The sequence below is a fragment of the Diabrotica undecimpunctata genome, chromosome 7 (assembly GCF_040954645.1).
Source record: "Diabrotica undecimpunctata isolate CICGRU chromosome 7, icDiaUnde3, whole genome shotgun sequence".
Lineage (NCBI taxonomy): Eukaryota > Metazoa > Arthropoda > Insecta > Coleoptera > Chrysomelidae > Diabrotica > Diabrotica undecimpunctata.
In genome coordinates this window covers 100,194,250-100,709,029 of record NC_092809.1, presented here as the reverse complement: position 1 = coordinate 100,709,029, position 514,780 = coordinate 100,194,250, and the positions used below count along the sequence as shown (strand labels likewise).

The window sequence follows — 514,780 nt, the reverse complement described above, 5'->3', positions numbered from 1 at the left end:
ATTTCTGTGTGATCTCTTTTGCAATGCGGTAATCTTGTCGACTGATGTAGTTTTCCCTAAACACAAGCCATACCTTTCTACTGCCAATATGTCCATTTTCCTCGTGTAGTTTCTTTATGATTCTTTCTGCCAATGTCGGTGTCACTAAATATAATTCCTTTCCGTCTATTCTCTTAAAAAATATCTCGTTTTCTAGCTCTGCTCTTCTCTTTTCTCTTTCTTTTAGGCCTTCCTGGTCGGTCCTTATCTCATTTAACGAAAATATCCCTTCGTCTTGTGTCAATATATTCAATCCCACATGTAATGTAATTGTCTCCTTTTTTCCTGTATCTTCGTCCCGTGTTAAAGCGTCAGCTATTATGTTGTCTTTCCCTTTGATGTATCGAAATTGGAAATCATACTCTTGTAAGAGCAGAATGCCTCTGTGTATTCTGTTATTTACCAATCGATTCTTCATGATGTGTATCAATGCTGCATGATCCGTTTCGATGGTGAATTTAGCTCCCAATAAGTAAAACCTTAATTTGTTTACGCAAAATAGTACACTGGCGAATTCCAACTCGGTTACACTGTATTTTCTCTCATGTGACTTACAGTTTCGGTGTCAAGTTTGAAACCCAAATAAATCACTTCCTTTTGAAAAAATTGACATTTTTCAATGTTTAGTTTTAATCCCGCTGTGTCCAATTCTTTCAAAATTATTTTGATATGTTCCACATGACTCTGCATATCTTGTGAAAAAATTAATAAATCGTCGATGTAATGGACGATGAACTCTTCATGGTGATTCAAAATGGTATGCAAAGCTCGTACAAGTGCTGCACAGGCGCTTTGTAATCCAAACGGAACTACCTTAAATCGGTATACTATACCATCAATTGAAAAGGCAGTGTAGTTTCTACACTTTTCAGCCAAAGGTCAAACTATGCTTTAGATCAATTTTTGAGAAAATATGTGATCCCGTGATTCTTTCAAAAATGGCCTCGATATTTAACGGTGATTCATATTGTGATACTGTGTGTTGGTTGATATTTCGGGCATCTAAACAGAGTCTTAACTCTCCACTGCTCTTCTTCACTATCACAATTGGGTTAATATAGGGTGAGTCACATCTCTCAATGATTTGATCTTCCAACATTTTTTTGATTTCTTGCTTTACTTCTTGCCGATACTTATAAGGAATTGGATAAGTCTTCGATCGAAAATTTCCCAAGTTTTTCACCTCAAATGAGTGCTCGTATTTTGTGGCCACTCGGTTTTCCTCATTTATCAGCGTTTCATAGTCTCTTAAAATTATACGCAAATCATTTTCTTTGCCTTCTCCACATATCAATTTTTTGTCTCTCCCATCAAATTTTTCGCACATATTCACCGTGTACTCCGTGTCTTCTTCAAACACCACTGTCTCCATTGTGTCCTCTTCATTTTCCTTTGTTTTTTTTTTTGTTGGGCTCGTCTCTTCTTTTGAGGAATCCCAAGTTTTGCAAACTTCAAACAAACACAAATCACCAAGCTCCTTCCTTCTTGGACGACGAAAACTGACTAACTAACTTTTTTCCTCTCTCCTATCTCATAGCCAAAACCACCACCTCCTTGCATTCAAAAATTGACCAATAAAAATCATCCACCTCTGTGACGTATATCGTTACCAACCAACTCTCTCTATAAAACGTCATTCGGGTAATTCCAGAAAACAACATTCTTTAATTATTCTAACTAAATCTATCTGCTTTACAAATATTTATTACTAATAGCTACAAACGATACCTGTTTCTTAATTCAATGTCTTTTGTTAATAAACTTTTACCGATATAATCTTTCGGGGAGAAAACCCACCGCAAATCCCGGTCTATTGTTTAAACACTTTCTATATACACTTTTATTCCGGGTAAATCCATTCCACAATAACCGACTTAGTTAAATTTCTTATCGATAATATTTGAAAGTCTTGTCTCTGAGGCCTAATGAACAATTCTTCGAACAACTTAAAATACATATTTTGTCTTATACAGGATGTTTGAAAATTTATATGCCCGTGTCTTTATGAAATATCAATAATTTTAATTTTTATTTAAGTAATAAAATTTGTATATCGGTTTTTTATTGCTTATGGACATTCAAAAGTACAACAATATATATATATATATATATATATATATATATATATATATATATATATATATATATATATATATATATATATATATATATATATATATATATATATAGTAAACTCTTAAATATTGGGGAAATCTGCAAGAAAGACTCTAATGAGAATCAATTGTTTCGCCCAACGTTTTCGCCAAAGAAAATTAATTTGGCTTCTTACTGAAGGGCTGAAAGAGAATAAATTATAATTAGCTACCATATATTATCTATTTAAAACATTATTGATCTTACCGTAACTTAGAATTGTAGAGTTAGAATATTAAAAAACTTTGCTAGTAACAACATAATGATGTTTTTTGTTACTATGTGCAAAAAAAGTTTTTTTAACGTTGGAAATGTATGGTAGCTTTGAACTTAAAACGTAAAGGTTTACCCAAGGTTAATCGAAAAACCCAATGTAACTACATTTAAAAGGAGGTAATTCTTTGAATTATCGGCAATAACTAAATTGTTTTAGCCAGAACGCATGTGCTGACAAATTCAAGTTGTAGTTCTTTTGAATCTTTATGTCGTTAAGGTTCATTGGTAAAACCGAATGAAATTAAATCCCAGTATAGGGAAATATTATTTTAGATTTTCTTTTTTAATTATATTATATTGTTCATGTATTATTATAATATCTTATTGAGATGTATCTAAGAAAAGCAAGGGAATGTTATCTTTTTTAGTTAATGGAAATTAATTATTAAAGTAGGTTAGTTGTTAATGGATATATCAGTCAAGTTAGTTATCTGTGATGTTGTATTGTTCTTGGTATCTGATTTAAGTAAGAAGTGGTATATATCGCTTAGATTCTTAATGTCACTCTTAACATTAATGGAGAAATCGTTAAGGAAAATATAAGACATTTCAATGAACTCTCTTTTAGATTTATTGTTCTCACGGTGGAGAATTGTAGTGTTAGTATAGTCCATGAGATGACCAGTGGAATGGACATGTTTAGCTAATGCACAGCGGTCAGGGTGAAGTCGAGAATCACTTTTGTGTAGTGTAATACGTGATTTTAATAATTGAGATGTTTGGCCGATGTAGGAATTGCTGCAAGATAGACATGGAATCTTGTAGACAATGTTACTAAGCCTATCTATGGGAGTCTTATCTTTTATCTTAGAATAAAGATTATTAATTGTTAGGGCTGATCTACAAGCCTCACATTAAGTTTAATGTTGATATTATTATTACCAAAGCTATTTTCAACACTTTTCAGTATCCTTGTTAACCCCGGAGTGATATCTCTGAAATATGGTAATGAAAAATATTTGTTGATAGGAGTATCCGAGCCTAGGTTCCCACTTAAGACATCAGGATCAGCATTGTTAGTCGCGAAGGAAGGTGAAGTATCTTCGTTATGGATAGTATTAAACAAAATCTTATTCACTAATGGTGTTGGATAAGCGTTTGAAATAAAAAAGTTTCTGTAGGATTTGTAGGTTTTTTTTATGAAATGAAGGACCTGATAGTTTTATTACTCTATTTTTCATCTGTTTGATTAAGTTGACTTTGGTAGAATTATTATGGTATGAGTGGTAGTTAAGGTATCTACCAGATTGGGTCGGTTTTTGATACCAATCTATTTTAATGTTGTTGTTTTCCCTGATCATCCTTATGTCGAGAAAGGGGACGGACCAATTACCATCTTATACCCATAACCATTGAAAGTATCTAATAGTTCATCTACCTTGTCATTGGGTATAGCCAAAATGATATCATCAACATATTTTTTAATAAATGGAATTTTAAAGGATAGTAAAGGAATGACTGAGTCTAATACATATTCCATAACGTAAGTTGCAATGATAGGAGAAATCTTTGCTCCCATAGGTGTAACGAAAGTTTGTTGGTAGAATTTACCATTAAATGAGAAGTGTTGTTAAAGAGAAACTCGACGATGCTGATGAATCTGTCACAAGACATGGAACACGAACCTCTAATACGGTCCCAGTTGATCTCTATTGATATCAAACATATTGCTAGATGAACGTTGCTGAATAAGGATACAACGTCAAGGCTAACGAGGACATAATTTGATGGTAGTATGTAACCATTATATAACCATTATGTAACCAAAGAAAGCCTTAATGTATGTTCCGCCAGAAAGAAGGAAAAGGGGAAGACCACCAAATTCCTGGAGAAGAGAAATTACAAAAACAATGCAATCTAGAGGCTTAGAAGAGGGAGATTGGAGAGATAGGAAAAGATGGAGGCTGAAATGCGGGAAGCCGTAGGACCCCCATCATATGATGATGATGTAACCATTATATTTATTTACCATCTCAAAGGAATCTTTAATGTAATATTGAATTTCATAATTATATGCATTAGTAAGTATGTCTGTAACAAAAGCTGAGATATTTTCAGTGGGAGTTCAAATGGAAGCTACTATGGGACGAACCGATAGTATTGGTTTGTGGATTTTTGGCAAAGCATAAAACTTTGCAATGTTTCCATTATATGTTGTTAGTTTTTTCTTTGTGTTACGGTCAATCTCATTGGAAGAGGCTAAGGATGCGATTAATGTATTGCGATTCCTTTGTAGAGAAGAATTGGGATTGGATGTAAGTGAAATGTAACATCTATCATTATCAATGAGAGCAGAACACAGTTGTAAGTAGTGAGTTCTTTCTAAGATGACTGTAACATTACCTTTGTACCTTTGTCTGCTTTTGTCACTAAGAGCTCAGGATTATATTTAAGAAATTTTTTAGTTTTAGTATATAAGTTATGAAAAAAGTATTAGATGGTTTAGAAGTATTCAAAACGTGATTAGTGGTAATGTTGGTGGTTCTTAACCGGATTAAGTTTTGCTCTAATTCAGATGGCAATGAAGAAATTATGTATTCTAAGTCTGCTAAAAGTGTTTTTACTTGAAAATCTTTTTACTTTTTACTTTTTACGTGAAAATCTTTTCCTAACTTTGGTTCGATGCTAAATTTATTTCCTAATGCCAAGAAACCTAGAATATCATCAGGAATAGTTGTGGTAGATAAATATATATATATATATATATATATATATATATATATATATTCTATATATATATATTCTATATATATATATATATAAATATATATATATATATATATATATATATATATATATATATATATATATTCTATATATTAATATATATATATATATATATATATATATATTTTATTATGATTGTTTATTTTGACTTTAATCTTAGTTTATTGAGCCAATAAAAAAGAATTATAACTTATTTGTTATCAAAAGTAAAATAATCCTTATATTACCTGTGTTCGATGGATTCAAAAGATTTTCTAGTTGTCTTTTATCGGGCTAGAGAAGAAAGGATAAGAATACAAATATATTATATTACAAAGATTTACGTTTCTTTATTTTATATAAACGAATAAAACAATTATTAAATTCTGTCGTTATCTTATCAATCAGCATGCAAGAAAATAAATCAAATTTTTATAATAATAAGATTATAAAGCTACATACATTTATATTACGTGAAAACCAATTTTACTTAAAATTTTCTTTACTTGAAACAAGAAACAACAAAACTTTAAACTTTTGATTAGCCTAACAAAACCTCAGTTCTTAAATTTGAATGCTAATGACCATGATGTCAAACCGATCCTTCACAGATATAAAATTCAATTGTACAAACACTTACAGCTTATTTTCTTCTTGAGTTGTATGTTGGAACATACCCAGAAAAGTCCAGTCTCCTCAACGATGTGATCTCTCCTCTTTGGCACCTCGGCTCCTTCTTAACGTCTCTGCAAACCTCCTGCAGACTACACAAAAAACACCTGATTCACTTCTCCAAACTCAGCTACTTATTTATGACACCAGGACCTCCTTTTGTCAACTTGATGCCGTAAGAATACTTTCACATATACTTTATAAAATGCCCACGGTAGATACAAGGACCTCTTTTAATCTACTTGTTATCTCCTTCTGCAAACTATTCACTTCTTTTCGTTACGCCGGTACCCAAACTCACGAACCACACCCTATCTTGAGACAAACGACTGTTTCCTTTCGATGGCCAAAATATCACTAACTCCTCCGGTCTCCTGATCGGCTCACAAATTCCCATTTAAAAACGACCGTCCAATCAAAAGCTCAAATTGTGTTTACCATGATTTTGGAAAAGCCTAATTTCGGTTTCAGAGAAAAACTAAATAGCTTACTTTAAAATTGGTTTTGTCAATACACAATTTATACATATTTCAAAAGATTAGAATATGGTCATTTAATACTCGACTATACAAACAATGAAAAGATTAACTAAGACAGGTAAAATGTCTTCTAATTCTAAACAAAGGTTTTTTTTGATAATTTTGTTTGAAACGGAAAAAGGTCGTTTGCCAAATAAATTTCTATTCTTATCTACACTAAATCTTATCTTAAATTACTATATACATTTTTGTTTATAATGATATCTTGAAATTTTATTTCGATGGATTTTTTTATTTATTTTTCTTTGGTTGGGAAAGAAGAAACATAACAATATATTCTAAAGTTTTTTCTTAATTCTACACTGTTTTTTAATTGATGACATTGTGAAGGCTTGTAATATTATATATTATAATAGGGAGAAATTTCAGTACTATTGTAAAATAAAGGTATTTTAATAACTTTTTTTTATATAATACTTATATACCTATGAGCGAATAAAGTTTATCCAGTTGTAACGTATTTCAGTGAAATTTTTTTCAAATACCTAAATCTTTTTCTTTTTTTTTTAAGTAGACCGTGGGACTCCATATCACGCAACAATGTAACTGAAATTGCACCTCACTGGTTACAGGTTAAAGTAAAATTGTGGCTTAATCCCAATAAAAATGGTAAAATGTTATAAAAGATATATATTATTTGATACTACCATCGCTAAAATTTTTATATGTAATTAATAATAAAAAAAGATGTAATGAACTATTGGCTGACACGTCTAATATTTCTGTATGCACCTTTAATTAGGATGTATAAAAAGTCTTAAAATTATTCTCGTAGGAAAGCATTTTTTGAAGACATGATATACAATTACACGGCTTTTACCTGTCAATGATATTACGTGGACAATAGTCAGGCTTGTTTATTGTGTTTGTTTACCATGAAAGACGTTTGTTACCAGCCGTCAGCAAAAGAAACATTAGGCGCCAGTACTCGGGGCAGGTTGATGCACTTAATTTTTTTGCAAAGTATTCAATACGTACATAGATACGTGTAGTACCTAGTTGTAATGTGGTACATGTTACGTTAAATTATAGGTTGAATGGTAGTTGCATGCTCTGGCATTGATTCAACAAGTTTTTACTACTTGCCTGAAAGTGCTCACGAATAAAGCATGTTAAGTGACGTGGCGTACGTAATATTTCTTATTAGAAACCGCAAGAGATATAAGGACGCTTAAAGGAAAATTGGCTTACGTTTTTTTCTTTTGATCCCGTTCCTTTTAAAAACACTAACAAGGTACATATTTATACTCTGTCGTTTAAAAGAATAAAAGTTTTACGTATATAATATAAATACAGTTTGTTATCTTTTTGAAGAAATATTTAATATTCTTTATGAAATAAAAGAAGTGTAAATAAAAAATTTTTTTTATAGAATTTAATTTATAGAGTTATTTTAGCCTTAATATATGTCTAACAAGTTTCTTTTAGTACACTGATACTACCAAGATACTTATGTTCATTTCATTATTTAATCGATCCATCCTAGAAAAAGGTATGACGATCTCGTTTAGGCCCCCTTTTTTCCTGGAGTCTGGATTGGTGGGTATATGGAAGGATTCACCAACACAAGCGTTAAATTCTTTTTTGATTCCGAAGGACTCTTCCTTATGCCCTCCTTCAAAATGCCGACACAGCGAGTGGTTCCTCATTTAAAATAGCCTTCATCTGAGTTAAATATGAGTCCGAAGAACATCAGAAGCCCCCTTAGCTTGGAAAATCCAATTACCATTTTAAGCAACAACAAAAGTGAAGTGGAAAACACAAAAATAGTCACAGACAAGCAGGCCCTCGGAATTTGCAAATCTAAGAATGCTTTCCATTCTCATATTAACTTCATTAAGAAGGATACTTTGGAACCATCGATTAATCTGGATCCTTCGACCTCACCAAGAGTTAGATTAACCAATAACTCGAACAGTCGATATCTTCTAGCAAGATTAAGGGAACCAGATATTTTGAAAGCCATTAAACTACAGTTTGCTTTTCTACACGACTAACCTGCTTCAGTATGTTACGAAGGATTCACCAACACAAGCGTTTCTTTTTGGCTTCGGAAGGACTTCCCACTAAGACTGAAGATCTACGAAAAATCCTTCTAAAATTCATCAATTGGTCCAACTGAGGTGGAAGCTGATCTTGCTGCTTTTAGGTCCTTTCTCACTTCAAAAAGAATTATTCACCTACAAAAATCAAGGGAAAGTCACCGAAACTACTATTCCGTTGCCTTTCCAAAACGAAATTTTTAAATAATACGACGTGTTCTGTGGGACTAGAAACCTCAAACTATTTTAGTGATGACAACTTTAGCATGGCTCTGATTAATATTCGTTTTATAAGGTATAAAACAGATGAATTATTTTTGTTTCTAGAGAAATTAGGATTTTCCCCGATAGTTGCGGTTACCGAGCACAGGCTTTAAGTCAACGAGCCTTCTTTTTAGAAAAATATACCACAATTGTTAGGTATGATCCTCCAAGTTCAGCTCATGATGGCACCCTAATTATTTCTACAAATAATGATTTTTCTCCTATAACAAAATATGACTTTCTGTTGAATGAATCCTTTTTTGAGTTTTCATTGGTTTATAACAAGAATATTATTCTATACATTCTTTGCATTTGTAGATCACCTGATTTTTCCAAGGAACTATTTTTCAGAACCTGTTAAATTTGTTAGACGACCTGCCCCATAAAAGCAGAAAGATTCTATGCGGTGACTTAAATATTAATTACGCTGTTGCTTATGCTACCCAATTATCCTTGGTCAATATATTCGAATCGTATGGTTTCACAATTCACGTTAATTCTCCTACAAGAATTACTAAAACAACATCTACCATAATTGACTATATTGTCTCAGATTTTTCACCCCTTGATGTACGCTTTACAATTATTATTGCAGGACTATCTGATCATGAAGCAGTATATACCAAGTTTAACAAACAATCCTTAAGAACCCAATATTTAGGTAGGATTTTTTCCGCTCAAAACTTTGGTAAATTTCTAAATTTGTGCTTGACTTCTGAATGGCACTTTCCGTCTGTGGACGGGGGCTATAATTTCAGTGATTTTTTAGATAGGCTTGTCTGTATTTTCAATAAGGCATTTCCTTTAATTACAATTAAGTCAAAACATCACATCAAATACTACCAACGTCCTAGTCACTGAATATATCTGCAAGCACAGAGGAACCGGTCTAGAACCTGTCTAAAAATGTACTATCAGAATAGTCTGGGAAGCTCTAAAAATGTTGCAAGAGAAACTTGGTCCATAATAAACGATCTTCGAAATAAAACTAGCACAGCTCAAACACTTTCTCTTCCAAACCCTAAAAATCTAAATGAATACTTCGTTAATGTGAGTAAAAATATAACATCAACTATTTTGCCACAACAAGATCCTATTTTCTAACTCCCCAAATTACAAAAAGTCTCGACTTCATTCTTTATAAGATCAGTCAATAAATCTGAACTAATCCAAACAATCAGTAGTATCAAAAGCAAATCAGTACTGATGGACTATCCATAAAAATTTTCTTATATTTCTCAAAAAATGTGTTGGAAGTCCTGGTGTCACTAATTATCGATTCCTTTAAAAAAGGTATATTTCCAGAGTGCCTAAAGATAGCCATTATTATTCCTCTTCATAAGGGTGGTGAAAAATCTAATGTCTGTAACTATAGATCTATTACCTTACTACTGGTCCTATCCAAAATTACTTAGAGACTTATAAAAGCCCGACTTATGTCCTTTCTCGCTGAACACAAATTTTATCACAAAGTCAGTTGTGCTTTTTATCTAATAAATGTACCAGCGATGTTATGTTTTCTGTACTACATGAGGTCTATCAAGCACTAAACAATAATATTTACACTGCCACTGTTTTCTGTGACTATGCCTGTAGTGTATTGGCCATGTAATTATAAACCCCACTCGCGACACTCATGAATTGCTAATTATCGCAATATATTTCAGTTAGGTTACAGGTAAAAGAATAAACAGTTGTGTTTGTTATGTAGTCAAATAATGGTTTGTTTTGGGTTCATCCAATGGTTTTTGTACCAAACATTGCAGTGCCAAAGCTTTTGGTTATGTAAATCACGACATTTTGATAAAAAAAACTAAATTTCTAAGGAATTCGAGGTATTTCTTTGAATTGGTTAAAATCTTACTTGAGGAATAGGAAACAACTAGTTAGACCAAATGATACTGACTCAAGTCCCAAAAGCATTATATGTGGAGTACCACAAGGTTCAGTATTGGGTCCTCTACTTTTCCTTATCTTTATAAATGACATCACTAACTTAGAAATCGATGGAAAAATGTTTCTTTTTGCTGATGATACCAGTATTATCTGGAGGAACTCTAATTTTGCAACTCTTCATGTAATTATAACTTCTGATCTACTTAAAATAAAAACCTGGTCCGACTCTAATTTACTCTCTTTTAACGTGGATAAGACATAGATAAATACATAGATAGATAGATAGATAGATAGATAGATAGATAGATAGATAGAGAGCTAGATAGATAGATAGATTAGATAGATAGATAGATAGATAGATAGATAGATAGATAGATAGAGAGATAGATAGATAGATAGATAGATAGATAGATAGATAGATGGATAGATAGATAGATAGATAGATAGATAGATAGATAGATAGATAAATAGATAGATAGATTATCCTATAAAGGAGCTCTTTAACCATTGCTTCTTAATAACAGCCACATTAGTATCGTTGATTCTGTAAAATTTCTTGGTATTTATATAGATAGCAACCTTAAGTGGTCCCTTCATATCGATTTGTTAAGTAAGAAATTAGCCTCACCCTGCTATGCAATTAGATCTGTTTCGAAGGAAATCAATTTAGCATCATCCAAAATAACATATTTTTCTTTGTTCGAGTCTCATCTTCGATATGGTCTTCCTTTTTGGGATTCTAGTACAGCTGCCCAATCTGATGTTATTTTTAAATTACAAAAAGAGCAATACGGTTTCTTTTTGGCCTCAGTAGAATAACACATTGTAGAAGCTACTTCAAAAATTGTGGGATATTAACTCTATATATTCTAGAAACTGTTTGGATAATTCGTAAACACCTACATGTTTTTCCAGCCCGACCTAATCATGAATACTCCAACAGAAATTCAACCTTTGATGTATATTTACCGATCCCGTCCACTGAGTTAGTAAAGAAATCTATATTATACTCGGCAAAAAATTATACAACCATCTCCCTTTGTAATTTAAATGTACAACTTCTTTCTTTAAGTTCCGTAAATTGACAAAAGCATATCTATCTGAAAGACCATATTATTCAGTGGAAGAATTTCTTAACGAATAACTAAGAAATTACAGTACGTTTAGGTACAAGCAATCAAATTATTTTTATATATATTTGGGTATCACAAGCAGCGACTTAAACTTATTCGTAAACTAGTTCTTAAGGTTTTATTATGAAATTTGTACTTTAATTAAATTTTGCAATGGATTGTATTTTTTATTATCTTTTATTTTGTGATATTGACGATTTATGTAATTTAAGTAAATTTTAATTGTTATTGTTATTTTTTTTGACTTTTTATAAGCTTTGTCCATAAAATTGTATAATTTTCAGTGACAATAAAGCATATTTTTCTATTCTATTCGATTCTAATAGAAGGAGGTCATGTAGGTTTGGGGACGGAAATAAGAAATGATGAAGTTAATAGAATGATTGACTTTGCAGTAGCATGGGATTTGGCTGTCATTAATACGTTCTTTATGAAGACTAAAGACCAGCATGTTACCTATAGTGGCGGGGAAAGGGAAAGTCAGCGAGATTTTGTGCTGTGTAGAAGAAGTCAGCTAAAAGAGGTTACGAACTGTAAAGTGATAAATGGTGAGTATGTAGCTAGTCAACACCGACTGGTGATAGTGGATACGGAAATAAAGGTGAGGCGGAAAGAGGATTTTTTCCTCCATTACCATGAGTTGATTTAATTTTCTTGCATTTACTGAGGAGTTGTTTCGCTCTATATTCAAAACTAGGCTTCTTATTATAACATTTTCCTTAAGTTGATGATAATGACAAAAGAAGAGCTACGTAACGTTAGACATAGTGGCACATTGATGAAAGTAAACCTGTATCAACATGGGCCTTTGCAGGCGCATCACCAAAAGATTGCATACGTTTAGTAGTTATGGAAAGAGTACAAGTTCCATTCTAGAAGAAGTGGTAAAGGACTGATTGTATGTATGAACTTTGCAATAGAATGACAATTAAAATTAAATTTTAAGACATTCATTTATGTTACCAAATATTCACGTTTAATTGGTTATATGCAGATGTAAAAATTGAAATAAAATGAGGGAATTTGTTGTAAGCCAGGGGGGACATCACTGGCATAAAGTCAAAAATCACATCCATGGGGCGATAATCTATCTGGAATAAAACATAACGAAATAAAAAGTTGTTGATTGTGTTGCAACATAATTGTCCCACAATACCCCTTAAGGTTCAAGGACCGAGATGTTTAAAAGCAATCAAATAACAGGAAATAGATTAATACAGAGACCGAAAATAGAAGCCCCAATTTAGTAGTGATAACGTTTTGCAGAATAATACGAACCACATTAACTAAATCTAACTTTTCTTGTAATACTTAATACGATGCTACAATCTATTTTATTTATAATTATAATACATATTTATTTATTATTAAATATTAAATTAAATCGAATATTCCTCACTTTAGAATTTAGTATTTTTAAATTTTATACTGTAAGTGCCATCTTACGGTCAATGTACGAACACTCTCGCACTCGGACAAATCGCTCATAGATGGCGACATAGATTTAGTACATATATATTTTTATATGGATATTAAAGCTAAGCCTTGATTTTATTATTTATATGGATTTTTTAATCATGCGATAGACAGTCAACAAATATTTTTATTTTTTATTAGTCGATAAATCCAAAAATGTGTTTCTAAATTGTATTCTCTGCGTTTTACAACAAATTGACTGCCGTATTATGATGGTATTATCAATGCAGAATCTGCCTTTTCTGAAGCCATACTGTTCTTCTAGTAGCAGCACATCAGCAATTGTTTAATATATTATTTATGATTCGCTGTACATATTTCGGTCTCCTTTTTAAAACATCATCTGGTACATTTTTCTATTTCCAACAGTCGTTCAATAAATGTAAGATTCTAAAATTTAGTATTAAGCCTCCAAATCTTATTAATTCTACATTTATTAAATCTGGGACCGCTGCTTTTCGCTTTTTATTTGTTTTACGGCCACTTGTAGTTCTTTTAATGGTATCATCGCCTGTCTAAGGATTTTCACTGTAGTCTGAGTCCATTGTTGTATTTAAACTTTGTTTATCTTGTTGGAAGATAAAACAATAATGTTAGAAGACCCGAAGTTTTAGAACTACATATAACTAACACATTCACGGAAAAAGCTACAGCTACCTGAGGAAAGGAACGCCAGAAAGGAACGTCAGCAGCAATTAAAAAAAAATAAATGTGTCTATGCCCTATGTAGTTTTGAGGGACCTCAACGCGGTTATTGGAAAACAAACAAATGAAGTAAAATTCTCTTTTCTTTTAAAATTCTCTTAATGAAAACAAAATTTGGAATATGTAACAGAAACCAAAGAGGTTTAATGCTTCCAAATTTCATAGAAAACCAGAGGTTAGGGGTTAGTTGTTACACAGGGCAGGCAGTTACATTTAATTTTAATCAACTTAACGAGATGGCAGCACCTTTAACTCGACGTAGCCAATGAGGTGCATACCTCACTGTACATCTTGATCCTAGAATAACAGAGACACATGTGTTGGGTTTTTCTCTGTCTTGATCTTAACGAACTTTGGTTAGTGTGGTTTTAGGCTCTGACGTATACCGACCATTTTTGTGTTTTTAGTAGCACTCAGCAATACATATAGCACACGCCTCGTTAAAATTTGTTTTTGTTTCAGATGCTAATACCATGCCCACAGGATATTTAAAAAAATCGAAAGATCTCTGGTCTACAAGAATATGAATTAGCTTCTTATGTTACGGAATGTTCAAAGATATATCATGGTCTTTCCTCAAAATATCTTACAGCTTGCTTTTCATTTTGCTTTAAAAAATAACGTAACTGGATCAAATTTAAAACGCCACAATGAGTTATCCATCCGTACCCCTCAGGCTGCGAGCTTAGTACACAATATAAATTTATTCTTTGACAAACTCTCCAATGTATTAAATAGGCACAATCTTGTAACTGGGTAACTACAGTTCAAAAACCTGCAAAAATAATAGCATCAAAAGATGTGAAGCAAGTGGAGGCGGTGACTTTGGGGGAACGAGGAACATTGGTGACAGTGTGTCCGGCAGTGAATGCCAGTGGTAACTCTGTGCCACCAATGTTTATTTTTTCGCGGAAAAATTATCAAGAACACTTTGTTTTCAGTGGACCACCAGGATGTATATATTTTTTTTTATTATAACTAATAAATTAACAATCAGAATAAAACAATGTATTCTATAAGTGAATGTGATGAGTTTAGGTCCTGTCCCTTGGTTCTGGCGTGATGTGGCCCCCTCCTGTGAGAGAATCACGGGTCCATGTTACTGGTCTGTTGGCCAACGTCGCTTTAGTCTTCTGATAACTCGATGTTGAGGTATTGCGGAAATTAATGGATTGGAGTGTGTGTTCACTTTTTGAATGTATTACAATTTCTTTTGCTGGTATACTTCTTTCATTGTTGAGATATTGAGATCCTCATAGATTCTTTGGTTGGTTACGTACCAGGGTGCATCAACAATTGCTCTTAAGATTTTTGATTGGCATCTTTCCATAATAGCAATATTAGATTTACTTCTACAGCCCCATAGCTCTATGCCATATGTCCATATTGGTTTGATAACTGTTTTATAAATTAGAATTTTATTACTTATTGGCAGCTTGGAGTTTTTTCCAATTAATCAATTGATTTCTTTTTGTCTTAGTTGTATTTGTTTTCTTTTTTTGGTGATGTGTTCTTTCCAACACAGGGTTTGGTCCAGGTGTAGCCCTAGGTATTTGGTTGTTTTAGTCCTGGGTATTTCCTCATTGTTGATATATATTGGTGGTGGTGTTTCTCGTCCGTAAAGAAAAAGTTACGTGGGTTGACTTGTTTTCATTTATTTTTATTTTCCATTGTTTTAACCAGTTTTCAAGCTCATACAAATAGTTTTGGAGTTGTTGGGTAGCTATGTTAATGTGTTTGTGACTTGTAAGTGCTAATGTGTCATCTGTACTGTTACGTTATGTGATGTTGGTAGATCAGACGTATATAATATATATAATAAAAGTCCCAGGACGCTGCCCTGTGGAATTCCCGCCTCTTTGGGATGCGTTTTGGATATTTCTCCATTTACTTTTGTTCTAAACTGTCGGTTTTCCAAGTATGATGTAAGTATTCGAAAGAATGGTGGTAACATTTGTTTAATTTTATAAAGAAGTCCTTTATGCCAAACCTTATCAAAAGCTTGACGTACATCTAGTAATACCATTGGGCAATATTCCTTTTCTTCTAATGCGGAATTGATTTTATGGGTTATTCGGTGGCATTGCTGGATAGTTGAGTGTTCTCGTCGAAATCCAAACTGATAATTTGGTATCCAATCTGCTCCTGTAAAGTCTGAATCTATTCTTTTTATTAAAAGTTTTTCTAGTAATTTGGAGATTGTTAATAACAGACTGATAGGTCGATAGGATAAGACTTCACTTGGATCCTTTCCTGGTTTTGGGAATAAAACTATTTCTGCAATTTTTAGATTGTTAGGCCAATAATTACATCTTAATATTGCGTTAAATATATATATGTAAGGATTACTATACCCTTTTTTGGTAATTCTTTTAGCATTTTTGGTGTTATTAGGTCAAGTCCTGGTGACTTTTTGATATTTAGTCTTAAGATTTCTTCTTTAAGTTCTTTGGGTGTTGTTAATTTTATTGGATTTACTGATGGTTGTTCTGAGTTTAAATAATTAATAATTTCTTGATCTTCTTCATTGTTGTGTGATTGGAATACTGTTGCTAAATGTTCAGCAAATAATTCTGATTTTTCTTTATCGCTTCTTGCCCATTGGTTCTGTGTCTCTGTGGTTTTTCTTACTGGTGGGGATATTGCTTGAGGTTTTAAGGATGATTTGATTGGTTTCCATATTGAATGGCCGTATCTATTAAGTTGTTACATATTTTTTGACTGCCTCTTCTCTTGCAATTTTTAGTTGTGTTTTTAATTTATTGGTTAAGCGATTGTAAAACGTTTTATCCGTTAGGTTCCGACTTTGTTGCCATTTGGCTCTTGCTCTTCTTTTTTCAGCAATGAGCTTTTTAATTTCTAGTGGAATATTTATTCTATTCTCGATTTTATTTTTATCTGCATCGTTCGGTGTCGCTTCTTTTGCAGCGTTTTGCAGTGTCATAAGGTTGTTTGTAGCTGCTTCTATTTCTGAAGGGCTTCTTAGTCTTACATTTAGTTTAGTTTATAATGTATAATATAAAAATATTAAATGTTCTAAGGAAAATCCAGTATTATTAATACTGGACAATCACGATTCCCATTTGTCGGTTGAGATAATAGTGTAACGATAAGACTAACAAAGAGAATTGAAGTACTATTATAAAAGCGATGAAGAAAATGAATAATGTCGCACAATAGTTTGTATTTTAATAAAAAATAAATAAATAATGTTAATTTAAAGTTTTTTCATTCTAAAAATTAACATTTTTGACTTTACACTAGATTATGATTTTTTCTGCTAATAATTGTCTTCCCAGCTCTAACGGAGGTTCTACAGTTTCTACTCTTAATGGTTCAATTGGAATTGATTTCATTGCACTAATGCAGAGTCATATAGCTTTGTTTTGTAAAAGTATCTAATGTTTTGAGTAATTTATAATTTGTACAGCCATATAGGAAGCTACCATAACCTATAATGGATCTTATATATGATTTATAAAAGGTCAAGGCTTTCTGGGGCTCCGCCTCCCTCACCATGTCCTCATAATACATTTTAAAAAGTTTATTCTCTTACTACATTTTTGTAAAATGTCTTCAATGTATTGTTACGATAAAAATCCTGGCCTAAAAATAACCGTATTATATTATGACTAATGCTGTTCTGTTTTAGAATATACGAGACCTTTCGAATAGCTGGCATAAACTCCAAGTAATAAAAAAACTGGTTCCATTCGAATCTTCCGGAATTAGGCCTGTCCATTCGAGGCGAAACCAGGTCAATTGAGGTCAAAATCCATGGGATTCTAGAGCAGCTGTTTTCGTATAAATATGGAGGAACTTTTATTTTGAAAACAGTTAATTCTGAACTCGCGCTCGCGAATTTGTAACGTACGGATATATATAAATTTGTCAGATAAGTTAATATAAATAAAGAAATAAATTAAATCCGTAAGTGTTATAAATATTGAACCTTTTAATAAATCCACAACAAATGGTGTCAGAGTGAGATCGAACATAAATTAGACTTATAATAATAATACAAGTGAATATAAAATAAATTGTGAAAATGGCTACGATTTATGAGCTGACAGTGACTAATTTAAGAAGACATCTTGAAGACAGAGAATTAGCTTCTACCGGAAAAAAGGCTGAGTTAGTCCAACGACTAAAGAACGCTTTGCTAGAAGAAGGACTAGATCCAGAGACTTATATATTTGAAGATGCTGTCCTCTCGTCGATTTCGAAAGTTTCCGGCGACATCGCATCATTAGAGAACAAAGTTTCCGACGATATTTCGAAAGTGTCTTCTGATGTAGCCAAAGTTTCCGGCGACATCGCATCATTGGAGAACAAAGTATCCGGCGACATCGCTTCTTTAGAAAGCAAAGTTTCTAACGAGATTTCTTCTCTGGAAAGCAAAGTTTCTGCTAACATCTCTAAAGTCACTTCTGAAATATCTGCTCTTGACGATAGAGTGTCTTCGCTAAAAAACCAAGTTGCTGCCGATAAGTTGGCCTTCGAAGAAAAGATTAAAGAGATGGAAAGGAAGATGGAAGAAACAGGGACAGCAGAGAGAGGTAACAATCCGATTACAGTGGAGATAAAAGAAGACGAGACGAAATTTAAGTTGGAGACACGGCCGAAATTTGAAGGAAGTGGAGGTTCTATTCATGTTAAAGTCCCAACTTTCGACGGAAAATCATCATGGAACAACTACATGAAACAGTTCGAATCAGCCGCAAGAGCAAATGGATGGTCTGAAAAAGAAAAGGCGGTAAACCTGACTATCGCTCTTCGAGGAGATGCCTTAGATGTGCTTCAGACCATAGCAGTAGAGGAGACCGATGATTTCGAACAACTGAAGAAGAGGTTAAATATGCGATATGGCCACGAACATTTGGAGCATGTATATCAGTCGCAGCTTAAAAATCGTAGACAGAAGAAAGATGAGGCTCTTCAAGAATATGAGGTAGATATTGCCAGATTAGTACGATATGCTTATCCAACAGCTCCCGAAGACATGATGGAAAAATTGGCCGTTCAAACGTTTATTGATGGTCTTCGTGATCATGAAATGCAGAGAACACTACGATTAGCTCGTCACAAGACGCTGGTTGATGTCTTATCCGCCGCCCTCGAATACGAGTCAGCTACGCAGGCCTCTGGTGGGTACAGTAAAGTTAGGACTGTAAAAGAGGAAGGAGATGAAGATAAACTTGACCAGCTCGTTAATATGATGAAAAGCATGACATATAAGAAAACGAAGACCATCAGATGCTGGAATTGTGGCGAAATAGGACACGTGCGAAGCTCCTGTAAGCACCCTAGGTACGACGCAAATCAAGAAACTCACCATCAGGAAAACTAGAACGGGTCAGCCTTAGGGGGGCAGCTTCGACCCAGAACTTTTCCAAAGACCCTCTCATACTAATAGCTTCTTTGAAATGTCGTGAAGATAGTGTATATGTAGATGGAGACATAAATGGTAAAAAGCATACGTTGTTGGTGGATACCGGAGCGACCAGAACCATTATACGCCCGACAGTTATAAACAGCCGAAAGAAACTGTTACCAACGAGGTTGCGACTTCGGACCGCTACAGGTGAAAATGCTAACATTCATGGAGAAATCCAGGTACAATTGGGAATTGGAGCAGAAAAGTTCGTCCATACTGTTATAGTTGCTGACATCGAAGAGGATGTTATATTAGGAATGGACGTAATGAATATGCATGGATTCCAATTGGATTTTAAGAATAAGGTAATCAAAGTTGGCAACGAAGAGGTATTTCTCCATCCACATAATGACAACACTGTGCAAGCAGCCATTACAGAAGATACAGTCGTGCCTGCGAGAAGCGAAACGATCATAGTAGCGCGACTACAGGGAATTGTAGACGAAGGGACACCTGTTATGATGGAGCCTTGGAACCACGACGATGAGGTTGGCCGTGGAATCATAATTGGAAAGGAATTGGTGACTTCGGCCAAAGAAATTCCTGTGAGACTTATCAATGTCAACGACTACCCAGTGACCATCAAGAAAGAGACAAAGGTAGGAACTTGTGTACCTGTGACATCCATAATCCGTCAGGCGACAACATCTGATAATTCCAACGACAAATTCGACCAAATGGTTGCAGTTGCAGGACAGTCTCTAAATCAGATGGAGAAAAGGAAATTAAGGGAATTTCTTCGGCAGTATCGTGATATTTTCGTACCGAAAGGAGGAAAGACGGGAAGAACTACCGTTGTTAAGCATAAAATTGATACTGGTAATGCTAAGCCAATTCGTCAAACAGCTCGACGATTACCACAGGCGAAGAGAGAGGAAGCTGAAACGATTGTTCAGGAAATGAAGAAAGACGGGGTGATAGAACCTTCTACGAGTCCATGGGTCTCTCCGGTGGTCCTGGTTAAGAAGAAAGACGGAACGACGAGGTTCTGTGTGGATTACCGTTTGCTGAACAACGTTACCAAGAAAGATAGTTATCCTCTGCCTCGGATCGATGACACATTGGACACATTGGCTGGAAGTAAATTGTTTTCTACTTTAGATTTGAAGTCTGGATACTGGCAGGTAGAAATGGACCCAGTCGATAAAGAAAAGACAGCCTTCACCACAGGATCTGGATTGTGGCAATTCAACGTTATGCCATTTGGACTTTGTAATGCTCCTGCGACATTTGAGAGGCTTATGGAAAATGTGTTGAGAGGGTTATCTTGGAAAACATGCCTGGTTTATTTAGATGACATAATCGTCTTGGGGGAGACATTCGAAGATCATTTGAGGAATTTAGAAAACGTTTTTAATCGACTTAAAGCTGCCCAATTGATGTTAAACCCCAAGAAGTGCCAGCTATTTCAAGGTAAAGTCAATTATCTGGGTCATATAGTCAGTAAAGAAGGAGTGGCCGTGGATAAGGGAAAAATCGATTCCATTAAGGAATGGCCAAAACCAACTGACAAACATCAAGTGAGAAGTTTTCTTGGACTATGTACTTACTACCGGAGGTTTATTAAGAAGTTTGCAGATATCGCTAAGCCATTAACGCGACTTACGGAGGAAGCAAGAGATTACCGCTGGGATACAGACTGCCAAAATGCCTTTGAGACCTTGAAAAAGCATTTAATAACAGCACCAATTTTAGGGTATCCACTGCCAGAAGGAGAGTTCATCTTAGATACAGATGCAAGTAATGTGGGAATTGGAGGAGTGCTGTCTCAGATTCAAGGAGGACAGGAACGAGTCCTCGGATATTTTAGTAAAGTTCTTTCAAAACCTGAGCGGAATTATTGCGTCACGAGAAGAGAACTTCTGGCAGTAGTGAAATCAGTAGAGCACTTCTATCAATACCTCTATGGAAGAAAGTTTCTAATCCGAACCGACCATGCCGCCCTTAAGTGGTTGATGCAGTTTAAGAATCCAGAGGGTCAGATAGCCAGGTGGATCGAACGACTCCAAGAATACGATTTTAAGATTGAGCACCGGGCCGGAGTTAGCCACAGAAACGCTGATTCTCTTTCCAGAAGGCCATGCTCAGCAGAGTGTTCCCACTGCAACAAAACGGAATCCAAGGAAGCAGCAGTGCTAAGAACGACGATTGTCAACGACGACTGGACGCCTACTAAGATCAGGGAAGAACAAGAGAGAGATCCAGTTATACAGAAAATCCGAAAATGGAAAGAGGAAAACCGTCGACCACCTTGGCAGGAAATATCAAACCTATGCTCAGTAGTTAAGACGTATTGGGCCCAGTGGGACTCATTTATCATCGAAGATGGCTTGCTTAAACGAGTCCTGGAAAATGATGACGGTTCAGAGAAGAGAAGACAGTTGGTGATCCCAAAGAGCAGAATAGCCGAAGTACTTCGTCAGTTACACGACAGTCCATCGGGAGGGCATTTTGGTGTAAGGAAAACCCTTCAGCGAATTCGGGAACGGTTTTATTGGATGAACAGTTCCGACGATGTAAAAGACTGGTGTAAGAAATGTACTATTTGTGCCACGAGTAACGGGCCTTACCGAAAAAGGAGAGCTCCTATGAGACAATATAATGTTGGAAGCCCGTTTGAAAGAATAGCTTTGGACATCGCTGGGCCATTTCCAGAAAGTGAAAATGGAGGCAAGTACATGCTGGTAGTAATGGATTACTTCACTAAGTGGGTCGAGATTTACGCACTTCCAGACCAGAAGGCCGCCACCGTTGCAGATAAGTTGATCCAAGAATATATCAGCCGATTTGGAGTGCCTTTGGAGATCCATAGTGACCAAGGCAGGAACTTCGAAAGCGATCTATTCCAAGGAATATGTGATAGACTAGGCATGAAGAAAACAAGAACTACAGCATATCATCCGCAATCTGATGGTATGGTAGAACGGATGAATAGGACAGTTGGCAAATATTTGACAAAGATGGTGTCCGATCATCAGCGAGACTGGGACCAATACCTTCCGTTCTTCACAATGGCCTACAGATCTGCTGTTAACGAATCAACAGGCCAGACACCAGCGAAAGTCCTATTCGGACGCGAAATGCGACTACCTTGTGATCTAGAGTTTGGGTGTCGACCTGGAGAAGATGTAGCAGGTGAAGATTATGTGATCGAATTACGAAGAAGAATGGACGATGTACATGAGTTGGTCCGTTCCCACCTTCAGATCGCTAGCGACCGAATGAAGAAACGGTACGATACACAAGCCGAAAAGGGTTGCTTTAAGAAGAACGACAAAGTATGGCTGTATAATCCCAAGAAGCGAAAAGGTTGTTCTCCCAAATTGCAGCAGTTTTGGGAAGGTCCATACCTCATTATGGAGAAGATCAACGATGTCATCTACCGAATAAGCAAGATTCCGAAGGGAAAGCCGATGATAGTACACCATAACCGGCTGGCGTCTTTCGAAGGTGACCACGACGTAGATGAAGAAGTGGAAGTAAACCAAGTCCACGATGTGTCTGACCTCACGTTTGAGGAATTCATGGGTGCCTATGGAGGTACCGGTAAAGCGAGACATGGTGTTACCACTGAAGAAAAGCAAGATCTACTAGCGCTCCCCGATGACTACTCGCTGGCCCTCACCATCCCGGCCAGTATCAAAGACGCACCAGGGTTGGCATCCGTCTTTCGAAGGAAGTTTGGTCGAGTTGCAGAACTTCAATGCCAGGTGCCAGCTCCCGGTAAAACCTTGAAACTCCAAGATGCATCACGTTACCTTTTCTACCTGGTAACAAAAGACACTGCCCGTGACCAACCTACCTACCGAGATGTATGGGAAGCCTTACTTCAATTGAGAGAGCACGTACTAGAGTCCGACGTGCAAAAGTTAGCCATGCCAAAGTTGGAGTGCCGCCAATTAGATTGGAGGGTTATCCGAAATATGGTGGAGGAGATCTTCAAAGACACCGAAGTCCAGGTGTTAGTCTGTTGCAATCCGCATAGTTACTGGTGCGGAGAGAAAACCGTCCCTTGTCATTTTTATACAACTGGAAGTTGTAAAAGAGGGTCCAGTTGCCGATACCAGCATACAGTTCCGGTTCCAGTCCCGACAAGGTTCCAGGAGGAACCATCTTTTAAGAGGGGGGCAATGTTACGATAAAAATCCTGGCCTAAAAATAACCGTATTATATTATGACTAATGCTGTTCTGTTTTAGAATATACGAGACCTTTCGAATAGCTGGCATAAACTCCAAGTAATAAAAAAACTGGTTCCATTCGAATCTTCCGGAATTAGGCCTGTCCATTCGAGGCGAAACCAGGTCAATTGAGGTCAAAATCCATGGGATTCTAGAGCAGCTGTTTTCGTATAAATATGGAGGAACTTTTATTTTGAAAACAGTTAATTCTGAACTCGCGCTCGCGAATTTGTAACGTACGGATATATATAAATTTGTCAGATAAGTTAATATAAATAAAGAAATAAATTAAATCCGTAAGTGTTATAAATATTGAACCTTTTAATAAATCCACAACAGTATGCTGTAAAAGTTTTGTCTAGAGAGATTCCGAGATATTTTATTTGGTTGGTTAAAGAAAAATTAATGTCATTCAGTTTTATGGTGGTACAATTTGGAATATTATGTCGGGTGAAAATGACAACTTTCGATTTGTGGGGGATAAATCAAAACCTAGATTACTTATGCTCTGGATGAAAGGTGAAACTGCTGTTTTAAACTTTTCAAAACTTTTATCATAACATCTTGCATGTATTATTAAACCACTTTGTTACCAAACGATATTCAAATATGATGCCGTTATCTTTTCTAATCGCTACTGATCTATTTATGTAGAGTTTGAGTAAGGTGTCTGCTACTTCCTTTATAACTTTCACTTTGATCGTTTTATTTCCTAGTATAGTCCAGTCTACACTAACATAAGCTCCTTTTCTGTCAAGAAATAATGAAGCTTGGTAATCAAATTTAGAAAGACACAGCTGTATATCTTTAACCAGCTGACCAACAGCAACAGCAGTCACATAGTTTATTATATTATTCCACTAATCTGTATTTGACAATTCTTTCAAACATTTTTAATATAAACGGGAATAAAGAATTGGGTCTGTACGATAACTTTTTTCTTCAATTATACCGAATTTCCATAGAAACGGACTTCATCTGCAGTAAAATACAAAAATTGCATACAAACGAGACAGTCTTCACTTTTAAAATGCATTTTGATTTTTGTCGATAGAACACTCTGATCAGAAGATATCGAATTTTTACCAACCAGTTGATACAAATTTTATTTCCTTCCTCAGGTAAGGTCAGTTAGGTAAGTTCCTCAGATGCCAAAGTGAAAAATGCTTACAAAACATTATTTATTTATACAAATGGTTAATAATACAAAGTAAGTTTACATTCTAACAAATTTTTTTGAAAAAAATAGCAAGATCGCGAGTGATCCTAATGGCACTGCAGTAACATATTACACACGTATGTACCATTAGTATCACCGGTGATCCTGAACAACTTAATACTTTTTAGTGAAACATGTCACACACTAAAATTTTTCGAGAAAATCACAAAATGTAGAAACAAGTTTGGGTTTCTTTTGAGCTTCTTTACTGCCTTTTGTTGCAACTGTTTCAGTGTAACATTGGTTACAACGTTTTCTCTTCTTCCTTTTGTTTGTAGTTTTGGTAACAACTGTAACGAACATATGCTTTACAATAGTAATTGGTTCAGGCATCAAACTGTAATTAACTAAACTAAAGATTAGCATTTCCCGAAATGAGATAACTTGCTGTTTTGGTGTGCCACAGTAAAACTATTTAAGCGTCCTCACAGTGTCGACCGTTTTAATAATTCTGAAAGTTAAATACGCAGAAGTAACACCGGTGATCCTTATGGAACAATTGTAATCTGTTATAAAGTGTTAAAAAAATCGCCGGTCGTTTCAAGTGTTTTTCTGAGAGACCGAATCATTCTATACAACAAGTTCTAATAAATTTTTTCGAAATGTTGATAAATAATATTATTTATCAATATTTTGATAAATAATATAAAATATTTTTAAAAAGTTATCTAAATTTTTTATTTGAAACATTCTATTCTAAACAGATTCTAGGTAAATCGATTTTTTTCGTTTCAACTTACGAAACGGGCTTGTAGTGGGAAGCCGGCGGTAGTAGTGGTAAACTTTTTTGCATATTTCTGTGGTCCCAAAATTGACATTCTCAGCAAAGTTCAGCTTGTTCGTATGATGGACTGGACTAAGGGTAAATTGCCAGAATAAAAGACGAAAGATGGAATTAAAAAATCATAAATGGAGACCTTTAGATAGGAGAAGAAGAAGAATACTTTTAACGAGATGGCAAGATGACCTAGAAAATATAGGAGGCAAAACCTGGCTGAGAACAGCAAATCGTCGTTAGGAATGAAATATCTCCAATGTAAAAATATCTTAATTTTACAGGAGACACAAAAACAGTTACATAATATACATTAAATAATATAGTTATATAATAATTTTACATTGTATTAAATTAGTGTTAGAGTTTTTTGGCAAAATCAAGATCGATATTGATATCAAGGTGAAATTAATATTGTTCTGAAGCTATTTTCTTGTGGCATTTTAAATTAATTACTATTTAAATTACGTATTTTAACCTTTAATTGAGGTGAAATTGATTCCTTAAATCAGTACAAAACATTAAACTAATAAAAAATTAATACAAAGCGCGCATTGGAGAAATTATAAATGATTGAACCGGTACATAGCAGGTATTTCACATATTGTGTATGGCATGTCATACTACTATAAACGTTGAATTTGGTATTTTTGTGGGAAAAAGAGTAATATCAACAGTAAAGTGATGTGTATTATCTTTATTTTAAATAAACAAACTTCGATTTGTAGTATCAGTGTATGATATTTTTACGAACACCCCCGAAAGTATTATTTTTTGTTAATTTTATGAAATGTATCGTAAAAGTAATGATGATCTTTTTCAATAACTGATTTGGGGTCTTGAAGGTGTTTGAACTTGTCTTCTGATATTTCAGTAGGCCTCTTGAAGAGTGAGTTTTCATAAACCGACAGGTCTTGGCTTTCGCTTCTGTGTGGTAGTAGCTTCCAGTTTTCTGAGTAATTAGTAGTGTAGCATACCTCTCCATTGAGGCTATATTTTAATTGTCTTATTCTACAACTTGTGGATCTTTGGCATTTTTTCCAGGTCTTATTGAACAAAAGTTACTGCCAATAGCGTACTTTTTAAAGAACGCAAAATCTACGTTTTTGATATTATACGGATGTTTTGGCCGAGAAAGACGCATTATAGCAATGTAATCCATTGGTGAGTTAATTGGAGGCTGAAAGTAATGTTTCAAAGTTGAATGAACTGAATCTGCTTCTATCATAGTATGGCATTTTTCAAGGTATAACTGCTTAATTACTATTTAAATGGGAATAAGCCACAATTAAAGGTTAAAATACGTTTATTGACGTTTCAATTTCCACTTCGGAAATCGTTCTCAAAATACAAACATTAGTAAATTAAAAAAATTTTGTTTTTCGTTACTTAGTGAAAAATTCTTCTAATAATTTAATTTTATCTGACTCATCAAATCTCAAATATGTAAACACGCATGGGATAATGAACATAGGGTTCAATGGAATGATTCAAATATAGTCCTAAAAGAAACGGATGGTAAAAAGAGAAAAATCAAAGAAGCGGCTCTAATTATGCTAAATTAGACCAATTGTGTCGCGAATTCCTCGGCAGAATGTAGTAGGATCTGGTTACCCATATTGAAAGAGGAAGTTAGTAAAAGGAAAATACCAGTATTGGTAAGTCAGTAACATATAGAGAATACATCATTTATGTTTTTTAAATAACAAGATAAAATTAAATTATTAGAAGAATTTTTCACTAAGTAACAAAAAAAAAACAAAATTTGTTTAATTTACTAATGTTTGTATTTTGAGAACGATTTCCGAAGTGAAAATTGAAACGTCAATAAACGTATTTTAACCTTTAATTGTGGCTTATTCCCATTTAAATAGTAATTAATTTAAAATGCCACAAGAAAATAGCTTCAGTATAACTGCTGTATTGTGAGGGATTTTGCTCTTGCTGCATCACTTAACCCCTTCAATACGGTGATGCACCCGTGTGCACGGTCCGGCACGAAGGGGTTAAAGCACTAGCAAGAGTTTTGTTTCGAATTTGGTAGTTGCATCCATCTAAGATGAATACAACAATTTGATAGTTAGCAGGAATATTATTTATATAATCTATAAGACAAGACGTAAATTCATTGCTACTAACTCCACCATTTGCTTCATGCCAAACGTACAACTGGACATCTTTATCATTTAGAGAATAAATGGTGAAATTGTGTACTTGGAGTTTGAGCTTATAATATGATTGAGAAGTTAATATTTTTGGACACGTTAAGACACTTTAAAGATCAACTGTGAGAACCAATTTGTCAGAATTTGCGCTACTTTTGAATAATTCTTTTGCCCGTCTTCCTTCTTTCTGCTTTGACATGTGCTGATCATAATCTTCAGTACTTATTGTCTTCATTTTATGTACAACACACGTATCACATTGATCTTTCCTTGATTTATGTGTAGATATTTTATCTTTTTCTAAAACAGCTTTAAACAACTTGATATGAGCAGCTGATTGCTTTGTATCATCGCACCATTCCTTATATTTTCGCTTTTTTTTTGTGTTTTCTTCTGCTGTTGAAATCATTTCTCTTTCATCCTTTTCTTCACCTTCAATTATTTCTTCCTGATTCTGTACTTCTGGTAATTCATTGATACTATTTGTTAATTGCAGTTTTGTTTTTTTCATAGCAAGATTTTTCTACACAACTCATTTCATTAATATCCGATATCTGTACAACTTCATCCATTATAATTTCCATTTCATTTGATTGTTGGTGATACTTTCCTCATCTGTTACCACTGTTTTTAAATTATTGTCAACCCTGGAAAAAGGAGTAGTAGTTTAAAACTGTTTAGTTTCTTTGTGAAAAATACACTTATGTCAGTTTCGGTTGAGGTTATTTTGGAACACTTTCTTTCTAGTAATACGTTGTAAATCTCCAAAACACAGATTTTGTTTTTTTTTTCCTCTTCCAATATAGTAGCTGCAGACGAACTGAAATAAGAAAAATAATTATTACTTATTTAATTTAAGCAATAATAATATGAAAGATATCTAACCATAGTAGTGAATTTATTTACATACCTGTTTTTGGATTTTTCATTGTAAATTTCATTCTCATCAGAATCAAAAGTTTGTATAGAATTTTGTCGGTCTTCCTTAAGTGAATTTTGTACAATTATTTTAGTTCTTGTAATGAAAACACTCATTTTGCACTGGTAAATAGCTTCTTCGAGAAAATTTGGGGTTAGGAATTTGACAGATGAAAGTATGAAATACCATTGGATTTATTTCAGTCCAAGATTTAATAATATGTTACATTGGAGTAATGCATTTGTACACATTATAGTGAAGTTAGGAATCGGTACACACATTGGATATTTTTCTAGACTGTAAAACCATTCACAGCGATACAAAATAGTTTAAAATCTGAATTACCAGAAATTTGCACATTTCATTCCTAACGACGAATGAACAGACAGGAATGGAAACACTTAAATGCGACCTATGTTCAATTTTGAACGAAAAAAGGGTAATGAAAAAAGACGAATAAGAACGAAAAAAATCAATATGATATCTAGTTTTCAATTTGAATAATTTTGTATTCTATATTTTTCATAGTTACGCTACTGCTAATGCTTTCTTCTACTCTATCCAATGCTAATATTATTCGAAACGAAACTGCAGTTTTCCTCATAAAAAATTCATCCTAGCTATAAACTCAATGATACAAACTCTAATGGGTATATTTTCTGCTTTTAAGTAATTACCCCAATCGCATAACAGCTTTTTAAATGTCATAAATTCAACCAAAATAAAAGAAATTTTATTTGAATGCCAGTTAGAGGAAAGTTTTAACTGTAATGTGACTTGAAACGTTCTACATTAAACTGTAGACATTTTCTGAATGAAATAAAAAGATATAAGGAATGTTAAAGCGTTGAGAAAGGGAAAAAGAAACTCTCCTTTTGAAACATTTAAGGTTATATGTAAAGATAACGATTTAAAAGTTGTAAGCTAACGCTGTTTTGATCGATTAGTTCTATATTTGAACCATTTATTTAGTTTTGTACTAATATACTGAAATGAGAATTTATTTAACTGCTATGTCTTTATTTAAAGGTTCTTATTTTAATTTATTAAAAAGCACGATAACTTATATAGGCGAAAACATAATTTATATAGGCGAACGTAACATTTAAATAGCGAGCGCGTCTTCAAAATCAACTGTCCTCTTCAATTAAAGTTCCGTTATTATATAGGAAATCCTGTTATTCGAGAACGGCGGCGATCTCCCCAGAAGCTCAGACCGGTTTTATTTCGGTCTACCTGGACACCTCGTTCGGATGATTCACCATAATTTGGGTCTCTAGATCCTTCGCCGAAATTTCTACAACAAAACAGAATTAGTCATAATATATTTACGGTTATTTTAGGCCATGATATTTATCGTAACATTGCCCCCCTCTTAAAAGATGGTTCCTCCTGGAACCTTGTCGGGACTGGAACCGGAACTGTATGCTGGTATCGGCAACTGGACCCTCTTTTACAACTTCCAGTTGTATAAAAATGACAAGGGACGGTTTTCTCTCCGCACCAGTAACTATGCGGATTGCAACAGACTAACACCTGGACTTCGGTGTCTTTGAAGATCTCCTCCACCATATTTCGGATAACCCTCCAATCTAATTGGCGGCACTCCAACTTTGGCATGGCTAACTTTTGCACGTCGGACTCTAGTACGTGCTCTCTCAATTGAAGTAAGGCTTCCCATACATCTCGGTAGGTAGGTTGGTCACGGGCAGTGTCTTTTGTTACCAGGTAGAAAAGGTAACGTGATGCATCCTGGAGTTTCAAGGTTTTACCGGGAGCTGGCACTTGGCATTGAAGTTCTGCAACTCGACCAAACTTCCTTCGAAAGACGGATGTCAACCCTGGTGCGTCTTTGATACTGGCCGGGATGGTAAGGGCCAGCGAGTGGTCATCGGGGAGCGCGTGTAGATCTTTCTTTTCTTCAGTGGTAACACCATGTCTTGCTTTACCGGTACCTCCATAGGCACCCATGTATTCCTCAAACGTGAGGTCAGACACATCTTGGACTTGGTTTATTTCCACTTCTTCATCTACGTCGTGGTCACCTTCGAAAGACGCCAGCCGGTTATGGTGTACTATCATCGGCTTTCCCCTCGGAATCTTGCTTATTCGGTAGATGACATCGTTGATCTTCTCCATGATGAGGTATGGACCTTCCCAAAACTGCTGCAATTTGGGAGAACAACCTTTTCGTTTCTAGGGATTATACAGCCATACTTTGTCGTTCTTCTTAAAGCAACCCTTTTCGGCTTGTGTATCGTACCGTTTCTTCATTCTGTCGCTAGCGATCTGAAGGTGGGAACGGACCAACTCATGTACATCGTCCATTCTTCTTCGTAATTCGATTACATAATCTTCACCTGCTACATCTTCTCCAGGTCGACACCCAAACTCTAGATCTAGATCACTGTCCTATTCATTCGTTCTACCATACCATCCGATCGCGGATGATACGCGGTGGTTCTTGTTTTCTTCATGCCTAGTCTATCACATATTTCTTGGAATAGATCGCTTTCGAAGTTTCTGCCTTGGTCACTATGGATCTCCAAAGGCACTCCAAATCTGCTGATATATTCTTGGATCAACTTATCTGCAACGATGGCGGCCTTCTGGTCGGGAAGTGCGTAAATCTCGACCCACTTAGTAAAGTAATCCATTACTACCAACATGTACTTGCCTCCATTTTCACTTTCTGGAAATGGCCCAGCGATGTCCAAAGCTATTCTTTCAAACGGGCTTCCAACATTATATTGTCTCATAGGAGCTCTCCTTTTTCGGTAAGGCCCGTTACTCGTAGCACAAATAGTACATTTCTTACACCAGTCTTTTACGTCGTCGGAACTGTTTATCCAATAAAACCGTTCCCGAATTCTCTGAAGGGTTTTCTTTACACCAAAATGCCCTCCTGATGGACTGTCGTGTAACTGACGAAGTACTTCGGCTATTCTGCTCTTTGGGATCAAAAACTGTCTTCTCTTCTCTGAACCGTCATCATTTTTCAGGACTCGTTTGAGCAAGCCATCTTCCATGATAAATGAGTCCCACTGGGCCCAATACGTCTTAACTACTGAGCATAGGTTTGATATTTCTTGCCAAGGTGGTCGACGGTTTTCCTCTTTCCATTTTCGAATTTTCTGTATAACTGGATCTCTTTCTTGTTCTTCTCTGATCATAGTAGCGCGGCTACAGGGAATTGTGGACGAAGGGACACCTGTTATGATGGAGCCTTGGAACCACGACGATGAGGTTGGCCGTGGAATCATAATTGGAAAGGAATTGGTGACTTCGGCTAAGGAAATTCCTGTGAGACTTATCAATGTCAACGACTACCCAGTGACCATAAAGAAAGAGACAAAAGTAGGAACTTGTGTACCTGTGACATCCATAATCCGTCAGGCGACAACATCTGATAATTCCAACGACAAATTCGACCAAATGGTTGCAGTTGCAGGACAGTCTCTAAATCAGATGGAGAAAAGGAAATTAAGGGAATTTCTTCGGCAGTATCGTGATATTTTCGTACCGAAAGGAGAAAAGACGGGAAGAACTACCGTTGTTAAGCATAAAATTGATACTGGTAATGCTAAGCCAATTCGTCAAACAGCTCGACGATTACCACAGGCGAAAAGAGAGGAAGCTGAAACGATTGTTCAGGAAATGAAGAAAGACGGGGTGATAGAACCTTCTACGAGCCCATGGGTCTCTCCGGTGGTCCTGGTTAAGAAGAAAGACGGAACGATGAGGTTCTGTGTGGATTACCGTTTGCTGAACAACGTTACCAAGAAAGATAGTTATCCTCTGCCTCGGATCGATAACACATTGGACACATTGGCTGGAAGTAAATTGTTTTCTACTTTGGATTTGAAGTCTGGATACTGGCAGGTAGAAATGGACCCAGTAGATAAAGAAAAGACAGCCTTCACCACAGGATCTGGATTGTGGCAATTCAACGTTATGCCATTTGGACTCTGTAATGCTCCTGCGACATTTGAGAGGCTTATGGAAAAGTTTCCTAAGGCTGACCCGTTCTAGTTTTCCTGGTGGTGAGTTTCTTGATTTGCGTCGTACCTAGGGTGCTTACATGAACTTCGTACGTGTCCTATTTCGCCACAATTCCAGCATCTTATGGTCTTCGTTTTCTTGTTTGTCATACTCTTAATCATATTAACGAGCTGGTCAAGTTTATCTTCACCTCCTTCCTCTTTTACAGTCCTAACTTTACTGTACCCTCCAGAGGCCTGCGTAGCTGACTCGTATTCGAGGGCGGCGGATAAGTCATCAACCATCGTCTTGTGACGAGCTAATCGTAGTGTTCTCTGCATTTCATTATCACGAAGACCATCAATAAACGTTTGAACGGCCAACTTTTCCATCATGTCTTCGGGAGCTGTTGGATAAGCATATCGTACTAATCTGGCAATATCTACCTCATATTCTTGAAGAGCCTCATCTTTCTTTTGTCTTCGATTTTTAAGCTGCGACTGATATACATGCTCCAAATGTTCGTGGCCATATCGCATATTTAACCTCTTCTTCAGTTGTTCGAAATCATCCGTCTCCTCTACGACTATGGTCTGAAGCACATCTAAGGCATCTCCTCGAAGAGCGATAGTCAGGTTTACAGCCTTTTCTTTTTCAGACCATCCATTCGCTCTTGCAGCTGATTCGAACTGTTTCATGTAGTTGTTCCATGACGATTTTCCGTCGAAAGTTGGGACTTTCACATGGACAGAACCTCCACTTCCTTCAAATTTCGGCCGTATTTCCAACTTACATTTCGTCTCGTCTTCTTTTATCTCCACTGTAATCGGATTGTTACCTCTCTCTGCTGTCCCTGTTTCCTCCATCTTCCTTTCCATCTCTTTAATCTTTTCTTCGAAGGCCAACTTATCGGCAGCAACTTGATTTTTTAACGAAGATATTCTATCGTCGAGGGCAGACATCTCAGAAGTTACTTTAGAGATTTCCGAAGAGATGTTAGCAGAAACTTTGCTTTCCAGGGACGAAATCTCGTTAGAAACTTTGTTTTCTAATGACGCGATGTCACCAGAAACTTTGGCTACATCAGAAGAAACTTTCGAAATATCGTCAGAAACTTTGTTCTCTAATGATGCGATGTCACCAGAAACTTTGTTCTCTAATGATGCGATGTCACCAGAAACTTTGGCTACATCACCAGAAACTTTCGAAATCGACGAGAGGACAGCATCTTCAAATATATAAGTCTCTGGATCTAGTCCTTCTTTTAGCAAAGCGTTCTTTAGTCGTTGGACTAACTCAGCCTTTCCGGTAGAAGGTAATTCTCTATCCTCGAGATGTCTTCTTAAATTAGTCACTGTCAGCTCATAAATCGTAGCCATTTTCACAATTTATTTTATATCCCACTTCTGACACCAATGAAATGAGAATTTATTTAACTGCTATGTCTTTATTTAAAGGTTCTTATTTTAATTTATTAAAAAGCACGATAACTTATATCAATTTATTTGACGAATCATACATAATTTATATAGGCGAACGTAACATTTAAATCGTTACAGTTAAAATAAAAAACAACTGTCTTCTTCAATTAAAGTTCCGTTATTATATAGGAAATCCTGTTATTCGAGAACGGCGGCGATCTCCTCAGAAGCTCAGACCGGTTTTATTTCGGTCTACCTGGACACCTCGTTCGGATGATTCACCATAATTTGGGTCTCTAGATCCTTCTCCGAAATTTCTACAACAAAACAGAATTAGTCATAATATATTTACGGTTATTTTAGGCCATGATATTTATCGTAACAATACTTTGACACTATAATAGAAATAGCTGACGAAAGGAGGAAATTAAAAATATAATAAAGAAATTGGAGGATGCCTAGTAGAAAGAAAATGTGAAGTATAGAAAATGTGGAGTGTAGAAAATGCCGAGTAGAAAAAATAATATGTAATTATTAATAGACCCGATGTGAATCCTCGAAACTGGACTGATGACCACTGTTAGCAACCATATTATAATGGACTACCTCAGCCGTGTCGTCACAATGGGCGGGGTTTTTAAAAACCTTTCCAAACAAATCCGTTTTACGTGTATTTCTCCCATAAGAAGTTGGAAATATTGATTTTTTTATAGACTAAAGATCTTCGTCTAAACTAAAGTTTTTTGTATTCCATTCTAAAATTTCAGGTGGATAAATCTCATGAGGTAAAAGTAGTTGTTACATTGTTTTAATATTGCTTATATTTCAGATATTGTGATTGTCTTTTCAGATTTATACTATGTATCTTTTATGATTTTTAAAGATAATTTAAAATGTAATTGTGCTATTTTTATGTTAGGCTAAAATTAATAACTCTATTTTGGTTTGTTTTCAGGAGGCAAGATAGAGAACCATCTAAGCACTCGGTGACAAACTAACGTTTGTCACAAAGTTGACAAACGTTAATTTGTTGACCAAGATAGAAAAAATGGACCTACAATTTTTGAGCATAACATAAAGAGAAAGTTTCTGTTCTCCACTCCATAAAAACGGAAAGCTTAAAATCGGATTTAAATAATTATCTGTTGATATTGTAGATGAAACAGCTGTACCATCAACAAATAGTCCTGAACCAGGTCCATCCACATCAATGCACACAAAAAAGTGGCTGGATTTCTATCAGAAAGAAGTAATGCATCTTTAGGGGCAGAAAGTTACTTTCTTAAGAAAGTAAGAAGAAGTGAGTCAACTAACTGAAAAATTAAAAAATCTTTCATGTCAGTTTAGTTTTGAAGAAATTTTAGAATATTGATGCTCATATTATAATGTACACAGGAATACCAACCAGTGCTCTGTACTTAACATTATTTGAAATTATGGAATGTTTTGAGTTAACTTATTACGCAAACTGGCTACAACAACTATGAAATTAAGGTTAAATTTACTACATAAAGATTTGGCAATAAGGTTTAATTGAAATACAGTCACTGTCATCAATATTGTGATGACATGGATATATGCATTGCATGAAATTTTATTTAAACAACTGATGGAAAAGATACCCACAAAAAAAAATGAAGCATGCCTTCCAACTGCATTTTCATCAATTAGAAATTGTAGAATCATTTTAGACTGTGCAGAAGTGTACTCCTACCAGTAAGGAAAAACAGAAATTAACATAGAGTTCTTATAAGCACCATCACACCTAGAAAGTTCTTGTAATAGTAGCATCAAATGGGTGATATCATGTCATCACATCACATATGTCAGCAGTGCCCATCCTGGATCCACTTATGATAAACAAATTGTTAAAAACTATGGCATTCTAAAACAAATCAGCTATGGTGATGTTATTCTAGCGGATAAAGATTTCTTAATTAAAGGTTTATTGCCTGAGGGGTACACTTAAATATTCCTCCTTTCCGAAGTCCTCAGTCCCTCAGTGTACAGAGGCAAAGGTGTATGAAACAGAAACCATAACAAGAGGAAACATGCTGAGAGGGCAATCCGAAGAATAAAGTATTACAATATATTGCAGCAAGTTCAAAATTTTTAAATGTCTCAAATAACAGTGATATTTAAGTTATGTGCTGCTTTACCGAATTTTCAATAAACCCTTATTAAAGAAGTTAAGGAGCATGTTATATTACAACTAAAAGTCCTTCACAACGTAAACTGGGAGAAAACAAATAAGTATCTTTTTTTTACAGAATAAAATCACTGGCACCTAAAAAAAAAAAAATAAAACATTAATATAAATATTTTTCAACTTCATAAATAAATTCAATAATTTATCGATTTACATTAAATCAACCCTTATAAAACAACAACAAAATACCTTGAAATAAAGAAAAAAATAATTAAAGTTTTAATCATACATAATATAACCTTAAAATATGAACTTTGACAGTAAATATCTTAATACTCTGATATTCTTACCTCACAAATTCACGAACAACAAATAATACCAATTGCACAGAATGAATGTTCATAACCAAAAGTTCTTATTTATTCTTTAAACAGTTAAAAAAATCAATATTTCCAACTTCTTATGGGAGAAATATAGGTAAAACAGATTTGTTTGGAAAGGTTTTCTAAGCCCTGCCCATTGTAACGTCAGACTTAAGTAGTCCATTACAGTAGCAATACTATAATTACACTCTTTTATACTGTGTACTATCATGCCTTGACAATAATCCTTACATCTACTATAATTATTTTTATACACCATATTTTTAGACCGAAAAAACATATTTTTCGTAATTAATTTCACAATGTTTTTCATTTAGCGCCGTAATGATGACTATTGACGACGTAATGATTGAATAACAACATGACGACGTTTTATTAATTTTCACATTAAAGCAAATTAATAATATTTATTATTTTTGTTTCTATGGTTACGCAATTGTAATGGCAATAACGCAATTGCAAACTATGGTTGTTCATGCTCTGGACTAACTAAATTTCAGTACTTCCTCGTACAAGTTCCTTCGAAAATATGGCTGATATTATTTTACCTGAAATGTAAATTATTAAATAAATAATCTGATACTAGTTGTAAGTCAAGCGGAGGAGGTATTTTGATTGTTGTTAATGTCTACATGAAGGGAACTGTGCTGAAACCTTTGTACAAATCAATCGAACAACTTTTTCTTTTATGTTCATTTGGTAAAGAAAATTTTATAATTGGAGGGGTATACATTTCCCCAAAATCTGTAGAATGAATATATGAACAACACTCTTTGTCAGTCGAAGATATATCTCAAAGGTATAGTCATCATAAGCCATATGTATTCGGCGACTTCAATCTTCCTGAAGCTTGATGGGATAACAATGAATCAGGTGTCCTGGAGAATTACCCTCAAGGTTCACATGCATTGTACTTAGCTGAGTTTTATGATTTCTTAAATTTTTTTTAAGTCAATAATACTGCAAATAAAAGAAATGTGTTTTTAGACTTATTATTTACAAATGTTTGTGATTTGCAAGTAGCAAAAGCTTCAGATCCGATTTTTAAAAATAGCTATCATCACATAAGTAACACTTACAATATTATCTGATTTTGTAAACGCAGACTATGAAGGTCTTAATAACTATCTTTTAATGATATCTTGGGAAGACCATTTGAATTTGTCAAATGTTGAAGATGCTCTAACAGAATTTTACAACATACTTAATATGTCATTATCATTGTTTTTACCAGTAAAAAGATTTAGAACTTCTAGTTATCCAAAATGGTTTAATGCCAACTTACGTTAGTTAGTTGTACAGAAAAAAATTGTTCATAAAAATTATGCGGCTTCCTGTAATCAAGAGGATTATGTGAATAACTTAGAACATAGAACTTAGAATATTGTGTAAATATTTATCAAATCAATGTTATAACACTTATCTGAATTAAGTAAACCATAATTTATGCAATAATCCTAAGTACTTTTGGCGGTTTGTAAATAGTAAGAAAGCGTCAAATGATTTACCAGATAGTATGTATTATGGTAATGTTATAGCAACAACTGGACAACATATTGCAAACTGTTTCAATAATTTTTTTTTCAACAGTTTATTCGCCACAATCAAATATTAATAACTTGGAAGTAACGGAAAACAGCAATATTTTTATACCTAGTTTTTCAATATCTGTCGAAGATATTTTTAACATTTTATCCGTACCTAATAAGTTCAGAAGTGGTCTAGATGGTATTCCTGACTACTTTCTAAAGCAGTGGTGCGCAGACTTATACTGCATGGGATCTACCACATAAACTGCAAGCGTCCGGAGATCGACTGCTATACCCTGTATTTAAACCAGGAGGAGAGTAATTCAAATTTACCGCGCAGCAATGTTTGTTTGTAATTCGTCCAACCTCAGGCAAGTTTACTCCACTGTTATGAAATTTTTGACACTAATGGCATTTTATAGGTTAATTAAGTTATATCGGCGATTTTTTGTGTTTTCTGCGTTATTCTTTTAATTTTTAGATTTTTAATCTGCTTTTATATAAAAAAGTTGTTTTTAGAACTGTTTAGCGACGTATTAGTATACTATAATATTTTTAGATTACCGTCGAAGGCCAATATAATTAACCAAAAAAGAAGATGTATTTGGTAAATTTTCTAGTGACTTTCTTGGGTGTGAATCTGTCTCTTTAGTTAACTCCTCCTGGTTTAAAAACAAAGCATGGTAAAAAAAAAACAATTTTGAAAATAAAAAACTTTATTGCACATTTCTAGTTGATAAAAAGTTTTAACTAGAGAGAGTTGTAATTAAAGTCATGGTTTTCATATTAATTTTATTTGGATGTTGATGCATGGCACTGAATATCATCCACAAGTATTTCATATGATGGTACGTAATTACCGAGGGCCAAACGCAAGCATGAAGAGAGATGTTCGTCAGTTAGCCGATTGCGATATTTTGATTTCACTATCTTCATTTGGGAAAATGCAGACTCACACAAGTATGTTGATCCAAAGAATGCTGTGAGCTGCTGTGTCTCAAAGACGGATATTTCTCAGACGATATGTGTATATATATTATATTTAAGGTGTATATCCGAAATTATTTGCAGTACCTCATTTTGGACGGAAATGATCTCCATATTGAACGTAACGGATATTTCAGTGGTTATTTTTTCCACGTCTCGACAAGAAAATGGATTAGACATGAATGTTACAATATCTGTCAGTTTTTTAAAAACAGCGAAGCGTCTTTCAAACTCGCTATGGAGTGCTTGCAGCTCCGTCTCGTAATTAACATAATTCAAATGAGCGGCTACCCTTTTTTTCAACGATGGAAAGTTGTTTAAAGCCTTTCTGCTAATTTGCTTAATCAATAATATCAATTTGTTGACAAAATAATGTATTGCGTTCATCATATTGATAATTGTTTTATTTTCACTTTGTAGTTCAAAATTAAGGAGGTTCAAATGATTTGTTAAATCTATTAGGAAGATCTATGAGCCTGAGCCATTTTTCGTTTTGAAGTAGATGAGTGTCGTTCCCTCGTTCTTCTAAAAAACAAATTATTTCGGGAAGTAGCTTCTGGAACCTATCTAAAAATTTTCCACGGCTTAACCACCTCATCCCTGTATGCAGAAGTAAATCAGTGTGTTTTGCAGAGTCGCTAGCTTCCAGTTGCGCTTTAAAAAGACGTCGTTGTAGGCTTCGCGCTCTGATTGAATTCACAATTTTTGTTGTCATCTTCATGATGTCGTTCATATTTAAAATTTTTGAACACAAAACTTGCTGGTGAATGATGCAATGAAATGAAAAAAACGATGGAAAGTCATCGTTAGCTTGACATAATGCAACAAATCCATTGTTAACGCCAGTCATGGATGGTCCACCATCTGTTGTAATACAAACGAGTTTGTAAATCGGTAGCTCGTATTGTTTCACAAAATTTATAAAAACGTTGTATATATCTTCTCTTTGAAACTTGCTGGTGAATGATGCAATGAAATGAAAAAAACGATGGAAAGTCATCGTTAGCTTGACATAATGCAACAAATCCATTGTTAACGCCAGTCATGGATGGTCCACCATCTGTTGTAATACAAACGAGTTTGTAAATCGGTAGCTCGTATTGTTTCACAAAATTTATAAAAACGTTGTATATATCTTCTCTTTGAGTTTTTTCTTTCAGAGGAAGCATTGTTAACAAATCTTCTTAAGCCAACAGAAAATACCTTCCGAATGAAAATACACAACTGGGCGGTATCAGTCATATCGGTTGCCCCGTCAAATTGCAAAGAAAAGTACATACACTTCACAGGATCACTTTTAACTTGGCTTTCCAAATCTTTGCCCATGATTTCGATACGTCTAATAACCGTTGGACGTGATAACTGGAATTCTTTGATGGGAGATATAATGACTGTTTTATTTTTGAAGTCCTAAAATAATACATTTGCAGCCTCAATGACTACTTCCTTCACTACCACTCCATCTTCAAATGGTTTTTGAAAGAAATTTTGAACGACGCAGTTGTTGCAACTACTGATTAACATGCCTAGTGAACATTGTTCCGTCTTTAAACTACTTTTCGCGTCTTGCACTTTCCGTTTTCTAAACAAAATGTTTTGCGGAAAATCATTTTCATAGTTTTTATGCAAAGTTTTATAATGTTTATATTGCCGTTCTAAATTTTCGCATTTGGGCAGAGCATCGGAAGACCGACAAACAAGACAAACACCGTAGTAAACAGGATTCTTCTTCCCGCGCATTATTAAAATGATATGTTTTACTCTTTTTCGCGGCACTCATATCGAGTTTCAAATATTAATGTAAATAATATATTACTAAAATGTTTTACTAGTAATAACTTAGTAATGAATGATTAATGCAATACAATGCCCGTATTTTCTCCGTCAATTGCGATCGACTTACTTTGGTGATCGACCGGTCGATCGAAATCGATCCTTTGTCACCGCTGTTCTAAAGAATTGTATTTATTCACTAACTAATCCTCTACTTCTTCTTTTTCAGTCATTATTAAAGGTATCGGTTTTCCCAACTTTATAGAAGCATTCATATATGTGGCCAATTTTTAAATTAGGTAATAAACAAGACATAACAAATTATCGAAGTTCATGTAAACAATCCTCTATACCAAATCAGAATAAATCAATGGTAACAAATTTAGTACTCTTTGAACAAAAAATATTAAAAGTCTTGGAGAATAACAGTCAGATTGATATTATTTAAACTGACTTCTCCAATCCTTACAACGGTTTAGCAGCTTTTTAAGAGCCCGCACACAACAATATTTTAAGAGACCGCAAGTGAGATTAGGTTGTTTTAATTCAAATATAATTCATGTGAAATCAGGCACATGAATAATTATATTTGAATTCCCGAAGACGCTCACCGTTCACCCTTGTTTAATATATTTGTGAACGATATATCAGAATGTTTTAGAAACTGCGATTTCCTTATGTTTGCAGATGATTTGAAATTATTTAAATCCATAGATTTAAATGATGACATAACTTTAATTCAAGAAGATTTAGACGGGTTGAGTATTTGGTGGTAGAATATTATTTTGCATTTAAATGTTAAATGCAAAATATTATGTTATTTATATTAAATATTAAAAAGTTTTTATGGAGGTTTTAAAAAATATGATACTTCTTATGAAATTAGTGATATCGAATTGTCTATGTCAAAACAATAAAAGACTTATGAGTCACATTTGATGAACAGTTGCGTTTTGTACAACACATAAATAATACAACGGTCAATTCATTAAAATCTTTAGGCTTTATCATTCGCAACTATCTGAGACTATCCGTTTTTTGCTTTAAGAGTGGTTTATTATGTTTTGGTCTTATCTAAAGTGGAATATGCATCTATTGTATGGTCTCCACAATACCAAGTTCATTCTACTACATTGGAGACATTGTAGAACAATTTTTTAAGATATTTTGCATATAAATTAAACATACGCATTATTAATCCTAATTATACAGATATTTTAAAAACACTCAACATGAATTTATTAAAAACCCGACGAGATAACTCTGATTTAGTATTATGTTTAAATTACTAAATGGTTTAATTTGTTGTCCTGAACTTCTCCAATCTGTTAGCTTGTATTTTTCCCTCCCGAAGTATCAAATATGATGATCTGTTTTATAAAGTGCCAATCAAAATCCGTTCCCCCCCTCGTATTTTTTTAACGGTTATTATTCTAATAGTGAACTTTGAAGGAAGGTAATAAACAGACGTAGGCTTCTCAAGTTATAATGGATTTTAGATTAAAAAGATTTCTCAAAGTGAAAAAGAAACAAAGTACAAGAAAAATAGACATCTCACAACTGAAGAACTCTGAACAGAAAAAAAAATAAGTATGGAGCTTGAGGAAGAAATAAAAACGATCGAAAACTTGGTACAGACAGACATTGAAGTAACATGGACTGCTCTAAAAACAAAAATAACAAAGATACAAGAAGAAGACATCGGGTTCATAAAACACAACAAAAAACAAAAATGGATAACGCAAGAGATCATGGACCTCATGGACGTAAGATGAAAACATAAAACAAGCCCAATAGAATACAAGCGAATCAACAAAATCATTAGAAAAAAGTTCAGGGAGGCGAAAGAAAACTGGATGTCAACAAAATGCCTAGAAATCGAACAACTTCAGGAAAGATACGACACCTTTAATATACATAAAAAAGTAAAAGAAATGACAGGTAGACACAAAAAGAGACAAGCAACAATATTAAAAAATGATAATAACGAAATAATTATGGGTAGAGAAGACAAACTAGAGAGATGGAAAGAATACATACAAACTCTTTTTGACGACGATAGACCTTGTTCTCCACCATCCACAGATAATCTAATAAATGAAAAAGGCCCAGAAATAACCAAAAAAGAAGTGATTCACGCAGTAAAATCTCCGAGAGATGGAAAAGCCACCGGTCCAGACAATATCAATGTTGAAATACTAAAACTAATTGCAGATAACGAAAGTAAAAGCCTAGATTTAATAACAACACTATTCAATAAGATATATGACACAGGTAAAATAACAACAGACTGGCTAAAATCAACATTCGTAGCATTACCAAAAAAATCGAATTCCTCACAAGACTTCCCCTCGACTTTTTACAAGATCAGACCTTAGTCTACAGCTTAGAATCCGAATGATCAGATGTTACGTTTTTTTTTGTCTTACTGTATGGCTGTAAAAGTTGGACAATGGACTCTGAAATAGAAAATAGTATAGATCCCTTTGGGATGTATATATACAGACGAATGTTGAGAATTCCATGGGTACAAAGAGTTACTAATGTTGAGGTACTTCGTCGCATGTGTAAACAAAAAAAAATTACTAAGAATAATCAAAGAAAGGAAAATGCAATACTTGGGTCATGGGTTGAGAGGCGAAAGATATGAATTACTTCAAGTTATACTGGAAGGAAAAGTACAGGGCAAAAGATCAGTAGGAAGACGCCAAAACTCGTGGCTGAAAGACCTGAGGAGATGGTTCGACCGCTCATCTGCAGAAATCTTTCGCGCAGTAGTTTCCAAAACTACAATTGCCATTTGGATCGCCAACCTTCGAAGGCTTCTCAACTAGTCATAACAGGTGACGTAATAGTGACAGATGAAGTTACAGAACCACTGTGGTAGATAATTTTTAAATGGGACTTTATGACAAGTAATACTTCGTTTAAAAGGTATCGAAAATACCTATTTAGTCCTAATAATTTTGTTTGAGTTTAAGCTCATTTTGATGAATAAATTAAATAAATACTAAAATAGTAGCTTCTCCTTTAATAAATAAATATTTAACAACCAGTTCTTATAGTAAGTGTTCAAAATGTGCTCCATCTACTTCCTGGCAGTAATGCATCCTATTTCTAAACTATTGCCTTAATCTTTCAAATGTGTCGGGGAAAATCGCCGTACATTCTTCAACAATTCGTTGTTTCAAAATGTCAGTATTGCCGGGTGCTGTAGCGTAAACTCTAAATTTCAAGTATCCCCACAAAAAAAATCTAATGGTGTGGAGTACGGTGACCGAGCTGGCTATTCTATTGTACCTCGTCGTCCAATCCATCTACCACGATATTCCTCATCTAGGTAAAGTCTTACTGCACCATCTTGTTGAAACGTTATTTCCAAGTTGCCGAATTCATCTGAATTATCCTCCAGAATTTCAAGTATTAACGGTTCAATTACATTTTGTAACATCTCCAGATACACTTCACCAGATACACTTCACCGGTTAAGTTAGTATTGAGAAAAACAGGCCCAACTATGTGGTTTCCCAAAATACTTGCCCAAGCATTTATTTTTTTTGAAAATTGAGTATGTGTTTCACGAAAGACGTGAGGATTTGTGTCACTCCAATACCTCACATTGTGTGTGTTAACATTTCCATTAAGAGAAAAAGTACTTTCGCCACTAAAACAAATTGTTTTTATATAATCGGGCTGTTGGTTAATTTTATTGGACATATTTGCACAGAATTCTAGTTTTCGCTCGAGGTCATCATCTGAAAGTCGGACCACAATTTTTAATCTTTTTACTGATTCCATAGATAGATGCAACTTGGGCTGTAGAAGAAGTAGTGTTCACTACTATTTCTGAAATTATGTCAAATTTTTTGTCACCACTAATTGTTGATCGACCAGATCGTTTGACATCTTGAACACTACGTGTTTGTTTAAAGTTCCGAAAAAGCTTCCTCAAATAAGCTCTCGATGTAGGGCGATCGGGGTATCTTTCATTATTCATTCAACATAAACTAAATATTTAGGTATAAACGCGTCTGCAAACTAAAAATATCTAGAGAATTGAATAAACTAAGTAGAAACAGAAACTTAACAAAGGCGGACGTTAGAATTTTTATTAATTAAATGCCAAACTAGAATTTTAGTATTTATTTAATTTATTCGTCAAAATCACCTTAACTCCAAACAAAATTAGTATACCAGTTTTCAAAGTAAAAACGTTGCACTTCACAATTTATATAAAGTGACGTCACTTATATTTAAAATTTCCAGAACGTCAACCTTACAGTTCAAATTTTCCTACAGCTAATAATACGAAACCCATACAGAACTGCTCGATCTTTCATAGGCGTCAACATGGTATAATAATCTAAAAAACTATAATCATCATTATATTGAGAATTTTAGAATTATATTGGTTAAATAACCAAAAACATTTGTTATTATTAATATTATAAATTTTATGAAATAACTCATTTAAGTCTAATATTCCATAAAATAATAATTTTAATTAAATATATTAGACAATTGTACGCAACTGATACGGGAATACTTCAAATTTTAATGACAGTTCAGCGTGTGACAAAATTGTTTAAAGTGTTGCCGCTTTTTTAGAGTAAGAATTTTGTTTATGTTTTGATTTCTTACACAATTTGATCATAATATATTATATGTTATTAAATTGTATTGTGAAACTACACTTTTAATATTTATTTAATTTATTCATCAAAATGAGCTTAAACTCAAATAAAATTAATATGGTTGAATAGGTATTTTCAATAAATTTCAAACGAGGTATCACTTGCCATAAGATCTATTTAAAATTATCTGTCACAGTGGCACTGTCACGTCATTTGTCACTATTACGTCACTTGCTATGACTAGTTAAGAAGCCTACGTTTGTTTATTACATCCCTCTAAATTTCACTATTTCAAGTATAACCGTTCAAAAGGTACGAGGGGAGAATGGACTTTTGACTAGCACTGTATACCTTTTCACAGTACAAATTATAGTATGCATTCATCTATTGAGCGAACATTAAAAATTATAAATAGGAACAATTTAGAAATATTTGGCGTCCTTGGCTTCATTTAAAAATCGGCTAAAAACAGTTTGACAACTTATAGTTACTTGTTTGTTTACTTTAATTCATCTTGTTTCATATATAATTATTATTTAGTTTTATTCAAAATTTAAAATTTTAATTTCACTTAGTTTGTGAGCGATTACAGAGATTGATTTTTATACTGTATGTTAACATATTTTTTTTTGTAATGGGGGTAATCCTGTTGTTATCCTGTTATTAATAAATAAATAAATAAATATATAATTTTTTTTCAACTTCGCGTCAATCTGAAAAAAAATCATTTCTATTTTTAAGCAGTTTATTCTAAAGTATATGGAAGGTTTACAGATAGCTGTTTTCTTAGAAAGTTTAAAATAGGAAAAAACCGGCGATATCCTCCGCTAGAATGGATTAGTGGAAAAAGGGGGCGCAAAAGTTCCTATACATGCAGAGACGGAAAAGAAGAGAAAGGGGGAGCAGGAGAGAAAGCAAGCGGGACCAGCCTGCTTTGATCTCGCCATATCTCTTACAAATGCAAATTACATTTTGCCGTGCTGTACCCCATCAAAAATATGAACTAAACGATAACTTTATTCATTATTCATATACCTCAGGCACACACCCGGCACCCGACGTGGCGGGATGAAGCTAAGAGTTACGTTCGACAATCATTTTGTTGGGTGTGTAATTTTTTCTTTTTCGTTTTTGGCAATATTTTTCATTAAAATTGAAGTTAGTTTAGTCGGCGTAAACGTAGAAACTAACGTAGGATAAATGGGTTATTTTACGGATTTTTGGCACGGATACTCATATACAGTGGGAGATAATTTAGTCGGAATTTATTTGGAGCTTTTGCTGGTATATATTGTGTAAAAGCATGTGTAATGTTGTCATTATTAGCCCACAATAAATGCATTAGAAAGTAGTCGAATAAGTTTTAATTTTAAAAATCTCACAGATAACATATACAGTGTCGACAAAAAAATCTTTCATTGCAAAATAAATCACTAAATTCGAAGAAAAATTGCATGCGTTCTGTCTGAGCTTGTTTAGCGTTTAAAGGGAGAGAGGATAACGTACTCGCCACGGCAGCTGTCTGTCGTTTACTGACCCCTTAGTTTCTTTAGTTTATTCTTTGTACTGTACTTTGTAGCATTTAAAAATTCTTTGGATATGTATTGAAATCCCCTCGTATTTGTTAAAATATCAAAGAATAATCTTAGTGTATTTCTTCTTCCTTTCGTACAAGTTAAAACACCGAATCTTTCAACTTCCTTTTATTTGCGTAGCTAGAGTTAATGTAAACCATTTTATAGTTTGTTTATATTTCACAAGATGCGTATTTTGTCGGTATTCTTTGATCGAAGCCTCTTTTAGGATATTTTGCGTTCCCGTTACCGTTGTAAGTGTCTTGTTTATGCTAAGTTAAGTGAATGAATTTAAAAGATTAATAGATCACTCTGGGTAAGGCAGGCCGTTGTTAAAGTCGTATGTAGTTTTATTGGAGTTTATTTTCAAATTCGTAATCTTTTCGTTTTCCTTTTCTTGTCATGGAAATATAGTATAAAGTGACAGTAGCAGTTAAATGTATAGTATTGAGCAGTCAATAGTTGCAGTTTAAGTGAGGTTTCAGAAGGTGAGGAACAAGAATCGTTGTTTCATCCTCGTTTTGTTTCTCCCTGGTTGTCACCCCAGGATTTTTGGAAGTTTGGAGATGAATATGTTCATGTTCAGAGATTTCCAATCCAGTTTCTGCCCCCAGAGGTTTTAATGGATCCAGTTCTCGACCCCAGACATGCAGAGTGAAATTTAGTGAAATTTAAGGTAACTTTTTGTGTTAAATTTTAAAGTCAAGATAGACATTTTTTTTTAAATAATAATTGCTTTCATTATTTAAAAAGATAATTTTTTATTTGCAATAATTTTTTTATTTGCCATAGTTTATAGCTCAGTAACATTTGTAAGTTTTTGTAGCATCTCCCGAGTTTGTAAATGAATAGTACACATGTAAGTTTTCTTTGATATTTTTGGTATAAATCTCTGTAACTATTAATATAGTAATTTTTGTGCCATCTGTATTTTTGTAACTGTTTGTCGTGACACAACAATAAATGTTTAATTTATTTCTCTGAACCATTTTGTATTTTTATTTTAAAAAAGTCTCATAACCATTTTTGTATTTCTAATAATTATCTCAATAGTTACAACTAGTTGTTGTAATCGTTATAATTTGGCACCTCGAAGCGGCGTCCATTTTAAATTGCTAGAGGTCGTTCCTGTTGTTTTGTCTGTCCATTTGTTCCAAGAGACTTATGTAAGCACCCCTTTATTTAATTTTTTTGTAGTTGTCCCAATCCTACCCCTTGCCATCAACTTATCCACGACCCAGCTCTCCAAACAAACCCTGAGTGCTGTTCGCACAGTATCGTTTATTTTGCTTGCCCTATCTCTACCCCAATAGTTTCTGTCCCCAACTTTCAACCCCCATAATGATACTTCATGGGCAAAATATTTACGTTACAACTTACGATAGGCTTGGTGCGAGAAGTCAAGGTTAAACTTCTTTTCACTTACTGAGTAAACTTTGAGATATCAAATTCTAAATTGAAGTAAAAAATGTGGGTCGAAAGAAACTCAGAGATGAAGAGAAAGTTCGTGCTTTAACGTTACTTGAGAAAGGGGGCAATTACCATAGCATATCATATTGGTGTTTCAAGTGTGTTATCAATTGAAACGGTTGGCTGCGTCGTTGCCTTCAGGTTTTGTTCCGGAAAGAAAACTTGGTTCTGGAGCTCCTAAAAAAACATCATCCAGGACTGACACAATCATCAGGCATGTTGTAATGTTGAACCCTTCCATAACGGAACTTAAAAATAAATGTTTTTGATAAATAATTCTGATCTCTTTTAGAGCGATTCAAAAAGAACGAATCGTCACCGGCTAGAGAAAGATCTAGCATTGTCAAGACGACGTGCTGCAAAGAAGCCCTTGTTTACAAAAGCAGTGAAGAAAGTATCAGAACTAAATACCTGAGCAGTGGAGAAAGATCTTGTTCAGTGACAAAAGTGCGTTCAGGTTAGTGATAGGAAGCTCCAAATTTGGTGGCATGGTTATATTTCTTACCTAAGAATGTTCCAATGAGAGCAAGCAACTATAGGACTGCTCTAGAACAACATTTATTAAACTTTTATGAAATTCACGAATGTGACTTCTGTATACAGATGGTACCCTTGCTCACAGCGCCAAGACAGTCACAAAGTTTTGAATGATCACAATATCAACGTATTGTACCTTAATCCCTGCGACAACGCTTGCAATATTATACAAAATTAGGTTCAAGAGAGTCGACCGAGCAACATAAATCAGCTGAAAGAGGAGTTGAAGAGAATGTCAGTACCCATGGAAGAAGAATATTTCTTGTACCTTAAGATTTTTTACCGGCACTGTATAGAGAAGTTCAAACTGTATACGTTTATCATTATACTCCAGGGAAATAAATTTTTTTCAGAACATCTTAATAACCAGGTATTTAATTAGTTTTTATTGTCAATATACATATTACCTACATATAAAATATAGAGAACCAAACTTTATACGTTTATCGTTATAGTCGAGGACAATAAGTTTTTCTAGAGACATCTCAATAGCCAGATCTTTGACTAATTTTTCTAATAATATATAGACAATTTAAGTATACCAATTTAGTGCAAAGTGGGATTTTAGCTTACCATTAAATTGATACTTAAATATAAAGATTTTGTCTATTCAGAAATAAAAAAAAACCTTTAAAATGGAATCTAAAATTCTTCAATTTAATTGTTTAAAGTTTTTGTAAACATTATCTTACACGTAAGTGATTGATTTGTTACAATCCAACAAACTTATATATTTTATTCTATTTAATTCAGAACGCAATAGCTTTTATGCGTCCCTGTATAACTAATTGCGTTTTAAATAACGTAAACAATAAATTTTGTTTTGGTTAATCAACGATTCTCGAGAGGTGTTGTAAATTTTTATCTAGAACTTCTTTTCTATTGGTCAGATTGAATTGTACGATTGATCGCTGGCATAATGCCCATGGGAAATGACACCGTCCACGGCAGAGCCGCTGTTATTCTGTTCTTGACCACCAAACAAATCAAATGTGGTGATATTTGTAAAAATGTCCACCAGGTAAGACATTATAATTTTTCTATAGGCTATATTCTATCGGATTTAGTGTAAATAAGGCACTTACAGTTTCTTATTTATTTTCTTTTTAGAAGGAAAATATATAAATCGTTTGTTCCAAATATTCATCTGCTTTGTTTGTCTTAGGATACGTTAGAATACGTTGGGATACTTTGATGAACTTTGATAGACTTTGAAGGATTTATAGACACTTCTGGAACCCCATTTGCAGAACAATCGATTGTCTTTTGAATGAGAATCCGTAACCATAAATATATAATTTTGTTTCATATGTTATGCTTCTTCTTATGCTTATTATTTAACACTTAATTAAATTAAAATTTTACATAGTTAATTCTATTGGACCATATGAAAGGTGAAGACTTTTAAGCAAGAAAGCAACAAAAGAAAAAAATTAAGCCCACAGAAAGATGCTTACCCTATGAACTAGAAGAACTGTAGAGAATTTCCAGACAAAGAGAAGAGCAGAAAAGAGAACATACAAAAGAAAAAAACGAAACCACTTAAATAAGGAACTTAAATATATAGAAAACATTAACAGAGAAAAAGAATTCAAGGCAACAACAAGACAATGCAGAAGTCAAAATGGCGACCTATTAACAACAAGCAAAGATGTATTGAATAGATAAGTGGAATGCTTTAACCAGGCACTTAATATAGAGAAAGAACAATAAAACTAAAAGACGAAAAAGATGGAAAGGGGAACAAACGAGAGGGAAGAGGAACCACCAACGATTCTTGAAGTTAAAGATACAGTAACAAAACTAGCCAGAAACAAATCACCCAAAATAGATAGAATAGATCTTCCACCAGCTGAACTATATAAAGAAGGTGGACAGGATACCATAATGGCATTACAGCGGCTTATAAAAGAAATATGAGCACAGAAATTACTCCCCAATGATTGGAATATTGGAATACTTTGCACCATACACAAAAAGGAGATACATATCTTTGAATGCTCTAACTACAGAGGGATTACGCTTCTAAATGCAGCGTATAAAACATTTTCCACAGTACTATGTCACCGTATGGCACCACTACAACACAAAAATTCCGACTTCTTACTATTAATAGCTCAAATATACTACTATTGCAGACTTCTTCATTTGAAAAAGGAAGGATTATTCTAAATTGTGTAAGTGTATACTAATCCCATAAAATTCTCCCTGTATATTTAAAATATAATATTTGAGTTGTTACAATTTAACATATTGTAGTAAATATTTGTATTATTTGCGTTGTTTATTTTATTTAGTATAGTTTTATTGTTTTATTATTTTTGATTAATTCTTTTGTTAGTTCTATTTAATTAATTAGTTAGTTCTATTTTGAATTTTATTATTATGGATATTTAAAGTTTTAAATTTGTTCCATCAGCTAATGCGTTGATAAGTTTTTTTTACAAATATGATAATATGTTCATTACAAGTTAATTTTTTTAGATGAGTAAGGATGCTGTTAAATTACAAGGTAATAAAACTGCACAAAGGTTTATTCAAAATGCCTACCATTTTTTTTTATTTGCCGAATGAAAACTCTGTTGAGGTAAGTTGATCATTACAATGTATTCATCGAGTTATGTAAATGTTACGGATGTTCTTAATAACAAAAACATTTCAGTTAACATCCAAATGTCTGAAAGTATCAGAAAAAAGTGTGCGTAAATATAAAGTTGGGCCTAATAAAACCCTGACTTTAAAAAAGAAAAGTCACAAAAGGAAATTAACGACTGACTTAAATGCAGCGTCAAAAATTTAATTCGCTTAGAAATTTATCGCATGTATGAAGAAAGTAAGTTTCTATTATATATAAAACAATATATTTTATAGAAAAGTTAGGCTAATTTAGTTTATATCGTTAAGTTGTGCCAAATGTAGGTAACCAACTTATAGTTTTTGGTAGCATTTTCTTGAGAATAGTTTCAATAAACGAATAAATTTTAATATTATCCAGCTAATTTATTAATTTTTTAAAAGTGATGATAATAACGCTGAATAAGCAATATTTTAAATGATATATAATCACAAAACGTACTCAATATTGTGTTATATAATCCACATAATAAAGTACGTTAGATAAAAAAGGTAAAATCCCGGTCGTCTAAAACTAGTTTCTGATAGGAATAATAGAATATTAGTATAAGTTTGCAAAAAAGGTCACGAAATATTCTAATGAAATAAGCTATTATCACGTGTGCTTGGTTGTATAGTAATTTCTAGCCACTTTTAGTCTGTCAAAAAGTAACTAACTTCGCAAAAAAAATAATTACTACATTCACTAGACAGTTCTAGAGCTGAAAGAGCTAGGAATACCAAATCAGTTAAAAAGTAACAATTAAAAATCTTGCAATCTTGGAAAAGTTGAATGTAGAGTACTAATTCAGGGGGAACTATCTAAACCTTTTAAAACAAATAACGGGCTGCGCCAGGGAGACTCTCTCTCCTGTATACTGTTAAATCTGGCTCTGGAAAAAGTAATACGTATGTCACAAATCACTGGTTCTATATATAATAAATCAATGCAAATCAAGGCCTATGCTGATGATATCAATATTGTTAGGAGAACAGAAAACGCTGTACGAGAGGCGTATGTAGAATTGTACATTAAAAGAATCAGCTACAAAAATGGGTTTAATAATAAACACCAACAAAATAAGATATATGAAAATAAGCACGCAACCACAAATCCTACGAGCTCTTGTTATAGAAAACGACGTCATCGAAGCAGTGACCGAATTTGTATACCTTAACACTAAAAATAATACTACTGCAGAGATGCTATTTTGGGCTTAATCTCCTTAAATCCACAATTATATCGAGAAATACAAAAATAAAACTCTACAAAACATTAATACGCCGAATCCTAAGATATAGTTCAGAGACCTGAACTCTAACAAAAAATAATGAAAACATGTTACTTAATACCAGGAGCCTGATATCGTAAAACATATTTAGATAGGACGTCTGAGGTGGATAGGGCATATAATGCGGATGGAACAAAATGACTCAGCTAGAAAGACTCAGCTTCTTGATAGACCTATTGGTCGGAGAAGAAGAGGAAGACCCAGAACAAGATTCTTTGATAACATCGATGGAGACATGAGAAATATGGGAATACGTGCTTGGCGGAGGAAGGCGATGGATAAGGACGACTGGAGACAAATTCTTGGGGAGGCTAGGACCCACACAGGGTTGTAAAGCCAGAATGATGATCAATGTTATTTTTAACGTCACAACAATTAGAGTAACTTTTAAAGTGTTATTCGTAGACAAAATATTTTTTCATATTTAAAAAGCTAACACTTTCTCACACGAATTTAAACAAAAAACGAAGTTATTCTATTACGTTTAGGTGATCTTAGGAGCTTAGATTAAACTTAAACAGTATTGAGTAAACATAAAAATGAGACTGACATGACAATTTGCTAGACCACGTTAAGGGAAACTAAAAATTCAAGAGTTCGAAAATGTGAATGAACTTCAAAACACTGTAAGTTTCTGTATTTCAAGTTCCATCTTTTGTATAGTTATAGTATTAATAAAAGTTAATTAACATACTTGACACTTTTATCCATATCGTTACTTTCGTACGGCCGTAGTATCCTCTGGGGTATTCGGAGTCTCTGGATGGTCTACGACCGCCCCTCTGGAGAAGAATCGAAGGTTTCTCGACTCCATCCTCGTATTCGTGGAGTTTATATTGTGATCTAGGCTTTCGCTTAGCGAGAAGTTTATTGGGGACTCTGTTGTCGACAAGGTGTCACCAGCAACCAGAATACTTTAACATTTCGAGGTTTATTTTTACATTAATTTGTCTTACATGAATATTTGTTTAGTATTCTGGGCACAGTGTATGCCTTGAGTCTTACAGAGATGTCGGCACTTCACACCTTGCCGTGTGGCCACGTTCACACTCCTCAAGAGGTACAGGAACGTCGGCAGAATGTTGACACTTCGACGACCCTTCACTCCGTATCTCCACCTCTTAAGATTCTTTTTAAGCAATATACTGTGTCTTAAGAAACAATTTGCGGTTCTATTAGGACGGTTACAATTTCTGTACTGCTTTTGTTTGCTTCTGACCGTCAGTGGACCAGTGGAACGCTGTGTCCATTCATCACGATCCGAAATAGCTATGACATCCTGTCTTTTCACTATCTCAAAGATCGTGTGTATCTGGCCAGGGAATGTTCTCTCCGAGCTGCTAGCCGGCTTCTGCGAGGTAATTATAAGTCCGTTACCAGACTTTTCTTTATCTCTACAAAAGGGGAGGCCGTCAGTGAACAATCGCCGGTTCCCGTACTTCTTGTGGTTCAAATGATGTCGTAGCCACACGGCTTTGTATTCATTCAAACACTAAAGAGCTTTGGAATCGTCTTCACTTCGACGTCTTCTTAGATCGAAGAAATGTTCACTGAGGTAATAATAAAACGCAGAATTGTAATAAAGGCGCTCGGCCAACAAGGTCTAGTAGGGGCTAGTGATGCAGACAACTAGATCTCGATCTGAAGATGTGCTGCTTTTTTACACAATTTGTGTTTGCAATTTAGCAGCAATCTTCCGCCGGGAGGCCAATGACAACGTAGTTAATAGCGCTGTTTGTGATTGGTCGGCCAAAGTGACAATCTGCGTCGTGATTGGTCACTCTGGCGCCATTACCAACCATACGTCAGTTTTATGCTTAGTGGATAAAAGTGTTGTGTACAAAAATTTTAAAAATTTTTAAAACCAAAATCTTTTCTGCTGTTTTTTTCCAAACTTTAAATCTGTGTCATAACATTTTTATCCACTTAGGTCTTCAATTGGTTTTGTTTTACCGAGTTTGCCTTTTGTCTTTTCCACTTTTTCCCTTCTTCTTTTAAGCGCATCCATCAAATTCACGCCCTTATTTTAATGAATGTTTTTCATTTATTTAAAAACCAGATAATCGCTATTACTTTAAATGTAAAAATTTTACGTTTTTAACAAAATGAAATTTCTTAAAACCCATTCTGAAAAAAATTGTATATAAAAGAAATTTAAAAAAAAATCCAATACACTTCGCAGTCTTTTTGCTCTTGCACATCGTATCCTTTCTGATGATACCGGAAGTATTGTGGAGATGTTCCGCCCTAAATGCAATTGAATCACGTTGGCTTTGAAGCCCTGACTTACTGGGATGTGATCTCTACCCGCCAGTCTACTTGATTCTCGCAATCAGTTGCCAATCTGATTTGCCAGCGTGTTCAGAATATTTTCTACATGTAGGCAGTGACGTTACTTTTAGTGTCGTGTTATTTATTTATATGATGTGACATACTCATCTATTTTTACAAATCTGATTAAAAAATATTTGTTTCCAGGAAGACTATTCTTCTAGAAGTTTTTTACTTGCATTGCTATTTTTGTTATGTAAAACTAACTAGATTTCCACAACTACATACATTCCTATAGAAAAATATTCCGAGAACAATACTCAGTTTATAAAAACGACAGACATAATCAGAATTTTGTTTTATTTAAAATCCTTTATAAAAGGTATATAAATAAAATACCCAATCGGGCTATATCACAAAACGTTTTCGGAATCTGCATTCCATCATCAGTGTTTCAGGTGTACATGTTTTGAGCCACTAAATATTTGGGTAAAAACCCGTTAAATGTTATTAGTTTAAATTTAGATTATATTATTCGATCTTTAATATTAAGATGTTAAAGTTACCAGTGGAATTGATAACATGGCAACGTACGACTCTACATGAGGTTGCTGGTCCTGAGACAAAGTGTCTACGAGGACTTGTTGATAGCAACTCCTTGGAGATATAATCAGCTTCTTCTTTTTCTCTTTCCTTCTCTTCTTTATTTAGTAGCTATATTTTGTGATTATTTTTTGATAGTTGTTTGTCTAAGATGTAACTTGCCAGCTATCTCTTTAAATTTTGGAATATATAATCATTATAGGTGATTTTAACGCCCCTGTGGGCAATGATATAGTTCCAGGACTAAAACGGCGATATAATAAAAATATCAGAAATGAAAACGGAGACTTTCTGACGGACCTCTGCAACATAAACGAAATACGTATTAATAATACATTTTCCCCTCACAAAGTACAATACAAATACACTTTTGAAAATATTAGAGGACAAAGATCTATGATAGACTATATTATGTTGATTAGAGAGTTACACCCCTCTCAAATCTTGGATATAAGAGCACTAACATCAGCAGAAATAGGAAGCGATCATAAATTGGTATTGTGCAATATCCGAATGAAAACACATGTATGTGATAACAAAACACCAAAATAAAAGACAAAGATAAAAGTCGAAAGCTTACAGAATTACTCCACAAGATACCTTTTCCAAAAAAGAATAACCTAAAAAAGCAGAAACACATATATCACACAAAGTAATAGAGTCGAAGAAATTTGGGCAGAAATTAAGTCCAATATCTTAACCTCGGGCAAGGAAGTTCTTGGTAAAATAAAGATAAATAAAAATATATCATTCCTAAGGCGAAGAACTTTATGGTTTTGTACAGAAGTGTAGAAAAAATGTACAGAAAAGAAAAAAGCTCACCTGAAATACATGTCAACCAAAACACAAGAGGTATACCATAATTACAAGACAATTAGAAACGAAACACATGCACTATGGCGATTCATAAGAGGTCAAAGAACGGAGGTAAAGGAACTAATAGAACCAAAACACATAGAAAAGGATACGTGGATTGGCTACCTAAAAAAGCTTTATGCAGAGGAAGAACAAACGACACTAGAACCGAAAACACCAGAAATTACCACAAATGAAGAACTTAATATAAATGTAGTACAGGAAGTTCGGAAAATGCTTGAAAGGTTGAAGAACAGAAAAGCAGCAGATCAGGACGGGGTGCCAAACGAATTACTGACATATTGTGGAGCAGCAATGACAGAACAATTAACAAGATTAATTAATAAAATTATAAAACACAATAAAATATCGGAAGAACTGGAGAACGAGCGAACTAATTCTACTATTCAAAAAAGGAGATAAAAAACAGCCAGGAAACTACAGATGTATAAACTTGGTAAATACTACCTTAAAACATACAACTAAAATTTTATAAGTGCTAGTAAATCAGAGGATAAGTTTAGCAGATGAACAACAAGGTTTTTGTAGTGGAAGATTGTGTACAGATGAAATATTCGTTATAAAGCAAATTACTGACAAATCGCTAGAATATAATAGACCAGCATTTCTGGGTCTGATTGACCTAATGACAGCGTTTGACAGAGTAAGACTCAAAGATGTTATCCATCTTCTGTATAATAGAGAAGTTCCCCTAAATATTATAAAAACTTACATAACCTATAGAAATAGGCAGCGGAATAAGACAAGGGGATTCATTGAGCCTCATGCTCTTCAATTTAATCATGGATGAAACCATCAAAAGCGTTAACAAAGGAAGAGAATACAGAATGGAAAACAAAGAAATAAAAATACTCTGTTACGCAGATGACGCAATATTGATAGCCCAAGATGAAGATATTTTGCAAAGACTGATCCACATATTTAACATAAGAGCACAATCATTTAATATGAGAATCTCATCTCAAAAAACTAAATTAATAGTAGTTAGCAAAGACTCAACGAGATGTAAAATAGAAATTGATGGCATCAGTATTGAACAAGTAGTGGAAATAAAATACCTGGGAATTACATTGTCCAACTATGGAAACCTGGACAAAGAAGTGAGAGATCAAGTACAAAAAGCAAATAGACTGGCAGGATGCCTTAATAACAGTATATGGTGAAACAGACACATTAACACTGAGATGAACTCAAGAAATTATAAAGCCAGTGTAAGACCAATAATGACATATGCCCCAGAAACAAGACCCGATAGAGCCACAACTCAAAGGTTACTGGAAACGGTAGAGATGAGACTACTGAGAAGAATTACAGGAAATATGCTGAGAGATCGAAAGAGAAGTAAAGACATTAGAAGAAAATGTAACGTACAGTGTATAAATGAATGGACATAAAATAGAAAAAAAGAATGGAATAACCACACAAGAAGAATGGAGGAGACCCGTGTCGTCAAAATAGCAAGAGATAAGTCACCAATTGGCAAAAGAAGTATTGGACGACCGCGCAAAAGATGTAGTGACAACTTTCCATGGAGGTAATAATCCGCTAATGAACAAGCAGAGTTGCTTATAAAGAGGAAGAAGAAGAAGGAGAAGAAGATTTTCATATCGGTCAAAGAATTTTAAGTTTGTTTTCGTCTTAATGACTGTTTTTGTCAAACACAGAAATTCTTCACCTCGGCGAATTTTACAATGTTTTTCAGGCCTTGTATCCTTTCATAATAGCTTACTATCATTTGGTATGTCTCCAAACTGTGCTATATTTATTTTTACAGACACTTTCTCAAACATTTAAAAATTGATACAGCTTTATTTATTCGACATTTTCTTTGCTTGCTGGAACGTGCCTACTAGAGGTGTGTTCATAAGGCTTTTGGTTTTGTCGCATAATTATGTATTTGCAGTAGATCGAATATTATTAATAATATTATTAAATAATCCACAAAAATTCTCAGCAGATCCCTAAAAAATAAATACAAACATTAGTTTTTATTTTGAGAAAGATTTCCGAAGTGGAAATTGAAACGTCAATAAACGTACTTTAACCTTTAATTGTGGCTTATTTCCATTTAAATAGTAATTACTTTAACATGCCACAAGAAAATCGCTTCAGAACAATATAAATAATAATATTTATAAAGGCGTAAAAATTTAGGCAGTACAAAAGTATTCATATTTAACTTTTTTTAATTTTTCGTACAAAAACTAAATCATTTCATATTTTATCTACTTAGTCTATAATAACATATTGGTAATAGATAAAGAATTAAAAAAGTAAAATTTAATTGGTGAGTACATAAGAAGAATTACAACACAAAATCTAAACGATGTATTCTTGTATGCTCGTAACGATCGATGACTTTATCGAGATTGTAACGTCAAGACTACCAAAGAGAATTGAAGTACTATTGTAAAAATAATACTTCAATCAACCATGGGAGCTTATCGTCTATACCTTGCCTACAGACTGTTTCAAGTTAAGAATTCACAACTGAACAGATAGGCCAGTGCATTTCTTACGGGCGTATGTTGCCAATAGTTCACGGGACTATGCAGGGCCGGCCGAAATAACCCATTCTTTATTTATATTCAAATTTTTATTTATATTTTCCAATGTTAATCAAATTTATTTTAAAAAGATAGGTACGTATCTATTTAATAAGCTTAACGACTACAATTACTTATAAATATGGTTACATTTTCAGGGAAGTGATTTTAAAGATTATTAGAAAAATGTCTTTATTAGTGGTTAAAATATTAGGTTTTACGCAATTGGTTAATTATTATGGCACAGGTAATTCTGACAGCTTAGGTGTCAACTCTCAAAATTATTTATAAAATATTACTTTCACAATAGTTAATAAATAGAAAGCAATAATAATTAAGATATTGTGCTTAAACTTCCATTATCGGGCAAGCCGGGCTAACAGGCCCTAACAGTAAACAATATTGATTACTTTATAATTGACTATTAATAGTTTTCTAATTCTCTTTATGTACTTAGTCATTCCAAACAATAGTGTCATTTGGAAAGCACATTTGGAAAGCAGACAGATTTATGAGTTATAGATAAATGAGCGGTATGTTTTTCAAAATAGTGTAATTAGGTGAAGTGGAGATTATATGTTTGTCTGTATACATAAGCCCAAACTGCCCGATTACGTTTTTAAATTCTTCTGCCCGGACAAGGGTTAAGGCATAACCATCGCGCACTCAAATCTCAAGTGTAAAAAATTATATTGTTAAAATGGATCCAGTTTTGCCGTTTAAAAGTGGTCAAATTTTACATCTGAGTGCTAAAAAAGTGATCTTAAACGTAGTGAGATAACACATTAATTTGCTTCGAGATGAAAGTCAACGTATTGTATTCGACAAAGTATCCGCGATGACAGGAGTGTCAGTTCGTACGATTCAAAAAATCGTACAGGAAGACAAAGAAGGTGAGCTTTCTGAGGTAAAAACAAACAGAAAAAGAACCCGTTGCCGAAACAACTCCAGAGACTATACTTACGATGAAGGTGTTCGTATCGGCGTTCGTCGAACAGTGCATAGTTTTTTTTTTGAAAACATTCCTCCTACTTTGAATCGTCTTCTGCCAAAAGTGAACCAAGACGAAAACTTGCCAAATTTTACCCGCAGTACAATGTACAGGTTGTTAAAAGACATGAACTTTGTTTATGCAAAACGTGATAAAAGTGCCGTGCTAATAGAACGTCCTGATATAATTGCATGGAGGCATGGATATTTAAGGGCCATTAAACAATATCGGGCTGAGGGCTATGACATTGTGTATTTGGATGAGTCATGGGTCAATGTGGGGCACTCGGTTTCCAGAGAATGGAAAGACAAAACCGTCACCTCGGCAAGAGATGCGTTCATAAAAGGGCTAAGTACTGGACTAAAGCATCCCACTCAGCGTGGACCACGTTTCATCCTTGTCCATGCCGGAAGTGAAAATGGTTTTGTAAACGGTGCTGAAATGTTTTTCCTTGCAAAAAAAAACAGCGCTGATTATCACGACGAAATGGACGGTCCGTGTTTTGAGAACTGGTTTGAAAACAAACTGTTGCCCAACTTAGTTCGAAAAACGGTTATTGTTATGGACAATGCTCCATATCATAGTGTAAAAACCGAGTTGTTGCCTAACCAATCGTGGAATAAGAATAACATTATGGACTGGTTAAGACAAAAAGACATATTTTTTGAAGAAAATTATCTGAAGTGCGAGCTTTTGGAGGTAGTCGCGCAATTTAAACAAAATTTTGATAATTACAAAATTGAAGAACTTTGTAAACAACAAAATAATGTCAAAGTGCTTCGTTTGCCTCCATACCATTGCGAATTAAATCCAATTGAAATGGTATGGAGCCAAGTAAAAAGGCATGTGGCCGTAAATAACAGCACCTTCAAAGCGAAGGATATGGAGGACCTCATAAAAAAAGCGTTTTCAAATGTTACGTCTGATAACTGGAAAAACTATATTCAACATGTAATGACTCTGGAGAAAAAATTTTGGGAAGTGGACGGTCTAATGGAAGACGTAACTCCCATAGTTATAGATTTATATGATAGTAGTGACAATTCCGATTTGGATATGGACGAAGAATGTACATAGTTTTTGATAATTGTAATATTGTAAATATATAAATGTCAAACTAAAAAACCAAATAATTTGTTACATTTCTATGGTTCTGTTGTATTTTTTTTAAAATATACAGAAGTTTTTATTGTTTTTTTATGTTTTTTACTGACACTAATAATATCTACCACAATACTCACTCAATTTGTTCATTAAACAATTAAGAATATTTTTAAGAGTCTGATGATGACCTAAGCCGAAATTTAATAAATAACTGTTGTGAGAAAAAGACATGTCTTTAATTTTTATTTTTCAAAAAAACAAAAAAAATTTAAAGTTACCTAAGTGAAAAAACGTCTAATGTGCAATATAACATGCAGTTCGGCCCTGCTTTTTCGCTGCAACTCCACTACTCTCGCCTATCTCAGTCTATCGGTAGTTCTGGCATCACCGCTTCCCATAAGGCTCCTTTATGAATTCTTAACTTGACACAGACAGTAGCTCAGTATCTCAAGGGTGAGTTCGTCTTGTCTTAAACTAGGGATTGAACCTGAGTTCTCAGTTGATAGCAAATAAGACAAATTTTAACCAAACATATTTATTTAAGACAATAAAAAAAAACAATAATTAACCCTGTCAAAGCTTAACAGTTATTAAGTGCTACTTATTGCTTCGATGGGCTGCTTGTGTGTTCTAGCTGTTAGGTCCTCCAATCAAGTTGTGGCTTTTGGAGAGCTGCAGTCACACGTGGCTGTATGTCCTGACTAAGTTGTGGTGTTAAAATTGAATATGGCCAATCAATTCGATCTGGTTAATAAATCCAAATGACCCAATTAAGTTGTTGATATGCCAATAAAGCCAATAAAGCCAATACAGTTTTGATATGTCCTATAAAGTTTTGATATGTCCAATAAAGTTTTGATATGTCCAATAAAGTTTTGATATGTCCAATAAAGCCAATAAACTAAACTATAAGATACAACTTGCATTAGAAACACATCAAAAAGAAAGGTTTAACTTCCTTGCCATCTTACAAAATTACACAACGAATAGCGTATGGCAAGGATAAAATGAAATATGATTGCTATTAATTAGTTAAATTCTGTTAAAGAGTCCTAATGCATATATAAAAAAAAATGTGCTTTCGAAAAAAAGTAAGGTTACAAATATTGGAAATGCGGTCAGAATTATAGAATAAATATCACAATGAAAGTACTTACCCCAACAGAATTTGTAGACCATAAAAATGAGTCTTATAATAATTTTTGCCTTCTTTTATAAATTTCAAAAAGAGGCAAAAAATAATCCCACCACAGAAAAGTTGTTTTGACAGAAAGTGGGAGACTAAATGAAGTTAGCACATATGTCATAGGATGTTGCTATAGATATCATGAAACTAGCTTGTCTGTCAACACGGAATAGAATAGTCTGCCGGACAAAAAGAGAGAGGGCGAATATTTATTCTACGAGACAGAAAGAGAGAGAAAATAAAGACAGAGGAAGAAGAGAAAAACAGAGGGCGCCAACTAATTTTAAAATAAAAAATAGTAAAAATTAAACTGAAGATACGGAGATTAATAAATAAATAAAGAAATTAAAATGAAATAATTATTAAAATATAAATTAATAGAGATGTGACGTTTATAACGTTGAATATTATATAGAATATTCATCAATGCCAAGCCAACCAGTGTCTCTTCAATCATAGGTGACCGTAGCCAAGTTTTAATTCTCCTCAAAATAGAGAACGTTCTTTCAGCACAAGATGCACTCAAAGTTAATATCACTAAACATTTTCAACAAAGTATGAATTGCAGGATAGATATCAATATCATGAAGTAATAGTTTTACACTATCATAAGAACCATCGTATTCTTTTCTTTGCTAATTTGTTTTCCACAATTTTAATTCTGCTCTTAGAGTTTTATATACAGAAGTTGGATTTTCAGTTGGAGTATCAGTAAAATTTGTTATTGACTCGACGTCGGATTTTTCTAATAAGCTTCAGAAAACCGAGGTTTTAAATTTTCAATAATGTCATAAATTATCGGAATGTATATATGTAGATCGTCTAAAATAGTCTTGAGGATTTTCACATGGATAATTTGCTCGCTTTCGCTGTTTTTGCGCTGATCGTGGAAGTTTTATTTCTATACCTACATAAACTTCAAAATATTTTATTACACATTTTTCTTGCTTTCGATTCAAAATCTTTAAAATGTCGTTAAGCATATCACGTGCTGATGTTAATTCGATTTTTGATTAAAAAAAATACGAGTTAATGACACAGTGTAAGAAAGTACAGCATTAAAAGAATCAGCTACACAAATAAGTTTAATAATAAACACCAACAAAACGAAGTATATAAAAATATGCAGGCAACCACAAATCCTACGACCATTTGTTATAGAAAACGACGTAATCGACGCATTGAACGAATTTGTATACCTGGGAGCGTTCCTTAACACTGAAAATAATAGTACCGCTGAGATAAACCATAGAATTTGCACAGCCAACAGATGCTATTTAGGGCTCAATCTCCTCCTTAAATTCACAATTATATCGAAAAATACAAAAATAAAACTTTACAAAACAATAATACGCCCATTACTAACATGTGGTTCAGAGACCTGGACTCTAACAAAAAACAATGAAAACATGTTAGGATGTTTCGAAAGAAAAGTACTAAGGCGAATCTATGTAGCAGGGAATGACAACGGAGTGTGGAGAAGACGATGGAACTTCGAACTTCTGAGGTGGATAGAGCATGTAATGCGGATAGAACAAAATGACCAAGCTTGAAAAACGCTCCTTGATAGACCTATTCTTCAAAAAAGAAGAGGAAGACCCAGAACAAGGTTCCTTGATAACATCGATAAAGACATAAGAAATATGGGGATACGTGCTTGGCGGAGAAAGTCGATGGATAGGGACGACTGGAGAGAAATTCTTGAGAGGGATAGGACCCACGCAGGGTTGTAAAGCCAGAATGATGATGATGTAAGAAAGTACTACTGATAAGCAGATAGTCTTCACAAGAAATTCAGTTTGAGATACAGCAAATGGTAATATCTTCGCCTTTGCAGCAGTCTGTAGGTCACCCCACGAAGATATAGTGTCAAGGCACTCATGAATTTTTGGCAGAGATTCTCGAAATTAAAGAACTCTTTTTTAACGTTCAACACATCTCGTCTCGCAAAAACTACTAAGTTGATTTACCATCATATTTTTAAGAACTGCATTGCGTTTTGACGAAGCTTTAAAAAAAGGAATTAGTTCTTTCATCGTTCCAGCTGCATTTCTCACAGATTGAACTGATGAAAATTTACCAATTGAAAGATTATCAGATCAGATTATATTGTGCATATTGAGCAGACCAATTGTGTAGAAGAAGTAAAGGATTGAACAACGAACACTGTTCTGCTGACTGCAGTTATAATTAAGTATTTTCAATACATAATTGAAGGTACTCTAATTATTTAAGTAATGTCTACAACAGCGTTAGGTTAAGAGAGTAATTTAACAAAAAAGAGTTTCTTTAAGGGATATAGATAAAAATATTAAGCATCTGACCAAAAGCAGTATGTACCTCCAATTTACATAGAATTTTAATTTCTAACTTATTTAATCATGTAAAGAAAAAATGTGAATACGTTAAGTGATGCGTTGAATTGGTAAGTTTGAAATTTACAATATTTTTATTTCTTATACAATACCAAAAGTTTTAAAAATAATTAAATTAATTTAAAAAGTCTTAAAAATAAAGATAAATAATACTGTTAATCTTATTGTATATAAGGAGCAATAGTGTCTAAAATCCCGTAGAAATTCTATGGATCATACTTTAAATTACTAGGCCCAATTTAAAAATCCAAATCGATCGAATATATAGTGCAAAGGAGTCGTAAAAAACAAATAAAAACCCCACAAAATTTTATGATCTTAAGGTTATAAAGAAAGCATGACTCGGAGATTTAAAGGAGTTACAGTGTTTGTTACAGGAAAAAAAAAATAAAATAAATAGCGGAAAAGTAAGAGCTCCTGAGGGAAATATTTGTTTAATTTTGTGTGAAATAATGTGCATTGAAACAAAATGCGTGATAACAACTTTTTAACAGTTTTATCTAACAATTTATAACACGAGATCTTTCACCTGTCTCCAGATTACCATAACGGAGTTTTACACTATGCTTTTTCAAACAATGAATAATAATCCTTGTATCAGCATGTAGGTAAGATTTATTTAATTTGTTGCATTGGTATAATTGCTACATATTATGTACCAGACAGCACCCTAATACAGGTTATTATATTTTCAGCATTTAGTTTAGATGTACCGTTGACCTGAAGTTGCATAGCAAATTATGCATAAACATATTTATGAACAAAATCCGCCCTTTAATGAATATGCTTAAAATAAATTTTTACATTTTGTGCCCGAATCAGAAATCAATTATGATGAGACTATGCTAAAATACTTTGGTAGGCACAGTTGTAAACAGTTTATAAGAGGAAAACCCATACGTTTTGGGTACAAAATGTGGTCATTGAACACTAAGGCTAGATATCTCATATCCTGCCTTAGTGTTCAATGATGAAGTGTTGTATAGAAACGCGACTGCTCCGTTAGTGTCAATGTTGAGGGATCTCCCCGAGGGTAAAAAAATCTTTCCTATAAATTGTACTTTGACAACTTTGACAAATTTACAAGTCCATTGTTACTTTCCAATATGAGAGATCAAGGTATGTGGTGTACTGCAACTATCAGAGATAATCGTTGGCCGCGAGATATTGCATTGCCAGACAAGAAAGCAAGAAAGAAAAAACATTCAAGAAGCGAGTTTTTTTCTATATTAGATTGCCAAAATGGAATCATTTTCGTTCGTTGGCTTGACAACAATATTATTACAGTTGCTTCAACCTGCTATTGAGTCGCTCCCATAAATAATGTGAAACGGTTTTCTCAGGCTGAGAAAAAAATTGTCCAAGTGCCACGTCCACATTTGATTGGAAAATATAATTCGTCAATGGGAGGAACTGACCTTATGGACCAAAATGTAGCTAGATACCGAGTAGGAATTCGCTCTAAAAAATGGTGGTGGTGTATATTTACATGGATGCTGGTCATAACTATTCAAAATGCTTGGTACTTTTATAACAGATCCTATGATCCTATTCCACAACTAAAATTTTGAAGGTATCTAGTAACATCGTATGTTACGAAATATGGTACCGAACCAAAAGGTGCAGGCAGGCCATCTTCGTCCAAAGTAGCCAGCATAAGACATGACAGGATTGATCATCTCCTGACCTATACTCCCGATAATAAGAGGAAACGTTGTGCACGTGAGGGCTGCAGTTCGCATGTACGTACCATGTGCTGCAAGTGCAATGTGGGATTATGCATCGAGTGCATAATCTTTCATCTAACATAGACTTTCATCTAGAATAATTTGATTATCTTTTTTCATCTAGTTTTGTATTATTTGTTTGTTATTTTTAACTTTATAATACGGAATATTTTAAATATTTTTGCTCCTATATCTTCCTAGCGTTACATATATGTAACGGCAATTTTCTAAGAAATCAAAAATAATTAAGAAAAAAAGTGTATGAATTTTATTTTAAAACCTTCTCCCACATACATCTAAATAAAAAAAAATAAAACTTTTTAAACAAATTAAAATTCAGGAACTTAAGGGTTGATATGCCTAAAGTTTACGCTCCCACGGCTGATAAGACCGAAGATAAGTTCGAAAAGTTTTATTTAGAATTGCACAATACAAATATTGGAGCATTCATAATTGAAAATATAGTAGGACAGTTCGGACTAGGAATTAGAAATAAGAGAGGAAAAAGGCTGATAGAATTCAACCAAGAAAAGAATATGGAAATTGCCAATACTTGGTTTTAGCTCACAAAAGGCTATATACATGTCTTTTTGAGGTAACATGTTTGTATTAACCTCTCTATGGATGTTTGGATTTTCATAATTCTTTTTAGATGAACTGATGATGCTTTCTGATTAGATAGCGAAACGTCTTCAAATAAATAGAAGAAGTAGCCACCTTCTTTGTCTTTTTTCTCCACTTTTTGACCGAAAAACCCACCACTCTTCGAGTGATCCTTAATTTATATTGGATTAACGGTCGTACTCCTTTTCTCTCTCTCTCTCTCTCTCTCTCTCTCTCTATATATATATATATATATATATATATATATATATATATATATATAATAAAATCTAAAAGGCCAATTAAGGATACGAAGAAATAAACATCGAAATTTTGTCAACACTTTTCAGCATGGATTCCGAAGATAATATGAATAAAGTTTTGGCTGCTCAGGAATATAGCTTTGAAATTGAATGAAATGCAGCGGACAATATGAAAGATGCAATCCATAGCTAAGTATCTAACTTAGCTAGTATCTAACTTAGCTCAAAACTGACAATATGGCCTGTAAGATGGTGTGTTCTATTAGTGCTATACTATGACATGAAATCGTGGACACTAAATGTGAACGATTTAAAGAAAATAAAAGACTTGAAGCTATGTGTATATCACTTCGGGTATATAACTTCGTCTTTTTCTTGTAGTGTCTATGTAGTTGTTGTGTTGAACTACTTACGTAGATTTTCAAGCCAGGAAATCCATCGCTTTCCTGGTCCTCGTTTTCCTTTTACTTTTTCTTGTAGAATTAATTGCAGTAATCCATATTTTTCGCTGTTCCTCATGATACGACCGAGGTAGTCATTTTTGTCATTTTTTATTGTAATTATTTTTCTTTTTGCATTCTTAATAAAACGTCCTGGTTAGTAACGTGGTTGGTATAGGATATCCCAGGATTCGACGATAAAGCCACATTTGGAAAGCCTCAATTTTCTTGCAGGTGGCGTCTGTGAGAGTCCACGACTCAACTCCGTACAAGAGTATAGGAAAGATATAACATCGTAGTAACCTAATTTTTATGGGTATTGATAAATCATGGCATTTGAATAGCTTTGCCATTTTTTGAAATCCTATTTCAGAAAATGTGACAGATCCATTGTCTCGATCTCCACTCAGTGACACGACCAATACAAAATTAGGATCATCTTTAACAGAGAGTGTAATTGGACAAGGTTAGAATTTAGACCTAATTATTAATCTATAAATAATATTGAAGTCAAAGTTTTTTAAATAAATAATAGTGCATACAACAAAGATGATTATAGATCATGGCATGATATTATAGATCCATTTTTTTAAGAACTGTACAAACATTAAAACCTGTGTTTCTATTTTAGAGAAAGAGGCATCCTTAGGGTTTCCAACGTTATTGACTGAGGCCCACAGAGGAGAAAATCTAAACAACTTTGACACCAGTTGTCGAGAGAGAGATTTCAGGTAAGCAATTATTGTAGTCACTATGGATTTGAATACCAACCAATTTTATTATAGATTACAAAAAATATAATTTGACCAAAAAGCTACAACGATTTTTATAGATCTTTACCATTATTAAGATTAATTTTTACCGTACTTAATCAAAGAGTTAATGAATTAATCACTGGATACATTTTTTTACAGACATATATCAACCAATCCAACTTGAGCCAACTTTGACGTAATTTTCTGTCGAACTACCTACAGCGATAGACAAAGACAGCCTAAATTCTGTTTTTTCAAGATATTCAGTCAGGTCCTCCTCAAATAAGTGACCAGGATTCTGATGAATGTATGGAGGATAACTACTATATTCCTTCAGGTAATGAAAGTGATAATTTTAATACCAGTGAAGGAAACTCTAGAGCAGTTGAAGAAAAAAACAAATTCAAATGAAAATTGTCACGTAGGACCTAAGAGAATCCGATGGAACACCTCAAGACCATCCGTGTGGAAAATAAATGTTGAAAAAAGCAAACGAGTTGAAATACCACTGGTAGAATGCAAGCTCCTAAAATTCCAAAAGCGGTTGATATAAGTGCCAAGTATTGCCAAGATTTAAGTACCTTTCTCAAGAGAACCGGAAGTTGCTATGCCAAACTTATGCGATGTTATTTCAAAGACAGAAAGATTTTATATTATTGAATGTGTTTTCTAATGAAGTAAAGAGTCGCAGCCTTAGAAAAGGACGCAAAATTCTATTTTTTCTCAAGTATGGGAAAGAAAAGTCAAATGTGTCAGAAATTTTTTTGTAAAACATTGTCTATTTCCAAAATTCATATAATGAATGTCTTTAAAGAGCAGAATAAAAGCGGCAGATATAGTGAAAGAGACTGAAGGGGCCGTAAGATTCCTGGCAATAAAACTTCAGAGGAAACGGGAATAAGAGCAAAAAATACAATAAAAGCTTTCACGATACTAGAAAGTCTTCAAAAAGACTTTATTTAGATTACAATCTCAATATTAAAAAAATTCACGACCTGTTCGTGGAAAAGTGTAAAAAGGACAATTTGCCAAGCTTAAGTCAGATAACTTATAAGGCAAATCTTTTGTAAGGAATTTAATATATCATTTTTCAAACCTAAGAAAGACCAATGTTTGACCTGTAATGAATACACAAAAGCATCCCAAGACAACAAGAAAAAGAAGCGATGGAGCTTAATTATAGGAGTCATTTACACAGAAAAGAGACTGCAATAAAAGAAAAAAATTCAGACAAAGAAATAGCGAAAAATAATAAAAAATTTAAATCAATTACATGTGATATGCAAAGCGTTTTACAAATTCCATCATCGCAAGTAAGTGTCTTATATTATCTGAGAAAACTGAACCTCTATAATTTTACAATTTATGAATCTGCTCCACCAAATGAGGCATTCTATTATTTTTGGACCGAAGTCAATGGTAAGCGTGGAAGCTGTGACATTGGGAATGTACATTAATTCATTATCTGGAATAGAACATCTAACGATTTTTTCAGATACGTGTGGAGGTTTGGAACAGAAATATTCAAGTATCTGCTCTGCTTTAACATATTGGTAAAAATCATCCGAGTCTTCGGATAATTGAGAATATTTGATAAAAGTTCATGGAAAGTGGACATTCCTATATGGAAGTAGATTCCATGCATAGCGCTATTCAAAGTTTTAAAAAAAGTGGAGATTTTTATTGTTCACGAATATAAAAATGTCTTTAAAATGGCCAGAATGGACAACAAAGGGAATAAATCTTCCTATAATACTCGTGAACTTAATTATAACGAATTCTTAGATTTAAAAAAGCTTGCCCAAGTTATTATTGTTAATAAGAAAGAGGATCAAAAATGGCAAACGGTCAACTGGTTAAAGGTAAAGTGTTTTAAGTATGAGAAACAGCTTCCTAATATTCTACAGTACAAGCATAATTTTCACGACGAATATGAAAATATTAACGTTAGTTTTGTACATCGTGCTTCTAACAGAAAAGGCAAAGAGGATAATAATGAAAACTTTTTGATTCACACAGCTTTCAATTTCGGATGCAAAGAAAAAATATTTGATAAAGCTCTGTGAAAAAATATAGTTCCGCAAGCGGTCCATACCTGGTTCAAAAATCTGCCAAGTTCTTCTTCTGTTCAAGACCAAACAGCGGAGCCAGCTGAAAAGGACTCGAAAAGACATTGAAAATTAAAAGCATAAGTACATTTTTTTGTTATACACGTTTTGTTTTGTTATACCTGTTTCTTGTATTAATGTTCTTGTTTTGTGAAAATTTACATGAAAAAAGTAAAGACATATATAAGCAAAAATTACTGTATTATTTCCGATGTGAACGAAGCCTGCAATAATCATATGACAGTAAGTAAATAAAAAAAATATACGTAAGTCATAATTTCATAAACAAAAATCTGAATACTGCGCTGAGACTGAGGTTTGTTGAATGTTACGTCTGGTCCAAACTATTGTACGGGGTAGAAACATAGACGTTAAAAGCGCAAATATTTAAGAAGCTTGAAGCCTTTGAACTTTGGATATACCGGAGAATGTTGAGAATTCCATGGACTACCAGGGTCACCAATGAGGAAGTGCTGAGAAGGATGGGTCGAGACAAAAAATTGTTGAGAACAATAAAAGTACACAAGACTGCATACCTTGGACACATATATATATATATATATATATATATATATATATATATATATATATATATAGTCTGCAGGTCATCATGCAGGGTAGAGTCGATGGCAAAAAGGGAATAGGTAGAAAGAGGAAGTCATGGCTGCGAAATATTCGAGACTGGACAAACATGACTGTAGACGAATTATTCCACGTTGCAAAAGACAGAGAAACTTTTAGAAATGTGGTCGCAAACCTCCGTTAGTGGGGACGGCATAGGAAGAAGAATAATTTCATAACAAAATTAAATAAGTAAAATACTAATCTAAATGCTACTGTAAAAAACATTAAGTTAACGTATTCAAATCGAAAATTAAACAAAAATTAGTAATTTGGTAATACATAATTTACTTCTCCTCGTCAGTAATCATTATTAATACGTTATGAAAACTTTCGTATAATCACAAAACAACGAATAAAAGTTTTAAACGTAAAAATTTGCCGACGATATGTTAAACAGTAAGGGTGATAGAATACATTCCTGTCGGACCCCACGTTTGATTTTGATATCATCGGATTCTCCTGCCTCTGTACGGATAGACGATGTTTGATTTCAGTAAAGATTGCTAATAATTGTTAGATCACAGGTGTTTATTCCAGTATTTGTTAGTATCTCCATCAGCTTGTCATGTTTTACTGTAACTTCGTAAGAACGAGAAAGAATCTTCTTATGAGAATGAAGAAAGTAATGATTAATAAAAAGAGGAAAGTACTCTACCTTTAACACATTAAAAGAGGAAATATATATGAGTTACTTCAACTTCTAATGTAGGAAAAGGTAAGTGGAATAATATCATAGACAGAAGAAGACCTTCCTGGTTAAACAAACGACGTGAAAGGTGTAACACATCCAATAGCCATATGTTTAGAACAGCAGCCTTAAAAATACGCATAGTCTTGATAATTGTCATCTTTCGGAAATAATATTACAGAATACATAAAAAAGTATATAACTAAACGATTTATCGATATGAAACAATCTTTAGCTTCTTGCTAACAAAACAAAATAAGCTAAAGGGGTTATTGTATCGAAATAAAAATGTAAATAACTTTTATTCAACAGTATGGTGTTGTAAAATTACAGAATCCGGTCGCCCCTTTTAAAATCGTAATTAGTTAATGTATTTCGAATTGAAAATGTTAATAAATATTTTGAGTTATACAACTTAGGTAATCTTTTCCGTGTTTCCCATTTCCTTTTATCAAATATATATCTTTAATCACATGTATGCTATGTATACAGCTGTAAAAAGCTTTACCAGTCTTTTACCAATGTCAAAAGACTACCAAATACGGACGCCACTGCGACACTGCGCTCAACAAAACAAATTGAGAAAACGGATTTGTTAGTGTCGCTAGACTACGCTAGATTGGTGAAAATTGTTTTAGAACTCGTAAAGGTTGATGCGGTTACATATCGAAAGCAAGTAGCTGGATTATGCGGATAAAATCTTTATGAACCAAAGGTAAACGTAATTGAGAGCAAGTGCAAGAAAATCACAGAATCAATTGAAATATCGGTAATAGTTATTTATTAGTTAGTCATTTACGTTAGTAAGATACGACATTTAGATCATTATTAACATATATATATATATATATATATATATATATATATATATATATAAACAAATTAGCCAAAAGTGATACAAAAACAGCTTCTATGGGATCGGAACCATTGCACGCTTATACTCTGACAAGAAATTGGGGAGGGTTATTTATAAATGTAACATGATACTAATTGTACGAGGTGCAAATTACAGAGGGGTGTAGAGTTGTGCTATAGAGGTATCACCTCTGGTCCTCATAAGACAACTAACTCTCACTTATGGCTCCACGTGCCACACCCCGGGCAACTTCTTTGGTCTGCATACTAAACTAAGTGAGGGTAGCCAGATATGGCGAAAAGTCCACCGAACTATTGCCGACATAAGCAATTATCCACTTATTGACCAACGGCTTTGGGGGGACGAGTAAGTAAGTGGCAGGGTACTCTCTTGTCCTGGGGTTAAGAAATTGTCCCCTAAGGCGGAGGAGTTACAAATAAATAACCAACGGCATAAGGATGTGGAAAGCCACGAGATGACTACCACATTAAAGATCCTTAAGGATGTCCCTAAAACAATCATCATGGCAATAATCGCAATGGTAACAAAACCAGTAAACATTACTGATCACGGAAATCGGAAGCCGAGATCCGGCAGGAGAGGAATAAACCTAAAAGATCACAGTGCCTCTCAGGTCGTCAACAAGCGAAATCCCAGTGATGTATTGAGAAAAACATCTACAAGACCAGCAATCCCACGAAATACACTGAAAAAATAGGCACTTGGAACGTGCGGAGTTTGTACCAACAAGGAAAAGCCCATAATCTAACACAAGAAATGAAACCCTTAAAGATAGATATCCTTGGATGTAGTGAAGTCGGATGGCTTAACAGCGGCAGAAGTGTCATAGACAACTACGTGTTTTACTATTCCGGAGATAACAACACACAAAACTGCAATGGAGTAGCAATAGTCATCAATAGTCAGCAAAAAAGTCGAAAGATTAGTCAAAGGGTTCATACCGATAACGGATAGAATGGCACCATTGAAATTAAACGCTATACCGTGCAACATAAACATCATTGTAGTGTATGCACCAACATCTGATAGCACAGAGGAAGAAGTAAACAGCTTCTACAATGACTTTAACAAAACATTCAATGAAACTAAAAAAGAAGAAGTAAATTTGATTTTAGGTGACTTCAACTCGAAGGTAGGGAAGGAAGAGATGGGGAAGTAATGGAGAACACGGACTGGAAACACGTAATGAAAGAGGTGAAAGACTAGTTCAATTTTGCAAAGATAACGAACTCATTATCAAAAACACGTGGTATAAACTCCCAAATCGAAGAATATATACATGGAAAGCACCTAGAGATGATAGTGAAATTATAATAAGAAACCAAGTAGATTACATAATAATAAATCAAAGATTTCGAAATGCCATAATATTGGCTAAAGTGTACCCAGGAGCAGATATAACAAGTGACCACAATCTAGTTCTAGCAAACATGAAACTTAAGTTAAACAAGTTAAAAACAACTGCCAAAACACCGAGAATCAATCTGAGAAAACTAAAAGAAACTGATATATACTAACGAATCAAAGAACAAGTGTACAAAGAAGTTCAGGAAGTAGAAAGGCAAAAGCAATTGACAACAATAGATAAATGGAGGAAAGTAAAGGAGATCTTGAGAAATCTCACAAACCAAAAACTTCAAGAAAACACATCATCTAAAAATAATCAATGGATCACACAAGAGATAAAAGAACTGATGACGGAAAGAAGGGCACACAAGAATAAAAACGAACAACAGTACAAAAGAATTAATAAAATAATCAAACAGAAAATCAAAGAAGCTAAGGAACTATGGATATCAGAAAAGTGTGAAGAAAGAGAAAGGTTAGATAAACAACATGACAGTTTTAACATACACTGGAAAATCAGCTGGCATATACAAGAAGAAGGGTATCGGAAATATCATGAATAAAAATAACAAGATAATAACGGAATGTACAGATAAAATAAAATGGAAAGAATACATAAAAGAGCTATTCGAAGACGACGAGAAAATTGAGGTCAGTGAACCAAGAGGAAGAAATGGGCCACCAATCACCAAAGACGAAATTGAAAAAGCGCTAAAACGTATAAAAACTAAGAAGGCCATGATACCACATGAAATACCTACAGAAATCTTAAGAATATTAACAAAAAATCATATGGGCACACTAATAGAATTATTTAATGACATTTATTACACGGGAGAGATTCCGAAAGAATGGTTAATATCAATATTTATTCCAATTCCCAAAAAATCAAACGCAATGAAGTGTGAAGAGCACAGGACAATTAGCTTGATGAACCATATTCTAAAAGTGTTCTTACGAGTGATACACGAACGTATCTATAAAAAGCTAGATGATAGAATAGCTCAAAACCAATTTGGATTCAGAAAAGGCTTTGACACCAGAGAAGCATTATTTACTGTACAAACACTAATCGAACGATATCGAGATGTCAATTGCGACGTATTTATATGTCTGGTCGACTTCGAAAAAGCTTTCGACAAAGTACAGCGCCGAAGAATGGCAAAAATACTACATAACACAGAATTAGATGATGAAGACGTGAGAAAAATTGCCAATCTATACCGATATCAGAAAGCCATAATACAAATATACCAATAAAAATCGAAAGAAATACCTATAAATCGTGGAGTAAGACAAGGGTGTGTGCTTTCCCCTTTACTTTTTAATATGTATTCAGAAGAATTGTTTCAAGAGGCATTAGAAGACGTAAATGAAGGCATATTTATTAACGGAGCTCTTCTGAATAATCTTAGATACGCAGATGATACAATACTCCTTGCGGACAGCAGAGAAGGACTACAGATCTTGGTTGATCGCATTACCCAATACTGCGAAAGGTATGGAATGGCACTGAATACAAATAAAACAAAAATCATGGTGGTAAGCAAGTAAGATTGAAGAAGACAGTGTTTATGCTAAAGGAAAACTTTTAGGCAGGGTGCACAGATATCAGTTAGGTTGCGAACTAAATGAAGAATGGGATAGAAGTACGGAAATAAAACGGCGTATTAAGATAGCTAGAAGTGCTTTTAATAAGACGAAAGCAATATTATGCAATGAAAAACTCAACATCGAAATTAGAACTAGAGTATTGAGATGCTACGTGTTCTCTGTCCTGTTATATGGAGTTGAGACCTGGACAATTACAGAGGCGACAGAGAAAAAACTCATTAATTTTGTGAAATGTGGTGTTATCGAAGAATAAAACTGCTGCAGATAGAGTCAAATGGCCCATGATGAACGCCAATGTCCTTAGGGATGGGGCACGTTAAGAAGAAGGATTGAGCACAGTTTTTTATTAAATCTTGTCCAAGTTCTTTCGCTTTAGAACATACTTAGGGACATTTCGTCAAAATTGTTGGCTATCCAGTATATCAATGAATATTATAAACATTAAATACATTTGGAAGCCATCCCTGGCGGTACAGTAGTAAACAGTGTTTTTCTTCGGTCCTACAAAATTTGCAATTTACGGTGGTATTTAAGAATAGTGTTTAGTTAAGTTGTAGTGCAATAATTAGCTAATAAACTGTAAGTCGTCTGTACTTTATTCGTAAATCAAATTGGTTTCTATTTACAATTTAAATAACCTTAAAATTTCGTATCGATACGAATTGTATAGAGGTGTGCATGCCGTTGTTATCAGCAACTGAACAGATCAGCACCGAAAATTTTGGGGCCACTGTCCAAGATAACTAACGAGTTAAATATTAAGTCGATTTCCACCCCTATTCAAAGTCAATCTACCACCGTTAAGTCATATTCTACAGTCTTAGCCCAGCAGCAACTTCCAAAAAAATATCAGGTTATAATTAAATAATAGAATTTGCATATATCTATCTAGTAAGCAACTGTTTGAAGATTTTATGAATTCTCACGGCTCAATTGAGGTTCAAGATCAAATTATAAAGGCACGTTGACTTATAACACCAGCTGAAAGACTTATACTGTGAAATGTATCTCCAACTATTCCTCATGAAGTGCTTTGCGAAGAAATAAAAAATATTGGTTTAAATATGATTTTACCGATTTTTTTTCTTAGAATTAATTCAAACTTACCGGAATATAGCCACATACTAAGTTTCCGAAGACAAGTATATGTCAGTCCATACAATTTTGTCGTACCTGATTCGTTTACAGCAAATTACGAAAATACTTCCTATAGAATCTTCATTTCTCAGGATAGTCTACATTACTATAAAGGCATGCTTCAGGACATACTGCTAGCCAGTGTATTACGAATTCCAGTAATGCTCCAACTGTAAGCTCACCTACAAATCTCCACAACCAAGAAACTACCGGCACTCCTAGTTGTTATAGCAACACTTTTAATCAACCTTATTCGGCGACAACACCGTTTACACAAACTTCGGAAGCAAAATCCCCCAACCTATCAACACCCCTAACATTAGATAAAATTGCAGTAAACTGTGATAAAGCTGATACATTTCCACATTTTTCTGAAACAACTGTTTCAGCCAATCTTAAAAATAAAACTTCAAGCTCGACCTATGTCACTACTTACGACTTTGCTCTAGTAATTGCAAATGTAATAAAGCCACAGCATCTAAGTGAAAACTCTGATAATGCTTGCGCCAATTCAAATACCTCCATAAAACGCATCCTACAGATTCAGCACTTTTATCACAAAATCTGTTCACAAAACCCAAATCTTCTAAATTAAAAAAACCGCGCTTATCCAGCGATCCATCTACATGGAAAACTATTGGAAATTTTATTAATAATCATACACCACCTTTCGTTTTAAATTATCACCAATTGTCCTTAATGATTGATAATGTCCAAGGCTCACCCGACATTATTAACGTCGTCAATGAATTTACAAGTGATATGGTTGATTTACTCCATCTTTTAAAATGCAGTTATCAATATGCAAATGATTGATCAACAAAAAGTAAGTTTACGAAACTTCAAAATAAACTAACTACCTAACCATTTAGGAAAGATAAATCTGACTTAGACAGTGACCCATCTGTAGACAATCGTTCAGTAACCTCCAACTCCGAATCTATTAATAACATTCAACTCGATTCTTCACTGGAACTTAATGGATTTTTCCATCGTCTCCCTATGCTACAGCTTCTTTTATCTGACTATTCTCCATATATTATTTGTTTGCAGGAGACAAACTCAAAGACCAATCAATTGTACAACTCTAAACATGTCACTTGTTTCCGCAAAGACCGTACATATGCAAGTCGTGCAAGCGGTGGTGTAGCGATACTAGTAAACTAATCCATCGAGTTGGTGCAAATTCCAATAGTTAGTGATTTGGAAGTTGTCGCCGTCAGAATCTCAACTACCAGTTTAGTGTCTATTTGCAATGTTTACCTTCCTTGTGACATACAAGTAAATTTTGATAGCTTTTGCAGGTGATTAGAGCAACTGCCACGGTCTCGTATAATTCTAGGCGACTTTAATGCTCACAACATAATATGGGGGTCGAATCACACATCTGCCAGAGACACAAGTATTGCCGATATCTTAGAACAACTTAATATAAATTTTCTTAATGACGGTAGCCTCACAAGATTCAATATTTCAATAGGGTATTCCTCATGCACTGATTTAACTCTCTGCGATCCAAATATAGCTTATTGCCTCAGTTGGGATGCTCTAGCCTATACATATGGTAGTAATTACTTATTAGAAACCAGAATTTTTACTCATCAGGTCCCATATTTATATCTAAGTGGAGAATAAAAAATGCAAATTGGCAATAATTTTCCGAATATATCGATAATAATATTTGCACTTTGGAAATAACAGACGATAATAACTCAACTATGGAGTAGTTTAATCAACTTATCTTAAACGCTGCCCAGAAATTAATTAGTAAATCTTAGTCTGTAAACGGTCGATGTTCTGTACCATGGTGGAATGAACGTTATACTACAGCAATCTGTGAAAGTAAATCAGCCTAAACCGATACAAAAAGCATAAAATACTCTAAAATAAAGTACAGTTTAAAATGCTAAAAGCAAGGGCCCAGCTAACTGTCAAAACTGCTAAAACATCTACATGGAATAAGTACGTATCGGAAAACAATACCCCTCTTTCTGATGTCTGAAACAAAGGAAAAATATCTGCTTTACACTTCACACAATTTCAAGGGTTTAAAATAATATAATAATTTCATAACATCGAGCAGTGATATTGCAAAAATTTTTGGAAGAATCTATCAAAACCACTCATCGAATTAACAGTATACAGCCAATTTTGTTAAAGTCAAAGAATTCGCCGAACAAAATTCCATACATCCATTAGATGTTCAAAATAATTCCTTAAACCATCCTATCTCTTTTCAAGAGATGAACTCATCTCTTCTTAACTTGAAGGATTCTGGTCCTGGACCTGATGATATACCTTTAGCATTTCTGAAACATCTTCCTGTGTCAGCCATAACGTATCTCTTAAACTAAACGTAAAACAGTGTGTTGTAGTTAAAACATATTTTTAAGTTTTAGATTTAATATATGTATAATCATTTTATTTGTTACACATTCAATTTGTAGGAAATAAAAATATAACCATGATGCTTTTTTATTAAAAAAACCTATTGCAAAGTTAACCATAAATTTACTTTGCTAAGAATTAAAGTATTTCAGTGGGTAAAGATTCTTTTAATACTAAATATTTGCTAAGTATTTCGTTCGTCTTCTCTCTCAGTTTATTTTGTTTTCTTATTTCTAAAAGTCTTTCTGCTTCAAATAGTTTCTTTGTTTTGTTTTTTTTTCTTTCATCACATTCAATTATTCTTACTTACTTACTAAAAGTAGTACTTACCTTTCATATTATATATATTTGTTTGATTAAAAAATTACGAATCTTGATATTAACCAAAAATGTTATGTTAGGTTAGAATAATTTAATTTCGAGAATCAGTAAATCTTTCGTGCAGCAAAAATTTTGACTACGGTCAGGAAACAGTATAATTTTACGTCTGCACAGAAATCACAGTTTAGAAATGGTAAACAAACCACTACAGAAACAAACCTATTATCATGCGTAGGCTTCTGCATATTTGGTTGACTTTGCTTTAAAAGTTTTTAATACGCAAATCTATTGGCATTTATTACCAATTCATAGATATAGGTATATAAAATTTGTTTCTTTTTGAATTTATATTGTTTCTCATTTTTTGCACATTTACAAAAATATTCTTTAAATTTTTGTCTCAATTTTCCATGAAATTTTTTTTACTTATTAATGAATTTAGTCTTAATACTCGTATATGTAATTAAAATACACCTATTGCTGCATAAAATGGTTTTTCTTCTTTTCTTTCAGTGTTGTGAAAATTATTTTAGCGGTGAAATACCTCTACAGTAAATTTCACTCATTCTTATAGAATTTCCATTATTGGGGTTTCGTGATGTGCTAATGTTATAAACGGAAAATACTGCATTGAAGAGAACAGGGGTGGAATTAAGTGTATCTATTTTCTTTTTCATGACTGTATGTCGCTGATAGGAAGATTTTATTAAATTCAATTTTTATGTTTAAAACATTTCCTTTTGAGACTATTTTGAAATACGTATTGTTACTAGTTTTTACTTTCTATTTTTGTTCGTACTAAATAAATAATTATTTATGTGTGGTTTTGGTTAATTATTTTTCTGAATTTAAAAGACCAATTCCATCCGAACCTTTTCTGGTACATATATAGCCATTATAGGTAAATTGAGTCTTAGCATCAGTTATTAACATCAGTTTTATGCCATACTTTTATGACTTATTTTGTATGTACATTCGGAACTTGCACCGGCCCCTAAACCCATTTAAAATCTGGTCAATGCATGCATTGTTCCTAATGGTAAATACATCTTGACAATTTTCAAAAAATATTTTAAAAATGATAATATGAGCCACTGGTGTCAGTTTCAGTCTTTCTTTCCTAGATGTTCCATCATCAAACCTCAAGCAATTTATCAAAACACTAAATCATTTTCCGCTCATAACACTCCTAAAAATCTCTCTTTCGGTTCCATCTGCAGTAAACATGGCGTCAATATCTTCATCATTAGATTTAAAGATTGCGGTATAGTAGGTCCATCAAAGCATTTCAGTACTATCTTTTTCTTCACGTGTCATCTCCTCTAAGAAGGTTGGTAACCATCATGGCAATTCGCACTTCCGACGCCGCTGCTCTAAAGAGGTCAGCAGAAGTGCAGTTAAACCAAGCTCTCAAATTATTTAACCAGGAGATGCGTCTTCTTCCGTGACTCCTTCTCCCCTGTATTCTTCCTTGCATTATTAATTGCAACAAGTTATAACGCTCGCCCCTCATGACATGTCCCAGATATTGCAATTTTCTGACTTTAATTGTATTTAAAACCTCTTTAAATTTCAGTACTATCCGTATCTTTTAAATCTGTTCGTGTCTATACAGCAAACCTTGTTCGAATTTCTGCAATAGTTATATTTGTATACTGCACTATAGTATTTATCATAGCTTCGGAGATAAAAAGGTTCCACGTATCTTCTGGAGTGGCTTAATTTCCTAGAGTGCGAGCTGGACCTTTTAATCCTGGTAGGGTTATGACTATATTATGTTGTGAGGTTCGCACATTATTTACAGGTTCATTTACCGCCCACTTTTGTCGTTCTTTTCCATAATAATACTTTTTTCCAATTTCATCCTCATTCTTTTTGGTATAATTCCTGATCAACATTTTTATAATTTGAAAAAAATTGTTCATTATTATCACTTTCACTTGAAGGTCGATATTCATATTCTTCTTTGATATCATATCTATCTTCTGTATCAGACAAGTCAGATTCACTACCATTATATCATCTTAAAACAATACTTTAAAAATTATTGTCTAATAGATTAACTTTTTTCTATGTACTAGGAACCATATCCATCTAAAAATAACAGGTTTTACACAAAAAGTTTTAATTTTATAACAATTACAAAACCTACCTTAACGGTGAGTTGGAGTTACTGAATACCAATAACTACAAATAGTGACTTGAAGGTACATGAGCGCGCGCAAGTCACCGGAAAAACAAATTTTAATGTACTACTCGTCGGCGTGACTCCAGTTCACCGGTTGCAGGTTAAGTTCCACTTGAAATATTAAAAGTTTCTTTGTTTCTACATTGGTAGTCAAAGCTGCATTGGTAATATTTTAAAAAGAGTGTCTCAAAAGAAACAGGTTTTCCGAACAACATTAATAAAAAGGCCTGAACGGTGGTATGTGGTCAAGAAGAGAAGGTCGAGAAGATCCAAATATCCAGTGATTACAAATCCTTGTCAAGCAAGATAACAAATATCTTTACCAAATTGATTATATTTATTAAATAATTATTTGGATGATTTTTGATTTTCTATAATCCTTAAAGAGATTCATAGGACATAGCAGGGTCCTCATGAAGCTCAAATTAAAAGTGACAAAAATTAACACAAAAACACAAAAGTGGCAGGTAGCAATTTATACCTAAAGCCTACTTCATGACTGATTTCCTTAGGTTTCGGTCTTAAATATGGCTTGACAATACTTTTGTGGAAAAGGATCCCTCTAACTTTGTAAAAGTGTTTTATTTTTAACTTTGGGGAATTAAAAAATAAAAAAAGAATAATGAATCTGTACAATAAAAGTACAGCACATATATATAAACGGAAGAACTAACTGAATTCAAAGAAGTGGAAAAGTATATATACATGAGGGTGATAATAAATAACAAAATAAAGCAAGACTGTGTAATTGATAGAAGGCTTCTTAATACTGTTCTTGTTATGTATGGTTCTCATGTACGCATATACTTGGCAACGTTGCACTTGGTAAACGGAACCACAAGTGACAGCTGTGACATGAGAACCAGACATTTGACAACACAGGTCATGGACTCCATGTGAACAAGAATAATAATGTTAATTTATATATCCTTATAAAGCTTAATAAAACCTATCGTAAGTATAATATCGTTATATTATGTCCCACAGTCCTAAAGAAGCATACATTACAGTTCTGAAGCTATTTTCTTGTGGCATTGTAAAGTAATTATTATTTTAATGAGAATATGCCACAATTGAAGATTAAAATAAGCTTATTGACATTTCAATAAATTAAAGAAAAATCAGTTTTAAGTTTTCTTAAATCAATAGGAATGTACAACCAAATATAAACATCAGTGTATGTAAAAATAAATTTGTAAAAGTCGATACTTGTAACAACCAATTTAATTAAAAATCTATGTACGTCAAATTATATATATACAAATATATGTATGTGAAAATCTATGTATATCAAATTCAATTTATATATGTATCCAAAAATGTAAAAAAATACTATAATACCGAGTGGCGCTAATGAGTGGCACACAGGTTTTAACTTAAAAAAGGAGTTATAAAAAAATTTTGAAATTAAAAATAATTTTCTTCAAGACAATTAATCCATAGAATACCCAAGCTAAGTGATTGGATTACATTAAAATAAATGCTTAAAATGTTCTCCACCTTGTTGTTTTAGGTGAAATATTCTGTATTTATGTAGTTATCCTTTCTTTATAGTCTTCAATGCTAGTTGGTTGTGTTGCATATACTTTGTTCTGCGTAAAGGCGTAAGATCTGGCGACCTAGCTGGCCACTCAATAGTACCCCTTCGTCCAATCCATTTATTGAAGAAGATTTCATTCAAGTAATTTCTCACCATTAAAGCACAATGGGGTGTTGCACCGTCCTGCTGGAACCAGACAGTTTCATGCGGTATGGTAGGATCTATTAGATTGGGATATAAGTTAGCCAACTAAAGAAGAACATCGTCTCTTAGAATGCTAAAATATTTTTCCGCTGACAAATTACCATCTACAAATATAGGACCAATAATATGATCTATGTATTTTTGAGAGAAAAATTCTTAGAAAGATTTTTGGGGCCGTAAATGAAAATGGGCTATGGCGTCGAAGATACAACTTTGAACTGTATCAGTTATACACCGATCCAGATTTTGTGAAATTCGTTAAAGTGCAGAGACTTAGATGGGCTGGACACATTGCTAGGATGTCAGATCACGAATACAAGAAGAGATTAACATTTTCAAAACCAGAGGGCACAAGAAGCAGAGGACGACCACGAATGAGATGGATTGATGATGTGGAAGAAGACCTACAGATTCTAGGGGTTAGAAGATGGAGGGAAGTTGCCAGGAATTGACAGGAGTGGCGACTTCTTTGTGAGCAGGCCAAGATCCACAACGGATTGTCGAGCCACTTATGATGAATATGATCTATAATACCTGCCCAAACATTCAACTTTTGAGGATACTGAGTGTGTGTCTCACGCATCCAATGAGAATTCTCCGCTGACCAATATCTACGGTTTTATTTGTGTTAATTTTATCCATCATTCTTTGGCAGAAATCCATTCTACGATCTGGATCGTCTTCTGATAGCTCCTGCACAAAAGTCAATTTATATGGATGAAGTTTTTCTTCATGGAGACACCTTAGGACAGTTGTGTGACTCACATTATTTTGACGTGCTATTTGACGTGAACTTGACGTTGGATTTTCTGCGACACTTAACAAAATATCCACTTTCACCTCACCTTCAATGAAGTTCGGTTTTCTTTTTAATGGTTTGACATGTCAAGTTCTCTGAATTGTGCATAAATTTTAGACACAGTACCTTGTGCAATATTAGGCAATTGAGGATACCTCTCATTAAATAAGATTCCTGCTTCAACTTGACTTCTATAATTCTCCCCGTAACTGATCATTATTAAAATCTCAGTCTCAGTTAAATATTTCATTTTTATTTCTGCAAGAAATTAGCTTTTAATTAGGAATTTATTATTTTAATGTAAAATGTCAACACACCAACAACTGATTGATAACAATCCGTATTATTTACCGATTTAGTTTAATTAACATACTATGTAGACAGTTTTTACCTATTCATGACAAAAAATGTTAACACGGTTACTAAACAGAAATTTTCCCCAGTATACTGACACTTAGAGTAGAAGTGTATTATCTGTATTTAGCTAATTTAAAATAATACCATAATACGTGATAAATCATTAATTTCAGGTTAAGTGATAAATCATAAATCAGGTTGTTAAGAATCTTTTAAAAACATAAAAATATACAGGGTGTTTTATAAAAAATAAGGATTATGGACTATGCCAGACTTGCGTGGATCACTCTGTATATTTAAATTTATGTTAAAAAGGCGCACATTTAAATTTAAAAGTTAACGTGTCCCAGAATTTTTTATAATTTTCTATAATAAGGACACAAACAATTTTATTCCATAAGTGGTTTCCACACTGTATAATCAATTTTGCACCAATTTGAAAAAATTTTCTATTAAATAATCTCCCTATAAGATTACGGTACTGTACAGTGATGTACTTGTAGAAAAGAATGGGTCGATACCAACGAACCGACGAGCCGTTCAAAGTCAAGACAAATAAAAGTTTCTTTAACTTAATATTTTACCACCCTAATTCATTTATCTACGAGCTCGCGATAACAAATATTTCCAATAAAGGGATAATTAAGTTTACTTTTTTTCTTTCTCACCATTTCTGTACCCTTAACAATCGTAACGGCCTTGCTAAATACATTACTCACATAAAAAAGTTAGTTGTTCGCATCAGAAATTATTCTTAAATCAAAGATATATTTCAGTATTATCATATCATGTAACAGATGGACAAAAAACAGGAGAAAAATATAATATCTGCAAGAAAATGGACTAGAAAAAAAAATTAAATCATCCAGTGTCTTCTAAAGCTCTGCAGATATGTATTAAGAAACGCCGAAAGGTCTTACTTCGCAGTAAGAACGTGCTCATAATATCTCCTAATTACCCTAATGAGTCACTCCCTTAAGATTTTTTTAAGAAAATGCAAACAATTGTAGCGATAAGAATAACAAAGAGAATTGAAATACTATTATAAAAATAATACCTCAATCAACCATGGGAGCTTATCAAAACAATCAACCCTACCAATGCTTTACAATAAATAAAAAATTTGGCGATACTTATGGCATCATGGCATCGTTGGGATGCTTGCTACCAATTATCTGTGGCCTCCCAACTAGGTAATTAGGTGTTCCAGAGCATGTTATTCCATATTACATTTGTGTGGCCTCCCAATTAGGTGGTTTCAGAAATATCCCATAAAATCTTTAATACAGCTAATAAACCCAATAATACAGCCAATAAACCTTGAATACGGCCAATAAACCCAAAAAATTCTGCAGACTATAAATTAAAGCTTATTATAATTCTTAACTTCTTTTATAAATTTTAATTATAGACAAAAAACATATCCCACTATGTCAGAAAAGTTGATTGACAGAAAATAAGTAGGAGACTGAAATGAAGTTAGCACAGATGTCATAGGATGTATGCCTACGATGGAATTAGGTTTTCTGTCAACATAGAACAGAATATTTAGTCCACCGGACAGAGAGAGAATGCAAATATTTATTCTACCGGAAAGAAAGAGAAAGAAAAGAAAGACAGAGGGCGCCAACTACTTTTTGAAGAAAAAATAGTAAAAACGAAACTGGAGGTAAAGGAATTAATAAATTAATAAATAAATTAAAACAAAATAATTATTTAAATATAAATTAATAAAGATGTGACGTTTATAACGTTACAAAATATGGAACATATGCGAAAAAATATGGAACAGACACAGTTTGAAGAAAGCAGAAAAGAGTAAAATTTCATCAGCGCTGGCAAACGAAGAATATATCATTAGCTTAAACGAAGACATTGAAAAAATAAAGAAAGCATTTGAATAGCTAAAGATCTATACAACCAGCATTAAGAACATAAAGTTAAGATTCGACAAAAGTCCTTTCCCCATGCATATAGTATAAGTGCTAAGCGATGCAAAGGGGTTATTAAAAAACTGTCACTTTCAAGCATCTTCAAGTGACAATCGAAAACATGACTAGACCGACAAAGCTTATGCAGTGCTTGACTTACCAGTAGTTTCAAAACACAAGCAGCATATGTCACACTCTCATCAAATATGTGCAAACTGCGAAAGACCACACCTGGCTAATTGTAGACATTTTAGCAAAATACTTTAAAAACTGAAAGATTGGATCTGGGGACGAACATCAATATCCTAGAAGAAGCAGGTTTTAGGACCAATACAGACGCTATACTCCTGATGACAACTTTCATGGAAATTATGATTACTAAATTTATCGGAAGGATCAACCAACAGAACGAGGTGTCCCGACAGGAGATTCCAGAAGAAATGGGGGAGTAACACTAATTACACATTCTCTCAGAACGTAGAAGCAGTCAACCCGTAAAGAATAGTCAGTAGAAAAATAGGACTGATCTTGTATCTAAGCGTAATCCGTCCAGTAATGATGTATGCAAACAAGACACAGGCTTTGTCCAGCAAGGATACAAGAGAACTTCTCTGGTACCCAAACCTATAATAAAACTTCTGTATCACCACTCATCTTTTCACAACTAATGTTTGTACAGTTTTTGGAATAATATTAGTGGATAAAGAATATATATATATATATATATATATATATATATATATATATATATATATATATATACAATAGCACTAAAGGCCTTAGAGGCCGATGGCTTGAAAAGTTTGTTCTTTCTTCATTTTCGCTTTTCTTTATGTACTGAGATCTTCTCTGGCTCGATATGTGATTTTTCTCCATTCCTTCTTGTTATTCATTTTTCTTTTCTGGTCTTCTAGTCCAATTTTTTCCATATCTTTTTCTACTTCTTGATTCCATCTATTTTTTTGCCTTCCTTTTCTCTTTTTTGAAGCTATAGTGTAGTTTAGTACCCTTTTTGGAGACCTCGTGTTCGGCATCTTTCTAGGTGACCTCGCCATCTTAGTCTATGTGCCGTTATGACTCGTATTATATTAGGTTGATTATGTAATTCCTTTAACTCATCATTTGATCTTCTTATCCATAAACCGTCTCATATGATTCCTCCATATATCTTCCTCAGGATCATTCCTACCAATTTATGGATAATATATTCAAATAATATTTTTAATATCGCGTTTCTTAATAACTAATTAACTACAAAGTTTTTTTAAATTTTTTTTTAAATGCATATTTACAATCTACTCATAAACAATACATTGAGTAATTAGTAAATGTGATGACAATATTGACTTGACCTGGGTACCGTCTAGTGGCAGTTCTTCATTCTCACCTATGTAACCAGGTCTTCTGGCCAAGTCCCCCTTAGTCTTCGTTACTCCATTGGTGGCTGATATAATTCACTGATAATTTGGCGGTGGTGCGTTGAATTACGAATTTTGGCCTTGTTGGCTTGAAGTGATATGACATCTTTTATGGTTGGTACTCCTAGGTCATTGAGAATGGTTGCATTGCTCACATACTAAGGGGCGTTAGCTATCATACAGTGTTTTTGATTGGAAGGTCTACAAAATTTTTGTGTTTAAAGGCTTGCTACAGACCCAGAGTTCTACGCCGTAAGTCCATATTGGTTTTAGTATGACTTTGTATAGCAGTATTTTGTTCTCCAATGACAGTTGTGACTTTCTGCCAAGTAACTAATTCATTTGTTTTAATTTTGTGTTGAGGTTTTTGTCGTTAATGTGTTACTTTCTGGTGAGCTGTCGGTCCAAATGCAATACAAAGTTATTTAAATTAAACTTAATGATCCGTATTCTTCAATAATAAACAATTTTCTACTTGTTTTATTGTCTACTTCGCGAATATTCTAAAATGATCAACAAACTGTTTCGGCTTCCAAGATGATCTCGTAAACTTTTCTATTTAATATTGCCCAAAAATCTTCAAACGGCGGGGCCTGGGGTACATTCGAGGATTGTCTACAAATTCTTGTTGTTTCAGAGTAGTAATAGAATATTAAGTGTATTAATACAATCAACTAATTTTGGAAAGCAACGCTAAGTATAACTATTGGAGTCAAATGCTTCTCAACCAATAATATAAGGTCTTAAAATGTTTGTGGCTGGTATGGCACACCAGACTAAATCATTTCCTTTAAACTTCTTTTTTGAACTATATTTCACGTGATCTGAGCAATTTTGTACATCAGCGGGATAAAATCTGTCATTATATTTAATTTTCGAATGAGATAACGTGAAGTACTTTTCATCATTTATGATCAAATCTTTTTTGGCTATGAAATGGTGTCTTTTTAATACACGACAACATATTAGGATTCTAAGCAACAGTGTTTCTGTGTATTTTGGGTATTTTTTCTGGTTACGATAAACTTAATCTATTGCCTTATTTCCAAGACGATTTTTCCAATTGGTCCTTTGCGGCTTCCACCAATCTATTTGACTGGGTATTAGTCAACGCTTTAGGCCGTTCGCTTCTCGTAATATTTTCAAATGACATACATTTTTCTCATTCAGCTATGGTTGTAGTATTAAAGTAGCATAAAAGACTTATCACAAAAATACTGAGATAAATATAGTAATCCAAAAATATTAAAAGTATCAAAAATATTCAATTGCCAATTTTTCAATAGACAGCTAGGGCACACGTATTGGATGACATGCGTGTCTTGTTTCAAAATACTTTCGTTGCACTTTATGTTAATCTTTTAGATTCAGCAGATTTTTCAAAATATTTAGCTTAGTAACGGGAAATCGTGTTACTTTAACCTAATATTTTGTCTAAAAAACTAATTAACAAAATAAGTACAAAAACTATTAAGACAAAGCAATCGAACACAAATTTAACAGCTGATACTATAACAACAACGATAAGCACTGATTGCAAAAACTGTTCGCATGTTTTAAATAACATTTTTGCCGATTGATTGATCAGTTACCGGTAATGCAATTCCCACTAACATATTATCCAGACCATTTTCGGTTAATTTTTAATAATCACCAAAAATGTAATACAATGACAAGTATGAATTTCATAGTAGTACTATCTTTGACTTTGCACCACATATTTACTTGTGGATAACAGTTTTTAGATACCATGAATCATTTTTGAATGATACGCGTGGATTTAAGAAATTGATTCCGGTAAAAACTTTAATCGTAGGAAGTCACGTACATATTCCCATAATAGTAAGGTAAGATTGGGTAAATAACGGACTTTGTTACAAAAGTTGATCACCCTTTATTACCATTTTTATAAATAATCTTTGTACTTAGATTATTTATTTATTATTTCAAAATAATACTACTTTAGCAAGGCACTTACTTTTGGAATATATATTATATATATATATATATATATATATATATATATATATATATATATATATATATATATATATATTGTTATGACATGTAAAATCGAGAAAAATATTGGTTTGTCTAAAATATTTCAAAGTTCAAAAACATCAAAATAATTCAGATAAGTAAGATAACAACCAACAAACATTTCGAAGAAGGAAAGTTATTAAATTCTTGGATTACCTGTACTAAACAAAATATAAGCTATACATAAATTATTTCTTTCTTATACTTGAGTGACCCGCATAATTTTAAGTGAAATCCAAAGACAATTGAACGGGTTTTCCAAAAACATTAATGCAGTGATTAGAGACAATAGAAGAGATTTTAGAAAGAGATTTTTGTTAGTTTTTAAGAATTATAGAAAAATATTATTTGTAAATAAGTTTTAGGAAATTTTATAATTATAGGTAAAAATTTGTTTGTTATCGAAATGAAAAAATGGGGGAATTGTGACGAGTTTTGATTGGCGGAGATTGAAAAAGGTGGGATAGGTATGTCGGAATGAAAGTTTAGCGAGATTGAGGGGAGAGAAAGGATGATCAGTTGGTTTCCAAGTCTGTAAGACGAACAGTGATTGTTCTCTGGCGGTTCCCGAAATGTAGCAAGCAGTAGTGTTGAATGTTAGTGAGTTTGTGGAGTTAGTGTATCTGACAGAAGCTGAAGCAGCAAAATATTGTAAGTCATATTTCTCTACTTATATTCCAAGAGTCACTGTTCAGGCCAACGAGAGATTCAGTTTATCGTAAAGAGAAGATATTCCAAGAGTCATTTTCACTCGGGCCAACGAGAGATTCAGTTTATCGAGAGGAGAAAGGCTATCATAATTTGAATGATTTGTGCTTTTGAAGGAGATCATTAAGGACGATATACTTGCAACAATCTGTTGTAAGATTGCTGATTACATAGGGAGCGCTTGAGAGGAGATAATATAGTCTACAAGGAACAAGGATTTGGACCACTCATCATCAGAGAGAGATATTTTTGTTTTCTGCAGTTTTTTTTCTTTTATTGATAACAATTTTTACACTTAATTTAGAAAGGATATAAATATTTTGATTAGGAGAGTTAGAATAGTTTGGGATTTTGAGATTTCAATTAATATTGTTTGTACCATTAATTTTGATTGTTCACGTACGTAGAACAAAATTTTGAGGATCATTATATGAGATTTGTTTATTGAAAACTTTTGAGTGTGAATTATTTCATTATTTTTATTTCAATATATAGTGTTAGATCATATGTGTTTTTTATTATTCCGGTATTCTTTGGACCTTACCTTTCACATGTAATAGCATAGATATTGAAGCACGAATTTAACCCTGAGATAAAAGAATTAAAAATTGTGGTAGAGTCATAATCATATCATTTAAATAATTTTAATTAATCAAAAAATTAATTAGCTAATTATTGCTTGGCGCACCAAGACTTTAAATATCACAATAACTGGCTTCCAAAACGTGGGGCTTGAAAATATCGCAGCTTTACATTTGAAGGAAGGGAAAGAGATCTGGAAGAGAGGAAAGAGATAAAAACATATAACATTGAGGGAATTTGAATTTGAAAGTATTTTGACAATTTTTCCAGGGAATATAAATTTGATTTATTGATTGATTGTAGTTAGTGGGTATTTACTGCTATTGAATTATTTGATTTTATTTTCTTTACCAATCGTACATTTAATATTTATTTTGAATTATTTGAATTTTACTGATTGCATATTTGATATTTGTCGTGAAAATTTAATACATTTGGGGAGAAATATTGTCGTGTTCTGAAACATATAGAGTGTTGAAAAATTTCACATTTGGCGGGGACAAAAACAGCAACGAAAAGAAACAACATGTCGACCACAAGGAGTCAAAGCAAAATGCAAGAAAGGAAGGAGGATAACAGAGAAGAGGAAACAATTGTTGAAGAAGGATCGGATAATGAAGGAAATGTTACAATAGTTGAGGAGAAAAAAAAAAGAATTATCAGGAATAGAGAAAATATTACAACTAATGCAATTACAGACACAACAAATACAAGAGAATCAAAGGGAGACAAAACAAACAATAGAGAAAAACCAAATTGAAACATCAAAGAAAATTGATAGAAATCAACAAGAAACAAAACAGACAATGGAAGAAAACCAACGGGAAACAAGGCTAGCAATAGAACAAAAATTAGAAGAAAATGATAGAAAAATGGAAAAGCGTTTTGACAAATATGAAAATGAGGTAAAAGTCTGTTTAGAAAAAGTCAGAGAAGAAACAGAGAGGAAACTAGAGATGCAGAGAGAAGAAATAGAAACTAAAATGGAAGATATTAAGACTGTACAGAAAAAAGAATTAGAACAGTTAGAAGAAAAATTTGAAATGGCGCTACAAGAAGACAGGAAGGAAGTAGAAAGAAGATTAAAGCAAAATGAAAAACAAATGGCAGAAATTGAACTAAGAGGGGTAGAGAGAAAAGAAGTTATCATCCATGGAACAAGCGAGTCGAAAATACAATTTGGCGGGGATATTCGGAAAACACACCCAGTAGGTACCGTTTGTTAAAAATTTGAAAACCAAATTACAACATATTAGATATTTTGACGAGTGCAAAGAAACAATAAGAAACCATTTGAAAGAAGGAGCAGCGTTATGGTATGAAAGCAAGGAAGATGAGTTTGAAAATTGGACAGATTTTGAAAATAAATTTCTCAACTATTTCTGGGGGAAAAATAAACAGAGAGAAATCAACCAAGAGCTACAGAATGGAAAATATCACGAAAAAATGGGAATATCTGAAGAAAGATATGCTTTGCAGATATATAACAATTCAAAATATCTAGAATACAAATATTCTACCGAACAGCTGGTAGAAATGATCAGCAGACATTTTGAGGAAACGTTGGAAGATCACGTGATTTTGAGAAACTATCAAGATATTGATAGTTTGTGCCAATTCCTTCAATTAAAAGAAGCGAAAAGAAAAGAAATGAGAAATAGAAGACATGACCAATATAATGGACCGGAAAGAAGATATTCATCAAATTATGACCAGAGAAACCGACATCCCAGATCAACAAACGAATATAGGCCGAGAAATTACAATAATTACAATAGACAACAAAATTACGATAACCGGAATGATACACAAAATAGAACAAATGAAAATCACAACAGGAATAGAGATGCACAAAATCCTCCGAATAGGAATACTAACGAACAAAGGGACGATAGAAATAACCAGAGCTTCCAACAACAAAATAGAAGGGAGATGAATCATGTAGCAATAGGAAACGAAAGACAAATTTCTAATTCTAATCTAATATTTTTAGATGCATTTATAAAACATAAAGCGATTAAAATTGTGATTGATTCTGGCTCGGAGATATCGCTAATCAATAAAAAACTAGTAAAAGAATTAAATTTGGACAGATTTGTGTATAAGATTCCTAGGGTTGATTTAGTGGGTGCAAACAATAAAAATTTGACGACAGTAAACGAAGATTTGGGAGTACAGATAAGAGTGGGAAACAAATTCCATATTATGAAATGTGTGGTGATTAAAGATTTAAATCATGATATGATAGCGGGAATTGATGAATTGAGGAAAAAAGATATCACCATAAATTTTTCGGAAAATAAACTGGAAATCAGAGCAGAACCAGACAACACAGGAGAAGAAAAGCAAACAGATAGGAAAACAAATTCTGGAAGGATCAATGCACAGGAAAAACGCAAAGAAATCGATATGACTGTAGAGGATAAACCGAAAGTACAAGAACAAGATCTAACAGAAGAGAAAAAGAGAAGGAAGAAAAAGAAGAAGAGTGCGAAAAGAAAGCAGGAAAATAAGATGGAGACCAGAGAAAAACAGGAAATAGAAGGTACAGAAGAATTGTTGGCAACCGACGATAAAACAGAATGGAAGCAGGAAGAAAAAGAAAGTCTCATCAGAGAAATGAAAGGAATAGAAACATGGTGCTCGGAATACCAAAGGGAATTAGAGGATAAAAAGAAAACAGAAAAAAAAATGGCACTGATGGACGAGAATCCAGAATTTTGTGAAGAAGTATTATGGACAGTGAACACATGTGAACAAAAAGAGGATGAAAGAAAAATAAATTGTGGAGAAAACAGGGGAAAGAAAATAGAGAAGATTTTAGGAAACCATGGAGATCTTGTTAATGAAGTAAACCGAGTGGCTAAAAATTATGAACTTTCTTTTAAGGGAAAATACTTGGAAAAATGTAAAACGAAAATATATCCAATCCCGTATAAAGACAGGCAATATACGGGGTATTTTAACATTCACGACATTTATCAGTATCATAAGTAGATTTTAATAACATAGTGAAATAATTTGATCCTAGAAAACTTTTGTCATTTAACAAAGAGTTTTCGGCAGATCAAATGGCGGGGATTTGTTATGATATGTAAAATCGAGAAAAATATTGGTTTGTTTAAAATATTTCAAAGTTCAAAAACATTAAAATAATTCAGATAAGTAAGATAACAACCAACAAACATTTCGAAGAAGGAAAGTTATTAAATTCTTGGATTACCTGTACTAAACAAAATATAAGCTATACATAAATTATTTCTTTGTTATACTTGAGTGACCCGCATAATTTTAAGTGAAATCCAAAGACAATTGAACGGGTTTTCCAAAAACATTAATGCAGTGATTAGAGACAATAGAAGAGATTTTAGAAAGAGATTTTTGTTAGTTTTTAAGAATTATAGAAAAATATTATTTGTAAATAAGTTTTAGGAAATTTTATAATTATAGGTAAAAATTTGTTTGTTATCGAAATGAAAAAATGGGGGAATTGTGACGAGTTTTGATTGGCGGAGATTGAAAAAGGTGGGATAGGTATGTCGGAATGAAAGTTTAGCGAGATTGAGGGGAGAGAAAGGATGATCAGTTGGTTTCCAAGTCTGTAAGACGAACAGTGATTGTTCTCTGGCGGTTCCCGAAATGTAGCAAGCAGTAGTGTTGAATGTTAGTGAGTTTGTGGAGTTAGTGTATCTGACAGAAGCTGAAGCAGCAAAATATTGTAAGTCATATTTCTCTACTTATATTCCAAGAGTCACTGTTCAGGCCAACGAGAGATTCAGTTTATCGTAAAGAGAAGATATTCCAAGAGTCATTTTCACTCGGGCCAACGAGAGATTCAGTTTATCGAGAGGAGAAAGGCTATCATAATTTAAATGATTTGTGCTTTTGAAGGAGATCATTAAGGACGATATACTTGCAACAATCTGTTGTAAGATTGCTGATTACATAGGGAGCGCTTGAGAGGAGATAATATAGTCTACAAGGAACAAGGATTTGGACCACTCATCATCAGAGAGAGATATTTTTGTTTTCTGCAGTTTTTTTTCTTTTATTGATAACAATTTTTACACTTAATTTAGAAAGGATATAAATATTTTGATTAGGAGAGTTAGAATAGTTTGGGATTTTGAGATTTCAATTAATATTGTTTGTACCATTAATTTTGATTGTTCACGTACGTAGAACAAAATTTTGAGAATCATTATATGAGATTTGTTTATTGAAAACTTTTGAGTGTGAATTATTTCATTATTTTTATTTCAATATATAGTGTTAGATCATATGTGTTTTTTATTATTCCGGTATTCTTTGGACCTTACCTTTCACATGTAATAGCATAGATATTGAAGCACGAATTTAACCCTGAGATAAAAGAATTAAAAATTGTGGTAGAGTCATAATCATATCATTTAAATAATTTTAATTAATCAAAAAAATTAATTAGCTAATTATTGCTTGGCGCACCAAGACTTTAAATATCACAATAACATATATATATATATATATATATATATATATATATATATATATATATATATATAATATATATATATATTTAACATATTTTATGAAAATGTTCACAAGGACTAACTGACCATTTTCAATTTAAGTTTTAGATGCTAACTTCTACCACTTGTACTAAATAAGTTTTCCATTTAGGTACTGATGAAGGTGGCAGCTTATCACCGAAAATTTCACATTTTGAATAAAGTTCTTCACCAGACTGGCTTATACCATCTTTAGCCAATCCTTTACCTGACACTTTCCCGAAAGTCCACCAAAGAAGTGTATTCTTAGCGTCGTTATATATACTATATTTACAATAATTGACTATGAAAATGAGATTCTTACAACAGATAATGAACATTGACGGTAACTCTGGAGTTAAACATCCGCAAACTTACATGTCATCGTTAACAAAAATGGCTTCAGAAAAGAACAGGCTGATCTTCCTGTATAAATGCAGGGGAAACAATATAACTCCCAGATTATTTCAACAGGGTACAAAAAGGATCCTCTCAATAAATGAAAACACAGATAATAAAAACGCAAGAAAAATATCATACCTCAGAAATCTTGTAACAAAGATGATTCTAAACATCATTATTAATGAAACCGACACAAAAATTAGAAACCTACAGAAAAACATAGATACATCAATAGAGTATCTGAACAGCAAACTCTCCAATAACATGATGTCTGATTTCTTGAGAATCCAGGACACAAGATATAAAAGAATCGTCAACCGTATGAAAAGAAGAAACATCTCAAAACTTAACCAACTTAAAGACCCTTTAGCTTCACTTACAACTACAAATGACAATGCATGGTTGGTAAATCAATCTAATGTGTCTTTGCCTCAAGACATAAAATCTTTTCTATCACTAGGACCAAAATTTTCACTACCAATCTCAGTAAAAGATATTGATATGTAAACATACCTAGCAGACATTAAGTACTGTATTAAAAAACTTCCTAAAAAATCACAAAATTTTATTGTCATAAAATATGTTATAAAAATCAATAAAATTTTATTATATAATATATATACATATATATGTGTGTATATAAATATATATATATATATATATATATATATATATATATATATATATATATATATATATATATATATTGAAGTTAAGCAAAGTAGTAACGGTCAGAAAATACAGTCAATATTTCTAAATCTTGTTATTAATTCATGAAACGACGTTGAAGGTATTGCCGAAACGTTCGATTCCTAATAGGATTACGAAACACTTAATTCATTGGTAATTGTATTATCGAACCCACAATTGTGCTCCAAACTAGATAAAATTAAGTGTTAGTGGGTCTTAACACGACCACCACAAGGGACCCATTTTTATATATGTATTCGATCTTTAAAGAGGTTTCTACTTAAAAAAATTACCAAACTGTGAGAAATGAAAAGCCAAGAATAAAAAATATAGTTAATATTTAAGGGCTTTGTTGGTTATATATAAAAGACCAGATTATATTGCAACAGCATATATATTTTTTTGCTTATAATTTAGGATTTGTACTAAAAATACCTGTTTTATATGCTTATATTACTTATTTTAATAAACTAGTTAAATCATTTTCGACTGAAGTGCAATTTCAGATAGTTTTAGCTGTTAAGGGGCCATTAAGGTATTTAATACATATTATATAGGCAAAACGGGAAAACCCATTGTTAGTATCTATTCATATTCATATACCGAACTATGGTAAGTTTAAGAGATTAGTTGGGAGGTTACTTCAAATATTTAACATATTGGCTGCCACAAGGATCACCGGCAATTCTAGCTAACAGATTACAATTGTGCCATTAGGATCACCGGTGTTACTGGTGTGTATTTAATTTTCAGAATTATTATAACAGTCGGCACTGTGAGGACGCTTAAATAGTTTTACTGTGGCACACTAGAAACCCATAGCTTGCTTATGTTTCTTTATTAGGTGCGATAATGTCGTAAATAGCTTGTAACGACAGTTGAGAATAAGGCGTTATAGAAACGATTAGTAGCATTCATTATCAAGTTTTGTTACGGAATTAGCAGTTTTTTTATGTATGCCAGTATGTCAAATAAAAATAAAAAGTTGACAGAGGTGGAGTTGCTCCAATTGTTAGAGAAGGGGGATTCTGATGAATTTTTGATATATGGTTCAGAATACAACCCAAGTGACGAAGAAAAATCTGATAAAGAAGATGAATGTAACAGTGATTGGTATGAAGTTGACTGTACTCATTTACGTCTCGATATACAGTTTCCTGTTAATGAACCATATCTCTATGATGATAGTTACCCTCAAAATAGAACTGAGCTAACTTCTTTTCATGTATACAGGAAACTTATCGATAATGAAATTTTACAACTTATTATAGGGGAGACTGACAGAAATTGTGCGCAAATAAAAAATGCACAATGTTATAGCAGATCATCCAGAATTCATCCATGGAAACCTACCAATAAAGAAAAAATTTTAAAATTTTTGGGTTGTGTTATGTATATGGAAATTTTCAAGCTTCCCAAAATTGCTGATTATTGGAGTAAGTCACCATTATATAATTTTACTTATATTTCTTTTGTAATGGCCAGAAACAGATTCAGCTTCTTTTGAGATTCTTACATTTTGCTGATAACACGGCTGCTTTGCCAAAAGATCGTTGCCATAAAATTGGAAAATTATTTGAAAATACATAATTACGTTTTGCTAAACAATGTAAATCCTGGCTCAATACTCGTTGTTGATGAAAGTATGATTCCTTTTCGAGGAAGATTACTTTTCAAACAATATATACCTTCAAAGCGTCACCGCCATGGCTTAAAACTGTTTAAATTATGTAATCCTGCATGTTATACTCTAAAATGATTATGTATACCGGCAAAATGGCTAATAAAGCAGGATTTATCAGGAAAAATTGTAAGGGAAAATAAGGAAAAGGCTATCTACAATGATTTCAATTAAACCTAATTTAAAAACTACAATATATTGTTTACTTTATTATATAAAATAAATAATTGCTTATGCATTACTTCTTTATATGCATGGTGTTGATTTCATAGGGATTTCGAAATACAAATGGTAATAACTTGTTAAATACTCTTTATAGTTATGGAAAACCTAATATCATAAGAACAAGAATTATGAAAATAATACACATTTGAAAAAATATATAGAGTACCCATTTAAAAAATTGCATGTTTGCTATACCGCGTAGTTATTAATCACCCTGAGAATTCCACATATTTTCCAAGTATGGAGAATATTATTGCCTACATTTTTTTCTAAATAAGTTTTTTTTGATATTCTTTACCATAATGAAATTATCGACCGGTGTCGCACTAAAACTCACTCTGTATATATTGTTATGCTATGTAAAATTGAAAATAATATTGGTTTGCTCTTAATATATTTCAAAGTAAAAATATAATAATTCAAGTAATTCAACTAATAAACTATAAAAGATATTTCGAAGAAATGAAAACCCATTATCCTGGATGACCTGTAGTAAACAAAATTTAAGATATGCATAAATTATTTTCTTTGTAAAATATATTCGAGTGACGTGAGTGAGCTTAAGTGAAATGAACAATGCCAGCGGGTTTTCCAAATGGACTTGTACAGTGAATAAGACAATAGAATAGAATATTTAGAAGTTATATTTCTCCGTTAGTTCTTAAGAATTTGTAGAAACCGATTAGTATGTTAATAGTTTTTAGGAAATTTATAATTGTAGGTAAAATTGTTGTTTGTTATCTAAATGGTAGATGGGGATAAATAAGTGTGACGAACTCTGATTGGAGGAGATTGGAAAAAGTGGGATAGGTATGTAGGAATGAGAGTTTAGATAGATTTTTGAGGGAGAAAAGATAATCAGTTGTTTTCCAAGGGTGCAATGCAAACAGTCGTTGTTCTTTGGTGGTTCCCAAGTGATAGTAAGCATTAGAAGTGAATGATTGTGAGTTTTCTTGGAGTAAGTGTATCTGACGGAAGCTAAGTAAGTGTATCTGATTCAGTAAAATATTGTAAGTTATACTTTTTTACTTATATATTCCAAGAGTCACTGTTCAGGCCGGAACGAGAGATTCAGTTTATCGAGAGGAGAAGAGGCTAGCATCTTTTGAACGATACGCATTTGAAGGAGATCATTAAAGACGAGAGGCTCGCAATAATTTGTTGTAAGATTGCTGATTACCTAGGAAACTGATAAGAATAGATAGTGTAGGCTACAAGGAACAAGAATTTTTACAACTCATCATCAGAGAGATAGTTTTTTTACCATTCGTCAGTTTTTTTTTATTAACAAAGTTTTTTTTTTTTAAGCTTTAGAAAAGATAGAAATATTTTGATCAGAAGATTTAGAACAACAATTTTGATTTGAAATTTTAATTTATATTGTATATAACATTAATTTTTACGTTCACACGTTCACGTACGTAGAACAAAATTTTTATAATCATTATATGAGATATTTTTTGTTGAAGATATTTGAGTGTGAAATTTATTTCAATATATAATGTTGTATCATATATGTTTTTTATTATTCCGGTATTCTTTAGACCTTACCTATCATATGTAAAGCATAGATATTGAAGCACGAATATAACCCTGAGATAAGCGAATTAAATAGTGTGATAAAATCATAATTGCATCATTTAAATAAGTTTAATTAATTAATTAATTAGCTAATTAATTGCTTGGCGCACCTCTGACTTTTAATATCACATTAATATATATATATATATATATATATATATATATATATATATATATATATATATATATATATATACATATATATTATATATATATATATATATATATATATATATATATATATATATGTGTATGTATATTCATTTAGAAAATGTGCACACGAATACGAAACAAAAAATATTTGAATTATTAATTTAAAGGCAAAATCTGGCATCCACAATTATCCCTTTTGAAATATTACCCGTATATTTTTCAATATTCAGCTATACAGGTATTCAATCGCGACTATTTCCAATGAATATGTTATACACATGTAGCTGAAAACTGAAGGAATATATAGATTTTCATTAGAAATGCATTGGAAAATATCCACAATGATTTGAAGACACGAAATTTATTTTTGAGATTCGATACTCGATTGGTATGTATGTGATTCCGATTGATTGAAAACAGATAACGCGAGGATATTGGTTTTATACTCACTTTCGGATAACTTTTGATTCTCGTTTTTCTTTTACATTTTCGTACATTTCGACTGAATTGAGTTTTAGAGTATACATATACAGTAAATTGAAAAAATAAACAGCTTGATATGATGCGACATTTGAATTCTTTCGTAGTTTGTATTAATAACACAGAGAACTGTAATTTGTGTAGTATCAAATCGTTTTTTTTTTTGTACAGTATTAAAAATGTTTTAAAATAGTTTTTGTAAACGACATATTTTTAAAACTAAACTATGGTTTCTTGGGATTTCGACTTTTTGCTACTGGTAGTTACGGTTAAATTTATAATTCATAAATTGTGCTGCCCGAAAAAAAACTAATTATTTATTTATTAATCATTAACTCCTATTAATTTTCTTCTTTATGCTACTTTTCCTATTCCAAACACAACAGTCATTTTGGACAGACTGAGACGCTGCTAATACTTTTCCACCCTCTATGTAGCCAGCGGATTCCATTAAATCGAAATGGCCGAAGAATATATCCAGAAGATTGCATTTAACGTTAAAAATAGCCACTATGAATACCTGAGAATGTCATTCAGATTTCAAGATTCCAGAGAGTAATGGTGAATCTATTAAAAGGACTTATAAGGGAATATGTCTAGGTTACATAGACGACATTTTCCAGTTTTTCAAAAATTATTATAGACCTAAAAAAAATACGCTATTCTGTTCGAAAATGATGAACTCTACAAATACTTATGCAGTATTCTACGAGAAAATTTTAAAAACTCGGTATTCGATCTTGTCAAATGCAACAGAGGCACTAAAGGATATATCCAGCGCTGATAGGCAAAAAGAAATTATAGAGAGCTAGCACTAAAAGAAGACCAACCACAGAGGAATTAACGAAACCGAAGCCCAAATAAGAAAACGCTACTACTGAGCTATGCTAGAGAAAGACATCAAAAAAGTTATCAACCTTTGTGATACGTGCCAAGCTAGCAAGTATGGCAATCTGTATTTTGCAAACTGCTGCTCTGAAAAGATTTGTGGTAGTTGTGTTGATCCACGTACGTAGATTTTTCAGCCAAGAAATCCTTCGCCTTCCTGGTCCTCGTTTTCCTGCTACTTTTTCTTGTAGAATTAATTGCAGCAACTCATATCTTTTACTGTTCCTCATGATGTGACCGCGGTATTAGATTTTGGCTAATTTTATTGTGGTTAACAACTATTTTTCTTTTTGCAGATGATAAACTTGATCACTTCAACAACATCAACACTTGAAAGTTAACCTAAAGCTCCACAACTTTCAAACGGTGTCCATGTTAAAGAGAGCTACAACTAGCATCTAAACTGATCACAAAGAAAACGGACAGAGGCAACGGCAGCCAGCAAGGAGTGAAACTATCATAAATAACCAGAGATCACAGCCACGACTAGGTCCAGCCAACCGAAGGAGGTCTTCCAGCCCATCCAATCAAAGGAGGCCCAGCCTTGGCCCATACAACCAAAGGAGGCCCCCACTCCATCCAGCGACACGGAGCCCAAGAACATTCCATGAATCCAACGATCCTGGAGACCATGATGATGGCGATAATAATCTCAGCTGACAGCCATTTAATCAAAGAAAGACGAATAGCCTGTAAGCTACAACCAGGCTCCATATTGTACCTTCACATCTACGGCACCTTTCTCCTCAGCGATGCCTCACTCTTCTGCTGCAGGACAACCAGCGGCACCCGCCAAGCCTCCATCAATGACCAGACCTGGATATAAACAAATAAAAAATACTATGTGGGTTCCGGTTCCAGTTAATTTTTTTATTTGCAAAATAAAAAAATAAAACATGGATCAGGAAAAAAAAGGTTCAAACACTTTCAAACACACAAGGGACGTTATTAGCTTTCTATAAGACAATGTGTGCAACCAACTTCTAGGAAAGTTTCCTTACCACGAGCAATATCCTGGCAGAGTTGAGCCCAATATACCACCAACATGCGAACACTGTGGAGAGGCGTATCTAGGAGCTCAAGATAGCCCTAATAGCAAGAGTGTCCTCAAACGAAGACCAGAGATGGGACACCTACATCTCCAATATCATGTTTAGTCTGAGGACACGGAGGAACGACGCCACGAAAGAAAACACTTGCCGAACTACTGCTTGGATACCGCCAGATTCCAGGGCAGAAAGAGTAGCAGCAGCCACCCAGAAGGCCACAGTCTACGCCCATAGCCTCTTCCCTTTAAATCCAAAAGATGACAAAACCAAAACCTACCTGCTAGGACAACAAGTGCTCGTGAGAAACTACGTAAAGGGCAACTTTGGCGGTACGCAGACTGGTCCTCCAAACAATAGGAGATCTGGCCTACGAGGTCCACCGGGACCAAAACATCAACAGGGCCATCCACGTCGACGACGATATACGTCCAACGAGAGACGCACAACTACATACTATAAAGGGTTCTGAGAACAAGGAAGAAGACTCCATCCTGTCAACCACTTGGAGTCTCCAAACCGGAGGGATGTTCCTAGAGTTACGTCAAAATTTTAGACAGCGCCTCTCGTCTGGGGTGAATTCTCGTGGCTCACACCATGCAGATTCTAACCAGCGACAATAGGAAGAAGGAGAGTGTCATGGTCGAAAAATTTAGGGGACTGGTTTAGATAGAGAAAGGATAATGATGATGATATCCAACCTCCGCTTGGGAGAAGGCTTTTAACGAAGAAGAAGCTGCTTATTCGAAATGCTAGAAAAGTCTCAATAGAAATAGCAAAAGCAGCATTTATGAAGATCAAACAATTTCTTTGTTGTAGCAGCCTTAATCTAAGGCTTCTGATAAGAATGCTGAGACGTTACGTTTCTTTAACTCTCAGGAAATCTGAATTGGATAAGCTTTGAAAGTTAAAAATATCATGGACTTATAAAGTGACGAATGTAAAACTTCTCCAGAGAATGAACAAAAGCAAAAAAATAATCACCACATCAAAAACAAGAAAACATGAACACTTGACACGTCATTAGTGGGTCTAAATACATAATGCTGCAAAACATACTTCAGAAAAACATAAAAGGCAAACGAAGTCAAGGATGGAGAAAAACATCCTGCCTTAATAAATTGCGAGATTGGTTTAGACTTACAACAATTAAACTATTTGGAAACAGCTCTAAATTAAATTAAAATTGCCATATTAATTTTCAACCTCCGACGAGGAGACGTAACCTAAAGAAGAAGTAAGTCCTTGCTTGTTCTTATCTTTAATAAGTTGTTCATCTATAATTAATGTTTTTAAATTTTTGCTATACTCCGCATCCTTAGTTTATATAGGTTTGTGAGAGTTAATTAAAATTGTAGCGTTTTTAACAATATATTCAGCCAAAACACTCAAATGTTTATTTTTTTGACCAAATTTTATATTATACTATTTGTTTTAATTATGCTTTATAAACGAATATACCATTTAGAAATGTAAAACCCTTTTTGTCGCCAAAATATTCGATTAATTAGAACACCATTAGAAGCTTCTACACAATTTAAAAGCTCCCACTTGGAAGCGTCATCCAAAAGTTCAAAGCAAAGCATCGAAATTTTTATGGCTTTATACTTATATACACGACGCGTTTGCCTCTATCTACGTATAATTATCAAAATGTGATGTGCGGGCATAAAAGTGTGTAAACAGAGAAAACACTATTAGGCAAAAACCAGAGTAATAAACAAAGTAAAAGCATCAGCTCAAAAAGACTAGGAAATTGATACGCAATTTTGTCACCAGAGCAAAACTCCCTTATTCTGCTTTCAGACAGGAACGGACTAAAGACTATTTTACACATAAAAGTGAGATTACATTTTACTTACAAATTAGACGTTTCGATTTTCAATTCGGATTGGAGTAAAAAGCGAACAGATCGCAGTTGAGCCACATGTTTTTTATAAAGTTCGAGCATCACAAAAACGTGCACAAAAGTCTTGATTGAAAAATCAATTGAATACAATAGACCTCTAGTTCTAACGTTTATAATATATAAAATTTACGAACGCTGATTATTTTTTTTTAATTTGGCAACCTTGCATGAATTGTAGAAGCGTAGGTATTGGATTAGCTTCAGCTTCGGTAATCAGTTTGTCAAGAATATTCACAGTGTAGTTGACTTTTTTTGTGCAGTCGTTAACCGCAAGATCGCAGTTGCTTCGTATTTTTACATAAGGTTAGTGTTAACGTTTTTTTAACGTAAAGTTTTTTTTATCTTGGTATTATTATTTTCTTTTCTTATTCACAGATAATTTCATTAAAAAATGGCTAGAAATTTTGACGATAAAAGACCCTTAACCCAATTAGAATTGGAATTGGAGACCGAAAAAATATTAATGGGTAAATTAGATGATGGTAGCCTACAATCAAATGACGAAACCTCTAGTAATTCAGAAAGTAACAAAAGAGTGCAAAATTGTTTCAGCCCGTCTGAATCGGAGTACTAACCAGAATTTTCTGGTGATGAAAGCAGCGATTTTGAGTGTAGCAGTCCTAAAACTAAAAAAAGAAAGTCTAATAACCACTCTACTTCTGTTTCTATGCCTAGCACTTCATGAAGAGTTCAATATGAGATTTTTTCTGTAGAAACCGACATTCAGCAAGACCATTCATTTCTGCAAATAATAACTTAGCCTAATTAAAAGGAAAAAGGTATTGAAGAAGTGTGTTTTCAACAATTTGAAGATAGAGAATCCGAAAACATTGTGGCAGAATCTGGACCACATACTTCCAATTTGACTATGAGTCTCAAAGGCAAAAATGGTCATAGCTGGTGTACTGTATCTAATCTTTAAAAACGTATTACAAAAAGGAATATTTTGCACATTGTTTAAGGACCATCTGAACAGGCAAGAGATGCTAATACACCATTATATGTATTTCAGTGTTTAATGAACGATTCTATGTTTAAAAAAATTCTGTTGCACACCAATACTAAAATCAGCCAAGTTTTTAAACATACTAATTCTCTCGTAACAAGGGATCAATTAAATGCTCTTGGACTACTTATATTTTCTTTAGCATAAAACGATCTTCATAGCAGAGAGACGTTTGATTCCAAAATGTCTGGCTCCGTTTATAGAGCAACAATGAGCTGCGAAACATTTGATTTTCTTTTGCATAATCTTAGGTTAGATAATAAAATCACAAAAACTGAAAAAAAAATATAGATAGGTTTGCCCCTATCCAGGAAATATGGGAGAAATTTATTTTTAATTGTAAAGAGGCATATCGACCAGGTAGCTATTTAACTACTGAGGAGCAGTTATTACGTTCGACATTAGACGAATATCCAAGAAATGGCAACAAGAAGCACATAACCGTGAAAAGTAGCGAAAAATGGGAGAGACCTATGTTCAGCAGTGGACAGAAGAGGTTGCATGATGATGATGATGGTGGTGCCCTTTTATTTAGGATAGATATCCCGAATAAGCCAGTCAAGTACGGAATTAAAATTGTGGCGATGTAGGTACCAAGTACACGTTGAACGCAGACTCGGCAAACGCGGAACTCGGCAAACATATGCACAAAAATGGAGAATCTCTATTGGGTAATACAATGAGCAATTGGTTCACTTCAGTGAACCTTGCGAATACTCTTATGAAGCCTCCTTACAACCTACAATTATTGGTACTTTGCGGCAAAATAAACGAGAGATACCCCCTGAAATGATTAATCTTAAAAACAGAGAAATCGGAAATTCAAGATTTTGCTTTGACCCAGAGAAGACGTTAGTGTCGTATAAATCCAAAAAGAACAAAACCGTTCTAGTTTTATCAACAATGCACGAAGGTTCAGTTGTTTGTCCAATTACTAAAGTACCAGAAATAATATTGCACTATAACCAAACAAAGGGTCGTGTGGACACTTTCGATCAAATGTGTGGCCACCGAAGTTTCTCCCGAAAAACTCGAAGATGGCCGCTTTTTATATTCTATGGTATGATCAAAATGACGTGTATAAACTCTTGGATTATATATATAATCATAATTTATCAAGAAATAATCAGAAACCAATACCGAGAAAGGCTTTTATGTTAAGTCTTTTTAGACTTTTATAAGTGTACAACATTTCACCAATCTCAACAACTCACAAGATTATGGCTTGAAATACATTTTGCGATGCCGACTTTGCAACTCTCGGTGAAGATTCTGATTAGCGATTTAATTCAAATTCCTTTGGAAGTTGCTGAAGCTGACCTCAATCAACCTTCTAATAAACGTACTACAGGCTACATCTGTCCCTTCAAATAAAGAAAAATGACGTCACTTCATTGCAGTCACTGCAAACGAGCATTTTGCGCAGAACACCGTGCTCGTTGTTGCGTTATCTGTGACGTAGATAAATAAATTTTGAATTTTTTTTGCATATTTTAGGCATATAAATGTTCCTTTGCTCATTTAAAAATTGATTAAAACTTCATCTTAGTTTTTTGATTTACTTTTTTGGAATTGAAAAAAAAAAAATCGTAAATATTACGAATGGTTAGTGTCTACGGGATTGTAAATTAAGGTTAGTGTTCTAGGGTTAATAGTATTTAAGACGAAAAATTTATTTAAAAAATATCCACAATATACTGTTTCTACATTTTAAAAATATTTTAGAATAAATGAAATATAAAAACTAAACCTTCAATAAGAGTATGAATATACACTGCCCTATTTCGACTCTGTTTTATACAATCTACAACGATCTCTATTAAGTTATCTTGAGTAGCTTTGATTTTAAATTCCATACCAATTCTCTTTGGATTTGGATGACGGTTTTTATCAGGGTTGGCATGCTTAACAAATACGGGAGGGTGTGTATTTGATCCCAAATTTGTTTTGATATCAGCCCAAATGACTATATACCGTCAGTTTGGGCTGCAGATAATTAAAGTTTAAAATATATTATTATAAAACTACACCATATATTGCAATTTGACAAATTTTCATTGTAATAATAACATAATTTTAATATCCAGAAGGAAAATAAATTCCTGTAGTTGGCTGTTATTCATGAATAAAAGCTTTCTTTAAAAAAATTCTTTATAAAAGGTATATTAATATAAAAACTCTATCGGGATACATCGCAGAACTTTTTGGAAGGACTATTCCATCATCAGTGCTATCCTAAAATAAGTATTACCACTTTCATTAAAGTTTTAATTAGAAGAAGAATTAAAGCTTTAGAAATAAGAAAGCTTACAGCGATTTTCATTCTAACTAAAAGTAATAATTAATAAAAAAAATATGTACCTGGAGTCTCGAAAGGATTAAGTTAGAAGATATCTTTTACCTTCCCCTTCTGGTCTAAATTTTTGAAAATAAACGACAATAAAACATTAAAAAGTTCTAATTGAATTGTTGCGTGAATAATCCTATATAGTACCTGAAACAATTTAACCCTTTCGAGAAGGTTTTTTTTAAACGGGTTTTTTTAACAAACATATTTTTGTGGTTTTTTATTTTCATATACACAAATATACCCTGCTTTATTAAAAAAGTTAATGAAAAAATTAGGATGTTATTGGGGGGGGGGGGGGGGGGGTGGTGGTGGTATATATACGTACCAATAGTTTTGTGTAATGGTACGTATGTGTACCAATAGTCCTACATAAAAATATTATTAACATATTTGTATTACTTTACTACTTAAAAATCCAAAAAAATTACTTAAAAATACAAAATATTATTTAGGATTATATACTGCGAAACACTCTTTACATAAAGGAATGTCCCACTGTTCGCAAACGATTTTTGTACGTGTATGCGTTTTATTATTAGTGCACCTTTTACATAGTCTTCTTGTGTTTCCTTTTATTGTAAAGGTGGGTACACATATGCTCCGAATACCGTCTCGAACCCCGTCGGGTACAGTGACGCGATCAACAGAAGTTCGCGACGTTGTTACAGGGTGCATTGAAATAAGTAACGAACCGAACACCGCTCCGTACTTTGTACCAAACATTTTAGCGTTCCAGCAGTAATTGAGTTGAATTTGCATGTGCAAGATGCAAGATTTTCTCCCCGTAATCCAGATAGAAGATTGGTCATTTTTTTACACTCATCCACTGTAATTTGCATTTTAGAAGCAATCTCTTCCCACGCATCGTTTTTTTTTTTATTTTATTGTAATATCTAGGATTATTTGTGTCCCATAATATCTCTTTTTCCCGATAATTTTCGATTAAGAGTAAACTATTCCCTTCCGTCCATTCCATCTTGATGCACTCAACTTTAAAAAACACCTTCAATTTCAAAAAATAACAGACTGACTATTTTGAATGACTGGAGATTCGATAAAAGATTCGCAAGCTAGTCCAAACATGAATTCGCGGTGTACATTGTCGCGCTCAAATTTCTTTTGATGCGAAGGCATTTTACCGACAACCGATGGATCGCTTCGATGTACGTTGTTGACGCGTCGAGGTACGGTACGCGGTTGCATGACTCCGTCCACACTTGAGAACGCGACGGGGTTCGAGACGACATTCGGAGCATATGTGTACCCACCTTTAGATGTAATGATACACTTTCGAAATGTTTTCTTTTCATAGATACTCTTCCCTTCTTAGATAAACGTCGTACAGCAGCTATTTTTTGTCTTTCAACAATAATTTCTTCTGCCAAAGGTACCAAAAATTGTTTCAGAGGAATTTTTTTGTAGCACGCTATCATTTCTTGGCAGGACACATGTACTTTTGAGCCATCTCTCATGGTTTTATTTATAGATGAAACACTGTCATTCTGACAATTACTTAGCATCAGGACTTCCTTGGTGTCCTGCCAATTTACAAACATTAGTCCATTTTCATGGCACTAAAATAAGTTTTCACCCCTTTGCAATTTTTCTTTCATTTCTGGTAAGTTTTTTTTATTCTGGTTACAGGTACCTATTGCTGAGTACTGCATATTGTCCAACAGACAAACCGAAGTAAAGAACCGATCAAAAGGTTATATCTCTTTCTTTTGCTGTGGAAATAAATTTGTTCACTACACGTTTCCTTCTACACATTCAGTTTCACGACCTGTGTAAATGTTGAAATCGTCGATACTTTAAAAACTGCTGTCTTGTCGGTATTTTTGAAAGATGCCTTTCAAGCATATCGTATGGTATGTACAATCGGCTGGTTGCCATGGTCCAATCTTATTTCTTATCTGCTGAAGCTTGGATGATGTGGATTTCCAATTGTTCCAGTTCTCGAACAGGTGCTTAATAAACAGGTGTCTTATGTATTTTAGATCTTATTCAGATTAGATATTTAGATAAGATTTTAGACTATTGTCGTTATAGATTCTTTGGCATTTTTGTCTGCTGCTTCGTTACTTGGTATTCCAATATGTGATGGGACCCAGAGAAACTTGATACTTATATCTTTAGTATGGAATTTATTTAGTTCTTCCTTTATTAGTAAAGCTAATGGATGCTGTAAGTATATTTCCTTGATTATTTGTAGTGATGACATCTGTCACGATTATTATTTTGTTCATCTAATTTGCATTTGCCTGTAATATAGCTTTTTAAATTTCATATAGTTCTTCTGTTAATATAGTTGCAATATCTGGAATTCTATGTCTTCAGAATCTCTGTGCTGTTAATTATTGCCACTCCGACTCCATTTTTAGTTTTAGACACATCTGTATAGTATTGTTATGTTTTTATTAATCTAATTTATTGTTTTTATTTATTATTCAAGGTTCTACACTTATAAAGCTTAAAAGTTTATTTAAAGTCTTTATTTGTACTAATTTATTTTACACTTAATAATTATATAATTTATCTACTATATTTATATCTAATTATATAATTTATTATAATATGTGCGTTACATTTTAAAACGCGACGCGATGTTCAAAAACTAACTGTTCTCCTTACAACAAAATTCCTCTTTAAATATAAAATACAGTTATTCGAGAATTGCGGCGAAACCCCATCGACGAGCCCAGAAGGTCGCTCAGACTAGTTTTATTCGGCCTCCTTCTGGAAATTTCAAGTCGTGGATGACTCATCATAATTCAGGTAGGAAGGTCTTTCAACTGAGTGCCGAAATAACTAGAATAGAAAAGAATTAGTCATAATATATTTACAGTTTTATAGGCCATGATATTTATCGTAACAGTATACTGTGTAATCGGAATGGAAGTTAATTAGATCTCCGAAGAGTTGTATACCAAGATTGGGGTTGGTGCTATTTTTTGGAATTGTAATAGACTGCGATTGAGTGTTGAAATTTTATAATTTAAGGTAAAGATGAAGATATGTTTTTGTATTTATATAAGGGTGGAAATTGCTTCCAGTTAAGTAGGTTCATTGCATGATAAATTCTGCGGGAATATGGGGAATAACAAACGAATTTTTTCAATTCAGCATTTTGGTAGCAGCAAAAAATCAAATATTTTATTAGCCCCATAGTTTTTAAATATTATTACGATAAAATCAATGTACGTCACGACAAATAAAAGTCAAAAACTTTATTATACATGTGAGTGAGTAATGAGGAAGTATACATACTCGTACCTCATATGGGGGTCCCTATGGAGAATAACAAATGACCCTTAAAAAGTGTATGATCTAACTGTTTAATAATATACAGGGTCGGTTGTGAATTTTGACTAAACATTATTTTAGTCATAACTTTTGAACGGTAAGTTCGACGTGTCGCATATTTTGGTCAAATGTTACGCTACTGCCACCTAATCGGCTTTAAAAAATTAGTCCGTTTTATTCATAGCAAAAATTTCACCCTGTAATTTTTAATTAAAACAATAAATTTGACTATACATAAAAGTAGGGTTTCACGCGGGACAGCGGGATGCGGGACAGGCTCTTGTCCCGTCCCGCTTCCTGCACTTCTTTATCTGGCCGTTTTTACAAATTGTCTTAACAATTAAACATCAAAATTATATTAGTAGACCAATTTAATAAATACTTCAGTTTCTACAAGTGCCATCTTTTTCGGTACAATGTGTAGTGTAAACATTTTTATTTGTTTTAAGTGTCTCTCCTTTAAATTGTTTCAGATACTATATAGGATCATTTACGCAACAATTCAGTTAGAAATTTTTAACGTTTTATTGTCGTTTATTTCTAAAAATTTAGACCGGAAGGGGGAGGTAAAAGATATATCTTCTAACTTAACCCTTTCGAGACTCCAGGTACATATGTGTACCACTGTGTTTGCATACGAGCCTAAAATTATTTTTTTTTCGTCAAATATCATTTAAAAATATACCAGTCAGTTCTCTATTGCATCGTTTATGTCACTTACACGTGTAGCTTCGTAAAATATTTTAGTTAACCTCAAATTTGCGAATTTCAGATGTAGTGGTTGGTAAAAGACATTGTTTTTTGATAAAAATAATAGTTAAATTGTCTACCCCGGAGGTAAAGGACACTATGTCCATTTTTATCGAAATTTAGATTATTGCACTTTTGAATATAATATCCACAAGAAAACTAAGTTCCTGTATTTGGCTGTATACCACATATTAAAAAAATTTTTCAATAAAATCCTTTATAAAAAGGTATATAAAAAACCCAGTTGGGCTATGTTAAATTGACAAAACGTTTTCGGAATAAGTATTCCATCATCAGTGTCAAGTTAATACATGGATGTAGCCACTAAATATGGGGGTAAAAACCCTTTAAAATTTACTAAATGAAATTTAGTTTACATTATGTCTAATTTAAAATTAAGATGGTAAAGTTACCGTTGGATTGGTAACATAGCGACATATGACTCTACATTAAGTTGCAAGTCCTGAGACGGTATGTCTCAGGTATGACGGTATGGCGGTATACCGTCTCAGGACTTGCAACTTAATGTAGAGTCATATGTCGCCATGTTACCAATCCAATGGTAACTTTACCATCTTAATTTTAAATTAGACATAATGTAAACTAAATTTCATTTAGTAATTTTTAAAGGGTTTTTACCCCCATATTTAGTGGCTAAATCCATGTATTAACTTGACACTGATGATGGAATACTTATTCCGAAAACGTTTTGTCAATTTAACATAGCCCAACTGGGTTTTTTATATACCTTTTTATAAAGGATTTTATTGAAAAAATTTTTTGAATATAACTTTTCTGGCTCTACACATAGGTAAACCATACTATGTCCAGAGACAATTTTACGGCAAGTTACCGACTTTTTAATAAACATCAAGTCCACTTCCAGTCAGAGGTAAACAACACCATGTGTACTTGGTGTTGTTTACCTCTACTATATGTGTGCACCGTCATTTACCATCCGGACATAGTGTTATGTACCCTTGTACACTTCCCGTCATATAAAAGTCATATAAAAATGGTACACTTTTTTTCCCAATGTAAACCAGTGTTCAGACCAGAGATATATAAGAGAGACATATCTCTGGTTCAGACTGGAGACGATGGTTCGTGAAACAATTCATTGTTGCCATCACAGATAACGGAATTGCACTAAATCTAAATAAAAAAAAACGTTCAAAAATGTGTTTAGATAAATATTATTTTTATTATTAACAACAAAAAACGGTATCTAATAAATTTAATAGCCAGAGAGACGGTTGAGTTAATGTCCAAAATGTTTGAAGAATTTTTTAATAATGGAGATATGACAAAATACTATTATTTCAGCAGTTTCGAATTATAATACATATATTTAAATTCCACACTTGTTCACTGTAAAAGTTATTCATTTTTTATTAATTTCAAATTAAATTTTTAATTTTTCCAGTGTTTTATTTATTCTAGTATGCCACAACTCAATACAGTTTTGTGCTACACTTTACGAGAAACGAATGACAGCTCTCGATTTGAAATTAAACATAATAATTTAAAGTCATGTCTAAATTTTTTATTTTTTTACATTATTTTTGAATTAAAATATTTTCATAAATTATAGTAAAACACGATTCAAGTCCATCTTTTAGCTGGTTTAATATAATATACTCGTTATAAGAAATAAGTGGACGAAAATGATAATTTGTTTGGAGGTGAAAGCTCAGAATCGGACGACAATGATATCAGACGTATAAGTAAACCAGCGAAAACAAAGGTAAAAGAGAAAGCTATTATTACTCCTACGATTAGTGGGGCAATAAAAACAATCTTCTTCAGGACGATTTATCCCTAAGCAGTGATGCAGGCAATTTCAATGAACATAATGAAGTTATTTTAGAAGAAGAGAAAAGTGTTTAAAGAAAGGTACAAAATATAACTAAGTGCAAACAAAAAGGTAAAAAACGTGTAGTAAATAAACAAAATTGGGCCTGTAATGTTCGCAAACGAAAACTAGCTGGTGGGAAAGAGTATCTCAGTAAAAGAGGCAAAGACATGCCTGCAAAAATGTTAAAGCTTTCTTGCATGTGTCGCATGAAATACTCTGAAAGATTACCAGAATACAAAAGACAAAAAATGTTCAACTCATACTGGACTGAGACAAACGTTTCAGATCTTAAAAAGCAATTTATCTTCTTATGTATCGACATCCAACCTACTCTTCGATCAAGAAAAAAGATCTAAATTCTACCAAATCTAAAAACAATACACTACACTACCATTTTACAGTGAACAATCAGCTATTGAAAGTGTGCAAGGTTATATTTTTAAACACACTTTGTATATCTAATTTAGTAGTAGTAAATATGTTGAAAAAAATTGAGCCAGGAGGTTTAATAAAAGCTGATCAAAGAGGTAGACACACGCCAACCAATAAAACTCCTACCGAAACCATAAATAGTATACATCAACATATTAAATCATTCCCAAAATACGAGAGTCATTATTCCAGAGAAAGGAGTAAGAGAGATTATCTGGGCACAGAACTTACAATAGAAAAGATGTATTAACTGTACATTGATGAATGCAATGAAAGACATGTACATCCAAAGCTCAGAGCAAAAAAGTGGTTGTATGCAGATATTTTTAATAAAGACTTCAAGTTGTCGTTTCAACCGCCCGAAAGAGACATTTGCGATACATGCAGTACATTCACCGCTCAATTAAAAAATAATTTTACTGCAGATGAACTAACCAGTGTACAGGCTGATCATGATGCTCACCTAATTGAATCTAAAACTCGGTATAAATTAAAACAATTGGACTTTATAATAGCTAAAGAGTCACCAAAATACAAAGTACTATCTGGTGATTTGCAAAAATGTTTGCCTTCACCACTAAAAAACAATTGTATTAGTTTCTACAAAAGGAAGCTTTGGACATTAAGTTTTACATTACATGATGTCAGTGATTCTTCTGTACAATGTATAATGTGGAACGAATCGAAAGGGGCCCGAGGTGCAAATGAAATTGCCTCGTCAATTTTGAAATGGGCTGACAATACAATTCCAGGTAGTCAAGTAGAGGACATCACTCTTTGGACCGATAACTGCTATGGACAAAATAAAAATATAAGTATTATAATGTGCTATTTTTGGATACTGCAAATAAAGACGATCACTCAAAACTTTTTACTGAAAGGGCACACACATATGGAAGCAGACACTGTTCATGCTTTAATCGAAAGAAAAAGAAAGAAACTCTCCAATTTGGCCATTTTAACACCATGGGACTGCCAACAACTAGTTAGGCAAACTTCAGGTAAATACACAGTGCACAACATGGAACTTGCAGATTTCAAAAACTTCAAAACCCTGTTCGATAAGAAATTGTCATCTAATCCTCCTTTTGTATGTAGAAAAAAAAATGTTAATAAAGAGCCTGTTCTATAGTCAACATGTGTTTTCCTACAAGTCCAACAATAACACATTGGAAAGTTCTTTTATAAGACCGATTTCAATAATCAAAATATGTATGAAATGGACTTCATGAGGTATCGAAGACAGCAAGTAACGTTTCCAACCCAATTAAATCAAGTCTCAGTAATCCCATTACCAATCACAAAACAAAAGTACAATGACTTAATTGCACTACTGCCTTTTGTTCCGTCAGTTTGTCATGCGTTTTATCAAAATTTAACACATAGCGATGTAGCCACAAACGATTACCCACAAGAAGATGAAGATGATATGGAGCATCTTTAACAATTTTGAAACTTGTCTATAATTTTACTTAATTATTATAACATTATAATATTTACCTCTAATAAAATAATAGTATAGGCTGTTTAATGTATGTGTATTGTTTATTTCGTAAAGACCTTATAACATGCAATGCCACATTATTTAGAAAAGTTGTTAGAGGTAAACAACACTATGTCCAACTACACATTTTTTAAAAAATTTTAAATAATGAACGGTAAACCTCAGGTATATAACACGTCATGGAATGAAAAACGATTATACACACCACAATAATAATATATTAATCTTGGTTAAATATAAGAAACATTTGAGTATTTACTGATTACAAATTTAAAAATTTTTAAAACTGCTCTCCTGAAAAAGTAAGAAAATGGACATATATTTATCATTTTATGTCATATCGTTTTACAGACTATTTGTTTTTGTGTATTTTTATAGTAAGTATATTTAGATTGTTATTTATTTATAGTACAATAAATATTTATAAATATTTAAAGTACCACTAGTAGGGTATGTAAGTGTACCATTAGTCTTATTCGTGTTATTTTTAGATATGGATAGGAAAAAGCCACTTACACAGGAAGAACTTAAATATTATGCAGAATTGTCTTTTCCGAGTTCAGAAGTAGTGATGAGATGTATAAACTTTCTGATAATGAATCGGAATCAAACGAGGACTGCTAAGATAAATTTCTCGAAACTTCTGATGAAGAATCGTCAGAAAGCCAAAAAAAAAAAAACAAATTTTAAGACAACGTAGTTGTTCATTGGATACTGGCGTACAATCTAACTTGACGTTCATTGTATATGTATGTTGCTCAATGCACTAATGAGAAGATTAAAATATGTAAGCAGTCAAGAAGAAACGCTCGTCTGAAAGAAACGTTTCTATTCAAAATTCAATATCACGTGACAGATTCACAGTTATATCTTCAAAAATGTATTTTGCATCACCAAGGAAACCAACAGTGTAGCATTTCTATTTTCCTTTCGTATGTATTAAAACACCGAAAAATATTTTCAATATTTTTGCGTCACTGAGATTGATAATATAAACATTTTAAGTTTGTTTATATAACACAGATGGGTATTTCTTTTGATCGTGATTCTGCTTTAAGATATTTTGCGCGTCAAACAAACAGGCGAATTTTCGTTATTCTTTGTTTATACCGGGTTGGGCGAATGATGTCACTCTGCAACAGACCACGATAGGAGTGAGGTCATTGTTTAGTCCGAATTTTTTTTTTAATTGGTAATGGTTTTTATTTATTCGTTTCTTTTTGTCATCGGAAAATGGTTAGTAAGCAGTGAAGTGTAGTTAAGGAAGAGATTGATTTGAAGGAAATAGCTTGAAGAGTGTAGTTCTTCAAAGCCGGCAATTTTTGTTGTGGAGAGGTGAATTTGTTGTTAATCGCCGATTTGTTGTGCTCCTATGGAGAAGTTTTGTAAAGCAGTGTTACAACAATTTGACAAGGTCCACATGGTTTTAAGCAGGAGCGTTTGAGAGGCCGAGATTTGAAGATTGCAGTTTGATGTCATCCACTATAATCCGAAGCCCGAATCAAGTCGGTAGTCCAACTTCCCAAATCTGTAAATTTTTATGTTCAATGGTTGTTCCAGACCATTTACAGTTTATATAGAACAGTGTTTTTGATCCAATTTCAATCCCAAAAACTTCTTAAAGGAAATTCCAACCAGAGTACTTTTTGTTAAAATTGATTGTTAAAATTGTTAAAGTAAAAATAGACATTTTTCATTATTAAAAAAATTTTGCTTTCATGATAAACTAACAAAAATTATAAATAAATAAAATTATAAGTTTTATGGATTAGTCTCCTTAAAAGATTTTCACCCTTTAATATTTTTTAGGAAAGAAAAGCCTTTCTTTCTATCCAGTAAGAAGATTCTTTTAAGAGGTGTCCAAATTCAAATAGTTTAGGAACCTTCTTGTGTTTTGTTGCCCAGGAAATCTATGTAAGTATTTCTTGATTTCTTTCTTTGTAGTTACCCCTTTTAGTCCCTCCTTTATTCACTTACTTACGACCCAGCTCTCCATCCAAAACAAGAGTAGCCGTTCGCAAACGTTTGTTTGCTTACCCTATCTCTAGCCCAGTAATTGCTTAGTCCCCACTTTCAACCCCCTATAAGTGATACCCAATGTGGTAAGCAAATTAATCCGTTAAAATAGAAGCTTCAAAAACTTATTACATTGATGACATTGTACATCAGCCGAGGTATCTACACGAAAACAAATAATTGTTTCCCGTTTACGACTTAGACATACCCAGTTTTCTCATGAATATTTGTACAAGAAAGACGAACGCCCAATTTGTGATGAGTGCGGTTCGCCCCTTACGGTAAAACATGTGCTAGTGGAAAAGTGCGGAACGTTTAATCGTCACAGAATTAAATATTATTTACCAAACAAGCTTAAAGACATTTTAAATTCAGAAAAGACTATAGATAACCTACTTTTGTTTTTAAAAGACTTTAATTTAATAAGCAAAGTGTAATTAACTGTTGTCGTTTCGCTAATATCCTTATTAGGTTGAAGCGGGTTTTTTTGTAAATAAAAAAAGAGGATTACGAGTATTAACAAAACTGTGAAGGCTCTCACAATTCCGGGTACACGGAAACTCATCACCAATTACCATAAATACCCTCGTACATAGTACAAACTCATCACCGCCATAAAAGTAAGGATTTTCAAATAGACCCCAAGAGATTGGTAAACTCATCACTGGCCTACCTGCACCCGTGGCGGGTATAAACCATAAACCCCTTGCAAACCGCTAAGATTTGGTAATTTGACAGAATAAATCTAAAATAGATGTATTAAATGCAAAAAAGTAATTTATTGGTTTTTATTTGGGAATTCTGCAAAATCCTATTGATAGCTACCTAAAACTATACGTCTAGAAAAATTTCTCTTCATTTGCCCTTGTTCCCTTGTTCCTTTAACATGGATAGTGAGCTGTTCATTACGTTTTGAGCCAACGTGGACTAAAAATGATGTAAATCAATAATTTCAAAGTTCAATTGTGAAAGACTCTGAAAGATACAAACCAAAGTATGTATATAAAACATGTATTTTACATATGCATTATCCATTGCAGAAAAGTACAGTAATAATAATAATAAGTGTGAGTCGGTGTAATATTGAAGACAGTTTTCTATTAAAAGCTACCTAAATCATGCAACATGCAACATCTCGTATAGCCGAAAATAATTTTTGGTGATCGACCAGTTAATTCTAGAGAATTTCGCTATTTTTTTTTACTTGATAAAATTTCCATGTTTCGTGAACGATGGTAGAGTGAAACACCCTGCATATTTAGAAGTTTAAATCCAAACACAAATGTATGTCAATATTGTTCTTTAAAGTTTAAGAAATACTCTACATTTCTCTTGCTATATATTTTTAATAAAAATTCAAAGTGCCAGGATTGGAAAATCATTTAGTATAAATAACTAATTTCTGTGTACAATTGCAATTATACTCTTATAATAAGTTTTGCAATACCAGCTGAAGATCCAAATAATTATTTGACTTAACCATAAATGGATCATTTTTTTGAATTCAGTCAAGTAATTTTTCAGATGAAACTTAAAAATATTCAAAGAACGTTTTCTGAAAATGACCAGTATGTGTTTATATTTCTATAATTATTTTAGTTGCGGAAAATATTCTGCACTGCGTCTTGGAACACAATCGCATAAGCTACCTTCTAATACTAAGCAGTCAAGTCATCAGCAACTCCTGCAAGATGAAAGCTTAAGAGAGACCATCAAAAATCATTCACCAAAAGATTGCAACTTCTTCTTTCAAAGAACACATGACAAAACGGACATCTCTTGTATTCGGAGGAATATGAGCAACGATCGTTTTCCTTTTATGTCATCTGTACGTAAGATAATGGCAAAGCGCATCAAGCAATCCAACAGATGAATCTAACGACGGACCGCGATAAATGTTTTGTTTTGGATAACGATTCGCAACAAAATAATATTATTTTTGGCATTCTTGAGAATTTACGATACTTGGCGAAAGCAGAGGCATACTACTTAGATGGTACATTTCAATACGCTCCAAAATTTTTCTTGTAATTATTTACCATCCATAGGTTACCAAACCAAAAACTTGGTTTGGTAATCACTTACACAAGAGGGGAGATTCCAACGGCAATTTTCTGATCTCAAAACCGCTTAGAATGGCAGATACGTTGAATAGGCCACACTGTAAAAAAATCGATATTAATATCTGTTTTAAAGTAATTTGCTTAAAATAATTTCTGAATTTAATAAATTACCACATAAAAAAGAAGTGCAACAGGTAACTGGGAATCTTCCGCATTAGAAACCAGCACCTTGGGGCAAAAATACTGGTGATGAGTTTACCTATCTGCGGTGATGAGTTTACCTATCTCCAAAGGATGCCGGTGATCAGTTTATTATATCTCGGAGGGTCTAATAATTTTATAGGGGGCTATAAAGTGATGAGTTCGTACACGTCCACAATTCCACATCTCTTATATTTTGGTACTGCCACGGTATTTGATACCCGTTTCGCACCATGTGGTAATCTATTTTAAAATATTTTAATTTTCAAAATTTTTACTTAATCTTTTTAAAAATTGAAACGTACTGCGAATCTAAACAAAACAAAATTGAACGTGAAAAATCACATAAAAATTACCTCAAATATTTTATTAGTATATACGTTTGCCTTTAATCTGCGGAATAAGTATGCATAAAAATAATAATTATTCATCCTCAGACTCTTCCCGGGCAAATAAAAATCCTCAGCGTTGATTTTAAAAAGGCACTGGCTAATAAAATTACTCATAATTAATTCTAGATGGGGATTTTTGGATTACTGAGATTTAATCTGCAACTCAATTACAAAAGTTGTTTTATGAATTTTCGGTTTTATTTCTTCATTTAGTAATTACAAAGTCTGAATTGTTTTTAAATAATTAGCAAGCAGAATTGCGCACGGAATTTCATTTGCAGATTACTTCTCTTCCGTATTTTCGTTGCGAATTATTATTTCTCACATTTTTACATAATTATTTTGCTTTTTATTATTCAGGAGAATGTCATTGGCGTTACTTCAATTCAGGTGAGATCTTTATAAAAATAAAATAAACCAATACAACAGAATATCGAAAGGCCCCACATAAATTCTCAAACGTAACTTTTTCCTAACATCTAAAGGCTCGTTTCCACACTACGTCTTATTGTACGTTTTGTGGGTCATATAAAACGTACGACAAAATGTACGTTTTGTCCAGTGTATACACACTACGTTTTTCCTTCCGTTTTCTACCTCATTTCTAATTCAGAGTCTTGAGTTGTGTGAAGTTTGTTTAGTGTTTTTTTTATTATGGAGGAAACACGGCTGCTTTCTTTTATTTTTTCAACTATAAAGATACTACGACTGAGGAAAAAGGGGATGAAGAGGGAAAAGACAAGATGGTCAAGAGTGTGGGCTTCTAAAAAGAAGCCAGTATGCCCACGTCTCGGTACTAAAAGAGGCGAACCAGATGACTGGCGCAATTATTTGCGAATGGACACCTCAGTCTATTGTCAATTGCTAGAGTTGGTAACACCATACATATTGAAATAAGACACCTCATGAGAAAAGCCACTACACCCCATGAAAGACTCACAGCAACTCTCAGATATCTTACAACAGGACGCAGCGTCAAGGACTTGGAGTTCACAATCATAATATCCAAACCAGCGTTAAGCCAAATAATTCCTGAAACCTGTAATGCAATCTACTTGGTTTTAAAACATAACTACTTAAAAACTTTTATACAATTCAATAAATTCCCCGAGAAAATCGTGGGTGCATTGCCGCAAATCTGACATTATTAGGCTTTTTTTGGGAAAAATGAAACGAACTGCAGTGGAACTAGTCGTCAAATAAGTCAAAATCGGACGACTTTTCTGAACATGTTTTTTCACGTAACGTGAAAAGTTATCCTATCAAGTATCTAAGTTTTCCTATCAGTTCTCGCAAAACTATGCTTCTCCCATAATTTCTACGATCTGACCTTGGATTTCCATTCGATTCGACAAGACGTACGTTTTGCTGTTTACATGCCACGTTTTATTGTATAGGATTTGTCCTATCCAACAAAACGTACAATAAGACGTAGCGTGAAAACCAGCCTTAACGTCGTACGATTTGGTTTGAATGTCGTCATTGAACCACAATTTAGAATTTTAGGCTTAGCCCTTGCTCATTTCTATTCTTCTGTAGATCAGAAGATTCCTTTCTTCAAATAAGAGAAGGTGTGAAAGCCGGTATGGTATTAACCCGTGTATGGGACTAAACGTGTGTCAGTCGAAAAGGCCGAGCCGTAATAAATTTTAAGCTATATAGTATAGTGGTGGTGGTACTGACCTTCCTGGAATCCCTTACCACTGGCGTAATATTATTTTAGTTTTTATTTGGCCTTTTAGAGATACAGTTTAATATTTTTGTAGTCGGTGCTTTTGACCGTACGCGTGTTCATAAGTATCCAAGATATTTGTGTTGCAGTTTCACGGTTTTAGATATTGGTGTGCTTTTTACAGTTAATAATACGGTAAGTGGTAAGTAGTTTATAATATTTCTTAAGTCTAGTATTTTAATGGAAAATATAGTCACATATATGGTGATTTGTAATAGTATTTTTTTATTTGCAGGTTATGTGTTCTAACGGGAAAGAAATAAAGCGTATTTTACCCTTATGGGCTGAAATTGGGAGCGACGATGAGATAGGTGAACCTCCTGAAGACCAAAATGACGTTTTGGAGAACAATGATCACGACTCTAATTCAGAGTAATCAGAAGGAGAAGAGCTACCAGATTTTAACATAACTCAGCAAGATCTAAATACTCGTCTGTGTTTTGTAGGAAGGGACAAAAAGACATTGAGGAATACATTTTCCGTAGTTGTTTAAAAAAAAAGACCCGTAGCAGAAACATAGTGACTCAATCCTCTGGAGTAATTGAAAAAACCAGAGAAGCAAAAACCATTATTGATGCTTGGCAATTGTTTTTTTCAGACTCCGTCATCAGCGAAATAGGTGAACACACAAACACATATATTCTAAAGCTTCGGTCAAATTACAGTAGAGAAAGAGATGCCACCAGTACAAATATGGAAGAAATTAAAACACTTAATAGTCTTCTATATTTTGCGGTCATCACATCTACATTTGAGAGATCTGTGGGCACAGGACGGAACCGGCGTAGAGATTTTTTGTCTTACAATGGGAATTAATCGATTTAAATTTTTGTTGCGAGCGCTTTGCTTTCACAATCTTGCTTTCACAATCTTGATGATAGAATGGACATATGGTGAGTGAAAACGTAACCATTTCTAGAGGGGTTAGACAGGGCTGTATTCTTTCTCCACTGCTTTTCAACCTGTACACGGAACAAATATTTCTAGAGGCACTGGAAGAGTACAACGAGGGCATCAAGATTAATGGCGTACCAATAAGTAATTTTCGATATGCAGATGATACTGTTATACTGGCCGATAATATCGAAGATTTACAGATGATGCTAAATAGAGTAAATACAATTGGCAACCAATTTGGACTGAAGATCAATAGAAAGAAAACTAAATTTATGGTGATCAGTAAAAAGAACATTCAACATATCGACCTAAATATTGAAGCCGAACGTATTGAAAGAGTACACCGATTTAAATATCTGGGATATACAGTAAATGATAAGTGGGACCCAGATGTAGAGATTAAGATCCGAATTGAAATAGCAAGATCCAAATTCATCAAAATGAGAAAGCTCTTAAGCAACCGCCACCTAAGCGTTAACCTCCGATGGCGCGCCACGAAATGCTACGTACTCTCTACGCTACTTTACGGAGCTGAAGGGTGGACGTTAACAGTAGCAACTATAAAGAGGTTAGCGGCTCTAGAAATGTGGCTGTATCGACGCATACTGAGAATACCTTGGACAGACAGAGTGACCAACACAGAGGTATTAAGACGAATGGGTAAAGAGATGGAATTGTTAACAACTGTTAAAAGGAGGAAAGCGTCATACCTGGGCCATGTGTTCCGTAATGATAAGTGCAGTCTGCTACAGCTTATCGTGGAAGGCAAGATTGAAGGTAGAAGAGGTTTGGGTAGAAAGAAAAAATCCTGGCTGAGAAATTTGAGAGAATGGTTTCAAATACCAGAAGCCGCGAACATAATACATGCGGCACAAAACAGAGAAACCTATCGTTTGATGGTCGCCAACCTTCGGTAGAAGACGGCACATAAAGAAGAAGATGATAGAAAGGAACGGAAACGGTACGATAAGCTATCTCCTATAAGAGAATTTTTGATGGATTTGTTGAGCGATGCAAAGCCAATTATGCTCTAAGTGAATTTGTAACAATTGATGAAATGCTTGAGTCATTTCGCGGCAAATGTGGATTTCGGCAATATATACCGAATAAACCTGCAAATTATGGAATCAAAATATTAGCGACTCAACCAGATGGGCCCTATAAAGTTGACAATAGCGCCTCTTCAGTCGTACAAAGATTATTAATAAAATTTCTGGAACTGGAAGAAATTCGATATATAAGTAACTTACGATAATCGGTATACGTCGATACCTTAAGCCTTAGATTTGCTAAAAAAACACACAAACTAACTGTTACGGGCACAATTCGCAAAAATAAAAAAGGAATTCGTTATGTCGAGCATTTTTGGTTTCACCGAAGACATGACTTTAGTATCCTACAAGCCAAAGCAAAACAAAATAGTTACATTATTGTCAACAACGCATTACAAAGACGAGATTAATCCAGAAAGTGGCGATGCATACAAGCCAACAATGATTACATTTTTCAATGCAATGTAAAATGTAACCCTCCCACTCAATCTCAACCCAAAGACTTAGACCCTTACCATATGAAAGCTTTTTTCCCTTACATCAAAGGTGTCACTAACAAAATCGACAAAATTCTAAAATCAAGAGGAGTAGACAATATTTACCTCCCAACAAAAACTTTCTTCTCTTGTCCGATCAATCAAAGACAACATTCCAAATGAACAACACCGGGATTATGAAATTCCTTGTGCAGACTGCCGCCGATCCTATATAGGCCAAACAAATCGTGGAATCCAAAATTGGATTTATGAACATTCCATTTCTGGAGTGATATATGGTTGAATGCTCAAATAAATGAACTTTAATCAAATAAAACGCAGAACATCTTCAGGGGCATTTTGTTAAAATTATAGGCTATCCAACAATTTTATGAATGTCATAAACATTAAATAATACATTTACACAACACTAAAAAAAGGACAAACAGTTTAATTTTTTTTTTAAATTTGATGAAGCTACATAGTGGGTTGACAGCAGGGGAGCGAATAGAGAATATCATTCCTGTAATAGTATTAATCTTAGCTCTAGATTTAATATATTATATATATATATATATATATATATATATATATATATATATATGTATATATGTATACAGTGTGGAAACCACTTATGGAATAAAATTGTTTGTGTCCTTATTATAAAAAATAATAAAAAACTCTGGGACACGTTAACTTTTAAATTTAAATGTGCGCTTTTTAAAAATAAATTTAAATGTACAGGGTGATCCACGCAAGTCTGGCATAGTCCATAATCCTTATTTTAAATGAAACACCCTGTACATTTTTATGTTTTTAAAAGATTCTTAACAACCTGATTTCAACGAAGTATATCATGTAGGGTCTATAATGAATAATACAAGGTGAAATTTTGAAATTCATAATTTATCACGTGTTATGGTATTATTTTAAATACATTTTATAGCTAAATACAGACAATACACTTCTACTCTAAGTGTCAGTATTTTGGGGAAAATTTCGGTTTAATAACCGTGTTAACATTTTTTTTCCATGAATAGCTAAAAACTGTGTAGATAGTCTGCTAATTAAACTAAATCGGTAAATAATGCGGATTGTTATCAATCAGTTGTTGGTGTCAAAAGCTAATTTCTTGTAGAAATAAAAATGAAATATTTAACTGAGACCCACCGAATTGAGATTTTAATGATAATCAGTTACGGAGAGAATTCTAGAAGTCAAGTTAAAGTAGCAAACTTATTTAATCAGAGGTATTCTCAGTTACCTAAAATTGCACAAGGTACTGTGTTTAAAATTTATACACAATTCAGAGAACTTGGACATGTCAAACCATTAAAAAGAAAACCGAACTTTATTGAAGATGAGGTGAAAGTGAGGTTTTGTTAAGGGTCGCAGAGAATCCAACGTCAAGTTCACGTCAAATTGCACGTAAAAATAATGTGTGTCACAAAACTGTCACACAAGGTGTCTCCTGTCTTGAAGAAAATTATACTTAATTATAAAATTTCACCTTGTATTATTCATAATAGACCCTACATGATATAGTTCGTTAAGATCAGGTTGTTAAGGAGCTTTTAAAAACGTAAAAATATACAGGGTGTTTCATTTAAAATACAGATTATAGACTATGTCAGACTTGCATGGATCACATTCAAATTTATGTTTAAAAAGCGCACATTTAAATTTAAAAGGTAAGGTATCTCAACGTTTTTTATTATTTTCTAAAATAAGGACACAAACAATTATATTCCATAAGTGGTTTCCACACTGTATATATATATATATATATATATATATATATATATATATATATATATATAGATATAGGGGATAGTGGGACACATTCGGCCTAGGGGCATTTTAAATAAGCAGAATTTTGCGCCGAATTTTCGCTAGCAATGTGGCAACAATCCATCTTCACTTTAGTTGTTGGTATTTCTGCAATAACAGCGTACAAATATTTGTTTTGTTTTTAAGTGTGTTTTTTCAAGCTAAAGGCAAGTTTTTAAAAAATATATATTTTATGTGATTTAGATAGTTGCTGTACACATATTTTTGTAAAAATTTGCTCATATTACGTTGAAAATCTCTAGTTTCAGAATATGCTTGACAACATCTAATTTTGACCAGAAGGTTACAATAAATTTTTCATGCTCGCAAAGTCAGGTGGGGTACTTTCGGCTGGCCTAATGGGGTACATTCGGCAGTGCCGGCCGATTGTGTCTCACACTAATTTAGTAGTAGTTTTAGTGATTATTTTGATATTTTTTTGTATTGTAGATTGTAAGAGAGTACCAAAATAAAACAGAGCGAGAAAATATAAGTGAGCAGCCCATAAAAGATGCTCTACAAAATATCTTTTCAAGAAATATGTCCCAAAGAGAGGCAGCAAGAACGTTTAATTTAAAAAGACAAACTTTGCAATCTCGCATGAAAAAAGTATTAAGAACAATGACGGTTGAAGAGTTTTTACAAAAGTGTGACGATGATTGATACGAGAGCGAAAGTGCGATAGTAGGTTAGTTAATTGTTCTTGTGTTTTAAATATATTTTTTTAATACTTGTTTGTCATAGATGAATAAATATATGTTTTTTAGGCAAGTACGCTTCAAGAAGTATATTTTCTTCCTCACAAGAAGACATGTTAGTGGATTACATAAAGCAACGTTCTAATATGAATTATGGCTTAACCTACGAACAAATAAGATCAATGGTTTTTGACTACGCGAAGATTTTACCAAATTGCAAATATCCAGGGAGCTGGGATATAAATAAAAAGGCAGGAAGAGATTGGCTACTTGGCTTTATGAAAAGGCACTCTGAGTTATCATTAAGAAAACCGGAAAGCACGATTTTGGCAAGAGGTCTCGGATTTAATAAAACAAGAGTGGAGGAATTTTTCCAAAATTACAAGACTGTTACAAAAATATAATTTTAGCCCTGATTGAATCTTTAACTTGGACGAAACAGGTGTAACAACAGTCCTACCTCCTCCCAAAATTGTAGCACCAAAGGTAAGAAGCAAATAAGTCTAGTATCGTCGGCCGAAAGAGGTGAACTTGTAACAGTTGTCGGGGTTATAAGCGCCATAGGAAACGCATTACCACCGATTTACATATTTTCCAGGGTAAGAAATATTGAAGACTATTTCTATGAGGCACCGTCTTTAAGTGTAGCATTTGGAAATAAGTCTGGGTGGATGACTAAAGACTTTTTTATTAAAACTCTGGGGCTCGTTGTCAACCACACAAAATGCGATAAGGAAAATAAAATATTATTGCTGCTGGACAACCATGAGTCGCACACTAGTCTAGACGCAATACTTTATGCGCGAGATCATGGAATAGTAATGCTTTCGTTTCCTCCGCATACTTCCCATAAACTCCAACCACTTGATGTGGGAGTTTATGGGTCTTTTAAGAGTAAATGCTCTGTTTCCTTAAATGAGTGGATAATAAATAATCCGGGAAAAACTGTTACTGTTAAAAATATCCCAAAAATTACAAAACAACCATTTTTAGAGGCATTTTCCCTTAAAAATATTACAAGCTCCTTTTAAAAACCAGGAATATGGCCCCTTACTTCACAAGCATTTAGTGACGCAGATTTTAATGCCACTAAGGTCTATAAGAATGAATCAAGACGTGAAAATATCCCAAATCAAGATGCAGATTTTGAAATAAATAATTAGCCATTGATGATGAAATAATTAACAATTGATGACTTTGTACAAGATAATAATGAAAAGTCGGGGATTAAGGGCGACGAAACAGTTCCGAACAAAATTCTAAGTCCTGAATATGGTCCAAACCTGTCCAAACCAAGGAAAATCTAGAATTTATACAGAAACCCCTGAAAAACAGTGATTAGAAGAAATAGAAAATGAAAAAAAAAAAAATAAAAAAAATTCTTAACCAATAGGAATGAACAAGCAAAGAAAGCAAAAATCCAAAAAATTGAACAAGCAGTGAATCGAAAGTGAGTATTTTTTGTGACGGCTCGGATGACAATGAAAGTTTTGCATCTTTTGAATCCGGCGAGGAACCCATAAAAGACGCTTTCATATTAGTAAAATTTGAACTGAAAACAACAGTGGTTTATTATGTTGGAAATGTGGTTGAAAAAATATCTGATTCTGAATATTTTGTCAAATATTTGCGGCGCAGGGGAAATTCTAATAAATTTTATTTTCCTCAAATAGAGGATACAGAAATCTGCGAAAAATCAAGTATTCATGCCAGACTTCCGTTAATGCCGTTTCTATATACCTTAAAACATTGCGGCCCACTGGGGGCACAATCAGCCAGAGTGTAATATATATTTTATTTATTTATTAACAGAAAACTAAAATATATTCAACAAAATTGTTTTACTTTTTAAATGGACCAAAGTATAAATTTTACTTTTTTGTTTGCAAATTAAATGTAATTTTTTTTATTTTTTTTTCTAAAAACAATTATGGGGCCGAATGTGCCCCACTCTCCATATATATATATATATATATATATATATATATATATATATATATATATATATGTATATATATATATATATATATATGTATATATATATATATATATATATATATATATATATATATATATTTGAATGTATTATATTAACATCATAATATTACTTTTTAATATACCTTTTATTCTAGAGCCGCCGCTGGTTGCAGTGGAAGAGAAGGATACGCCGCTTCCGTTGGATGGAAAATGATATTCATTTTATCCTGGTTTAAATGGACTTATTTATATAAAATTTTGTACAGTCACAAGTTACTTAATTTTTATACATGTACAGCACCACCAAATCTGAAAGTCATAAAATATACAGTTTTCTTTTTGATCTCTAATGCCTTTTGGGTTAAAGTAAATATTTTTAAAATTTTAAAATTCATGTAATTTTATTAAATAATGGAATAAAATTAAGTTGACGATATTATTTTAATAAAAAAAATGCCTACAGTCTTGTCAATATAGTAGCATGGCTGTTTTTCTTGAACTTCCCGTGACTTACATTTAAATAAAATAGTGCCAGAACTCAAACAATTAAAATATTTATTTAAATAAAATAGATCAAATAGATAAAACGTCAATTTAAATAAATTAGATACTTAAACAACTTACATTACTAGTAAAATACAAATATAGTATATTTCACGAATTTGCTACTGTCCACTCTAGTGTACAACATAAGAAGTACGAAAGTAAATTGCTCTTGTAAGGAAAACATGAAACCAGCAATTATTACTAAATTAAATTAAAAACCGTAATAATAAAAAATTGGTTAGTAAATCCTTTTGGTCGTATTCATATGCACTGCACATTTTAAGTGAAAATGTTTGTTTGCCTAGCAGTTTTACCTTTTTTGCTCGACATGAAAGACAGTTTTATGGTAAAGTTTGTTTAGCAGAAAATGGTTGACTTCAATTAGTGCGGTCGTAAATATTATTAAATTTATCTGACTTGGCCCATTGTTAAGATCTTGTACCTCAGGTAAATCATTGTTCCTGAAACGGGGCCTTTTATACTATTATCGGTTAATCCAGGATGTTTATAGTCGATACTAATTGAAGTCAACCATTTACTGCTAAACAAACTTTAATTAACATATTACGTTCTATATAACGTAATAATAACGCTACTTTATTTTACATTTTCCTAAATATCAATTGATTATTTTCTCTTCTTGTTTTTAACTAATTTATATTAATATAACGACTCTTTATTTTTGTTTTTTGTTTTATTTTTTATCATAAAATACTCCAGTCGTCAGAGACGAAAATGCCACTGAACCTCTAAAAATCATACGAACAATCTGAATTTTGCCGAGAATATCAATTTTGGGATCCCAAAAAAGAATCCTTAATTGTTATGTGTTTTCTGTTCTTATGTATGGAGCAGAGGCATGGACACTCACTGATGCGTCTTGCAGACGGTTGCAGTCTTTCGAGATGTGGTGCTATCGTCGCATGCTCAGAATATCATGTGTACATCATATAACTAACGAAGCAGTAATGTAACGTTTACAAAAAGAACCTGAAGTCTTGAAATCCATTAAAGAAAGAAAGTTAGCATACTTCGGACATATAGTGAGAAATGAAAATAAATACAGAATCCTACTATTGATATTAGAAAGGAAAATAGAAGGATATAGAGGACCAGGACGCCGCCGAATATTCTGGCTTAAGAAATTGAGACAGTGGACAGGTATGACCACCACAGACCTGTTTCGAACAGCTGCTAATAAAATGCAATGGGTCATTATGGTAGCCAACATCCATAGAGGATAGGCACTAGCAGAAGAAGAAGGAAAAGAAAAAGATGCAAAAAGTTTACCACTTATACCACTTATACCCCCACAGAGGGGTAAGAGGGTAAAAACTCAAAAAATAGATTTACCAAGTATCTGTACACAAAAAATGTAGCTGAGATAAGATATTAGATGTGGATTTTAAACAAAAATGTTTACAATCATTTTTTGTGTAGATTGAACCGTTCTCTTAGAAACAACGCTTGAAGCTACCGTCGATTTTGCATGTCAGTTGTGCACCCGAAATCAATGTTCAATAAAATTAGTATCAGCTCGACGGTAAAAATTCGATATCCTTTGATTCAAGTGACCTATCGACAAAAATCAAGATGCGTTTTAAAGGTCAAGAGGTTAGCTTTCGTATGCAGTTTCTGTATTTTGCCGCAAATAAACTCAGATTTTATACAGGTGTTAACTAAATAAACGTGGCGCGATATTTGCTATTTTTTATGATTCTCGCGAAATTAATACAATCTATCCCTTTCATCGACTGGCCACTATGAAGTTTTGATTAATAGAGCCTAACCTTTAAAACCAATAGCATGAAATTTTAGTTTTGAGTTTGGCAACAACTGATGAGAAAAAAAACTTAGCGGTGTACTGGAATCATTTTTGATGAAAAACATACATGAAAATATAGAAGACTCGGATATAAATTTAGGACCTTCAACTTCAAGCTAAGTCCAAACCATAGAAAAAAGTACCAAACAATTAAATATTCCTGCGGATAGAGATGGAGGATTTGATGACAATAATAGCGATAGTGCTGATGCTGAGACCCCTGAACCTTAAACCATCAACCAAGACAGAACAATTAATGTTCCAGTTAATCTGGATTGCAGTGAAGGAAGCTCCAGTATATACTTGGTTTCAGATGATCCCGGAAAATGGCCTTTAAATATGAATCCAAGTAAAGTTCAATTTGTTGTTGAAAATTTTCCTAGGCAAATTACAGAAATTAACTTCCCAAGAGATGCAAATAATAGGAAATTTTCAGAAACTTATTATTATCGCACATTACCTAATCAAGACCAAATTCATCGCCCGTGATTACTTTACTCATTATCACTAAATAGTGTTTTTTGTGCACCTTGTAAACTGTTTTGTTGTGATGAAAGCAGCCGACAAATACTTAGTGGAATTAATGGGGTAAGTGACTGGCAACATTTAGCTATTATTTTAAAAAGACATGAATCCGGTGTAACTCATATAAAATATTATTAAATTAGGATAAAGGATATTTAAATTAGGACATTAGAATGGGATATTAGGATATACATTAGGATAATATATGGACGTTGGATCATGGAGATTAGTCTAAATGTTCAAGTAGGTATTTATCTATTTTCAAATTATTATTTTTATATTATGCATTTTCTGCACATTTCCTTAAATAATAGTATGTATGTCTAAAGTGTTGGAAGGGGGGCGGCAAATATTAAGTTGCACACGGGCGGCCAATACCTTAGCGGCGCCCCTGTGTGATCGTTTGTAATGTAAAACATTAAATTCTGCGTTTTTTTTTCATATTTTTTCAAATGACTCATATTTGTTACCACAACTCAAAATTGAAATTTTATGTCATAGGTTTTAAAGATTGATCTCTAAAAATGATTATTGATCTCACGAGAATCATAAAAAATGGCAAAAATCGCACCACGGTAATTTATTTAACACCTTTATAAAAACTGAGTTTATTCTATATTCTTGCCAAAATACAAAAACTGCATACGAAAACTGCACTCTTTGCTTTTAAAACTCATCTTGATTTTTGTCGATAGTACACTTGAATCAAAGGATATCGAATGTTTACCGTCGAGCTGGTACAAATTTTATTGAACATTGATTTCGCGCGCGTAACTGACATGCAAAATCGACGGTTGCTTCAAGCGTTGTTTCTAATAGAACGGTTTATTCTACACAAAAAATGCTTATAAACATTTTTGTTTAAAATTATTTTAGCTACATTTTTTATTTAAAATATTTTTTGAAGTTATACTTCTATACGAGAGCTCCACATTGGACATTTGTATGGGAGTGAATCTGTGAAATCATTACATATGCAAGATAATGAGTAAGAGAGAGACAGAAGATATATTTTCTCTCTCTTCCTCTCTCGAATATAAAAATGTTCCTTTTGTATATATATTTAATATTATATAGATATATATTATATATATATATATATATATATATATATATATATATATATATAATAAAATATTTATTAATATTATTATTTATGTGATATGTTTTGTATTATTTATTAAATGTTCATAATTATATTAGTCTTTTGTATTTCAAAATAATAATCTCAATAAATCACTGTATGACCCAGAACTGTCAATTTTGAAATATTTTTGTGTCATGTCCTCGGTAGTATAGTAGTCAGTATCCCCGCCTGTCACGCGAGAGACTGGGGTTCGATTCCCAGACGGGGAGGACTTTTTTAATAATATTATTACATGGTTAATTAAACATATGCGTAAATAGAAAAGTTATGTATATTATTCTCATTTTTAAATACTTATGAATATTGCATTTTAATTTGTATTGTATTATTATATTGAATTATGTTGCACTGTATTGTAGTGTATTTTTTTATGTATATTATTGTCATTTTTAAATACTTATGATAATTGCATTTTAATTTGTATTGTATTATTATATTGAATTATGTTGCAGTGTATTGTATTTTTATATTAATAACAAAATAAACAATGAATTTTACTGCAGAGTATGTGTAAAAAAATTTTTGCATTCAACTCCTTTCATACATATATGAAAATAAACATATACATTTTCATCAAAATATTGACTCAATCCTTCATTTACTATACTCCTAATACAGGTCAAATGTTGTTTATTAATTGTTAGTAAGTTGTTATTAATTCTGTTTCTCTTTCTGCTATGTCTTAACTATAGCATTACATCTGTAATGATTGTGCAGATTGACTCCCAAATAAATTTGTAACGGCGAATGCTAGTATAGAAGTGTAACTTCTACTGGCAGTCCCACTGGACTGCCACACCCGTTTTCTTTTCTACGGTATACAGATTTTTGGTAAACCGATTTTTTTTCTGTGTTTACCCCACTCTGGTAAATTTTTTTGCATCTTTTTGTTTTTCGGTTTTATTTTATTATTTTAGATTCATATCGGTAATTCTTTAAGGTTGTGTAAATTAGTTTCCAAAAATCTCTTAAAATATTAAAATACATTCATTTTTACATATTTCTGGGGAAAATTTGTCTATTATAATCCCTATCTTTAGAAAATAGGTATTTTAACATTTACAGTTAGTCGAATCCAGTGGTTATTGTTTACTACGTATTTATGTGTTTCTGAGAAGGACAATATGAACGATTTTGTGTAATTTACGTTTTTCCCCAAGGTAAAATATTATAGTTTTTCGACCTCCCCTCCACTAGTAACTTCTGTTATGCATTTTGTATTTTTATGCAGCTTTAATGTATTTTAGTGGCCAGCGAAACTAAGCTATGTAAACACGTATAGTAAGCAATAAATAGTTCTATGAAAATTGTCGTCGTATATTATTTTAATTTGATAAAATGATTTTTTATAGCAACTATATCTCACGGTATACTATTCGTAGGTCAAGACTTGGTCCTTCGAGCCGGATATAAGTTATTGGCCTTCGTGTCGTATTTGAAGAACTGAACTTAATTATTGTCGAACAAATATAACTGTTAATTGTTTTGTGATTCGTCGCTTTAAATTAAAATAAAGTGAGCATTTAAAAAATAGTAGTGATGGTATAAAACCATAAGTAAATTGTGTCAAGAATAAATTATCGCATTTTCGTCGAATTCTCAAGGATTCATCACACATCGTTGTCGTATTCCTGTGCAATCAACAACGATCATCATAGCATCAAATCAAATCGTAGCTGTCAACACCAGACGTATCGAAAGCACCAATTCAAAGTAAGTCATTTGAACCACTCAATTAGTCCCAACCAGTCAATCTTAGAGTTCAAATTTTCCTAACACAGCTAATAATACGAAACCCATACGGAACTGCTCGATCGTTCATAGGTATGATCTTTCATTATCATAACATAGTATAATAATCAGAAAAATGTAATCATCATTATATTGGGAATTTTAGAACTATATTGATTAAATAACCAAAAACATTTGTTGTTATTAATAATATAAATTTAATGAAATAACTCTTTAAGTCTAATATTCCATAAAATAATAATTTTAATTAAATAGATTAAACATCTGTACGCAACTGATACGAAAATACTTTTAATTTTAATGACAGTTCAGCGTGTGGCAAAATTGTTTAAAGTGTTGCCGCTTTTTTAGAGTAAGAATTTTGTTTATGTTTAGATTTCTTACACAATTTGATCATAATATATTGTTACGTAAAACAATATGAGTCATATTAAAAAAAACATGTAAACATCTTGTTTATTCAATTCTGTTGTAGATTTTACGAGAGCCTTCGATTAGCCGACAGAAATTTACCTGAAATGATGAGTCATGGGCCACGACCAGTTGAAAAACTAGTTTTAGCTGTTGACCTGCTTCTAATTTATTCGATGGCGTTCCCGTTATGTTCAAGTCTGCTATAGGGAATTCCGGAACTAACGGAGGTTTATATAAAGGAAAAATCTTATATGGAGAGGACAGTTAATTCTGAAGACGCGCTTGCGATATTTATTGTTACGCTCGCCTTTTAATAAATTATGTATTTTTAGTGATAAATAAATTAATATCAGTTATTGTGCTTTTTAATAAATTACGATAAGAACCCTTCGATAAAGACATTATAAATTAAAGACATAACAATTAATAAATTCACAACAAATGGTGTCAGAACAGTGGAATACTTAAGATAAATTGCGAAAATAAATTACAAGTGAATATAAAATAAATTGTGAAAATGGCTACGATTTATGAGCTAACAGTGACTAATTTAAGAAGACATCTTGAAGACAGAGAATTAGCTTCTACCGGAAAAAAGGCTGAGTTAGTCCAACGACTAAAGAACGCTTTGCTAGAAGAAGGACTAGATCCAGAGACCTATATATTTGAAGATGCTGTCCTCTCGTCGATTTCGAAAGTTTCCGGCGACATCGCATCATTGGAGAACAAAGTTTCTGACGATATTTCGAAAGTTTCTTCTGATGTAGCCAAAGTTTCTGGTGATGTAGCCAAAGTTTCCGGCGACATCGCTTCGTTGGAAGACAAAGTTTCTAACGAGATTTCTTCGCTGGAAAGCAAAGTCTCTGCTAACATCTCTTCGGAAATCTCTAAAGTCACTTCTGAGATGTCTGCCCTCGACGATAGAATATCTTCGTTAAAAAATCAAGTTGCTGCCGATATGTTGGCCTTCGAAGAAAAGATGAAAGAAATGGAAAGGAAGATGGAGGAAACAGGGACAGCAGAGAGAGGTAACAATCCGATTACAGTGGAGATAAAAGAAGACGAGACGAAATGTAAGTTGGAGACACGGCCGAAATTTGAAGGAAGTGGAGGTTCTATTCATGTTAAAGTCCCAACTTTCGATGGAAAATCGTCATGGAAGAACTACATGAAACAGTTCGAATCAGCCGCAAGAGCAAATGGATGGTCTGAAAAAGAAAAGGCGGTAAACCTGACTATCGCTCTTCGAGGAGATGCCTTAGATGTGCTTCAGACCATAGCCGTAGAGGAGACCGATGATTTCGAACAACTGAAGAAGAGGTTAAATATGCGATATGGCCACGAACATTTGGAGCATGTATATCAGTCGCAGCTTAAAAATCGTAGACAGAAGAAAGATGAGGCTCTTCAAGAATATGAGGTAGATATTGCCAGATTAGTACGATATGCTTATCCAACAGCTCCCGAAGACATGATGGAAAAATTGGCCGTTCAAACGTTTATTGATGGTCTTCGTGATCATGAAATGCAGAGAACACTACGATTAGCTCGTCACAAGACGCTGGTTGATGTCTTATCCGCCGCCCTCGAATACGAGTCAGCTACGCAGGCCTCTGGCGGGTACAGTAAAGTTAGGACTGTAAAAGAGGAAGGAGATGAAGATAAACTTGACCAGCTCGTTAATATGATAAAAAGCATGACATACAAGAAAACGAAGACCATCAGATGCTGGAATTGTGGCGAAATAGGACACGTACGAAGCTCCTGTAAGCACCCTAGGTACGACGCAAATCAAGAAACTCACCATCAGGAAAACTAGAACGGGTCAGCCTTAGGGGGGCAGCCTCGACCCAGAACTTTTCCAAAGACCCTCTCATACTAATAGCTTCTTTGAAATGTCGTGAAGATAGTGTATATGTAGATGGAGACATAAATGGTAAAAAGCATACGTTGTTGGTGGATACCGGAGCGACCAGAACCATTATACGCCCGACAGTTATAAACAGCCGTAAGAAACTGTTACCAACGAGGTTGCGACTTCGGACCGCTACAGGTGAAAATGCCAACATTCATGGAGAAATCCAGGTACAATTGGGAATTGGGGCAGAAAAGTTTGTCCATACTGTTATAGTTGCTGACATCGAAGAGGATGTTATATTAGGAATGGACGTAATGAATAGGCATGGATTCCAATTGGATATTAAGAATAAGGTAATCAAAGTTGGCAACGAGGAAATATTTCTCCATCCACATAATGACAATACTGTGCAAGCAGCCATTACAGAAGATACAGTCGTGCCTGCGAGAAGCGAAACGATCATAGTAGCGCGGCTACAGGGAATGGTGGACGAAGGGAGACCTGTTATGATGGAGCCTTGGAACCACGACGATGAGGTTGGCCGTGGAATCATATTGGTGACTTCGGCTAAGGAAATTCCTGTGGGACTTATCAATGTCAACGACTACCCAGTGACCATAAAGAAAGAGACAAAAGTAGGAACTTGTGTACCTGTGACATCCATAATCCGTCAGGCGACAACATTTGATAATTCCAACGACAAATTCGACCAAATGGTTGCAGTTGCAGGACAGTCTCTAAATCAGATGGAGAAAAGGAAATTAAGGGAATTTCTTCGGCAGTATCGTGATATTTTCGTACCGAAAGGAGGAAAGACGGGAAGAACTACGGTTGTTAAGCATAAAATCGATACTGGTAATGCTAAGCCAATTCGTCAAACAGATCGACGATTACCACAGGCGAAAAGAGAGGAAGCTGAAACGATTGTTCAGGAAATGAAGAAAGACGGGGTGATAGAACCTTCTACGAGCCCATGGGTTTCTCCGGTGGTCCTGGTTAAGAAGAAAGACGGAACGACGAGGTTCTGTGTGGATTACCGTTTGCTGAACAACGTTACCAAGAAAGATAGTTATCCTCTGCCTCGGATCGATGACACATTGGACACATTGGCTGGAAGTAAATTGTTTTCTACTTTGGATTTGAAGTCTGGATACTGGCAGGTAGAAATGGACCCAGTAGATAAAGAAAAGACAGCCTTCACCACAGGATCTGGATTGTGGCAATTCAACGTTATGCCATTTGGACTCTGTAATGCTCCTGCGACATTTGAGAGGCTTATGTGTTGAGAGGGTTATCTTGGAAAACATGCCTGGTTTATTTAGATGACATAATCGTCTTGGGGGAGACATTCGAAGATCATTTGAGGAATTTAGAAAACGTTTTTAATCGACTTAAAGCTGCCCAATTGATGCTAAACCCCAAGAAGTGCCAGCTATTTCAAGGTAGAGTCAATTATCTGGGTCATATAGTCAGTAAAGAAGGAGTGGCCGTGCATAAGGGAAAAGTCGATTCCATTAAGGAATGGCCAAAACCAACTGACAAACATCAAGTGAGAAGTTTTCTTGGACTATGTACTTACTACCGGAGGTTTATTAAGAAGTTTGCAGATATCGCTAAGCCATTAACGCGACTTACAGAGGAAGCAAGAGAATACCGCTGGGATATAGACTGCCAAAATGCCTTGAAACGTTGAAAAAGCATTTAATAACAGCACCAATTTTGGGGTATCCACTGCCAGAAGGAGAGTTCATCTTAGATACGGATGCAAGTAATGTGGGAATTGGAGGAGTGCTGTCTCAGATTCAAGGAGGACAGGAACGAGTCCTCGGATATTTTAGTAAAGTTCTTTCAAAACCAGAACGGAATTATTGCGTCACGAGAAGAGAACTTCTGGCAGTAGTGAAATCAGTAGAGCACTTCTATCAATACCTTTATGGCAGAAAGTTTCTAATCCGAACCGACCATGCCGCCCTTAAGTGGTTGATGCAGTTTAAGAATCCAGAGGGTCAGATAGCCAGGTGGATCGAACGACTCCAAGAATACGATTTTAAGATTGAGCACCGGGCCGGAGTTAGCCATAGAAACGCTGATTTTCTTTCCAGAAGGCCATGCCCAGCAGAGTGTTCCCACTGCAACAAAACGGAATCCAAGGAAGCAGCAGTGCTAAGAACGACGATTGTCAACGACGACTGGACGCCTACTAAGATAAGGGAAGAACAAGAGAGAGATACAGTTATACAGAAAATCCGAAAATGGAAAGAGGAAAACCGTCGACCACCTTGGCAGGAAATATCAAACCTATGCTCAGTAGTTAAGACGTATTGGGCCCAGTGGGGCTCATTTATCATCGAAGATGGCTTACTCAAACGAGTCCTAGAAAATGATGACGGTTCAGAGAAGAGAAGACAGTTGGTGATCCCAAAGAGCAGAATAGCCGAAGTACTTCGTCAGTTACACGACAGGGAGGGCATTTTGGTGTAAAGAAAACCCTTCAGAGAATTCGGGAACGGTTTTATTGGATGAACAGTTCCGACGATGTAAAAGACTGGTGTAAGAAATGTACTATTTGTGCCACGAGTAACGGGCCTTACCGAAAAAGGAGAGCTCCTATGAGACAATATAATGTTGGAAGTACGTTTGAAAGAATAGCTTTGGATATCGCTGGGCCATTTCCTGAATGTGAAAATGGAGGCAAGTACATGTTGGTAGTAATGGATTACTTTACTAAGTGGGTCGAGATTTACGCACTTGCCGCCATCGCCACCGTTGCAGATAAGTTGATCCAAGAATATATCAGCCGATTTGGAGTGCCTTTGGAGATACATAGTGACCAAGGCAGGAACTTCGAAAGCGATATATTCCAAGGAATATGTGATAGACTAGGCATGAAGAAAACAAGAACTACAGCATATCATCCGCAATCTGATGGTATGGTAGAACGGATGAATAGGACAGTCGGCAAGTATTTGACAAAGATGGTGTCCGATCATCAGCGAGACTGGGACCAATACCTTCCGTTCTTCACAATGGCCTACAGATCTGCTGTTAACGAATCAACAGGCCAGACACCAGCCAGAGTCCTATTCGGACGCGAAATGCGACTACCTTGTGATCTAGAATTTGGGTGTCGACCTGGAGAAGATGTAGCAGGTGAAGATTATGTGACCGAATTACGAAGAAGAATGGACGATGTACATGAGTTGGTCCGTTCCCACCTTCAGATCGCTAGCGACCGAATGAAGAAACGGTACGATACACAAGCCGAAAAGGGTTGCTTTAAGAAGAACGACAAGGTCTGGCTCTATAATCCCAAGAAGCGAAAAGGTTGTTCTCCCAAATTGCAGCAGTTTTGGGAAGGTCCATTCCTAATTATGGAGAAGATCAACGATGTCATCTACCGAATAAGCAAGATTCCGAGGGGAAAGCCGATGATAGTACACCATAACCGGCTGGCGTCTTTCGAAGGTGACCACGACGTAGATGAAGAAGTGGAAGTAAACCAAGTCCAAGACGTGTCTGACCTCACGTTTGAGGAATTCATGGGTGCCTATGGAGGTACCGGTAAAGCAAGACATGGTGTTACCACTGAAGAAAAGCAAGATCTACTCGCGCTCCCCGATGACTACTCGCTGGCCCTTACCATCCCGGCCAGTATCAAAGACGCACCAGGGTTGGCATCCGTCTTTCGAAGGAAGTTTGGTCGAGTTGCAGAACTTCAATGCCAAGTGCCAGCTCCCGGTAAAACCTTGAAACTCCAAGATGCATCACGTTACCTTTTCTACCTGGTAACAAAAGACACTGCCCGTGACCAACCTACCTACCGAGATGTATGGGAAGCCTTACTTCAATTGAGAGAGCACGTACTAGAGTCCGACGTGCAAAAGTTAGCCATGCCAAAGTTGGAGTGCCGCCAATTAGATTGGAGGGTTATCCGAAATATGGTGGAGGAGATCTTTAAAGACACCGAAGTCCAGGTGTTAGCCTGTTGCAATCCGCATAGTTACTGGTGCGGAGAGAAAACCGTCCCTTGTCATTTTTATACAACTGGAAGTTGTAAAAGAGGGTCCAGTTGCCGATACCAGTATACCGTTCCAGTTCTAGTCCCGACAAGGTTCCAGGAGGAACCATCTTTTAAGAGGGGGGCAATGTTACGTAAAACAATATGAGTCATATTAAAAAAAACATGTAAACATCTTGTTTATTCAATTCTGTTGTAGATTTTACGAGAGCCTTCGATTAGCCGACAGAAATTTACCTGAAATGATGAGTCATGGGCCACGACCAGTTGAAAAACTAGTTTTAGCTGTTGACCTGCTTCTAATTTATTAGATGGCGTTCCCGTTATGTTCGAGTCTGCTATAGGGAATTCCGGAACTAACGGAGGTTTATATAAAGGAAAAATCTTATATGGAGAGGACAGTTAATTCTGAAGACGCGCTCGCGATATTTATTGTTACGCTCGCCTTTTAATAAATTATGTATTTTTAGTGATAAATAAATTAATATCAGTTATTGTGCTTTTTAATAAATTACGATAAGAACCCTTCGATAAAGACATTATAAATTAAAGACATAACAATTAATAAATTCACAACAATATTATATATTAATAAATTGTATTTATAAATACATATTAAATTTAGATTAAAATCTTTAAAAACTAATTATTATTGTGTATTGTGATTGTGCTATGCCAAAACAACTAAATAGTCTGTAGAAAGCTGATAAGCTTTCATATAAAATAGATTATTTTTAACAAGAAATAATGGCGGGACGTTTTTACTACATATTAATTCTCTAAAAGAGGTAAGTTTAAAATTTAGAATATATAATTTTGCATTAAAATGTTTTCTTATGTATGTTAGTGTGTTGCAGTAGTCTTAAAACTAAGTGTATTTACTGTTAATATAACAGTTTGACAAATAGTTGACATTTTAAAAATTCCTCACTTACTAACTATTCTGATGTTTTGACAACGTTGTGGGGTTCTGTCGTAAATCTTGAATGTCGTGCAATCATTTTTATATGAAAAATTCTATATCCTCTCTATTTCGAGTTTGCCCCGAATTAATTACTAGGAATTTAATAAACTCATCGTATAATTTAAATTGTTTATTGCCGTTTTGTCGTGACAAATTTTAGTTTTTTGGTTATTTGGTTTTATTTTTATTTATATATTATAAAAATTTAAAACGACTGAAGAAGTAATTAAAGCCCGAGTGTCAAACGTCGTAATGCCAAGTCATCTTTGACGCAATATGAAATTTTTTTAAATAAATACAATCCTGAATAATATTTTCTAATCTTATAAAAACGGTATCAGGACATAAAAAAAGTTCTTGAATATTTTGAAATTGTTCAAACGAAATTATAAATATTACTGGAAGCATCGGATGAACTTACTAATTATCGTATAGAATTTGAGGAACAATATTATAAAACATACGCAACCGCTACACATTTTTTGTCGCGTCGGACTACGGAAAAATTAAAATCGTCAACTTTGGATGGTATTCTAGCGTTCCTTCATTGTCGTCGTCGGCAGAAATTCAATATGCAAACAGCAATTCATTTTGCAACAAATTTCTTGGCAGCTCTTTCAACTATTCATTTGCCTATTTTTAATGGCAGTATCGACACGTGGCGTCGATACTGTTCTCCCGATAATAACATTCCTTCTGTGGGAAAACTATCTTATTTGAAAAGTTGTTTAACAGAAGAAGCTGCGGACATAATATCTTGTATCGAATTGTCTGCTCAAAATTATGATCAAATTTGTTACAAAAGCGCTATGACGATCGAAAATTCATTCGTGACAGTTATATCAATTATCTAATAGACACGCCGTGTATGTCAAAAGAATTTTAAACTCGCGCATTCTTGGATCATATTCAAAAATATTTAAGAGCGGTAAAAAATCTTGGGATTCTTTTCTCGTCATTTTATTCACTAAGACAATTTCACTATGGACTCCAAACTTAACGAAACACTAACAAATACCAAATGTATACCAGAAATGGGGATTAAATATCAATTTAGAAAAGACAAAATACCTCTCAATTGGAGCTGAAGCAGAACAACTCGATATCGATGACAATCAAAAAATAAATCCATGCAACGAATATAAATACCTGGGCGTCATCTTCGACGGTAGTGGAAAAGACGAACGAGAAATAGAACATCGAATTGTACAAGCAAGAAGAGCTATAGCATGTTTGAACGGAATTCTATGGAGTAAAGAAATATCAAAGAAAAGAAAATGGAACATCTATGAGACAATGGTTAAAACTAGCCTACTATATGGAGCTGAGACATGGAGAATAACCGAAAAATATATGAAAAAGGTCGAAGCCACGGAAATGGATGCCATCAGAAGATCGATGAGAATATCAAGAGCCGACAGAATACGGAATGAAGTGATAAAACAACAAATGGGTATAGAGGGCACTATAGTTGAGGATATTGAGAGAAAACAGCTCATATGGTATGGGCATGTGAGCCGAATGGGGGACGAAAGATTGCCTAAAAAACGATGATGTGGCAACCCCCAGAAAAGAGGAAACGAGGAAGACCACCACAGAGCTGGACCCTGGGAGTTAGGAAAGCGATTAGCGCTCGAAATCTGGACGAACACCTAACTCAAGACAGAATACAGTGGCGTTTGGGAGTCGGACAACGTCGTAAGACGTTATAAAAAACCGAATATATATATATATATATATATATATATATATATATATATATATATATATATATATATATATATATATATATATATATATATATATATATATATATATATATATATATATATACTATTTCACTAATAGTCTCCGCGAACGATGGGGGGATAATAGTTACGAATCGCGTAATCCAACAATGAAACAAATGATGTCGTTTTTAAATAGAGAAGCTCAACTTGAAAACACGCGATCTCAGGAAGTGACTATCAAAAATCCTCCACCAAATAAATCAAAATCGTCGAACATTCGCGAAATTAACAAACTTATACTGCAACTACTTCACAAAATAGTTGTATTTTTTGTGAAGGTGAGCATTATGTAAATTTCTGCTGTAAACTCACATCGTCATCGCCTGTTGAACGTTATGAAGTTGTTAGAAAAGTTGGATGGTGTATTTATTAATTGCTTACGCAAAAACCATCGCGTCTTGCAATGCACCGCTTCCAACTGTCGCACTTGTTATCAAAAACACAACTGTTTGTTGCATTCCGATAAACCAAAAAAAAAAACTTCGAATAACAATAAAAATACAAACACGGATACACCTAGTGCTAGCGTAAATTTGCAAGCTCATGAATCCACGGAAGTCCTATTAGCAACCGCGGTAGTAGATATCGTAAACGGTCGCGGAAAAGCCAAAACTTGTCGAGTGTTTTTGTACGCTGATTTTCAAGCACATTTTTTTTATGACCGAAGCCGTTCCTCAATTTTTGAATTTAGATAAAAAATCCGTTAATATCACAGTTTCCGGGGTAGATGATTTATCGACTAAAGTAAAAAATTCTGCGTATGCTACAATCAAATCGCGTTTTAGCAAATTTCAAAAAACGGTTGAATTTTTGATTTTGCCACAAATCAGCAAAACAATGCCGTCGTTTCAATTAAATCCTACCCAACTCAAAATATCAAAAAATATCGTGTTAGCTGATAATGCATTTTGCAAACCCGCGGAAGTACTTTCTTAATACAGCACACCGTTTACGACAAAGCTTTCATCCCTAATCCAAAATAACCGCAAATTCGTGAAATATACTGTATTAACACATATCAACGGAATACAGAAATTGAGTAAATCAATATAAGTATAATTAATATTATGTATTTAATTATCAGTTAATATTAAAAAAGAAATATATAAACCGTTTATTCCCTTTTAATATATTTTATGAGAATCCCTATATAGCATTCAGTGATCCGCAACGATGCCAGAAAGCGTTATTCTATACTAAGCTTTCAAAAAAGTTAACCATACATTATTCCCTTTTCCTGTTCTTATTTATGGAAAAGGAAAAAATGTGGCTCCACTTAAGCAACGTCCATAAATCTAAGGGGGTAGTGTGTGTCCGTCTTCCCAGAGCTGGAGGCGTTATCCAGGATTATCCCGTAATTCTTGGGGTATTTTTGCATGCGGATGGGATGGATGCCGGCGTCTGAGCGATCTAGACAGGCGATACATCTCTCGGATCTCCTGGGGACCATACACTATTTTGCTCTGGTTGCTTGCTCCTTATTTTCTCGTGCTTTTCTCTTTTAAATTCATTTGCGGTGTATTTTCCAAGTAGATCCTTTTTATCCCTAATAGAATGTTTATATTTACTTAAGATATTATTTTTATACGAGTCGATACGTTAAATAAACGCGGTTAATATTTTTTATCACTTCTTTAAAATAAAAAATACGCGTAGAACAACAAACCAACATAAATTTGTTTGTTTAATTTAAAACATTATCTTTAATTTTCAGTCAATGTTATAAAGTAAAACGACAGAAATTATCACGTCGTATAAAATGCATAAATTAAGTTTAATCCAAATTAATGCAAATTAATGTAGACATAAAAATTGACATATTCAGAGGATTTCTCTTTAAATCAAATAATTAGTTATTTCATGCCTTATATCAGGTGTGTCAAAAGAAGCGGGGCTCTCGAATAGTTCGCGAAGTTTACCTCCTATCGAAAAACTGAAAAACACGTTTTTAATATTTTTTTCAAATCTATTGGATAAGCCACTCTCACCTCCTATGGATGCACCGTGCGTAAGTGCGAAATCTTAAATGGGAATCCTCATTTTTTATGTAGATTTGGATTTCTTATACAAAAATAAGCAACTTTTATTCAGGACATTTTTTTCGAATATTTGATAGATGGCGCAATCGGAAAAATACGATTTATCCTGATACCCCAAGAAAATTATGAAAACGGTCAAATATCTCGAGAAATACACTTCCAAACGAGTAATCAAAAAAGACGTGTTTTATATTTTTTAAAAACCTATCAAACGACACTAAATACTTTGGACGGGGGGACAGTTTTGAAATCTTTAACAGAAACCCCTATTTTTATTCAAGATTTGGATTCTACGTGAAAAAACTGCATTCAGTACCATAAAAATTTCTTGGTGATAGGAGGCACTCAATCTTTTGGATGTAAATATTTAAAACAATTAAAATAAGAATCAGTTATTTATGAAACATAGTAAGTCATAAAACTTAAAATTTATAGGAGAAACAAAAAACCGTTTCCAGGAGATTAGGGGCCGATTGTTCGAATGCTAATCAAAACTTGATTGTAATCAAATATTTAATTACAATCAAATACGTCATACGTAATATGATTTATTTTATTCAATTTTATTATTTTGTGTTATAAATTAAAATAAACCATAATTAAACTCTTTCTGATGTTAATTTCATGTTTTTATTTACAAATCAATAATAGTAATAAGCAATTTTTAATAAATTTGACAGCTGCTGTGACGGATTTGCTTGTAATTAAATATTTGATTACAAGTTTTGATTAGCGTTCGAACAACCGGCCCTAGAGATGTTATAAATTATTTTAAATATATAAAATACTGACCATGGGTTTAAATGAAACATGACAAGGGTAAAATTACAAAATTTTGAATCTTAGTTTAAAAATAATTTTTCAATTAAATGCTATGATTTCGTATGATTAATAAATAAACATAGCTGTTGATATATATTTTTTATCTAAAACATAAAAATAAGCTATTAAACGTGAAAAAATAACAAGAAACTATTGCCAAAAAACATTTATGTGCTTTTATAAACTTAAATTACATGTGATGATGTAAGAAATTATTCCCTATTGGCGAGTTGACCAGTCTTGTAACGTATTATAAAATTCTTTGTGCTCTTCTGGTAAGTATTAAAGTGTCTTCTTTAAATCGCCTATCTTCTCTTTCAAAATGGGACACTTCGATTGATAAGCTTGAGTAGTAGGTAGTTCAACATCATACTGCTCTGGTTTTTTTAAAGTAAACGTACTCCTTATAGCGCCACCAATAAAATTACTAACAGTAATAGTACCTTTTGTTTTTGAGTCAAATACAAATTCGTTGTATTCTGAAATTTTAAAAGGTTCTTTCCTTTGTGCTTTGTTAGCAATACATTCAATATAATTAGCGAAAATTGTTTTTAAATCGGCTCATTGTCATCTGTCAATGCAAAAAAAAAAACGTATCATCGAATGATTTTTGTTTTGTCCTGCACAGTTGTCACTGTACAGATACAAATTTTTAACGCTAGGCAAAGCATAAATATTCAAGTAATCCAATAGGAAGGAGCAAACTTCGTTTGGTCCTTTCTTAGCAAGGCCTTTATGGTATAGATAAAACATGGCAGTTCATCACCAACATTATGAATTGAGAATGGAAGCACGGATAATTGCCTAAAATACTACATTTCCTGGATAGGAATGTATGGAAGTGAAATATTCTGCATATAGTCGAATGTTAAACAAAGTGATGTGCCCTTACTCGCTTTACATACTCTGTTTTTTGTGGATAAGCAATTCGGCAGCAGAAACACGATTTGCAGTATCGTTAAGTGTTGTTTTTTCAGTCTTAACGTTAGTCTTTCACATGCACAGCACATGTACACTTGTGGCCGTCCAAAGCGGTAGTTAAACCTCTCTTTAAAAAATTTTGTAATAGAATGGATATCCTACTTTTGTGTCATCGTTTTAAAAAGATCGTACATAATTTTTATATTCAGTGTTGAACAAAGATATTCAACTTCTTGTGTAGAATAATGACTTTTTTTAAGAGAAACCATTGAATGTGATCCATTATTTGAGCAACAGTGTTGGCTGGAATGGTTTTCCTGTTATTCTGCTGCCCTCTCTTGTCAGGAGTTTTTCCCAAATGTAGTAAATTTATGCGATTAATTTTGATTGATGTTCCGCCATAGTAGCTTTCAAACGCTTTCCTCCAGATCATTATTGTACGTTCTCCCAAATAAATGTTTTAAACAAATGAACTGGTTCTCTCTTTAAATGATCTTTTGCTCTTGTTCTTCAATTTTTTTTAGGTATGGCCTCGATTAGACTCTGTAGGTAAATATCTTGTTCGTTTTTGGTCTTGAAGGAATACATTTTCTTTAAAATGTCCTGACGCCGTCCTTCCGTAATTTTATCCCAGCATTTCATCTTTCAGCTAAAATGTAACCTAATTTAACATAACTTGCCTATGTATATTAGTTACAACTATTTACTTGGACGGTTTTCCGGTTTATCTTGCACGTACTTTATTGCCTTTGTATTTAACATACTCTGCTCCAGAAAGTATTGCATTTTTAATTCTATTGACTTTATATAAGCCGGTGTGTAGTAGACTTTTTCTCTTCCGTTGAACACTTTCACTATCACTCATTTTTGTTAATAAAATACGAATGTAAAGCAATAATAATGCTTTAGCAACGACAGAGGACAAACAAACAAAAGTTGGGTTAGAGGTTGTATGCATTCTGTCAAATTTGACAGGTATCTGAACGTTTATTTGTGAATCATATTAAGTCGGTGACTTAATATCTTTCATAAATAAACTGAATGAAATACGGTCTGTTAGTAAGGGACCTGTAATAGTGCTTAATTATCAAAACGTCAATTTCTGGGAATGGGTGACTTAATATGTTTCATAAATAACTAATTAGAATAATCAATATTCTAATGCAATATTGTAATATTGTTTAATTGCTGATGGATGATTGCTCTCATATTAAAAATAGGATTTATGACATAAAAACCAACAATGATAATATTTTCATTTTTCAAAATGAAATTCATCATTTAAATTAAAATAACAAAATCCTTCATATTATTCATTCTAATTCTTTCCGCTTGTAAGCAAATTCTGTTCTTTATTAATAAACACGTAAAGAAAGCAGCCCATTAAATTTGACTTGTAAAATTGTTTTTTCTTTCAAAATGGCATCTTAATGAAAAATAAATAATATCATTACTAATGATGGTAGGCTGAGGTCGTAGGAAAAGGTCATACTCGGTAGCGAGATATTATCTCAAAGGTACTCTCCTTCAAACTAGACTCAAATCCTTTCCAAATAGACTGAGGAGAGAACTGTTAGAAGATTTTTGAAGCTACAGTCTCTATGAAAGTTCAAGCTAAATTAGGAAGACCAAAGTAAGCCACAATCGAAGAAGCGTTGAATGTTTTATTGTCATTTACTGAAAATCATTCCAGTAGTCCTCGTAGAACCGCCCAAGAAATTGGTACATCTTCAGTCTGCAGGATTTTGGAAAGTAATTGGGATTTCTGATTACGATTTTAAGAATTGCTCTCCGCTGCACCCCTAGAGTAGATAGATTTTTAAAAAATATTATTAACTAAATAGTGAAATCATTAAAAAAAATTTTAATAAAGCTACAAACGCAAATCGTAATTGTCATTAAAAAATAAATATTTTTACAAATTATCGGATAATATCCTGGTATTCTACAATCCGGCTCGCACAGGAAAACAACCTCTTTGAAGCAGCAGAACTCCAAAGGACATTTAAAACTCCGCTGGCTAATTTGTTTAGTAAACTAAATCGCATTAAGTTTTCCTTTTAAGTATAGTTCTATTTCAATATTAGTCTTATGGATATTTTCTTCGCCTGATGAATCTTTAAATTCCTTACATGTTACCAGATGGTCTTGACCAAATACCATCAGACTGGCTTAAACTTCTAGATGACGTCAATGTCTCAGAACTAAAAACATATACAACTACATATACGAAACTGGAATAATGCCACAAATATCGTTGGAGTCTACATTTATCCCACTCTCAAAAAAAAACTAATACATCATCATGTAAAGACTTTATTTACCATATTTACCAAGCCATGAGCAAGAAGCATATTACTTGTCAAACTTAATTGGAAAACTCTAATAAAATTGAACAGAACATAAGCAAAAAGGAAATAAAAGTTGTAAAATAAAAATAAAAAAAATGATAAAAGAAGTTTAAAAAATGATGACTAGATAATTATCCTACCAGCAGATAAGGGAAATGCAACTGTGATAATGGAGGAAATTCAATATGAGCATGAGGACAAAATTAAAGACCTAATAACAAACGGGCTTTATACCAACTTAACCCTAGGATGCATAACATGAGTCTCAGAGACTCGGACGTACATTTACATCTTCGTAAAATGTGATTAAATCCATACCAATCATTGCCGATTTAGGAATTCGTTTTTGACATGTATGACTGTTTGTTAGTGTATAAAAATTTAAATAGTATACACAAAAAAATAAAAAAAAATAATTTCCATTCATACCCCCATAATGCATACCATAAGTCCGGGAGACTCAAATGCAAAAAGTTAGCTATCAAGTAAAATACTCTAAATTTTCATGCCAGCATTATGGCATCCTCGAGTAGAAAAAGATCCGTTCACCCCAACGATAATAGTTATGAGGAAATCTTACGTACGTGGTATGACGAGGATGACAACCATTCCATAACTAGTAAAAGTGGAATATCGGAGGCTGATCAAGAATACGAACAGCCTGCAGTATACAAAGATAATTCAGACGAGTATTCCGAAAATTCTTCGAGTAGTGATGATATGAACTTGAATCAAAATAATTCAACAATTGAAACAGCAGGTACATCATTTATTAGCAGAAACAATTTTGAATGGAAATCCACGCCACCTTTGCAAGGAAGAACAAAAATTCACAATCTATATCGTTTCACGGCAGTAAGAAACGAAATATTGTCTCCGAAAAATTCTTGGGATAAATTTGTGACTGCTGAAATGGTTGAAGAAATAATAATATGTACCAATAGAGAAGCCAACCGAATATTGGAAGCCAAGGGAAAGGTATGGCCAAAAATTGAAAAAGACGAAATGAACGCATTTTTTGGCCTGCTGCTACTGGCTGGTGTCGAGAAGAACTGGGATATACCTGTCAGAGAGTTATTCTTAGACAAATCATCAAACCCACTGTATAAAGCTACAATGGCAGTAAATCGGTTTGAAAATATAAGACGATTCATATGATTTGACGACCGACGAACACGTTCAACTAGGTTGGAAACTCACAAATTTACTTATGTCCGGTATGTATGGGAGTTGTTTGTGAAACAGTGCCGAACAGTTATGGTACCAGAATTGAATGTAACCATTGATGAACGTTACTTGCATTTAGAGGTCGTTTTAACTTTATTCAATACATGCCATCGAAACCTGCAAAATACGGCATTCAATTTTTTTGTCTTTGTGAAAGGGAAACAGGATATGCAGTTGATTGGCAGATATACTTAGGTCGTCAACCTGGTGAAAATATTCAACAAAATGTAGGGGAAAATGTTGTAAGGTCCTTGACCACTTTCATAACAAAATCTGGTCGCAACTTGACAATTGACAACTTTTTTACTAGAATCCCTTTAGCACAGCAATTACTGTCTATAGGAATAACTTGCGTGGGGACATTACGAAAAAATAAGAAAGAGATCACCTACGAATTTCAAGCTTTAAAAGAAAGATGCGTTTTTTCTCTATTTTTGGATTCAGTGATAATTTAACTTTGGTCAGTTACGTGCCGAAGAAAAATAAAGCTGCCATTCTTCTTAGTTCAACGCATCATGATCAATCTGTAGATACTGAGAGTCAAGCAAAGAAGCCCGAAATTATCAAATTTTACAACCAAACAAAAGGTGGGGTTGATAAAATGGACCAGATGATCCGTAACTACATGGTAAAGCGTCAAACTAGGCATTGGCCTCTTGCCGTTTGGTACAACATTATGGATGTAGGAGCTCTTAACGCGTTTCTCCTTTATACAAATCAAAATAAAAATTTTGCTGCAGGAAAAACAAATAAAAGACGATAGTTTCTCAAAGATTTAGTAAATGAGTTAGTTTTACCATTTATGAAAAGAGGGGTTAGAAACCCTAAACTTGCAAACACAATCCGAAGACATATAGGTAATTTTATCGAGTTTCCTCAAGAAAATTTCGGGATAGATTTGGCTCATAGAAAGAGAAGGAGATGTTCCGAGTGCCCTTCACACATTAGAAGAATCAGCACTCATAAGTGTAAGTGTCCAATTTGCAAAGAACACAGTGTTTTAATATGCAAGAATTGTATTGAGTAGTTCCTTACCAGGTAATTATTATTTGTTTATGCCTATATTATTATAAATAAAGAAATATTAAATTAATATTAGACAACAATTAAAGAAAATATATATTTTAGTACTTTAATATAAAGCGAGTCTGCGAGACTCATGTTATGCCATAACCTAGAAATATTTGCTTAAGTATGCATCCTAGGGTTCAAAGGATCCAACGAATACGTTGGAAAACAGCATTTATAGAATTTTATTTAATTTTAACGATTATTTAGCTCATCGCAGTAAGTCACTTCATTTTCATTAAGTATCGAAAATGCATAAAGCGAATAACCAGTTAGACCTATTTGTTGTACTATGAATTGTCCTTGTAGTGAACTGTCACATTTATAAAGAATACGCAACATCTGTTAAATAAATTATCAAATATTGAATTTCATTCAAAAAATATTTTAGTAAGTTTTTTTCATAAATAGTTTATTTTATTTAAAAATGTGCCATTAGATAAGACTTTAAAAATACAGTAATACTCGAAACTTACGCGATAGGTGGGAACGCGCGATAATCGCTTAAGTCGAATTCGCGTAAGTCGGGGTATAATTTCGTATATGTATGTATATAAATTATTTTAATTGGGACCGGAAGACCGGAAGATAAGAAAAAATAGCAATTTACACAAAAATTTTTTATTAAAATCTAAGGATACACAAATATAAAATTGGCAATTTAATTTATTTTGATGTAGACGGCTTTATAAAATCTAACAAAGTAGTTTGACGACTTAAAGATTTTTTTTCTCCAGCAAAATTTCTTCATAGCGGGCTAATAATTTTTTTATCCCTTGTTTGGTAGAAGAAATGCGCTCTTCGTTATCTATATATATAAAAGAAAGTCGTGTTAGTTACACCACTTATAACTCAAGAACGGCAGAACAGATTTGGCTGAAAATTGGTAGGGAGGTAGCTTAGAGCCAGGAGACGGACATAGGATACTTTTTATCCCGTTCGACAGCGTTCCCGTGTGACTTGACATGAAACGTCAGTCACTATAAAACGTGGTATAACAAAAAAGAATCAGACTTGGAATAACAAAACGCAAATGACAGCTATGTAATTGACGTAAAATGACAGCTATGTAATGACGTATGGATGAGAATTTGATATTTGTAAGAAATCAATATTAAAACTATTTCTATTAAATAAATAATTAACAAGTGGATTGAACTGAAGTGAAGTTTAATTAATAAGGCCGCGACCAAGACGATCGAATCTTTCCCGACAAAGCCGTAATTGAAGTGAAGTGAAGTTTAATTAATAATGCCGCGACCTTACTCAATTGCTGCTTCCCGGACAAACATCAAATGATAGACACGACATCACAGCACGTATATTCAGGCAAAAAATTTGGTCCCTGATGAACTTTATTGTTAAACAACGCGTCTTTGGAAATACTCGATGCTGGATGTATTCAATCGAATGGCAAAAGCGAGGCCTGCCGCACGCACACATTCTTATTTGGTTAGTGAAAAGAATTCAGCCTGACCAAATAGATGATATCATATGTGCCGAGATTCCTGATCATGAAGTCGATCCAGACCTACATGATGTTGTTACTACTAATATGATTCATGGACCGTGTGGTGCCATCAATCCCCAATCACCTTGCATGGTCGATGGAAAGTGCTCTAAACGATATCCACGGAAATTAACGGCGGAGACTGTCACTGGCAACGATGGGTATCCGCTGTATCGGCGTCGATCACCAGATGACAACGGTCGAACTGTCACAACGAAAGTCAAAAGAATGGATTTCGTTGTCGACAACAGTTGGATTGTTCCATATTCGCCACTTATTTCTAAAACGTTCAAGACACATTGCAACGTTGAATACTGCAATTCAGTTAAGTCCATAAAATATATTTGCAAATATGTCACGAAAGGCGGTTTTTGGATTGCAATCCTCAAATGCCAACGATGAAATTTCACGCTATCAAGTTGGTCGTTATGTGAACTGTAATGAAGCGATGTGGCGTATATTCGCATTTCCAATTCACGAACGTCATCCTACTGTTATACATTTGGCGGTGCATCTGGAGAATGGTCAACGAGTATATTTCACGGCTTCGAATGCTACGCAACGTGCTGAAACACCTCCAGCAACTACATTGACCAGTTTTTTTGCAAGCTGCCAAAGCGAACTTTGCTTTACTCGGAGATGACACGTTATTATACACGGAATGCTTCATCCAAGAATTTTCAAAGACGGAAGCAAGGTGATGCGGTTCCTGGGTATCCAGATGTGCGTTCTACTGATGCTCTTGGTCGTATGTATACAGTTCATCCAAAGAATGATGAATGTTTCTATTTGCGGTTGTTGCTGGTAAATGTGCGTGGGCCAACTTCATTTGAGACACTACGAACTGTTAATGGTGTAATATTCCCAACATATCGTGCTGCATGTGAAGAATTGAACTTATTAGAAAACGATACCCATTGGGATACGACAATCGCTGAAGCCATTATCTCTGCACCTCCAAGTCAGATACGCACATTATTCGCTATCATAATTTCGACATGTTTTCCATCAAACCCATGTAACCTGTGGCACAAATACAAGGATAGTATGTCAGAAGATATTTTACATCAAAGTCGTGTCAGTTCCAGAAATCACGATATTGAGATGAATGAGGAGATACTTAATCGTGCTTTACTCTTGATCGAAGATATGTGTTACCTCATGTGCGGTAATTTATTAATCAGGTTAGGAATGCCAGCGCCAAATCGTGAAATGAATGACGCATTTAATCGAGAATTAGAACGGGAACATGAATATGATCACCAGGAATTAGATTTAGTAGTTCAAAGGAATGTGCCCCTGTTGAATTACCAACAAAAGGAAGTTTATGATACTTTAATGAAGGCAATCGCTGATGAAAATGGTGGTTTATATTTCCTAGATGACCCTGGTGGAACTGGCAAGACATTCCTTATGTCATTAGTTTTAGCAACTGTTCGGGCGAGATCCAACATAGCGGTTGCAGTTGCTTCTTCTGGAATAGCAGCCACATTGTTAGAAGGATGCCGTACGGCTCATTCAGCATTCAAATTACCGTTAAATCTTCAAACTATTGTAATATTGCAAAACACTCAGCAATGGCCAAAGTTTTAGCGACATCGAAAATCATCATCTGGGACGAATGCACAATGGCGCATAAACGTGCATTAGAAGCACTTAACCGAACATTAAAAGATTTACGCAATGACTCGAGATGTTTTGGAGGAGCAATTATTTTACTGTCTGGCGATTTCCGCCAAATACTGCCAGTAATTCCAAGATCTACGGCTGCCGATGAAATAAACGCTTGCCTCAAATCGTCAAATCTATGGCGCTATGTGAAGAAACTGCAGTTGAAAACAAACATGAGAGTTACATTGCTTAATGATACATCTGCTGAAGATTTCTCGGAGCAATTGCTGACTATCGGTAATGGTCAAGTACCTGTCGATGAATCGAGCGGATTAATATCATTTCCAAATAATTTCTGTAATTTTGTCTCATCAAAAGACGAACTTATCAACAATGTATTTCCAAATATTATTTCTAACTACAAAAGTAATGAATGGTTGAGTGAGCGAGCAATTTTAGCGGCTAAGAATAAAGATGTAGATGACCTGAACTACATAATTCAAAATAAGATCATTGGAACAATGCATTCATTCAAATCTATTGACTGCGTCACAAATGAAGATGAAGCCACCAACTACCCAATTGAATTTTTAAACTCTTTGGACGTGCCTGGCTTACCACCGCACAATTTACGCCTAAAGGTTGGCTCCGTAGTAATCATGCTTCGAAACAAACCAACCAAAACTGTGCAACGGTACGCGTTTGGTGGTTAGTAAATTGATGAACAATGTAATTTACGCTACGATAATGATAGGAAAATTCAAAGGTGAGGAAGTTCTCATTCCGAGGATCCCGATGATCCCAACCGATATGCCGTTTGAATTTAAAAGATTTCAATTTCCGATACGTCTTGCATTTGCCATGACCATCAACAAATCACAAGGCCAATCCTTAAAAGTTTGTGGTTTAAATCTAGAACATTCATGTTTTTCCCATGGTCAATTATACGTGGCATGTTCACGGGTAGGAAGACCATCTGCGTTGTTTGTTTTTGCGCCTGATAATAAAACAAAAAATGTCGTGTATCACAAGGTACTTAAGTGAAGAGCAACCTATGTACTAAAATACAGAAATAATAATGAATGATTAATGTAGTTATTTAATTTTTTTTGTATTTTTTCCAATAAAAAAAAAACACAATCTGCTTATTTAGTGCCATTAAGGCGGAACAAAGTTCGCCGGGTCAGCTAGTAGTATATATTTTCTAAAAATTTTAATCCCTTTTCACTTAAATTGAGACCTTCAGTCAAGTTTCCAATCGTCATTTGATCCTCAGATTGAACTGGATCCAAACATTTAAGCTTTTCGATGTCTTGTTCTTCCTCGTGCATTTCTATGAGGTCATCTATTGTCAGCTCCTGAATGTGAGAATTCAACAGTTCTTCAACGTCATCGCTATCAACTTCTAAATTTATTTGCTGGCGATATTAACAACTTCTTTAATAATATTACCAAGTTCATCATGTTCTGGCAACAATTTTTTGTGAAACTTCATTCCAAGATTGTCTAATGATTGTCACTGCATCTAACACGTTGAGTTGTTTCCAAAAGTCTTTAACAGAGAGCTTGTCGTTTTTTCTTATAACTTCATGGAGATGTGCAAATGATCGTCTGGTGTAATAAGATATGAATGTTTTAATGACTCCCTGATCCATCGGCTGAAATAAACTGGTTGTATTAGGTAGCAAAAATTCAACTTTCACACGTGGCGTGGGTCAAAACTAGTTGCAGGAGGATGACCTGGAGCGTTGTCGATAATTAGCATCACTTTAAATGGAATTTGTTTAGATTGACAATAACGTTCGACTTCAGGTATGAAATGATGACCAAAACAATCCACAAAAAGGGAAGCTGTCACCCAAGCTTTATGATTAGACGTCCAAATCAGAGGCAAGCCAGATTTTGATTTATTTTTTAGTGCTCTTGGATTTTCTGTGCGATAAACTAAGAGTGGTCTTACCTGGGAACTTTGGGATCTTTGGCAGCCTTAAAATCTGGAAAGATTTTCTCTTTCAACAGAAAGAAAAACAGGCCAGTCTCATCTACATTGAATATGGTTTGTTTGGTGTAGCCACATTAATCTATTATGGCTTTTAATTTCTGTGGATAACAAGACGCAACCTCTTTATCAGCACTTGCCGCTTCTCCGCTTTCTGCAATGCTATGCCAATTACAGCGACTTTTGAATCGGCTAAACCAACCGTTATTAGCTTTAAACTGTTCATCATTAGCGATTTGTCCAGCATCCTATTTCAATCTCAAAAATTAGCATAGCTTGGGACTTGGGAGCACACTGTATTTTGATCAATAGATCAATTTTTCACATTTACCTCATTATCACACCATAATTTTAGCATTTCCCATCTCATATTGGTATTGATGGAAACGAAGCTGCAGACCAGTGAGCGAGAAAAGTGTCGGAGAGTGTCGAAACAGATGTAATGGAGTGTCGGAATCCCGCAGGTGATATAAAAACGTCTATAAAGAATTTAATTACGTGTAAGTGGAATCAAGAATAGAATTATTCACAGACAACACTACGGAAAATTAAAGACAATGTTTATCCATGGCTACCTAGAACTCGAAACCGAAAGCTGCAAACCATCATTAATCGTCTACGTTTAGGCCATACAAGATATACACATTCGTACCTTTTTACCAGAGATAATCCCCCTAAATGTGACATTTGTGACGAAACAGACAGTGTTAAACATTTTTTAATTGACTGTCCACTTTTTGTAAATAAACGCAACAGGTTCAATAGGTATTCCAAACAATATCAATAAACTCTTAGGTACAGACTTAAATTATGCTGATTTGGGAAACTATTAAAATGTATAGGATTATATTATAAAATTTAAACTATTAGAATTGTACACCTACACTGTATTCCCGCTAATCACCTTATGGTGGATGCGGTAAACTTTCTCAATAAAAAAAAATTAGCATTGTCTCCATGTCGGCGATAATACCATGACGTTTAGGTACGATGGTGGAATTTAAAGATTGTGCAATTTTCACAGCTTCGAGATTTTCCTTGCCCTTTATAATTGTTCTGACCGTTGATTCCGGTAGATCAAGCTAAGTTTACATTCCAGAGATAACGTTTTTTTTTCTTATTTGCTACAGAAGAATCAGTTTTACTTCGTTTGGATGACATTATTGATCTTTCAAGTCTTCAGTAGATATAAAATAAAAATCCCGCTATAAAAGTAACAAAAACCCACTCCGTGGACAAAACTGTAGATAAGAAATACCTAATACAAAATAAATGTGCTGATTTCGTGCGAAAAGTCAAAACATGTACTTTGGATGAGCAATAATGTGTGGGCGGTAATTCTATCTAATGGATAATCGAACGATTGTGTGGCACTTAGATGACGAATCGACAAGATTTGAAAATCGTGTAACTCTGGATTCGCGTAAGTCGGGGTAGCGTAAGTCGAGGTATTACTGTAATCAAAACAAAATTAGAGAATGATGATACATTGACAACTAGAACAACACTAAATGTATAAGCTATAGTGGAGTTATTGACATAATGTACTATTTTCAACAAAAAATGAATTCTATAAACAAAATTTTTATCTAGCAATAGGCTTTGCTTTATCACCATTATTGGCGAATATATTTATGGAATATTTCGAAATAAATCTTATTTCTAAACAAAATTTAAAACACACAATATGGTAACGATATGTAGATGATGTGTTCTCAATATGGCGTTATGTATCAGAGTTGTTAAACACATTCCTTAATAATAGAAACTATAAAGAAGAAACAATAACATTTACCATAGAAAAGGAATTTAATAACACTCTACCTTTCCTCGATATTTTAATCTCAAAGAAGGATACTGGATATGAGATTCAGGTATATAGAAAACCAACACACACTAACAGATATCTAAATTATAAATCAAATCACAAGATCAATGTTTAAAAGGGAATCATAAATCCTTATACGGTAGAGCTAAAATTACTTGTTCTAACGAAAATTCGTTCTTAGTAGAAAAACAATTGTTAGTATTTGTTTTATTAAAAAATAATTATCCTTTGTCGTTTATAAATTAATAATTTTCAAGAATAGACTGAATCGAACACAACAACTTAGGATGGGATCCTAATAGCATTTAAAAGAAATAATACGAGGAAAATAACAATACCATACATAAAAGGATTTCGGAAAAACTTAAAACGATGAGAAATAAATTCAATATTTCAACAACATTCAAAACAACACACATATTGAGATCCATTTTATCCCAAACTAAGCCTAACAATAAAGTAGAAAGACAAATAATTGTATTTATAAAATACCTTGTGCATTCGAACATTTTTATTTAGGTGAAATATCAAGACCATTAAACATTAGAATAAGTGAACGTCAATCTTATATTAAAAATAGAGACTTTGATAGATCTCAACTATGTAAACATATATGGCAAAAAGGAACATAGAGTTCAGTCAAAAGTGGAAAAAGTGGAAATTATATTCCTGAAAGAATCAGATGGTAAGAAGAGAAAAATAAAAGATGCGACTCTAATTATTATGTTAAATGAATTTAATTGCGTCGCAAATTCCTTAGCAGAGTGCAGTAGGATCTGGTTACACATATTAAAAGAGGAAATCATGTCGAGATAGTATCATGAGTTGTTTTCCTGGTTTTTTTCCCTCATAATTTACTATGATTACCGGAGAATTTTACTGTCATCATTGCATGTGGTTGCCTTTTTAAAGACACATCACATGCTATGATTGTTCTGACGGATATTCATAAGTTTAAGTTGATTTAATGTAATCGAATGAACTATCCTACAATAAAGCCGTCCCAGGAACGCAACTCAAAAGTATTGGCAATATCATTTTACTCATCTACTTTAAAATGTATATTATATGTCTGAATTGTCAATATGAATGAGTCAGATAAAATTAAATTATTAGAAGAATTGTTTACCAAGCAATAAAAACAAAATTTGTTTAATTTATTAAAGTTTTGTATTTTGAGAATGATTTCTGAAGTGGGAATCGAAACGTCAAATAACCTTAATTTTAAAGTAAAATTGTGGCTTATTCCCAACAAAAATAGTAAATTGCATTAAGATGCCACAAGAAAATAACTTAGAACAAAATTAGAGAATTTGGAGTTTGAGTTTGTACTGTTTCTGATTTTAAGAGCAAGTCGTAAGAAATTCTGACAGAAAAACATTGAATACATAAGATTTCGAAAAATTAAACTTTGTATCTGTGTAAAGCTCTGTATCTGTGGTTCACACAACAGAGAAAAAAGGCATGTCGCTGACAGGCCCAATACAGCAAGAGAAAGCTAAAATGTTAGATTAAATGTTAGGTGAGAAAAGAAAAGATTTTTGTGCAAGCTCTCTTTAGTTAGACAGATTTAAAAGGCGTTGCGGCATTCTATAACTGAACTTGTGCGGAGAAAAGTAGATGTTTTCAAAACATTTTTCACTCAAGGCGATATTAAGGAGCAGATTTATAATGCACATAAACAGGAGCAAAGATGTTGCCTAAAAAATCACTTGCTTCAGCATCTGAAACAGCCGCCCCAGGTCACAAACTTAAAAAATAATGGATACCAGTTATTTTTGATGCAAATACCTCAGGCAATCATAGACTGCTACCAATAGGTATCGATAAAACAAAAAAACATGTGCAGTAAAATATATTGCGCCCAATTCTTTACCAGTTTTTTGCAGAGAAAAAAAGTGCTTGGCTGTCTTCTGAACTATTTGAAGAATAATTTTTTGATCATTTTATGCCAAAAGTTGAGAAAGCTAAAAAAAGTTTACCCAAAAAAGCTATCTTCTTAATCGATAACCCACCCTCGCATACCAAAGGATTAACAAATGGTAATATCCTTTTTCGCTTCGTTCCTCCAAATGTCACTAGCCTAATTCAACCTTTAGATCAAGTCGTTATAGAAATATTTAAACGACACTATCGAGAGTTGTTGTTGGGAACCATTCTGCTCTATTGCGAAGCTATGTTGCAAGATTTTGCAGCCAGCTCACAACGCAAGAGAAAACTCCAATGTAGACGAAGTGGATGACGGAATCGGCATAGTGGCTGCTAACGATGGATTTAATGCATTATAGATAGGTCTAAATTAAGCACTAACTTGCAAAGAATCGACACCTGCTGATGTTCTGTTAATAAAAACATGGCAAGACATCCCAGCTCGGAAACGATTTGAAACACAAAATTACGGAAATTTTTAAACTGATAACCCTAAAACCTTCTTTATTTTTATAACCTGTTAGTGATACTGAAATCAGGAATGTTTTGCATAGATTGAAAAATTCACACAGCACGGATTTTTATTTCTTAAACAAAAAAATAACTGTAGAAATAATCGATATAGTTATTGACAAATTAATTATACTTTATAATAGTTGTCTTACTGAAAGGATTTTTCCAGATGTATTAAAAGTAACAAAAGTGCTACCAGCGTTCAAAAAGGGAGCTTTCGATGAAATTGGAAATTATCCTCCCATCTCAATCATTCCTAATTTCGGCAAAATTTTTGAGAGTAGGTATTCTAAATGTTCGTTTGATAGCAAAATACAAAATACTTCACTGTAATCAATATGGCTTTAGAAAAAAGTGTAGCACTACACTAGCTGTACAGAAAATTGTGAGAGATATAGTTGATGGCTTGGAGGAAGGTCATTTTGTGTCTTTGACATTGTGTGACTTATCCAAAACTTTTGACTGTGTTTCGCATGAATTACTGTTGGAAAAAATGCATAAATACGGAATTAGGGGAAACACTCTTAATATATTTAGATTATACTTAACAAATAGAAAACAGGCGGTTTTTCTTAATAACAGCTATTTTGAGTTTAACACTGTCAAATATGGGGTTCCTATAGATAGTTCCTATTAAGGTTCGATATTAAGACCCACTTTGTTTCCTTATTTAACTGAACGATTTATTTCACTATACTTTTCCTGTCAAATATGTTTGCTTCGCAGATGATATAACTCTCATTAATATTGATATTAATCTACATAATTTAAAAATTAAAATAGATATTGATACCCAGAAAGCAAAAAACTGATTTTTACATAATGGGATGAAGTTAAATGAAGAGAAAAATCAGAATTTGATTTTTAGTTTCGATTGGAGGTATATCTCAAGGAATAGTGTTAAACTATTAGGAATCTTTATAGATGATAATTTGGATTGTAGTGCTCATACAGATTACTTAAGTTCCAGACATGTATATTTTTAATACGCAACTTTGTTTATATGATTCCTAAAAGTACCCTTAGAATGTGCTACTTTGCACTATTCCATAGCCATCTACAGTACGGAATAACTGTTTGGGGTAATTCTTGTCACGCATATCGAATTTTTAAACTACAAAAGGTGTGGTACCTCCCCTAGTGTGAATACTTGCAAGAGCAGACTATACGGGACACTGTAAACCTTTATTCTAGATTTGGTGCTATGCCACTATCTTCACTCTATATATGTATATATATATATATATATATATATATATATATATATATATATATATATATATATATATATATGAGACACGCTGATTGAAATTCGTGCCAGCAAAGGTAAGTTTAACATAAACTCCCCAATTCCAGATCTAGATATGCTATGAGAGCACGTCTTAGGTTGACAAAGAGCATAAAAAATTCGACTGAAGTTGGTTTGTATTACTTTTTGCCAGATGAAACAAAAAGTCTTCATTTATCACCGTTTAAGCTTAAAATCGAATAAAACTTTTTGAAACATTGTTTCTATTCAAAAACGGAGTACCTAAGTACAGCTTTTAAACAATAGTACTAGTTTGGTCAGGGTATTTGCCTATTATGACGTTATTTCATGTTTTTATATTTTTAGTTAGTGTGTTTGTTTTTTAAACTGTTAATATTAAATATCTGTTTGTAATGTTTAAATTCGCAAACATTTTATATGTATCTATGTAAAAATTTCATCTGTATCTATGAATACATAAGTGTGAGTTTAATATGTTTTAACTAATGTACCTAAATATCGTTTTAAAATATACTTGCTAATTAAAAAAACTACAGATTTCACTCATTATTGATATTATTACGACTTAGGTAGGCCATCTTTAAACAGTCATGGGTTAAGCTAGAAAATTAGTTACAAGAAAAAACTGCCCCCCTTTATTTCGGTTTACCGGGGCTCCACTGTATTTGGATAATATGTGATCTATTGGATCCCATCTACTGTGCTCGGTATGATCTTTGTTGCTTTGTGTTTTATTTTGTCTTGGTCTAATTAATTAAGTTAGATATCCATAAATTATATTTGAGTAACTATACTTGTTAAAATTTGATTGACTAAAATTATATCAAACAAATTATTTTGTTTTTATTTGTAGGTATTCATATTTTTTTACCTATGTGAAAATAATTTCATTGTAATAAATTTATTAAATTTAGCAAACCCTTTACAAAAAAATTAAAGTTATGGTTTTTTCTATGCCATTAAGATGGACGTTAAGTAAAAGAGAATTAATAATAAGATTGTTTGAAGCTGTGTATAGAGCGCCACAGATTCTAATCTGTTTCTCGTTATTGATATGTTTATCTTCGACCGTTCGACCATGACACTCTTATTTTCTCTGTAGAAACCAAACATTGTAAGTCTCTTATAGAGAAGTGTATTACTTTGTATATAATCAGTGCCGACCCTGTATCTCGCTCCACCCCCTTTACAAATTCTCATCAGCGATCTCCGTCTTCCCAACCACATGTCCCGCCCTCTTCACACAGCGCATGCTCTTTCGAAGATGTATTCGCACCTCCCCTAGCAACGTTTACTCTCGTGTTACATCTGACAAATGGTCCAAAACTAGTCGGCAATTGTTTTCCATAAAGATCGGGCTCGGTGTGCTTTGACTTTGACATAAGTATTTACACGAATTTTTATTACGAATCGCTGTCATATTCTTGCAATTTTTTTACGTAGTTCTGAACATTGTTGGTGAGCAAAAATGCAATTGAACTAAGTGAAAGACTGTTTATCTTTTGTAATTCTACTCAAAGGTTTTCTTGTGACCACAGAGGGGGTTTTCCCCAAATCCAGCATCACGATTTTTGGAGATACACATAAGGTAAGTTTGAAAAACTGATTATATTAATATTTTTTAAGTAAATTAAAAGTTTCAATTATTTTATAAAGTGAGGTATATTATGAGTTTTATAACTTATATTATAACCAATATAGTGTTAGATATAATATGTTTTAAAATATATAAATTTATATCTTGACTACTGACTGTTTCTTTTAAAGATTAACTTCATCAGAAGACTACATTTAAAGTATGTTGAAATACTATCAATATTTATAAAAAAAACCGTCGTGGTGTACACCTTTTGCCATAGAAAATTTAAGGCATCAAGAATCTTTGATTGAAGAATCATGGTCAATCGGTTATTTTATTGGAGCAGGCATATCGTTTCTTCTTCTTGTGCTGACGTGAATTTCACAGCAGATTGTCTTTTGTCCGGAACACTTCTTCATTCGATCTTACCCTCCGCCTCCATTATCAATATTAAAAATTCGGAGTTTGTGGCTTTATAAATCTGCATCCCTAATTTTGTTGTAATGTTCTTAAATATGTTATTTATTTTAACATCCTTATTAGAGTTTGCCATTGTGTCTGCGAAGGCTTTTTATACGTAAAAGTTAAATATCATCGGTGAAAGTATACAACCTTGTATTACTCCTTTTTTTATTTAGAAATCTTCCGTTTTGTTGAAATTTTGAAGAAGTACTGTTGCTGCCTTATTCCAGAACAGATTAGCGATAACTCTTATAATCTTTCTCATAATCTATAAAACAGAGAAAAACATCTTTTCAATGCTAACTCCATTTTTGAAACCAAACTGGCTCTAACCACTAACCCATACACATATCTTAAACTTGTGTGAAATATTAGTATTGTCAAGTTTTAAAAAGTGGCTCATTAGGCTTATTTGCCGGTGGCCTTACAGAATTTCGTACGTGGTGTTTTGGGTAGGGTGATGAATGTAGAGCGTAGAATCTTTTGGAATCTGGCTGCATTAATTGTCACGTAATCTATTTGATTCCTTATAATGCCCTGATGTCCATCTAACAGTCCTTTAAATCAACGTGAAATAGGGCGATAACCTGTAATTTTCCGTGTCACCAACGAATTGCATGACAATTTGGATCCAGCTTCTACTTACCCTTCACGTCACTTTGGACTTGATGCCGTTGGTTGCTTTTTGTTTTTAGGGGTAAAACCTTCAGGAAAAAAATCGCATCATTATAAATTAAAGCGGGTAATTGATTCAAATTATCTTTTAATGAAGAGAATGAATGTCAATTAACATTAAATAACATAATTTAAGATTTTCTCACAGTTTAACCTCTAAATCTCACCCCCTAGAATAGTTATAATTAAAACAATGTCATTGAATACCTTGTCCACACTGATTTGCATGGGAATTTGGATTTAGTTTATACTTACCCTCCACCTCAAAATTGGACTTATGCTCTTGGGTTCTTTTTATTTTTTAGCGGTGAAAACGACCCCTACTAGAAAAATTCATATAATTCTAAATTCAAGCAGTTTGGAATTATTTAATTATATAGTGACATTAAATTTAGATTTCTTTACTGCTTTAATTTTTTACCACATAATTTCTACTCCTATAAAAACCACCCCTTGACAAATTAATTTGAATAGTTGTAGTATTTATTTTTTCATTGAAACACTAAATACAATATTTTTTAATCAAAATGTTATGAATTATTTCATTTCAACTTAAAAAACAACCCTTATTAGGTTGTAGAGATTGGTGAAAGTATGTCGGTGCCTTAATAGCACATTATGTGTAGATATCTTACAATGCTCCAGTATACGCGTTCTGATATTTCCTAAATTATTTTTTTTATTAACAACCAAGATTTTTTACAATCTGTTTGACAATAAAAAGAATAAGTAAAATTGTTTGTCTTTACAAAGCATCATAACACAAATATTGGCTTGCTTACCGGTGGGATGCGCACATACCTACACAGATACGCGAACACGAATACTACAAACGGCACAGATCACAATGGCTGATTGCTGTTGAAGGTGTAGCTTCCACTACTGTAGGCACTGCCAGGAATGGTTTGGTAGGTCCAAGGGATCATACCGCTTTATTCCCTTCGCTTGTTGGTTGTGGAGAAGATTGTATGCCAGGGTGTTAGGATGCACGCGCAACCTGTTTTGATATTGTTCAGAAATTCTTTTGCACTCTTCAGAGACTGTTAGTACCTATGTAATGCGTCATTATGGATATACCAAGGGGCATTAGCGATTATTCTTAGAGTTTTAGATTGAAATCTTTGTATTTTCATTACATTAGATTTGCTAGCTGATCCCCAGAGTTGCGAACGATATGACCATTTTGGGTTTTATTATAACTTTTTTCCTAGTTGTAGTCTTCTTATCCATATATGTTTGGTTCATGTTAATCTTTTGTCCAGATGAATGCCTAGATATTTTACGTCATCCTTTTGGAGTAAAGGATATCCATTGAGGTTAACTTGTGGACATACACCTCTTCTTAGAGTAAATGTAATGTGTTTGGACTTTGAGGGATTTACTTTCATTCTCCAGAGTTTAAACCATTCATTCATAGTTGCAGTATCTCTGATGCTATTACTGGATAACTATGAGATGTTAGGAAAGCAGTATCATCTGCAAATGTTGCAAGCATAAGGTTATTGCTTGTTAGTAAGTCACCCGTATATAACAGGTACAAGATTGGTCCGCACTACCCTGAGATACACCAGATTTGATAGGGTAGAGTTTTGTGTGGGCTTCACTATACCATACTAGATATCTTCTTTCTGTAAGGTATGATCTAAGCAGTTTGAAGTAAGTGTAAAGCAGGTTTTTCTTTATTGTACATAAGTCTTGTGTGCCACATCTTGTCAAAAGCTTGAGAGGCATCTAAAAAGGCTGCAGTACAGTATTTCTTGTTTTTGAGACTAGTTCTTATTGTCGTGTATAATCTGTGAACTTGTTCTATTGTAGCGTGTTGTTTACGAAATCCGAATTAATGGTCAGGTATAAGACCCTTTTTGTCCGATATTGGTTTAATTTTTCTCAATAGTTTTTCAAAATCCTTAGAAATTACTGATAGTAAAATAATCGGTCGATATGAGTTGACATGTTTTGGATTTTTACCAGGTTTTTGAATGAGTGTAATCTGTGCCACTTTCCATTGCAAAGGAAAGTAGTGCAGACTTACCATAGCATTGAAGATCATTGTTATTATTCTGTAGCAATCATGGGTAAGTTTTATCTCATTTTTTATTCTTTTTTACTTCTTTAATGTTAATAATTGGGAAAATGGTAGTTCCATTTGATATGGAGCCTCAAAAAAAGAATGAAGTGGTTCTTCTTGTTCCACAGGCACTTCTCTGGTAAATGAATTAAATACTTTCGAAAGATGTTCTGCGAATGTCTCGGATTTCTCTGTATCTGTTCTTGCCTATTTACCTTTGGCATTTTTTAAAGGAGGTATAGCGTCTTGTGCTCCTTTTAATTTTCGCGTCGCTTTCCATAAAGAATAGTTTGTATATTTGAACGGCGTCAGATTTTCTAGATAAGTTTGGATTTCCTTATTTTTTTCGTCTTTTAACAGGAAGTCTTCTGGTAATTCTGTTTAGGTTTGCTTTGTCAATGTGACTGGTTTTTTTTGCTCATAACTCGGTTAGCTTTTAAGCCATGAAGTACTTAAATTTGTAGGTTTTACAAATTATTTTTTTTATTTATTTTTGGGTTGTAGTTGAAAGGGCTTGAACTTTCACAAATAACGAGTGTATGCAAACTTTGAACAGCAATATCTTAACCAATTTTTGTCTCACAGAAAAAAAAACAAAACATTCACAAAAGTAAAACCTATATATTTTTACTCTTCAAGATTGTTCGTATCACTAATACTTTTTAAGTTATTAAAAAAAGGAATTTTTTTAAAATTTTTGTTTTTTACTTTAAAACCAAATTTTTCAAAAATAAGAACTTTGAACCGGTTAAACTTACAGATCACATACACAATATATAAATAAAGTAAATTGTAAAGTGGTAACGATTAATTTTATTTGGTGTGCTAATTAGGAGGTGATTTTCTTATGGAGAAAGGGAAGGAAGGAAATTATGGAAGCAGACCCAGCAGTTGAAATAAAGACAAAGAAAATGATGATGATAATGATACTACAAGCAAAAAGAACAAACCGTAGATAAAATAAATATAATACAAAAAGAAACAAAGGATACATATGTATACAAAGCCTTTCATGGTTAAAGTATACTATGAAATTTCGGAAAAACAAAAAATAAATTGTCTAGTTCAACACAATTCGGTATCAGGATGTCTCGGCTATTGTAGAAGACTGAAATAGATAGATTTCTAGATTACTAACAGACTATAGCATATTGACCAAATTAAACCATTACAATGAAACATAATTAAAGGAAAAAAAAATAATTGAACAACGGAAAATGTAGGATGAACAAAATGTTACTTCATAATATTTATTATACAGTACTGTGCGAATTAATGGAATCATAGGCTGTTAAAAACAGTTCATTTAAAAAAAAATTATATTTTGACAAAACTATAAAGGTAAACTTACATCATTTAGTAGAAAATATGTCTCCCTTTTGTTGCAATTACTGCTTTTACCGGATTTGACATAGATTCTACCAGCTTCTGACAGTTCCCAGATATCCTCTCATCTCGAAACAAAACCTGAATGACCGCTTTTCATTTATTTTTATGTTATCATTTTTATTTTTGTAGTACAGTTATATTCAAAAAAAAGGGTACAAGTATTAGAAAGAGAAGTTAACGTCATCCTTTTTTGAAATTGGGATTTTTGGAGGTTATAAAATGTCATAAGTGATCAAAAATGCAACTCATAGACGTCAAAGACGTTTAATTTGATAGAAGGTTTAACGTTACGTACAATAAAAAATTAATATGCCTCGTCATTTAAGTGAGATTGAAAAGGCTCAAATAATTACGAAAATGGAAGAAGGATGGTCAATTCGTGCGCTAGCAAATTTCTATAATAGAAATTTGAAAACAATCTTCAGAATTAAGCAACGATGGGTCCAACAACAATCATTAAAAAGAAAAGTTGGTTCAGGGCGTTCCAAAGTATCCACTCCTCAACAAGATGCTGCTTTAGTTCAATTCTTAAGAAATAATCCATTTGCGACGTCGAAGGATTCAAGGATTCATACGGGATTTCCTGGTGCCCAACCTACTGTAAGCAGAAGGATCAATGAATCTGAATTAAAAAACCGACCAGCTGCTAAAAAACCATTAGTAACTGTTGAACATCGGCAAGCAAGAGTAATATTTGCACTAAACTATATTTACCGCAACCCACAATTTTGGAACAACGTCGTTTTTACTGATGAAAAGACTTTTCAGACGACCTATAACGGTCAAATCCGTGTTTATCGTCCAGCCAATACTAGGTTTGAAGAACGATATATTCACTCTCATAATAAATCTGGACGTTTTTCTGTAAATGTATGGGATTGGATTAGTATACATGGACCTGGTGTTTGTTGGTGATTAGAGGGAAGATTTACTGCCGACAATTACATTAACGTTTTGGAACACGTAATGCTCCCTTCTATTGAGCAATTGTATCCTAATAATACTTTTATATATCAACAAGATAATTGTTCAGTCCACACAGCCCATGCCGTAAGGAATTGGTTTCAAACGCAAAACCTGGAAGTATTGCCATGGCCTGCGCACAGTCCAGATATAAATCCAATTGAAAACATTTGGGGCATAATTGTTAAAAAAATATATAAAAGAAATTTTATGCCACAAAATTCAGATCAATTGTGGGATACAATCTTAGAGTGCTGGGAAGATCTTGATCCAAATATGATATCTAATATAATTCAAAGTATGCCAAATAGACTAAATAAAGTTATAGAAGCAGACGGTTCTATCACCAAATACTAAATTCTATTTGTAACAGTCATTAAAATTATTCTTTATATAATTGTTGAATAAATGGTTTCGTCTAATTAATGCTCAACGCCAATGATTTATATTTTTAATAACCTGTGACATTTGATAACCTCCAAAAATCCCAGCCGGTTTTACACAAATAGGATGACGTTAACTTCTCTTTCTAATACTTGTACCCTTTTTTTTTGAATATAACTGTACAGTCGATTTTGCGCAGTCAGTTTTGCAAATGGCCTATAAATTTTTAATGGGGTTTTAATGGCCTATAAAGGGAGCAGAGTCTTGTTAAAGAATTAGTCCTCCTTGGGGCTAACATTTTTGGAGTTTTGTGTACAAACGCTGTTCCAACATGGATTTGTATTTTTGGCTGTTCATCATGCCTTCGATTGTTACCAAAGATCCAACCACCATAAATTAAAAACAACCCCAAAACATTTTTTGACTGGATGTTTTATGGTTTCATCAATATGAGATGGTGTAAGTATTTTTTGGCCCACAGTAGCTTTTGTTTCTTCATTCTTTCAGTTAGAAGCTGTTTTTTTCTGTCGATGCATTGCCCTTCTACCATTCTCCAAAAGTCTTGTCCGAACAGTTGAGTCATTAATCACTATTTCTGATGTTGCTAGATCTTGTTGGAGCTCTTGGCTTGTTTTTCTTTGGTCCAATTTGTTCATCTGCTAGTGTTGTTTTTCTTTTTCTTCCGCATTTTCCTAATCTTTTCACACCCCTTGATCCCGTTTCTCGTTAACGCATCAAAATCTTGCTTACTATCCCTTGACTCAGTCCACACATTCTTGCGATTTCTCTTTGTGACATATGAGTGTGTTCACTTAACGTGATAATCTTTTCATGCTTCCTAGGCGTAATATCCATGATGCAATTAAACGAAACAAACTCACTAATTACCGGAAACAACACAAAATAGTACAAAACAACACAAACTTAGTGAGAAATGTCCTAAAACACCCTCAAATAAAAGGCAGAGAAAAGAAAGATTATGTTTTCAACGCTTGGTCAGTTGTAAATGTTGTGGACAGTGTTGCCAAATGTGAACATTGAAAAATGTCACAATGATTTTATTAATTGGCTCAATACTGTATGTCTACGAATAATCCGAATTTTTTTTTTGCGAGATCTCTACTGTTGTTTTTTGTCTCTTTTGCTAGACAATGTCAAATCTCGCTTATATTATTGCTTACATTCTTGTATCTCTGCCTTAAATTTGTCAATAATTTTTAACGGATTTATATTTGTTCTAAGGTACTTAGTATGTGGTCTATCTTGAGATATACAATGAGCTTGCAAATTAAATAAAGGACAAAAATTTTAAAGAAATTCTATTATACACCCCCATCCTTTTCATTCGCATACGAGTATATAATATATAAAGATTTTTATCGGCTCCATTTAAGCAAACCTTTTATGTTATAATTGGCAGCGTGAAAAATATAACCTATATCACAATGCAGGTGATGAATTATACACAGGAAATACCACATTGGCCTGAGTATTTGTAATGAATATTATCTGTACATCAATTTTTTTTTATTTAAGGGTCTAGAGGGCTGATTTCAATATATTTTATCATCAGTTTCAATTAATTAGATGCATACGAGGACTATTTAAGATACTATATATAAATAGTTTATTAGAATTATGAAAATGGGACAAATTACATACGAATGGAGAAGCATTACATTACAAAAAAATTATTAAACAATACACAAATTACAGAGTTTACAAATAAAACTACTTAGTCACGCCATGAAAATATGGGACAGATTATTTAATATACGGATACCTAAAAAAACTAAAATATTCTGAAATCAGTTTGGATCTAAGCAACTTGGATCAGATTACAAACCAGAGCAGCTCTGGGCCTTACACACTGCGAACATTACAGATCTATTGTGCTTCCTTTTGTCACTTTTTTTCATCACTACGTGGGGAATCTGCAAACAGACACCAGAGATAAACACTTCCAACAGTGCTGGGCTCTTAAAACTAAAAACCCCTTCAGAATCACCTCGACCAGCCCTGGGTCAGACATCCCTGGATATAACTTCTCACCGATGTTCTTCTTTTGCCCTATTCTCAGTCGCTCGTCATTAAGCACCAGCTTTTGTCTCTCACACTTATGCGACCACCACGTCCGCTTTGCCTAACCAGTTTTCTCCTTCGCTTTCCCTTTGTGACAAAGCTTCTCATCCAGACCTATCATCTTACCTATAGACCTCTCCACAGCCTTGAGGTCTTTTGAAATATATTGAATACTTTGGTCTTTCCTCTCCAAGTTCTGGATACCCCAGCCTTGTGAGGCCGTCACATTGGAGTAAGACCTGGAGGGAGATTTCCTCTTTTTTTAGACTAATAAATATCATCTTCCATCAAGCCTATACGACTCAAATGCTTATTAATTCTAGAGTGTCCAACCAGCAGCTTCACTATCACTCTGACAGTGTTTCGATTGTGGGTCATGAATTTGGCTGGTATTGACTGAATATCCATTAATAATAAACTCTTTGACCTATCTGTGACCTGATGCATTTCTTACCACCATTCCAAAGTCTTATTTCTTCTTCTTATTGCGCCGTCTCCGTTTGAAGGTTAGCGATCCAAATGACAATTGTAGCTTTGGAAACTACTGCACGAAAGATTTCTGTGGATGTTGGGTCAAACCATCTCCTCAGGTCTTTCAGCCTTGAGTTCTGGCGTCTTCTAACTGATCTTTTACCCTGCACTTTACCTACCAATATGATTTGGAGTAATTTATATCCTTCACCTCTCAACACATGACCCAAGTATTGTTTTTTTTTCCTAAATAGTCTTATTTTTGAATCCATTAATCAATAGCTGCTCTTTTGTGTGTATTCGAAACACCAAAGCAGGGCTACGGGCCAATTTGCGATGCACAAGCGTCTTTTGGGGCCAGTTTATCAGCCTTATTATTGTCTACGTAGCCTTTGTGCACTGGCACCTAGGATTCTGTCAGTCTATTCCGAATTTCAGTCTAAAAAAGAGTACTTAAGCAGTCTCACACAAGTTTTAAACTAACCTGCATATGACTGAGGGCTTCCAAAACTACTTGAGTGTTATGCTTATATGATACTAACCCTGTATTAGCCTGAATACTGTTGACCTGGCGTCGCACTGTATAAAAATGTGCAACGGTGATAAGATTAACAATACCTCTAACGCTTCCGTAGGGACGGTTCTCATGGCTCCCGTGACACTCAAGGAAGCAAACATTTGTGTACTACTAAGCAGTCGAATCCACCAAGCCACTAAACCGTAAATGTTCATGGACCCTATAACCCTTATGTATAACCAAAAGTTCATTTTTAGACTTAGTTTCCAGTTCTTCCCAGACAGTCGTCTATATCTGCCAATGGCTATTGTAGACTACTGTGTAAAATTTTTAATGTGTCCACGCCAGCTTCTGGTCAAATATTACACCTTGTACTTGGCTGACTTACAAATATAATCTCCACTTCCCCTGAACACCGTTGGATGTAATCCGTGTGGTGTCCTTTTTCTGGCAAATATAACAGTTGCTATTTTTTGCGAATTAACCTTTAGGCCTTCAGCGTTAGACTACTTATTCACCTCTCTCAGGGCAATTTGCGTTCATTCTGAAACTGCATTGACAAAAGAACACTACTATCAGGTCATCCGCATAGCCCATGCAGTAAAAATTATCTTTGGACAGTTTTGTTAAGAGTTGTCTACCACCTCTTCTTTTTAGCGCTTTCGTCACTGATTCGATGGAGACGTTGTTAAAAAATCTTTCCACGTCTAGAAAAGTCGCTTCAACTATCTCTTTGTCCTATGCTTAATAAATGAAAATATGTTAAGACAAAGAAACTAAAAATCATTGATTACAAATTAAAAACTGACTCTATTTTAGCTTTTTACAACCATTAAATAAATTAATATAAGAATACGAAAATGATTGCGTTTCGATTTAATTTGAGTCTCTTACCACTCCCTAACACGTGTTTCTGGGTCTACCCATCATCAGAGAGAGTTTGTAAGAAGACTCAAACCAAATCAAAACGCACCGACTAGGGAGTGGTAAGAGACTCAAATTAAATCGAAACGCAACCATTTTCGTATATTTATCGTCCTTACTCGACGCATTGAGTACAAGAATGATGGTAATTTATATGGGTAAATTGTTGATGCATAGTGGAATATAAATATTCCCAGCATCGCTCTTAATGGCTTGATTAAGCGTGAGTATACAATTTACTTAAATTGCTATCGATACATTTAACTTCAAATTAATATAATATTACTTGCCATTAAGTCAAAAGAAACTCTCTCTTTCTTGAGTTTCTAGATGTAGATTCCTCTGAATTGCAGTCTCTCTTGAGGTTCCAGAGGTAGTCAGCCATCATAGTAGTATTATACCTGCCTTGATAAAGTAGCTTCAATAATTTAATGTCTTAATAGAATTATCTTTCCCTGTTATTCGCTGTAATCTCCCAAATTATCAGGGAAATAGTCTAGGTGTGAGTGAAGAGAATGAAGTTTTACACTCATAGGACAATCTAGATTTAAGAGAATTAACAAGCTATTTACTTCTTCTTTGTAATTGGGATTTATTTTGTTCCCAAGAAACCCCTTGACAACTAATTTGAAGCTCCTTCATTTTTCCTTATTATCTATGCATTTTTCAAAGTCAGTGTTGATTATTAGTCGGCGAATTTGAGGACCGGACCCACAAAAATTCCAGAATTTATTTTCTCAGAAGTTATCATAGGAAACTTCTTACCCAAACACTGTAAACATGGTTTATCATGATTCAACGCTTTCACGAATTGTTTCATTAAACCCAATTAAATATGTAGAGGTGGAAGCAGACCATGTTTATTAATGAACTATTTATGACATTCTTTGAGCCTTGTGTTAACTGAGTTCTTGTTTACCAAAATTGTGATTGGACCTATCTTTGCTATCCCATTCACAAAGAAAATAAGGGAATTTAATAAATCCACTTTGCACACCTAAGAGAATTACAATGATTTTGAAATCACCACAAATTAACCAGTTGTTTTTCCCGTATTCAATATTTCTCAAAAGAATTTTCATATTAAGAGATTGAATGTTATTATAGCATGGTTATTATAGGGTGGTTAAAGGCTGGTAAGGGGTCTTGGGGGCGACATGAAGCTGCCGATGCTTTTGTCGTAACAAAACGCTAAGAAATGCCCACTGTTTTTCAACGAATGAGTTGGAGGTTTTAGGAATAAAACTTAGCTCTGCCAGCAAATCCTACTCTCACGTCCACGAAGACATAACATGTCGCGTAACCACTGGGTGCATGGCGTACAATGGGAGTACGTGTAGCAGACGAGAGAGGGTAAAAGGCGAGTTTCTGGCGCCTAAAAACTGGAACATATCGGCTAGGGGAATAAACCCCAACAGAAAATTCGGTCCTCCAAGGATGGGGGTTAAGTCGTAAGGCCAGCGACCTTACACTTGTGAAAATTCTACAGTGCTAAAATACCCAATGAGCCTCGGTTACCGGACGGAAATTACAGTAGACGAAAACAGCAACGAAAATGGACCATGAATTACGGAATCTGGAATATACAGGGAATCCGGAACAAACAACAAGAAATTATGCAGGAATTTGTAAATCGAAAATTAGATATAGCCATTCTCTCTGAGACCAAGAAAAAAGGAAATGGAAGCGAAAAATTAAAAGACTATGTACATTTCTTCTCAGGAGTGGGAAAGGATCAAAGAGCAAGAGCAGGGATATCAATATTTGTACACAAGAAATTTGAAAAATATATTAAATCTTGGGAAGCATACAACGAACGTTTTATTAAAGTGACGGTTCTCCTAAGAGGAACACAAATAACAATTCTGGGGGTATATGCCGTAAATGATGACTACTCAGTGCAAGAAAAGGAAGCTTTTGAAGAAGACTTTAGAAAAATCCTGAACGAAATTCCTAACAGCCATGAGATTATATGCGGAGGAGACCTGAATGCCAGAGTAGGAAAACAAGTTCAAAGTAAAGTGGTAGGCATGCATGGAGAAGAAACTGTTAACAACAACGGAGAAAGACTCATAAATATATGCCAACAATATGAGTTAAAGATTTTGAATGGTTTTTTCGCCCACAAGAACATACATAAATACACCTGGTATCAGCACACAAGATGTCTAAAATCGATAATAGATTATTTCATAACAAGACAACAAACTAAGTTAAGAGTACAGGACGTAAAGGTGAATAGAGGAGCAGAGTGCGGCTCGGACCACTGCCTGATAATAGGAAAAATATATACACCATTCGTAGACAGGAACCACACAGACATCAACAAAGAACACAGAGAAAAAATAGAGAGAACTACGTACACCTTAGATAATCTAGATAACGAGAGCACACAGTTACTTTACTCCTGGAGACTAACACAAAAACTACAGGAATCACACAGATCAACGACGGATGAATACGAACATATAAAAAACTGCATGAAAGACGCAGCGCTAGAAGCCTTAGGGCCACAGGTACGAAGAGTAGATAAACCATATTGGTGGGATAAAGAAGTGGAAGAAAAGATAAAAAGAAAGAAGGAAGTATATCTACAGTTATTACAACAGGGAGACGAACGTACAAAACAACAATATAAAAACTTGAATAAAGAAGTCAAACGAGAAGTGGTTAAAAAGAAAAATAGTACATGGGAACAAAAATGCCATTACCTAGACAACTATATAGGAGGGACAAAGAGCTCTGAAGCCTGGAGAACTATAAAAACGATGAGAACAACGACAAAAAACCAAGTCATAATAAATAGAATACCAGAGAACACATGGGTAGAGCATTTTGAGAACTTATTAACAGAGAGAAGAGAAAGGTTTAAACAGACAAATGAACAAGTGGAAGTAGAAGGAAGAATCGAAATATCAATAGAACAAGTGAATGAAGCAGTTAAGGGAATGAAATTAAAAAAATCTCCAGGCCCAGGTGGAATACATCCAGAGTTGATTAGATATGGATCATCAAAACTGTTTGAGATGATCCGAAAATTATTCGAAAGATGCTTAAACGGAGAAGAAGTTCCAGAAGAATGGAGACAATCGTATATCTCTCCAATACACAAGAAAGGCACAAAGATGGATCCTAAAAACTATAGAGGGATCGCAGTGATTGCTACTATAGGCCGACTATACTCAAAAGTACTACGAAACCTGATAGAAAATGATATCAAAGACAAACAACCCGAAGAACAAGCGGGATTTAGGGCCGGACGCTCCACTATGGATAATATCTTCACATTAAAAATTGCAATGGAAAAACGAGTGCAGAGAAATAGAGAAACTCATATAGCTTTAATAGATTTGGAAAAAGCATATGACAGTGTACCGATCTCCCAACTATGGATAGAAATGGGTAACTTGAAAATAAACCCAATTCTTATTAACGCCACTCAAAAATATTACGAACAAAACTTTGCGAGAATTAAAATGGGACAAGAAATCACCTCTCCTTTTCAAACAACAAAAGGACTACGACAAGGCTGCTGTCTGTCACCCACCTTATTTAAAATCTATTTGGACAGATCCTTAGTGAAATGGGTAAAAAAATGTAGAAACATGGGAATAACGGTGGAAGAAAACAAGCTATATACACTTTTCTTTGCGGATGACCAGGTAGTAATTGCCGAAGACAGCTACGATCTTAGCTATATGGTAAGAAAACTGCAAGAAGAATATGAGGTGGCAGGTCTAAACATGAATATGACAAAATGTGAATATCTCTCAGTGGGAACAGATGAAATATGTGACCTAGTCTTGGAAGACGACAAAATCAAAGGCGTGCAATCCTGCAAATATTTGGGGGTCATTTTCAACAAGAAGGGAAATAGCGCAAATGAAATCAGGGAAAGAATAAACAAGGGCAGAGCAGCGACCCGTGCCTTAAACTCTCTTCTCTGGCAAAAAACAATTCGACGAGAAACCAAAAAACACATTTACGGTAGTATAGTTCAAAGCATTACACTTTACGGTTCGGAAGTATGGGACGTCACCAAAGCTAATAAAAACAAACTTATGACGACAGAAATGGATTATCTGAGACGAAGCTGCGGTAGATCGAAACTGGAGAGAGTTAGAAACGAACAAATAAGAAACGAAATGAAAATGGAGAGAAATATCAATGATGACATAGAAAGAAAACAATTAATCTGGTTCGGACATGTTAAAAGAATGCCAGAGTACAGATGGCCTAGGAGAGTACTGGAATGGATCCCTCCTGAAAGAAGAAAGAGAGGACGACCACGGAGAAGTTGGCGCAACGATATTGATGAAGCAATGGCGGCAAGAGACTTAGAAGAGGCAACTGCATATGACAGAAAAAGATGGAAATTGGGGGCGGAGAAGCGGCGACAGCCGTAATAAATCCGTTATTATTATTATTATGTTATTATAGCAAACCATTGCATCTCTTTCTTTAAAGTAAGAAGCAAGCTCTCGTTCACGATGATGATACCAAGAAAAAGTGACACTCGTCGCAAAGAAATTTTTTTATCTCAATATGGATCCAAGAATTTCTGTAGCATCCTTTGGGAGATTTAAATCTCTCACTAAATCATTTAATTCTTCTTGAGTAAAAAATTTAGGTAAACGATCCTCATTAGGTTCATATGCCTCATCACAAACATTATTCTCATTGTCACTACTTTCACAGTCACAGTCATCTTTTAGAACAGTAGGAGGGGCAGGAACAGGTATAGTGTCACTATGAGCTACTTAAGGGTTGTTAAGCTACCGCTGACAATCGGGGTTAATGTATCGTAATTAGCTACTGATGTAATAGTAAAAGGTAAGTTAGAATAAACAATAGATTTTTTGTTTTTACTGAGTAGCCACATATATTATTCAGACAGAAGTAACAATGATTCACATAATTTTATTATTTTCTCAAACGCAATAATCTTTTATTGTCGGTCTCAAATGCTTGTAGGCACTGGTTACGCTTTTGATATCGAACTTTCAGCTGACTTTGACGTAACAAAAACCTGTTTTAGACTTTGCTAAGCTTGAATAAGAGGGGTATAACTATCATCCTGGGAAAGAAATCTTAAGACGGTTGCTGCTTTCCCTTGAAGCGACACTATCAAGAAAGATGTCATTTCTTTCTTACTCCAGCCATCTGATCTAGCCGGAGTTTCGAATTGAAAACGATTTGAAGTTTCTCATGCTGTATGACCATCGAATGCGGGCGGTTTTAAAATTTTGCTAGTTCTTATTGGGTCTGGTTTAACTATAAAAGATAAAGAAACTGTTTGTTCAGATTCGACATTAGTACCTGAAACAATATTAGATAAAGAAACTTTGGTATTAATTTTTCTTACTAACACAACTATTTCTATTTCTACATTAGATTAATTAAGTTTTAAATCGTCTTCATGGTGTTCTATTTTGTTTTCTAAACCGGTTTTTATATCGTTCTGTTGTTGTTCTAATTTATTTATTCTACTAGTAATTTGACTTACTTTTACTTACTTACTTACCCTAACTTCAAATTTTCGTGAATTTGAGATAAACCATTCATGATTTCTAAGTCTACTTTTCTATGCCTCTCTTACTCCATTTGTCTACGCCTAAGAGAAATGTTCAAAGCGATGAAAGAGCTAGGAATACCAAATCAGTTGGTAAATTTAACTAAACTAATTCATGAAAAAGTTGAATGTAGAGTACGAATTCAGGGGGAACTGTCTGAACCTTTTAAAACAAATAACGGGCTGCACCAGGGAGACCCTCTCTCCTGTATACTGTTCAATCTGGCTCTGGAAAAAGTAATACGTATGTCACAAATCACAACCACTGGTTCAATATATAATAAATCAGTGAAAATCCTGGCCTATGCTGATGATATCAATATTGTTGGGAGAACGGAAAACGCTGTACGACAGGCGTATGTAACATTAACGGAATCAGCTACAAAAATGGGTTTAATAATAAATACCAACAAAACGAAGTATATGAAAATAATAAATATAATACGCAACCACAAACCCTATGATCTCTTGTTATAGAAAACGACGTCATCGAAGCAGTGAACGGATTTATATACCTGCTATTTGCACGCCCAACATATGCTATTTTGGGCTCAATCTACTAATCCACAATTATATCGAGAAATACAAAAATAAAACTCTACAAAACAATAATACACTCAGTCTAACATATGGTTCAGGGACCTGGACTCTATCAAAAAGTCATGAAAACATGTTAGGATGTTTCGAAAGAAAAGTACTAAGGTGCATCTATGGAGCAGTGAATGACAATGGAGTGTGGAGAAGACGATACAACTTTGAACTTTATAGAATATGCCAGGAACCACATATCGTAAAACATATTAAGAGGACGTCTGAAGTGGATAGGGCATGTAATACGAATGGAACAAAATGACCCAGCTAGAAAAAAGCTCCTTGTCGTTGCAGGGTTGTAAAGAGCTAGAATGATGATGATGACAACCACCAACTTTAAAAACTCAAATACTACTGTTATTAAACTGTCAATCTCACGTGTTTATATAATAATAAACACGTATATAAAAAATACATATACGTATATACATACATATACACACATATATAAAAAAAAAAATAATTTATAAATACGTTGGAATTATCAGCTCTAATAAAAATCTATCTTTTTTCTAAGATACTCAATATTTCGCTATTTATTTGATAGTTTCATTAGGAATAAACTATAAAACTATTTAAACATTACAAAAAATGGCGTACAAATACATTAAAAAAAATGTATTTGTACGCCAAACATCATAATGGCTAAAACAACGCATCAAACAACATAAAAGTGATTGTCGCTTGGGAAAAAATACTTGCGCAGTAGTTGAGCACTATGAAAACACTGGTCATATGCTAGACTATAACAAAGCTCACATTTTGGCAGAAACTGGACAGTTAAGTAACATATATTGTAATAAATTGAACAAAATTTATAAATATTCAAAATAGCCAACATTCACCTTAATAATTCATCAAAGAAATATCATTCTTCTAACATTTCTTTTATTGTTATTTTTACATTTGAAGTAATTTTAATTTTTTATCGTATTGCTGTAACGAACGTGCTTAAGACCATTTAATCTTGACATTCAATATTTTAAATACTTCAACGTCAGTTTTTATTTGTGAAATCTTTTAATTTCTGTGAGTTTCTTTGTTGTCGGGGTATAAGGTTAGAACTACGCCTAAGAATGCTTCGATGTTACGTGTTCTCTACTCTTCTTTATGGCTTGGAAGCTTGGACACTAAAACAAGTCCATCTGAATAAGTTGGTTGCCTTTGAATTTTGGTGTTACAGAATAATCCTGCGAATATCATAGACTCAAAGAATGTCAAACGTGGAAGTAACTAAAAGGATAGGAAATGAGGCGGAAATAATATTAACTATCAAAAGACGAAAACTTGAGTACTTAGGACATGTGATGAGAGGGCAAAAATACACATTATTACAACTTATTATGGAAGCAAAATCCGAGGAAAGCGAAATATGAGAAGAGGAAAAAATTTAGAGCGGCAGTCAACAGAGTCCGCATAGCCATGATGATTTCCAACCTTCGATAGAAGATGGAACTTAAAGAAGAAGAGTTTTTTTAAATGTATTTATACGCCATTTTTTGCAATGTTCAAATTGTTTTACAGTTTACTCCTGATGAAGGTATCAAATAAATAGCGAAATATTGAGTATCTTAGAAAAAAGAGAGATTTTTATTAGAGACCACTTTACCTGATAATTCCATCATATATATATATATATATATATATATATATATATATATATATATATATATATATATATATATATATATATATATATATATATATATATATATATATATTTATATATTTTCTGACGTTCGAGAGGCTACTACACATTTCAAGATTTTTCTATGACATCGCTAACATTCTAGAATTTTCGTTACTTCTTCTTCTTTTTCATCAAGGGACTTTTTCAATATGGAACAAATCTCACAACTGTCGTAACAGCATATACATTCTTACAAAATTGTATTTATTTTTGAAATGATTTCTATAAAGTCAGACTGATTTTCAGATATTTCAGTTTCCTTACTTCTCTTCTCCTTTTTGTGTTAAGTTTATCTTTTGCAAGATGCCGATTAGCATGGCATTTATTATTAAAAGTGCCTTTATTATAAATTTAATGTTTTTGTCCAGGTATAAACATACATCTACAAGATTGACGAGCGTTGTACCTTAAGATTAAAAATTGAATGGAATCATAAACAGATTCAGGAAACTTCCTAATTCGATAATGTCTATCAAATTGTTTGTTTGACTCCCTAAATCTTTTTAAAACGTCGCAATTGAGTTTGCACTTAATTTACACCATACAGGATGTATCTCGTTAATTCTAAATGAACCCGAGTGTGTTTGTGTGTACTAATAAGGTTATTACACTACTGGGTGAAATATGTAACAAAATAATTAGTCGGTACCACATTTTGAAGCGTAAAACAGACCCAACTTACTTCTATATTCAATGTCGCATCATCCAGCTACAAAAATATAGTAAGTAGTATGCTATTGCGTGTCAAATTTAATATATCTTTCTCTTTAGATGTCAACTGCACTACAAAGAAGGACAATAATTATAATGTAACTTAAAAATGATTATGTAAGTTTTATAACTAGAGCGCAGAATAAATGCAACATTTTTTTGAAAAAATATCCGCATATATATGCATCTTTTTCCATGAAAATATGCACAAATATTAACTTTTATTACAAAATATGAAATCCAATATGTAATAAAATTTAATGATGTAATAGAACAAAATAGGGTGCAAAAAGTACTATGTTCAAAAATTGGTTTTTATTTGGAAAAATACACATAGTAAGTAAGAAAAACAGTCAGATACAATTAATTACTATTTTAAAATGGTACAAAAAATATTACAATATTATACAATTTCTCGTTTGGAAATACTATAAAAGACATTTACAACAAGATACTTTTCGAAGTTTTCCAGTAAAAATGATTGTCTTCAATCAGTAAAAATGTATTTAGACATAGAAAACGTTCTTTCAACGTCTACTGATTAATTGGACAATATTGAAGTTTTGGCAGTATACTATAAGGCCATGCTACATGTTCGTCAGAAGACTTTTTTTCGTATATATTTTTGACTATTTTTAAAAATTTAAACCCTTCATTCTTTGTTAATGTCACTTCCGCTTTGCGCCTTATTTGATCTCCAACTTTACCCGGAACGTTACCATACTTAGTCATAAAAGTTTCAATGGTACTAATGGACTCTCTTAAATTTAGTTATCCACTTTTCAACAATGTGATCATATCTGGTATAAAGCCAAAATTAACTTTAATGAAAAGTAAATCTCTAGCTACACTTGCACTTTGTAACAAGTCCTTACTTTTAACTACACTCTGAGCGTCGTGCTCCATGTCCAAAATTAAGTCTTTAACGGCATCAAAATGTTCAGCTTAGAATATAACCGCGCCCGCGTTGATCCACGTTCCCCATCTGGTAATTACAGGTTCTGGTGGTAAACTAACTCCAGGCAGTCTCTCCCTATACTTCTGCACTCTTATAGGGGCTTTGATGAATACTTTTTTAACATTTGAAATTAACTTATTTACTAACGGAAATTCTGTTCTAATGGTTTTTGCTACTTGGTTTATCCCGTGCAGAAGACATATAACATGCACCAAATTGGGGTAAAATACTTTAAAGTTCTGTCCTACTTTTACCATATAGGGTGCAGCATCAGATAAAGGCACCCACAACTTTTCTTCTGGCAATGAGTTTGGAAGAAAGAAGCTTGATAGAGACTGCTGTATGGTATGAATCTGGAAGCTATTAAGTATGCGTTTGTAAATTTTTTTTTAAGTGTTACAATCATCAGATGTGCAATATATCTGCCACAAGCATCGGTACTTTCTTTCACAACGATGTAGAAGTTTTTCTCGCCAATTGAAGATTTTATTTCCTGAAGAACTGTCTTGTAGACCGAATAAACATTTTTCTTTCTGATGGTCGACTCATCAAGAATGGTTTGGTTGCAATTCCTTTGTCAAAAACCTTTAAATTGGGGATGCTGAAGTTTTCTTAGTTTTATTAAAAAGTTCCTTATCCGACTTAGATTTTGCATCCACATTTTGAAACGCTTTTTTAACATTCTGTTGAACAGGCGCACATTTCATTTTTGCATCCTTCTTGATATGCAGCGCTGTTTTTAAATGCTGATTCACTTGAAACTTTTTCTTACAAATAATTATTCTTGAACAGGCTTTACAAAAAACTTTTTCTTCACTAAATTGTTACTTTGAAATACCCTTAATCCACGTCGCAGTTTTTACTATTTTTGCCGTTTTTAAAACCAATCAAAACTCGCTATATATATATATATATATATATATATATATATATATATATATATATATATATATATATATATATATATATAATATGTTAACACACCAAAGCTTTTCGACAAAGTGAAAATACTAACCTGAGTCTAGTTATGCCTACCCAATATTTAATGGGCAAACCAACAACCGTATTATAAGATCATAAAAACCTGTTTAAAATGGTATGGGATTGCCCATTTTCTACCAATAGTAGAATTATTCATAAATACAGTGTCACATCCGAAGAAATGCCTCAAGAAATGGCAACTGAATGTGCAACCTATAGAGGAATATCATTATTAGATTTAATATATAAAGTGCTCGCCATACTAATTAAAAAACGACTAGAAATATATGTAGAGAAGAATCTAGGAGAATACCAGGGAGGATTTCGGAAAGGAATATCAACAACCGATCAAATTTTTATGCTAAAACAAATCCTAATCAACTGCTATGAATACAACATTTTAGCACAAGTACTTTTCATTGATTACAAGCCTATAATGCAATAGACAGAAACAAATTAATAGAAATACTAAATGAATTCCAAGTGCCAGAAAAAATAGTAAGATTGGTAAAAATGACAATTCGACAAACCATTTTTGCTGTGAATTGCAACAATACAGTCTCAGAAGAATTCGAAGTGAAAAAAGGGGTTCGCCAAGGAGACCCATTGTCTATATTGCTATTTAATATAGATCTAGAAAAAATTGTAAGAGTTGGTGGGATAAATAGGTCCGGCACTATTCTATACAAGGAGCACCAATGCTTAGCATACGCTGATGATGTGGTTCTTACTGCAAGAAATGGAAAAGAACTATCAAATATAGCAAAAAGACTGATTTAGGAAAGCTCTAAAATGGGACTGAAAGTTAATATTAATAAGTCGAAATACATGGAGATCTCAAGCAAAAAAGGAATAAACACCAAGGGGATCCTTTAAATTGGAGGTGGAGGATGGATCAGTTGTAGAATTCAAGAAGGTGGATGAATATATATACTTAGGTACTCTTATTGATCATACATGTAAGGAAGAAACTGAAATCAACCTGACATTGACCAAGAGCAACAGGTGTGCTGAAGCTATAAGCAAAATAATTAAGGCCAAAGATATATCTCGTAATACAAAAATAAGAGTATACAAAACTATAATTAGACCCACTATGCTATACGCTGCCGAGTTATGAATTATGAACAAAACCATACAGAACAGATTGAAAGCATGGGAAAGAAAGATATTTCGCATAATGTTTGGTGGAAAAGTAGTGGAGGGATAATGGAGAAGACGAACTAATGCAGGCGTGTACCATTTGTATGCTAACCCTACCCAAATAACAAAAGTGGTGAAAAAACGTAGACTAGAATAGCTCGGACATCTAGAAAGAATGCAAGGTAATAGACAAGTCAAGAACATTGCTTGGAGAGTATTTGAGGGCAAAAAAGAGAGGAAGATCAAGAAAGAATGTAGATGGAGAGATGTAGTGATGGAAAATGTCAGAGAGATGGGAATCAGAGATTGGAAGCTGATAGCTAAGAATAGAAAACTATGGAAATTATCCATCCAGCAATGGGCCTAAAATGCCTGTTAACGCTGTACATACATACAGTGTCTTATTTATTATTATTAAAGTCATTTAGATAACAGTAATAAAAATAAATAGTATATATATATAATTTCGGTTTACAACGTTCTTCGACGTCTTCCGATTTCCAATCTCCATCTCATTCTATCGTTCCATAGATCGTCTTTCAGTTCTCTTTCTCTGATTTCTTTATCAACTCCTTCTCTCCAACTTCTTCTAGGCCTTCCTGGTCTTCGCCTACCTCTTGGTTGCCATTCAAGAATTTGTCTTGGTATTCTATTCTCCGGCATTCTCCTTACGTGTCCGTACCATCTGAGTTGTGTCGTTTTGATGTCATCAACAATATTATGTGTAACCCCCATGATTTCTCGGACTCTCTCGTTTGTTATTCTGTCGCGTCTGGAGATTCCCGCCGAGCGGCGCCAGAAGTCCATTTCTGTTGCTCTAAGCATTTTCTCTGATCTGTCTTTTAGGGGCCACACTTCGCATCCATATGTTGTGATACTTTTTATTATGGTGTTGTATATTCTTCTTTTGTTGTCTTTAGAGATGTTTTTATCCCACAGTACGCTGTTTAGTAAGGCTATGCCTTTCCTTCCCTGTGTATTTCGTTCCTTAATGGCTGCATCTAATTTTCCGTCTTGAGTGATTTTTACTCCTAGGTATTTGTAGTTATCACATAGTTTGATCTCTTGATTTTCCTCTACGAGAAGGTTATGTTGATCTCCTCCGATACTCATGTACTCAGTTTTTTCCATATTCACTTCCAAACCCCACTCTGTAAACTCTTCTAATAGTTTTCGCATCATGTAACTAAGGTCTTCAGAGTCCTGTGCGATGATGACCTGGTCATCTGCAAAGCACAGAGTGTACAAAGTTAAGTCTATTAGTGGTATGCCCATATTCGTACATTTTTTCTTCCATTTGTTGAGTGCTGCTTCGAGGTATATTTTGAATAATGTTGGGGATATACAGCATCCTTGTCTTAGTCCTTTAGTCACTTTGAATCCCGGTGTTATCAGATTTCCTGTTTTAATTCTTGTTGTTTGTTGGTAGTACAACGTTTTTACTGCTTCAATCAATTCTATATTTATATTTGTTTTCCCCAGTGCCTCCCATAATTTATCAAGCGGGATACTATCATATGCTTTCCTAAGGTCTACGAACGTCAGATGGACTTCTTGGCCACGAGCAACTTTCTTTTCAATTATCTGAGTAATAGAGAAGACATGGTCTATTGTAGATCGACCTGCACGAAAACCAGCCTGTTCTTCGGCTTCCATATCTTGGTATTCTTCTTCTATTCGATTTTTTATTATTTTCCCATATATTCTGCTAATACTACTAGTAACTGCAATTCCTCTATAGTTTTCAGGTTTCGATTTATCTCCCTTTTTATGGATGGTGCTCATATGCGATTCTTTCCATTCCTCAGGTATTTCATGTTTATTTATGCATTCCTGGAAAAGTTGTCGTAGTCGTTGAATTAGTATTTTGGGTCCATGTTTAATGAGTTCCGGAGCTACATTTCCGTAAATACTCTATTGAGTAGTTCCTTGTAAATACTCTATTGTTGTCTAGTGACCACAGTGAGATCGGGTTAAAAAAAATTATCTGAATACGACCATTCAACTTTGAAATTCCTTAAATTCTTCGACCTTGTCAGAGGGAACTGTTAAATATAATTTTTGGGTGTAAAGATGACCATAATATGCAGGTTAATTAAAATGTTCTCAAAATATGTATTTTTTTCAAAAACTGACAAAATATGCAAAATATGCACGTATATGCAATTTGCATATGATCCGTGCTCTATTTATAACTAATGCGAATGAATAAGTTTTATATAACTTCATAGAAACAATAACGGTATTAACTATTTAAGACCATTTTAAAAATAATTTCAAACTACGATATACTTACTCTTGGTCAGTTACCCCTTTGTATCCATACTGTGATTTAATTCACTGTAAACTATTTCGGTGACATTAAATAATAATATAAGAACCTGTTGACATTAAACAGGGTAATTATAGAAAGTCAAAATCCAATTTGAATACCCCTATGGCCCTATATAGATCGAAGCAACAATAAAGGACAATTTTTCCAGATGATTTAATCCAAAAATGATGTCATCGAAGAAGCGCTCGACTAGTAAATGCAATTAAACCCTTTGTTTGTCATTTGTTTACACAAGTGATTTAATATGGGGTTTTAAAGAGTTCTTTTAAAAAATAGCAAATTAAATGGAGAATAGAATTTGAAATTAGTATACCAACAATTTGTAAAAGGTAATAATAATTAAAGAGTTATTGAACAAATTATTAAAGAAGTTTAATTACACCTCATTACAGTAAGACATTTCATTTTTATGAACTACCGAAAGATCATAAAACAAATACACCAATTAGATCTATTTGTAGTACCATGAATTCTTCTTGTAGTGAACTGTCAAAATTATTAAATATTATACAACCACTTGCAAATAAAAATGACACATTTATAAAAAATATACATAAAACATTTTTTTAAATAAATTATCGAATCTTGAATTTAATTCAAATAATATTTGGTAAGTTTTGACATACATAGTTTATTTACAAAGGTGCCATTAGATAAGAGTTTAAATATAATCAAAACAAAATTAGAGAATGATGATATATTAGCAACTAGAACAAGACTAAATACCTATTTTCAACTAAATAATGAGTTCTATAAACAAAATTTTGATCTAACAATGGGTTCTAGTTTATCTCCATTATTAGCCTATATATTTATGGAAGTTTTTGAAACAAACATTATTTCTAAACAAAATTTAAAACACACAGTATGGTATGAGATGTAGATAAGGTATTCTTAATATGTCCCCATGGATTAGAATTGTTGGACACATTCCTGAATCATATAAACGAAAAAGAAGAGACAATAACATTTACCATGGAAAAGGAATATAATAACATATAATAATACAACATCATATATAATAACATACAATAACCTAACTCTAAGGACGATGCTGGATATGAGACTCCTATAAGGAATTCAACAACGGACCGAATAGAACAGAACAATTTAGATCTAGATCCTACTAGACCAGGGAAATAAGAAAAAAAAGTACCCTGTTTGTGACACTGAACCGGCCGGGCAAACGACAGTTGTGTTGAGTAGTATGGACCTCTATAACAAGAACCTATATGTTTCCTGCAGTCGATTTTTTGGACTTACTTAAATATTAACAAATTAATGTCAAAAACGGTAAATTTTTGCTTTTTTCGTCAATCAGCAAAAAGTAAAGTGTTTGAAACAAATTTGAGAAGAAAAAAAAAAGAAGAAGATTTATTCTATTAATATTATTTAAAAAAAAATTGAAGAAAAATAAATTAAAATATTACAAAATAATTTGTCAAAAACATGTCAATTTTTTGCTTATAAACAATTAGAATAACTTTTTAACGATTGACTGCAAAAAACTGATTTTTTTTATATTTTGACAGCATGAATTATTTTACAAATTTAAAAGGAAAAAAAGTTGAGCTAGGACACTTTGGGACGAAGTTAGTGCATTTTTTTTAAATTGATAGCAGCTTTGTTTATAACAATTAAGAGACATTATTAGAGTCATCTGAAAGAACTAAGGTTTTAATGTGAAAAATTCGAAAAAGGTTTCATTTTAATGGAATCGTTCGCAAAGCTTCAAAATTGTAGTCTTCAAAATTGGTCAGCTTTGGAACTAGTGAGAGCGCAGGAGGGGGAAAAAGCTGTTAACTGTATCTCTGTTTCTAGTTTATAGATTTCGACGTTTCTTCTTTTAATTTGTATGTAATTTTTGCATACATTACGAATATGTATTATTTAAATAATTAGGTTGTTAAATAAACAATCTAATTTGTTTAAACAATTTTTTTTAGTTTTAATTTTTTTAGGAATATTTGAGGTAATTTTTATTGTAGAAAATAAATATTTATGATTTCTTTAATTAACTTCGTAAATATTATATTTATGATCCCATGAAAATAAATTATCCCATTCAATTATTTCTAAAAATATTATTGGTTTATGTAATGCTTGGAAAATAAATAATCCCAGATAAACTAGGTTTTATTTCTTCCTAAGCATACTAGGCGTGTGGCTTTTGTCGAAAAAGTTCGATTTTATACCCACATGCTGGAATTTGGTTTAATCGATATTATTATGATGCCAATAATATGTTATGGTCAAAAGTTTTTCGAAAATTTTCCATGGCAACCTATTTATGTATAACAATGTTTTTTAATAATTTGAGAGTTATTTTAAGACGAAAATGTTTCTTATGATATTGATGTAAAACGCTTACTTTAAACGTAAAGGGCAAATAAACTACTAAAATAGCCGAAAAAACAATTTTAGCGTTTTTCAAGACCTTTTTTTTAATATGTTTTGAACATCAGATCTAAAAAAAAACAAAAAAATATAAGTTAAAAGCTTAAGTAAATTCTTTTAAAAATGCTCAATTTCATTTTTATGTTATATTGCAAAAGTCAGTTTAAAATATACATAAACAAATTGATCTACCGTTGCGTTTTAAAATATATAGACTTGATGAACGTTCAAAATTTAACGTTTGAAACACATTGTTTATTTCTTACCACAATCGTAATCTTATTTTAATCGGAAGAATATGAAGCTGCAATATTACAGTAAAAAGTTTACCCAAAGTGTACCTCGGGTACTTGCTTAATATATATATATATATATATATATATATATATATATATATATATATATATATATATATATATATATATATATATATATATATATATATACATATATATATATATATATATATATATATATATATATATATATATAAATAATAAATAGTTCAAACACAAATGAAATTATTAATTTGTTGAAAAATTTTTATAAATAAACAGGTTCCCGTGGTAAACTTTGGGTTAACGTTTTACTGTAATGTAGCATAATATTTATTCTTTCGATTAAAATAAGATTCAGCTTAGGGGAAAAAAATAAACAATGTGTTTTGAACGTTAAAGTTTAGATGTTTGTCAAGTCGGTTGAGTTTACCGTAGTACAAGCTGATTATAGCCGCAAATGTCAAACATGGAACAAAAAATTTCGGTATAGCAGTGTTGGCATGTTTTTATAATGTAGATGCTATATGCTTCAAATATAAATAGATAAATCTTTAGAAAAGTACATTTTGTTTATATTATGTTATGAAACTGTAATTTTTTATTTATATAAAACAACAGTGAGTAAATATTTGTTTCTTTGTAGATTAATTGCAGTTAATTAATAGAAATTTTTTTAGCAATTACCCTTTGATAGATTAGGGGATATATTTGGCAATCGTCGAATCAGCAGTTGCCAGATTACAACAGATATTAACAATTAATCTCGAAAGAGACAAATATTTACTCGTCATTGCTTCATATAAATTAAAAATTGCAGAATTCATAAAATAGTATAATTAAAATGTACTTTTTAAAAGCTTTATCTCTTTATATTTGAAGCATACAACAAATGCATTATAAAAACATGCCAACACTGCCAAACCGAAATATTTTTGACATTTGCGGCTATATTCAGCTTGTACTTTCGGTAAACTCAACCGTCAAGTCTATATATCCCTGAACGCAACGGTATATTAATTTGTTGTTGTAACGGACTTGCGCATTTTGAACCTATTTTGTAAACTTTCACTTCATATTTTTTGTTTTTTAAATTCGATGTATAACCTATTGGACAACTTTGGAAAACATCCACCTGCAGACATGTTTATAAATAAATACTTTCAATAACAATACTAATAAAATAAACAGGTTCCTCTGTTTTCTTGTTTATCGACATGATCTGAATAAATATAAGTTATAAATATATATATATATATATATATATATATATATATATATATATATCTATATATATATATATATATATATATATATATATATATATATATATAATATATATATATATATATATATATATATAATATATATATATATATATATATATATATATATATATATATATATATATATATATAAATATTTATTTAATATTTGGTTATTATGGTCATAAAATTTTAACGGTCGCATTTAGCTAGTCAAATCAAGCAACGTTGCAATATCAAAGTTGATCGCATTAAGCAATATACAAGAATATCTTCTTCAATTAAGATATTCCATAACGATCTTAATAAAATACAGATCAATCAATAAGACAATTATTAAATCAATTGAACGTCGAAATCACTTCGTGAGGCCTAGTATTGATTCGTTTTTACACTGAGAAATAACGATAAATGTCTGTATTTCGACAAAGTAATAAAAAATACTTTACTTTACTTTAAAAATGCGGGTAGCGGGTATGAACTCTTTAAATTCTTGAAGATAGTCCTGTCAGGGAAAATGAATCAATCCTTGCCTTCTGCAGATTCCGGGGGTGTCCTGATAAAATCTGTCTCCTCAAGAACTTCCCCGTTTACTGTCAAACAATTACAATAGCAGACTTAAGTTCTCCAATCAACAATAAAGGATAGTTTGAACCATGTTCTTTCAACCATCAATTAATAGAGTACCGGCATCATTTATTTAACTTTGTATCGAGACCTGAAGATGCTTTGCATATTGTAGAAAGCGAAACCGGTCATCTGGATAGTTAAATTAAATTGATTGTAAGTCTAATTTATTATTTCTTTTACCTTTTGAAATAGACTCACACAAGCAACACATTCATGATTTCTTTATGTATGCTTTATAGACTATAACAAGGCATTCGATAAGGTAAAACATGACCGACTTATAGAAGTACTCAAAAACAAGAATCTGGATGTGAGGGAAGTAACATTGATATCAAATTTATACTACAGCCAACGATCAAATGTGAAAATTGGAAGAAAAGTGTCAGAAGAAGTGGAGATAAGGAGAGGGGTCAGGCAAGGTTGCATACTGTCGCCGTTATTGTTTAATGCTTATTCTGAAGAAATCATACAAGAAGAATAAAAAACTTAGAAAGAATAATGAACAAAATATTAAGATATAGTGGAGAATACGGACTCTCTCTTAACATCAAAAAAACCAAATTCATGAAAATTAGCAAGAACAACAATACAAATGAAATATTAACGGTAGGCGGCCAGCAGATTATAGTTTGTAATCAGTTGTCAGTTATAATAAATTAATTCATGCCCCAATATAAACTAAATCATATGATAAAAAACTTTTACTGGAACAAAATAGACTAAAACTAGATTGTTGATAGTGCTTGTGATATAACTCATCATCTTCTTCTTCTGCCTCTTTATAAGCAATTCTGCTTGTTCATTGGCGGATTAATACCTTTATTGAAGGTTGTCATTCCATCTTTTGCGCGGTCGTTCGATACTTCTTTTGCCCATTTGTGACTTATCTCTTGCTATTTTGACGACACGGGTCTCCTCCATTTTGCTTATGTGGTTATTCCATTCTTTTTTTTTATTTTGTGTCCATTCATTTATATACTGTACGTTACATTTTCTTCTAATGTCTTCACTTTTCTTTCGATTACTCGTATTTCCTGTAATTCTTCTCAGTACTCTCACCTCTGCCGTTTCCAGAAGCCTTTGCGTTGTGGCTTGTATTATTAAGGCATCCTGCCAGTCTATTTGCTTTTTGTTGTACTTGATTTCTCACTTCTTTATCCAGGTCTTCATAGCTGCACAGTGTAATTCCAGGTATGTTATTTCCATTACTTGTTCAATACTAATGCCATCAATTTCTATTTTACATCTGGTCGGTTCTTTGCTGACTACTACTGTTTTAGTTTTCTGAGATGAGATTCTCATATTAAATTCTTTTGCTCGTATGTTAAATATGTGTACCAGTATTTGCAGACTATCTTCATCTTGGGCTATCAATATTGCGTCGTCTGCGTAACAGAGTATTTTTTATTTTTTTGTTTTCCATTCTGTATCCTCTTTCGTCGTTAACGCTTTTGATGGTTTTGATGATTTCATCCATGATTAAATTGGTGAGCATGGGGCTCATTGAGTCCCCTTGTATTATACCGCTGCCTATTTCTATAGGTTCTGTAAGTTGTCCATATATTCTGATTAATAAAATTCATGTTCAAAAGATTTCATCTATCTACACCGGTCAGTGACCCCACGAATATGTATTTCCACTAGTTTGTCCCAGCACTCGTAGTAACCTTTTATCTGGTTTTGTCTTGTGCCATCGGAGTCGATCAATAAATAGTATGTCAGACTTAGCTTGATATCTTGGTGATATGTCTTGTGGAAGCAGATCATCTACCTTTTGTTCAGCTTATTATAATTTTTTTATCTTATTCTATTGTGGAACAAGATCAAAGAATCGAATAAAAGATCATTTAACATCGTTTATCCTTTTAAACGACGATACATTCTGATGTACACAATATATCTGAACATAGATATATTTGTATATCGCTCTTTGTATTTCTTTTTTGTTAGTTGTTTTATCTTTGTTAATTTATCTAGGGTAATTATAACATTTCATCAAAATTATTAAAAAAACCGTTTGAAAAGGGGTTGACTTTTTAGGTTATAAACATTTATAACAATTGATATTCTTTATGTCACTAGTTTGTAAGTAGGCTCACCGAAAAGATGGTGAAAAATACAGTCTTCTAAAAGAGAAAGAACCTTATATGACCAATAGGAACCAAGATGGAATTTTTTTTTCTTAAAATCATATTTACATTGCTTTTTATAGATAGCATATACCTAGAACTAATACAAAACTACGATCAGTTCTATGGGTTATAACTTTTATACCTATAAAAAGCTATTTTTTGTATATACTATCAATAAATTCAATTATTATAGTCATATAGACATTTTTCTTCTCTTCTTCAAGTGCCCTCTCCGCTACAGAGTTTGACAATCATCATTGCTATTCGTATCTTTGAAGCTGTTGCTCTAAATAATTGGTTAGATGTGCACTGGAACCAGTTTCTTAAATTGCGCAGCCAAGATATACGTCGTCTCCCCACGCTTCGTTTGCCCTGAATCTTTCCTTGGATAATTAACTGGAACAATCGGTACTTTTTCCCTCTCATCACATGACCAAGATATTCCAACTTTCTTCTCTTGATGGTGATCAACAGGTCCCGTTCTTTGTTCATTCTTCGAAGAACTACACTATTTGTTATTTTGTCTGTCCAAGGTATTTTCTGTTCAAATTTTTAAACTATTTATTTATTTTTCATATTTTTTAGATGGTTATAAACAATTTTGTAGAAATTTATATTACGTGAATGGCATTTAAATTAATAGGAAGAGTAGCTCCTGCTGTTTGTAGATTTTTGTATATTTGGTTTAGCATCTGAAAATTTGCACAATGAAAAATCACATGGGATGGGAATCACGTGGGATGGCTATAAACTATGTTTGTTCCTTGTTCTGTTTAAGGTCTTAATAAAGTGCCGATTTGTAGTACCATAAAACCACGGTTTTCTATGAATTTTTGGTTGGATATCATGAAATATTATACCTTTCAATGAGATGTCATATTCGTGTTGCTACTGTTCCATTTGTGTTTTGTCAAACCATTGTAGTAGATCAGTGACTGGCATTATTGGTTCTTCTATCGTTTCCCCTGTTGTAGTATCATCCTTTGCTAGTCTATCCACTATTTCATTTCCGTTTATTCCATAGTGGGCCTTAATCCAAACCAAAGAAATTTTTGTACCTTTTTTCGTGAGGGACTGGACCGCTTCTAAAATTCTTTTAATCACTACTGATAAAGAGCTTGATAATTTAGTCCAATGATGGGCATTAATATATCTCAAAGCCTAAAGAATTGGGATGAACTCGGCAATGTAAATAGACATTTGACTTGGAAGTTTGAATTTTTTGGATATATTTTGATTTGAATGGTAAAAAGCCCATCCAGTAGATTCGTTAAATTTGGATCCATCTGTATAAATATAAATCTGACTTGGGCCATCTTTTTAGAATTGTTTGATTAATAAACGCATTTATATTAATTCTATTTACATGTGATTCAAAATTTCGATAATAGTAAGTGATATGTAATTCTAATAGGTTATAATCGCAATCATACAAGAAAAGGTTGTCATTTCTGTAAAACTCGCTACTAAATTGAATTAGGTGCTGATAACGGTTTATTGCTTTTGAAACTGTCTATTTTGGAATTGATTTTCTGAATTTTGTCAGATCTAAAGGTAAAAGAAATAATAAATTAGACTTACTCACAATCATTGTCTCCATGTAAGAGATGTAGTGCTTTTAAATCCTCCCCCTTTTTAAATTTAATGTCTGTTTCGCCCCCCCTCCTTTTTTAAGTGTTTTCTGTGTGTTTTCTGTGTGTCTTAAAGTGTCCTCAATTTTAATTTTTTAACTTTAAATATTGGACTTTACAACTATTTGCCACATATTACAAAAGAACTTTATCAAAGAAATTTGATAATTACAAGTTGATAGAATTGCACACCCACACCATTTGTACATCTATTCTCATTCATTGTCTCACAACTGTCACCTTCAAAAATAAAAATCTTAATAAATAACACACATTTCATAAATATATCTCTAGAATAAATATAAATAACTTTTAAATAACTTAATGGTATAGAACATTACTTTCATCAAACAAACAATTATATTACACCTATCTCTACTTCATTGGATAAAATCTGTCTCCTCAAGAACTTCCCCGTTTACTGTCAAACAATTACAATAGCAGACTTGAGTCCTCCAATCAACAAAAAAGGATAGTTTGAACCATGTTCTTTCAACCATCAATTAATAGAGTACCGGCATCATTTATTTAACTTTGTATCGAGACCTGAAGATGCTTTGCATATTGTAGAAAGCGAAACCGGTCATCTGGATAGTTAAATTAAATTGATTGTAAGTCTAATTTATTATTTCTTTTACCTTTTGAAATGGGCTCACACAAGCAACACATTCATGATTTGTCAGATCTTTTTTGTGCTAAGTTTTACATAAAAACATCACGCAAAAACTGTCGTTTAAGATACAAAGAAGACAAAAAATATTTGTTGGTGTGCTTTGTAAACATCCAAGATAAAGTCATAAACATTTATTTTTTCCAATATCTCCAGTTGAGTCAAACTTGCATTTCCATATAAGATACATCCATAATCTATCACTGAACGTATTAGCGATCTGTAGAAGATTAGTAAAATATTTGGGTCTGCTCCCCACTTTGTGTGACTAAAAGCGCTTACTACATTTATTGCGTTTTCACATTTTTTTGACAAATGATGAATATGTTCTTTCCAAGAAAGCTGTTTTATATGAAAATCTCAATGGTCCTATATTAATTTGGTTTGGTGGCGGATATCGTCTTCTTGTAAATGAACACATGACTGATTTTTCTTGAGAGATGCAGGATCCATTTCTTTGCGAACATTCGACAATTTTTTTTGTGGCGTTTTCTTATGCATCGATGAAAGCTTCGATCGACTTATTTTCAGGATAAACGCAAAAGTCGTCTGCGTATTGAAGTAATCTCGTTTCTTCAGTAATAGAACCGGTAACGTCAGCAGATCCAACTGATGTTGATTTGTGTATACCTATCATTCCATTTATTTTTAGATGCACTTTTTTATCTCGGTACAACTTCATTAGGTTTGCAATAACAGCTTCTGGAATTACTATGGCATATAATTTATCTATAGTATGTCTAGATTAACTACATTATATTATGCTCCCCTAATGTCTAAAAATTAGCCGCAGACTGAGTTGTTTAAAGTAAATGCTAATTGTGCATTAGTAACAAATGATGCTGTAACTTCTTGAGTCGAGCGTCTTCTTCTGAATGCATACTGGACTGTTGGTAATAACTGATTTTTTTTTTTCAGCCATTGTTCTAATCTATTTTAATTAAGTCGTTTATTAGGTTTAGAAATAGGTATTATTAAATATTTTTTCCATTCGTCTGCTAGGTTCGACTTGTTTGTATATATATTGTTATAAATATATAATAAGCGCCGCTGCTTAGTTTATTCTGGGATCTCAGCAATCATTGGGTAATGGATATCGTCTAAGCGAGGAAACGTATTATTTCTGTTTTTACAAGCTTGTTGCAATTCATTCATTGTAAAAGGTTTATTTAGCATATTTAGCATATTATTTGTGTAATTTTTTTTGAACTCTCTTGATTTTTCGTTAACCAAATTCCGACAAATTTTACTATAATTACATTAAGAGGCTACAAGAAAATAGCTTCAGAACAATATCAAAAAACAAAGTTATTAATATTTATAAATTGCTGCAAAAATAAGGGCTTTTGCAATTATCTACATAAATTGTTTATGTATTTTAATTTAGGAACTCGTAAATTTGAGAACTTTTTAAGATCTACAACTTTTATTTCAATCATTTGTCTCTAAAATGTATAAGAAACGTTTTATGTATATACTAGTATATATATATATATATATATACATATATATATATACATATATATATACATATATATATATATATATATATATATATATATATATATATATATATATATACTGGGGTACTTGTGATATTATTGGTTTTCTCTTCAATAATCTCTTTAATACCCTTCAATAACGATTGTTGAAAATAAAACTTATCACGGAATTCGGTTCCGTAATTTCCGGTTGACTAAAGCTATTTTGTTTATTTTGTTGAATGCAACTTTTCCACAGTACCACTGTGTGCCACAGAACACATAGAAACAGCTGTGTCAGGGACGTAATAATTAGTTATATAACATAGTTATAACGTAATATACTTATAAAGTAAATCGAAAAGATCCTAACTGCTACAGAGGATTAAGTATCCTAACAACTTTCGGGAGATTGCTTGGAAAGATAATAAATGAAAAATACAAGATGTCGTACATCGAGTTAGCGAAGACCAAAGAGGATTTAGGCCTGGTAGATCTTGCACTGATAACTTATTTATACTCCAACAGTAAATAGAAAAAAGAATAGTGGCTGGTATCGAAGTATATCTAGCCTTCATCGACCTAGAAAAGGCGTACGATACAGTTCCAAGACTTAAATTGTGGCAAGCTTTACAACAACTCGGCGTTAGTCCATACCTTTTAGGAATAATCACAGAAGTATACAGGGATAACACTACTTACCTAAAAATCGGAAATAGACTACCAAAGCCAAAAAAGTGACTAAAGGACTAAGACAAGGATGCAGTATGTCACCTTTACTGTTTAATTTATATATTGAGGCAGCCCTCCAAAATTGAAAAACCACTGCCAGGGAATGGGAATCCCCATAGGAAATGACGTACTGTTCTCCCTGAAGTCGTTCTAGCTCAAGATTCTTATGATCTAGAATTTATGATAAAGCGTCTATACAGAGAATATGTAAAATGGGGGTTACAGGTCAGCGTGAAGAAAACAGAATATTTAGTTATCAATTCCGAGAGAAACCGAAATTAAACACCGAATTAATCAGGGACGTAAAATTGTAGGATGTCTGAACTCCTTATGGTGAAATCGCAACATTTCCAAAAGGAACAAAAAAAGAATAGGGCAAACCATGGTTGAATTAGTTCTTTGTTATGGCTCTGAAGTATGGACAATTAATGCAGACCTGAAGAGAAGATTGTTGGCAGTTAAAATGGATTATTTGAGAAGAAGTGTTAAGAAGTCTGGAAGAAAAAAAAGAGGTAGACCTCGACGCTCATGGATTGAAGGAATTAGAAGAGCAATGGACTTGAGAGATTTGGAGGAGGAGCATGCCTAGGACCATGAGGATTGGCGGAGGAGAACGGAATACGGCGATAGCCGTCTCCAAAATGTATTGCATTTACAATTTGGATCCTGTAATGTATATATATATATATATATATATATATATATATATATATATATATATATATATATATATATATATATAAAATTTAAAGTAATAAAGGACGTAATATAATTATAAAGTAAACGTAAATATAACATATTAATATCTTTTAAATATTATTATGTAATAATACTCTGTATTTCAACTCATAACTTTGTTAAGTAAAGATGTTCTTTTCTCAGTGTAAGCAATATCGTCCATCTGTTCGATTAGTACGATAATAGAAATCATAAAAAAACAATTCGTTCTGTTATACTTCTTTATTAGCTGCGAGTAGCTGTAAACATAGCAGTAGAGTACCCACATAATTAGTTAATTGACCGATGGGCTAAGAAATGTCTGATGTTTAATGTTCTGTTGTGACTTTAATTGCGACACACGAAGACTATGTTTACTCTTTGATTGATTCCTCTTTATTCGGTTCGGTTTTATTAATATGAGCTAAAAGGTGATTTTAGACATGAGTGCCTTAACGGATTCTGCTTATAATTTGTCTGGAGGTTGTGTAATATTCATGAAGGTGAACAGGTCTTGTTTTCTATATATTTTTTTGGATTTTGGTTGTTAATTATTAACGCAAATGAACAGCTCAATTAGACGGATTTGGGAAAAATTCAAGGCGTACTTACTATTATTAAAAAGCAGCTTTGTGCTTGAGTGGGTTCCACCAGTATGGTCGAAGATTGGCTGAATATATCTATAAAATCAGTTGGAAACATATCCTTTATAGAGTCAATGTCCAGGGAAAAAACTGTAAAAATAGTCTGACTGTACAATTCATTTAATATAGAAGAATATTTTTCATACATTATTAAAAGTGTTTCGAGCTTTTTACCAATGATATTATTATTCACCCTTTACACCCTTAAGCAGCAGAACTGTTAGTCCGCTGGTAACATGGTAGTTGGATATTTCTTGAAGTTACGGTATACTAGGTAATTATAGTAAGCGCCAGCTAGGAATAACTATCACAGATTCTCATCTTCATGTCACTCGAACCGAAAGGTTTTGATATCCATTACGAAACGATACCCTGTTAAAAATATCACTCATCAATCGGTGCTCGATAATCTTTGGAAATATTAAAGTTGCGTATTGGTCCATTCTAACCAGTGATTATTGTAAGATGGCTTGTGTGACTGATCACTTTTATTACCGCTGGTTTTCTCCATTCTATTCAAGCATTAAGCAGAGTCTGACTACTGTATATTTTTTAGAATATCTCGATGTTTTCGCTGTTAACAGGTATCCAATCCATCCCTTAAACTATTATTTGAACTATCCGGCCCAACAATGCAAGTACCCCTATTTCATTTCGATTTTTAAGTAAGTTTTTCAGTACGTTTTTCTCATACTGGATGGGCATTACAGCCACACACGCAATTTAGGTTGGCTAGAGAACATCATGTAGTTATCATTGCCGCCTCACACGACTCATAAACTCCTGCCCTTAGATAAAACGTTCATGGGTGCTTTTAAGATCTATTATAGCGAAGAAATACGTGTATGGCCTAGGGAAAATCAACGAGCTTAAACTCAGTATGATTTGGTAAAGCGTTTCTTAATTGTAAAATAACTGAAATTGTAGTTAAAAGCTTCAAGGTCACTGGAATTTGGCCGTTTTATAAAAACATATTTTCTGAAGCAGATTTTATTGCAGAAAAAGATAAAGCAGCAAAGAATTGCAGTTCTGCTTCTTTAGGGAACTACAGTGAACCCAATGATCTCTCTTTTTTTTCCTTCTTGTATGTAGGCTTTAAAGCATGTTTCTTCTTCAATATTAGCGTCCTAAATTGTTTAAATTATCGTAGCACCATCTTTTTCTTGGTCTATCAATACTTATTCGTCCATTTGATGACTTATCTCGTGCTATTCGTACTATCCTATCCTCCTTATGTTTCCGCTTCTCTCCCTATCCAATAGAATTTTCCATAATATTCGTCGAAGTATTTTCATCCGTGTTGTTTCTAGTAGTCGTCTCGTTTTAGATGTGTCAGGTCTTGTCTCCGCAGTGTATGTTAATATAGGTCTAATTGCTGCCTTATAGATTCATGTTTTTGTGCCTTGTCTTAGATGTTTCTTCTTCCAGATCGTGTCATTAAGAGATCCCGTCTCTTTACTTGCTTTTAAGCTTTGTTGTCGTACTTCTTGTTCAACATCTCCGTAACTAGTTATATCTATTCCCAGATATCTGAACCTTGCCTTCTGCTTTATTATTTTTCCATCAATTTCGATTTTACATCGTAGTGGGTATTTAGATGTTGCCATGTATTTGGTTTTTTGATGTTTTGTGAACCCAATGATGAACCACCAAAATCGGCGCTAGAGCTTTCAAAAGATATCGAGTCCTAACCGGGAAGTAGCAACGAAAAATATCTTTTTTATTATTTAAGCGATTCTGTAGCCAAGACTCTTGTATTTCCAAAATCGACAACGGACATGGTATCACCAAAATCGACAACGTATATGAAGACGCAACTAGGATACAGCAAAAACATTGATTCTCTTAGCTCTTCAAGAAAATATGTAGCAAAAACTGATAAGTTAGTTTCTCCATTTCACACATTACTTTTACCAGCTATTAAAAAGAAACTACCAGAGGAAGAAAGCCTGCTAAATCAAAAATTATAACTTCGTCGCCATATAAACAAGAGTTGAAAATCTCATTGGAAAAAGCAGCTGCAAAAGTTGAAGAAAAAGTAAAAGTTAAAAGGAAGGTCTTTGCTACTTCTGAATTAGCAAACAAAAAGTCAGGAAATAACAGAAGAAGCCTTCTGGTTATTCAAGAAGAATACCTTGATGAATAAGCACAATGTTTTATATTTTTTTGAATATTATTTTGAAACTTATTAATGTTGTTAATAATGTTTTTGGAAAATAGATTCTCTAAATCTAAATTTTATATATCTAAATGTATCAAGGAGGTATGAAAACTTTGATATATTTATTATTAATCCAATTAAATAACTCTGCATATAAGAAAAGTATCCAGTAGGTACGCAATTAAAATACAAAAGTAATACTTAAAACACTATCGCAGTATATCACTTTTTATTAGATTAGATTCGCCCTGTACACGGATCTGATCGCAGCTAATTTGGTATGAATAATTGTCACATATATGGGGGTTGTAATTTGTCTGCATCTCCATTAAGCATCAGCCCATTGAAAGTAATTCGATTAGGATCACTACCCCCATATTTTCTTTTAGTCTTACCATTAGTAATTATTCTACGTCGAGAAGAGGATTATTCACTTTGCATATCGTTATTTCCATATTATATACTCGTAGATTGATGATGATCAGTCAGAAACCAAACGAATTGCTTTTTGTCGAGAAATTAAAGTGTAATTTAATTAGGCAAGGAAAGTTTTGATTTCTTTGTAGATTTAATGTTAATTTAACTTATGTATAAGTTATAAATATATGACACTTCGTTATACTATCAGTTTACAAAAGTATCTGATGGCAGGAGGTAATTAAATGCAAACGCTAAGTGGTGAATATCTCATTTTACACTTTAATTTGTAATTGTAAAAAGATTTAAGGCATTTAGTTGTAAAAGTTGTTATTCAATTTTACTTATTTCTCTGTTGTTTAATTTTTTACCACTGCAAATATTTGAGACGTGTTTTTAAAGCAACTACCGTTTTTAAATTCCGCCGATACAGCGCTTTAGTATAATATCCGTACATATTTTGATAAGACAGTTGCTAATGTGACAACAATCTATGGTTTATACATTTGCTTTTGAGTATTCAAAATGTCTCTGCCAATCGTGATATACCGATGGTAGGGTAGAGTGGTACACAGTGAGACATGTTCCACAGTGAGACAATGCATTTTCTGTGGACATGTGAACAGCGCTCTGCATGCTATTTCCACCACAAAGTTGTCTCAACACATAGTCCACCAGCAAATCTTAACTTCAGGTCGCTTGTTTGTTTTTACGTGTCAGGTGGTAGTATGATTTTTGCTTTCGAAAGTAATATACTATATTGTTCCTCACATCGACCGATATTATTCGGTTGTGCATTGAGTTAGTACTTTGATATTCATGGTAAGTAAAGCTTAGGTGTTTTTGCATGTAATGACGTAGCGATATTATTTTTATTTTATCGAGTTTAAAAAAAATATCACACTTTGGTGAATTTTACCTGTGGGATACAGTGAGACAATCCTACTGTGAGACGCGTCTCACTGTACCCCATCGAGGACGTTAGTTGGATAATACAGACTCATACTATTTGTTTCTTTTTTTTTTGTAGATCATGGCAAGGAATAGAAAAAAAAAGAATAACATTGCTTATTTTTTGATAGTCAAATGAGAGGAGCTGTGGAATTGGTCACAAAAGAAGGGTTTTCATTAGAACTGAAGGGGGTGTCATTTCAGACTTCAGTGTTTCGCGTAAAATATTTTATTTTTTCAATAAACAATAATCTTTCTATTTCAGATACGTAAAAATAAAGGAATAACCCTGATACAGAAGTGAAAATGAGACCTTTCAATGAATGCCGCCGCTTTCATTATGTCGAAAGAACAAGAATTTGCACTGGAAGAATACCTCGAAATGTGCTCAAAAATCAACTACGGCCTAATCACTCTTGGATGTCGCCGTTATCATACGAAATAGCTCAAAAAATTCGAGATTCAAATAATTGGTCAAAAAATAGAACTGCCGGCTTAGAATGGATGGGAGGATTTTTAAAGCGATTACCTAACTTGAGCATCAGACAACCGGAAGGATGTAGTCTTTCGTGTGCACATCAATAAACATTTCTTTGATAAATTGCACAATGTCTTGAGCAGGCACGAAAGCTTTGCCGATGACTCTAGAATGTGGAATCTAGATTAAACTGGAACGAAAAATGTGTAGAAATCAAAAAAAGTGATCGCTTGCAAAGGAGTTAAAGAAGTTAGTCAAGTAACTACTACCGAAAGAGGATTTTTAGTAACAACCTGCTGCTTCATAAGTGCTTCAAGAAACACGATTCCACCAGCTATTATACTTCCTAGGGCTCATATATGCTTCATAATGCGTCAACTGGTAGTTTCGGACTTGCAACACTTTCCGGCTGGATGAACAGCGAGTTGTTTGTGGAAGTTATACGTAATTTCATAAACCATACAAATTCCTCAATCGAAAATCTAACATTCCTGTTGTTCGATAACCATTATTATTTCCGCAAATGGATATTGCAACCCAATCCAACTAAGACAGAAGTGTCCTGCTTCCATTTGAACAACAAGATGGCCAACTATCAACCTCAAATCCATTTTGAGGATAGACTCCTTAACTATAATAAACACCCAAAATACTTAGGTGTTACACTTGACAGAACGCTAAACTTTAAAGAGCATCTTACTAAGACTGCTGCAAAACTCCGAACTCGTAACAACATCCTGCAAAAGCTCTGCGGCACTACATGGGGCTCCTCAGCACCCACACATAGATCGATAGCATTAGGACTGGTATACCCCATAGCGGAATACTGTGCACCAGTATGAATAAACAGTCCACATACTCACCGTGTTGATGTCCAACTCAACCAAGCCATGCGAACTATATCGGGCACAATCAAGGCCACGTCCACATACTGGTTACCAGCTTTGAGTCATATAGCTCCACCACCCATCCGCCGGAAACATGCCCTTGTCACAGAATTTACAAAAATCAATACTGATCCTGAGCTCCGCTCCCATGTCGGAACTTCCGCCAGAGACATAAATAGGCTCCGTTCAAGACACCCGCCTCTAAAAACAGCAAAAAGGCTAGTAGATCAAAACTTTAATGTAACTGAACGGTGGAGAGAACAATGGGAGAATAACGCTGCACCAGCTAACTGGAACATGCCATGTATTACAAGCAAACCTGAGGGCTTCAACCAACCGAGACGAATTTGGACCACACTCAATAGAATAAGGACGAACTGTGGCAGATGTTCCGACTTACTTTTTAGATGGGGAAAAATACAATCACCATATTGCGACTGCGGCGCCGAAAGGCAAACAGTAAAACACATGGTAGAGGAATGCCCGATTAGATCATATAACGGTAACCCTTCGGATTTCCTGGCTGCTACAAAAGAGTCAATCGAATATATTTATAATCTAGATGTTTGTTTGTAGAATAATATTTTTGTATTTACTGTTGTTTGTAATTTATATAATTTATATATATATATGTATATATATGAACCTGTGATGTAGCCATACGCTAAATAAATAAAATTCGATAACCATGAAAGTCATATTTCAATTGAATGTGGGGATTTACCAAATCCAATGGAGTAACTATATTAACCTTTACAGTAACCTTAACCCAATGTTGGCCTGTATTTTTCATTTAAGGCGCACTTTAACAGAGCTGTCGACTGTTGGCTCATGCACCATCCCGGAGTTCCAAAGACCATATACGATATACCAGAATGTATTACGAGTGCATTTCAATATTCAATCACTCTGATTAATATAACATCAGGGTTCCGTAAATCGGGTATTTTCCCTTATGATCGGGATGTTTTTGTAGAGGAAGATTTTCTGAACAGTCAACATTTTTAAATGATACTGTCAAATATCTAGTTTCAGATCCTACTTCGAATCTTGATACTGTGATAACAACACTTACTATTGACCATGATTCGGAAGCAACCGTCATGCCAACAAAATCGTTTGCGAGCCCTCAAGAGTTTTGAAGCTATCCCAAAGCCGCTCCAAGAAAACTAGTGCAGAATAGAAAACGCGGAAAATGTTTCATTCCAACAGAGACTCCAGAAAAAATTGAACTTCAAACAAAGAACGCCGAAAAACGCAAAGTTATAGATAAGATAGTAAAAAAAAACGATTGATCGTATCCGAAAATAGTTCATTAAGTGACCAAGCAGAATCTCTGAACAGCTCATTTGAATATGATGCTGACCTTGTTGCTCCAATAATAGGATTCGAAAAACTGGATAGAAATGCAGTCATTGACGACTATGTTCTTGTAAAGTTCACAAGCAAAATGTCAGTAAAATATTTTGTTGACAAAGTTTTGACTAATCTTTCTCATGATTTCGAATATAAGATCAATTATCTGAGAAGAAAAAATAAATTGAACAAGTTCTTTTATCCAAACGTTCCTGAAATTGCTAGTCTTTCGCAAAACATAGTGATTCTTTTACCTGTACCAGTGTTATATAGAAAAACAAAAATGCAAAATAATTGTGTTCAGTTCGAAGTGAATTTTGGCGCACTACATGTTCAATGAACGTTATTCGTTGTGGACCACTGTGTGTCTCCATGTGGACCACTGTGGGACACAGTGAGATACTTTGCAACGCCACGAAGAATTCTCGAAGAAAAATCTCGAATGACTAAAAACCATTCCATTGTGGATCACTCTCCCCTTCTCTTTTTTTGGTAGTAAATGCAACAAATCAGTTGAAATTGACGGGTAAGAGCTTTCAAAGATAGCCGAAAGAATGTTAACGAGAAGGAAAGAAGTAGTCGATTTTCAGTGATTGCTGAAAATTTTTTGCAGAAAGTGAACCAAAAAGTGAAACGAGAACAGACGCTCCACAATGTATTCGCTATCAGCGGTGTTCTCTCAAGTTTAAAGCAGTGTTGGTTACAAAATAATATTGGAAGCTTAAAATATTCTATCAAAGATTGTCCTCGAAATGGATATAATACCAAAAATGTTAACTGAGGTGCACAACAACAAACGTTTAGTTAGTAAGTAAATCCCCAATGAAGGCCGGTTGTGATTAATTTATGTACAGATTATTGGTAATGCAACTAATTTGAACAAAAAACAATATTTCCATCCTGCTTGACAATTCCATTACGAACTAATCATTGGATAATTTATTATAGCACTAATTAATAAATATTTCAGCTTTAATTAATTTTATTTCATGCAAGTTTAATTTCAATTATCATTATCGCATGGCCCATTCGACATTTATTATAATTGCATAAATTAATTAAAAACATATATATGAATTGTTAAATCAACTATATTAATTGGAAAGTATTAACCAGAGTTGAACTGGTGAAAATTTGTGTTCATATAGATAAATTAAATAGTCTATAGGAAATATTATTCGTTATTTAAATAAACTTTTATCTTGTACAGTAATAACACTAAATAATGGAAAAATAATATATTATTCGAGAGAGTGCTAACTTACTTTGTGAAAGCTGGAGATTCTAGAGATTAAGGCAGAGGTGAACATTTCCCATTAATGGGAAAAAAAATTCCCATCTTCGACAGATCACTACTCGCCCGAGGTGCCGCAGTTGTTCAGATATAATAAGCACCCCTTTATAAAGACAGTGAATCCGACTTTATTTCTCAACAAAACATTTCCCAAACAAAAACACTATGTGTAGTGACTAATTCGCTAATAATAGTTAAACGTTAATGCGGATAATGACAGATAGAAAAAATTACATTTTTTTTAGAAGATAAAGATATTTTAAATTACTTTATCGATCGATACGTAGTTCAGAGATACACAGCAAAGGCGTTTATTATTTGTCATTAAAATTAAATGCCGTTCTGCCATTGCCTTTCTGGTTTCGAATCTATCTTCGATCTGCTCCTGTCCGATGAGACCCAAGCTTGACTAGAAAAGACCAAACTAAGCCAAAATATGTAGTGTGAACGAAGAACACTATTTTAAAGACAAAGGACGGGAATTCAAGCTTTTACTAAATTAAATACTCATAGAACATGTTTAAAAATACATCAATTTGAGAAAGATCAATCAATGGAACGTAACAACAGATATCAACATCCAGAATTAAGAAAGCAAGGTAAATTTTTATTAAGATGCAGCACATTTACCTAGTCTTATACTAACATGGACTTTTCACTTCCTAAAGTGATTCTAAAAGTCAACTAAAAAGCAGATTGTTAAAATGTTACAAATACACGGTTTTAATGTATGGGGTAGAAGCATGGACCATGACCAAGTAATTAATGAAAAAGCTATCAGCCTTGGAAATGTGGTTATATAGATAGGTCATATTACTAATAAGGATTAGCAAGCGACAAGAAAATACGTTGACAATGAAAAAGAGAAAGCTGAAACAACTTGCTTTTCTGATGAGGTATAACAAACACTGTCTGCTTCAAAGCAAAGTGGATGATATAGAAGGTCCAGGAAATGGATGCAACACCTTCGCAAAATCAACACCTACGCAAGGGATTTTGAATCGGTATGTTATGAGCCAACGTCCACCATGGATAGAGCAATAGACGAAGTAGATAGTTCTGTAAAATATAACATAACAGAATCTGGAAACAAAATACAATATTCCTGAAATAAATTTAGTGACACGATTTCAAAGTTCTTTCACATTCAAAGTGTGTTTCAAGAAGGACAAGTGAACAACGTCATCAATGAAATGAAAAATTATGAAAAAAAGTATGGGTTATTTAGCGGCATCCAAGAATTTTGACATTCCTCGTATCAGAGTCTTTCACTGTTGTAAGAAAGGTGGTGATTTTATTCAGAAAACATCACTTGGAAGAAAGCCAATTTAACCACCAGCCCTAGAAAGTGAATTGATATCATATCTTCTAGAAATGGAGTGCAAATATTTCGGTCTTAGAAGCCGGGACGTGAGTAGGATAGCTTTTCAGCTAGCCACACGTAACAATCTAAAGCATACGTTTTCCAATTTGAACAAAACTGCGAACAAGAATTGGCTGTATGCCTTTCTGGAACGGCATTAAAATACTCTCAGTATAAGAAAGCCCACAGGCACTTCAGTGGCAAGAGCAGCTGGTTTTAATAAAAAAATCTTTGACTTGTTAGAAAGCGTCATGGAAAAACCAATTTCACATATATAAAGTCGACAGGGCAGGTTTATGCATAGTACAAAGTAGATATCCGAAGTTATTGCCATGTGAGGAAAGCGGCAAGTTGACGCAATTACTTCAGCAGAAAGGGGGTCCCTGGGTACTGCTGTTTCCCCAATAATGTTAATTTGGGTGGATCCAGACGTTTACCCAGTAATTCGACCATTTCTTGGAATCAGACCAAACACACTCAAGACAGTCCTATGCTGCTGGTATTAGATGGGCATCATACTCATACCAGAAACTAGGATGTCATTTGAAAAGTTAAGGAACATTTTGTAACAATTATTTTTTTGTCTCCTCATACAACGTACCAAATGCAATCGCTCGATAAGACAGCTAGATAATGGGAGCTTTTAAACCTTATTACAGTGCCATTAGAGATTTATGAGAACGACTAAATACCCACTACGATGTAAAATCGAAATTGATGGGAAAATAATAAAGCAAAAAGCAAGGTTTAGATATATCTGGGAATAGATATAACTAGTAGTAAAGATGTAGAAGAAGAAGTACGAAAACAAAGCTTAAAAGCAAGTAAATCTGAAAGAATAAACACCTAAGACAAGACACAGAGAGAGACAACTAGGAAAAAGTCTGTTGGATAGAAAGAGAAGCGAAAACATAAGAAGAGCATGCAATATAGAAGACATAAATAAATGGGTGACAAAACGAAAACAGCAGTGGAACGAACACAATAGTAGCATGGCAGAAGATAGGATAGTTCGAATAGCACGAGATAAGTCACCAAATGGACGAAGAAGTATTGGCAGACCAAGAAAAAGATGGTGCGATAATTTAAACAATTTAGGAGGCTAATATTGAAGAAGAAACAGGCTTCAAAGCCTACATACAAGAAGGAAGAAGAAGAAGAAGAAGAAGACTAACAGAGCAACAACTCATTTCGACGTATGTGAATTATTCGGGAATGCCTATTTAAAAATCCAGACAGGAGAGATAGCAGTGAAGGGCTTCAGTGCTACTGGAATTTATCCAGATAGACGTGATATAATTTCGGAACAAGACTTTTTAGCAAAAAGTTAGCTGCAAAACAAAGCAAGAATAGAATCAGTGGAGGACCTAAATATCACTGTCCTTCCCTCAAATATTCCATTGCAAAGTTTAAAAAGAAGAAAAGAACACGTGGCAGAAAATATAGCAAGTCGGTGATACTCACATCGACGCCAAATAAGGACGAGTTAGAGCAAAGTATTTCAGTTGCTTCAAATCGAAAAGAAATGGTTGTGAGAAGAATTGATTATCATACTCCAGGAACTAGTGGCATAAAGTCCATGCCCAAGAAGATACGCAAGCAGCGCAAGCCAACGTCAAGTTTACAATCATCAGATTCATCCGATGACAATTTCCCACTGGCCAAGTTAGTTAGATAGGAAAAAATACAGAATAAACGATCAAGATTCTTCGGACGATGATATTCCCGGAGCCTATTTGACTTGTAAAGATTCAGAACCCAGATATGTTTTGTATGTTCTTTGAAAAATTATTTTTTAAAAGTAAAAGCCGAGAAATAGGGATTCAATATGTTATGTGCAAATGCTGGGCACATGAAGCCTGTACCAAAGCTTTCATCAATAATTCAAAATAGCCACAAATTTGTGAAATATACTTTAGAATAAGGCATAATAGATAAATAGGTTTTGGTTGTTTTTAGATCTACCAATTACAATTCATGTATGTATTTGTAACCCGCCTTTGTTCTTTCACGATCGACCATTTCTAATATTCACGGTGTGGCATGTAAAATGAGAAATTAACAGAATTTCTGACCCAGTGGGACACTGTGTTATTAGTCAATTGTAGAATACAAAATGCAAATTAGAAATCTCTAATTTATATCAACACTTTTGTAATCACAGATAGCAGCAAACCACAATAAATATTCAATTGGGGATTAACAAATATTGTTGTTTCCATCAAATATCAATCGGAACAGATTTTGATTCGGCATATTGCCTATATCTATCGAATCGCTAAACATTTACAATCGCTAATAGAATTTTGCATAAACAAATAAAACAAATTTGTCAGAATGCTTGTCGGATATGAAATTACATGCTTGTAATCGAGTAGAATATGAATTTTGCTTACAACGGATATTACATTATGAATTCACAATTATTCACAACAGTGGATTTAATGTTGTAACACACATAAGGACACTAAAATTAATAATCAAGGCATTATATATTACATATATATATATATATATATATATATATATATATATATATATATATATATACATATATATATATATACATATATATATATATATATATATATATATATATATATATATATATATATATATATATAAAAACAGTGATTTTGCCCGTCACCATGCGACGGGGGATCCAATCAATTGCATCTACAATCACTCCACTTAATTTTTTCTATCTTCCTCCTATTTACGGACCTACGTGTAAAACTAGCGTAATTCTAGTTTGGCAATTTATTTGTTGGGAAAGCTCGAGTTTTGTATTATATTTTTTACCGATCACTAAATTCGTACCCAATATTTTAGGATTAATAAAGTTTTCAATAGAATTAAAAATTAAATTTTTAAAATAATTAAATTCTTGCATGAAAGGGCCGGTCTTTTCACCTCCAGATAAATATTGCCCTATCTGACAGATAATTATCGGAGGGATAGACATTTATTTATAAACTAAAATGTACCCGCCTTTTCACGTCAAATTATGTTGCGGTTACTTATATGTAAGATAAATATAAAATTTATCTCGGAACACCAATATTTAATTAATTGTCAAAAAAAAATCACGATAATGTTTTATCTGTTTTGATTATACAATTTGTAGTAGCAGGAATAAATTAAATATAAAATATTAAATGTAAAAAAAAATTAATAACGAATAAAAAATTAATACATGTTTAATGTTTCGTCTCAGGTTTTTCCATAACACTAAAATATTATATTAAGGTTAGCTCAAACATTTTCAACTTTAAAAAGTTTAGTAATGTCTTCATTTAGCAATTCATCTTTAAAATTATCTTAATTTTGATCTTTTGCTAGATTATACTCATAGAATGTTGCTGTAGATTAGAACGGTTGAATCTTTTCAACCTTACAGCCACTTTTACTGGATAAAATAGTATCTAAACCTTCTCTTCCATACATAAAAAGTTATGTTGCATATCTGGTTCTAATAGGAAATTAATTATAGAAATTGGATTGTTTATTGGACTTCTTAAAAATGGCTTTACTTTATAGTCAGAATCTCCTTGTAAGAACCCATTTCTACTATCTCGATTTAAACTTCTTATCAAGAATACATAATTATTTATTCCTACCTGGTAGGTACCTCGAAAAACATATCCAAGAAGTATGTATCATGAAATTCTAAGAATTTCAAATCAATATTCCATATATTATACAGAAGATTTATTGAAAGTTTTGAAAATTTTCTACTACACTTTGGGTATTTTGTATATTTACTTTGAGTCTTTTTTATATATACTTTAATGTATTTTATAATTATTGAAACAATCTGACAACCTAGGTGCTATGTGCATATTTTTCATTTTGGAATCCAATACTTCTATTATTGAATCAAAGTGTGTGCTGTTGGTTTCTTTTGACTGTGGACTTAATTCATTAGCCGAACTAAAAGCTTGTAGATTAAAGGGTTTTCTTATATATTGTGATAAATCAAATATAAATTTGATCTATAAAATAATCTATTTCTGTTTTTTTAATTTACAATCTAATATCATATGTTCTGCGGATCCTAATTCTCCACATTCACAACTGTTTGTGTCTGACAGTCCTATTTTATGTTTATGTTGTGGAACTAAGGAGTGGCCAAACCTAAGTCTACATATATATGATATAAGACCTTGTTGCCTTGATAGTCACTAAACCAGCTTTTAGATAGGATCTCTGTTTGGATAGTTTTATAATAGAGTCCCTTTTTGGAATTAATTCCAAAATTTCCATTAATTACCATTCTTTCCAGTTGCTGATTTTATTAATATTAATATAAGCATAGGCGTCATTAAGTGTTAACTTATATTCATAGTTAGTATCTAATTCTGTAGCACTCTTTGCTAGTTTATCTACTTTGCAAAGCAATGACTACTACCATAGCCTGAAACCAGGCTATGGTAGTAGTCTCAAAGGTAGAGAGGCAGAGTGTGCTAGAAATCCCCGGAGTCGACAAAATCGATAAGAAACACCACACTGCTGGGAGGAACGAGATCCAGCATCCTCCAAATATCTCTAAGGATGTTCAAAAGAAAATGCTCGTCGTTATACCCATCAGAATGGTGCTCTGCTCGACTGCTTAGCCTTGGGTTCGTTTTCTGCTCATTTTTATCTAAGCTTATCCCAGAAAGGTACAAAAAATAAAAACTTACTCGTGATATGTTTATTCAATAAACTAATATTAAAAAACATTATATTATCATAGAGAGTAAAAAATCGGTCAATCAATAACAATCAATCAGTCGATTGAAACATTACGAGCTGAAGGATATAAAATAAGATATACTTGGATTATCCAAAGTACGGCGAAAAGGTGAAGAACAACCGGTACTTTCATCGGAAAGCCTATTTCGTTATAGAGGGAAGTCTTCTTGGCTACTTACAATTAAAAGTAGTATAAGCCGCCCATGAAAACTGAGCGCCAAGGGCACAAAAATAAAAGGAGAAAATCTTAGCCACCTGAGGTTTGCAGCTGATATTGTGCTAATAGGTGATAGAATAGGTGAGGCCAAAGAACTTTTGAATCTGCTCTGCCGATCCTTGCTATAAGGATTAAAAATAAATATATCTAAAACTCAGATGATAACAAATCTTGTAGTCAGCGAAGATATATATTCGTAGGAACAAGATCCATAGACCAGGTAATGGCCTATAAATACCTAGGTCACTAGATTCTCATAAAAAAAGATAATCAAACACTTGAGCTTCTTCGTCGTATAAGACTGACATGGGCAACCTTCGGCAAGTTAAACCGCGAAATAAAGCACAGAATGATTTCTCGCGAAGAAATCATTCTGTGCCTATAGCATCTAGTGCATATCATAACACATTTCCATCAGCAGCAGAAACCACTGGATGTAAATGTGTTCAATTATATTATAAAGAATCATTAAATACTTGAGGAGCAGACTTTCTATATGCATTTTGTCCATTTTTTCAAATTTTCAACCAAAGATGGCATCGCAAACTATATGTATATAGCCACCATTTTGTGTAACGAAAGACGTTCTAAATGCATTCTGTTGTCTACAAATTAAATGAAAAAAATACCTTGGACTTTCTATGTGGTGTATGTCCATTGACGGTAGACGAACTAAACGAAGTTTGTCCGTGCGCTATGGACTAATTGCGATTTGTTTGTCGTTGGCGGTCGTTGTCGTTGTATAGTTTTGGCGTCTATACTGTTAAGTTTGTTTTATGTGCGTTTGTTTTTTCGATTTTCAACAAAACAATATAAAATAATGGATGTAGTTATGACAGGAGATCATATAGTTGGTGAAACGGACCGCGGTAGCAGAAAAAGAAAAAGACATCTAACTTCTAAAGAGCGTAAAAGCAATGTTAGGTAAGCTTTAATGATTTATAGGTTACTTTTGTATTTTGGTATTGTTTACACAATATCATCTTAAGTTCTTATGTTGTTGTCGTTAATATTTTAATATCATTCTCTTTTCAAGGCATTCAAATCATTATCCTAATTTGGAACATTTTGTTGATTTTTCCTGTCATCACCCTAATCGAAAAGATTTTTGCTGTAATGATGTATCCGAAGACGATATTAGGACAATTAGAAGTATGTTTTATGAAACAATAAACAAAAATGTACAGGATAATCATTTGGGGCATTTAATGGATGTTGAAAAACCAGATAGAAGTAGGAACCGAAAAATAGAAAGAAAATCCCACAATTTCTTTATAAGATATCATGTAAGTTTTACTTACAATAAAATCTTATTTAGTATTAAAAGGTTTTGTTTAGATATTTTAAAAACAAGGTGAAAAACACAATATGAAGGTAATATTCTTTATTTTAGGTTTGGAAGAATGGAAAAAAAATTTGCATTTGCCAGAAATTATTCTTATCCATATTTAGTGTCAGTCAGAGACGCGTAAATACTATTGCTCGAAAAATGCAATCTGGCAGTGGTATTGTTGAGAACCGTGGAGGGGACAAACGGTGTTTCAAAAATGTTAAAAAATTTGAGGCTGTTAAAAAATTTATAGCCAGTTTGAAAGGACATGAAAGTCATTACGGGCGTGCTAAATCTCGGCGCATTTATCTATCATCTGAAAATAATATTACTATTTTATGGAATCTGTACAATCAAAGTAATGCTGAGAATTTGAAAGTAAATTACAAGTATTTTAGTAGGATCTTTAATAGTCATTTTAATATTGCATTTGGAAGCCCTGCTACTGACGTATGTGGCTTTTGTGTCAGGACCCAAACTTCTATTAGCCTTTGTAAAGACAAAACTGAAATAGAGAAACTAAGAACTTCTCTACCTGTACATAAAATACGGGCCAAACAATTTTTTAAACTAATGAAGGAAAAACCGGAACACACTGTTTCCTACTGTTTTGACCTTCAGCAGGTTCAAGTCTTACCGAAAGTGCCCATTCAAGATGCATTTTACGCCCAGCAGTTGTCTTTTTATTGTTTTTGTGTAACCGACGTGGATATTAAAAAGCCTGTTTTCTACACCTGGATGGAACATCAAGCAAAAAGGGGATCTGCAGAAACAAGTTCTGCTCTACGTGATTTTCTTAATAAATCTGAATTTGGATCAGGTATAAAACAGTTAAGACTATTCGCAGATGGTTGTGCGGGGCAGAATAAAAATGCACACATGATGCATATATGCTCATGCTATGGTTATACAGAGATGCCCCTTCTTCTTCTTAACATGCCATACACCAAAGTGCGTAGGCGACTATCTCATTACTAGAATTCTGTTCTTGGCGGCGTGATACAGCTCGCCTGTATTGTGTATTCCTGTCCATTCTTTAATATTTCTTAACCAGGATAATTGTTTGCGGCCGGCTCCTCTCCTACCTTCGATCTTCCCTTGTAGGATTAACTGAGGTATTTCATCTGAGAGATGCCCCACAAAATATTAAATCTGTGGTACTCATTTTTCCGGTACGCGGACATTCATATTTGCCAGCGGACCGTGTTTTCGGGCAAATAGAAAAAGTTACACGATCCTTCAGTACAATAAAAACCCCTACACAATATTATGACATTTACTCCAAAAAGGGAGAAGTTAAACAACTTGGTAGAGACTGGACTGTTTATGATATAAAAACTGCGTTAACCTGTTTAAAAAAAATTGAAGGAATCAGTGCAGCCAAACGAATTATTATTAAGAGATCACAAAACAACAACAATATTTTGCTTAAGACCGAACTGTTCTACAGAAATGATGATCCATCCAAACAATTCCAAACATTATTGAAACGTGGAAAGAAGCTTTCTACTTTACACTTACCTGCTGTAGAACTCCAAAACGAAATTAAACCAAAAAAACTCCAGAGCCTCTCGAAACTATTAGTGGAACTGTCAGGGGTGAATTGGGTCAACGATCCTGAGCTAACATGGTTACAACCAATTCTTTCTGACACTGGTGAGCAAAATGACAATCAAGTTAACCTTGGTGAAACTGAGGATGATGACGTTATCGAAGGAGCTGAGTACTGTGATTGCAATGATGATGACCATGGGGACCTTTATGATATGTAAAATGCCTTAATGGTTCCATTCATTTTTAAACAATATTTTGTATTTAAAAATAAAATACTATTTTTATGAAGCTACTTGAGTATTTTTACATCGTTACTACCAAAAGTCTGTCATACCGCTTGGTGTGGACAATCAAAATGCGTTTTGTTCAAGGATGACAATCTAAATGCGGTTTGTCCTACAGTTTTTTCCAATTTTTTGGGATATTATCAATACTAGATTTTTAGCATATAGGTATAATATTTGAATGATTTTTCATCCATATTTTAGGTATATCAGTTTTTCGTTCAATTTCTTGCCAAACGCACAGCAGTTTTTCTCTATTTGCCAAAATTACAAAAAATGGACAAAATGCATATAGAAAGTCTGCTCCTCACTTATAATGTTTAGTTTTGGTATCATAATGTATTATATCTTTTTAATACAATTGTAATACAAGAATACTTATATTTTACTAAAGGAATTTTCATTGATTTTTTTTTCGATATAATCTACTTTATATCTCCCGTTTTTTAATCTTATCCTCCTGGTATACCGCATTACCGTAAGCTAATTTCTGATACAGCGTCTGTTCACTCAATCAAAGACAAACGTCATTTTCATTTGACAGATAATTCCTTAGTAGGCGCGATGTAAAGCATCAAATCCGAGTCCCTCAGTTCGGAAATCCATTTCTCCTTGTGCTAATTCCCAAAAATCTTGGGAAGGGGCGCCCGTGGCGTTCAGAGATAACGTGGAAATTGTACAGTATCGTCTACAAAACTTCAGTCACAATGTGCTTATTCGTTGTTGTCGGATATCTCAATGACTCAATTATAAATTCTGGATACTTCGATATTATCGGTCAAAAGTTAACCAAATATTATGCAATTAAACTCAAATAATTATGACGTAATTTAATATTTCTTGCAGAATATACATACAATGTATTAAAGGCAAATTTTCTAAAAGGCAAACTGGATAAATATTTAAAGGTTATTATACCTAATATAGTGTTAACAGATGCGTAGGAAATTGGATTTTTTTTATTATCACAAAGTTAAAACATAAAAAGTAATGTAAATTTGCTGCTTGTTATATTGATACTAGTGAGTTTGCCCGTCATCATACGACGGGGGATCCAATCAATTGCATCTACAATCACTCCACTTAATTTTTTCTGTCTTACTCCTATTTAAGGCTAGGACGACAACAGAGTAATATTTTAATCTGTTGTACATCTTTCATAACAAATAAGTCACTTTTGGAGAGTCGCTTAACTTTTTGCGTAAAGCTGAAAGCTGAAATCGAGCTACGTATAAAACCAGCGTAATTCTAGTTTGGCAATTTATTTATTGGGAAAGCTGGAGTTTCTTACTATATTTTTTATCGATCATCACATTCGCAGCCAATTTTTTAGGATCAACAAAATTTTCAAAAGAATTAAAAATTAAATTTTTAAAATAATAAACCTCTTGCATAAAAGGACATATTGTCCTATCTGACAGATAGTTATCTTAAGGATAGACATTTATTTATAAAATAAAATGTACCCGTATTTTCACGTCAAATTATGTTGGGGTTACTTATCTGTAAGATAAATGTAAAATTTAATTCGGAACACACCAATATTTAATTAATTGTCAAAGAAATCACAATAATGTTTATTATCTCTTTTGATTATACAATTTGTGGTGGCAGGAATAAATTAAATTATGTAAAGAAAAATCTAATAATGAATGAACAAATAATACATGTATAATGATTCTTCTTAGGTTTTTCCATAACATTAAAATATTATATAAGGGTAGCTCAAACAGCTTCAACTTCAAAAAGTTCCGTAATGTCTTCATTTAGCAATTCATCTTTAAAATTGTCTTAATTTTGATCTCTCGCTAGGTTATACTCGTAGAATGTTGTTGTAGATTAAAACGGTTGAATCTTTTCAACCTTACAGCCACTTTCACTGGATGAAATAGTACCTAAACCTTCTCTTTCGTACATAAAAAGTTATGTTGCAGATCTGTTTCCAATAAGAAAGTAATTATAGAAATTGGATTGTTTAGTGGATTTATTAAAAATGGTTTTACTTTATAATCAGAATCTCCTTGTAAGATACCATTTCTGTTTACAATATTTACTCAGAATATAGATCACTGTCGGTTTACTTAATCTTTACCTTTTAAAAAAGTCTTTATCATTACAACAATTAAAATGTTCAATTCTGCATCAAATATTATATTCTCGCACTAAGTTTATAAACATTAAATATCATACTGATCATACTTTCCGATTTCATTAAATCTTTTAATATCCATGTCTTTAACCTACACTAAAATTATTCAATAATTATATTAATAAATAATTAATACAGTATTATTAATTAAACGTATCGTTTCAAGAACAAAATATGATTGAAAGGTCAAATGATGGTAGTTCAGACTTCTTTTCTAGATGGCGTCGTTAGTTTACTCGACAAACGGTATGACTTGTCATCATAGCCTTTCATATAGATAAATATGATATTTTCCATCATAATTTTGCAACTTTCAATGCGTCTGTCAAAATCGTCTTATAAAATCGTTTTGTCTAGCTTCATACTACTATACTATAAAATATATCTAAAAATATATCTATAATCTATCTATTTACTAGAAAATTTTAAATAATTTGGCCCCTGCTTACTTTTGTGAGTTTATTACGCGGAATTGTGATATTCACAATTACTTTACTCGAAGTAATTGCAATTTACACGTTGTGAAAACAAAAAGGACGACTTCAAGAAACTCTTTGTTGTTTAAGGGTTTTGATGTTTCTAATAAGCTTCCTCAAACAGTTAAAAGTTGTTCATCTGTAAAAATGTTTAAAAGGAAATTATTGGACCATATTAAAAGCACCAATAGTTAGATAGTTGTTTTGTGTAGTCATATTTTATGTGATATATTAGGTATTTTTTTATATTTTTAATAAGTGTAGGTATTATATTTTAAGTGTATTTGTTATTTTTATCTTATTAATGTTATAAATTGATTACTTTTGTATGTATTAGTTCTTTTCCTATTTTTGAATAAATAAACTTCTTCTTCTTTTGTCTCCATATAAAGGAAATTCCCCTTCATTAACAAACTTGCATTAATTAATTAATAATTTGGTTACAAATTTACGGTTATATCAATATTATGAGATAAATATACTTTTAGATATTTTTATATTAAAGTTTTGTGATAGTACCATTAAAGTATATTGTTACAATTAATTTCAAGCTGCTCTCTACTGGAATTGGCAACAACGTCTCAATATTTCTGACCTCTGTAATCTAGACTCTTGTGAAAATTACATTGCATACGTATGATTAGGGTCTAATTCGTTAACGTGGAGAGAGACTGAGCCCACACTAAGGGATACACATCCACTCTCTAATAGAATTACCTAGAAGCCCCTATGATCAACTTACAGACCCTACAGGGTAATATACCGAATCGCTAACTTAACGGGACAAACCACGATTAGTATCAATATTTTAAAAATTTCAATATTTAAAGAATTTTCTATTAATATTTGTTTAAACAATTTTAGAAGAAACTATTTTAAATATTAATAAACTTGGAAAGAATACTTAGAACAATCTTATCGATCTGTATCCTCGATGGTAGTGATTACTCGTTTCATAAATGGGAGATCGTTCATGTCCAGGCCAAATCTAGGTAGTTTAAAATTCATAGGGCTTCCAACCTTTAATATTCTATCGCGGCAGTCATGTTGATCATGGATTCATGGATAGGGCTGTTTCACATATTGAGGCAATTGCATTTCTGAAGCTGTTATATAAAAACAAATACAAATTTCTCTAGGTTTAACAGTTTCAAATAATTAATAAACTTTATTCCTGATGCATCTTTTTAAATAATTGTTTTTAAAATTTAATTATATATATATATATGTATATATATATATATATATATATATATATATATATATATATATATATATATATATGCTGTCACTATTTTTCCGGGTTTGACTCCGCGTTGTAAAATGCTGGTTTTCTTGAAAACCATTGTTTTGGCGACGTTTCGGCAAGGTATCACTTGCCATTCTCAAGCCTGGTGGATCTACTTCTCGTCGTTACTCGATTAGTACTGGTACTAACCTGGTGATGATGAAGTGTCCATTTTCTAAAAACTGTGTGTTTTTTCTCTTCTTTTTGGTATCTGTTATACCCAGTAAGTCTATTTGATTTTTCTTAAATTCTTCAGCAAATTCGACTTCTTTGCCGTTGAGATCTCTGACATTCCATGTTGCTAATGTCTATTCTTTGGGCTTCAGCACTGCTCCGTTAATGTGGGCCATGTCATTAAGCCCTTTCTTGTTTAATGTGGGTTTTACATAGTTACTGTTTATATTCTCGCTCGTTGCTGACTGCATTTTTATGGCTGTACCCTTTCTTGTCTCTCGTTGCTTATGTCCTTGGTCATTATTTATGGATCTATCTCTGTCTTTACTACCTATTCTATAACTACTCATGTCCATTGGCATTGCCTGGTTTGTCATAGTATTTCCGGCACATTTGTTTACTAGTTTTTTTTCCTCATTTTGACTAGTTTGTTCTAGCCGACCTTGTTGATCCATATTTTATTTCCACCAAGTCTTACATCCTTTCCTCTCTCCTTTTTTTCTTGTGCAAGTTTTCTAATTGTTTTCTGAATTTCTCTCTCTTTATTCGTAGTATCATCATTGATGTATACTTTTCCTTCTTCAACATGTCTTAGTTTAGATTTATTTTTCATAGCCTTTACCTTCTCTTCATGTTCTGCTAATTCAATCAGACAGGTTTTCTCTCCCAGTTTGTGTGCATTTTTAATTTTAACATATATCTTCAAATTGTGTTTAATGAAGTTGCTCATTCCCTCTTTTAAGACGCTTTAATCGTATGTTTCAATTGCTACTCCATTCATGACTATATTGTTTTTTCTTCTTTGTTTTTCCATGAATTCAATAGTTTCCTTGACTTCATTTAACTCCTTTTTGATTTCCATATTTTCTTTCTTCAGGTCTTTATTTTCTTCTCTTAAAGTCTGGTTATGAGCAATAAGTCTTTCTATTGCTTCATTACTTCTGTTTTGGGTTCTTTTTATTTCTTTAATGTCAGTTGCCAGATTGTTCATCATGTCTATTAATTTATCCAGTTTTGAGAGTTTTCGACTCTTCGTTGACCTTTCTTCTTGGTTATCTGAACCCTCATCTCTTGTCCTCCTTTTTGCGCCATCATCCGTTGTTCCGTCGCTGTCCAGACATGTTTTCTTTTCCAGGTATCTGTTCATTTTCGGCGCCAAGCATTGTTTTCACCCCAACGGTTCAGAGAAAACGATGCCTACCGTTTCACTATGATACTGCTATTGATTTTATTCTGTACTCAGAAATTCTTGTTATTTTGGCAATGTCGCTTTAAAATCGGACAAGAATTAGATTAAATACCGGTTCAATTGTTTATACTTCACTAATTATCAGTTAACCTTGTTTATTTGTTTTTAATTCACTCAAATGTTTTTTAATGTTTTACGTAAAATTTAATTTACCTTAATTAAATATTATGTTTATTTGGAATTAAGCCACAATTCATTGCAATGAAAATTACATTTTTAATATTTCGATTTCCACTCCAGAAATTTTTTTCAGAAGATCTGCGAAAATGTATAACCAACCAAATGTGTTGTTAGCAGGTTATGTTTTTTTTTTAATTCACTTTTTTCACATTTTTGGCTTCGATCTTGTAGGCAATAGCCTACATTTCGTAGAAAATATTTACTTTCTTTTCAAACCACAACATGAACGTCAAAAGTCCTATCTAGATAAAGATCTATACCGACTACGTTACTAACCAGGACATTTTATTAAGAATGCAAAAAGGAAAAGACTTGTTAACCACAATAAAAACAGCCAAAATCCAATATCTCGGTCTCATCATGAGTAACAACAAAAGATATGAGTTGCTGCAATTGATTCTATAAGGAAAAGTAAAAGGAAAAGGGGACCAGGAAGGCGAAGGATTTCCTGGCTGAAAAATCTACGTACGTGGTTTAACACAACAGCCACATATCTTTTCAGAGCAGCAGTTTGCAAAATACAGATTGTCATGATGATCGCCAACGTCCGAAACCGATGGGTACTGCAAAAAAAAGGTATGATAGAGCCCAAAAACCTGCTTTAATGAAAAAGCATTTCAGGGAGAAAAAAAAAATTGCTAAAAAAGATTTTGATAAAAAATGACTACCCGTTATCATTTACAAACAAGGAATTTTACAAGATTGAATTAAGAAAACCACTAAACCACTAAATAACTAAACACCACAAGCAATCCAGAAACATTCATAAGAATTCAAGATTCCGGATCATCGTCTCTAAAAAGAAAAGGAAAATGTGTACACAATCGGCAAACCAAATCTAGGAAAGACAAACACAGACTTTAGAAGGGATTTATTGAATTATGGTGTTGAAGTGAGTAAGTCAACTGCACGTAAAAGCTTCTGGAAGTTTGGCCGGAAGGCAAAAAAAGCGGAGAAAAACAATTTCTAATACAAAAAATGAAAAAAGGTTACCATAAACCAAAAAATACCGATCATGAACGTTTTGCTAGACGAAGGAAGGTGAACCCCTGCGTCGAGATCATATCCAACAGACTGTAAAATACCTATCTAAATAGATGTTTTGGGGATTTGTCACAATAACTCACACTGTAAGCTTAGTTTTTATTAAAAGCATAATGAAAAATTTCAACATGACTTGGCCCCTTGTCACAATTTGAGATTGGTCCAGACTTTTATGCGGGGAAATAAAGTAAAAGTGTTTAATTGGTCTTTTAATTCACCAGACCTAACTTCCATTAACAATATATGCCATATTCTCAAGAAGCGTTTAGCTATGATGAATTGCACTAATTTGCACATTGGAGTAACTGGTTCGTATGATTATGGTTCATCTGGAGAACATTTGAGACTCTTAAGAATGAAGTAGACCCTAAAATTTTCCATTATTTTGAAAAAAAAAAAATAAAAGTTAAAGCTTATTTGAAATATTTTTACTAGGTCAAGAAGTAAAATACCATTTGGGCCAGTGAAAAAAAAAACAGCTGAAAAAATCTTATACAGGTTTTGAAAGTTCTAAAATGTATATGACGTCCAGCTGATTTTGCTTCTTCTATCTATAAAACTTTTCTTAGACATTTAAAAAAAAAATGGTTGAAATAAAAGTTTTAGATCTTAAAAAGTTCTTTAATTTGCGAATTCTTAAACAATTGGCCGAGATAGTTGCAAAAAAACCCTTAATTTTGCAGTAATTAATTAATGTTAATGACTTGGTTTTTTGCAGATTGACATCTAATATATGTAACTACCTGAAATTATGGCAATTAATGAGTTATTGAAGTGTGCTAAATATCAGCTAGATCGATCAAATAGTTTGTTATTAGTTATGTAGTAAGTTATTCAATTCGTTTATCTAAGAGAGCGATTATTTAAACAATTGTACTGTCCCAAATAATCACTCTAGAGCTATTTAGCAGATAGCAATCGAGTCTGTAAGGCTCAATTTTAAGTTATAATAAAGACATTTCAACATTTCATTAAAATTGTTATTAAAAAAACTGTTTGAAAAAGGGCTGAAATTTTAACTTATTAACTTTAATAACTGATATTTTTTATATTACATACTTGTAAATAGGTTCACTGAAAACACAGGTTTATATGGCAGGCTGAAACTTGATTTTTTTAATTGCAATCAAATAATAAGAACTACGCTATTGTTGCTTCCCGGAAAAATCGTAAAATCCCAGAAAAATCAATTAGTTAAATTTATCCACAAAAAAGTTGAAATTTACTATTATTTCGTAAGAAATATTTTAGTTTGATTAATTAATGCATAATATTTATATAATGCGTGGTAATAGGTGGTAATAGGTGGTTTTCGAAAGAGAGCTTACCCAACTGCACCTCTGGTTTTAATAGCTTTTGTAGTTATCTCATATATCGTTAACATTCATTAGATTTTTCATAAATGTACATACCACTTTAAAGAGTAATTACCGATTGTATCGCCGAATAGTTTCAATGTCAATTGACAGTAAGTACGACACTCCTGACATATGTCACAAATTCTGGTCCCATCCTACTTCTCCAAAATGGTACCCAGAAGAGAGCAGTTGGATTTTTGGAATCCTATTTAACAATTATCTCCTATGGCGTTGATAACCTAGCTTATTTCTTTTAATTATACTCCGTAAGTAGCAAATTTTTACATTAAATAATCTTTGGTTCACTAAGTTCTTTCTTAAAGTTGTATATTCTTCTGCATTTTAGATTTACCTACCACCTCCTAAATTATTTAGCTGAGGAACAAACAATTAATACAATTTTAAATCAAAAACTACACCAAAAGCCCTGAAATGAGTATTTTCACCACCAGAGAAAAAACCCAGTACCTTCTGCTCGATTACAGATACAGGCAAGATATCAACAAAAATAGACAAACATATAAAAAAGAAATAACACCAGCTTTTAGAACAAACAACTTAGGCAAGTATATTAAAAACAACAAGACTCAAAATAACAACGACTTAAACACTGGTGTATACAAACTTAAATGTGCCCAAAACTGCCCAAAGACATACATCTGTCAAACTGGTAGAACTTTTAACAAACGTATAGTAGAACATAAAAGGGCTTTCAATAATAGAAAAATAGATTCTACATATGCACTTTACCTTCTACATCATAATCATTCTTTTAATGACGAATTTCAGATTCTTCACATTCAAAATATTAGAATCAATGGAAATTAACAAATTAAAAAACACAGACATAATGTTGAATGAACAACTGAAGACAAACAGTTCTTCCCTCTTCAACCTATTTAGTTAAAGACTATAAAGTGTAAACCCATACTAAAAATAGATCACTTGAGAAAGGCACTCTGCCGAAACAGCTGTAGTGATAAAATATTATAATAAATTTTGTGGAAGTTTTCAAAACAAAGTTTTCAGTGTTTTATTGTTATCTATAATTTTTATACGAACTATTTTTCTCTAAAATGTAAAAGAAACGTTTTATAGGAACAAAATGATTTTTTTACTTTTTATGATTGTTAAAAAAAAACTAAGCAGTATCAGGTGTAAGTTTTCACATAATTGTCATTAGCTATCCCTTATATATCTTTTAAACCTTCAAAAATCTGCATTAGGTATTTACGTAAAAGCGATTATTTTTTCACAGATAGAGTGAGGTAATTCTACTTAAAAAATTTTGTATGACTTACAACTATTGCCAGCAATTCTATTTTTAGTGAAAATTTTCCCGGATGAACATTTTGATGCTCTTAATGATTTTATTGTATTAAGCTAAACCATTGGTGCTAAACCTTGGACTATTAATTTTAAAAGATGTTTTTTTATTTTCAATGCGTATATCTTTTTTTTTATCTCAAATCAGTATGACCCTGTATATCCAACAGAATTCATACGGAAAGCGACCGATAGCTAAACAGAAAGCGTAAAGCCAACCAGTGGAAGCAAGAGAGCATTTCGTATATAGCTTTAGGCCTCGACAGTTGCTACTGAGCTGCTACTACTGCTGTGGCTGCTGTAATCCACTTACTCTTGTATTTCCATGCTTAATTACTAATTTGTTTAATCATTCAACGGAATTAGGATTAGTGATTTTTTACAACAAAAAATCAGAGCGGGCAAAATTGGTTAAAAGGGATGGACTGCGGAATATAGGTTTTTTTACACTCGAACTTTTAATTGATAATCCTCATGAAGTTGGAAAAATTGCATGCTTTTGTTATTTTAACAACAAGGACTCTTGTTTTTTAACATTTATTAAGCATGATCCAGCATGTTCTTTGTTCTACGTGTATATATTAAATAAATCTATCTGCCTGCGATAATTCTGAGAGGCTTCAAATACGAAGAGGAGTAAGACAGGGCTGGATTTTGTCCCTACTAATAGTTAACATCTATTCGGAGTTCGTTTTCAATAAAGCATTGGATGGTGTTCAATGTGTTATTAAAATTAATGGCATCAATATTGATAATTTGAGGTACGCGGATAACACTGTGTTAATTGCAAATAGTTTCGAGTTACGAAGGCAATTTCGTTTTGGACCCACTTACCGAATCTACGCCTTGCTAGTTGATGATGTACCTTAAATTCTTGCATGAATTGGATTTTATAGGCACGCAAAACAAAATCTTTTCGCAAAATATTCCATAAAGTCGATGGACCGCAAAAACGTTCCATGGTTAATCGAATTACTTGCTCTGATGGGCCATTATATTTACCACAAAATGAACAAAGTGCGCGATACGTATTTCGAATAGAACCATAATTTTCAAAATAAATTTGCACAATTTGGAAGCATTGTTCGGGCGTCAAGTCTATTTATGCTGAAATGTAAAACGGAACTTAATATGGTATCACAATTTCGAGATATTTGTCTTTCATTAGATGTGCCTGTATCTATAAATTCAGATTTCAGAAAAGTGTGGTACCATTCTTTCTACCATGGTAATAACTTAATAACAAAGACACTATATACTTTGATGAAACTTGATAGTAAAAAGGTCTTAATTATATTTGACTTGTCTTAAACTATATATTTCGTATATTTAAGAATAAATTTCCTTTTCGTTCATATAAATTACTGACTTCTGCCATCAATGAACTTCTTTTTACCATCCTAGATAAATTTCTCACTTCGAGCTTTGCACACGGACAGAGAGGGATTAACGCTCTGTGATGATTTTCCGATCCCAATGCACAATTATGTCTGTTCATAGGGAGATGACAGCCACAGCTGCCCGCAGCGTAACATAAATAGAGTCAGTTAACGAAAAAATCATCTAAAAAGAACTACTACTTTAGCTAAACTCTATTTTATCTAGTCTTTACGTTCCTTCGTAGGATCATATATCAACCCAATACAGTAAACGGAACACCCAAAGATTATAGTAGAAGCCACAGTTAGAATGCAGTGTTGGTCTTACGGCGCGCAGCGATACCGCTCATGTCGGCACAGTGACATGTGTGGTAGTTTGGCGAGAGACTTCGTTTCAAAAATCTTTACTCATTAATTTAACTGAGTTAAATAAGAGAAAAAACAAAATAACAAATTAATCCTATAAAAATGCCTGTATACATAAAATATCCAATATCTCGTTAATACTTATATACATTGTTGTGATCTGCTTTATGATGTTTTATTATTGACTAAGACTAATTTAATTAATCCAATTATTTAATTAATTAGTTCACTAATTTATGCAGAGTCATACAATTCAATTACTATTAAAAATTCTCAGAGTGCCTTTTTAATTTTACTTTAATCAGTTTGCTTTATATATCTCTTCTAGTGGGTTCAGTATTTTCTAGTTGCTCATAATCGGGATAGAACAGGAAACGGAACTAACATTAAAACAACATAAATATGCACACAAATTATTATTTATTTTTAATAAGCAATACGGTGAATGTTAATAAATAACTTTTTGTGGGCAATTATCTTTCCCAACAAATTCCTATACTCTAAATTTAATTTTAATTAACAAACTATCTATTGATCTGTTTTATAATAATATCTACTAAAAAATTTACCATATAAAAAATATAATTTATTCACAAACAAATAACTCTTTAAAACTTGGAATCTTAGTTCGTATGCTTATATTTGATTTTATCTTTAGAATGTCTTAAAGTGTTCTTTCATTCAAATTATTTGACTGACCTTTATTTTTTTTTACACCAATGATGTCTCCTCTCGATCAAACCACAGTTCCTTCCTTGATTGATTATGTCCGGCTACCATCAAATCTTTCCCGTTCCCAGCATCGATCCAAACCGCATACCAGCAAACTACTCCTCCGAAAACACAAGCCCAAGCCTCTTTTGACCGGTACTCTTTATTCACAAATTCTCCTTTCTTTCTCAATTAGATCTCGTGGAATATGCAGACTCAAAAGAGGTATTAATCTTCTCGTTTTTGATCTGCTCTCAGCTTCCACCTTTTTCACTAACGAACGAAAAACACTCTTACTCCGATTGACTACACAAAAAAACACGTCTTCTCTTCTGGTCTGCCGGTCACATAAATCTTTTCAATCTCCCCAGACAACCTTCTCAAACTCTCTCATCCCCCATCATTCCTTTTTAACCAATCATAAGCATTCATCTTTCCCACTAATTTTCGATTCAGAAAATTTCCAACATAATATTTAAAACAAATAAACTAATTTCACTCAAATTACTTTTCAGAAACCATTAACAATTTTGCCTTTTTCAACCGAAATAAGCTTCCAAATTCTTGTTATCTCATATCTAAATCTAATTCTTATTTACTTTCGAAAAATGTCCACCGCAAAATACAATTACAAAGTTTATTCCTTAAATATATAATTACACGAATTCCATTGTCCTTTCACTATTCACTTAGTCCTTCAAGGAAAAACTAGTCCGTCACGGAAACAATGTCTTTTCTTATGCTAACGATTACAAATAAGTACAGGGTTGTATTTTAACTTATATGCCCGCTATATATTAAAATAATAAAAAAAAACTCTTTATTCTATTTTTGATCGATAAACTGATCCATAACAACATATATACAAAAAAAATGCAAGTAGTTTACCCTATACGACACGATTAATATATATATATATATATATATATATATACATAAAAGACACAAGAAGATCATAACTAAAATGTACTGTATGTATAATACTAAAAAAACAAGTAAGCATTAAATCTGAGATATTTCTCGATAATTAATACTAATCACAATCCATATAAAAATCGTCCTCATTCTCTGAACCATCTCCTATATTCATTTTCACCGGTTTAATACCTTCCTGCAAATTGTCCACCGCAAATATTTTTTCTTCTACTTTCTTGACGTGGTCCACATAATTATGTCACTGCTCTTTAGATACGCGTTAGTAAGCATATTTTATCAACCGCTCTACGGTTTTTTTCTTTATTATCGTCGTTATTTGAAGCCACATACCTTTTCACTTGACTCCACACCATATAATCGAGTTTAACTCGCAATGGTAAAACGGCAGTCTCAAAATCCTAACGCCATATTTTTCCGCAATTGTTTCAATTTTGTACTTGTCGTACTCGTCTTTAAATGCGGCCGCAGTATCCAGTAATTCACTTTTTAGGTAATCTTTCTCAAGGAAAATGTTCATTTCGATTAGCCAATCCTTGATTTGCCTTTTGTTCCACAATTTTTTTTGGAATTAAAATTTGCGAGAGTGCTATAACGCATTATCCAAAATGACAGCGTTTTCTTTGTCCTTCGGTAAGTTTAGAATTAACGTCTTCTCAAACCATTATTCATATAGATCCCCGTCCATTTCGTCGTAGTAATCAGTGGTTCCGTTCTTGGCCAAGAAAGTCTTTGGGCCACAAAACCAGTTTCGCTTCCAGCATGAAGAAGAACAAACCGATGACCTGTTTGGGTTGGAGCTTTTAGTCCATTAGAGAGATTTTTTATAAAGTCATCTCGTGAATTCTTGATCGTTGTGTCCCTCCATTTCTTTTTGACTGAAGCACCGACGTTAATCCAACACTCTCCTTGTTTCTACACTTGTAGAAACAAGGTTTACATTATCCTTATTTCTCAATGTTTTTAATTGTCTGAGGTGCCTGTGTCTCCAGGATATGATATATTTTCTTTCCATCATTATCGACTCTCGACCTCTTTTACCATATTCAAAACCCACGTCATTTTGTAGCCTACAAAATGTGGTTTTTAAAAAAGCTGGTAGGTCCTCATCATCCTTTACTCTATTCATTATGCTGTCGAGTTGGCATGTTTGGTGGTATGTTTTAAAAAAAAAATATGGGCAATTTTCCTTATTCGAGATTTTACTCCCTCATCGTATATTCTCACGTGAATTGGCCTAGAAACTGTTTTTATTCTTTTTTTGTACCTGTTTCAGGTCGCCTTGCTGGGCCTCTTCGTGGATGTCATAAATTTTGCGAACACTCACACCGCACATTTTCGAAACTGTTTCCACAGTAATAGTCAAGCTGTCACAATTTTTAAGTGCAGATGATAGTTCAATATATTTAACACCACACCGATATAATCTATACCGATATCAGAAAGCCATAATACGAATAGACCAACAAAAATCAAAAGAAATACCTATAAATCCTGGAGTAAGACAATGATGCGTGCTTTCCCCTTTACTTTTTAATGTGTATTCAAAAGAATTGTTTAAAGAGGCATTAGAAGACGTAAATGAAGGCATATTTATTAACGGAGCACTTCTGAATAATCTTAGATACGCAGATGACATAATACTCCTTGCGGACAGCAGAGAAGGAATACAGATCTTGGTTGATCGCATTACCCAATACTGCGAAAGGTATGGAATGGCACTGAATGCAAATAAAACAAAAATAGGTTGCGAACTAAATGAAGAATGGGATAGAAGTATGGAAATAAAACGGCGTATTGAGATAGCTATAAGTGCTTTTAATAAGATGAAAGCAATATTATGCAATGGAAAACTCAACATCGAAATTGGAACTAGAGTATTGAGATGCTACGTGTTCTCTGTCCTGTTATATGGAGTTGAGGTCTGGACAATTACAGAGGCGACAGAGAAAAAACTCATTAACTTTGAAATGTGGTATTATCGAAGAATGTGGAAAATATCTTGGACTCAACACATAACCAATACGAAGACGCTACGAAAATGAAAAAATATAAAGAAATACTTAACATTATAAAGAAAAAAAAAATGAGCTACTTTGGTCACATACTAAGAAACGAGAAATACGAATTGATTCGGCTGGTCATACAAGGGAAGGTGGAAGGCAAAAGAGGACCGGGAAGAAGACGCACGTCCTGGCTGAAGAATCTGAGACAATGGAGTGGGAAAACGTCAATAGAACTTTTCAGAACGGCCGCAGATAGAGTCAAATGGGCCATGATGATCGCAAATGTCCTTAGGGATGAGGCACGTTAAGAAGAAGAACACCATACGTTTTACTTGCACACTAAGAGTCATACCCTATTTGAAATTCACGACAGATAGTGGCAACGGCTCCATGATATAGGTACTTTCATCCGCTTGTGAAAATAAAGTAGAACTGAGCGTTCATCGTTTTTGCCAACAAGTTTGTGGTCTAATGGCCAGTAGCCAGTAGTAATGATAGTCTTTTATGTCTTTTGATAGTTGTGTACGAGTATATTTCAGTGATGTGATTTTTAAATCCGGTCTTGATGCGCCGCTCCGGGCAAACCGGCAACGTGGTCGGCCGTTCTCCCGTAAGAAATTCATTGTCTATCTTACCTGCACTGCATTCTAACTGTGACTTCTACTGTAGTGGCTACACATGCTACAAAAATGACGTTCTGAAGAGACACATAAATATGCCTAAACAGGATACTCCTAATACAGACATCCAGAACATCCGAAATATCCCAGAATACAACAGACAAAGATTCGTCGGTTTAATTTACTCAATTTTACAATTAATTAAGCTCTATGGGCAAATTATATTTCCCTTAATACAATCAGTCCAATTTCTTAGAAATCAGATCGGACCGTTCGACTAGCTTCCACAGCCAACCACTTAACGAGCAATTAAAATTGAAAAATCCTTTTTTCTTGTTGTATTGTTCAGACCACCCGATAGATTTGTGAGTAATTGCAAACATGTCGACTGGCTGGCATCATGATGTCACGTATCAACTTAACTAAATTAACTTAATCAGAATTAATTTGCTGTTAATTTAACCGATGCTCTTCGACCGACAGCGTAGGTTATATAATGTACGTACGTGTCTAATTTTAAATGGGTATGTATCTGTGTGAGAAGGACCCACTGACATGGCCATACCTTTAATTTGAGGTGACTAAAATTTAAAATATGAGATAGGTAGATACTCAAGATTTTAATTAATAGCTGTTAAAGTTTAAGTACGCTTTGCATTGATATTGATTATATACTTCAAGACGTAAAACATTACTTTAAAATTCTATCCGAATCAGGTATTAACCCTTTATTTAACCGGTAACTCTAATATTGAGAAAAATATTTTCAAAAACGTGTTTTTGTCAATAAAATAGTGTAATTAAAAAGAAATGAAAAAAAATTAGACATTTTTTTTGTATAGAAAAACGACTTGTGCCTTTATAAATTATTAATTTTATGAAGGCTATAAAATACTTTGTTTTATAAGTGTGCTATTTTTGTCAAATACTATCACATAAATATTGCGGAAGTCGGACAAATTGAAAACAATATTTCAATGTTCAATTTTATTGATTTTTCTACTGGTGCGAAAATTTACAACTGGTAATATACATAATTTTAATTTTTACAAAAACTCTGTATGAGTACTTGGACAATGTAACTGATTCCTATGGCCTCTGATATATAAAGTTCGGTTGCTAAAAATATTTACTACTTGAAGATAAATTTGTGGACAATCCTAGTTTGTATAACTTTGAAAGCATTAATGTTAGATTAATACAATCGTAAGAACCTTTAAGGTCTAGAAAAAAACATGCTAAATATTTATTTGTAGAAAAATTGAGTTTTATATCTGTTGCTTAGCGACTACATCCATCCATGAGTCAAATCCATACTGAGTGCTTGGCAAAAGATTGTAGTGTTCGACTGTCCATCTAAGACGATTTTTGATAATTATTCTTTCCAAAGTTTTTGTTTTACAAGACAATCGAGAAATGGGTCTGTGAGACGACGAGAAAGTTTTGTTTTTGTTGGGTTGGATAAAAAGACATATCATTGTTTCTTTGTTCAATGTAATTCCTTTCCAGAAGCCAATCATTGAATTATTTTTAGCATTATCGGGGAGGTGGTTAATTATGGAAAAAGTGACATTATCTTTTCCGGATGCAGTAGATTTTGATATTTTAATAACCCAATTCAGTTCTCGAATGCTTGCAGGAATTTCTAGTAATTTGAATTTACTAGAATTGCATAATGTTACGTGTTTTAATTGGTATTGAACGTATGGAGGAGCGAACTTGTCAAGTAACTTCTATTAGCTCTTGATTGAGTGTGTTCTTTAATGATAATTTTTGTTAGCCCTTTTATTAATAAATGTCCATATTTTATTGAGTGGTGTATTTTTATCGATAGTATTTACAAAGTTAATCCATGATGCTTTTTGTTTTTTTTGTTTTTCGGAAAACAGTTTTGACATTTGGCTTGAATGCGTTTAAATTTTATATGATTTTCAAGATTTGAGACAATATTACTTATATTCTCGAAAAGACAAGATATTAAATTTTTACATTCGTCGTCCCACCATACGTAAAGACAGGATTTTAGTTGAAATAATTTTTGAGTAATCATAGCGGTATCTGCAGCTTCGCTAATGGTTTTTGTTAAGTTAATAAACATTTCCAAAAATTTACGATGTGTAGAATCAATGTAGGGAAGGCATTTTTCGAATATAGACCAGTCCGCTGAATACTCTTTCCATTTTGTGGAGTTATGAATTGTGGTTGGAGAATATTTCAAATCTATAGTTATTTCGATAGGGATGCGGACTGTACCTACAGAGTCATTTAGAGGATTCCGGGTAGTAAAGCCTGTTAAATGAGGAGATACTAATGTTAAGTCTATCATTAATGGATGCTCGTTCGAACGCGATGGAATGCCATCGGCTATTGAAGTCGCCACCGATTAAAAGTCTGCCTTTAATTTGGCTAAATAAATTTTTCCAATCTTTGGATGAGACATTTATTTTAGTAGGTTTGTAAACATCGCAAACCTCTATATTTGGATTATAATTTGCTTTGAATTATTTTATACCTGAAAAGAAAATGTTGTTTGCAACTAAAATAGCAATGCCTCCATAGCCGTCACGACGATCAACTCTTAACATTATTAAAACCTTTAGTATAATAATATAAGTTTTTATTTTGGGACAACAGTCTATAAGTTTCGTTAAGAAGAATAACATCAATTGTATGATTTCTAGAAAATTAAGCTAATAATAAGTCTTTGTTTTACAATAGATTGACAGTTCCACTCATCATCATCATCATCACACAACCCTTTACATCCACTGCTGGACATATGCCTTCCTCATTTTTGTCCATTGTACACTTGAGCACTTTTCATCCAATTTCTTGACATTTTCTTAAGATCGTTAATCCAACGAGTAAGAACACAAGCGATTACAAACGATTAAATACAGAAATAAGAAGGAAAATAAAAGAATCAAAAGAGAAATGGCTCGAAGAAAAATGTAAAGAAATAGAAGAATTAGAACATAGACATGATTACTTTAATATGTACAAGAAGGTGAAAGAATTTTCATTCATCCACAAAAAACAACATTGCCCACTGGTAAATAACAACGGAGAGTTAATTCATAACACCAAAGATAAAATAGAAGAATGGGAAAAATTTATACAACAGCTGTTCCGAGATGAAAGAATAGACATTACAATAAATAATGTCACTGAAAGCCCACCAATTCTAAAAGTCGAAGTGGAATATGCCATTAAACAATTAAAGACCAATAAAAGCCCTGGACCTGATGAAGTTTATCCTAAAATACTTAAATTGATCGAAAGTAATAACATTGATTTGTTAGTAATTTTGTTTAATACAATCTACGATACTGGGGAAATACCAGAGGAATGGTTAGAATCTATTTTTATTCCCATTCCAAAACAAGCTAACTCCAGGCGATGCGCAGATTTTAGATTAATAAGTCTTATGAGCCAAATGCTTAAAATTCTATTAAAAATACTTCACAATAGGGTATACAAAAGGTGTGAAAAAGAAGTTGGATACGATCAATTTGGATTCAGAGCCGGAATGGGGACCAGAGAGGCCTTGTTTTCATTACAAGTACTGCTGCAGAAGTGTTACGACCAACAAAAGGATGTCTTTCTATGTTTTGTAGACTTTGAAAAGGCATTTGATCGCGTAAACCATAATAAAATGTTAAATTCCTTGCAGAGCATCAACTTGGATAGCAAAGATCTCCGACTAATTAAGAACTTATATTGGAGGCAGAGTGCCAAGATTAGGATCGACGATCATACATCTAGAAATATTAGTATGAATAAAGGAGTAAGGCAAGGATGCATACTGTCCCCTATGCTGTTCAATCTTTACTCGGAACTACTATTCAAGCAAGCCTTGGAAAACCTTTCCACAGGAATAAAAATTAATGGAGAACCAATATCTAGCATAAGATATGCAGATGACACTGTCCTACTGGCTGATACAGACACAAACTTACAGAGGGTTATAGACCACCTTAAGGATGCTTGTCGAGAGTTTGGAATGAAGATCAACGAAAAAAAAAAACAAAAGTAATGGTGATCCAAAGAAAACAGAATATCCCCTTACCTATAAAAATAAATGGGAATATTTTAGAACAGGTAAACCAATACAAATACCTTGGCTGTTGGATTAATTGCAAGCTGGACCCAGAACAAGAAATTAAAGCGAGAATTGCTCAAGCTAGGGATAGTTTCTTTAAGATGCGCGTTCTATTCTGCGATACACATATAAATATTAAATTGAGATTAAAACTTGTAAAATGTTTTATCTGGTCTGTTCTTCTCTACGGAGTCGAAACATGGACTTTAAAAATAAAGAGCCTGAATAGAATCGAGGCATTTGAAATGTGGGTGTACCGTAGAATTTTAAAAATTCCTTGGACAGCACGAAAAACAAATGAAGAAGTACTAGCGAGACTCAATTTAGAAAAAGAACTATTGAGAACAGTCAAAAGAAGAAAAACCAGTTATTTAGGGCATTTGTTGCGCAACGAGAAATACTACATCCCTCAGTTGATAATAAAAGGCAAAATAGAAGGAAAGCGAGGAATTGGAAGAAAAAAATTGTCCTGGTTACGTAATATCAGAAACTGGACAGGACTTGGATTTGAGGAACTCTTAAGAACAGCTGAAGATAGACAAACGTTTGCCACCATAACCGCTAACCTCCATTGATGGAGACGGCACTTGAAGAAGAAGAAGGGGTCTTCCTCTACTTCTTCTGTCTAACCTCGGCCTCTACTCAAGCAATCTCGTCGTCCACCTTTTATCGCTGATTTGGGCGACGTGTCCGGTCCAGTTCCATTTCAGTGTGGCAATTCGGGAAATTACATCGGTAACTCCTGTTCTTCGTCTTAAGTGTTCATTTCTAACTCGGTCACGAATCGATATACTCAGCATTTACCTTTCAATTTTCCTCTGAGCTATTTGAAGCGTTTTAGAAGTTGTAGCTGTCAATGCCTTTGAGATGTATATATACAGACGAATGTTGAGGATTCCATGGGTACAAAGAGTTACTAATGTTGAGGTACTTCATCGCATGTGTAAACAAAAAGAATTACTAAGAATAATCAAAGAGAGGAAAATGCAATACTTGGGTCATGTGTTGAGAGACGAAAGATATGAATTACTTCAAGTTATACTGGAAGGAAAAGTACAGGGCAAAAGATCAGTAGGAAGACGCCAGAACTCGTGGCTGAAAGACCTGAGGAGATGGTTCGACCGCTCATCCGCAGAGATCTTTCGCGCAGCAGTTTCCAAAACTACAATTGCCATTTGGATCGCCAACCTTCGAAAGGAGACGGCGCAATGAGAAGAAGAAGAAGCTGTCAATGTCAAAGTGTCGGCACCATAGGTCATCACAGGCAACACACATCTTGGTCAAAGATTTTACATTTTAAAGAAATTGGTATATCGCTTTTAAAGATGTCTTTGAGTTTTTCATAGGCTGCCCATGCTAGGTTTATTCTTCTTCGTAGTTCGCATGTTTGGTTGTTTCTTGTGATTTTTATTTCGTGTCCAAGGTATATTTAATTTTCCACCATCTCTACTTCGTTGTCTCTAATATTGATATTTCCGCTAGGTACTAGTCATGGTACCGCTAGGTTTGTCATGAATTTTGTTTTGTAGATGTTTATTTTAAGATCCACACTGGCACATAATAACTGGAGTTCATGTAGCATTGTACATATCTCCTTGAGGTTGCCCGAGAACAAAAATATGTCGTCTACCAATTTCAAATTTGTTAATTTTCTACCGTCAACGTTCAGGTCTTTTTCTTCCTAGTTAAGTTTTTTACAAGCATATTCTAGTACTGCGGTAAACAGTTTAGGTGATAAAGTATCACCCTGTCGGACTCCTCTACCGATTGGGATAGGATCCGTGTTTTTATGTAGTTTCACCGACATAGTTGCGTTCTTATATGTATTGTAATAAAATTTACCTTGTATATCGGTAGTCAATGCGGCATGCTTGTGGTGCTTCCAGGATTTTGTCAAATTCTACTGTGTTAAGGCTTTATAAAAATCTACAAAAGCCAGAACGAGTGGTCGATTGTATTCGATAGTCCTTTCTATTGCCGTTTTAATGCTCTGTAGGTGATTATTTGTTCCAAATCCGGTACGAAATCCCGCTTGCTTTATTGGTTGGAAGAAATCAAGTTTTTTCTCAAGACGATTCGTTACTATTCTTGTACGGAGTTTGTATAGGTGACTAAGAAAACGTAGATAGGTCTGTAGTTTTCTAATTCATGGGGATCTCCTTTTTTGTACAATATAATTACCTTAGCATGGTGCCATTTGTCGAGTATATTACTGTCCAAAAGGCACATGTTAAAAAGTTTTTTACTTTTCTTAAGTAGGCAAGCTCCACTGAAAAATATTATTTTTTCTATGATTCTCATTACTATCGTTGTCTGATAAACAAGACAGTATGTTTCTGATTTAATTTTGAGTGACTTTTTGTAATTTAACCGAGACTAGATTGCGGCCAATTTGTTTAATTATTGTTTCTAAAGCAAATGTAATTTCTTGTAGAATCCGCAATTGTATTTTTTCTTTATATGCCATAAACTTATTATCACATGAGTTAGGAATTATAGGATGTGACACTGGTTTTTTTGTTGGATATGGCTTTTCGTTTAAGATAATTAGAAAGAAAATAAACATATAGCATTATTATTATATTCTTATTTATATTATCCTTATTCCGTATAAACTCTTTAAACTATATTTTGTTACAGATCGCGGGTGGCGGTGGCAGAGGTATGTTCTGCTACCATTGCCCGCCCGCACTACATCCTGGAGCACCACAGCCGAGATTGCCCACATTAGAATATCCATTTACACCTACGCATCCATGTAAGTATTAAAATTACATATATCTATATAAATTTCAAAATGGCGAAAATATACCGAGTTGAGAAAAATTCTACTTAGATGAAACTGTCAAGCTTAAATATCTTGTGTTGATAATTAGGAAACTTTCACAGAATAACGTTGTTTATTACTCGATGGACTCAAATTATTAAACAAACTTGTTTAAAATATTTCCTATTTAATCTTAAGACCAATTTACTCTTCTTCTCATTCACTTCTCTTCACTTTAGCAACAATATATATCAATAACGTACAGAATATAACGTACCTCTATAGGGTTGCTTCTGAACTACGACCGTTACTATACAGCTCCTTTGATATCTATACAGAATTTGTCAAAACTTGGTAAATACTGCATTCAATGATTATTTACTTTAAGGTGTAAGAGTTAAAAAAACAACAACTGACTCATCATACCGTAAGTTATGGTCTACACCTATTGCGCTCTCAACCTTGATCTCTAACACCATCGTGCTCAAGGGGTGCATGACAGAGAGAAAAATTGTTGCCTAAGAGGGCTGGCGAACTCTATAGCGTTTTAGCCTTGATACGGCATGAGATCACTGCGGTGACGTGATTCGTAGAAATAAAATGGATACGAGCAAAAAGAGATGGCACAAAAATTACTTATAACTCTCCTGAGTTAACAAATAATGGGAAATATAGTAGAGGGATTACCCAGACTCTATCTCTCTCTCTCTCTCTCTGCCCCAAAGAGGTCTCAATTATCAATCAAAATAAAACAGGCGACACAGTAAGGTAGCTTCTGTCGAACTTACTGTTGGTACTGGTTTGCTGCCAACGTGATAAAAAATCCCTAGATTTAACTTTATAATTGGTATTAGTTTTATAAGGATATTTTTTATTTTATTTTTGTTTTGCTTTTTGGGCATAATAAGAGCTCGCTCTTCTGCCCTTATTTGTTATATAATAATAATAATAATATACCGGGTCCAAATACAAGATCTATCAGGTGTTGGCGAAGCGCTTATATATAGCGGATCTGCCGAAGTCTTGACGAATTGTAAACTATTTATTGTTATATGTACAATCAGTCAATTGGGCGCAATCGTACGAAAGTGAGTTACAGAGAAGAAACAACGGCTTCGGTGAGAATTATTAGTTATTTCTTTTTCGGATTTATACCCATTATCATCTAAATTCATTGAGCCCCATGCTCTTCAATTTGATCATGGATGAAATCATCAAAACCGTAACAAAAGAAGAGGATACAAAATGGGAAACAAAGAAATCAAAATACTTTGTTACGCAGACGATGCAATATTGATAGCCCAAGATAAAGATAGTCGGCAAAGACTGGTTCACAGATTTAACATAAGAGCAAAAGAATTTAATATGACAATATCAACTCAGAAAACTAAAACAATGGTAGTCATCAAAGAACCAACCAGATGTAAAATAGAAGTTGACGGCATCAGTATTGAACAAATAATGGAAATAAAATACCTGGGAATTACACTGTCTAGCTATGGATACCTGGACAAAGAAGTGAGAGATCAAGTACAAAAAGCAAATTGACTGGCAAAATGCCTTAATAAAACTATATGGCGAAACAGGCACATTAACACTGAGATGAAGTCAAGAATTTATAAAGCCAGTGTAAGACCAATAATGACATATGCCTCAGAAACAAGACCCGACACACCCAAAACGCAAAGGCTACCTGAAACGGCGGAGATGAGAGTACTGAGAAGAATTACAGGAAATACGCTGAGAGATCGAAAGAGAAGTGAAGACATTAAAAGAAAATGTTACGCACAGTCTATAAATGAATGGACACAACATAGAAAAAAAGAATGGAATAACCACATAAGCAGAATGGATGAGACCCGTGTCGTCCATATAGCAAGAAATAAGTTACTAATCGGCAGAAGAAGTATCGGACGACCGCGCAAAAGATGGGGTGACAACCTTCCATAAAGGTATTAATCCGCCAATGAACAAGCAGAATTGCTTATAAAGACGAAGAAGAAGAAGAAGAAGATTATCTTAATTCTTCTACACATGAACGTGTCTTTAATTTAGACCTTATTCACTCTATATCTATCGTCTTCTTTTTCTATATTCATAATATACAATACTTGAAGCCAAGAGCTCACAGACATGCTGAAGCTCAAGCTCAGAATAGTAATCTAAAAAATATATAAAATATAAAAAAAAACTCCATAATCTTCAGACTTTCCGCAGAAACTCACTAAACATTTAAGTACTTGAGTTACTGAACATCAAATCAACGTTTTACTAAAGATGGTACATACAATTATAGTGAAATGTATACAATGTACAGATAAATAAACACATGGGTGGTTCAACCAAAATATGATCCACGCTTGGAAGATATAATTTTATATAGATCCAAGTTTCAAGGGAAAATTTATTTTATATCCAAAAAACCTTTTCATTGACATAATTGCATTTACATTATTATTTTACAGAACAGATCCATAAAAATATTTCGTCTATCCAAAATGCAATAATATTTCGTCTGGAAATGTCTTAAAAGATTAAACGTTGAAGAACTGACCGCGGGTCAAAGTTGGAAACTTTCAAAGTGAATTTGCTCTAGAAACGAGATAACTTCATGTAACATAAATTTTGTTAGGATTATTGGGTTTACAAGAAGCTTACGACATGCCAAATATCCGCTAACTAAATATCATATGGTTTATGTCGTCGCCAGCTCAATTTGGAGAAAATGCTTTTACCGTAGACGTAGGATTCTTAATAAAGCGTCTTATATATAAACATATATATATAAACATATATATATAAACATATATATATAAACATATATATATATATATATATATATATATATATATATATATATATATATATATATATATTAATTAAACTTTAAAATCAAAGCTAAAAAAATTTAAATTTTTTACCAGCTGATTATTTCGTACCAGTATGTCTTTAACATTAATGCACAATATTGATATTTAACTGTATATCAATCACCATGGTTGCTACTCTAGTCAAACGTTTTCCAATACACTAACTTACTGACCAATAAATTCTACCGGCGTCCCTGTTCTGACCTAATATGCTAAAAAATGAAAACATAAAGATACTTAGCAATATACAACTACTAATGTACTTAAGATCTCAACAAAATTTACTTTTAAACTCTAAAAAACTAATAAAAAAGCAGCAGAAGCGGTTAGAAAACTCATAGACATATAGTACAAGACAGACTGATCATTGGAATAGCAGCCTATTCCCCAGTGTGAAAGAGAAAACGGACGCAAAACAGTCCCTGCATCTCTTTCTTATTTGCCAGGTTTATCAGTTTTCTCTGTCGCACTGGAGGAACCCGACTTTATTGAAGCAGTCAAGTGTATTGAAACAACTTGACATCAACATAACCAAAAAAAAGGTTTATAACTTGTGTGTAGCGTAATTCAGCTGTAAAATGATCCGCAAATTTTAAAATTTTAACATTTTCCTCACTTTATCTTTCCTTCTTTAAAACTATATACAAGTAAAAGACTATATGCTCTTCAAATTTTAAAGAACCCCGGTTCCATGTTACAGTTATTAAACCTGTAACAGGAAAAAAGACTTAATTCTTTCCTAGAAATTTGAATTTAGAGAACAACACTTCACCATTAACCAGTGACAAAAGAAAGTTTTTTTTCCAAACCCTGGACCTTCACCAGCTTATATAGGTCTAGTAAATTGGTACCATACCATACCAGTGGCACTGTTATGTTCCGCAGTCTATCGGATTTGTCTCTGCATTTCCACAGCCTAGAGTTTACCTTAGAGTTCCTAAAGTAAAAGAAAAATGCTGTGCAGCTCAGTAAGCAGCGAAAATGGTCCAGCAAGCGCGTATGAGCTATGCAGCGAGAGAAATGTTTAAATACCTGTTGCAGCCAAAAACTTATCCTAAAGCCGCAAGTAAACATAGATCTAGATACACAAAAGATATTTAAAGTTGCAGTGTAAAAAGATTTATGAGGACAAACCATCACTTAATATCTACAATTAACATTTTCATCTTCAAAAGATATCTTATTAAATTGAATAAATGTAAATCTGTCCACAATTTAATAATCACATTCACACATGAATAAATAAGTCCCAGATTTTTATTGTAATAAAAAACTATTTGAGAATAACTCTAAAAGCGCTAGACATCGCTGGAAAGCACACATAAAAAAGAAATGCCGAAGGAATTGATATAAAATATATAAAGATGTATCTGTTTCGATCTTGTGTCTCTTGAATCCAATTCCTATGGTAACGTTTTAGATCGTCAATCAGACAGTATATTGAATTTTAAAAAAAAATTTGTAAGTCTTATTTTAATTATTTTTTCTAATATTTTGCCTATGTTTGAGATTAGGGTGATAGGTCTATAATTTTGATAACTTATTTCTTAGCCATATTTGAACAGTGTTTTAATAATTTTTAAAATATCTGGAAAAATGCCTAAATTAAGACATGTATTTATTATGTATGTAAATGGTTTTGAAATCTGTTTTGATATTTCTGTTATAGTTTTAGATTTAATATTATCATGTCCTGGTGATTTTTTACTTTTTAAAGATTTTATTATTTCTTCTACCTCATTTTCAGCCGTTGAAATAGGTACACAGTATTATTTATTTCCGATATATTTTCTCGAAATTCAGATGGCTCAGGAATTATTTCTATATATCGTTTTCCCAAATCGGTATATTAGTCTACACATTCATTTGATACGTCTGTTTTATTAATTAGTATTTCATCATTTTGTGTTTTTATCATTTTTATGTTGGTTTTTGAATCTGTTTTTTCACAGAGCTTATTTACAAATCTCCATAAGTTTTTTGACATATTTTTGATAGCATTTATTAGCCCTTCTGCATAAGCTTTTTTAGCTTGTTGAATACATTTTGATACATTATTTTTATTTATGTATTATTCTGTAAATTTTTATCATCGGGGTGAGTTTTTAATGATTTGAATAAATTATTTTTTTCATTTATTGATTTAAGTAACGTTGGTGTTATCCATGGTTTTTTATATTTTTCTTTTTGTTTAATTTTTATTTTGTTACTATTTAAGTTTATATAATTTTGTAGTTTTGTAATGAATCATTCCATGTTTTTATTAACATCTCTTTCAGAGTAAACCAAAAACCAATTTTCTTATTCCAAATCTTTTGTAATTGATAAAATATTTAAACATTTTGAATAGCGTGCCATTTATATTTACGTTGTTAAAATTATTAATACTGAGTGCTAAGGATGAGTGATCAGTAATATCATGGTATCTAAAGATATAAGATGTAATATTATTCTCAAAATTTGAAGAACATTTGACAAATAAATGGTCCAAACAAGTTCTACTTGCTGGATGATAAATCCATATTCACTCATAATACTTTTATACTCTTCTACTAATGAATTGTTCATTACACTCTAAAACATCGAATCTATTGATATTATTTAAGTAATACATTAAATTATTATTACGTGTTATTGGACAAGTACTAGATGATCTGTTATATCTAATATTTTATATTTATGGTTAATATATTTTCATACATAAATCATTACCCCATCGTTTTTGTTAATTGTACCTGAATTGTATATTAATGTATAACTCTCTATTTGAAACAAATTTACATCATTTTGTTTAAAAGTTCCTGTTAAAATTAGAAAATCAAAATTGGTTTTACATTCAGATGAAAAAATTATAAAGGCATCAAAGTTTTTTTGATAACTTCTTATATTCATATCCATAATATTAAGAGGTTGTAATAAATTATTAATTAAGGCATTAAAGTTTGTCATTGAAGATTTAAATATTTTTACGTAGCTATTACTTAAGCTATTAATTAAGATTATTAATTAAACTAATAAAAAGGCATGAGATCTATAACTTGCAAAGTCAAAAAGTAGCGTTACTCTTTCTGGACTAAAAATATTGAGTCTTACTTTATTGTGAAACAACGATATCCTATAACTGTTAATATTACTCAATTCTCGCAGGACAGCCAGTACTATAAATCCTAAAATTACCATAAATGGTACTTGTCTACCTGCAGTAAAGAGTATAAAGATTTTAGGACTCACATTCGACAGTAAACTTACCTGGAACAGTCATTTAAAAGATTTCACAACTAAATGAATGACAAATTTTAACATATTAAAATTTCTGTCCAATCATCGTTACGGTGCAGGCGAGGACGGCACCGTCCTTCTAGTGCTGAAAAGTGCTATAAATCTTAAATAAGGACTACTAGAGTCCTTATTTCAGATTTATAGATGTCTTATTCGTTCTAAAATAGACTACTACAGTTTCATTTATATATCAGCTAGCCCATCAGATTTAAAACTTCTTAATTCTGTACACAACACTGCACTTCGAATCTGCCTTGTAACGTTCAGGTCGAGCCCCCGCAGAGAGTTTATACAGATAAGCTAATGAATTTCCCCTTTGGTTACGTCTCCAGCAACTCATTTTAAAATATTCGTCTCAAATCTCAGCTAATACCGAAAACCCAGCCTATCAATTACTAAGTAATGACCTTTTAAACTCTCCTTCTCCTATTAAACTTTAATCTATGCCACAGTATCTCTCACCAGATCTGAATAACATCTATCTTTCAGCCACAACTACAATATTAACATCACCTAAATCTCCCTGGAATAAATTGAAAGCAGATTTTAATTTCTCGTTAACTAATTATGATAAGCATCAGACAAATCCACAATTTCTAAGGTAAACCTTTAAAGAATTAATTGCTAACAACAGATTTAACCAAATTGTATACACAGATGCTTTTAAGAGCTATTGAATGTGCTGTAACTTCAAACACAGATTTAATCATATCTTGTAATCTCCCGCTCTTCTGCTGCATACATGATGCTGAATTATTCTCTGTTCTCAAAACTACAAACTTACTATCACCAAAATATAAAAATGTAGCAATATGTACAGACTCTTTAGCGTCTATCTACTCTCTCAAAAGTATGTACACGGTACATTATTTGGTTCAAGCTATTCAAAACTCTTTCGATAGTTTAATCTCACTGGGAGTATCCATAACCATGATCTGGATTCCGACTTAGTAGAAATCCCTGAAAACGAACTAGCCTACCTCTTTACAAACCAAGCCGCATCTTCTTATATGGAGACTGAAAACATATAATTACATACAGATTTACAGTTGTATTTTAAAAATATCATCTAAATGTCTAAGCAAGATTACTGGAATAAAATACCTTAAAAGCTTCGTGATATCCATCCCACCGTTAAAAAGCTTGACTTAATTCTTAATCTTAATCTTAATTCGCCGACTTGGAATCGGCCATACAAGACTAACTCATAAACATTAAATGACTTCCCAAGAATCACCTACATGTACACACTGTGGTAATATTATATCTGTTCTTACAACATATTCTCGTGGACTGTCCCTATTTCAACAATAATAGAAAAAAACAATCTTTTGAGTCGAAACCTACAAAATATTCTCAGCTCGCCAGATCAATTCCAAAACCTTATTAATTTCTTCTATGAAACCAGGCTTTACCAGAAAATTTAGAAGAAGAAACGTAGTTTAGAATTTGATAATTGTACCAATATTTAATGTATTTCTTTATCGATTGTAATGTTACTGTATATTCTTACAATGTAATGTAATAAAAATGTACCTGTGTTATTGACCTACGCTGCCGAGACACGTAAAGCTAAATAAAAAAATACTCAATTCCTTACACAGTTTGTAGGTGACTTGAAAGTTTTGATCAATAATCTTACCTTTCGATTACCTTTTTTAATTATATGAAGGCCATCTCCAGAATTTTCTTATTCAAAGAAAATAAATATTATAATTAATCTTGTTGTTAATGACAAAATAAATAAATAAATATTTAGCTAATATAACATTATCAGGACATAATAATTTTTATAATTTTGTTAAGTAGTGTTAGTTTCAACTGAAACTGCTGCTTGGCAGTTTCAAAAACCCTCAGTATAAAAGTAAATCGAGATAATCATTTTTTCTTTTAAAGTGATTATTAGTCACTCTTTAACATCATAATGTCCGTCTTGATCAAAATTCGTAGTTATAGAGTGAATAGTGCGAGGGGTTTTGTCGTGAGCAGTGGCCCCCGGGGATCGAAGACCCTTAATAGGAAATTTCAGCACCACATGCCAGGCTTGGGGTGGATTATGGGAGTTATCACATTAGTTTTGACCTCTTTCGACAACACAGATGAACAGAACAGAGACCGACAACCTGTGATTATTTTCTATTATCCCATTTGTTTAAGTATTATCGAATTAGTGTTTTAGGCTTATGTAGATGGGCTCATTTTAGTAGTATCGGCAAGTAACATTTTTGTCTTAATATAGAAAGTCTAACAGAATTTATGAGATACAAGCATGTTTTTATTTCGAATATATTTTGCAGCAATTTACAATAATGAATAGGTAATGAAACTTTCACTTGCAATATGAATAAAAAGAAAAATATAAGAGGTAGGAAAACGTTAACATAAAGAGAAAATAGTGAGTTGTCGATCAGAGCAAAACCAAGGACTGTGATGGACAGTACTATACAGGAAAAAAGAAGCTAAAAATATCTTGTACAGGTTTTTGAAGGTTCTAGAGGTATTTAGAAGATCGCAATCAATTCTTTGAAGCTTTACTTTTAAGACACAGCCAACTCCCGTTTATCCGTGGGGTTGAGTGGCACGGTTGTCGCGGATAACTAAAATCGCGGATAAGCCGCAACTGGAAGTAAAATTGAAATTGATGAAATTAACAATCTACACTTAACAAATACACTAATCAGATAAGCCCAAGGAAAGACACGAAAATGGAGTAGGTATAACCTCTTTTAACTCCTTCAACTTGATACCTACCCAATAACAACTAACATTATCCAGGTATATGCCCCTACAGTTGACAAACCAGACGACATTAGTGAAGCATTCTATAATGAATTATCCAAAGCCTTGAAATACCTTCCCAAAAAGGATCTAACCTTGAATATAGGTGATTAAATGCCAAGATTGGTAGGGGACAATCGGAAGAATTCATATGACAGTTTGGGCTTGAAGAAAGAAATGAGCGAGGAGGCCGATTAGGTGAATTTGTAACAGAAGAAGAGTTTTTATTACTAACACTTACTTCAAACTCCCATACAGAAGATCATACACGTGGAAATTACCTCAAGATACTTCAGGCCACATAGTCATAAATCAAATAGAGTACATTATGATTAATAAAAGACTCCGTAACAGCATTACATCAGTCAAGACATACCCAGAAGCCGATATCCAGTCAGACCAAAACCCACTGATTTGCAAAATAAGGGCCAGGCTAAAGAAGATTCGACGTAGTGTCAACCCAAAATATGACCTTATTCTACTCAAAGACCAACGCATAGAACAGGGTGTAAAACAGTATATACATAGCAATTTGAATACCGTTATTCAAACGGATTAAATAGACCAGGAGCTTGAAAAATTTCATATGAGTTTCACAAGACATATAAGAAAAATTCCTCAAACCACCAACAATTAAGAAAAACTCGTGGATGACAAATGAGATTCTAGATATGATGGAAGATATGCGAAAGGTCAAAGATCAGGACAAGACATTATGCACAAGAATATACAAAGAGATCAAAAAAGCAATCAGAATGGTTAAGGACGCACAGCTGAGAGAACAGTGTGCGGAAATACAGCTGTTACAACAGAAACATGATTCATTCAATATGCACAAAAAAGTTAAAGAAGTTGCAGGCTTATACAAGTCTAGAAGAGTTGGATGTTTGGCAGACAACAAAGGTAATCCACTACTAAGTGTGGAAGAGAGACTAGACACTTGGAAGAAATATGTGGAAGTAACATTTGCAGATGAAAGTCAGATTGCTATTGAAGACATAAATATAATGCCAAACAGGACCCCGGATTATCATTAAAGAAGTTACGGCAGCTATTAGAAAAACTAAAGATGGTAAAACTGTAGGGCCTAACAAATTTTAAACAGAATTCCTGGAACTTATGGACGAACAAGGAATAAAATGGATTACGACTATATTTAACAAAATATATATAACTGGAAATATTCCCCTAAGCTGGTAAAGTCGACCTTCGTAACTATACCAACAAAATTAAATGCAAAAACATGCTAAGACTATAGAATAATTAGCCTAATGAGTTACTTACTTAAAACGTTTTTAAAAGTGATACATAACAGAATATGTTATATGCGTATGGACACAATTTGGATTCCGCGATACCTTAGGCACCCGAGAAGCTGTATTCGCTATACAAGTGCTTATCCGAGGTACAGGGATGTCAAATATTATATATATTTGTTTTATCGACTACAAAAAGGCATTTGATAGAGTAAAATATGACAAACTCATATTTATCTTAAAAGAAGCGGGCTTAAATGTTAGAGACTTGGGAATTAAATATAATTTTTATTACAACCAAACTGCCAACATTAAAGGGGATGGCCAGTTGACAGAGTTAAGTTGACATAGGTAGAGGAGTGAGACAAGGATGCACTATGTCTCCAGTGCTATTTAACATGTACTTGGAGCGTATCTTCGAGCAAGCACTGGGACAAGTACAGGAAAGCGTCTTAGTTAACGGAGTGTATCTAAACATTAGATATGCTGACAACGCAGAAGTTTTTGCAGATAGCCTAGATGGTTTACAAGCAATAATGTCGCGCATATCAGATATAAGTCGAGAATCTGGGCTGGATCTGAATACGAACAAAACAAAGTACATAATAGTTAGTAAGCGCGAAATATTAAATACACATCTTTTGGGAAACCAACTGCCAATTGACAGGGTAAACAGCTACACATATCTTGGTACTAACATAAACAGTCAATGGGACCACTCTACTGAAATAAAACAATGCATAGGGAAAACAAGATCAGCGTTCGTAAAGATAAAGTCTCTTTTCAGAAGTCACGATTTACCACTTAGTAAAAAAAACTCTATCATCAGATGCTATGTATTTTCTACATTATTATATAGTAGAGGCATGGACGCTCTCTAAAGCTTATCTAAGCAATAATTAATTAATTGATTTTTTCGGGATTTTACGATTTTTACGGAAGGTAAAAGTAGACCAATTCTTATTATTTTCTCGAGCTACTCCAGTTAAAAAATAATAAATGTTCTGTATACCAGAGAAAGGGAGATATTGCAAATGTTTCCAGTACGTTTCAATTTAAAGTTCCATTCTAAAACAACGGAGCTAAGAAATTTTCCCCTTCACTTTAACGTGGTGATATTTTACGAGCATATCGTACTCTCTACTAATACGTGTAAGTGAAAAATCAAGCGATTAGGAAATCGATTCCAGGGCACAGTCAAAAACTTATTAGAACATCGAGAGCTATTAACACTAAGTACTGCTAACTGATATCTAACACTAGCATTAGAAAGTTTGACATTTTTAATTATATGTGCACTCAGAATGTATTGACGTATGATCAATATTTTCGTACAATAATTTATCATAACTTTCGACGTAGATTATCAAGACAAAAGTGTGTCGATGAGCTTAAATCGTTATACCGGGATCAAGCACCCTCCTTTAGCAGCGTAAAAAATTGGTACAATCAATTGAGTTGTGGTCGGCGCTCTCTGCAGGACGAATTCCGTAAAGGTCGTTAAAAATCGGCTGTTATACCAGAAACCATCGATGCTTTGCGTGAACTGATAGAGCAAGATCGTCACGTGTTATACCGTGAGATTGAGATATCCTTGGGCATTAGTACGACAAGCATCAATAAGCTATGGCATGATCATTTGGCAGTAAAAAAGATTTGTTCACGTTGGATCCCACATAATCTGACAATAGGTCAAAAACAGGCTCGTGTCAATTGGTGCAAGGAAACGTTGAAGAAATGGGATAGCGGTACAATCACTGCTGTATATAACATCTGTACAGGTGACGAAATATGAATCTATGCATATGAGCCCGAAACAAAACAGCAATCGACAGTATGGGTGTTCCAAGATGATCCAAATCCAACAAAAGTTGTTCGTTGAAGAAGCACATCCAAATAAATGGTCGTTTGTTTCTTTGGTATAAATGATCATGTAGCTACAGTGCAGTTACAAGAACTTAAGATGGTCAATTTTGAATGGTAGGCAATTATTTGTTTGCCCGAAATTTTTAGTAAAACTCGAAAAAAAAATGAGAATAGACGAATCATTCTTCACCACGACAATGCAAGCTCACACACATCGACACACACAACGGAGCTTTTGACCGGCCAAAACATCGAATTAACGGGTTATCCGCCGTACAGTCTTGATTTGGCACCCAATGATTTCTTTTTATTGCCACACATTTTATTTAACCGAAGAAGCGGTTGAAAGTTTTGAAGCTTAAAACTCTCAATCTGAGTGGAAAAAGTGCTTCGAAAATTGGTTCAAGCATATGCAAAATTATATTGATTTTTATGCAAAATATAGCCATTTCCGACCCTAAATACTTATTTTTTTATTGTTAGATCAGAAATATAAATAACAATAGTATATTGGCTCATGTAACCGATATATGAGCGAGAATCATTCAGAACATATCTAATTTAGACGCAATTCCAACGATATTTCCAACATTTATGGTACAAAATTTAATTTTAATAATCGTTTTTTAAGAACCTTTTTGTCGTTAAATCATCCGCAAAAAATTTATCAACAAAAAAAAATCTTATATTTTTTCATTTTCTATGCTCTAATGGTCTATACTATGAACTACATACCTTACTGTAAATAGAAATGTTTACAAATTTGCTGTGAAAGATAGAATTAAATCATACATACAAGCACTTCGGTTTCTGTTTGCACTCTAATCCATAGCGCTAAATATAAAATCGATAAAATTTGTAAATGTTTGATGAGTATTCGAAATAAACGATGTTTGCTTGCGGTTTTAATTCGCGGAGAGCTGAGCAGATTACAAGATTAAATATACAATTTCTCTGAATTAAACATGAGATTTTAATTAATATATCCTCAGTCTAGCAGTAATTACGTTACGCACAACTGAAATTAAAGTTTCTGGATTCTGAATTCTGGATTCTGATGCTCCTTTTATCCATTGGTGGAACAAATTTTTACACAAGAAGGAAATATTTATATTAAATGGCACTTAATACTAAAAGAAATTCCTTTTTTTGTTTTTAAAATTATTAAACCTACTGTTACGATATTTTAAAGCGGTTAAAATTGGGCAGCTGTAAGATGTATGTTCATCAATGTAATGTAAAGATATGTATGGAACAACGATTTAGAAACAAAAACAACAACAAAACGATTTTAAATTTTATTTTAAAAAGGCAAATAGTTTAGTAAGGAAGAAAAATGAATAACCAAGTTTCTTTGGCTAATAATATTTCAGTAACTAATGTCGAATAAGAACAAACAGATTCATCATCTTCCATAGTTGAACCAGACACAAAGAGAACTAGCAAAATTTTAAAACCACCCACATTCAGTTAAACAGCATGGAAAACATTGTTCTCAATTCGAAGCTGCAGCTTGGGCAAATGGCTGAACTGAATAAATCAAAAATATCAGTTTTCTTGGTAGTCCCACTTCGAGGATATGCAGTAGCCAAATACACCTCCCCCATTCAAGCTTTAGAAACGAACTATGGTCAGCAGTATCCAAAGGTTTTCCAAAGTCACCTGAAAATTTGTTATCAAAAACATAATGAAAGCCTGTAAGATTTTAAAGCTGATATTAAAAGATTATTGCATTTGGTGCACCCTCAGGCACCTAAAGATTTTCTGGAACAAATTGGTATACACGTATTTATAGATGCACTATAGGATGTTAAAATACAACAAGCTCTCCAACTGCAACACCACAAAACGCTAGATGAAGAATTAATCTCTGCCCAGGCGTATAAAGCGGCGAAAATCATTTCCAGATCTAGCCCAAAATTAAAAGAAACAAGATTTCGAAAAAATGAGGAATTCACAATTCCAGATAACCAGTAACCTGTTTTATTCTAAAAGAGTAAGATGCTTTAATTGCAGAAGTATAGGGCATTTGCAAAATAATTCACCCAGATTGACATTTAAAAGCCCTTCAGATTGCCCTACTAGTAATACTAGTAGATAAAGATCACCTAGAAATCTAGGAAAGAGAATATCTCTATTGATATTCTCGGACTACATCTGATGACAGATTGAGGAAACAAGTCTTAATGGTCGCAATAGATTATTTTTCGCAAAATTTCTTGAAATTGCACCCCTTCCTAACCAAAAAGCGACTACAGTAGCAGAAGAATTCATAAGACAAGTCGTATCAAGACATGAAGTTCATTTAGAGTTGGATTCTGATCAAGGACAAAATTTTGAATCAGAATTATGGCCAGAATTAATGAACATCTTAGCAGAGAGCACTACGCCTCTCCATCAACGATCAGACGGAATGGTCAAAAGACATAATAGAACTGTTTAATATATTTTAATGTTTGTCTTTAATAATCAAAAAGATTGGGATACTTAAATTCCTCTATTCCTGTTAAATTATAGAAGTTCCGTACATGAAGCAACCGTTTATTCTCCATCGATAATGATCACCGAAAGAGAAATAAAGCTTTCTCAAGATCTTATTTTTGCAAGTTTAACTCTCTGCGAAGAAAAAGTTAATTTCTGATGTAAATCGAAAATTTGAAAGAAAAAGTGGAAAAAGTCTACGAATTTGCTTATAAAAGTTTGAAGCTTGTACTGGTACAACTTTTCTAAAGAGGTGACCAGTATGGTTATAGTATCCCACAAGTAAGAAAGGTGTTTTTCCAAGACTTAAACGAAACTAAAAAGGCCCCTACACGGTCGGTTTTTGTACAATTTTTGACTCATCTCATTCCGTTGATCTAGAAAATCTATTTGCATTTTTTAAATTTTTTATTGTATGCTCAAGTATTTTAGCTGTAAATAGATTTATTTATTTATCTGTTGGAACTACATTTTTGCATGTTTAAGACCTGAAACTTACCGTGTTTCTCCTCTTCTGTCGAATCTTGGATTCCAATATCCACGATTGGTATCAGTTTGTAGTTGAAGTGTTGATGTCTGTAATTTTCCTGGGGAATCATGACTACATTTAATACAAAGTTTATTCCATATTTAATATTGTCCATTCATTTAGTTGATGGCCATTGGAGAGGATTTATCGACCTAGCACAAAACAGTTGCTCCCATTTTGGGTTTGGTTTTACAGTTTCTGGTGTAACTTTGCTGTTTCCACTACTTTTCTCTATTCTTTTTTCGTTTTAATTGTGATTCCTATATTTCTAATTTCCATAATCCTTAAGTGTTCTTTCACTTGTCTCCATCTTAGATTAGGTCTGCTTCTAGTTATTTAACCTGGTAGTATCCATTTCGTTATAATTCTTAACGGATTGCTCTTCTCTCTTCACAATATATGCCCATACCATCCAATCTCTGTGCTTTTATTGCTTTAAATATGTTCTCTTAACCCATCCATGCTTGTATTTTGTGATTCATATGTCTTGCTTTTTCTTCGTTTTTTCTCTTTAGTCCCAGTATTTTTCTCATAATCTTGATGTTAATGTAAATGTCTCTACAGCATATACTACTATTGATTTCATGGTCGTTTTGTAGCTTTTCATTTTTCTGTTTTGGCTTATCTTCTTATCTCTAAACATTTCTTCTTTCTTTCTAAACAAACTTCTTTTCATATATATACACTTTCATTTCATTACTATGTGCCACTATTGTCATTTATGTCATTTGTGACTTCTTTTTCTTACTTTCGTTTATGTATTTTGTTTTATTTTCATTTATTTTTAGTGCTCTCAGTTTGGCTTCGTTTTCTATTTCTTGAATGCTCTGGTTCTCTTGAATGCCAATTTATCTGTTGCTACTAGGGTTATATCGTCCCGCATATCATATTATATGTATTGCATTGTTGTTTATATCTTCTGGGTTTGACAGCTGTTTTATTATCTTATCTAGTGATAGAATAAATCTTAGACAAGAAAAGAGAGGGGACACGTAATCGTATAGAATTGACTGAAGCCGGCACCAGAATCGACCAGCACCAGAAAGGTTGCCAGGTCATATTTGATTTCTTCAGTAGATTGAGAAAGATGGGTATATATCAATAAATGAGTTTTTTTCAAAATTTATAATTGAACACTGACATAATGATCATTTTTTAAACATGATTTCATCATTACATATTTTTTAGTAGATTGATATAATAATGTTTCAGTAAATTAAAGTTGAAATCAGTAGATCTACTGAAAAATCAGTAGACCTGGTAACCCTGGATAGCACAGATATAGTTATCGATATAGCGGTACAAGAATGGTACATTAAAATCCAAATAACTCATGACAAATTCTTTGGTATATTCGCCACAGTAGCGAAGAATTTGGGATTGGTCAACCATTCACTTTCCCCGGTCGTACGCCTCTCATAGTAGCCAGTAACTTTTATTTAACACAATTTAGTAGGGTGTACTGTACCTACACTTTCTGCTAAGTATGACAAGAATATGTCAAATAGTTTTAAAGTACTGGTAAAATTTTTGAATAAAACATCCTGTATCTCAGTAAACACACTGTATATAACTTAAAATGAGGTACCAAAGTTGACATTAAAACTTCGAGAGATAGTAATGGACAACGTACAGGCAGCAAAACATGGCGGTCACATCGAAACTGGCTACACTTTTCTAAAGTTTATTAAGTGAGCGTTACCTCTCCTCTCTCTTTCCTTGTCTAAGGAATAAATAGTACCGCTTAGAGCGCATCTCCTTGTCTTACTCAATTTTTTATTTATGTTATTTCTGTTCTTTCTCTTCCGGTGTATGTTGTTGCTTGGGATTGTCATTTTTATCATTTTTATAATTTGATTTGGTATTTTACTCTCTTGTAAGTCTTGGATCATTTATCTTCAGTTTAGTTTCTCAAACGCCTGTATAAAGTCTAGGAAAAGTATATGTGTTTCTCCGTCATACTCGTATGTTTTCTCTATCATATGTTTTAGCGTATGTACAGCGTCTATCGTGGATCTTCCTTTTCTGAAACCGTACTGATAATCTCTTATGCTTTGTTCTGTGTATATTGTTAGTCTTTCATATTATATAATACATATTACAATATACACATAATCTCATAGTTAATCTTTCAGATATATTTTCATCTGTCCTAGGTACGTCACTGATCTGCTCGATGCTTGTTGGATTTTATCCGGGAAAGTTTTCATCGGCGGCTTCTGATGATGAAAGCTCGCGGAAATTGCTTAATCTAGTTTACTCCTTTTCGAGTTTTTCCTTGTCGGCACGTTTTCGTCCAAATTTGGTCAATGCGAATAAGAACACTTTTATTAGTTTATTCTTTTTAAATAAATATATGTACTAAATTGTTCAGGACAACACAATTTATGAGTTATAATGTGATTTATACCCTGCAATAACTTCCGTTCTTTATTTTACAGACCGAAATTAGTTTCGCTGTTATTTTAAAAAGTTATAGCAAAAACTAAGATATTCGTTTAATAAATAGATAAAATGAAGCAAATTGTTATCATATTTCCTGTGAATCGAAATAAAAAAAAAGATTACTTGTAAATAAATCAGAATTTGTGGAATCCATTTTTATATTCGTCAATTTTTTTAACTATACACTGCTTATGTCTTCGCAGTTGGGTTACGTATTCTTGAATTTTCATACAAATGACTGCATTTTTATTTAAGTGCCTGTTTGAAATTGTTTTAAGGCTTTAAGAAAAAATTGACAAATGTGCCGAATGGAAACTGGCATTAAATTTAGCATGGAGAGATTTTGCTCCTTTAGCCCATTTCTGATTTAGCCCATAAACAATGCAAAAATAAGGCATTTTTGGAAATATAATTGTCCACCAGGTGGTCAGCAAACAATTGTAGACGTTCGTTTTTGGGTTGTATTTTTGAAAAATCCAATGCAAAACAATATCCTACTTCCGATGGACTCAAGAATGGTAAACCAAAATCAAAATTTTCATTCGGCTCTCAATCATTATGTGAGGTTGCAACCACGACCCATCGCAATTGTTAACACTTTAGTTTAAGTAAGTTTTTATTAAAGTAAAAAGTAATATATGTCTTTCTTTTTGGTGAAAATGTTGATATAAACTCTAGTTGGGCCAAAATGGTTGAACCTCAACGTCACAGCAGTAATAGTCACAGCGCTGCTGGTCTTGTAGGCAGCTGGCTTCTAAAAACTTGGTTATTTCCCTCCATTTTTTTCGGTCCCTTGCATTCTCTCTCCAATTTCTCACGTCTATTTCTGACTGACTGCTTCCAAAAATTTCTTCTTTGGACGTCCTCTTCTTTTTTCCCATTTCTCCCTCCTTCAGTATTGTTTGAACATTTCGATTCTCTGGCATTCGTATAATGGGACCATGCCATCTAGCTCTTTGGGCTCGTATTTTTGCCATAATTGCTGGTTTTTCATACATTCTCATTATTACTTTATTTGTTCGTCTTCTCCAATATTTTTTGCTTTATTCCTCCGAAGATTTTTCTGAGCACATTTTTTTCCCAGATCTCTACATTCTTTTCTTTTTGCTGGTTCATAATTCACGTTTCACTGGCATACATCACTGTTAGTCTCATTACTGTATTGCAGATACGCAGTTTAGCTGTTCTTGATATTTTTCAGTAATTAATTTAGTGACTATATCGCTCTGCTTCCCTTCATTAATCTTTTGTCTATCTCTTTTGTTTCTTTTCCTGTGTTCATTACGGTTACTCCTAAGTATTTAAATTCTTCATTTACACACATTTTCAAAACTGTAGACAATCTCTGCTCCTTTCATTTTGATATATTTGCTATTATTTGTTATGTCTCCTCTCATTGTCATATATTGCGTTTTTGATTGGTTTATTATTAATCCTCATCTTTTCGCTTCTTCTTCAAATTTCTGGAAAACTTTTCCTAAATGTTTTTTTGTTCTCGCTAGTATCACCACATCATCCGCGTATGCTATGCACTGTTCTCTGCTATTGAAAATAGTCCTGTTTGTGCTTATATTTGATCTTCTTACGATTTGTTCTAATACTAGGTTGAATAAATTAGTTGATATTGCATCCCCTTGTTTTAAACCTCGATTCACTGTGAACTGTCTGAAAAGCTTCCTTCCATTGTTACTCTATTTTTATCGTGTTCCTTAGCGTCATTCTCACTAGTCCTATAAGCTTTTCTGGTATTTACAATATTCTCATGGCCTCATATAGCATCGTTTGATTTATTTAGTCAAGATAATGTTTGTTTAAAATCGACAAATAGCATATGTAATCCTAAGTTTTGTTCGTAGCTATTATTTTGTATTAATTTCTAACTACTATACTACTACTTCTAATAGTGCTTTATCTCCATAGTTTTCTTACTCCGTTTTGTCTCATTTTTTATAGATAGAGTTTTTATAGCGGTACTCCATTGTTTTGGCATTTCTTCCTTTTGCCAAATTATTAGTATCAATTGAAATTTCTTTTCCTTTAATCTTTCGCCACCCTCCTTAAAAATTTAGCTGGGATACCACTTCCTCCTGAAGTTTTGGTTATTTTTTAGGTCTCTTAATATTTCTTTGACTTCATTCGAAGTTGGTTCCTGGCATGTCCCTTCTTCATCTTCTTGTCAACTCTCATTTCCCTTAAGCTGATCTTGTTGGTCTGTATTTAATAGATCTTCGAAATATTTCGCCCATCTGTTTAATTTTTCTGTTGTTTCACTTAGAAGTAAGCCTTCTTTGTTTCTACAATACTGTGGATTATTGATTCTAGTTTCTCTAGTAGAGTCTCTATCTCTTAGCTTCTTGGTAGAAATTCTTTACCTTTTTATTTATGTAGGCTTCTTCTATGTTTTTCAGTTGCTTTTCCAGCTGTTATCTTTTCTTTTTTTCTACAATTTTTTCACTTCCCTTCTTCTTGTCACATAGTTTTCGATCGCATTTTAGTTATTTTACATTAATGCAGTAATATATCTTGCATGATATATTATTACATTATTTGTTATTGTAGTCTAAAATTGGACCTATGCTTAGGCTATGCGGATGACCTGATCAACTTACATTACAGTAAATTTAATGGCGCAGTCAGAGATATAACATCATCTTTCCTTCCTTCCCATTTCCTTTCTTTACAATTTAAAAAAGTCTCAAATTCATTCTTTATAAGACCAGTTGATAAATTCGAACTGATCCAAACAATCAGTAGTATCAAAAGCAAATCTTCCTGTAGTACTGATGGACTATGCCTAAAAATTTTCTTAAATCTTCCAAAAAATGTGTTGGAAGTCCTGGTCTCACTAATTAATGAGTTCTTCGGAAAAGGTATATTTCCAGAGTCCCTATAGACAATAATTGTTATTCCTCTTCATACGGGTGAAGAAAAATCGGATGCCTACAACTATAGATCTATTATCTTACTACCGGTCCTATCCAAAATTATTGAGACACTTATAAAAGTCCGACTTATGTCCTTTCTCGTTGAAAACAACATTTGATCACAAAGTCAGCTCGGCTTTTTATCTAATAAATGTACCAGTGATGCCATATTTTCTGTACTACATGAAGTCTATCAAGCACTAAACACTAATCTTTACACTGTCACTGTCTTTTGTAACTCTGCCAAAGCTTTTGATTGTGTTAAACACGACATTTAGATAAAAACACTGAATTTCGACGGAATTCAAAGTATTTTTTTAAATTGGTTCCAATCTTATTTGAGAAATATGAAACAACTAGTTAGCGCAAATTATACTGACTCTAGTTAAAAAAGCATTATATATGAAGTACCACAACGTTCGGTATTGGGTCCTCTACTTTTTCTTATCTTTATAAATGACATCACTAACTTAAAAATCGATGGAAAAATTTTTCTTTTTTCTGATGATACCAGTATCACCTGTAGGAACTCTATTATTGCAACTCCTTATGCAACCATAACTTCTGATCTATTTAAAATAAAAACCTGGTCCGACTATAATTTACTCTCTTTTAACGTGGATAAGACAGTTGCAATATCCTATACAGGTGCTCTTCAACACTTGTTTCTTAATAACAACTAGATCAGTATCGTTGATTCTGTAAAATTTCTTTGTATTTTTATAGACAGCAACCATAAGTGGTTCCTTCATATCGATTTGTAAAGTAAGGAACTAGCCTCAGCCTGCTATGCAATAAGATCTGTTTCGAAGGAAATCAATCTTCCAAAATAACATATTTTTTCTTTCTTTGAGTCTCATCTTCGATATGATCTTCAGTTTTGGGGTTCCAGTACAGCTGTCCAATCTGATGTTATTTTTAAATTACAAAAAAGAGAAATACTGTATCTTTTTGGCCTCAGTGGAATAACACATTGCAGAAGCTACTTCAAAAATCACGGGATTTTAACTATTCCCTCCTTATATATTTTAGAAACTCTTTGCTTAATTCGTAAACACCTGCTGTTTTTCCAGCAAGATCTAATCATGACTACTGCATCAGAAATTCAACCTTTGATGTGTATTTACCGATCCCTTCCACTGAGTTAGTAAAGAAATCTATGTTATATTCGGCAAAAAATTATACAACCATCTCCCTTTGCAATTTTATTGCATCTTTATTTACATTTGGCAATGGATTGTGTATTTTATTATCATTTATTTTGTGTTATTAACGATTTACGTAATTTCAGTAAATTTTAAATTGTTGTTCTTTTTTTGACTTTTAGTAAGCTTTGTCGATAAAATTGTAAAATTTTCAGTACCTAACAATAAAGCATATTTGAAGGGTACAGGCAAAGAAGGTGATATGTCAAAAAACAAGTTTCGAGAAAAACGGTTTTAAAGGTTTGGACTCTCTGGTGTTTGTTTATTAGAGGAAAATAAAAAGTGACAAATTTTTTAATAATGTATTGGAATGTTACCTATTAGACAGTTAAATGTGAATAGCCAAAATACAAATGCATAAAAAACATTTTGTAGAAAATTGCAATTTTTACAGGGCAAAAAGGTGTTTTGTCAAATAACTTAATATTATAGACTACTTACTAAACATAATATTTTTATTGTAACAGTAAACTTAAAATGTAGGTAAATAAAACTAAAGGCGTCCTTATGAAAAAGAGGATGTGGTAAAATTTTTCAGGTATTGAGTGCTTTATTCATCCTAGAACAAAAAAAAATTATGGTCAATTCGTATATAGATGAGGTTGTCTAGCTTACCGCAATAATCATAAAGGTCAAAGGTCATCAGTTTGTCTTCTACAAATATGGCAACTGGTTAAAGTAGTCTTGAGCCGCTGAGCCACAAAATATCTTCAGCTCTTGGAGATTTTTCCATTTCATCTTACTAATGGGTAAAAGCGCTAAAAGAAATTTTCCTGTTACAGAAATATTTCAAAGGTAAAAATGTGTATCTTACTTTTATACAAGTGATCAGGCAGTTTAAACTGGTTGCCTTCTAATTTGATTTTAGTTTTAAATTTGGGATCAGTAACAACAGTAGTTTCCCACGCACCATTGTAGCTGTCTCGGTGAAGTATCATCCTTGGATGTTCTTTTTCTATTTTCATTTCCCTAATCGGCCTAGAAGGAAATGGACATGTTCCTCTATAACGTCTACTCAAGAATGATGTCCAGGTTCTGAAGTACGTTTGGTTAACGTTTTCTACTTGAAAAGGAGAGGGTTTCTTTCTAGCCATTCGGAATTCTTCCTGCCATTGTTCTGGGAGTTCCACTTGTGTTTTTTGATTTATTAATCCAAAATCTTTATCACACTCCATGTACGAATGGCCTCTAATTGGAAAAGTAACCTTAATCAAATCTAGTCTTTTTTCTACATGCACTACATAGTGTAGAAAACGAAACATAGTGTAATTTTTGTTCTGTCCTCCACAGGAATCGCAGAATATTTCTAGTTCACGAACTTCAGGGTTAAGATAATTATATACAAAATGATGTAGCAAAGAGCAGACATCATCACTCCCTTTTTTTCCAACTGTTTCGGGATAAATGTAAAATATGCTTTGTGATGTAGACAAAACATGGATATTGAATGCATATGTAGACAACTGCCTTTGCAGTTGCAGATGCTGCAACTGAAATGCAGATTGCTTCCGTGGAAATCAATTTCTGGCTACGTGTTCTTGCGTCCCTCTTTCTTTTATAAAATTGTTCTGCTTTCGTTTTGTGTAATTTATTCTCTATGTTTAACCGGTTTATATCTGCCTCTAGTTTTTGCCTCAGATTTTCTGTTTGCGATAAATTGAGTTTTTCAGCTTCTAGACTTTTAATCTTAGCTAAATATTCGTCGCATTGACTACATGTGTCAGATCTAGGGTATCCAAATGATATGTTGAACTCGGTTGAAAAAATGGTCCTATAAGTTTCATATGATACATTCTCATTTGGAAACTTTTCACAGAACATATTAAACATTTTTTTAATATTTAGTTCTTCTGGTAGGTATACCTTAGCAGTATCATGCATACTGTAATGACTTTTACGACCTCTAAACGATCCAATATGACTTTTTATCGTACTTTTTGCTTCAATAGAGAGCTTGTGTGGCCGATTAGTGTGCTTACCTCTACGATCTTTTGGTGCATCTCCTGTTAGTTTTAATGATTGCTGCAGCACGGCTAACTTTCTTCGGTTTCTACAACTCTTACACGGTACCGGAAGGAAGCATCGTGAAGAAGAGCATCTCGTTCTTGTTGCCTTGGTCTTCGTTGTTTGATTGGAAGGGTCGTTATCAAACCACACAGATATATATTCTGCTCATCAACTGAGTTGAGCAGATTAAAACTCTGGATGATTTTGTTCCTAGCATTTTCTGGTACACGCTCAAAACACTTTAATCTCTTACACCTACAGTCCTCACCCATAGTATGGCTTCTCAAATTTGATAACTTATTTACATCACTCAATTTTCCATACTTCTTTCTTTTTTTACTATTTCTATTTGAAGGCGAAATGTCGTTATCAACGATTTCAGGGTCAATTCTCTCCATTACTTAGTTTTTGTAATAAACACAAGTTCACTGAGGAAAACACGTTTGTTTACTAAATTTGCTGGAATTTGCCGATGTAATAGCATCAGCCGACGCTTACGTGTACATCCTGACAAAGCACTTTGTTCGCCGGGACCGCGCGGACTTGCCACCTTCTTAGCCTGACTAGAGAAATTAAAATATGTTATTATTCATGACTGAACACGTTTACAGCGGTGATTGATTTATAGAATGGTAGTCTAGGTCACTGGCTAACAGAGGGGACCAGAAACTCATTTTCTGCAAAAATTGACATAACACCTTCTTTGCCTGTACCCTTCATTTGTATTCTATTTAAAGACGGAATTTTGTTGAGGACAATTAGTCTGAAAATAACATCGCGTCGAGTTTTTAAAATGTAACGCGCGTATTGTAATAAATGTAAATAAATTATATAATTCTTAGTGTGAAATAAATTAGTTATATTGTACAAATAAAGACTTTAAATAAACTTGTAAGTTTTATAAGTTTAGAACCTTTGATAATAAATAAAGACAATAAATTAGATTAATAAAAATACAACACTATTCTATAATGCCACAGACAAGGTACAGAATGAATTTTAAATGAAGGGCTTAACATCAGCTTCCAGAATTACAAAATCATATAATAGAGGGATGAGTAACTTAGAGAGAGCTAAGCCTAAATGGTACAAATCTAAATCTAGTGAGTCAAGTAAAGTTCCTTTGGTATTACTAGACGCAAGGCTTACTCCTATTACTACTACTACTAAAGCGGTTACTACGAGAATGGTAGCCAGAGAAAGTTATGAAAAAATGTGAGGTTTAAAACCGAACATGTTAAATTGGATTTATAACGTGGTGGTAAACCAGAAATTACTTATGCATTAGTGATATGGTGTCCAAAATGTAGCAAAAAAGTGCCATCTCAAAACTAAGAAAAGTGCAAAGACTTGCTTGCCTTCGAATAACAAGAGGTAAAAAAGGATGATTTCTGACTATATGGTACACAGATACAGGCTTAAACCTATTATATAGGCGAGTCTAAAACTGCATAAGGGTCGGGTGCAGAAATACTTTGTAGCGGTAGACATTTAGATTCCACTGGGAGAATTCCTTGTTTTTCAATTGTTGACAAAAATGTCATGTAACGAGTAAAGCGATCTTTGTCGATTACTATAAGTAGATTAGTTACTATACTTTTTATATTATTTCAGAGTTAATTTTTGTTCAGATTTCGTAAATATTATTGTATTATCATTAACCAATTATTTATTGCCCTCTTCATCTACTATCTTGAGATTTTTAATTTGTAGCATCAACCTTTATTTCAAAATACGATCTATCACTCGAGCAAAACAATAGATACGAACTTTCCATTTTCGTTGGTATGCAAAATCTGAAAATAACATTTGACGAAAGGATTGGCCGGAATGAAATGACAACTAATCACGTCTCATTCGTGTCCATCAACAAAGCACTGCATCACTAAACACAGGGAAGGACTGATTCGAAAGTTCACAAAATTAAATATCGAGTAAAAGTTGTGTAAAAATAGATATTTTCTTTTTTTTTTTTTTAATTTGCCTTGTTCTTCATGATGAGCGCCAAACATTATCTTACAGTTTTCTTAATTGTTTGTTACTTTTATTAAAACACACCTTTCTTAAATGAACAAATTATTAATATATCAAATCCTTGTACACTTCTTTATAAAAATCCGTCTTCTTCTGAATGTTATCTGTTATAATTAACTGTATTAACGAATTGCCAGTATTTTTTATGCTGATAATATTTAGTTCTTGTAATATTTCCATTTTGTTTGTTAGTGTTATATTTGTAAAATTATTGCTCAACGAATTTTTAGTAAGTTTCAGTACAACTAATTTTGAAAGAGAGTTTGTAATAATTACAGACATTTAATTCAAATCGCTACATATACGAGAAGTACAACGCCACTGATCAACATATTTTCTATCCTTTCACGGAGTCCACACACACGTTGTATATATTAGTTTGTTCACCTTCCGTATTTATCAGAACTCTATAAAATCGTATTACCCTCTTCAGGTTACCTATAGTACTAATGTATTTCAGTAATAGCAAGAACAAAATCATTATCAAAAAACCAGTTTCACCCATACCAACTAAAAGAAAATCGTAGTTTTTGTGTAGTTTTAAATAATATCCACGAATCGACAGAACTGGAGGATCTAAAAAAACCCTTGAAGAACTGCGCCACAAGGTTCTGAACATATCTAACATTCGGTAAAGGGCTACTAAAAAGTGCATTCCTTTATTTAATATAGAATTAGCCACAAACAAAAATAACAAAGACGTGTACCAAGTTACCAAATTAATGAACACAATAGTTAAAATTGAACCTCCACATCCTAACCGTGATATACAATATCGAAGATGTCAAACCTATGGTCATACCAAAAAGTATTGCAACAGAAATCCACGTTGTGTCAAGTAAACAGGAGATCATTTTACTAGCCAGTGCCCAAGTAAAAGGCGTATTAATGAAGCAAAATGTGTTAATTGTTCTAAAAACCATCCTGCCAACTACAAAGGCTATCAGGTATACAAACAAATACAAAAAATCTTCCCAACTCTTCGAAAATCTTAAACCAAAAATAGAAAACCCAACAAATACAAAGGCTGGACCAAGTTGGGCCAATATAACTGGAAAAACGAGCAATCAACTCGTAAACCAACAAAATATCCAACAAGCCACCATGTTGCAACCTCAGTTTATGGACAAAATGTTTGTCCAAACTAAATGTTTAGAAATTTAAAGATTGTAGTCAGGAATGCGAACGGTTTGACAAATTATGACGAAGAAATAAAGGCATTTATTTCTCAACACAACATTGACGTCATGCTGATTTCTGAGGCACATATAAAGGTTCAAAATTATCAAACCTAGTCCTCTGAATGTCCACATCCACAAGGTAAATCTCATGCCGGGACTATAATAATAGTAAGAAATAGTATTAGGCACAATGAAACAAGCAAAATTGAAGAATTAAACATACAGGCCACCTCGATATCAATAGAAGACTGAAATTGACAACTAATCTTATCTGCTGTTTATTGCCCACCATACAAACCAATAAAGGAAAATGATTTCACTACCTACTTTAAAACACTTAGACCAAAATTCATAAGCAAGCACTTTTGCTGAACATCTTATATCTGTATTTCAACCTCATCGGAAAGATAGATGACGAAAAACCTATTTTAGACTTACTGAACAGTACATATCAGATGAGTCCAACCATCAAAAACTACTACTATTACTGTAATTGACTGCAGTTACAGTAATGCATTGGTTAGTGATCAGTGTAGTAGTGTCTGGGGGCTCGGAAACCCTGAAGACGACACCAAAGAGGATGTCGAAAGCTTGGCGCAATGATAATCGACGCTGTTCAACCCGGAAGACTATTAGGTTTAATACTAATTCTTGAAATAGTATTAATCTTACCTCTAGGTTTAATTGTACTAAAGCAGAAATATATATATATATATATATATATATATATATATATATATATATATATATATATAAAATATATAATTATATATATATATATATATATATATATATATATATATATATATATATATATATATATATATATATATATCGAATATTTTGGAATTTTCAAATTTTTGTTTCTTCAAAATAAATTCTGGTCAATCAAGACGTTTATTGTAAAATAGACTTTATTTTAACAATGTTTAATGCACAATTTTAAGTTTTTATGCGGAGAAAATTGTGAAAAAAATTAATATTAGGTAAATAAGGTTATTTTACTCTAAACTTAAATGATAATTTAAATTGTTTAAACAAGTGGTTTAAACTGAAAGAAGTGCATGATCAGTAACAAGTATTCCCCCTCTAGCTCTTATTACTGCTTGCATCTTTCTCAGCATGCTTGCAAGTAAATTTTGGACATATCCTTGGTAAATTGCATTCCATTCATCCTGTGCGTGCAGCAAGCCGAAGCTGCTCTATCGTATTTGGAACGGGATTTCTTTGTCGTATGCTGCGTTTTAGGTGATCCCACATGTGCTCTATTGGATTTATTGGATTTAAATCCGGGCTAGACGGTGGCCAATTCAATCTTCGAATTTGGACCTCATCAAGACAATTACTTACTATGGCAGCGGCATGTGGTCGAGCATTATCGTGCATTAACGTGAATCTTTCATATCCAATGTAACCAACATATGACAAAACATGATCTTGCAGGATGTTTTAAACGTAAGAATCACCAGTCATCCGTCCAATCACTTCCACGAGTGCGGTACGTACCTCCCAACTAATACCTTCCCAAAGAATTATGCCATCAACTCCAAAACTAAGGGTCTGGGCGAGAATGCAGCTGGCGAATCGTTCTCCAATTCTTTTGTAGACGTAGATTTGACCATCTGGCTTCCATAATAGGATTCTGGTAAAAAGGTTATGGTTCTTTTCATCAGTGAAAAGAAAGTTTTTCCAGTTGTCGATATTAGACTAAATATGTGTTGCAAATTCCATTTGCAACAAATATTTCCAATTTGCAAATTCCAAACGAAGAGCTTTATGATTTTGGAGAAGACGTGGAACTTGGGCGGGGCGTCTGGGCTTTAAGTTTGCTTCTTTTGATCTTCGTCTAACTGTTTGTGAACTCACATTAACTTGTCTAACATTTAATAGCCCATTTCTAAAGTGCATCGATGTCAATGAACGATTTCGTGTAGAATTAAGAACCAAAAAACGGTCATCAATTGCATTTGTGCATCTTGGGCGTCCTTGACCAGGCCTTGGTACAAAATTTCCCGTTTTGCTGTACCTTTTTAGAGTATTTGAAACTATAGATTCAGTTCTGCTGAGACGTCGTGCGATACCTTTTTGTGCATATCCTTCCTCGTACAACATTACAATATGTGCTACTTGGACTTCATCGCAGTGCCGAATTGGTGAGATACTTGTTTTAAACTTAGTTAAATCAAAACAATATTTAATTAAACTTAATAAATTAAACTAAAAATAACCGAATTAGTATGATTTTTCCTTTACGTGAAGAAGGATTTTTATGATAAAATGTACGAATGACACTAACCACTGAATAAACGTCAAAATAAACATATTTCAATCCAGTTGAGTACATCAGCCTACTATATGAGTATTATCAGTATTCCAAAATTATTTTGAAATAATAGTGACTACAAAAAAATTGGAAAATTCCAATATATATATATATATATATATATATATATATATATATATATATATATATATAATATTCAAACATTTTATTTTGACACCACCAAATTAATTCTCATATTTAGTGGTCCCATATTTTATTAATATATACAAATAAAAAATAAAATCAAAGTTTTCCCCCTCGCATGAGATAAACTCAAAAATTACATTAGTCCATCTCTGAGAGGTTGGTGTTGAAAATAGATGGATTTATATCATCCATTATCTATATGCAAACCAAACAATACCCTTTGTGAAATTCGCGCAATGTTATTGCTTTATGTCATTTTCGTGTGATGATTGTGTACGTGCCGACACAAATTGTATGTGATTTTCCATCGGTGATTAAGGTCCTTCCAGCAAAAGCCAAGCCAGCTAGGATTATTTGCAGAGATTAACATTCAGATCGACATTCTTTGGCCTTTGGTATGTCGGAGAGGTAATTAACACTTTAATGCATAGGATATTAAGCGCAATCAGATGATGTGACAGATACGAGTGGAGTGTCCTCTATGTTTTATTTGATTATAATAAACATGAAAGCCTTTGTTATTAGCATTAGACTGCCAGACCATTTGGAAATTTAGTTCCACTAAATATTTAGTCTTTTGGACAGACAGATTTTATTTATTCACCAATCAATTTCAAATGTTTTTAAATGTTCTGCGTATATTTTCTAAAAATTGAAAAAACTCAAACGTAAAAATCATTAATTTTAATGATTCACTTTAATCAAATAACATTCAAGAGTACTTTAAAAAATGTAAACTGTCTTCATTAAAAATTTTAACTGTCGCTGTTTAGCACACATTGAAGTTGAATATATATATATATATATATATATATATATATATAAAATTAGTGTTTCTTGGGTTTAGATTCAATAAGTGATATTAAATTTGGAACTAGATTTTATTGTCCATTGAAATCACCGTTTCGGCAGGAAATCCTTGCCTTTGACAAGATTCTAAAGTGTGCAAGTTTATGAACAAAAAGTGATTTTAAAATATGTTAAAATCTTACCAAAATGTAAAACGGGACACTGACATTAAGGAATTGACAAAAATAAAAATTGATATCTGATATCTCATGGGTTACTGTCATTAATATATAATTATTTTTACATGGGCGTATTGTTGGTGTTTTCGAAAAAGGTAAAATGGAGATATGTTAGGACTTTAAGAGTCTTTTATGGTGTTATATTTTTTATTATTTAAATCAGATTGAAATATATTTTATTTAGGTTCTGTGTATCTTTTTTGTCATTGATTGCGTATGTATTTCTTTTTATTTCTATTGATTCGTATATCTCCCTCTTCTTTTTGTTTTGCACGGTTTTTAAAATTTTGATGTTTCCGAAGTCAAATTTATATTTCTTCGCAGTGAGCGCAGTGATGTTGTTCTTGTCATATTTGTGAGAACGAATTCTACATTGAAGCAGTTGACTGGTTTGCCCAATATAGACAGCTTCACAGTTAATACATGGTATCTCGTAAACAACATGTGATTTTTTGAGTGTTGGAGTTTGTGTTTTAGTTTAGTGAAATACTTTAAATGGTTGTTGCCTTTGTGAGCCACTGTTATGTTATGTTTGGCTAACAGATTCGTTAGTTGTTCGGATAAACCTTTTATATATGGAAGAGTTGTATACGTATTCTTGATACTGTTGGGTTTATTCTTATTTGTATTGTAAAATTTATTTAGTGTCGATTTTAAAATAGTTTCGATTAGGTGTTCATGATATGCATTATGTATAAGAACATTTTTTGTTTTTTTTTTTATTGCAGTTAGTCTGTATTCTGGATCTGTTAGTTTTATAGATCCATCAGCAAGACTTATAATTACAGACTTCTTATGGGAGAACGGATAATAGGATTTATAGTTGAGATATCGTGAAGACCATGTTTCTTTTGTATACCACATGGTTTTCACTGTGTTATTAATGCCATGTTAGGTAATATCTAAAAGATTTATTTTGTTATTTTATTCAGTTTATATAGTTACCTTTAAACTGTTAAAATAATCTAAATTTTGTTTATTTTATTTGTTGGGATAGCACAGATATAGTCATCGATATAGTGGTAGAAGAATGGTACATTAAAATCCAAATGACTCATGACAGATTCTTCTAAATCTTTCAAAACCAGTTAAGCAATGACACCAGAAATATTTGCACCCATTGCACATCCATCCATTTGTTGATATACTCGCCACAGTAGCGAAGAATTTGGGATTGGTCAACCATTAACTTTCCCCGCTCATACGTCTCTAATAGTAGCCAGTAACGTTTATTTAACACAATTTAGCAGGGTGTGCAGTACCTACACTTCCTGCTAAGAATAATAAGAATATGTCAAATAGTTTTAAAGTACTGGGTAAAATTTTTAAATAAAACATCCTGGTAACTCAGTAAGGAGTCACATTTTATTTAAGTTATTTGGATTAAATCTTAATATTTTGATCCCAGAAATCTACAGTTGAAATAGTTCCAATTATTAATGAAACACACTGTATATAACTTAAAATGAGATACTAAAGTTGACATTAAAACTTTCTTTAAATATCAATATTGTATTTTATCTATCGAAACAATACTTCATACAATGTGTTACTAAAAGTTTGAATATTGTATATCACAAAGCGTATATTAAATTTTAGAGTTATTGTCCTTTATATAACAATAAAACACTGAAAACTTTGTTTTCAAAACTTCCACAAAATTTGTTATATCTTACAATATATATATATATATATATATATATATATATATATATATATATATATATATATATATATATATATATATATATATATATATATACAGGGTGTTTCAAAAAAAGGTAACCCCGTCTCTAGGGTAGGTAAGAAACTGAAAAATAATTGGGGTCTGCTTTGTAAAAAATTTTTGTAACGCCATCCGTTTTCATGATACAGGGCGTTGAAAAAAAAATTTTACGCATTTTTTACGATTTTGCCGAAACTACTGGCAACATTTAATGAAATTTTATACGAATATGTTTTGGAAGCTGATACATCCCATGAATTTGTTTTTATATCTGATTCTCATAGAGGGCGCTAGTTACACGGATCGTACTAAGTATTAGTCAATATAACTTTTTTAAGAGTATAATTATTAATCAAGATTTCAAGTAAACTTAAACATCATTCAATTTTACACGAAAAAGGTACTCTTGGTAAAACTCGATACTGTGTACCGTTTTCGGAATATTTTGATTTGAAAATTATGAAGTAATAATTGATGCTGGTAGTAATGATAAAGTTCTAATAGGTATACCTCTATTTTCTCCAAGTGTGCCATGGAAATCTGACATTTATTGATTGTTATGACGATAAATCAATAATAATTAGAGTTTTGAAACCTTGTTATTTGTAAAATCAAATCAAAATGTACTCAAATGTTGAATACACTGACATGTTATTAACCTTAGGCGAATGTTTAGGATGTTCTAGTGCAGCTGTGACACGTTATGCAGAAAAGTTTCCTAGAAGAAACTTACCAAGTAAAAAAACATTTAAAGCCGTTGAACGAGAAGCCGTTGTCGAGAAACTGGGAATGTGAGACCAAATAAAATAAATTCTGGTAGACCGAGAACAACAAGAACAATTAATAAAGAAAATAATATTTTAAATTTACTTGATCAAAATCCAACAGTTAGCGTAAGGAATATAGCAAGACAAACAAATACTTCTTCTTCAAGTACTTGGCGGATACTGAAAGAACAGCAATTACATCCTTATCATTACAGACAAGTCCAAGAGCTCTTGCCAGATGATCTACCGGTTAGAGTGGATTTTTGTGAAACATTGCAGCAAAGGACAGCCCACAATCCAAATTTTTTAAAATGCATTCTTTTTACGGACGAGGCCACCTTTACGCGACAAGGTATGTTTAACTCCCATAATGCACACTACTGGTGTGATGAGAATCCACGAGTCAAAAGGGTATCACATTACCAACACTCATTTAAAGTTCATGTTTGGGCAGCAAATTTAGGTAACAAATTAATAGGTTATCATATTCTACCTGGAAATTTAAATGGTGATATGTATCTTGATTTTTTAAACAATTCCTTATTCGAGATATTAGAAGATTTAACGCTAAACGAGCGAAGATCTTTATTTTTTATGCACGATGGAGCTCCACCACACTTTGATAGAAGGTGTCGTAATTGGTTGAGTAATCATTTTCCGAATCGATGGATTGGTAAAGGTGCAGAAGCTCCGATTCATTGGCGTCCTCGGTCATGAGATTTTAACCCTTTGGACTACGCAGTTTGGTCGTATATTAAGGAAAAAGTCTATGTTACAGAGGTAAATTCACGCCAAGAATTAGAAGAAAGAATTCAACGTCAATTTAATGACATCATAGCTGATCCCCTACCGTTTAGAAGGTTAATTTAATCTCTAGAAAAAAGAATAGACTTGTGTATTCGCGAAAACGGAGGCCATTTTGAACACTTACTGTAATTGAATTTTATTTTATGTTCTTAGTCATTAATTTAATTTTCTCCTTGTGAGTTTTGTTTAATTACTAACTATTTTATACCAGCATCAATAATTATTACTTCATTATTTTCAAATCAAAATATTCCGAAAACGGTACACAGTATCGAGTTTTACCAAGAGTACCTTTTTCGTGTAAAATTGAATGATGTTTAAGTTTACTTGAAATTTTGATTAATAATTATACTCTTAAAAAAGTTATATTGACTAATACTTAATACGATCAGTGTAACTAGCGCCCTCTATGAGAATCAGATATAAAAACAAATTCATGGGATGTATCAGCTTCCAAAACATATTCGTATAAAATTTCATTACAATGTTGCCAGTAGTTTCGGCAAAATCGTAAAAAATGCGTAAAATTTTTTTGTGCAAAAAAATGCAAAAAAATTTGACCGATGTAAGTTTTTGGGCAGTCGCCACATTTATGCTTATATACCTGCTGTTTACGTAACAGCTGTAGTGATAAGATATAATAAATTTTGTGAAAGTTTTGAAAAGTGTTTTATTGTTATATAAAATGAATTTCCATCAAGTAACGGTCGAACCCATCACTTATTCTTCGTTACTTTTTTTTAAAACTGTGTCTGTTTTTAATATTATTACAAAATTTGTATGTACCAATTTTACAAATTGATTTTCAGATACTAGCTACTCGTACCACCCTGCAATTCACGACGACACATTCGTCAGACGAAAACAAAGAAGAAACAGAACCACTTTTACGTTACAACAATTAGAAGAATTAGAAACTGCTTTTGCACAAACTCATTACCCAGACGTTTTTACTAGAGAAGATTTAGCTATGAAAATAAATTTGACTGAAGCTAGGGTGCAGGTAAGAAAACAATATAATTTACTATACATATATAAAACAGTTTCTTTGTTCTCTGTCAGTTTTTTTTAATTGAGAATAAAATATGCCATTTCAACTTTTATAATTTTAACTTCCAAATGAGAAACTGTTTTCAAAATAAAAATGTCAAATGTATTTGATAATCTGAGTGTTAAAGATTTATACACACAGATTTTCAACATTAAATTCGTAATTTTTTGTTTTATTCGTGCAGGATTAATCAGTTTTAAAATTATTTATATTTTGAAATTTATTTATATGGTGTTTACTATAGCAACTATGGTAACTTACTATTTAATTTTTTTCTTCTTTTTTTGGTATATACCACTTTAGACAAGTAGAGAAAAAAGAACTGAAAAAATCTAATACAGGCTTCTGAAGGTTCTAAATGGTATATGAGGGATAGCTGATGACAAATAATTGAAGACATACAGCTGATTTTGCTTTGATTTTTTTTTAAATAAATATTAAAAAAAATTCACATTTCACTAAATTGTTATTAAAACCCCGTCAAGGGCTGACTTTTTAGCTTATAAACATTTATGATAATTTTGATATTTCTTATGTCACGTGCTTGTAGGTAATCTAAAAAAAAAAGAAAGAAGGAGAAAGAAGGTGTAAAAGTTATATTTCGTTAAAGGGATCATACCCGTAAAATATCGCTAACTTAAAGTAGAGGGAAGACTATTTCGAGCTCTGTTTTTTTTTTAGAATGGAAATTAAAATTAAAGCGCGCTGGAATGGAAAATACGTTTATAAAAAAACCTAGAAAATCTTTAGAAAGCATATCTACGAACTACCTAAGATCAAGATGCATACCAGACCACTGGAATACAGCTACATCATCATCAACAGATCATCAACAACAGAATAACAAATACATTAGATGATGTACAGCCAAGAGAGCAAGCTGGCTTCAGAAGGGGATTCAGTATCCTGGATAATATTCATACGCTTCGAGAACTAATGGGCAGAGCTAAAGAATATGAAATACCGCTAGGATTAACCTTCGTAAATTTAGAGAAGGCTTTCGAGTCTAAATATCCCAAGACAATAATAGAAGCTTTGACCAATCAAGACATTGACAAACCGTACGTAGAGACTTTAGCAAATATAAACAGACAAGTAAAAGCTAAGGTAAAAATTTATAAAAACATTCGAGAATTTTCCACTGTTAGAGGCGTCTTACATGGAGACGCCTAAATATAAGCCATAAGTGACCTAAATGCAGCTAGCAATGAAGTTGGCCTAAAAATGAACTTGACAAAACCAAAAACCTTGTACAAGGAGCTAGTGTATGTCCAAGATGTAATAATAAACAACACTGCACTCGAGACAGTAGATGAGTATGTATACCTGGGACAATTAATATATTAATCTGGCTTCTTACTCTCAGAAATCAACAGAAGAATGACACTGGCTTGAGCATCTTTTGGTAGAAATACAGTTATATTTACATTAAAAATGCTGTATAGTATACTACCAATCATGGCATATAGCTGCGAAACTTGGACATTAAAGAAAGAGATAAAAGCGAATGTCACTCAAAGGTAAATGGATCGATGCATGCTAGGTATAACAAAGAGAGATCGAAAAAGAATAGCATGGATCAGACGGGAGACCAAGGTTACTGATGTAATCCACTAAATTAAATCTTTAAAATGGCAGTGGATGGGGCATTTAGCGAGAAGAACTGACAATAGATGGACCACTAAAATTACACTGTGGTATCCAACAGGTAACAAGAGCTCAAGAAGACGTCTAAATATAAGACATAAGGAAACAAGCCGGTATAACATGACGCAGAAAAGCGAATATTAGACAATCGTCGGCAGAAATGTAGAATACGCTGAGAATGATGATGATACCGATGACTTAAATTTTAATAATCAATGTATGTTATTGATATAACTATATAATATTAATTCAAAATTAATACGACATATTTTTTTTTATTGTTACATTGCATGCATGTTTACAATCTACTCTATACACAGAGTAATAAGTAAATAGTTTGTAAGTAAATTAACGTGGGGTAGGTACCGTCGAGTAACGGTTCTCTAAGTATTATTGCGGTAGGTCTTCTGGCCATACTCTCTTCAATCTTCTTTCGGCAAGTGGTTGGGTGAATAAATTATTTATTAGTTCGTTGTTGTGATCAGTGGTGCTATTTTTATATTTTATTGAGCGATTCTTTATATTATGTCCTTAAGTAATGAGATGTTCAGATCATTGTGAAGTCTTTGGTTAGATACATACCATAGAGCTTCACTTATCATACGGAGTATTTTGGATTGGAATGATTAAAGTATCTTTTTATTTGAAGGTTTACTACAGCCCCATAGTTCTATTTCATATGCTCAAACTGGTATGAGTATAGCTTTGTACAAAAGCAGTTTATTTTCAAGAGATAACTGAGTCCTTTTGTTAAATAGCTAGTTCATATTTTTTAGTTTAAGATTTAGTTGTTTCCGTTTAGTTTTAATGTGCGTTGTCCATGTAAGTCTTTCATCCAGATGCAAAGTATTTGACAACTGGTTTTATGCGAATGACAGTATTATTAATATAAACTTGTGGATATGCAGATTCTCTTGTTGTAGAAGTAATTTGTTCTGATTTTATATTAACACTTATTCTTTCATTGCTTAAGCCAATTTTATAATTGAACTGAATGATTTTGTACTTTTTGTGATGCTACATTAGGGTCGACATCCACTACCAAGATTCCCGTGTCATCGGCTAAAGTAGCTAAGAAGGTATCATTGCTGGTTGAAACGTCTGCTGTAAATATCAGACAGAGAAATGGGCCCAAAACGCTACCCTGAGTAATGGTCAGTAAGATACGATTTTAGTATAAAGTATAGTTTGTTGGTCTGTAAGGTGTAATTTCAGTTTGTAGAGGAGACCTTTATGTCATACTCTATCAAATGCCTGTTGTATATCTAGAAATACTCTAGCGCAAAACTTTTTCTCTTCGAGAGTTGTTTTGATTATATTTACTATTCTGTGGCATTGTTGGATGGTTGAGTGTTCACGTCTTAATCCGAATTGGTGTTGTGATATAATTTCGTTTATGGGAACAACTTGCTCGATTGTATGTAATAGTAGCCTTTTTAATACTTTCGACATTATTGGGAGTAGGCTTATAGGGCGATATGAATTTGCTTGCGTTGCAAGCGCACCAGGTTTCGGAATAATAGTAACTTGAGCAAATTTCCATTGCATTGAAAAGTATCGAAGACGTAGCATGTTGTTGTATATTATTGTTAATAACACCCCTGCTTTTCTAGGTAGCTTCTGAAGTAATTCTCCTGTTATCAAATCATAGCCAGCAGCTTTCTTAGTATTTAGCATTTTTATTTGTTGTCGAACCTCTGTCACAGTAAATGTTGCCAGAGGAAGAGATAGTTGACATGGAGTTTCGAGATACATTCTAATACCATCATCTTCATCGTCATTAGTATCTGGTGTTGCGAATACAGTTGCAAGATGCTCTGCGAATACTATTGTTTTTTCTGCGTTTGTGCGGACCCAGGTCATATCTGTTTTTCTTAAAGGTGAATTTGTTATTGTCGGTCGTTTAAATTTTTTTGTAGCTTTGCATATAGAGTGGTCTTTATGTGAAAGGTTCAAACATAAAACTGAAAAGAGTTGTTTTTTTCTTCATGTAATCTTCTTCTACTTCCTACTTTATAAATAGGCTTAATGACTGTTTTACTTTGGTTTTTAGCCTCAATTGACTTTGTCTGACCATCTTTTCCTCGGTCGTCCCAATGATCTTCTTCCATTTGGCGATTTGTCTCTTGCTATTCGTACTATTCTATTTTCTGTCATTCTTTCGATGTGTAGATTCCATTCCACTTTTCTTCTTTTGGTCCACGCGTTTATTTCGTCTATACCAAATCTCGCTCGTATTTCCTTACTTTTTACTCTGCCTCTTAGAGTTTGGTTTATTATTTTTCGTAAGACTTCCATTTCTGTTGTTTTCAGTAGTCTATGTGTTTTCGCCTTATCTGCTCTTGTTTCCGCTGTGTACGTCATTATCGGTCTTATTGTTGATTTATATATCCTGGTTTTCGTTTCGGTTGTGAGGTATTTGTTTCTCCAGATTGTGTTGTTGAGGCATCCTGCTGCTCTGCCATGTTCACTTGTTTTTGTACTTCTTCTTCCACTTTTCCGTAGCTTGACAGTTTTATTCCCAAGTATTCAGTTTCCATCACTTGTTCTATTATTTTGTTATTTACGACTAGTTTCCCGCCTGCACTCTCCCGCCTGCAAACTCCGCCTGCATTGCCCACTAGGTGGATCGAGTAGCTTGGTGGGTGATGTTGCCGGTCTCAAGCCCGGATAAAGGAGGAGGGTTGTAGGGTTAGGTTAGCAGCCTGCCATATATAAAAATAAAAAAAAAAGCTCAAAGAACAGATGACGAGCCTTCTTCATGTAATGCTCTATTTTATTAATATGTGTTTATTTAAATTAAAATATGCAACGACTTATTTTTTAAGAAGTTTTTACAGTCTCTGAATAAATGGTTTAAAAAAAAAATTAAAACGAATATTTGTGTACGTTACAAGAAGAGTTTTAAATTTAATGTGAAGAGTTACGTAGCAGAAAATATTGTGCAATGAAAAATTTGGTTTACACATAATATTATGTGGGCTGAGAAGAAAACGTTAGAAGAAAGTATTGCTTCTCATTTAGCACTGTTTAAAGTGTTGCTTGTAGCGAGAGAAACGATGTACTTTTAAGTATAGTTGAGAAAAATTAGATTAACAAAGTATTGCTTGTCACAGAGAACTATTTTACGTGTTGCTTCTTTGAGTCACTTTTTATCACTAGGGGATCACAGTTCACACTCACGGCCAAAAGCCCTGTAAAAACCCTGTAAAAATAACAGTTTTTTCTTACAGCTAAAGTTAAAACTACTTACAAAATTACAAACGTACATGTTGCCATATGTACCCAATTTGATTTTAGAAATGCTATGGGAACCAGGGAGGCACTTTTTGCGCTTAACATCCTATTACAAAAATGCCGTGACCAAAGAAAAGATGTATTTGCATGTTTCGTGGACTTTGAAAAGGCATTCGATAAAGAGCATGTAAAATTAATGCAAATACTGAAAAATATCGGAATAGATGACAAGGATATTCGTGTCAATAAAAATTTGTACTGGAATCAAACTGCTATCGTAAAAATTGGAGATAACTACACCGATGAAATCTCCATATAACGAGGAGTCAGACAAGGTTGCATTTTATCGCCAACATTGTTCAATGTTTACTCGGACCAGTTATTTAAAAAGGCACTTGAGAGACAACCATATGGAATAAAAATCAACGGGGAACTACTTAATGTGATTAGATATGCAGACGATACAGTAATTCTGTCAGATAATATTGAAGGTCTCCAAATTCTGCTTGATCGTATTTACGAGGTAGGAGAGGAAATGGGCATTAAAATAAACTCAAACAAAAACCAAATTTTTAGTGTTTAGTCGTGACCCACATCCCGATGCAAAGTTTCAATTAAACGGAGTCCAAGTTGAAAAAGTTCACAAAATGACATAGAACAGAGAAATAAAACGTAGAATAGCTATGACTAAAACTACTTTTATGGAAATGAAGTGATTTCTTTGCAATAATCATCTCAGTTTAGAACTAAGACAAAGAATGATTAAGTGTTATGTTTAGTCCGTACTTTTGTATAGTGCAGAAGTGTGGACGGTAAAAGTATCGATCATGAACAAAATTGAACCATTGGAAATGTGGGTTCATAGACCAATGCTAAAGATACCTTGGACAGCAAGGAAAACTAATGAAGAAGTACTAAGGAGCATTAACAAAGATAGAGAACTGCTAAAGACTGTTAAACATCGAAAAATGTCTTATCTGGGACATATAGTAAGGAAAAGTCGATATAAAATATTACAACTGATCCTTACAGCCAAAATAGAGGGCCGTAGAGGTGTAGGAAGAAAACAAGTTTCTTGGTTAAAAAACATTCGTGAATGGACACAGATATCAAATGCAGGACAATTATTCCATATTGCAGAAGATCGAGAAGCCTTCGCAATGGTGATCGCCAACGTTGGATAATTCTGATATGGCACGCAAAGAAGAAGACATGTTGCCAAATTTCCTTTTTTAGAAAATGAAACTTTGACGAAATATTTTAAATTATTTCATATGTGTAAATTGTAACTTAAACATATCCATACAAAATATGTACGAAAAAACAGAATAGAAAGAACAACTTAATATTAATTTTGGTTTTTATAAGAAACAACATTTGTGAATCAAATTCACTAGTATTATTGTTAGTTCAAAGCAAACACCTTTAAGCTATTTGGCGTATAATTACCCGACCATATTTGTAAATAATAACAGCGTGTAATGACTTCATTGATATTTATTAGCGGAAGCAGTGGGTTTTCTGAAGGGATTATAAGACTACGTGAACCCTACTGAGTAGGGGTTGTAGCAGGTTGGAAGTAAGTCGAGGGGTTGAGAATGTAAGGGGTCGTGTCTCGAATACTTGTAACATTGTATCGCTTAGTTTTGAAAAGGGGGTAACATCTGTTGTGGTTTGCCAAACAAACTGCGGTAATTATTCGCGTGGTTTAATAATCACTTTGCCGCGGGTTATGTGAGTCTATTTCAGATTTGAAAAATTGGTCCAATGATCAATCTATTTTTCTAATATGCCATTTTAAAAAAGGAAATTTGGTTAGTAATATAATTTTTAGTATCTTAAAAGTAACGAACAATTAATGAATGTCTTAAAATTTTAAATTAAAATAAAAATAACGTGTGGGAGTCATTATTTTTTCCGACAGTCGAAAAGTGCAATAGTCCACTACATACTATCTATAAAACAACATTTTGGACTCATCTTTACATCTGTCTGTTTTTTTTTACCAATCATAAAAAATGAAAAAAATATTTTTTGCCTATAAAACATTTCTTATAGATTTTAGAGAAAAATGGCTTAAATAAAAGTTCTAGAACTTAAAAATTTATTTAATTTGCCAGTTACAAAATTAAAATACATAAACTATTGAACGAGATATACGCAAAAAACACTTTTGCAGTAATTTATCTATGTAATAATCACTATGCTTTTTGCATAAGGATATTTAATATAACAGTTTGAATTTATGACAATTAATCAGTTATTGAGATGTGCAAAATCTTAGCTAGATTGACCAAATCATTTTTAAGGTATTCAATTTGTTTATCCCGAGGAGCGATTATTGAAAAAACTGTACTTGCCAAAACGGTGATGTCCTAGAGGAGATGGAAATCAATTCTTTGAGGCTTCAATTTTAAGATATATTAAAAGAATTTCAACATTTTATCAAAATTGTTATTACAAAAATCGTTTGAAAAAGTGCTAACTTTTTAGATTATCAATATTTATAACAACTTTATTTTTGTCACGTGATTGTAAGTACGCTCACTGAAAATATTGTGGAAAAATACAATCTTAAAAAAAGAACTCTTGGGTAATCAATTAGATTTTTACATAAAAAAATTGAATTTTACTATTACTTCGTAAGAAATAGTTAAATTTCAGTGATTAATGTATATTATTTATATAATTATAAAATTATTATTATTAATTCTTCATGTAACGTACAAAAATATTCGTTTTAAAATTTATTCCAAAACCATTTATTCAGAGACTGTAAAAACTTCTTAAATAATAACTCGTTGCATATTTTAATTTAAATAAATACATATTAATGATATATTATAATATAATAAACACCTATTAATAAAATAGAGCATTACATGAAGAAAAAAACGACTTTTTTATGTTTTCAAAACAAACTTTTACAAAATTTTGTATTTTCTTCTTGTACACTTCTGTTATCAAATCCTTGTAAATAATTTAAGAATTTACAATAGCGTATACAACTAATCTATAAAAAACTTTTTTCCACTATTTCTCAGATTTTCGGTCCATATCATATGTGCTAACGTTTTGATCGGCGAGATCTACTCCTCCCATAAAATTATTGTAAAAAATAATTGCTTCTGGACAAGTGAACTCAGCTTTTTCTCCAGTTTTCAGCTTTCTTTTGATAACTCCAACAGTTGTATTATACTGTGACAATCGGAGATCAGCATCACTTCTTTCATATCTTGTCATTTAGTCGTTAAAATTTCTTCGGATTAAACTAAAAACTCCATATCACCCGTTAACATTTTGTTATTTTCAAATTTGGCAACGTTTATCCGATTGGCCATATAGGTTACTAAACATGGAAAATTTAGGCTGTTTAGTACGTTAAACGAAGTGAAAATCGATCAAAACATAGACACACTTCTGGTGACCGTATGGTGTTGGCTAGAGTTTCAACAACTCTTTCTCCTAGAGTTCCAGTAGTTATGTGGATTCTTTTCCCGAGTAAATATTGAAATCGTATATATATATATATATATATATATATATATATATATATATCCTATGAAAAAATCACTTCGTTGCCACTTTTTGATACCTCTTTTTACTGGCTTTATAGGAAGATACTGCTTCAGGGCAGATCTTCCTTTAAACAGTCATTGATTCCTCGATGGACTGATGGGAACTCTCGGTCCTCGCCTTTACAACAGTCTGTAAAGTTTTGTTGTTTCAAACAAGAAACAACTTCATTGATGTAGTATATTTTTAATGTATTACCATTCCCTTCAGGATTATTACAGTAGACTTAGATAGAAGCAATAAACAACGATCTCTTGAAATAGCTTTTTTCATTCGAAAGTGGGAAAGGGAATTTAAAAGTCATTCGTTTTGTGACCAGTAGTATGGGATAGATGGTACTTTATTCTAGCACATAACGATAGTACAACCAATCACTGTCATCATTTCCTACATGACTGTTTTTTTTTTCGTGTTTCATTTTATATTTCTGTTTTTTGGAAGTGCTGTTATTCTTTGGTTTGTATAGAAAGCAATATGCATAAATAAACTACGTGAAAATAATTTTATAAAAATATCAACAGAATGGGAACCTTTATTAATATTTAGTATTGTTATCACATTTCTTTAGGTAGGAATTTCTTTTTTCGGAAAAAACTTTGTATTTGGTATATTCTATTGTGAAGTCAATTCATTCCTTTCACACTCATCTTCAGATATTTCCGCGTTATCAGAACTTTCTTCATCAGAAGCAGTGATGTTTACATCCACACGATCAGGAGTATTCTCAGGTACTTCATCGGAATCTGAGGCAGAATAGTCACCAGGTACATAACCAGACTCTGAGACAGCATAAGTTTCTTCCTCGGATTCATTTTCAAAAAACACTACAATATTTTGAATTTCCACAAAAAATAATAAGATTAACTAAATGCATACTCAGACATGTCTAGGACAGTGTGTAGCAAATACGGATAGTCTTGACTTAATCCCAAGAAGACCTACTCAACTAAAAGAAACTGTTAATAGATCACGGAAAAAGCCAGAGTATAGATTAGAAATTAATAAGGAAAAGTAAAATAAATGGTGATGAGGAAAATCCGAATCACTTCAGTTCTTTAAGATAGGTAATCCTCTTAAGCATTATAATTTTGTAATTGTTGGAGAATTAGATTACTTAAGAGTAACACTAACAAATTACTATTAATGAAAAAAAACCAAGAAATCGTGAACAAATGACTAAGGATAGTAAGAATTCTGCAAATATAAATTGAGGTCCAAGAAAATATCCAGTCATAAAAATACGAATAGATACAACAACAGCTATCCAATGGTTAACATACTGCAAAAGAATTTTTAAAAACAAGTCCAGTATTAAATTTATTATGCACAGTTATATATACAAAACGCCACAGCTTTATATCAGCAATAAAATTGAAATGTCATCAGAACACTTGAGATTTCTGATCGTAATCATCCCTAATCGAATTATCCGTGACACTGATTCGTCTCCAAACCTTATTAAATACATCTAACTTCTGTGATGTACCTACCAATTAGCTTAATTCAATAAATCTAATATGCCTTATCGTTTCACAGGAAAGAGGGTAATTTTGGGTTGGATAACTCCAGTGGCGTATCCTTTTTTCACAATTCATTATTTATTTTTAAAGAACCATGATATTAGGAAAATCTTCTGTTTTCTTTCATATCATAGATGTTTTATATAATTTCACCCTATGTTTTTATCGAGTGTTCTTTCAAGTTTCTGTCAATAACATTCTGATATTTAAGCTACACACTATGGATTTGCATAGCATAGACATTAATTCAAGCGTTTATTTGAAAAACAATACGTGTCCAAAAATTAAATTTTTGGCAAATCAAGAAAAACTGCTCAGCTTCAATTTATTTCAAATCTTACTTTTACAAAGGTATTCGTTGGAAGGAATGTGGATATCAAAATAATTGTACAAGTTGGTTTCATATTTTTATTGATATTTTAAACAAAAATCGGTGGAAACTTGAACTAGCAAAATATATTGGAAAATTAACATATATAATATCCTCGTAGAAATAACAAAAAATTCTATGATATCTATTTGCCACCACTGCTATCATCGCTAAATAGTTCTACGACTGGAATATGGTCCTTGGTTTCCCAGGATTCTGGTTCTAGATTAAGATAATATACTTTATTAAGAGGATTCTTGAGATATTTAGTTAACTCCATTAGATCGCGAAACTTTGTTTTGTTTGTTTTGGTGTTGTTTTTCCAGCGTATTAAAACTTGTACAGGATACTTCTTAGACATTCGGTACATTCTTGCTGGTTTCAATGAAATTTTTGGTTTTGGATTCTTTAAAAATAAATCCTTAAAACTTTGGGCCATAAGCAACCTGTCAGTTTTTTTCCCAGCAATAACCACTTTAAATGGAAACGGTTTGACCTTGACTTGAATGGAAACCTTGACTGCCGAATAAGATCATCATTCTTCTGGAACATTAAAAACTACTTTTTTTGCACGAGAAATGAGACTATCGCAAGGTAGTGTGTTATCTCTGATACGTGTGTTATCTCTGATGCTAATTTTAGTTCATGTACCAGGATATATGAAAAGCGGATAAATATGTAGTTTTTGTTCTGACCCGGGCAACCATCAGAGAAAAACCATATGTCATCCATTTTACCGAGTATATAATCTTTTAGATAATGAAATATCATGGAAGTTACTTTATTTTGACCACGTTTAGCCATTCCTTCATGATAGGTATACATATGGACATCATTGCCTCCGATGTCGTGTACCCCAAATACATAGTACCAAAATTATCTGCTGTAGAAAACTTTATTTGTAATCAAATTGAGTAGCGGAAGATTTTACATAAAGTCAAATGCTATTGCAGATACATTATTACTATGCTGACATTTATGTTTAATTTTTTGTTTTATATCATAAAATGCCTTTCCTTTGAAGCGTGATGAAGGTTTCTCACTTGAAGCAGCTCCTTTCTTGTTAATTCATCGATATTCGGTAGTTAGAGTTGGGTTTCAGTTTCATCACATAATTTACACATAAGTGTCACATCTAGTGCAAGAAAAAGAGATGTTAAATCGAGTTTAAAATATGTTATAATTAACAAAGTAATAAACCTTGGACTGTGTGTGAAGTTCTTTAAAGGCTCTGTACATATTTTTTACATTTAACTCTGATGGTAGATAAATTTTCTTTTTGTCCAGTCTCCGTGTATAATGACTTTGGCGGCCTTTGAATAAAGAAATGTGAGCGATTATGTTTTCTACATCAGCAGGGTGTGTCTTCTTAGGCTTATTTGTATGCTCGCCCCGGGTATCTTTTGGAGAACATGCACTCATTTCTAAGCTATTTCCAATTTGACGGATTTGCATTTCAGTAACACCGAAAATACTACGAAGAGCTTTGGCACAAATACTTACGTTTTTTCCTGGTAGTCGATTTTATAAATAAAAGAAACTACATGTGGTGGACCTTGTTGATGTCGAGCTTTGTTTGTATTTTTATTCCTACTGTTACTAGTAGTACTGTGGTTAGATAAACCAGCTTTATGGAATTTTCTCATTTGGACATTTGGAATTTGTATACAACTGAATGTGTGAAATCGATAAAGAAACTACTATTCTATGCGAACAACACATAAAGTCAAATTTGCCAAAAAGACATGTGTTGTTTTTCAAATAAACGCTTTAATTGTAATATCTTACAATATACAGACGATTCTCTGTAATACAATGTCAAAAATGTGTATCAACAATTATTGCTTCAATAATTTGCTAATGGGCTTTGACAATTTAAATAATTTTTTGAATGATGTTCAGGACAGATTGGACAATGTAACTTTCACCAAATTCAATAAACTTAAATAGTATCAGTAACACCAACAGTAAATTCTCTAATTTTTCTTTTCACCCAAGATTGAAAAATCTCTCTTCAGTTACCTTCGACAAAAATGAACTTCATCTTCTAAACCTAGGTCTCAAATACTCCATCCCTCGTAAGGTCTCAGAAAAAGACCTTCAGAGTCTCTCCATTGAGCTAGATATTATTATCCAAAACCTTTCAGTCCCGTTAAATCAAAAAACTTCTATTAGAAACTCTTGCTTCAATACCATCAACAAATTTAAAAACAAAAATTATCCTTCTAATTCTTCAACAGTACTTAATACCAACACACCCTCATCTTCCAACTTTTCTTACAACGCACAAAATTTTCATTCAACACCCAATTTTCATTCAACATCCAATTTTCACAAGCTGTCTCAAAACAAACGCAATGAACACCTCAAGACCCTCCATTCCATCAAGAAGAAAATCAAATCCAATAACTTAATCATCAGCAAAGCAGACAAAGGTAACTGTCTAGTGATTCTAGATCAAACATCATATAACAATAAAGTTTCAACTTTCCTTAATAATAATAACTTCACTTTACTTGCAACATACCCCTCTAAAAAGTTCATAAACAAATTAAAAGATAACATTAAACTTTTCACAGACTTTTTCTCTGAACATTTTGCACCATACTATAAAATCCCAAGCAACCCTTTGACACCCAGACTGTATGGTTTACCTAAGATACACAAGGAGGGCATTCCCATTCGTCCAGTTGTTAGTTTCATAAACACTCCAGTTTCCATCCTATCAAAATTTATATTGAATCTAATTAACAATATGACGAACTTCACCCCTCGATTCTCAGTCAAAAATACTAGTCACCTAGTCAATAATTTACAACACATTAATCTTCACCCCAACACCACTATGCTTTCATTTGATGTTAGCAATCTATTCACCTCTGTCCCCAAACTAGAAACAATTAATCTGGTTCACTCACTTCTAAGAGCCAACTCCATTACCTCATCTACCACTAACTACATTATCCAACTATTACAACTTTGTTTAGATCAAGATTTCTTTGTTTTTAACAACAATTACTATAGACAACCTGATGGCTTAGCCATGGGCAGCTGTCTCTCCCCTCTATTAGCTGATGTCTTTATGGATCATTTAGAATCCACTCAGATCATGAAAAACCCTGAAATACTACACTGGTTTCGCTATGTTGATGACTGTTTAGTCTTCATTTCAGGTAATTCCAATTCAGCTGAACTTTTACTTTCCAAAATCAACCAAATTCACCCCAATATCAAGTTCACCATGGAACTAGAATCTTCCATGTCAATTAATTTTCTTGATCTAACCATTACCAGATTAAATGACCACTTCGACTTCAGTATCTATAGGAAACCCACACAGACTGACCACGTAATTCCATTTTCATCCAACCATCCCATGTCACATAAATACGCAGCTTTTCATAGTTACATCCATCGCCTAGAAAGCATTCCACTGTCAGATTCAAACTACAAAAAAGAACTAAATATACTCAGACAAATAGCAGTCAACAACGGATATGATCACAACATCATCAACAAACTCATCCACAAAAAACGCCTTAAGACCCTGCGGGAGACTGCGTTCCCCAGAGACCTTACCACCAAACCCAACTATGTTTCACTCCCTTTCTACCATGAAAGTCTTTCTGGAGATATTCGAAATCTCATCCAACGTTCGGTTGAAAACACCCATGTTTCTTTCAAAGTACCCAACAACTTGGGACAACACATTTCTAATTCCAAAGATCCTATCAACTATATGAACCGGAGTGGAGTATATAGACTTAAATGTTCAGATTGCAATGCCACCTACATAGGTAGAACATGCAGATCTCTTTCTTCACGCTCTCTAGAGCACATAAAAAGAGAAAATACTTCCACTTTCTCTCAACATCTCAAAGAACACAACCACACCCTCAATATCCCAGAAGACGTTTCACTTATCCACAATATCTCCCAAAAAAATTTCCTCAAATTAGATTTATACGAAGATCTTGAAATTCTTAAAGAAAAACAAAAAAGCCCAAATTGCGTTAATCGTCATGTTTCATTCAATCGAGATTTTCTCCCTCTCCATCGCCAACTATTCTCCTAACTTACATCCCCAATTTACTTCTACAATTAAATTCCATATTAATTATTAGTCCACCTAATACTCATCTCCCTTAGTTCACTCTAAAAACCTTTCTTCCAATACATCTTACTTTCTATCTATCCCACTCTTTTCTTTTCAACCCAAACTTCATGTCTTAATCACTATAACCAATACTTTCCATGCTTCTATTTCGACACTCCCAAATTCAGATCAGATCATCCATCATCCACCACCCATTCCATATTATTAAATTCTTATTTTACTTCTCTACACAATTTCCCTCAGGGTTTGGCTTCGGTTCTCTGGGGACCTCAGCCTTTCGTAGTCTATCCGTTTATCACAATTTGCTCAAAACACCTTAATTTTCATTCTCTTTACTCAAATTTAACAGAGCCACATACAACAATTTCATTTTACTATTATAGTCAATATAGACCAATAGTTCATTCAACTTACCAACTTATAACTTAATCTTTTATCTTCCTATGTACCTAGTGTTGCTTTATAACAGATAGGGCTTTTTCTCAAGTTATAAGTTAAGTACTTTACGACCAATATATTACAAAACCACTTTCAACCATCAAATTTTGTCCATTTCATACTTGTCAACACACAAAATATAACTACTTCACTCAGTTTGTCAACATCCAATCAGATATTCATATTAATGAACTTACAACTCAAGAAGTTTTACATTTTCCAGGTACCAAATGTTGTCTTTTGACATACAGGGCCTAATATAATTGAGTTGTAAGTTAATTTTTATATGAACTTTATATCATAATAGTTTTATTTCATTCATTGAACAACATCCTCACATATTAAATATATCAATTCCTATATTTTTTCAAGAACCCAACTCTCCACCAGTGTCTAGTTTCCATTTTCCAGGTACCAAATGTTATTAAAACATAAAGGGCCTTATATAAGAATCTTTTCATCACACCACTCGACACTGTATAGTTGGTTGCCTAACTATAATCACATAATTTTCTCACCACAATTTCATTTCACATACATAATTTAAAACAATAACATTGATGGTTGATACTGTTATAATTTTATTTTATTTCAACTTTCACAATTTTAAACAACGTTGGCTTCTGTCTTAAATAGACATATACAGTTACACTGACTGCTCTGTCATAACTTCCGTCTTAACCTGCCAAGATTGTCATTTCAATCAGTTGCTTTGACAAAGTCCTCGTAGACATACCGTCTCAGGACTCGCAACTAATGTAGAGTCATATGTCGCCGTGTTACCAATCCAACGGTAACTTTAACATCTTAACTGTAAATTAGACATAATGTAAATCAAATCTTATTTAATAATTTTTAAAGGGTTTTTACCCACATATTTAGTGGCTAAATCCATGTATTAACTTGTAAGTATTAACCACACTTTTACATTAACCTTAGACAAAACTTAAATCATTTCATGTTCTTTTTAATTAAGTGGTTAAATACTATTTTAGGACACTGATGATGGAATATTTATTCCGAAAACGTTTTGTCAATGCAACATAGCCCAACTGGGTTTTTTATATACCTTTTTATAAAGGATTTTATTCAAAATTTTTTAATATATGGTATACAGCCAAATACAGGAATTTTGCTTCCTTGTGGATTCAATAAAAGTGATAGTGTGTACTGCAAGAGTACTGCTGTGGTATGTTGTTTACGCTACATCGTTTACTGACTACATTCAGTATTATGTTTAATATCCTAAGTATACCCGTTCATAACATTATACCTATCTTTGTATTACACTGAACTCCAAACAACTATGGGATGAACCTATTAAGTGCTTAATTAAATTTGGAAAAAGTAAATAATTTCAAAATAGTTAATCGCTACTGATGGGGTCCTGACCCTCATATTAATTTCATATTTTATTAATTATGACCGATGGATCTGACTTGAACAGTTGACTTGAAAAGCTAGACCTAATCCACTACAAACGTCTGCAGTTGGTTTTATGTCTGCTTAAATCCACACCTATCGAGAATCTCTTAGATGAATCTTTGGAACTGTTTTTATGGCAATTTTTAGTTGAAAAATTTATTATAAGATGCCAAATTCACAACCAAACTAAACATCTGCAAAAATTGTGACATCTCTGTTTTTAATTTAGTTTACAAATAGTGTTGTGGCAAACATTTTCCAATATTAGCGATAGCATATCCTAATGTTCTTTAACATTTAAACATATGGACAGATTTACAGGACTCACAGATCGTTCGAAATCAAGTCGGTTGTGCTGTACCTATATATTTAGTACCACCAAGAATTCTTAATCTTTAAGTTAAATATTAACTGCTTAATATATTCTGCAGGACTTTTTGAAATATATCAAGCCAGAGAACAGGCTGTAAATACTTGAATTTCTGACCACTAAGTTGTAGTTATGCTAAATTATGTATAAAAATATTGATGATACACATATATAAATCTGATAGCAGTCTAAAACAATTTTTGAAAATACCGTACGCCGCTGGATAATGTACTTTCAATTCACTCGCAATCGTTATTTGAATATCAGGTTACCAGTTGATTCTATGAAAAAGTCCGTGGACGCGTTTTCTCATGTCAATTGGACGTCGTTGGGACGTCCCCGGCGTGCGTTCAGAACTACAATTGTAGATTGTCGTGGGGGTAATAGGGATAGTGTGCGGATATATTTGGAGGGTAATACTGACAAGTATATATATATATATATATATATATATATATATATATATATATATATATATATATATATATATACATATATTTATATATATATATATATATATATATATATATATATATATATATATATATATATATATATATATATATATATATATGACAATGGGAAAATAAATGGAAATAAATTTGTGATAATAAATTATCAAACAATTTTTTAAAATTACTTTCAATTTATTAAATCAAATAAATTTATAACATATATGACCTAGGCTTTAATACGTAAGTATAATTAAACTTAAAATTTCTCTAATGTTCATACACAAATTATCAATACTTATTATGACTTGTACTCAAAAAGAAGAACTCTTAATTAAATTTTATATATTTATTATGAAAGCGAATAGCTGAACAAAATGTTGAAAGAATCAAATTAGTTATGATATCGTTACGAGTGTAATTGAAAGTCCTTTTTTTATTGTATATCAGACTGACCTTTTATTTACACAATTTTCTATTGGCTCCTAACGCCGCTTCATTTTCTCCAAACAAAAACCTCCTGGATAAACACCTATCCCACAGGAACACACTTTCTTACTAATCGGAAGGATTTTCACTTCACCGATTAGCACTACATATATGCTACACCTGTTTTCCTTACTACATGATGACAATTTCGCTTTGAACTGCTACCACTCCTTTGGCTTGTTCCACAGACACATCAAACACTATACACAATTTTTATTTACAGGCAACTCAACTCAACAACTTTTACTGCAGGTTATGGTGCAACAAAACAACCTGCTTCTTCAGAACTTCAGAACACAGTAAAATCTCCTCCGGCATGGCAAAATCGGCTTGGCGTCGTTTCCCTTTACCTTCTGCTTCTACCAATCAGATTCCAGCATCATACACGCCATACCTTAAATTTCAACCAATCACATTCAATACTTTCTCAGTAAACAAACTCGCTGTCGTCATGACCTTTTATCTTTTGGTATTTCCAATTTCATAAATAATTCCTTTCTTTTTGTTTACAAGTCTCGATATAACAAAATAACTAAACATCAAGATTATTATCTACTTTGATCTTTTACTAAAAGCTTTCTCCTTACTTTTAAAATTCTGTGTACAAAAGATTTCTATTTTGTATTCAAAGAATTCCTATACCTGTGCCTTTGACATAATTGTTTATTAAAAACCGACTATTGCTATCATATCGCTATCTATCTGCTTTATCATAGCTTAGAAAAACCTTTACTCATTCTTATCTATTTGGTTTTTACAGAAATAATTTTCCTATTTATTTATTAAATCCAGTGTGAGTTAAAAAACTCACATACAGGGTGTCCCATTTTTTCAAATGGGACACCCTGTATGTGGGTACAATTTTATGATTTGGTCGAGGCTTCTCATGATATCTCAGCAAAAACACGGCAAGTTCTGGATACTATTCTGTTACACTCACCGTAAATTTTTTTTTTTTTTTTTTTTTATTAAATTTGCAAATTTACAATCTGCTATTACAAGCTATTAGTAAATGTGAGTATTGCAAATACATGAGAGGAGAAATTATCCACTGATAACACTCCCAATACTAACACTAACAAATAAAATTAGTGTAGGATTATAATTTGAAACTAGAATTGAAATGGAAATTAAAATTAAAATTAAAATTAGTGAATAAAGTCTGTTGGCCACTGTCTCTTCTATCTTCGTCTGACTTCTGGTTGTAGGTGTAGTTGTCTTGCTTCCTCGTTGGGGTGGGCTGGCAGATGTTCTAAATAATTTCTTGTTAGTCTGCTGATTTCGTCTTCAACGAACGGTATACCAGAGTCATCATGTAGTGTTTTAATACTAACATACCACGGCGCATTGAAAATCATTCTGAGTATTTTGGATTGGATCCTCTGAATGATTTTGGTATTAGAAGGCTTTGCACAGCCCCATAGTTGCACCCCATATGTCCATATAGGCTTTATTATGCACTTATACAAGAGAAGTTTATTATCTGTAGATAACTGTGATTTTCGGCCTATTAACCAATTCATTTGACGTATTTTCATGTTTATTTGGATTTTTTTTTGCCAAGATGTGTGCTTTCCAAGTGAGCTTTTGATCAAGTGGCATTCCCAGGTATTTGACTTCTGTTTTTACTGGTAGTAATATGTTGTTCAGTCTAATTCTTGGACATATGATGTTCCTGTTGGTGAATGTAATTTGATTAGACTTAGTATGGTTAACTTTGATTTTCCATCTATTCATCCAGTCTTGTAGTAGGTTCATGTGTATTTGAAGGTTTCCTGATGCTACTTGGGGGTCATCATCGATGGATATTATGGCGGTGTCATCTGCGAACATGGCTACTGTGGTCGTATTTGTTGTTGGAATATCAGCAGTGTATATGAGGTACAGGAGGGGACCCAGGACACTTCCTTGAGGGACACCGGATTTTATGGGATAGTAATGAGAGGTTTCTGTAAGGAATCTGACTTGAAAGTGACGTTCTGTGAGGTATGATTTTAAGAGTAGATAGTGAGGAGTGGGAAAGGATGACTTAAGTTTATACAGGAGACCATCATGCCAAACACGGTCGAAGGCTTGTTCTATATCCAGGAAGGCAGCAGTGCAAATTTTTTTCTCTTCGAGGCATACATTAATGTTTTTAACAATCCTATGACACTGTTGTACAGTTGAATGGGCTTCGCGGAAACCAAACTGGTGTGTGGGGATCACTGAATTAATTTCGATGTCTTCTGAGAATCTTTGGAGCAGAAGTCTTTCTAAGATTTTTGACATTATTGGAAGTAAGCTGATTGGTATATATGAAGTAGTAATATTTGATGGTTTATTTGGTTTACTAATCATAATTATTTGTGCGAACTTCCAATTAATCGGGTAGTAGGCTAATCTTATGATACTATTATATATCATTGTTAGTAGGACAATTGCTTTTCTCGGTAATTTTTTTAATATTAGCCCAGTGATCATGTCAAAGCCTGGTGCTTTGTAGTTATTGCATCTAGAAATTTGTTCTTTGACATTATTAGGAGTAAAGCATTTGATTGGTAGCATCATTGGGCATGGAGCGTCTAAGAAGTTTTTAACTTGTTCTTCGTTATTATTGTTATTAAGTTCAGGTGCACCAAAAACGTGTGAGAGATGTTCAGCAAAGATTGATGCCTTTTCTTGTTCAGTTTTTCCCCAGCTTCCATCGGCTTTCCTTAGAGGTGGTATGTGCTGTGTAGGTGTCTTGAAGGATTTCGTTGCTTTCCAGATGCTGTGGTCTTCTTTTGACAGGCTGTTGATGAATAGTTCAAATGTATCATTCCTAGCGTCTTGTAGAGCAGTTTTAAGTTGCCGTGTTAATCTATTGTATTCATTTTTATCTATAGGATTGCAACTTCTTTGCCATATGCGCCTGGCTCTTCTTTTTTGTGCAACAAGACGTTTTATATATACGGGTATGTTGGTGTCACTTGGTTCTTTGTCATTCTGAGGGGGTGTAGCTATTTCAGCTGCTGCATGTATAGTTTGGGGGAGAAGAAGCACAGCATTATCGATATCGTCTGGTTGCTTTAATCTTATATTTAAATTTAAATTTTCATTTATGTAAGACTCGAATATATTCCAGTTGGTTTTTGATGTTGTCAACTTAGGGATATTCGGACGTTTTAAAATTTGCGTAGATAGTGTCACAATTATGGGAGTATCGTCGGTGGACAGATCCCAGGATGCTTGTATGTCAAAATAATTTAAGGCCATGTTATGGAGGATAAAGAAGTCGAGTAGATCTGGGATTTTGTTTGGATCTGATGGCCAGTAGGTGGGTTGCCCTGTAGATAAGTAAGAGCTGTTTGTGTTAGCTATGGCTTATCTGAGATGTTTTCCCTTTGTCGTACATAGTCTTGATCCCCAGTCTGTATGCTTGGCATTCCAGTCACCTCCAATTACGAATTTGTTTGATAGATGTTTAAAGAAGTCTTCATATTCTGCTGTGGTGATATTATGCCTTGGAGGGCTGTACATTGCCGCAATGTCAAAAGACCATGGTTGAGAACTGATACAGATTACTGCAGCTTGTATTTTTTCCGTCTGATACATTATTTCCTCATAGTGTGGTATAGTGTTACGTACAATAATAGCAGCGCCACCGTGTGCTGTTCCATCAGGATGGTTGGTGTTGTAAATAGAATAATGAGGGATCTTGAACATCGTTCTGTCAGTGAAATGGGTTTCCGATATGAGTAGAACATCAATTTTGTTATGTTTAAGAAAGTTAGTAACTTCTGTGTTATGGTTGCCTAGGCCGTTGGCATTCCATTGTGCAATTCGTAGTGACTTAAGTTCCATTACTTATTTTATTTATTACTGTGGAAAGCATGTTTAAGATCACGCTATTTTGATTAATTAGTTGTGAAAACATAGCTTTGAATTCGTTAAGGAAACTCTTCATCATCTCTCCAATGTCACTGTTTGTATTCCTTACATGTGTTCCACTTGTTATTTGAGCGTAAGTTGCATGATTCTGGTTGTATGAGTTCGTATTTTTATGGACATTATTTACATTTGTTCCACCCGTTGCTTGTGTGTAAGTCGCGTGATTTTGATTGTTTAAGTGCGGATTATTCTGTACTGTATTTCTGTTATATTGTAGTTGATTGTTCGCTGGAGTGTGCGATGATACTCATCTTGCTCTGTTTCTACTGCTAATTAACTCTTTATATACCATGCATCCTTTGTAATTTGCGGTGTGTGCTCCATTGCAGAGAGCACATATGGCAGGTGTGTCTCTAGGTTTTTTACAATCAGCTGACATATGGTTGCCTCCACATTTGACACAGTGATAAGGTCTATTACAGTATGTCTTAGAGTGTCCATACAATTGGCATCTGGTACACTGGACAATATTATTCTTTTTATACGGTGGCTCAATAACTATTTTCGCATTGTTTATAAATTGAATTTCATATATTTTTTTATTATTTCGATTAGGTTCTATATCGACGTAGAACATCATTAGAGGGTCCTTACTTACTCTGTGTTTTATATTTACAATATTGCGTACTAAATGCCCATGTTTTTCTATTTCGCTTTTTATTATATTAATGGGCCCTGTATGATGTAGATTACGAATTACAACTCTGTATGCTCTATCCTCTTTCATTTGGTACGTATGATGCACAATTTTTTTGCTGTTTAAATGTCTTACCAGTTTTCGGTATGTTTCTGAGTCACGTGAATTTATTTTTATTGTGTTGTTCTTTAATGCTGTACAATAGAATGTCTCTGTTTTTGTTACTTCCGATAGGCTATTAACCATTTTATTGTATTCAGTAACACCATATATAAAAATCGGTGGGGGTTTAGAGGTTGCTGGAGTTTCGTTGGTATTTTTTGTACTGTTATTGTTGTCGTTTTCGTTTTCATTTTGTAGAATCTGAAATTTATTGCTAGTTACTACTGTGTCTTCGTTTTCTGTTGGTGTCGGAGGATTAATTTTGCGTTTTTTGTTACTATGTTGTATAGTTTGCCACTCGTGGATGTCCGATGACTCAATGTCGCTGATTTCCCCTGAAGATTCTTCACTTTGTAATGTACGTGTCATCTCAATCGAATCGTAAGCTTCATTTTGAGGTGAAGATAATGCGGGATTTATTTTAGGATTGTATTGACAGTTTGAGGAAGATTGTGATAGTACTTGGTTAGGAACATAATATATTGTTGTTGGTGGGTTGTTTAAAATTTGTGCTGAATTTGGTTGTAAATTTTGTGGAAAAAGGACATTTGGGCATTCTGGTTGAATTTACTGTTGCTGATATTGAGTATTTATTATTTGACCATTAACAGTAGCAGTATAAAAAGGAACACTCACCGATAAATCTGGTGGAGCACTCATTTTAATTGTTAAAACTGTATATTTTAATTTTTAAATAGTTTATAAATAGTATATCCACTTGATACACGATAATGACGGTAAAAACGCGGCCGGAGCCCGTTTTTAATCACCACTATAAACTTTCGCCTAATTCGTATCGATGTTTACAGGTCGAGAGTCAAATGAATAATACTCACCGTAAATTATAATTAAATTTAAAAAATCAACATTTGTATATCCTAAACTAGCCATTATTATTTTGTCAAGAAAACTAGGCAAATTATTATTATAACTGTCACCCAATGACATTTAACAAGGTTACTATTAAACATTAGCAATAACTGATATTTTTGTCAGAGTATTCCGTAGGTGACTTGATAAATAAATTTTTTGTGACGAAATTGTGTAAAGTTGACTTATTGAAAAACTGCACGAGATAGGTATAGGCAATACTAATACAGATCGATAGTAAAAAAACATATTTTTCTAAAATAAAAACTCACATACAGGGTGTCCCATTTTTTCAAATGGGACACCCTGTATGTGAGTTTTTATTTTAGAAAAATATGTTTTTTTACTATCGATCTGTATTAGTATTGCCTATACCTATCTCGTGCAGTTTTTCAATAAGTCAACTTTACACAATTTCGTCACAAAAAATTTATTTATCAAGTCACCTACGGAATACTCTGACAAAAATATCAGTTATTGCTAATGTTTAATAGTAACCTTGTTAAATGTCATTGGGTGACAGTTATAATAATAATTTGCCTAGTTTTCTTGACAAAATAATAATGGCTAGTTTAGGATATACAAATGTTGATTTTTTAAATTTAATTATAATTTACGGTGAGTATTATTCATTTGACTCTCGACCTGTAAACATCGATACGAATTAGGCGAAAGTTTATAGTGGTGATTAAAAACGGGCTCCGGCCGCGTTTTTACCGTCATTATCGTGTATCAAGTGGATATACTATTTATAAACTATTTAAAAATTAAAATATACAGTTTTAACAATTAAAATGAGTGCTCCACCAGATTTATCGGTGAGTGTTCCTTTTTATACTGCTACTGTTAATGGTCAAATAATAAATACTCAATATCAGCAACAGTAAATTCAACCAGAATGCCCAAATGTCCTTTTTCCACAAAATTTACAACCAAATTCAGCACAAATTTTAAACAACCCACCAACAACAATATATTATGTTCCTAACCAAGTACTATCACAATCTTCCTCAAACTGTCAATACAATCCTAAAATAAATCCCGCATTATCTTCACCTCAAAATGAAGCTTACGATTCGATTGAGATGACACGTACATTACAAAGTGAAGAATCTTCAGGGGAAATCAGCGACATTGAGTCATCGGACATCCACGAGTGGCAAACTATACAACATAGTAACAAAAAACGCAAAATTAATCCTCCGACACCAACAGAAAACGAAGACACAGTAGTAACTAGCAATAAATTTCAGATTCTACAAAATGAAAACGAAAACGACAACAATAACAGTACAAAAAATACCAACGAAACTCCAGCAACCTCTAAACCCCCACCGATTTTTATATATGGTGTTACTGAATACAATAAAATGGTTAATAGCCTATCGGAAGTAACAAAAACAGAGACATTCTATTGTACAGCATTAAAGAACAACACAATAAAAATAAATTCACGTGACTCAGAAACATACCGAAAACTGGTAAGACATTTAAACAGCAAAAAAATTGTGCATCATACGTACCAAATGAAAGAGGATAGAGCATACAGAGTTGTAATTCGTAATCTACATCATACAGTGCCCATTAATATAATAAAAAGCGAAATAGAAAAACATGGGCATTTAGTACGCAATATTGTAAATATAAAACACAGAGTAAGTAAGGACCCTCTAATGATGTTCTACGTCGATATAGAACCTAATCGAAATAATAAAAAAATATATGAAATTCAATTTATAAACAATGCGAAAATAGTTATTGAGCCACCGTATAAAAAGAATAATATTGTCCAGTGTACCAGATGCCAATTGTATGGACACTCTAAGACATACTGTATAGACCTTATCACTGTGTCAAATGTGGAGGCAACCATATGTCAGCTGATTGTAAAAAACCTAGAGACACACCTGCCATATGTGCTCTCTGCAATGGAGCACACACCGCAAATTACAAAGGATGCATGGTATATAAAGAGTTAATTAGCAGTAGAAACAGAGCAAGATGAGTATCATCGCATACTCCAGCGAACAATCAACTACAATATAACAGAAATACAGTAGAGAATAATCCGCACTTAAACAATCAAAATCACGCGACTTACACACAAGCAACGGGTGGAACAAATGTAAATAATGTCCATAAAATACGAACTCATACAACCAGAATCATGCAACTTACGCTCAAATAACAAGTGGAACACATGTAAGGAATACAAACAGTGACATTGGAGAGATGATGAAGAGTTTCCTTAACGAATTCAAAGCTATGTTTTCACAACTAATTAATCAAAATAGCGTGATCTTAAACATGCTTTCCACAGTAATAAATAAAATAAGTATGGAACTTAAGTCACTACGAATTGCACAATGGAATGCCAACGGCCTAGGCAACCATAACACAGAAGTTACTAACTTTCTTAACATAACAAAATTGATGTTCTACTCATATCGGAAACCCATTTCACTGACAGAACGATGTTCAAGATCCTCATTATTCTATTTACAACACCAACCATCCTGATGGAACAGCACACGGTGGCGCTGCTATTATTGTACGTAACACTATACCACACTATGAGGAAATAATGTATCAGACGGAAAAAATACAAGCTGCAGTAATCTGTATCAGTTCTCAACCATGGTCTTTTGACATTGCGGCAATGTACAGCCCTCCAAGGCATAATATCACCACAGCAGAATATGAAGACTTCTTTAAACATCTATCAAACAAATTCGTAATTGGAGGTGACTGGAATGCCAAGCATACAGACTGGGGATCAAGACTATGTACGACAAAGGGAAAACATCTCAGATAAGCCATAGCTAACACAAACAGCTCTTACTTATCTACAGGGCAACCCACCTACTGGCCATCAGATCCAAACAAAATCCCAGATCTACTCGACTTCTTTATCCTCCATAACATGGCCTTAAATTATTTTGACATACAAGCATCCTGGGATCTGTCCACCGACCATACTCCCATAATTGTGACACTATCTACGCAAATTTTAAAACGTCCGAATATCCCTAAGTTGACAACATCAAAAACCAACTGGAATATATTCGAGTCTTACATAAATGAAAATTTAAATTTAAATATAAGATTAAAGCAACCAGACGATATCGATAATGCTGTGCTTCTTCTCACCCAAACTATACATGCAGCAGCTGAAATAGCTACACCCCTCAGAATGACAAAGAACCAAGTGACACCAACATACCCGTATATATAAAAACGTCTTGTTGCACAAAAAAGAAGAGCCAGGCGCATATGGCAAAGAAGTTGCAATCCTATAGATAAAAATGAATACAATAGATTAACACGGCAACTTAAAACTGCTCTACAAGACGCTAGGAATGATACATTTGAACTATTCATCAACAGCCTGTCAAAAGAAGACCACAGCATCTGGAAAGCAACGAAATCCTTCAAGACACCTACACAGCACATACCACCTCTAAGGAAAGCCGATGGAAGCTGGGGAAAAACTGAACAAGAAAAGGCATCAATCTTTGCTGAACATCTCTCACACGTTTTTGGTGCACCTGAACTTAATAACAATAATAACGAAGAACAAGTTAAAAACTTCTTAGACGCTCCATGCCCAATGATGCTACCAATCAAATGCTTTACTCCTAATAATGTCAAAGAACAAATTTCTAGATGCAATAACTACAAAGCACCAGGCTTTGACATGATCACTGGGCTAATATTAAAAAAATTACCGAGAAAAGCAATTGTCCTACTAACAATGATATATAATAGTATCATAAGATTAGCCTACTACCCGATTAATTGGAAGTTCGCACAAATAATTATGATTAGTAAACCAAATAAACCATCAAATATTACTACTTCATATATACCAATCAGCTTACTTCCAATAATGTCAAAAATCTTAGAAAGACTTCTGCTCCAAAGATTCTCAGAAGACATCGAAATTAATTCAGTGATCCCCACACACCAGTTTGGTTTCCGCGAAGCCCATTCAACTGTACAACAGTGTCATAGGATTGTTAAAAACATTAATGTATGCCTCGAAGAGAAAAAAATTTGCACTGCTGCCTTCCTGGATATAGAACAAGCCTTCGACCGTGTTTGGCATGATGGTCTCCTGTATAAACTTAAGTCATCCTTTCCCACTCCTCACTATCTACTCTTAAAATCATACCTCACAGAACGTCACTTTCAAGTCAGATTCCTTACAGAAACCTCTCATTACTATCCCATAAAATCCGGTGTCCCTCAAGGAAGTGTCCTGGGTCCCCTCCTGTACCTCATATACACTGCTGATATTCCAACAACAAATACGACCACAGTAGCCATGTTCGCAGATGACACCGCCATAATATCCATCGATGATGACCCCCAAGTAGCATCAGGAAACCTTCAAATACACATGAACCTACTACAAGACTGGATGAATAGATGGAAAATCAAAGTTAACCATACTAAGTCTAATCAAATTACATTCACCAACAGGAACATCATATGTCCAAGAATTAGACTGAACAACATATTACTACCAGTAAAAACAGAAGTCAAATACCTGGGAATGACACTTGATCAAAAGCTCACTTGGAAAGCACACATCTTGGCAAAAAAAAATCCAAATAAACATGAAAATACGTCAAATGAATTGGTTAATAGGCCGAAAATCACAGTTATCTACAGATAATAAACTTCTCTTGTATAAGTGCATAATAAAGCCTATATGGACATATGGGGTGCAACTATGGGGCTGTGCAAAGCCTTCTAATACCAAAATCATTCAGAGGATCCAATCCAAAATACTCAGAATGATTTTCAATGCGCCGTGGTATGTTAGTATTAAAACACTACATGATGACTCTGGTATACCGTTCGTTGAAGACGAAATCAGCAGACTAACAAGAAATTATTTAGAACATCTGCCAGCCCACCCCAACGAGGAAGCAAGACAACTACACCTACAACCAGAAGTCAGACGAAGATAGAAGAGACAGTGGCCAACAGACTTTATTCACTAATTTTAATTTTAATTTTAATTTCCATTTCAATTCTAGTTTCAAATTATAATCCTACACTAATTTTATTTGTTAGTGTTAGTATTGGGAGTGTTATCAGTGGATAATTTCTCCTCTCATGTATTTGCAATACTCACATTTACTAATAGCTTATAATAGCAGATTGTAAATTTGCAAATTTAATAAAAAAAAAAAAAAAATTTACGGTGAGTGTAACAGAATAGTATCCAGAACTTGCCGTGTTTTTGCTGAGATATCATGAGAAGCCTCGACCAAATCATAAAATTGTAAAACGTTATTTGAACAACTGTTTCCAGTTTGGTCAGTTTATAAGTAAAAGGACCCACGTCGAATAAAGACTTACAAATAGATATCCTGGGATATTTTGCAGCTAATCCATATTCATCCTTACTGTACTATGAACAATTGTTACAGGTATCGACTCGAACAATTCACAGAATCTTAAAAAACATCATTGGACCCTTTATTCGTATACACTAGCTGAACGTTTACATCCTGGAGATTATGTAAGACGTGTAGAATTTTGTGAATGCTTTTTAATAAAATGAAAAGATCAAGATTTTACAAAAAAAAAAATTATTTGGTGTGATGAATCGAAGTTTACAAAAAATGGTATGTCTAACCGCCATAACAGTCACTTCTGTTGGAGTGACGAAAATCCTCAGCTCATTTGGGATACTAAATTTAAAAACATTCTTCTCGTTCAATGTTTTTTGTGCTGTGAAAAATAATAAGATAGTCGCTCTCGTGATTTATGACCAAAATTTAAACGGAGAGCGTTACTGCAACATTTTACAGCAAGTCATTGTACTAGCATTGCACGCTTTACATAAAAATAAGACTAACGAGGCTTGGTTTCAACAAGATGGAGTACCGGCTTACAATATTCGAGAAGTCGACATTGCTTGATGAAATATTTAGCGATAGATAGCTAATAAAGATTCGTTTCTCTGGTCACCAAGATCCCGTTGTCACCGTTAGATTACTATATTTGGAGATATATTAAAAATAAGGTGTGTTCTGAACCTGTCACTACTAAGAAAGCTAGATAAAATAAAAAAAAATTAAAGTTATTAACGAAATAGATGGAGAATCTATATCAAGAGCTACTAATGAAAATCTGATTAAAAGAGTTCATAAATGATTGGATGTTGATGGGTAATATTTTGAACATTTATTACATTAATGAGCTAGTGCCTGTTTTCTTTTATAGCATCTTTTTAATTAAACTTTGATCAAATAAAAGGCATATATCGAGTTTAATTTAATCTTGCCCAAGTACTTTCGATCCCTAGATCATCTTCAGGGGCATTTCGTCAATTGCGGCCTATCCGACAAGAACAAAATGTCCTAAACATATAATTGTACATCACACTACACTACAAAAGGACAAACAAACACTTTAAAATTATTGAAGAATAACTACATTGCGTGCAGAAGCCGGAGACAGAATCAGAGAATCAGAGAATCAGAGAATCAGCCGGAGAATTCTGTCTCCGGCTTCTGCACGCAATGTAGTTATTCTTCAATAATTTTAAAGTGTTTGTTTGTCCTTTTGTAGTGTAGTGTGATGTACAATTATATGTTTATGACATTTTGTTCTTGTCGGATAGGACGCAATTGACGAAATGCCCCTGAAGATGATCTAGGGATCGAAAGTACTTGGTCAAGATTAAATTAAACTGTGTTCGATATATGCCTTTTATTGGATCAAAGTTAATTTATTCGAGCATTCAATCTTATATTTATCTTTTTAATTGTTGAATGTTTAACTTACAACATGAAAGTTGTAAATTATCACAACATAGTCTACGAAAAATTTTTTTTTGTGACAAAAATGTATAAAGTTAATTTATTTAAAAACTGCAAGATAGGTGTAGGGTATACTAATACAGATTGATAGTGCAAAATCTATTTTTCTAAAATAAGGACTCACATTCAGGGTGTCCCATTTGAAAAAAAAGAATTGGGCTAAAATTTAGGATGTCGGTTTTATACCAATTTTGACGGCATCCTGTATAATGAAAGAGGCAACTTTACACTATAAACGATAATGCTGTACGTGGTTAATAAGTTGCTAAAGAATTTAAACTTTTATTCAAAATAAATTAGAGGATATTGAACTTTATATATATGGTAGAAAAGTGTAATTTTCATATAAAAACCATTATAACTCAAAAACGGTTTATAATAATAGGAATAGGAAATAAACAAAATTATTAGAATTATGAACAAAAATGTTCAGAATAACGTGAATATTTCTAAAATTAAAAAATATACAGTGTCCGATTAAAAAAACGAAATTATAAGGAACTTCCGGTAAAACAGGAAGTAGCAAATAGATGAAAAGATTTTCATTAAATAGGTCACTCTTCAAAACCCCTTCATTACAATTTTCATGATTCAGTTACCTTTAGTTCTCGAGATATTTCTAATTGGTCGTTTATGTGAGGCACCCTATATATGTTTTGTATTTTATTAATAGAAAAATAAATAACTTTTTTACAATTCAGGTAATATTAATATATAACTAATAAATACGCAAAGAAATCCTAACTTCAAAATATAATCAACTAAATAATTTCTATCGGTAAATTCTATCCATTATCAATAAATTCGTATCACAAATTCATCGAATTTTAACTCAATCGCTCCCTCAATCTGCTAGTCTTTGTACCTATATCTATCCAATCCAAACTACAATGAAATTATTACTGTATTAAAACGCATGTCTATGTTATAGCAGACAGAGTCCCTTTTAATTCAGTTTTCCCCCTTTTTCCATGTAGAGAATGCGGTGGCGGAGTATTAGGTTACCGCCCCAGACGGTGGTCATAGGCAATCATAAAATAGCGAGCACCCTCGAACCGCCCTTAGAGATATCAAGAGCCCTTAGATCTGTCGAAATATTTTGGGAGGAATCATTCTGACGGATATTTAAGATGACAAAGAACAGGAAAATTGAAACTGATAGGTATAAAATAGTGTATTATTTTACAAATAAGGATTTTATAGCCTCTTAAGGATAAAAAGTGAAGAGTCAAGGAAAAACTTGGTACAAAATATAGGGAAACATTTTGCACTGCTGGATTTTTTTTTGTCAATGAATTTTTACAAATTAAAATACCTAGTATGATGATTTATTCTGATTTTTAGTTAGAAGTTTTTATAAAACACATAATCTACAGTTTTGATTATTTAGACTGTTGTAAATTTGTTATTTTATTAGCAATTGGGTTATTCCAAGGCAAGATTATTTTCTTAAGAGGCATAATGTATTAAAAATATATTGAGTGGGTGGCCAATACCCGGTGTTATTATTATGGACCCCAGATGCACTACAGTCGGTTCACAATTTGTTGATTCTTCTTCTTCTTCTTCTGGTTCCTATCCGTTTCGGATGTTGGAAATCATATTGGCAATCATGACCTTGCTCGCTGCGGCTCGAAACAGCTCCGTTGAGGTTTTCTTAAACCATGTTCTTAAATTCCGCAGCCATGATATTCTCCTTCTACCGGGTCCTCGCTTACCTTTGACTTTACCTTGCAATATAGACTGCAGCAGGGAGTAACGGTGCTGATTTCTCATAACGTGTCCCAGATATTGCAATTTTATGCGTTTGATCGTAAACACAATCTCTGGTTCCTTCTTCATTTTTTCTAGAACTTCCTTGTTCGTGATCCTTGCTGTCCATGATATTCTCAGCATTCTTCTATAAAGCCACATCTCAAATGCTTCAAGTTTTTTAATAGTGGTGTCTGTGAGCGTCCATGCCTCCGCCCCGTACAACAACACAGAGAAAACATAGCATCTCAAATGTCTCATTTTTGTATCCAGGGATATGTTGTGACTTTTGAAGATGGCGCTCATTTTGTTAAAGACCGTTCTTGCCTTTCCTATGCGGCACTTTATTTCCTGTACATTGCTCCACTGTTCGTTTATACTAGTTCCCAGGTAGCAATACTGTTTTACTCGCTCTATCTGCGTCCCATTAATGTATAGATGAGCCCCATTTATATTCTCCTTGCTGACAATCATTTGTTTGGTTTTGTGGGTATTAATGTTTAGTCCGTACTGTTGACTGTACTCGTTTATTCTGTCCATTAGCCTCTGAAGTCCCTCTAAACTATCTGCTATCACCATGGTGTCGTCGGCATATCTAACATTGTTTACTCTTTCACCATTTAGAAGGATGCCTTCGTCTATTCCGTAAAGAGCCTCGTTAAAAATTTTTTCTGAGTACATATTAAATATCAACGGCGATAGAATACATCCCTGTCTAACTCCGCGTAGTATTTTTATGTGATCTGTTTCTTCTCCGTTAATTTTCATGTATGCGGTCTAGCATACACTAGCATACACAAATACAATTTGTTGATAGCTCACTACAAGTTTAACCCTAATTAGAAAACTGAAATACAGAGAGGATAGGTAATACGATATAATAGTAAAAACCAACCTAAAACTGACGGTTTAAGACGTTTTCGACTAACCCACCTTATATCTGAAGGAATACAATACCTTATAATCCTATTACGGGGGTATTTTGAATGGTTAGAGATGAACGACCAGTGTCGTAGAGTATATGATTGAAACATTTATTTGAACTAAATAAATATATTTTTTAAATTGTACTTATGTAAATTGTATTTTTTAATTAAACTTATTTATTTTATTCAAAAATAAAAAGTTTCTTGCCATTTGTAAAAGATACATTTATTTAATTAAGGAAAAAGGCGCCAAATGTCGCCTGGCAAAATTTCCAATGTGTTTTAAATGTATCCATTATTTTCGAATCCGGGGAAAACTAATAAATATTTTTGAAAAATTTAAACGAAGAATGAAAGATTACATTATTACTCAGGGCAGAAAGTCCCTGAAAACTTCTACAATGTTTATTTTAATATGTTATGTAACAGGGGTGAAAATAAAAGAGAAAATATAGTATAATTTTTAATTGAAAATATTGCATGCAAAAGAAACTTTTTATTTATTCTAAAAAATATTTCATTCTCCCTTTAAATTTTTCAAAAATGCTGTTTAGTTTTCTCAGGATTTGAAAAAAAAATGGATACATTTAAAACACATTGAACATTTTGACAGGCGGCATTTTGCGCCTTTCCCCTTTAATATCTTACGATTATAACTATTATTACTTACCTTATATAATTACGATTAGAAAACTATTCAAATTCAAAATAAATAGGATCAACTTCGGAATCCGAGTCATCTTGAGGGTTAATAATTAGCGGTTGTGTCTCTACGGTCGCATCAATTATGTTATCAAGATCCCACATTTTTTGTTCTTCTTCTATTACATGCCTTACTGCATCTTTCCAGTTTTGTTCTGTAATATGTTCTAAAGACTCGTATAACAATTCACGTACAGCTTGTATTTTATATAACGTATTTTTTCTAGCCACATAACTTTTCATTTGTGCCCAAATGAGTTCAATTGGATTTATTTCGCAGTGGTAGGGTGGAAGTCTAAGGACTGTAATGTTTCGCCTTTCCGCCATTTTGTCAACTACGTATTCCTTGAACGTAGATTTGTGTTGCCGGGCAATTTTTAGAAGTTCTGCTTTTACCATTCCATCTTCGTAAGGCAGATACTTATTCTGCAGCCAGTCAAGAATATCCTGTTTCTTCCACGCAGTCGTTGGAAGTCTTTCTACTAGTCGTGAATGATAAGGTGCATTATCTAATACTATAATTGAATTTGGTGGTATGTGTTCAATCATCTGCTCAAAATACTCTTCGAAAACATCAGCTGTCATCTCCTCGTAATAGTCTTTTGTGCTTTTGGACTGAAATTCCAACAAACCATGCTTAACAAATCCTTTTTCACTGCCAGTGTGAGAAATTATTAATCTACTGCCTTTACCAGAAGGTGGGGAGATACCAGTAGACCAACTTTCCATAAAGGCTTGCCTGGAGCTTAATATATTTTTATCTGACCAAATTTTTTTTAGAGTATGACCTGAGTTTACCCACCTTTCATCCTGGTAGAAGATGGGCTTTCCTTCAGCCCGGAATTTTCGTATGGATCTTAGATAATTTCTTCTCCAACATATTATCTCCTCCCGGTCAATCAAAAGTGATTTTCGGTCTGATTTCTCCCACCGGAAATTTAATTCTTTTAAAACTTGCCACAATTTAGTTCGTCTCTAACTTCTTGTAAAATTTTGTTTATGTTTGGTATTTCTTTTTTGAAAAAAAATTTATGAATTTTCCTTCGAATACTATTTTTGGCAAATTCATCAATTTCAATAGGCTTTTTCCCTCTCTTTAAGTGTTCGTTTGTGTTTGGGTTAGCTATACCGAGTTTTTTTCTTTCTGATAGGAGCCCATATATATATATATATATATATATATATATATATATATATATATATATATATATATATATATATATATATATATATAGTTGACTCTCCTACGCCAGTCATGTTGGCACAACTTTCGACTATGTTGCGAACAGTGTTTGTGGGATTCTGAGAAACCAGAGCATCGTAAACATTCAGGACATAGTCTTCTCTCTTGGTGAATATACAGACTTACTGACTGTACGCAACAGTACCGGTGTAAAACTTGATGATGTTGATGATGCAGCCATCACAAACAATCCAACAAAACGAGCACGAACGAAAGGTACGTATATGTTCGTAGGTATATGGAATAAAAAATCACTCACGCACTGCATATAATTCGCAAAAGAAATATTCGAGACGCTAATTACTGCCGTAGACACACCGACGAGCCGTAAATTACATGCAATCAAAAACGTACTAAACAAAAAAATTGTTTTCGTTCGTAATAACTTCACCCTTTAAAGTTAAGTTTCGAATATAAACTGAACAAACGAGGCACGTGGCCAAAGCATACCCATTATATTATTAAAAATCTGGGGAATTCCATCCTAATTATCTTGCAACGAATAGTACCTTCGTGTATGAATTCCAGGTTTTCTAGTAAAGTGATTAAACGCGAAGATTAGTATTGAAATATCCAAAGAGATAAGGTATTCTTATTTACAAAATTGTTAATGGTTAAATTCTTATTTTTATTAATATAATATAATTACATAACATTAGCCGTGAAAGTTTTAATTGTTTTTTTGCTAAATATATTAGTATTAAAATATTATTAATATTATATATATAACAGTATTAAAAAATATTATATTATTATTTAATGAATAAACACCTCAGGGACGCCTATGGTTTACGACCGTTTTATGAGTTTGAGGCACATTTCGTGCTCTCAACAATTTATGAACGGAGAATAGGTGGCTTAAAACCTTGATGTTATTTATTTGTGTTTGTTGGTTTTGGTTGGTATTGGCTTTATCTATTACCATGATCCTCTGTTTATATTTTTAGATCTGCCTTCTTACTAATGTGTTCTATTCTCTACAGTGATTGACATAATACCATTGCTGAGTTAGCGAGAATTGGTAACACCGCCATTTCATCCATCGGTGGCCTTCCGCAAAAATTATTCCTCATATATGTTAAATAGGATTTGACTCGGTATGCAGCCTTTCCTTACCTCCTTAGTGACGTGGAAGCTTTCAGTTAATTCTTTATTTCCTTTAACTTGATTAACGTTGTTGTTTTTTAATTTCCTGATCAGTGAAATCAGATGTTCTGGCACTCACATTACGGTGAGAAGCTGCCACAACTTTTTCCAACTTACTAAATTGAAGACCTGGAAATAATAAATAAAAAACACTGATTATAGCAAAAAATTAGCAAAAACAGCATGATTATAGAATACTTGATTTTTAATTATCTATTGTACTTTTAATATTTCTTCCCTAGTACCGCGTCCAGAAACTAATGTAACAAGCTGATATTAGGAAAAACAATAAAAAAGCAAAAGACAAATTCTACAGGAATTGCAACCAAGTAGAGAGTGACCAGCGAAATGTTGTCTATATGGATACCAACAAAGCGTGACAATTTTGTATGTCACTAGAAGAAACAAAGCAGTAATGGTACTTTCCATTATGCACTTGGATCAATTACAAAATTAGGAAGAAAGAAGAAAAAAGATCTAACATCAATCTTCTGAGATATCAGGGGTATGTTAAAATTTCATGGAATCGGAACACTGCAAAAAGGAAACGGTATGACGTGTTCCAGAAAGAAAATGTGTCATTTTTACAACAAAATTTTGTGCGGCGTTCATAAAAAAGTTATATGAGCCTATGTAACAAAACATTTCTTCCTTAATTCTGCTTTGTATATATTTCTTTCTCGACAAAAACATAATACGCCTCTGTAGTATAATTCCCTTCATTACATTTCTTTGTAAAGGTATCTTTACTTGTAATAAACGTTAAGTTTTTCGTTAAATTTTTAAATGTAAATTTTGTAGTTTTCGTGATATTTTCACTAACACTTTTATTATACACTTGGTATCCCCCGAAAGTACTCGTATTTGGCTGATTACAATCTACTTCTTTAACTTCAATTGCTACCCTTAAACGGTATTCGTAAACTTCCAACCTTCGTGTTGCTTTAAAGCAAGAATATCTGCTCCAGAATTTGTAAGTAAACTTGCCGAGGTTCTTCTGAAACTATGCCCGGTATAATTTATGGACTTTTAGGCAGTTTTAAAAATTCTGAATTTTTTGTAGGAATTTTAGCAATAGAAGTTTTTCGAACCAGTTGTTTGATACATTTTCCTGCTCTATAGCAGATAAATAAACGTGAATGATCCATGTTAGAACGTAAGGATTTATATTTTCTATAAATGTCAATATCATTAGGGCCATTTCCCGGTGAAGTATTAATTACAAACGTTCTCTGCATATTTGTTTTAGTATTTGGTATAATTACCATAGAAATTGAACCTTTATCTTGAATATTTGTAATAATCATTTTAACGAGCTCGTCACACCTGCATGCTACCGAAATTACAAAAATGAGGAGAACCTACAAAACAAAACAAAAAAAAAGAATTAAACAATATTTGGCGATGCTGGGATTCAAACTTGCACCTACAACGCAATATTTAACAGTGAGCGGCGCATCAACTCGTTAAGCTACCAGGGCTCATATGTCAACTTTGCGAAATATTTGCCTTTATTTTTTTAATATAAATATTTAATACTTGGAAATATCTTACCTCTATTAATAAATAATTATCATCGGGGCGTTCTAGTAAAAATGTATTTACTTCCTCTCTAGAGAAGGTTTTTGCCTTATTAGCTTTATGTCCCTTCCAAACAGGTTAAAGTGACTTCCATAATTAACAGAAACATATTGCACTTTCTATACTTTGGCAATTAATTGCGTTTTTAGTGAAAATTTTGCAACAGTACAGAATCATATAATATCATTTTTTTTTCTAGCTAAATTTCTCCCTTGGTTTATTAATTTTTAACTTTAGTACTCCACTTCCTACGGTTTTAAATCGCAAAGAGGACTTACGAGTTATTAAAAAAAGTAGGAACATCCAATAGAAGTTAATGTACTTTCCGTAATTGAGGTAGATGGCAAATATAACAGGCAGAATCTTAAGCGCTGTTAAGCGTCAAAAGCTGAAGAGTCTAACGACATTAAGTAATAAAGCGTTCCCTTAATCTGACCAGTTATAACTTCAAAAGTCGTCTGAAGGTACGTAATATACTTTCAAAATATAAATTTACTTTTGGGGGCTTTTCTACCAGATCAAATTCATTTTAATCACACGTTTTACTAAGTGATTTCATAAAACAGGCAAAGTGCTGCCTCTTACAGAGTAAAATCATATTAAAATAAATAATCCTCTCATTTGACGTCAGCTTTTAGAAGTAATGTGCCTTTTGAAAGAACCCTGTTTTTCCAGTATCGCCGCAAATTTATTTTCCACACAGGAAGTCACATTTATTTTATGCATTGAATTAATTTGACCAATTTACTAGCGATTTTTGATAAGACAAACATCAACAAAATATTACCAAATTATTTTATTAAATTTATTTGGACAATATGAAAATATGAAAATAAATAGAGATTAGTACACAAAATTTTATCATAGAAATCATTACAATCTGTGGCATTTTCTGTTTTTACGTAGTCTACCTAATAAGTGACTATTAGCACTATTGGCGTCTAGTAATTATTTTGCTAAAGGCACAGATGTTTAGTAATAGTAATTAAGTACTCTTTCTTTTTGTAGATAGTCTTTTGCTAAATCCAGTACAATTTTTCAAGTTAAATCCTGTCCTTTATTAGCCATTTTGCCGGTATAAATAATCATTTTTGGAGTATAACCTACAGAATTACATAATTTAAACAGTTTCAAGCCATAGCGGTGACGCTTTGAAGGAAAGTATGAATGTATATCTATATATTAATATATATGAATATCACTATATTGTTTGAAAACTAGTCTGTAATTTCAAATTATTTTCTAATTTTATGGCAACGATCGTTTGGTAAAGCAGCCGTACATGCGGCCAAAAATTGGATAATGGGGGTTAATTGGGGACTAGTTATTAAACATTGTCTCTGAGAGTTAAAAATGAGGCTTAAATGAAGATTAGTCGGACCATGTTAAGGGAAAACTAAAAATTCAAGCATTCAAAAATGTTAATCAACTTCAAAATAGTGTACGTTTCTCTATCTCCGGTTTTAGTTGATAGATTTTGATCTTTTTTTCGATTGTGAAAATAGATTTTTTCTACGAACAATAGTTAAAAAGTTATTCTAAACGTTTATAAATCAGAAGTAATAGTAATTTAGCAGAAGAGTTTTGCGCTGTAAAATTTTTTCACTTTCTTCTTTCACTTTTTCGTATTTACTGTATCCTTATTATTTTTTGACTAATGTTATTACAAAAAAAAGGTCTCTAGGATAAACAAATAGATAAAACAAATTTTTTGAACTAATTGATCAATCAGTCTAAAATTCTGAGAGTTTGTTAAGGATCACAATACCCAACTTTATGCGCAATAACAAATACCTATCCAGGTTACAAATAATTACCGTTTTTTTGTGTATTTATTTTGAGTTCTAGGTACTAGGTACTTTTTCCAATCTATTCTAGTAATCGACTTAACCAAATTTGGAGTTTAAAGGAATGTGTCCCTACAGATAAATACATCCAAGATTATTAACGTAAAAGTATTTTCGCTCGGTAGAATTTTAAATACAACAATAAGTGCCATTTGCATACTTCTTTATGGCTTTCATATTCGCTATGTCACATAAACATAGTTACATTCAATTCTTGTTTTTAGATTACCATTGTATTTTTAATCTTAGCCATTTCGTTGTAGGAAGTTTAAAGAAGACATTAAGACATTTGAATTATTTACGTTTCTAGAAGAGTAGAAGACTTGCTACTAAAACTATATTTTTAATATAGGCGAGTACGAGGGGCATTAAAAAGTTATTGACTTGGCTACGCAAATAATTCATAGAATAACAGAGCAGAGGTGATTAAGGAAAGTATAATAAGTAATATATAGTACATTTTACAAATTTGCAACTATTTTGAATTAGGAAATAAGGGATTGCACGGTCCGCTGTGCTGAGAAAGTTAATAACATATTCTCCCAATATTTGAAGCACTGTTGAAGACAAGCAAAAACTAATCTTCAGAGCTCACTGATTAGAACCATATTAAATTCTAGGTGATAAATAATCCGGTTATAACAAATATTTTGCAGATAAATATAAAATAAAAATATCTATCAAAAATCTAAATCTTTTAATATCATGGAACTGTCTTTAATGTTGAGCAAAAAAGGCAGAACTGCTAAGCAAACAAATATTTTCGCGCAGGATGTGCAGTGCACTTAAGTTATATCAAAAAGACTTAAGTACTGTAAATAACTTTTATTGATACTGGGCACAAGTAAAATGAGGTGGCCTGACTCAAGTTATTGTGACCTAGGAGAATACAGATTATATTACTTAGGATCAGAAAATGGTAAATACGAAAATAGAGTCGGAATTATCACACATACACAAGTATAGCCAAACATGTCAACAACTTCATACCATACTCTTGTACAAATAAATACGTCACCGATGAACACTAACATTATATAAGTCTATGCACCCACAGCAGACCACAGTGATGAGGAAATATCAGAATTTTACAAACAAATAAGCAACCTTATAAGAGATATACCGAGACATGAACTCTGTATAGTCATGGGAGATTTCAATGCTAAAATAGGTAACGGAAAAAATGACAACATATTGGTCCTTATGGATTAGAAGAGAGAAATCAACGAGGAGAAACAATGAATATCTTTGCAGCTGAACGTGACTTAATCATGCCAAACACATTTTACAAACTACTACCTAGACGTCTGTATACGTGGAAATCACCTAGAGACAACGGAGAAGACATTATTATAAGAAACCAAATAGACTATAAATTTGTTAACAAAAGATATCGAAATAGTTTCAACAGTATTAAAACCTACTCAGACGCTGATATTCAATCTAACCACAATCCTTTAATAGGCGTGTATAGAACCAAGTTAAAGAAAACACGCGGAAAAACTGTAAAAAAAACATGAGAAAACTAAAATGTAGTGAAGTAACAGAAATAGTCAGCAAAACAATAAACAGAAAATTCAAAGAAATCGATATTACAACGGAAAGCACAGAAGAGAAGATAAAATCTCTTAATAAAACGATAGACGACATTAATGACAATTTTATGAAGAACGAAGAAGGTAAGAATAAGACATGGATAAGGACAGAGATTCTGCAGCTGATGGAAGAAAGAAGGAAAAACAAGAACAATAAATCCATGTATAAAACATTACAACGAGATATACAGAGAAAGATCAGAGAAGCCAAGCAGAAAGAACTGGAGAAAAAGTGCCAAGAAAGCGAAATTCTATAAAGTAAATACGACGACTTCAACCTGCATAAAAAGGTAAAAAAAATTACAGGCAAATGTAAAAATAGAAGAGTAAGTAAACTTGTTAATGACAGCAGAGAGGTAATCGTGGACAAAGAGGATTGATAGTACCTGTAAAAATTACACACAAAATTTGTTTTTTAAAGAGAAGGAGAACCAGTCCCCAATACCTACGGAAACAGGACCACCTATACTAGTGACAAAAATAAGGGCAGCAATAATATCAAAAGAAGAGAGAGTCCCAGGACCAGCTGCAGTACAGTCTGAATTTCTTACACTTCTTGATGATGAATATTTAAGAATACTATGTAAAATCTTCAATAATATCTATCACACAGGCAATATTCCAAAAGATTGGCTAGTTTCAGAATTTATTACGTTACCAAAGAAACAGGGAGCAAAAAAGTGCGGAGAATATAGGCTAATAAGTCTAATGAGTCATACACTAAAACTTTTTCTTAAAATTATACATCGCAGAATATACAAGCTATGCGAGGAGAGAATACAAGACACACAGTTTGGATTCATGAAAGGCCTAGGTTTGAGAGATGCACTGTTTAGTCTATAGGTATTATTCCAAAGATGTAGAGATATAACTTGCGATATCTACACCTGGTTTGTGGACTATCAAAAAGCATAGTTCAATACTAAAAATGATGGATGTTCTAACAAAAGCTCAAATAGATGATAAAGACCGATATATAATATAAAATTTATACAGGTACCAATCAGCCACAACAAGAACAAATCTTGGAGATAAACCAACGGAAGTGATCAAGATTCTGCGAGGCGTCAGACAAGGATGTATACTTTCACTTATATTATTCAACCTATATACAGAGGAAATATTTAGCGAAGCCTTGGAAAATTACAAACATGGAATCCTTTTAAATGGAGAACGCCTAAACAACATTCGCTATACAGATGACACCATTATTTTTGCAGACACTTTAAACAGTTTACAGTAACTAATAAACAAAGTAAATAAAGTAAGTGAAATATTTGGACTACAAGTAAACATATCAAAAAACTAAATTTATGGTCATCGGCCAAAATAAAATTAGAGACGTCAAATTGCTTATCAAGAATACACCAGTGGACTGAGTAACAGTTTACCTATCATGGAATAATAGTAAACGAACAATGGGATCACCCACAAGAAGTAAAATGTAGAGAGAGAAGGCTAGTAGTGCATTCAACAACATGGCCAAACTCTAAAAGTTACAACCTTAATCTGGAGATAAAAGTAAGGCTCCTACGATGTTATATCTTCTCGATATTATACTACGGAGATGAATCCAGGACACTCACTGAAGCGATGGAGGAAAAACTTGAAGCCTTCGAGATGCGGATATACAGAACAATCCTAAAGATATCATGGACGGACAAGATAACCAACGAAACTGTACTACGAAGAATTAGGAAAGAAAGAGAAGTGATTCTTCTTAGGGTGCCTATCGGTTCCAAACGTTGGCGATCATTCTGGCTGTGATGACTTTGTTGGTTGCTATACGGAATAGCTGTGTTGAGGTCTTTCTATACCATGCTTTCAGGTTAGTAAGCCAGGATATTCTTCTTCGTCTTGGGGCCCTTTTTCCTTCAATTTTACCTTGCAATATGTATTGAAGTAGCTCGTATCTACCTTGATTTCTCATTATATATACCAAGTACTGCAGCTTACGGCCCTTCACGATGTTGACCAAAGCCGCGGTTGTGTTCATCCTCCGCAGTACTTCTTTATTGGCGACTTTGTCTGTCCAGGGTATCTTCAGGATCCTTCTGTATAACCATAGCTCAAAAGCCTGAAGTTTTGATAGAGTTTCCGCCTTCAATGTCTACGTTTCTACTCCGTACAGAAGCACTGAGTACACGTAACATTTAAGGAGACTTATTTTTGTTTCTAGGGTGTGGTCATGACTCTTGAACACAGAGCTCATAGTCAAGAATGAACTTTTTGCCTTTCCGATGCGACATTTAATCTCTTAGGTATTGTCCCACGACTCATTGATTATAGTACGAGATTATAGTACCAGAAGTGATGTATACGGTTAAAAGGAGAAAGTTAGAATATTTCGGACACATAATGAGAAACGGCATTAAATACAGATACAGATATATATATATATATATATATATATATATATATATATATATATATATATATATATATATATATCGGTTAAAAACGTTCTCCTACGTCTTCCGATACCCAGTTGCCACTCGTCTCGATTCATCCATAAGACTTCTTCTATGTCTCTCTCTTTCATTTCTCTAGCGATGCCTTCTCTCCAACTAAGGTGGGGTGTTCTTTTTTTTTCTACCGTGAAGGGTCCACATTAAGACTTGTTTTGGGAGACGTTCTTCAAACATTCTCTGTACATGACCTTACCATCTGAGTTGTTGGGTACCAATATCGTCTACTATTGTATGTTTTACTTTCATAATTTCTCTTATTCTGTTGTTCGTTACTCTTTCTAAGCTAGATTTTCCAGCTGAACGTCTCCAGAAATCCATTTCCGTTGCCTCAAGTTTTCTTCTGTATCTTTCCTTTATTAGCCATACTTCACTACTGTAGGTAATTATACTTTTAATGATTGTGTTATATATCTTGTGCACTAAATACAGATTACTGAAAATATTCCATCAAGGCAAAGTATTCGGAAAGCAAGGAATTGGAGAAGAAGAATATCATGGTTAAAAAACCTGAGGAAATGGTTCTCCACAACAACTAATCTATTTAAAGCATCAGTTAATAAAATAATTATAGCAAGAATGATCGAAACCAATATTGGCGATCAATAAAGGCACCAAAAGAAGAAGAATACTCTAAAAAAAGATTATAAAACTATAACTTGCGTCATATTTTCTTTCCTAGAGCAATTTACAGTCGTTCTTCTTATGCTTTACAGTAGAGTGGACCATAGGCTGTCAAGTGTCTAGCTATAATCCAAAACAGTAATACAAAAAAAGTCTCAAATTTTCATGGTTTAAAAAAACCATATTATTTTTAATTGTTTACTAAAAAATAATTGATACAGAATGAAGTACCATTACCTGCGCAACTTATCCCGCTAATATAATATATTACTCAGATTCTTAATATCACCTTTAACATTGATTAGAAGTCCGTCATGGATTTAAATTTTACTTCTCATATTCAGTATGTAATACATCTAAAATATATTTTTATTTTATTATTAAATAAGAAAAGTTTAAACAATTTTCAGTACGATGATAAAACCGTCATTTTTGCCGTGCCATTTTTTGATTATAAATTTTAATAAATAAAGTAATCTAAGTTTTTAGAGAATAAAGCTTAAGTGACAAAATAAAAGTCATTGTAACTAGCATAAAAAAATTGAAGGTGTATAAAGTAATATTCATGAGAATGTAGCTAACAGAATCTCAACCTTTGTATTGGTATCTTTTACAATATTCTCAAATTATTGGTACTATTAATACTAAAGTCGACGAAAATCAAATAAGGTATTAACCAAATCACCATAAAAGCAATTGTCACTCACAAAACTTCGACCAACGTTACAAATTGTTCCCGAGTAATTAGTCAGCACCCCAACCGTGTAAATCGTATAAATGACAATTGAACGAAGAGTACGGCCTACACGTTCTGTACGCGCTGTTTTCAATTGTCTAAACAAGCAAATAACGAGTCCGCCGACACCCGACAATGCGCCCTTAATACAGAAGGGTGCTTATCCAATTTCGATAAGCCCAATAATAGTTGCACCCTCTATGTGGATGTTTACTTGCTATAAAGTATTGTTCGTTCAAGGATCATGATTTCAATTGTGTGTTAGAATATCTGTTTTTCAAGTATCATTAGTTGTGTAACAAATGTTTTGAAATTCATATATATTCTATGTTTATAAATTCAATATTTCGCAATTTTTTTGGCTCCATATATTTAAGAAACAAATGTAATTTAAATGAATATGACCAACAATAATTAACACTGACACAATGGAATTATTAATATTATATGAATTACTATAGACCATGCAGTCGCTGTTTTGGGTTGGGTAAATCGTAATGAAGGGTACAGGGAAAAAAGAGATATGTCAAATGACGAGCGAAAATAAGATAATTAGACCATATAGTGGCACAAACTGGATACTATTTCATGTAAAAAATTCACATTGATGAAAGAGGTTAGTCAGGATGTAACTCATATTTTTATATTTGTTATACAAAGTAAAAAAGGAGGCATGTCCGAGCGCTACAAGGAAAAAAGGAGGAATGTTGATGTGACCGACGCCGACGAACCGGTTAATACATTTAGTTTGAACGTGGTTCAAAGGTGTTTAGATGAGGTGTTATGTATGTTTGTTTACTGAACCTGAAAGGAGAGTTATCAAGTTGTAAATATGTCTAGTGAGAGTGACGAATTTATGAAATGTGATGTTATGGACACACGGGAAAATAATGCAAAGAAACGTAGAAAATATGGACGTATATTCGAATTCATGAATTAAATAAAAAATTAAATAGATAAAGCCATGTAATAGGACCGGATTGTAAGTATGTTAGGTTTAAGTGTTTTCTAAAAATACCGGAACAAGCAAGAATTCAAATTATTAGAAAGTTCAACCTCATGGAGTCGACAGACGCCCAAAATATATACTTATGCGGATTAATTACTGTACAAACTATACAGCAACGAAGACCACGAGTATCAGAGGACTCTGCACGTCTTCATGATGCCGCCTTTAGTTATAAAATCGGTTATAATGTAAATGACGAAACACAAGAAGTTCCAGTATGTCAGAAGGCCTTAGCATTCCATGGAATTGGGGAAAAAAGTTAGAAGTTTTATAAAAGTCACTAAAATTGACAGGCCAAGTTCCAAAAGATACTAATTAGTTTTTACTAGATAGTTTGAAAGACTCGTCGAAATTATACTTATCTGAGAATTTAAATATTAGAAAAATATACACAATGTACGTAGAAAAATTTCCAGATATGCTTACTTCCTACGAAACATATAGAAGTATTTTTTCAACTAAATTTATTATTTCCTTTGAAAATTAAAAGTCTTGAGAAGCAATGACTACTAACGACATCTTTGGAGGAAACAAATAAATTAAATGCTGATATTAAGCAACTAGATACAGAAAATAAGCTACATAAACTTAAAGCCCAATCATTTTATAACAGAAAACAAGCTGAGAGAATAGCTAGTAAAAAAAAATGTACCCACAGAGGCTATATGCATGGATTTTGCAAAAAATCTGGAAATACCCAATATTAATACAAATGATGTTTACTCTAAGAGACAATAGGGATGTTCACTAATTTTTAAATATTGTGAAATTCAATGGGTTATAACATATATAAAAACATAGCAAACATAAAATTGTTTAAAAATATATATTTCTTAAGATAAATTAATTCTTAATTTCAATTCTGATGGAGGCTAGAAAAACGGCTCCTCGCAGCGAGGCTACGGTGTGTGACGTCAGCAGTCGTATCGACAACTTGTTTTGTATACGTATTTACGAAGTGTGACCAGTTCTTTAAGTATATAATCACTGATAATGAAGCCAAATAAGTGGTGTTTTGTTCCTGGGTATCTAAATACATCTAAAAACAATTCTGAGAAGATTTTTATTACAGTTCCAAACAATTTAACACCATATTCACATAAAATTGTCAAACCACAGGTTTTCATATCTGTACCTCGGAGGGATACAACACTATGTCCATTTTTTCAATTTTGACACTTTTACAGACTAATAATTAACTTTTTTAACTTTATTTAAAGAAATAGAGCACTATGTCCTAAACCATTTGCTGATAAAAAAAGTGACCTTTAAAAGAGCACCAAGTCAATTTTTACTTGGAGGGATAAAACACCATGTCGACTTAATGTTTTGTCCCTCTACGTATGTGAATTACCGCCGCGCATATCTCTATGGTGAGAGGTAGACTGTTAGTGATCTAATAATAATACTTTTGCCATTTATGGTGTGTTTACAGTGGTTTGTTACTCATAATAAGAACAATGAACCATAATTCTCGTAGGAGAAAGATTCTTAAAGTACCTACTAAAAAGTTCTGCGAATTCTTCTACTGCATTTACAGGTAAGCTACCTTTTTGCTCATTATTTTTAAATTATTAAAAAAACATAACCTCAAAAGGGTAATGTAGTGATTTGATACCAACCTTAGACTAGCAATATTATTAAATCTTTTACAACCAATATTATACGCCTTAATATTAATGTTAGCATTAATACTTGTTTAAAAAAGTAAAAATTACCATCCAGAAGTTTCTACTAAAGAGTAATACCCACATGGAGGCGGACACTGTCCATGCGCTGATAGAGCGAAAGAAAAAAAACTTAACATTTCTATTTACACGCCCTGGGACTGGCAGCAATTAGTCAGACAAACCTCAATGAAATATATTGTACATACTATGGAACTAGAAGATTTTAAAAATTTAAGGTCTTTGTATGATGTCAAAATATCTTAAAATCCACCTTTGATTAATAGAAAAGAGACATTAACAAACAACAAGTTTTTCTGTCAAATTGTGTTTAACTGCAAGTTAAACAAAACAGCATTGGAACTCTGTTTTTAAAAAGTAATTTTCATGACGAAAACCAGGAGATTGACCTTGTTAGGTTTCGAAGGCGACACCTTACATTGCCAAAAGATTTGCAACTGGTATCACAAAGTCCAATACAACAAAAGTATAACGATCTATTGGTATTACTGTCAAATGTTCCTACATTTTGCCATGATTTTTATCAAAACTTAAAGCATACCTACTAGTAATACTAATAGTGACTATCCAGAAGGAGACTTACTTGAGGATGACTGAGTGGTTTGTACCTAAAATGCCATTTTTACATACATATTTGTATTTGTAAAGAAAAATTGTATGGTTAAATAAATTTTGTCAGTAAAAGTCAAATAGGATTGTAGTTGTTATTGAATACCCCATACTAACTCTTACAGTACAATAACTTTATTAGATGGATACAACACCATGTCCGTTAAAAGGGTTAAAAAACACAGGAACACATTTGTTTTTAATTATAACAAATGTATTATGTAAATAACAATAAACAATAAAATAAATTCTAGTAAAATATTGTTTCGATATCTCAATAAATAGCTGGAGCAATAATACTTTTTGGTGAAAAAAAGTTTAAAACTGCTCTCCTGTAAAGTTTTAAAAATGAACATAGTGTTGATTCCTTCCGAGGTACAGATATTTACATTTATTTTTTTTTCTAACTTGCATAATAACTGCCTTTTCTAGTTTTTCCCTCTCTTTTTAGCAAACACCACTTATTTGACTTCATTATCACTTATCACTGTATAAATACTTAAAGAACTGGTTACACTTCGTAAATACGTATACACAACAAGTTGTCGATACGACTGCTGACGTCACACACCGTAGCCTCGCTGCGAGGAGCCGTTTTTCTAGCCTCCATCAAAATTAAAATTAAGAATTGATTTATCTTAAAAAATTTATATTTTTAAACAATTTCATGTTTACTATATTTTTATATAGTTTATAATCTATTGAATTTAATTGAATTTAACTATATTTAAAAATTTGTGAACATCCCTATACGTCTTGTATACAGCTAAGTCCATATTTTAGATGTTCCCCGAGACTATCTTGATCGAAAAGTACGAAACTTGAATGTTTTCTGCGACTCGTGCGGAGGACAAAATAAAAACTACACTGTTCTTCGGTTTATACATAACATAGTTCATCACGAGAAGAGACTGTACTTTATCCAAATAACTTTTCCTGTTAGTGGACATTCCTACCTGGAATGTGACAAAGATTTTGGACTTCTCAATCAAAAATCAAAAGCCGAACTTTTTCAAGACTGGACAGAAGTGTATAAAACTGCTAGACGAAAACCATCACCGTTTCATGTTAAAGAATGTCCTCAAGAGTATTTTCGAAAGTGAACTGACTATTTACGCAAGCATTATAAAAATAAATGCCCTTTTCTAACTCAACCCACCCGCGAGGTAAAAGCTATTAGGGATTATTCTCGTTTTTTGTACTACAGAACAACATTCAATGGAACTTGGGAGACCACAGTAATAACACACCAGAGATTAACTATCCTCAAATTGCCAGAAATGGAATTTGAGCTACCTCCATATGCTTATACAGGTAAAACCTCCCAATTAATTAGTTTGTTCGTTGTCAATCGTTGTTTATTTTCTGAAATAAAATGCATTTTTGGATCAACGTTGTTACTACAACTCTTGACATACCTTCTTTTTTACTTTAATATTTTGAATTAATGTGTAAAATTTCTAAATGTTTGGCAAAATAAAGAAAATAGAATAATTTATGTTTTTGCAATTCAACTGAAACCTTATATTTAACCTCTGGTAATACTTTGATCTATGTAAATGAAAAGACTATACCTAATCTTTGTGCTGTTTTGAAGTATTAAAATCGCCTTATTTCAGAATGTGTTATTTCTGACATACCTCCTTTTTTCCCTGTACCCTTCGTATATGATCCTATTTTTTGCTTTAATCCCTTCGAAAAAATATAATTAGGAATGATAATTTCACTATACAGACAAGTTTTGCAATTAAATATACTATAATATAGAATTGAAAGAGGCAGTGGAGATAGCGTTTCTCAGAGATGAAATCACGCGTTCAAAATAGCGACGCGTTTAAAAATTTCAATTATCTCAGCTCATATATAATTTTAATCATTTTTCTTTAATTCGAGTCATGTGACTTAAAACTTTCAAAAAAAAATGTTTATAATTATTTATTTTTTATGGTTTTACATATGAGTGAACATTCACTTGCAAAATCACGTTCTTTTTCCTTTCCTTAAGATTACAATATCAATGTTAACTGTAGTATTGTTTATCAAATAATGTAACTACATTAACTTGTAAATAATAATTTTATTTATATAATAATAATTTTATAAATAAACTTCGTTTATTCATAAAATAAATTAATTTAATAAATCCCGGATCGGTTACTTATTAAGTCATTTTTTAAAATATTAAAATGCAAATTTTATTTGTGCTATATACATACAAAAAATAGGAAAGTAAATAATTTTATAAAACACAACTGCAAAATCTATTCTATTCTTAGACTTTTATTAATATATGTATATGTATTCTTCATTATCATCTTCCAATTATTCACCATCTTTAATTCAAAATCTAGTCTGTATAACCCTAGGCCCAGATTCCTTAAAGCCCATTAATCAGGCCATCAACGACTATATTCCATAATTTTCTTGACAATACAGTCCCTTGAGAACATCCCTTAGTTGCCTTGAGGTTTATGACACTTTCATATATATATATATATATATATATATATATATATATATATATATATATATATATATATATATATATATAATGTGTGGATAATATTGCTATAAAGCATCTGACTAATCCACTTGAGTGTTGTGTTTTTGATTTTTTTCCTCACTAAAGCACCAAATGCATTGGTATAATCAAATGCATCTTCTATTTCTAAAAATTTAACAAAGGCGACGTCTTTCTAGTGTAAACTCCTTTCAAGTTCTGATAACAGATTGTACGGGACGACTTGATATGATTTCCCTGCTTGATATGTTCTGCCGCTGGTGTAGTGGGTTTTCATTAAGATTGTTTTACTTGATGTATTCATTTAAGATTTTTTCCATGGTTTTCAACATGAATGAAGTTAGATTTATAGGTTATGATTTTGCTATGGTGTATCTGTTTTTCGTGGTTTGACAAAAAATGCCACCCTTGCTCTTTTCCAAGCTTCGGGAATATATCCCATAGCATGACTAGCTCTATGTATAGTGATTTGGGGACCTCACCCCTTCGGTATGATTCAAAAGTTTCACTAGCTCATCTGACCTGGTGAGAATCCAAAATCACTTTAGAGGTCAGTCAGTCACTTCTGGTTGGGCCAGTTTGCTTGATGATTATTGCCACTAGTCAATTGAGTGGATTGTGAAAAGACGCTCTACAGCCTTATTCTCTGTGTTTCATATACTTCCCATTAGTGAGAATTACGCTTAGGAACACGGTAAATAAAGTAACAATGGAAGGAAGTTTTGCAAGATAGTTCACAGTCATCGTATACATCTTGGATATATCAGTATATCGTTGCGTATATTTTGAAGATAATTGACCGTTTTTTTGACTTACCAGGTCTCATTTATTCTCAACCTTTCCGGAGATTTTTTCAAGTATTTTAATTGCAGTATCTCTCATAATAGACATATTACTCCAGTTGCAGCTCATTTTTTACACTATATTTTTGCCCGTCATAAACTCTTTTTTCTTATTTTTATACCAATACAAGTACCTTATTTTATAGCAGTCTCACTAACTATTACCTTATATTCAAATGTAGCAAATATATTTGCTACAGATATTGTTTTGTTCTTAATTGCTATATCCACCACTTCAGAATAATCAAGACTCTTCTTTATAAACATCCCTACATCTCCGTCTTCTTTCTTTATTATATATGCTCCCCAACAATTTTGGGAATGAAAAATACTTAATTAACACAATTTGAGAAGGTCTTACATAATGACACACAAAAATTTAGAAAAAAGTGACAAGAAACTGAGTAACACACGAGCTTTTAATTGGTGTATTACTTGCCCTTTTTTTGAAAAGATTTATTAACGTTGGAGAAAATTTAATTGCCCACCGTATATATTATTGTATGGACGTATTTCCTTCGTTTTATATTGCATCTCCATTTTATTTCATATCGATAAAATAAATAATAAACCCAATAAACGAATATAGCAATTTAAATTAAGCTGCATTTAGTTTTCTACACATAACGACTGCATAGCATAGGTCGACCTCTAACAAAAATAATAAATAAAAAAAGGCTGACACTGTTTCCTAATTCAATAAGCAACCCTGTTTAAAAGCCCTCAAAACCTGCTCGTTTCGCGTTTCCCATACAAAACTGAAGCAGCTTGAAACGTCGAAAAATATCTACTTTATCAAATAAAAAGTGACAGATCCACGAAATCTAATGAAAGAAGAGAACTTTTCCGGTTCAAAACCAAATATGATTTGTGGTCCGAAAAATGTTAAGTCCTCGCGAGACGTAAAGAAAGACGGGTATGGACGCGTGGCCGCATTGTAAAGCAGTTGGTAGATGTGCCGCCGAACGGTCCCGAGGGTTGTGAGCTCAGTTGGCAGCAATGGAAATGGACATTTCCAGTGTCATATTACCGTCACTTAATTCTCTATGTCTTGCGTTATTGTCTGGTGGCCTATGTGGATGATGGCTAGCGTTTTTTAGTAGATTTCTTTTTATGATATGAGTGGTCTTTTGAGAGGACGGCGCAGAATATCACCCAGGAAAGTAGTAAAAATATTTAAAATAAAATACTTATTTGTTTTTAAAATGTTACAGCAAATTTATAGACTTTTCTAATTATATCTATTATATGACAGCAGTATATCCATTCTAGAATATAACAATGTTTTTAATAATTAGAAGTTAAGAAAAAATATTTCTGTTTAGGTAAATATTATTTTTCATTTGCAAATTTTAAAATATTATATCCTATAATATACTTTACTATTTTGATTGGAAATAAGCCACAATTTTACTTTAAAATAACTTTATTTAAGGTTTCGATTTCCGTTGTGAAAATCGTTCTCAAAATACAAAACATTAATAAATTTATATATATTTTGTATACTGTAATACCGTCTATTTGGATTTTAGTTTGGTTTATTTATTTACGGTTATATTATTTTTACGAAAATATAGTCCAGTAATTAGACCGAAGGTACTTTATCGCTTAACTAAAACACACCACAAAGTCCGAATTGAACTCCCGAAACACTTTTTTGTTACTTCTTTTTAGCAAACGATTTGCCCTATTCACTGTCTGATATTTCACTATCAGAGTCGTCACTATCTAAATTGTCTATCTGAACGATTATGTCTTCCGTATGTCTAATATAATTTTGCCATTTTTCTGCCTTTATTTGTTCTAGCGATTCTTTCCATAAACTAAGATCGCTAGCGTCATCTGTTGTTTTGGATGCATGATTATCATAAAAAGTTTTGGCTATACCCCAATCTAACTCAATTGCATTATAGTGGCAATAGTAGGGCGGAAGTCGAAGAACTTCATGACCATATTTAAGAGTCATTTGGCCAGTAACAAATGTCTAATGAATTTTGTGGTCTTCACACCTTTGAAGTAAATCGACTTTTAAAAATATGTCACTGTGATAAATTTTTTTTCTGTCAACCACAACTTTATTTCTTTTTTTGTCCAGCTGCTTGAAGGAAATCTCTCTTCTACTCTTGAGTGGTAGGATGCATTATCCAACACTATTATGGATGGTCGCTCCAATGTTATTAACAAATTTTCTTCAAACGAACAAAAAAATTAAACTAGCGTCAGGAATAAAACCCTCATCATTTCCAGCATGAAGTATAATCTAGCGTTTACCATTACCGGAACGACTAGAAGAATAACATTTCGTCGTACCAGGATGATTTTGACATATTTCCTTTAGCGAAAATCCAAGTTTCATCTAAAAATACAATTTGTATCAGACATTTTATTGTTCATGTATTTTCTTAAAAAATGCCACCGTTTTGAAACAACATTAGATAGTTCACACAATATTTGTCTATTATTTGTCTTTTTATATCGAAAACCTAAATGTTTCAGCATTCTTCACAAACTTGTTAAACTAAGATCACACAGTTCCTTGTCTTTTATTTTTTGTAACACAGCACTAATTGTTACGTGTTCTTTGGCTTTATACATATTACATATATATATATATATATATATATATATATATATATATATATATATATATATATATATATATATGTATATAATATTTTTAATTGAAAGTTTAATTGACTAGTGCAAATCTAAAGTTTTTGGATGTCGACGATTTCTCTTGCTTACTTTATTTAAATTCATCCTCACTCATGTTATTAATTCTTCGGAATGTCTTCTCTGAGATACCGCAAGCATCGCGTGTACGTTTCTGAACTGCCATAACAGATGTCAATGGACCCATATTATTTGTTTCCAAATTGAAATAACTTTCGACTTTCAGAACTAAACACCGTTCTTCTGGAGATAACACTCTACGTTTCGACTGTATATTATTTTCTTTTAAATTACTCATTTTACTTTAAAGTACCGCTTCACTACACTACTATAAAAAAATAGGTACTTATATACAACTACTACACCCTAAAAAGGATGAGGGTTGTACAACAATTGAAACAATCGAACACAAATTATTTAATAGCCAATGCTAAACAATCATAAACACTGCATTGATTGTGATTGCAAAAACCGTTTGCATGTTTTGAATAAGATTTTTGCTGATTATGTATTTTGCTAAATTATTAAATAACACCAATACAACCCATGACCATCAATTAATTTTTAACGATAAACAGAAGTGTAATATGATGACAAGTTTGAATTTGATCTACTTTGTCGATAACAGTGTCGTTAATAGAAAGATATTTTTAAATAGCATGAATTATTTTTCAATGATTGTGTGGATTTAAGAAATTTAACAAAAATGAACATGTAATAAATTCAATGTTTAAATAAATATTCCGTGCTCGTACTATTGCAATAAAATATTAAAACCAATAAACGATAACTTGTTCAGCAGTGCTGATTGAAACAACAGAGTAGTAAAATGTTATTTATAAAGGTAGTGTAAAATATATCGCCGCTTATCTGGTCCGCTAGTAATAAAGTTACCAGCATTTAATTGCAAAGCGGTTTTTTTAAGTGGAAAATACTTTAGTGACGAGATATTAAGTATTGAACGTATATCATCATATTATCTGTATTGTTGTCTAATAAATGCTGTCACAATCATATGAAGGAGAAAATGAGAGAACCATACTCCGAAACCGATTGAACTAAATTAAATTAGAACATTTTTAAAGTTTGTACTGAAAAATAATTACAATTTATAAAAATAAATCCCAACATCTTTAAAGCTTTAGTTAAAGTTTCATTAATATGATATTTAAAAGTTAATTTAGAATCAAAGTTTATACCCAAATCTTTGATATTATTACATGCCTCTAAAGGTACATTATTTATACAATAACAATAATTTACCAACTCTCTTGATCTACCAAAAATAATTTTAAAACATTTTTTTTATATTTAAGTCTAGCATATTTACCTCACACCAACTAGCTAAGCTTTTAAGATCATTTTCTAACAAAGAGGCATCAACTAAGTTATTAACTATTCGAAACATTTAAGTTCGTCAGAAAACATTAGAAAGTTACTAGTTTTAATGACTGATGATATGTTAATAACAAATATATTAAATAAAAAGGTCCAATATGAGACCCTGAGGAACTCCTGAGGTCACAGATACTCTCTGAGATAAACAATTTCCATATTTTACATACTGACACCTACCAGACACATAACTACTTATCCACTCAAGTATTTTACCCCCAAATCCATAGCCTTGTAATATTTCATTAGTTCAGTTGATAATGATTTTCAAAACCAACCAATTCTACAACTATAGTCGAATGATGTATACTATTATCAAATACTGAATCAAGTTAAATAACTACATCAACAGTGTTTAATTTTGTAAATACTAAGTCCAGAAAGACATTACAACTATTAGGTAACTTGTTAATTGGAAACATGTTGAAATAACCAAAAGAATTGGCCAAGTACACAGTAGGAGATCATCAGGGCATTCAACATTTTAACCAAATTGTCAGTATTCCAGGAATCTTTGGTAAATTATAATCACCAAACAGTAGCAAGTTTTGAAACTTCTCCATAACATATTCAACTGAACTGCAATGTAACATGTATACATTTAGGTAGGATGACGGAGGGATACAAACTCCACCCATAACTATGCACTTATTATTAATTTTCAATAGTATAAACATTTGTTCTACTTCACAAGCAGGTATCATTGCAGGAAAACTCTACCTCTAGTTTTTCCAGTAGAAACAGGATTGCGGTCATTTCTAAACCAATTGTAACCGATAAGTCCTAATTCCCCATTGCTGTAATGACGAGGGAACCAAGTTTCCACCATAATGATTATTTGATAATTACATTAAGCTTTGGCAATTTCTAGAGATCTTAGTTTAGTTCTCAATCTTTATTTATACGTCCATGTTCTCAACCCACCAACATTTTGATAATAAATTAATAAAAAAGTAGAGCTTATATGTTTCATTGTGTCTGTTTTTTTTGTGCGTTATTATTATTTTTGCAAATTTCATGTATATCTTTAACATATCTTATAAATATATCTTTCTCACCTTGTTCTTGATGTTTTTTAAAATTCTCTTTAACTTTATTTGGTTTGTTGAGTTACTGAGATCAGAATTTATAAATATCTTTTTTGCTTTAGCAACCTGAATCTTATTTTTTAAAATATTCATTACATACAATTTTTAGGGAACGAGCACCATTTTTGTTTTGATTGCCCAATCTAACAGCTTTGACAACTTTAATATCCTCTTGAGTAAAAATTGAGGTCATAGTAGCTAAATCATCTGAAGCTGCATTTCTTTTATTAACAGTTCTCCTAGATTATGAATAATTAAGTTGTTCAATCTCTTTTGTCTTTCCAACACCTCATTTAGAATATCTTCTTCTTGGTTTTTATAATTCTGTAATTTCATATCATTATCTTCATTCTGCCGTTTTTCAATTAACCCTCTATTGCATAGATTTATTTTATTTTATTTTTTGACAAAATAAAATAAAGTTACATTAAATTACTCTTAATAGATGTAGATCCGGTTTTTGAGAAAAAAAAATTTGTGCCCAGTTGGGAACATTGTGTATAAAAACTTTTATTAGAACCAATTGCATAAACATTAGATCGATTTATCGTCAGTATCAAACTATTCCAAATTGTGAAACTTTTTAAAAAACAGGTACTAATTTTAGAATGAAAGCATAAATGCGCTTACTATTTCTCGCACTGGACCCTTAATTTTGCCTTACAGTTTATCATCTTACATCTTTCCCTGTTTAAAGTCCAGTTTGGCCAGTGTGAAAACTGATCTGTTTGTACATATATATTGGGTCTAAGTTCAAAGCATCTTCTTTTATATGGTTGTTCGGGTGTGGAACTTCTAGGCCGACTTACTTTTCTTTTTTGTAAAACACCACTGTTAGTTAGTTGTTCAGCTAGAGTTGTTTTAAAATTCAGCAGTGGTATAATCTCTTCAGTTTTCCCAATTTGTTTTTTGATTCGCCTGTCTAATAGCGAAGCATTGACTACTGCTACATCCAGCATATGATAGAAAATACGGTGGTACCATTTTTTGCTTTTGATTTTGATTTGATATAATCCCAATAAGGAATCTTGCAGATCCACACCGCCCATGTGCCTGTTATATTGTTATACAATGTCTGGGCAATCAATTTCTTTCCTAGTTCTTTTGGTGCGAAAGAATCTTTCCACTTTGGCTGTTAGTTGAGTTCCACAATAATCTGACAGTAAAGACACAATTTTGTTTTTACACCACTGAACTGTATGTATTGCAGTATTCTCCTAAGTACCAGAGTGTTCCTGAATGTTTTCCCTTTGTATTTTTTAAATTTCTTTCTTTTGCCAACCTTTATAATTCAGAATTCGATTTGAACGGATTGTTCGCTTTGACTCGCTTTGACAAATATGACACTAACGGTATACTTGAAAAATAATTATCGTAAAAGAGTTTATGGTGATTATTGGATGGTATTTCTCTGCTCAATCGAACTACAATATTACTAGCAGCTCCCAAATTTACTTCATTCGGTAATTTTCTGTAACCATCTTTTCCAGCCAAAATTTCAAAATTATTCGAAAATCCTGAGATTTCTAAGAGAACCCACTTCTTGTATCCCCATTTATTAGACTTTTTGGGATTGTATGTCTTTATACTCGAACGTCCTTTGAACGATATAACTTGTTCGTCACAAGATAAGTGTTCTTCTAAAGGTATCTGCAAACACGATCTTTTTATTTGTTCAATCAGGAGCGAGATTTTATCAAGACTCCGTATATTTTCTAAATTATTACTAAAATGAAGAAACCTTTTGATCGTTTCAAAACGATTGATAGGCATTACGTCTGCAACTTGTGAAATTCTTGTTGTCAAAGCCCAATAGCGTCTTGTAGTAGGTTGTCTTATTTGAGACATCTACAGCAATATCCCCATTAAATTTTTAATTTTTACAGGACATGTAGTAATTGGCTTTTGTGGATTTTTTTGAGCGCTGTATATAAAAGTTTGTGGAACTATTTTAATTATAAAATCTAATGTCAAAAAAAACTAAACAATTTGTAAGGAGAACTGAGCTACAATATGTTGGTTGGAAGTAATTCACTATTTTCAAAATGCAGTTCATCTACATTACGCACAGTTTTTGAAGGACGCCAGGTCATATGACTTTTTTGACAGATTTTTGTTTCGTAGGTAGTTTAATAGCCGATTCATTGGTTGATAAATCATCATCTTCATTATCAGAATATTCTTGACTGTCAATATTGCCCTGGTGGTTTATGCAGCTAACGGCTCAACGTTATCTTCATCAGATAGTTCCGAAGCTTCACTTTCAGAAGCAATCTTTCGTAACTTATAGGGTTGAATAGTTTTTGCTTTATTGTTGTAAAATGATGTTAGAATACTTTCAAATTTATCCATTTTTTTTTTCGGAAAAAAAAGTTTACTTCAGGTTTATTCAAATTAATTTATTTAAACCAATGATGCATTAAAGAAGTCTACCATCTTGCAAAAATCAAACTATAAAATATTTACTTTTTTCATTGTCAAAATTTACCTTTAGAGCACAATGTTCCTGTACGGGAACAGTAACAGTTTGGATCAAATACTAACAAGTAAATTTATTATTTCAATATATCAGTAGATCCTTACAACACTTATAAACGCATATACAATTTTTATTTCTCAAACTTACCTTATTTTTAGCTGATATTCGAAATTAAAATACAGAGCTACACTAACAATCTACTCCAAGGTCACTTCAAACAAAACTGCTATTTATTCAAACAACCCATGAGTTTATCAGCAACACACAATACACATCTAAGAACGAAATTCGTTCCCATTCAATGTTCCCAAGAGGGTTACGCGGTTAAAATTGTCGATAGCAAATACTCATGGAAATTTTATATTTTGAGTTCCTATTTGGGCGCTTCATGCAATGGGTTAATTTAAACAGTTTTGAAACAAGTTTCATGTCAGATTTACAATCTTGGCACAAAAATTGCAGAACACGATTCTTCTTTAACTCGATAATCCTAAACTCTGATAAACAAAGACCAGAACAATAAGTATTTTTGTGAACAGGTCGCTCACAGCTATCACAATAAAGCATTTCTTCTTTAGTACCATCTTTTTTGCATTCCATGCATTTCATTTTCTGTTTAGATTTATCCTATTGGAGATATGTATTAAATTTATAACAGATTTTTAGTAATATCTTCCGCAATTATTATTACCGAAGAAAGTTCTGATCTGGAAGTCAAAATAACTAATAAAGTAGTTCGAAAAAATTACAAAAAATTACAAAAGTAAAAATATTCCACGTGAAAATAATTTCTATTGATATTAAATTACATTAAACAATAAAATAGAACTAAGAGAGTAGGATAAACTTTGTGTTTAAATATCGGAGGTTAAGTATTCTAAAAAAAATACAATGACAAACTTTACTCTCAAAGTATTTTTATTACTCTCATGGAAGATTGGTTTGAACATGCCACCCGGTACACAATGATTCGCTTAAAGCGCTTTATGAAAGCTAAATGAAATTAGACTCAAACAAAAGACAAGTAAAACAATTATGGACCGTGACCCTTTATATTGTGTCGTCGAGCTGGGAGTGATATTTACTAGAAAAACAAAAGCGTATTCCAATTAGAGAACACAATACTCGAATCATGAAGTGGTGCTACACCATGTCGTGCCAATGTCATCACGTGTTTTAAAGGTTCTTTTTAAGAAATTCGCGTCGGGTTGTGATAAATTCGAGATCTTTAAATAAGTTCCCTTTGAATTATTTGCTCTCGTTCTTTTTATAACTTCAGTCGCCTGATATCTGTTCGGTTTAAACACTATTAATTTATGTAATCGGCTACCTTTTTCTCAGTTGCCATTTTCTTTCTTCTATTAGTTGTACCTATTTTTGTAGGTATTTTAACAATTATTTCTATATGTGTTTATTTATACACTGTGCTCATTTGAATAGGACCAACCTTTAATATTACACAAATGCACATACCTACTAGAAAGAAATGTCGAAATACTTTAAGTTTTACCTTAATGGTAATACTTTTTAGCACTACTGTCATAAATGTTAGATTCGCCACTTTCATTCACGTATTGGAGATACCTCCTAAATTTTGTCAAATGTCGATAAGTACCAAGTCATTTGACTCATTTAAAAGGTCTGGTAAATAGGTATTCAATTGTATTTATTCATATTATTTTGCATATTAAAATAAAATAGACAGTTAAAGTTTGATTTCGTTACAGCGCATTCGCTGATATGCATATTTCTGCCCCTTTTAGGAGATTTTTAATTTGTATCCACGCCATATCAATTGTAAGTGCCCAAAATAAAAGTTTTCGGTAGAGACAAAAAACTGTTTTAGTTAAAAAATAATGAACGAATTATTTCTTTATTAATAAATTTTTTATACATTAATATTATTATTTAATATAAATATTATTTTTAGTACTAAACTTTGGTTCAATTAACACTATTGACATACAAATTTCAAGTCTAGTGAAATAAAATAGTTTATGCTTTAATTAATTTAAAAACACTAAGAAAACAAAACGTTGTAAGTGCCATTATTTATGCAAGTCGTAACGTTGTAAGTGTGTATTTACTTGCATTTAAAAGTCAAAAGAAAAAGATGAAATTAACAATAATTATTATAGTGAAAATAAAACTAACATTTATTAATTTACTTAAGTAACTTTAATTAAAAATTTTAAAATCAGCATTTTGTAAGGTCATGGAGCAAAATCCCCGTAACTTTTCTTTACATAAACTTCAATAAACTGTCAGATGTTACTCGAATCATAGTAGACGAATATATCTGCAAGTTTTTAGTATTTATCATGGATTTAGCCTGGATTCATTCAGTGAAAAAATGTTGTAGTATCACTATTAAGAAAGGATTTTTAGTTCCAGCTTTAGCAATAATTTCAATGAGGTCTTTTATTATAAGCGGCTTGACATGCTTCTTTGCTTTCTCTATAATTGCAAAATCGCGATCACACGCGAGAAATATATGTCCTCTCACAGGAAATTTATGAGTCATTTCTGAAAAGAAACCTTTTGCAATTAAAACTAGATACATAACAAGTACAGCCTGGTTCTTATTTTGACTACCACAATTATCTGACCAGAGAATTAGCTTTTGCTTATCTGTAATGAATCCTATTTCACTACTGGTAAAAAAAGAAATTTAATTATTCAAATATAAACTTGGAAATAAGTATCTTGCGTGATGTAGCTTAATGTCATATACGTGAATTATAGTAGACAATGTAATAAAACATACCTGAATTTACAATAGAAAGACCTGTACTTGATCTTGTAGAATCAGCAGAAATTATGAATTTAAACAACTTTCGGTGTTACAATTAGAATAATTAGTTATGTGTTGATAGTAGTAGAGTCTAGACACCACTTTTTGTTTACGAAGTTCAACCTGACCTACATAATGTAATTGTTGAGTTGTGTTGAGTTAAAAAGTGTAGCATGAAACATTGGTTGGTCTAGCTGGAACGAAAGCCCGACAGCGTAAATGAAAGAAAACAAAGAAAATAATCAAAGCAACTCTAAGGCAAGTAATAATAATAAAAAAACAGAACGAAGGAAGTGCTGAATGCTTTTGTAACACCTGAAAGAAAACATGGACAGAAAAAAATGTTTTTCGAAAGAAATGCTAAAGAATGATACAAGACACAAGATACGAAACAATGATAGGTACAATGAAGCAAGTTGGATCTTAAATATGATTTTCTGGAAAAAGAAAGCTTTCAACCAAGAACAAACTCCTGTAAAGACAAAAATGAAAGACTTCGGATCTCGGATGGACACGGGTCTCCACCATTCTGCTTATGTGGTTACTCCATTCTTTTTTTCTATTTTGTGTCCATTCATTTATACACTGTATGTTACATTTTCTTCTAATGTCTTCACTTCCCTTTCGATCTCTCATCGTATTTCTTGTAAATCATCTCAATACTCTCATCTCTGCCGTTTTCAGAAGCCTTTAAGTCGTGGCTGTGTCAGGTTTTGTTTTTGAGGCATATGTCATTATTAGTCTTACACTGGCTTTATAAATTCTTGACTTTATCTCAGTGTTAATGTATCTGTTTTTCCATATAGTGTTATTAAGGCATCCTGCCAGTCTATTTGATTTTTGTACTTGATCTCTTACTTCTATTTTACATCTACTTGGTTTTTTGCTGACTACTATTGTTTTAGTTTTGTGAGATGAGATTGTCATATTAAATTCTATTGCTCTTATGTTAAATCTGTGAACCAGTCATTGTAGACTATCTTCATTTTGGGCTATCAATATTGCGTCGTCTATGTAACAGAGTATTTTAATTTCTTTGTTTTCCATTTTGTATCCTTTGTTAACGCTTTTGAGGATTTCATCCATGATTACATTTATGAGCATGGGACTCAATGAATCCCCTTGTATTATTTCGCTGCCTATTTCTATAGGTTTTGTAAGTTGTTCATCTATTCTGACTTCCATTTTGTTGTTAATGTAGATGTTTTCGATAGTTTTTATAATATTAAGTAGAACTTCTTTATTATACAAAAGATGGATTACATCTCTGAGTCCCACTCTGTCAAACGCTTTCTTTAGGTCAATCAGGCACAGAAATGCTGCTCTATTATACTCTAGAGATTTCTCAGTAATTTGCTTTATAACGAATATTTTATCTCTACACGATCTTCCACTACGAAAACCCTGTTGTTCATCTGCTAAACGTATCCTCTTCTCAAAAAGGAAAGTGAGGTGAGTGCCAGATGGGCTTAGTATTTCGATGAGCTACTGAACTTTGAGGGCAGAGGCCGGTAATTGTGGCAGTAGAACCATAGATTTATACTTAAGAATCGGATTTAGAAACGGATTATAGGGAGATATTGTTTACCTTCAGTTTTATAATACAGTGGTGCCTAAATTCAAAGCAAGACATAAATGTTCATTGTATTTGTTGTCTGATCTTTGTTTGCTTAATTACAATTATGCTTTTAATAAATAGAACATAAACCGTTGATACAATTACCCAAAATTAAAAGCATTCACATCAGACATAGAGTTTATTTAGGATTTTCCGACTATTGTGGATTAGAGATGATGGTTTTTTCTTAAACGGTCCTCTGTGCAGCGAAAGTTAATAGCAAATTCTTGTAATATTTCAAGCACTTTCAAGCACATAGTATCGTGATAATCAGCCGATTTTGATTAGAATGAAAGAACTGAAAGATTAATTAAATTAACCCAAAATATAGATTAAAAAGGGTGCTTTAAATAAATATAGATTACGTCCTTGTGATAAAATATTTATTAATTTCATCGGCTAGTTCACCCTAAATATAACATTTCAAATGACAAAAGAAATGAAGGAAACGCTTTTCCAAATCTTTTAAATAAAATTTATCCCATAACATGAATAACACGATTATTTGGTATAATCTACGATGTCAAGCATGTTTGCCAAATGAATAATTGCAAGAAACATGTACCTAGAGGCTACCAACAAATCTGACACGAGTTCCCGACCGACGTGTAGAAGCCCTCTGGGTTGAGACTAGGACTGAGCCTTGAGCTCCGGTCCCTTCTCGTCAAGGTGTGTATTAGATTGCGATGCCAATTAGCACCCTATTTGCGCTCACTAATGAGACTCTGGACACAATTATACTCATCACTACCTCTCTGTTCTTCTTTATAGTGTACAGTGGTGTAGACTTTTCAATTATCCGATTTTTAGTATCTCTATTATATTAAGAAGACCACTTGGGAAGACAAAACAGGTATTCCAGTTACTAGGGGTTTTGTAAGAGTTTTCTGATATTTCATCGATATTATACTATTAGCAAATAATCGATTAATAATTGAAAAAATTCAAAAATCTAAATATTTACAAACATGGCTAAGTAGTAATCGTGACATCACCATCAATGTACAAGCAAACTTTGACTAATACTCACTATATTTGGTAAAATCAGTGTAAAACTCATTACAATGTGTTCTAAAATGTTACGTATGTAATGTAAATTATTATGGAATCAAATCTGGAAGTCATTTAGGTTTTCGAGATTATTAGGAATTTTATTAACTACTGGTATCGCTGTAGAAAATTACTCTACGCATTTGCGACTAAAATGGGTAATTAATTGGTATATGCATGTGTGCTACTAGTAATACAAAAGAAGCTTTTTTGTTAAACGTATACGGTCAAAAATCAACAGTTTTAAAAATATTAGCCTATGCTAAAAGGGAATTTTGACTACAAAAAAATAAAAATGTAATATCATAAAACCAACTTATCATAGCTTAGTTAATAAAGTCCATCATTAGTAATAAAGGCTAACAACTGCTTTTCCTTTAGATCCAAAGATCAACCTCAGATCATGTGAACAATTGAACAATGTAAACAATTTATGAGAGAATCATCAGTATCGTTGACTATGAAATTTTCTTTACATGATACTAATATTAGAGCATAATATTATAATATTAGCATTGTTTGTACCTCGTGTATTGGAATGAAAGTAAGAACTTAGCATAATTTTGTAAGACGTTAGTGTATAGCATTTTCATTACACCCCGTATACTATAAAACACCGAAAAAGATTTTTAATCCTTTTGCGTCTCTGAGATTGATAATCTAAACATTTTGGAGTCTGTTTATAATAAACAAATTGCTTATTCGATTGATCTAGGTTCCGCCTAGATATTTAGACAGAAAATAAACAAGAATTTTTCCGTTTTAGCTTATACTGATTTTTGAGGATCATGTCACTTCGCGGTGGAGCGCCGTAAGAAACGGACGCTTTCATTGTGGAAGTCCATGAGTTTTGGTGAGAAGGTGAAAGATTTGAGCTCAAAATGCCATGTGGTAATATTTGTAATATGGTAAGTCAATCACCATTTGTTGTAAGCCATATCCTGTGACAAGGGATTTGATAACAGCGTCCTGAAAGCTAAGTAAACCGTCATGGTTTTAAGTGGAGAATAACCAGCCGAGTTTGAAGAATCTCAGCACTTTTCTATAGAGAAAAATTCTAACTCGGTATAGAAGCTTTGCTTCAAAAAGGTGCTTGTGGCAACTGGTCAGACAGAAAACGCTCAAAAATGGAATGGTACCACATGAGAAAAAATGTAAAAGATGGTAACAGGTGATTATTCATGAATCTATGCATTTGACCCTGAAAATATACAGAAACCACAATCGCCTGGTTTATAGGTGTTTCAATATTACACAAATCCAACAGTTTCGCAGAAGTTTGTTTCGCGTTAGAAGAATTTCGAAACAAATGATTGCCTGTTTTTCGGAAATCCTGACCATGTCATAACAGCAAAATAGAGGAGCATAGAAGTGTCATGTATAAATGATACGCAATCATTTGTTTATCTATCTTCTTATTTCTTAAAGTCTTCGATAAAATAAGAAAAACAAACAAGTGTCATCGCATCATTGTTCATCAAGAAAATACCAGCTACCACTGGTCACAATCTCCTGTCACATTTCCCTGGGACATGGGCCATCCGTTATAAAATATTGATCTAGAACCAAATTAATTTTTACCTAAAGACAAGAATAAATTACGTTGGATCATGTTTGCTTTATGGCGGTGTTTTGTGCGAAATTGAAAATTGTTTCGACAACTGGTGGACTGTAGTTTAACAAGAGATGTTAAAAATTTTGGAAAGATTAACTAATTGTTAGGAACGAGTTCAATTACCTCTATAAGATAGTACCTCTCTATATATCTCAGAAAATTCTAAAAATGACAATGATGATATAGCTAATTCTCAATTAGAACAAAATGAAGTCGATGATAAAAGAGTATCAGAATTGAAGAAGATGATGATAAAGAATCCGTGAATGAAGATCAAATCACAGAAGAAGCAGCAGAATATAACCTAAAAAATCGTGATCAAATTAAAAAGCTTTCACATCCCAGCAATGATTATATACCAGTAGCTAAAGATATTTTTTATTCCATCAAAACACCTAAGACTTACGAAGAAGATTTAAACAGTAAAGAAAGATTAGACTGGATAAAAGCTATGGATTTAGAAATAAACTCTCTTAAATAGAACAATACCTGGAAAGTAGTCGTTACCCAATAACGCAAAAGCATTGCCATGTAAATGGGTATACAAGCTCAAAACCAAGCATGAAGGTTCCATTGATCGAGGGGATACAAAGATAGACTAGTCATTAAAGGCTTCTACTAACGAGGGGACATTGATTTTACTGAAACATTTAGTCCAGTGGCTAGACTTTCCACTCTAAGATCAATTTTAAGCATTGCAGCAAGTGAAAACATTTTTTTGCAGCAGTTTGATGTGTCAACTGCATTTCTTAATGGAGTTAGAAGAGATAATTTTTATGAAACAACCGGAGGCTTACAGTCAGGGTCAAGACATGGTTTGCAAATTGAAGCCTGTAAGCACCACGCTGCTGGTATACGAGAGTCGATAAATTTTTACAAAAGCTAGGATTTAAAATAAGTGAAGCTGATCCATGTTTATTTGTACGAGGCAGAAACAACAAAAAGATAATTATTGCTTTGTAAGTTGATGACGGTTTAGTGGCAGCTTCATGCAATCTACGGTTAGAAACTTTAACTGAAGAGTTAAAAAAGAAATATAGAATAATCTCAAAACCAGCAAGTTATTTTTTGGGCTTAGAAATTAAGAGATCTGATATGGGAGAAGTTAACGTTAGCTAAAATGCGTATGCTAGAAAAATCTTGAATGTAAACCAGTCGTAACACCAATGAATCAGACTTCCAATAGTGATGTTATAGCAGGGAAAGATGCCAAATACATGTTTCCTTATAGAGAAGCAGTAGATGCCCTTAGGTGAATGAAAAAAAATCCAAGATTTTTCTAGCATACGCACTTTGGCTAACTTTAACTCCTCCCGTTTAGATCTCTTAATTCAAATAACATCAAAAGCATGGAGTAACGAAAAAATAAATTCCAGGATTGGCCAAGCAGGATTAACCACTAGACAGCTACACGGACTATTGTGGAATAATAAAATAACAAAAGAAAATAAAAAAAGAATTTATAAAGAAAATACTATAAATTATTAAATTATACGGCGCCGAATTCTGGGAACTAAATCAAAAACAAATAAAAAATTAAGGACATGTAAATGAACTATTGGAGACGATGTTGCCGGCACACTAGACTTGAAAGGGTGAGAAACGTAGACATTAGGAGAGAAATGGAAATTGATCTAGATATACTAACATAATAGACAGAATTGAAGCCAAAAGGCTCAACTGATATCGACACCTTCAGACAATGTTTGAAAATAGCTGCAAAAAAAAACGATAGAAAATGGACTCCGCCAACTAGAAGAAAACGAGATAGGCCAAGGCGGTCCTGGTGAGAAGATGTCAAAGATGCAATGAAGGCCAAAGGTGTTAAAACTGAAGATTGCTTCGAAAGAAAACGCTGGAAATTAGGATGCAAGAAATGACGCCAGCTGTAAAAGCCTTCTGCCTATTCTTAGCCAGATTCTTAAGTAATGAGAATTTAAGTAGATGATTACAAACGATGTATGAGATGTTTACATTTTTTTATGGTTAAAATTTTTCGATAACAAATGTTCTTATTTTTTAGACAAAAAAATGTTTGTGTTAAAAGAATAATTATTAATTTTTTATTTGAAATTATTTTATTACAAATAACCTTGCTGTTTATATTAAGAGCATATAAATTACATTGGCTAATTATTAAAATGCAAATATTTTCCTACGCCCATGTTGAATGTCCTTTCTAAAGATAGAAACAATGAATTTTTCACTTCTCCATTACACAAGTCCACTTGAAACTGTACAGTGTACATTAGACCATTCATTTTCTTATTGTTCTCTGTACTGTCGACTGTCGAGTGAGCTTCAAACTTTCAAGAGGCTTTTGTCAGTTGAAAGAGAGAAAACCCTTCACTGTCTTCTTCTTTTTAATCATCAACTTCCAAATTATTTTGATACAAGTACAGAGTGACAAAAGGACTATTGAAGTTGATATAATAGCAACAACGTAACCGTCTTTTACATAGGCATTTTAGCATTATATTATATTTGTAAGAAGGTACAATAATACCCCTAATTAAACAGAGTACGTAAAAATATGGATTTACTTTAATAATATTATTATATAGTCTTTATATTATTATATTATCTTTTATTTAAAATGCGTCCAAACGTCAATTTAGTATTTAAATTTCCCACATTCTGAGATAATTGATTTGATTTTTATTTATATTTTTCAGAAGTGACATTATCAATACTTTTCTTAAATCACAATTTATGGCATCTGATACATAATAATCATAAAATACAAGCACAAGAACAACCTTATAATTGCAACTTGAAAATGTACAAAGTATGTTTATGAAAGAACAGCTCCATCATTGCATTCAGGAGATGAAACGGCTACACATCGACATATTAGGAATAAGCGAAACGCACTGGCCTGGAATTGTACACTGCCCAGTACAAAAAGTCAAAAACTAACAATAACAATTAAAATTTATTAAAATTACAAAAATCGCCAATATTATAAAATAAAAGATATTAAAATATACAATCCGTTGCAAAATTTAACTAAATTGCAAATTGCATAATAAAACCTTACGGAATAATAAGTTTAAGTTGCTGCATGTGATACCCAAATATATAATATAAAAATGCTTTAGTTACTTGTATACTGTAATTTCTTAGTTATTCGTTAAGAAACTCTTTCACTAAATAATATAGTCTTTTAGATAGACATGCTTTTGTCAATTTACGGAACTTAAGAAAAGAAGTTTTAGATTTAAGTTGCAAAGGGAGATGGTTGTATAATTTTTTGCCGAATATAATATAGATGTCTTTACTCTACTAACTCAGTCGACGGGATCGGTAAATACACATTAAAGGTTAAATTTCTGGTGGAGTAATCATTATTAGGCCTTACTGCAAAACATGTAGGTGTTTACGAATTAAGCAAACAGTTTCTAAAATATATAAAGAGGGAAGAGTTAAAATCCCGTGATTTTTGAAGTAGCTTCTACAATGTGTTATTCTACTGAGGCCACAACGATACCGTATTGCTCTTTTTTGTAATTTAAAAATAACCTCAGATTGGGCAGCTGTACTAGAATCCCAAAAAGGAAGGCCATATCGAAGATGGGACTCAAACAAAGAAAAGTATGTTATTTTGGAAGATGCTAAATAGATTTCCTTCGAAACAGATTTTATTGCATAGCAGGCTGAGGCTAGTTTCTTACTAAACAAATCAATATGAAGGGACCATTTAAGGTTGCTGTCTATAAACATACCAAAAAATTTTACAGAATCAATGATACTTATCTGGCTGTTTTTAGGTAGTAAGGGTTGAAGAGCTCCTTTATAAAATAATGCTACTGTAAAATTCCGCAGAAATTTAGTATTTTTATCAAAATGTCTTGATTTACACAATCAAAAGCTTTGGCATAGTCACTAAAAACAGTGGCAGTGTAAAGATTATTGTTTAGTGCTTGATAGACCTCATGTAGTACAGAAAACATAGCGTCATTGGTACATTTATTAGATAAAAAGCCGAACTGACTTTGTGATAAAATGTTGTTTCCAACGAGAAAGGACATAAGTCGGGATTTTATAAGTATCTAAATAATTTTAGATAGGACTGGTAGTAAGGCGATAGGTTTATAGTTACAGACATTCAATTTTTCACCAGCCTTATGAAAAGGAATAATAATGGCTTTAGGCACTCTGGAAATATACCTTTTTCAAAGGCATCGTTAATTAGTGAGACCAGGACTTCGAACACATTTTTTGGAGATTTAAGAAAATTTTTATGGATAGTCCATCAGTACTACAAAAAGATTCAGTTCAGATTTATCAACTAGTTTTATAAAGAATGAATTCGAGACTTTTTTGAATTGGAGAGATAGGAAATGGGATATTGTTGTGACAATGTAGTTGCTTTTAAATTTTTACTCACATTAACGAAGTATTCATTTAGATTTTAAGGGTTTGGAAGAGAAAATGTTTGAGCTGTGTTAGTTTTATTTCGAAGATCGTTTATTATGGACCAAGTTTCTCTTGCAACATTTTTAGAGCTTCCCAGACGATTCTGATAGTACATTTTTTAGCTGTTTTGATAAGTTTTAGATAGGTTCCTCTGTACTTGGAGATATATTCAGTGACAAAAACTTTGGTAGTAAATTTCCTGATGTACAGTAGTGAACGCATATTCTTGGCTGATATGTGGATACTTTTGGTAGTCCAGAGTTTGTGATGTTTTAACTTAATTGTAATTAAAGAAAATGCTTTATTGAAAATACAGACAAGCCTATCTAAAAAATCACTGAAATTATAGTCCATGTCCACAGAGGAAAAGTGCCACCCAGGAGTCAAGCACAAATTTTGAAATTTACGAAAGTTCTGAGCAGAAAAAATCCTATCTAAATGTTGGGTTTTCGAGGATTGTTTGTTAAACTTGGTATATACTGCTTCATGATCAGATAGTCCTGCATTAATAATAAAATTATAGAGCATACATCAAGGGGTGAGAAATCTGAAACAACATAATCAATTATGGTAGATGCTGTTTTAGTAATTATTGTAGGAGAATTAACGTGCATTGTGAAACCATACGATTTGAATATATTGACTAAGGATAATTGGGTAGCACAAGCAACAGCGTAATTAATATTCAAGTCACCGCATAAAATTTTTCTGCTTTTATTGGGCAGGTCGTCTTACAAATTTAACAGGCTCAAAAAAAATAGTTTCGTGGAAGAATCAGGTGATCTATAAATGCCAATAATATATAAATTATGTTATAAACCAATGAAAACTCCAAAAATAATTCATTCAACATCTATACTGTGGGAGATCATCTGGTAATGACGATCCAAATTATTGGAATGCAGTCGGAATTATTTTCCATAGAAGGTTTGAAGGTAACATCATGAGCAGCATACAGCACTCCGACGGACACATGTCATGTTGCTAAAGGTTGACAACATACTAATATAAATCTGATTTAGGTATACTCGCCAACAGCAAATAAGTCTAAAGATCAAATAGAAAAATTCTATGGCTAACTAAATAATACGAAAACTAAAAATAAAGGCGAGACATTGATTATTATGGGAGAATCTAATGCGAAGGTTGGAACAAGATCCGAGGATGATTTATTGGTACAGTTTGGTTTTGGCTCAAGAAATGAGAGAGGGAACTGATTAATGTAATTCTGCAGAGAAGAACAGTTCATTATTACTGATACCTACCTTCTATAAATTACCACCATGACGCTAGTTTACTTGGAAATCCCCAGCAGATAACACAATATCATTAGAAACCAGATAGACTTTATCATAATTAATCAAAAGTATTGAAATGCGGTCACTGCAGTTAAAAATGATTCGTAGTTGTAGTACTTGACGTACTACTCCACCATAGGCCGGCCAGATACCAGCGTATTCGAATCAAGGAATTCATCATCCTATCCTACACAAGATATATTAGCGGCCTACCATAGTATGTAACATAGATTAACAGAAATTCCCACGTCAAAACATAATTTTAAAATAAAACTGAATATCATTAAGCAAATATCAGTTAACAATGGGTACAACAAACAAACAATAAACAAAACTTTAAACCAAAAACTGCATAAAAAAGCCTTAAATAGCCTTCCCACTATTAGAGGAAAAACAAAGTACCTTTTGCTTGATAGTGAAACATATAAAAAAAGAAATAACACCAGTTTTCAGAACAAACAACAACTTAAGCAAATATATTAAGAACAAAAAGAGCCAAAAGAAAAAGCATTTAAACATTGGTTTATACAATTTTACATGTGATAACTGCCCAAAAATCAAAAACTTACATCGGTCAAACTGGTAGAACCTTTAACAAACGTATAGCAGAACAGAAAAGGGCTTTCAATAATAGAAAAACAGATTCTACGTACGAACTTCACCTTCTAGAACATAATCATTCTTTTAATGACCAATTTCAAATTCTCCCTATTAAAAATAAAGGCCCTAATCTATTTTATTAGAATCTATGAAAATTATCAAATTGCAAAATACAGATATATTTCTGAATGACTAACTTGAGACAAACAGTTCTCCCCTCCTCAACTTATTCAGTTAAAGACTATAAAGTGTAAACGCATACCAAGAATAGATCGCTTAACAGAGAAAGGCACTCTGCCGAAACAGCTGCAGTGATAATAAATGTTGTGGAAGTGTTGAAAACAAAGGTTTACAGTGTTGTATAATTATAAAAAATGAAATTTCATCAAGTAAAAGTCGAATCCATCATCTATTTGTAACGTTAACGCGAAATGTATAGTCTCCTAATTCTTGAAGCAGGAAGTGCTGAGCTAGCTTACTAGGGAACTTATATGGGATTGCAAGAACATACTTAAATTTAATTAAAAAACTAAAATAAACTGCAACGCCTCTTAGTAAAGATGTGGCTTTATTCTTCCTTAGCAACTTAACATTGAAAAGAACCTACCTCCGGCAACTTCATACTTGATCGAGAAAAGATTTACTGGTCAAATTTGTTTTTACAAACTATTAGATAATTAAATATATTAAAAAAAAATTCTCACTATTTTTCTTTCTACTCAATCTACTTAACTTAAGAGAACATGCCTTGAAATTATATTTTTGATCCTACTTTTGTATGTGGTCAGTATTTAATTCGTCAATCATCAGGCGGCGGAATCGCATTCACTGTACAATGATCTAGCGGTTGGTTGATCAGGCTCTAGCCAGAAAAACAACAACGCTAATGTGATAGTTTAAAACTCTAAATAAATCTGCTACTTAGAGTAGAATACGCTGCTGTCGGATCGACCAGTGAATATGCAATACATCAAGAAGCTTGGTGTTATTCCTCTATAGATCCCATATCTTCAATTAATTACATAATTTTTGGTTTATTTCGGTTGCAGGTCTGGTTTCAAAACAGACGAGCAAAATGGAGAAAAGCTGAAAGACTAAAAGAAGAACAAAGAAAAAGAGAAGGACAAGACATAGTTAAAAGGGACGACGATACTAAAGAAGAAAAGGTACTTGCTTTATCCACTTAATTCATATTGTCTATATGATTATTTATTAACTCTTAGGTTGAGGATGGTTTAGCTAGCAGTTCCCCAGAAACAAATGCTGACCAAGAAGAAGGTAGGGATAGAGAATGTTCGAGTCCGAGTAGCGCCGGCCGAGAAACACCTGAACCAACACGTAGCATTACTGAAGCTGATCCCTCTAATCCTTCGTCACCACACAGTCCCACGCCCTCGGGGTCTTCGGAGCCACCAAAGCCTCTGCAACCGCCACCTTTTTCACATATGTTTCCATTTGGAGACAGGTAAGTGAAAATAGTCATTAAGCATATAATCTAAACGATTTTAATTACAATTCTCGTAACTAAATTACAAAATATTCTGTGATATGCTTAGTTAAAATTTTTCAAGATCAGTTCAAAGCATTATCTCACTGGTTAATTGCGGTTTCTGTGACTTTCCTGCTTGATACAAGTGCTGAAAAGAGTACACATGTATCTGTAGGTTGCGCTATACAGTTTTATTTCATTTTTCTTTAACAAATGATGTGCTGCTAATAATATGTCTTAGTAATTTTGGATTGAATATTGTTTCCTTGCGCTGGGAATAACTAATAACTCTAACTTTCTCCCTCATTGATAGATATCTCAGTTAAGCTAGCTCAGCTAAGCTAGTCTAAGAATTTTTACTAGAATCTCCTTAATATTACAGGGAAGAGTTCTTTTACTGTAGGGGGTTAGATGGTTAGAAGAGACAACTTAATGAAATCAACTCAAAGAGTTATAAAAAGAAAAATCATTGCATAATTGTAAGGCATATGGAAAAATTAAAAGAAAAAAGGTAAAACCAAATCAATGGATACCGTAATATACGCTTTAAAAGTAAAATGGGGATGAGCGAAAGATATAAAGATGGAACTAGAAGATAGGAAGTTTTAAACGAAATATTTCAAAAAGCTGTGTCGACTGTAAATGTCTTCTCCTTCTTCTTCCTTATTGTATGTAGGCTTTAAAAACTGTTTCTTCTTCAAAATTAGCCTCCTACATTGTTTAAATTATTGAACCATCTTTTTCTTGGTCTGCCAATACTTCTTCGTCAATTTGGTGACTTACCTCGTGTTGTATCCTGTCCTCTACCATTCTACTAATGTGTTCGTTTCACTCCTGTTTCCGATTTGTCACCCATCCATTTATGTCTTCTATATTGCACGCTCTTCTTACGTTTTCGCTTCTCTCCCTATACAACAGACTCTTCCCTGATATTTGTCGATGTATTTTCATCTCTGTTGTTTCTAGTAGTCGTCTCGTTTTAGATGTGTCAGGTCTTGTCTCCGCCGTGTATGTTAATATAGGTCTAATTGCTGCTTTATAGATTCTTGTTTTTGTGTCATGTCTTAGGTGTTTGTTCTTCCAGATTGTGTTATTAAGAGATCCCGCCGCTTAACTTCCTTTTAAGCTTTGTTGTCTAAATATATATATATATATATATATATATATATATATATATATATATATATATATAGTTAGTTAGTTAGTTAGTATATATATATATATATATATATATATATATATATATTCCCAGATACCTAAACCTTGCTTCCTGTTTTATTATTTTCCCATCAATTTCGATTTTATATCGTAGTGGGTATTTAGATGTTGTCATATATTTGGTTTTTTCTGCTGCTATTATCATATTGTGTTTCTTGGCTGTTGTATTGAAGATGTGTGTTAATCTTTGGAGCTAGACCTCTGTCTCGGCGATTAATGCGGCGTTGTCTTTGCCATGACCTTTACGTACTGCTTGTATACAGTGTCTGACTCCGCTTTGAACTGGTATACACTGTGTTAGTTTTTAATTTTAGTCGATTATGGAAGTAGATGTTTTCGATGGTTTGTATAATATTGATTGATATAATTCTTCTATATATTCCCAGTGTTCGTTTTTTGTTCTTCTTATCAACTGCTTTGCTTCATTTCGTATTCTTCTATAGGTGTCTCGGGATGACTCTGCATATCCTAGAGCTTCTGTTGCTGCTTCTTTAATGTTGTTTTTAATTTTCTCCCAGCTCGAGTTTATATCTTCGATATCGTCTATTTGTTTCAGCTGTATCTTCTGTGCTAGCCTCATTTGGTACATTTCTCTTGTACAGTCGTTCCACAGTGATTCTACATTGAACTTTTCCTCGGTGATTTCCTGTAGAAAATGTTTTGGTGGTATTTTCATTCTTATTTTTGCTATTACTAGTTTGTGTTTACTCCCTGCGTCTGCTGAGTTTAAAGTTCGGATATCTAGAATCTGCTTTGGGTGGACTTTTCTATTGGTGACTATAAAATCAATCATAGATTTGTGCCCCCTGGAGTTTTCAAGTATATATTTATACTGGAGCTTATGGTCGAAAAATGTATTATTGATTCTCAGTTCGTTAAAAGCACAGAGATTAGCTATGAGTTCTTCATTTGCTGTAAACGTGATATGATGGTATATGACTGTAAATGTAATATGATGAAAATGATATTAATCATTGTGAAATAGAAAGGGGAGACAAATGACGACCGATGAGAGAGGTCTTTATACGTGATATGAATCCAAAAGTAACTCAGTATATGGTTAAGCAATTGTAGAGTAAAATAACTGTAAAAAATGAAGTTTGAAATGGTACCAGCCATTGGAGATCTATTAAATGACCTTACCATTGTCTATACCGATACTTTTCTACCAACTTTAGGAAGATTTACAACTAAGCCGATCAAAAAAAGAGTTGAAGAAACTTACAATTAAAATGAGCGTCTGGAAAAAAGAGATTCTGAGCAAGTATTAAAAATTATGTTAAAGTAGGTATTATAATTTTATTAGTAATGACAATCATCTCAACAACTTTAGTCCAAAAACATAAAGTACGAAACTTCGAATATTTTACATACCATATATCATAATATTAACAATTTCAAGACAATAAAATATAATAAAAGCAAATATAGGTATATACATTTCGAAATGTTTATGAATGCATCAAAGAAGTACGGTATAATAAGGGCTTAAAGTAATTTATTCCTAACGGTAGAAAATGAAATTATGAAGATGGAAACTTTACAAAGGGGACGTTATTGTCTGTAGCTGTAATAATTTCGAATGAGGATAATCAGATTTTATACTGTATTTCGCTATCTTTAGTAAATTACAACGGAGCCAAATTATCATACCTAAGAAATAATGAAATTCTGCGAGAAATTTATAATGAAATTTATTTTCCTTAACGACGGAATGGAAACACGAAATATAATTTTTCATGCTTATTTCTTTTATAATTACTTAATTTTGCTCTTATATATATATATATATATATATATATATATATATATATATATATATATATATATATATATATATATATATATATATTATTTCTTTGGTTTAGGTTTAACAAGTAATATTAAATTTGGAACTAGATTTTATTGTGCCATTGAAATCAACGTTTCGGCAGGTAACCCTTGCCTTTGTCAAGATTCTAAAATGTACAAGATTAGGAACAAAAAGTTATTGTAAAATATATAAAAAAAACTTACCAAAACGTAAAAAGGGGACACTGACATTAATGAATTGGCAGAAGGAAAAATTGATATATGATATTAAATGGTTTACTGTCATTAATATATAATTATTTTTATATGGGCGTATCGTGGGTGATTTCGAAATAGGTAAAGTGGAGATAAATTATGACTTTAAGAGTTTTTTATGGTGTTATATTTATTATTATTTAAATTAGATTGAAATATATGTTATTTAGGTTCTCTGTATCTTTTTTGTCATTGATTGCGTTGGTATTTCTTTTCATTTCTGTTGACTCGTATATCTCCCTCTTTTTTTTGTTTTGCACGGTTTTTAAAAATTTTTATGTATCGAAGTCAAATTTATGATTCTTCTCATTTTCATGTTTTGTGAACGCAGTGATATTAATATCTTTAGATGTCATTTTACTATTCACTAACATCCCAATAAAACTTCAAATAAATAAATCATTAAAAAGAAGTGGAATGGCATAAAAGAGTACACTGACATCCCATTGCAAGAATTCCAATCATCGGTAGAGTTAACATTAAACTCAACATATGTACTTTTTATATAAGGACATAATATACCAACAAATGGATAGATGTGCAATGGGTTCAAGTATTTCTAATGTCATTGCTCAACTGGTTCTGGAAGATTTAGAAGAGTCTGTCATGGGTCATTTAGATTTTAATGTACCATTCTTCTACCGGTATATCGATGAATGTATCTGTGCGATCCCAACGAATAAAATAAACAAAATTTTAGATAATTTTACAGTCACCATTTAAAACTAAAGTTTACTGGAGAAATTAAACTATATAATAAAATAAATTTTCTGGATATCACCCTACATCGCATCAATAACACAGTTAAAGCCATGTGGTTTACAACTTTACAAGTCTTTACAAACCAAACAACTGCTTCAATCCAGAATTCTGTCTCACAAATATGACAAGAACAACATCACTGCGCTCACAAAACATGAAAATGAGAAGCATAAATTTGAATTCGAAAACATCAAAATTTTAAAAAGCGAGCAAAACAAAAAGAAGACGAAGATATACGAATCAATAAAACTAAAAGGAAATACCAACACAATCAATGACAAAAAAGATACAAAATAAAATATATTTCAATCTAATTTAAATAATAATAAATATAAAACCATAAAAGACTCTTAAAGTTATAACATATCTCTACTTTACCTTTTTCGAAAACACCCACGATAAGCCCATATAAAAATAATTATGTATTAATGACAGTAAACCATGAGATATCAGATATCAATTTTTACTTCTGTCTGTACGGGACACTGACAGTGTCTATGGACACTGTCAGTGTCCCGTTTTACGTTTTGGTAAGTTTTTTTTTATATATTTTACAATAACTTTTTGTTCCTAATCTTGTACATTTTATATATATATATATATATATATATATATATATATATATATATATATATATATATATATATATGTATATATATATATATATATAACATGTATATATATAAAATGTACAAGATTAGGAACAAAAAGTTATTGTAAAATATATAAAAAAAAACTTACCAAAACGTAAAACGGGACACTGACAGTGTCCATAGCCCATTTTGGAGCCATTATCAGGAGAGATATGGTTCTGTTCGAGTTCAGGATCTCGATCTGCCTACTCCTTCCACTCTCCAGAAATACGAGAACCGTCAAACGTCACCAAAGTCTCAATCTGCCTACACCTCCGAAACGTCGAGTTTTAAATTTTCAACGCGGTTCTTCCGGAGAACTTAGTAATTTTTATTTACCTGACTGCGGAAATTTATTCTTAAAAAAATCCTATAAAAGCTACTAATGGTACTAATTCCATATGTTATAAAAACATATAGCATAAGTCGAAAATTAAAAAAATAAAAAGTAGCTTTGTTCATAAAAAACAGTTGCAAAAACACATACAAAATACAGTATAACAAAGTAATGTTTATGTCATTTGTTGTTAGTATTTCCTTCTTGGACACTTATAACAGCCAGCATATGTCTTGGCATTGTGCTAATTAAATTTTGACCATGAAGTTGACCCAATTAGACCCATATTGTCTAAAGTGCCGTATTAAGCTCAGGCAATTAGTTTCGGCGAGGTAGCCGAACTTAAATTTGTCTTCCCAGTGTGTCCCATAAATGCTCAATTGGATTGAGGTCGGGGTTGATAGCTGGCCAATTCATACGGAAAATCCCGACGTCTTCTAAGTAGTCATTGACGATTCTCTGACATGCTCATCTAAAATGGTTGTTATATATCTTTCTCCTGCCATAGTACCTTCATCCACTAAAACCAACGCGCAAGTACAAGCATCGCAACTTATATCAGCCTATACCATAACTGAGTTTCCTCGATATAATATTCTATCGGCAATATTCTTCTCCAGATTATTTCGCGACCGTCTGAGAACCAAAACATTACTCTAATCTGCGTAATTCCAATTTTCCTGTTTCCTTGCAAAAGCAAATTGTACAATAGTACAATTTGCCTTTTGGTTTTGTCTTTTCTCTATAAGTTTTACGCTAAAATCTAAACAATTATTAGCTGTTTATAATTATGCTAGTCTAAGTCGGTTTTGGCTTGTTTCATTATGCGAACTGGGTTTTCCAGATATGTTAACAGTGGTTTCTGTTTTCTTAACTTGACATTAAATTCACTTAGTGTTGCAACAGCTCGTGTCATCGTGTCTGGTGACCTCAAGCAAAACCTGGACTCATCTAAGAACCAAAACATTACTCCAATGTACGTAATTCCAATTTTCGTGTCCCCTTACAGAAGCAAATTGTATAATAGTACAATATTATGAAATATATCCGTAGCACATCATTTTAAAACGAAGACCTGGTTTTGTTTTTTCTCTATGATTTTTATGCTAAAAAAAAAAAACAATTATTAGCTGTTGAAAATTATGCTAGTGTAAGTCGGTGTTGGCTTGTTTCATTATGCAAACTGTGTTTTCGAGATATGTTAACAGTGGTTTCTGTTTTCTTAACTTGACATTAAATTTACTTAGTGTTACAACAGATTGTGTCTTAAATTTGAAGGACATTGAAAAAAATTCAGTGAACTAAAAATTAGCAAATAGATCTGCACTAATAAAAGCAGAAATGACTTATTTATGACATCAGTTACCAGATTGGAAAAGGAAATAGAAATATTCAAGGAAAAGTTAAAATAGCAACAAGAATAATATGTTGAAAATGTAATCATGTGCCTGTTTTACGTGATATATAAAGCTGAATATATTTGTTATTAATTTGGTCTAATTTAAATATACATTTTATGTTCCGGGCCCTGGACAAAATATCATTGCGTTAAAAGCAAATATGCTTTCAATAAAAAAGTGTGTGTGTCAAAGCGCGTTGATGATCACAATCATCGAATAAGAGAAGCGTCACAATTTTTCCAAAGCAAACACGGCGACAGAGATGATACGCCATCATTTTAAAAAACATTTCCGCATGCAAATAGAATTTTCGGCATATTTGATATTAACTTTTGGGCGAGGCCTCAAAGTCCGGGTATATCGCGTAAATTTAGCTTCGGAATTATTTAGCGGAGGCGGCGGTCGTGCCGCTGCCGTGATGTCGGCGTGCTTATGCGATTTAAATTCGTCATATAGCCGGCAGGTGGAGTCGGTCAAAAAAGTTCAGGGAAAAATATGAAATATTCATCTCGAAAAAGTAGTAGGACCGGCCTATGACTGCGCCATGTGCTCTAATGGGGTAAATATGAAATGCTAATATTTGCCAAGTCAGAAATTATATTTCAAATTGAACTGTCATAGGCGTGCGTTTACAATTAGTATTATTTAATTTTTTAATACTATATCTAATAAGCTGTTCACGTTATAAAGTAAAATTTACAAATAGACTACCACATTCCCAAAAAAAATAGTAAAAAATCGAAAGTTAAAAAAAAGAAAGATATTCGTTATAATATTCTAGTAGCTCTCGGCCGGTTTTGTTACTAAAAGATAGCAAAATTAATCATATTCCAAATGTTAGTATCAGGTAGCACTAATTCCAGCCGTAAACCAAATGGCGAATGAGCACGTTCCAACAAGAAAAACAGGAAGTCTTTGCTGATAAAGAAGTGGCAGAACTAATTAGCGCAGTATGTCTAATGTTCCTCCCGATCAAAAGTTTTACTCCTACAGAAGTCAAGAAAGAAATAAACAAACTCAACTCACGATAGGCTCCAGGTTATGATTTAATCTCGGCACAAGTACTAAAAAAACATCCTCGTAAGACCATATTTATGCTAACAGTTATATTTAACTGCATGCTAAGCTTATCAAACTTTCCAAAAATATAGAAATTCGCTGAAATGCTGAAATCATTATGATTCTTAAGACATGAAAAAAGCCCAATGAAGTAACAACTTATCGATTTATCAGCCTACTCCCAACCGCAAGCAAGGTTTTTGAAAGATCGTTGCTACAAATGATATGCGCAGACCATGAATTCCCAACATTACTACCAAAACAGCAGTTTGGTTTTCGGGAAACTCGCTTCACTACCCAACAAGTCCATCGAATGATAAATGAAATAATAAAAAGTCTTGAAGAAAAGAAATACTGCAACGCTATATTCCCAGACTTTTCACAAGCGTTTGCCAAAGTCTGACACAGAGGGCATAAAGTAAAAATAGCACTATCCAGTAACAATTTCCTTCTACTCAAATCCTACATATTAAATAGATATTTCTCTGTAAAATTCAACGACCAACAATCTATCCTCCGCCCTATTAACTACGGAGTACCGTAAAGTAAAGTTCTCGGAACGCTACTTTTCTCACTCTACACAGCAGACATTCCAGAGACTAATAACGCTCAATCGCTTCCTTCCTTCTGAACAAAAGTCAACATAACAAAATCATCTCAAATAACATTTATCAACCACCATAATGCATGGCCACTTGTAAGAATGGACAATGTAAGAATACCGACGCTAAATAACTTGGCCTTCATTTACGTTTCTCACATGAAAAAAACATATCCAGACCCAAAGAAGACAGCTTGACTTAGAATTTCGGCAAATGTATTGACTTCTTGGACGTAAATCACACCTCAACATCCAATTCTTCTATACAAAGCCATACTGAAACCTATCTGGTACTACGAACTACACCTATGGGCTGTGCAAAGCCAACGTCGCTGAATATCATCCAAAGATTTCAGTCTAAAGTGCTAAGATCGATAGTGGATGCACCATGGTACGTAATTAATCAAACACTTCAGTACGAACTACTACTTTAAGATTCCTTTCATCAGCGAAGAAATCCATCGAGCCGCAGAGTCACAAAATAAACTTACCATTCACCACGAAAATGAGCTAGTAAGGGAATTATTCTACAATGATCCACCCACAAGGAGACTAGATAGAACCTGGCCCCAATACCTACTTCAAAACTAAACCAAAATAGAATAACATATAGACAAATATATATATATATATATATATATATATATATATATATATATATATATATATATATATATATATATACCTGACCTTTTTCTAATCGCCAAGCGAGCTGTCGTCTTTCGACAAAATAAAGCGATAAAACAACCAGGGCGGTATCCTGGCTTTGAATGGGCGAGTCGCCATTGGAAAAGAGATGGTTAGTGAAACACTAATAAAAGATAAAGGAACCTTTTTATTTATCGAATAAATTAACGATACATTGACAATTCTTATCACATAAAATGCAGGTTTCATCACAACAATGTAGAATATGAATATAGATTGGCTAACAACTAACTAACAACTGAGACTGAAATTGGGTTTTGCTCTTTTATAACTTCTGGGGAAAGCTAATTAATTTTTGGGAACAGATATACAGTTTTACGGTAAAAGTGATGATTTTCGTTCACATACGAAAATCTCTTACTAAAAAGCTTAATTATACTCAAAGCTAGTTTATTATGAAGAGGGGGACTTTTTAAGTACACATACTTGACGTATTCATAGCGACAAAAAATTAATTTCTTAGACAGAGGGTTACCGAGAAAATATAGTTTCATTAAAAGTTTTAAAATTAAAGAAATTAAAACGTCACAACTTGGAGGCTTCTACCTGTGTTAACTTTTTTCTCTATTATTTGGTTTAATATGAATAAATGATCTACACATGAATGGCCTGCTCGGAGCCCATATTGTTCCCCGTTTTCTTGTTGCTTGTATTCGTTTTCAATAAAGTATTTGATAACTTTTGCATACAATATGTTGAACGTTGATGTATTTCTTTTCCTTCTCTAGTTTATCTCAATATGGAGTAAATATGGAATAAATATGGTGTTATATCATCTTAAATAAATAATATAGGCTAATCTTTTCACTTATATTATATTGATGCTAATTCATCCTAATATAAACTGGAGTAATTTCTAACACCTAGAATATTACACCGTTAATTTCCATAACATTCATATGTTTCGGAAACTAGCAAATTGTCTCATTAATTAGTTGAAACGGAGGTGTCACGTATCCTGGAAATTCAAACGTCATATACGTTAATAATTCCTCTAATTTATAAAGGGATTGCAGAGTAAATATCGCTTACACTACAACCCCTAATTTAGTATTTATAATAAATTTACTCGTAAATGTTAATGCTGTTCTAGTTAGATTAGTAATAATTTGAAATCCATTCTAGATATATATAATTGATGTTCAAATTTAGTCAGAATCGGAACTGCTAAGTAATATGAAACGCAAACTAAAAAATAAAGAAAATGCCATGTCGAAGGTTGATTAATTATAAGTAAACTGGAAATATACCACAACATCACACTCATCTCTCCTATCAATAAATGTACAACTAAAAGAAAAGATCTTAAAGAAAGAAAATATATTATAGCTCATTGTCTTGTGAAAAGTTGAAATATTTTAGCCCCCCATAAAATTATTAGATCCGACAGAACTTATCCTATCCGAACCCCGAAGCTTCAGCTGCTTAAGTACGAAGAGATCAGTCTCGTCCTCACTGGTATCCGTAGTCTCTTATTTTATATATTAGTCCTTTATACCAGACTCTGTCGAAGGCTTTGCTTACATCCAGAAAAGCTGCTCCTGTGTACTGTGTTTGTCGTTAAATCCAGCTGTTATGTATTTCGTCAGTCTAAGTACTTGTAATTCGCTGGAGTGTTCTGCTCTAAATCCAAACTGAACTTTAGGATTAGTCCTGTTTCGTATATTTTAGCGTGTAGTCTGCTTAGTATTACTGTTTCTACGGTCTTGCTGACTGCTGGAAGTAAGCTTATCGGCCTGTAGTTTTGCTGAAACGTGGCATGCTTCGAATTATAATAACAATCATAATAAGAATCATGAAGGAAGGTGAGCTTTCTTCTATCGATTTAGGAAGACCCTGTATGTAAGAATTGCGTTCGTTATGCCAGTTAAAAATACTATCGCTTTTGCTGGTGGATACTTCAGAGCTATAGATGTTATAGCCAGGAAACGTTATGTTTATGGAGTTTGTCAATTTGGTTTCCTGTATTGTTACACGTCCATTTCGTGTCGTTTCATTAATTCGCCCAAAACGTTTTTATTTGTTCTTATTTCGCCTGAATTCCAGGAACCTATCTTCAAGTATCCCCTTTGTTTGTACCTTAGTTCAGTGCTATCTTTATCCCAGTGCTTATCTTTTGGAAAATGGGATGGTATTTTCTGTTGCTGGTATTTTTGTTGCTTGAGCATAGGACTGCCCTGTTTTTGTTGGATGTTGCACTCTGTTATTGGTTGGTGCTGCTACCAACAGTCTACCCCAGGCAGGTACTCTTGGGCATCCTCTAAAACTGACCGGATATTGCCCGTGACACATTTTTGTCTTTTGTTCTTGTGGGATTGTTCACCATTTTTCCAGGTGGTTTTCACCGTACTTTACACATCTTGGTTCCTTGTAACAAGTACTTTGGTCATGGTGAAAGCCCCGACAATTAAAACATTGTGTTGGCCCTTGAGTATTTCATAGGTCTTTTATTTATAGTCTCATGTATATGAGGTTCGTTATTTTTTTGGTTTTTGGTACGTCTTCTTTTTCTACCGTTAGCACAAACATATGCAAAGATCTATTATCCTCTTTCCTGGATCTCATGTTGGAAATATTTAGTGTTTTATTTAGTCATATTCTCTCTCTAAGTTTTCATTAATGTCTTTTGCCGCCGTATTTGAGGAAAGTCCTCTTAGAACCAGTTTGGCTTCTTTAAAGGTAATGCAATCCATTTTATTTTTATTGTTTTGTTATATTCCTCTAATATGTGGGTTATTTTTCTATATTTCTCTGAATTTCTTATTTATATGAGTGTCTCTCTGCCATTTCTGGAGATTTTAATAATTGTATAGAGCTTTTTATTTTCGGCAATTTAAAGAATTTCTTCTGTTTCTTTAACACTTTGTAACTTGATTACTGGTGGTTATTTGCGTTTTCACAAATATCCATGGTATCTTTCCTTACTTTAATCGGAAGGGAATATGCATTATTTTCTTTTTCCTGTGTATCTTTTTGGCTATTTTTGTGTATTGTGTTTTTTCCTTATTTGTTGAATCTTAAGCCCCTTCGTCATCAGATTCTCCGGTTGATGAAACTGCCTGTTCTGACATTGAGTTATGATCCGATTCTTGAACGTTTTCGTCATCACTAGAGGCATCACTTTCAACTGCAGCATTGCCTTGATTACCATCTGATAACACTTCTAACATGGCTGACAAGCTCCGCTGTTTTGACCCCCAACTTACCTAAAAATAGATAATTAAAAAGTCAAACATATCTACTCTAATTATTGTTGTGAATCGAGAAATATAAACATTTTGCATAAAAAAACATAAACTACAGCTATATTTTTATAAAATTTATTAAAAAACTTACCTTGCAGATACTGTATTCTCTGTAAAATCATAACGTGAGCATAACAAGTCTTAACTTGACAAGCGTAAACGCAATACTGCCCCTCCTACCTCTTACCGTCAAAGTCAAACGTAATTCAAAGCTACATACACATAACCTAAAAATATGCCGTCCATTTTTACGTTTAAAAATATCTGGGGTGCCGACAGCACCCACCGCGAGCGATCGCGGATTGGTATTTAAAAGTGAAAATGTATCTAAAATACATTCTGGAATAAATAAAATTGATACCACAAGATATGGGTGTAAAACTATATGGATACACAACTATAAAAATTTTTATTTCTACTAATTTTCTGTAATTTTAAACTTATTATGTATATAGTTTGAAATTTGACCTAATAGGTTTAATGTTTTCATTTTGTTCGCACTACAAACACAAGATTAGATTCAATGAAGATCAATAAAATGAATTATAGAGAATCGCAGCCTCTATAAACAAATCTATTGTCATAATTTAATCAATATATGCAGATATAATTCAAGGCTAATACTATTGAACACGTCTTAAATTAAATTTGCTATGAATTAAGAAGGCATACAGAGTGACCTAAAAACGTTGCAAATAAAAATCATCACTCGTGTTGTATAATATGAATTATTTAATACAAAATAAACGTCTTCAATTAATTGGTGATTTTAATTGGTGACTTTAATGCCAAAGTGGGAAAGAGAAACGACAAGAAACAAGTCGTGGGAAAGTATGGACTCGGTGATAGAAATGAGAGGGGAGAAAGACTGCTTTCAGAGCATCAAAGATGTCAGTGTAATAAATAAATTTCAAACACTCAGCGACCAAAGACTAATCAGAGCAAAAATTGTTCTAGATCTGAAACTAGAAAGAATAAAATTAATTACAAAACGAAGAGTAAACGGTAAAAATATTAACAATCTTAAAGAAAACTGAGATCAATACCAAAGGACAATTGATGAAAGATTACATGACCAAATCGACAGCTCTCAATTAATGGAAATAATCCTTAATAGTGCCAAAGAAATCGGAGGGCCACAACAACAAAATGAACATAGGAAACTGTCTGATAAAACTAAAATAATGCTAAAACAAATAAGGGAAATGAAAGTAAGTAGCAACATACAGAGAATACAATGCACCGAATTTTGTAAGACAATAAGGAAAAGTATTAATTAAGATATAAGAAAATACAATGAAAGACTGGTAGAAAATGCAATCGAAAACATGAAAAACTATAAGAAAACAAGAAAAGCATTAATCATTGGGAAGAAGCAAAACGTTGCTTCTTTGTATAAATTCTTCGTATAAATCACTTTCATTTAACAAACAATCACATATACCTTACTCCTATTTCATTTGTTAACATCTCTCCCCTCAAGAAACTTCCTCGTTAATTTTCAGACAGTTACAATATTAACCGAAGATCACCCATCATCAGCTAGTCAATAGAGGATAGTTTGAACTATGTATCACGAATCATTAACTAAAAATTCTTGTACAGGCATGTAAGTAGTATTTTGTTTGTTACTAATTTATTACAATTCAATAGATTATCTCTTACCAATTTGTGGGTTTTTACTTTGTCTGCTTAATCAATTTTATGCATAATAATAAACACAGACATGTAATATTGGCATAATTACTATAACCTTTTTTGATCTTTATCTTTATAACATAGCACCCTAATATGGGCTTTTTATAATTTCAGCATTTAATTTAATTTGTACCGTTTGACTTGAAGATGCTTTGCAAAGTGTAGAAAGCGAAACCGATCGTTTTGGTAGTAAAATTAAATTGATTGTGAGTAAGTCTTATTTTATTTCTTTTACCTATTTGCATACATAAATGTTTTTAACAATCCTATGACAATGTTGTAGAGTTAAATGAGTTTCGCAGCAACAAACTGGTGTGCTGTGATCACTGAATTAATATCGATGTCTTCTTAGATTCTTTGGAGCAGAAGCCTTTCTAAGATTTTTGACATGACTGGAAGTAAGCTAATTGGTTTATATGAGGTCTTACTATTTGGAGGTTTATTTATTGTACTAATTCTAATTATTTGTGCGAACTTCCAATTTTCTGGTTGCAACTGGTTGCGAGCTAAAGTTGTATCATCATTAATCACCCCCAGCCCTTTGCGTCCACTGCTGGACATAGGCCTCCCTCATGTCCATTGTGCTTCATCTTGAGCACTTTTCATTCAATTTCTTGACATTTTCTTGAGGTCGTCAGCCCAACGAGTAGGGGTCTTCCTCTACTTCTTTTCTCTAACCTCGGCCTCCACTCAAGCAATCTCTTCGTCCGCCTTTCATCACTGATTCGGGCGACGTGTCCGGCTCAGTTCCATTTCAGTGTGGCAATTCGGAAAATTACATCGGTAATCTTCGTCTTAAGTCTTCATTTCTAACTCGGTCACAAAGCGATATACTCAGCATTGACCTTTCCTCTGAGCTATTTGCAGCGTTTTAGAAGTTGTAGATGTCAATGTCATAGTTTCCGCACCATAGATCATCACAGGCAACACACATTGGTCAAATGTTTTACTTTTTACAGAAATTAATATATCGCTTTTAAAGATGTCTTTGAGTTTTCCATAGGCTGCCCATGCTAGGTTTATTCTTCTTCGTAGTTTGCATGTTTGGTTGTCTCTTGTGATCTTTATTTCGTGTCCGAGGTATATGTATTTTCCACCAGCTCTACTTCATTCTCTCCAGTATTGATATTTCCGCTAGGTACTAGATTTATCATGAATTTTGTTTTTGAGATGTTTATTTTAAGACCCACACTGGAACACACTAACTGAAGTTCATATAGCATTGTACATGTCTCATTGAGGTTTTACAAGAACAAAACTATGTCGTCTGCGAATTTCAAATTTGTTAATCTTCTACCGTCAATGTTCAGGCCTTTCTCTTCCCAGTTAAGTTTTTTACAAGCATATTCTAGTACTGCGGTAAACAGTTTAGGCGATAAGGTATCACTCTGTAGGACTCCTCTGCCGATTGGGATATGATCCGTGTTTTTATGTACACCGACATAGTTGCGTTTTTGTATGTATTGTAAATTAACCTTGTATATCGGTAGTCAATGCGGCATGCTTGTAGTGCTTCCAGGATTTTGTCCAAATTCTACCGTGTCAAAGGCTTTATGGAAATCTACAAAAACTAGGACGACTGGTCGATTGTATTCGATAGTCTTTTCTATTACCGTTTTAATGCTCTGTAGGAGATCATTTGTTCCAATTCCGGTACGAAATCCCGCTTGCTCTATTGGCTGGTAGAAATCAAGTTTTTTCTCAAGACGATTCGTTACTATTCTTATAAGGAGTTTGTATAGATGACTAAGAAGACTTATAGGTCTGTAGTTTTCCAATTTATGGGGTTATCCTTTTTTGTACAATAAAATTACCTCAGCATTGTGCCATTTGTCGGGTATATTACTGTCCAAAAGGCACATGTGTAAAAGGTTTTTGATTTTCTTAAGTAGGCAAGTGCCTTCGATTTGATTGCAAAGTTGTATACCTATATAAAAATTGAAATTGAAATATACAATTACAATTTCTTTTCTTAAATTCAACCTTTCTGTACCCCTTACACCACTGGGTCAGAACAGCCCTGAGTGAAGGCTCAACTTTAAACGGTGTTTTCTCGAAAAAATTGCTTTTTGTCACGTATACCCTCTCTTTCAAGATTCTGCAAATGATGTACCTTCGATATGTTATTATCTATTTACCAACTGTTTTTAGTTGCTTCTAGTATTAATGATGGTAACCAAATTGTACTATTATTCTGACGATACGTATATAATTTTTCGGCGACATTTTTTATAACAGACATCATATATATTATCGATCATTGACGTTTCAATATTAAAATAAAACCGATTTAAAATTATGCGGTTTTTCCCTTTAAAAATGTTCCGTTAAAACAGTTGCTTTTTAGTCCACAAACTTTTTTTATACGCTCCCGTAAAATGAAAAATGTAGCCACAAACAAAAATCTAATCTGTGCCCGGGTATTTCATTATAAATACGAACACATTAATTTGAATATTTGATGACACTTCAAAAAAAATTCCAGTTTTCTATAGAGCGTTTTTGATTATTGAAAATGATGGGATTAAAAGCATATTCGGCTATCTATAATTAAAAATGCATGTTGATTTTATGCAACGACAAAAGTTAATGCTGAATGATGTCGAAGCGTATTTTTAAAAATCAAACGCGAAAAATCCCCTTCATATCTTATAGTTACAATGTGATAAAAATAGTCACCAATGGTTTTTTCACTCAGGTATATAAAAATGGCCGCTGTACAATATTCACAATTAGATACCCTGTTTACTTAGCTTCTAATTTTGAGAATTTTTCAAGCGAAGCTTTTATACTGGCGTTATATTAATTTTTCTCTATAGTTAAACGCAAATCTTCACGGCACAAAGTAGTTGGGTGAGTCAATTTACTAGAAAAAAGCGCGTTCGTTATACAACATATTTAGCTACACGAAATACTTAGTTGGAAGAGTCCATTTTTTCGGTAAGCGGGGTCCGTTATACAACATGTTAACATATACATTTTGTAAATGACACGATGCAGAAGGTTCGCTGCTTTTATGCATTTCCTAGTTTCATGAGCGCAACGATCTTCCTTCAGAGTGTCAATACAATAATTGTAGATAATAAAACTCGTTGTAATTGGCCGGCCAGAGTAACAATATTCACTGTGATTGGTCCACTCTGGTGGCATGGCATACGTCAAATTTTCATCTTTTAAAAAATTAAAAATAAAAAAAACTTAAAACTGACGTCGACAACGTAGATAAAGATACATTACGTTGAATTATTACAAATAATACGTTTTTAGCAACACCAGTATTTTGCTTATATCACGCAACACCTAGAACAATATGGAGTTCTCCATTTTATTATTCAGGATAAAATATGTAGAAAGAGGGGACCTCGTCGACGAAGAACATCATGGCTTTGTAACCAACTTGAGTGGTTCAATGAGTCTTCGTTGTTACTTTTTAGAGCTGTGGCGAATAAAATTGGACATGGTACGAAGACATGACAAAGATAAGTCGAAGTAGCTCATTCACCTCTTAAACCATGCCTGAAGTACTGTATTTTACGTTCTTTAAAGGAGATTAATAGTTCTTTTTGTTTACTGTGAAACAGTAAGATTAAGTTAAATGACCAAATACATAAAAAATGTTAAAATTAGAGCAGAAAAAGAAAAATTATTGTTTCTTATATTAATATATTTAAACAAAATAAAAAGAAGACCAAACGGAGTGAGAAAACTATAGAGGTATAGCACTATTAGAAGTAGTCTATAAAATACTTGCAAACAGTATTAGGAAAAGACTAATAAAAAATGATAACAAAGTGATTGGAGAATACCAGGGAGGTTTTAGATTAGGAAGAACAAATATCAAAATAATGGCGAAACAAAATAACCATCAGAAACGCTCCTTTATTGAAATGTGTGAGAACCTCAAGAACCCATCTGCAATAAACAAAAGAACCGTCATCGACCATTTGAGCCAGGTTTACCACTCTCTCATCTTACGGAATAAATAATACCAATTATCTCTATAGTTAAAATGTGGCTTATTTTCCATGTAAAATAATAACACAATCACCCCATATTTTCAAGTTGTATATATAAAAAAAATATCAAATATTTCCGCCATACAAATCCACCCGTCCAACTAATTATTCAACGACCCCCGTAGAAGTTAATAACTGTGTCTCAGAGATTGGAATTTTGTTGACATATGGCCCTTAAATTTTCGGTATTTCGTCGCGTCGTTTGCATAGATTGCAATAAATCAGTGCTTTGTTTGCCTTCATTTTTGGAGCAACCTCTCTAAATGAAGCCAAACGTCCGTTTTAATTATCTAAATCTTCTTCTTCGAATATGAACAGTAATAACTGCAGAGTTTGTGTGTTTTTTGTTTTGTTAAGTTAGTTATAAATATTGAGTAAATTATACAGTACATATATAACATCGAGAATATACTACATATTGAGTTGTAAGTTATGAACTATTAACACCTGTATATCTGATAAACTCTTTTTCATCTATTGTTATTTTAGAGTACTGATGAAGCCTTAGAAATATAATATAAGGCAAAACGTCTTCAATTAAACGAATGAAGTAGTCGACTTCTTTTTTTTATTTGCCAACCTGAATGACCGATTAAACCTCTGAATTCACTAGTCTAATACCTTTAAAATATAAATTGACGGTCGTAGTCTTTACAATATATATATATATATATATATATATATATATATATATATATATATATATATATATATATATATATATATATATATATATATATATATATATATATATATTATATATTCGGGTCACCTTAAAAATTTCAAGTTTCTTGAATATTTTTGCATCTGGTGCAGTAATAACCTTTTTTTTAAGCTAATGTATTTTTTATTTGTCATCAGTGTTTGTTTTGAAAGAAAAAAAAACCGTTTTTTATTGATTTATTTAAAAAGCAGAAAACAAACCAAATTGTTGAAAGAGGCATACGAAAGAAAAAAATGAAAAATACAGAACGTGGTAAAACATCAGTGGAATTTCAATGACTAATATCGTGTATTGACTCCCCTTGCTCTAATAACCTCTTGCAGACAACGGGGCATATTCTCAATTTTTCTCCGGATTACATGTTGAGGTATGTTATTCCACTCTCTTACTAACAGATCCTTAAGCTCCTGTGCGTTGTTAGGAGGAGGTGTATGGGTTTGAATACGTTTTTTCAAATTGTCCCAGAGATGTTTGATGGGATTCAGGTCCGGAGACCTAGGTGGTCAGGGTAACCTCGTAATTCTAACCTCGTCCAAGTATTGCATACTGATCCTGGCAACGTGCGGTCGCGCGTTGTCCTGCATAAAAACGGCGTCTTCTAGAAGCCCTGCCATGGTGGGCATAACATGTTCTTCCAGAATCTCCGTAATGTACCTTCGTGCAGTTAAGGACCCATTTTCGATGAAGGGTAATTCTGTGCGGAAGTCGGAAGATACACCTCCCCAAGCCACGACCGAGCCTCCACCAAATGACATTCTTGGAGCAATGCAAGCTTATGAAAATCGTTCACCAGTTCTCCTCCAAACTCTTACACGTCCATTGGATCCAGTTAGGCAGAAACGGGATTTATCTGAGAATAACACTTTGCTCCAATCATTAATTCCCCAATGCGCGTATTGTCGAGCAAAAGCTAGTCGTGCAACCCGATGCGCCCGGCCAAGTGGCGGTCCTGTAGCCATTACCCGAGAAGATAGTCCAGAAGAACGAAGTCTTCTCCTGACTGTTGCAATGCTAACATTGCAATTTCGTATTTCCTGTAGGCAATTTCGATGCATAACCCCAGTTGAGGTCCGGTTTCGTAAAGCCTGAAACACAAGAAAACGGTCATCTCGTGCCGTGGTCGTTCTTCTTCGTCAACGATTTCAGGAGACAAACTCGTCCCCTGAAAGCGTTGAAGCACCCGTTGAATCGTAGAACGGCTTACGCCAACAGTTCTTGCGACTTGCCGTTGAGTGTGACCGTCTTCCACAAACGCAATAATGCGTTCCGTTTCAACAACAGTCAAGGCATTTTTGGCAAAAAATAAACAATAATAAACACTAATAATGGCACTAATAAACACTAATGGCGGCAATAATAAACGTTTGTTTGTTGCGTTTGAACAGAAAGTCGAAGCACAAATGAGATATTTAAAACAAGCGGCAGTTACAGGTACCGTTCATTTTGGGAAGTGTACAGTTTTCCGCGCAATCAGCATTATTGGAATTCTTTGTTACAAAGGAAACCGCTAAGCTGACAACAATTCTCAGAAACATGCATTAGTTTGTATTTGTGTTATTATTATTTACGATAAAGCTCGTTAAAATGAAATAACGGCGATTTTTAAGGTGACCCGGATTTTATAATCGCGAGTGTATATATATAATATATATGTATGTATATATATATATATGTATATATATATATATATATATATATATATATATATATATATATATATATATATATATATATATATGTATATATATATATATATATATATATATATATATATATATATATATATATATATATATATATATTAATATGAGGAAGACAAACATTTAAAACTATTATACATTATTAATGTTAAGCAAATATCTGCAGTTTTTAAGCAAAATGTCTACAATACTTTTAGAATATTGCAACATCATGTAACATGAATTTTTAAAAAATCAAATCCATTATGAGCTTTCATATTATCTTTGCAGCAATACAAAAAACAAAGGACAATACATTTAAATTCCCCAAAGGCTTAGAATGAAACAACAAAAAAGAAAGTTGACATTTCGTTCTGGGATAATACCCTAACTTTAAAATCCATTTGCTCGGGATATTTGAGATATAAATAAATCAAAACGTCACATTTCTTACATATTACATTTTCCAATACGAATATGTGTATATAGAAAGCTTGTATGCCTTGTTTGACGTCTCTAATAATGTTTACTGACATGTTTCTTCCAGTGTATTCTGTAAATCCAGCCTCGAGTTAAAATGTTTAGACTTCAATTTGCTTTAGAGTCTCTCCGGGGACACTTGGGCTTATGTCTACAAATCACATCATGGCGACGCGCGGGGCGGAAATTTGGGGCTTTAGTGAAGACACTTGAGACGACTGACTTTTTCCCAGGTACAATTCAGATTGTTCCAGTTTTCTACAACAAAAATTAACATCTTAATCCAACTTCAACTGATCTGAACTATTACTTTTGCGAAAATATCCAAATCCTATTTGCTAGTTTCATGAACATCATTATTTATAGTGGGGTAAACATAAAATTGCTGTTTAACTTCTGTTATCTCATGAAATTCTCAGTAAATCGCTGTTGCCTTATCCATTCTCTATTTATTTTCCTTCCAATTTATTTTCTATAACACAGGTGTCCAAACTGCGGTTCGCGAGCTACATGTGGCTCTCTGAAGAATAATTTGTGGCTCTTGATAAACTTACTCGAGTTCCTTTTTATTTTTTTGTTATTATATTTTAAAAACCATTACCGTTTACTGACAAAAAATATGAAAGAATAAGTTTCTGTCCAAGTTATAATTGGTATAACACATCGAAAACTGCGCGAAGAACATAAAGAGTTACGCGATATGAAAGTAATGACTGATTCCAGATCGATTTGCATCACTCTTGCTACGGATATAATTTGTAATTTGGAATTTTGCCGTTTTCGTCCTCCACAGCACTCTATTCTCCCAGTCACCTTCTCTAAGGTCTCTATCTATCATAGCATTTCCGACGTATGTTTTCCATCTTGTAGCAGGTCTTCCTCTCCGTCTTCTTCCCGGCGGGTCCCAGTTTAATATTCTTTTCGGCCACCTATGCTCTGGCATTCTTTGTACATGCCCGTACCACTGCAGGGCTCTGTTTTCCAACTTTTTTGTAATTGAGCATTTTACTTCCATTCTGTTCCATATTTCCTCCGTTCTGATTCTATCCGCTCTTGTGATTTGTAGACATCTTCTCATAAAGTCCAGTTCAACTGTTCTTATTTTATTTCGTATTGTTGTTGTCATTGGCCATACTTCCGCTCCATATAGGGTAATATTCATCACTATGCTTTGAAAGATCCTCTTTTTGTTTTCTTTGGTTAGAGTGTTGTTCCATATCACTCCATGAAGTGCTCTTGTGGCTTGTTTTCGCAGTGCTATTTTCATTTCTATATCTTTCATACAAGTACCATCTCGGCTAATCATTGACCCTAAATACTTAAAAGCCTTACAACTCTTAATAGTTTCTTCTTCTAAACTTAAGTTCAAATCTGCAACCTCGGGTCCAATACATAAGTATTCGGTCTTGCACATATTTATCTTGAGTCCCCAAAGTTCATATTCTTCCTTTAATTTCCTTATCATATATTCCATATCCTCCCTGTCTTGTGCAAAAATGACTTTATCATCTGCGAAAAGTAGTGAATGTAATATATTCTCTTGTACTGGTATGCCCATTGTTCCGCATTTTCTATACCATCTTTTTAAAGCCTGATCTATATATATGTTAAAAAGTGTAGGTGAGAGACCACATCCCTGTTTGAGGCCTTTTGTTGCGGTGATTGTTTTTGTTATTTCATTACCTAACTTTATTTGCACTTGTGTTTCTTTATACAGTCTTTGTGTTATATTCACCCATTTCTCTCTAACGCGCATTCTTCTCATTGCTTCCCATAGTTGTCTCCTGGGCACGCTATCGTATGCTTTCTCTAAATGGATAAAGGTCATATGTGTTTCAATGTTTTTTTCTTTGTTCTTTTTAATCACCTGTCTCATAATAAATATATTATCTAAACATGATCTGGCTTTTCGGAATCCGGCTTGTTCTTCGCTATAATGGTCCATGTGTTGTTCTTGTTTTTCTTTTATAACTGATGAAAAGATTCTTGCTATTGAAGGCATTACACTGATCCCTCTGTAGTTATTTGGTGACCTTTTGTCACCTTTTTTGAAAATGGAGGACATGTATGATAAATTTCACTCATCGGGAATCTTCTCTCCTGCTTCGATTTTATTGAACAACATTCGTATAAAGGATACTATCCTTGCGCCTCCATATTTCAGCAGTTCCATTTTTATGTTCCCTGGTCCTGGTGCTTTATTGTTTTTGGATTTCTTTAGTGCTTTATTTATACCTTCCTCTGTGATTTCTGCTTCCTCAGTTATTATTGTCACAGGGTCGTATGAGATATACTCCGGCTTATTCTCCTGCAATAATTTTGTGTAATGCTTTGTCCACTCTTTTGATGTAATTATCTGTATGTTATTTTTACTTCGTTTATTACTTCTGATGTTTTTTATTTTTTTTCATGCTTCCGTTGATCTGTTATACCCTATCGTGTTGTCTATGTCTCTGCACATTCTCTCCCAGTATTCGTTTTTCTCGAGCTTTGTTCTTTGATTAATTTGTTGTCTGAGGGTAACATATTCTCCCCGTGTTCCTGGGGTTCTGTCGTTTAGCCATTTATGAAATGCACTTTTTTTTCTTTTAATCATCTCTTCTAAGTCGTCGCTGTATTTCTCCAAATATATATTCTTATGTTGTTCAATACCCAGCACTTCGTTTGCCGCTTTGTTTATTTTTTCCTTTAGGTGTTGATACATTTCTATTGGGGTCCATTCTTCGTTCATCTGTAACATATTCTGTAGCCTATTCTGATATAGTGTTCGAGTACTAAATTGTTGTAGAAGTTCTACTTTGTACCTCGTATTTGCGATTTTTTGCATCTCCTCATCTTTCTGGATATTGTCTTTTTGTCGTCTTCCCGTATATATGAATTTTCCTAGCACTAATCGGTGGTTACTTGCACATTCTACTTGTCTGTATACTCTTACATCTTGTATTATTGTTTTTCTGGCTTTTCTTGCTATTATTAAATCAATAATTGATCTTTGGTTTCTACTAGGTTCTTCCTATGTATATCTATGTATGTTTTTATGCTGGAATCTTGTGTTGGTTATGGCTAAATCGTATTCTCGACATATTTCGATTAGCCGACTTCCATTGTCGTTTCTAATTTCGTGTTCTCCGAATCGTCCCACTATATCTTCATCATCCTTTCCTATGTGGCTGTTAAAATCTCCAATTAGTAGAATATCTTCTTTTTCCTTTGTCCTGTCTAATACATCTTTTAGTGCGTTGAAAAAATCTTCCTTTTCCCTTATGGTCGCATTGTCATTCATTGCATATACTCCAACAATTATTGTTGGTTGTCCAAATATGTTCATCCCAATTTTCATTATTCGTTCATTTATTTGCTGGTAATCTTGTATGTATTTTCTCCATTTATTTTTTATTAATATTGTTACTCCTTTTGCGGCTCTTTCATGTTTGCAAACTCCACTCCATATGTGTGTATATTTCCCTATAATTTCCTCTCCTTCACTTTTTTTTTGTTTCGCTTAAGACTATTATATCTGTGCCAAGTCTTTCAATTTCTGGGATTATTTCATTTTGTTTAGATGCGATTCCTTGTATATTCCACGTTCCTATTCTTATAGTCCTTTTTCTTCGCCTAAGTCGCATATCCTTGTTTCCGTCCAAAATCCGAGGCTGTGTTTGATTGGTTTTTTGCATATTAAAAATAATATAATTATTATAACACATATATAAGTTTTAATAGCACAAAATTTTATTTCCAGTTCTTTTAAAAATATGACGACGGACAACAAAAGTTAACAAAGAAAATACGAGGAAGAAATAGAAGTTTTAATGTAGAAGTGGGAGTAGAATTTCTTTTTTGTTGACAATAAGGGGAAAACATGTTTTATTTGTAATTCTACGGTAAAAAATGTCATCCTGCCTTATTCTTTTGTTCAGTGCTATTGAGTCGTAATTCGTGTTTTTTGCATTCTGGTATATGTTGTCAATACGTTCAATATATCTGTAGTTTACCCTACTGCCGTGTAGTTAGCTATCAAAAGCTTTCTTAAAGTCTACAAACCCTTACTATATCGGAATAATATTCATTTGCTTTTTAGATTACTATTAATATTGTACCATCGCCGTATTTATCCTTTATAAGGAAGCCAGAGCGCTCTTATGTCGTTTAGTGAAACTAGTTACTACCTACAGTTGAGTGCTGAAGTTTTACAACGTTCACATTTATCGAACTTTTTGTATTTCATATTTCATGGTGTTTCAGTATAGTTTTCTAGTTTCATACGTAAGGTTACAGCATCTGTAAAGGTATGTGCAATCATTTTGATTCATAAATACAAAAAAAACATGTATTTAGGTGTATATATTTAGTTGTTTCCCTTTACCGGACTATTTCTAGGTTAGGAATCGTAGTTTATTTACATAAAGTGCAAGTTTTCCATATTTTGCCACGCCGAGTTTTCTATATTGTACCAGTACAATTTTAGATAATATATTGGGTATTTAAGACCTACTTATTTTCAAATAACACACACCGTTCTTGTGTGTTTAAGATACCCAAATGAAAATATGGGACTTGGAATGTGGATGAAATGAGCCGGGATCTTCAAACATTTCGTAATGGAGACATGGGATTAAATGAATGCTGCAGGCAGTACGGAGTCCCTAAGCCTACCTTGCTTTGTCACCTTAAGGGGCCAATATCAAGGCAAATGAAGAAACGAAGGCTTCTGGCCGAGGCAGTGTGTTACCAACAGCAGTGGAGAAGGAACTAGTTGATTACATTTTTAAACTGGAGACGTTGATGTTTGGCCTCACCATCAATGATGTTCGATGGCTTGCATTTCAAAGCGTCGAGAGAAATCAAATACCACATAATTTAAAAAAAACCAAATGGCAGGAAAGAAGTGGATTTATGCTTTCAAAGCTTGTAATAAGGATATAATCGCACCGCGCAAAAGGATTAAATAAAAGGAATGTTAACTTTTTTTGATCTTCTGAAAAAAATTGTTGATTAGAATAATATTAATGCAGCTCGCATATTTCACGTTGACGAAAAGGGTGTTAGCACTGTGGAGAACAAATCCCAAAAAGTAAAAGGCAAGTTGGAAAAATTCATGAATTTACGTTCCACCTATGCTTACATTTAAGCGTATGCAAATGAACAATGATTTGAGGCTTGGTGCTTCACCAGGGAGTATGGTTGAGATATCAGAATCAGGCTACATGACTAGTGATCTCTTTGTGACATGGCTCCAGAATTTTATTAATTCTGTAAACTAAATAGTATAAAAAAAGTTCTTTTGGTACTGGATGGGCATACAACGCACCCTAAGAATCTTAAAGCAATTTTACGTGCTAGAGAGTAAGGAGTAATAATGCTACAATTGCCTGGGCACACGATCCATCACGTGCAGACTATGGATTTATTATTTTTTAAGCCTTTCTAAGGCTACTACAATCAATCAGTTGAAAAGTGGCTTCGTTCTAAACCAGGATTATATGTTACACAACTTCATGTAGCTAACTTGATTTCTGAAGCTCATGGGAGAGCTGCAAGCATTGAAATTGCAGTCAATGGTTTATAAACTAGTGAAGTATGGCCTGTTGATCGCATGGTCTTCAAAGATCATGACTTTTGTGCGGCTGAAAATTTAAAGTCTAATGAGACAAACAAGGAACCACTTAGGTTTGCAACAGGAGCTAATGTAAAGTACGAAATAATATGGCCACTAAGTGAACTATCTAGTCCTAAAGAGAGTTTAGCTACGACTACTACACCCACTAGGCCTACTAAAAAAACTTGTCCAAAACCCAAACTCCAAAAATTAAACAAGAAGGTAAAACTAGTCATAAAAGGAACAAAGAAGCTGTCAAGAACAACTTAGCAAAAAAGGAATGTGAAAATCTTACAGTCTGTTCTTCTACATACCGCGTCCAGCTCAAATCAACAACAATCAAGTTATATAGATGTGTGTTGAGTGGTTCTGTTCAATTTGCGAGGAAAAAGAATTAAAGACATGATCCAATGCACCAAATGAATAATTCAAAATTTATTTAACTATTCACTGATCCCTCTATATATGCTACTATGGGTACAATTAAGGAAAACCATGGTACAATAAAGACAACTAATTTTCTAAATTGTACCACTTGCAAACCACCAGGTAAACATACTTTTTTAACAGTAAAATCAATGATATCAAGTTACAAAAATTATCATGTGTGTAAATGTTTATTATTTATCCTAATACATCGTTCAGTTAAATATAACGTGTATTATTCAAATTAAAATTCGAAATAAGTGGGGCAATATTTGCAACTCTCCCCTATTTTCACAATAAAAAAGTGGTCTCTGGAGGTAAATCCCTGTCTGAATCTTGCCTGTTATTGGAGGATAAGTCGCATTAACAGCCTTATTGCTTCGTTACAGTCTTCGGGAATCTTATTTTCTCGTAATATTTTATTCAGCAGTGGGTGGAGTGTATTGATAACAGCCTCTCCTCCATTCTCTAACATTTTTGTAGTGACTTCATCTTTTCTTGGTGATTTGTTGTTTTTCATTTGCTTAGTGCTTTCTTTATTCCTCTTTTACTCATTTCTAGCTGGAGTTTGAAGTTTACACTCTTAATTTTATATTTTAATAAACTAGTAAGTTCTTCAAGTTGTTTTGCTGTACTGTCGTAAAATGTTTAAATGTTATTCTTATATAAACGTGAGAATCCCATATCTATTTCTTGTTATTTCTTTATTACTGTTCTTTGTATTATGTATTTCTGTTTTGCCTAGTTAGATCCCAGACATTTTAATATAATATTGTATTTGTATATATCTCTACCGTATCACTTTTTTATCAGAATTTATTACTTTATAAATGAACTACTACAAAAAATAGAAAATGTACAGGCCAAACCTTCAAAATGCTCACGTTCAATAAATTCTTGGTGAATCACAAGGTTGTACTTTTTTTAAAAAGTGTATCGTCAAATCAAATCTAAAAATAAAAGGAAAGTACTTAAAAATCAATTAGTACCAAACCAGTTCCGCCTTCTGTACACTAACGAATTAAAATAATAGTACAGTACTCCTGGTGGGATGATACTATTGGTAGCGTCTTTTTGATTGGTATCGTCTATTAATATCAGGTTAACATTATAAAACCGACATAAATTTATGATTTCACACAATTAGTAATCATACGAATGATCCAGAAATGTAACGTACTAATAAATCATTTCAATTGACTCAGTTTGTTCCATAAACCGAACAGAAGTTGTTGCTTTGTCGTATATTATTATATAATAAGGTTTATATATCTATAATCAATTCTTCCGTTCTTTAAGACATTTATTATTGCCCAATGCTCTACTGTATCGAATGTTTTCTTAAAATCTGCAAATGCAACATACAATGGCAAGTGATATTCATTTGCTTTTTCGATTAATAGTTTCACAGTTCTTCAAGAATATACCTTCAAGAGGTAATTACTTGTACTCAATCCCTTTCTAAATGCAGCTTGCTCCGGTGACTGGTAGTTGTCTAATTTTGAAGTTAACCTCGTTGTTAAAATTTCAGTTAGTAGTTTATACATAACGTTCACCGAATTATGAGTCTAGCTCTTTAATTCTCTTCTGTTCTCCTTTTCAAATAATACGAGCGTCACTGCTTCGTTCCAACTGATAGGTATCTTTTTCTTTGTGATTAATCATTAAAATGTATAATACTTCAACTGTTATTTATCTGGTTTTGTGGCGCAGGCGTCGCAACTTTGAGTTTTAAAGAAGTTTCGGGGAACCTGACGTTGTAAGATTCATTAAGGTAGCACGCCTTAGATAGATAAAGCAAGTAATCACACGAGAAGAAGGTGCAACAGTCAGAAAAATTTTTGATCGAAGAGGGACGATGGAACAAAGAGTCAAAAGGAAAACCGAGACTTAGGTATTAAGACAATTTAGAGGACTATTTAAAGAGTTCGAGCAAGGAGAAGACTTGCCAGAGACAGGGATGAATGTGTAATAATTGTTAAGAAGGCTTTGGCATATAACGAATTGTGATGCCACTGATGATGATGGGAGTAATGCCATCTTTGCCAGGCATTTTATTATTCTTCATTTATTTCAGCGCCCTTTCAATGTCAAGCTTACTAATTTCTTGGTGAGCGCTATTTCCTTTTCTATTTTCGTTAACGTATCAGTGACTAAGATGTTTAGGTGTTTAATATTTAGATTCTTTAAGTTTTCTCTTTTATCTAAAACAACATCGGGTTGTCTTAGATTTTTTTTCTTAATCACAAAATTGATATTAATGTCCAACTTTGCTAGAACCAGTCCATGATCATTACCATTAAAAAAAAAACAATTTAGCAGTCACGTCTTTAATGGTAGATTTATTTGTTGAGAATATGTATGCAATCTTGTTTTTTGTATTACCATCGGGACGTAGCTGTTCTTTTCTTTGGGGTTTTTTGCTGAAAAATGAATTTATCACAAAAAGCTGTTTTTGTTCTAAAAAGTTAATCAGTGTGTGAACTTCATTCAGTATTTCTTTTGTCATATCTATACCCCCCTCATTCGGCTTTCACTTATTTTATTTCCTAATTTGGTATTGATTTACGTTAACTTTCCTAATTCGCGATAAGTTAGTTTATCATCATCATAAGTGGCTCGACAATCCGTTGTGGATCTTGGCCTGCTCACAAAAAAGTCGCCACTCCTGTCAATTCCTGGCAACTTTCCTCCATCTTCTGACCCTTAGAATCTGTAGGCTTCTTCCACATCATCAATCCATCTCCTTCGTGGTCATCCTCTACTTCTTGTGCCCTCTTGTTTTGAAAATGTTAATCTCTTCGTGTATTCGTGATCTGACATCCTAGCGATGTGTCCAGTCTATCTAAGTCTCTGCACTTTAACGAATTTCACAATATCTGGATCGGTGTATAACTGATATAATTCAAAGTTGTATCTTCGACGCCATAGCCCATTTTCATTTACGGCTCCAAAAAATATTTCTAAGAATTTTTCTGGAGACCGTGAACAGTTTTGTTTGCTATTGCTATGCGTCTTTTTATTTAATCGCTTTTCCTGTTTGTTGCGTTTATCAGCGATCCAAGATATGTGAATTCTTTAACTTGCTGAAAGGTATGGTTGTTAATTTGAATTCTTTGTTGAATATTTCGGGGGTTTTTAAAAACCAACATATATTTGTTTTTTCCTCGTTTACCGCAAGTCCTAATTCACTTGCCGCGTCCGCAAGCCCAGTAAAACACTGCACCATGTCTCTCATACTTCTGCCCACTATAACTATATCGCCAGCGAATGCAAGAATTTGGTCGATCTATTAAGAATATTTCTATTTATTTTAATATTTAAATGTCTGATTGCCTTTTCCAAGGCAATATTAAAGAGGAGATACGCCAGCGCGTCCTCCTGTCTTAGGCCATTATTAATGTCAAAGAACGTAGAGTTTTCTCCTTCAATTCTTACGCATAAGCTTACGTTTTGCATTGTTAGTTGGGTTAACTTAACTAACTTAGGTGGGATCCAAAAGTCTACCATTGCATTGTATAATGCAGTTCTTTGCAAACTGTCATAGGCTGCTTTGAAGTCGACGAAGAGATGGTGTGTATCTTTGTTATATTTTTTATCATGTAGAATTTTACCGTTATCATGTAGAATTTCACCGTTAGTGTCTTTACAAATTTTTAATCCTGGTTTAAATTCTTGACGGCTATTATTTAAGAATTTATAGTATTTCCTTGTTCTATTTTTATCGAATAAACTTTGCATCTCATTGAAAGTGTTCTGTTCCTATTCCCTCTTCTTGCGTCGATAGATACGTTTTTCCTCTCTTCTAAGACGTCTATACTCTTCTTCTTTTCTCCATGTACAACCTGCGTCGACGTTTTTTTATGTGCTGCATTCTTTCTTTTTGTGGCCATTTCGCACTTATCAATGATTTCTTTTTTCTGACTTGGTTTTGTCCAATATTTCAACCAATTTTTGTAACACAATATCTCGTCTCGTATATTTGCCCATAGTTGGTTAATGTCTTCTTTTTCTTCTTCTAAGTTTTCTGTCCTTTAATCTTCTCTTTTCTGTCTGTATATATTTGCAATGTCGGGATCTTTTCGTTTATTAATGTCGATTTTTTCATTTCTTTTCCCGATCTCCTTTTTTAAATTGGATATTCTAAATTTAAATCGTGCTTTAAATAAATGGTGATCACTATCTATGTTTGCTCTTCTAAAAGACCTAACATCTAATAAGTTAGCAGTGTCTTGCATCGATTATTATGTTCTTAAACATCGCAAAGTTTATGATTCTAAGACCGATATCATTAGAGTCTACGTGTAGGCTCTCTTTTCCGATCGTGTGCGAAAATATATTCTCTCTTTCGACGTTGGCATTAAAGTCTGCTACTATTATTTTAATGTTATTTTTTAGGCACTCATCGTACTCTCGGTCTAGTGCCTCTACATGTCTTTTTCATCATCCTCTTCATCCTCCAAGACTACAGTAAATTGAAATTTTAAGCTCTCAAGTCTAATAAGGTTTATTGTATTCTCATACGTAATATCATAAAAACTATCAAATTTGAAAAGCAACTATTACTGAATACCTTTTCTTTAATTTTCATTGAGGAAAAGAACTGGAGGAGCGCTGTTTTTATTTCATGTTACAATCTGATAAACTAAATTAGATCTGAAGCCGACTCTGTCCATTATAACATATCAAAATGCATTAAATATATTAAAACACCCAATTAATTAAAAGTGAAAATTAATCCACGACCAAGTAATTAATTTATGTAGCTGCAACTGTCTGTTTTTTAGGGATACTGTATTATACATACACTCATATACGAACCCGCATGAATATTTTATACTGTAACATTTTGTTACAATTAATGTATTTAATTACTGTTTAAGTACTTTAATCAGGCAATAATTTGATAATTTTCGATTGTACTGTCGTTAATTTTTATTAGTAACGTTTTTATGGATGATGGTTATAATAAACTAAATATGTTTTTTGATACATATATCCAGATTTTAATATTACGACATAATGAAACTCAATAAGGTTCCTTATTGCTATTAAGTAGTTATCGTGTATATAAAGATAATATCTTCCAATTTGGAGATTTTGATTATGCATTTCTGAGCAACAGTGAAATGACATCATTTTTATTTTATTTTTTTTTTTTTCGAATATATACCACATAAAATAATAACTTTACCAAGACATGAATATATACTGGTAGCCAAAAAAATGCAACACTTTGTATAGGTACGGATATTTATTTGGAATAAAAGAAAAATATATCATATAGAGTACGTTTCAACTGTAGTCGCGGAAATTTTTAGGAAAAGTAAAGCCTCACCAAACAAAGCAGTGGCGTTCCAAAAAATACTTATGATTTATATCAAATTGTTAAATATAGGTACACACATTTTATTAAACAATGATATTAGATTATATTTTTGGCAATATTGTACTACATTTAAATAGATATTATTATATTATATCACATGAATATTGTCTGTATGTGAAACCATAGATACGTATTACGTATTACAGTATTAATAAATATTAATTACAAAGATTGTTCTAACTTTAAAACCTTTATTGTTTATATTATTAACCACCTAAACGTCATAAAGTTAAATAGAAGAATATATGAAATGATTGTAATAAAGTAAAAAAATATTACATACATACAGGACAGTTTGGAAAACTTATATTCACATAGGTTACATAGGTACATCGTAATGTTAAATTATATTATTCACTTTCATAATCAGATGCACTGTCGTCGTCACTAGAATCATTTAAATCAATCCTTAATTCTTCAGTAACTACATTTATGCGACGGTCACTTTCCAAATACGTATCTTCAACCTTGACAACATGTTTACACACTTTCTTCCAGTTATCTACAGTTACTCTAGCAAATTCCTGTTCCACCAACACGTTTACGTCTTCTAACTTAAAATAAACGTTTTGTTTTGCAACTTCATTTTTTATTTGCGTCAAACCATTTCTATAGGGTTCAAGTCTGGTGATATGGCGGAAGTTTTAAAGAAACATGTCCACATTCTTGCAGCACTTTGTTAAATTTATATTGAATATGATCTTGTTTGTGTCGTTTGATGATTTCTTACAATTGCGGTTTTAACATTGACGTTATAAATGATAATTCTTTTTCTGTCAACCAAGATATCATATCCATTTTTTTAGAATTACTGGTGGGTGCTTTATTCATTTGTACAATATGATATGACGCATTATCAGTAACAACAACAGATCCAACAGGCAAATTGGATATTAACTGTTCTTTTATCCATTTTTCATCATTTTTCGAATTCATAAAAAGGGCACTCTGTATAAAATACATCTCCCCACCACCATGTACGATAACCAACCTACTTCCTTTTGAAATGTTTTTGAAAAATCCTTTGACCCCTGTCATCTGTCCAGCTATTTGGCATAGTGTTTCCAGCATGTACATAGGTTTCATCAACATTCCGTTCAATTAATTAACGTCGATTATCTTTCGTTTTCTTTCATTTAAATCCCAAATCTTTCACAATTCTGTAGAGAGAACTCACACTTCCAGTCCACTCGTACACCTCTTCAAGCCTTTTCTGCAAAAGCTTTAATGATGCACGACAACGTTCAGTCTCATGAAAACGATGAATGGTATTCATAATGAACTGTTTGTCATACTAATTCAAGTCTGTCATGGTTCCTTTCCTTTTAGCAAGTGTTGTAGCTGGAAATTTTAGTGTATTATTTGACTCTGCATTTGTTAACATACTCGCTTGTTGAATGATTCTTTTCTACTGTTCGTAGAGATACTCCAGTAGCTTCACTCACACGTTGTTTAATACTGGTTCGATTATCTCCAGGAAATAGTATTTGCATATATTTAAATACATTGTAAACTATTCCTTTGGATTCTGGTGTCAATCTGATCTGTTTACTCGTACTACACTTAATCATCTTCATTCTACAAAATAGTTCTAATACGCGTGGTAGCACCTTTCTTGTTGATACTCGACAATATAATGAGATTAAATAACGAACTCGTTTAGTATCTATAAAACAATCTGTGTACAATGAAACTCCATTTATTATTTAATTGAGTAATAATTTTGTAATTAGTGCGATTTCAAATAATTTAATTTGTTTAATATTGCAACGCCGCTGCATTTGTCTGATCATAGATATCCTATTGTCTGCACGAATAACTATTTCGTTTTGATTTACGGAAAATTTCATGAAGAATTAAAACTAATCCATCAACGGTGTTTGGAATTTGATTTGCAACAGAGTTTGGAGGAAGTGGTCCAATGATGAGACTTCTTGGCGTCGTGGAGTGTCTGGACTTCCTAGAATATTGCAAGGCCGTGATTTGAGCTATCTTAGACTTCTTGCTCTCAGAAATAGATGGGACAGTGTACATCAAGTAAGAGATGATTTAGTTGCAGCTACAGGAAGGGTAGTCTCCAGAAGAACAGTTAATCAAAGATTACTTGAAATGGAACTAGGAGCTTATCGTCCGCTTTTGTTGTTACCTTTGACAGTACAGCATAAGGCTTGACGCTTAGAATGGTGCAGAGCTCGGCAAAACTGGAAAGGCCAATGGAATCGTATGTGCTTCAGTGATGAATTTAGGTTTTGTTTGGGTGGCCCTAGATGGGCGCATAAGGGTAAAAGGTTTTCGAGGTGAGAGACGAAATATACACTTGGCTCTTGAACGTCATATAGCAAGACAACCAAGCATTATGGTATGGGGTGCTATATGTTTGAGAAGCAGAACACCTCTAGTTCTTATTAACGTTTTATTAATTTCTGACGTAGTCAGATTTTAATATTACGAGGTAAAATTCCTTACGCCTTTATGTGAGTATTACATTAAGTAGACAGTTAAATTAATTTAGTCTAATAAAAAAAATTAAATCATCCAATATAAACACAATGATTATGCAGTTTTAGACAATTACAATATTTTTAATATAGATATTACTTGATTATGATGTATTACAGTGAGTTACTGCTAGTTCACTTTAGATTTAGATTGTTCTTAGTGTTTGGAGTGTTGTGGGCTAAATTTCACGGCCAACAATATTTTTCTATTCACATTTTTTTTAACATAATTTTGCCTTTTACTGTGCAATATGGCTTGGCACAAGATGAAGAAGACTTAAGTTTTTTAATCAGAAAATTGGAAGAAGAGAACTGGAAAAATGTTGTTTAAAAATTTTCTATTTAAAAATTCACAAGTCACAAGGTTTGTGACTGGCACATATTGTAATTATTGATACAAGGTACATGCTGAAGTGATTCCAGCAAAAACATAGATACCTATGGAAAATGTGCATTTTGACAGATCCCGCCTAGACTAAGGCTTTCATATTTTTCATCTATTTATCTCTGAAAATATATTCAGTCTTTTTGATACACTAAGCCTTTAGAATAATTATTACTTATAAGAAAGCGTAGTTATTACATAGGGTCTGGTTAGTCCTTTAATATTATTTTTTTTATATAATTGGCTTATGTTTTTTATTCTTGAAAACTTTTGAAACGGCTACTGATTAGATTAAAAAAGAATACTAGAAGGATCCTTTAGTGGGAGTAAAATCATAATTTAAAGTAGTAAAAATATCTAAGAAGTATGTACAGTACGGTCGCGTTAATCCGAACCCAAGGTTGTCCGAACGACGCGGTAGTCCAAACGGGCTCGCGCGACTCCCCCTTTCCTTGCCCACCTCATATTATTTAGTTGTGTTAGTGCTTTCGTATCACTATGGCTCCACGTAAATACGTTACTTTGACTATCGAACAAAATACCAAAATTCTTAAGTTGATACAGCAAGGAACTAGCTACAGATTCGTTTCAAAGCAGTTCGGTATTGGCAAATCTACCATTACGGATATTAAGAAGAACAAAGAAAAGATCGAAAAGTTCGTCAGCGAAACGGAAAGCTGTCCAGGGAAGAGGAAAACCATCAAACCCCCTGAATATCCGAAGGTAGAAAGTGTGTTGTTCATGTGATTTCTATAACGGCGGAAAAAACATGTTCCGGTGAGTGGTGAATTGTTGTGTGAAAAAGCCCGTCATTTCCATCGTGAAATGTCACCAAATCACCAAGCTTTTAGAGCATGTAAGGGTTGGTTGGACAACTTCAAACGACGTCATGGAGTTAGACACTTCAAAATTATTGGTAAGAAACTTTTGAGTAGTGCCGACAGCATCGAACCGATTCAGATAAAAGTGGGTTATTTTAGCGCATGTTACCAGACCACACATTGATGTCATCTCAAGAAAAGAACGCTCCTGGTCGAAAAATTATGAAAGAAAGAATTACCTTTATGCCTTGTGCAAATGCTTCAGGGACTCACAAACTTTGTTTTGCTTGTTATGGGGACGGCTCTAACAAGCCTCGTACATTCAAATCTGTTGATCTTCCCGTATGGTATCGAGAGCAAAAAAGAGATTTGTTCTTAGATTGGTTCATAACTGAGTTCGTCCCTGATATTTGTCGCCCGTGTGAACCACCCTCAGGAGGCAGTTTTGCTGATGGACAACTGTCCTGGTCATCCATCCGCTGATGAACTTCGTAGTGAAGATGGTAAAATTTTTGCCATGTTCTTGCCACCCAACACGACAGCTATGATTCAACTAATAGACCAGAATTTCATTCGGCACACAAAAATGCGCTATCGAGAAGCTTTTTGCTGACGAGCAAAGTGGAACGGATCTGGTAGTAACTTTGAAGAAAGTTAATCCCAAGAACGTCGTTTTCAATTTGGCACATTGTTGGTCATCCATTTCACAACGTTTGATCAACTTTCTTGGAAGAACTTGAGCCCAAACTTAGTGGATGTTGACGACTCTTTATCCAACGAAAAAGACATCATTCTAAGCCCCCTTGTCGCTCAGCTAGCTTAAGACAACACGACCTTAATTACTGAATCTGAGGTTCGAGAATGGGCATCAGGTGGCTGTGACAAAGAAATTAACACCCAAGAAATGCTCACGGATAAAGAATTTGCAAGGGCCATTCAAAATAAAGAAACGGAAGAGAAGGAAGTCCATGATAAATCACCTGTTTCAAAAACTTCGGCTGCTGAAGCTGTTAAAGCTCTAATCATGGCCATCAGTTGGGCAGACGACAACCTCAACAGCAGCGAGGAGATCATGATGTTGAGGCGTATAAGAGACAGAGCGTTTAATCAGTACGTCGAAACTGGCGTCCAGAAAAACATAACATACATAGCATTTTCAGTCATTTTCATTGTGTTTTTCATTCAGTCATTCCGTTCGGAAAACCGAACCAAACTAAAATGTAAACATTAAAAACGATACTTAAAACTTTTAGATCAAATTAGAAGCGATAGAATATGTGGCTAAAATGGGTGCAATAACGAAGGAGTTACAAAAAGACACAGAATATAAGAATTTTAGCTAGAAAAAAAGAGTTAAATAATAAGGAAGAATTAGCTAATAAGATCCGACATTCTTAGAGTTGTTGAAATACGACTTAATGAAAATATAAATAATAAATAAATCAAAGCAAAAATTTTATCTTTGGCTGTGTATATTTTTGTAGTTTTCTCAACTAACCCGGTATATTTTAAAACTTTGTATTTATACATGTTTTACTTTACAGATCAGGTCTCCTATCAAATTCCAAACTCCAAAGGTTAAATATTTCAAAAGATCGCCAAAAATTTCCATACACAAAATACGTTATGAAAATTTAAAAATGTATCCCAGTCTTTCTACCTATTTCCTTTTTATATGAAATTTTATGCTGTTTTCTTATTCAGGTGTGCTAGTGAAACTTTTCTCGTACAGCGGCAGCCCAGAAGCATCGTTTGAAAATTTAATTCTGTAGATACTTGGGTATACAGAAATTATATTGCTAGCATCAAAAGAAATTACGCCACTCATTCCTCTTTGGTGCTGTTATAAAAATTAAATCAAATTTTCTCCAATAAAGTTTCCCGGATACAAGTTAGCTTTTTACAGCGGCCCAGATGAGTTTTTCACGAGTTACGTTAAGTTATTGTAATGGTTTTGCATATTATCATTTCCCTTCATATTTTAACAAATAAAATTTTTATAAATATTTAATATTATTTTATAATGGAATATGTTTACTATAAATGATTTTAATCGTATTTTTAGCATATTTTAACTTTTAATTCACGGTTTGCTATGAGAACTAGGTATATCAAAAACATATTTAGAAATATTTATTATGGGTGGTCAAATAAAGCCACTTGGCTAAATGAGAAGCAAAAGTCACTTTCAGACTTTGTAAAAAGACCTTTCAGCAGTGAAAAATAATAAAATATTATTTTTAAGGCCCTATTACGTCGTATTAGCAGCAGAAAATAACAAATCAGATATCTGAAACACGATGAAATCTATCAAAATATTACCTATCCATATCAATATTATCTATCCATATCAATAATCGAAAGAATAATTAAGTCATTTATAGGATATGAGGTACAAGACTATTAGTACTCTTATCATAATTATCATGAGACAAATCAGCAAGTCCCACAAAATGTGAATAAAAAGAGAAAATCGACTGACAGTAAATAACAAAATTAGACAGTGATATTAGTAAACAGTCCACGTATCTTTTCAATATGGTAATGGACAAACTTATAGAAGCTATGAACCACGTTTATTTCGGCTATATAATGGGAAATTGTTGTTTACGTAATACGTAATAGAACTGCAAAACAAGCACAAGCTTAACCGAAGATATGTTCAATTCACAAATTACACATATTAGTGAAGAATTTAAATAGGTTATCTTTTAAGAATTATGTAATGGTCTATTACGAGCCACTAATAATTATAAATTATAATATACGCTATTGCTCCTAGAAGATCAGAAGACAAAGAAAAGAGATGAACGAACTAATAAAAACGAAGTACATTCAGAAGAAAACATGGGCAGACTACTTTAGATCCCTATTTTCTAAAGGTGACGATAATGAACCACCAACACCAGAAGTGACGACAAACAAAGAAATAAATATTTGGAAGGAAGAGGTAAAGGAAACATTAAAGAAATTAAAAAATAGAATATTACCAGGAGAGGACAGAATAACGAAGAACTCTTAAAGTACGGGGGACCAGATCTAACTAAACAACTATTAAAACTGCAAATCCAATCTAAAAATAATACCAAAACAGAATATCACAAGTAGAGATCAAGCATCCTAACACCTCTCTTCGGAAAAGAAGACAAATCGGACCCGAAAAATTACAGAGGAATTCATTTATTAAACACAACACTTAACAATCAAAGTGATAACAAATAAACTGAATGAAGAAATTATATCACTAGCAGAAGAACAACAAGTTTTAAGGTCAGAAAGATCATCAACCGACGCTATATTCTTAAAGAGACAAGTGCAAGAGAAATTATTAGAATACAACAAGTCGACATATATATATATATATATATATATATATATATATATATATATATATATATATATATATATATATATATTGTGACGATTGGGGTTTATAGAAAATAATTTATAAGTTATATACTACATAATATTAGATATAAAAAAGTATTTGATTATTTTAAGAGTTATATACTAGAGAATTTAATAAAAATATATTTATGTGAGGGCATTTTTAATAAATTAGCATATAATAATTGTAAAAAGTTGTATTTTAATGTTGTAAATATATTTAAGTGAGCCATGTGCATAGGCAACCAACTATACAGTGAGTGATAGACAGATATACTTACTCTCCAAGTGACATTTTAGGAAATAATTGGGAATATAAAGTGGGGTTATAATAATATATTGTTTGAATTGTGTATTTTATTAAATTAGAGTGTTAGTTACTAATTTGAATGTTTATTCTGATCTGAAAAGCCTAAATGTCAACAAAATTATCAATGGAACATTAACGAATTCTCCAGAGTGCAGAGTGTGACCATTGTTTACGGTCGAACATTCTGGAATAATGATTATGTCGGTGGATGGAACAGATACTTTTTTCGAGAACATCCATATCGAAGAAATAGAACGAAATCGAACATGATTTCTTACCAGATGGTTCTGGAATATCCAAAAAGATATAAATACCCGTGATTTGGATTCAAGATAACAGTTTTTAGTCAGAAGTCAAGCAGTTTATTATGAAAGTTAGTAGATTAGTTAGTGAAGTCAATTGTTCACAGTTTTAGTAAGTCAGTCAAGCAGTTTAATAAGAAATATGAAAGTTAGTTGGAGATAGTCCAATTGTTTAATATAGTGAGTTAAATGAAGATTAAAAATTATGCATATATTTAATGCACATTTATAATTATACACAAATAATTATTGAAGATTATAAAAGTATATTAGAAGAATATTGGATGGACATTGGAAGGAATTAAAATTATATTATGATTGGAGATTAGTATAAATCAACTTATAATAATTGGATATTGGTATTTTGAAAAGAAGAATAAATATAAATGGTGTTTGCCGGTTTGATTGGTGGTTTATAAATGCTGGTGAAGAAAAATATATCTTAAATTGGTAGAAGCTGATAATTGGAAAAAGTAATTTCACCAAAAACAAGGATAACCGAAGTACGAAGACATTCAGTGGTGATTAGAATCTATATAGTGGAAAACAGTTCATTTAGGCATTCAGTGAAAGAAAGGTACAAAATTTTGTTAATATAATTTAGTTAGTGTTATAACAATTTCAATTTTGAAGATAGTTTGTTTAAATTTAACATTGTCTATAGAATTTAATTAGTTTTATAAGAACATCAATTTAAAGATAGTTTATTTTAAATTTACATTGGCTAGGTTAGATATATATGTGTGTTTCATAATAGTTATAATAAAGATAATTTAAAAAAGTACTTACAAGCTAATTCTTTGAGAACCGCGATAAAAACCCTATATATTATATTATTAAAAATACTCATTGCTCATCATTCAAACAAAAAACACATCATAACAATATATATATATATATATATATATATATATATATATATATATATATATATATATATATATATATATATGTTTAGTAGACCTTAAAAAGGCATTTGACCGGGACAAATTAAATGACGTTATCCACGTATGGTACGCAATGTAGATATCTCTAGGAGTAATTAAAATGATCGAAAATATCTACCAAAACAACACAATAAAAGTAAAAGTAGAAGAAGAACTAACTCACCCAATTGAAGCTGGCAATAGGATTGGTCAGGGAGATTCCTTGAGTTCTCTATTGTTTATCCTGATCATGGATGAAATAATAGAAAAGTAAGAACTAAAAAAAGATACTAAATGGGAGACGACGCAATACTACGAAGATGATTTACAACGTATGCTGCACCAATTTAATTTAACCGCCAAAAAATTGAACATGTTAATTTTTCCAAAAAAGACAAAATGCATGGTTATAACAGCAAAACTAAGATGTAAATTGGAGCTGGAAGCTGGCATATAATAATGATGGAGTTTAAATATCTAGGTATCACACTAACTAGTTAAGGAAAGCTCGAAACAGAAGTAAAAGATTAAGTGAATAAAGAAAACAGAGCCGCAGGTTACCTGAATGAAACAATGTGGAGAAATAAAAATATCGGGAAAGAAATGAAAGTCAGAATTTACAAAACAGTCAGTCAGATCAATAATGATATACGCGGCAGAAACACGACCTGACCCAGCCAGGGCAAAAAGAATGTTAGAAACAGCAGAGGTGAAAACTCATAGAAAAATTGATGGTAAGACACTATAGGACAGAACTAAAATACAGATATTCGACGTCTACGTCGAGGTGAAGAATATCAAGAACTGGGTAAGAAATAGAAGAGTAGAATGAAATGATCATATAAGCCGAATGATAACAAATAGAGAAACAGTCCCAATGGGAAGACGATCAGTAGAAAGACCACGAAAACATACAACATGTCTACATAAAAAGAAGAAGAATGCATCGATTAATTCACAACCATATTTGAATTTAAACACTTCTTATCTAAAAGCTTTTAATGTTAGCCACGCAGTAATGGCTAATCATCTGCTTCCTCTGGCGCTACAACCCCCTGTGGTTCTGAAACTAATTTCTTGTGGCATCTTAAAGTAATTACTATTTTAATGGAAATAAGCCACAATTGAAGTTTAAAATAAGTTTACTGGCGTTTTAATTTCCACTTCGGAAATCGTTCTCAAAATACAAACAATAATAAATAAACCCTTTGCGGGTTTTTGGCTTGTTTAACAATTGCATTCCATTCTTTTCTGTGGTGACTCTTCTCCCATTCCGAATTCCTATAATCCTTAAATTATTCTCGCCACTCTCTAACCAACGCTTTCTAGGGCGGCCTCGAGATCTATTTTCGGCCGGTCCCCATTCAGTGATATTTTTTTATTTCTATAATTATAATATAATATAATATATAATAATCAGAGCAAGTGGACAAGCCTACGAATTTTATGACATTTAACAAACTTTACTATATCGGCGTGTTTCATGTTTATGCAGATTCTATAGTCCCCATTCTGCTCCCGCACAGGCACAAAAATCTTTCTGAGCACTTTTCGAGACATCTTTGTCGGCAAGAAATTAAACAAAAGCGTTGAAAGGGCGTCTCTTACACCATTATTGATGTTATGTTACTAGAGCTGCTTTGGTGACAGTAAGAGCTGGCACCATGCCTGATGAGAGTTTGGTGATTGTAATCATAAAACTTGTGAATACCCAGCAGCGTGGACTGAAAGAAGTCTCATAAGCAAATGGTCTCAGTAGAACAAACTGAACTTAAATCTGAGTGAGCAGTTGCAGTCAAAATCTCTGGTGCTCTCACACTGCTCACGCAGATAACTACCCGCAAAATACCTGGAAAATATGCTATTCTAGGGTACTTGGTCCTACTGGACTAGAATAAAAGAAGACATTGAAGTAGCAGCGAAAAATGAAATTGGAACAGAAATTTGTGCCCGGAAAATACAGTGGTTTGACGATGAATGCAAAAATGCAACAAAAGAAAAGAGTAAGGCTTACAGAAAGATGTTTACCCGACGAACTAGAACAACTCTAGAGAATTACCAGACAAAAAAAAGAGAAGAAAAGAAGATACACAAAAGAAAAAAACGAAACCATGTAAATATAGAACTTAAATATATAGAAAACCTCAACAGAGGGAAAGAAACATTCTATAAGAAAGTTTACATCAACAGAAAATAATTCAAGGCAACCACAAGCCAATGCAGTAGTCAGAATGGCAACCTATTAACAACAATGAAAGATGTATTGAATAGATGGGTGAAATACTTTAACCATGCACTTAATATAAAGGAAGAGGAAGAGGGCTCAGCTACAAAAATTGGTTTAATGATAAACACCAACAAAACGAAATATATAAAAATAAGCACGCAACCACAAATCCTACGACCACTTGTTATAAAAAACGACGTCATCGAAAGAGCGAATTTGTATATCTGGGAAAACTCCTTAACACTGAAAATAATACTACCGCAGAGATAAACCGCAGAATTTGCACGGCTAACAGATGCTATTTTGGGCTCAATCTCCTCCTCGTTAAATCCCCAATTATATCGATAAATAGAAAAATAAAACTCTACAAAACAATAATACGCCCAGTACTATTATATGGGTCAGACATCTGGACTCTAACAAAAAGTAATGAAAACATGTTAGGATGTTTCGAAAGAAAAGTACCAAGGCAAATATATGGATCTTCCCATTGGTCAGAGAAGAAAAGAAAAAATCAGAACAAATTTCCTTGATAACATCGATGAATACATGAGAAATATTAGAATACGTGCTTGGCGGAGAAAAGCGATGGATAGGGACGACTGGAGAAAAATTCTTGAGAAGCCTAGGACCCACGCAGAAGACTTAGTCGTGTGAACTAAAACATAACTGTAGGTTATAGACAAAAGACACACAGTTCAGTTCGTAGTATGGTAAGATCGACAAGGACAACAACAGTTACATGGATGAACTGATAAATTTTGATATCTTGACAATACAAAGAACACATTTAAATACAAGAAAAGAAGCTCATAAATACAACTGTCAAAATAAACGAATATGTGATGGATGTAATAGGGAAAAACAAATACATGAATATGAGGTTAAAATCGGGATATTAAATCGGGATATGGTCAGTTAGAGCCATCAAATTACAGACAAAAAGTCTAGAGGGAAATAAAAGTGAATGCCTCGACACACATGCCGAAGGAGCTTAAGGTTTATTTGCAAATTAGGCTTCATGCTAGACAACTCACACAACAAAGCGAAGCAGAACAGAACTCTTACAAAACCTAGCACCATTCTCATTCTCAGAAAGACAAGCCACACCTTGAAGAGGGGTAGGACATTAACGAGGTAAACTGCATTTGACAGTTTGTCCTTTATTGTCCCTTCAAATTATTTAGTAAAGACCCTCTTATTATTCCCAATCTAATTTTCTGTAGTTTTTTCTATAGTTAGTTTTTTCATTTAACTTCTAAATTGTCCAAATTTGAGTTAATCCCCAAATAACAATGGAATTACCTTTAGTACCAATTAACCATACTTGTAGGACACGCAGTTCTTTTTGCACTAGTTTTTAGTTTAGTCTGTATCTTTAGTTACAGAAATAAAGATAATACAGTAGACTCCCTCTATAACGAGAACTGAAATGGCAGACTAATTACCTCGTTATAAGCGGATCTCGTTATATCCAACAACAATAATATTGTGCACACATATGAATATGTAGTTTTCTAAAACATTAACTTTCTATAGTGAAGCCATTCGGAGCAATATAAGATGCTAATAAATATTGTTTGAATGGCGTTTTTAAAACAAAGTTGTTTACTTTTATTGTCAATGAAATGCATTAAAACAAAAAAGAGTTGTTTACTTTTACTGTCAATGATATATGTTGAAACAAAAAATCTGTATTCTGTAAATATGTATAAAGCGTATAAAGTTATTTTGTCATTTTTGACTGCTTTAAATTGTTCAGTATTCTATCTATCATATTTTCTAAAGATGTGAAACAGTTTTATGCTTCTTCATTTGAGTTTTGTCCTTGGATAAAATTTCTGACAACCTTTAAAACACTTTCCACATCTTGTCTATTAGGACCCATATTATTAGGTGTGAATGGTCAACCCAATACAATGACACTTGTGAATCATAAATTTTACATTTCCGACTAAGAATCATAAATTGTAATAAGTTTATTGCGGGCGGCTCGCAGTTTAAAAGGGTATTTATTTATAGCTACGGCCGGGCCAAAACGTAAAAAACACGTTTTGCAATCTTATTTTCTCTCGTTATAAGCAAATTTACCTCATCTAATGTACCTCGTTATAAGCGAAACCTCGTAATAACCGTGTTCGTTATAAAGGGAGTATACTGTAATAAAAATACATAAATAAGATCTTAATAAATGCAACAGTACCATAAATCTTAAGCGATGAAAATTACGTGACAAATTTATGTGGTGTCAAATATGATTCGTTTAGTCATCATTGCATCTCAAGAAAATTCACTAATTGTAATAAAATAACAATAAAATTGATGAAAACAGTAAGTGCGTTGCAAGTAATTTCGAGTGATGATTACATTAGGCCTCTCGGATTTCTCGGAATGTTTTTAATTGAAAGAAACGTATTCAAAAGAGTGTAATTTCAATTGATTTAAATGAATTTAGTGACGATGATAGCCTAACGGTCTATTTTAAGTACACATTAGTTACAATTAAAGTATCGTCGGCCAGTTCAGAGGTGTTCGTCTAAGTTATTTAATAACAGTTCCATTATTTAATAACCAAAATGATTCTAGTATCTGACGATACCAGCAATTAATAACGAAAGGAGCAAATTAAATAGACAATCAGGCCTTACAATTCCAGCACCTGATTTTTTTTGTGTGGGTACATCTGGTGCTGGTCGTGGTTCTGGTTTTGGTGGTTCGGGATCCTTCGCAATCCAAACGCGAATTGTACCATTATAACCGCGATTAAGCATATCAGTAATATTTTTTTCATTGTAAATATAAATATAAAAAAATATATAAAAAATCATATTTATAAACAGTGTTATTTTTGTTTCCAAGTTACCAAGGAACACAATTGAGATTGAAAATTTTTGACTATGGTAGATAATGGGGTTTACCAGTCATCATCATCGTTCTGGCTTTACAAACCTGTGTTGGTCATAGCCTGGTCAAGAATTACTTCCCAGTCATTCCTATCTATCACTTTCCTCCGCTTATCACTTATTTCTAATAGGAACCTTGTTCTGGGTCTGCCTCTACTTCTCTGACAGTATTCTAGTATTTTACCTGCATTGTAGACTTTATTAAAGAAGATGGTTAATTTGATTTGCTTTAGACACCTTGTTATTTTTTGCTTGTTTTATAACCTCTTTTGATTCCAATATACTGGGGACTCTATCTCGTTACAAATAGTGTGTGACAATTTTTCTCGACTGTCATCTTGGATAATACCAGTGGCATATTTTTCCCATTCTTTTCGATGTTGTTGATGGTCAAACATTTTTCTGTTGGCATTATTAAGTAGGTAATGTTTTAGGTAATTAAAGGTTATTGAATTTTTCTGTTGGCATGTTTTGGTTTTCTAATTCCTGTAATAGATTTATGAAGATTTAACTTGTCGTGCTTTTTCTGGAAGTCCTCGATTTCTTAACAAACTTTTTCGAGCCAAAATTATTTGGTCTGCTTAGTTTTTCTAATGTTTATTAACACTTTTTGTGTAGAATATACCTCTATTCTCTCAGAAACAACGCTTGAACGACCGGCGATTTTGAATGTCATGTTTTGAATGCGCGCGAAATCAAATTTTAAATAAAATTTTTATTAACTCATTAAAAAATTCGATATCTTTTGATTAGAGTGTCCTTTCGTCAAAAATTAAAATGCGCTTTAAAGGTGAAGAGTAAAGATTTCATATGCTCTTTTTTATCGCAAATAAAATCAGTTTTTATAAAGGTTTTAAATGAATAAACGTTTAAAATTGATTTCTCGTGCGTAACTTGACATTCAAAATCGGCGGTTAAAACTTCAAGCGTTGTTTCTGAGAGGACGGTTCGTTCTAAATAAAAAATTATAATACAGTATACTCCCTTTATAACGAACACGGTTATTACGAGATTTCGCTTATAACGAGGTACATTAGATGTCCCGTGAAATTTCTATTGAACTATAACCCTTTATAGCGAGGTAAATTTGCTTATAACGAGAGACAATAAGATTGCAAAACGTGTTTTTTACGTTTTGGCCCGGCCGTAGCTATAAATAAATACCCTTTTTAACTGCGGGCCGCCCGCAATAAACTTCTTACAATTTATGATTCTTAGTCGGAAATGTAAAATTTATGATTCACAAGTGTCATTGTATTGGGTTGACCATTCACACCTAATAATATGGGTCCTAATAGACAAGATGTGGAAAGTGTTTTAAAGGTTGTCAGAAACTTTATCCAAGGACAAAACGCAAATGAAGAAGCATAAAACTGTTTCACATCTTTAGAAAATATGATAGATAGAATACTGGACAATTTAAAGCAGTCAAAAATGACAAAATAACTTTATACGCTTTATACATATTTACAGAATACAGATTTTTTGTTTTAACATATATCATTGACAGTAAAAGTAAACAACTCTTTTGTGTTTTAATGCATTTCATTGACAATAAAAGTAAACAACTTTGTTTTAAAAACGCCATTCAAACAATATTTATTAGCATATTATATTGCTCCGAATGACTTCACTATAGAAAGTTAATGTTTTAGAAAACTACATATTCATATGTATGCACAATATTATTGTTGTTGGATATAACGAGATCCGCTTATAACGAGGTAATTAGTCTGCCATTTCAGTTCTCGTTATAGAGGGAATCTACTGTATATACTTTTGTTCAACATTATCTAGCTACATTTCTTTCGTAAGATTCTTGTAAATATATTTTTTTCCTTTCACCCCCCCCCCCCCCCCCAACTCTTATATTGGATGTTTTAGGGAAGGAAAGCCTCCCAGCTAGAAGTGATAAACTTCATATACTTTTCATATTTTTTGGGATCTCAAAATGGACATTCTTAGTAAAAAATCAGCAAGTTTGTATGATTTTTATTTTTAGCGGTTCAGTGGCAGTTTCGTCTCTGAAGATTGGAGTGCATGGTATTTATTAATGTCATCAATTTCTTTGTCATCCATTTATTTTTCGTTAGTAGTTTAGCTGGTTTCAAGGATGTTTTCATTTGCTGAAATCGCGTCATTCTCGTTCTCTTTACTTCATGTATTTCTAAGTTAATTCTTTGAGATATATGGTCGCCTGTGTCAGGGTTTGTGAGGGAACTCAGGTAATTCTAATGGAAAACTTATGTTAATAGTAAACTATAGTTTGAGCTTATATACGCACCTGATACGTTTTTACATAGGTATAGGCTCAGTAGCATAAATTTTTTCCTTTAAATATTTAAAAAGAATGTATTTGATACGCCCCTGGCTGATATGTCACCGCGATCTAAAGTTGTTTACTTAAACGCCCCTGTCTGATACGTGGCCAGCGACCTGAAGTTTGTTTGCCCAAGTGTATTTGAAGAGTAATCTGGGAAAAATATTAATTGCGTAATTGTCAACGTTCAACTTCGCCTTAACTGCGTTTTAATTTATATAAGTTCCCACAAAAAAATTAAGGCCCGGTGCTTAAAAATTTGAGACATCCAAAAAAGGAGATCCGATTGGTTGCGAGTAATAAACTAGTACGGGGAGATGCGAGTTTGACAACGAGAGGTTGGCGTGGCGGTAAGAGTGGAGAACAATTCGGAGTCTGAACGAAGAAACATCGTTCCCGCAGAGACTTTTAAAAACCGGCAAATTTTCGCCGGCAAATTCCATTAGTTAGTCCGGAGTTTTGGTTAAAAGAAAGTTATTTAAGCTCAAAATGCCGTGTGGCAATCTTTGTAATATGGGTTAATCATCATTTGGTTATAAGTTGTATTTCGCGACAAAGGATTTGATAACGGCGTCCATTAGAGCTAAGTAAGCCGACATGGTTTTAGGGAAAATAGGCAGCTGAATTTTGAAGAATCATTTAGTTATCATCCAGGAAGCCTATTTTTGGTGTTTGATTTCTCCCAGAATTTGTTTTGAAATTTATGGGACAGTGCTTTTTGTATCCAAATCTAAGGAAAGAAAAACCTTTTTTTCTAAGCAACAAGAGGATTTTTTTAAACGGCGTCTTAATTTTATATAGTTTAGGAATCTTCTTATGTAGTGTTGTCCAGGACATCTTTGATTTCTTTTTCGTAGTTAGTTCTCCCAGTCCTCTACAAACATTTCATTTTATTTGCTCACCCTATACCTAAGCCCAGTTCTTGTTTAGTCCTTTTTTTAGAGCCCTATAAGCAAATTATAAATTGTTACAGCTCTAGGCAATAGGCTCTAATACTATTTCTTAATCGTTGGTTTTTTAAAATGTAGACTATTTGGATCTGAATTACCTACTATATTTTGAGAAACTACTGGCCGTTAACTACCAGTTTAAAACCCAATTTGCCTAACGTAAATAAATTACCAATGTTTGGTTTGTACATGTGTCTGCATTCTTTCTCATGGTCACAGCCTAAATACTTTCAGTAAGTCTTTATTATTTTACTAAAAGTATTCAGGCTGTTACTAAGAGCAAGAATGCGTACATATGCACAAGTTAAAACATATTTATAGTGTTCAATTTATCGTGTATTTTTATACTGTACACTTTCTTAAAATAAAATTTTACAAATAAATTCGTAAACAAGTTTCTGAAAAATATTCCCATCTCTCGAGTGTTTCAAAAAACGATAACTGCAAAATCGCGAATGTAATTTGCTGGAGTGCGTTTGTCACTGGGTCAAATGTCAATTTGTTGTGTTTTAACGTCGTTGTTCAATTATGAAACATTTGTTACTCTTATGTTATATGCATAAAATAATTTGTCAAGTACTGTTTTTAGAAAATTAATTACGCTATTTTGCAGATGTGTTTCACTATTTACTATTTTTAACCATACCAAATACAGTAACATCTCGCTTTATGCGGTGGATACGTTCCACAGAAAAGTACACATAAAAAAATCGCTTAAAAAAGACATTACTTGCCTTAAAAAAGTAGGGATACGTTCCCTAGCCTTCTAAAATTACATAGAACCAAGACAAAAACAAAAAAGTTTACAGAAATGAAAAGAAATAGGCTACATGATAAATTACTTCGAATATTTGAAAGAAATTCATACAAAAGCTAAAAAAAATTGAATTCAAAAGTAAATTAATTTTATTTTATGGGAAAGTAATAAGTACATACAGTTTTACATTTACATTTTTAATCATTATCGCTATCTACTAATGGTTTGCACCGTTTGCAAAGTGGTTCAAAATCATATTTATCGTCAGAAGAAACTGTCTGCAATAGATATTTGCGTTAAAGGCGATTGATTTTCACAAACTTCATTCTCGTTCTGTGTAGGTCTCCCTTTTCTGACAATGTAATCACTAATTTAAACTTTGCGATGATGATGCTAGTAGTTTTTTATGTAGCTCACGATTTACTGACATGCAGTTCTGCAGCTCACGTTGTCATTTAAAGGCTCATTCAGAATTGTGGTCATTAATACGAAAATGATTTTCTAATTTACTGCAAACTTGAAGACCTTCTCGAATTAATTTGGCAGTGAGGGGGTTGGTTATTCTTCCTTATCATTATCATTTTCTAGACTCACGACGCTATCTAAAGTTAGATCTAAAGTTTGATCAATTATATCATGGTCACTTAATGCATTATCCACAAGGAATTCATATATACTTCAGCATCAAAAAAGAATATGTTTTACAATATTTTGATTTATTCTCAACTTTATAATTGATAAAAATTATTAAAAATGTTAAAGCTACTTGTAAATCAATGAAAGTGAACTATTTTATCTGTTCATCACTGTTCGAAATTTATATTATAATTATTGTTCTTCAGATGTTTATCTTCTCTACCCGTTATTCTACATTTTTTACCTGCTATCTTTCATGTTGGATTACACATTAAGCTGCTGACATCATGCTGACTAGACCAACGCTTTCCATTGCAATTAATTGGGAGAAAAATCAGCATCGAATAGCCTCCTATGTCACCAGATTGGTCTCTTCTGGATTTCTTTGTGTGGGGACATCTAAAAAGTAAAATCTTTAGAACAGCACCCGCATCTTTAGATGATTTACGTCAACAAATTGTCAACGAATGCCGACAAATCACTCCGCAAATGCTTCGACATGTGAGGATAAAAACCTTTATCAGAGGTCATCAGCTTCAATATTTGGTCAACTAAGAAATAAATAAGAGCTAAAAGTATTAATTTTAATAAAGAGCTAAAATGTATTTTTTACATAAATCAAATAAAGTATTAGACCGAATTTAAAAATTTAAAGACTAATGTATAGGGAGTTGCAAGAGCTTTATAACGATATTTTATTTGACCCCTATTTCCATTAAAAAATGTTAGGCTGATTCTTATCCTGGCTTAGGTGTCAAAGTAAAATAATAGAAAATACCAGAAAAATCTGTACCCCCTTTTGTGTCATTTTCCAGACAATGCCTGAAAAATAATGTCCCTGTGTCACTTTTTGTCCGTCCACCCTGTAATTCCTTCTCTGTGCCTGGCAAATAAATTATAGTTTTAAGTTGTCTGATGTCTATATTAAAATAATATCTTTCTTGTTTTTTTAAATATCAGCCATACAAGTGTCCTCTACATGTCACCCACTTTTAACGGACCAATTTTGTACATTTTCCCCGTTTGATTCATGCGTTTACGAATAATTCAAAACTTGCAAAACCATCCTAGGTAATTATTGCAAACGACGAAATAATTAAAAATTATGGCATAAAATGTACCGACAAACTAATTACCACACTCTCTTACTAAACATGACATCATCGAGTTCTCGGTTAGTTGGATTAAAGATTTCAACTTTTAACGGCCTTAACTTGATGGATTGGTGGATTCTAAGTGCGTGATGTTGTCCAATTAACAAGTGTTTAAATTAATTATTGAATAATTAGTGTTCTCCCGCCGTTCCAGATAGCGTAACATAATGTTATTTTGGGATGTTAAGTGGCGTTAATTAAAACAGTTGTTTGGTAAATATTGTCTTACTCGTTTTATAATTTTATCGGTTTTTTAAAGAACGTTGTATATTATCGAATTGTTGGAAAATTAGTTTTGATGAAGATATTAATAATGAAGAATATAGTAAACGAAAAATTATATATATATATATATATATATATATATATATATATATATATATATATATATATATATATATATATATATATATATATATATATATATATATATATATATATATATATATCAACCTCAACTCTTTATTTTTATTACCTGTTAGTGATACTGAAATCAGGAATGTTTTACATAGATTGAAAAATGCATACTACACAGACTTTTATTTCTTAAACAAAAAAATACTTGTGGAAACAATCGATATGATTATTGGCAAATTAATTATACCCATTAGATTTTCCAGATGTATTAAAAGTCACAAAAGTGCTACCAGTGTTCAAAAAGCTTTAGACGAAATTGAAAATTATCGTCCCATCTCAATCATTCCTATTTTCGGCAAAATTTTTGAGAGTATTCTAAATGTTCGTTTAGAATATCTATATATATATATATATATATATATATATATATATATATATATATATATATATATATATATATATATATATGTATATATATATATATATATATATATATATATATATATATATATATATATTCAGGGCTTCTACAGTATTCACTGCCTTTCCTCGCTCAACCGCTTCCATCTCTCTCTGTTGTCGTATTCTCCATCGTTTAGGCCTCTCTTACTCATGGCGTCGTCTACTTCGTTCCTCCAGGATTTTCGGGGTCGTCCTCTTTTTCTCCTTCCTGTGGGGCTCCATTCGATTATTCTCTTTATCCACCTGCTGTGGCTAGTTCTTCTTACATGTCCATACCACTTTAGTCTTTTTTGTTCTATATATGTTAATATGTCTGTTTCTATTGATGTTTTTTGCTTTATTTCGTCATTACTTCTCCTATCCAATTCTTGTTACTCTGCAGCATCTTCGCAGGCATTCCATCTCTGCTGCTACTATCTTACTGTTGTTTTTCTTACTTACTTATGGAATATCTAGAAAAATACAAAATACTTCACTGTAATCAATATGGCTTTAGAAAAAAGTATAGCACTACACTAGCTATACAGAAAATTGTGAGAGATATAGTTGATGGCTTGGAGGAAGGTCATTTTGTGTTTTTGACATTGCGTGACTTATCCAAAGCTTCTGACTGTGTTTCGCATGAATTACTGTTGGAAAAAATGCATAAAAACGGTATTAGTGGAAACACTGTTAATCTATTTTGATCATACTTAACAAATAGAAAACAGGCAGTTTTTCTTAATAACAGCTATTCTGAGTTTAACACTGTTGAATATAGGGTTCCTCAAGGTTCAATATTAATACGCACTTCGTTTCTTATTTATCTGAACGATTTATGTTACTATACTTTTCCTATAAAATGTGCTTGCTTCGCAGATGATACAACTCTCATTAAAACTAATAAAAATCAGCATAATTTAAAAATTAAAATAGATAATGATACCCGAAAAGCAAAAAACTGGTTTGTACATAATGGGCTAAAGCTAAATTAAAAGAAAAATCAGAATTTGATTTTTAGTTCCGGTTGGAAGTATATCTCAAGAAATAGTGTTAAACTATTAGGAATCTTTCTAGATGATAATTTGAATTGGAGTGCTCATGCAGATTACATAAGTTCTAGATTTGCTATAAGTATATTTTTAATATGCAACTTAGTTTATATGATTCCTAAAAGTACCTTTAGAATGTGCTGCTTTGCACTATGTCATAGCCTTTTACAGTACGGAATAACTGTTTGGGGTAATTCTTCTCACGCAGATCGAATTTTTAAACTACAAAAAAGAGTAGTGAGGATACTTGCAAGAACAAGAACAGAGTATAGGGGACACCGTAAACCTTTATTTGTGGATTTAGGTATTATGTCACTACATTCGCTCTATATATATATATATATATATATATATATATATATATACATATATATATATATATATATATATATACATATATATATATATATATATATATATATATATATATATATATATATATATAAATTAAGGAACACTCGAAGAGTGGTGGGTTTTTTCGGTCAAAGTGGAGAAATAAAAGACAAAGAAGGTGGCTACTTCATCTATTTATTGACAACGTTTCGCTTTCTACTCAGAAAGCATCATCAGTTAATCTAAAAAGAACAATATGAAAAACCAAACATCCATAGAAAAGTTATTACATGTGTGTTACCTTAAAAAGACATGTAGCAGTCAATGATATTAAATGTGTGAAAAAGCTTACGACAATGGACATTTTGAGATCAAGTTGTATAAACAATTAATTGAAACTAGGTACAGTTTACAAATTAACAAACTTAGCACAGCAAAAGAACATGTGATAATCATACATGTATAAAAAAAAAAATTTTGTAAAAAACATTAATATTGATATGTAGAGAACTAGAAAGATCATAAGATGCACTTCCAACAGTATATTATCAGTTAAATTTAATTTTGACTTTAGGTAACATTATTGAATAGATTAAGATTGAAATATAATATTTAAAAGTAAAATGAAGTTACCAGTCTTTAGCTTACTAGGTGCCGCAGGTAAATGAATGTAATAGGTGTAACACCCACGCCAACAACGTGAAAAGACAGTGGCCTTGAGGTCAAAATATGACATAACAGTAAGGCGAAATACCAACCTCTAGTGCAATAGAGCGGTACATTTAAAGAATATGATAAATTTGGGTGACAACTTGTCATTAAAAAGCCAAAAAATGAAAGGAAATGGTGGTTAAGGTCACCATTTTCCCCCCAGTGATTGGTTGAGAAAACCAATGAACAAAGCAAGCGAGGTCAATCCAAAATATCATATATTATAAAATCTACGTTGTGACTGGTTAGCCAGCCAACAGGTGAAGATTGATTTAACTTCCACAGTCCAAGGTTCATAGCATTTGGAACTGTGAATGAAAAAAATTCTATGAATCAGTTTCAATTTTACTAAACAAGTCAATCAAAAAACAATTACTTAATATATGTAAATGTAATATTGACAAAATAATTAATAAAATGTAAGTTGATGAATCTAAGTTAAATAAAGAAAGAAAAATTTATTTTATTTTATTTTTATTTGAAATTATTAAATATGAAAATATGATAAAAAAACACCTTAGGGGACAATTTAAAGTAAACAACATATTAAGCCTAATTCTGTAAAATTAATGCATGATAAATTTGGCTCAAGTTACTAATGTCAGTTTTCTTATTAAGAGCATTAGGGTGTTTTAGTATTGAACACATTTCCAAAAACTATCTTTTGACGAGATTGCGTTCATTGCCAAGAATCTTAACTTCATTAAAGTTCACTTTGTGCTTAGAGTTAATAGCATACTGGGCAAGAGCACAAGTATGCTTAGATAAGTTGATATCACTGCGGTGTGTCGTAAGACGCCCTATCAGTGATCTCCCTGTCTGACCGATGTAACATGAGTCACAATCAGCACAAGGTATATGATAGATGACATTAACTTGTTCCAGAAGGGACAAGGGTGTTTTAGTTTTAGAAAACAAATTTCTGACAGTCTTAATGTCTTAAATTCACATGTGAATTGAAGGTGAAGATCAAAACTGATGAACACTGATAAGGTACCCAAGACCTTATCAGGCGGTGTTGCTAAAATAACATCGTCGACATAACGTTTCACAAAGGAAACCTGCAAACCTAACTTTCACTAATTCTTTCACTTAATATTAGGTATATACTTGTAGAATGTTCAAAATACCACGTCATCGTATCCGAAACTGAAATCTTAAAAGGAGAAAATTGTAAAATTGAGCAATTGGTACAATTATTTTAGAAAGTAAGAAATAAAAAAAGTAACTGCAAAATTTGTTTACTTTCACTTACAACCACAAAATACCAATTCCTTAGACGATTATAGCTCTGAATGGAATTTATTCAACTGCCTAGGGTTAAAAACGAAAAATTCTGGGGTGGTATTAAAACTGTAAAAATCTACGAACGTGGATCCACCCCGTATTATTGAATATTCCATTGAAGTCAATACTCCGGGGATTGACAGGGCTTTACATTGCCCTTCAATGAGATTTTTTAACTAATCATTTTTGATGGGATCCATTATTTTTCAGCGGTTAGGTCAGTGGCTAACTGACAAGCTATTAATTTTAAATAGAACCCCAAGTCAACTTTACAAGATTACAAAGAGGCTATTTTTATTTACATAATATCTATCTGCTAAAATGGGATTTTAAAATGAACAATTTACCGAAATATATTTATAGTTTTTTTTTTTATAAAATATAAATCACAGAAAATATTGTTTTGACCCACGATTAGTTTACCGTGAGTAAGAGTTGTTATAAAATATTATTTTATCAAATTAAAATAATATACGACGACAATTTTCATAGAACTATTTATTTGTTACTATACGGGTTTACAGAGCTTAGGTTCGCTGGATACTAACTACAAAAATACATTAAAGCTACAAAAATGCATAACAGAAGTCCCTAGTGGAGGGAAGGTTATTTCTAAAAACTATGTGCCTTTTCTTGTGGCATTTGAATTTATATTTATTATCGATAATGGGACTAGACCACAATTTTAATTAAAAATACGTTTTTTTAGGTTTGTTTTTTAGAAGAATTTTGTCAATAAATACATATTTACTTTGTTAGTAATTAGTTTGTTTTAAAACTTTACCATACGTACCAGTAAACGTCCGTTGTTTGTTTTAATTCTTCATAATTACAGTTCTTTTCGAAATTTACCAGCCATTAGACGTTCCCGAAAAAATCATAAATGTTTTGTACGCGTATAGTTAAGCTGGATAAGGTTAGGTTATTAAAGTTGGTAGAGAGTGTCACAACTGATTGATAAGTGATAATAAAACCGGGAAAAGCTATCAAGCAAATAGCTCGGGGAAATAAGATTTCTCTAGAAACTTTGACAATTCTAGATGTCTGAAAATTTTTTTTAGTTATTAAAGCCCTATATAAAAAAACCTATAAGTTTTCTGCAGAGATATCGGCTTCTTTTTTTTTAATTAGGTATGGCCATTTTTTCGATTTTTTGCTTACCATTAAAAAGCTTAATATTTGAGGTAAAATTTTAAAACTTTATCTATTAACACATAAAAAAAGTTAACAAAATTGTTAACTGTTTATAACTATTGTAAAACACCAACCTAGATATTTGTCCAAAATTGTGTATTGTTGACTCACCGAACGCGTACATTCTTCTCGTACATTTATGCTTATTGCTCTATTAGAGAGCTTACTGAATATCCATTCGCTTATGGCCAGAGGAACATTCCTGACGTTGAGCTGTTGGGTGATAGTTGGGAATGTGGTTTTATCAAACGCTCCCTCAATGTCTATGAATATACCTAGGGTGGATTCTTTATTATCCAGCGATATTTCAATTCTTCCCACTACATGACGCAGTGCAGAATCGGTAGATCTTCCCGAAGTATATGCATGTTGATTTGGGTGAAGTAGTTTATAAGTTATTCTATTTGTTTTTCAAAAACCTTTTCTTGCAATAACATTAGTAAGAAAAGTGAATTTTTTTTATAACTCACAACACTTCTGCCAAATTACGGTTGCTTTTAATTTATAAACATTTAAAATAACTTTTAAACTATTGCTCGTAAATAAAATCTTTTTCATATTCAAAAAGCTGAAAATTTTTACACAAATTTGAAAGAAATAGAAATAGTGATTAGTATAAGCTTAAGTTTGTATGTAAATAATTAAAAATTTTTGAATAAACTTTCTTTTGGTTCTTATAACCTTTTTTCTAGTCATTTTACAATAAAATAACAACAGAGCAATATTTTAGAGGGTTTTCAACGAATAATTTGCACTACAAATGTGTTTAATTTCATCAATTTCTCTAAGTTTTACAGTACTCCGAAGTTAACCGGTTTTTTGAATACTCATAAGAAAACAATAAAAACGAACGAATTTTCCCGACCACTTATGAGGTAGAGTCTGAAGTTGCGTTTTTTTTTAAGTGATTACGCCTAATTCACTGACAATTTCCAGGAGAGATAATATCGAGCATAATTATATAATTTTTTAAGAGGTTGTTTTCCAGCTATTATTTTTTCATTTTCTTTGATGGTCTAGGCAGCGGTTCAGCATCTAATTTAGTATCAAAGATAAATGTTTGCGAAAGGACGGAAGTTAGAATTAGCTCCACTGTGTGTAATTCATCTTGAATTCTTCGAATTTTTCGATTAATTTTAATTTAATAAGAACAATAGAGGCACACTGCAGAGCATATGAGGTCTACTTGGCGGTAACCACACATGCTTTCACAGTTTCCCTTGCATCTGCAGAAAATTTATTTCAGAATTAAGCAGGTTGATGGAGTTTTAAAAGTTTTGATTGGTATCCAAATTTTTCCATGTTTTTTCCAGCTCCAGTCTTCAGGATCGCAGTCTTTCCTGGTGATAAACTCTAACACTGTGAAAACGAGCTACATCTTGTGTTGGTGGAAGCGATGATAAGTTAAATGTAATTTTGGTCACTGTTTTGGCGAACCGTTTGTATTTTATGGCATTAGAAAATTTCCTCTTTTATAGATATATAATAGTAAATTTTCTCTTTTTTTTTCACCCCTGTAACTTATTAAAATAAACATTATAGAAGTTTTCAGGGACTTTCGGCCATCGGTAATAATGTATTCTTTCATTCTGCGTTTAAATTTTTCAAAAATATTTATTAGTTTTCTCAGGATTTGAAAAAAAGAATGCATTTAAAAAGCATTGGCCCGAAATTTTGCTCCTACGCTCTTAACCTTTTTGCATGTTTTTTAGGGTCCCAAAATTCTCAGCAAAATTCAGCTTGTTCGTATGATTTTTGCATTTTTGTCTCTGACGACTGGAGTAAGAAGATTAATACGAAGTCTAAAAAAGCGTGTCTAATAAATACAGTTTAATATTCGCACCCTAAAAAATAATCGCATCATTGACTTCTGTTTTATTCACGGTTATTATTTGCAACAAAACAAACTCAGTTATCTCTCATCAAACGACCAAACAACCATAAGTTACCCATTACCATCCCCGGCAATTACAATCAGGAACATGCCCAAAATCGTCCCTTATAAGCCCAAGTCATCCCTTATACGCATTTAAACGTATTACATCATTGACAACAATGTCCTTTAGACCATTGTCTTCACCATAGGCAATATCAATCCGGAAGTAGGATAAAGAAGAGCTGCACTTCCGCTCGAGAGTCATTTCCGTACGCGCATGTGCATACTTCCGGACATTAACGTTTTGTTTGCTGGGCATCAAATAGCAGGGTAGGATTAATTCTAAAATTTTATAATTTAATTAGAAGATACTTAATATTATATAGCTAATACTCTATAATATTTTTAATTTTAAAAGAACAGTGAACAATTAAATCATAAATAAAGCAGCTTGATAATAAAACAAAATAAGGAATTAACGACATATAGAGATATCGTGGCAGTTTGATGCGGTACAAAAAAATTATAAACCCACTTTATCTTTTCGTCTAAGAGTTGCTTCTATAGACAAATTTACGGATAATATTTCGGTATAAGTTCCGTACATTCTTAATAAAGCTTATGACTACGAAAACATATTTTATCAAAGATTCTTTCCTAATGATTCCAAGTTCCACGTTTTCTTTAGCATTGATGTGTCTATTTAATATTGTGCATTCGAGAATAAGTTTAATTGCTATAGAAGCAAATTGGGATCATATTAGAATTAGAGATCACTGTTGCATTTCGTTAAAAACCTTAACTACCATTGATAATTTTCGTTTCAATAATAATTATTTCTTATTTAACCCTCCGTTAGGCTCGTGGCCTACAATCGTAGACCACCTCTTTTCAAACACTTGTATATCTCTGTCATTTTTTCTTACATGCGCGTGCATCTCAGTAGCTGTTGCTAACGGGCAATTTATTCTAATTTATGGTTTTATTTGTGTTCGGCACTTCAGTTGAGTATTTTGTCAAGCATAGAACAGTACTGGTCTACGATTGTAGACCACGTGTCCACTGACGTTACATCTGGCTACATTGCAGATATTTGATTCTATTGTTTTCACAATTCAATGTAACTTTTATTTATTACCATTTAGTACACTTGTAAATACTGTGATATATTTTAGATAATAATGTGTCTGATAATAAAAGAAGAAGGGTGGAACGAAGCAACGACCCGGAAGTTTGGTCTTGATGGTTTGAGGAGATATCAAGTGAGGAAGAAGAAGACTGTGATGATGAATCCGAAGATGATCTCGATGTGAATGTGAATTTTGCTGAAAGGAGTGATCACGAAACAGACTCTGAATTAGAAACATCGGAGCAAGAGGAATTGGCCCAAGATGAAGGAACGTCAGACGACTCTGATAAAGCACGTCTTAAAAATTTTTACATAGGAAAAGACTAAATGGAAAAAGAGTAGATCCAACTAACAAGTTCTTATCCGTTCTCAGAATCTCATCAAACTTATGCCTGGGACAAAACGAAACGCACGCACTCTTGAAACTGAAATTGATTGCCTGGAGTTATTTTTGGATGAAACAGTTATTAGAGTAATAACTGTTTCGACAAATATTTTTATTGAAAAGATACGGAGCAATTACCAAAGAAATCATGCATGTATGGGGATATTGTTCTTGATTGGTATTAGAAGTTCCAGAAAAATTTACATAAAATATGGAATAATTTTCAAGGATCCGGAGTTGAGTCATGCTACCTGGCAATGAGCGAGAAAAGGTTTCGATTTCACATAAGATATCTATGGTTCGATAATGTGGAGACAAGAACAAAGCGAAGAGAAATTGATAAACTTGCACCCATTAGAGAACTTCTGAAAATATTTTTGGTGAATTTCCAAAATAACTTCATTCCTAGTGAGTATCTTACAGTAGATGAACAACTATTAGCATTTAGGGGAAGTTGTGCGTTTAAGCAGTACATCCCAACGAAGCCAGCCAAATATGGCATTAAAACATTTGGTCTGGTAGACACAAAAACGTTTTACACATTCAATTTGGAAACTTACGTGGGAACTCCTCAGCCAGAACGTCCATACAAATTTGTAAATACCAGTAACGAAATAACTCTTCGGTTGGTAGAGTCCATCGCAGGTACCAGTCGTAATATTACGGCAGACAACTGGTTTAGCAGTTTATCATTGGTCAACAGTTTACTGAGGAAAAAAACTTTCATATTTGGGTACTGTAAGAAAAAACAGACTAGAGGTTCCTCAAGAGTTCTGTCCCAGAAAAATCGAGAAGTTAAGTCGTCTCTTTTTGATTTCCAAGCTGATTGCACTATGGTGTCATATGTCCAAAAGAAAAGTAAGTCGGTGGTATTGATATCCTCCATGCACAATGATAATGCTGGATGAAGATACTGGAGATGATAGAAAGCCAGTAATGATCACTGATTATAACAACACCAAAATCAGCGAGGATATGGTAGATCAATTGTGTCAGAATTACGTCGCAAGAAATACACGCCGTTGGCTGTTGGATTATCTTATGGTAGATAATATTAATTAATGGTGTGGACTGTAAATTATCTTTTGTGTGAGTAAATAGAATTATTTATTAACTTTTTATACAAACTAATTATTACAACATGTGAATTTGTGAATTACTAGAAAAACGTGGCGTCTTCTTGGAAATTATTTGATTAATGTCAAATTGTCAATTGCCGACTTGATCCCGTCAGATTGTGTGATCTTGAACATAAAACGCACAGACATATGACAGGCTCTATGTTGCCGCACTAAACTAATTGTCTAAAAATGTCCTAACATTGGCCAATGGTTGTGTTTTACAATTTATTAAATATTTTTGGCATAAACGCCCTCTGCGTGTATAAGGATAATCATCCCAAACAGAAAATAAAACGCAGTGACTTTCTTGAAAAGTGTGCTTGGGAATTAATCCGACCACAAATTGAAGTTAGATCAACAATTCCTCGGTTGCCAAGAGCAATGAGCAAGCGAGCTCATCTCTGCTGGACATAGAAAATAATCCCCCTCAAACCCCTGTGCGACTACAGAATTATGTCGGGCGTTGCCATGTTTGTCCTCGAAATTTGAACAAATCTTCTACAAAGTTTTGTGTGAAGTACGGAGCGTTTGCATGCAAAACCCACATGAAAGAAATATGCAATGATTGTTTTACTGACTAAAAATCTCATTCTTAAACTACTATTTTTATCATAAACATCAACAAAATTAAATTTAATCAAACTAGTATGAAATTGAATCATCAAATTTTCAGATCTTGCTTTCCACAATACAATCGTTTATATATTCCATGACTTATTTATTAACAATTCTCATCTTAAAGACCTTGCTTCTGGGTTGACCAGAATTTTTAGACAATAAGATAACATTGAATGGAAATTAGCTTTAACTATAAATGATATACCTTCTGAAATTAAAGTAGAACTCCTATAGACGTGCTTAGCAATACTGTCCATAACATTCTTTGTTCTTCGTGTAATAACTATTATATTGGTCAAACTAAAAAATATTGAATCACCCTTTACAAAAGAGATTCACATCTTCGAACGAAGAAAAAACCATTATACAGATTGCTGCAATATGCGGCGAGTGGTGATTTCCCCTTGACTTGCGAGATATAAAATATTTAGAAAAAATTCTTTTGGATGAGACAAGTGCCTCTTTTCACAAACAACTTACCTGGAACTGACTGGGTATATTCATTCCTGAGACGGCATAAAGGAGAAATTACCCAAAAAGTGGCGGCAAATATTAAAAAACCTAGAGCTAATATTATAAAAGAAACTTTAGTTGACTACTTCGACAATCTGCGTAGAGAATTAGAAAATAGTCCACCTAATAATGTATTTAATTACGACGAGGCCAATGTGCAAGATGACCAAATATCCCGAACGAGTTTTTAATTTTACTAAATCAGCAACGACTATAATGATAGGTGCTTCGGCTTGTGTGATGTGTTTACAATGGACTGAAAATGGTCCAAAAGAATCACCTTGCTGTACTGACAGATGCCGCTCTGTAGGTTCTCGATATAATCGCATCCATCATGGATGGATAGATTCACAGACATTTACGGATTTTTAAAATTTGACTTTTTTACCACATGCAAAACGTCTTGAAGGGTAAAAAATCATCATAGGAGATAACTTTTCCTTACATTTCACCGATGAGGAGATATCTTTACGCGAAAAAAACAATGTGAGCTTAATATGTTTGGTCAAAAACTCAACATAATTGACCCAACCACTTGATGTCGGTTTTTCCCTTCCCTTTCAAATGGCAAGGAGGGAAACTCTTAGTGATTGAAAAAACTGCCACCCCACATTAAACACAATAGATAATAAAGATTTTCAAAACTTTTTAAATACTACCCTTCAGGACATGGACAAAAAAAAACAAAAACAGCGGACGAAAACAGCGCTATAAAACGAATTATTGTTTTCTCCTTTGCAGCCACGGGAATTTACCCTTTCTCCCCCAAGATAGTTTTAAATAAGTTTCCTAAAGAAGAAGATGAAGAAATTGAGGGCCAAATCGACAACTTTTGGGTACATTATCTAAAGGAGAAAAGACATTCAGCGGCACCATCCAGGCGAAATATTAAGCGAACCAAACTAAATGTCGAGCCAGGAAAAAGTGTTGTAGCTCATCAACCTGATAAAAGTGAAAGCGACAGTGAAGAAGAGCCACCAAGTGATAATGAAACAGAAAGTGAAACGTCTAACTTGGATGAGTCTGCCAATAATGACACAAGGATGACATCAAAGAAGGGGTTTTTCTGTTAGTAAAGGTATTGGGAGAAAGAAGGAAGAAGCAACACTATTGCTATGTTGCTAAAATTCAAAAAGCCAATGGAAAGGACCTAGACGTTGTAGGATATAAATTTACGGATGAAGTAAATAAGGCCTTCAAACTGGTCGAACATGATCAATTTTCTGTTGAAGTGAGTGATATTATTGCCATTTTCCCTATCCTGCATTCCTTAATTCAACAGAAACAGCTTGTATGTATAAAAAACGGGTTGATGTAATGAAGATGTAGAATATCACTTTAAACTTAATATACATATGTTCAAAGATGTTTAAAATTATGTTTTTTGATGGTCTTCATTGCTATACTAGCCCAACTTTGTCGTCCTTTGGTTTAAACATAATAAAGTTTACTTTTCATGACATATTTTACACGGTTACAATTTTTCGAAAATATTAGTTTTTAATGAATATGGCTCTTTGGTTCAGTTTTTTTTAATATCATTCATAACTTTTGTGAAACCTAATTTAGGGCTTATTAGCATATTTTTGTTTTTTGTGTAAATAAAATAATTCTGTAGGAAAGCAAATTGTGGTTTAAATTGCATTGATCAATTTCGCCCCAGTATACATTTTTCAGAATGCTTACATTTTTTTTAAAATATTTATAACGTGGGGTGAACATGATCGGCCGGCATTACATATTATGCTATTTTCATTCACTTAAAAAGGTTTGCATTTTTTAGTCAAAATCTAAACCAAAAAAATATTTTGTATGGAGAAATATTTAATTTAGATCTTGTTGAAACAGATTAATAAAAAATATGTAGTGAATTTTACAATCATATTTTTGAATGAATAATTTTAGAGTGATCTATTTCACCCCATTTTACGGTACTTATAACCCCATTTTAACTAACAATTCATAAGTTTAATATGAATCTTTTCTTTTTAAATAAATTCACATAATTATAATCCTCAGTGATTCTCTATTTTCTCCTCACATTATTTTAAAGCATTCGGAAACCATCCCTCACTTCCTCCGTAATGTACAATAATTAGCTGCCATCCTTTATTTGCAGATATTTTATCTTCTTCTTTAAATGCCGTCTTCGTTTCGAAGATTGGCAATTATCACATAGCTATGCGTATTTTCAAATCTGCTGCTCTACAGATGGCTTTTGTTGTGTGACATTGGTGATTCTCTGCACCCATGAAATTCGTAATACTCTGCGATACATCCTGAGCTTAAAATATGCTGAAATGCTTAAATAATTGTACTTTCTCAATATTAAATTGGTTGGATATGTACGTACATATTTTTGATGTTTCAATTTTCTTATGTGCATAGTTCTTGTTTACTGGTAGACCATACTTCTGTAAATTTCTATAATAAGACACTGTCGATCTTAAAATGTCCAACTATATCAGCACTGTATCGTCTGCATACTTGCTGACTGTTAATTGAACGCCCGTTAATTTTAATGCCTAATTTATTATCATACAATGCTTTATTCGTAACATACAAATACATGTTTAAAGAATTGGCAAAAGCACATAAAACTGAAGAACATATCTTTATTCCCCCTCTTTCTATATTTTCTATAACTATCTATATCATTATAATCTTTATTCTAAATCATGAATGTGTTGCTTGTGTGAGGCCATTTTAAAAAATAGGTAAAAGAAATAAATTAGACTTACTCACAATCAATTTAATTTTACTACCCAAAACGACCGGTTTCGCTTTCTAAAATTTGCAAAGCATCATCAGGTCAGTGGTACAAAGTAAATTAAATGCTGAAATTATAAAAAGCCCATATTAGGTTGCTGTCTTATAAAAATATAGATCAAAAAAGTTATAGTAATTATGCCAATATTAGATGTCTGTGTTTATTAATATGCATAAAATTGCTTTAGCAGACAAAGTAACAACCCACAAATTGTTAAGAGATAATCTGTTGAATTGTAATAAATTAGAAATAAACAAAATACTACTTACATTCCGGTAAAGTGTTTTTATATAATGATTGGTGATACATAGTTCAAACTATCCCGTATTGCTGATAATGGGTGATCTTCGGTCAATGTTGTTACTGTCTGACAATTAAGGAGGAAGTTTCTTGAGGGGAGAGATGTTAACAGATGATATAGGAGTAAGGTATATGTTAGTGTTTGTTGAATGAAAGAGTGATGTTTTATATTATTTAAATTAATAAAATTATTTATATTTATTAAAGAGATATATTTTTGAAATGTGTGTTAAATTATTGAAATTTTTTTATACAGAAAAAGAACAGTTATATGACAATGAATGAAAGTAGTTGTACTATTTTGTGGGTGTGCAATTTCTTTTGACTTGTAATTATCAACTTTTGGATAAAAGCATTTAATTTCTGTTAGGCAAAGAATTGTGATGTCAAATGTTAAAATTATAAAACTAAAACACAATTAGGGACAAACAGAACACAATTAAAAGGACAAAACAGACATAAAACTTAAAAAAAGGGGGCTTATTGGCACTACATTGGTTGGTAGGAGAGGAATTGAGTTTTTTTGTTGTCTACTAGTATTTACCTCTTAAAATACTCAGTAGAAGAGTTTCTTAACCAATAACTAAGAAATCACAGTACCTTTATGAACAAGTAACTAAAGTATTTTTACATATATTTTGGGTATCACATGCAGTAACTCAAACGTATTAGTTCGTTAGGTTTTCTTATGCAATTTGCAATTTATTTAAATTTTGCAATGGATTGTATTTTTAGTATCTTTTATTTTGTGATATTGACGATTTATGTAATTTCAGTAAATTTTAAATTGTTATTGTTAATTTTTCTGTCTGTTTGTAAGCTTATGTTCATAAAATTATACAATTTTCAGTGACAATAAAGCATATTTCTATTTTATTCTATACTATTCTGATAACGTAAAAATGAACAATATGGATAAAGTAAATTTTGTAAAAAAATTTATATTCCAAAATTAAATGAGTTTTGAAAAAGCTAACCTATTAATTTTCCTATTACCGTCCTGAAACTTGTATGAAATCAACCATAGTTCACTGCATATGCTACATTGATTCTCACCCTTCACTTAGAATCATCTCTAAGGACGATTATCTACTGGTAGGGGGTGGTTTTTTAGTTGTGAGCTTTTTTTGTTAATAGCGGTTTTGGGGTGCTTAATTCAAGGATTACTTTACGCCGCTTTTATTCATTGACGGTTTTTTTGAGGGTTTGACCTGTTTTATTGTGGAATTAGTTTTATATGTATTCAGAAATTATGCGACCAAGGGGGTTATGTTAACACGTCTTAATTTATTTTAATAATATTACACATAAAAAATACAAAGACCAAACGAACACAAGTGAAACAAGTTATAGCTGTAAGTATATAAGTAATTGAGTAATAGTGTTCTGAAGCTATATTCTAGTGGTATTTTAAAGTAATTACTGTTTAAATGGGAATAAGCCACAATTAAAGGTTAAAGTACGTTTATTGACCTTTCAATTTCCACTTCGGAAATAGTTCTCAAAATACAAACATTAGTAAATTAAACATATTCTTGTTTTTTTGTTACTTGCTAAAAAATTCTTCTAATAATTAAATTTATAATGTATGTCTGAATTATCAATATAAATGAGTCAGATAAAATTAAATTATTAGAAGAATTTTTCACCACGTAACAAAAAAACTTTATTTAATTTACTAATGTTTGTATTTTGAGAACGATTTCCGAAGTGGAAATTGAAACGTCAATAAACTTACTTTAACCTTTAATTGTGGCTTATTCCCATTTAAATAATAATTAATTGAGTAATGCTGGACAAATGCTTAATACTATTGTATGCTTGCTTGCTTAGACTCCGGAATATAATATACACTTACGTCTTATTACAGGTGACAATGTGTCCGAATAAATTATTGTCATTTGTTCAATATCGTGCCTAAATATTTTCACACACGGAGAAATGGTTTACTTCTTGATCTTTCGCCAAGAGCCGTGGAACTCACCTTGCCGTCACCTTGCCGACACTTTTGCCACCCTTCCATACAATATTTCGACGTGTTTATCAATTTACCATATTGTGGTAAAACTAAGTGACGGTCTCGTTAAATTATATCACGAATGCCAAGATTATTCGTGCCATTGAGGTTTGTCCAAGGTTGGTGTACGTGGATCTTATTTTGCACTTACTTTCGCTCATAGGAATTTTTTTTTCAGTCTTAGACTTGCTCTTTAGACCATACTAATGCCATTGTAACATTCAAACTCAAAATCGAAAATAAATCGATAAAATCAGATAGATCGACACAGTTGCCTTTAACAGGTTCTTAAGGAATTATACGGAACACGCTACGCAAATTTAAAATTTCCGGCTAAAACTATTAGCTCCCACGCCAAAGAAAGCACGGCTATTGGCAGAGTTAGATCAACTTTCGAAAAAGTCACCAAGCTCGTTCGGTTACTTTTCAAAAATTTCTTCTACTCGTTTTTGTACAGATGTAAGCAACAGGTCGTTTTATCAAGCATTTTGGAAAACACGTTGTAATTACAACCATTTTGCATAAATATTTCCTATTTTCTTAAATCATTTTATTACATTTCTTATCCTTATCTTAAATCATTTTATCGTCTCTATTGTGGACATTTTTTTGTCTCTTTGATGGACGTTGTATAGTAGGTGGTTCCATTTATAAGTTTTCTTGCCATGTGGATTCATCCAGCAGCCTATAATTTTATTTTTGGGTGTGGCCCCAACAATTTTTTGCTGTTATATTTTTGTAAGCAGCAAAGTGTGTATTTTTTTTAAAAAAACAAACTTTAAACTAACGTGCTGTCTAAATATTTCGTGAAAAACGTAAATTCGAGAAAAAATTGTTTCTCAAAGTTGTAATTTTTTTTGTAATTTGAATAGAATATAATATGCTGGTAAATGTTAAAACTGAAATATTTTCTGTTTTTCTAAGATTTGTATTTTTGAAGTATATTTAAAAGTATATACCATGTTTCCACATTTATATAGCGAGATAACAGTTTTCTTAGTGTATAATTACTTCAACTTCTGGCGACCGCTCTTTGAGTATTTACCGTCTCTATTACGTTTGATTTTTCAAATCCAAATCGCCGTTGCCTATTTTATTTTGAATTTTCATCCTATGTTCGTCGATAAATTTATCTACATGGAAAGTAAACTGTTAAGGAAAAGAATGAGAAAAATTGGTTGGTTTGTTTGATTTACAGATATTTGTTAACATTCTATGTATTAATATAGTAAAAATTAAATACACTTTTTAATGAAAAAACATTAGATGATTTAATTACTAATGCCTACTTTATTACGAGGAAGTCCCCCAGGAGCTCTTATCGTAGCTCTAATATGACTTTCGAGAATTGTTTCGGCATCCACAACGATTATTAGATATACGAAATACTCGGTCCCATATTGGATTTCAAAGGATAGTGAAATTGAGTACGGAATTCAGACACATCCATAAGTGAGTTGTGTCTTAATTATGAATAAATTTGATATCCTTTACAGTTTAGTTGGAAACAGCAAGAGCCAGTTGAGTTCACTTGAGGGATAATGCAATTTCTCCCTCTCTCAGTTCATAGCATTTATTATTTAATACGGAATATGTGACATTCTGTAGCAGATTCGTTTCATTAAATTACTGACAAAGAACATGTACATTTGCATAAATGCTCTAGATGTTTGGGCTTTTGGAGCTCTGTACATAGCGTTAAATTTTAATTTTAATAAATAGGTTTATATTACAAGATATAAATATATACATTATATATATATATATATATATATATATATATATATATATATATATATATATATATTGTTATGCTATTTAAATTGTATTATATTGCTTATTTAGAAAAATTCCTGTCTATATTTATTAAATGATCTAATCTCCAATTAATCACAATAAATCAGCATTAATTAATTACAATCTCAGGCTATTTAACTTGTACTATTTACGTTTGATCGTGGATTCAAAATATGTTCCAATTGGCTTCCTAATTGGGATAGGTAATATGACCTGAATAAAATACATAGAATTTCAACTGAACTATATGTGAGATGTCCTTTATTTTAATGAAATTTTATATAACAATCAATCCTGTAATATTTGCAATATACTAACTTTAAATAAATGAGAAGTTGTTTTCTATCATGGACCCAAATGTTATTTTACATTGATTTTTATTATGTGTTATAACTAAGCTCTTTTTATAATTCTTTTTTTTTTTAAATGATCGCAAAATTAACTGTCTCTATTATTTATTCAATTTATTTAATTAATAAATGAAAACCACACTCCTGCTCTAATGAAAATTGACTGACCTTTCTTTCTCTGCCGTTGCAATTCTATGGCCACGCCACAAAAAAAATCCTTTCTCTGCTTCTGCTCCTATTGTGGTCCAAATGACGTACACCTTTCTCCTATCTGTCCTTGTATCTGCAACCCAACAACTCGTGTTAGTCTATGCAGCCTCCTTTTGAGCCAATCTCCGCGCCTGTTTATAACTCCAAATGTTTCCGGCTTCGTCTGATAATAATATTCTTATACCCTTAGGTTTTTCTATCTCTCTGTACCCCGTTCCTCACACTGGTCAGCTTTTACACAGCAAATAAACACACCCGGTAAATTACGTCTTCGGGACTTCAAACAAACACAAATCACAAAGCTCCTTCCTTCTTGGACGACGAAAACTGACTAACCAACTTTTTTCCTCTCTCCTATCTCATAGCCAAAACCACCACCTCCTTGCATTCAAAAAATTGACCAATAAAAATCATCCACCTCTGTGACGTATATCGTTACCAACCAACTCTCTCTATAAAACGTCATTCGGGTAATTCCAGAAAACAACATTCTTTAATTATTCTAACTAAATCTATCTGCTTTACAAATATTTCTTACTAATAGCTACAAACGATACCTGTTTCTCAATTCAATGTCTTTTGTTAATAAACTTTTACCGATATAATCTTTCGGGGAGAAAAACCACCGCAAATCCCGGTCTATTGTTTAAACACTTTCTATATACACTTTTATTCCGGGTAAATCCATTCCACAATAACCGACTTATTTAAATTTCTTATCGATAATATTTGAAAGTCTTGTCTCTGAGGCCTAATGAACAATTCTTCGAACAACTTAAAATACATATTTTGTCTTATACAGGATGTTTGAAAATTTATATGCCCGTGTCTTTATGAAATATCAAAAATTTTAATTTTAATTTAAGTAATAAAATTTGTATATCGGTTTTTTATTGCTTATGGACATTCAAAAGTACAACAATATATATGAAACGAATGATATATATATATATATATACAGGGTGTCCCATAATTAATTGGACATTAGCTAATGGGTGATAGCTGACCTCAAAATAAAGCGTTTGAGCTTAAAATTGCTTAGGCAAAATGTTGCTAGTTTTCGTTATACAGTTATATATATTCATTAATATATATTCATTATTCGTTAATATATATTCATTAATATTTTTTTATATTATTTTTAGGGATATATTGAAAACTTTTCAACAGATTTAAGTGAAATTTGCTATCTTGCTATCTTGCTATACGGGTGTCAGAACCCGACCATTTATTGAAGTTGAAGCAGCAGATAGAATAGGGAAAAATCGAATGCCAATCTCTTAAGCGACTCCTCAAAGATAACAATTGACATATGTCATTAGAAAATTAAGATTTTTAAATTATTGAAAAATTGTTGAATTGAAATTCATAATGAAAGAAGAAATTTATCGAAGACACTCTAAAATTAAGTTTTTTTCTATAAATCTAAATCTAAATATAAAATTAAAATTAAAATCCCTTTTGCCATTTCAGTTTCTGCAAAAAAAAAGACCGTCCCCAACCTGTCACCACTTTATCTTGTTCTTTATATGCCATCTCCTCTAGAAAGATGGACAATCATCATGGCAATTCACACTTTCTATGCCGCTGTTCTAAAGAGATCAATAGAAATACAGTTAAACCAAGCTCTCAAATTGTTTAAGCATTTGTAGCATCATGGAAACAAAACCCTTAAATTAATTTAGATGTTTACTTTAGTTGTAATTGAAAGTGGGTCTGTATAAAGCACAATGTAATACATTCGTAATTTTATAATAGTTTTTAAACATGACACATTCAAGCGTTATAATGTTATGTAAACTGACCCGGTTGGATTATATAAAAGGCATACCGCTTTTCAAACGCAAGAGATGTTTTAAGAACTATTTGCTGACAGGTGGTTATACTATCTGACGCATTGCGACTTACCACAATGTCAATACATTAGAATTGTTTTAAAGTGCAAAAACTAATGTCTCTGTTTTCTTGGTGAATGATGCTAAATTAAAAACCCGTGGGGTTCTAGTTCGAGAGACAAATCTCACATAGGTTATACCACGTTATACCAATCACTACAACAATATGTTCTCTTTCATACAGGAAAAAATGTAGGGTAACCTGCTGTCAGGCTGATTTGACCTGGGGTCTTAAGATATTTTATAAATATGTATCTAGATTTTTAACCGGCTCAAGGTATTGAGCCCAGTCCTTTTTCATTAATAATACTATATAATCAATATGAAACTACTATTTGAACTATCCGGCTCATACCAGGGTTGAGCCGGATCTTGATTAACCGTTTCGACCCCACTTTTTTTCTTCACACTAAAAACTACTTATTATCATTTGATTATATAATCTGGTTCGATGGATGTTTTTGATCACATTAACATTTTTTTAATTCAGTCCTTTTATCCTGCGATATATTGTCTCAATGGTTTTTTCTTATTGGACGATATATTCCAATTGAAAAATTTTATTAATACGCAATAAAAACCATAAAACCAATTTTCAACAAAATATTTCCACAAATGGCAAAGAGTAAATCATTCTTTATATGGGCGTGCATGATTTGGACGCTAAATTTAAAATTCGACACTGAAAAATAAAATTACTTGGACGCTGGGTGTAATTGAAATATAAATGGAAAGTCAGGTAATAAAATTCTAGAGATTAAGCTTGATAAGGTTTATTTGTCACTTTGAAATAAATACGACATACATTTTACGAAATGGAATCGATCGATACAGTTAGTTTGATACTCATGTATCCTATTTCTAACGAACATAATTTTTTTTCTACTCTTTGGATCTTTAAGTCTATTACTTTCACTATTACAGACACTATTAATTTTAATGTAAGTTTCAGTTTAAAATTTTTTTAAAACATCAATAAAATGGAAAATATTTGGATGAGCATGGTAAAAATTATCATTAAAACGCGAGTGGAACGATTCACAAGCATTAGTTGTTAATTGTAAACTCTCACTCATCGCAGCCCACATCTCCGACGGAATGTTGCGTGGTCGCCAATGTAGTTGTCCAATAAGTAGTCGGAAAACTTTTCAATTTTTGAATCCTTTGGTTGAATAGCCATAAAATCATATATGAAAGATTCTTCGACTTCTGAGGGAGGTTAAAATGACAAAAAAATATATTTCAGCCATTTAGATATTTCACTGTCTGCCAATTTATATTCCCGAATTAAGCCACAACCACCGATATTACGATACCAAGCTTGCATAATATAAAAACGGCACCCTTTAATGTGCACATTTGGAAATTCAAAACGCGCAGCATTGTGGATAGCAATTTCAAAATCGGAGAAAATGATTTTTGGATTGAATTTTAGACCAATTACTTCACATTTGCGTTTCAAAACATTAAATAGTTTTATATAGGTTTGTTCCGATTTGTCGGAAAGTAAACAATAACACAATGGTATATAATGTCCATTGATAAATACATGTATGGTAAAAAATTGCTTGAAATATTGAGCACAGTAACTAAATGTACCGTCCATATAAATCGTTTCACTGCCGCACAGAAAACGCTTGTTAGTGTTACACGAGAAGATGATAATGTCAGAACTTAGTTCAACCGCAAATATAAAATTCTCGTCTTTAAGTGTTTTGATATTCATAATATTTACCGCAGCAATAGTTTCTTCTTTACTTTTGGGCAGTTTCGGTTGAGCCATTCGCCGTTCACTGTATATTTGATTTCGTATTAAATTAACGTCTTTAACAGACATGTGGCTCAAGCAATCTACATTTTCTTTCAACGCACTATGTATGATTTTGGACGGCCTTTCGGTCAAATTATCCTTAGCCTTTCTTTTGGCACTGCTACGCACAATCTCTCTATTAAGCGTCTTGATATCACACTCGTGATTATGTTCTAGATTACTTCGGATCACTAACTTTTCTGGCCCTTTCGTGAATATCTTCGCTTTACACGACCGTTTTACGCACCTCCAATACGTTTCTCCCAATTTTAGTACTTTATCTTGAGAAAAAGTAAAACTGTTCACTTTGAGCAAAATTTTACCACGATTACTTACTAACGTTGAAATTTCCATGTTCACTTTTCACTATTCTCTGACAAACTAATAACTAGTAACTAAGTAAATTTCAATGACCATCATTAAACCCTAATTATATCTAATATCTGGTACCTGCGATAATCCTTCGGGCAGCGTCCAAAACAAGGGTACTTTTAAGACCCTCAGGTACTTCAGCGTCGAAAACATGCCCGCCTCTTAATATAAGGGTACCTGACACATTTAACATATCATTTGTATTAGTGTTTTTTTTTTCTTTCCATAACACATCGTACAACGACGACGAGGTTTTTCTGTAGTTAGTAAATGATCCCTCACATGTACCATATTCTTCCCTCTCTTTGAAGGTCTTCCTATAGATGTTTTTCGAGCATGAATTTTGGAAAAACCTTTAATTAAATCCTTTACGTTTTACAATGTCAATGTGTCTATGTTTTTGACCCGTGGAAACGTTGATGTCCGTTTTTCTGCCGGACATTCCGAAGTGGAAATCATAACGTTAAAATAAACATATCTCTATCTGAAATTGTGGTTAATTCCCAATAAAAATAGTTAATATTATTAAAATTAGAATTAAAATATTTTTACTTGGTATCTGTATGCAACGAGTATCAAAAATACTATTGATTTCTGTGAAAGATACATGGATTTTTAATAAAATATAATGGTATTAAAATATTCAAATAATTTCTGTGAACTAATTAAATTGTCCGATCCCTGGAGATGATCGTTCGCACTTAATGAAAAGATTAGTAATGCGTCGGGCTGATGGTCAAAGGCAAAAGTGAGTTACATGTGAGGCGCCCTACTCAGATTCGCAGCCTTCGCTATAAAGCAGGACCGGCTAAATTTTCTTTACTTCAAATATTTGTTGCTTCAAATCAAAATTTCTTTTTTATAGAACTTTAAGCTTTCAGATTGTGGCTGTTTTGGATTATCGCTAGACACTTGGTAGCCAATGTACCACTCTACTGTACATAGTACACGCCTTCCTATTGCCTATAAATTATCGTTGGCCATAATACCTACCTTAGTCATGGGTAGCCATGTTGGGCTACCAGGCACGCACTTCGTTTTTCCGCTCCGTGGTATATCGAATGAAGAGCCACAGTAATAATTGTGCAAAACCGTTTTTTGGTTTGTTGATTTGTTAATCGTTAGGTCGGGTGTTGATAGTGTAAAGCTTTTTTTTTTAGAACTTACATATTTAGTGCCAATACAAAAGTTTTCCCTACTTTAAAATAATTCCTGTAACTATATTAAAGCATTTATAATAGCTTAAGATAAGATATAATATCCATCTGCACTAATGTATTTAATGAATAAAAATTATTTAATATGTAATTTAGTATGTTAAAAGTTATAAAAAACAAGTTGTGTCCGATATAATTATTTTGTCCTGACTATAATTATTTTGTCCTGACTATAATTATTAATTAATAATTAAAAAAATAACATTTTTGATTAAATTAAAAAAAAATTCGGCCCGGGCAGATATTATCTTAAGGCAGATATATTTTGTGGATCATTTGAAACAAAAAAGGTCTTAAGTGGTATCGTTTTTAAGTTATAAAGAATTTAAAACTGAAAAAAGAACGAAAGATAACGATTTTCAAGTCTTAAAACCATATTTAAAAAATATCATTTTTAAAATTACGAAATACCTAAATTCAAGATATTCAATCAGTTTTTTGGACTTATTTCATTTTGAAACATTGTTTTTTAGTTGTTAATGCAGCCCGATCGCCCTTCCCGATAACAAACCTTCCTCGTTAACAAATAAAAAAATATATTTTAGTATAAAACATGGCAAAAATTTTTATCAGAACCTGATAGAAGAAGGTTTAAACTTAAATTTATGTACTTGACAATTACAAAAATAATATTTTTTACTTGTCTTTTAGAGCCTTAAAAATAGCCAGTTTTCGTTTTTTTATGATCCCAAAAATCTAAAATAATATCTGCCCGGGTCGAATTTTTTTTTACAAAGTTTATATAAATAAAACAGTCATTTTTTAATTATTTAATTATAGTCAGGATAAAATTATATCGGGCACCCCTTCTTTTTTATAATTTTTAACATATTAAATTACATATCAAATAATTTTTATCCGTTAAACAGATCGATGCAGGTCAACCTTATATTGAATCCTCTACTATAAGAGTAAATTTTGTAGTTGGAAAAAGTAAAAGTATATTGATTACATTTATTAAAAATGTCTGATACTGAATCTGCGGATGAAAATGGGCAACTGTTACTACTAAATCCTCCTAGGAAAAGAGTTAAAAAGAATCACATAGATATAAGAACCAAAGAAATAATGGTTGATACATATAAATGTGAATTACAAGATAATCCTGCTTTAGCGTTAACGGACATTTAACAAAAGGTTGCAGATAAAGTTGGAGTTTATTCGAAAAGTGTCTTCAATGTCATTAACGAGTATAAAAGTACTCACACATTATCTGCACCTAAAACAAATCAAATTCGTTCAAAATCAATAGATAATATAGATGATTTTAATAAGTCAGCTATAAGAAGAAAGGTTCATCAATATTTCTTCCGTAATGAAGTTCCTACAATTGACAAAGGCCTAAGAGATGTAAATAATGATAATGACTTACCAAATTTTAAGAGAACCACGTGTTCAAACTCGAAAATTAAATTTTAAATTTCAAAAACGTGGAAGAAACAGTTTGCTACTCGACAGAAATGAAATGGTGCTATGGCAAAGAGATTATCTGCACAAGATAAGACAATATAGAGCTGAAAATAGAACAATTTATTACTTGGACGAAACATTGATAAATGATGGCCATATAAAATCAAAAGTTTGGGTGGATGCTTTTGTGACTTCTGCAAGACGTGCATTTTTTGATATGCAGGTAATTCTTTTTTATTATCATTAAATATCACTTTTAGGAAAAGGTAATCTGTCGGTTTTTTAATCGAGCAAAAGTGGAGACTACCATAAGGAGATGGATGGGAAGTCATTTGAAAGTTAGCTCCAAAAGATTTTACCAACACTGAAAAAAAAATGCCTTAAATTGTGATGGACAATGCCCCTTACCATTCCGGAAAATTGAAAAAAATTCTCATTATGGCTACAAAGAGGCAGATATTCAAAATTGGCGCTGAAAAAAACATTCTCTTTGTAGAAACGCTATTAAAGAAGCACAAATAGAACAGTGTTAATGTTGCCACCGTACCACTGCGAACTCAATCCAGTAGAGCTTGTATGGGCGCAAGTCAAGAGTTATGTTGCTGCCAATAACACAACATTTAAATTTGCTGACATTAAAAATATATTCTATATCTACTGTAACCATGAAAAAATGGAAAAGCTGCGTCAGACATGTAAAAGAAGAAATAAAGCCCAAAATGTGGGAGTTGGACAATTTAATTGAAGCAAATTGAGCCCTTCATTAACATTAATGATGACAGCAGTACATAATATTCTGAAAGTTAATAACGCAAATTAGCTTGAAGTTAAATTAAAAAAGACAACTTATTTCGCTGCTACATTCTAATTCCTCCAAATAGAAACATATCGGGGACGTTAAGTCCACTCAGTCCGCCTCTGTTTGTTTGGCCCTTGTTCCCTTCTACTCATAGAGCGATACTGGCTAATTGAATTTGATATAGTTTGCATTAATTGCTACATGATGTATCATAATCGCCTGATACATACACATCCTATTTCCATTTGCAAATTATATCACCAGGAATTAACATCAGAGCACCGCTCACTCAATATTACTGCTCTTTATAATTTTATATGAACTGATATCATTTTACATGTGCATCAAAGTTAAATAAAAAAAGATGTTTATTAATATTAGAGTTTAAATTTGTTTTAGGTAATTGGGAGTGTTTTGCTCGTAGAAAGGTGGAATAAATTTATACACCACATTTAACATGTTGAAATTAATTCTCATACAATAGTATGGTATAATATTATTTATTATCTATTTTACAGCGAATCTTTTATAAGTTCGATAAATACAATATTTTTCTTTGAAAAATCTTGAAAACCTTTTAATTTAGTACCTTGTCGTACGGCGTGGAAGCAAGGACTCCCAAAAAGAACAATGTAAAACGCATTAAGATTTTCCAGATGTGGTGCTATTGACGAATATTAACAATAAGTTGGGCTAACCGAGTCACAAATGAATGAGTGTTCCGTCGAATGGACAAAAGGTCTGATTAGTAATACTTACCATAAAATAAGAGAAATTTGGAATACTTGAGTTACCTAATGCTAGGACAAAAATCCTACACTTACAAAATATAATCCAGGAAAAGATTAAAGGAATCCGGTCCACAAAAAAATGGTGTCCTGGATGATAAATTTAAGAGAGTGGTTTGGCTGCTCTACAAACAAACTGTTTTGAATATTGTATACTTAGATAGCCTTGATGATGATGATATCAGATTTATGATAGAAGAGGAATGAAAAGAAGAATGTTCACATTTTATTATTTTTTTTTACTTTGTTTAGAATAAAAAGACTTACCTGGAACTTCACAAGGCTGAAATTTACTTTTATAACAATATTCAAAAATATATAATGTAAAAAATGTGAATACCTTCAAATAATAAGCCTCATGAGCAGATTTTTGAGTAGGCAAATATGCAAAAAAAAGTAAAAATATACACACAAATATGCACTAATTTAGCTAAAAATATGCATTTCTTTTAAAAAATATGCATTTTTTTTAGAAAATATACATACTGTCAATGAAAACATATTTGATTATAGTATATGAATTAATGTTTATTTTAATAATTAGAAAACAATATAATTAAATTTAAAAACTAAGTGAGTAATTGTAATTTACTAATTAATTGTAATGAAATTAGTAAAATACTATTCCTTGGAATTATGAAAACAATAAATGACCTAATGTTTTTCAAAATTTTCCAATAAAAACTTATGGCTTTTATCTGTGTACATATATTTGTAAATTGAACAAGCATATTGTAAAGCAGGCAGATTGTGTGCCTATAAGATAAAAGAAGAAGAAAGAAGGAGGCAATTCGATTGTTTTTTCAGTGATTTTAACAAGACTGTTTCATTTTTATACAATTATGACATTATACAATATGATGCAAATCTATGGAATAAATTCGTTATTTCAGAGACGGACGACTTCAAGTATTCCCATAAACAGTTCTAACAGTGTCAAATCTGGAGACCTCGGTGCACATTCCATAGATCCCCTGCCACAGATCCACTTTCTTGGAAAAACGTTATCTAAGCAATTTCGTAACTCAACGCCGTAGTGTGAGGGAGTCCCATTCTGTTGAAATCATAAATCATTTCTAATCGATATCTGATTCAGCTGTAGCATCAAATAATCCTGAAGAAATTCCAGATACCGAGGATCAATTAAGGTATCCTCAAAAACTAGGGCCCTATAATATAATTGTTTATGATGCCTGTCCAAATATTCACTTTCTTAGGATATTGTGTCTTATATTCTTTTATCTAATGTGGATTTTCACTTAGTATCCCCGTATCGATATATCTTGCGGTTTAAGTGACCGTTTAGCATAAAAACCCCTTCATCTGAAAAAAATACCTTTTCTATGAAACTCTGATCTCTGTTACATCGTTACATAACGATTTCGCAGAATGCGATTCTTCCATCAAAATTATTTTCCAACAGCTTCTGGAGAAGATGTCACTTTTCCTTTTTTTATGTCGCTCTCATGAAAAATTTTTTTTTCAATTTTGCTAATTGTTGATTGGCAAATGGGTTCACGATAGGGGTATTTGGTATTAAATAAATTACGAACTTTTGCCTGAGTCCTCATTTTATCTCTACAACCAACTTGGTTATGGAGATTTGACGTCTATTAGTTGACAGATTCATAGATCATTGACAATAACGACCAATTAATGACAATACTGCTTTAAATTTAATGTTGTGAAAATAACTTGAATATTTGACGGATACTACAATAGTTAACTTAAGATTCGGAACCAGCAAAACAAAACTTTGTTTTATTCCCAGAGGTGGTCGTTAGTGTAATTTAGTTCAGTGAATGACTATTTATTGTAATTCCATTTTACTTAACTAAGTACATAATTTTGGTTAACCCTGTAAATATATATATATATATATATATATATATATATATATATATATATATATATAGTAATTGATAGCCATTCAAAAATTAAAATTGAAAGTTTTTAGATTTTAATAAATGTTGTCTATTTCTAAAATAATGAATTTATTCCATAGATTCGCATCACACTGAATGTCAACAACGATGCTATTTATTACATGAAGTAAAACTTGGTGTACCATTAAAATTGCATTAATGAAATTAAGATATCTAAAAACCTTGCCCTGGTAAAAATTTTACCTTGCCCAGTTTTTATGTTAAATAAAAATGTTTCAATGTTTTTAATATTATTACAAGTACTAAATATATTGAGAAAACTGCATCCAGAGGTAATTCTCATACTAAAATCCTACTTACATTTTTAATTTAATTGTATCAGTATGGACAACAGAAAATCAATTCAGGGATCTACATCAAAAACTGTCAAAATCCTCCAAAAGCAAGAGTTGATCTCGAAAACCGTAGCAATTTCAATTCTGTTTGTGAATAAACGGCTGACATTAGTCTATTTATTAAATTACAAGCCTTTTAATGCCCCAAATTGCGTTGTGTAGGTTTACAGAGAGGAAGCGACTAAATGTAGAGGGCTTAGAGACGCCAATATGGCGACTACTCTATAGTCACGACGCCGAAACACAGTTACCATATACAACATCTAACCGTTTTATTCACAAAAAAGAGATTATTACTAGAAGGTAGTTAAGTTTTAATATAAACTAAAAGAAAAATTATGCATAATTACAAGATAGATTAATATAACAGATGACGTGTTGAAAAAACTAAAACAAATAGTTAGTTAAGCAATTTAATAAACAAACACTTGGACTATTTTCTTAACCTTTTATTTACTTTATAGCTTCTAACTCTTCTTCTTTTTCACGTGCCTTCTTTAATCAAAAGGTTGGCAACAATCATAGCGATTCGAATTTTCGATGCTCTGAACAGTTCTGTAGACCTGTAGATGAACCACGTTTCTAAATTGTCTAGCCAGGAAATGTAACAGTTCGTAGCGCTCACCTCTCACAACATGGCCCAAATATAGCAACTTCAACGCTCTTTAATAAAACTCTAATTTTGATAGTCATTAGGATTTCTTCTTGTTTTCCCATTCTTTCCAATACTACGTCATTTGTAACTCGATCCACTCAGTTTCTAATTAGTGATATACAATTATAACTCACTATATATTCTTCTTATTGTGCCACTCCTGTCAGAGATTGAAAAGCGTCAAGGCTATCCTGATCTTATTTACCTATTCCTTCTTCTTTAAATTCCACCTTCTATCGAAGTTTGGAAATCATCATGACTATGCGAACTGTTTTGACCACCGCACGCTGTTCTAAATAGTTCTGCACTACCACATTCAAACCATTTTCTCAAATTTCGCAACCATGCTATTCCTCTACAACCTGGATTCCTTTTTCCTTTTATTTTTCCCTGCAATATATTATGAAGTAATGCGTATTTTTGTCGGTCTTTGACGGTCTTACAATGCAGAAGATTACACTGTTAATAAGCTAACCATAGTTTAGAACCCTGTAGTATTGACAAGTTTGGAGTAGTATTTATATTCGATTTTTCATATGCAAGATTTTTTACGCCAAGATTTGAGCGCTACGATAAATACAAGACAATTAGAAACGAAACACATGCACTTGCAAGAAAAATCAAAAATGATCTTTGGGAACGCTTTTCGAAAGAAATGGAACATGATTTTTACGGTCTGCAAAAAGAAATATGGCGCTTTATAAGTGGTCAAAGAATGGAGGTAAAGGAACTAATACAGTAGACTCGCGATTATTCGAGTCTAGGTTATTCGATATCTAGGTTATCGGTTAACCCAGGCAAAATTTTGCCTCGGTTTTACTTTTATAATCATACTTGTTGAATCACAATATCGAGTAATAAAAAAGGGTCGATGGTCACAAGTTATATCGGCAGCTGTTATATGGGCAATCCATTGAAAATTGTGGATTATTGATAAGAAGAGGATTGTGTGTAAGGTATGCTTTAGGTCAAGCTTATGCCGAGTCGGTATTCTCAGAAATTGGTCACCACCTTATTTCCAGAAATTTCTGTGTCGTGTTTTGTCTACAACTTCCTGTTTCTTTCTATGTTAATCAGTGTGAATTGAACTACCGATTTATTTGCTGTCGTTGAGATCGTCAAATTATTTGTTTTCTGTCGTTCAGATCGTCAAAGTAAGTTACTGTACGGTAAAAATTTTCCTTTTATGTACTGTTTTGTGTATTTATTCGAGTTTATTAGTTTCGGTTTCATAAGTAATTTTTCATAAGTTGATTTTTGTGAGTGTAAGAGAGCATCTTTCTGTGCAATATGAGTGGAAAGCGGAAGAGAGTAGTTGTATCTTTATAAACAAAAGTGAATTCAATTAAGAGGTTGGATAAGGGTTAATCAAGGGTTGCTTTAGATTTAGGTGTCCGTGAAGTAACTGTTGGAGATTGGAAGCGTAAGCGGAATAAAATAGAACAGTGGGTCAACCGAAGTGTGAGTGGTGGTAGTGGATTGGCCCGGAAGACTACGAAGAAAGGGGACCATGAACAAACTTATGAGGCGTTGTTCTTGTGGTTTTTACAAATGAAAGGATTGGTGGTTACAAATGAGAGGATAAGTGGTCCAATACTCCAAACAAAAGCTATTGAACTCCAGAAGAAGTTTATGATAGGAGGAGAAAACGTTTGTGCTAGTGAAGGATGGATTAACGTATGGAAAAAGAAATATGGCATCCGACAATTGAATATTTGCGGCGAAAAACTTTCTGCTGACTCAACTGAAATTGGAACATTTTATTTAAAATTACAAAACATTATCCTTACGATAGATTAACTTCAGACCAAATATTTAACTGTGTTGAGACAGGCCTTAACTTTAAAATGCTTCCATCGAAAACACTAGCTGCTAAAAATGAAGGAACTGCACCAGGTTAAAAAAAAGGCAAAGAGAGAGTCACAATCATGATTTGCAACAATGCTTCTGGTTCATTAAATTTAAAACCTCTTTTATTTGAAAAATCCACCAAGGGCATTAAAAAATGTCTAAATAAATTGCTTACCTACAATCTATAGCAACCAACGCAATACATGGATGGACAGTACCACTTTTAAGGACTGGTTTTTTAATAACTTCGTGCCAGTCATTGATGCCTACCTAATAAACAAATCTGCCCCGAAAAGCTTTGTTGTTGTTGGATAACGCACGATCCCACCCAGATGCGAGTGAATTCATTAGTGGTGACATACTAGCTGTGTTCCTTCCACCCAATGTGACGTCTCTCATCCAACCCCTAGACCAAGTCGTTATAGAAGCAATAAAGAGGAAGTATCGGCGGAAGCTTCTTCAGGTGCTGCTAACTAAGCTGGATGAAGGGCTAACTGTAATTGAGGCATTGAAGAATATCACGATTAAAGATGTTTGCTATTAGATTGCATCTGTTTGGGACGACGTACAAGTGTCCACTATTCAGATGTAGTGGAAAAAATTATTGAAAATAGACAACAAAACACAGTAACACACAAATAAACAGTAACATTTATAAGGTAAATTTTTTTATCTTTTATACTATTTTTATATTAGTTTTTAATTATTAAAATAAACACATTAATCAATATTTACGTAGGTACACATGAGGTAGTCACGGTCCCAATTACCTCGGATAATCGCGAGTCTACTGTAGAACCAAAACACAAAGATAGAATATGTGGATTGACTACCTAAAAAAGCTCTATGCAGAAGAAGCACAAACTACGCTAGAACTGGAAACACCAAAAATTACCACAAATGAAGAACTTAATATAAATGTACCGGAAGTTAGGAAAACACTTGAAACCCTGAAGTACAGAAGAGCAGCAGGTACAGACGGAATACCAAACGAAATACTGAAATATTGCGGAGCAGCAATGACAGAACTATTAACAACATTAATTAATAAAATTATAAAACACAATAAAATACCGGAAGACTGGAGAATGATCGAACTAACTCTACTATTCAAAAAAGGAGATAAAAAACAGCCCTAAAACTACGCGAGGTATAAACTTGTTAAATACTACGCTAAAACTTACAACTAAAATTTTACAAGGGTTAATAAATCAGAGGATAAATTTAACATATAAACAACAGGGTTTTCGTAGTGGAAGATTGTGTACAGACGCAATATTCGTTATAATGCAAATTACTGAGAAATCACTAGAGTATATTCGACCAGCATTTATGTGTCTAATTGGCCTAAAGAAAGCGTTTGACAGAGGAAGACTTAAAGATGTAATCCATCTTTTGTATAGTGGAGAAGTTCCCATAAATATTATAAAAACTATCGAAAACATCTACCAAAACAACAAAATGGAGGTCAGAATAAATGGACTACAGCACATATAGATACAGGCAGCGGAATTGGACAAGGGGATTCATTGAGCCACATGCTCTATAATTTGATCATGGATAAAATCATCAACAGCGTTAACAAAGGAAGAGGATGCAGAATCGGAAACAAAGAAACAAAAATACTCTGAAACGCATACGACGCAATATTGATAGCCCAAGATAAAGATAGTCTGCAAACACTGGTCCGCAGATTTAACATAAGAGCAAAAGAATTTATTACGACAATCTCATCTTAGAAAACTAAAACAGTAGTAGTCAGAAAATTAAAACAGTATTGAACAAGTAATGGAAATAAAATATTTGGGAATTACACTGTCTAGCTATGGAGACCTGGACAAAGAAGTGAGAGATCAAGTACAAAAAGCAAACTGGCAGGATGCCTTGGTAACACTATATGGCGAAACAGACACATTAACACTGAAATAAAGTCAAGAATTTATAAAGCCAGTTTAAGACCAATAATGACATATGCCTCTGAAGCAAGTCCCGACACAGCCACAACGCAAAGATGTAATCCATCTTCTGTATACTGGAAACGGCAGAGATGAGAGTACTGAGAAGAATTACAGGAAATACGCTAAAAAACCGAAAGAAAAGACATTAGAAGAAAATGTAACGTACGGTGTATAAATAAATGGACACAAAATAGAAAAAAGAATGGAATAACCACATAAGCAGAATGGAGGAGACCCGTGTCGTCAAAATAGCAAAAGATAAGTCACCAATCGGCAAAAGAAGTATCGGACGACCGCGCAAAAGGTGGAGTGACAACCTTCATAGGGGTATTAATCCGCCAATGAACAAGCAGAATTGTTTATAAGGAAGAAGAAGAAGAAGAAGATTTAAGCGCTCGATATGGCTTTAAACTAAAAGCAATGGAAATGAAATATTTTTTAAGTATCGTCTGAATATAAACATGCAATTAGAACCCTATCTACATGTAGATTATTTAAGTGATTTTCGACCACAGATCGATATAACAAATTTCTGCAGGATATTACTACTTTTCTAACAGATGTCAGTACTAAATTTGTCAGGATTATTATTAAATATGAAAACAATGTTCTTGAAAGTAACTACTAGATGTATCTACTTTATCTGTTTGTTGAGATGGAAGCTACAGGTTTCGGTGCTTGTAATAGTCGGGATCATCCTCTATTTATAAAAGTACTCTAACATAGCAAAAAGGAAAACTACATGGTTTAGAGAGAAAGTGAATAAAAGAAGAAAATCTTTGTACAGTACAAGTACAGTCAACTTCCACTCATCCTGTAAAATATCACTTGCGAAACTTGTTACGTGAATTAAAATTGTAGCTTTGTAATAGAAAAAATTTGTACTTAAATTAGACTAAAATTTAATATGATATAAGTAACTAAGGAGCAATTGCAATAGAAAGCCCCTCGACTATTACTAAACATGTATACATAGACGGTATAGAGGCAGGCGGTTGTGGTTTCCAGAAACCTGGTCCTCTTTGATGCTTCCATGTCTGCTAATTAGCTGATTAATTAATTGCACAGCAACTCTAATTCGAAACCTATTTATTTATGAGCATCGGCATTAATGTAATTACTGGAGGTGTTGTGAAACGTTTTCCTGTTACCGGCAGCCCTTAATCCTTCTGCCAAAACTATTAAACGGTAATGGGATTGGTACTAGACGTATAGGTGCTACACTAGACACACTTTGTAGGACTTTTAATTTAATAAAATCACTTCTAGTTGTTTACAAATACAACAAACTAAACTAACAAAACTTACAAAATTTAATATTTAATTATTGACTGATAACAGTGATAACCATTGTTTTAAGAGATTTATTAGGATTAAGTTTCCAGGCTGACAAATGTGCAATATCTATTTGGTTTTCATAGAACTTTGGATAGTTAAAATAAGTAAGAAATCGTCCTTCAAATTTTTTATCCATCATTTTGCCTTGACGTAGACTCTTTAAAACCAAATCGAATTTCATTCTTTTAAATATCAAAATTGTAGATAATGCAATCCCATCCATAATTTATCATAAAAGAGCCAGAAGATGTCTAACACTCCGGTGTCGGCATTTTAAAAATTCAACTCCCTTTTCTGCATAATAAGGTGACACGAAGAAGGATTATTCTAATAGGTGGAAAGTAAAGACAATTTTCCTTCCAAAATTAATTTTCTCCAAGAGGAAATTATCCTAATGAAAATATCACTGTCGTTACTTTTATACAGAGAGGCACTAGTTTGTTATGTAGGAAGAAAGTAGTACCGGAAATTATTCAAGTTTATATCAATTACTTTACAAATTGTATTTTATTAATTAACATTTAATTACTTAACATCACAACATCAACAACACTCAAAAGACGTTAGGTATCTCGAAGTTACCATTAATAGAAACCTCACGTGGAATTCTCACCTTGTTTTTATTTCATTAGTGGCGAGATATCAATAGACTGCAGTCTTATTTCTGGCAACCATACTTAAGGGATCAGAACTGTTCCAATTGACGGCAACATCCGTGACAATCAAAGGATAATCTTTCCCTGACCAGTAGGGCGGTCGATTGTTTATCCAGACAGAGCTTTCGTTGTGTGAAGCTCTATAAGTTAGACAGTTCCGCTATAGCTGCTTAATTCTCGTGCCATCAGTGTTGAACTGCCTCCTGATGTTATTCTCCATTTGTGTATTTTTTCCCATAGACGCAACATGTAAGGCAGCAAGAGGGTTGCTGCTGTCTCAGGTGTAGCCAGACTAATCAGTTTTATTATTCTGCGTCTCATTGTGGCTGGAACGTGTAAGACCATGACCATCACGCCCAGTCCACCGTTTTTGAGGGACGTGTGTATGAATGCATTGGAGCACGAGCGATTGAGTGACATAATCTTTTGTACAGCTATGCACACGGTCCTGTCAATGCACTTCAGCACTTTCATAGTTATGGTCTGACTCTTAAGCTTATCTATATATCTCGACAGTAGATATGATTTAATGACAACCAGTTTCTGTTGAGATTTTAGCCTAGCACTTCGTATACTGACCGAGTTCATTATTCCTTCTACCTAGGTATCCAACCAGCTTAATCGGTATCATCTGTCGAATACTGTCGTTGCCGACAGAAAAAAAGGGAACGCGTAACAGTGATTACCACGATTAACAGTAACCGTAATAGCCTCACTGTTACCAGCGATAATAGCGAAAACCGTTCCTATTTTTTTTTTGAAATTCTTCAAAAGTCCACAGCTGTCTGGTACTATCTGTGACAGATTTGGACAGCAGGATCTGCTGTCGTCTGCATATTCTAATACTAAGACCTTTCTGCCGTTTGCAATCAGTAGACAAGGCATGTCTACCTCAAGTTTGCGTTAATTTTAACTTTTCGGAAATTGTTTTTAAAAATGAAGAAGTAAAGGTTTCAGTCTTACGAGAAATTAAAAACGGTAAAATGTAGCATTTAAATAGGTCTCCAAAAATATATATTTTCCTTTTCTTTTTTCCTACTAATTCCAATTAATGCTAGTTTATCTACATAATCATTTTCTATAATGCCACTATATCCTGGGATCCAAGTTAGTTTGAATGTATTGCCGTTGTTGTTGGCTTCTACTATTATTCTTCTGGTTAATAATGTAACATGATCTGTTTTAGTACGTAATGCGATTTGTTGTCGCATGCACGTAATGTGTTTGTATCAATTGCAAGCATAGAATCACTAAATAAATCTTTTGAAATATTTTTTTCTAGCCAGAAACTAACCCCTTTATTTATCGCACTAATTTCTGCATTACATATATTTAATTCAGATATGTAGTTTTGAAGAATAGGAGTATTTTGAATTTGGTATGTATACTCCAAACCCCACATGTTCAAATATATATTTTGTTACCATTCCATGTCAGAACATTTAACGTCTAGTACAATTTTCTTCTCTGCAATGTATTAATTTTTCCTTTAATTACAATCAAGTCAAGACATCACAAACCGTGGACTACCAAAGGTATCCACATATCAGCCAAGAATATGCGTTCAGTACTGTATATAAAGAAATTTACTACCAACGTCTTTGTCACTAAATATATCTCCAAGTATAGAAGAACCTATCTAAAACTTCTATTCTATTCATCTAAAACAGCTATAAAAATGTACTACCAAAATCGTCTGGGAAGCTCTAAAAATGTTACAAAACAAACTTGATCTATAATAAATGATCTTCGAAATAAAACTAACACAGCTCACACATTTTCTCTTCCAAACCATAAAAATCTAAATTAATACTTCGTTAATGGTGATTAAAAATATAACATCAACTGTTTTGCCACAACAAGATTCTTTTTCCTATTTCCCCAATTAAAGGTCTCGAATTTATTCTTTATAAGACCAGTTGATAAATCTGAACTGATCCAAATTATCAGTAATATCAAAAGCAAATATTCCTGTAGTTCTGATATATTATCCATAAAAATTTTCTTAAATCTCCCAAAATGTGTGTTGGAAGTCCTGGTCTCACTAACTAATGATTCTTTTGAAAAATGTATATTTCCAGAGTGCCTAAAGACAGCCATTATTACTCCTCTTCATAAGAATGGTGAAAAATCGAATGTCTGCAACTATAGATCTATTGCCTTACTACCGGTCCTGTCCAAAATTATTGAAAGACTTATGTAAGCCGACTTATGTCCTTTCTCGTTAAAAACAACATTTCTATCAAGCAGTAAACCATAATCTTTACACTGCCATTGTTTTTTGTGATTATGCCAAAGCTTTTGATTGTGTAAATCACGATATTTTGATAAAAAAACTAAATTTCCACGCAATTCGAGGGATTTCTTTGAATTGGTTCCAATCTTACTTGAGGAATAGGAAACAACTAGTTAGAGCAAATGATACTGACTCTAGTCACAGAAGAGTACCACAAGGTTCAGTATTGGGTCCTCTACTCTTCCTTATCTTTATAAATGAAATCACTAACTTAAAAATCGATTGAAATTTTTTTCTTTTTGCTGATGATACCAGTATCACCTGGAGAAACTCGAATATTCTAACTCCTCATGCAACTATAACTTCTGATCTACTTAAAATAAAAACCTAGTCCGACTTTAATTTACTCGCTTTTAACGTGGATAAAACAGTTACATTATTCTATAAAGGAGTTCTTCAACCCTTGCTTCTTAATAACATCCAGTTGAGTATCGTTGATTCTGTATAATTTCATGGCATTTTTATAGACAGCTACCTTAAATGGTCCCTTCATATCGATTTGTTAAGTAACAAACTAGCCTCAACCTGCTATGCAATAAGATTTGTTTTGAAGGAAATCAATTAAGCATCTTCCAAAATAACATATTTTGCTTTGTTCGAGTCTCATCTTCGATATGATCTTCCTTTTTAGGGTTCCAGTACAGCTGCCCAATCTGATGATATTTTTAAATTATAAAAAAGAGCAATACGGTATCTTTTTGGCCTCAGTAGAATAACACATTGCAGAAGCTACTTCAAAAATCACGGGATTTTAACTCTTCCCTCTTATATTTTAGAAACTGTTTGCCTAATTTTTTTTTCACACCTACATGTTTTCCAGCAAGACCTAATCATGACTACTCCACCAGAAATTCAACCTTTGATGTGTATTTACCGATCATGTCCACTGAGTTAGTAAAGAAATCTATATTATATTCGGCAAAAAAATTATAAAACCATCTCCCTCTGCAACTTAAATCTAAAATGACAAAAGCCCATATATCTGAAAGACCATATTATTCAGTGGAAGAGGTTTCTTAATGAATAACTAACAAATTACAGTACGTTTATATACAAGTAACTAAAGTATATATTTTGGGTATCACATGCAACAACTTAAACTTATTAGTTCGTTAGGTTTTCTTATGCAATTTGCAATTTATTTAAATTTTGCAATGAATTGTATTTTTATTATCTTTTATTTTGTGATATTGACGATTTATGTAATTTCAGTAAATTTTAAATTGTTATTGTCATTTTTCTGTCTGTTTGTAAGCTTACGTCCATAAAATTATACAATTTTCAGTGATAATAAAGTATATTTCTTTTATCTATCTGTATTTGGATATCACAAGCAGCAACTTTAACTTTAGTTCGAAAGGTTTTATTATGCAATTTGCAATTTATTTAAATTTTGCAATGGATTGTTTTATTATCTTTTATTTTGTGATATTGACAATTGTTGTAATTTCAGTAAATTGTAAATTGTTACTGTTATTTTGCTTTTTGTAAGCTTTGTCCATAAAATAAGTGTACAATTTTCAGTAACAATAAAGCATATTTCTATTCTATAATATTTGTGACTTTTAATAACTACGTAAAAATTCATTTTAAAAAAAATGTATAAGGAATCGGTTCAATAAATAATTCGATAGGTATTAATATCAAACTTATCCCACACTGACTTCTTTACGTTCTTTTTTTATTCATAAGTATGTTCACCCCGTAAATGCAAATAGAATGTTAGCGATTTTATTCTTTTTGTTTGAACGAATGTAAAATGCGTTTTATGATATTAGGATCTTTATGTCTGTCTGATGAATATTTAAATGTCTTGTCAGATCTTTGCTAGCTTTCAGGAGATGTAATATGGCACTTCTCACAAAGAATATACAATTTATATGTTTTATAGATCCGTTTTGTACAGCACTGCCAGTGACGTACAATCAATTTAAAATTTTTTTTGGCAATAATATTTTCTACAATATTATTTATATATCTATTACATATTTGCAATTATATAATATCAATTTAAACTAAACTCTTACATACCAATGAAAACCAGTTCATAGTGTATTCAATGAAAACAAATCTGATTCCTGGTTAGTTGTTATATTGTATGGTATTAACTTCTTAAAATGTTTTTTTTTCATACTCTTAAATTCATTGATCTTGAATTTTATTATTAATGCAATTACTATTTTTATTGGGAATAAGCCACAATATAAGTCTAAATGTTCTGGGTACGTCAGAACATCTATTCTAATCTATTTATTACAAAAACTATATTATATAAATTATCCTGCTAATGTAAGAGTTAATTATGTGGTTTCGAAAAACTTGAAATTCATATCTGGAGTTTGACAGGGATGCAAAATATCCCCTATTCTCTTCAATATATTTATATATATATATATATATATATATATATATATATATAATCAGAAGCAACCAAGCAGAGATAAGAAACATGGCAGGTTACGAAGTGGTAAGTTTATCATTAATACAATTGCCATTTTCGTTGGGAGTAAAACACAATATAAGTTTAAAATAAGTTTATTTTTGACGTTTCAATTTCCACTTCGGAAATCGTTCTTAAAATATAAACTTTAATAAATTAAACAAATTTTGTTTTTTGTTACTTGGTGAAAAATTCTTCTAATTTAATTTTATCTGACTCATTCATATTGACAATTTAGACATATATTATATATTTTAAAGTAGACGACTTTAAAATGATATTGCCAATATTGCTGAGGGGCATTTCTGGGACGACTTTATTGTAAGATAGTTCATTCGATGACATGAAACCATCTTTAACTTGAGAATATCCATCAGAAAAATCATAGCTTGTGATTCGTCTTTAAAAAGACAACCACATGCAATAATGACAGTACAATTCTCCTGTTCGTGATTCCATAGTAAATCATGAGAAAAAAGAACTCAATAATAGCTACAACTAAATGTTTTTAATATTTTCGGTCTTAAAACTATGTCTACGATCACTTAAAATTAATTTGTACATTGAAAATGAACGTTCGACATCGATGGATGTAATTGGAGCATATTTCATGGCGGATAATAAATCTGATTCAATTTGCAATTCCTCGGAAAAAGTTTCTTTTCAAAATTCAAAAGTCCTTTATTCAAAACTTTAAGAGCATTAGATAAAAAAGAAAAACTTTCATCTTTGTCAAAAACATATTTCATTTTTGTTTTTAATTAATTGACTATTACCTTCAAGTGCCAATTTCATTTTTTTTTATTATAACTAATAAAAATGTATTGATCTTTCTAACGCTAGCTTAATTTGTTTTTGGTACTTTTGTGTCGGATCTTTGTTTACCGTTTCAATATTGTGATTATTTAAAAATTCTATTTTTTGTTATTACACTCTATTTTATCCATATCAATAGTAGTGTTACCTTGGTCTGCTTTTGTAAACACTATGTTGTTTTCTATTGATTTATTTTTAATTGATATGGCTGTTTGATTCTCTTTGTAACAGAAACAAACAACTTAGGCAAATATATTAAAATCAGCAAGAGCCGAAATAAAAAGCACTTACACAGTGGTGTATACAAACTTAAATGTGGCGACTGTCCCAAAACTTACATCAGTCAAACTGGTAGACCTTTTATCAAACGTATAGCATAACATAAAAGGGCTTTCAATAATAGAAAAACAGTCTCTGCGTACGCACTTCACCTTCTAGATCATAATTATTCTTTTAATGACGAATTTCAAATTCTTCACATTCAAAATAAAGGCCTTAAGCTATCTTTATTAGAATGTATGAAAATTAACAAATTAAAAAACACAGACATAATTCTGAATGACCAACTTGAAACAAACAGTCCTCCCCTCCTCAACCTATTTCTTTAAAAACTATAAACTGTAAACACATACCAAAAATAGATCACTTGAGAAAGGCACTCTGCCGAAACAGTTGTAGTGAGATTTTATAATAAATTTTGTGGAAGTTTTGAAGACAAAGTTTTCAGTGTTTTATTGTCATACAAGTATTCTTGGAGTTGCTGTGTAGCAAACGTATATATAATAAATATAATAGATATCCCAGGACGCTGCCTTGCGGAATTCCCGTCTTAATGAGATGCATTTTGGATATTTCTACATTTACTTTTGTTCTGAACTGTCGGTTTTCCAACTATGATGTAAATATTCGAAACAATGGTGGTGTTATTTGTTTAATTTTATATAGAAGTTCTTTATGCCAAACTTTTTCAAAAGCTTAACTTACATCTAGTGATACCATTTTGCAATATTCTTTTTGTTCTAATGCGAAATTGATTTTATTAATGTCACTTTGGAATAATTAGAATTTTGATGTCACTTTGAAATTTTTTTATGGGATTAGACAGAGAAAGAAAAAATAAAACTTACCGATTTGCCGTACGGTTTACAAAATGCTTCATCTCCTTTTAGAGAAACTTCCGAATATGGTCCGATCCATGCTCTTACAAATTAGAAGTCATATTTCTAAATAAACATCTAAAGCTTTTTAAAATGTGTGTTCTAAAAACTTGGCAACTTGGCAAAATAGACAAACAAATACATTTTGTCTATAATACTCCAGTTGTCAGAGACGACAATGTCACTGCACCTCTAAAAGTCATACGAACAATCTGAATTTTGCCGAGAATATTAATTTTAATGCCCCAATAAAGATGCAAAAAAATTTACCACACCGCCGGCTTCCCCCTAAAATCCCTCTCGTAGTGGGGTAAAAACGCAAAAAAAATCGATTTACCAATAATCTGTACGCCGTATCGAAAAAATTGCTTTAAATAAAAAATGTAGCTGAAGTAATTTTATACAAAAATGTTTATTAGCACTTTTTGTGTAGAATGAATCGTTCTCTCACAAACAACGCTTGAAGCGGCTTTCGATTTTGAACGTCGCGCGTCGGTTACGCGCAAAACCAATGTTCAATAAAATTTGTATCAGTTGACGGTAAAAATTCGATATCTGTTGATTTAAGTGTTCTTTCGACAAAAATCAAGATGCGTTTTAAAGGTTAAGAGTTCAGCTTTCGAATGCAATTTTTGTATTTTACCCTAAATAACTCAGATTTTATACAGGTGTTTGATTCTCATGAGATCAATACAATCTATCACTTTCATTGACTGGCAACTATGAAGTTTCGATTGCTAGAGCCTAACCTTCAAAACTTATAGCATGAAATTTTAGTTTAGAGTTTTGGTAACAGATATGAGGTATTTAAAATATGCTTAAAAAACGCTAGATTTGAACTTTCACATAACAAACAATCTAAAATGTTTAAAACTTTTTTTTCAATTACACTAGTACATTTTTCAAAAGAACCAAACTTCTGATATAAACTACACCCAAAACCGTCATCTTGGAGGCATTTCCCGTGACGTGCGATCGTTTGTAATGTAAAACATTAAATTCTTCGTTATTTATTTATATTTCAAATGCTCTATATTTGTTGCTACAACGTAAAATTAAAATTTCCTTTTTAAAGATTGATCAGGTTTTAAAGATTGATCTCTAAAGATGGAAGTTTTAGTAGCAAGTTTGTTTAAAATCATCTCCATTTTAGCTACAATTAGCTACATCTTTTATTTGAAACATTTTTTTCTGTGATGTACAGATTCTTGGTAAATTGATTTTTTTGCGTTTTTACCTTTCTGCGGCAGGGGTTTTGGGGAAAAGCCCTGGGTAAAAGTGATAAATTTTTGTGCATCGTTTTTGGGGTCCCAAAATTAATATTCTCGGCGAAATTCAGCTTGTTCGCATGTTTTTAGTGGCCAACTCTCTAACGACTAGTGTATTACCCGAGCTTAAGTTATTACTTATTACCTGAATATTTGTTTGATGTATTTTTCTCCATTTTATATATTTATTAGTGAATATGCATGATCTATTGAGTTTATGCATAATCATTTTCGATTAAAGAAATGGTAGCGTCACTGTGTTTTACAAAGACTATACAATTTATGTTTTATAGATCCGTTTTGTAAGGAAGACCAAATATAGTTTCCCTTCTCTCTGCATAAGCTACTTTTCGATTAAATTTTAAAAAACATGAATTCCCGTTTCATACGTCTCACATGCTTATTCTTGGGGGAACGTACGTACGTTTTGATGTAGTAACATGGCCGCCCCTCCACCCTTACAGGGCAAAAGAGCCGCCCGTCTTCCATATCATTACATTATCTCTTCCGTACCATTATTTTACCTACAACCATACTTAATGCCAAAGAAAAGGCTGGTTCTTTGTTTATTAATATTTTGGAGATTTTTCCAGTTTGAAAGCTTTTTAAGCTTTATTTTTTTATGGATTTTATTAATAATTATGAATATGATTTTCTTTGCATGTCTACGTGAATTTTGGAGATTCGCATATAAAACTTTAATGTCTTTATACGTGTAAAAATATATGTGAGATATATTTTAATTCCAATGAAATATTTTGTAGGATATATTCCGCTAAACATACAACCTAACCTAATATATATATAAAATATTGATAAAAGTGCACGACAAATTTTTGATATGTTGTTTGAGCAGCGTTTTACAATTATTGACAGTAGTGCAGTTTTTTATAGATGCAGATAACTGATTAAACTTAAGGAAGGTAGCTTTAAATAAAGCGAATTCATCCTACTTTTATACATAGTTATCTAAACCTCTGGTATTATAAGAATGAATATTTCTGTTGAAAGAAATGAAGGTGATAAGCCATTTACTATTTTGAAGACCAAAATCATGGTCAAATAAAATAAATCAATTTAGAGAATTTAACATTGTCCCTATTGGGACGGCGATTTGTTTTAAGAATTATTCTCATTCCCGATTTTGTAATTTTTGCAACATGTTTAGTTTGTTAAGATTAAATAAAAATAAAATTGATAAGCATAAGTCAAAATGAGGTTGAATAATTGTGTTATATACCGTGATTTTGGTCTCCATTGACAAAGTTTGAGATATACTGCTCAGAAAGTATACTGTTTTTGATATTATTTATAGATGTACTCGAAGTGACTATTAAAACTCAAAATATTGGCAAGCTGGAATCCCAAATACTTAACTGCTTTAACCACTTCAATTCTTTCATTATTAATATGTAAATTTATGCTCTCAGTATAAAGCAAGCAGGCGATTGGAATGCCAAAAATACTCTATGGGGATCACGACTAACTACAACGAAAGGTAGAAGCCTACATCGATCATTACAGAAAAACAATTCATTCTTCTTATCCACAGGACAACCAACATACTGGCCAGTGAATAACAACAAAATTCCGGATCTTCTAAATTTTGCAATATTTAAAGGTTTAATATAATAACATTAAGCACAACTCTAATAAACAATCAACAGCCATTAAGACTATCTAACAAAAAAAAACAAACTGGGATCAATTTGACCCAACCTATCTTCTTCTTCAGGTTCCTTCTTCTATCGGAGGTTGGAAATCATCATCGCTATCTTAATTTTATTGGCCGCGCTTCTAAATAATTAATTCTAATGAGCTGCAACCGAACCACTCTCTCAAATTTCTTAGCCAGGATATTTTGCGTCGTCCTGGGTTTCTCTTCCCTTGTATCTTCCCTTGCATAATTAATCTAAGTAATACGTACTTCTCGCCCCTCATTATATGACCCAGATATTGAATCTTTCTAATTTTAACAGTTTTTATCACTTCACATTCTTTCTTCATTCTTTGTAACACCTCTATATTAGTTAATTTTTCAGTCCACGATATTCTGTGGATTCTCCTGTATCACCACATCTTTATTGTCCACGCTTCCATGCCGTATAGTAAAGTAGAAAAAACGTAACAACGTAGCATTCTTGTGCGGATCTCTAGATTAAGGTTACGGTTGCAAAGTAAGTTCTTCAATTTTATGAACGCGTTTCTTGCCATTTCTATTCTAGATCTGATTTCTTTTGTTTGTTCTCCATCTTCGGTTAGCCACGTTCCTAAATATTTATATGTTGTTACTATTTCGATCGTTGTATTATTGATGATCAGGTTATCTACATTTTGTGGTTTTTTTGAGAATATCATTGATTTCGTTTTCTTGAGAATCATTTGCAGTCCGTACCTTTCACATGCATTGTATACATGTTGTATTATGTACTGTAGATCTTCCATGTCACTTGCAAATATGACCGTATCGTCCGCATATCTAATATTATTAATGCTATTTCCGTTGACCAAAATACCTTCCACAATATCCAATAAAGCTTCTTGAAATATCACTTCACTGTAGACGTTGAATAAGAGTGGTGAAAGTATGCACCCTTGTCGAACTCCTCTAAGTATACTTACTTCCTCTGTCAGTTCTCCTTCGACCCTTATTTTTGCTTTCTGATTTTGATACAGATTCGATATAATTTGTAGATCTCAACCTATCAGTCAATCCAATCCGGAGTTCCTCAGGGAAGTGTCCTCGCTCCCTTGCTGTACCTAATCTTTACTGTTGACATACCTACTACAGATGACGTTACAGTGGCGACTTTTGCCGATGATACAGCCGTTTTAGTTTCAAATAAAGACCCAGGCATAAAATCAGCCCAAATCAAATTGACAACAAGAAGACGCACTTGTCCACAAGTTAGTTTAAACAATGCCCTCATTCCCACTAGAGACGTTGTGAAATATCTTGGGTTGCATTTGGACCGAAAGCTCACCAGGAAGCAACACATTAACGCTAAAAAAACTCAGCTCAATATAAAATTAAAACAAATGAATTGGTTACTTGGCAGGAAGTCACAACTTGGTATTGCCTCCTTGGTATGTGAGCAATGACCTAGGAGCAACAACCGTAAAACATGTCATGTCACCTCACACCAACAAGGCCAAAATTCTTAATTTAAAGCAACACAGCCAAATTATCAGTGAATTTTATCAGCCACCAATGTAGGAACGAAGACTGAATAGGACTTGGCCAGAAGACCTGGTTACATAGGTGAAAATGGAGAACTGTCGCTGGATGGTACCCAAATCAAGTCAATATTGTTATCACATTTACTAATTACTTAATGACTGTTTATGAATATATTGAAAATATGCATTTAAAAAAATAAAAAAAGTATCAAGCAAGCTTTTTGTTAGTGCAAGCTGTTTGGTAGTGAAAACCATTGCACTTGATTTTTTTCGCATTCAACTTCAGTTTGTTGATTATTATTTAAAATTTTATTTTTTGTTATATGTTCGAATAATTGTTCATAAACAACAATAATAGTTTTTCTAAATGAGGTAAACTATTGATTGGTCAGAATTCTTCAGCTTTGAAAGTATTGGATATTTTTTGTGTAGGGGTGATAGTACCTACTTATTTTTAATACATTAGTCTTAGTAACAGTAATTTATCATCTAAATTGCCAACAATTTTTCCAAAATTCTGCATAGAAAGTTTTTCAAATTTTTTCTTTTTCTATTTCTACGTTGTTTTTTAACCATTATAGGCCTGTAGCAGATTAAAAGTTCGGCATCTCTCGGCTATTATCATGAATTAATTTTTTTTTAATTTTTCACATTTGTTTTGGATTGTTTCTATACATATCATTTTTTTTTAGATAGAACCACTCTTTTTTTACTCTTCACTCTTCACTCTCATTTCTGTGTCTCTTAAAAATTTGCCATTTATGTTATTTGTCAATAACATCAATACATTTTTTTAAATCTTTATAAGCCCCGTCACGCTGTTTAATTTGTTTAAACACCTCATAAAAAAACCAAGGTAATTTTGATTGAAACTGACATTTTAATTAGTCATTAGTCAATGCCATTGATTACGTTTTCAAAACTTTGCAAAATTTCCTGGTAAATGACATTAACATCAACAGAATCTAAATTAAAGTGACATAAGACTAGTTTTAATTTTAACTAAGTTATAATTACATATACATATTTCTAAACTTGGATATATTACCATTAAATAGATTATAACTATTACTAGTGATTTTGTCCAATCACTCCACTTAGTTTTTTCTGTCTTCCTCCTATTTAAGGCTAGGAAGACAACAGAATAATATTTTAATCTGTTGTACAACTTTCATAACAAATAAGTCACTTTTGGAGAGTCGCTGAACTTTTTGCGTAAAGTCGTCTTATGAAATCGAGCTACGTATAAAACTAGCGTAATTCTAGTTTGAAAATGTTTTTGTTGGGAAAGCTCGAGTTCTGTATTATATTTTTTACCGATCACCACATTCGCAGCCATTTTTTTAGGATGGACAAAATTTTCAAAAGAATTAAAAATTAAATTTTTTGAAAATAATAAACTTTTTGCATGAAACGGCCGGTCTTTTCACCTCCAGATAAATATCTAACACATAGTTATCTGAATGATAGACATTTATTTATAAAATAAAATGTACCTACCCGTTTTTCACGTCAAATTATGTGGCTGTTACTTATGTGTAAGATAAATGTAAAATTTATTTCGGAACACCAATATTTAAATAATTGTAATAGAAATCACAATAATGTTTTAATATTTCTTTTGATTATACAGTTTGTGGTGGCAGGAATAAATTAAATTATGTAAACAAAAATTTAATAACAAGTAAAAAAATATTACATGTTTAATGATTCTTCTCGGATTTTTCCATAACACTAAAATATTATATAAGGCTAAGTCTTTTTTATATATAATTGAATATATTTTATAATTATTAAGAGAATCTGACAACCTAGGTACTATGTGCATATTTTTAATTTTGGAATCCGATACTACTATTATTGATATTGACATTTTTTAATTATCAAGATTATGAAAATATTGAATCCCTAAACTAAGTGAATGAAAATATGTATATACCTACCTTTATAATTATTTATTAACAACTATTTACAATATTTTTTCAGAATAAAGATCACTGTCTGTTTACTTAATCTTAACCTTTTAAAAAAGTTTTATCATGACAAGAATTAAAATGTTCAATTCTGCATCAAATATTATATTGTTGCACGTTTATAAAACGTTTATAAACATTAAACATCATACTGATCATACTCTCCGATTTCATTAAATCTTTGAATATCCGTGTCTCTAAACTACACTAAACAACAATATTTAGGTTATATTTTTAATTTCACAATAATCTACAACATAATAACGAACTACAATAAACACAATTTATTTTCCAGATTCTTTTTATTGAGTACTTTATTTGGCAAATAAATATTTTATATTTTTTGTAGGTCAGATAATTTTAATTTATTTTATCTGTCAGTTTATCTGTTTAGACTTCTTTCATAGGTAAGGATTACTAATATATTGTTTTAACCCATTTACCCCATGTTTTACCCCAAGTCTATTTTAAAATCATCAACTAATACACAACGATAGTTTTCCAGTAAATGTAGCATCACAATTTGTCTTACAAATCTTCAATGAATTAACCAATAATAATCCAGTCGTCAGAGATTTTCTCTAAAAACGAGAAGATCAAACTGAATTTGGCTGAGAATATCAATTTTGGTACCCGGAAAAAAATGCAAAAAAGTTTGCCACCCTGATGTTGACAAATTTCCCCAAATTACAAACAGAAAAGATTGTAGGTGCTAAACGGAAAACTGAAGGATATTTTAATTGTAGAATTAATAATTAAATCAAAAATAACAACAACTTTTTGTTACAGCCATTCTGGAGGATTTAGACCAGTGATTGATGGTAGTTCGGGAGCACGAAATACACCTCCTTTATTCTTTTCGCCTCATCTAGCATCTCACCTTTCTTCACAATTTTCGCCTCCACTCTTCCCATCACTTAAAGGTAAGTTTTATTTAATCTATTCATTTCCTTTTTCTATTCCCATTCCCTCAATAATACCACATAATTAGAAAAAGTAAACGCTTTAAAATGAATCAAATTGTTAAGAGAAATTTGTTTATTTTGATATCAGTTGTCTAATTATTTATTTGTGCGGATATTTATTTGTTTTGGCAACCGTATTTTGGCAAGCATATTTTTTCTACTTTTCACCTTCTAATTATTGTTTTAAATTATCAAACGTTATTTCTATATTTGTGTTATTCTCTTTTGATTTAACATATATTTATATAGCTATTATTCATTGTGTAGTTCTCCTTTATCACTTCATCGATTTTCGTCACTTTCTAAAAACTTACAATTTTAACAAAATTAGCGTTCACGTTTTTAATATTGTTCTGAAGCTATTTTCTTGTGGCATCTTAAAGTAATTACAATGTTAATAGGAATATGCTATAATTGAAGTTTAAAATAAGTTTATTGACGTTTCAATTTCCACTTCGGACATCGTTCTCAAAATACTATAATATAAATAGTAATTCTACTCGTAGATTAGATGAATTGAATACTCTAGTATTCGAATCATATGATCTATCCAGATGTTCGCTACCTTTAGTTTCTCAGAATTTTAAAATATTGCAATACATATCGCTTTGCTTGCAAATGTGTGTCTTATAATTAATTGATTTTTTATTTTTGTTTATGTGGTACATTTCGAGAACTAATCTTTTTATCTCCAAGATCTTGATATCTGACAAATTACATGTGTGGCCTGTTGTATTGGAATGGTGTGCTACTGAACAAGAATTTTTCTGTTTTGCAGTCACTTTTGTTATTCTTTGTTTTAACCACTGCGATGTTTGTCCTCTATACTGTCCGTCACGAGACAAGAAAGTTGGTTAATGAGATGACTCTGATTTAGAAGCGGTGTCGGGTGTTTAAGCTTGAGAATAAGCTAGTTTTGAGTTTTTTGAACCGTACTATATTTAATATAAAATTAGTTTTTCTTGGGTTTAGGTTCAATAAATTATATTAGATGTGGAACTAGATTTTTATTTTTTCCATAGAAATCAACGTTTCGGCAGGAAACCCTTGCCTTTGTCAAGATTCTAAAATGTATAAGATTAAGAACAAACAGTTATTGTAAAATATGTATATATATATATATATACATATATATATATATATATATATATATATATATATATATATATATATATATATATATATATATATATATATATATATAAGTAAACGTTAAATAGTGGGTTTGCAGCAATAAAAAATGAAACTCTTTTTTTTATTGCTGCAAACCCATTATTTAACGTTTACTTCCTTACGTTGTCAGCAAATACTTCTGGTTCATTATATATATACTGAAATATATATATATATATATATATATATATACACACACATATATATATATATATATATATATATATATATATATATATATATATATATATAACTTACCAAAACGTAAAACGGGACACTGACATTAATGAAGTGACAAATAAAATTTGATATCTGATATTTCATGGTTGACTGTCATTAGTGTATAATTATTTTTATATGGGCGTATCATTGATGTTTTCGAAAAAGATAAAGTGGCGATATGTTATGACTTTAAGAGCTTTTTATGGTGTTATATTTATTATTATTTAAATCAGATTGAAATATATTTTATTTAGGTTTTGTGTATCTTTTTTGTCATTTATTGCGTTGGAATTTATTTTTATTTCTATTGATTCGTGTATCTCCCTCTTCTTTTTGTTTTGTTCGGTTCTTAAAATTTTGATGTTTTCGAAGTCGAAGAAGAATAAATTTGATCGCAAATTTGATTTGAAATTTGTAGCTTATCACAAATTTCTCAATCCGAAGCTGTGTTTTCCGTTTAAAACATGGCGATCGCGTGCTGACACACTTCAAATACGACATCTGAGGCCTTCCGATTGTTATTTATTCTGTGATATTACTAACCTAACCTGTTTGTTTACAAAATGTCTGTTCGAAAAAAATGTCTGACACTATTTTTTGATGAAAAGTCCTATATATCCTTTTATTGTGTTGGAAATTTATTTCGCCAACATTCTAGATATACATTATTAGTAAAATACATAAAATAGTTGTACAATTTAATCGACATTCAGTAAAATTTCAAATTCACGTATATACTAATTAGTTCCTCAGGTACGTCACTGAAAATTAAAGTTAGAAGGACCCATTTTACTTAACATTAAAAATTATGACGTCCTAAAAGTTTTTACATTGTAACAAGTCACTTAAGTTTTATCACTTTGTTAATACCGCGTTGATTATTAAGTTATAAAGGAGAAAGTGCGTGGCCCTTTAATGAAATTCTAGCGGGAGAACGTGCAAGTCGATAAATTGAAAAGTTCTCAGGTGCAAAGTAGAGGTAAATTGGCAAAATGTGCCACCACTAAGTGGATAGAGATCTCGCACGCGGCACTCACTTAACAAGATAACGGGATTCATTGCTGGATTTCTGTGTAAATCTTGGTTATGACACGTCGAATGATGTGATAAGAAGGCGAGGGTAAGAATATTGGAAGTGTATTTTGGACCAAACGATGTTACATAATAAAAAAAGTTGGAAACGAGGAAAACCTACGGTTACAGAAAATTTGCTGAAAATATTAACATGGCCGTTGTAAAGTATCGTAAAAATGACAAAATCGAATTTATTGGCTCATAAAAAATATGTTCCTGAAAAGGATATATTTATCAGGTTTAATATTTATCAGGTATTTATTTTATTAGCTTTATTAAGTATACACTATAATTGGGAAGAAACAAATGAAATATAGTACGTGGCCTCCTTACACCTCTAAACGATTAATGGAATTCGCAGAAAACCTTTCGTTGTAGTAAAAGGCACGGTAAACTGCACTGGAGTTCTCCATAATATTTCCATAATATTCTTTGTTTAGAATATTTTTGCCTATATTATCAGTTAGAGTTAATTTGTATAAAATGAGGAGCAAAAATTCAAATGGAATTTTAAATATTATTGTTTATTTGGCTAATAATGAATGTATAAATGTAATGGTTAACCTGCTGTACAATTATTTTGTAAATAAAATTATAATGGTGTACTTACTGATTACTGGATTAATTTCACCAATTTTATTTTCCCGGATCCACCACTCTTCTATTAATTTTTTACATTTATTTACAGTTTTAGCCCATATTTCTGGAGTTGCAGTTTTAAGAGCTTCTTGCCACATTTCCCTAACTGCTCACTGTATCTACTGCATCCAACGTGATTATCATAATACGTTTTACATATTATATACCTCAGATGTGTTCGATTGGATTAAACTGGCAGTGATACGGCGGTAACCGTAGTACTTGATGTCCATACCTTGATACAATTTAGTCAACTATATAAACTGTTGGTTTTTCATTACGTTTCGAAATTTCCAGTAACTCTGATTTGAAGTCTATTCCGGAAAATTGATATTAATTTTAACTAACCAATTTTTTATGCTCGGTACGTTCCACACTGTTTTGGTTGTTTCTCCAAAATCTTCGAATGGTAAGGTGCATTATCCAAAACTATAACTGATGTTTCACTCACACTAGGTAACAGTTTCTCCTCAAGCCATTTAACAAACATATCTGCATTCATGTTTTAATTGGTAATCAGCAGATTTTGATTTTGAAGAAAAAATCATATCTGCGTGCGTTTTCTATAAAGCCTTCTTTCCCTATTGCATGAAGAATGATGTGTTTTGCCTTCGCTATCTCTGTGTTTTATTAATTTTATGCTGTCGTCTTGCCAAATTCTTGTAATTCCACCCTTTGCAAATATCCATGTCTCATCTAAGTATACCAATGTTGCATTTTCAGATTTAAGTCTATTATTTTCTTTTTTGAATTTAAATCCTAAATCTCTTAACACTTTCCAAAGGCTAGTCCTCTTAACTTCAGAAACTTATCTTTCTCTTATCTTGGCCAGTAAAGTATCTAAACTGACATGTTGATTGTTTTCACGCATTCGATAAAAAATATTGCGAATTTCAAATTATTCTCCATCAGGTAAGTCAATGCTCCTAGAATGTTTACGAGTTGTTGTGTACACAGTCACAGTAAGATCTCCTTGAGAATCTCTGACAGTCTTCATTACAGTTTTTAGCATACTTTTTAGCATATCACAAACGCGTTTATTTATACATAATAATGACTTTAGAGGTCCACCATTGTCATTTTTCATGGTAAAGTATTTATGCACAATTGTAATTAATTCATCAATATCCAACTTACGTCTAGATATGATGGTCACTTGAAACTACATGTTTGAATTACAATATACTGAGTTACCGTATTCTTCGAATTACAGTATACTCCAAAGTATTTTTTAACAAAAATTAAAAGTGATATTTTAGTGCTTTGTGTAAAAGGTAGTGAACCCTCTTCTTCCATGGACTGTAAATAAACCATCAATGATCACTGATCTATCAAAATTTAAAAAACATGAATCCCCACCAGCAATATTAATAAACCACTTCAAAGATAGTATGGATAGATTTAGCGACTACCGGTAGATGTATACAGATGCATCAAAAATAAAGGACGAAATGGGGGCAGCAATTTTCTCTAATACTCATAATGGTAAATTTAAGTTACATAACAACTGAACTATCTCTAATGCAGAACTATATGCAATCCTTGAAGCTCTAAAATTTATTAACAAAACGGACCAGAGAAATACACAATAATAACTGACACAATGAATGTCCTTTGTGACATCCAAAAGATATACTCCAGCAACCCTATCCATAAAGACATTTACAAAGAACTTCAAAATGCTGCAAAGGAAAACAAACACGTGGTATTAATCTGGGTTCTATCTCATTTTGGAGTACACGGTAACGAGGTTGTGAACCGCCCAGCTCACGAACCAACGACAAGTGATAATCAAGTTCAACTAAATAAGATAGTGCTAAGTGATCTTAAATTGTGCTTAAAACATAGTCACGTGGCAAAACAAATTAAAAAACTAAGTTAAATTAAAGACAATGCTTTATAAAAACACGCCTTTTTGTTACCTAGGAAAAAACAAGTCATCTTTACTCTATTCCGACTTAGTCACACCTGCCATACACATATTTACCGAATCACAAGAGACAACCCCCCATACTGCAACCAGTGTCAATCCAACAATATAGTAAAACATATTTTAACCGAATGTCAAATTTTCCAGGAAACTCATCCTTCCCAGCGACATAGGCGAGCTTCTAAGAGACAATAATCATCTAAACAACATTATAAAGTTCTTAAGGGCTATAGGCATAAATGTAATTAGTATTATAACCTTTCTTTGTTTTAATATATTTAATATTTTTCCATTGTTGTCGTCTATAACCTCAGTGTTTCAGACGACATTAAATAAATAAATAAAAATATGTAATTATTAATAAAATTAAAGACAGTCAAGATTTCCCTTCACGCAAAAATAGTCTATGTATCTGTTGATACGTATTTCGCTTTAATAAAGCTCATCAGAACAGTTATTCATAGGCTTTCTCAACGTGAAAAATAAATCTTTTCCTGTCTTTGTGAAGCAACGATAAAATGGCTTCGAAACGGACGCAATAGCGACATCTAATATTAAATCCGTAAAATAGTTTCGAAACACAATTCCGATAACTGCCTTAATCTGAACCTTCTATAAATGCAAGGTATAACAGACGCTGATAAAGATGTTAATAGAGACATGGGGAATCTAAAATTTGCATTCCACGACATGTCTCCTCAGCTAAGCAGAAATCGTTAGCGAATTGGTTTCTTGTACTCATACAGAGTAGATCCGAATAAAAATAAAATTAAAGACAGTCAAGATTTCCCTTCACGCAAAAATAGTCTATGTATCTGTTGATACGTATTTCGCTTTAATAAAGCTCATCAGAACAGTTATTCATAGGCTTTCTCAACGTGAAAAATAAATCTTTTCCTGTCTTTGTGAAGCAACGATAAAATGGCTTCGAAACGGACGCAATAGCGACATCTAATATTAAATCCGTAAAATAGTTTCGAAACACAATTCCGATAACTGCCTTAATCTGAACCTTCTATAAATGCAAGGTATAACAGACGCTGATAAAGATGTTAATAGAGACATGGGGAATCTAAAATTTGCATTCCACGACATGTCTCCTCAGCTAAGCAGAAATCGTTAGCGAATTGGTTTCTTGTACTCATACAGAGTAGATCCGAATAAAAATAAAATTAAAGACAGTCAAGATTTCCCTTCACGCAAAAATAGTCTATGTATCTTCACGTTTCACGTTGAGAAAGCCTATGAATAACTGTTCTGATGAGCTTTATTAAAGCGAAATACGTATCAACAGATACATAGACTATTTTTGCGTGAAGGGAAATCTTGACTGTCTTTAATTTTATTTTTATTCGGATCTACTCTGTATGAGTACAAGAAACCAATTCGCTAACGATTTCTGCTTAGCTGAGGAGACATGTCGTGGAATGCAAATTTTAGATTCCCCATGTCTCTATTAACATCTTTATCAGCGTCTGTTATACCTTGCATTTATAGAAGGTTCAGATTAAGGCAGTTATCGGAATTGTGTTTCGAAACTATTTTACGGATTTAATATTAGATGTCGCTATTGCGTCCGTTTCGAAGCCATTTTATCGTTGCTTCACAAAGACAGGAAAAGATTTATTTTTCACGTTGAGAAAGCCTATGAATAACTGTTCTGATGAGCTTTATTAAAGCGAAATACGTATCAACAGATACATAGACTATTTTTGCGTGAAGGGAAATCTTGACTGTCTTTAATTTTATTTTTATTCGGATCTACTCTGTATGAGTACAAGAAACCAATTCGCTAACGATTTCTGCTTAGCTGAGGAGACATGTCGTGGAATGCAAATTTTAGATTCCCCATGTCTCTATTAACATCTTTATCAGCGTCTGTTATACCTTGCATTTATAGAAGGTTCAGATTAAGGCAGTTATCGGAATTGTGTTTCGAAACTATTTTACGGATTTAATATTAGATGTCGCTATTGCGTCCGTTTCGAAGCCATTTTATCGTTGCTTCACAAAGACAGGAAAAGATTTATTTTTCACGTTGAGAAAGCCTATGAATAACTGTTCTGATGAGCTTTATTAAAGCGAAATACGTATCAACAGATACATAGACTATTTTTGCGTGAAGGGAAATCTTGACTGTCTTTAATTTTATTTTTATTCGGATCTACTCTGTATGAGTACAAGAAACCAATTCGCTAACGATTTCTGCTTAGCTGAGGAGACATGTCGTGGAATGCAAATTTTAGATTCCCCATGTCTCTATTAACATCTTTATCAGCGTCTGTTATACCTTGCATTTATAGAAGGTTCAGATTAAGGCAGTTATCGGAATTGTGTTTCGAAACTATTTTACGGATTTAATATTAGATGTCGCTATTGCGTCCGTTTCGAAGCCATTTTATCGTTGCTTCACAAAGACAGGAAAAGATTTATTTTTCACGTTGAGAAAGCCTATGAATAACTGTTCTGATGAGCTTTATTAAAGCGAAATACGTATCAACAGATACATAGACTATTTTTGCGTGAAGGGAAATCTTGACTGTCTTTAATTTTATTTTTATTCGGATCTACTCTGTATGAGTACAAGAAACCAATTCGCTAACGATTTCTGCTTAGCTGAGGAGACATGTCGTGGAATGCAAATTTTAGATTCCCCATGTCTCTATTAACATCTTTATCAGCGTCTGTTATACCTTGCATTTATAGAAGGTTCAGATTAAGGCAGTTATCGGAATTGTGTTTCGAAACTATTTTACGGATTTAATATTAGATGTCGCTATTGCGTCCGTTTCGAAGCCATTTTATCGTTGCTTCACAAAGACAGGAAAAGATTTATTTTTCACGTTGAGAAAGCCTATGAATAACTGTTCTGATGAGCTTTATTAAAGCGAAATACGTATCAACAGATACATAGACTATTTTTGCGTGAAGGGAAATCTTGACTGTCTTTAATTTTATTTTTATTCGGATCTACTCTGTATGAGTACAAGAAACCAATTCGCTAACGATTTCTGCTTAGCTGAGGAGACATGTCGTGGAATGCAAATTTTAGATTCCCCATGTCTCTATTAACATCTTTATCAGCGTCTGTTATACCTTGCATTTATAGAAGGTTCAGATTAAGGCAGTTATCGGAATTGTGTTTCGAAACTATTTTACGGATTTAATATTAGATGTCGCTATTGCGTCCGTTTCGAAGCCATTTTATCGTTGCTTCACAAAGACAGGAAAAGATTTATTTTTCACGTTGAGAAAGCCTATGAATAACTGTTCTGATGAGCTTTATTAAAGCGAAATACGTATCAACAGATACATAGACTATTTTTGCGTGAAGGGAAATCTTGACTGTCTTTAATTTTATTTTTATTCGGATCTACTCTGTATGAGTACAAGAAACCAATTCGCTAACGATTTCTGCTTAGCTGAGGAGACATGTCGTGGAATGCAAATTTTAGATTCCCCATGTCTCTATTAACATCTTTATCAGCGTCTGTTATACCTTGCATTTATAGAAGGTTCAGATTAAGGCAGTTATCGGAATTGTGTTTCGAAACTATTTTACGGATGTAATTATTAATCTTTGTTTAGACATAAAAGATAATAAAGTAAAATTTGTGGTCTGTTTTTTTAAGACTTGAAAAGTCAAAGAGTTACGACCTTCGGAGACCCTTAGCACGACAACAGCAGTCGATCTAACCTGTCACATTACATGCTTAACATAAAAATACACTGTTTTAGAACTTAAATGTTTTTTGTTTTTAATACTTAAGCTATAACTATAACTCCATTTTTCTTTTCAGGTTTTCCAGGACTCTGTTCTTGCTGTCCGATAAAGCCTCTTTCGGGCCTAGCATCAAACCTACTGCCAACAAGCGATGCCTCAGATCTCTCGCCAGGAAGTGGAGACCAACGCTCTTCTAGCGTTGCCGAACTCAGAAGAAAAGCCCAAGAACACTCTGCGGCGTTACTGCAAAGCTTGCAGCATGTAGCCAATTTTCAACAAGCTGCAAATTTTGCGGGTGCGAGCTTAAACTTCCCGCTTTTGCCACCGTTGACGTTACAGGCATTACAAAGAAAGCATGAAACTATCGAGGGAACCGGAGGGGAGAATAGTTCAAATAAAGAAGCGTCGGTTTAAGATTAAGGGATTTAGTACAGTAAGATGTTTGTATAGACATAGCTCGTTTTATCTAAAGGGGCAGTTTTCTAAAATTTTTGTTATTTTGGACCAATAATCAACAAATATAGTAATGATTTTACAATTCTTGTTCGTACATTTTGAGTATATTGTGGAGTTTTACTTATTTTCATAGTTCTTACTTACTTTCATCGTTCAGAATTTTAGAAGATCATCAGCTTTCATATCAACACCTATGCGGGATATATGTACATGACCTTGTCTAGGAATGGTGTTTACAGTAGACGATTAGTTGCTTCCAATAATCGGTATGTATTTGTTTTCTTTTTTCGATTAGGTATCCCAAGATAGTGTCCTGTTTCTAGATTGTTTTTATTTTCTTTTTGTTTATCACTCATGTATAAATGAGGTCGACTTGTGTTTTTGTTTAATGACAATTTAATCGGTTCTTAAATCTTCTTAATTTTTATTATATTTATACTACTACTACTAAGGATTTCCACAGTTTTCACTGTCTTCCTTCACTCAACCGTTTTCTCCAATTTTCCCTGTCATTCCAGTCTCCATCTCGCAGGGTTCTTTTCTCCATAGCCTCGTCGATTTCATCTCTGAATGACCTTCGGGGTCTTCCTCTCTTTCTTCTTCCAATCGGGCTCCATTCTGTGATTTTGTTTATCCAGCGTCCTCTGTCCGCTCTTCTGACGTGGCCGTACCAGGATAGTCTCTTCTCCTCTATATAGTCGATTATGTCTGATTGCACTCCCATTCTCCGCTTAATCTCTGCGTTTTCAATTCTGTCTCTTTTTGTAAGTCTTCAGCTTCTCCTCAGGAACTCCATTTCTACTGCTCTTATTCTACCTCTATTTCTCTTGTTTATTGTCCAGTTTTCGGACCCATATGTCAGGATACTTCTTGTCAGGGTGTTATATATTCTCTTTTTTGTCTTTATCGTAATGTTCTTATCCCACAACACTGAGTTTAGTTGTCTTATACAGTTTCTTGTTTGTCTCAGTCTGTTGTTTATATCTTCTTCTGTTGTTCCCTGGTTCGATATTATGGTTCCTAAATACTTGAATTTATCTGTTCCATTTATTTGTCTTCCCTCGTCTATCTCTAGGTTTCTCATATCCTTGTTTTCTGTTGTTAGGTATTCGGTTTTCTCTAAGTTTATTTCCATTCCGTTGTTTTTATATTCTTCTTCTAGTTTTCTGAGCATAAAGCTGAGATCTTCTTCATCTTGTGCGATGACTACTTGATCGTCGGCAAAACTTAAGGTGTATAGGTATTCGTCTCTTACTGGTATGCCCATTCCTTCGCACTTTCTCCTCCATGGTTTGAGTGTCTTTTCCAAGAATATTTTAAACAGAGTAGGGGACGTAGCACAGCCTTGTAGAAGTCCTTTTGTCGTCTTAAATGGATTGTAGGCTTTATTTCCACATTTAATAGCTACTTTGTTTTCTTTGTATAGTGCTTTAACTGCTGTTATTAGTGTTTGTCGGATTCCGAGATCATTCATTGCTTCCCATAATTTGACTCTAGGTATTGAGTCATATGCTTTCTTTAGATCAACAAAGGCCAGATGGACCGGTCTACCTTTTGCCATTTTCTTCTCTATCAGTTGTTCTAATGTGTACGTATGATCTAGGCATGATTTTCCTACTGTGAACCCTGCTTGGTCTTCTCCAATTTTTCCTATTATTTCAGTTTCTAGTTTTTCTTTAATAATTTTCCCGTAAAGTCTACCTACCGACGATATTATACTAATTCCTCTATAGTTTTCACATTTTTTCCTGTTTCCTTTCTTATGTATGGATGTGATGTATGCTTGTGTCCATTCCGCAGGTATTTCTTCTCCATTTAGTCCTCTTTCGAACATTCTATGTAGCATGCGGAATAACTTTTCCGTTCCGTTTTTAATTAGTTCGTTTGGTATTCCTCCGGGTCCTTTTGCTTTTTTGTTTTTCAATGTCTTGATTGCTCTCTTAACTTCTGCCAGGCTTATTTCTATCTGGTCGTATGCCCCATTTCCTGCATGTTCTATATTCTCTTCCTGAAATTGGGGACGGTTTTCTGTAAGTAGTTCTACGTAGTATTCTTGCCACTCGTTTTCACTAAGTTTGCCGATCTGGGTTTTCTCTGTCTTATTTCGTTGAAGTGCTTTTAATATTCGCCATGATTCTGAATTTCTCGTTCCTCCGATATGTCGTTCTATCTCTGTGCATGCTTGTTCCCATCGTTCGTTCTTTTCATTTGTTACTGTTTTCTTTACCTCTCTGTTTTTCGCTCTATATAGGTCTAAGTCTTCCTGTTTTTTGGTGTTTAGGTATTTTATGTGTAGTTTTTTCTTCTCTTTTATGCATTTCAATGTGTCTTCCCTTAATTTGATATTCTGATGGGTGTTCCTTTGGTCGTCTTCTCCAAGAGCTTCTAAGGCCGCTGAAATCAGGCAGGTTTTTATGTGTTTATGCATTTCATCTAACGTGTCATATCTGAATTCTTCTAGTTTTTGGTCTAGTCTTCTTTTGTATAAATCTTTTATTGATTCTTCCTGCAATAGATGTAATTTGAGCCTCTTTTCGTTTATTGTCGTTCCCGTTGTAACAATCGATGTATGTTTTTGTTTTGTCCAGATATAGGGGAATTACATCCATGCCACCACAAGTTTGTGATCTGTTCCACACTCTGCCCCTCTTTTCACTCTGATGTCTTTCACTTTGATGGAGCTTTTGTGGTTCATGATAATGTAGTCAATAATGGATCTTAGTTTTCTTGTCTCTTGAGTCCATGTGTCTTATATTTATCTTTTAATAAATAAATTAAGTCTTGTTGCTCCTCCGTACGTTTTTCTAAATGGAATGATAGTTTACTAACTGCTGCAAGTTCACTTTTCAGTTTACTTATTTATTGTTTGTCTTTATACACTAGTCACAGACAATCACGTCTAGGTTATGTTCGACATTGAATGCTTTAATATCTTTTTTTATATTCTTCGATAGCCACAATTCTATGCTTTTTTCAAGAGCTGCTTTACGTCTAAAACTGATTAGGCGTTTTAGTATAGTGATACTTTTTTATTTAACGATTTATTTTTTAAAAATTAAATGCCCATTACAACGAGCTATGTCTTATTTACCACAAATAGTTGCACAAATATTGTCAAAACTTTGAACGCAAATTTTTCAGCATGTAATCAGAGAAAAATTTCGCTTACTGTTAATTAAAAGGAAATTGCAACTATATCGAAGATACTTCAATTTCAATTTTCAATATTTTGATTAAATGGAAAACATCATACTTTTTTAATATGAAAAAATCCTTACTGTTAAAAGGTTTTATTTTAAATTTACTTCGTAATAAGTTTATAGCCCTTCTATGTCCGTTATTCCACCACCTATTACGTGATCAATAAGTCCCGAGCCTAACCATGAGATGGCAACTCTAATGAATTTTCTACATGAGATTTCGGTAGTGTCAAGCTTCAAAAGCATACTGTCAAAATTTCATGTCATTTGGATTATTATTTACCAAAATACAGTTACAAGGGACACTACTTTTGGGATTTTTAAAAACAGTGGGATTCTGCTCCATCGATTATAACCATTAAACGATGGTTTTCTGAGGGCAAACGCGGTGGTACCGACACCAATGCGGCTGAGTGCTCTGGAAGACCAAATGACGCAGTGATTCCCGAAAACATCGAGAGAACGCTGAAAATTGTTATGAAAAACCGCAAGTAAAATTGCAAGAGACAGCTGACACTCCAAAGTTATCAAGGGGTAGTTTTTCACTATTATACACGAACATTTCGGTATAATAAAGCTTTTCTCAAATGGGTGCTGCATTTTCTCACTTCTTCTTCTTCTTATTCAAGTGCCCTCTCCGCTACGGAGTTTGGCAATCATTATTGCTATTCGTATCTTTGAAGCTGTTGCTCTAAATAATTGGTTAGATGTGCACTGGAACCAGTCTCTTAAATTGCGCAGCCAAGATATACGTCGTCTCCCCACGCTTCGTTTGCCCTGAATCTTTCCTTGGATAATTAACTGGAGCAATCGGTACTTTTTCCCTCTCATCACATGACCAAGATATTCCAACTTTCTTCTCTTGATGGTGATCAACAGCTCCCGTTCTTTGTTCATTCTTCGAAGAACTACACTATTTGTTATTTTGTCTGTCCAAGGCATTTTCAAAATTCTTCTGTATATCCACATTTCGAAGGCCTCTAGTTTATCGGTGTTGCTCTTGTTTAAAGTCCAAGTCTCTACTCCATACAGCAGTATCGAGAAGATCTAGCATGTAACCAATCTCATTTTCAGGTTTAAGTTAATGTCATGACTTCCCAGAATTGTCCTTCATATTAACAAAAGCAGCTCGAACCTTTCCAATTCTAGTTTTTATTTCTTCTGTGATGTCATTGTTGTTATTAACGCTTGTTCCCAAATATTTATATTTGTGCACTCGTTTGAATGTTTTTTTTTTAAATAATCATGAATTTCGTCTTCTTGACGTTCATTGTTAACCCTTTCTCTTCACTAGCTGTGACTACCTTGTTTAAAATGGCTTGCAGGTCTTCTACTGTCTCCGCCATTAAAACCGTATCATCTGCGTATCTAATATTATTAATTGGTTGGCCGTTAAATTTTATCCCAATCTCTTCTTCCTCCAATGCTTTCTTCATAATTTCTTCCGAATAAAGATTAAATAGCATTGGTGACAGCACACATCCTTGTCTAACTCCTTTTTTAATTTGAATTTCATTTGTTGTGCTATTTTCGATGCGTGTGACTGCCTTCTGATTATAATACAGAGTAGATATTCTTATATCGCGAGTGTCTAACTGTTTAGCTTCCAAGATCTCTAAAAGTTGGTCATGCTTGACGTTATCAAACGCCTTGTTGTAATCATGACACACCCCATTCTCACACCACAGCAAAAACAACAACAAATTGATGAATAAGTACGCAAAATCGATGAAATATGGATCCATCATTTCACTTCGAAATGAAATCGGCGCTCATTTGAGTGTACAGCACCTAGAGAAAATGTTTACAGTACTCAAAGAAACAATAATCCAAGATTACCATTCCTTTTTTATTGTTTAAACATGGACGACTACATCATATGTTTAATGATCCCTACTTTATACAATCTTCATCCGATACTTCTTCTTTTTCCGATGGAATTACAATTCATAATTAAATCTTACAGGTTCTCAGAAGGTCACACGCCTGTTGCCTCTAAGTTCCCATTCCCACCAGATTTTCCGCTTCCGACATTCACTGTCCCATATATTCCATGGTCTCTCTTTGGTTCTATATCCTGAATGTTACTATCTCTTCTTGTCAATCTATCGTCATCCATCATCACTTCATGGCTAGCCTATCAAAGTCTCTGGAGTCTGGCAAATTCTGATATAGGTGTTTCTTTCAATAATTGGTAGAGGTCGTAGTCGTGTTTGAATCTTCATATCCAATTTTCATGGACAACCTATTTTTGAGCAGTTGTCGAGTATTGTTGTCGAGTTTACTGTTGCAGTAAATCTTTTCAAAACTGAACGGATGGAGTATTTTTCTAACGGCTCATTGTTAACAGAGCTCGCTTCTCGAAGATGTGCGGTTTATATGTCTACCCTTAGTTTGCATCTATACTTCCATATATTAGTTGGACTCTTTGACCACCCTTGATAACTTCATGAGACTTAACATTATTGGCAGTAAACAAAAGATCATTCCATACTACGTTCTATAAAACCAGAAACTAATATTGTACACTTCTTACAACCTGTTAAACCGGTTTTATAATAGAATCACTACAGAAATTTAAAATATATAATATACATAATTGTTGTCACATTTGGTTTATTAATTTCTAACAATATTCTTTTGCCATTCAAAGTTTTGTGCACACCGTACGTTAAAAAGAGTAACGTGCAATACTTATTTATTTTCTAGTTTCTAAAAGTATTTGATAAAAAAATATATTACCACTTAACCAAAATCTAAAAGTTATTTTGAAAAAATACAAATTTACTACTTTGTTGACAAAAATATATACAATACCGAGCAAGGAAAAGTTTGTTTAATATTTGCAATGAGTCGTTGACCTCTTCACAATGTTTTTGTACATTAAACATTGGAACTTGTATATAACTGTATTTGTTTTTATATCTGCCAGAAGAGAAATTAATTTGTTGGACCAAATTGGATATTTTTGAATTTTGATCATTTTAATATTGAATGAATAATATGGTTAATATTGTGCTGAAGCCATCTTCTTGTCATTTTTCATTAGTGGTCTGAAAAGTTTTTGGACTGATAGTAAAAAGAACAATTTATGCCTTCAAAAAGTATTATTGTTCAACACGATTTTCTCTACCATTAATAAATTTCATCCAGGGATGTTTCAACGCTCTTTTTCAAATATTTATAGAAGTGCGACAAACCCAATAAAGTTACACGAAAACAGTAACGAAATAAAAATTCAAAGAGATGTTATAACTGCCCTAGGACGTGCTTTTAAAATCCTAAAATGGGATCATAAAGGGATACGTGTCAATTTGTCTGAGAAAGACTTCACCACCTGGGTTATGCTCACATAGTTTTCATAGGATATGAATAGGTGAAATCAACATCATGTCACATGAACTAAAAAAATCCTGCAGAGAAATCGGTTTAAAAATAAATATCCTCAAAACAAAAATAAGTGCCCAGCAAAAACTTAAAAATTCAAAAAGATGAAGAACTTGTTGATAATTACATATATCTTGGATACGACATTCGAATAGAAAAGGACAATCAAACATGTAAGGTATTAAGAAAAATAGCATATAGATGGGCAACATGTGGATCTTTTATGTAACGTATTTAAAGACGGTAGTCGATTAATCTGAAGCAGAAAATCTTCGATCAATGTGTTCTGTCAGTAATTGTTTAGAAGGTCTTCTTCTTTAAGGTATTTCTTCCTCGCCATCTCCGCGACGGAGGTTGGCAATCATCATGGCTATTCTGATCTTAGATGCTGCCGATCTGAATAGTTCGAACGATGTTCATCCGTACCATTCCATTTTAAGTTACGCAACCATGAGATTCTTCTCCTTCCTACACTTTCCTTGCCCTGGATTTTCCCTTGTATAATTAATTGAAGTATGTTGTATCTTTCATTACGCATAACATGCCCCAAGTATTTCAGCTTTCGTATATTGATGGTTTCCAATATTTCCATTCTTTTGTTGACTCTTCTCATGACTTCGTTGTTTGTTACATGCTCGGTCCATGATATCTTCAGGATTCTTCTATACACCCACAGTTCAAATGCTTCCAACTTTTTAGTAGTCGACGCGTGAAGTGTCCATGCTTCTATCCCGTAAACCAGAGTCGAGAAAATATAACACCTTGCCAGCCTAACTCTCAAGTCTAATTTCAGTTCTCTTGCACAAAGTACCTTTCCCATTTTATTGAAGTTTGTTCGTGCTTTCTCTATTCGAACTTTGATTTCTTTGGAGTAATCTTTTGTGTGATTAATTATTGTTCCAAGATAATTTTAGTTTTCAACTTGTTCTAAAGTTTTACCGTTAATTGTCAGGCTTTTTTCATTATTTTGGGTTTTTGATATCATAAAATATCCTCACTATAACTACCGTGATTACCATGTTCTTTGTCATTTTCAGTGCATCTTTAATTTGTTGGTAGAATGTTTCTACTTCATCTTCTGTTGCATCCGTCGTTGGCGCATATACTTGTATCAAATTGTATTGTAACTTATTGACCTCTGTATCGACAATGATTGCTACTCCACGTCTATGCTGGTTGTCAATGTTTCCCGAGTTATACCCCGAGTAGTACCGGTTTCTGTCGAAAAGTATCCTGAATTAGGCCACCTTGTTTCACTCACACCTAATATATTTATATTCATTCTTCTCATTTCTTGAAGGATATTACGCATTTTATCAGGTTTATACATGCTTTTGACGTTCCACATACCTATTTTTGCTTTTGATAATTTTACTTTGTCTTATTTCGATGCTTGACAAGGGTTTCGCCCGTTAACGACCTGGGAGTCCTTGTCTGTTCCTCCCCTGCCGCATCTTGGGCTCAGATTCCCAAGATCAGTTTCTTTTTTTCTTTTAGTACTCATTGATATATCCAATTGGATCTTTAATGCAATGGTTTCTCCTTGCCTTCTGCATCCTTATGCCGTTGACCAATTTCTTGATTCATTCGCCTTTGGTGCCAATTTCGTAGCGCCATTACATAAGAGTGCCCTTCCACTTACCAACTCATCCACCCGAAGCCATTGGTCAGTAAGTGTGGGATTGCTTATACCGGTAATCGCTCGGTGGAATTTTCGCCATATGTCTAGAAGGTGGACACGCCAATTAACCGAATCGAGACCAAGAACATATAAACGGAATAGGAGGAAGGTCACCGTCATGATGGCAAGATAACTGAGAAAAAAGAGGAAAAATTGGATCCATATTGCACAAGACCGTGCGTTCTGGATACAAACAGGCGAGACCTACGTCCTGTAGTGGACTTAAAACGGACTGACGATGACGATAATTTTCTCTCTGGTCTTCCTTTGGAATGCTAAAAATTAGTCATTTCCTCAAATTTCTTATCCAAAACACAATGACCATGACCTTTTTTGCTGAAGGTACCATTTTCGCCTTTTTTGGCGCTAAGGAAACCACTACTGTTCACTGCTAAAACTGCTGTTTGGTGTCGAGTGTATTGGATTAAATCCATGTTCCATACATTAAAATGTGTCAATGCAAAATCACTTTTCTTTCTCCTAAAACCCGCTAAGCCTTTTAAGAAAGTTTTTGTGTGGAAAATGGAAAATACAATATTACGACCAGATTTAAACACTACCGTCAATTTCTTTACAGTGTGGAAAAACAGCACGGATGCCCCAATTGTTTCAAACGATTGACTACAGTCAACTGGCAGTGGCTCTCGACGTCTACAAATGGGACTCTACAAAGGGACGGGGATTGTTAAAAAGTTGACATCGGAAAAACAGCACGAATCTTAGAAGATCGGAAATATTCGCCTTTTGCCATACACCTTTTGCAATCTGTGGTTTATTTCCACGCTACAACATGATAAAAAGAAATAACTTTTAAATACTTTAAGAAAAATAATAACAAAATACCAACAGAGATGAATACACAATTTTAATCCGTAATAGCCAACATGAGACAAATATTTCTCGCTATTAAAATATGTTTAACATTAGTACATAATAAGTAAATAGGTCACTTCACAGTGTTAACACCGAAAAAATAGTTTCAGTATTTTAACACCAAAAGGGCTTCTCAATATTGTTGTGAAGCTATTTTCTTGTGTCATTTTAAAGTAATTGCTATTTTAATGGGAATAGGCCACAATTACAGGATAACGTAAGTTTACTTTAACCAGCAATTGTGGCTTATTCTCATTAAAATAGTAATTACCAAAAGGGCTGTTGTAATTTATTATATTATTATTTATTTAAAAAATAAAAAGTTTTGTTTTTAAATCAGTTGAAATTTATTTATAATTGCAAACAAAGTGAATGAATTAAAGGCTCGATTATTAATATATTGTTTTAAAGGAACTAAGTTTCGAAAAACTAAGACAGATCTTTTCTTAATTATTTAACAATATCTTTTGTAGTAATAATTTTAGTGCAAATATAAAATATACCATAGAAAAATGTTAATAGTGTAAACTTAAAATCGAATAGAAATATTATTGTAAATAACTTAGTGTTCACTTTACCCTTGTAGTACAGTACAGTTACCAATTTTGTGATGTGATTTAGTATTATGATTCTTACTGTTTATGTATAATAAGACAGTTATGTAAAAATATGAAAATAGATTATAACTTAACAAAGTGAGTGTTTTATTTTGGGATATCATATTACTAGAAAGATTTAGACCATTGAACTAATATTATTAAGTACCCATCTACCTTATGATAAGACGATTACAAGTCAAGATTGCAAATTTTGAGATAATAACAATAAAAAAATGCCAAATGCGGTATCATCATTGTATAATACCATCATTATATTTGAAAAATTACACAAGGAGTAATCAAAATGGGACGTTACAATAAATCCAAAAAAACTGGGAACATGGTAGTTGGTAAAAACAAACGGAAGATTTGATCCATAAATTAGGATGGTGATCTTACTTCCATCCAATTCGAAGGACCACCCACTAAAAGATCACAAGCATTAAACAATACATAATTTATTCATTAACTTTGTTACTACAACTAAGTTAAGATCTAGCGAAAGTTTTAGCACAAAGTTTTTATATATATAAACCGTCGATCACTGTCCAATTTACACGAGTCCGTGAAACACCACACGAGAGTACTGTTAGTTTAAATATGTTACTAATAAAATTGTCACATGAACCATGGATGTCTCCTACAGTATTAATATACTTAATTAAAAATGAGCGACACTGACACTGACTAATATGCGAGAGTTAAAAACTCTAACCAAGACGCGACCAGGTAAGCTGGGATACAATGTGACACTGACTACGTCACTACTTTTAAATAATCACTGGCTTACCTATCAAGGGTCAGGAGAAATTTCTTCGAAATTTTTATTAGGTAGCTAAATCCTGTTTTGAATAATTGCTAACCGGGGATTTTCTAGGTACCAGTTTTCAATAGTTAAAAACAGCTTTTGAATGCTTTATACCCGCGATTGCTTTGGAATTTGCTTGGAGAAAGTTACCTCGGTAGATCTTATGAAATTAGAAATTATTTGCTACCAGTGGCGTAGCAACACTTGGATAAATTTATTTCAGACATTTATCCAGTAGTGGATGAAATTGATCGACACACCTTGGATGTAGGAATATGTAAAATTAAAAATTTCTGTTTGTTTAAATACTTGGGCGTCACTCTTACAGCAAACGGAAGGAGCAACCAAGAAACATGAATAAAATTGGCAAGCTAAAAGGGCAATAGGCCAAGTAAACTTCTTGCTCCGGGGTGATATAATTTAGAACAAAACAAAAATAATGCTATACAAAGCAACTGTTGAAAGCATGGCGCTGAAACATAGGAGCTAAACGGCAAAAGGAAAAAAACTAAATTCTTGTTTTTGAAAATGGACTTTTGGGGAAGAAGTCGTCGCATCTCGAGACTGAAATACATTTGACAAAGAGAGCAAGTACATTTGACCTAATATAACATAAAGATCTTGGTAAAAATACGTATCAGCTATGACATTTATAAAAATGTAGCACTTTTCAAGAATTTATGTTAGGAACTACAGAGGTAAAAGTTAAAATAATTTAAATTATCTCAATTATTATTAACTTTACGATATGAATGTACATAAGCAAAAATAAAGTGAAATATTATTTTGTCAAAATCAATATTGAAGGTCGTAGAATCGTTCCTGTTTGTGGTTTGCTATTGATGCCGTCACCATTTAGGGTTCGTTAGGCTTGGGACCGTAAATGTTGATTGTAGCACAAAAATCAAAGAAATCAAGATTGTATAAAATATGATTCTCTCCATTTTTGTTAATGTATATTAATCTCGTAAAGTTAGTAATAAACGAGATAATACAATAATTATACTTAGTCACTATTTTCCTCCTTATCTCGGAAAATTTCGATTGCGTGAAAACATTTGCACAGAAGAAATTGTATTACTATTTACATGGGAATAAGCCACAATTAAAGGTTAAAATTGATTTTTCTCTTTTTACCATCCATAGTCCTAAAAGAAACGGATGGTAAAAAGAAAAAAAAAAAGAAAAAAATCAAAGAAGCGGCTCTAATTATGCTAAATGAGACCAATTGTGTCGCAAATTCCTCGGCAGAATGTAGTAGGATCTGGTTACCCATATTGAAAGAGGAAGTTATTAAAAGGAAAATACCAGTATTGGTAAGTCAGTAACATATAGAGAATACATAATTTATGTTTTTTAAATAACAAACATATAAAATCGGAATTTGGTGTTTATTGAAGGTAAACTAAATGCACGATCAAATACTTACCATGTCGGGATAGTATTATGAGGTTTTTTCCTGGTTTTTCCCTCATAATTTACTATGGAGTCACTAACAGGAGAATTTTACTGTCATCATGGCATGTATTTGTCTTTTTAAAGACGAATTACATGTTATGATCTTTTCTGACGGATATTCTCAAGTTAAAGTTGATTTCATGTAATCGAATGAACTATCTTATAAGTAAAGTCGTCCCAGGAACGCAACTCAACAATATTGGCAATATCATTTTAAAGTCGTCTACTATAAAATGTATAATGTATGTCTGAATTGTTAATATAGATGAGTCAGATAAAATTAAATTATTAGAAGAATTTTTCACTAAGTAACAAAAAACAAAATTTGTTTAATTTACTAATGTTTGTATTTTGAGAACGATTTCCGAAGTGGAAATTGAAACGTCAATAAACGTATTTTAACCTTTAATTGTGGCTTATTCCCATTTAAATAGTAAATAATTTAAAATGCCACAAGAAAATAGCTTCAGAACAATATGAAGAAATTGTAGGAAATTGTAATTGCAACAATTTAAGTAGTTTCGATTTTTCGGTTCTCCTTAAATTTAAGATGGCGGCTAACGCAACGGTTGGATTCAGTCCCGATTTTAAAATAACACCACTAATGACCACCTCTAAAAGTTAAAATAATAAAATTTGGAGCAGCTCTCCACAAGGTTAGGCCCATTTTTCGTCTAACCAGACGATACTTTTCCTCTTCTGTTTAATCTATATTCAAAACAAATTTTTCAAAGAGATTATAATTATGAGAAAACGAGTAAACGGAATATATACTTGTGTGTTCCAACGAAAATTTGAACCCCCACTCCCCAGAAACTCAGAAACCAAGAGTTTCTTTAAAATATCAAAAAACACGTCAATTTGTAATGCGGGGGGGGGTGAATTTTCATACAAAATTCATGCCTCCAAATGTCACCATCTACTGCCTTACTGCCTCTCGCATCAACCACCAGTTTTTTTTAAATAACAAGTGAGGTCGAGTGCCACATCATTTGAAATGTATATTTTTTCTCTAGACGACACTCAATTTTTTTTTAATTTTGAAGGTAATTTTGGATTTAACTAATTTATTGGTTGAACATCAGTTATAACAAAAAACATAAAATTTCATCAAATTAACCAATTAAATGTTTGAAATGACCTATGATCTCCATACAGTCAATTTTCAAACCCCCTTCGTACATTTGCAAATACCTCCGGTGTCAATAATCGACATTCTGTCACAATTTTTTGTCAGGTGGAGTGGCGTATATTTTTGATTTTAGGTATCCCCAAAAAAATCCAAAGGCAAAAGATCCGGTGACCTAGCCGGCCACTCTATTGGACCCTTTTTCTCAATCCAACGCCCTGGAAAACGTTGATTCAAAAAATGTCTTACTCGTATATCATAATCTGGGGTTGCCCCGTCCTGTTGGAAAGATTCCAATGTGTCAGTGATCAGCGGATCAATAACGTCTTCTAACAAATTTAAATAGACATTTAATTTCTGAGGTGTTTGTGTATGTGTGTGTCTCCATGAATAAATGAGGATTACTGTTACTCCAATAAAGACAATTATGTCTATTAACTTCTCCATTTAACATAAAAGTACACTCGTCGGAAAAACCCGTATTGTATAATCGATGTTGGTTGGTATTTATGATTTCACTAAATTTTTCACAAAATTGAAGCCGACGATCAGGATCATCTTCGTTTAATTGAAGAAGTAATCGTGTTTTATGAGGGTGAAATTTATGGGATTTTATAATTCGATAAACACAAGATGCTGATACACCAGATACACGAGATAGTTGTCTGATAGACTGTCGATTATCCATTTGTAAATGACCCAATACCGCCACTTTAACTGCTTCATTTCTCACTCAACGGTCTATTTCGTACTGTGTGTTATTAACGTCACCTGTAGTTTCAAACTTATCAGTTAAATGTTTAGCGTATCGATGACTAAGTTTTTTCTGAGTGGTTCGTATTAGAGATCCTTTCCGTAGCCTTAGCACACTGATTATTTCCATAGTACAGCTTAACGAATTCAATTGTTTCTTCACTAGAATATCCCATTTTTGTAAGCATTTACAATAATATCTCTGATTAATCATTCGTTGAAAAATCTCAAATCAAAGGTAACCTTGTAAACACTAAAGAAAATAATAAGGATTTATTATCTTTAAAAAATTGATATTTTTACAAAAAAAAATAGATCTTAAACACAGTGGCATGTTGATATCGATTTGCAGGCTGATTGAATTATTTTATTGAAGGTCACTAATAACATTAAATTGGTTACTTTAGTGAAATTTGATGTTTTTTGGTATTACAAATATTCAACCAATAAATTAGTTAAATCCAAAATTTTCTTCAAAGTTATTACGTAAATTAAAAAAAAAATAAAGTTTCGTGTAGAGAAAGAAATTATCTTTCAAATGATCTGCCACTCGACCACACTTGCTATTTAAAAAAAAAAACTGTGGGTTGATGTGGAGCAGTAGGGGATTACATTTGAGGGCATAAATTTTGCATGAAAATTCGTCCCCCTCCCAATACAAATTGACTTGTTTTTTTTTTTAATTTTAAAGAAACTCTTGATTTCTGAGTGTTTGGGCGAGGGGTCAAATTTTCATTGGAACACACTGTATAAACAACTTGAGGTGTGTAGATGATACAATTATTACAAGTTAATGTATTGAAGGATTGCAAGAAATAATAAACGCTATAAAAAGGGAAAAGGGAACGCAACAGAAAGAGACTAAAAATAAATACGTAGAAATCAAAAGTAATGTCCGTCAAACGAAATCTAAATCGCCCGAATATCCTCTTTATATACAACAATCATTAAGAATGCAAGAAGAAAAAGAGTTGTTAACCACAACAAAAACCGCCAAAATCAAATACCTTCGTCACATCATAAGAAACAGCGAAAGATGTGGGATGCTGCAATTAATTCTACAAGGAAAAGAAGATACAACAAAGAAATAAAAGTGTCTTCTTCTTCTTTCTTCTTACTAAGCTATTCTACTTGTTTCTGTTTTCTTGCATTATGCCTTCATGATATGTTGCCACTCCCATTTTTTCCATAGTCGACCTACAGTTCTACCCAACGGAGATTTGTCTCTTGCTATCTTAACTATCTTATCGTTTGATATTCTGCTTATATGATTCTCAATTCCCTCTTCCTATTTAGTATCCACTAGCCTATCTTTTTGACCTTGAATGCGGTATCAGATCTCGCTTCTGCCGTGTATTTCCTTATTTTTTCTTATAGTCGGTAAATAAAATTGTGATAGTTTCAGTTTTAGTACCTTGGTTGCTATTTAATAACAGATCTTGACATTGAGGTTGAAATACGAATCAAAAACATCCTCATAGCGTCCTTATTATCATTGGATAATCGACATCGGTTCGTAAAAATTTATTTTCAGTATGTTCTAAGTGTTACAAATGAGAAAGAGGTCGTCTAAGCATTGTTAAAAAATATAAAATAGGTTAAGTAGGATGTATATACCTTAGAAGAAAAAAATAAAACCTAAATCTAATAATTGAGAAAAAAAAGTTACGGGAAGAAGAAAATGCTTGTTGATAAATTATGTAACAGTTTGGATGTGTATGAATATGCATTAACTTTTAAGAGTAGCATCAAGATAAACATCAATTTTCTAAAAATAAATTTTCTGTAATAATTACAAAGCTCAGTAACGGAAAAACGTCTAAATAAAAATAATTGTATACAGACATATTTAAAACGTTATTATTTTTGTTTTAAAAAATCTACTGAAGCTCACATTTTGCGGTTAAAATATCGAACAAAAAAGGTGATAAACATAAACCATAAACATGATTTTAAAATTAAAATATAAAAGAGAATATATCATTAAGTTTCGTATATCATTAAGTGGATACATCACATAAAACTTACATGGAACTTTTAGAATCAATCAACCATGTTCGATCCAAAAATGCCAGTTAAGTTTTATTCTTCTTTGGACAATGGAGCTACAGCCTAAATTTATCCTTGAGCTTCTGTAATTTCTGTCTCGAATATCGACGGTCTTGTGCCGAATATATTGGAGGCAGGCGCCAATATGGGCATTAACCTAGAGGTTCAGCAAATTATGAATGCCCTTGACATTCGCTTTTCCATCTTTATTATTATTTCATTAAATTTTTTTGTTCGAAAATTTCCAATTCTCCTTTTGTTTTTTTTTTGTAATCAACCATGTCTCATATCTAACATACTTTTGGTCTAATGATGCTTTTATACAGCTTAATCTTCGATTTCAGATGTATGGTCTGTGAGCAGAATATGTCAGTCTCAGAGAAAAAGACTTTGTTGCTATTCATTGCAAAAAATGCTATTCACTACGAAGAAAACACGCTGCGATGAAAAAGTAAGACCAATAGTACAAGATAACGATGAAGCAGAAATCCCGAAAGAAAGAAAAATAACAAAAAGAAATTAAAAACCTCCAAAACAGAAAAGTAGCAGGGGAAGACGAAATAGCAGTATAATTAATAAAATACAGAGGAAGAGAATTAAAGCACAAAGAAATAAACAAGCTAATATAACAAATATAGACACAAAACACACTACCAAATGATTGGTACACTGATGTTATAGTGCCTATCCATAAACAATAAAATCGGGAGAAGTAAGAGAATTACAGAGAAATAATCCTATTAAATACCACGAATAAAATTATAGCAAACATGCTAAACATGAGACTTAAATCATGCGCTGAACGAATATTAGGAGAATATCAGAACGCGTTCAGACTGGGGACAATTAATTGACAATTAATTCCATACATACAGTGAAAAAAATAATTCAAAAATCCAGAGAATATTACAAAGAAATGCACGTAATATTCAAAAATTTCAGAAGCGCTTTTGATACAATTAATCAGACGAAACTGATGGAAGAAAGACAATCTTGGAATTTCAGAAAAATTAAGACATATGCTAACAGTGAGTCTAAAGAACAACACAGTAAAGATAAGTTTTACAGGTATAAATTTGAAGGCGATCTAAGCCAAAAAGGCGTTAAATAAGGTGACTCTATCTTCCCGACACTGATGTGATTTAATATGATTTGATATGATTATGATACACTGATTTAACCTGATATTAAAAACAATGATAAGTAAGGAAAAACTTGCAACGATAAATATGCAGATGATATAGTTCTGGGTTTGGTTTTACAGTTTCTGGTGTGACTCCATATTCCTTCAGTCTACTTCCACTTGTTGTCTCTATCTCAGTTTAGGTCTGCTTCTGGTTTACCTGGTGGTATCCATTTCGTTATAACTCTTAACGGATTGCTCATCTCTCTTCGCAATATGTGTTCATACCATCTAATGCTTTGTGCTTTTATTGCTCTAACTATGTTCTCTTTACCCATCCATTCTTGTATTTCGTGATTCATCCATTGTCTTGCATCCTCTTCGTTTTCCCTCTTTGCTCCCAGTATTTTCTGATAATCTTCCTCTCAAAAACTTTAATTGCTCTTCCTCTCTTGCTGTTAGTGTAAATGTTTTTGCAGTAGATTTTGTAGATTTTCACTTCTGTGTTTCGGCTTATCTTCTTTTTTAAATTTTTTTTATTTCTATAAAACGCTGTAGTTCCCGCTGGAATTCTTCTTTTTATATCTACACTTTAATTTCTTCTGTTGACTAGTACTCCCATATATTTGAATATTTCAACCTCTTCGAAACTGTGTGCATCTATTTTCAGTTCTGTCATTTGTGTCTTCTTTTACTTGCTTACCTTCCTGCATTTTGTTTTATTTTCATTTATTTCCAGTCCTCTCAGTTTGGCTTAGTTTTCTATTTCTTGGAAGGTTTACTTTAATGCATTTTTATCTATTGCTATTATGGTTATATAGTCCACGTATCCTATTATTTGTACTGCATTCTTGCTTTTAGTTTCTGCGTTTGAAAGCTTTTTTATTATCGTGTCTAGTGATAGAATAAATAGTACCATTGAGAGCGCATCTCCTTGTCTTACTCCATTTTTTATTATTTCTGTTCTCTTCCGGTATCTATTATTGCTTGGGAATCTCGCATTGTTATTTCTATCATTTTTATAATTTAATTTGGTATATTACTGTCTTGTAAGTCTTGAGTCATTTTTCTTCTGTTTAGTTTGTCAAACGCCTATTTAAAGTCCAGGAAAAGAATATGTGTTTCTCCATCGTACTGTTTTCTTTATCACTTGTTTTAGCGTATGTATAGCGTATATCGTGGATCTTCCTTTTCTAAAACCATACTAGTAATCCTATATGCTTTGTTCTGTATATATTGTTTGTCTGTCTCTAATTATACCAGTCATTACTTTATATGTTACATTCAGTAAATTAATTGCTCGGTAGTTTTTGCATATTCTATGGTCTCCTTGTTTTGGGATCGTCACTATAATTCCCTTCTTACATTCTTCGGGCATTATTTCTTTGCTCCATATATTCTGTATTAATTCATAAATCTGTCTGGTGGAACAACGGCTTAAAGAGGATGAGGTCGGAAGTCCGAAGCCTATTTAATAAAGCCAAAAGTAACCAAGATTGGGATGTCTACAGATATAAGCTAACGCTATACAATAAAGAAATTCGAAAAGCTAAAAGTAATTCTTAGAGAGAATGCCCGGCAAAAAATGGTGCTACAACGAAAAAGTAAGTTTCCCAAAGAAAGCTAAAGACAAATTTACGGACGCCAAAGAGAGAAGTCTTAGAGAACTAATAAACACGCACTTTCCGGTCTCAACAATTCTGGTTAATGCAGATAGGCAAACCAACATAGACCAAGTGCTCACTAGACCAAGGTCTACAGATTGGGAAATAGCCACAGCAATCACAAGACCAAACAGAATTAGATGGACTATAAACAAGTTTCGGCCATATAAGTATCCAGGGACAGATGGCATATATCCAATACTGTTGCATATGGGATTAGAGGTATTGATACCACACCTATGCAAGCTCCTCAAAGGTAGTTTAGCATGGGGGGTCGTACGGGAAATATGGCAAAAGGTTAAAGTCATATACTTGCATAAGGTAGGTAAAGTATCAGATCTAACACCAAAGTTATATAGACCGATAAGCCTATCTTCTTTTCTATTAAAAACACTGAAAAGGCTTCTTGATAGGTACATCAGAGACGAAGTGCTAAAAGATAATCCTCTAAGCAATCGTCAATATGCATACCAACCTGGTAAATCTACGGAATCTGCGTTAAATGATCTAAATAGGCTTATCTCAAAGTCAATGGAAGACAAAGAGATAGCAATGGCCGCTTTTTTAGATATAGAAGGGGCATTTAATAATGTTACCATCAGCTCTTTGATAGGAGCCCTGGAGAAAGCAACCATCAAAGCAAAAGTAGGTGGAGGCTGTCCACAAGGAGGAGTTATGTCCCATCTACTTTGGGCAACCTTGGTAGATGATCTCCTCAGAAATCTGTCCACAGAAGGCTTTTATTGTCTAGGATATGCTCACGATATAGCAATCGTTGTCAGGGGCAGGTTTGCTCAGGTGGTGTCTGAGAGAATGCAAGCAGCCCTAAATATAGTTGACGACTGGTGTAAACAAGAGAGACTGATAGTCAATGCTCAGAAAACACAAATCGTCAACTTCACCAAAAAAACAGCACTACAAGGCCTAAAACCACCGGTGCTGGGAAGAACACAGATTTCATTTTCATGTACCAAAGAAACAAAATAACTTTGGGTATATTTTGATAATAGGCTTAAATGAAATACTCACATTCTGAAAACCACACAGAAAGCTACTATGTCCCTGGGCATATGTAGAAGAATGTGCGGTAAGAATTGGGGACTTAACCCCAAAATGACTCTATTGTTATACACAAGGGTTATTAGACCCATGATAACCTATGGCTCGGTGACGTGGTGGACAAAGACGCAGCAAGTGAGAGCAAAAAGGTTGCTAAGTAATACACAAAGGCTAGCATGCCTGTGTATTACAGGGGCCATAAAAACAACTCCTACTGCATCGTTGGAAGCCTGCTGAATCTACCACCACTTCATATCTTTATACAGGGCGAAGCCAGATCAGTGTGCCAAGGCGAAGCCATTAATCCATAGTCAGCGACATATAAGCCAGATGCATGGTACTAACAACAGGAAGCTAATAGAGGAGCTAAAAGCCGATATTGTGATGGGAAAACCTATCGATGCAACAGCTACGAGATATAGCTTTAATAATAAGTTCACAATTAAGATACCAGGTAGGAAGACTGGAATAAAGGTGTACCCATACAAGCTGCTGCTACCTGGTACACGGATGGCTCAAAAACATCGGAGGGTGTGGGAGCCGGCATAGTAGGGACAAATCAAGGGATACATTTTCCGGTAAGTCTATCTAAGGATGTGAAAGTTTTCGAGGCGGGAATAACGGTAATCCATCACTGCGTGGAAGAAATAGAAAGGCAGGAAAGAACGTTCTGTTCAGTTGCCATCTTCACAGATAGTCAGGCAGCGCTTAAGGCACTCAATTCTGTAGAGGTCAATTCTAAGCTAGTATGGGATTGCGTGTGTGCCCTAAATAAACTAGGAGACCGTAGCAAGGTTACGGTAGCCTGAGTACCGGGGCACGAGGGTCATAAGGGCAACGAAAAAGCAGATGAGATGGCCAAATAAGGGCGTTGCAAAGTCAGTAACAAGAACGGCTACAAGGAAGTGGGTAGGTCACAAATCTCTGGAATGGTGAAGGAATTCACCAGGAAAAAGACAGGCGAAACAGTTCATTACAGAACATTTGCCAAAATTTACGACGGACCTAATAAGCAAAGAGAGGAAAACAGTCAAAGCCATAGTAGGTCTTCTAACAGGGCACTGTAAGCTGAACAGGTACTTGAAGCTGATGGGATTATCAGATGATGACCTGTGCAGATTCTGTCACCTCGAAGAAGAAACAGCAGAGCACATTTTATGTCAGTGTGACAGTCTGGAAAATGTGCGGTTCTTTGCATTACGAGAAGAAAATCCATCGGCAAATAGCTACATGGAAGGTTCAGTCTCGAAGCTACTAGACTTTACAAAAAGGGTCAGGCTAGAGAATGTTATCTAGGACTAGAGGACAACAATAGATCTGAAAAGGTCGCAGTGAAATAGTTCAAAAAGGCCAACTCTCTAAATCTAATCAAAGTCTTGAATCATTTTTCTTCTGTTTAGTTTGTCAAACGCCTATTTAAAGTCCAAGAAAAGTATATGTGTTTTTCCATCGTACTCGTATGTTTTCTTTATCACTTGTTTTAGCGTATGTATAGCGTATATCGTGGATCTTCCTTTTCTAAAACCATACTAGTAATCCTATATGCTTTGTTCTGTATATATTGTTTGTCTGTCTCTAATTATACCAGTCATTACTTTATATGTTACATTCAGTAAATTAATTGCTCGGTAGTTTTTGCATATTCTATGGTCTCCTTGTTTTGGGATTGTCACTATAATTCCCTTCTTCCATTCTTCTGGCATTATTTCTTTGATCCATATATTCTGTATTAATGCATAAATCTGTCTGTATAGTGCCTCCCAACCGTATTTTATAAGTTCTGTACTTATTCCGCCTTCTCCGGCTGTTTTGGGATTGTCACTATAATTCCCTTCTTCCATTCTTCTGTCATTATTTCTTTGCTCCATGTATTCTGTATTAATGCATAAATCTGTCTGTATAGTGCCTCCCAACCGTATTTTATAAGTTCTATACTTATTCCGCCTTCTCCAGCTGTTTTTCTGTTTTTAAGTTTTTTCTTTCATATTTTCTTTCACTTCTGTATAGGTCAATTCTTCTTCTTCATCTTGTTCTGTGTTCGTTATTGTTTCTCTTTCTTGTTCTCTATCCGTTTTTTGATATATTTTTTCGAAATACTTCTGCCATTTTTCTGCTTCTATAGCTATATTAGCTGTTCGTTTTCGGTTACCTAGTTTTAAGTATTGGTACAATGGTTTCTATCTCGATCATAATTTCTTCTACTTTTTGATTTTTTTTTTCTATTTAAATAATCTCTCTGTCTTTTGCAATCGATCTTTGTATTTTTCTCGTTCCTCTTCTTTGTTTGTGTTTGAACATTTCAATCTTGCTTTATTTTTTTCTTCCACTGTTAATTTGAACTCATCATCAAACCAATTATTTCTTTTTTTATTTTGCATTTTGTCAACCACTTTCTCTGCTGCATTATTGTAAACATGAAATTTAATTGTAAAATGTAATGTTTATAAAATAAAAGAAAGTGCTTATTGAAAATGGCAAATTTGCCGAAAGGTTTAAGCAATAGTTAAATAGTTTTATTTACATCAGACCGACAAACCCAGGAAATAAGAAAGTTTCTATATATATATATATATATATATATATATATATATATATATATATATATATATATATATATATATATATACATTATCACCTTGTAAACATGTCAAATCTAGCCATCCCGTAAGTAGGAAAGGTAATAAAGGTAATAAATAAACAACACAAAGCACAGATCGAACCCGAAAACTGTTTGCCTAATGAAACCTCAATTATACTGAACATTAAAACAATTTTCATCTAATCCCCACTACACCCCCTTCCATTCCCAACCCAACAACAAATCGACAACGATAACAACCATTATTATTATGATCAAGCGTTGGCGACGTCTCTGTGCCCGCGCCCCGTACGAATGCAAAAGCGCCTACTTTGTTGTTGCCAATTAATCTGAAATATCATGGAAATTAATATCCATAAATTTGGGTGGCAAACACCATCAGTCGGCAATTCCATTAAAGCGGATAGCTAGATAGGCAGCGACGGTACCAAAGGGATAAATGTGATCGCTACTATAAAAATGGTAAATCTCGTAAATTTGCAATAATATTTATATTATATTAACATTAAAACATTTTCAATTTTAAAATTATATATTGAAATTAAAGAAAACTACCAGATACAAAACAAATTGTTTAAAATCTAGTAAATACCACATAAAAACGGTAATAATGTTGATATAATCAAATAGTGTCATCTTAAAAAATGAACAAAATTGAAGGACTATGAACTAAGAAATTTGCGTCACTTTAATAGTAAGTTTCGCCCCTTCGCCTAAATTTATAGTTAGTATTACAAAATTAGCGAGAGATACTAATAGAGATACCATGTTGTTTCCATGATGTTTCCACTTAATAGACAGAGATCAAAATCACATTTTCCCCTAGTCTCCCCTCTACATTTGTGGTGAAAAGCTGATAAAAGGAGATAATTAAAAGCTGCTCGTTCAGCAATACCTAACGAAGACCACGTTGCCTAGTTTGGGAGCTTCATTGGAGGTGGGTAAGAATACAGATGGTAGAAAATTACAGATTAACGACAGATAAATAAACAAAAGATAATAATTAGTTAACAAAATATAACAGTTTGACAAGGAAAACAAGTAACACGGAATACAGCTTCACTACAATATAAAATGGGCGCCAATAATTTTACCCTGAAACGCATGAAGGAACTCAAGATTAAATAAATTAAACGAACATTTGTCTCAAATACATCAGAAAAACATACGTCAGAAAACATATTAACACATTATAAACAAAAATCATAAAAATCGACGCATTTATCTATATCGAGCATAATCTGTAAAAAATATATTTTTGTTTATTATAATATCATGAGAGAGGAAATTTTGCCGGCAATATTTTCGACTGGTATGAAAGTTTGTTGCCTGGCAATTCGACTCGACGTCAGTCGAGTAATTTTGTCAGTGATATTCGACAAGAGTATTTCACGAGACAATTAATGCACCATATCAACGAAACATAATCTTTATTTATTTGTTAACAATATTAAATGTACAATTATTATAAGCTATAGTAGTTCGCCCATTCTTTTCTACTAAAACATGATTTTGTGTATTATTGACCTGTAGCAATTGGAAACTCGAAGGTCCAGCTTTATTTGTTTTTCAGCTGTTTTGTCCACTTACATACGGTGTTGATTCCAAGATCTATCCTTCCAGTTGGGGTAAACGGTAAGAAAGAGTCTGTCTGATAAAATTTTTGGTCCCCTTTTCTACATTAATTTCAAAAAGAATCTAACTTGGCATAAATTTTTGTTTGATGAATTTATTACCAGCCATTTACTGCTTGCCAAACTTTTCGATCCGCCTTGATTTGTTTTGGAAAAAATGCTGTTGTATTCAATTCGGCCCGTAAATTCTCCCATTACATCAAATTCCTTCTGGAAAAAGTGAATCTTGTAGTTTACGGCCTCATTGCCTCTCAAAGCAAGTTCAAATGAGCAAAGGTCAAAAAACTTTTTTTGTGCTCCATCGAGGGTTTCCTCGTCGTTGCTTTGGATAATTTTTAATAGTTCTTCGGTGAATAATGCCTTTGAACTGAGTTTTCTTTTTTCTTGAACACTTTCAAGCTGTCTCCACTTGGTATCTCTGGCCAATCTTGCACATTTTAAAAATATATCTGTGAAAGGGTTGATTTTTATGCCGTACTCCGTAAAATATTTTTCTTGTACCATTTTTGCTGTAGTATTCCACATTGACTTTACAGACGACTCTTTATAGTCTTCGCCATTGCCTTTTTTCATGTTAAAGGCATAATCCTCGAGAATTTTTGCTAGTTCCGTTATGGTAGTACATCTCTTTCAAGCGTATAATTTCTAACCCGTAGGAACTCAGAAAATTGGGTCCAAATAGAGCTTCTGGACCTCTGCGTGTTCAATGGGACATTTTCTGAAATCAATTTTTTTATTTTCTTCACCTGACTGGCATCCAAATCTTGATTTTTCGTCTGGAATCATTATATGTGTCCAAAATTGATTACACCTCAAGGACGTTTGTCAAACTGACAACAATAGAATTACCAGACACCTTCGTGACGGATCTGTCATAATTTTGTTGCTAAGAAATCACGGGCAAGAAGGAGTTTTGCCAGTAGGAAACGTGGCGTTGCTATGACGTTTTATCATTTAAAAATAGTCTAGTGAAATAGTCAATAAAAATCGACATATTTACCCATAAGCTGTAAAAAAGATTACATATGCAATCACATAAAAATAGATTTATATCGTCTCTACAAAAATAAAATATTAAATCCCGAAAAATTGTTTATTAATACTCAAAACAAATTATATACAAATACATGCCAATATCAGAAATTATCCAATTGAATTTACTAAATACTAAAAAATAACAATAAACATTGTTATCAATAATCTTATAATTAAAGTAGATTATAGCTCTTGAAATAAAAAAAACTAAAATAAACATAAGTTAATTTAATAAACTCTTAAAATGTTTCAAAAAAATTAATCAATCGAAATATCCAAAATATGAGCTATAATCTTAGCCAAGTAAAAAAACGCAAAGCTTTTCGTTTCTGCCTAAAACATGGTACATTAAAGAATGACACATAACATTCTTTTGATCGCAGAAAAATACATTACTTTTAATAATGAAACTTCTTCTTTATGTGCCGTCTTCTACCGAAGGTTGGCGACCATCAAACGATAGGTTTCTCTGTTTTGTGCCGCATGTATTATGTTCGCAGCTTCTGGTATTTGAAACCATTCTCTTAAGTTTCTGACCAGGATTTCTTCTTTCTGCCCAAACCTCTTCTACCTTCAATCTTGCCTTCCACGATAAGCTGTAGCAGACTGTACTTATCATTACGGAACACATGGCCCAGGTATGACGCTTTCCTCCTTTTAACAGTTGTTAACAATTCCACCTCTTTACCCATTCGTCTTAATACCTCTGTGTTGGTCACTCTGTCTGTCCAAGTTATTCTCAGTATGCGTCGATACAGCCACATTTCTAGAGCCGCTAACTTCTTTATAGTTGCTGCTGTTAACGTCCACCCTCAACTAGAATTGGCAACGGTGCCTACAAAACGAATTCGTTTGGTGGCCCCGTCAACCGGAATGAGCATTATTTGGTGTATCATTGACCTGTAGTATTTGGGAACTCGAAGGTCCAGCTTCATTTGTTGTTCTGAGATTTTCGATCAACTTCTGGTGGTGACGAATCCAGCTGCAGATATAGTTTTAAAAAGCTTGCATTTGAGTGACTCGTTAATTTAATTAACTTCTGTTCAGAAACACCTTACTTGAACAAGGCTAACACAGCTGAAGATCGATGAGAATGGTTTGTTATTTTATGTTTTTTTGTGTTAATTCCAATTTTTTCAGCTGACATTATTGTCCACTTAGATACGGTGTTGATTCCAAGTGGACAGTTTTTGAATCAAGATCCATCCTTCCAACTGCGGTGAACGCTAAGAGTCTGATTAAATCTTTGGTCCCATTTTTTCCGTTTACTTCAAAAATAATCTAACTGGGCATAAATTTTTGTTTGATGAATTTCTTACCAGCCATTTGCTGCTTGCCAAACTTTTCAAACCGCCTTGATTTGTTTTGGAAAAAATGCTGTTGTATTCAATTCGGCCCGTAAATTCTCCTATTACATCAAATTCCTTCTGGAAAAACTGAATCTTGTAGTTTACGGCCTCATTGCTTCTCAAAGCAAGTTCAAATGAGCAAAGGTGAAAAAACTTTTTTTGTGCTCCATCCAGGGTTTCCTCGTCGTTGCTTTGGATGATTTTTAATAGTTCTTCGGTGAATAATGCTATTGAACTGAGTTATATTTTTTCTTGAACACTTTCAAGCTGCCTCCACTTGGTATCTCTGGCCAATCTTGCACATTTTAAAGATACATCTGTGAAAGGGTCAATTTTTATACCGTAATCGGTATTTTATACAATAAGACGACAGACGGCTTTCAGAATAAAGAAAACTAAAAAATTGTTAATTGCCGACGGCAAACCATGTAAAACAATTAAGGTAAGATATTTGGACCAAAATCTGGGACTTATTTCATATCTTACAGAAACCACGTCACTGGCTAAGGCAATGAGCAAACATTCAGGTACACTCGCCTCCACGCTTTTCATATCTAATTTCGCAATTGGCATCATAATTCAGGGAGAATTAGTCGGCCGTCAGGTATATTCTCCTCGCACTTCACTCTTGCTAATTAGACCCAATTAACCGATATCCTGATGTAATTTATGGCGGGGGTAAATTCACTTCGCCTACATCTATTATCGTGATTGCCAGGGGTGGTGCACAGGTTAAGGACGTTTCAATTTAGACACATTGTGGAAGTACCTTTGTAATTTAAGATTCTTAAAAGAGTTTTTAATTACTTTGTGATTTTGGGCATTACAGATCTTGTATTTAGTTCCGTCACTAGGTCTGCCCAAGTCAAGGAGATAGTTGCACTTACACATGTAAGTACAGATACATGGACAGAATATCAAAAACATGTATTTAAAGGTGATGAATGTAAAGTACAAATGTTAACATCGAATGTTCAATTAAGTCAAGATATAAACGTTAACACTGACGAAGTCAGTATATCACTAAGCTAGTTAAAGAGCAGTAAGTCTCCAGGGCAAGTTAAAATGCGCAATAAACTGCTAAAATATGGAGGTAAAGAAATAGAGAAAATCACAAAATTATTCTAAACTATGACAAAGGGTGAAAATCGGGAGCCGGATGTTTTAGAACGCATAGTACGAAGCTTAAGGGGATTGAGAGTGGGACAAGCGCGGCGTTACTACCTCTGTAATAGTGTGCCATTTCAGTAAACATGGAGCAGAACATCGCACGTTTGCATACGATACGTTTATCCAAAATCAAGAATCAGTGATCACTACGCAGCGGTTTTTTCGCACTTACTTTAATATTGGTAGGTGTGAAGCAGTTCCATCTCGCAACACAATCTTAAGATGGATAAAGAATTTTAGAAAGACAGGCAGTGTCATGAAAATACTCGAAAACATGCAATTGAGCTAAACATTAATCGAAAATCGTTTAGCAAAATGTTGCAAAAGGACCTAAAATTTCACCCCTACAAATTGCAGATTGTCCAAAAATTAATGGAAAGAGATGTTAAACAACGTGAGGATTTCGCTACGAGAATGCAAGTTCTTTTGGAGGATAACTTAGGTCAGCATCTTCTAATGAGAGACGAAGCTCATTTCCATTTGGACGGAACCGTTCTTCTTCTTCAGCCTTCATTTATCCATTGTTGGACATAGGCCTCCTCCAATTGCTTCTACGCTTTTCTATCTTTTGCAATTCTCATCCACTGCTTTCCAGCTACAGCTCTTATATCGTCTATCCATTTGGGTCTTCCCACGCTTCTTTTTGTTTCTCGAGGTCTCCAGAATGTCACTTTACGAGACCATCTGTTTGTGACTTGTCTTGCTACATGTGCTACCCATTGCAATCTCAATGTTGTTTTTTTTTCCATGATGTCGGTATTTCGGTGTTAGGAATTTTATCTCTGAGGCTTATATTTAACATGGCCCTCTCCATGGCCCGTTGAGATACTCTTAATTGTTCTGCCATTTTTCTTATTATTGCCATAGTTTCCAATCCATAAGTTGCAACTGGTAGTATACAAGTTTCATAGGTTTTTAGTTTTAAGCGTATTGGGATTTTTCTGTCTTTTAAAATGAAGCTCAACTTATCAAAAGCAGCCCATGGCAATTGTGTCCTTCTTTTAATTTCTAGGGTTTGATTTTCCTTTTCGTTTTTAATTGCCTGTCCTAGATATATATATATATATATATATATATATATATATATATATATATATATATATATACATATATATATATATATATATATATATATATATTGTTATGATGTGTTTTTTGTTTGAATGATGAGCAATGAGTATTTTTAATAATATAATATGTAGGGTTTTTATCGCGGTTCTCAAAGAATTAGCTTGTAAGTACTTTTTTAAATTATCTTTATTATAACTATTATGAAACACACATATATATATCTAACCTAGCCAATGTAAATTTAAAATAAACTATCTTTAAATTGATGTTCTTATAAAACTAATTAAATTCTATAGACAATGTTAAATTTAAACAAACTATCTTCAAAATTGAAATTGTTATAACACTAACTAAATTATATTAACAAAATTTTGTACCTTTCTTTCACTGAATGCCTAAATGAACTGTTTTCCACTATATATATTCTAATCACCACTGAATGTCTTCGTACTTCGGTTATCCTTATTTTTGTGAAATTTCTTTTTCCAATTATCAGCTTCTACCAATTTAAGATATATTTTTCTTCACCAGCATTTATATACCACCAAGCAAACCAGCAAACAGCATTTATATTTATTCTTCTTTTCAATATACCAATATCCAATTATTATAAGTTGATTTATACTAATCTCCAACCATAACATAATTTAATTTCTTCCAATATACCTTTTTTAATTATATTAAACAATTGGACTATTTGTACTTGATTCACTGACTCCAACTAACTTTCATATTTCTTACTAAACTTTTCTGACTGACTTCTTGAAAATTCTGAACAATTTACTACACTAACTAAATGTGTCTACTAACTTTCATAATGAACTGGCCTGACTTCTGACTAAAAACTGCCATCTTGAATCCAAATCACGGGTATTTATATCTTTTTTGTATATTCTAGAACCATCTGGTAAGAGATCATGTTCCAATTTGTTCTATTTCTTCGATATGGATGTTCTCGAAAAAATATCTGTTCCATCCACCGACATAATCATTATTCCAGAATATTCGACCGTAAACAATGGTCACACTCTGCACTCTGGAGAATTCGTTAATGTTCCATTGATAATTTTGTTGACATTTAGGCTTTTCAGATCAGAATAAACATGTAAATCATTAAATATATATAAATTAAACATTTTAAACTAACATTATTATTATAACCCCACTTATATTCGTATTATGATTAATTTCTATCTGTCAATTTACTGTATAGTTGGTTGCCTATGCACATGGCTCACTTAAATATATTTACAACATTAAAATACAACTTTTTACACTTATTATATGCTAATTTATTAAAAATGCCCTCACATAAATATATTTTTATTAAATTCTCTAGTATATAACTTATTTAAAATAATCAAATACTTTTTTATATCTAATATTATGTAGTATATAACTTATAAATTAATTTTTTTAAACAATATCATTTCAAACACCCCAAAATTAAATTTAAAATAAATAATTTACTTATTATTTTTTTAAATATTAATTTTCTTATCCACATACCTTAGTAATTATAATAAATGAAATAATTTAATTTCCTATTTTAATTGTTCTATCAAATACATCCCTGTTCGCTGTCTATGTCAAACTGTCATGTCAAATAAAGTTTGTGTGTTGTTTTATTGTGTTTACATTTTACAATGGATGTTAAGATACAAATCTAGGAATTATTTCCATTCAACAGGCTTTCATCCATATAAATTGGTAAGTTTTATACTTTATTATATTAGAAAGACATTTATAAAATCAATTTTGTATCTAACCCCCAAATTATGATTTTTAGGGTACAAAATAATTTCCATATATACAAAATTCAACAAGTATGATGTCAAATTGATTCACAACAAAGAAATCTACCATCTATGTATGAAATGGATCTATCAGTAAGTTATTAGTGTTATTATATTTGTGTTAAAGGTATAGAAAACATTATTCAATCTCTTCATGATATTGAAAAATGTCATTAATATGAAACATGCCTCTTAGTCTGTTCTCTGCATCTATTAACACATAACTATTTAGTCCATTCTGATTTTCAATTCTATATGGACCTTCAAACATTGGTTGTAATTTCTTACAACGATTTTCTTTAACATTACTTTTTCTAAGTGAACGAATTAACACTTGGTCTCCTTTTTGAAATGTGATTGGTTTTTTTATATTTCGATTTTGTCTTCTGATATATTTTTCAGCTTTCCTCCTAATTCGGTTATTCACTTTCTGCATTACTTGTTCTAACATATCCTGATTATATTCACTAATCCACTTTCTGTTTCCTATATGGCCAAACATTAAATATTCTGGTACTTCCTCTGTATTCAAATTATGTGTATTATTCAAAAAATATTCTATTTGTGGTATATGTTGCTGCCAAGTTTCATGTTGGTTTTGGCACAGTATCCTTAAATATTTTATAACTTCTTTAATATATCTTTCTGCAGGATTTGCCTGAGGATGTCTGATACTTGTAAAATGAATGTTGATTCCCTTTTTCTCACAAAATGTCCGAAATTTTTGGTTGTTAAAATATGTAGCATTATCTATTATGCAATTTCTAAATGGTCCTATTTCTTCGAAAAATTGATTAATATATAATTTTAATGTTTTAACATTTGTTCTAAAGCAGGGATATAGTTTAATAAATTTTGTATATAAATCAACTATCACTAGTATATGCTTTTTTCCTGTTGGACTGAGAACTAAATTTGAAATAAAATCCATGGAAACTGTATTTAGTTTTTCATATACAACATTAGATTTATATGTGTTCTGGTTTTTGAAATTCTTTTCTTTGTTTAGTTGACATATTGGGCATTGGGTAGTAATTTCTTTTGCTATACTTATGTCATTCTTTGCAAAATAATTGTTCCTAAATAGCATCCATAGCTTTCTTGAACCAATATGCATATAATTGTTATGTAAATTTTTCAATATTTTCTTTGCTAAAGTTCTAGTTATTACATATACTTCTATGCCATTTATTATTTTATAATATACCCCATCTTTCCTAAGGACTTTTTGTTTTTCACTCAAATTGATCTGATCTCTTATAATTTCTTCTTTAGAATATAATCCTGTACTTTCTACTAATTGATTTAATCCAATTTTTATTGTTCGCTGCCCTTTTTGTGATGTATTTTCTAACCTTGATAAAGCATCTGCCACTATATTGGATTTTCCAGAAATGTATTTGATTTCAAATGAGTATTCACTCAATATTAGACTCCACCTATGTATTCTACTGTTTCCATATTTGTTATTTAATATAGACGTTAAAGCTTGGTGATCTGTTTCTATTGTAAATTCATTACCCAACAAATAAAATCTTAATTTTGTGACACAGTGTATTATACTTGCTAGTTCTAATTCTGAAACTGAGTAACCCTTTTCATGTGGCTTTGTAATTCTTGAAATGAATTGTATTGGGTATTCGACCCCATCATGTATTTGTAATAATACCCCTGATAATCTCTCTATTGATGCATCTGTTCTTAATATGAATGGCTGTGTGTAGTCAGGATAGTATATTTTCAAATTTGACAGAAAAATGTTTTTAATTTCTTGGAATGCTAGTTCTCTTCTCTGATCCCATCTCCATTTTACACCTTTTCTCAGTAGTTCAAGTAATGGAATTTCTTTTATACTTAGATCTGGTATCATCCTTTTATAATAATTAATTATTCCAATAAATCCTCTTAAAGTTCTTAAATTGTGTGGTGTTTTATATTCCTGAATGACTTGTGTCCGTTCTGGATCCATTTCGATTCCCTTAGTGTTAAGTTTATAACCTAGATATATGACTTCTTTTTGAAAAAATGTACATTTTTCTTGATTTATTTTTAGTCCAACTTTGTCTAATCTATTTATTATAATTTTTAGGTGTTTCTCATGATCTTCAGCCGTTTTAGAAAAAATTAATATATCATCAATGTAGTGAATTACAAAATGTTCATATTGATCCAAAATATCATGAAGACATCTACATAGAGCACTGCAAGATGATTGAAGTCCAAATGGTACTACTTTGAATTGATATACTACTCCATCTATCTGAAATCCTGTATACTGTCTACTTTTTCTTTCTAGAGGTATTAACCAGAAACTATGCTGTAAATCGATTTTAGTGAAAAATGACATTCCTGTAATTCTTCCTAATATTCCATCTATACTCATTGGTGCTTCAAATTGCTTTTCAGTAATCTTGTTAATATTCCTTGCATCCAAACATAACCTGATTTCACCTGATCTTTTTCGTACTACTACTATGGGGTTAATAAAACGTGTGTCTGCCTTCTCAATGATCCCATCTTCTAACATATTATTAATTGTTTTGTTTACTTCTTCTCTGTATTTATATGGTATTGGGTATGATTTTGTTTTAAAATCTTTTTCCTCCTTAACTCTTATACTATGGATATAATTCTGTGCAATTCTATTTTCTTTATTGACAAGTCCCTTGTGTTGCTGCAATATGGAAATGACTATTGATTTATATTCTTCAGGGCAATTTAAAACTTTCATCATATCTTCTTCTTTACAAATAACATTATTCTTCATTATGTACTCATTATTCCTTGCTTCCAATTTTACGCACTCCGCCTCGTAGGCATCCATCTGCTTAAAATTTCCATTCCTTAAATATTCACTACAATAATTATTCTTTACATTCTTTTGGGACATTTCCCTATCATCAAAATACATTTCTTCTTCATAAACATCATTATTTTCTTTTAATAATATCCTATCAACTCTTATTCCTTCTTCCACCTCATCTTTCTGCATAAATTTAATTATTTGCCCTTCCAAAGTTACCATTTTTTCTTCAAAATCTATCTTTACTTTCTTCTTTTCCAATTCATCATTTCCCATTAATATATCAACACATAAATCCTTGACAATAAATCCTTGCATATTAATTTCTTTATTAAGAATATTAATTTTAAAATTGGCTAGTTTATCAATTTCACCCAACTTCTTATTATTTGCACCAATAATTTTAATTTTTGGAATCTTTATTATATCTGATAGTTTTAATGTATTAAAAATAAAATTCTCCGAGACTAAAGTACTTTCTGAACCAGTATCTATCATAATTTTAATCGTTTTATTTTTTGCCAAAGCATTTATATAAATTAAATTAATAGATTCAATAATTTTATCTTCATCTAAAGAAATAAATTCAGAAGGTTTTTCATAATAGCAATGGCCTAACTTGTAATTCAGAAAGTTTACTGCACAAAATTTTGATTATTAGAATTGTCAGATTGTATCTGACCACTTGGATCTGATGTCCTATGTCTTTCCCTACTATGACTTCTACTCACATTTTCTTGCCTTGTACTATTTCGTTCCCTGTCTTCGCAGCTTCTATTCCTTCGAACACAATTTACCTGTCTGTTATAGTTAGGTCGCTCTGTATTTCTTCTATTGTTAAAATCTTGTCTATTATTATTAGTACTGTTATTAAAATGTTGTCTATTATAATTAGTATTATTATTAAAATTTTGTCTATTATAACTAGTATTATTATTAAAGTTCTGTCTATTTGGATTACTGTTAGTATTATTAAAATTTTGTAAACTATCACCATACCTAGTATTATTGTTATATGATTGTCTATATTGTTGATTATCATTTTTATTATATTGAAAGTTATTGTTGTTTTTTCTGTTGTTATTATTACTTGTCATATTGCCTCTTTGTATTCTTTGAATAAAATTAATAAAACTATCTATTGTTTGAATATTTTGTACAGTTACTGTTTGGACAACATCAGCATCAAAATGTCTAGATACATTTAAGACTGTTTCATCCTCTCTAAGTGGTGGTTCTAAATATTTTGCAACTGTTATCAATTTTAATGCATAATCTACCATATTTGATTTTAAATTTTGATTATACTTTCCAAAATATAGAATTTCTCTAAACTTGGCTTGCTCTAATTCACCCCAATAATAATTTAAAAATTTATTTTCAAATGTTTGAAAATTATCTAAATCATTCTCAATACTAGCAAACCAAGTTGCTGCATTGTCATTTAATGTCATTCTAATATAATCTTTAATATCATTAATATTATTCACCAATCTTAATTTATGTTTTAAACTATTTATGTATACTCTAGGATGCAAATTTTTTATATTACCAGAGAATTTAATCCCAGTCTCATTTGTTAAATTTAAGTAAGGTCTCCCTATGTCTCTCATTTGTGAAATATCATCTATTCTCTGTTCCACATTTCTTATTTGATTACTATTTATTTGGATATTTTGTTGTATATCGTCTAATTTTTCTTCTGTGTTTCTCCTGTCTTCGTTAATTTTTACTTCTAAGTTACATTTCTGTAACTCTATTTTCTGTTCTATATCTATCTTATTATCTTGAATAATCCTCTTTACTTCTGTCCTCTCATTTTCTATCCTTTTCTTGTAGTCATTCCGTATAATTTTTATTTCATTTGCTACTTTTTCTCTGCAGCTTCAAGTTTTTTATCGATTTGTTTTTCTATTTGCTTTACAATTTTATTATTATTATCTTCTATTTTCTTTTCTAATTTTCTATAATTCTCTTCCATTTTTTTCGTGTTCTCTTCCATTTTTTTCGTATTCTCTTCCATTTTCTTCGTATTCTCTTCCATTTTCTGTTCCATTTTTTTCATGTCTTCTTTGACTTCTTTTGAATTCTCTTCTATTGTCTTGTTCATCTGCATCATTAATGACATCAAAGCTGCCATATTGACATTTTCCTCTCTTTCTGGATTCATTTCTGCAGTATCTTGTGGAACTTGAACTAAACTCTCCTCTTGTATAGGTTGTGTTTCTACTTCCACATCTTCTTCATTCTTTTTGCTTCTTGTACCTTTCTTTCCTTGAGACATTTTGAGACTTTACTTGTTCAAATATAATTTAAATTAAAATCTATACTTTTTCTTTCTACTGATAATTAATTTAATTATATGAGAGCACTTATCTTCCCAAACTAATTCTTTTAAATAGAGAGCCCCACGTTGGGTGCCAAATTGTTATGATGTGTTTTTTGTTTGAATGATGAGCAATGAGTATTTTTAATAATATAATATATAGGGTTTTTATCGCGGTTCTCAAAGAATTAGCTTGTAAGTACTTTTTTAAATTATCTTTATTATAACTATTATGAAACACACATATATATCTAACCTAGCCAATGTAAATTTAAAATAAACTATCTTTAAATTGATGTTCTTATAAAACTAATTAAATTCTATAGACAATGTTAAATTTAAACAAACTATCTTCAAAATTGAAATTGTTATAACACTAACTAAATTATATTAACAAAATTTTGTACCTTTCTTTCACTGAATGCCTAAATGAACTGTTTTCCACTATATATTCTAATCACCACTGAATGTCTTCGTACTTCGGTTATCCTTATTTTTGTGAAATTTCTTTTTCCAATTATCAGCTTCTACCAATTTAAGATATATTTTTCTTCACCAGCATTTATATACCACCAAGCAAACCAGCAAACAGCATTTATATTTATTCTTCTTTTCAATATACCAATATCCAATTATTATAAGTTGATTTATACTAATCTCCAACCATAACATAATTTAATTTCTTCCAATATACCTTTTTTAATTATATTAAACAATTGGACTATTTGTACTTGATTCACTGACTCCAACTAACTTTCATATTTCTTACTAAACTTTTCTGACTGACTTCTTGAAAATTCTGAACAATTTACTACACTAACTAAATGTGTCTACTAACTTTCATAATGAACTGGCCTGACTTCTGACTAAAAACTGCCATCTTGAATCCAAATCACGGGTATTTATATCTTTTTTGTATATTCTAGAACCATCTGGTAAGAGATCATGTTCCAATTTGTTCTATTTCTTCGATATGGATGTTCTCGAAAAAATATCTGTTCCATCCACCGACATAATCATTATTCCAGAATATTCGACCGTAAACAATGGTCACACTCTGCACTCTGGAGAATTCGTTAATGTTCCATTGATAATTTTGTTGACATTTAGGCTTTTCAGATCAGAATAAACATGTAAATCATTAAATATATATAAATTAAACATTTTAAACTAACATTATTATTATAACCCCACTTATATTCGTATTATGATTAATTTCTATCTGTCAATTTACTGTATAGTTGGTTGCCTATGCACATGGCTCACTTAAATATATTTACAACATTAAAATACAACTTTTTACACTTATTATATGCTAATTTATTAAAAATGCCCTCACATAAATATATTTTTATTAAATTCTCTAGTATATAACTTATTTAAAATAATCAAATACTTTTTTATATCTAATATTATGTAGTATATAACTTATAAATTAATTTTTTTAAACAATATCATTTCAATATATATATACATATATATATATATATATATATATATATATATATATATATATATATATATATATATATATATTTCTACCTTTTCTATATTGATGTTATCTATCGTGATGTTTTCTAGACTGTTGCTTAATATCTTTCTTTGTCGAGATTCATTTTTAATCCTATTTGATTCGATTTGTGATTTAAATCTTATAGCATTGATTTTAGTTCATTGATATCTGTGCTTATTAGTACTATGTCGTCTGCAAAACGCAAATGGTTAAGATATACTCCATCTATTTTTAATCCCTTTTCGGCCCAATTTAGTTTTTTGAAGACATTTTCTAATGCCAAAGTAAATAGCTTGGGTGAGATGGTGTCGCTTTGTCTCACACCTTTGTCAAGGTCTATTTTCATAGTTTCCAGATGATCATCTATTTTTACGTGAAAAGTAGCATCATCGTATATATTCTTAGGAAGGGCAGCATATCTTGAATCTATTCTGGCGTCGTCCAATGCTGTTAAGAAAGCCCATTTCTCGATACTGTCGAATGCTTTGTGATAATCGACAAATGCCAGATGTAGTGGTATGTTGTACTCTATTGTTTTTTCAATAACTGTCCGGATTGTTTGCAAGTGATCGATAGTGCTAAAACTCTTACGAAAGTCTGCTTGCTCCACTGGTTGGTATACATCTAGCTTGGCTGTCAATCTATTTGTTATTATTCGGGTTAGTAGTTTGTAAAGGTGTGACAATAAGCTTATTGGTCGGTAGTTTTCTATATTTGCGGCGTCCCGTTTTTTATGGAGTAGAATGACTTCCGAATTTTTCCATGCTTTTGGTATTTGTCTTTCTAATAGGCATTTATTCAGTAATGCTCTCATTGCCTCTTCTAATGCAGTGCCTCAAATTTTTAGTATCTCTGAAGTAATTTTATCTTCTCCTGGTGTTTTCCCATTTTTCATTTGTTTTAAACCGGAACCGTTAATAAACAGAATTAAAGGTACTGGGCTCCTAAAAACCCACGAAATCTCCATGAGCGTCCTTTACATTCTCAAAAAGTCACAGTGTAGTGTGCCATTGGTCCGACTGGCATTATTGGGCCATATTTTTTCAAAGAGACTGGCCATACCGTCCCCGTTAATCCTATTCGCTACGTTGACATGGTGCAAAATATTTTGGTTCCAGAACTACGCAGAAAAGGGATAAACCCAAGAAATGTATGGTTTTAGCAGGATGGTGCCACGGCACATACTGCCCATGCTTCAATGAATATTCTCCAAACCTGTTCCCAGGATAACTCGTTTCACGTTTCGGAGATTTGCCGTGGCCTCCAAGATTTCCAGACCTGTCAATTTGTGATTTGTTTCTATGGGGGTATTTAAAGAGTCGTGTATATGCTAGCAAGCCTCGTAATTTGATCGAGTTAAAGAACGCAATTCGCCAGGAAATCCTGACTGTTCATCGAGCGATGTTAGAGCGTGTTGTGAAGGATTTCATAAAGAGGATCGGAAACTGCATCCAACGTGATGGTCACCATCTTGATGACATTATTTTCCATACTTCACTAAATTGTAAATGGCATAATATAAGCTTCATTTTAATAAAATAGCATTTTCTTGCAAATTTCTTGTGTACCATTTAGTTCAAAATCGTCCTATTGCCTATTGTCACCCTGTACTAAAATAATCCTTCTTTATTAAATTTCTTTCTGATGTTGCTTTGGTGATTCCGTGTAGCCATGTTATAGGTGGTCTACCTCGTTTTCTCTTCTCCGCTGGGATCCATTCCAATATCTTTTTTGGAAGTCGTTCCTTTCCCATTCGCCTTATGTGTCTTTACCATATTAATTGTTGCTTTTTTATACATTTATTTTAAAGTTTCTTCTACTTCCATTTGCTTCCTGATTTCTTGGTTTCTAATATCCTTAAGTCTAGATCCGCTTGCTGCCCTTCTCCAAAAGTTCATTTTCATTACTAGTAGATTGTTCTTTTGCTTTTTTGTCAACTGCTAAATTTCTAAGCTATAAGTAATAACAGACAGTAATATAGAGATGTATCTTCTCTTCTTTATTTCAGGTCTAATTTTTTCAGCTATAATATAGAACAATGCTCCTATTACTTGTTTCTCTTTGGTGATTCGAACTCTGATTGTCTTTTCACACCTTCCTTTTGCTGTTAGGTATACATATTCATTTTAATTTTTAATTTTATCTCTTTCTAGTTCTCTAGGCCTAAGCAATTCTACTACCTACGCATATCTATTGTGTTTTACAGTAATAACTTCCAGACCAAAATCTGGATATTCATTTTCATGGCATGTATTTTAAGTCATCTTTCTCTTATGCGATCATGAATACCTATGACTACCTCATCCGTAAATTTTGTTGATATCATAAGAATCATAAAAAATGGCAAAAATCCGGCAACGTTTATGTATTTTACACCTTTATAAAAACTAATTTCATTTGCGACAAAAACAAAATCTTTATACGAAAGCTGCACTCTTCTCATTTAAAATCCAGTTTTATTTTTGTCGATAGGACACTCTGATTAAAAGATATCGAATTTTTCATCAATCATCATCAACTACCCTCTAACGTCCACTGCTGAACATAGGCCTCTCGCATGCTTTTCCACTTAGTCCGATTTTGCGACATCTGAATCCAATTTGTAGTCACTCTTTTTATGTCATCTGTCCATCTCGTTAGGGGTCGACCTCTATTTCTGTTAGCTAGCTTGTATTCGGGGTCTCCATTCCAAAATTTTTTTGCCCACCGGTCATCAATTGATCTTGCTACATGACCTGCCCAGTTCCACTTTAGTATTGTTATCCTTTCAATAACGTCTGCTACTCCTGATCTTTTGCGTATAGTAGCATTGGGTATTCTATCACGTAGAAAAATCCCTAACATTATTCTCTCAATTGCCCTTTCCGCAACTTGTAGTTTACTCACTGTTGTTGTTGTGAGTGTTAGGGTTTCTGCGCCGTAGGTCATCACTGGTAAAATACACTGATTAAATACTTTTCTTTTCACACATTGGAATCTTAGACCTAAAAATATCCTTCATCTTTCCAAATGCACGGTAAAAATTCGATCTTGGAAAGATCGAATTTTCACCGTGGAGTTAATAAAAATTTTACTTAAAATTGATTTCGCGGGCGTAACTTGTAACGGATATAATTTGCCTACCACATTGGGTATCACTTGTAAGGGGTTGAAAGTGGGAACAGTAATTACTGGGCTGGAGATAGGGTAAGCAATCAAATCTAAACGTTTGAAAGTGAATCAAGGAGGGACTAGAAGGGGTAACTACAAAGGAATAAAAAAAAACACAACACAAGGAGGTTGCTAAACTATTTGAATTTGGACGCCATTTAAAAGAATCCTCTTGCTGGATAGAAAGAAAGGCTTTTCTTGCCTAAAAAATATTAAAGGGTAAAAATCCTTTGAAAGAAAATAATTCTACAACTCCTGGTTTAGAGAGAAACGTTGCATATTTATTATTACTTCACATCAACAGTTATTACAAATAATATTAACAAATCATGAATGTGTTGCTTGTGTGAGTCCATTTCAAAAGGTAAAAGAAATAATAAGTTAGACTTACTCACAATCAATTTAATTTAACTAATCGGACGACCGGTTTCGCTTTCTATAATATGCAAAGCATCTTCAGGTCACGATACAAAGTTAAAATGCTGAAAATAATAATCCCATATTAGGGTGTTGTCTAATAAAGATAAAACATAGGTAGGTGATATAAATTATATAAATTACAGTAATTATGCCAATATTACATGTCTGTGGTTTTATAAATGAATAAAATGTTTAAGCAGACAAGGTAAGACCCACAAATTGGTAACATAGTATATTAAACTGTAATGAATTAATAAATAAACCAATAAATAAACATTACTTACATGCCGGTACTCTATTAATTGATGATTGAAAAACATGGTTCAAACTATCTTGTATTGTTGATTGGAGAATTCAGGTCAACTATTGTAATTGTTTAACAGTAAACGGGGAATACAATACAATACATTACAATAGTTGACCTGAATTTAATAGAGTACCGGCATGTAAGTAATGTTTATTTATTGGTTTATTTATTAATCCATTACAGTTTAATAGACTATGTTACCAATTTGTGGGTCTTACCTTGTCTGCTTAAACATTTTATTCATTTATAAAACCACAGACATGTAATATTGGCATAATTACTGTAATTTATATAATTTATATCACCTACCTATGTTTTATCTTTATTAGACAACACCCTAATATGAGATTATTATTTTCAGCATTTTAACTTTGTATCGTGACCTGAAGATGCTTTGCATATTATAGAAAGCGAAACCGGTCGTCCGATTAGTTAAATTAAATTGATTGTGAGTAAGTCTAACTTATTATTTCTTTTACCTTTTAATATTAACAAAATTTATGAACAAAACTTAACAATACTGTTATTTATAAAGATTTACAACAAGCTCCAGACGTTAGGTACACTTATAGGGATTTAAATTATTATTACAAATGAAAATTATCTAAATTTTTTAACGGAGATTACATTGAGGTTAACTTTTAAACAAAACAATTAAAATGTATGGTTATGTACCGGTTGCCAAAAAAAAAAGATAATACTGACTGTCATATGTCGAAATGAAATATCAAACCTTTTTGAAATATTAATTAAATTTTAAAATGAATTGAATGTAACTAATATGACAATTAGCTAATCCATAATACTTATAATTTCCTTTATTTACAATTTTTTAGTTTGTCATGAAAGCATTTTTTTTATTATTGAAAAATGTCTATTTTTACCTAGAAAATTTTTAACCAAAAAGTACCTTATATCACTCTGGCTGGTATTTCCTTTAAGAAGTTTTTGGAATTGTAATTAGATCAAAACACTGCAAACAACACACAACTCTGTCCCACACAAGCTAGGATTGGTCTGAAGTGACCATAGAACACAAATTAGACAAATCTGGAGAAGTTGGATACTGGTTCGGGCTTCAGATTATCCTGGATGACAACAAACTGCAATCTTCAAAACTCGAGCACTCAATTTCTTCTTTAAACCATGTGGACCTCTCAATTAGTTGGAAACGCCGTCTTACAAACCTCTCAGATACAGCACAGCACAAACAATTGGTGATTAACTCAACAAATTCACCTCTCGACAAAAAAAATGCCGGCTTTGAAGAACTAAACGCCGCAAGCTATTTCTTCCGAATCAAAATCTTCCTTAACTACACTTCACTGCTTACTAACCAATTTCCGATGACAACAAAAACGAATAACTAAAAACCATTACGAATTTAAAAAATTCGGACTAAACAATGACCTGAGTCGTATCGTGGTCTATTGCAGAGTGACATCATTCTTAAAAATCGTTGGCCTCCCCGCATAACTTTCTCACCAACCTAAGTGAACATGTATTTGACGAGAAATATTAAGCGGAATCTACATCAAAGAAATACCAAAGAAATACCCATCTGTGTTACATAAACAAAACTAAAAATGTTTATATTATCAATCTCGGCGACGCAAAAAGATTGATAATGTTTTTCGATCTTTTAATACATACGAAAGGAAAAGAGAAATGCTACAAACTGACATTCAAAATCACCTGTCGCTTCAAGCGTTGTATCTGAGAGAACGGTTTATTCTACATAAAAAGTGCTGATAAACATTTTTGTACAAAATAATCTCAGCTACATTGTATTTAAAATACATTTTTCCACAGCGTACAGATTTTTAATAAATCGACTTTTTCCGTTTTTGCTCCCTACGAGGGGGCGTTTTAGGCGAAAGTTGGGGGTAAAAATTATCAACTTTTTTGTACCTTTTTGGGGTCACAAAATTGATATTCTTAGCAAAATTCAGCTTGTTCGTATAATTTTTAGAGATTCAGTGGCATTTTCGACTGACGACTGGAATAAAAGCCTTTATAGATCTTTTTGATCAGTTGAAAGTTACGAAAAGAGATCCGAAATGGTACCGAAAATTAGCAGTAGAATTGCTAACAGAAACTATGCTAATAAATGCGTATTGCTTACATCAGACGGTAACAAAGAAAAAAATGTCAATCACGAAATTCAAAGAACAAGTTGCTTTTGGACGAAGGTTTTACAAGACCTACTCCGCCTAATCAAATCAGTGAAAATCATGTTTTAGTTGATGATGATAAGAAAAGAAGATGTACGGCTTGCTACGAAAGACTAAAAAAGAGCCATGATTGAAAATATGTCCAAGCTAGGAAAACTCGCCACAAATGTAGTGCTTGTAAAATTTTTATTGTTTCAATTTTTTTTTATACTGTCGTTGTATTATTTTTTTTCTCTACAGTAAATTGCTGAGGCGAGCGTCACGGAACTAGCGCCACAAGATGGCGTCTTTATGGGTAGCGTCATAGAATAGCGGTTCTTGAAATCGATATATACGTATATAAACATATATACATATTATATATACATGTATATATATATATATATATATATATATATATATGTATGTATATATATATATATATATATATATATATATATATATATATATATACATATACAGTGAAGTCTCTAACTTGTGCGGTTTGTATTTCATCCAAAAATTTCTATTATAATTAAATATCAACTATTCTCATCCAGATGTCAGTAAAATGAGCGTTTGCAATTCGGGGATTCTCTTGTTACATGATGTCCCTATTACATCATTGTGAGTTTCGCATTGAAAGATATAACCTGTTATTGTTTTAAAATATTTATTCTTTTAGCAGTGCTTCGTTTTATAATGAGTTGTTTCAAATTTTGCTAATTCCAAGTTGCACTATAATACGCAGCACGGTTTTTTGATTGAAACGTTTAGTGAGTGTCGTTTATTTTTCTTTAAAAGATGTTTTTGCGATCTCAATATCGTAGGTCTATTTTTTTATTTCTTTTTTTTTGAGATTGTATTTGGCCCAATGAAGAAAAAAACATCAAAGACAATCAATTTCGTTGGAAACGACAATTGCAATTTTAGGTGGCTTAGGAAAAGGAGAAGGATCTACGGCAATTGGAAAACATTTTATTTTGGGCGAATCAACTTTAAGAGCAATTAAGAAGAATGAAGTTGCTATAAGAAAATCTTTAATTTCTGGTACAAAATTAATCGCCAAATTTTAATCTTACTCAAGGGATGTATAATTAGAAAGAACAAAAAGAGCCATCGCAATTTGGATTGAGGAACTAATTCAAAAGAGAATTCCTGTAAGTGGTTATTTAATCCAGGAAAAAACCTCTTCAGTTTTATGAGCTAATGAAACAGTCAGATCCACCAACTTCCACTTCCCAAGCTGGTAAAGAATTTTCAGCTAGCAAAGGTTGGCTAACCAGATTTATAAAAAGAAACGCATTTCATAATATCAAGATTACAGGAGAGAGTGCTACAGCAGATGAAGCAACAGCAAAAATATTTCCCCAGGAGCTAGCGAAAATGATTGAAGATGGGGACTATTGTGCCGATCAAGTATTTAACGCTGATTAAACAGGGCTGTATTGGAAAAAAAATGCCGAACCGTACTTATATCGCAAAGGATGAAAAAACTGGAAGTAGACATAAAGCAAGTAAAGATCAAGTAACATTATAACTTCATAGCAATGCACCAGGAGATCGGATGTTGAAACCGCTTTTAATAAATAAATCTCTTGGACCACGTGCTTTAAAAGGCAAAGATGTAAAACAACTGCCAGTGCATTGGATGGCTAACAAAGCCTGGGTAACAACAGCTATTTTTACAGAATGGTTCACTAGTTGCACCGTGCCAGAAGCAGAAGCCTATATGAAGGAATCATCTCTCGATTTTAAAGTTTTATTAATTATTGATAATGAAGCAGGTCATCCACACTTAGAACATCCAAACGTTCAAATAGTATTTCTTAAATATTACATACAGGCAACTTACAAATCCATCGTGAGTAAACTAGAAAATGAGTCCTTAACAGTAAAAGACGTGTGGAAGCAATTTTCTATTTTCGATTGTTTGATTCATGTTGCATCTGCTTTCGCTCAAATAAGACCAAGAACTTTAAATGACTGTTGGAAAAATGTTTGACCAGCATATGTAACAAGCAATGCAACCATTCAAACATCGACACTGTCAGATGGAATAATTATTTTAGCACATGAAATTGGTGGCGATGGTTTTAATACCTTCATAAATACCTTTCTAATACCTTTAATAGCCACGATAATATAGATGAACTGCTTGTGGATACTGCATTAAGTGACCATGATATAATTTATCAAACTTTAGACGGCGTCGTGAGTTTAGAAGATGATAATGATGAGGAAGAAAAACCAACCTCCCTCACTGCCAAATTAATTCGAGAAGGTCTTCAACTTTGCAGTAAATTAGAAAATCATTTTCGTATTAATGACCACAATTCTGAATGAGCCTTTAAATTACAACTTGAGCTGCAAAACTGCATGTCAGGATATCGTGAGCTAATAGCATCATCATCGAGGTTTAATTACTGATTCCATTGTTAGAAAAAGAAGAGCTACACAAAACGAGAATGAAGTTTGTGAAAATCCATCGCCTTTACCACAAATATCTATTGCAGAGACAGTTTCTTCTGACGATGAAGATGATTTTGAGCCACTTCGCAAACTGTACAAGCCATTATCATATAGCGATAATGATTAAAAATGTAAATGTAAAACTATATGTACCTATTACTTTAACATAAAATAAAATTAATTAAGTTTTGAATACAAGTTTTTTTAAGCTTTTGTATGAATTTCTTTCAGATATTCGAAGTAATTTATTATGCAGCCTATTTCTTTTAATTTCTGCAAACTTGTTTGTTTTTGTTTTGGTTTTATGTAATTTTAGAAGGCTACGGAACGTATCCATACTTTTTCAAAGCAAGAAATATATTTTTTTATGAGATTCTTTTATATAAGCTTTTCTGCGGAATGTATCCACTGCATAAAACAAGACATTATGTATATATACTAAATTTTACTGAAAATTATTACTGAATAAAAGAAAAAAATGTAATGTGGTTATTGTACTTTAAATATTGTTTCGATGTTTTGCATTCACAAGTTTCCTTCTGCGTTATTTATTAATTATCACGAACCATTAGCAATTGTACCCCATATTGAAATTATTTCACACCTAATTAAAATTTAACAACTTTCAGAACAGCGAGAAACAATAAGAGCAATAAATATCCCCTAATTCGAATAGTGAGTGGAACAAGCACCAGATGTTCATGTAAAGTTTGCAAGAATAGTGATAAAATATGGCGGGAAAATAATCAGGATTATTACTAGCAAAAGGATTGTTTTGTAAGAAAGTGAAAATTTATGACTTTTGTTTTAATTGTCTAAGTAAGTTCCAGAAAGGAAAGGGATTACTTTCAGTACTAACGGGGTAAGAACGAGAGAAATACAAAGTTTTAATGAAGTTCTTTATTTATGAGCATGTCTTTCATTTTGTTAAATGGGTTTTCCTGAAAGCTTTAACATATAATTTCTTGTTATTATATGTGTACAGTTCCATTAAATGATTGAAAGCAATAATAAATAACTACTTACCATTAATTACGACTTAGAAATGGACAAAAAACAACTCAAATCCTAGAAACAATTTATTTAGCTCATTTAATTTTAGCAACTTATTCACTACATCGCGTATACCGATGAATTGTAACAGTCAATTTCTTTGTCTTTTGTATTAAGCTGCTATTTAATTTAAGAGGTAAGACGATATACGTTCGACATCGTAGGGAATGTGTGTAGGTTGTATTGTTTATACAATGAAAAAAAAATCCTAGACAAATCCACTGTCTTCTTTTTCAGTTTCGAAATATGAATCTGCGTCTAAATTTATAACAAGATTTTTGGTTACTTCTTCAATGAAAGGATCTGCTTCCAAGAATTTTTCTTCCCACTTTTTTGCGTGATCACAGCGTTTTTTCCAATCTGCAGCACTAAATTCGTAAAAAACATTTCGCATAATTATTGAACATTCCCAATATGATAAGACAAATTAGTTTGTCCCATGTATTGTTTTAGTGATGCCCAAACTAATTCGATGGAGGAAGGTAAGACACTGTGGTCATGGTGAGTTAAAATTGTATGTATCTTAAAAGTTTTAAATTTTGGCTTATGGAGTTTAATAATGTTGTACAAATCAGGTTTTAACACATTCGTGTCAAAACAAATATTCTTAGACCTTAACCATTCTATCATAATTTCTTTTCTCCTATTAGAATTCGGTGCTTTATCTTTTTGAACATTGCGATAAGGCGCATTGTCAATAACCACGACCGACTTTGGAGGTAGGTTAGAAATTAATTTTTCTTTCAACCGTTTTTTGTCTTCTTCTTCTTCTTCCTTCTTGTATGTAGGATTTAAAGATTGTTTCTTCTTCAATATTAGCCTCCTAAATTGTTTAAATTATCGCACCATCTTTTTCTTGGTCTGCCAATACTTCTTCGGTGACTTTTCGACCATTCGTCACTTCGGTGACCGTTTGGTGACTTTTCTCATGCTATTCGTATTATCCTATCCTTTGCCATTCTACTAATGTGTTCGTTCCACTCCTGTTTCCGTTTTGTCTAATTACTGCTTTATAGATTCTTGTTTTAGAGATCTCGCCTCTTTACTTGCTTTTAAGCTTTGTTGTCGTACTTCTTCTTCAACATCTCCATAACTAGTTATATCTATTCCCAGAAATCTAAAAATCTAAAGCTTTCTGCTTTATTATTTTCCCATCAATTTCGATTTTACATCGTAGTGGGTATTGAGATGTTGTCATACATTTAGTTTTTTCTGCTGATATTATCATATTGTATTTCTTGGCTGTTGTATTGAAGATGTGTGTTAATCTTTGGGGCTCGTTTTCTGCCTCGGCGATTAATACGGCCTCGTCTGCATAACATAATATTTGTATTATTTCGTCCATTATTATATTAAGGAGAAGTAGGCTTAACGAGTCACTATGTCTGACTCCGCTTTGTACTGGTATACATTGTGTTAGTTTTCCATTTATCTTTGACTGTATTAGATTACGGAAGTAGATGTTTTCGGTTTGTATAATATTGATTGGTATGTTTCTTTTATATAGTAGGTGTAAGACGTCTTCGACTTGGATGCGATCGAAAGCCTTTGTTAGGTCTATAAAACATAGATATGCTAATTTATTGTATTCGATGGCCTTTTCGTGACCATTTTTTGTAATTCGTAAAATTCATATCGTGGTGGTAGTGTCCGGTATTTTAATTTGATTTAAAAATCAATTCAGCATTGGGAATGATACCCTTCTCGCTGCTAGCGTAAACAATAATTAATTGTTGCCCTTTTGAAATGGGCCTAGCTAGTCCTTCATGGGAATTGTCATTCCAATAAGTAGCAACGGTATGCGGAGCGGTTTTATTTGACTGTCTGTACGATTTCATAGCACGTAAAAAAGCTATTCTTAAGTAACAAATATCATGTCTTTCCATTAATATTTTTCCGTTCGTTTTCATCTTTCTCCAGTTGAATCACATCGATTTTATTACTCTTCGAAGAGAATCTTCGCCTCCTATATATCCAGTTTCCTTAAGTTTTCTTAAAATATTCGGCACTATGGGCACAATTTTGTCAGTGGTATAAATATTTAAAATATTTCTATGTAGCAAACTTTTATCTGCGTTGTCTAAATCCATAGACGTATAATACAAATAGACTGAGCGCGGCAGTACACGTCCGTTCCCCCAGTACGACAGAGAAAACTGATGCAAAGCAGTCTCTCCATCTCCTTCTAATGGACTGGGTTTATCGAACACGTGATTTTCTCATTGGTCATTTAGGTCACCTTACTTTAGCGATACTTCCAAACCGGTTACAAATTATTGGTACCCTAATAAATTTGTCATATTAGTACTTGTGATTTGAAGGAGTTTGTGTGTTCATAGCAATGGGGAGACGTATGTTAGACATAAATCTAGTAAAATTTAATTTGCACTATTATTTTACTGCTGAAAAAAAGCCAATGGAGGACCTTCGCGACAAGTTCAATCCGTTCATAAACGTGTGTGTGATGTATTGCGTATTCGTAAAACAAAAATCGGCTGATTATCACAGTAACATGAATACTAAGATATTTGTGAACTATTTAAAAGAAAAACTGCTTCCAAGTTTACATGAACCATCTATTATAGTTTTGGATAATACCCCATACCATTCGGAAATTTTATATAAACAACCAACAAATTCCTGCACAATGGACAGTATATAAAATAAAAGAGTGGTTAATGAATGAAAATATTTCATTTTCTCAGGAGCTGTTCAAGCCGGAATTACTACAGCTGGCCAAAAGGAATGAAAAACTTATAGTAGACGAGATTAGCTATATATAGTTTTAGACATAATGTATTAGACTGTCCCCATTGAACATATTTAAGAAATTTGCAAAATTTACTACGGTACCTGTATTGAACGTAACGGTTACAGTGAAGCAGCAGTTTTGAAAACATGGCAAGAAGCATTGAATACTTCTACTTCTGCAATTTGGGAAAAAATGTGCATAAATGTGAATGTTAATAGAAGAATGGTGGATGCGATGAAAATCGCATCATTTGCAATCCAAATGAAGATACCGACGATAGTGATTATGAATATGGATCTAATTATTGATTATACCGATTATATGCTTTCATTTCCTTAGTAAGAAAAGTTTTCATTGAGTGTTATTGTAATTATTTTATTAGTAAATACTTATCACCACAATGTAGAAACAATAAAATCTGTATTTTTCTTCTATTTTTGCACTAATAATTGTATACAGGGTGTTACCGAAAATAGTAAGTTCCCTTAAGGTATGGATATATTACACAATTTGGAACAAAATAGTCCTCTAACACTTTTTTCGAAACTTAACCGTTTCCAAAAAAAATTACATTGTTTTCCATATACGTAAATTTTTATTTTCGGAAAATTAAATAATATGGCAACGACATTCGCAGTGAAAACGCTTCTGAATAAAAACTCGTTTGTGACTTAGGATTTTTAACATACCAACCCTCGTTTGTTTACTATTCAAGGTTATTAACATCTGAGGAAATGTAGGTAATATCTGCCAAATAAATATTTCTTGATTTAATAATGTGGCCTTTACTATTATCTGAATTAATTAAAGTTTTGGATGAAAGTTCGAAGTTTTAAATACATTATTATTTTGACTTAAGTTTATGGTTTACTTCCTAAAAAGTAAATAATGCAACTTAGAAAAATTGTTTGGAATGTTTTTCTGAAATGTATTGAAATATGTATATAAACAAACACTTTACCTTTGCTTCCATAAAGTCCTCGTAGACACACCGTCTCAGGACTAGCAACTTCAACGTGGAGTCATATGTCGCCATGTTACTTAATCCAACGGTAACTTTAACATCTTAATATTTTATAAGAAATACTGTCAACCAAATGTAACTAATTATTTTTTAATGGGTTTTTACCCATATATTTAGTGGCTACATTCATGTACTCCTAGACACTGATGATGGAATGATGGATTCCGAAAACGTTTTGTCTAACATAGCCCGTTTGGGTTTTTAAATATATACCTTTTACAAAGGATTTTAATTAACTTTATCTTTTAACTAAACTAATATTGTATATGTATCTGTTAAGCTTTAAAGGTGTTCAATGCCGAGGGCTTTAACTAAATTAGGTACATAGTTTACAGTGGAAATTAAAAACAATAGACAACGTTTAATAATTCTAATTTATTTTTCTACACTATGCTTGGACTATCAGTAATTTGTTTAATTGTGAACTCAAATTCAATTAGATACTTGTACTTACTTGAGAATAATTATGAAAATAAATGTTTAAAGTGAACTCCACCTTGTACTGATACGACGAATTAAATTGTTAATAATGCCATAGTTAACTAAATTATGTCGGATAGTTTCTGCAATATCAAAAATTCGTTCCCGTAATTCAGTTTCTGTTTCGATTTCATCTCGGTTATCATAAACTAACGATTTCAGATATCCTCAAAAATAAAAATTCAGTACATTGATTGCATTCGAGACTTCGTGGTGGCCACAGAATGGGTCCATTCCTACCAATCCAATGACGAGGATAAGTGGTATCAAGAAGATTTTTAACAGCTCAGGTAAAATTTGCTAGAGCTCCGTCGTAAAGAAACCACACTTCACGGCGTGTTTGCAAAGGCACGTCTTCAAGAAGTACCGGCAAAACATTGTGTAAGAAATTATAGCAGACCTCTCCATTTAGTGTTCTGGGTAATTCATATGGTCTTATCAAACGATTGTTAATTATTCCAGCCCTTAAGTGTATGCTAAATTTTCGTTGAAAATTTGTCCTAGGTGTATCGGACACACACAAAAATTATACACACCGTTTCTCGTGAAACATTCTTCATCCTCACATAACACTTTAGATGGATTCAGGTTCTCTGACTAGTGTATCTTGAAACCACTTACAAAATGTTAATTTTAGGGGAAGATCACCTTGTAAATCTTGTGCTCTTTGATAGTGGTATGGATGTAAAAGTTGTTCCCTAAATGTTCTATAAACAACGTTTTTTGACGTTCCAATATACATAAATTCCCGACATAAATTTGGACAGCTAAATTACTGTTACACTGCGCTTCTCAATAAATAATCAACATATCAAGGTACTTACGAATCGAAAACATTTTCGCGGTGTTGGTGTTTGCACACCAAAATGTATTTTCGTTTTTTGGTCAAACGGTTATATTTAGAAAAAAATGTTATAACTTTAGACTTTTTTGCTCTAAATTGTGCCTTCTACCTATACCTTCGCACTATTTTCGGGGACACCCTGTATTTCTCTAAGTGAATGTAAAATACAATATCAGTTAAGGCCCTATTTTTGCTTGTCTTTAACACTGCTTCAAATATTGGGAGAATTTGCTATTAACTTTCTCAGCACAGCAGACCGTTTAAGTTAAATCTTTCATCCCTAATCCAAACTAGTAGCAAATTCGTGAAATATATTTTATATTTATTCTTAGTTTAATTTTTTCTAAAACATCTGATTTTTGGCCTTTCCTTACTTTATTTGTCGAATAATCGAATATTAAAGAATATATTACAGACACGTATTTAATGATTTATATTCTTAGTACAAACAAAAGAATTTCTAGTAAGCGTCGTTTATTGAGGCGTCGCAACGCCAATGATCGATGCGTTATTTTCACGAGTCCCCATTTCTCTATTGGCAAACGTCGGCTTTGAGAGGCGGGATTAGGGGAACCCCATTATTTCAAAGGTGGGAAATAAAATACATGGGTTAAAGAGAAATGCCAGCTTTAAATCTAAGCAGGGTAAATTATATAATAATTTTACAAAGATATAATTTATAGCTTTGAAGAAAAATGATTTGCCTTTTATTTTTTTGTTTGAGTTTTTATTTTTTAAAAGTATATTATATAATCTTTATTTACGTAAAATATAGATTTAATCAATATTTACATTTTAAAAGTGTATTTCATACATTGAACGCAAACATTAATATTCTCTAAATTTTCACTAAATTTAAGAAAATACATATATCTGAAGTAAATTATTTTATTTGTGCTATTGCAATTTAACAATCGGTAAGGGCTAAAAATCCCGAGGGCACTTCTGCAACTTTATTCTTGCGGGTACTGAATTTTTCTTGGAAGCAGTCTGTTATACACTGGCACTGCAGCCAATTAGCTCAATGTACATCTTCCATTTCTTCTTAGTAATGACATTAAGGGCCTTAGCTCCTCAGTTGTTGAATAAATTTATAATAATATGCATTTTGTTGTATATTAACTTGTTTATATTATCGAATGGTAAACGAACGTAACTAAAAGTCAAGAATTACAGCACTAAGCCGGCTATTCACATTCCGGTCTAGCTGTCAGGTATACCTGTTTAGGTAAACTTGTAACAAGTGTACCTGTCAGGTAGAGATCGAATTTAGCCATACACGTAGCGTCAAACCTGATGGCAGTCTCAGTTAATGTTTATTATTAACATGATGACACCGACTAAGCGTGACTACGACGACGCGGTAGCCCTAGTAGGTCTTCTTGTCATTCTAAAAAAAAAAGGAAAGAAAACTGAGACAAAAGTGGTGTAAAGAATGGTTATTAAAAAGAAACCAATTCAGTCATCAATCTGTTAAAGGAATTAAATATAGAGCCTGAAGATTACCGTAATTATTTAAGAATGGATGAAGCAACTTACCTTAAACTACTATCAATGATTACTCCATCAATTCAGAAGCAAGATACGATCAGCAGCAATGCAATTTTCCGCACTGCTTAGGAGCCATTGACGGCAAGCATGTCGATATAGTACAACCTGCTAGCAGTATTGGACGCCAGATACCGGTTCATATTAGCTGATTTAAGTACAAATGGCAGAATCTCAGATGGGGGTGTATTAAAGATCACAAGTTTCTTTCGAAACTTGCAGAGAAAATTATTAAAGGTGCCAAGTGCCGACAGCGTCAGTAACAGTACTAGGTGTCTCCAATATGTTTTTGTCGCAGATGACGCATTTCCTCTGAGAGCCGATATGCTAAAGCCATTTCGACAAAATGACTTGGATACACGAGATAAAAAAATATTCAACTATCGTTTGTCTCGTGCGAGACATATTGTGGAGAATGCGTTCGGTATATTGGGTTCGATATTTAAAATTTATACGATTAATTTAGATGTGAATAATATTGAATAAAGTTGTAATAGCTACATGTGTCTTGCATAATTTTTTAATGACACATGCCACAAATTCTTATGCACCAACAAATTGTTTATATACTGAAAATACTGAGGATAAGACAGTTATTCCAACCGGCTATAATACCGCAAGTTCTAATATGGAAGATCTACAAAGAGGAAGCCAAGGAAATATTAACAATGACGGAAAACGAGTGAGACAAGAATTTCAAAATTATTTTGCAAACGATGGCAAAGTCCCGTGGCAAGATAAGTATATTTGTAACTAAACCTATTTATAAGATGTATCATTTAACTAAATAAATAAAGTAGTGTATTTACTTACCTCAGAGTTATTTTCTTCTTCGATTTCGCCGTCGATATCGTCTATATTTGAAAGTGATTTAAGTGATCTTCATCACCAAGGAAATCAAAAATATTGTAGTACCACAACGTAGGCGTATAAATGTCATCTGTAGACGTACCAGACTTTAAAGACTCTTTATACTTTTTCTTCTCTTTTCGGACATTACTAAGCAGACTATTAATTTTTTTTAATACGTCATCTTTTGTAGAGTTTGGTTCTACCTCTTTAAGTTTGGCAGTCAGTTTCTCATAAGCAGCTGTTCTTTTGTTCCTGTCGTGATAGTATTTGCTCTTGACAAGCCAAAGACATGGCTCGGATTTATATATCTCAATAAATTCTTCCATAATTGCATTGCAGTACGTTTGCGAGACGATATTTAAAACGAACAAATACACGTGTTAAAACCCGACCTATCGATTGAAAATGAATTATTTTCTTGTGGCATGTTAAAGTTATTACTATTTAAAGGGGAATAAGCCACAATTAAAGGTTAAAGTACGTTTATTGACGTGTCAATTTCCACTTCGGAAATCGTTCTCAAAATACAAACATTAGTTAATTAAGATCGTAGGCGCAAAATTTCGGGTTAATTCTTTATAAATGCATTCATTTTTTTCGAATCCTGAGAAAACCAACAAATATTTTTAAAAAATTTAAACGCAGAATGAGAGATTACATTATTACTGAGGGCCGAAAGTCCCTTAGAATAAACAAAAAGTTTTGTTTGAATGGGATAATTGAAATTAAAAATCACACTAAATTTTCTCTTCTTTTTCACCCCTGAAACTTATTAAAATAAACATTATAGAAGTTTTCAGGGACTTTCGGCCCTCAGTAATAATGTATT

At 32.9% G+C, this 514,780-nt stretch overlaps 4 protein-coding genes across 4 annotated transcripts; all 4 read left to right on the top strand.

Moving 5' to 3' along the window:
* Nucleotides 1–98,133: 98,133 nt before the first annotated feature.
* LOC140446572 (uncharacterized) lies at nucleotides 98,134–102,511 on the top strand. The gene is made up of 2 exons (XM_072539136.1): nucleotides 98,134–98,605; nucleotides 102,474–102,511. Exons 1-2 carry the CDS (start codon nucleotides 98,134–98,136, stop codon nucleotides 102,509–102,511), a joined length of 510 nt encoding a protein of 169 aa, XP_072395237.1.
* A 51,821-nt stretch (nucleotides 102,512–154,332) lies between these two features.
* On the top strand, nucleotides 154,333–154,848 carry LOC140446571 (uncharacterized). Its single transcript, XM_072539135.1, has one exon. It carries the CDS (start codon nucleotides 154,333–154,335, stop codon nucleotides 154,846–154,848), a length of 516 nt encoding a protein of 171 aa, XP_072395236.1.
* Nucleotides 154,849–156,074: 1,226 nt separating this feature from the next.
* Nucleotides 156,075–156,770, top strand: LOC140446570 (uncharacterized). The gene has a single exon (XM_072539134.1). The coding sequence runs from the start codon at nucleotides 156,075–156,077 to the stop codon at nucleotides 156,768–156,770; it is 696 nt and encodes a 231-aa protein (XP_072395235.1).
* Nucleotides 156,771–164,941: 8,171 nt separating this feature from the next.
* Nucleotides 164,942–459,901, top strand: Drgx (Dorsal root ganglia homeobox). The gene is made up of 7 exons (XM_072537882.1): nucleotides 164,942–165,184; nucleotides 240,696–240,813; nucleotides 275,285–275,478; nucleotides 348,958–349,074; nucleotides 349,132–349,373; nucleotides 450,424–450,557; nucleotides 459,438–459,901. The coding sequence occupies exons 2-7, from the start codon at nucleotides 240,720–240,722 to the stop codon at nucleotides 459,773–459,775; spliced, it is 1,119 nt and encodes a 372-aa protein (XP_072393983.1). The 5' UTR covers nucleotides 164,942–165,184; nucleotides 240,696–240,719; the 3' UTR covers nucleotides 459,776–459,901.
* The last annotated feature ends 54,879 nt before the right edge of the window (nucleotides 459,902–514,780 follow it).

Coding starts and splice junctions, on each gene's coding strand:
- LOC140446572 (XM_072539136.1), top strand. CDS start 98,134: ATGTCAAATAAAAATAAAAAGTTGACAGAGGTGGAGTTGCTCCAATTG. Junction 98,606..102,473: donor CAAAATTGCTGATTATTGGA/GTAAGTCACCAT, acceptor TTCTTTTTGCAG/ATGATAAACTTGATCACTTC.
- LOC140446571 (XM_072539135.1), top strand. CDS start 154,333: ATGTATTCAATCGAATGGCAAAAGCGAGGCCTGCCGCACGCACACATT.
- LOC140446570 (XM_072539134.1), top strand. CDS start 156,075: ATGGCGCATAAACGTGCATTAGAAGCACTTAACCGAACATTAAAAGAT.
- Drgx (XM_072537882.1), top strand. CDS start 240,720: ATGTTCTGCTACCATTGCCCGCCCGCACTACATCCTGGAGCACCACAG. Junction 275,479..348,957: donor TGACTGAAGCTAGGGTGCAG/GTAAGAAAACAA, acceptor TTTCGGTTGCAG/GTCTGGTTTCAAAACAGACG. Junction 349,075..349,131: donor ACGATACTAAAGAAGAAAAG/GTACTTGCTTTA, acceptor ATTAACTCTTAG/GTTGAGGATGGTTTAGCTAG.